The sequence below is a fragment of the Salvelinus namaycush genome, chromosome 30 (assembly GCF_016432855.1).
Source record: "Salvelinus namaycush isolate Seneca chromosome 30, SaNama_1.0, whole genome shotgun sequence".
NCBI classification, from domain to species: domain Eukaryota; kingdom Metazoa; phylum Chordata; class Actinopteri; order Salmoniformes; family Salmonidae; genus Salvelinus; species Salvelinus namaycush.
In genome coordinates, this window is record NC_052336.1 from 11,331,274 (window position 1) to 11,897,247 (window position 565,974).

General features: G+C 44.2%; 18 protein-coding genes, 2 long non-coding RNA genes, 2 other non-coding genes and 2 pseudogenes across 26 annotated transcripts in view; 10 read left to right on the forward strand and 14 right to left on the reverse strand.

The window, feature by feature from the left end:
* Positions 1–6,930: 6,930 nt before the first annotated feature.
* On the reverse strand, positions 6,931–9,471 carry LOC120025118 (growth arrest-specific protein 1-like). The gene has a single exon (XM_038969555.1). It carries the CDS (start codon positions 8,852–8,854, stop codon positions 8,105–8,107), a length of 750 nt encoding a protein of 249 aa, XP_038825483.1. The 5' UTR covers positions 8,855–9,471; the 3' UTR covers positions 6,931–8,104.
* A 3,290-nt stretch (positions 9,472–12,761) lies between these two features.
* LOC120024890 (complexin-3-like) lies at positions 12,762–21,500 on the reverse strand. Its single transcript, XM_038969236.1, has 3 exons — positions 21,343–21,500; positions 13,263–13,350; positions 12,762–12,986 (listed from the first exon to the last, which is right to left on the reverse strand). The coding sequence occupies exons 1-3, from the start codon at positions 21,498–21,500 to the stop codon at positions 12,762–12,764; spliced, it is 471 nt and encodes a 156-aa protein (XP_038825164.1).
* A 17,612-nt stretch (positions 21,501–39,112) lies between these two features.
* On the reverse strand, positions 39,113–79,621 carry LOC120025174 (tyrosine-protein kinase CSK). Its single transcript, XM_038969627.1, has 13 exons — positions 79,428–79,621; positions 53,288–53,382; positions 49,218–49,331; positions 47,379–47,491; positions 44,761–44,980; positions 42,941–43,034; positions 42,645–42,710; positions 42,438–42,537; positions 42,236–42,326; positions 42,028–42,101; positions 41,644–41,839; positions 41,434–41,520; positions 39,113–41,196 (listed from the first exon to the last, which is right to left on the reverse strand). Exons 2-13 carry the CDS (start codon positions 53,300–53,302, stop codon positions 41,014–41,016), a joined length of 1,353 nt encoding a protein of 450 aa, XP_038825555.1. The 5' UTR covers positions 53,303–53,382; positions 79,428–79,621; the 3' UTR covers positions 39,113–41,013.
* A 551-nt stretch (positions 79,622–80,172) lies between these two features.
* LOC120024848 (enhancer of mRNA-decapping protein 3-like) lies at positions 80,173–116,631 on the reverse strand. Its single transcript, XM_038969169.1, has 7 exons — positions 116,533–116,631; positions 115,785–115,959; positions 115,339–115,532; positions 105,869–106,237; positions 92,674–92,827; positions 84,803–85,020; positions 80,173–83,563 (listed from the first exon to the last, which is right to left on the reverse strand). Exons 2-7 carry the CDS (start codon positions 115,946–115,948, stop codon positions 83,229–83,231), a joined length of 1,434 nt encoding a protein of 477 aa, XP_038825097.1. The 5' UTR covers positions 115,949–115,959; positions 116,533–116,631; the 3' UTR covers positions 80,173–83,228.
* Positions 116,632–117,062: 431 nt separating this feature from the next.
* LOC120024846 (cytochrome P450 1A1) lies at positions 117,063–121,005 on the reverse strand. Its single transcript, XM_038969168.1, has 7 exons — positions 120,797–121,005; positions 119,511–120,381; positions 119,293–119,419; positions 119,090–119,179; positions 118,772–118,895; positions 118,556–118,642; positions 117,063–118,414 (listed from the first exon to the last, which is right to left on the reverse strand). Exons 2-7 carry the CDS (start codon positions 120,348–120,350, stop codon positions 118,114–118,116), a joined length of 1,569 nt encoding a protein of 522 aa, XP_038825096.1. The 5' UTR covers positions 120,351–120,381; positions 120,797–121,005; the 3' UTR covers positions 117,063–118,113.
* Positions 121,006–121,560: 555 nt separating this feature from the next.
* Positions 121,561–128,135, reverse strand: LOC120024850. The gene is made up of 2 exons (XR_005472952.1): positions 127,870–128,135; positions 121,561–124,623 (listed from the first exon to the last, which is right to left on the reverse strand). It is a non-coding gene; the product is annotated as an uncharacterized LOC120024850 (long non-coding RNA).
* Positions 123,314–133,471, forward strand: LOC120024849. Of its 2 annotated transcripts, XR_005472950.1 has the most exons (6): positions 123,314–123,490; positions 125,693–125,815; positions 129,851–129,916; positions 130,978–131,096; positions 131,614–131,641; positions 133,423–133,471. It is a non-coding gene; the product is annotated as an uncharacterized LOC120024849 (long non-coding RNA). The 2 variants fall into 2 exon arrangements; XR_005472951.1 differs by lacking the exons at positions 130,978–131,096; positions 131,614–131,641; positions 133,423–133,471 and adding an exon at positions 130,780–130,841 and having other exon boundaries at positions 123,318–123,490.
* A 20,658-nt stretch (positions 133,472–154,129) lies between these two features.
* Positions 154,130–171,248, reverse strand: LOC120025229 (collagen and calcium-binding EGF domain-containing protein 1-like). The gene is made up of 11 exons (XM_038969707.1): positions 170,909–171,248; positions 169,668–169,748; positions 158,024–158,076; positions 157,543–157,674; positions 157,199–157,336; positions 156,806–156,939; positions 156,489–156,609; positions 156,190–156,329; positions 155,980–156,015; positions 155,711–155,746; positions 154,130–155,098 (listed from the first exon to the last, which is right to left on the reverse strand). The coding sequence occupies exons 1-11, from the start codon at positions 171,028–171,030 to the stop codon at positions 154,910–154,912; spliced, it is 1,182 nt and encodes a 393-aa protein (XP_038825635.1). The 5' UTR covers positions 171,031–171,248; the 3' UTR covers positions 154,130–154,909.
* A 10,820-nt stretch (positions 171,249–182,068) lies between these two features.
* Positions 182,069–210,724, reverse strand: LOC120025142 (switch-associated protein 70-like). The gene is made up of 12 exons (XM_038969585.1): positions 210,609–210,724; positions 208,943–209,083; positions 206,961–207,134; positions 206,584–206,811; positions 206,171–206,317; positions 204,702–204,810; positions 204,311–204,492; positions 186,492–186,599; positions 185,980–186,146; positions 183,328–183,526; positions 182,791–182,887; positions 182,069–182,603 (listed from the first exon to the last, which is right to left on the reverse strand). The coding sequence occupies exons 1-12, from the start codon at positions 210,705–210,707 to the stop codon at positions 182,485–182,487; spliced, it is 1,770 nt and encodes a 589-aa protein (XP_038825513.1). The 5' UTR covers positions 210,708–210,724; the 3' UTR covers positions 182,069–182,484.
* A 431-nt stretch (positions 210,725–211,155) lies between these two features.
* Positions 211,156–218,690, reverse strand: LOC120025240 (wee1-like protein kinase 1-A). Its single transcript, XM_038969722.1, has 10 exons — positions 217,822–218,690; positions 217,280–217,497; positions 216,729–216,795; positions 215,813–215,985; positions 215,430–215,698; positions 215,248–215,337; positions 215,040–215,125; positions 214,779–214,949; positions 214,418–214,563; positions 211,156–212,535 (listed from the first exon to the last, which is right to left on the reverse strand). Exons 1-10 carry the CDS (start codon positions 218,287–218,289, stop codon positions 212,382–212,384), a joined length of 1,842 nt encoding a protein of 613 aa, XP_038825650.1. The 5' UTR covers positions 218,290–218,690; the 3' UTR covers positions 211,156–212,381.
* A 553-nt stretch (positions 218,691–219,243) lies between these two features.
* Positions 219,244–228,600, reverse strand: LOC120024966 (zinc finger protein 143-like). 3 transcript variants are annotated; one of them, XM_038969360.1, is made up of 16 exons: positions 228,580–228,600; positions 227,587–227,699; positions 227,362–227,451; positions 227,032–227,127; positions 226,733–226,858; positions 226,024–226,217; positions 225,835–225,900; positions 225,646–225,759; positions 225,448–225,523; positions 225,087–225,212; positions 224,716–224,895; positions 224,377–224,604; positions 223,429–223,571; positions 220,713–220,868; positions 220,358–220,459; positions 219,244–219,676 (listed from the first exon to the last, which is right to left on the reverse strand). In XM_038969360.1, the coding sequence occupies exons 2-16, from the start codon at positions 227,690–227,692 to the stop codon at positions 219,596–219,598; spliced, it is 1,884 nt and encodes a 627-aa protein (XP_038825288.1). In that variant the 5' UTR covers positions 227,693–227,699; positions 228,580–228,600; the 3' UTR covers positions 219,244–219,595. The 3 variants fall into 3 exon arrangements, with proteins under 3 accessions (XP_038825288.1, XP_038825287.1, XP_038825285.1); XM_038969359.1 differs by lacking the exon at positions 228,580–228,600 and having other exon boundaries at positions 227,032–227,115; positions 227,587–228,552; XM_038969357.1 differs by lacking the exon at positions 228,580–228,600 and having other exon boundaries at positions 227,587–228,552.
* Positions 228,601–229,478: 878 nt separating this feature from the next.
* LOC120024886 (importin-7-like) lies at positions 229,479–251,831 on the reverse strand. Its single transcript, XM_038969232.1, has 24 exons — positions 251,636–251,831; positions 245,654–245,735; positions 238,865–239,018; positions 238,588–238,746; positions 238,290–238,446; positions 237,843–237,932; positions 237,554–237,648; positions 237,096–237,180; positions 236,701–236,935; positions 236,445–236,521; positions 235,442–235,558; positions 235,134–235,223; positions 234,256–234,421; positions 233,945–234,105; positions 233,608–233,736; positions 232,936–233,002; positions 232,637–232,762; positions 232,437–232,534; positions 232,245–232,340; positions 231,908–232,128; positions 231,570–231,778; positions 231,186–231,392; positions 230,646–230,762; positions 229,479–230,518 (listed from the first exon to the last, which is right to left on the reverse strand). The coding sequence occupies exons 1-24, from the start codon at positions 251,717–251,719 to the stop codon at positions 230,418–230,420; spliced, it is 3,123 nt and encodes a 1,040-aa protein (XP_038825160.1). The 5' UTR covers positions 251,720–251,831; the 3' UTR covers positions 229,479–230,417.
* On the reverse strand, positions 230,886–231,029 carry LOC120025398. The gene has a single exon (XR_005473001.1). It is a non-coding gene; the product is annotated as a small nucleolar RNA SNORD15 (small nucleolar RNA).
* Positions 235,760–235,937, reverse strand: LOC120025401. The gene has a single exon (XR_005473004.1). It is a non-coding gene; the product is annotated as a small nucleolar RNA SNORA23 (small nucleolar RNA).
* Positions 251,832–252,338: 507 nt separating the features above from the next.
* Positions 252,339–270,561, forward strand: LOC120025040 (transmembrane protein 41B-like). The gene is made up of 7 exons (XM_038969476.1): positions 252,339–252,573; positions 253,448–253,565; positions 262,236–262,364; positions 268,083–268,176; positions 268,293–268,397; positions 268,605–268,743; positions 270,078–270,561. The coding sequence occupies exons 1-7, from the start codon at positions 252,471–252,473 to the stop codon at positions 270,245–270,247; spliced, it is 858 nt and encodes a 285-aa protein (XP_038825404.1). The 5' UTR covers positions 252,339–252,470; the 3' UTR covers positions 270,248–270,561.
* A 5,710-nt stretch (positions 270,562–276,271) lies between these two features.
* LOC120025248 (DENN domain-containing protein 5A-like) lies at positions 276,272–347,671 on the forward strand. The gene is made up of 23 exons (XM_038969733.1): positions 276,272–276,469; positions 309,866–309,934; positions 310,859–310,968; positions 311,125–311,824; positions 316,532–316,719; positions 318,046–318,360; positions 319,910–320,125; positions 324,823–325,057; positions 326,043–326,193; positions 326,333–326,426; positions 327,485–327,616; positions 327,878–328,030; positions 328,153–328,240; positions 328,321–328,405; positions 339,116–339,244; positions 340,306–340,427; positions 340,790–340,935; positions 341,036–341,154; positions 341,269–341,450; positions 341,820–341,902; positions 342,135–342,258; positions 342,385–342,553; positions 346,720–347,671. The coding sequence occupies exons 1-23, from the start codon at positions 276,370–276,372 to the stop codon at positions 346,901–346,903; spliced, it is 3,894 nt and encodes a 1,297-aa protein (XP_038825661.1). The 5' UTR covers positions 276,272–276,369; the 3' UTR covers positions 346,904–347,671.
* Positions 289,564–289,614, reverse strand: LOC120025396 (annotated as a pseudogene).
* A 1,618-nt stretch (positions 347,672–349,289) lies between the features above and the next one.
* On the forward strand, positions 349,290–354,463 carry LOC120025031 (SIN3-HDAC complex-associated factor-like). The gene is made up of 6 exons (XM_038969463.1): positions 349,290–349,368; positions 350,633–350,777; positions 351,154–351,253; positions 351,360–351,474; positions 351,675–351,819; positions 351,963–354,463. The coding sequence occupies exons 2-6, from the start codon at positions 350,650–350,652 to the stop codon at positions 352,147–352,149; spliced, it is 675 nt and encodes a 224-aa protein (XP_038825391.1). The 5' UTR covers positions 349,290–349,368; positions 350,633–350,649; the 3' UTR covers positions 352,150–354,463.
* A 1,841-nt stretch (positions 354,464–356,304) lies between these two features.
* On the forward strand, positions 356,305–376,085 carry LOC120025276 (signal peptide, CUB and EGF-like domain-containing protein 2). The gene is made up of 23 exons (XM_038969768.1): positions 356,305–356,387; positions 356,954–357,073; positions 357,330–357,457; positions 357,568–357,702; positions 361,530–361,655; positions 361,768–361,884; positions 362,940–363,029; positions 363,657–363,773; positions 364,993–365,115; positions 365,621–365,737; positions 366,029–366,151; positions 366,706–366,822; positions 367,119–367,212; positions 367,431–367,537; positions 368,488–368,658; positions 369,000–369,206; positions 372,519–372,689; positions 373,784–373,951; positions 374,250–374,411; positions 374,668–374,865; positions 375,196–375,348; positions 375,537–375,616; positions 375,806–376,085. The coding sequence occupies exons 1-23, from the start codon at positions 356,305–356,307 to the stop codon at positions 375,950–375,952; spliced, it is 3,054 nt and encodes a 1,017-aa protein (XP_038825696.1). The 3' UTR covers positions 375,953–376,085.
* A 1,852-nt stretch (positions 376,086–377,937) lies between these two features.
* On the forward strand, positions 377,938–384,034 carry tmem9b (TMEM9 domain family, member B). Its single transcript, XM_038969803.1, has 5 exons — positions 377,938–378,192; positions 378,538–378,629; positions 379,002–379,110; positions 382,236–382,367; positions 382,635–384,034. Exons 1-5 carry the CDS (start codon positions 378,112–378,114, stop codon positions 382,788–382,790), a joined length of 570 nt encoding a protein of 189 aa, XP_038825731.1. The 5' UTR covers positions 377,938–378,111; the 3' UTR covers positions 382,791–384,034.
* Positions 384,035–384,642: 608 nt separating this feature from the next.
* Positions 384,643–471,575, forward strand: LOC120025307 (DENN domain-containing protein 2B-like). Of its 2 annotated transcripts, none has more exons than XM_038969802.1 (20): positions 384,643–384,744; positions 409,581–409,679; positions 421,377–422,666; positions 425,859–426,010; positions 431,700–431,818; positions 432,319–432,537; positions 432,963–433,059; positions 433,233–433,277; positions 434,251–434,435; positions 437,262–437,371; positions 437,917–437,986; positions 439,347–439,424; positions 442,602–442,742; positions 442,905–443,053; positions 457,661–457,838; positions 466,891–466,932; positions 467,059–467,170; positions 467,606–467,845; positions 470,330–470,416; positions 471,013–471,575. In XM_038969802.1, exons 2-20 carry the CDS (start codon positions 409,606–409,608, stop codon positions 471,045–471,047), a joined length of 3,423 nt encoding a protein of 1,140 aa, XP_038825730.1. In that variant the 5' UTR covers positions 384,643–384,744; positions 409,581–409,605; the 3' UTR covers positions 471,048–471,575. The 2 variants fall into 2 exon arrangements, with proteins under 2 accessions (XP_038825730.1, XP_038825729.1); XM_038969801.1 differs by lacking the exon at positions 384,643–384,744 and adding an exon at positions 391,261–391,393 and having other exon boundaries at positions 471,013–471,569.
* A 12,568-nt stretch (positions 471,576–484,143) lies between these two features.
* LOC120024798 (tripartite motif-containing protein 66-like) lies at positions 484,144–498,289 on the forward strand. Its single transcript, XM_038969126.1, has 18 exons — positions 484,144–484,192; positions 484,318–484,391; positions 485,181–485,394; positions 487,749–487,878; positions 488,173–488,289; positions 488,606–488,720; positions 489,059–489,205; positions 489,386–489,503; positions 489,658–490,487; positions 492,397–492,618; positions 493,593–493,719; positions 494,078–494,156; positions 494,262–494,451; positions 494,693–495,648; positions 495,870–496,002; positions 496,182–496,256; positions 496,357–496,509; positions 496,724–498,289. Exons 1-18 carry the CDS (start codon positions 484,144–484,146, stop codon positions 496,958–496,960), a joined length of 3,966 nt encoding a protein of 1,321 aa, XP_038825054.1. The 3' UTR covers positions 496,961–498,289.
* Positions 498,290–503,128: 4,839 nt separating this feature from the next.
* LOC120024876 lies at positions 503,129–509,561 on the forward strand (annotated as a pseudogene).
* Positions 509,562–530,615: 21,054 nt separating this feature from the next.
* Positions 530,616–565,974, forward strand: part of LOC120024799 (serine/threonine-protein kinase 33-like) — a 48,291-nt gene continuing 12,932 nt past the window's right edge. Inside the window, 14 exon segments of the mRNA XM_038969127.1 lie at positions 530,616–530,640; positions 533,215–533,324; positions 533,855–533,968; positions 534,101–534,205; positions 534,353–534,388; positions 534,390–534,495; positions 537,001–537,086; positions 537,718–537,805; positions 537,894–537,969; positions 538,146–538,153; positions 538,805–538,909; positions 539,096–539,181; positions 539,372–539,764; positions 540,126–540,224. Coding sequence (XP_038825055.1) covers positions 530,616–530,640; positions 533,215–533,324; positions 533,855–533,968; positions 534,101–534,205; positions 534,353–534,388; positions 534,390–534,495; positions 537,001–537,086; positions 537,718–537,805; positions 537,894–537,969; positions 538,146–538,153; positions 538,805–538,909; positions 539,096–539,181; positions 539,372–539,764; positions 540,126–540,224 — 1,437 coding nt within the window.

Below are 565,974 nucleotides of genomic sequence, written 5' to 3' on the forward strand. Positions count from 1 at the left end.
ATTTAATCAAAGCCTACTAGATGATAAATTGTTTAGAACTAGGACAGAAGAATTTATAACTGACTTTTTCAGACATAACATAGGTACAGCAGATCCCCGTATTGTATGGGACACTTTTAAGTGTGCCTTTAGAGGCCATACAATTCAGTACTCATCTATAAAACAAAAGCAATTTAGATAAAAAGAGCCCATATTAACAAAGGAAATTGAAGGACTAACAGTACAGTTAGATAGCAATAAAAACGGTACCATAGAGGCACAGAATGAGTTAGAGGAAAAACAAAAAGAAATGGAGGAACTTATTCAAGAAAGATCCAGTGTAATATATTATAAAAATAAAGCGAACTGGATGGAATATGGAGGAAAATGCACCAAATTCTTTTTCAATCTTCAATATAGAAATGCTACCAAAAAATGTTTATTAAAACTTGTTACAAATGATGGAGTCACGCATGATTCACCAAATTATATTTTGAAAGAGGAAGTAAAGTACTTTAAGAATATGTTTTCATTTCAGGCTCCTCCATCTCCACTAACTGAAACTAATTGTATGGATTTTTTCCCTAATAATATTGTCAAATTAACATCTGTACAGAAAGACTCATGTGAAGGCCAAATTACAGAGGAGGAACTGCTTGATGCAATTGGGGCCTTTAATGATGGGAAAACTCCAGGGCTGGATGGCATACCAGTGGAAGTATACAAAACTTTTTTTTATATACTCAAAGGACCATTATTAGCGTGTTTTAACCACTCCTATATAAATGGTAGATTATCAGACACGCAACAAGAAGGTCTGATATCATTATTACTGAAACAGGACCCAAGTGGTATATATAAAGATCCAGTCCATTTAAAAAAATTGTAACGCTCGTTGTGATTGGAAGAAGAGGAGGACCAATGCGCAGCGTGGTAAGTGTCCATATTGTTTTAATACGAATAAATGAACACGGAACAAAAACAATAAACCGACAAACGAACACTCCTGTACGGTGAAACAAAAACCAGCACAGAAAATATAATCACCCACAACACACAATGACAAACAGGCTACCTAAATATGGCTCCCAATCAGAGACAAAGACTGACACCTGCCTCTGATTGAGAACCATACTAGGCCGAACACATAGAAAAGGAAAATAGAACAAAACATAGAAAAACAACATAGAATGCCCACCCCAACTCACGCCCTGACCAAACTAAAATAAAGACATAACAAAGGAACTAAGGTCAGAACGTGACAAAATTGGAGACCTCTTACACTTCAGTGTTGTGATGCAAAAATCCTAGCAAAATGCTTGGCGCATAGAATTTAAAAAAGTATTGTCAGATATTATTCATCCTAATCAGACAGGTTTTTTACATGGACGATACATTGGAGATAATATAAGACAAGTACTGGAAACAATACAATACTATGAAGTATTGGGGACACCAGGCCCGGTTTTCATAGCTGATTTTGAAGAGGCTTTTGATAAAGTACGACTGGAGTTTATATATAAATGCCTAGAATATTTCAATTTTGGGGAATCTCTTATAAAATGGGTTAAAGTTATGTATAGTAACCCTAGGTGTAAAATAGTAAATAATGGCTACATCTCAGAAAGTTTTAAACTATCTAGAGGAGTAAAACAAGGTTGTCCACTATCGGCATATCTATTTATTATTGCCATCTAAATGTTAGCTGTTAAGATTAGATCAAACAATAATATTAAGGGATTAGAAATCCGTGGCTTAAGAACTAAGGTGTCATTGTACGCTGATGATTCATGTTTTCTTTTAAAACCACAATTAGAGTCTCTCCACGGCCTCATAGAGGATCTAGATACTTTTGCTATCCTCTCTGGATTAAAACCAAATTAAGTGTACTATATTACGTATTGGATCACTAAAAAATGCAAATTTTACATTACCATGTAGTTTACCAATTAAATGGTCTGATGGAGATGTGGACATACTCGGTATACAAATCCCAAAAAAAAGAAATGATCTCACTCCAACAAATCTTTATAGAAAGTTAGCAAAAATAGATAAGATCTTGCTACCATGGAAAGGAAAATACCTGTCTATTTGTGGAAAAATCACCCTGATTAACTCTTTAGTCATATCACAGTTTACCTATTTGCTTATGGTTTTGCCTACACCTAGTGACTTGCTTTTGAAATCATATGAACAAAAAATATTCCATTTTATTTGGAACGGTAAGCCAGATAAAATTAAAAGGGCCTATTTATATAACGAATATGAATTTGGAGGGCAGAAATTATTAAATATTAAAGCATTAGACCTCTCACTAAAGGCATCAGTCATACAAAAATTATACTTAAATTCAAACTGGTTCTCTAGTAAATTGGTACGAATGTCTCATCCTATGTTCAAGGAGGGTCTTTTTCCCTTTATTCAGATTACACCTGCCCACTTTCGGTTGTTTGAAAAGGAAATAATCTCCAAAATATCTTTATTTTTTAAACAAGCCTTAGAAAGTTGGTTGTAATTTCAGTTTAATCCACCTGAAAAGACAGAACAAATAATACAACAAATATTGTGGTTAAATTCAAATATACTAATATATGTATTTTTCGAAGAAATGTTTAAAATAGGTATAATTTTAGTGAATGATATCATAAATAGGACTGGTGGAGTTATGTCACACATGCAGCTAACACAGACATATGGAAATGTCTGCTCTACCCAAATTTACAACCAATTAATTGCAGCATTACCACAAAAATGGAAGAGGCAAGTAGAAGGGGAAAAAAGTAAGGAACTTGTATGTCGGCCCTGTATTAAAGAACATAAATGGTTAAAGAAAAGTGTGATAAATAAAAACATATACCAATTTCATTTAAGGACCAAAAAACTGACAGCTGTGCCATATAAATTGCAAAATAGTTGGAAGAGATTTTCGATGTACCCATTCCATGGCACATGGTTTATGAATTGATACGCAAAACAACGCCGGATTCAAAACTTCAAATTGTTCTATTTAAATTACTATACAAAATTCTTGCAACTAATAGAATGTTATATATATGGGGGATACAATCTTCCCAGCTCTGCAGATTCTGCTGTGAGGAGGCAGAGTCATTAGATCATTTATTTTGGTATTGTCCATATGTAGCTCGTTTTTGGTCACAGGTCCAGGAATGGCTGAAGAATTGCAACATTTGCCTAGAACGAACGCTACAGATAGCAATACTGGGTGATTTGAAAAGCCATAGTCAATCAATCAATAATATAATAATTATTTTAGCAAAAATGTTTATTTTTAATTTACAATCTGTAGAAGCTATGAGAATAGAAAGGTTCAATTATTTTGTGAAGCATGACAGCACAGTTGAAAAATATATGGCAAATAGAAATCTGAAATGGATGATGTTGAGAGATAGATGGGAGTGGTTGAATGGAGCTGAAGGGTGGGACTAATAGCAAGATAAACAATGTAAAACATACGGGATCTGTAAAATGTATATAGGTTCGGAACTTTTGTAAAATAGCACAGTTACAAATAGAAATCAAACTGGATGGACATCAGAAATAGAGGAAGGACTAAGAACAAACAAGAGAGAACTATTGTAAAGTAGACTGTGTCTGTAAAATGTGTTTAAGATGTATAAATTGAAGGTAAAAGCCGAAGTGTTTATTAGTTTACTCCAATTGGGGGATCGGTGGTAGGGTTTGCGAGGAATAATAATGAAGGTATATTCTTTAAAAAAGTATGTATGTCTATATAGGTATGTGTATGTATATATGTGTATATGTATGCATGCGTGTATGGATATATATATTTACCCAAAAAATATATGGGGGATTGGAAATGATGCAGACAATTACATTGATGGAAGCAACATTCTTTCCGCAATATTAAGCTGATCCACCCCTTAAAAAAAATGTTTTTTTAAGTCTCTGAATGTCCTTGTGTGGTCCAGCCAGAGCCCGGACTTGAACCTGATCGAACATTTCTGGAGAGACCTGAAAATAGCTGTGCAGCAACACTCTCCATACAACCTGACAGAGCTTGAGAGGATCTGCAGAGAAGAATGGGAGAAACTCCCCGACACAGATGTGCCAAGCTTGTAGCTTCATACCCAAGACTCAAGGCTGTAATCACTGCCATAAGTGCTTCAACAAAGTACTGAGTAAATTATCTGAATACTTATGTAAATGTGATATTTCCGTTTTTTATTTGTAATAAGTTAGCAACAATTTCAAAAAAACTTTTTTTGCTTTGTCAATATGGGATATTGTGTGTAGATTGATGAGGAAAAAACGATTTAATCAATTTTAGAATAAGGCTGTAATGTAACAAAATGTGGAAAAAGTAATGTAGTCTGAATACTTTTTTCCGAAGGCACTGTACTTGTAGTTCGGGTTGAAATGTAAAGCTTGGTAAAATAATATTGTGGTCTGAGTGTAAGGTTTCATGGATGTCTTGGTGAGTCTGTCACTGCCTGTTGGAGGCCTACTGCTGTCTCGTGGCCATGTAGTCACCATTTGGTTCCCTCTCCTGAGGACACAGCTGGCCCATTTCCATAACGTAAGGCGAGGAAGCCCTAATGTAGTCCAGAGTAGCTGGGCGTGTAGAGGACTGGCAGGAGCACCAGAAGAGATGGAGGTATACGCTATAAGAGAATGCCAAAAAGTTGAATAGTCAACCACTATGCCTTTTACTCCTCTGACCCCCTTACCAACCAACCACAGCCCTGTGGCATTGTGAGTTTAATTGGCCTCCATTTCAGTTCAGCTCCATCATGAGCACTTGTACCCTTTCCCCCTCTCCTGGCACTCTATCAGCCTCTGTTGGTACTCCTAATGGGACGACGGTGGAGCTGTATTGACATCAGCTAAAGTTATAAGGGGGGGGGGGGGGGGGGGGGGGGGGGGGTTAATCCGTAAGGAACTTAAGACCCCTCAACTTCCCAACCCCCAAACACACACACATCAACCATTCACCGTGGGTAGACTGCTATCATGAATAGAACATTGTACAGATGAGAAACAAAACTCTCCCCTAAATCCCTGTGTCACCCCCTCTCGTAGGCCTGGGGGCAGGCAGGGGTTTGTTTCAGAGAAACGTTGAATAAAGATAATTTAGAAAATGGGCTCCAGCACACTGCAGCCTCTGTAAATCCTCCCTCTGCCGTCCCCCACTCACCCCAAGGCTCCCCTGCTTCTGTTTGTTTTGATTTTGTTCCCAGAAGCTGAGTGGGGGATTTGAAGGAGGGGTGAGGGTGAGTTAGAGTCGGACAACTTTGAGATGCATGGCGATGGTTAGACAGATTGGCTGAGTTAGGAGGGTCTTACCTCAACTATACAGAATCCCTTTCCCTCCCTTCCGCTTATAAATGCACCAGTGAAACGCACTTTTGAACAATCTAAAGTCTGTTGAGAATTACATTATTTTCTAAACAAAATACTTGCTCGTAAGTAAGCATTTCACTGTAAAGTCTACACCTGTTGTATTCTGTGCATGTGACCAATCAAATTTGATTTAGGTGAAGATGGGAAGGGGACAACTTGGTCAGTCTATTGTCAAAGGAACTATGAATTGAACACAGATTTCCTGTCATGACTTCAAATTCCACATCTTGACTCGTTCAAACTTAGATTACATAACACTTCCATACAGTTTGTTAAGGACCTGTAAATAAATAATTATTACTATGAGCTATTTGTGCCAAGGATTTATATTTACCTACTAACCTACCCAAAAGGTTATTAGCAGGATTTAGGAGATTAGTAGACACAAAAACACCCATTGCATTCTCACTGTGTTATAAAAATGATACATTTATTAATGTGCTATATTTCCATTGTTATTTCTCTGAAAATGTCATTGAAGACCAAGAGAACTGAGAAGCACTGTAAGGCAAAACGATCAAATGCACAATCCTGCATTCTCAAGAGTCGTGACTGACCTTTCAACACTGACACAGAAAGTGCCATTTACACACAAGTAATTAGGTACAATTTATCTGGTTGTTTCCTAGACACAGTGTCAAAGGAAGCTGTAACTTCAACCTGAAATGTCTCAAAGAGCACAGAGAGTCCTGGCCTTCTCTTCCAAATAAGATGTATTGTGCAGTCAGACACTTAACATTCCTGCTTGGGTTTCAGTTACACTGGGCCTGATCCCTAAAGTATCACACAATGCTGGTATAATGAAAGGTACACAGCAATCACACAGTTACTTTTCAGAAGCCACAGGAGGCATTCATTTAGATGCAATCACCGTGTTCTAAATTACGTGTCTCTAAAATGTTTTTAAAAATTCCAGGGAAGGTGGATGATATGAGAAGACAGTAGTAGTGAGAGGTCCTGTTTTGTCTTTTCATGTAAAAGTTGCTATTGCCAGGACTACCAGAAATGCAAGTGTATCATTTCAAAGATCAACGCAGTAGACATTCAAACCGATTCAATGTCTGCTGGTCCTTTAGCTTTGCTTGGCAATGGCACAAGTTCACATTCAAAGGCGACACGTGACTTTGGAGCCTGATCCAAAATGACATTTTTCCCTTATTGAACATTCCAGTCTTCTCTAGTTCCAGCGCAGTTACATTTGCCTATACTTTAGATCTGATAGTTTTGGTGTGATGATTCATTTAGTTGGGGGTTGGGAAACATTCCTACTTTGAATAACATACAGGATGTCAAATAAACAGTTGGACTTTTTGACTCACACTTAATCATTTTATTACATAAATTATTTTCCATATATAACAAGTATCCATTATTTCTTTCCACACTGGTTGAGATGACAAATCTACCTGCAGAATTGTTTCAAAAAACATTGTTTTTGTACATGTAAACTACTGCCATATTATTCATGAGGTTGTGTATTGACTGTAAAGTCATAATGGACAAATTGGACACTAATTTACAGCATTAATATATGACATATAAATGTAAAAGATAGATTCCTTTTATATATATATATATAATTTAACATCAACATGACAGTTACATTTCCCTATGGACCAGCATCTACCCAACAAGGTGAAATAAAAAAGAAATGACATTGACGATCATGACAAAAACAAAGATTAGTTTAGAAAAACTTCAAGTGACATCTTGTAAAGATAATGACAAGACACGGGAAGGATTAGCTTCATTAAAAAATAATGGAATAACTTCTTAGCTTTTTCTCTTCTTGCTAAATATCTAGGCTAACTGTCAAGCATGTTTCTGTCCTGGAAAGGAACCCATTACACTTTATATGAAATGAATAATAAATTAAACTAGGCCTATTAACAAGTAGCTTGTGTACTGCTGTTCATAGTAATAAAATGGTATTTCTTATTTTTTTCTGAGAAAAAACACTAGTGCCTCTTCTTTTGTCCATATAAGTCTATCATAAGTCCACATTCATCTTGTAAAGGCCAGTGTATAAGGAGAAGGGTGACTTATTGCTTTCAATAAAGAAAGGGGGTCCCTAAAGGGGGAGAGTGGGGGGACATTTTAAATAAAACTATCAAGAGTGGGGGATGTGTCATGGGGGGTAGGGGGGCTGGAGAGGCACTTCAGTTAATTTAACTAGGCCTACTTGATTCTAAACCCTTGTCTGTTCACTAGCAGTTCCCCACAAATATTTGAAGTGTGATGGCTGCAACAATGCAGAGGCCCCTAAAACAGAGAGGAAAGAAAACAGAAACTGGACTGGTCCAATGTTTATCTTAAGTCTTAATAAAGCCACACTCCAAGGACCATTGAGACGAAACTAAACAAATAGGCATAAGAGTTTAAAAGGTAGCCCAGAAGTAATGGATGCAATGCCCAATGAGGAGTATTGTTACAATGAAGTCAAATTTGGTTCACTTCTCCTTAAACAATCACTTTATTGATCTTTACACTCCAGAAGAGTTTCGACCTAGGATATTCCATGAGTATCCTAGGCCTAATTTGCAAATTGAATTGGTGGTCTGAATGTCCTGTCCATTATTGTGTCCCAGATTAAGGCATCACATCAAAATATGAAAAATCCATTAGGCCCATAGGAGATTACTAGGAGCAAATAGTATTCCATTACACCAAACCCACGTGCTCATTAGATTGGACCCGTCCCTGTCACAACAACAGGCCACATTAAACAGACCACATTCATTTCTCAATAGAATATCCGTGCAAGAGTGATGCATAATAAGGCCATATAGCTCGACAACTGCGGGGAACTAGAATTTGAGCCAGGAGGACATATCTCCTCTGTTTTCGATTCATAGTCTTCATCCTCATACATATCGTCCATATCTGCCTGGTCTGAAATAACACTGTGGTCTCCAATCTGGCACAGTTTGCTCATGTTCTCCTTGACTACCTCACAGAACGGCCTTTCCACCCCGTCGCACACACACTGGTTTAGTAGCATGCCATTTGGGATGAATAGCATCTGTTGTATTGTGGCCTTGCACCTGGACGAGCATTTCCTGCCATTGAAGAGTTGCCCACAGTAAGACAAGTAGGCTGTCAGGGAGGAGTGGCAGCCGGTGTCCTCCTCGCATCGTTGACGGGCCTCTGTGCATCCTATCCCCCCCGCGTCTCCAGGATACCTCCGGGGGAGGCATGGCTCAATCGCCCGCTTTGCATCCCTACACTCCATGTCCTGACCACAGTCACACCTCTCGAGGTAAGGGCCATTGCGGGTGTGATTCAGTCTTATCAACGCGTTGATACAGTGGCTGGGGCATTGCCTCCTGGTGCCTCTGATGTTTCCTTCACAGGCGGCTAGATACTGGCTGTATGCAAGCTCACAGTCTGCCTCCTCATGGCATCGGAGCAGGGCTTGCCAACATATTAACTGGGCATCCAGCGCCAACAGCACCGATGAGAAGAGCGCCAGAGCGCTGCACCAACTTTTCATGCTGGAGAGAGCTCTAGTTCGGCGATGCGCACATTTTCCTCCAGTTAGTGCGGGACAGCCAAGTCTATGATGAATTTAAAACGTAATGTAAATAATAAACCCATTTAGTATGAGGCGTTTATGGTCCAAACATAAATATGTTTAGTAGGCCTAGCTACAAACCTAAAGATGTCCCCGTCTTTCCAATACACGCTTGACAGTTGTGGAATAACAGTCCGTTTTATGAGGGTGAATGAATCCAGTCTGGGACGGATGAGTAAAATTGTTGAAATCCTTTGCATAGATTCAGCTACCCTACAAACAATACACCCATATCCTCCGCAAAACTGTCACAGTCGTGTCAGTAAAAAAGGAACAAAAAGTGACCACATGCGCTGTCCAAAGTTCGGACACCTACTATCCACATTTCATGCCCTCGTTTGAAAGTATAACTCTTTTGACTCCTGTTTTCAAAATACGTCCAACTTCCTTGGCTTTATAAAACGTTCATATTTTCCGTGTTCTGTATTCCATACTATGTTGGTTGAATTCATTCGAACTGTCTCTTCTCACTGTCGCATTTTCTCCCGCTATGTGTCTTTGTCCCCCTCTTGCAGTTACGCTTCACGCTTCGTTAATCTTTCCCCCACAACACCCCTCCTTTTCCAGAAAAAGAAAGGAAAGTTTTCCTTGCCCCCTCTCCCATTTACAATCCTGGTCAACGATTGGTCGTCGTTGAGGAGTCCGTGGGACTCATTTCTATAGCAACGTAGTTTTTGGCAATCTGCTCGTCATACAGGATAAATAAAATGTTTATAAATTTAATGAAACTCACGACCTGTGTGGTCCCCCTTACAAAACACGTCAACGTTTGGGGAGGTAGTGAGTGTGGGGCGCACACAAGCTCCCTAGCAGTCGACAGAAGGCATTCCATTGCTAGAAGCTCATATCTGCACCCACTGCTCCAATTTTAAGTGCAGAAAAAAACAAATCTGTTCCTTTTTAGCGATAACCCGAGGAGGGAAACCTCTATGAAAACCGTCGCACAGTGAGGGTTTCACTTCAAGTTCTACAAATTGTCACCCTGTTCACTCTCCCTCTCGCTCTTCTTTCTAGTGAGTTTTTAAGCCCTGATTGATAGAACAGAATGGAAGAGAATAGTATTTTCTGGCCCGTTTCACGCCAATTGTGTCAGATTGGCCATGCAGTGGCACAGTGTCTTTCTAGGCTGAACATTGTTCACGCCCTGCGCCTATCAATAGAGGAAGGTTTCAGCATCAATATATTTTACAGCTCTCCCCTTTCACACCGCACTTGAAAACTACCAATAGCCCATGCTTCTCTGCTATTAAAATGCTAACTAATGTGTTTTGAAAAAAGAGATAGGAAAAACCCGTAGCGACACCCGGGCTGTCTAGAAATGTCACAAGCAGTTGCTGGCTGGCTTCTCCCTGAAAAACACTGTACACTTTTGCAAAGAGCCATTGATTCTGCCAGATGGCTGAGCTTATTATCAGACTTCACTGGAATGTAAAGTTGCCACTAATAATGGTAATAATATATATTTTTTATAATAACATCATTATTTTGGTTAACTTAAGAACGTGGTTATAACAATGGTTATAACAACTATAACATAATCATTTGGCCTATCAGTATTGTAATGATAATAATTTCATGATAATAAACCTTGATCTAATTAGGGGCTAATATGGATTTTGGATTATATTCAGTTTGTCATTAATTCAACAATCATTAATCAACAAACATTCGGATGAGGTTGTATTTTTGTCTCCACCTAGTGTTCAGGACATTAGGTTTTGGTTTTATAGCATCAAACGATGGCTACTTTAAATTATATGTTATAAATCTTCTGTCCTAGAGTTTCTGAAAAGATGGTCAGGCTGGCTGGATAACAAATGGAGAAACATGAAGCATACATCATAAAAATCTGTTTATTATGGTTTCAATAGTCAGTCAAAAATCAATAAGGTTCATACAGCACTGAACAACAAAGACGATGTAAAAGAAGCAAAGAATGGACAGGAAACAGAAACATCATGAACAACATGTCTCTTCCTGAAATATCATCTTGAGATCAACCTGAATCACCCCATAGGGTGACTGGAAATGAAAGAAGCTCTTGTTGTTGGCTTTAAAGTATCATTGCAGGTCACACACTTTAATACAGAGATATATGTATAGGTGATCAGGCTATGTAAGACTTGAGTAAGAATGAATTATATTCACACTTGTTTGTTTTGCTTCATGGAACTGACAAGAAAGCACAAAGTAGCTATCACATAAAACAAGCTACTAAGGCATGTTCACCATCCTTTCTTCAAATGCAATTACTGTAATGTCACAAAAGGACTGTTCAACTATTACAAGACATGAACCACTGTATTAAATAAATATATATTGTATATTACTAAATAAGGTTGACAAACCCCTCTCCCGCTCTCACCTGCGTCTTTACTTAGTGATACAACAACAATTCAGACAAATACCAAGTACTCTATGTTCATATATGTTCATAGTATTGTGTACTTATTAAACACTATGACCAGCACTCAGCCATAGGATGACATTTTCAAAGACAGCACTTGACATATCATAGCAGCTAAACGACACCAAACCACCGGCACAAAACAGCACTGAGATGGAGAGGTCAGGGGTCAATATGAGGACAGGTTAAAGGCCAGAGTTGAAAGGTTAGATGGGTTGGCATCACAGAGGACGAGCTGTCTCTTAGCAAGGCCCCAACGAGTTAATGAGCATAGACTAGATGGACAACAGAACAGGCTAACTGCAAATACATTTACACCTGCAATAGATATAACAGACACTTGGTTTGTAATGTACTGAATGTGGTCCCAAGACAAGAAAGTTTGATTTAGTCTCACACTTAATATGACTAGTTGATATACTTTGTGCCATTGTCTGAATGGTTTTCTGCGAAGGGTCTTTGGCATAAGACTATTACTCTAATTCCCCCACAGTTTAGACATTGTTTACTCTGATTCCCCCACAGCTTAGACAGTGTTTACTCTGATTCCCCCACAGCTTAGACAGTGTTTACTCTGATTCCCCCACAGCTTAGACAGTGTTTACTCTGATTCCCCCACAGCTTAGACAGTGTTTACTCTGATTCCCCCACAGCTTAGACAGTGTTTACTCTGGTTCCCCCACAGCTTAGACAGTGTTTACTCTGATTCCCCCACAGCTTAGACAGTGTTTACTCTGATTCCCCCACAGCTTAGACAGTGTTTACTCTGATTCCCCCACAGCTTAGACATTGTTTACTCTGATTCCCCCACAGCTTAGACAGTGTTTACTCTGATTCCCCCACAGCTTAGACAGTGTTTACTCTGATTCCCCCACAGCTTAGACAGTGTTTACTCTGATTCCCCCACAGCTTAGACAGTGTTTACTCTGATTCCCCCACAGCTTAGACAGTGTTTACTCTGATTCCCCCACAGCTTAGACAGTGTTTACTCTGATTCCCCCACAGTTTAGACAGTGTTTACTCTGGTTCCCCCACAGCTTAGACAGTGTTTACTCTGATTCCCCCACAGCTTAGACAGTGTTTACTCTGATTCCCCCACAGCTTAGACAGTGTTTACTCTGGTTCCCCCACAGCTTAGACAGTGTTTACTCTGATTCCCCCACAGTTTAGACAGTGTTTACTCTGGTTCCCCCACAGCTTAGACAGTGTTTACTCTGATTCCTTGGCCAGAAGCTGCTGCAGTATGTTTGTGTGTGTGAGGCAGTGTTGACTGTATGTGTGTGTATTCAAAGCAACATGACTATCAACGTTTGTACATGATCATAGATCATATGATATTTTACATAGATCCTTTGTTGTACAGATAAAGAAAGTAGGGGAGGGAGAGAGAGAGAGCAGGAATTCAGTCAGCCAGCCAGATCACATGAGATTGCACTTCTCAGCGGACTGTTTGAGGTCTTCCAGTGTGGCCTGGGCCTTGTCCTTCAGCTGGTCCATGTCCACATTCTGGATGTTGGTCAGCTGGCCCAGAACAGACGTTTTGGACTCCTCCTCCTTGTTGTCGTCAGCGATCATCTTGGCTAGCTCTGTGGGCAGCTCCACGTCATCCCCCGCCTGCTGGATCTGAGTGTCATCCAGCTCATTCTGGGTCGCACACACAGTGGAGACAGACACACAAACACACAAACACACACACACAGGCCAGTGGGAGAGGGTGTAGGGAGCGAGGGCAAAGGAAAGGGAGAGGAATGAGATGATTGAGACATAGGGAGAAAGGAAAGAGAGTACAAACAGAACACATTTGGATGGTGTTTTTGCTTCAAGGACACAACCTAGATCTGAGCCTGTAATAACTGTAATAACATGTAGAAATGTAAGAAAATGCTTGAATCAAATATGCAGAATCAGTAATGGATGTACCTTTGGCAGTCTGTATTTGTCCCGGAAGTGACTTCTAACTGTTGCCCGCTCAGCTTTCTTCTGGGCAAAACTAGCATCTCGTTCCTGCCTGGGGAAAACCAGAGAGAAATGGTTAACAGCGGCTGAAATAGTGTCGCTGCATGTAATCACACACACACACACACACACACACACACACACACACACACACACACACACACACACACACACACACACACACACACACACACACACACACACACACACACACACACACATAACGGCTGCAAAGGTGGTATAATCTCGAGTCCTTACTCAAGTTGATGCTTCATAACAAATGTTTCCTTCAGTCCACCTCCATAATTCGACTGAAGGATTAAGGATTTAACGGCATTAGTGGCAATGTGAGGACAGATGCTGTAATGATAATTTTATTCATCCATCAGGCTTTTTGTAATATAAACATGTCATGGTCTTTAGTATGGAACGTTGTTAGATTTGTTTGTAATGCGATGTATCACAAATGCACAAATTCATTGGTTACTATTAACCACATAGCTCAGCCATCGCGGTTAGAGTGTTGGGCCAGTAATGAAAAGGTCGCTGCTTCGAATACCTGAGCAGACAAGGTGAAAAATCTGCCGATGTGCCCTTGAGCAAAGCACTTAACTCTAATTTGCTCCAGGACACCATACTACTATGGCAGACCCTGTAAAACAACACATTTCACTGCTTCTATCTGGTGTATGTGACAATATTAGATTTTTATACCACTGTGGATCTCATAGTGAGGGCTGAAAGAAAAGAACACAGGGAGCCCTCTGCTGAGCTGCACTCTGACTCAAGAGTGCAGGCCAACAGAAGGTGGACAAGCAGCAGTAACGCCTGGGGGTAGAGGAAGAGGGAGGGAGAAAGAGGGAGAACGACAGAGAGAGGCTGTGCTCTTGCAGTGAGACCCAGATGCAGTCTACTGCCGGTCCACTACTCTACTGGGGAATTATATTCAGACTTCTGGGATGTAGAGCAGCATTGACTGACTGACTGACTGACTCACTGACTGACTAGCACTCATCTACTTCTACAGCTGCCAACTTAGTGAACCCACAGAAACCTAGGATCACACCCCTCTACAGAATTCTACACCCTTCCAACCCAGAGCCTAGGACAACACCCCTCTACAAAATTCTACACCCTTCCAACCCAGAGCCTAGGACAACACCCCTCTACAGAACTCTACACCCTTCCAACCCAGAGCCTAGGACAACACCCCTCTACAGAACTCTACACCCTTCCAACCCAGAGCCTAGGACAACACCCCTCTACAGAACTCTACATCCTTCCAACCCAGAGCCTAGGACAACACCACTCTACAGAACTCTACACCCTTCCAACCCAGAGCCTAGGACAACACCCCTCTACAGAACTCTACATCCTTCCAACCCAGAGCCTAGGACAACACCCCTCTACAGAACTCTACACCCTTCCAACCCAGAACCTAGGACAACACCCCTCTACAGAACTCTACACCCTTCCAACCCAGAACCTAGGACAACACCCCTCTACAGAACTCTACACCCTTCCAACCCAGAACCTAGGACAACACCCCTCTACAGAACTCTACATCCTTCCAACCCAGAGCCTAGGACAACACCCCTCTACAGAACTCTACACTCTTCCAACCCAGAACCTAGGACAACACCACTCTACAGAACTCTACACCCTTCAAACCCAGAGCCTAGAACAATACCCCTCTACAAAACTCTACACCCTTCCAACCCAGAACCTAGGACAACACCCCTCTACAGAACTCTACACCCTTCCAACCCAAAGCCTAGAACAACACCCCTCTACAGAACTCTACACCCTTCCAACCCAGAGCCTAGGACAACACCCCTCTACAGAACTCTACACCCTTCCAACCCAGAACCTAGGACAACACCCCTCTACAGAACTCTACACCCTTCCAACCCAAAGCCTAGAACAACACCCCTCTACAGAACTCTACACCCTTCCAACCCAGAGCCTAGGACAACACCCCTCTACAGAACTCTACACCCTTCCAACCCAGAACCTAGGACAACACCCCTCTACAGAACTCTACACCCTTCCAACCCAGAGCCTAGGACAACACCCCTCTACAGAACTCTACATCCTTCCAACCCAGAGCCTAGGACAACACCCCTCTACAGAACTCTACACCCTTTCAACCCAGAACCTAGGACAACACCACTCTACAGAACTCTACACCCTTCCAACCCAGAACCTAGGACAACACCACTCTACAGAACTCTACACCCTTCCAACCCAGAGCCTAGGACAACACCCCTCTACAGAACTCTACACCCTTCCAACCCAGAACCTAGGACAACACCCCTCTACAGAACTCTACACCCTTCCAACCCAGAGCCTAGGACAACACCCCTCTACAGAACTCTACACCCTTCCAACCCAGAGCCTAGGACAACACCCCTCTACAGAACTCTAGACCCTTCCAACCCAGAACCTAGGACAACACCCCTCTACAGAACTCTACACCCTTCCAACCCAGAGCCTAGGACAACACCCCTCTACAGAACTCTACACCCTTCCAACCCAGAACCTAGGACAACACCCCTCTACAGAACTCTACACCCTTCCAACCCAGAGCCTAGGACAACACCCCTCTACAGAACTCTACACCCTTCCAACCCAGAACCTAGGACAACACCCCTCTACAGAACTCTACACCCTTCCAACCCAGAGCCTAGGACAACACCCCTCTACAGAATTATATACCCTTCCAACCCAGAGCCTAGGACAACACCCCTCTACAGAACTCTACACCCTTCCAACCCAGAACCTAGGACAACACCCCTCTACAGAACTCTACACCCTTCCAACCCAGAACCTAGGACAACACCCCTCTACAGAACTCTACACCCTTCCAACCCAGAACCTAGGACAACACCCCTCTACAGAACTCTACACCCTTCCAACCCAGAGCCTAGGACAACACCCCTCTACAGAACTCTAGACCCTTCCAACCCAGAACCCAGGACAACACCCCTCTACAGAACTCTACACCCTTCCAACCCAGAGCCTAGGACAACACCCCTCTACAGAACTCTACAACCTTCCAACCCAGAACCTAGGACAACACCCCTCTACAGAACTCTACACCCTTCCAACCCAGAGCCTAGGACAACACCCCTCTACAGAACTCTACATCCTTCCAACCCAGAGCCTAGGACAACACCCCTCTACAGAACTCTACACCCTTTCAACCCAGAACCTAGGACAACACCACTCTACAGAACTCTACACCCTTCCAACCCAGAACCTAGGACAACACCACTCTACAGAACTCTACACCCTTCCAACCCAGAGCCTAGGACAACACCCCTCTACAGAACTCTACACCCTTCCAACCCAGAACCTAGGACAACACCCCTCTACAGAACTCTACACCCTTCCAACCCAGAGCCTAGGACAACACCCCTCTACAGAACTCTACACCCTTCCAACCCAGAGCCTAGGACAACACCCCTCTACAGAACTCTAGACCCTTCCAACCCAGAACCTAGGACAACACCCCTCTACAGAACTCTACACCCTTCCAACCCAGAGCCTAGGACAACACCCCTCTACAGAACTCTACACCCTTCCAACCCAGAACCTAGGACAACACCCCTCTACAGAACTCTACACCCTTCCAACCCAGAGCCTAGGACAACACCCCTCTACAGAACTCTACACCCTTCCAACCCAGAACCTAGGACAACACCCCTCTACAGAACTCTACACCCTTCCAACCCAGAGCCTAGGACAACACCCCTCTACAGAATTATATACCCTTCCAACCCAGAGCCTAGGACAACACCCCTCTACAGAACTCTACACCCTTCCAACCCAGAACCTAGGACAACACCCCTCTACAGAACTCTACACCCTTCCAACCCAGAACCTAGGACAACACCCCTCTACAGAACTCTACACCCTTCCAACCCAGAACCTAGGACAACACCCCTCTACAGAACTCTACACCCTTCCAACCCAGAGCCTAGGACAACACCCCTCTACAGAACTCTAGACCCTTCCAACCCAGAACCCAGGACAACACCCCTCTACAGAACTCTACACCCTTCCAACCCAGAGCCTAGGACAACACCCCTCTACAGAACTCTACACCCTTCCAACCCAGAGCCTAGGACAACACCCCTCTACAGAACTCTACACCCTTCCAACCCAGAGCCTAGGACAACACCCCTCTACAGAATTATATACCCTTCCAACCCAGAGCCTAGGACAACACCCCTCTACAGAACTCTAGACCCTTCCAACCCAGAGCCTAGGACAACACCCCTCTACAGAACTCTAGACCCTTCCAACCCAGAGCCTAGGACAACACCACTCTACAGAACTCTACACCCTTCCAACCCAGAGCCTAGGACAACACCCCTCTACAGAACTCTACACCCTTCCAACCCAGAACCTAGGACAACACCCCTCTACAGAACTCTACACCCTTCCAACCCAGAGCCTAGGACAACACCCCTCTACAGAACTCTAGACCCTTCCAACCCAGAGCCTAGGACAACACCCCTCTACAGAACTTTACACCCTTCCAACCCAGAGCCTAGGACAACACCCCTCTACAGAACTCTACACCCTTTCAACCCAGGACCTAGAACATCACCCCTCTACAGAACTCTACACCCTTCCAACCCAGGACCTAGGACAACATCACTCTACAGAACTCTACACCCTTCCAACCCAGAACCTAGGACAACACCACTCTACAGAACTCTACACCCTTCCAACCCAGAACCTAGAACAACACCCCTCTACAGAACTCTACACCCTTCCAACCCAGAACCTAGGACAACACCACTCTACAGAACTCTACACCCTTCCAACCCAGAACCTAGAACAACACCCCTCTACAGAACTCTACACCCTTCCAACCCAGAACCTAGGACAACACCCCTCTACAGAACTCTACACCCTTCCAACCCAGAACCTAGAACAACACCCCTCTACAGAACTCTACACCCTTCCAACCCAGGACCTAGGACAACACCACTCTACAGAACTCTACACCCTTCCAACCCAGAACCTAGGACAACACCACTCTACAGAACTCTACACCCTTCCAACCCAGAGCCTAGGACAACACCCCTCTACAGAACTCTACACCCTTCCAACCCAGAGCCTAGGACTACACCACTCTACAGAACTCTAAACCCTCTGAACTCAGAACCTAGGATTACTCCACCCCAAAACACTGACTGACTAGCACACCTCATTTTACAGCTGCCAAACCAGTGAATCTACACAACCTTGGATCACCTCACTCTACAGCACACCCAGACACCACAACACAACACCCCATCACCATGTCCTCTGCCCTACACCACCATACAAATATCATTATACTGCAAGCCTTGTGTTGAGGTAAATCAGATATTTATACTTCACCACCACGTACAGCAATACTGCAATACTACCCATTTGGTAACTCCAGCAGAGGGCAGACAAGAGACAGTTTGTGTTTTCCGTGGCAGCCCTCTTAGTATTACTCAAATAATCTTTGTCCCTAATTTTCCAATAATCAGATTAAAACAATCACTGAAAATGTGAAAATGTGATATAAACACCTGAATAGGATTAAACTCTTTCAAAAGACAAGACTAGACCTACACCTTGCACCAAACATTCCGAAGTAGACTCCATGAACCGAGGTGACGTCATGTGACCTATGTGATCATGCCAACAGTGTGGTCTGAATGACAGCATGACATCATAATGCATACATACAGTACTGTAAACAATGGCATGATACATGTGCATGGCCAATGACAAGGCCATATCCCTATCATTCAGGGGATACAGGGCCAGCCCTGGGCATAAGCAACATAGGTGGTCGCCTCTTGTTATGTCAGTCACTAACAGTCACTCAATTAGCCCATGTCAGCTAATATTTTTTAGATTGGTAAATTAGTCTACCTAGCTATCTAAACTTGTAGTAATCATGGCCGAATTACCAACCAGGCACGAAGGGCCTGACCTCCAGGAGGCCCCAATTGATTTTGTTAGACACTCTCATTCAGATATCATATAAACAATTCATGGAAAAATGGGGGGAAATTCATGGCAAAAATCATGGCCTCCCCAACCAAATCTCGCCTTGGTCCCTCAAAAGGCTAGGGCTGGCCCTGAGGGGATATATACTGAGTGTACAAAACATCAAGAACATCTTCCTAATATTGAGTTGCACCCCCTTTTGCCCTCAGAACAGCCTCAATGTGTCGGGGCATGGACTCTACAAGGTATCGAAAGCGTTCCACAAGGATGCTTCCCACAGTTGGCTGGATGTCCTTTGGGTGGTGCACCATTGTTGATACACATGGAAAACTGTTGAGCGTGAAAAACCCAGCAGCGTTGCAGTTCTTGACACAAACTGGTGCGCCTGGCACCTACTACCATACCCCGTTCAAAGGCACTTAAATATTTTGTTATTCCCTTTCACCCTCTGAATGGCACACATACACAATCCATGTCTCAATTGTCTCAAGACTTAAACATCCTTCTTTAACCTGTCTCCTCCCCTTCATCTACACTGATTGAAGTGGATTTAACAAGTCACATCAATAAGGGATCATAGCTTTCAGTCTATGTCATGGAAAGAACAGGTGTTCTTAATGTTTTGTTCACTCAGTGTATATTCACAGTGGCATTACTGTTATCTTGCCCACCGTGAATGAACATGAGCATGTAAACCACCACACAGCAGCACATAAGCCAGCGCTCTGTGAGAGCCAATGGTAGAGCTCCTGATGGCACTGAGATGACGAGTCTTGTGTCTTCTCCTCTCAAGGGCATCATATAACCAGGGGATGTCATTGTGACTACTGTGCCTGATAACATGATTATATATGACATGCCACTGCAAACAACCCCAATCCAACAACCCTATTCTCCTTGGATTATACAGAGCACTGACACCAGACTTTGTGCTATGATATATTGTATGGCGGTAGCCACATTATAAGAGCTCACCTCCCCTGAAGCCCAGTGTAATGTATGATGGTATGGGATTGAGGTCAACGTGGGCTGTGGACAGTTGAGGCTAGTCTCTGAGGGGAGTCAGTGGATGCTCCACCATGTCTGACATGTCAACAGCAAACAGGCTGTTTGTCCTGGAGCCTGGAGCCATGTGACCTTAAGCCAGGGTAGTGCCCTGTAGTACTACCTATTTCTTTTTAATGAAGTATACTTTTCATATAGATACAGGTGTGTGTGGAGGCACTGCACATGATCAGACACATTTCGAGGGTATTTTTTTCACAGGACAAATATATGTTCAGACCTATGAGCTTTTGTAGAGTCATCGCTTTCAAACCTTGAGGACATCTTCTCCTCTCACATAGGGGAATTTGGAGTAAAGTCAATTAAATTATCAGATTTTTATGATATGGCAATGGGTTTCTTAGTTATACCCAGATAAAAATACATTTCAAGATCAGAGATACTCACATCAGACGAATTTATTCTGTTGAGGTGTCTTCTCTTTGTGAACAAAATTAATATGGAGGCCTACATCACAGGGACATCCAAGAAAGGGGGGAAACTATTTGGAGAGCTCATTGAGGATGATATTCAATACATTTTTAATAAATTGGACATAAAAGTAACTGAATTCATGTTCTAGAATGAATCTGAAGACACGTATCAACCTGAAGCATTAGTATATGCCTATTGGGAAACGAGCCCGTTTTACAGTATAATTGGGCATTAAAAACTCACTGTGATTACTGACACATTTTTGTTTTTGGATTAGGCTATTGCAAGAATTCCAATGGAAAACCGTCCTATACAATTCTTGAAACCTGAAAGAAAACTCATGTATCGAGTGTAGCAGCTGTGTGGTGAGCTCGAGAGAACGCCGTGGATCCCACTGATGCGTAAAATAGTGCATGGCGCACTGGGGCTTGTAAAGGCACGCGCTCAGCAGCGTCTTTACATTGGACATTACACAGAATAAACTCCGCTTTATAGTACGCAACCCTTTCAAAATATATAGGCTATTCAAATGGATCGATAAACTTGGGTTTGTTCTTACTTTTCCTCCTCTAACTGTTGTTGATATTGTTCAAATTCCTCCTGGGTCATTCCTGCCGCTGCGGCTTCCGATTTCTCTCCTTCGGGCTTTTCCTCAGTCAAACCCCCGGTCAGGTTCTTCACATGCCCTCCCACCATTTGTTTCACCATAAAAGCCATCTTTCTGCCTCTTAAGAGTCCGTTAACTGACCGGGTCAGAACGTGGACCTTTGATGCGCTCTTGATGAAAGCTGAGTAAATCAATGTATATCCATCGAAGTGTCTCAAAAATATATGGAAAAAGTCAATACAATCATCCAAATGTTTTACTCTCGACACTCCGTCGTGCACCGCTGTGAGGGATTGAGAATAGACGCGTTTCAGCACCAGTGCCAATGGACAGCTCCGCGTTGAGTGGGGAAGTTAGCAAGAGAGGACGTGGCTGCACAAATATCTGAGCCAACAAGTTTTATTCTCAACTCTACCAATCGTGTTTTTTTCCTAACCCAACCTCCACTCCCTCTGCCCAATCCCACGGATCGCTGAATTACGAATGCGCTTTCATGATGCGCCCTAGCACCTCACGTGGGTTCCGGTGATTCGCCGTTTTATTATAACTCACTATTGAGTCAGACAGGCACTCCTCACGTTCACAACGGACTCCGGCAGAGACAGACACACGTGACGAGTCAACTACCGTGTATACTAGTTGTTTTGTATGGTTTTGATGCCCGTGCGTCTTTGGGGTCATTTTGTGCGCTTTTTTGTTGTTGTGAAAATCAAAGGGTTTCCGAACGCACTTATGTCATAAACTCAGCAAAACTGCGTTTATTTTCAGCAAACTTAACATGTGTAAATATTTGTATGAACATAACAAGATTCAACAACTGAGACATAAACTGAACAAGTTCCACAGACATGTGACTAACAGAAATGGAATAATGTGTCCCTGAACAAAGGAGGTGTCAAAATCAAAAGTAACAGTCAGTATCTGGTGTGGCCACCAGCTGCATTAATTACTGCAGTGCATCTCCTCCTCATGGACTGCACCATATTTGCCAGTTCTTGCTGTGAGATGTTACCCCACTCTTCCACCAAGGCACCTGCAAGTTCCCGGACATTTTTGGGGGGAATGGCCCTAGCCCTGACCCTCCGATCCAACAGGTCCCAGACTTGCTCAACGGGATTGAGATCCGGGCTCTTCGCTGGCCATGGCAGAACACTGACATTCCTGTCTTGGAGGAAATCACACACAGAACAAGCAGTATGGCTGGTGGCATTGTCATGCTGGAGGGTCATGTCAGGATGAGCCTGCAGGAAGGGTACCACATGAGGGAGGAGGATGTCTTCGCTGTAATGCACAGCATTGAGATTGCCTGCAATGACAACAAGCTCAGTCTGATGATGCTGTGACACACCGCCCCAGACCATGACGGACCCTCCACCTCCAAATCTATCCCCATCCAGAGTACAGGCCTCGGTGTAACGCTCATTCCTTCGACGATAAACACAAATCGGACCATCACCCCTGGTGAGACAAAACCGCGACTCGTCAGTGAAGAGCACTTTTTGCCAGTCCTGTCTGGTCCAGCGACGGTGGGTTTGTGCCCATAGGTGATGTCTGGTGAGGACCTGCCTTACAACAGGCCTACAAGCCCTCAGTCCAGCCTCTCTCAGCCTATTGCGGACAGTCTGAGCACTGATGGAGGGATTGTGCGTTCCTGGTGTAACTCGGCAGTTGTTGTTGCCATCCTGTACCTGTCCCGCAGGTGTGATGTTCGGATGTACCAATCCTGTGCAGGTGTTGTTACACGTGGTCTGCCACTGCGAGGACGATCAGCTGTCCGTCCTGTCTCCCTGTAGCGCTGTCTTAGGCGTCTCACAGTACAGACATTGCAATTTATTGCCCTGGCCACATCTGCAGTCCTCATGCCTCCTTGCAGCATGCCTAAGGCACGTTCACGCAGATGAGCAGGGACCCTGGGCATCTTTCTTTTGGTGTTTTTCAAAGTCAGTAGAAAGGCCTCTTTAGTGTCCTAAGTTTTCATAACCGTGACCTTAATTGCCTACCATCTGTAAGCTGTTAGTGTCTTTACAACCGTTCCATGGGTGCATGTTCATTAATTGTTTATGGTTCATTGAACAAGCATGGGAAACAGTGTTTAAATCCTTTACAATGAAGATCTGTGAAGTTATTTGCATTTTTACGAATTATCTTTGAAAGACAGGGTCCTGAAAAAGGGACGTTTCTTTTTTTGCTGAGTTTATGAAATAAGCCGATCCTATTTGGAGTTATACATCACTTATGATTTATTTTGCGTAATTTGTCCTGTGTAGTATAGTCTAATACTATTTTTATTAAAATATGACTGTGGATGAAGGAATATTATCTGTTTTCCACTGAGCGCACATAAACATGTGTCTCATATGAAGAGGGCACGACAAAACCTATTCCCGCTCAGGAGACTGAAAAAATGTGGCATGGGTCCTCAGATCCTCAAAAGGTTCTACAGCTGCACCATACAGAGCATCCTGACTGGTTGCATCACTGCCTGGTATGGAAACTACAGGCACTACAGAGGGTGGTGCGAACGGCCCAGTACATCACTGGGGCCAAGCTTCCTGCTATCCAGGACCTCTATATCAGGCGGTGTCAGAAAAAGGCCCTAAAAATTGTCAAAGACTCCAGCCACCCTAGTCATAGACTGTTCTCTCTGCTACCGCACGGCAAGCGGTACTGGAGCGCAAAGTCTAGGTCCAAGAGGCTTCTAAACAGCTTCTACCCCCAAGCCATAAGACTACTGAACATCTAATCAAATGGCTACACAGACTATTTGCCGTTACCCCCTGTATATGGCCTCGCTATTGTTATTTTACTGCTGCTGTTTAATTACTTGTTACTTTTATCTCTTATTCTTATCTGCATTTTTAAAAAACTGCATTGTTGGTTAGGGGCTTTTAAGTAAGCATTTCACTGTAAGGTCTACACCACTGTAAGGTCTACACCTAAAATGTGATTTGATTTGATATGCAGTGGGGGAGGGCAGTTGTCTGCTGCTCAGGGAAAGAGAGAGCGAAAGAGAGAGAAAGAGAGCAAGAGAGAGAGAGAGCAGCTCCTGCATGCAAACTGGTGTGTAATTGCATTTGAAAGGAATGTTGCACAAACCTCAATAAACAGTTGTCCATGCCCCTGATAAAGGTTATTTGCTTTATGGTTTACACACAGACCACACACTCACATCATTCAGATCTGTTTGATCCTTCACCGCCAGGTCATTAACCTATCTCCATACACCACAGTACAGGAGAAGAGAATGGTGTTACAAATTCATGAGACCAATTAGAGATCAGAATGGGTCCTTTTTCTAGGCCTAAGTGTGTCTGTAGGCCTCTACTGTAGGGGTCGTCATTAAGACAATATTATTAAAATATTTGGATACAGATCCTGTCTTTCTCTTTCTCTCTCTTCTCTCCCTCTCTCTGTCTCTCTGCCCCCCCTCTCTCCACCCTCTCATTGTCTTAAATCCCAAAAATGTGAAATGTATACTCTCCACAGATACAGTATGAGGTGCATCTTCAATCAACAACTTTTGCGTCATGATGTGCGCAGCACGCCTGACACCAAGAAGCATGCCCTACTTTCCAGTGGATTAGGAGAGACAGATCATGTCTCAATGCACTCTGTCACTGGCTTAACAGACCCACCTGGGTAGTTTCAAATCCCCTGGCTGCCAAACTTCAAAGCCTCCTCTACATAAAGTAAATTGAATTATAACTTTCCAAATAAGTATGATCGAATTGTAATCTGTGTAAAATGTAAGAAGAATTGACACCGTGAGGAGATGTTTCTTATTTAAGCACAAGTGTTCTCCTGGGACCTGCTCTCTGTTCACAGCTCAGGTCTCGTCTTGTCTCACACACTGCTCGTCATGAGTCACCATTCAGCCCTGGATAAGGAGGTTGCATACAGACCCATATTAATATACATTATGTCAATTATACAGACGCACAGTATATAGACTGCAGATACCAGTGGGACCCGGGTGTTTGAGGGCATCCATTCTACTGCAGGCCATGTCACATGAGCGTGGTGGTGGTAGACACTGATATTGATACAGCATGGTGCTTCAGCTTTTCTACATTTTATATACTCACATAGATTCTACCTGTGTCTGGAACTCTATTGGAGGGATGTGACACCATACTTCCACAATAAATTCCATCATTGGGTGTTTTGTTGATGGGTGTGGAAAACGCTGTCTCAGGCACCGCTCCAGAATCTCCCATAAGTGTTCAATTGGGTTGAGATCTGGTGACTGAGACGGCCATGGCGTATGGTTTACATTGTTTTCATGCCCATCAAACCATTCAGTGACCTCTCGTGTGTGGATGGAGGGATTGTCATCCTATGGGGGCATAGCCATGGTAGCCAAAATAATGGCCTGCCCAGCATTTGTATACATGACTCTAAGCATGATGGGATGTTAATTGCTTAATTAACCCAGGAACCACATCTGCTTTCAATATACTTTGTATCCCTCATTTACTCAAGTGTTTCCATTAGATTGAATATTCTGTGAAAATGACCAATGGAGCTATATGCAAAGCATAGACGTGACGCATGAGTGCGTTAATGAAAATGTCTCACACAAACCCTTATATAATGAGCATGCATGGACAAGCACTTTATACACAAACCCAAACAGAACTGTGTGGGCACAGCTGGCCCTGCCTCAGCCTCAGCCTGCCTGGATCAGCCTATTTCTGTGTTTGTGTGTCACAGTGTAGCGTATGGAACTGTAGCTGAGGGGCTTGGTTGCTGTGACTTCTGAGACATAACCACAGTTCAGTGTGAAGGGGGTAGATGTAGTACCCAAGGAACCATCTCCCCTCTGACTTCCCATATTCTGATTAACTGGTACGGTTTAGTCCAGTGAAAATACACACACAGAGTATCCTTATCCTCCAGGTAGGAAATCACCTGCAAACGTGCTGCTCACTAAATGTGACTTGAGCATTTCCAGTGATTAGTGTGAGTGAACATGACAGAGAGCACCATGCTATCCATCTCTCCGGGTTAGTCAGGTGGTGGTGTTTAGGATTACCAAACGGTGGGATAGAGACTCCTGTATGTCAGGCATCCCTTCTGATCCTCAACAGATGTCACACCTCTGTTTCCTCAGACGAGGGCTTAAAATCCTCATGTAACTACTGACTGCAGCAGCACACAATAGAATGGTTCAGGGAGCTTTGCTTGCTTGGAGCTCTACATAAATGAGTATATGCAGTCATCAGCTAGTGCAGGGCTGTCACTTACTTTGCCTAAGAGACCATTTCTATGAAGGCAATTGTCCAGAGGGTCACTCACTTTTCACCTGCGGTGCTTGAACAAAACCATCTGATGCTAGGAATGACCTAATTCCATTGTGTGGAGTGTTGTTTCTCCAACATTAAATCTTAAATAATCCAAGAGGCAAGTGTTGCTTGGTGTTAGTGTTACATCATGGCAGGCTGCACACAGCCCATGGACAGGATGTTTGACACCCCTTAGGTTAGTTTTTTAGGTGCTAAACTACATTCGGGGTCATGATGCTGACACTGGGCCTTCCACTTACATCACTGTCTACCATATAAGCAACACATTATGTTGGGGCTTAGCATGAGTATGAAGACATTTTAAGTGGTAGTGGAGGTCAGGAGGCTTTAACATGAACAGAAAACCATGGGCATCATAATGTAGATTGGATATGAATCTTTATTTGATTTATTTAACCTATCAAGGAGTCATACTGAGACCAAGGTCTCATTTACAGATGAGCCCTGAATGACGTAAAGTACAGAAAATACACACATCAATATAAATACATAATGCAAGCAGAAAGAAAAACTAGGTCATACATTTTTTTCTTAGAATACGCCGTATATCCAAATATGAGCATAAGGTAAGTTACATCATGCAACAAAGACTGGTCCATACCAGCTTCCCATTCACTTAAACCTATTACCTTTCACCCTCAACCTCTCTCTGTCCCCTTCTCTCCTATTACCTCACATTCCCACCCTTCCCATCTCTTCAATTCTCTCCCCCTCCATATCTCTCCCTCCCTCCATCCTGTATTTTCCTGATGTAGTCCAGTTGCCTGAGAGGGATAGCAGAGTACAATAAGGTAGTGCTGGCTGTGGTGAAATGGGATGCAATAGCCGGAAGATTCTCTTTCATCTGAATTGCTGCAAACAATCGGCAATGAGAGAGTAAAAAGAGGAATGGTGAGAGGGAGAAGGGAGGAGTGGTGAAATGAGGATGGGGAGGAGAAGAAGTGTAAGAAATAGGGTTAGAGGATAAGGGAAAGGTCAGAGGTGACTGGGGGGCAGGAGCAGGAGTGATGAATGGTGATGGTAATGTATGTATGGGGTAAAGTGGTGGTTATGCATTTAGGCTATGCATGGTGGTGGAATACACATTATCCTCAAGAGAGGTCATTCACTATGCTGCAATTCTAACTAGACACATAGTGACATCCTTTGGGCACTTAGGATATGTAAAAATTAAATAAAGAAGGCCCCATTTAGTGGGTTACAGTTGTTCAATATGCTGAACCAAAAAAAGAAAAAAACAGCAGTCAATCTCCTCCAATTCTATCCTGTCATCTGGATGTGGCTCAAAGGCCATCCCCAGGCTAGACACTCCTCCTGTTTCCTTTGTGGAGTTGCAGAGTTACTCCTCACCCTCCCCTTCCCTCCCCTCCTCCTTACCTCCCCTTCTGTCTTACGTAAGCGGTAGCCAACATATAGCCCTATCCTCATTCTACCCCCCCCCCCCCCCCCCTCATACACACGCAGGCAGGCCAGACTAAGACTGTCACGAAGACCTTGACAAAGATTCCTGTATGAAGTGACGTATGCTTGAGTCATGGCAGAGCCGTGTGCACTTCTCTCCACATTCAAATAAACAGTGTCCCTGCCTGTTTATATGATGTGAACTGACTTCCTCCCAGCTAAAGTGTCCTCGCATGCCCGTGTTATGGCCCCTCCACTACACTACACTGACTAGCCCACTGAGTGCAATAGGAATTTCTAGGATTAAAAGAAAACAAAGCGAGGAATCCGAAGGAGGGTGAGAGAGAGTCTTTGCCTTGGAAAGCGTTCAGTTCCCAGGCTTGGGAGAACTAGGATGATGTAAGAGGTCGGGCATGGTCGGTCTAGGGGCGTGGTCCAACTCCGTCTCCATTCTGTTCTCATCATGAGGCTCCACTCTGCTCTGCCACACTGACCCAAGCAGCTTGCCCCAAGCCCTGGCTCCAGCCTAATATTAAATGGGATGTGTGGTTGTGTTTTTATTCATGTGTGTGTGTTTGTTTGACTGCACAATGGTCCGCTGAAGGATTCTCTCCCCATTCACTGTTTTAGTCACTCATTTTGAGAGAGAGAGAGAGAGATAGAGAGATAAACCTCACAGAATAAAGTAGTCCTCAGATACCTTATCACTATACAGTGCATTCGGAAAGTATTCAGACTCCTTCCCCTTTTCTACATTTTGTTACGTTACAACCTTATTCTAAAATTAATCAAATAAAATACAAATCTTCATCAATTTACACACAATACCCCATAATGACAAAGCGAAAAACGTTTTTTAGATATTTTTGCAAATTTCAAAAAATTAAAAGTAAATAAAAGTATTCAGACCCTTTGCTATGAGACTTGAAATTAAGCTCAGGTGCATCCTGTTTCCATTGATCATCCTTCCATTGATGTTTCTACAACTTGATTTCTACAGCTCCGAGACAAGATTGTGTTGAGAAGGGTGCCAAAAACTTTCTGCAGCATTGAAGGTCCACAAGAACACAGTGGCCTCCATCATTCTTAAATGGAAGACGTTTGGAACCACCAAGACTCTTCCTAGAGCTGGCTGCCCGGTCAAACTGAGCAATCGGGGGAGAAGGGCCTTGGTCAGGGAGGTGACCAAGAACCTGATGGTCACTCTGATAGAGCTCCACAGTTTCTCTGTGGAGATGGGAGAACCTTCCAGAATCTCTGCAGCATTCCACCAATCAGGCCTTTATGGTAGAGTGGCCAGACGGAAGCCACTCCTCAGTAACAGGCACATGGACCACTTGGAGTTTGCCAAAAGGCACCTAAAGGACTCTCAAACCATGAGAAACAAGATTCTCTGGTCTGATGAAACCAATACTGAACTCTTTGGCCTGAATGACAATCATCACGTCTGGAGGAAACCTGGCACCATCCGTAAGGTGAAGCATGGTGGGAGACTAGTCAGGATCAAGGGAAAGATGAACGGATCAAAGTACAGAGAGATCCTTGATGAAAACTGAGAGGTTCCTGTCCTGAGCTCTGTGTTGTATTGACTTCCTGTGACAGGAGGAAGGATGAGCAACTATGTTGATCTTAGCCTCGAAGCCTCTCGTCCCCATCCTGTCACATCCAGCTTTTCTCTGCCTCCTCAGGCTCCTGGCTCATTGCCCAAAGCCCAGTGTCTAGACACACTTCTAGATGTATGTAAGCTATCCTACAACAATCAGACTTCACAACAACACACCAGAGGAGGCTGGTGGGCAGAGCTATAGGAGGATGGGCTCATTGTAATTCCTGGAATGGAATCAATGGAACGGTATTAAACATTAACACATTTGATTCCATTCCATTTTTTCCTTTCCAGACATTACAATGAGCCTGTCCTCCTTTAGCTCCTCCCACCAGCCTCCACTGCAACACACACACTAACACACACATTTGCAAAGCTGACTAACTAACTGCCCAGTAATGAGCCTTCAAACACTTCTAAATGTTCATGTAGGCCTACAACATTCAGACCACACAAAAACAGAACAACACACACAGACTTCTGTCTGGCTGCTGTCCTGACTACACAAACCCTCCCTCCCTGCCTGCCTCAGTCAGTCTGTCGAAGCCAGTGAACATGAGATGAGTTCAGTAGAGGACGACTGAAGGCAACTCAGATGCTTGTTGCCAACTAGACTTGAAAAATCAGGCCTATCCCCTGGGCACACTCGTCATTCTCTCCACTACTGGAGGGATTGTCTACCCTCTCCGCTCCTCTCCCTCCCTTCTCCCCTCTCCCCTCCCTCTCCCCTCCCCCCTCTCCCTCTCTCCTCCTATCCTCTCCCTTCCTATCCTCTCCTCTTCTTTCCCATTCTTCTCCCCTCTCTACCCTCCTCTCCCCCATATTCTCCTCAATCACCAAACGTATTACTACTGACCCAATGAAAGAGGCTGTGTTGTGTGTCATGGCCAGGCTGAGGTGAAGGATAGGTGAGGTGAAGGATAGGTGAGGTGAAGGATAGGTGAGGCCCAAACTAGGCTGCTGATGGCTGAGGAGGTCAACTGCAGCCAGGAGCCATCAAACTCCCAGGACTGCTGGACAGGGACCTCAGATTTATGTGACAGGCTGCCTGGAGACGTTAGCGTCGCTGGGCCTCCGGTCCCAAATGGAGTAATGGGCCTTCTTACACGGGACACGGGACCACACACACAAACACACACACACACACACGTATGCAGGCACGCAAGCACACACACATACACACAGTCACATACACACACACAACGTCACACTACCCAGTCCACCATCACACGGCTAAGGACGAGAGAGACCCCGTCACCAGGCGTCCGGTGTAGCACGTCCCCCCCAGACTATACAACCTGTCACACACCCAACGGCTCGCTGGGCGGACAAGTCATACACATTGGAGAAAATAGAGCGTTTACACAAGCCATCGCATAGAACATCAGCCTTGGCTTATCCTGACCTGAAACACCACCACTGTATGGGTTGTTATCAGTCAAGTCCAACTTAAAATGGATTTAGGACATGGGACTCAGCTGACCACAGACCTCCAGAAACCTCCAAGTCAAATAAGAGAATATACACTCCTCGAGCCAGTAGGATTTGTGTGAGGAAGTCAACAGAAGAGGGTCTATTCAAAGGGCCATGGCCTCCTTTTTTACTTATTGTGAAACTCTCTCCTCTAAGAGATCCAAGAATTCCCCCGGAATTCTCAGCATCCCCGCATTTCCTGCAGTTCCCGCTCCAACATATAAACAGAGACACACACACACACACACACACACACACACACACACACACACACACACACACACACACACACACACACACACACACACACACACACACACACACACACACACACACACAGCCGTGGAGCTATCAGGGCGGAATTGATTGATGGCCTTCAGAACCAATCTCATCACAGGTCGGTGAAGATGACACCACCTCTCTCTGCTGTAGTTTCTTACGAATGCCACAGGTCACAGCTTTCAGTCTCCCCAGGGTAGGAAACCACTGCTCCATTCAGTCACAACGCCCAGCCCACCCACACACACAACGTGCATCAAGGGATGGATCCATCAGTGGCTTTCTTCCATCAACAACCCTGAGGCAAGGCTTACTTTATCAACCAATGTCCTTCACCAGGACATTTCTTTGTAAATAAACATCAGCACTTGGCTACTTGCTTGTATGCTCTCCTGTCTGGGTATAGGCTTGAGAATTAAGGGTTAAAGCAAACATTATCTGGGGAGCGAGAGAGAGAGTGAGCCACGTGAGTCAAGCACGTCAGCGGCCGCCCGTGTCTGCCTTGGGTCCAGTAAGGTGGTAAGTAATCTGGCCCAGGGTCCCTGCCTCGTCTTGCAGTGAGATCATTACTGCCAGCTGACCTAGAGAGGTCAGACAAACAGGCAGAGCAAGCCCTGGTAAAAACACATCACTTCCACATCCCTCATCATACACAGCATCTCCAATCACAAACACAAACACACCTTTTATTGTCAGCGTTACATGTGGAGAAACACAGTGATGATCATTCACATGATCTCACTTCCATTTGCTGTAATAATCTAATTATGGTTAAAAGGGAAACCATTTCTCCATAGACTCAGACCCAACATGACAGAAAAAGACAGATAATGGCACCAAACCATTTCACAAAGACCCTGACCATTACAAGCCATTGAGTTGCTTAACTCAAATAGGAGAAGAGGGTGAGGGGGATCCCTGGGAAACCCTCCATAGGGTCTGCTACAGATGCTAGATCTTAATTTGACCAGATCCTCACAGCAAGAAAATAATCCTGCAGCAACAGGAAATGTTCATTATTATGTGGATAATAATTAATGGACATGTCATACGGACACATAACGCACTGCGACTGGAACTCCTCTCCTGTTTTTAATCAGAGTTCTCATGGTGTTCATGCAGAACATGTCTGCTCTGTTCCCCAACAGCTTGATGTTCTAAGGCTATGTGATTACATGTCTCTTCGCATGTGAGTTGCCACAACACATTATCTTTATCAATGTGAATGTACTGGAGGAGCCACGAGTCATTACTGCCCATGGACGGTAAAGAGGTTGTTACGCATATACGGCCCAGCCTGAGATACACACAGGAGCTGTGTTTATGCATCGTGTGTGTGTGTTTGTGTGTATGTGTAGACCCCTCTCTAGACTGGAGGAATGCAGACTGGACCATGCAGTGCACAGCCACTCACTCCTGGGTGCATCCCATCAGCCACAATGTGTCGGAGAGGGTCTGATCCCAGTCTGCCTGGCTTTCACTCCTCATCTCTGTCAGCAGGGTCCAGGGTCTGGACTGCTCTCTCCTCCTGCCTGCCATGCCACCCAGACAGCTCAGACTTGTGTGGTCCTCCAGGACAGTACAGGGACAGTAGGGGATGGAGGATGGAAGAACCAGGTTGAGGGAGGGGACCATCAGGCAGAGTCAGTGTGTGTGAAACCAGAGGGACATTCAGGTCCTTTGGGTGGTGGATCATTCATGATACACACGGGAAACTGTTGAGCGTGAAAAACCCAGCAGCGTTGCAGTTCCTGACACACTCAAACCGTTGTGCCTGGCACCTACTACCATACCCCATTCACAGGCACTTACATATTTTGTCTTGCCCATTCACCCTCTGAAATGGCACACATACCCAATCCATGTTTCAATTGTCTCATGGCTTAAAAATCCTTATTTAACCTGTCTCCTCCCCTTTTGTACACTCATGTTTATACAGTACACAGTGTTTGGATGGTTGTCTACCACCTGTTGTTACTTTAAATTACTTACAAGCATAATATGAGCCACTGACATTATTCATGAAGCCGGTACTGTTTATATTTATGTGCAGGAGCTCCACTATACTTTTGAGCTAATATTCTTTAAGAGGAACATGAGCTCAAGCAGCAGAACATTTTGAGCTCCTGCCCAAGTCAAGCGCTGTGTGTGTGTACCCTGTGTGTGTGTACGCTGTGTGTGTGTACCCTGTGTGTGTGTGTACGCTGTGTGTGTGTGTGTGTGTGTGTGTACGCTGTGTGTGTGTACACCCTGTGTGTGTGTACCCTGTGTGTGTCCGCTATGGAGTTGAAGTGGTCTGTAGATGTGTGGCAGCACAACATGGAACTTGAGAAAAGCTTGCCTTACAGAAGCTGCTTGTTCAGGGAGACTGTCAGCAGGCTGATAACATGAACCCACTAGTCGATGACAGCGGGCTGCATGGGCAACATAATCTAGTCCTCAGTGTTGAGTCAACCACTGACCCATCTACATTCATTAAAGCATCAGTTAATCTGCACAGCCTCAGCCACAGCTACGCCTTGTATTCATGTATTAAATCTATCTCTTCTCTTCTTTATGCCTGTCATGCCATGGAATCTAATGTACTGGTGTTTCAGGTGGCTAACTAGGGGAGGATGGAGGATAAAGTGATCCAGGAGAGGGGGTTGGGTAGAGGAGGAGGGGGTCTATGATGGTTCCAGGGGCCCCTCACCCTGCTCTGAGAGAGATGTGTGTTGGCACCGCACGCCCCTCCGGCAGGCAGTGGGCGCGGGGCTTGGGGCAGAAGGGTGAAATGTCACAGACGGAATGCAAATCCAGCCTGACAACTGGTGCAGAAAACATGTTCTCTCTGACTCTGAGAACCTTGCAATTTCACAAAGCCGAACGAACATATCAGCCATGCAGTGCCCCGGGCTCCAATTGGGTTATTTTTTAAAAGAGTCCCAAAAAAACAGCCCAGCTAGCATTACATCATCACAGCCCTTTGTTGCTGCTGTTATCCATCTTCTCCAGCTCAGAGCTCCACCTCCCTCCCTCTCTACACACCTGTCTCCCAGGAGGAGCTCTACACACATGGGTTAGGGTTAGATGTAAGTTGGCCATCTGGAGTCTCATTGTGGTAGAGATGATAAAACAACTACACACTGACTCCTGTTAGTCATCTCCGATACTGTATGCTCAGATCAGATGCAGCATATTGAGCATCCAGGTCCCTGCCATCCTGCCATCCAGGACCTCTATACCAGGCAGTGTCAGAGGAAGGCCCTAAAAATTGTCAAAGACTCCACCCACCCTAGTCATAGACTGTTCTCTCTGCTACCGCACGGCAAGTGGTACCAGAACGCCAAGTCTAGGTCCAAGAGGCTTCTAAACAGCTTCTACCCCTAAGCCATAAGACTACTGAACATCTAATCAAATGGCTACCCAGACTATTTGCATTGCCCCCTGCATTGCCCCCCCCCGACTCTGTACCAGTACCCCCTGTATATAGCCTCTCTATTGTTATTTTACTGCTGCTCTTTCATTATTTGTTTATTTTATTTGTATTTTATGTATGTATTTTTCTTGAAACTCTATTGTTGGTTAAGGGCTTGTAAGTAAGCATTTCACTGTATGGTCTACACCTGTTGTATTCGCGTATGTGACAAATAAAATTTGATTTGAACTAAGAATCCACATTTTTCTATTTAACTAGGCAAGTCAGTTAAGAACAAATTCCCATACTGAAGAGCACAATTACAACAATAACAAACAACTGAATAGCATTACAGAATATTACTCAGCCCATTAGTCCATCCAACCACCTCAGAATGTGATTACAGAAAAATTATTCTGCACTCACTAATGTGGTGTAACGGATGTGAAATGGCTAGCTAGTTAGCGGGTACGCGCTAGTAGCGTTTCAATCAGTTACGTCACTTGCTCTGAAACCTAGAAGTAGTGTTGCACCTTGCTCTGCAAGGGCCGCGGCTTTTGTGGAGCGATGGGTAACTACGCTTCGTGGGTGTCAGTTGTTGATGTGTGCAGAGGGTCCCTGGTTCGCGCCCGTGTCGGGGCGAGGGGACGGTTTAAAGTTATACTGTTATATTGATGCTGTTGACCCGGATCACTGGTTGCTGCGGAAAAGGAGGAGGTTGAAAGGGGGGTGAGTGTAACGGATGTGAAATGGCTAGCTAGTTAGCGGGTACGCGCTAGTAGCGTTTCAATCAGTTACGTCACTTGCTCTGAAACCTAGAAGTAGTGTTGCACCTTGCTCTGCAAGGGCCGCGGCTTTTGTGGAGCGATGGGTAACGACGCTTCGTGGGTGTCAGTTGTTGATGTGTGCAGAGGGTCCCTGGTTCGCGCCCGTGTCGGGGCGAGGGGACGGTTTAAAGTTATACTGTTACAGTGGCACAAGGCTGTCATACTACTACGACCAACTAATAATAACCAAGGCTGCCAAAAGACACCAAGAACTGCGTTATTAAGCCTTTCTATAACAAAGGCAAAAGCTGCCGAGCCAATAGACCACTGGGCATAAACCTCCCAGTCCGCAGACACAAAACAATGCCCCGGCCAGACAGTCAGGACCACAGTGACACCCGTAGCTATCTGAGATGTCTGCACGCATGGCCACAAATAGAAGCTAATTGCTGCTGAGACATCAACTGAAGCAACATATTATTTTTAGGGGCTGTTCAGTGGAGCGAGAGATCTGATCCCAGACCAGAGCAGACGAAGGGGAAGGAAGGGAATTGATGGAGCTTTGTGGAAGGGGATTTGTCAGGGAGCAACAGAGTGGGGAGCACAGTTGGCCCATGTGGACAGCTGAGACAGCCACACATCGCAGCCACATCAGCCTGACATCGGCCTGACTACTCCCTTCAGCACCAATCACCTCACTAAGTTCCTGTCGTCACCGAATTGGGCTGGAATCGGAAAACTCCCCCACATGTCCTGCTGCTGTTCCAGTACAAATTAACCCATTTTGGCATCAGTGTCTTTGTTCTCTGCATATTTCTCCCAGTAAAATAACCTCCTCTGTGCTGTATAAAGTATAGCATTATTATATATCTTATCTAGGGCTTCTATTTCTATGTTCTAGAACATGTTCAGTGTCTCCAGTCTTGAGAGTTATGGCAACCATATCAGGTGAAATAATTAAGCAATAAGGCCAGAGGAGGTGTGGTATACGGCCAATATACCACGGCTAAGAGCTGTTCTTATGCACGATGCAACACAGATTAACTGGACACAACTCGCCGCGGAGTGCCTGGATACAGCCCTAGCCATGGTATATTGGCGATATACCACAAATCCCTGAGTTGCCTTATTGCATTTATAAACTGGTTACCAATGTAATTACTTTTTTTTTTGTCATACCGTGGTATACTTAAGTGGTAATGCCCGAGAAGCCGGTGTTTGGAGGATATAGTGGCATGAGTGTTGTCAGGCCCATGACAAAGTCGAGTGCCGGCAAACCGTACCAATATATCCTCCAAATACCGGCTTCTCGGGCATTATCACTTTTATACAACGGGTTACCAACATATTCAAATAATGATTTACATATTTATTAAAAATGTTATTTTTATGAATTTATTCATTCTGTATCTATGGGCGCTACCCAGTCATTCGTTCTAAATGTTATATTGCCATACTGGCAGGCAACGTTCTTATCCCTTGCTTGCTAGCTAGCCAACTACGGCTAACTTACAACCACGTCAAACGGTGCAGCCAGAATAACAACAAAGTAGCCGCATTTGCAATAACTGTTCTCTAGTGACATTTATTTGGATACATCCATAACAATGAGCTAAAGAGGCACGACTTCACCTAGCATAGAAAATGTGCTCTCTATGTCAGGACACTGTTGTTCAGGAGCTAGTCAACAACAGAGCTATATCAAATCACTGAAGCTGGAAAGACCGCAAACTAGCTGCACTTTGTTTCATTTGACTTGTTTTCTATTGATATTTATTTTTATATATCTATAAAAATGATACTGATTCATGATTTCGAATGGCTGAGAAAAGCTGCCTGCCTGTCTGTCTCATCCCGACACGTTCATTACTATGCGACAGCTGGAAATAGAATATTGGAACAATGCTGCAAATGTCAGAGAGACAGACAGCAAGGTTTATACAACTCTCCGCTGTTGAAAACTAAATGTTAGTCTAAAAGAAATGTGAGAAAATGTCTAGATGTTTTTGACAGTGGAGATCAAGTTTATAAATTACCTGGCTGGGCTGATAAAACAGTGGATTGCACAGTCACATGGAACAGAGTGAATAGGCATTTTAAAGTCATAGATTTAGTCGGTGGTAACTTGTGGTATAGACACCGGATTGAACGCGGTTTTAACAAATCAGCATTCAGGATTAGACCCACCCGTTGTATAAGATCTGATATACCATGGCTTTCAGTCAATCAGCATTCAGGGGTCAAACCACCCAGTTAATAATTGGATTGTGATCACAGCAGCATGTCGAATTGGATGAGGTATCCATGATGATATGGTTTCCTGTCATAGCAGACCGCTGCAGTACATGGAGTAGAAGAAAGATGACCTCGGCCACATTCTGTCACATGTACATCTGTCAACTCAACTACTTCAAATGGCCCAGAGGCTCAGGCACTACAATCCACACTAGCCTCTAGCCTGCAAACATCAGAATCCTCCTGGATTTAACAAAAATTGTTGGTGTAATCAGATTAATTCATGGTGAGTTTTAATTTGTTGCTGTCAAGAAATATCAGGCTTTGGAGATAAGTTATGGATCTCTGCTGACAACGTATCAAAAGCTGAATAAAACAGGATGCATCCTCCTCCACTCATCTGGGATAGTGAAGAACACACACTGAACTGTGTGTGTGTGTAGTTGACAGGATTGTGGCATTTAATTGTGAATGTGTGTGTCAGTGTGAGATGAGAATCATACGCAAAAGTCCTGGAATGAACTATGACCCTTCCAAGGTAGGATGACATCTCTATAACTCACAAGTAGCCTAATGCGGCTACATTTGAACACGCAAGAGGGGTGACTAACTGTGGTGTTACCACTATAACACTAGCAGTATATCACACAGGCTTTTTATTGATGTATTGTATTTTACCAGGCAGATTGATTAAAAACAAATTCTTATTTACAATGAAGGCCTGACGTAACATATTTATCTCCATCCATCCATGAGTTCTACTGGAGTAGACTACACGGTGCCAGCTGGTGTTGATCCATGGTAGTGGTACAACCATCACATGACTGGGTGAGTAAGATTAATTGTTGCAATCTTGTAGTAGCCTAAGCCATAGACAGGACACATCAAAAACATGCATCTAAATCTGAGAGGTCCCTCTCCAGCATTGATCCTCCTGTGTTTTCAGAAGCACTGTAAATGTGAGATGGAGTGACGGCCCAGTGTAACGATGGGTTCTGACAGCTAAGCAGAGGCGCAGTCTTGGCTGAGAGCGCCATGTGTTGTGTAACCAGCCCATTGTTACCACTCTGGACTGTCAACGCCATTAACATTCACAGGAATCAAAATGAGCCAGTCAGCCAGGGCCATGGACAACTGTTGGCTCCTTATGTGCAGGAAGCAACAGGGCTGGCGAGATAGGATGAGGGATGGAAACAGAAAGACACATGGGCAAAGGAAGGCTTTGAGCCAGAAAGAAAGAGACAAAAGCTGAAGATAATTGAATCGTGTTTTTTTCTTTATTTACAAAACAAAAAAAATACACTGTCACACAGACAAGGCCCTTAAAGCTGTTCTATTTGAGCTCTGCTCAGTCATTCTGTGTGTGCCCTGTTTGCAGCAGAACATCACTGGAGGCGAGTGGAGGAACAGCCACTCCAGGGGAAAGAATGGAGAAGAGAATGAAATGATGAGAGGAGCTTTAGTCTATTTGACTAACCCCTGGAAATGGAACAGATCAGCTGACACAGAACACTGCAGCTTGAAGACTCTTTTGGCACGTCAGCTATATCTGTTATCACACCCTCATAAACACTTCTACATTCTAAAACAGAGCTGTGTGAGAAATTATTATTTTAGGCTCAATCTGTGAAGTCACAGGTTCTGACATGCATTTCGCTACACTCGCAATAACATCTGCTAACCATGTGTATGTGACCAATAAAAATGTGATTTGAAGACCACAGGACCAATCCAGTTAGAATACCTTATTCACAGTTCAGTCAAATAAGATTCATTGGCCCAAATGTATGTATGAACCCAGTGGGTATGTAAAGTGTGTGGAATGGCTGTATTACCTCTGTGTAAATTAATATTTACCATGTGGGAATGTGTGTGTGTGTGTGTGTGTGTAATAGCATAATGACTAGAGGTTCACTTCATATGGAACAAACACCCAGGGCATCCCTAGTGACCCACTGCCCTGCTGTTACCTCTATCATCCAGGACATTCACATGACTGAATAGTACCCAGGTGCTTTCAGAGGGGAGCCCCCTCTCCCTGTGATGTCAGTGTGGACTGTTGACGTTCTTTCCACACTGTTCAGACGGAATGATTTATTCATAATCATGGTAGCATAATAAACATTGAACGCACTGACAGTTAAACCCAAGGCCTCTCGCACAGCATGCACACACCCAACCCCAGCATTCGCTACACTAAAACATTCTTATATCCTTCAGTCTGTCTTTCCTTGGCTTCATTTGGTTCTTTTTTTATCCTTTAATTATATTTTAATATAAAACAAGCCCACATATGATGAATCGACTATGTTGAGAAGTGCGCCTCCCTCCCCTGTCCTGTGTGGAGTTGGAGATAGGCGCTTCCCAGCGGAGGCTCTTTATGTACTGGCCTCTTTTCCTCTGAAATGTTCACGTTCTCTTTAACGGACATAGAAGAACCTGTTCTGGAGCCGGAGGGAGACAACTGCACAACTAACCTCCCACCAGAAAAATTATTTAAAAAAAGATTTCTTTAAAAAAAGGAATAAAAACTGAATAGTCCGAGTGGAGGAGTAGGTTCTGGAAGCTGAGGGGGTCTGGAGCTCTGTATACTGGAAGCACTTTGGCACAGAGCCAATGCCCGAAGTAAGGCCCCACACAGGAGGGTGAGAGACAGACAGCATGCAGCGCCACACTACCAATCAACACAGATACAGGAATGATCAGGGCACAGAGAGACAGACCGAGAGAGATTGAGAGCACCTGACAAACATGTGGAGGAAAAGGCCAGCCTCCCCCATTATCATCACGTTTTGGAGAAGAAAATAAGAAGAGTTTGAGGAGGTGACAACGCCACAGTGGAGAGACTGGGAGAACAGGAGGAGGAAGGGGGTAGAGGGAGGCTGATGGACTGGACAGAGGAGGAAGACAACCAGCTGACAGAAAGCTATACAACACATACACAGGACTTCTGTTCCTTTCCTTCAGAAGAGTAGAGAGGGAAGGTAACACAGGGGAGGGTTTACTACAGTCCCAGAGGAAAACCGGTGCAGGTCAAGTATCAGGTAGGGTGTGGCCCGCAGGCAGATGAGTTCCGGTCCTGCTCCAGTTAGTTTCCCCCAGCCTGGACGCTCCCTCCCTCCCTCCGCTCTAGTCTGCTGTGTCTTCCCTCCCTGCCCCTCACAGGTAGAGCTCCTTGGCTCTGATATGCGACAGCTTGTCTCTCAGCATGCGGAAGGAGGGCCGCAGCCCCACGTCCAGGGTCCAGCACTGCTTCATGACGTCGTAAACCACCACCGGGCAGCCGTCGGGGGCGTCCATCTTGTAACCCTTCTCCACCCGCGGCACCACCTCCTTCAGGGGCTGAGGAGCGGAGGGGAGGGCATTATCAACCCAACGACATACTCTCCTATTACGTTCTAACATCCTCCACTGTCTGAACAGTGGCCTCAACCCATCTGCCTGTGCACAAGCTTCACAGCTATTAAATGATACGAAATACATCACTCATCAAGATAGCCATTTTTGCCTTGTATTGGAGAAAGCAAACAGATAAGGCTGCTGCCCCTTGCTGGAGTCACCTCACAATGTCATACTTACAATTCTGGGGTAAGGCACACGCCCAAAGGAGTAGATCTCCCATAGCAGGATACCATAACTCCACACGTCTGACTTAGTGGAGAACCTCTGTGGAGGGAGCAGAGAGAGAGGCTGAGGTCAACTACACAAGACACCACAGACAAAGACAGAGCATAGGCTACACCATTTAAACATGCTCCCTCCGTCCAATCCCCTCTTTTCCACCTTTACCTTCTCTCGCAGGGCTTCGGGGGAGGTCCATTTGACGGGCAGTTTGGCAGTGTCCTGTGTGGACGAGGCCTCCTTGGTCAGACCAAAGTCGCTGACCTTGGCGATGTTGTCGTCAGACACCAGCACGTTCCGGGCCGCCAGGTCTCTGTGCACAAAGTTATTGGCCTCCAGGTATTCCATGGCTTCACATACGTCACTGCACAGCAGATGTGAGAGACAGATAGAGAGAAACAATGTATCACTCAGCTAAGACAAATAACTCATTTCATTGTAGATACCAATAGCCATTTAAAATACTTTGGTTTCTGGCATCCTCTCCAGGGAAATCACATTATAATTGAATAAAGAAATCCAATACTGCAGAAGTTCCTGAGGATGACTTACAGTGAGAATTTGAGCAAACAGTCTCCTCCCAGCACGGTCCGTCCTCGAGAACGGAGGTAGTCCACTAGACTGCCCTGTGGTGGGGGGAGAGAGGGATGGCTGTCAAACTGGGAAGTAGGAACAGACCCCAGCATAAAGGGACAGTGGACTCCAGCCCACGGCCTAGATAGAGTGGTCCCTGGTCCAGCAATAGACTAGACTGAAGTACCTTGGCCATGTACTCTGTGACGATGTAGAGACTGCCCCTCTCCTCTACGATCACCCCCAGCAGCTGAACCAGGTTGTTGTGCCTCAGTTGCCTGCAGGGAAGAGAGTTTAAGTGACATAGCTACGCACTAAGGTGTACAGACACAGTCATAAGGTTTTAGAGAAAGTGGGTAAGACCATAAAACAGAATGGTTGAGACTTACGTCATGACGGAGGCCTCAGCGATGAACGCCTGGGCCGTGGCGTCGTGTTTGATGCACTTCACTGCCACCTTGGTCCCTCTGTAGTCCCCCACCATCACATCTGAACAGATACATAGAGATGTAACACTGGACAACGACACACAGACCTCACACGGGGATGGAAAGAGACGCTTCTTTATCAGCACTGGTCTCAGTTAGGGTCTTTACCTCCAAACTCCCCTTTGCCAATGGTCTGGATGAGCTTGAGTTCCTTTCTGTTCAAGGCCCAGCCGCCTGTGGAGCAGCAACAGAGAGAAAGTCAGACTCTGGTTCCAGCAGAACTAATGAAACATCATCCTTCCCCAGACAGAGCAAAGCACAAGTTTAAAGACTTACTGCTAATTCAAGTGATTAAGCCCAGGTTTCCTGTACTACAGAAGATGAAGACAGACTGAGTCACTGTGTATTCTTACAGACCAAGAGTGACTCAGAATGGAAACACAAGGTTAGTAAAGTGTTCTTACTCCTGGAGAATTCATCCTGGGCGGCCACCGTTCCCTCCATTAGCTTTGGCTTGATGAGTCTGGTACAGAGGCCGTCGGCGTCTTTAGTGTAGTGCTGAATGGAGATAGGCGAGAGAGAACATGGTGAGTTGGATAGTGTGTATATTAACAGGTTCTGCATAGTCACACTGAGGAGGTAGAACTGCATGTCAACCATATGTCAAAGACCAGACAACAAAGAGCGGGACTCAAGAAGGGTCTCAGCAGTCTGGGGTGAAAAGGATGCTGGGATTGGAGGGCTAGAGGGGACTCCGCTAATTAACAGGAGAAGCATGGGAATTGTGTGTTTGGTGGTGAGAGGTCACTAACCACACCTTCACTTTTGATACATAATCCTGTCGACACCAACTGATCTACATGTGATCAGGTTAACCAGTCAAACACACCGGCCATCCTTTTGACCTATGATTAGTTTGTTAATCAATGGAGAAGCACCCAGTCATTGAGTGTAATCTGACTGCCACTGTCTGTTTTACATGTGAGTAGCATTCACAACCACCAGAGGGCAGCATGGTATAGGAACTATTGCCTCTGTACAAGCTACTAAACAAATATATTCATGTCAACACTGTATTTGAGCTTTAAAGACCCATTATCAAATTAACACATTTCTGCATATTTGCAGTCATGAAACCAAGGTTATATAACTGATATTTGGACAATACAAAAATACTCAATGTGCCTGAATACACACTTGAATCGCCACACAAGTACCCACCATCCATAACAACCCAAGTACTTAACATGTGATTGACTAATCCCTTAAACGCAACAGTGTTTGATTTCCATTATGTGGTTAACAACACAAATGTGGGTCTTTTGACAGGGAAGGACAACTTGTGTGTACCAATGTGGATGGAGCCTGTTGTGACAGGCCAGTGAGAGTAAGGTGAAAAAGAACGAGCTAAAAATCACAAGAATGTGAGAGATCCAGTCACAGGCGCTATTAGAGAGAGCGGGGGGTGGTGGTGGTGGGGGGGGGTGTAAGGCGAGAGCGAGAAAGCGCAGAAGGAATAAGCGGAGGATTGTGGTAGAGTGATAATAAGATAGAGTGTGCCAGTTAGATGGTCCTCGATGCCAGTGTGCAGATTCATGCCTAGATCCCAGCAGCGCCTCTGGGAAAGAGATGAGCGTTAATTAAAGTGTGATTGCAAACAATCTAGCTAGAAGCCTGATGGAGCATCTTATCTCTGGGGAAGAGACCTTTCCCACCATGGCCTCCTCCTTCCCTTAACACACTGACTCAGCCCTACTGCTGTAGTAGAAGCTGTCTAATAGACCACGCAGTAGACGGAGGTCTACCTCCACTAGGACTGGGAAATTACAGGGACCGAACGATATCATGGTACTTAGGTGCCGATTATATATGTATTGCCATTTGATGTTCCAAACATATTGCTCACTATAGGTCTGCTGCAGAAACGAGAGAGCACAGGAAAACGAGTTTTGATCAGTCATGGAAATAAGTGCTGAAATCATGTTGGCTCCCTATTTAAAAAGACAGAACAAGCTATAGGATGAAAAAAATACCAGGTATAGCCGACTAGCGCTTGCTAACGTTAACTTAAATCAATACTTGAGTCAAAGTATCAATATAATACATTTCCCAAAATAATATTGGTCGCTCTCCCATCAATAACCTCCACCGCCTTCTCTAACTATGTGACTAAGCGTCCTTGACGAGTACCTTACCACCATACAGGACAGGCAGAGTGGGAGGGAGTAGCCTAAACAGTAAGAAATAGGGAGCGTTTGGGACTGACAGGCTGACACCGCCTTACCTCCACCAGCTGCATGAGGTTCTGGAAGAACTCCTCCTCGTCGATGCTGAGCTTGCCGTTGTGGTAGATGATGCGGTAGTGCTCCACCTTGCCGTCACAGCTGACACACAGGGTGTAGTCCCCGGGGTAGTTGGTGCTCTCCCTCGCCAGGAACAGACCAGTCTCTGGGGGATAGAGGAGGCGCTCTGCCTGCTCCCGCGTTATCTTACCATGGAACCATCTGGGGATGGACACGAGGAGGAGAGGAGAGAGGGGGAGGGACAGGACATAGAGATAGGGACTTAATGGACTACAGACAATTACCATACCAAGGTCATCAAAAGGGCAAAAAGACAAATTTATAAGTAGAGGGGAGATCTACTCATTATTATTATTATTGCAAGCATACAATGTTGGCCATGTAACACACATACAAAGCCCTATTAAAAGAGTTGATAAACAAAATCAGCCATAGACAAGGTAAAGGGGACAACAGCAGTAGATCAGCATAATGTAAGGCAGTGGCATTTTTAGACAGTTGTGCTTAGAGCAGTGAGCCTGTCTGTGTCTCAAGGAGCCAGTGAGAAAGTGCCTTGGCGTAAACAGGAAACGCCGACAAATAAACACAGGCAGGCAGTCTGAAACTGACACACAGGCTCTGCAATAACAGGAAAATGCAAAGCGGCACAGGGAAGGCAAGACACAGAGCAGGGCCTGCCAGACCTCTATCACAGAGAGGTGAGACCTCACTGAGGAGAGGAGGCTTTTAGAGAGAGCAGCATAGAGTCTCTCATCCCCTCAGAACACAGTCTATGAAACCTGCCCCCGGCTGACCGCAAGGCAAGCTGCAGGACACTGGACTTAGAAAGCTCTCTTAGGGAAAACACACGTGGTTCCCTTCTTTGTTTTTGCTCAAGCTATTAAACACGGCCTCCATCTCACCTCATGTACAAGATCTACAGGCTTCTACTGGATAAACTCCACCCCTTTCTTGGCTTTTTCCTTAAGATCATTCATCTCTTATCTGTAGTAGACCCGAACACAGAATCCCCCAGCAGTATGGAAACAGGAGCAGCAGGAGGTCCACAGGGGTCTCTCTGGGGGCTGGTGAGTTAAGGGTAATCAAAGTGTGTAATTGATTTACACACTTCCCTCCCTCCCTCTGTTGCCCAGCACCAAGACAGAGACAGAGCAGGGCCTGTGCAAAGCGGCTTAATGCGGAGAGAGGATCGAGTTGATTAGATCAGCGGAGCTGCTTCTCCATGGACAGCAGCCTCCTTAACTCCCATTAATCTGAGAGCAGGCGCCAGTAAGCCAGCCAAACACTGAGTAACCAACAGCCAAAACACAGGAGGAGCACACAGGAGCTACCAGCCAAACATATGACCAACCAGTCAAACACAGGAGGAGCACACATGAGCAATCAGTCAGACCGTTTAATGAGGAAGCAGGACATGTAATTTGTTGCAGTTTGTGCTATTCATTAGTCATACGATGGGAGAAACGGAAAACAGGCTGCTAGAAGTAAGGGGAAAATAGAGTAAGGAAGGACAGTGTGGAAGGAGGTAGGAGAGACTGCAGTGAGGAGGGGACTGAGGCCTTTTGACAGTCTTCTTTAGGGTGGTGCTATAATTCCCTCTCCTTACCAACAGAGTAGAAGATTACCAGCAGGTGGAAGCAGTGAGCTGCGAGGTCAAAGAGCAGCATCTCTCAGGGTGTGGAGACCAACATACCCAAGAACACAGCTGACTGTTAGTTATATAAGCCAACAGGGAGCGTTTTCCCCAAGACATCTGTTACCAATTCATAATAACATAACAACCCCCCTCGGACTCACACCACTAACCACTCCTCTCTGAGGGGATCCACAGGGCTGATGTATCATTGGCTGTATTTACAGAGTTGGCTCTCTTACAGCTGAAGGAGAGTATGAGGGCAGTGGACTCTGCCCAGTCCCTCCACTGTTGACCTCTACTTCATAAGGACAGCAAACCTACTCACTCCCTCTAGCCAGTTCCCTGTCCAGTGGAGTAGCCTTGCCTTTGTCCTTCCTTGTAACACTTGACTGGTCACCCTTCCCCACACTGCTTGAGCTTTCCTCTGCTCAGCTGGGCGGTTAAGCTCAGAAGATGGGGGATGGTGGGGGAGAGAGTCTGCAGTGTGTGTGTGTGTGTGTGTGTGTGTGTGTGTGTGTGTGTGTGTGAGAGAGAGACACACACCCCCATCAGTGTGTTTTGGTCCAACAAGTTTGAGTGCAGCAACCTCAGCCTTGTCCTGTGTGTGTGTATGAGAACTCTGATTTCCTCCTGGCCTCCAGTTTTATACCATTTGCATAAGTTTCTCTTTTTTTCTCCCTCTTTTGAAATAGCTGTCCCTTCAAAGAGCCCGATTCAAATCGCAGCGCCAGTTAGCCCCACCCACCCACAGTGGCATGCAGCCACCCAGAGAGCAGAGGAGACAGAGAAGCGGCAAAAAATAACAAATTAATTACCAACGTCTCCTATCAGGCCTTTGTAACACTCCAACTCTAATGAACTAAGCCCCATATTCATACCTTTATTATACAGTGAAACATGGGAACTTCACAGGTAAGGGCACATCCTATGTGACAGATCAGCAAGGTACTGTCGTGTACTTACGGCATAAGACTGAGTTTTCCCCCTGACTTGACCCCTTCCCTTTTCTGGACGTAGTTAGCTGGGATGGTTCCCTCTCTGCCCACTGTGTTCTTCGCTTTGTACCAGTTGGGATCCTGAAATAGCAGCAGAAACACCCTTTAAAACCTCTACGGGATCAGTGTCCCCCCCACGGGACAGTTGAGCTAACGTAGGCTAATGTGATTAGCATGAGGCTGTAAGTAAAAACATTTTCCCAGGACATAGACATATCTGATATGGGCAGAAAGCTTAAATTCTTGTTCATCTAACTAACTACACTGTCCAATTTACAGTAAAAGAACACCATGCTGTTGTTTGAGGAGAGTGCACAATTATGAACATGAAAATGTATTAATAATCCAATTATGCACATTTGGGCAGTCTTGATACATTTTGAACAGATATACAATGGTTCATTGGATCAGTCTAAAACTTTGCACATACAATGCTTCCATCTAGTGGCCAAAATCTAAATTGGGCCTGGGCTGGAATAATACATTATGGCCTCTCCTGCATTTCAAAGATGGAACAAAAAAACATGCATTTTTTTTCGTGTTATCTTTTACCAGATCTAAAGTGTTATATTCACCTACATTTATTTCACATTTCCACAAACTTCAAAGTGTTTCCTTTCACAAATGGTATCAAGAATATGCATATCTTTGCTTCAGGTCCTGAGCTACAGGCAGTTACCCCCTGACCTGACAGTTACCCCCTGACTCCCCTCTCTCCACTGGGATTCTCTGCCTCTAACCCTATTACAGGGGCTGAGTCACTGGCTTACTGGTGGTCTTTCATGCCGTCCCTAGGAGGGGTGCGTCACTTGAGTGGGTTGAGTCACTGACGTGATCTTCCTGTCTGGGTTTGTGCCGTGGCGGAGATCTTTGTGGGCTATACTCGGCCTTGTCTCAGGATGGTAAGTTGGTGGTTGAAGATTTCCCTCTAGTGGTGTGGGGGCTGTGCTTTGGCAAAGTGGGTGGGGTTATATCCTTCCTGTTTGACCCTGTCCGGGGGTATCATCGGATGGGGCCACAGTGTCTCCTGACCCCTCCTGTCTCAGCCTCCAGTATTTATGCTGCAGTAGTTAATGTGTCGGGGGGCTAGGGTCAGTTTGTTATATCTGGAGGACTTCTCCTGTCTTATCCGGTGTCCTGTGTGAATTTAAGTATGCTCTCTCTAATTCTTTCTCTCTCTCGGAGGACCTGAGCCCTAGGACCATGCGTCAGGACCACCTGGCATGATGACTCCTTGCTGTCCCCAGTCCACCTGGCCTTGCTGCTGCTCCAGTTTCAACTGTTCTGCATGCGGCTATGGAACCCTGACCTGTTCACCGGACCTGCTAAAAAAGCCAACTGACATTTACTCCTGAGGTGCTGACTCGCTGCACCCTCGATAACTACTGTGATTATTATTATTTGACCATGCTGGTCATTTATGAACATTTGAACATCTTGGCCATGTTCTGTTATAATCTCCACCCGGCACAGCCAGAAGAGGACTGGCCACCCCTCATAGCCTGGTTCCTCTCTAGGTTTCTTCCTAGGTTTTGGCCTTTCTAGGGAGTTTTTCCTAGCCACCGTGCTTCTACACCTGCATTGCTTGCTGTTTGGGGTTTTAGGCTGGGTTTCTGTACAGCACTGAGATATCAGCTGATGTACGAAGGGCTATTTAAACAAATTTGAGTTACCCAAATCTATGTCATTTTAGGTGAAAATTGGAAGAAAAGAGACCAATCCTTAAGCTTTTAACACAGCTGTATAACTACACAAGTCCAGCACCATTAACGGTTTTACACAGTATAGAAAGGTGAGCCTTGCTTACCCTGGTGACTCCGATTATGGTCAACACATCTCCTTTACAGAAAGGCAGGTCCTGTTCATTCGTCGACTGGAAGTTGTACTTGGCTACACACTCTGTGCCAGGCAACCATGGCACCTAGGTCACGAGTGAAGAGGAGATGAGCTGTTATAAACACTGAGATTGACTACAGTAAAAGGTTACAGATAGTCATAGTTTGGACGAGTGAATTGCATTAGTCATTGACACTCCAGGGAGAAATTCAATTGCCATCGGGTTACAATAACATTATTACAAGCATATAAAAGGTCTACTATTCAAAAGGTAGCTATGCTGGTTTGTCCTATACACTGTTCAGACCATATAGCATGTGGGCCTATTCTTTAGGCATTAACTGAGGCTCCCACGTCTAACCGGTGGTGTTCGTCTAACCGGTGGTGTTGTGGCATCAGTGTTGTAAATAACATACAACCATGACCCCTGTGAAGATGTTATCAGTTAGAGGCAATGACAGTACAAAGCAGCAGGTGTGTGTGTGTGTGTGTGTGTGTGTGTGTGTGTTTGTGTGTGTGTGAGACCGACAAGGTGCATCCAAAATGTCACCCTATTCCCTAGAGGCTCTGATCATAAGTAGTGCACAGGGAATAGGGTGGGACGCAGCCACTATCCTCATATAACCTGGTGTATTCCTGAAGCAACGCTCTACACACAGCTGTGTGTGTCTGATATCGTTATCAGGACACACATCCCTCAATCATTTCCCGATAGGAGTCAAAGAGAGACGAGCGTCACAGAGGGAGCGATGTGAGAGTTATGTACTGTTGTGTGCCAAAGATTAAAATAATTTGGGTTGATAAGCAAATGTGAAGACGGGGGATGTCAGTCATGCTATGCAGCTGCTGGCAGATGAAAATCAGAAGCACTAATGTCAGTCAGGAAATATGACACGTCTGAAAGGGGCAGGGCACATTAGAATGTGTGTGAAGTAGGATGCGTGCGTTCGTTAGTGATGCATGGGTTGACTCAAACTGCAGTCCCCGTGGTTGTATCTGCAGGGCGTTTAGGGTCATGACATTGTGTGGCTGAAGGGTGGCGGGTTGAAGAAAGAGAAAACAATACCTTTAGAATTTTTTTTTTTTTAAGGTAGAATTCTTGTGCAATTTATATCAATAGGCTACATTGAGGTTCCCTTTCATTATTTTAGGCTATATGGCATTAGCATGTCAGCCTGAGCTTTAGGGCCCAGCTGTACGCGTGTCAAATAGCCTACACGCCAATCACAAAATACTTTCGGGAACGGGCAGAGAAACTTAGAGTTTAATTCAATAAGAAAAAAGCTGTGAAATGGAGAGTAGAAAATAAAGAGAAGTAAGGGCCAGAAAGGTAATGTTTGGGAAAGATTTTGTGAAGTGGTAAGAGGATGATAGCAGTGTTGTGTGATGGATCTGTACAAATTCGACAGTCAGAAGATGGGGACATCAAATAGTCCTATGGCACGTCAAGGGAACTGTAGCCTACTGTTCAGATGGGTTAAATGGAAACTGAAATCTGGACACGACAACCTCTCATAGCCTTAATATTAACTCCCGCAGAATTAAGCATTTCTTGCAATAAAATGATGCAAATGTTGGCCACATTTTTACTCAGGAACAGGAGAGCAGATATGATTTTCTTTCAGCATCTTAAGCGAATGCGCAGTTTGATCACACGTCTACAGGGGGTATATTTATTGGAATCATAAAAGCAGATAGTATTTCAACCACATAAAATATGCACCCAAGCAGAACTAAATCTGATCATAAACACAATGGGTCGTATTCATAGCTTTCTATTTCCTTACAACCAGTCAAACTGATGTCATCTGGAAACATTGCACAGAAAATCTTCCCCGTTCTTTTTAGATATACAGTGGGGAGAACAAGTATTTGATACACTGCCGATTTTGCAGGTTTTCCTACTTACAAAGCATGTAGAGGTCTGTCATTTTTTATCATAGGTACACTTCAACTGTGAGAGACGGAATCTAAAACAAAAATCCAGAAAATCACGTTGTATGATTTTTAAGTAATTCATTTGCATTTTATTGCATGACATAAGTATTTGATACATCAGAAAAGCAGAACTTAATATTTGGTACAGAAACCTTTGTTTGCAATTACAGAGATCATACGTTTCCTGTAGTTCTTGACCAGGTTTGCACACACTGCAGCAGGGATTTTGGCCCACTCCTCCATACAGACCTTCTCCAGATCCTTCAGGTTTCGGGGCTGTCGCTGGGCAATACGGACTTTCAGCTCCCTCCAAAGATTTTCTATTGGGTTCAGGTCTGGAGACTGGCTAGGCCACTCCAGGACCTTGAGATGCTTCTTACGGAGCCACTCCTTAGTTGCCCTGGCTGTGTGTTTCTGGTCGTTGTCATGCTGGAAGACCCAGCCACGACCCATCTTCAATGCTCTTACTGAGGAAAGGAGGTTGTTGGCCAAGATCTCGCGATACATGGCCTCATCCATTCCCCCCTCAATACGGTGCAGTCGTCCTGTCCCCTTTGCAGAAAAGCATCCCCAAAGAATGATGTTTCCACCTCCATGCTTCACGGTTGGGATGGTGTTCTTGGGGTTGTACTCATCCTTCTTCTTCCTCCAAACACGGCGAGTGGAGTTTAGACCAAAAAGCTCTATTTTTGTCTCATCAGACCACATGACCTTCTCCCATTCCTCCTCTGGATCATCCAGATGGTCATTGGCAAACTTCAGACGGGCCTGGAGCAGGGGGACCTTGCGTGCGCTGCAGGATTTTAATCCATGACGGCGTAGTTTGTTACTAATGGTTTTCTTTGAGACTGTGGTCCCAGCTCTCTTCAGGTCATTGACCAGGTCCTGCCGTGTAGTTCTGGGCTGATCCCTCACCTTCCTCATGATCATTGATGCCCCACGAGGTGAGATCTTGCATGGAGCCCCAGACTGAGGGTGATTGACCGTCATCTTGAACTTCCATTTTCTAATAATTGCGCCAACAGTTGTTGCCTTCTCACCAAGCTGCTTGCCTATTGTCCTGTAGCCCATCCCAGCCTTGTGCAGGTCTACAATTTTATCCCTGATGTCCTTACATAGCTCTCTGGTCTTGGCCATTGTGGAGAGGTTGGAATCTGTTTGATTGTGTGGACAGGTGTCTTTTATACAGGTAACGAGTTCAAACAGGTGCAGTTAATACAGGTAATGAGTGGAGAACAGGAGGGCTTCTTAAAGAAAAACTAACAGGTCTGTGAGAGTCGGAATTCTTACTGGTTGGTAGGTGATCAAATACTTATGTCATGCAATAAAATGCAAATTAATGACTTAAAAATCATACAATGTGATTTTCTGGATTTTTGTTTTAGATTCCATCTCACAGTTGAAGTGTATCTATGATAGAAATTACAGACCTCTACATGCTTTGTAAGTAGGAAAACCTGCAAAAATCGGCAGTGTATCAAATACTTGTTCTCCCCACTGTAGATAGCGAGATCTCTCAATTTATTTAACTTTATCCCCCTCACCTGGTCCCTAAATGTCTTTTCTCCGCAAAAGAAGCAGGGATGACAGAACTTGACCGATGTCAACTAGATTGAAGCATTCATTCTATCGATTTAAGACATTATGGTGAGCAAGGATTTATTTAGTCTTCTAGGGCAGCGATTCTCAACTGTTGGGTGGTTGTGAGTGGGTCGTAGGTGTCCACCCCCCCCCCCAAAAAAAGAAATCTAATAGATAAATGTTATAATTTATGAAGAAATGCTCCAGTCTAAATGTAAATGGCCAGGTAAGAAAGTGTGTAGAAATGAAGATGACATTATACATTTAAATCGCAGATTTTTTTTCTTCAACCACATCATTTGCAATATAGAGCTATTAGCAGCACTATTTTGGTTGCTTGTGTGGTCACAAACCAGTGAGATTATTAACGTTCATCAAGAATATGTGCAAAATGTTATTGGGCCTCAGATTTTCACATATAGTCAGATGGTTGCGGATGGGTTATTAGCAATTGCAAGCAGGGGTGAACAAACAGCTGACTTGTGCACTACTAGCACGCGTGTGTAGGTGTGTTCCTCTCACCTGGATCCCAGACATGGTAAAGGGGGTGGGGGAGAGGGGGGCAGCGGGTGAGGTGTCCTCAGGCAGGTGTCACTGGTCAGCTGGTACCATCAGAGCTGCAGGACAACAGAAGAGAAGATCGTCAATCACCACGTATTGTGGTTCCCTCTGACAGACTAACACCACACTGGAACAGGATGCATGCTCAGCCTGGTAGACAACCACATGTGGTTGTGACAGGTTAAAGGAAATACTAATAGCCTGTTATACATTAAAAAGTATTAGTAAATTCAAAGTATGTGAGGATCTTAAAACATCTAAGGTTAAGAAGATCATGCATTCAGTATTAGTTGATAGATTGATAACATTTATATAATTGTGTTAAAATCAGTCAAGCATACAAAGGGTACGAATTGTGAGAGGAATGTGTAAACGTTATGTTGATTACTTTATGTTGTCGTGGGTAAAAGTGTTAATCTGTGATCTACTAAATGCTCTTAAATCTATGAGCCTGAGATCGATTGCTCTGGTCTCCACTCACGTTCACGGAGAATTCGCGGTCTTTTTCTCATTGCACTAAAAGTTCTCAATGAGTAAACATTAACCTATCACTCTCGTGATTCTTTCCCCCCTTGTTCAGGTACGTTATTGATGATTAAAAAGAGTAATTTAAATGTAATAACTTGCTAACATGTCAAGAGTGTTTAAGGTGTGTCTTAGTAACATATTGAGGAAGTTAGTTAAGTTTGCAGAGAGTAATATGAGCCGTGCTCGGTTGCAGCTAGCTTCGTACTGCTAGGTACTGCTACGTAGCTGCCATTTTATGTCGATTGTGAATGAAGAGGTGCGTTGTTAATAAGATATTTTGCGGCGTTATTTGTGTAATGGTTTTTCAAACACTTTATTGCCTGTTGATAAATTGAGTTATGGTTTACTGAGTTAAAGCTTTGTGCTTGACAGTTATATTGAAAATAGTATTTGTTTCAGTGATGTACAGTGTATACTGTTGTGACTTGAATAAGCCTTGTACCCTACAAAACTATCTATTTCCTGTAGATCTGTTATTCTGTAAAATGTGTTACTTATGTAAAATGATTGGCACTAAAAGTTCTCAATGAGTAAACATTAACCTATCACTCTCGTGATTCTTTCCCCCCTTGTTCAGGGGTGTAACATGGTCTGGTCAGTAAACAAAAGAGAACCAGATTTAAAATGTTACTCTGCTTAGTTCTGTTAAACAGCTTCAATCTGCAGTTTACTGTATGTCAACTCAGTCGCTGTGAATAAGATTCACATGCAGAGGAAAAAAATAGCCTACTGTCACTACCTTGTTTTTCAACCAAGGTGCATGAACACTGGCACAACCTCATCTACTGCAAAAAAAACACTTAAATGTGCTGTTATAGACTGCAATAGCCTACGTACTAGAATGAGTGAAATATAGGACAAAAAAATAAGACTGCTCTATGCAGATAAGCATTTCTAAGTGCCAATAATTGTGCCTCTCCACTAGAGGTCGACCGATTAATTAGGGCCGATTTCAAGTTTTCATAACAATCAGAAAATCTGTATATTTGGGCGCCGATTTGCAAAAAATTTTACACCTTTATTTAATCTTTATTTAACTAGGCAAGTCAGTTAAGAACACATTCTTATTTTCAATGACGGCCTAGGAACGTTCTGCCTCGTTCAGGGGCAGAACAGATTTTTAACCTTGTCAGCTCGGGGGATCCAATCTTGCAACCTTACAGTTAACTAGTCCAATGCTCTAACACTGATTACATTGCACTCCACGAGGAGCCTGCCTGTTACGCGAATGCAGTAAGCTAAGGTAAGTTGCTAGCTTGCATTAAACTTATCTTATAAAAAACAATCAATCAATGACTGTCATTGCTCCAATGTGTACTTAACCATAAACATCAATGTCTTTCTTAAAATCAATACACAAGTATATATTTTTAAACCTGCATATTTAGCTAAAAGAAATCCAGGTTAGCAGGCAATATTAACCAGGTGAAATTGTGTCACTTCTCTTGCGTTCATTGCACGCAGAGTCAGGGTATATGCAACAGTTTGGGCCGCCTGGCTCATTGCGAACTAATTTGCCAGAATTTTACGTAATTATGACATAACATTGAAGGTTGTGCAATGTAACAGGAATATTTAGACTCATGGATGCCACCCGTTAGATAAAATACGTAACGGAATAAACGTTTTGTTTGAGGTGATAGTTTCCGGATTAGTCAAAGGTATATGGTTTAGAGAGAAATAGTCGACGCGTTATAATTCCTGTAATAACTTGCGGCTGAACTTGAAAGGGGTTCCTTCGTTATTTTACCGTTCATGTCTTCCATAGAGAATGTCTTGATCTACTTCAAATAAGGTCTGTGTTTCGCGGAGGACCAGACTGACAGGGGACCATGCAGACAAGCTCTGCTTTCTGCACTACAACCTAAAACTTCTTAACTGGGAATATTGAAGACCCATGAAAGATGGTGGTTCGTTTTAACATATGTTCTCATGTTATTTGAGACTAAACTTAATATAATACATAAATAAAATAAATTAAGTGTTCATTGTTCATTCAGTATTGTTGCAATTGTCATTATTACAAAAATGTGTGTGTGAATGATACATATATATAAATACATCATTTTTAAAAATTATATATATTTTTTAAATCGCCCGATTAAATCGGTATCGGCTTTTTTTGTCCTCCAATAAATCGGTATCGGCGTTGAAAAAAATCACAATCGGTCGACCTCTACTCTCCACCGTGACCTTCAGAGTGAGGCGAATGCAGGAGAGTTGATCCTCCCAAAGGAAATGAAGCCTCCCTCTGCCTGTTGCCCACTGCTCTGATCTCTAAAGCTAAACCCACCACTATCTCAGCTCATCTGTGTCAGGTAGGCCTCTGTGCTGTGAGAGCTGAATGATCTGTATCTGATCTACAGTAGTGAGCAGTATGATCTGTATTGGCTGGATCTAGGCTACAGTAGTGAGCAGTATGATCTGTATTGGCTGGATCTAGGCTACAGTATGCAGGCAGAACACAGCAGATGCCTGGCCTGAAGGGTGTCTTGGTGGTCTGTCCCTGAGGATGAGAAAGGGGAGGACAGAGAAAATACTGGAGGCACACAACAAGGCCATACGGTTCATGCTGCATCAGACAAAGGCACACACAGCATGGTCAATTCACCACAGGAGGGCCAGTACAGTAGCTCACCAGTCAACACACTGCCTCATCTAACGCGCCCCTCACAACCTCATCTAACGCGCCCCTCACTTCAGACCGCCCGAGAACAGGAAGTGAAAGTGGCTGACTAGTATTTTCCCCGATGGCTTGGTGTGGTGGTGTGGGGGGCAATCAGTGCCCCCCACCTCGCTACAGACAGAAAAAAGGGAGGCACTGGCACTGTGACCAGGGACTCTATTCACTGTCAACCTGTTTTAATAGTGCTGCTGTTTGGCTGTGGTAGTGTCCAGTCTGTCAATGTTATGGACAGCAGCCCCATCCAGCCAGATACTGATTGTAACCCAGTGCTTTCGGAACTCCATAAATGTACTGTAGAATTCTAGTGCTATTAAATTATGCATGACCAGAAGGCCTGGGTGGGCTGGCTGGCCTCATCCATACAACCACTAGTATATCAATGACCTCACAGCACAGCAGAGCACTGCTAGTCCTACATCCTGTTTTAAAACAGGAAGTTGGCTAATTGCAGATCTGTATGCAAACTGACAGAGCCAAATATAGCAGCTCTGGTATACCCAGAGGCCACCCACTTTTCTATTTGCCATTCATAGTGTCAGTCAGTGGAAAGGGAAAGCATCACGCCAAAACCCATTGTTTTTAATAAATACAAATTTCTTTAATCTAGCCTACTTCCATCGTCCTCTAAGAGGGACTGAATATCCTCCTCACTTCAGTGTCAGTCAGCGTATGTGAGTGAAACAGCCATATCATCCATGGCTGCTATAGTGCTGGTGAAAGGAGATGATTCAACACAGAGCCGGTGAGGAAACACAGGCAAGGTTTCTGAACCAAGGTAGGAAGGCGGATTACGTCTGAGAAATGAGCTCAACTCCAGCAGCAGTGCTGACGTACTGAGGTCAAAGACAGAGCTGCTTAGAGCCCACTCAGCGAGTCAAGTTCACTGAAGGTGCCTACACACACAGCCATGTGAGTGATGCTCTATACCTCCGAGCGTAATCTTCTCCTTTCCCACTCATCCCCTCTATTCTTTTCAGCTCTCGCAGGCTCCCTGCTGATATCCCTACCATGGAAATCCACTGAGTGATGTAACACACTATAAAACCATGATAACTACCTCTTCGTATAGTAGAACACTCCTTTCTCTGCTGAGTTCAATGACAGTCATTAGGTGCTTCACACTAGGTCTACATCAACCCATTCACACTAGGTCTACATTTTTATTTATTTTTATTTAACCAGGTAGGCAAGTAGAGAACAAGTTCTCATTTACAATTGCGACCTGGCCAAGATAAAGCAAAGCAGTTCGACAAATACAACAGAGTTATACATGGAGTAAAACAAACATACAGTCAATATTACAGTAGAAAAATAAGTCTATATACAATGTGAGCAAATGAGGTGAGATAAGGGAGGTGAAGGCAAAAAAAGGCCATGGTGGCGAAGTAAATACAATATAGCAAGTAAAACACTGGAATGGTAGATGTGCAGTGGAAGAATGTGCAAAGTAGAAATAGAAATAATGGGGTGCAAAGGAGCAAAATAAATAAATACAGTAGGGGAAGAGGTAGTTGTTTGGGCTAAATTATAGATGGGCTATGTACAGGTGCAGTAATCTGTGAGCTGCTCTGACAACTGGTGCTTAAAGCTAGTGAGGGAGATAAGTGTTTCCAGCTTCAGACATTTTTGTAGTTCATTCCAGTCATTGGCAGCAGAGAATTGGAAGAGAGGCAGCCAAAGGAGGAATTGGCTTTAGGGGTGACCAGAGATATACACCTGCTGGAGCGCGTGCTACAGGTGGGTGCTGCTATGGTGACCAGCGAGCTGAGATAAGGGGGGACTTTACCTAGCAGGGTCTTGTAGATGACCTGGAGCCAGTGGGTTTGGCAACGAGTATTTAAGAGCAGTTGGAGCCCACGGAAGGAGAGTTGTATGGCATTGAAGCTCGTCTGGAGGGTTGTTAACACAGTGTCCAAAGAAGGGCCAGAAGTATACAGAATGGTGTCGTCTGCGTAGAGGTGGATCAGAGACTCACCAGCAGCAAGAGCGACATCATTGATGTATACAGAGAAGAGTCGGCCCAAGAGTTGAACCCTGTGGCACCCCCATAGAGACTGCCAGAGGCCCGGACAACAGGCCCTCCGATTTGACACACTGAACTCTATCAGAGAAGTAGTTGGTGAACCAGGCGAGGCAATCGTTTGAGAAACCAAGGCTATCGAGTCTGCCGATGAGGATGTGGTGATTGACAGAGTCGAAAGCCTTGGCCAGGTCAATGAATACGGCTGCACAGTATTGTTTCTTAACGATGGCGGTTAAGAAGGTTTAGGACCTTCGAAATGGTCGGTAATCTGTTTGTTGACTTGGCTTTCGAAGACCTTGGAAAGGCAGGGTAGGATAGATATAGGTCTGTAGCAGTTTGGGTCAAGAGTGTCCCCCCCCCCCTTTGAAAAGGGGGATGACCGCAGCTGCTTTCCAATCTTTGGTATTCACAGACGACACGAAAGAGAGGTTGAACAGGCTAGTAATAGGGGTTGCAACAATTTCGGTGGATAATTTTTGAAAGAAAGGGTCCAGATTGTCTAGCCCGGTTGACATCAATCCATTCACACTAGGTCTACATCAATCCATTCACACTAGGTCTACATCAACTCATTCAGAGCCAAGAAATACTGCTGAGAAAGCGACACCGTACTACAGACAACCAGAAATAAACTCCATTTTACAAGCACAGCGCTCTGCTGAGCCAACTAGTCGGAAAAACTTTACGCCACTCTCCAGTAAGTGTACAAAAAAATAATCTCTGAAAGTAAAGCCATCAATCCAAAACCTCTCAGTACTCTTCTCTAGCCATCTAGTGTTGAATGAACACTGACATAGTATCCACAGCAAATCTATTATTTCTACCATGTCATGCTTATGTGTGGTCAACAAGCACTAAGCAAGTAGGTACTGTATACATGTTTGCCAGAAGAGCCTCCCCAGATGGATAGCATTGCTTCAGCTACATGTGAAGTCTTCTTCAGGTGGAGAGAGATCATTCTGCTTGTGCAGTCAGCGTGCTAATCAAATCAAATCTTATTGCTACGGATTGTTTTCCTGTGCTGGCTGAAGTCTCCATGGCTGCAGCTGGTCGGAAGTGAACAGTAATTCACACTTTCAAAAATAACCACAAAAATCATTATTAGGCCTACTGTAACAACTATGTCAGTGAGAGACAGTGTTGCGTATGTACCACATTGTGAAAACTCTATTCTGAGTAGTAAGCTAATGTTTCTCAACAGCATATGCAGGTTGCTCCAGGTAGAAATGGATGGTGCACAGAGGTGAGTTCACATTTCAGAACTCAACTACCTTACATGACCCGAGTGTCTGGCAGTGGCGGTCGGTGCCGTTCAAGATTAGGGAGGAACTTTTGTTTTTACTGAGCATGGCCTTATTTCTATTAAAGCATATTGGCTGCCTGTCCTTCATATTCCATATCAACGTAACGTCGATAGGTTTAGGCTACTAAATGATACTCTAACTTTAACCTTTACCCATCATGAGGTTGCTACAACGTAGCCTACAAATGAAAGTTCATAACATAGGTGCACAGGTCAAGAGACAAAATTGGAGTAATCAAGGTGAGACAGTGACACATTCAATACCGTCTTGAACACTCTTGCCTGCATCTAGCTGATATGGGGTGTAATCATTAGTCGAAACAGTTGAAATGAAAACAAAAATGAGTTTCCATTGGACAAATTCAAGTAGGTCCCTCCCAGTTTTATTCCGTTTGCTTCTATTTAAGACATTTTTGCAACAGAATTGGCAGAATGAATACACCCCTGACCTTTTGGGCCTTTAAAAACCTGCTGTATGTTAAATTGTGTGCGATAGCTTGGAAAATGACTCTGGATGACAATGTTTTCCTAAAGAATTTAAATCCACTTAGTTTCCTTAACACAATACTAATGATATCTAAATACTTGTATCATCCCAGCCCTAGTTGTAACCATATTAACGTTATAGTCAACCAAAAAGAACTTACCTGTTAGCAATCCCACAGTCAAATCCAAGTGGACAATCACACAGTACAACAAGCAGTTACACCGGCAGGCCCTGGTGGCAATAAATAAAACTGAAAGCTTACCTTGGCTTCACTTGGAAGAGTTGCAGTGTTGGATAGCCTTGGCCATCTAGCAAACATAAATAGCATTCCTCTCAGAGTCAGGTTGTCGAGTAGCTTTATTAAACTGCATTAGTTGGTAAATGAAAGGTAAACTAAGAAATACAGAGCTAGCGCTCACTCTCCCTGCACCTTCTCCTTAATTTGTTCACAACTGTTCAACTATCATCTTTGAGTCAACTACTCTCCAGAATTTATGCACTACAGTGCTAGAGCTATAGCTGTACTAGATTCATAACCTGATCCTTTGATTGGATGGACAAGATGTTAATTCTTACTGCAAGGGGTCTGATCGCTTGGACGACTTCCTTCAGAAGTCAAAATTACTGTGAAAGGCCATGGAAGGGGATGAGAACCATGAGCCTACTAGTTGTTTAAGTCAATGTAGCCAGAGGAGAACGGAAAACAGCTGTCCTCCAGCTACACCATGGTGCTACCATAGAGGGTGCTGTTGAGGCTACTGTAGAAATTCATTGCAAAACAGTGTGTTTTAATCAATTATTTGGTGACATGTTGATGTTATGTTGGGAGGAGTTTCATGGTAGGCTCAGAGGTTGCAGGTGTGTTGGTGTGTGCTGGGCCTGTAGCACAGAGTTGGTATTGTAGAGTTTACTGGCAGCAAAGAAAGGTACAGGGAGAAATATGGAAATGTGACCTCCTGACTATGCAAATACAGAGCAACAGCTCACACTACAGTACACACATTCACAGCTCAGTGGAGGGGTCCGATGTTGAAGAGACAACAAGTGCATAACTGTTCACAACAGATGACTCAATAGATAAGTTTTGAATGTGAAAAATTCTTTACACTATTGATTAGCCTAACCACAGCAAAATCACAAGATAAATTAACTATAAAACATTATGTCATTGCACAGAGTATGGAAATCACAAGTGCTATGCACACAAGTGAGATATCATTAGTCTCTTTGCACAGACGCAGTGTAAACAATCCTATGGTGAGAAGCACAGTGAGTCCAGTGTCATGACTGGTGTCCTCACAGCATCTACGTTCTACTAGCCTTACTGAGTGAGGAGAACTGAACATGGACCCTCCCTTGCAGAGCAGAGTGCACAGTGGAAGTTTGAGGCATTGTGCTCTGTTACGAGTGTTGGTGGTTCTAAAGCAGGGCACTGACAGACAGTATCAGGGTGCTAAACTGCTCCAGTCAGACAAGGCACATGCCTGGCTGTCACGGTGTTGTCTGCTGCCTCCCTCCTACTGTCCCTAGTAGCAGGAACCAGGAAGTGGGCTACAATTAGTGTTAGCGCAGTGAGACACGATGTGCCCTGAGATAAAGCAGCCTGGCTCCCAGAGTCTAATATGCCCTTCTGTTCTTTTCATCTGTCTGCCCTAATCCTGTGTCCCACTGCCCCAGCATCACAGAGAGAACAAACACAACGTGAGCTCATGAGTAACATGGCACTTCCACGACAGGACCAGGTCAGCACCCCTAGCACAGAGAAGACAGACACAGGTGACTCCGAATATCTCACATGGCAATTTCTCTGGCAAAATACTGTTTTAAAAGCTGGCAAGCTTCCTCAGGCTAGGTGTTTGTCAACGTCTACATAAAGGCACCACAAGGGACACACTATACTTGCAACTGGGTTAGTTTCGGTATACAAATAGAATACACAAGCCTTTGATTGTGGGGAATACACAAGGCTAAAAGTGGAACAAGCGCAACAGCGAGAAGAGAATGATTATATTTGAGTGAAGTGATCAGCCTAGATCTGAATTCCTCTGTTCAAGAGTCATGTGGAGCAGCTATGGGAGGAGAAAGCCATCTGAGGGAGAGAAAGGAAAATACAGAGGAAAAGATGGTAGAGAGAGCGAGCGAGAGGCCTACAGGAAAATAGAAAGACAGAGGGAGGTATGTGGGCATCCCTTCGTAGTGCTCCACTCCACCTCATTAAACAGAGCACGCCTGGCTCTGCCATCTGCTGCACGCCACCTTTCCGTCGCTCAATTCTCTTCGTTTTTAGACATGGTCCGTTCTTCACAGTCCCACTGAAACGGCTGGACCCATCTGTTGTTTATCTTGTTCTCCTACTCTTCGTTTCAGGGGGATAGACAGATGAACAACAACAGGCTGACTACATGTGAGAGGAGAGGTAGAGAGCTCGTGTTCAAACTGCCGAGGTCCTGACCTGACCGCTTCAGTCTTCAGCTCAACTGTCAGCCTGGCCTGACTGGATCTCATCTAGGCCCATCAGTACTCTAGGCTAGGTATTCCAAGCCCATACAAATACTCACTACTAGACCTTCACCATATTACTATTACCCACAGATTGAAGGTTGAGACAGTACAAGAGAGCTGATGCTTTTCTTGTGGCCATCTGAGCATGAGACCTACACTCAGCAAATAGCCTAGGCCTAAGGTACTGTAGTTGTATTAAAGGCCCATAGCAGCCATTTTTATATCCATATCAAAATCATTTCTGGGTAACAATTATGTACCTTACTGTGATTATTTTTGACCATTGTGTTAAACAAACTAAAATAGCTTCTTAGCAAAGACCAATTTCTCAAGCAAGATTTTGCTAGGACTGTCTGGGAGTATTCCGAGTGGGGAGGGAAAAACAAAACTAGCTGTTACTGGCAGAGAGGTTTGGAATGCTTTCTTATTGGTCTATTAACTACTTTACTGCCTGGTGATGTAACCAGGCAGGCCAAAACTCCATCCCATCAAAACGGACAGACATGTAGGCGGTATTTTCAAACAGCTCTTACACTAAAAAGGACATTCACCCTTTTAGTATTACTCCAAACTCAGTGTGGCAATATACAGTAGATAGTTAAAGTTGGAAGTTTACATACACTTAGGTTGGGAGTCATTAAAACCCGTTTTTCAACCCCTTCACACATTTCTTGTTAACAAACTATAGTTTCGCCAAGTCGGTTAGGACATCTACTTCGTGCATGACAAGTCATTTTTCCAACAATTGTTTAGACAGATTATTTCACTGTATCACAATTCCAGTGGGTCAGAAGTTCACATACACTAAGTTGACTGTGCCTTTAAAGAACTTGGAAAATTCCAGAAAATGTCATACTTTAGACTAATTGACATAATTTGAGTCAATTGGAGGTGTACCCGTGGATGTATTTCAAAGCCTACCTTCAAACTCAGTGCCTCTTTGCTTGACACCATGGGAAATAAAAAGAAATCAGCCAAGAAAATTGTAGACCTCCACAAGTCTGGTTCATCCTTGGGAGCAATTTCCAAATGCCTGAAGGTACCACGTTCATCTGTACAAACAATAGTACGCAAGTACAAACACCATGGGACCACGCAGCCGTCATACCGCTCAGGAAGGAGACGCGTTCTGTCTCCTAGAGATTAACGTACTTTGGTGCGAAAAGTAAAAATCAATCCCAGAACAGCAGCAAAGGACCATGTGAAGATGCTGGAGGAAATAGGTACAAAAGTATCTATATCCACATAACCTGAAAGGCCACTCAGCAAGGAAGAAGCCACTGCTCAAAAACCGCCATAAAAAAGCCAGACTATCCTTACGTGCAGTTGCAGACCGTAAAGATCGTACTTTTGAGAGATGTCCTCTGGTCTGATGAAACAAATATTGAACTGATTGGCCATAATGACCATCGTTATGTTTGGAGGAAAAAGAGGGAGGCTTGCAAGCCGAAGAACACCATCCCAACCTTGAGGCACGGGGGTGGCAGCATCATGTTGTGGGGGTGTTTTGCTGCAGGAGGGACTGGTGCACTTCACAAAATAGATGGCATCATGAGGGAAAATTGTGGATATATTGAAGCAACATCAAGACATCGGTCAGGAAGTTGAAGCTTGGTCGCAAGTTGGTCTTCCAAATGGACAATGACCCCAAGCATACTTCCAAAGTTGTGGCAAAATGGCTTAAGGACAACAAAGTCAAGGTATTGGAGTGGCCATCACAAAGCCCTGACCTCAATCCCATAGAAGATTTGTGGGCAGAACTGAAAAAGTGTGTGCGAGCAAGGAGGTCTACAAACCTGACTCAATTACACCAGCTCTGTCGGAAGGAATGGGCCAAAATTCACCCAACTTATTGTGGGAAGCTTGTGGAAGGTTACCCGAAACGTTTGGCCCAAGTTAAACAATTTAAAGGCAATGCTACCAAATACTAATTGAGTGCATGTAAACTTCTGACCCACTGGGAATGTGATGAAAGAAATAAAAGCTGAAATAAATCCTTCTCTCTACTATTATTCTGACATTTCACATTCTTAAAATAAAGTGGTGATCGTAACTGACATAAGACAGGGAACTAGGATTAAATGTCAGGAATTGTGAAAAACGGAGTTTAAATGTATTTGGCTAAAGTGTATGTAAAGTTCCCGACTTCAACTATATAAAACAGCAAAATCATGTTTATGTCTGCACTGGGCATTTAATACCTCCAATATAACACCATAAATTCCAAGCGGAATTGCCAGGGAACTCACAATATTATCACCATACTTAGGTGCCGATGAGATATGTATTGCGATTCTATATGTATGGCAATTCAATAGTGCGATTTGATGTTCCAAACATATTGCTCACTGCTGCAGAGAAACAAGAGACCGCATGAGACAGTTTTGATCTGTCATGGAAATACAAGTGCTGAAAACATGTTGATTCCCCATTTTAAAATATTATGGAGAACAAGCCATAGGATTCAACATACCAGAATTTTGGCAGCGGTACAGCCGACTAGCTCTACCTTGCAAAAAAAACATTTTATTTGTATTATTTATTTAGCCTAGGCTACACACACGGAGTCAAAGTATCAATATATCGTTAAGCAGCTGTATATCAACCCGCCCCCCCATCACTAATAAAATTCCCCATCCTCTATTCCATTTGTAGAAAAACATGGTGTAGAGTGAGCGTGTCAGAAAGTCTCACAGGAACGACATGTAGGCAGCAGTATGCACTTGAGTTCAGTACAGTATGTCATGCAGAAGAAATGGAGGGGGTTGATCTGAGTAAATGTGTAGCCTATTTTGACAGCACAGTCATAGAAGGTGAAAGGCAGCAAGAAACCCGTTCCCTTCAGAAGCTGCAGACGAGAGAACGAGAGACCGTCTATTGTGTTAGCAGCAGCAGCAGAGCCACAGCAGCTCTCTTAGCTGTGGTCTCAAACTCAGCACATGCAGGCAATTTGCTAATCTCATTCTATTTATAGCCTCTGCATATACAGGAAAAATGAGACTGCATTCATTTTCATAATTACATACATTAGGTGTGTGTGTACGTATGAGGGGATTCTCTCCACCCACAGACTGTCAGAGATGCTACAAAGGAAATTATTCTGGGGAAGGTGGGCAGACAGCTGGAGGGGGTGGGGGCTGGAACCCCTAGTTGTCAAGCAGCATGGAGGCAGAGGGAAGGGGAGGAATGCACGATAAGGAGAGGGTGACGAAGGAGTTAATTGAACAGAGACAAATCGAGGCAGAAGGAGCTTGAGCCATGAAAGGGGATTTGGGAGGCTGAGACAGTGTGAGAGCGAGTGAGAGAGAGAAATGACTGCGCTCGGTTCTGACAGAAGGGTACCGGCACTAGCAGCCAAATAGACTGCTGCAGTGTCTTAAACACGCAGAGAAGCAGTCTGCCTGCCTCAGTCAATGTGCCTCACTGCACAGCTCCCCACTCCATCTACAGGAGAAGCCAGAGTAATAGGTGACAAAGAGCCTCATCACACACAGCAATGAGAGGGTTCAGCAGAGCAGGGTCCTGGTACAACAACGCAAATCACTCATCTCCAACTGACAGACTGTGGCAGGGGAGAGTGAGGGAAGAAGAGTGACAGGAGATACAGAGGAAGTGAGGAAGATGTACAGAGAAGAGAGGTTGTGGGGTGAAGGCCTATCCCGTGCTGCTGTGGTAAAGGCTTCAGGGCTGCAGTGACAGTGAGTCCTTTACATTTTAGTAATTTAGCAAAGGCTCTAATCCAGAGCGATTTACAGTAGTGAGTGCGTACATATTCATACTTTTCTGTACTGGTCCCGTGAGAGAGTTGTTTCACTCTGACACTAAACATGAATAATGGAGCCACACCCCGCGGTCCCTACACACACAGCTAGCCTGTGAATAATGAATCCCTAAACAGACTTCCATTAGCACCCTCCACAGAGACTCACATGCACGCTCACAGAGTGGAATTGAATTCTCTTCCTCATATATCCTCTTTAAAAAGACAGACTAGGCTCCTGATGAGATAAAAGTTAATTGTGGTAGGCTACAATACATCTAATATAAATCTTTGTGAGACAAAGATAATGTCAATAAAGATATTCAACAAATGAATATCAGAATGAACAAACATGCTTCATTGTAATGAAGGCAACGCATTATTGATAGGGAAATGAAAATGGTCAAATGGTGCAGACATTAGGGTTTAGTGAGTGCAAGACTGCAAGTCCTTGAGCTCCAGGTCAGGACAGTGTGCTGAAGTGTGTTACATCTCTAGTCTCTACATATGGCCTAGATTCACACAGCCCACATCAAGTCACATCACACTCAACATACTGTCACACAGCCAGAAAGATGCACACAAAGATATACCAGAACAGACACGCGAGCATCGTATGCTTTGGTATTCAGTTATTTTCTTAATACCGACTTTGTATGAGCGGAGCTGTGAAGAGCTCATCTCAGAGGCAAACCATTCATCATTACTGATATAAAGAATCCTTCTCTCAATGACATTATTATACCCCACGGGGCTGCATGCAGTCTCCTCACACAGAGGTGCCAAGACGCCAAGCAATGTGTGGACAAGTCTTCATTTGAATCTCAAGCAACCAACATTAAGAAACACATAACAATATTAGGGGGAAAAAAGCAAGCAGATGTCTCAATGCTCAAGGTTGTGAAGACAGGTAGGGTTGGAGAGAACTTAAAACATGGCCAAAGGTAGTAAAATGAAAGCAATCTTATCTTACACCCAATGACTCTATTAAAGTGACTTGTGTGGCAGGCAGAATTGATCCCATTAAGAGAAGAGGGATAGGCTACATGAGATTCCCCAGGCTGAGAAATGGAGTGCGTGCTGCACTGAGGCCTGGTTTTGTCTGACCTGCATAAAAAGAGGCCATCAGAGAAGGTGTATGTGAAAATCTGAGATCATAAGCCTAGTGAGAGATGCTTAGAGGATTTCTGCAAAGTAACCTACAAGGCCAACAGGTTGTTTATGACTAGAGGTCGACCGATTAAATCGGAATGGCCGATTAATTAGGGCCGATTTCAAGTTTTCATAACAATCGGAAATCGGTAATTTTGGACGCCGTTTTTTAAAAATATATTTTTTTACACCTTTATTTAATCTTTATTTAACTAGGCAAGTCAGTTAAGAACACATTCTTATTTTCAATGACAACCCACCGTTCCTAGGCTAACTGCCTTGTTCAGGGGCAGAACGACAGATTTTTACCTTGTCAGCTCAGAGATTCAATCTTGCAACCTTACGGTTAACTAGTCCAACGCTCTAACCACCTGCCTTACATTGCACTCCACGAGGAGCCTGCCTGTTACACGAATGTAGTAAGAAGCCAAGGTAAGTTGCTAGCTAGCATTAAACGTATCTTATAAAAAACAATCAATCATAATCACTAGTTATAACTACACATGGTTGATGATATTACTAGTTTATCTAGCGTGTCCTGCGTTGCATATAATTGATGCAGTACCGCATTCGCAAAAAAGGACTGTCGTTGCTCCAACGTGTACTTAACCATAAACATCAATGTCTTTCTTAAAATCAATACACAAGTATATATTTTTAAACCTGCATATTTAGCTAAAAGAAATCCAGGTTAGCAGGCAATATTAACCAGGTGAAATTGTGTCACTTCTATTGCGTTCATTGCACGCAGAGTCAGGGTATATGCAACAGTTTGGGCCGCCTGGCTCATTGCGAACTAATTTGCCAGAATTTTACGTAATTATGACATAACATTGAAGGTTGTGCAATGTAACAGGAATATTTAGACTCATGGATGCCACCCGTTAGATAAAATACGTAACGGTTCCATATTTCACTGAAAGAATAAACGTTTTGTTTTTGAGGTGATAGTTTCCGGATTCGACCATATTAATGACCTAAGGCTCGTATTTCTGTGTGTTATTATGTTATAATTAAGTCTATGATTTGATAGAGAAGTCTGACTGAGCGGTGGTAGGCACCAGCAGGCTCATAAGCATTCATTCAAATAGCACTTTCGTGCGTTTTGCCAGCAGCTCTTCGTTGTGCTTCAAGCATTGCGCTGTTTATGACTTCAAGCATATCAACTCCCGAGATTAGGCTGGTGTAACCGATGTGAAATGCCTAGCTAGTTAGCAGGGTGGGCGCTAATAGCGTTTCAAACATCACTCTCAGAGCGTCACTCTCAGACTTGGAGTAGTTGTTCCCCTTGCTCTGCATGGGAAACGCTGCTTCGAGGCTGGCTGTTGTCGATGTGGTCCTGGTTCGAGCCCAGGTAGCGACGAGGAGAGGGATGGAAGCTATACTGTTACACTGGCAATACTAAAGTGCCTATAAGAACATCCAATAGTCAAAGGTATATGAAATACAAATCGTATAGAGAGAAATAGTCCTATAATAACTACAACCTAAAACTTCCTACCTGGGAATATTGAAGACTCATGTTAAAAGGAACCACCAGCTTTCATATGTTCTCATGTTCTGAGCAAGGAACTTAAACATTAGCTTTCTTACATAGCACATTGCACTTTTAATTTCTTCTCCAACACTTTTTGCATTATTTAAACCAAATTGAACATGTTTCATTATTTATTTGAGGCTAAATTGATTGTATTGATGTATTATATTAAGTGTTCATTCAGTATTGTTGTAATTGTCATTATTACAAATAAATAAATAAAATAAAAATCGGCATCGGCTTTTTTGGTCCTCCAATAATCGTATCGGTGTTGAAAAATCATAATCGGTCATCCTCTATTTATGACTGTACAATAGTCTCACATACTGTGGGTGAAGATAACCTTATGCACAAACACTGGTCCAGACTTAACATAAATACAGGCCATTGGCATTTCCATGTCTACAATGGAAGCATAGGTAGACTGTTAGCTATATGCTTTGCAATGCATGACAGTTAAGACAAAGCACTGCGGTTAAATGAAATAAAATCACATTCACATGGTTGGCAGATTTTTTTATTTAACCTTTATCTATGCAATTGAGTTAAGAACAAATTCTTAGATGTTACTGTGAGTGTAGCGAAATGCTTATGCTTCTAGATCTGACAGTGCAGCAGTATCTAACATGTAATATCAACAATTCCACAACAAAACCTAACACACAATCTAGTAAAGGAATGGGATAAGAATATATAAATATAAAATATGTGGATGAGCAGTGAGAGCGGCTAAGATGCAATAGATCGTGTCGGATGCAGTATACACATATGAGATGAGTAATGTGAGATATGTAAACATTCTTAAAAGTGTCGTTATTAAAAAGTGACTAGTGTTCCATTTATTAAAAAGTGGCCAATGATATCAAGTCTGAAAGTAGGCAGCCTCCTCTCTGTGCTAGAGATGGCTGTTGAACAATCTGATGGCCTTGAGATAGATAGAAAAACAGCTTCTCTGTCCCAGCTTTGATACACCTGTACGGACCTCACCTTCTGGATGGAAGAGGGGTGAACAGGCAGTGGCTCGGGTAGTTGTTGTCCTTGATGATATTTTTTGCCTTCCTGTGACGTTGGGTGTTGTAGCTATCCTGGAGAGCAGGTAGTTTGTCCCCGGTGATGCACTGTGCAGACCGCACCACCCTCTGGAGAGCCCTGCGTTTGTGGGCGATGCAGTTGCCGTACCAGGCGGTGATACAGCCCGACAGGATGCTCTCGATTGTGCACCTGTAAAAGTTATTGAGGGTTTGAGATGACAAGCCAAATTTGCTCAGCCTCCTGAGGTTTAAGAGGCGCTGTTGTGCCTTCTTCACCACACTGTCTGTTTGGGTGGACCATTTCAGTTTGTCAGTGATGTGTACGCCGAGGAACTTAAAACTTTCCAACTTCTCCACTACTGTCCCGTCGATGTGGATAGGGGGGTGCTCCCTCTGCTGTTTCCTGAAGTCCACGATCTATTTTGTCTTGTTGACACCACACAGAGCCCTCACCTCCTCCCTGTAGGCTGTCTTGTCATTGTTGGTAATTAAGACTACCACTGTAGTGTCGTCTGCAAATTTGATTGAGTGATTGAGTTGGAGGCGTGCATGGCCATGCAGTCGTGGGTGAACAGGGAGTACAGGAGGGGGCTGAGAACGCACCCTTGTTGGGCCCCAGTGTTGAGGATCAGCGGAGATGTTGTTTCCTACCTTCACCACCTTGGGACGGCCCATCAGGAAGTCCAGGACCCAGTTGCACAGGGCGGGGTCAAGACCCAGGGTCTCAAGCTTAATGACGAGTATGGAGGGTACTATGGTGTTGAATGCTGAGCTGTAGCCAATGAACACCATTTTTACATAGGTATTCCTCATCCAGATGGGATAGGGCAGTGTGATGGCGATTGCATTGTCTGTGGACCCATCGGGGCAGTAAGCAAATTGAAGTGGGTCTAGGGTAAAAATCCAACAAAAAGAGAATTTTTTCCCCATACGTCTACAGATGAGACAGTCACACTTCATATACAATGTAGGCCATAGGATGGTAGCTAGCTAAATCCACAGACAATGAACAAAACACTACCAACTTCAAGCTAGCTAACCGCTGTAGCTAAACTCAGCAAAAAAAGAAACGTCCTCTCACTGTCAACTGCGTTTATTTTCAGCAAACTTCACGTGTAAATATTAGTATGAACATACCAAATTCAACAACTGAGATAAATTGAACAAGTTCTACAGACATGGAATAATGTGTCTCTGAACAAAAGTGGGAGGGTCCAAATCAAAAGTAACAGTCAGTATCTGGTGTGGCCACCAGCTGCATTAAGAACTGCAGTGCATCTCCTCCGCATGGACTGCACCATATTTGCCAGTTGATGCTGTGAGATGTTACCCCCCTCTTCCACCAAGGTACCTGCAAGTTCCCGGACATTTCTGGGGGTGGAATGGCCCTAGCCCTCACATCCAACAGGTCCCAGACGTGCTCAATGGGATTGAGATCTGGGCTCTTCGCTGGCCATGGCAGAACACTGACAGTACTGTCTTGCAGGAAATCAGCCATACTGCTCATTCTGTGCATGGTGGCATTGTCATGCTGGAGGGTCATGTCAGGATGAGCCTGCAGGAAGGGTACCACATGAGGGAGGAGGATGTCTTCCCTGTAATGCACAGCGTTGAGATTGCCTGCCTGCAATGACAACAAGCTCAGTCCAATGATGCTGTGACACACCGCCCCGGACCACGACGGACCCTCCACCTCCAAATCGATCCCGCTCCAGAGTACAGGCCTCGGTGTAACGCTCATTCCTTCGACGATAAACGCGAATCCGACCATCACCCCTGGTGAGACAAAACCGCAACTCGTCAGTGAAGAGCACTTTTTGCCAGTCCTCTCTGGTCCAGCGACAGTGGGTTTGTGCCCATAGGCGACGTTGTTGCCGGTGATGTCTGGTGAGAACCTGCCTTACAACAAGCCCTCAATCCAGCCTCTCTCAGCCTATTGCGGACAGTCTGAGCACTGATGGAGAGATTGTGCATTCCTGGTGTAACTCGGGCAGTTGTTGTTGCCATCCTGTACCTGTCCCGCAGGTGTGATGTACCGATCCTGTGCAGGTGTTGTTACACGTGGTCTGCCACTGTGAGGACGATCAGCTGTCCGTCCTGTCTCCCTGTAGCGCTGTCTTAGGCGTCTCACAGTACAGACATTGCAATTTATTGCCCTGGCCACATCTGCAGCCCTCATGCCTCCTTGCAGCATGCCTAAGGCACATTCACGCAGATGAGCAGGGACCCTGGGCATCTTTCTTTTGGTGCTTTTCAGAGTCAGTAGAAAGCCCTCTTTAGTGTCCTAAGTTTTCATAACCGTGACCTTAATTGCCTTCCGTCTGTAAGCTGTTAGTGTTTTAACGACCGTTCCACAGGTGCATGTTCATTAATTGTTTATGGTTCATTGAACAAGCATGGGAAACAGTGTTTAAACCCTTTACAATGAAGAATTGTTATTTGGATTTGTACGAATTCTCTTTGAAAGACAGGGTCGTTTCTTTTTTTGTTGAGTTTAGCACTGACGTAATTAATTCACAATGGATTAGCCTGTTCCCATTAAACAGCTGCCCGTGTTAGCTAGTTAATAAGGACACTGCACTGATGTGCTAGCTAGCGAATATGCTAACATTAGCTAGCAAAACATTTGGCTATGGGCTGGCACTGGCAGTTTGGGATTATGGAGCGTGAATTAAATTGTTTCGTCATTATCTTGCTAGGTAGTTATCTAGCTGTGGCCATGTGGCTAGTATCAACAAGGGATTTTTACCAAAAAAGCAACATTAGCGCAGAGCTTGGAATCTAGACCATAAGCACAGATAGGAATTGCCAAACAATGCTACTGCAACCTTCTGGTTTAGAGTATTTTAACAAGGCTGAGTGGCTGATGCATTCCAAGGTCTTTGCTGTGTGAACACAAAAAAAAGGGATTGACCGCCGACACACTGTTCAGAGATGCTAAGTGCTGTCGGCAGGCAAACGTTTGACAATCCTACCAGTGTGTGAGCTTTAACATTTACCCAAACTCTACCTGAGTCCTTGCCTCACCCCAATGAGGTTAATGCTGTAAAACAAACCAACCAACATCTACCAGGGTCAGAACACGCAGAATGACTGTCTGGCACATTATAACATTTCCCAGAGGCTCAGAGGAGTTGTTTGGGGAGAAACTGGCGATGGCAGGGGTTTATTTTCCCCAAAGCTGACCCTGATATAGTAATGCAAAGGCCTGGAAAGATGCAGCAGCTAGGCAGCCTGTCAGCAGAATGCTGTGTGTGTGTGTGTGTGTGTGTGTAAATAGCAGAGCAGCACTGTTCAAACTGGACATCAGCTCTCCACCCCAGCTAGGTGGACTGTCCAATACCAGACATAAACCACGACAAGAGCCGTGTCTGACAGTCAACTCATTTCCTGAAGCAAATTTTTTTTAGACACAGGAAACAAAATTAGCATACTCAAAATTGAAGACGTTCCAGGAGTTGCGTTTGAAGTAGTAGCAATTACTGCAAATAGTAATTATAGCCATTTGAGGTGTCAATGACACTGCTAGTTGACACACTCAGTACCCCAGTCAAGGACTGAAGAGAGCTTTGAGAGAATTAAACTAGTGCTGCTTTTCTTAGTAATATGGGTGATAACACAACGTGGCTGTACAGTAGTAGGTTTTCACAGAGAACATGACCAGCCCCCCACCATAGCAGAGTAGTCTGAAAGATAGACTGCAGACAAGCACATCACTAATCATGCTCGGACTACCAGAGCAACGGTCCTCCTTTTGTATTAATCAATAGCTGCTGCAAGTTCTCCTTGTTTTCCCAGAAACCATTCTCATGTTTGAGCTCTTGTCTTGGTTCATCCTGATTGGCCAGCTAGCCCTTGGATGAGGGCTGCCTTCGGCCTGATTGGACTGCTGTTGAGTCAAACGTGCTACATCAAGTTCAGAGGTGACTTGTAAGCTGATAAAATCCTTTGTTGAAATCATATCAGGACAAATAGGCCTATCTGCTTTCAGGAAGTAAACCTAGCCTGTAACCTGCATCATTATCAAAGAGCTCAAAGATGGTGTCAAGTAAAACTATTAAAATAATTCAAATCTAGACTTTTATAAGCGTCTACTGATCCATTGTTGAGAATTCCACTGTCTTTGATGCTGGTTGTTATTTGAAGTTAGCTTGTACAAGTTGGCCTGAAATCCATCAAACAGCAGATGAAAGTAGATGGCTTCCCCACTGAGACAGATGTATCATCTAGGACTTATCCCATGTTCCAAACAAACAGGTCAGTCTCCACAACAACAGTATAGTTAGGCTATATGAGTCTACCCCCCACGGCCCCATCAGTTACATAACCACCAACATCATATTCTCTCCCTTTCATTGAGGGCTCCTCAAATCCAAAGTTACGCATCTACCATAGAGCTGCTCGTAGGGAAGTGCGGGGAAAGCAGGGGAAACCCCAGGCTAAAATACAGGACAGGCAAGCAGCATACATCTCTTCCCTGCAGTGACTTCACAACACTTCCTGCTAGCTTGGTGACCACAGGGCCAGAACAACCTCAGCCCTGTGTGGACAAGACAATGAGGGTCACTTATTAATACCACATTCCCAACAGAAATAGAATGACTAAAACAGGCAAAGCCCCCCCAGACCAGAGCAATTTGACAAAACACTCAATATGGCTGACGTGCAGGCTAGGCCTAGCTACTGATAACATTTCAATGATATGCCCGCTCCCAGATCAAATGCCACGATCAGAGTCCATGATGCCAAACAAGGGTCAGCCATCATCCTCATCAGTTTAACAGCCAGTCAGTCAGGTTAGTCAGCCCAGTACGTAACAACATAGTGTCTTAATGTGAGCCCTTCTGCATGGCTCCGTCTGGAGGAGGAAGTGACCTTATGTTCCCATCGGCTCAACATTTATCTTTTGCTCATTAATTCAAATCAGCTCCCACAAACACAAAACCCTGACTAATGCCTTCCAAAGCCAAACATTTGAATAATTAACTGTGGCCACCTGACAGTTCACACAATAGGGGGTTGCAATGGTTTTCTAAAACAAGTTTGTCTTAAAACAGGTTGGAAACATAGGAGAGAAAGGCAACAAGGGATAGATGGCATTCAGTGACTGAACTTCAATCACCTCTCCTATAAATCTGTCAACTATACTGAGCTTTGGAATGTCTCTCAGTGCTGTCTTTAAAGCATCACTTCCTGTTGAGAGTGATTACTGAGATAAAAAAAAAAGTTTGGGTTGCAGCAGGTCTCAGATATGGCAGGCAGTGCTGCTGTCGGCTTGTCAAGTTAACTACCCTCACCTCTGGGGGCATTCTCACCATGTCACCCTTTCTCGGTGACATACACACACAACGGTTGACCTGGGAAGGCAACAGTTACTGAAAATAGTGGTGTAAATGTGATTCTTAGTCAGTGCACCTGTGTCTTAAAACAATAACCACACTCTACCAAAATCTGCGTAGGAACTTTTATAGAAGTAAAGAAGATGTGTGCTTTTACACAACAACGCAAAAACTCAATTAGACAAATAGCACCTTAAGCAGTTATTCTAATCTGGGTTTAGGGTCAGATTGGCGTAAAATGATTCTCAGCAGGGAGTGAGTCTCACTGGGTCTCAGTGTGTGTGTGTCAGGCCAGCGGCTGTGCTCTCCTTAGAAGAAGTGTGAAGGTCCCTGTGGCTGTCCAGCAGGTCCAGTAGCAGGAGATCCATGCCCATCTCAAGGAGCAGCCTGCCTTGCCAGCCGCTGCCCAGATGGAGATGCTCGCCCACTGTGTTTGTGCCTCAGACCGCCACCACAATGCCCCCATTCTGCTGGGCGGTAGGCAGGGCCGGAGGGGTCTCGCCCTCCCTGTGGGCCCCAACACAACACTGCTCCTTCCTTCCACAGCTGCTGGACAGAGAAGGAGACATAGGAGCAACAGAGGAAAAGAGAGAGCAGGGCTAATATGGCTCTCTGCCACCTCTACTCCCATGTTACATAGAGACCACAGTGACAGGGTTGTTTTAATGACATAGAATAATATGAACCTGAATAATATGAAGCTGAATGGCTACAAGGCCAGGCTCTTTGAAAGCTGCACACTGACTGCAGTGTGTGAAAATAATTATAGTGCATTGTAGTACACTTATGGTGGTGCTACTAAAACGTGTTGTTAATATGACATGGTTCTGATTGGATAACTTAAATTGATCCTAGCATGATCCACCACATACAGAAGCCAGGGGTCAGAGTGCATGTCAAACACCATCTAGGCCTAGGCTACTTCTCTCACCATCTTACTGCTAGATATTCAAGAAACAGAATGTAGCTCAAATGCATGCCCCTGAAGTGCCTTTTTGAACGAAACAGCAGGGGGCGTGGGGCAATTTATTTTCCTTCCCGGCCACTAACAACCCGCACAGGCACTACTCAGACAAGCAACAACTAACCAACTCATTAATCTCAAAATGTCATTGCTCCTCTAAAAACAACTTTGCCAAGCCAGCTTAAACTGACTGAGGATAATAGAGGTAAAAGGGAATAAAAACACAAACATCTAGGTACGCTAGTCTAGTGCCCACCAGATCATGTTAATGCCACTTTCAATTGAGGACTACACAAATCTACAAAACAAAAACGAACATGCATTTGGGAGGAAGATACATTTGGGAGGAGAAAAAAAATAAATAGAATGTGGTAATTGTTTAAAGGTCAGGGTCCTTGGCCTGTTGGCCAGGCTTAAGATGTCTAATGAGAGCGTGTGCAGCAGACAGAGGAGCAGCAGCCATTACCTCCCTTCCTGCTGAGTGTGTAAGCTGAGCTCTGAGATACTAAATACTTCATAAAGACAAGGGAGAGCAGAAATGAGCTTCAGCTGACACCTCTAGTCTTCTTCAGCCTGCCCTGCTCAGTGGCTAATGCAATCTACCATCAGTCAATCAATACTGCAGAGTGAGCTATTGACAAAGAGCAGAGGAAGGTGTATTGGTGGTTAGTGTGGTCGATGTATTCCGTACCTGCATGGGTCTGCCTCAGGGACAGACCCCATCTACTGAGGCAGACCCATGCAGGTACGGAATACATCGACCACACTAACCACCAATACACCTTCCTCTGCTCTTTGTCAATAGCTCACTATCAAACCAAGGTGCATGAACACTGGAGCAAAGTGAAAGACAGACTGGTTGGTTGTTTAGGAACAAAACCAGAGGAGTGCTCAACTATGGAGCCAAACAGACAGGGTTGGCTTAGATTGTAGACAATGTGTATATTTTGTGTCCAATGTTAATAAAATAATTACACAATGAGCACTTGTCTCAAATACATTGCTACAGTTGTTGGTTAACTAGCTAAAGAATTTCAGCCATATTAGCACAAACATAAAATCAGTTAAAACACCTCAAAACAAAGACATGGGATCAGTAAGATGAAATGAGCCACTTACAATTCCCACATGGTAATTTCTTGTCATTCTTGCAAGCAATCTGGCCATCCATAATCACAACACGCTGACTTCTGCCTCATGGAAGCGTGCGCGTCATTTTCATGACGTTGTCAGCTAACCTATCTATTCTGCAACTCTGGGTAGCACAATAGAAGTTTACAAGCAAACTTTTTAAAAACAGTGCCTTTCGACAACTGCCTTCATCAGGGTATCAGTAGATGGTCTGCTTGCCTTTACAGCTAGAGAGGAGGACAGCCTTGTCTTCACTCACTGCATACCAATTCTACAGCCTATCCTTATGCCCTAAGTGCACACTTGTTCACTTACCTTGAGGAGCAGAGTGCACAAGAGCACACTTTGGGATAAATGGGACGCAAACACTCACTCAGCCTCCATGCACCAGGTGGACACCCCAAAAAGGCTGCAGAAGGCCCAGCTCAGACAACATACAGATCCCAAACATGTTCCAGTCTGGTTTCCAAATACATTGGAGGATAATGAATGCCAGGATCATCTCCTCCCACCATCTTGATAACAGATTTTTCTCTAATGGAAAACCCAAAGCTACAGTAGCATGCTACATTACACTTTGCACTTAATAACCAGATAGTGAAGATGGGGCATTTGTTAGGCAGAGAAGTGATTTTGTTAATTACTCCTCTGTGATGCCCAAATTGTTCATGTGACCGCCCATGACCCCTAAAAAGTAAACCAAATATTTCACACTGCATTCATTATAGGCTTTTGACGCCTGTTTCTTTAAAATGTAACTGACAGCACATCATGCCAAGTACAACGAGATTCTGGTGCTTTGTCACATTCACAATATTATACTTTCAATGGCATGTAAGCCTACAGCCTAACTAATGCCACAAGAGACAATCAAAACAACTGGAAATAACCAAATGCTATAGCTTCTGATTATCACTACGGCTCATAATAACTTAGACAAGGTTGTAGCGAAGTGTGGCACAACAAGTTGAGGCTACATGGTTTCAGACAGGCATGCCACAGCACGCGATAACATGTGGTTACATTGCAACATTTAGGGACAACAATGTTACAAAACATGTGTAGATAGAGGATTGATTACCACAACATCCTAAATCACAACAATGAACAAATCCCGAATTGACAGATATTAGTTTGGAACACAGAACCAGTCACCCACAACAGTGTAACTAGATTGAGCTGTGCACGAGGCCAGGCGATTAACAATATAATTCAGGCATGCAGTAACATTTTGCCTTGCGGACAGTAACATACCCACTTCCTGTCTTGCTTGTCGTTAATGCTGAGCTGTCAGCGGCCACAACACAGAAAACTCAGACAAACTACCCGTCAAATAACCCGTTGGTTCCATCAATTGGCTGACCCTTCTCGTCCGGGCACCAGTCAGTCAATGCGACTGATCGAAGGAACGCGGAGGTCGCTAATGTAGCTAGCTAATAGCACCGGTTAAATGGGTTGAGCCGTTTGTTGAGCCATTAAAAACCACTTGGAATTATATTAAGCTAATAGATGTAGTTATAACGGCGGTAAGAAACTAATTACAAAAATACAAAACCGCCTAATTTGACATTTTCTTTCAAATTATTGGGAAGCTTTCCGGGCTGAGATGGTATTGCAGCACAGCGATAGAGACACTGCTTGAGTGTACAACAACTCACCGTAAGCTATCGCTTTATGTTGACCAGATGTCTTTACAACTTAACGCGGCAGGCCATGAAGATGATGTATGTTATTGCGAGCATCCAGTTTGTCTGAAGTAAAAAGAAGAATATCCCAATTTGACGTTTGGACGCTCTCTCTATGCCGAGTTCGCACAGGCCTCGTAAATGAAATGGATGGCCTCCCCCTCCTTCCAACCAGCAGCAGTACGCATGCGCTAATTTATTGGCAGCAACACACAAGGGAATTTCAGCTGACTGAAGAAGTGTGATCTGTGAGCACGACCTTGTGGTCAAACCAGTGATGTGGAAGCAAAAATAATATCTCCAACAGAATGCGGCCAAGTTGCAGTTTGTAGGAAAAATATATCGAGAGAGAAGAATACCTAATGCTATGGTCCTCCACTACTGATATGTCATTAACTCTGTTTTTTTTACCATTTGAATGAAATGCTTGATCTTCCACAAGGCAGTATCAATTCTGATGACTTTTGCCACCTATTGCATTCATGCATTCATCTCAAAGCTGCCAGCACTAAGCATTATTAAAAATGTCTGGGTTTCCCATTATAAATGTAAAAAGAGAAACAGAGGCAAACTTTTGACATCGCCCAATCACCCCAGCACAGCACATAGGCTACCTTGTAGCTTCCTCAGGTTGTGGCTATATAGAACCATCTGGTGGACAACCTGTGAAAATGCATCCTCAGTACTCCACCATACAAATAATATGTGAACACAAACATGCAGAGTAACCACATGACCATTTAATAAACAAAAAGACTGTAAATTTGCTGCAGCTAAATAAAAAGTGTGACTTGGAGAACTTTAACAATTACTATACATACTCCCACGCATGATCTTGTAACAAACGTTTTTCCACCCAAAACAAAATTGTAGCTGTGGTCTGTGGGTTAGCTATAGCTCAAATAAAATAAATCAAATGTGCTCTCAAGATTCAATTCCTACAAAAGTACTGCATGTGGCACATTTTGCCCCTCTGTATTTTCTATATAAAAATGGATGAAGTGGTCTTTATTACAACAGACAGATTAACAGCAATTGAAAAATATAGTCCCTTTAAAAAATTGAATATTTTCTATGCAGTGTCACATTTAATGTTTATCAGTCAAGAATTCTCAAGCTTGATCTCAGTATACAGAACAGTGTCAACTTGGATCAGACCTGCATACACAGTTACAAATACTTGTGTAACATGCTAAATCTGCCTTGCTGAAATTCCTTTATGATAAAGGAGAACGTTTATTATTACAGTTTACACACCAATTCCTCCCAAAATAAACTTAAGGAAACAAAAGAAGAAAAAAAACTGATGAAATCTGTAATGATATGATCAAACAAAAATGGTTTAGTTCCTCCATCATGACATCATATGAGATTAACCACTATCCCATTGCTAGCTACCAAGAGGACACTTCCCAAAAACAATTCTTAAGAGTCCTTAAGAATGACTAACTGGCTGTGTGAAAACATGGCCTGTTTTCTGGCAAATCTTTTGTAACAATATGACCATAAATCACTTAAAAATAAATCTGTCTGGGCTGGAGTGTCACAATACAAGACCATCATTTCCCTGGGAAATATTTCTGAAAGTAGAACTTTTAGGTGACAAAAAATCTCCTGTAAGACTTCTCACCTCATCATCCATAACTCTCTGGCATCGCATGCAGGAACAGGCCATATGATGGCATTCCTCTCAAAGCTGACAACAGCAGCAGCCTCAAGGAGCCCAACAACTAGGCTAAAATAAGTGATTTGGATGCTTTATAAAGATACATTGTGTTGTTATATTCTCACATCATAACATGTTATGTCAATACTGCGGTGCCAACTACAGATACTGCAAGTGAGATGGCATACATTTACAAAAATAGGCTACATACACTTGTAATAAGTGAGAAAGCTCATTGCACGACATTGTTGAGCAACATTACCAGAGATAAACAAAAATAAAAGAAAACTCAAAGAGTCTTACCAGCTGGAACACAATTGGCAACAGATGCCATTGATTCACTGTATTACATGAACTGTATGCACTATTAACAATAGTCTGATTTAGTCGTTTGGAAATGTAGAGCAGATACACAGACAAGACAGTACTTCCAAGTCATATGAATGTTTGCAAAGTTGTAACCCGATCAATTTAGATCAATCCTCATCGACTACCCATGAAAATAAACATGTGCAAACACACCAATAATTGGATTTAGAATAAAAAAGTGTATAATACAGTTTAAGAAAGCAGTCAGCCTCAATGACTGCCCAGTGATTGAAAACTGCCCTTGGAGAAACATAGCCAAACCTAAATCTAACCCATTCACAAAAGCTCCCTAAAACACAATGTCTGCACTCCATACTAAGACCATACTAAGATGCACCGAGAGTTTGCAAAAATTGCTGATTGTTTGCAAACATAATTCAGACATCCTGGCCAGTATGTGACCAAACAGGTCTGCAATCACAGATCTGTTTACACAACCACCGAATGTCTCACACAAATCCAAGTCTGGCTCAAGCGAATTTAAAGATCCGCTTTCAAAATGATTGCAAAAAAAAATCCTAGTCTTATCTACTGTGGCCCCTCAGTTTAGCTTCACATCTAACACTTGTGTTCAGAATTGAAATGGCATATTGCCAACACAAATTAAATACAAACCCAAGCCTATCTGAAAGTGAATTAAAAATGGTACAATGGCTACTACTAGGAAAACTAACTTACATTTTTTGTTTCTTGACAAATGCTGTAATACTCAGTGTAAACTAAATGGTACTGCTTGGCAAATGACATGTTTACAAAACCTGAAGCAAGAAGACAGTCACGGCAGCAGAGGTAGAGCATGTGTACCTTTCTACTGTGTATAGCTACTTAACAGATACATATGCATACCCTTGTAAACTATTATAAGACTGTATGTGGCATCTCATATTTCATATGAGAAGGGCAAAAGACCGAGAAACTATTTGTTTGTACGATAACACAAATACACTGAAACAAAAGTGTTGAGCACCACTTTACATCTTTCATTGCAGTGTTGTTAAAAATATAGCCCAGATGCAGCTTAGAAAATATATGCACTCAAACAAATCCAAAATATTTTCCCTATTTATCAAAAACACACAAATTCTTAAACATTTTCTTCTTAGATAAAAGAGTACAAACAAATTAGTTTGTTTCGAGTTGATATTAGTGCTAGCTAAATTACACATTTCAATTGAAAATCGCTACAATCGAAAAAGTGGCATTTAAGAAAAACACACCAATTGAATTTAGTGAGAATATGGCATTTCAACCAAAATCTCCAATTCAGATCATAGGGCTTTTCCCAGAGAGGCGAGAGAGATTGAGCTCTGCTGTGGGGCACTGGGTCAGCCAGGTCCTGTGGTCTCCAGTCCACACAATCTACAGTAGCAAACAGGAAGTATGTCTCAGGCCCAGGGCTGGTCACACGGTCAGGGTTCATAGATAGAGACTGACTCCTAGTGGTTAGTCAGCTCTCTGTAAACATAACATACTCAGACGGGCTATTAGAGGAGGGCAATACACACACTTAGCCCTTATCAGGAAGCCCTCCTCTTGGAGCTTTACCCTTCTCCCTTTACCGGGAGCAAAGGAAAAACATATACCAACCAGCAATACAATTAAGTGCACATTCTGAAATCCCCCCATAACCTTTTTTCAGTAACTGTACACATCACCCTCTAAGAAGGCCTTCTGTATTTCACTAGAATGACAACACAATCCTGTTCACAGCCAGGGCTGATAGGTTGTAGCAGGTCCTGCTATGCAGAGTGTAAAGGAATAACGAATTTGCAGCCGAAGGGCGAATGGTAGTTGATGCCCACTTCCTGGAACACCTGCTTGGGCACCCCGATGTCACACAGGTAGACCCTAGCCTCCCCACCATCTATAGGCAGGGGCAAGCCCAAAGACAGGGTCCACTTGGCCTCCACGGCCTGCTTCTGGCCACTCACTGGAGGGTCAATGCTGAGCACCGGAGCCCTGTTTTGGTTGGCCCAGTCCGCAGCCGCCAGGTACCAGGCCTGGTCCCTTAGGAAACCGTTCTCATGGCAGTCCAGACAGTTAATGACCAGGTCCACTGGGCTGACCGGCAGGTCTGGGAGGAGAGAGAGGGATAGAGATCAGGGTTTGAACTGAAAAATTCTGAGTAGCTAGACCTCCAGCAGAGGGCAACATCGTTTCAGTGTGTACCGCTGTTAAAAGCAGACAAGCAGCACAGATTTGACAGTGTCTAGCTAATTTTGCCTTGTGTCTAACTATACTGAACGGAAATATAAATGCAACATGTAAAGTGTTGGTCCCATGTTTCATGAGCTGAAATAAAACATCCCAGAAATATTCCGTACGCAAAAGAAAAGCGTATTTATCTCAAATTTTGGGCACACATTTGTTTACATCCCTGTTAGTGAGCATTTCTCCTTTGCCAAGAAAATCCATCCACCTGACAGGTGTGGCATATCAAGAAGCTTATTAAACAGCATGATCATTACTCAGCTAGACCTTGTGCTGGGGACAAAAGGCCACTCTAAAATGTGCAGTGTTGTCACATAACACAATGCCACAGATGTCAAGTTGAGGGAACGTGCAAATGGCATGCTGACTGCAGGAATGTCCACCAGAGCTGTTGCCAGAGAATGTAATGTTAATCTCTCTACCATAAACTGTCTCAAACGTTTTTTTGAGAATTTGGTGTGTGGACGAGTGGTTTGCTGACGTCAACGTCGTGAACAGAGTGCCTCATGGTGGCGGTGGGGTTATGATATGGGCAGGCATAAGGTGCGGACAACGAACACAGCATTTTATCGATGGCAATTGGAATGTCCAGAGTTACCATGACGAGTCCCATTGTCGTGCCATTCATCCGCCGCCATCACCTCATGTTTCAGCATGATGATGATGTTCCATGTCCCAAGGATCTGTACACACTTCCTGGAATCTGAAAATGTCCCAGTTCTTCCATGGCCTGCACACTCAGACAGGTCACCCATGTTTGGGATGCTCTGGACCAGTCATGTGAAATCCATAGATTAGGGCCTAATGAATTTATTTCAATGAACTTATTTACTTATATAAACAGTAAAATCTTTTAAATTATTGCATGTTGTGTTTATATTTTTTGTTCAGTATATAACAGTCTACTCTAGATTAGAAAACAATGGTCTTTTTATACAGCTCATGCAAACAAGAAAACACACAACAAGGAAGTGGATTCACCATCTTCACTATCTACAGTCCATTTACCTTTCCATCTACAGTCTCATCACATCTAATGATTTCAAAAGCTGATAATATCTGTGAACAGAGAACAAATCTGTTAGTCAGGATAAGTCGGTACCTTTGATGCTGGCCACCTGCTTGCCGCTGGTCTTGCTGTAGAGGGCGAGCTCGTTAGTGATGGACTCCTGCATCTTGACGAAGTTGGGAAGGAAGAGGATGACCTCCACCTCGTGGTTGGCCAGGTGCCGTCCACAGCTGATGCCCTGGGCCCCCTGGACATGGGGGCCACACAGCAGGGCCACCGTGGGACGCTGGTGATTATTCTTAGGTGTCAGCCTGGGGACATCCAAGAGACAAATGTGATTTTGTTGTCTTATTTTGATTTCTTATCAATACAAATAGTACTAGCCAATGCCGGGGATATGTGATTACTGATGGATTAGACAAACTTTGTCCTCATTGAGATAATTAATTGTGCAGAATACAATCATGACTGATCTGAACATCATGCAGTTTCCACACACAGCAAACAAAGGAGCATTATCATCACCTCAGGACTGCATGGGTAATAAACTGGTTGTTGTGCAAGGGTTTCTCTTTCTTATAAAAACACACCTCGTCAACTACAGCATAAACACCAGAGGAAGCCTTTATCTGCAGTCATTGTAATCAAGATCAGTGGAGCATTGTGTCCTATGTCGATCATAAACACCTCACGCTTTCAATAGGCTGCTACACCTTTCCATGCAAAGTATTGGCTTTCTGTCATGATTAATTGCTAAAGCTACTGTCTATTCATCATAAATATGGCATTTGCATTGACTCCTTCACACGCACAAAGAAAAAAGCCTAAAGCAGAGGGGAAATGGAAGATTCACAGCCTGTCAGACATTCTTGAATTAACAGTGAGAATGAATTTTTAGATACACTAGATGACGAACAGGGGGGGGGGGGCGCTGTTTTGAAGCCACGCTTCCATTTTGGTGCTCCCCCAACATTGTAAAAAATGTAAATAATTTCTTAATGTCTACATTTGTTTTTACAATGTTTATTCTATAATTTTTTTATTATATTTTGTGAGCTAAACAAAAACACACAAAAAATAATATATATATAAACATTTCTGTAAAGTATCATTTTTAGAAAGTAATAATGTTATTGTCCCCACCACAAAAATAAAAAAAATACTTAAATCTTTACTGCGTAACTGTGTGTACAGATGTTTTTGGAGACCCTTCTGGCAAGAATGCTGTATTCTTTCAAGATGTTAACCCCAGTACTCATCGGTAGTCACAGATGGGATGACTTAGCATCAACATCCGCTGTGGCGGTGTTATCAAGCAGGGGAGGCTGCTGAGGGGAGAACGGCTCATAATAATGGCCGGAACGGAAAAAATGGACTGGCATCCAAGACCTGGAAACCATGTGATTGATGTATTGGATACCATTCCAATGATTCTGCTCCAGTCGTTACCACGAGCCCGTTCTCCCCAATTAAGGTGCCACCAACCTCCTGTGTTATCTAGTGCAGGGTTTCCCAAACTCTGTCCTGGGCCCCCTAGGGGGCTTTTTATATGCCGACTATAATCCTCGGTTTTATATTCGAATAAAAAATATTATTGTTGTTTCAGTCAGAAAGGCAGCTAATGTTAGCAATGTCAAGGTAGCTAGCAGGTTGAGAATAGTTACCGTGAATTTCCCTGCCTGGTACAATATTAAATAGCAATCTGATGATAGCTAGCAAGCTAACTTACAAAAAGCAGTGTCAAATGTTTTTGTTTTCATAGACCTGCATTCATGTAAAATAATCTTGGATTTGTATGCATTTAGTCCATTGCCCTTCGGACTCCTATACTAGCGAGCTAATAACATTATTGGGATGGCCCCTTGATTCTCGAGAGCTATTGCTACATATGAAGATGTTGTGCAGTGATTGCAGAAGTGTGATACTCGACCCTTCTGCGTGAAAATCAATATTGGTTATTCATAAAAAATACAATGTAGTAAACATTACAATACAATCCTAATAGTGTTGTGTACATGTTTTTTTCTGTAGGATTCCAGTTTTGAAGAGCCGCAGCCTGTCCAGGGGCACAGGCAGGGCTGCAGAAAGAATTGGACAAAAAGAACTTGAAAAGATCTGCCCGACTGCAAGAAGAGAGGCTGCCCGAGATGAAGGTTAGTAAAAACCTTTCACCTGTGGTACTGTTCACCTGTTTCACAACATATCACACAACATTTGGCTGCACGCTGTAATTAAGTTCATGCTTCCAGTCTAACTGGAATTGTTTTTGATATCATGGAGTACCGGAGAGCTATCCTAGGATCTCCAGACATCCCACATCGCGGACAATCTCGCTGGTGCAACTGCCTGAATTGCAGGGAGACTCCTGCACCGTACAAAACAACTGCTGCCATCTCACAACTGCACTATTTCAGTTATTTATTACCAAGTATGTTTACATAACAGTTGAACACTTTCCATGACAACACTGTACTTTATTCTTCATTTGGATCCCAATTAAGAAAAAAACTAAATTTGGTGACATTTTTAGAAATCTTTTTAAAATTTTGTCCTTGGTCTGGGTGACATCAGTTCAGTACTTTATCAGAATGTTTTCATGACACAGTGCTTTTGTTTTTTCAAGAAGTTTAAAGATACTACCTTGTATTTTTGTTCATCTCCCTAATAAAACTTTATTTGACCTGATCTGTGTAATCAGACCGACTTGTTTTGTACTGTATTTACACCACTGTGGTCCAGCCATCTTTCTGGATATCTACCCACCTGTGGGTCTGCTAATTTGAAGTGAAAACCGACAAGTGCATAGATATCCAGGAAAACAGAACAGTTAAGTAAATAATTCTAAAACCATTCCAAAAATAGAATAATGACACCAATTTGCAAAATAAAGAATGCACAAATGTTGTTTCTCAAACAAGTTTATTGTTGCCCACATTAACATCCCTTATTTATATGATTTATATATGTTTGGTTGTAGGCCCAACTCTTTCAACAACATTTCTGAGTACTCCATAGGTTTTCACACTTCCCGGGAACGACCAAGTCTGACAAAACCGAAAGCTCAGGTCCTTCCCCGCGCAAAGCTTTGCTAACTGCATCCTGTGTTGCATGTCGACGTCTCCTCGAAGTTGTAGCAGGTCATCCGTTGTTGGTGGCACTTCAGGGGGTCTTGGATCATTGGATCTCAGTATCATTCCCCTTGATAGCCACAATTGAGAGCCCAGTGTTCTCAACACTGCTCCCTGAAGTTCAGGGATGTAGGTGCAGTCCTGTGCAGTTTTCAATGCGTAGACACTCCACCTTCAAGGCTTATTGTAGAGTCTCCTTTAGCTGAAAGACAGAATAATATTTGGTGAGTATTTTGTCTATAGATTTTCATTACCATCAGTGCAGAACTGTAGCGTGCAACAAAACTCTAGATCACCTTTACTCCACATACAATGTCCTCCCTTGGGCAAATCAGACCATAACTCCATTCTCCTGCTTAAAAGATATGCATTCATGTTTGTAAGAACGCAGATCTGTTTTGCAAGCCCTGCCACATCCAAGGAGCGTCAGAGCCAGTGTAGCAGGATTCGATCTTAGTCCTGTATTGACAATTTGCCTGTTTGATGATTCGCCAGAGGGCGTAGCGGGATTTCTTATAAACTTCCAGGTTAGTGTTCCGCTCCTGGAAAGTGGCAGCTCTAGCCTTTAGCTCAGTGCGGATGCGGATGTTGCCTGTAATCCATGGCTTCTAGATGGGATATGTACGTACAGTCACTGTGGGGACGACATCATCAATGCACTGATGTGGTAAACTCCTCAATGCCATCGGATGAGTCCCGTAACCTATTCCAGTCTGTGCTAACGAAACAGTCCTGTAGCTTAGCATCCGCTTCATCGGTGCACTTTTGTATTGAGCATGTCACTGGTACTTCGTGTTTGAGTTTTTTCTTCTAACCAGGAATCTGGAGGATAGAGTAATGGTCAGATTTGCCAAATGGAAGGCGAGGAAGAGCTTTATATGTGTCTCGGTGTCTGGAGTAAAGGTGGTCTAGAGTTTTTCGCCTCTAGTTGCACGTGACTGGTAGAAATGAGTTAAGACGGCAACTCCCATCCTCAGGGGCCTGATTGGTTTCACACCTTCCCCCAGTTCTATAATAATCACACCTGATTCAACAAAATGCATTCTAAACTAAGGACCATGATTATTGGAGTCCGGTGTGTCAGCTGGGATTGGGGCAAAAGTGTGTCACCAATCAAGCCCCAGAGGACTGGAGTTGCCCATCCCTGACCTAGACAGACATCAAATAAAACATTCCCCATCAATCCCAATTTGGAATACGATTTTACCATTTGACAACTATGAAAGAATTGCCTTTGATAACCATCAGTCTTAGATATTCAGAGTAAATACATTAATGGGAGAAGTAGGCTATTAGACAGAATGAGGACTTAATGTTTCCAGTCATTTCATGTAATGTCATGTTACAGTCTTACACTCAATGCATGTATATATTTTGGGCTGTCTGTTTACATCTCAGCCAGACAGCTCAAACGGGGAATAACATAGTAACATCTCTATGCACTAGGATAATGTTGGGCTAGAATGTCATCAATAATCAAAGTCAATCCTGTGCAGTTCATTTTCCTAAACAGCTTAGCTAGATAGATGCATAGCATTAAAATATGCTACTTATTGTTCTTAGCTAGCTAGGGGAAACAACATGATGGAACAGACAACATGGTGAAAAATATTTTGCTAAAGTCTGTGCCTACCGATCTGATTCTGATTCAATACTCAACGATGGTGGGGCTGGAAACAGGCCCGCTAGGTGTTGATGGCAATTTATTCCTTTCATGACTGAAAAATAATATTTCAGGTTTAAAGATATTTTCAAGAGCTTTGACGTCAAGCAATGAAGTCCAGTTCAGATACAACAGCCAACAGCAGACAAAACTAGCTAATTTTAAATTGTTGTATTGTACAACAGCTGACTAAAGACAGGGTATTCAGATCAAGAAGAAGAGACGTGAAGTTGACACCGTTTCGTCAATGAATCTTGGAAAATCCAGCCAACGAAATGACAGGTTCTAAAACTAGATCCTTCTGATCAAACAAACCGTTGCATTGTGTCTCAACTTGTGTATCTGAAATGAACTTTATGATCATGGCTACTCCGTGCCAGTAGAGTAGTGTGTGAAATAGCTAGCTAGCTAATATCACAGCGTGACTTTCAGACCACAGAAATATAACACAAGGTCAAGCAACATTACACACATAAATTAGGTAGCTAGTTAGGACTAACTAGTGAAGCTAAATGTTATATTCAAATGAAAAAAAATAACAATGTCAAAGTCAGCTAATAAGCTGCACAAGCTAATAAACTCAGCAAAAAAAGAAACGTCCTCTCACAGTCAACTGCGTTTATCTTAAGCAAACTTAACATGTGTAAATATTTGTATGAACATAACAAGATTCAACAACTGAAACATAAACTTAATAAGTTCCACAGACATGTGACTAACAGAAATTGAATAATGTGTCCCTGAACAAAGGAGGGGGGGACAAAATCAAAAGTAACAGTCAGTATCTTGTGTGGTCATCAAGTACTGCAGTGCATCTCCTCTTCATGGACTACACCAGATTTGCCAGTTCTTGCTGTGAGATGTTACCCCACTCTTCCACCAAGGCACCTGCAAGTTCCCGGACATTTCTGGGGGGAATGGCCCTAGCCCTGACCCTCCGATCCAACAGGTCCCAGACTTGCTCAATGGGATTGAGATCCGGACAGAACACTGACATTCCTGTCTTGCAGGATATCATGCACAGAACGAGCAGTATGGCTGGTGGTATTGTCATGCTGGAGGGTCATGTCAGGATGAGCCTAAAAGGAAGGGTACCACATGAGGGGGGAGGATGTCTTCCCTATAACGCACAGCGTTGACATTGCCTGCAATGACAACAAGCGCAGTCCGATGATGCTGTGACACACCACCCCAGACCACGACGGACCCTCCACCTCCAAATCGATCCCGCTCCAGAGTACAGGCCTCGGTGTAACACTCATTCCTTTGACGATAAACGTGAATCCGACCATCACCCCTGGTGAGACAAAACCGTGACTCGTCAGTGAAGAGCACTTTTTGCCAGTCCTGTCTGGTCCAGCGACGGTGGGATTGTGCCCATAGGTAACGTTGTTGCCGGTGATATCTGGTGAGGACCTGCCTTACAACAGGCCTACAAACCCTCAGTCCAGCCTCTCTCAGCCTATTGCGGACAGTCTGAGCACTGATGGAGAGATTGTGCATTCCTGGTGTAACTCGGGCAGGTTTTGTTGCCATCCTGTACCTGTCCCGCAGGTGTGATTTTCGGATATACCGATCCTGTGCAGGTGTTGTTACACGTGGTCTCCAACTGCGAGGATGATCAGCTGTCCGTCCTGTCTCCCTGTAGCGCTGTCTTAGGCGTCTCACAGTATGGACATTGCAATTTATTACCCTGGCCACATCTGCAGTCCTCATGCCTCCTTGCAGCATGCCTAAAGCACGTTCACGCAGATGAGCAGGGACCCTGGGCATCTTTCTTTTGGTGTTTTTCAGTAGAAAGGCTCTTTTGTGTCCTAAGTTTTCATAACTTAGGACCTTAATTGCCTACCGTCTGTAAGCTGTTAGTGTCTTAACGACCGTTCCGCAGGCGCATGTTCATTAATTGTTTATGGTTCATTGAACAAGCATGGGAAACAGTGTTTAAACCCTTTACAATGAAGATCTGTGAAGTTATTTGTATTTTTACAAATTATCTTTGAAAGACAGGGTCCTGAAAAGGGGATGTTTCTTTTTTTGCTGAGTTTACAAACTATTGGATGCGTGGCTTGAAAACAACAATCAAAATAAGTAATCCAAAATAAACACTTGCATACATATTTATAACTAAATAGCAAAACCATCATTTCACTTTATATCTAGAAAGATGTATTATCTACCTAACAATGTCTTACCTTTTCAGTAGAAAAAATGCAAACGGTCGGTTTTGAATCCCTTCAACTCTCATTGTTCTCTCCACTGTGTGAACGCAAATCCGAGGTTTACTCTAGTCTTGGCCCGGGCTCTATCGTTTTCCCTTTTCGCCTGTCAGCTCTCCAAAGTTCTCAGTTTCTTTGGCTTAGATGGAGGAGTAGCTCCTGCTGGGTCAGGTTGTTTGTCCCTCAGGTCTGTAAGCTAGCTATCTCTGCTAGCCAAGTGTGGACATGGGCTCAGCTAGCTAGCTATCATACCACTACCCGTTAGAATATCCCTGAGCACTGCCTCCTCACAGACGGAAACAAGTCCCTCATTACGAGCAGCACAAAATCCGACCCAACAGTAAAATTAAAACCAATGAATAGAGGGGTTCTCAGCGAAAGCTAAAGGTGCAATATTGTTACGGCTGCATCACATTGGATGACCAGTAGCTACTTATTCAAGCTTTTGAACATGAAAAAAATCTAAGCATTATTTGGCTTTCTGCCCGTTCCCAAAATACATATAATTCCATTCATTCCTATGGAGGACTGCTTCTTCTGAGGACTACCAATATGTCCGACCGGTGGCTTCAAAACCTCTAATTGGCCAATACATTCAGAGTTTCATTGATCAGTGTTTTACAGGGAGCACCCCAAGGTTATTTGCCTGTTTAAAACACCTCACTACAGTTTATCACCATGGCAACAATACAAGAAACAATGGAGAAAAAAATAGGAGAACAAAGGCATGTTTGTATAAACCTGGGTCGTGTTCATTAGGGCACACCGCAGCAAAATGCCTTGGAACTGAAAAAAAACTAACATCTCTTATTGGGCAAGTTCAGATATTGTTGTACCTCCCCATTTCAAACCATTTTCTTTAGTTTCGTGCCTATTGAACACAACTCTGATATCAATGAAGCCTGTTGCATGTGATGTGATGTCACCACCGTAGAGGGAGCCCACACAGCCACTCACCGGTTGGGGCCCCCCAGTAAAGTGAGGGCCATCTGGCTGGCACACACACCAGTCATCTCCAGCCTCCGCTCCAGAGACAGGCCATGCCGCTCCGCTGAGGCCAGAAGACACTTGTGAAGCTCGTAGGACACACTGGGGACAACCAGGCCAGAGTCTACAGTCAGAGGAGCGAGAGAAACAAGATGGAAAAATAAACATGTATTAGTTGTTATTGTGCCAGATTATAATATATGTAGCTATGAGAAGAGAGAGACTGGAAGTTTTTAAAAAGTTCCAGATTTTCCCCAAAAATATATGGAAATGGTGCTAAAAATAGAACTGTATAGAATCCTCATAATCACACACAGGAACTCTTCAAGGAGTAGGAGTTTATGTAAAAGCAGCACATCACCTCACGCGAGGAGCCAGTTCCCTTGGGAAAGCCTCTTCCCTTGACCTGATCTCTTTCCCATCACAGAGGGAGGATTCCTTTCTTCCCCTCTCATTTTTCACTGTTGTCCGACGCAACAACGAACAGATTGGCAGCCCTTTACAAAATATGACAAACATAAGGATGCAAACTGTGAACTGCCTCTCCTAGCTATCCCCCACGGCCTTCTGGAGGGGCTGGGCTCACACGCTCCAGCTCATCCCTGCTGAGCTCCCTCAGCATCCCCATAACCAGAGCTTTTGGCTGAGAAAGACACCGGCAGCAGCCCCCCGGGCCCACAGACATTACCGCCACACCTCACAGAGAACTCCACCAAAACATAAGGGTACCATGACAAAGGGGAAACTTGAAAACAGGTGGTTAAAGGTGTACTCGTTGGTACACCTGTGTGCAATGATGATGGCTAGCGTGTGTGGGAGAGTTGCAGCTTGACTTGAGTGAAAACTCAGTTCCAAGACCATACAGACACACACACACACATACACACATATACACACACAGTTGAAGTCAGAAGTTTACATACACCTTAGCCAAAAACATTTAAACTCAGTTTTTCACAATTCCTGACATTTAATCAGAGTTAAAATTCCCTGTCTTAGGTCAGTTCGGATCACCACTTTATTTTAAGAATGTGAAATGTCAGAATAATAGTAGAGAGAATGATTTATTTCAGCTTATATTTCTTTCATCACATTCCCAGTGGGTTAGAAGTTTACATACACTCAATTAGTATTTGGTAGCATTGCCTTTAAATTGTTAAACTTGGGTCAAACGTTTCAGGTAGCCTTCCACAAGCTTCCCACAATAAGTTGGGTGAAATTTGGCCCATTCCTCCAGACAGAGCTGGTGTAACTGAGTCAGGTTTGTAGACCTCCTTGCTCGCACACGCTTTTTCAGTTCTGCCCACAAATTTTCTATAGGATTGAGGTCAGGGCTTTGTTGTCCTTAAGCCATTTTGCCACAACTTTGGAAGTATGCTTGGGGTCATTGTCCATTTGGAAAACCCATTTAAGACCAAGCTTCAACCTCCTGACTGATGTCTTGAGATATTTCTTCAATATATCCGCATAATGCCATCTATTTTCTTCGGCTTGCAAGCCTCCCCCTTTTTCCTCCAAACATAACGATGGTCATTATGGCCAAACAGTTCTATTTTTGTTTCATCAGACTAGAGGACATTTCTCCAAAAAGTATGATCTTTGTCCCCATGTGCAGTTGCAAACCGTAGTCTGGCTTTTTTATGGTGGTTTTGGAGCAGTGTCTTCTTCCTTGCTGAGAGGCCTTTCAGGTTATGTCGATATAGGACTTGTTTTACTGTGGATATAGATACTTTTGTACCCGTTTCCTCCAGCATCTTCACAAGGTCCTTTACTGTTGTTCTGGGATTGATTTTCACTTTTCGCACCAAAGTACGTTCATCTCTAGGAGACAGAACGCGTCTCCTTCTTGAGCGGTATGATGGCTGCGTGGTCCCATGGTGTTTATACTTGCATACTATTGTTTGTACAGACCTTCAGGTGTTTGGAAATTGCTCCCAAGGATGAACCAGACTTGTGGAGGTCCACAATTTTTTTCTGAGGTCTTGGCTGATTTCTTTCGATTTTCCCATGATGTCAAGCAAAGAGGAACTGAGTTTGAAGGCCTTGAAATACATCCACAGGTACACCTCCAATTGACTCAAATGATGTCAATGAGCCTATCAGAAGCTTCTAAAGCCATGACATAATTTTCTGGAATCGTCCAAGCTGTTTAAAGGCACAGTCAACTTTGTGTATGTAAACTTCTGACCCACTGGAATTGTGATACAGTGAATTATAAGTGAAATAATCTGTCTGTAAACAATTGTTGTAAAAATGACTTGTGTCATGCAAAGTAAATGTCCTAACCGACTTGCCAAAACTATAGTTTGTTAACAAGAAATTTGTGGAGTGGTTGAAAAACGAGTTTTAATGACTCCAACCTAAGTGTATGTAAACTTCAGACTATATATACACACACACACATTAATACACACACAGTACCTGTCAAAAGTTTGGACATTCCTACTATTTACTACATTGTAGAATAATAGTGAAGGTATAAAAACTATGAAATAACACAAGTGGAAACATGTAGTAAATAAAAAAAGTGTTAAACAAATCAAAATATATTTTAGATGTCAGATTCTTCAAAGTAGCTACCCTTTGCCTTGATGACACCTTTGCACACAATTGGCATTTTCTCAACCAGCTTCATGAGGTAGTCAACTGGAATGCTTTTCCAACAGTCTTGGAGTTCCCACATAGGCTGAGTACTTGTTGGCTGCTTTTCCTTGAATTCTCTTCTTCCCGGTGGGAACCACACATGCGGAGATCATCCATTCACCTACTCTGCATCTCACAAAGACATGGCGTTTGGAACCAAAAATCTCAAAAGGACAGATTTCTACCAGTCTAATGTCCATTGCTCTTGTTTCTTTGCCTAAGCTTCTTCTTATTGGTGTCCTTTAGTAGTGGTTTCTTTGCAGCAATTTGACCATGAAGGCTTGATTCACTCAGTCTCCTCTGAACTGTTGATGTTAAAATGTGTCTGTTACTTGAACTCTGTGAAGCATTTATTTGGGCTGCAATTTCTGAGGCTGTTCTCTAATGAACTTATCCTCTGCAGCAGATGTAACTCTGGGTCTTCCTTTCTTGTGGCATTCCTCATGAGGGCCAGTTTCATCATAGTGCTTGATGGTTTTTGTGACTGCCATTGAAGAAACTATCAAAGTTCTTGAAATGTTCCAGATTGACTGACCTTCATGTCTTAAAGTAATGACGGACTGTCGTTTCTCTTTGCTTATTTGAGCTGTTCTTGCCATAATATGGAATTGGTCTTTTACCAAATAGGGCTATCTTCTGTATACACCCCTACCTTGTCACAACACAACTGATTGGCTCAAACGCATTAAGGAGGAAAGAAATTCCACAAATTACCTTTTAACAAGGCACACTTGTTAATTGGGCTCCTGAGTGGCACAGCGGTCTAAGGCACTGCATCTCAGTGCTTGAGGCGTCACTACAAACACCCTAGTTCAAATCCAGGCTGTATCACATCCGGCCGTGATGTGATTGGGAGTCCCATAGAGCGGCGCAAAATTGATCCAGTGTCATCCGGGTTTGGCCGGGGTAAGCCGTCATTGTAAATAAGAATTTATTCTTAACTGACTTGCCTAGTTAAAGGTTCAATTGAAAAATGAAAAATGCATTCCAGGTGACTACCTCATGAAACTGGTTGAGAGAATGCCAAGAGTGTGCAAAGCTGTCATTAAGGTAAAAGGTGGCTACTTTGAAGAATCTTAAAATATAAAATATATTTTGATTTGTTTAACACTTTTTTGGTTACTACATGATTCCATGTGTGTTATTTCATAGTTTTGATGTCTTCACTATTATTCTACAATGTAGAAAAAAGTAAAAATAAAGAAAAACCCTGGAATCAGTAGGTGTGTCCAAACTTTTGATTGGTACAGGTGCATCCTGTTTCCATTGATCATCCTTGAGATGTTTCTACAACTTGATTGGAGTCCACCTATGGAAAATGAAATTGATTGGACATGATTCGGAAAGGCACACACCTGTCTATATAAGGTCCCACAGTTGACAGTGCATGTTAGAGAAAAAACCAAGCCATGAGGTCAAAGGAATTGTCCGTAGAGCTCAAAGACAGGATTGTGTCGAGGCACAGATCTGGGGAAGGGTACCAAAAAATGTCTGCAGCATTGAAGGTCCCCAAGAACACAGTGGCCTCCATCATTCTTAAATGGAAGAAGTTTGGAACCACCAAGACTCTTCCTAGAGCTACCCGCCCGGCCAAACTGACCAATTGGGGGAGAAGGCCCTTGGTCAGGGAGGTGACCAACAACCCGATGACCAACAACTCTTTGGCATGAATGCCAAGCGTCACGTCTGGAGGAAACCTGGCACCATCCCTACAGTGAAGCATGGTGGTGGCAGCATCATGCTGTGGAGATGTTTTTCAGCAGCAGGGACTGGGAGACTAGTCAGGATCGAGGCAAAGATGAACGGAGCAAAGTACAGAGAGATTCTTGATGAAAACCTGCTCCAGAGCACTCAGGACCTCAGACTGGGGTTGAAGGTTCACCTTCCATCAGGGCAACGACCCTAAGCACACAGCCAAGAGAATGCAGGAGTGGTTCGGGACAAGTCTCTGAATGTCTTTGAGTGGCCCAGCCAAAGCCCAGAGAAAAATGCGAGAAACTCACCAAATACAGGTGTGTCAAGCTTGTAGCGTCATACCCAAGAAGACTCAACGCTGTAATCGCTGCCAAAGGTGCTTCAACAAAGTACTGAGTAAAGGGTCTGAATACTTATGTAAATGTAATATTTCAATTTTTTTAAATTAGCAAACATTTCTAAAAACCTGTTTTTGCTTTGTCATTGTGGGGTATTGCGTGTAGATTGAGGAAAAACAATATTTAATCAATTTTAGAATAAGGCTGTAATGTAACAAAATGTGGAAAAAGTCAAGGGGTTTGAATACTTTCCGAATACACTCTGTGTGTGTGTGTGTGTGTGTGTGTGTGTTTATATAGATATATCTATCTATATCTCTACTGCTCTGGTCAGGTCTGTGTGTCAACACAGTAGAGGTTATCTAGGAAAGACCAGCCCAGGGAACATGGTTCCTAGGTACTGCCACAACCATGTCATTATTCTGGTAGCTGCTCACGGAGCCCTTTAAAGAGCCCTGTGCTAATCTCTACCTATAGCACATGGCACATTAGTCTAGAGAGGAACAAAGACAAGTTGGAGGGGCTGCACGGCTCAATATCCCTTTGATAGTGAAGCAGGTAAGACCTTAATGGCCTGTTCCAAAGCGTTGGCCTGGCTATTGAGTGCTCAGCGTGGCCTCCCTCCTCATGTATTGTGTGCATGCAGGCACGCATGCAGCTATCAGAAACACACAGGCATATCACTCAAGGCAGAACACACGCAGTGTGACATGCAAGCAAACACACACCTGCAAACAGCAGATAGACGGATGTCGTGCCTGGGTGAAATTAACCTCATCTCTTCCCTGTTCGTATCTCCACATCCCTCCCACTGTTCCAGTACAAAGACAGGTAATATGTTACAGTGGGGTGGGAGAAACCCAGTCTACTCTGCTGCGCCGTTCCTCGGACAATCACGTGAGCGATAAGCACACAGCAAAGTTAACTGCTCCTTGTCATGCAACCTGCCACTGAGGAGAGGGAAAGGGAGAGGTGGGAGTTGCACTATGATCTAATTGCCTTTTGACCATCCCCCCAGCTAGATGTGTTTGTAAGGAATTCCCCTGCTAGAGCACCCCACCCCGATCCTGTGTTCTCTCTCTCCCTCTCTCTCACACACAAACACACACACACACACACTCCACTACACGCAATGCTCAACCGGGTAGCCAGGAGCACACAGCGGCAGTAAAAAAAACTCAGCTGGAAGCAATCCTTCAAGCATGACAACGAGAACATTGAAGCTGAAATCAATACACACACGCAGGGTGGAAGCGGGCCATGGGTGATTAGGGCTGGCGCTGAGAGAGGGAGGGGGGAGAGAGAGAGAGAACAAGGAGTGAGGTTTCACAAGGCTCCTCCAGACTACAGGCCTGTTACTGCTGCAGTACCAAGGGGCTGCGAGCCCCTAACACTCCAGACACTCCATAACCTCAGCCCTCATAACTAAGATTAATGCAGGTCAATTGATTAGAAAGTTCCATTTGAGGGCCTCCTGAGTGGCGCAGCGGTCTAAGGCACTGCATCCCAAGTTGTGTCACAACCGGGAGTCCCACAGGGCGGCACACAATTGGCCCAGCGTCGTCCGGGTTAGGGGAGGGTTTGGGGCTTTACTTGGCTCATCACGCTCTGTAGCAATGAGACAAAATCGAAATTGGGGAGAAAAAGGTACAAAAATGTAAATTTAAGTTCCATTTGCTCTCATGCCACCGGACCAGGGGAATCAATAGTTGGGAATAACATACTCGTCCTCAGCTCTCTCTCCTGTCACTCTCTAAATCAAAGGTAGTTTGCAGGGCAGTGATTTGTTCTGTGGCTTTAGTGTGTTTGCAGTGACGAGATTTGAGTACATGTGTAGCAGTGGATGCTGCTGAGGAGAGGAAGGCTCATAATAATGGCTGGAAACTGAATGTGTCTGATGTTGTTGATACCTTTCCACTTTTTCCATTCCAGCCATTACCACGTGCCCGTCCTCCCCAACTAAGGTGCCAACGTGTAGATGAGGAGTGGTTTAACACACATAGGAATTAGCAAAGGAGAGTAGACCTGTGCCTTTTCCACCGAAACGGAATAATAAGGCCAATGATGCACCACATAATAGCCCTTACAGACTTGTCTACGTGCAGACAGACAATATGTTATCCCAACGCCAAACATTTGTTTTCATTTACATTTACATTTAAGTCATTTAGCAGACGCTCTTATCCAGAGCGACTTACAAATTGGTGCATTCACCTTATGATATCCAGTGGAACAACCACTTTACAATAGTGCATCTAAATCTTTTAAGGGGGGGGGGGGGGGGGGTTAGAAGGATTACTTTATCCTATCCTAGGTATTCCTTAAAGAGGTGGGGTTTCAGGTGTCTCCGGAAGGTGGTGATTGACTCCGCTGACCTGGCGTCGTGAGGGAGTTTGTTCCACCATTGGGGTGCCAGAGCAGCGAACAGTTTTGACTGGGCTGAGCGGGAACTGTACTTCCTCAGAGGTAGGGAGGCGAGCAGGCCAGAGGTGGATGAACGCAGTGCCCTTGTTTGGGTGTAGGGCCTGATCTGAGCCTGAAGGTACGGAGGTGCCGTTCCCCTCACAGCTCCGTAGGCAAGCACCATGGTCTTGTAGCGGATGCGAGCTTCAACTGGAAGCCAGTGGAGAGAGCGGAGGAGCGGGGTGACGTGAGAGAACTTGGGAAGGTTGAACACCAGACGGGCTGCGGCGTTCTGGATGAGTTGTAGGGGTTTAATGGCACAGGCAGGGAGCCCAGCCAACAGCGAGTTGCAGTAATCCAGACGGGAGATGACAAGTGCCTGGATTAGGACCTGCGCCGCTTCCTGTGTGAGGCAGGGTCGTACTCTGCGAATGTTGTAGAGCATGAACCTACAGGAACGGGTCACCGCCTTGATGTTAGTTGAGAACGACAGGGTGTTGTCCAGGATCACGCCAAGGTTCTTAGCACTCTGGGAGGAGGACACAATGGAGTTGTCAACCGTGATGGCGAGATCATGGAACGGGCAGTCCTTCCCCGGGAGGAAGAGCAGCTCCGTCTTGCCGAGGTTCAGCTTGAGGTGGTGATCCGTCATCCACACTGATATGTCTGCCAGACATGCAGAGATGCGATTCGCCACCTGGTTATCAGAAGGGGGAAAGGAGAAGATTAATTGTGTGTCGTCTGCATAGCAATGATAGGAGAGACCATGTGAGGATATGACAGAGCCAAGTGACTTGGTGTATAGCGAGAATAGGAGAGGGCCTAGAACAGAGCCCTGGGGGACACCAGTGGTGAGAGCACGTGGTGCGGAGACAGATTCTCGCCACGCCACCTGGTAGGAGCGACCTGTCAGGTAGGACGCAATCCAAGCGTGGGCCGCGCCGGAGATGCCCAACTCGGAGAGGGTGGAGAGGAGGATCTGATGGTTCACAGTATCAAAGGCAGCCGATAGGTCTAGAAGGATGAGAGCAGAGGAGAGAGAGTTAGCTTTAGCAGTGCAGAGCGCCTCCGTGACATAGAGAAGAGCAGTCTCAGTTGAATGACTAGTCTTGAAACCTGACTGATTTGGATCAAGAAGGTCATTCTGAGAGAGATAGCAGGAGAGCTGGCCAAGGACGGCACGTTCAAGAGTTTTGGAGAGAAAAGAAAGAAGGGATACTGGTCTGTAGTTGTTGACATCGGAGGGATCGAGTGTAGGTTTTTTCAGAAGGGGTGCAACTCTCGCTCTCTTGAAGACGAAGGGACGTAGCCAGCGGTCAAGGATGAGTTGATGAGCGAGGTGAGGTAAGGGAGAAGGTCTCCGGAAATGGTCTGGAGAAGAGAGGAGGGGATAGGGTCAAGCGGGCAGGTTGTTGGGCGGCCGGCCGTCACAAGACGCGAGATTTCATCTGGAGAGAGAGGGGAGAAAGAGGTCAAAGCACAGGGTAGGGCAGTGTGAGCAGAACCAGCGGTGTCGTTTGACTTAGTAAACGAGGATCGGACGTCGTCGACCTTCTTTTCAAAATGGTTGACGAAGTCATCCGCAGAGAGGGAGGAGGGGGGGGGGGGGGGAGGAGGATTCAGGAGGGAGGAGAAGGTGGCAAAGAGCTTCCTAGGGTTAGAGGCAGATGCTTGGAATTTAGAGTGGTAGAAAGTGGCTTTAGCAGCAGAGACAGAAGAGGAAAATGTAGAGAGGAGGGAGTGAAAGGATGCCAGGTCCGCAGGGAGGCGAGTTTTCCTCCATTTCCGCTCGGCTGCCCGGAGCCCTGTTCTGTGAGCTCGCAATGAGTCGTCGAGCCACGGAGCAGGAGGGGAGGACCGAGCCGGCCTGGAGGATAGGGGACATAGAGAGTCAAAGGATGCAGAAAGGGAGGAGAGGAGGGTTGAGGAGGCAGAATCAGGAGATAGGTTGGAGAAGGTTTGAGCAGAGGGAAGAGATGATAGGATGGAAGAGGAGAGAGTAGCGGGGGAGAGAGCGAAGGTTGGGACGGCGCGATACCATCCGAGTAGGGGCAGAGGGGGAAGTGTTGGATGAGAGCGAGAGGGAAAAGGATACAAGGTAGTGGTCGGAGACTTGGAGGGGAGTTGCAATGAGATTAGTGGAAGACCAGCATCTAGTAAAGATGAGGTCAAGCGTATTGCCTGCCTTGTGAGTAGGGGGGGAAGGTGAGAGGGTGAGGTCAAAAGAGGAGAGGAGTGGAAAGAAGGAGGCAGAGAGGAATGAGTCAAAGGTAGACGTGGGGAGGTTAAAGTCACCCAGAACTGTGAGAGGTGAGCCATCCTCAGGAAAGGAACTTATCAAGGCGTCAAGCTCATTGATGAACTCTCCAAGGGAACCTGGAGGGCGATAAATGATAAGGATGTTAAGCTTGAAAGGGCTGGTAACTGTGACAGCATGGAATTCAAAGGAGGCGATAGACAGATGGGTCAGGGGAGAAAGAGAGAATGTCCAGTTGGGAGAGATGAGGATCCCAGTGCCACCACCCCGCTGACCAGAAGCTCTCGGGGTGTGCGAGAACACGTGGGCCGACGAGGAGAGAGCAGTAGGAGTAGCAGTGTTATCTGTGGTAATCCATGTTTCCGTCAGTGCCAAGAAGTCGAGGGACTGGAGGGAAGCATAGGCTGAGATGAACTCTGCCTTGTTGGCCGCAGATCGGCAGTTCCAGAGGCTGCCGGAGACCTGGAACTCCACGTGGGTCGTGCGCGCTGGGACCACCAGGTTAGAGTGGCAGCGGCCACGCGGTGTGAAGCGTTTGTATGGTCTGTGCAGAGAGGAGAGAACAGGGATAGACAGACACATAGTTGACAGGCTACAGAAGAGGCTACGCTAATGCAAAGGAGATTGGAATGACAAGTGGACTACACGTCTCGAATGTTCAGAAAGTTAAGCTTACGTTGCAAAAATCTTATTGACTAAAATGATTAAAATGATACAGTACTGCTGGCTGGTGAAGTAGGCTAGCTAGCAGTGGCTGCGTTGTTGACTTTGTTTGAAAGTGTAGCTGGCTAGGTAACCTCGATAACCTCGATAATTACTCTAAACTACACAATTATCTTAGATACAAAGACAGCAAAGACAACTATGTATCTAGCTAACACTACACTAATCAAATCGTTCCGTTGTAATGTATTATTAGTTTCTACAGTGCTGCTAGTCGGTAGAAGTTGACTAGCTAGCTAGCAGTTGTTGACTAGGTAGTAGAACGGTGGCGCGGCGACGAAAATAGCTGGCTAGCTAACCTCGATAATTACTCTAAACTACACAATTATCTTAGATACAAAGACAGCAAAGACAACTATGTAGCTAGCTAACACTACACTAATCAAATCGTTCCGTTGTAATGTATTAGTTTCTACAGTGCTGCTAGTCGGTAGAAGTTGACTAGCTAGCTAGCAGTTGTTGACTTAGTAGGAGAACGGTGGCGCGGCGGACGAAAATAGCTGGCTAGCTAACCTCGATAATTACTCTAAACTACACAATTATCTTAGATACAAAGACAGCAAAGACAACTATGTAGCTAGCTAACACTACACTAATCAAGTCGTTCCGTTGTAATGTAATAGTTTCTACAGTGCTGCTATTCGGTAGAAGTTGGCTAGCTGGCTAGCTAGCAGTGTTGACTACGTTAGAAGGACGAAAATAGCTGGCTAGCTAACCTCGATAATTACTCTAAACTACACAATTATCTTTGATACAAAGACGGCTATGTAGCTAGCTAAGAAAAATTGCTCAGATCAAACAAATCAAACCGTTGTACTGTAATGAAATGTAATATTACCTGTGGAGCGAAGCGAAGTGCGACTACTCGCTCCATCCGGAAGTTTTCCTAGCCCCTTTTCTGTTGTCTCATGTTGTTGATTTAAATGTTTACAGTGGATAGGAATGGATTCAGGTGAGAGCAGCCTGGAGTAGGGTAAGGGTTTGTTCAACTTGTAGTGTGGTTGCATCCCAAGTGGCACCCTATTCCCTATGGGCCCTTAGCAAAAGTAGAGCACTATATAGGGTGCCATTTGAGTGGTAACCTGTGTGTGACTATGAGAGGTGCTGTTTATGTAAAGCTCAGAGCGGTCTGATAATTACAAGGTACAGAGGATGGGGCTTAGCATGACAGCATTCAGGCAGAAAGAGGCAGAGGTAGCAGACCTGCCCAGCCCGTTCGGTAAAAAAAGACAAAAGCGTCCACATTCAGCTCCCAGTTCTCAGCACCAGGGGCAAGGCTTTTAATGGCCGCCTGGCCCGCATTGTCATCATAGTCACCGCACTGCTGCCGCCATGATAACGCTGGCTGGCGGCCATGTTAGGCTACGTTGGCTAAAAGTGCCAACGTCATAACCCTTTCTAAGAACTGCTGCACTTTGCACATACCTGTATGTCGGTGCAGTATGTACTGTAGTGTAGCGGGCTATTTGAGGCTAGGGCTCACATTCATGTAGTGAGTCATTTCATGTAGTGGATTAAGTTATCCAGCGAGGTGTATCAGTGTAGTATCTTCGTCTGGGAGTATTTAGTCAGCTGGCAACAGAAGCATAACACTCCTATCTCCATGGGGGCACAGAATGCATTCTATGACTAATAGCGATGGTATTGGCATCGCTATCCTCTTTTCCCTAATGAGAGAGCGAGCATGTGTGTGAGTGTGTGTGTGAGCGTGTGTGTGCTTGTGTTCCACTTAGACCTATATCACTTTATGCCAACACCAGAAACCAGATTTGACTGGTACTGATCCCCTATCCCTACAGCGTAGTGATTGGTCCAGCGGAGCCAGAGTGATAGGTGTTGCTCTTCTTGTCACACCTTGGAATCCAGACCAGGGGCCTAGCATAGTGTGCCATTCACTTATCTCCTGTATGAAACCAATTATGTAACACACTTATAAAGAGTGTTGTTGAGGTGTGGAAGAGCAGCTCCTCTTCCCAGAGATGGACTGGGACTGCATGGTGTGGTAGGGCAGTGAGCTCAAAAGTCACCTGCTGCCTCAATCAAAAGAGCAACCAGAGTAGGATCCCAGCCAGCCCAGCACGTTGCAAAGTGGGAAGTGGCCCTTTCTGGCCTATAGGAGACAGTCAAACCCACATCCAGCAAAGCGTTTCAGTGTTGCGTCACAGAAGCACAAGAGGTAGGCCTACATTAGACCCACACTGTCACTCTGAGAACTTACACTATTCATGTCTAAAGTCAACACTGACATGGAGGGGGAATTCAACTCGTTTCCAAAGTAAACACTACACTCATTATCACCGGTCCGCAAGACACGCATGCAACAGAAAACATCCTGAGGGTAGAACTTGTTGTGTCGGTCATCAATTCTATTAATTTTAGAGGGACAAAAAATATATATTTTTCATGGTAAATCCCGATTCTTTGGTTGAATGGGTCACCAATCTACAGTCGTTTTCCCATCTCTGAGCTACACGAAAAACATTCTAGTATCTGTATGGACAGAGAAGACTAGCTCTTTAGGTGTGGGTGTGTGCACGGTGGGTGTGTGTGCACGGTGGGTGTGTCACTCCTTAGGGAGAAGCCAGCAGTGATTACTGAGAGGGAGAGGCTCAACCTCTTCACCGCACGCTGCACATGGGCTGGGCTGTGACCGGAACCAATATCTCTCCCCCATCACATCTCCAGCCCGATGGTCTTCACTGAGAATACCGACACTGTTGTAATTCCTCACGGTTGCGTCCAATTACTGGGGCAATTTTCTTCTTGCCTGTTAGTTTAAGGCCTATTTTAGACCTGTACACAATGTCCTGTCTCTCCACTAGTCTGGCTCGCTTAGCCAAACCCATGGGTCTACTGTAGCCTCAATAGATCCAGTGGCTGGGGTGAGAGACACTCAGGGCCTAAGGGCACTGGCAGACAGGCCTCTGGAAGTGAATGTGTGATGACAGATGTGAATGGAGAGTGCTCTATCAGTCTAACCCTCAGGGCAGCAGGTCTCTAGATGTGGATGTGTGATATATGTGAATGGAGGAGGGTGCTCGCTCTCTCTCCCATGGTGAATGTGAATGGAGCCAATGGAGGGTGTTGTGTTGTCTCTCTCTCTTACCAGTGCAGTACTCCTTGCCCCCGTGTTGTGGGACCGTGATCTGCCGGTAGACGACTGGTTTGACCTCCAGGATGTTCTCGTCGTGACGGTAACGTGTGGGTGTACCGCGTTCGCCACCGGGCGTACCACGGGAACGTGCCCCATTGCAATCTGTGCCGTCAATCTGCGAGAACACGGCTGCCTTGTCGAACAGTGCCAGGTTCGCCTCAAAGTCAAAGTCTGTGTCCAGACCCTCGTCCATGTCAGCACCAAAACACTCGTCGTCCCTGAGCCTCATCTGCCCTCCACCTCCTCCTACTCCGTTCTTCATTCCGTTCTTCTTCGGCGTGGCCTGGTTTGGCCCTCGGTTACTAGATGATGCTGGAGGACCTGAAGAATATGAATCAAGACATTAGGAGGATGATTAACTCCAAATTATTTTTACAATACATATGCCTATAGCCTGACTAGCAATTATGGTGCATATTAATCCCAGTTAAGAGGGTAATATTTCAGACTGGAGTCCATAAATCTCTGTCAGGACTCCAGTCTGCTCTCTAATGTGTCGCCAATACTGATCTTATCCTATGGCTGTATCAGGAGCTACAGTTACATAACAAGCAACATCAATAGCACATTAATAATACAGGCTAGTAGTTTTCTATCAACACACAATCCTCAACACACAACGTTTAGATACATGCATGGCGCACTAACAAATCAAAAAGAACCAACTGGAGAAAAAAAATAACTGGAAAAACCGGGTGTTCAACCCTAACCGTGATGAGGTCTCACGCTAACCTAGAGAGAGAGAGAGGCACAGCCGCACGCAAGTGTCACTCTGACAGCTAGGTACTTTAGGCTCTCACGCAAGATACACACCAAGACTCTCAGTCAAGTCACGTACACACTACTGTTGTCACAATGGTGTTGTCACCCGATCACACCGACTGATCTGAGACCTGCTACTATATCAATGTATTTTCGACAATGGAGGGGAGTGAGGGACTGCATAAAAAAAATCTGTTCATATGTGTGCATTGGCTTTTCAACATAGGTAAACATTTTACAATGAGACCACACAGAGTATAATTACCTACAGGTCTATTGTAAATCTCAGTGAATCAGATGCCTGAATGCACTGGGCAACGCTCCAAGTCAAGCAGAGAATAATGAACACCAAGCTAGTACTAGTGTCTGATAGAAGCAATGTGAAAATGTGAGCTGTAAGAATCTTAGGTTCAATGACAGCTGAGATATTTGAACAAAACATGAACTTGAGCCATGTGAAAAATAATTGACTGAAACTACACGGTGAACTACATTTCAAAGAATGACTAAACATGACCCATATTACACATGTTACAAGCAAATGTTGGCCAATACTCTAACAGAAAAATGAATCACACGCAGGCGCAAAACTGCAGTGAGTGACAGCGTGCTGTGACAGCGTGTGAGGCTTGTCAACATGTTGCTGTGTTATCTGGAGAGAAATGTCTTCACATGCAAGGTAAGACTGACAGAAGGAAAACAATGTCAGTCAGCCGCAACAACTCCCTCTGTGTGTGTGTGTGTGTGTGTGTGTGTGTGTGTGTGTGTGTGTGTGTGTGTGTGTGTGTGTGTGTGTGTGTGTGTGTGTGTGTGTGTGTGTGTGTGTGTGTGTGTGTGTGTGTATGTGTGAGACAGTCCAATCAAGAACAGGAAGGAAGAGCTTTACTGGACACTTAATGGTATGTACCAGGGGCACAGGAAAAACAAAGGACTGATAGCATGTATAGGAACATGTTTATATGGATTTATTTTTTAATCTATTTTCCCCCCCAATTACCCTCTTAATTTATCACGGTCTGTTTGGATCCAAGATAATCCACTTGATTTGCAGAGGACTATGCATAATTCATTTCATTACTACATTCCCATCCTAAATCTCCCAGAATATTGTCAGATAATTACAAATCATTTGTATAGCCCATGTTCTTGCATAAGTAGTCTGTAACCCCACCTCCCTTTCTTTCTATGGCCCCCTGCTAAGGGGCTGGTTAGGGGCATGGCATTGATGTGAAAGGGTCAGCCCAACCCCGGCCACTCAGCACTTCAGGCTCCTGCAATTTGTGCATTAGCTCCCTTGGCTGTTGGCCCAAGAATCTTGAGATTAAAATAAAAAATCCAAAAGTAAACAGTGCTTCCACAATTGATATGGCCTGGCCCCTACCAAGCGCACTGCCACAACATGGCTTCCTGTGGGGGGGTCCTGTTCTGAGCAGGAGAGAGGGAGGGTGAGGAGACTGAGAACAGAAGGGCACGTAAGCCAGGCCTTGCATAACCTCCTCTTTAGGATCAGGCAAAGCGAGGGGGGAATGTTTATTGATCTTAGTCACACACGTATTGTAAAGAGGAACTTTGGTACAAGCCTTTTGCACGCTATGGGAATCTGGGGAAGTCACAGCATTGCAAACAGTGCCTGGCTGCTTCCACGCACAGGCTTGTTAACAGTAACCTAGTGAAACCATAGACTAGAGGAAAGGACACCGGTTCACCAGACAGACAGAAATAAACTAGACTGATTAAGCAGATAACTATTAAGTAGCTATTTTAAAAGGGTCGCTGCTTTATGTAACAATGGAGCCGGAGAAGAAGGCAAACATTTTACATGTCCCCAACCGATGACTGAAAATAACTTCCGGACATCAGGACTGCGATTACTCACCAGAATCCTTTTTTTCCTTTAACGAGTCTGAGGAGCCCGACGTGAATGATTTTCTGCTTTCTCGGGAACAAGCCCAGATACCCGTGATTTGTGTGAAGAAGTGGCTGAGACATAGTGGCCAGAGGGCGGGCTGCCTCCTGAGAATTCGTAGGCGATCGAATAAACCCCCACTTCCTTCCATTCTGCTAGCAAACGTGCAATCTTTGTAGAATAAAATCGATGACCAACGCGGAAGATTAAACTACCAACGGGACATTTAAAACTGTAATATCTTATGCTCAACGGAGTCGTGGCTGAACGACGACAATCAACATACAGCTGGCTGGTTATAAACTGTACCGGCAGGACAGGCCTGCGGCATCTGGTAAGACAAGGGGCGGCGGACTATGTATTTTTGTAAATAACAGCTGGTGCACGATATCTAAGGAAGTCTCGAGCTATTGCTCACTTGAGATAGTGTAGTCTACAGCTTGTCGTGAGATACTCTATCTACCTAGAGAGTTTATCTGTATTTTTCGTAGCTCTTTACATACCACCACAGACTGAGGCTGGCACTAAGACAGCATTGAAGGAGCTGTATTCCGCCATACGCAAACAAGAAAACGCTCACCCAGAGGCAGCACTCCTAGTGTCTGGGGACTTTAATGCAGGGAAACTTAAATCCGTTTTACCAAATTTCTATCAGCATGTTAAATGTGCAACCAGAGGGAAAAAAACTCTGGACCACCTTTACTCCACACACAGAGACGCATAACAAAGCTCTCCCTCGCCCTCCATTTGGCAAATCTGACCATAATTCTATCCTCCTGATTCCTGCTTACAAGCAAAAATGAAAGCAGGAAGCACCTGTGACTAGATCAATAAAAAAAGTGGTCAGATGAAGCAGATGCTAAGCTACAGGACTGTTTTGCTAGCACAGACTGGAATATGTTCCGGGATTCCTCCAATGGCATTGAGGAGTACACCACATCAGTCATTGGCTTCATCAATAAGTGCATCAATGACATCGTCCCCACAGTGACCGTAGTACATACCCCAACCAGAAGCCATGGATTACAGGCAACATTCCCACTGAGCTAAAGGCTATAACTGCCGCTTTCAAGGAGCAGACTCCAACCCGGAAGCTTATAAGAAATCCCGCTATGCCCTCCGACGAACCATCAAACAGGAAAAGCGTCAATACAGTACTAAGACTGAATCGTACTACACCGGCTCTGACGCTCGCCGGATGTGGCAGGGCTTGTAAACCATTACAGACTACAAAGGGAAGCACAGCCGAGAGCTGCCCAGTGACACAAGCCTACCAGACGAGCTAAACCACTTCTATGCTCGCTTCGAAGCGAATAACACTGAAACATGCATGCGAGCACCAGCTGTTCCGAAAGACTGTGCGATCATGCTTTCCGCAGCCGATGTGAGTAAGACCTTTAAACAGGTCAACATTCACAAGGCCGCAGGGCCAGACGGATTACCAGGACGTGTACTGTGAGCATGTGCTGACCAACTGACTTCAATGACATTTTCAACCTCTCCCTGTCCAAGTCTGTAAAACCAACATGTTTTAAGCAGACCACCATAGTGCCTGTGCCCAAGAACACTAAGGTAACCTGCCTAAATGACTACCGACCCGTAGCACTCACGTCTGTAGCCATGAAGTGCTTTGAAAAGCTGGTCATGGCTCACATCAACACCATTATCCCAGAAACCCTAGATCCACTCCAATTTCCATAGTGCCCCAACATATCCACAGATGATGGAATCTCAATTGCACTTCACACTGCCCTTTCCCACCTGGACAAAATGAACATCTATGTGAGAATGCTATTCATTGACTACAGCTCAGCGTTCAACACCATAGTGCCCTAAAGCTCATCAATAAGCTAAGGACCCTGGGACTAAACACCTCCCTCCGCAATTGGATCCTAGACTTCCTGATGGGCCGCCCCCAGGTAGTAAGGGTAGGTAACAATACATCCGCCATGCTGATCCTCAACACAGGGGCCCCTCAGGGGTGCGTGCTCAGTCAACTCCTGCACTCCCTGTTCACTCATGACTGCACGGCCAAGCACGACTCCAACACCATCATTAAGTTTTCCGATGACACAACACCGACGAGACAGCCTATGGGGAGGAGGTCAGAGACCTGGCCGTGTGGTGCCAGGACAACACCCTCTCCCTCAACGTGATCAAGACAAAGGAGATGATTGCGGACTAAAGGAAAAACAGGACCGAGCATGCCCCCATTCTCATCGACGGGGCTGCAGTGGAGCAGGTTGAGAGCTTCAAGTTCCTTGGCGTCCACATCACCAACAAACTTACATGCTCCAAGCACACCAAGACAGTCGTGAAGAGGGCACGACAAAACCTATTCCCCCTCAGGAGACTGAAAAGATTTGGCATGGGTCCTCAGATCCTCAAAAGATTCTACAGCTGCACCATCGAGAGCATCCTGACTGGTCGCATCACTGCCTGGTATGGCAACTGCTTGGCATCCGACCGCAAGGCACTACAGAGGGTAGTGTGAACGGCCCAGTACATCACTGGGGCCAAGCTTCCTGCCACCCAGGACCGCTATACAAGGCGGTGTCAAAGGAAGGCACTAAAAATTGTCCAAGACTCCAGCCACCCTAGTCATAAACTGTTCTCTCTGCTACCGCACGGCAAGCGGTACCGGAGCGCCAAGTCTAGGTCTAAGAGGCTTCTCAACGGCTTCTCAACAGCTTCTACCCCCAAGCCATAAGACTCCTGAACATCTAACCAAATGGCACCCAGACTATTTGCATTGCCCCCCCTTTTACACCGCTGCTACTCTCTGTTGTTATCATGTATGCATAGTCACTTTAATAACTCTACCTACATGTACATATTACCTCAACTAACCGGTGCCCCCGCGCATTGACTCTGTACCGGTACCCCCCTATATATGGACTCGCTATTGTTATTTTACTGCTGATCTTTAATTACTTGTTACTTTATTTCTTATCCATATTTTTTTAAACTGCATTGTTGGTTAAGGGCTCGTAAGTAAGCATTTCACTGTAAGGTTGTATTCGGCGCATGTGACAAATAAAATTTGATTTGATTATGGGTTGTGGTTATTTTACCAGGCAGAAATTACAGAAAAGTATTCTCATAGTACATCTGAGGTTAATAATTTACTAAAACATTTGTGCCAAAACAGAGATTTCTGTGTCTGATGAACAGAAATAACAGAGCAGGGACCAAACAAAAGAAACAGAAGCCCTTAATGTATGAATGTGCCGGTCAGGAAAACAGTGTAACCTTTCCCTTCCTACCCACAGAGCCTAGGTGTCTCTCAGAAAAGACAAGTGCATAAATGTTACTATGATCAAAAACAGAAAAAAATGCCAGGTGAAGCAATGTGTTGGCTTGGCTTCAATGACTGCTGACAAACTGTGCAGAGCCTAGAGATTAGGGAGTGGATTTACATGTGACACTGATTCTTGTAGTTTCACATTTCCTCCTGTCACTGAATAAGGAAAAAGATCAACAATGAGAACTTTCTGCTCTATAATCACAGTCAGATTGTGAGAAATATGTTCATGACTGTGCTTAAACTATCTTATGTAAACATGTCATAATTGAGAAATAGCCTCGTTCCCAATGTGATAATGTGTTGAGTGTACTTTCTAAATGAGATTAACTGTTACAGTGGCACCAAATTCAATGAGTAAACACATGAAGTGGCTAAATATAGTGCAGGTCAAATGTATTAGCCTACATCTAGCACACATAAGCAACAGAGGCAGAGATAAAAAGTTATGTAGTCATTGAGTGTGATGGTTAAATAAAAAGGTTAAATAAATGGTGTAAGAGTCTGGTGCAATATATAGTGCATTCAGAAAGTATTCAGACCCCTTGACTTTTTCCACATTTTGTTACATTACTAGGACTGTGGCGGTCATGAAATTTAATCAGCCGGTGATTGTCAAGCAAATAACTGGTCGGTCTCACGGTAATTGTCCGTTAACTAACGAACACATTTAGCATCTCCTGGCTTCCACACATAGCCTACAAGCCACCGATGCAGACCTTTGGAATATCTATATTAGAAAAAGTCTAATAAATCCATGTAATATAGCCTACACCTTCACAATAAATATATTATTTATTTTAGACAAGTCTAAAGAAGCATGATATGAATAAAAAACGTCGTTTATTTCAGAAGAACAGAATAGCATACTCTGAGTTGTCCTTATGTTAGGCCCTGATCTGGCTATGCCAAATAGCTGTAGTCTACACTAGTTCATTTAGCAACAAGATTTGCTTAGAATTCTGTGCCATTATTTTATAGTATGAAGAATACAATTGAACATAGCTGAATAAAATATAAATATTTTCTCCAAATGATTTGAGGATAGTGCGCAAGTGCAGCTATTCTGTGTTGAGCGGTTAACATAGCTACTCCTATATGCTTAATTTAGAGTTATTAACTTCTTATGGCTGCAGGGGCAGTATTGAGTAGCTTGGATGAAAGGTGCACAGAGGTTCCCAGAGTAAACGGCCTGCACCTCAGTCATAGTTGCTAATATATGCATATTATTAGTAGTATTGGATAGAAAACACTCTGAAGTTTCTAAAACTGTTTGAATTATGTCTGGGAGTATAACAGAACTCATATGGCAGGCAAAAACCTGAGAAAAAATCCAAACAGGAAGTGGAAATTCTGAGGCTGGTCGATTTTCAACCAAGAGCCCATTGAAATCACAGCGAGATATGGATGGGTTTGCACTTCCTACGGCTTCCACTAGATGTCAACAGTCTGTAGAACCTTGTCTGATGCCTCTACTGTGAAGAGGGGCCGAATGAGAGGGGAATAAGTCAGGTCTGCCATGACCTGACCATTCTTTGACCATGCGCGTTCACATGAGAGGGAGCTCTGTTCCATCGCTCATCTGAAGTCAATGTAATTCTCCGGTTGGAACATTATTCAAGATTTATGTTAAAAACATTATAAAGATTGATTCAATACATCGTTTGACATGTTTCTACGGACTGTTACGGGACTTTTGGACATTTCGTCAGGTTTTAGTGAACGCGTTTCCCTGACGTTGGATTTGTTTACCAAACACGGTTCAAAAATAGCTATTTGAACATAAATGATGGACATTACCGAAAAAAACGAACATTTCTTGTGGAAGTGGGAGTCCTGGGAGTGCATTCCGACGAAGATCAGCAAAGGTAAGTGAAGATTTATAATGCTTTTTATGAGTTTTGTTGACTGCACAATTTGGCGGGTAACTGTATGGCTTGCCTTTGTGGCTGAACGCTGTTTTCAGATTATTGAATATTGTGTTTTGCCGTAAAGCTCTTTGAAATCTGACACAGCGGTTGCATTAAGAACAAGTGTATCTTTAATTCTATGTAAAACATGTATCTTTCATCAAAGTATATGATGAGTATTTCTGTTATTTGACGTGGTTCTCTGCAATTTCTCCGGATATTTTGGAGGCATTTCTGAACATGGCGCCAATGTAAACAGAGGTTTTTGGATATAAATATGAACTTAATCGAACAAGACATATGTATTGTGTAACATGAAGTCCTATGAGTGTCATCTGATGAAGATCATCAAAGGTTAGTGATTAATTTTATCTCTATTTGTGCTTTTTGTAACTCCTTTTTCTGTGAGTTGGTGGTGACCTAACATAATCGTTTGTGGTGCTTTCGCTGAAAAGCCTATTTGAAATCGGACACTTTGGTGGGATTAACAACAAGATTACCTTTAAAATGGTATGAGATACATGTATGTTTGAGGAATTTTAATTATGAGATTTCTGTTGTTTGAATTTGGCGCCCTGCACTTTCACTGGCTGTTGTCATATCGATCACGTTAACGGGACTGCAGCCATAAGAATGTTCTACAAACGTTGGGCTATATGTTTTGATTTTTAATACATTGCACGATGCGACTCTAATGATGATTTGAAAAAAAGTTGCTTGAAAGGCATGAGCTCTCCTTTGTTTTTTCGCAATCCATGCCTTTTGCGGCCAGTGGCCGTTGTGCCCTTCTCCCATCACCTGAACGTTTATTTCATACAGAAATATACCATTTACAGAAGTATTCAGACCCTTTACTCAGTACTTTTTTGAAGCACCTTTGGCAGCGATTACAGCCTCAAGTCTTCTTAGGTGTGATGCTACAAGCTTGGCACACCTGTAAAGGCCTGATTGGTGGAGTGTCCTTCTCCACAGAAGAACTCTGGAGCTCTATCAGAGTGACCATTGGGTTCTTGGTCACCTCCCTGACCAAGGCCCTTCTCCCCCGAAAGCTCAGTTTAGACTGGGGGGGGGGGGGTCTATGGAAACAGGATGCACCGAATCTCAATTTTGAGTCATAGCAAAGGGTCTGAATACTTAAATAAGTTATTTCTGATATTTAATACATTTGCAAAAATGTCTAAAAACCTGTTTTTGCTTTGACATTGTGTGTAGATTTTTTTTAATATCCATTTTATAATGCTGTAACGTAACAAAATGTGGAAAAAGTCAAGGGGTCTGAATACTTTCCGATTGCACTGTACATAAGAAGAAAGGCTGTGGCCATTGTAGAATACACTGAAGAAGCCCGTGGCCTATTCAAATGCACTCAGTCAGACAGCACTTTTTGTGGCTTCTGGAGAACTGCTGATAGAAGGTGGTGTTCCACTATCAGTGTATAAAAAGTCCCCCAGCCCAATTGTTGTTACCTGAGGGGATGTTGCGTCAGGGCCTTGCAACCAGTTTGAAAAATAAAACTCCCAAACTAGTCCTCTCATCTCACCTTTGCGTAAAATGGTAATAGGAGCGGTGGTGGAATGGGTGTTGTTGGCAGGGTAACCACCTCTGCTATTCTGACCACTCTGCCCTGAAGAAATGACGCCTGGATCAGACAAGATCCCCTGTCCAGCACTGGCTCTGCTGACACCACTTTGTGTTTGGATATCCAGGAACTTGAGCTCTCTGATGTCCATAGCACTGCACAGAATGTAAACATTGACATGTTAACAGCAGATTGCTTAAAACAAATAAGTACGCCCCTATGTCTTTGTGAAATAACTAGATCAATGCACAGAATGTAACTAGTATGTCTGTAGCCCGAGTCTCAGATCTGTTTGTGCCATCTTGCCAAATGCCAACTCCTCTCCTATGTCATTGTCACTGCAAATTATTTCCTGAAATCTGTGATGCAGGCTAATCTTTCTGTACTTCACCATGTGAAAGCCTTACCTGAAGGTGACCTCAGGGACAGGGCACCTGACCCCATTGTGGAAAGGTTGTCTGAGAGAGATGGTCTGACTAGTCTGGTCCACAGATGACACTTCTCCCTGGTACATGCCCAGGGTTGGTCCACAGTTTATTGACACCAGACTGCCCAGCCAGTCTGCAGCCATTCTCTCTGGATCTAGGCATATATGGAAGACAGTCAACTTCACAAATACATTATAACTTTCTGACCAATGGGACATTAATGGTGGAACACAGTCTAAGGACTTAGTTACAGGTCTAAAATATGAGTTCCATCACAGTTACATTGGCTATACAATGGGCTAACAGCAGGGGGTAACCACCGCACTTTGTAGATTACTACTAATGTTAGCTATCTAACGTAAACTGGCTACTCACTCATCACTTACCTACTCTGGCAATTACGTCGTTAGCTAGCTAGCTAGGAAACAAACTGGCAATGTAGCTGTCAAATACCCTAGTTCGTTATCACTGTGTTAAATCGGTATCTAGCTAACTAACCAAATAACGTAATTGGCTAGCTGTTCCATTCGAAAAGATGGCTAGCTAACGCTACCTAGCTAACTAAATAGCTAGCTACTGCCAAATTGCTGTGAACGCTAACGTTAACTAAATAACGTTAGCGTAGCTAAATCAGAGATCACGGCTAACGTCTGTTATTAATATAGCCATCCTCTCCACCATTTTGTTATTCATTAAACGCTGTCTGGTAAAATTGAAAAGAATATACCTTGTTTTTGTGTATGATAGAGTTTTTTGTGATGAATTTTCTAGTTTGCTAACAACACTTTCTGAACTCGAAGATTCCGTGTTGTTTCCTGTTCACAGCGTCACTTCCTTAGCTTTCCCAACCAGCGTTCATTGACTGTTTATGCGGGGGGCACCAATGAGGGCACATGTTGCTGCAAAAGTGTATTAAGGTAAATGCACTTATTATAAACAATTAAGGCATTATTTATAATGCCAACAAATGTTGTTTTAAATCATTGCACCAATGGCAAGTTTATAGCTTATTTACTCATAAAACGTGCTCAGTTTGTGTGCTGATTGTTTTTATAGTAGAAGTCCAAGTCTTGTACACAGGTCAGTGACGATATCCAACCCTATCTTATCTAGCTAGTAGTGTCACAGATTTACTCTTTGGTCAGCCAAATACCGACGTCCTCCTAATGGTTGGCCAGTGTATATTAGCTTGTGAATGGTTGCATGGGTTGCCAATGAGATAGGCCAACACACTCAAGAAAAGAGAGCACAAGTTAATTGATTTTCTATCATTTTCAGCTTTTATTTCAGTAGCTACCTAGATAGCTACCAACAACACAATGCATAGTGTATACAGTTTGGGCTTTAGTTTACAAGAGTCCTTCGTTACATTATAAAATGTTGACATTTATAACAGTCAGTAATACATACGTATTTTAGTATTCTGATAAAGTCATACAAAGCCACCATAATAAGTCACCACAATATATACACATTTTAGGCACATTTCACAAAAGGACTTTCCAAAATACATCTAGGCTTAAATATGTACACAAACAATCAATCACATGTTGGTGGCATACAAACATAGCTTCAGTGTGTTGTGTCCACGTTTGACTGATTTATTCAGTGGAATAAAAATATCTAGCTTAGAAATGGGAGGATACATCCATTCAACTCTGTCTGTGATCTATGACCACCTGAACAATAACTCAAAAGTACAAGAACTTTATCATGTAGGTAGTAACATTTTTGCCACAAAAAAATATGTAGCAAAATGTTTTACCCAAACATGGAACTAAAAACAATGCTCTTTAACACCCCACCGTGGGGTTATGTGTATGTTTTATAGATTCATCCTCTTTAAAGCAATCTGATACAGTATATGAGCTGTGATCAAGGCAAGAGGAGAAGTAAAACACAATGATGTAGACAAAAAGGCAGCTAAACAGCTATAATCTCTCCTGATATCTCCTGAAAAAACACCTGACAAACTCTAGAAGGGCCTGTAGTATGCTGGTCATAGAAACCAATCAACTCTATGAGTTTGTGAAGGTCCTTTATCCAATTCAACACTTGTTTGGAATCCCTCTACAAACCGTGTTTCAGATTATAATTTTATCGATTTCAAATTGTCTACAATTTGACTCAGTTTTCCCTCACTGTTAATTTTCCTATGAATCAAGAGAGGTGTCAAGCCCAGTCTTTCCTAGAGAGAAAATGTACCCTCTGGCTTTTATATCTGAACTCAGCTCATGCCATCAAGTATGTAGCGCTAACTATAAATCAGTTATAGTGATGTTGAGAATCATAAATGTGACCATAGCCCTCACTCCTCCTGCCCCCATGGCCGCAGGCTAGCCTTCAGCTGACAGCGCTTGTGCTTCATGGTGAGGCCGTACTCTGGGGTCATGTCCAGCGGGTGCCCAGGTTTCTCCTTGAAGCACAGCCTTTGCAGCAGGATGGCCAAAAAGAGGTAGACCTCATTGCGTCCAATGGCCTCACCGATGCAGCGGCGCTTGCCCATGCCAAATACGAGCACCTTCTCCCCCTCCAGTTTGTTGAGTTCTGTGCCATCAGCACTCAGGAAACGGTCAGGGTTGAATGAAGAAGGCTCCTTCCACAGCTCCCTGAAGAGCACAAACGTAACATTTTACATTAGGTTCGTGTTATACCTGTGTAGTAACACTAATTACTACAGTAACACTGTTGTTGCACAGTAGTTGCATAGTAATGGAGTTGAGAAGTTTTAGTTTAAAAATACTACTCACGGGTCATGGTTGACCTGCCACTGGTTGATAAAGACACAGGTGTCCTTGGGAATGAAGTAGCCATTGAGCGATGTATCCTTGACTGTGCTGAAAAAATATTGACAATACCAGAGTCAGACCATGCCATATGTGTCTATAATGTGTAACTGATATTGTAAATGTCTGTTTGGCTAACATTGCAAATGTGTGTTTCTAACAGGTGCAAGTGCAACTCACCAGTGTGGGATGGTGAACGGCAGGAAGGAAGAGTGCCGGAAGATCTCCAGGATGAAAGCTTCCAGCAGAGGTAAGTTGGTTTTGTCTGAGAGACGGGGAGTGCGAATCATTCCCACCTTTTCCTCTGTTGGGAGGACAATAGAGAACATTGGTTATCAAAAAAAAAAAATGGGACGCGTAGTGACAGGTTAGTAAGCCACAATATTTTGAATCATGACTCCATAGAATTACATATAGAACTGATTTATAGGATCTGTGAATGACTCATTTAAATTAGGCAACAGAACTATCTGTTAAAACTAACAAGTTTCAACTTACTCAGTTCCTGATGCAGTCTTTCCTGGATCTCTGGGTAAGCCACAAGGTACACAACAGCCCATGACAAAGCTGTGCTGATGGTGTCAAAACCTTGAGGGAGACAGAAGCCGCATTGCATAATTAAAACATCCTACAAATGTAAAAATGTTTCAATGATATGGAGTGACTCAGCATAACTGTTGCGTTATTTTAACTCAACTCACCTGCCCCAAACAGATCATTGACAATGCCCACAATCTTCTCATCAGACACCTGGATGTTGGCGTTCTCATCTAGTTTCCTGTCCTCACAGTGGTCAATGAGGGAGTCAGTGATGTCACGGATGTTGTCCTGAAAACAGAACAATGGACAATCAGTATCACAGACAACAAACAGCAATAGATCAAATATTTTTTGAAACATGATGCAATGTATTATTTACCTTGTCATAGCTTTCATAGTGCTCACTGACAATCTTCTGCACAAAGGTATTGAAACGGTCATTGATATCCATAAACCTCTTCATGGTGCGGTTTGGTAGGTAACGAAGGATGGGAATGAAGTCTGCAGGGTTGCCGCTGCCCACCACCTGCCCAAATTCATCACTCAGGTTCACCAAGCCCAACAGCTCCTGGTCATCATGGCTGTAGCGCCGGCCGAAGCACATTCCACAGATGACGTTGGCCACCGATACAACAATATGGCGGAAGGGGTCAAAGCTGCCACTGACATCCATGACGGAAGTCAGCTGTTTTACCAGGTACTCTCCCTCCTTGCAGACGTGCTCCTCCAGGGCACAGGAGTACTCTGGGGTCGATCCCTCCAGGGTGGCGAAAGAGCGAAGGGCGCTCATAGCTAGCTTGCGGCGGGCGCGCCACACCCCAGCCTTGTCGGTACTAAAGGCCAAGCTCTTGCCGTCGTTGATGAACTTGAAGCTGTATAGATCGGGCCTCCCGGCGAAGTCTTCCCCTTGCTTGATAAGAGCCTGGCGGACTGTCTCGCTGCCACTCAGAACAACCACAGGCCGCATCCCTATCTGGATCTGGAAGACTGAGCCGTAGCGCTCGCTCATGGCAGTCAGGCTGAGGTGAGGGTTGTTGTGCACCTCCAGCACATTCCCGATGATGGGCAGGGGCTTTGGTCCTGGGAGCCGTTTCAGTCCCTCTGGGATCTCTGTGTGCATGTACTTCATGATCATGTACACCAGGCATAGTGTTACCATGGCCACCAGCCCCTCAGACACAGAGACTGAGCCGATAATGGGTAGTATCATGAGAACCATTTGTATGTTTTTTTTGTGGCTTCTGCACAATCTGTAAGGAGAGGTAGATGTTTTAGTGATTAATATTGAGCGAGAAAGATACTCCAGCTGAGTAATAAACATTGCTCGAAAACATTGTTCGAAAATTACATGAATTTTACGCATGGTGCACTCACACCTTTCACGCTTTTGCAAACCACCCTACTCTACCAGTCTCGTACCATTAAACATAGGCTACATAAAAGGCTGTATAGTGTTAAAAAAAAATTGAAGACTTAACTGTTATATTGCCTACACGTACGTACAAAAAAAAAAAAAAAGTACTAATATTATGTGCAAACTAGTTAATAAATGTTATTTCGACACTTCATTCACAACAAAAAGACACCTGCTATTCCAACATGTTTCCTTGTTCCTTGTTAATTAAATGTAAATATATTACATGCAGAATTAGTCATTTTTATTACCTTCCGTTATGAGCCAAATGAGCCGTCTTGCAGGGAGATCGAAGAAGTTTGCAGGTGATGTTATATTTATACAAAGCTTTTTCTCTTGCTATAAGAGAACTCCGTTTCTCTGTACTTAAAAGTAAGAATGGGAACTTCTTTTATAGAGCGCTTCTCAGCTCCATTGGCTGATGTCTGAGTGACGTAACCTCTCGCTCTCTCTTGGCTTGCCAGCAGCAACGGCTGTGTCACGGCTTTCCTCTTCCTCTTCATCCGAAGAGGAGGAGCAGGGATTAAACCAAAATGCAGCGTCTTGAGTTGACATAATTTATTTAAAGAAAAGACGAAAACACGAACTTCACTATAAACTAACAAAACAACAAACGGAGTAGACAGACCTGTACGACGAACTTACATTAAACACGAAGAACGCATGAACAGGAAAACTGACTACATCAAAGAACGAACGTACAAACAAACCTAGACAGTCCCGTATGGTGCAACACACACTGACACAGGAAACAACCACCCACAAACAAACAGTGTGAAAACACCTACCTTAATATGACTCTCAATCAGAGGAAATGAAAAACACCTGCCTCTAATTGAGAGCCATATCAGGTACCCATTAACCAACATAGAAACAGAAAACATAGACTGCCCACCCAAACTCACGTCCTGACCAACTAACACATACAAAAACTAACAGAAAACAGGTCAGGAACGTGACAGGCTGTCTCAGAAAGGAGAGGTGTAATAAAATATCAAGCGGAAACATCAATGAGTAGTGTATATACAATGTAAGCTTGCCTTTATTATAAAAAGAAACGTCTAAGGAGTAAGATATTTTTTTCTAAGAGTGCATGCTTTCACTGATATATCAGTGATGGGCCCTATTGAAAAAATATATACATACAATTTCATATAGTTTGTTATAAAAATATTTTAGAATGTCTAACCGAAGAGAAATTTAATAGACTGCTTGTTTAATTTTCGAACAAGTCGTTCTCAGTAGGCTATTCGACGTTCAGATGACTTTTTTTTACATTTTTAATTTTTAAACATTTTTAGATATGATTTTAGGTTCATATCAGAATGATTGGATGAGTCGCTTTTCAGATGTTCATTAGCCTGTTGGAGGGAGTTATAAAACAGACTATATAGAAGAAGCCAGTCAGGTAAGAGGAATACATTGATTTGTGGAATGATCACCAATGATATTTGCAATTGACGTAGAGCATGTTAAATGTGTTATTGTGTAATAACAATACAATAATACAATCAGCCTAACTTTTAATCATATTATATCATCATAATCATAAGCACAACCATGTAGATGTAGACCTATAATCACTATCATACCTATTCATCATACTACACATCTTACTTATAATGTTATAGATGTGGTAATTATATTGGTATATTTTGTTTAATTTATTTGTTTAGGCCTAAATATTTATATGTATTTTATTATTAATTTATTACCATGAATGTTATGGTATTGGGCCTAATATTGCAGGCTATGGTAGGCAGTAGGCTAATAAGCCATATTGAAAAAAAGGCAATTCGTCCACTCCTTATCATGTTATGAACTATTTATCTTAAAAGTATATGGAACATATTCATGAAAACAGTTATATAAAGCACATTGTATAAGGATGACAGTACTTTAGGGCTGATCCAAATATTTATTCTCAATGATCTATTGAACATGAACTCTTCCACAACTAATTTAAGGACACAAGCTTAATCACTTTGGGCCCACAATAATTTCAAAAGTAAATGTACCATCAGTGTCTAATCTGTTTCCAGTGGTATTCATTTTTATATTTTATTATTAGCAAACATCAACATTTCTTCTTTAAATACTTGTTCCATAAATTAATTAACAGGAAACTGTTAAGCATTGGTTATTAAGTCATAAACCCTTTGGCAATCTTTCCTTTAGGCCTACTCATTGCAACAGATTTCGATAGCGTGCAAAGGTGTAGCCTATCCCAAGCGGGAGAACTTACAGCCCCGAAGTACTTTTAATCAAGAGACTCGTCTTTGACAGTTTGATACATCTCACTCAACCAACCTGTCAACAGTATTGCATATAAGGACAATGGGAAGACGTGTGCGTCTTATTAACTTATAGGAAACAAATGTAGCCTACTTATCAAGTGTGTCATGGAGGATAAAACATTCGATTGAGATAAGAGACTATATTGTCTTGTCTGCTTGTGTAAGCTATCCAAAGTGTTTGACTTCGGATCCCTGTTGTGTTAATCAATATCCCAATTGGAACTTACTCAAATGTAAGTTATATGTATTAAAACCTAGAATAGAGTCTTCTAGACCTCACCATCTACAACACACCATTCTGAGCGGGGTCTGTTTTGAAACAAGTCGTGATAAAAACTGGCAAATGCCATCGCGTGCGTGTACCTGTTAGCAGTCAAGTTAAAGATTGGCCAAGTTGCGTGAGAGCGTTTTGGCCAAGCCCTCGCCTCCCCCAGCCCTTGGTTAAGGATGCTGGGGTGTGGGGGTGGGGGAGTATTCTGTCAGCACTGCAGGGGTGAAAGGGTGAATGAGTTCATTACCCTTACAGTCTCTCTTCTTTTAGGAAATGTACATCCTATTCCAGATAGCCCACTGACAGTGAATATATATCGACTCTGCACAGCAATACGAGGGATTTCCAACATAGTTGGACCATGGACTGAAACAGCGGTAATGAGCCTATCGACTCAGAATGAAATTATATTATTTCAACAACGTATTTTGGATGCATATAAGCTTTTCCTGTTAACCAGCATCATATTAGCCTGGCTGTTAGCCTATATGCTTTGATTGATAAACATAACTTGTTGCTGAGAAATCTCACTCGACAAATTCCTAACTTAATATCCACATGCATAATTAGACATTTAACCAAATCTCCTATCAATGCAGGATTTACGCGCAGACATGCGTTTTTATGCACGCATATCTCTATCATTCGGGCCACAATGGCCTGTCCATATACAAATAAACACGCTGAAATGGTTTACTATTGGTTTGTAGGCATAGTCCATAGAAAAGGCATGGATGTTTAATTAAGTTTTTATTGAAGACAGTTATGGTTAATTAGGCTATATTTTAAGCATTCGCTTATCTCTTTGTTGTTTTATTTAAGTTGTTCTCTATATCATAATTTTCATCATGTACATGGATTTATATTAATTGGCTTTTGTCTACTTGACAATATGCCTCTATTTTTTTTGTCTTGTATTTCAACTTCCAAGACCTAATGTGTTATACATTCGGTTCGGGGTTAACTGTAGGACTGTATCATTCACAATGGGTTAACTTTATTGTTCAATTTAAATAATTAGCATAATTCAACTTGAAGATGTCTCAAGACATTTAAGTGCAGATTTCAGTGTATGGCTATTAGAGAGCCTCACCATTAGTTGCCTAATTAGTTAAACATTTGGATGATCATTCCTGGAATCCTGGATTACAACTAGTAGGCAACCCAAAATGTGCAGGCTTTTGAGGAAAGTGAAGTGTAACTCCAAAGCCAAGTTAAAAGACGCCAACGTGTAATTTAAATTCTGGAAAACAATAGGCTAATTTTCCACTGTTTGAGGCATATGAACATTATTGAGAGACGCTCTAAATCGCTTATTTCTTTCTCCTCCGAGATAGGCCGTATTATTGCCATGCTCAATATGATGGATAATGCCAGTCGCTGGGCTTTCGCCCACTCGTCCCTGCTCCTGCAGTTCGCGTGAGAAAGCGGAGCTCCGGCATGGAGGGGTGGGCTTGGTCTTCGGGACAATCCTAAATCTGCTTGGTCAGTCAAGCGAAGGCAGCAGCACCTGGAAAGACACAAGGGTCACGGAGGTGCACATATTCGCGCGCTATAGCTTCTGTAAATGCGAGGATCTTGGCCTTTGGAGTCATGCGATCTACCACTCAGGCTTCACGCAGGCATGCAACTGGCTGGCTGAAGTCAACTGCTTAAATCCACCAAATACCAATTGACCTGCATAACCTTCACGTACGAACTTGGAAAACATTTTATGCCATTTCAAAGAGCTGTTTAAAAACAAAGTCACGTTCTCCAAATGAGACTGTTCACTGGTACAGCATGACACAGTCAAAGTCTGATTTATTAAGCATACACATGAAGTATATAATCACACTAAGCATTACGCACAGCTTTGTGAGAGGAGAGGGAGACGATAGCGCGAGAGGCCATGGGACGGACATTCCATACAAGTCCAGCATTCAACGTAAACATCACCAGGATCACACCCGTTTGAAATAGGCTTCTGTTCATATGGCTATGGCTAACACGCCACTCCCTGCTCAGCATTAGTGACTTGATCAATGACCTCCAACAATTGGTATGACCTCTTATTGCCACGCAGGTTCGGTTATCTAACAATCCCCTTTGCAATTACATGGGAGTAAATTCAAATCAAATCAAATTTTATTGGTCACATACACATATTTATGTTATTGCGGTTGTAGCGAAATGCTTGTGTTCCTAGCTTCAACAGTGCAGTAGTATCTAACAGTTAACAACAATACACACAAATCTAAAAGTAAAATAATGGAATTAAGAAATATATAAATATTAGATCAAGCAATGTCGGAGTGGCATTGACTAAAATACAGTAGAATATAATACAGTATATCCTGTACATATGAGATGAGTAAAGCAGTATGTAAACATTATTTAAACATTATTAAAGTGACTAGTGTTCTATTATTAAAGTGGCCAGTGATTCCAAGTCTATAGGGCAGCCATTGAGGACAATAACGTGACAAATATCAATAGGAAATGTTCAAGTAGTCTGTTATTTAGTCACGTTAGGGTCACACACATACATCCATGATGTCCATTTACAGAGCCCACATCATAACCAAAACACTGTTTAGCCCACAGCAAATTGAAATTCCCTTGAAGAATCTCCCTTTCTGAGTAATGACTGTAAAGGCAGCTGAAGTCTTCAGTCCTTTGGCACGCAACAACCAAACACCTGTCACACACCTTCAAACCAGGTATGTGTGTGTGAGTGTGAGGGAATTTTTCGTGAGTGGGTTTGCATGTGTGTGAGGGCGTGTGGTTGTGTGTGAATGTTATGGAGGAGGTCAACTAACCCCTGTACACAGACTGGTAGTTAGAGCAATTAACCACTCAGGTGACAGGTCAGATTGGTGCACTCATCTCTCAGTCTTTTATTCTAGTCTGTAAACACCAGACAGAACAGTCTGTGCTACCAGAGGTTTGGAAGTGTCTTCTTTGAACTCTCAGCAAAATAAAACATGCATGAACAGAGACAGGAGGGGAGAGAGAGACAATATCACCATTGTTCATACACATAATGCCAAAGCACACAACACTTATTTATTAACATGTTATTACTTTTTATACTATGTTATTACTGTGTTTTATTATCATGTTATTACTGTGTTATTACCACTTTTATTATTACCAATTCTATGGAGTAACGTAAACCCCTAGGGCAGTACTTGTTACCCTGAAAAAGCTAATGACACCTCCTACTATGCAGATGTTTTAGGTTTTAGGGATGATCACCTGAGAGGGTTTGCCTCCGTCTTTTCTTTTGACTTGAAGATAGCCCAAACTCTAAGAAGAAAGAATGTGTAGTTATTTTTAAGTGCAGGGAGCGATGCATCCATCAGTGGGAAATCAGCCGTGTGGCTGAGTTGGTAGAGCACGGTACTTGCAACACAAGGGTTGTGGGTTCGATTCCCATGGGGACCAACACCAAAAATAAAAAAACAGGTACAAAAAAATATATGCACTCACTACTGTAAGTCACTCTGGATAAACTAGGACAACCATCTCAGTAACAGGTGCAGTAAGTACAAATACTAACAGATTGGATTAGTTTATAAAATGTATGTTATTTATCTTTGTGTAGCATAAGTTTAATCAACCAATCAATGTGCATGCCAAAATACAGACATTGAAACAAACAATTCTGAAAATCAACTTGCAATAGAGCATGCTGGGAAATATGATAATGATGGGTGTGTTTTTGAGTGTTTTACTCCACACAGATAAAAATGACAATCACACTCAACTCTGTTTATTAATACCAACACAGGGTTCTTTTACACTACTGAGTGTTGAATGTAACTCCTGAATCAACACTAGACATTTTACACTGAAAAATCAACACTAGGTAAAACTGGCCAATTTGCTGTGTACCATACTATACATTGCTGGTTCACTCATACTCCCTTCTATTCTCCTACTTTCTGCTCAATAAATTCACAGAAAATACTAATTTGAAAAACAGAAATCATGGCAAAGATATCAACTATGTCAGTACTGTATATGTAAAATGATTAAGGGAATACCAGATACAGTACATGCATAAATATTCCCATATACAGTTACAACTATTCTCACAGCTATCTTTTAAAACTTAGCTGATTACTCAAACTCCTGATGTTGAAGATTAAAAACTGGTTTACGTTACTCCAAACATTATTGCTCAGGCACAATTTAAAATAATGAAAAAATACAATAAAATAGCTTCTACAGATTCAGAAGGGTTCTATGTAGAACACTTCTTGCCTTCCAAAGAATCATCAAAGAACCCTTTCTTCCAAAATCGGCTCTTAGGATGAAAAGGGTTCTAGGTTTAACTCTTTGCCTAACAAAGAACCCTTGTCTTTCAAAAAGGGTTCATTCTTCAGATGTAAAAGGTTCTTGGTAGAACGCTATCCATCTACAAAGAACCCATTTGGAACCTTTTTTTCTACGAATGTAGGCCATGACACTACTCATGAATGTGTGACTGTGACCTCATACAAACCCCCTCTGGCTTGAGTAAGTCAACACGCAATCACTTACTTTATACACAAACTGTAATTGAGCAACATTCTGCCTCGCTCGCTCCCGCGGCCGGCTCGAAGTGCACAAACAGGCATGCAGGGTTTAGGAACAGGGAGAGGAGGGGGCAGGTCCCCATATTGTATCGCCTTCCCCTCACGGATTGGAGTGAATACCACATTAGTAACTGAGCTAACAGTCCTGGTCTCTCTCTGTCCTTATGCAAGCCAAAGTTCAAAATACTCACCGGGAAAAACAATAGTTGCGTGCGGAAATATCTCGGTCATCCATCTTTCTGTCACGCACGAAGGTGCCATGCGCTTTTTTACGCTGACTCAAACTGTGGGAGCGAAAAAAATAAAGAGGACATATCATAAAGGAAAATATGAAACGCGTGTACAAAGACAGACATACAACCACATAGTGAAAGAAGATATGGATATGCTTGACACGCAACACGAGCCATGAAACAAATGAACCTCGTCTGCCCCCCTCCAATTCTCTCAGCGGGCTTTGCAGGCTACGGAGCGGATTGACAGCGCATTTACGGGTTAATCATTGTGCCACAGACCCGGCATTGCGTGCAGACTGTGTTTGCTCTGGCTGTGCCAAAGGTCGCGAGGTTGTGTACAGAGAGAGCAGGGGAGGCATCAGCCAACCTCGCGGGTCACCCCTTTTATCAAAACAGTCACCGACCGTTTTTTGGCAAGCACGCTACTGTTGTGTAAATAGAACAGTTTGCAGAGATTGGCCAGACTCAAATATGGATTTCCTCTATAGAAACCAGTGCATTATAATGCATATTCCCATCAGTGTTTGGCCATAAAAGAAACTGACATTAAATATTTACAAAAAAATCGTAAGATATTGAAGTAGGCCTACAGAAAGATCTCCCTACATTCTTCAATTGTGTTTAATTGTGTTTTTTGTATAAATAGCAAATAAAAAGGGATATTTCTAAACAAATATATTAACTAATATTAGAAGCACAAATGCTCAATATGCCTAATATTTGTAGTATTAGGCCTACACTTTAAGTGTTAATATTTGTCAAGGTCTGTGCCATGTGCAGATTTACTCTCACAAAAAATGTACTAAATTACCTAGAATAATTTCAACATTCTTGCTTTGCCAAAAGAGTGATACTACAGAGACAGGATGGTCAAAACAATCTCTTGTCTGAGTTGTTTCATCTTGTGTGCATTCTGTTAGTCTGTGGGACAGTGTGTGGAAGAGAGAGTGTTGTGTTGTGGCCAGGCATCTATCTGCACCATGCAGTGTTTTTCTTGGACAGCACAGAAGACTTATCCCCAGGGCCATGTTGAGTAATGGACTGAACCCGGTTCAAGCATAACAATACCTTTCACCCTACTGAGACAGGATGTCTGACACCACTGGCTACTGAGTGGGTGGATGTGTGCGAGCAGTGAGCAGCCTACACACTCACACATGTGTGTTATCACTACTATGACTGTTTGGGGGGTTGACTCGCAATGTTGTTGTAGATTCATCTCTGCACCCACAACCAAATAAGTCACAAGAGACTAGGTCTAGCTCTACTTGTCAAAGGGATCAATCAGTAATAATGTGTGCTATGGAACATTTCCTATAGCAAGAGTCAGCGGTATCAAAGTGACTAAGTCCATCATCAAGGCCAGTCTTCTGAGTCATTGCATGTGGTTTAATAGTATTGTGTATTGTGTCAGAACCCCTGACATCCGTTATACTGTGGCTGGGGCTGCAGCTTTCCTCTATGGGTCCCCCAACACCAGCTCTGAGGATGTGGCCCCAGGGTGAGCAGCTATAGATTGCAGTAACGTTAGATAAAGGAGGAGTCCTGACAATAGTCCTGACTGTTATCATCAGCAATATGAGTTTATTGTTTTGCTGATTATTTTCTCACCTCACACAAGCATTTTGTGATAGTTTTTCACTGCTTTCCAGTTACCGCTTGTGAAATTCAACACTCATTTTGCCCCTCACTCACACCTCTCGGTTTCATATGTTTCTGATCCAAAGTTTTCTCATAACCGCTGTGGTTTGTGGTCCTTCGCCCGGCTTACTCTGTTTAACTTGTTGTGAACAAACAAGGTATAACTGCACGCAATATGTTTATAGGTTCAGCTTTAGCATTCATTGAACTTAAATTACATTTACATTTACCATTGTAACCCATGTAATTGTGACACACACACATCATGACATCACATTTTCTTTTCCACATTTAGCCTTTGTAGGAGGTGCAATGTGGGAGATCTGTGTGTGAGGATGTAAGAGGGAAATTAACTGAAAAGGTAAATATCTTCTTTGCGTGAGGAGGCCTGGTCTCTCAGGTACTACACACCATATGTAGTGGTGAAAGTCATTGTGTGCCAAGGCTTTATCTTTTAATCAGTTGTGTTCACCACCAGTTAATCATTTGTGCATGCCAAGACTTAGAAACATTGGATTCATTACACGCAGAGGGAAAATAGAAGCTTGATGACCTGATAGGTGCTAATGCTGTGTGTGATTACACAGCTACACAGGTCTGGACAATCATGTGGTTTACTTGGGAAGGGTTTCTGTGACAATATTCCTGATCTCAACTGATCACGTGCATGTTGGGTCGGCACTTTCTTTATATCTTTCTGTGTATGCTCAGATTTATTTTTTTGCATAATTGTGTGGGAGAAAAAAAGATTGGGAGAGAGACAGAGAGAGAGATAAAGACAGAGAGAGTGTGTGTGTGAGAGAGAGTGATATTGACTGCAGTGCAGTCGCTGTCCTGCCTGTGCTGTGTGAAGGAGAAGCTATAATCCGGTGGCCTGTGAGCCTCTACCGCCCCACACAGCAGGAGATTAAAGATGCTGACTGTGATAAGGAACCACCAAGGAGACACAGCACCGCAGGTCACGACCTCTGAGGGCACCATGCCACAAGGCCAATGGTACACATGGCGATGGAGCAATACCCAGCCTTTACTGAGTGTTTGTGTGTGTGTGTTCCTGTGTGTGTGTTTATGTTTATGTATGGTAGCTGATGTAGGTATGTGTATGCGTGTGAGAGGAAGGGAGTGACAGTCAGAAAGTGGTAAACATATAGACTCTCCCTGCTTTGGTGTGCTTGTGTATGCCCATGGGTGTTACCTGTCCTGAATAAACACCTGTCCCCGCAGGGCCCTGGTGTTCCCCATCCACCCACCCCACCTCAGCTCTCTGACTCAGGGGCTACAAGGCAAGCATCCCAAACAGAAAAACAACCTCCACCTCCTCCTCCTCCAGTAGCTTATACAGTAACATATACAGGGAGGCAACGTTATGTTTGTCTGTCTAACTAACTGCTTGGCACCATCCCCTCACTTTACCCCCTGCAGGCCTCCTGCTCCTGAGAGGAGATGAATACACTCAGTCAAACCAGTGTTCTCTGTCCTGGCCCTGTATCAACCCGCTGAAGAATGGCAGCAAATCAGTAGTTTGATTATATAAAGTAAAAGTAAGTATTGTTGTTATGTTTAGTTAGTTAACGACTGACTGAGGGATGGGCCGTATGGAGGAACATGATAGGTGCAGGGCAGAGCGTACCCCTTTATAATGGTTACAGGGCAGAGTAAACCCCCTTTAACTACACTGTAGTATAGATATGTGATTAGGTATCTATTGTGATGGAGTAGAAAGCCCCTGGACTCTCAGTTCTCAGATGTTGCCTTCCAGTGTCCCATCAAACTGGGCTACAAATCAATCTGCCAACAGCCCTATTACTTTGCCTGTCAGGTGTGAACAGTTTATTCCCATTTGATTCTCAGCCAGCTCCCAACCACCACCTACCAAATAAAAGCAGCTGTAATTATAACACTTGCAAAAAAATAAATGCCCATGTGCTACTGTTCAGCCTCAGCTTGCCTGGGGATACTGTGACATTTGTTTTTGCTTTCTTCTCTCTCTCTCTTCCCCCCCTCTCTCCCTTTACCCCCCCCCCCCCCCCCCCCCCCCCCCTCTCTCTCTCTCTCCAGCCACAGGAGGGGCATGCATGGTACGTAGGTACGTAGTAGTGTTAAATCCTGCATGCAGGACAAGATGGTACAGGAGATATGGGCAGGAAATATCAGAGTGGCATGCACAGACATACCCCTCTCTGTTCTCAGTGTTCTCTGCTTGTTTTCGCTTTTGTCAGATTTTATGAGGGTTGCAAGATTGGAGTAAAAAGCTAATTTGGCTGTTTTTTTTGTGGTATTGATGAAGGTATTTCTTTGGGGAATGGGGATACATTTTCATGATGGGAAATTAATTAATTAATATATGTGGGGAAACAGAAGACCTGCAAAAATTCCCTGGTGCAACTGTATGCTATTTGCAACTATAACGAGTCTGGACTATGATCAATTAAGCCATATCAATGCAGTTAAACAGGTTAATGTAAAATAATGAATTATGTTGCCTTACACTTATGGCACTTCCAATGCCGTTTCATGATGATTATTACGGTCGTGTCAATCATGTTATATACTTAGGCTATTGTAACACAACATATGCCAGCATTGTAGGCCCTACTGTCTCTGCCCAGAGGCCTACTTTCATGGCAACAGCTGTTAGAGCTCACTTTGCCACGTATGAGCGCTGGTTAGAGCCTGTTGCAGATTTCACTCTCTTCCGCTGTGTTGGTGGCAGCGTTGGAATCACATCCAGCTAACATCTAGTTATGTGATCTAGCGGTGGGAAGCATTCTGTTTTTCAACATTGTGTTGGGTGTAATTACATTGATATATCTAGTGAACAATGAATAAGCAGCAATGGGCGTGACGGATAGAAGTAGTCACTACAGGTGTGATCAAGCCTTACATCAAAGTTGCCTGAAGCTGAATGGAAAGTGCTATGCCCTGACCAGTTATTCAGAAGAAAATCCTCTGTGACTGTCTAATTTACCAGTGTGGACCCAAAACAAACACATTCTACACATTTACAAAGGACCTGTTTAAATTGTTATTACAACCATGGTGTTCTGTTGTTACTGAAGCATATACGTCTAATAACCTGACAATGATCCACATCATATGGGTAGACAAATAATGTAAGTGTGTTATCCTTTTTTTAGGATGCAAACCAATAATATGAATCACTGTTGATCCATCCTGTTCTGATCTAATGAGATGGATATAAGATTTTCTAGGCCTAGAATCGAGACCTTTTCCAGTCATGAAGGACAAAGCTAGGCCCCTCTTGGTTCTCATTGGCGAAGACTGAAGTCAAGTTAGGGCAGTGGTGGAAAAAGTACCCATTTTTCATACTTGAGTAAAAGTAAAGATACCTTCATAGAAAATGACTCAAGTAAAAGTGAAAGTCACCCAGTAAAATACTACTTGAGTAAAAGTCTAAAAGTATTTGGTTTTAAATATACCTAAGTATAAAAAGTAAATGCAATTGCTAAAATATACTTGAGTAAAAGTATAAATTATTTAAAATTTCTTATATTAATGTAACGTCTGCTTCCAACTCACACTCTCAAACACGTAGATCCCCTGAACGCAGCGCACTTTCCAGCCCACTTTCCAGCTCACACTCTCAAACACGTAGATCCCCTGAACGCAGCTCACTCTCCAGATCCCAATCACCTGAATTCTGATCACCTGTTCACACACCTGTATGTCATTATCACACACTATTTAGTTCAGTTCTTTGCACCCCGTCATTGTGAGGTATTGTTTGTTTTGTGACACACTTATATTCGGATATCTGTTTTTCCCATAATTTAATCCTCCCGTGTATGATAGTTTTTGCCTGCCTCACTAACGATGCCTTTTGCCTATTCCCTGCCTGTACCTTAGCCTATCGGATTTCCTGTTATCTATTGCCTGATCTCCCGGACGACGTTACTAGCCCTTTCCCTGCCTGTACTGTTGCCTTTTTGGACCCCCTGTGTATGGCTTTCTGCCTGCCCCTGGACCCAGCTACCTGCCTCCTCCTGTGGTCCTTTACAAATAAACACCTACTGCGCCCTGCGCTTGAAACCAGCTCTCTGTCTCCCATCGTGTTCATTACAATTAAGCTAACCAGACGGCACAATTGTTTATTTTACATTTACGGATAGCCAGGGGCATACTCCAACACTCAGACATAATTTACAAACTAAGCATTTGTGTTTCGTGAGTCCACCAAATAAGAGGCTATAGGGATGACCAGGGATGTTATCTTGATTAGTGCGTGAATTGGACAATTTTCCTGTCTTGCTAAGCATTCACAATGTAAGGAGTACTTTTGGGTGTCAGAGAAAATGTTTGGAGTAAAAAGTACATAATTTTCTTTAGGAATGTAGTAATGTGAAAGTGAAAGTCAAAAATATAAATAGTAAAGTACAGATACCCCAAAAAACTACTTAAGTAGTACTTTAAAGTATTTTTACTTAACTGAGTTAGGCGTTATATGTCAGACTCTCTTATTCCACTTTGCCCAACATGTTATACACCAGAGGTTGTAAATATACCCTTTTTAAAGTGATATAACTAGTATCATTATTACAGTGCCTTAAATAAGCAAACACGTTTGGTGTTCGCCAAAGGCATGTGGGAGACTGCCCAAACATATGGAAGAAGGTACTCTGGTCAGATGAGACTAAAATTGAGCCTTTTGGCCATCAAGGAAAATTATAGTTCTGGCCCAAACCCAACACCTCTCATCACCCCGAGAACACCATCATGCCATTTTTCATCGGCAGGGAATGGGAAACTAGTCAGAATTGAGGGAATGATGGATGGCACTAAATACAGGGACATTCTTGAGGGGAAACCTGTTTCAGTCTTCCAAAGATTGGAGATTGGGATAGAGGTTCACCTTCCAGCAGGACAATGACCCTAAGCATACTGCTAAAGCAACACTCTAATGATTTAAGGGGAAACATTTAAATGTCTTGGAATGGCCTAGTCTAAGCCCAGACCTCAATCCAATTGAGAATCTGTAGTATGATTTAAAGATTGCTGTACACCAGCGGAACCCATCCAACTTGAAGGAGCTGGAGCAGTTTTGCCTTGAAGAATGGGCAAAAATCCCAGTGGCTAGATGTGCCAAGCTTTTAGAGACATACCCCGAGAGACTTGCAGCTGTAATTGCTGCAAAAGGTGGCTCTACAAAGTATTGACTTTGGGGGGGGGTGAATAGTTATGCACGCTCAAGTTTTCTGTTTTTGTCGTATTTCTTGTTTGTTTCACAATAAAACATATCTTCAAAGTGGTAGGTATGTTGTGTAAATCAAATGATACAACCCCCCCAAAAAATAAATTTTAATTCCAGGTTGTTATGCAACAAAATAGGAAAAATGCCACGGAGGGTGAATACTTTCGCAAGCCACTGTATAGGGCTGTGAAACCCATACCCGAATGGCCTCAGACTGACCATTTCTCACTGGAAATTGCTGCTGACATTGGACAGCCCTGTCCATTTATTTATAGTAGTGTGTTGATTAATTATTGCTTTCTTCAGTGGAAATACAGAATATGTATAAAATAAAATTCAAAATATACCAAAGCTAAATCAAGCAGAGATTTATGACTATTTAATCATGTTAATCATTACTGAAACATGCAAACTGCAAACATTTAACCAGTTAAAGATAATGAATACAGGCTGAATCCCATCCGGCTGTGATTGGGAGTCCCATAGGGTGCCGCACAATTGGCCCAGCATCGTCCAGATTTGGCCGGGGTAGGCCGTCATTGTAATTAAGAATTTTTCTTAACTGACTTGCCTAGTTAAATAAAAAATAAAAAAACATGACAACTATGTACAAATATGTTATTAAAAATAATTAATACAAAAGTCAAGAGTTTGCTACAACATCAGTACAAACAAAGTGAGTGTGTGTATATGTGTGTAGGTGTTTGTGTGTGTATATTATGGTGTGTATTATAATTTCCCATCATAAAAATGTATCCCCGTTCCCTAATAAAATACCTTCATTGTACCACAAAAAAACAAACTGGCAACCCTCATAAAATTAGAAATAGCCTTGTATGAAATGCATTATGAAAGAAAATTGGGTAATGTAGGCTCCACGAAATTTGAAATGCATTATGAAGAAAATCGTGTAGGCCTACTGTTGCCAACACGAAAAAAGGGCCTCTCTGACTACTAGTTCACCAGCATCCCAAAGTATTAAGCGAAAACAAGAATATAAAATAGCATTGGCATTAATAAAACAAAAAAACAACTTGTAGCTACTATTATATTTTGATTATTACGTTGACAACCTGGTTGATTAACAATATTGGGTTGTTAACATGTTTTTTTTAATATATATATAAATAAATGTGGGACACCATTGCCCATCATGCATTGCTCTAACAGCTTTCAAAAGATTGTTCCGAAATTTGCCCCCCCCCAAATGATTTCCCTATGAATGAAGTCACACAAAAATGTGTGTATTTTCCTACGAATTAAGACTTACACATTTTTTTGTCTTTTCACACGAATTAAGCCACACAAAAACACACAAAATCTGCTGAAATACTTTGTCATGATGTGGCCCATTTTTATGGGTGTAGATCGTGGCTTCCCCCTCTCTCACTCTCTCCTACAACCAGGTTCTATTATATCAGGTCATAAATTCCTGGCGGAGACTCTCTCCCCCTTTTCATGCAGAGAGAGAGACCACAGAGTGAACAAAGGATTTCACGTGGCCAAACTCCTAAATCCCCAGAATGGGAAAATTAAACTATATGTCCACTTGTGAGAATGTGGGAAGGGTCCGTGGACACTTAAGGGACAGTTATGTTGAATGTGTTTCATTTGGTGACCTCACGAAGGACAGGAAACACACAAAACTATATCTATGAATGTGTACATTTCTCAATTATGATGTTTGCATCTAATTCTTGTATAAAATGAATGAGTAAAGATTAAACAATTTGAAAAATGATGTAATGTGACGTTAAACCTTTAATATGAGAGAATTGTATTCCCTTTAAAGTTTAACTAAGTCATTGGCCCATCCCAGTGAGCACAGACATGATCAGGCATCATTGAACAGTCCTCTTCTACTGTTACGAATAAAAGCCCCTCCTAAGAAAATCCTCTTCAGACTAAGCAAACCCACAACGTGAGCTGTGATTGCGAATAGTTAAGACCACAAAAACCTCAGTGTAAGCTAAGGTTGCAATGGTTGTTGAATTCCTAACCATACCACGTGGAGCATTGGCTACACGGGTGGAAATGGTTTAACTCTGAGACTATTGATCCCTACAGATTAAGAGCAAATCTTGGATACTAATTACTAGTCTGCAGCTGGAAATTATGTAAACCTGTGATGCGAATACCGACAACCGCCTAAACATCTATACTATGCAAACTTTTCTGAATGGTACTCTGAAGTATCCTTTCTAACCATGAAAGACTTTGATCTTCAAGGAAACAGAAAGAGAGAGCGACTCGGATGAACTCTCCAGCAGACGGACCGGATTCCAACAGAGAAGACAACAATGACATACACCATAAATATGTACTTCAATTATTCTCGAATGAGCGGCCATTCATGTGCGAAGGATTAGCATTTCAATGTATCTAATTATAGACTGTGTAATGAATCCATTTTGTCTTTCCCGCTCTTTCTCAGTCCACACCCCCTTCCCTTTACCCACCAAGCCGCCATATTGGTTTAGCCCACTAGGGAATATTCCCTATCATTGTTGGTAACCAATATCTACTGTTTGTTTGTTTATGCATTTCTGTGATTATTTAGTTAGTTAGTAAATAAATGATTAGGCCAATTGGTGTATGGATGATTTATAGTAAAGGCTGGTGTAACGGTTCTCGTCTGGTGAAGGAGAAGAGGACCAAAATGCAGCGTGGTAAGTGTTCGTCATAATTTAATTGAAAACAGAACACTACACAAAATAACAACGAGGAGAAAACGAAACAGTTCTGCAAGGTGAACAGACACTACACAGAAAATATAACAACATAGAAAAAAGAACATAGACTACCCACCCCAACTCACGCCCTGACCAACCTAACACAAAGACATAAAAAAGAAACTAAGGTCAGAACGTGACAGCTGGGTTCGTGCAGATAACCAATAATTTATGACGTTCAGATGAGACTGACGTGAGGTAAAGAATAATTCCTTAATAGAAGACTAATTGATCAGATATTAAAATATCTGAAGAGTTATATTCTGAAGATTCTAACTTTGTAATCTGAAGAATGTCCGTGTTGCCCCGACTTCCGAGTTAATTACATTTACATGATTAGTTTAATCACATAATAATAATGACAGAGAATTGATTTGAGAAAATAACAGTCTTCACCTTTAATGATGCCAAAGGCACGACAACGTTTTGTATATATTTGCACAAATCAAGTGTGTGATTGTGTTGAACTGGGAAGAGGTAGAGTGGTGGGGGGAGAGGAGAGTGGTGGAAGGAGAGAGGAGAGTGGTGGAAGGAGAGAGGAGAGTGGTAGAAGGAGAGAGGAAAGTGATGGAGGGAGAGGAGAGGAGAGTGGTGGAGGGAGAGGAGAGGAGAGTGGGGAAGGGAGAGGAGAGTGGTGGAGGGTGAGAGGAGTGGTGGGGGAGAGGAGAGTAGTAGGGAGAGAGGAGAGTGGTGGAAGGAGAAAGAAGAGAGAAGAGTAATGGAAGGAGAGGAGAGTAGTAGAGGAGAGTGGTGGAAGGAGAGGAGAGGGGTGGAGGGTGAGGAGAGGGGTGGAGGGAGAGGAGAGTAGTAGGGGGAGAAGAGAGTGGTGGAAAAAGAGGAGAGGAGAGTGATGGAGGAGAGGAGAGTGGTGGAGGGAGATGAGAGTGGTGGAGGGTGAGAAGATTGGTGTGGGGAGAGGAGAGTAGTAGGGGGAGAGGAGAGTGGTGGAAAAAGAGGAGAGGAGAGTGGTGGAAGGAGAGGAGAGGGGTGGAGGGTGAGAAGAGTGGTGGAGGGAGAGGAGAGTAGTAGGGGGAGAGGAGAGTTGTGGAAGGAGAGAGGAGAGTGATGGAGGAGAGGAGAGTGATGGAGGAGAGGAGAGGGGTGGGGGAGAGGAGAGGAGAATAGTAGGAGGAGATGAGTGGTGGAAGGAGAGAGGAGAGTGATGAGGAGAGGAGAGGAGGGTGGTGGAGGGAGAGGAGAGTGGTGGGGGAGAGGAGAGGGATGGAAGGGGAGGAGAGTGGTCAAGGGAGAGGAGAGTGGCGGAGGGAGAGGAGAGTGGTGGAGGGAGAGGAAAGTGGTGGGGTGAGAGGAAAGTAGTGGAGGGAGAGGAGAGCGGTGGAGGGAGAGGAGAGTGGTGGAGGGTGTGAAGAGTGGTGGAGGGAGAGAAGAGTGGTGGGGGGAAAGGAGAGTAGTGGAGGGAGAGGAGAGGAGAGCGGTGGAGGGAGAGGAGTGTGGTGGAGGGAGAGGAGAGTGGTGGAGGGAGTGGAGAGTGGTCAAGGGAGAGGAGAGTGGTGGAGGGAGAGGAGAGTGGTCAAGGGAGAGGAGAGTGGTGGTGGGAGAGGAGAGTGGTGGTGGGAGAGGAGAGTGGTGGAGGGAGAGGAGAGTGGTGGAGGGAGAGGAGAGTGGTGGAAGGAGAGGAGAGAGTGATGGAGGAGAGGAGAGTGGTGGAGGGTGAGAAGAGTGGTGGGGGGAGAGGAGAGTAGTAGGGGGAGAGGAGAGTGGTGGAAGGAGAGGAGAGGGGTGGAGGGTGAGAAGAGTGGTGGAGGGAGAGGAGAGTAGTAGGGGGAGAGGAGAGTGGTGGAAGGAGAGAGGAGAGTGATGGAGGAGAGGAGAGTAGTAGGAGGAGAGGAGAGTGGTGGGGGAGAGGAGAATAGTAGGGGAAGAGGAGTGGTGGAAGGAAAGAGTAGAGTGATGGAGGAGAGGAGAGGGGTGGAGGGAGAGAAGAGTGGTGGGGGAGAGGAGAGTAGTGGAGGGAGAGGAGAGTGATGGCGGGAGAGGAGAGTGGTGGAGGGAGAGGAGAGTGGTCAAGGGAGAGGAGAGTGGTGGAGGGGGAGGAGAGTAGTGGAGGGAGAGGAGAGTGGTGGAAGGAGAGGAGAGTGGTCAAGGGAGAGGAGAGTGGTGGAGGGGGAGGAGAGTGGTGGAGGGGGAGGAGAGTGGTGGAGGGGGAGGAGAGTAGTGGAGGGAGAGGAGAGTGGTGGAGGGAAAGGAGAGTGGTCAAGGGAGAGGAAAGTGGTGGAGGGAGAGGAGAGTGGTCAAGGGAGAGGAGAGTGGTGGAGGGGGAGGAGAGTAGTGGAGGGAGAGGAGAGTGGTGGAGGGAAAGGAGAGTGGTCAAGGGAGAGGAGAGTGGTGGAGGGAGAGGAGAGTGGTCAAGGGAGAGGAGAGTGGTGGAGGGGGAGGAGAGTAGTGGAGGGAGAGGAGAGTGGTGGAGGGAGAGGAGAGTGGTCAAGGGAGAGGGGAGTGGTGGAGGGAGAGGAGAGTGGTCAAGGGAGAGTTGAGTGGTCAAGGAAGAGGAGAGGAGAGTGGTGAAAGGAGAGGCGACAGGAGGAAAAAAGATAAGAAGATGAAACACATGCATGGGTGGGGAACTGACCATCCCCACCTCTCCCCTTGCTAACTTCATGTGGACCAGCTTGTTTGGTGTATACATGGAGGGAGAAAGAGAGAGAGAAAGAGAGAGAGAGAGAGAGAGAGAGAGAGAGAAAGAGAGAGAGCGCAGTGAGTAAATGGACAGGTATGCTACATTACATGATGATTCCTCTAGCATGAGTAATAGCCAGGACCATGACTAACACTGCCATTGAACAGTCCACAAAATAATGCTTAGCTGTGACTAATGCTAAGCTGTGGTATAAGGTAGCCCATAAAAGAGATGGAAGTGAGTTGAATTACAGTGATTATGATGATAATAATAATCAAGCGATTCTGATGTGATACAGGACTTGTGGATTTCCAGGTTAGGAGGAGGGGTACAAGAGGCGATCAGTATTTCAGCTTATACCGCCTTCTTGTTATTTGTCTCTACTTTGAATATTACAACATCAGGTGTAAGAGTAATGGGCGATTCCCAAAATATCTTTGGTATCTCAGCTTGTTTTGGCATAGTAAATTTATTGGGAGGACGGATGTTAAACATGTTTTCTACATTTGTATCACAAACACATTTTTTGAAAATCATAATGAAATTGGCAATTTTAGGCCCTCTAAGCTCAAGACCAATATGTTGTCTGTATCATGTACAGTTCACAGATCATAGGGTCTTACAGGAGGCATGTATAGGTCTAAAAAGGGCCTGAAATGGCCACTTTCATCATGATTTTCTAAAAATGGTTTGTGATACAAATGTAAAAAGCATTTCAAACATCCTTCCTCCCAAATAAGTTTTTATGTGAGAATTGCCAGAACAATCTGAGAAGAACCAAAAATATTTTCTGCTCCCGCTGGCATGGAATCACCCTAAAATGGTTTTACAGGATGTACTGCAACACAACGTATGGTTACTTGACTTATGTCAGTGTTTCTTACTGTCTCACTGTTATCTGCAGAAACTCAATGATGTTTCATGCCTTCAGGCTTGTAAATCATACCTGACACGTAGTACAGAAATGCTCCTGATATGCACCATTTTGTCTGTGTACTTTATGCTCTTTTGTCAATGTAGTTACTCAGACTTAGAATGTGTGTGGTCTGTGTTCCAATTTACAAGTGCTTCAAAGTCAGTACTGACTAAACAACCTCAGGGAGACTCCCATTCACTGAAGAGGCTAACTTTTGTGAATGACAATGGCATCTCTTTTTCGCTCTCTCTTTCCTCCCTCTAACCACCTCAGCCCAGCTGCAAGTCAGGTTGAGAAGTACTACAGTGGTTGGGTTCATCTCAGGAACAGGGAATTGTGTGAAGCTACAAGTTCATGTTCATGTCCAGCAGATAGGTGAGAAGAGAGATGGAAGAGGAACTCTCTCTCTCTCGCTCGCACGCACGCACACACACACACACAAGTACGAAAACGCCATTGCCTGCTTAAAGCTTACCTGCAACCCAGGAACGTGCTGTCTTGAGCGAGCATCTTGGAGCTGCTTCTTACGCCACTGTATCACCTATCCATCATTACACGTACCTCAGAGGGCAGGAGAGTGCATGTGAGGGAGAGAGAGACAGAAAGAGAGAGAGAGAGAAGAAGGGTGCATGTTCAGGGGGAGAGAATGTGTTTAAGTGTGTGTGTATCCAAGAAATATCAGATAAAGATCTCCTATATTGTGTGACGCTTCATTGATCTCAATGCAACCTGAGATAGCCTCCACATCAGGATGAAGTGGAAGTGCTCGGTGAATTCTGGAAATGTATCTCAGATGAAAGTCAACATGAAAGGATTACAGTCACTCACATAGAAGCTTCTGACATTTTTCTAAGACCACAGCCCACTGGTTGAATCAATGTTGTTTCCACGTCATTTCAAACCAAAAAAATCTATCTCATGATGTTGAATTATCGTGGAAAACTGATTGAATTTGAAAAACGTCAGCAACGTAAGGGAATTTTATCTTTTTTCCACACAACTTTTAACTTAAATCCAATGACCTGGTGAATTTGATAACTCAAAGTGAAGTTGACAACTCACCCAAATGTAAATCAAAACTAAATGTTGAACTGACGTCTGTTCCCATTGGGAGGCTTGTTCTTTGGTTGGTCTGTTGCCATCGGTCTATTGCCATCGGTCTATTGCCATCGGTCTGTTGCCATCGGTCTATTGCCATCGGTCTGTTGCCATCGGTCTATTGCCATCGGTCTATTGCCATCGGTCTATTGCCATCGGTCTGTTGCCATCGGTCTGTTGCCATCGGTCTGTTGCCATCGGTCTATTGCCATCGGTCTGTTGCCATCGGTCTATTGCCATCGGTCTATTGCCATCGGTCTATTGCTATCGGTCTGTTGCCATCGGTCTGTTGCCATCGGTCTATTGCCATCGGTCTATTGCCATCGGTCTGTTGCCATCGGTTTATTGTCATCGGTCTATTGCCATCGGTCTATTGCCATCGGTCTATTGCTATCGGTCTGTTGCCATCGGTCTGTTGCCATCGGTCTATTGCCATCGGTCTATTGCCATCAGTCTATTGCCATAGTCTCTAACATTTCAGCATCTCTGCTTAACGAGCAGCTCTGAATAATATACTATTTTAGAAAGTTGATATTTATTGCCCATGCTCGCCCATTTATAATTGGCATAGTGGATGTGCATAGTGGACCTTGATGTTTGATTTGATTGTTTCATGGCATCTTAACAGATTTTCTGGCTGTGTTTGCAGGTGCTTGTGAAACCCCCATTCACCTGAGTCCCAGGTGTGCGTGTGATCCACTGCACAAAGTTATGTAACCTAGCTATGTGTACTGAGAGAGGAAGACTCAGTGAAAATACTTGTGAACGTCGCAGCAGCACTCACAGACTTTAATTACATCCTCTAGTGTCTTTGTCACTGGGTCTTTTATGAGCACAGCAGGTTTGTGTTGTCACTACTACTATTATTATTCAGTATGGAGTGGTATAGCTTCTTCTTTATGAGTGTACTGTATCTTCTTAGACTCCCTACTCCTCCTTCCCTCCTTCCCCCCTCTTTCACAGGAGGTTGGTAGCACCTTAATTGGGGAGGATGGGCACGTGGTAATGGCTGGAGCGGAATGGGTGGAAAGGTATCAACAACATCAAACGTGGTTTCCATGTGTTTGCTGCCATTCCATTCACTCCGTTCCAGCTATTATTATGAGCCGTTCTCCCCTCAGCAGCCTCCACTGACCTCTGTCAATCGTTATGTCAACCCCTCTATGAAAAAGCCAAATGCCACAGATCCCACCAACATCTTGAAACAAAACGTTTCTCTGTTGCAAAACCATTAAACATTTGACAGCTCTTCAGTTTGATGAGTGTGTGTTTATTGACTTTTTTTGTCAGTAGGGAAGTGAAGTTCGCAGATCAAAATGGTGAGGAAATGTCCCAATGTCCCCAGGGGGTTTAGTTATATCAAAGAGAGACTAGATGAAACGCCACCAGAGGCTGTTCTCCTGCCAACATTTCCATGATGGATAATAAATCAAAATGCCTTTCAACTGTCTCTCAATAATTTTTATGTGAGCTTTGCTGTTCTCCCTGAGCCTGATCCCCACCTCACCTCCAGTCTCCATGCACCTGCTGATAGACGTCACACTCCAAACACACAGAGAGGAAAACAGATTTACCAACGAGCTTCAATAGAGGACCGAATACACACACTGTTGTTGGAGGCCCTGTTTTCCCCAGATCAAAATGTCACCTTGTTGGAGGCCCTGTTTTCCCCAGATCAAAATGTCACCTTGTTGGAGGCCCTGTTTTCCCAGATCAAAATGTCACCTTGTTGGGGGCCCTGTTTTCCCAGATCAAAATGTCACCTTGTTGGAGGCCCTGTTTTCTCAGATCAAAATGTCACCTTGTTGGAGGCCCTGTTTTCCCAGATCAAAATGTCACCTTGTTGGAGGCCCTGTTTTCCCCAGATCAAAATGTCACCTTGTGTCACGACTCCGACCGTGGCAGGCTCCCCTTCCCGTTCGGGTGGCGCTCGGCGGTCGTTGTCACCGGCCTATTAGCTGCCACTGATTCTTTTCTCCCCCTCCTTATGTGTTTATTGGTTACACCTGTTTTGTGTCTGTAATTAGTTGGGCTTTATTAGTCAGCCAGCCCGCCCGTTTCTTTGTGCGGGATTGTTTATTGTAAGCCTGGTGGTTTGTTACAGACAGACGTGTTTGTGTATGTTCGTATATTTAGTGCTGGACTGTTTTCGTTCCCCGTGTCTGGGGCAGTTTATTTTGAGCACCCAGTGTTGAGTGGGGTGGCCGAGGTTCATCGTGTTGCATTAAAAGAACATTCTATCGAACTCTCTGTTTTCCTGCGCCTGACTTCACACTCCGACACCCAGTACCTTACACCTTGTTGGAGGCCCTGTTTTCCCAGATCAAAATGTCACCTTGTTGTTTTCCCCAGATCAAAATGTCACCTTGTTGGAGGCCCTGTTTTCCCCAGATCAAAATGTCACCTTGTTGGAGGCCCTGTTTTTCCCAGACCAAAATGTCAGCCTGGGCTGCTGTACTGTTTGAACAGGGCGACTGAACGGAGAGACACTCAAAATGCCTGCCACTCAGCCCTCGGCCATAATTCAATTACACTGAGCGGGGCCCGGCAGTGGGAGCCAAGGGGATAATACACACATCCAGCTCCACTTAAACACCCCTGGCCTGCACGACTCATTATGACCCATTCTGTTGGAGCATGAACACACACAAACACACAGACCCACGCGCACGCGCACAAACACACACAGAGAACAGGGGCAACTGGGAATGGCACCAGTTGCATTATAAAACGTATTCAGTATAATGAGGGGCCCTGTGACGGTATGACTGCATCAAGAGCCTGGAAACACCATGAACTTGGCTAACCTCATTTAGTGGCATAGATAGTGGTTCTCAGGCATGTCACCACTGCATGTCATTCACCTGACTGTGGCTTGGCCCCAAAATAACTTCCATTTTATATGACAGGTGCTGAAATTGTGTGATCTCTTTTGACAATATGGGAGAGTGGGGTAAGTTGAGTCATTTTTTACATTCAGCATCACGCTGTCAATGGAAATATAGTATTATTTGGCTGCTTATACACAGACAGCCCAATTCTGATATTTTTTCCACTAATTGGTCTTTTGACCAATCACATTAAATCTTTTTCAGAGCTTATCTGATTGGTCAAAAGTGAAAAAATATCAGAATTGGGTAAGAACAGGGTAAGTTAAGACACATTTCTGTACTAAATTAAATATTACTGCTACCTTTTTAAAATCATGGTTAAACACTTTTAACATAGGCCAGGCCCTGTTGTTGTTGCATATCCCAGTGATAATGCCTTGCATTATGACTGGGAAGAAAACACTTACATTTACTCAACCTGCCATTGGCTCAACCATTAGCTCAACTTACCCCATGACCATCAGCTCAACTTACCCCATGGCCATCAGCTCAACTTACCCCATGACCATCAGCTCAACTTACCCCAAGACCATCAGCTCAACTTACCCCATGACCATCAGCTCAACTTACCCCATGACCATCAGCTCAACTTACCCCAAGACCATCAGCTCAACTTACCCCAAGACCATCAGCTCAACTTACCCCAAGACCATCAGCTCAACTTACCCCATGACCATCAGCTCAACTTACCCCATGACCATCAGCTCAACTTACCCCATGACCATCAGCTCAACTTACCCCATGACCATCAGCTCAACTTACCCCAAGACCATCAGCTCAACTTACCCCATGACCATCAGCTCAACTTATCCCATGACCATCAGCTCAACGTACCCCATGACCATCAGCTCAACTTACCCCATGACCATCAGCTCAACTTACCCCAAGACCATCAGCTCAACTTACCCCATGACCATCAGCTCAACTTACCCCATGACCATCAGCTCAACTTACCCCATGACCATCAGCTCAACTTACCCCATGACCATCAGCTCAACTTACCCCAAGACCATCAGCTCAACTTACCCCATGACCATCAGCTCAACTTATCCCATGACCATCAGCTCAACGTACCCCATGACCATCAGCTCAACTTACCCCATGACCATCAGCTCAACTTACCCCATGACCATCAGCTCAACTTACCCCAAGACCATCAGCTCAACTTACCCCATGACCATCAGCTCAACTTACCCCAAGACCATCAGCTCAACTTACCCCAAGACCATCAGCTCAACTTACCCCAAGACCATCAGCTCAACTTACCCCATGACCATCAGCTCAACTTACCCCATGACCATCAGCTCAACTTACCCCAAGACCATCAGCTCAACTTACCCCATGACCATCAGCTCAACTTACCCCAAGACCATCAGCTCAACTTACCCCATGACCATCAGCTCAACTTACCCCATGACCATCAGCTCAACTTACCCCATGACCATCAGCTCAACTTACCCCATGACCATCAGCTCAACTTACCCCATGACCATCAGCTCAACTTACCCCATGACCATCAGCTCAACTTACCCCATGGCCATCAGCTCAACTTACCCCATGACCATCAGCTCAACGTACCCCATGACCATCAGCTCAACTTACCCCATGACCATCAGCTCAACGTACCCCATGACCATCAGCTCAACTTACCCCATGACCATCAGCTCAACTTACCCCATGACCATCAGCTCAACTTACCCCAAGACCATCAGCTCAACTTACCCCATGACCATCAGCTCAACTTACCCCAAGACCATCAGCTCAACTTACCCCAAGACCATCAGCTCAACTTACCCCAAGACCATCAGCTCAACTTACCCCATGACCATCAGCTCAACTTACCCCATGACCATCAGCTCAACTTACCCCAAGACCATCAGCTCAACTTACCCCATGACCATCAGCTCAACTTACCCCATGACCATCAGCTCAACTTACCCCAAGACCATCAGCTCAACTTACCCCATGACCATCAGCTCAACTTACCCCATGACCATCAGCTCAACTTACCCCAAGACCATCAGCTCAACTTACCCCAAGACCATCAGCTCAACTTACCCTATGACCATCAGCTCAACTTACCCCATGACCATCAGCTCAACTTACCCCATGACCATCAGCTCAACTTACCCCAAGACCATCAGCTCAACTTACCCCAAGACCATCAGCTCAACTTACCCCATGACCATCAGCTCAACTTACCCCAAGTCAAAGTTTTTTACTTTATTTGCCCATTCCTCTACAAGGATGCACTTTCATGCTAGTTTTAGGTCCTCATATAGAAGCTGATAGAGAGCCTTACGGATGCATAGAACAATTTTAAATGATCTACTTTGGTTGAAATACAAGCATTGTGAAACCTCTAACACAATAAATTAATTTGACTGGGTGACAATCTGTTTTTTGGACCTAACTTTCTTACCACTTTTTGCATGTGGTTTCTTCCTTCACAGACTCCATGAAATGATGACCTCTTCCTAAATATTTGGTCAAACGTCTCCTAGAAACCAGGGTGGGTCGACTTCCCTCTTTGGCTCAACTTATCCCTCTCTCCCCTACATGTTACAACTTGTGTTTGCTATATTGAATGTCAGGACAGTAAGGGGATACTCATCAAAGTGCTTATTTATATTAGACTACAGTACCACTATTTAACCCATGGAAGTTGTCCTCTTATTTAGCCGACACAGGAAAACACTTGACTCATTAGACAGAGCCATTGTGCAGATGCATGATTTTAAAGCTTAGTGTGAGAACACAATCAATTTCTAAACTTGGCAAAAGTCAAATTAGTGCATTTATGTAAAGGACGAAGTGTAGAGGCCTAGGCTACTGCAGATCAGCAACAGCTGTGTAATATAATATGAAATGGACAACTTGTGTGATGTTGACCTTTTGTTCGTGGAGACTACTTGTTTGATATGTCAAGGCTAATTCTTTCACTAATACGGTGTGTTTGTTTTTCACAATTAGACATAACCTGTCTACTTCATGACAGTGTTTAGTGTTACATAACCTGGGCTAGGCTATTCATGAAAAATTCATTTATTCAAAAATATATCACAAGTAGGCCTATGCCTGTGCTTCAGAATCTAGTCCAGAGGCATATGGACCACAGCAGCATATGTTCAACATGGTGACTGCACAAAGAGCAACAACAGCGCAGTGAAGGACAGCCTATTATTACCTGTCACGATCAGTAGGTTGTTTGCGGGCCCATGAGAAGGTGGGAAGAAAAAAGAAAGTCGTAAAAATGCCGCCGCCAAAGGCCAGGTTGAGAGGTCGTAGGGAATGAAATGATAAAGCAGTTGTCCTCACGCAAGCCAAGCAATTTCGGAACCAGAGGCAACACACTTTTCCTAAAAACTGAGATGCCCCAGACCTGTCCGGCCGGTTCCTGGTTCTTGGCTGCAAATGTGCATGCGAACAGCTTGTAAATGACAGAGGAAGCCGAGGTGTAGAGAAGAAGGGCCCGGGGCTAGGGGAGTTTACACAACACCTTAACATTTATCCGCCCTCTCTGATTTTTCTATCCGACCTAACATAACGATGGCAATAAAGCGCAACCTTCCTGAGAAAATATTCAAAGGTTCTTGGCCCTGATCCCTTTTTCACATAGCCTACACCCTTGATAGATTAGATATATTCTGTTGCTGCTATTGTGCTTTTGACAAGAGTAACTGGCGTGCAGAATTAAAGATTGAATTGCAAATGCATAATTTAGCATACATTGTATATAATGCATGTAGGCCTACAATCATGTTTTTGTCACCCTATAATAATTATTCTTATCCCTATAATTTTTTCAGATGAATTCTGATTACCTCTGCTGTCAATTTGTAAGGCCTGCTGCATGGGTATAGTCATAGGCCCACAATGTCCTCAGTTTGGGGTCATACAGCAGTTTATTTCATGAAGTAATAAGTAGCCTACTGTGTTATAAAAAGACAGACATATAGGCAGACAAGGCCGATCCATTAACCAACTTCAACATCTGTCTCCATCCAACACAACCTAATTATCATGAAACATTGTCCTTATTCAAACTTAAAATTTTACTTCCTGTGTCATTGTCAAGTCAACTGTTGCGTAGCCATTCACAGACAGCGAATGATGACAGATGACCAAGGTGACATAGACTTACATGTAGTGTGTACAGGTATAACAGACCCTTGACTCATTCACTAAACCTGTACAGGTAGGTCTCAGGCTTACAGTCCCTTCAATAGAGCTACAGTAGTACTATTGGAAGGGGTGTGGCAAGAGGAGGAGGGATTCAGCTTCAGAGAGCGAGCTGTGCTGTTTTCAGCCGGAGGCATGTATCTCAGATTTAAGAATGAGTTAGCGTGTCAAGATAGCGTGTCTCGCTACAGACCACGCCTGCACCTGTCAGGTGTTCAGTGGCATGCCTATGTTTCGTGCGGGAACTCTTGTGTGTACTGTGTGTGCGTGAGAGAGAGCATGTCTGTCTGTGTGTGCTTGTGTGTACTCTCTCTCTCATTTGCTGCACGCAGCTGCATACCCAAGCAGTTATGGACACCTGTGATTTACTTTCAGATGTAGGATCTTAATTTGATCACCTTGTTGCAGGAGAACTTTCCTGTAATGGTGGAAATATCAAACTTGCAGTGAATTTGAGATTCAAAAAGGCATCTGAAGTTTGTAATTTCTACGAAAAATGTACCAACCTCTAAAAAAATGTCCATTAATTATAATCCACATAATAATTCACATTTCCTGCTGTAGCAAACTAGCTCAAATTAAGATCCAACATCTGTAATGCCTCCAATGGCTGTGCAGCCCTGGAAACACCTAAATATTGACAGAGTCATGTAGCACCTCAGTGGCTGAGCCGCGCTGAGGAGCTCTCTTCTTCCTCTATACCTCTACACACAGGTTGGGGCTGGTTATGTAAACAACACAGAGAGGAAGAGCAGGTTTAGTGTTTAGTATCATCTCAGAGCATCTCTCTCCCCTACCTGAGACACACAGGGGAAGTGTTGATACACGGGGCAGACAGACCAAGACTAAGGTCATTATAACAGACTTTGACTTTGGACATTTCTCTTCCTCATCTCTAACCACTCATTAGCAAGGGTTAGATCTGTGGACAGATGAAAGATGGCCGGTAGTTATATTTGCTCTCTGCCGCTACGGCTTTCATTCACATTGGCAACAACACAATACTCAGGGCCAGGGTTTTGTACTGACCACATGAACCAACCTGGTCTCGGAGCATTTCATATTATTCTGTACGTAAATCCGAGACACTCCATTTAGTATGATATGTTACATTTTGCATGGTATGTATTAATTTGTGAATGTCCATCATCCATTTGTAGGATATGTTATGAATTACTTTGTTGTGGCTAATGTTAGCTAGGTGGCTAGGTGGCTAATGTTAATGTCAGCTAGCTGGCATTGTTAGGGTTAGGGGAAGGGTTAGCTAATGTGCTAAGTAGTTGAAAAGTTGCTAAAAAGTAGTAAGTAGTTGAAAAGTTGCTAATTAGCTAAAATGCTAAAATTGTCAGTGATGAGATTCAAACACGCAACCTTTGGGTTCCTAGATGTTCACGTAATAAGCCTACCTATCTACCCTGACCAACCACCCTCCTTTTGTTTTTACCTCCTTTCGTTTTTACCTTAAGTAACCATACCAAATGTATCTTATCATACTAATTTGAGTGTTCCGGATTTATGTTAACTAGGGCGGCATGAACTGAACAGGGAAACTCTGGACTCTGAGTTGAACTGGGCTGCTTAGTGTTATGACCACTGACAACTTGCTGACATAAAAGCCGCTGGCATGCATTCAGTTAGCCCTTCTCCCTGGCTGAATACAGTTACTTTACCCATGGAGCACATCAAACAATGTCAGAAATCCAGACCTTTCGGGTAGCCAGCCCCACCTGCCAAGATATAAAAGTCCCTTGGATGATGTCAATGCAGAAATGACAGATGACAACAAGATAACCAGCATATTTGAGTTTCTCTTTTGAGGAATGAACAGAGAGGATGTTAGCTATGCTGTTGGAATGCCAGGTGCCGTGTCTATTCCTGACTACAAGGCCACTGTGGGAATATAATTAAATATAACACTTTCATAGACTTCTATCTATCTGGGTATGTCCAAACCTGCATCAGTGACCTCACTGCCTGGCCTGATGTCAGAGCCCTCTGCCTAGGCATGTGTTACGTGCCTTTGGTCAAACGCGCACACACGCACGGACGCGCACACACACACACACACACACACACACACACACACACACACACACACACACACACACACACACACACAGACAAGACGTGTGTCTGGGTGGGCATGGCGTGTCAGGGAGAGAATAACTCTCCTATCTGAGGCTACCTGGAGAGCATTTCTGGAACAGCTTTATCTGCCACATCTTGGTGCTGAACTGCAGCTGCCAGTGAATAGCTGAGTTAGGGTGGCAACAACCTCGCCCAGTAGTGCAACAATGGTGGAGGTGCCGCATTGAAATAAAACTTTCAACATATAATAAATAGAAATGTTATCATTCTAAATATTTGAAATATACAATTTCTCTAAAAGTCATTGACTTATGAGTGGTAGATGAAATGTATAGGAAGGAAAAGATCATTGTATAGTTAGTATACTGCAGACCTACGGAGAGAGAGAGAGGTAAGTACAGATTGTGGTACATCTTTCCTTTCTCGTCAGTATAATGACATTGTGCACAGTAGAGGGAACTTCTAAAGCCTAGACATAATGTTCATTAAACATCTCCTGTATATGGCAGCGGTAGGGTAGATAAGGGTTAGTACGGTATGCACTGCACATCTGAAGTGCACTTTGTTGACCCATTATAAACTCAGTTGAACTCCTCACTGCTGTCATCTACAGGCCAAAAGGGGGAAATACATTACAATTGCATGACAAGCAGTGAAGGAAATGAGATAATCTCTCACTCCCTCTCTCTTTTCTCTCTGACATAGTTCTTAAATTGTTTCATGTTGTTTTTCCTGATCTTTGTTGCCTAGCGACGTCTTTACTGTGAGCCATGGCTGCACGGCAGGGGGCGGAGCTGGTAGATGAGAGGCTTGGAGGCTTGTCACGCACGCGCGCATGCTCATGCGCACACACTCACACACATAGCCTTCCACCTGTGCTATCACCACCAGAGAGCTGACAAGTGTACAACGTGTCTGAATCAAAGAAACCAGAAAGGAGTCGGTGTTCTTTACCACAGAACAAACATGATGTGCAGGGGATTTTCCCAGGCTGAACAGAACATACTTTTAACTCATCCATGTGGACTCTCATCACAGGCTAAATTAGGGAACGAGTTGAGACTTGACAACACAGGGGGTCTGTAATTACCCATCCAGCTGTCTTTGCCAAAGCATTTGAACCCTGACCTCTGGTACTTACACCACTCATAATTACACTGAACCTCACTATGGTTCACCATCTTTACCTGCCAAGCCAGACACATCATGTGTTTTGTATTATGTACAAATGATTTACTCTGTGTCGTATAGTGGTGTTAGTAACACACAGCTCGTTAGGTGATGCTGAACCCCATCTGTGACTTAGCTCCTTCTGCTGGAGATGACACAGTACCTCTGGAGAAAGAATACCTGCAGAGACAACAAGTGCTAATAGACTTACTGAAAGGCAGGAAAGCAGACAGACAAACAAATTGTCTGGAGTTGTTCCCATGAGTGATTGTAACTGGCTGTAGTGTGTAGACCCTGAGGAATAGAAACCTGCATCCTCAACCAGGGCCAAGCAGCTGGCCTTTTATTCATTACATTTTTTATGTAATTTTTTGCTATTTTTGATTGTCTACAGTCCACACTCTCGGTATTTGTGATTTAATGGTGCATACCATTTGTGATTAGCAGATATTTCCAAGCCCTGCAGTGCTCTAAAATCTTGACTTCATTAGGGAAAGTGCTGGTGTGTACTATATACATACTTACACACAAGCAGAGACACACATAATGCTTTAGAAGGTGATCTAAGGTGTAGACCAATAGCTAGCATTAAGAGAGTCCACTCCACACCATATATGTACCTATCTTGAGTAGGGAAGTTCAACATTAACGACAACAAAAAAGAGTACGTTTACCAACATATCCAAAGAACTTTCTGAAACTTTCAAATGGTTCCTTTTTTATTTACACTAAATATACAAACGTATGTAGACACCCCTTCAAATTAGTGGATTCTGCTATTTCAGCCATACCCGTTGCTGACAGGTGCAATCGCCATCGACAAACATTGGCAGTAAAATGGCCTTACTGAAGAGCTCAGTGACTTTCAACGTGGCACCGTCATAGGATGCCACCTTTCCAAACAAGTCAGTTTGTCAAATTTCTGCCTTGCTAGAGCTGCCCCGGTCAACTGTAAGTGCTGTTATTGTGAAGTGGAAACGTCTAGGAGCAACAACGGCTCAGCCGCGAAGTGGTAGGCCACACAAGCTCACAGAATGAGACTGCAGAGTGCTGAAGCACCTAGCGCGTAAAAATCATCTGTCTTCGGTTGTAACACTCACTACTAAGTTCCAAACTTCCAGTGGAAACAAGTTCTCTGGAGTGATGAATCACACTTCACCATCAGGAACGATTCTGGACGAATCTGGGTTTGGTGGATGCCAGGAGAACGCCACCTGCCCAAATGCATAGTGCCAACTGTAAAGTTTGGTGAAGGAGGAATAATGGTCTGGGGCTGTTTTTCATGGTTTGGGCTACGCCCCTTAGTTCCAGTGAAGGGAAATCTCTAGAGCATACGATGACATTCTAGATGATTCTGTGCTTGCAACTTTGTGGCAACAGTTTAGGAAATGCCCTTTCCAGTTTTAGCATGACAATGCCCATGTGCACAAAGTGAGGTCCATACAGAAATGGTTTGTCGAGATCGGTGTGGAAGAACTTGACTGGCCTGCACAGAGCCCTGACCTCAACCCCATTGAACATATTTGGGATGAATTGGAACGCCGACTGCGAGCCAGGCCTAATCGCCCGACATCACTAAGGCTCTTGTGGCTGAATGGAAGCAAGTTCCCGCAGAAATGTTCCACCGTGTAGTGGAAAGCCTTGCCAGAAGAATGGAGGCTGTTATAGCAGCAAAGGGGGGACTAACCCCATATTAATGCCCATGATTTTGGAATGAGATGTTGGATGAGCAGGTATCCACATAGTTTTGCTAATGTAGTATATGTACTGAATCTCTAAAGATGCTTCAGAGAGTCTGTAGTGTAGTGGCAGCAGTATAAAAGCTGTTGATTTGGGTTGTTGCATGGACAGGTGCAGTCTGGGGCCTGAGTCTGGTTCTAGGCCCTGCAGGGCAGGTAAGCAGTGTCAGGCAGCGACCGACCGGAGTCTCCTCTCCACGGACTGTACAGATTTGACAGGAACAGGAAGAGATGCAGACGATAAAGCCCTTGCTGTGTTTGAAGCTGTTCAGCTCAGAGCGCACAAAGACACAGTCACACAGGGCTACAACCATCACCCCCCTGTGCCTCGCACGCAAAGGCATACCCCCTCTCCTCAGTCAGACCAGACCAGGCCAGGCTAGAAGGAAACATTAAGGCGGCAAGGCAAAGCTTGCAGTGGTTTGGTTTGGAGGGTCAGTGGTTCCATCTTTGCCATTCTCTCTCTCTCTCTCTGTTTGTTTATAGTCTATGTCTCTGACAGGAGAGAGAGCTGATCAGAGGTCTCCTCACCTCCTACAGTCCTATTTGGGTTTTAGAGACAAGGTTTCACTGGAGGAAAGGAGTCAGTTCAGTCAGTTCAATGTCTCTGCTTTACAAGAGCCAGTTGATTAATTAGTTCCCTTTGGCTTATCGTTTTGAGTGACAGTTGCCGTGGGCAGGGTTATGGAGTTCAGGTATTGAGCATGAGCTCTCCTTGTCCGGAGCCCCACTCTCCGAACCCTGTCTCTCCGCTGGAGTGGGGCGGATTGTCTAAGGAGAGGCCCCGCCTCTTCCCAAACACTTGCTCCTGCAGCTCGATGATGTCAATGCGAATGTCGGCCATCATGACCAGGAGGAAGTCAAAGGAGCCGGGAGGTCCCTGGCGAAAGATACGGAGGCTTTAATATCTCTGTCCACACATCAGTCAATTAGATTTCAACCTGTAAGGTATGTTGCATGCTTTAGGGTGGATTTATTGTTTGCTTGGAATCTGATACTACATAGAATATGTGACGACCCTCCCACTGTCTGCCGTATTCTCTCTTTGTTCTTGTTTCCTTATTAGGATGCCGGTGGGCGGAGTTGGGAGGGTCGTCAGCTACATGGGAAACACCTGGGCCCAGTGTGTCCCAGGATAAATACACCACTTCCCCATTCATGGAAGAGACTCTCTCCATGCAGACACCTTTACAGATTTTGTTGTGTATCTTGGTGGTTTTTGGTTGTTTGCTTTAGCACCTTTCAACACCCTGCATTATCACATTCATGCATGCAAAACACTCACTTACACTACTGATTACTGATTACACACACCATTGTATATTGTACTTAGTTAATAAATATATTTTGTTATTCCTTATCTCCATGTTGTCTCCCTTTTGTTACGGGCTTTGAGCTGGTTCGTGACAAATAGATGAACAAGATGACAATGATGATAATGCATTTAAAAATACTTCAAAGCCTAGCTGGCAAATATAGAAAGCAGACTCACTGGTAGACCTCTGGGACCAGGAGTTCCCCTGTCACCCTAAAGAGAAAAAAACATCCAGAAACGTCCAGTTACATACTTCCAACGTTCACACAGACTTCTATAAGAGTCCACATCGGCAGCTCAGAGCTCTCAGAGTGGGGTGAAAAGTGTTGCTGTTAGTGTTCCAGTTAACAGCTTTGAAAAGTTTACAGGATAGTTTAAACACATACAGTACACACACACGCATGTACTAAACACCCACAGACACATGGATAGACTGTTATACTGACCTTCAGTCCATCTCTGCCTGGTGCGCCAGGAGGTCCCTGTTGGAAAAAGGAGAGACAGAAATATGGTTTTAAATGTTTTTAGCGGGAGCTACAGCTCCTCTCATGCAACATTTATTGTAATGATGTATCTCTGCAGCTATGGATGTGTTGAGGTCTGCTTGGACTAATAGACCCAACAGCATGTTATCGGGGAAGCAATAATAAGATTACCACAGCTCCTCTGCGACCCCTCTTGATGTACTCCAGGTCAGGCTCGGGGCCCATAGGGCCCATGTCTCCCCGTGGCCCCTGGGGGCCGGTCAGGCCTCTCTCTCCAGGCTCTCCCTTCTCCCCCGGCACTCCTGAGTGGCCTGAGATCCAAGAATAAAGGGATGTAAGAGGAACCAAGGAGATAACCTTCGGAATGTCAGCCAACAAACAGCTGACATAGGCAGTAAACAGAGAGATACAGAGAGAGAGAGAGAAAGATTGAGTTAGAAAGATTCAGAGAAAGAGCAAACAACTCTTACCTGGGACCCCACGGGATCCTGGAGAGCCAGGAGGACTAGGGAGGGCGGTGGTGTCAGGACCTTTCCCCAACCTCCCAGCAGATGGCTTATCACTGCCGTTAGCCAGGCCAGGAGACAACATCTATACACACACAGGTAGTATAGTACAACAACATGTCTCACTGTAGTCGGAATTTGGTCAGACTTCCATTGTGAGACATCAAGTCTGGCGAGGCTAGTTTACAGTTAGTGTATCTCTGGTTAGTGTATCTCTGTGTTTGTATGGAACACCAGTGTAAGTAAGATGTGCAGTAGTTAGTGTTGTGATGTAGATGTACCTGGTTAGGTGACTGAGTGCTGCCCAGCCTCAGTTTGAGCTGCAGCAGGCTGTTCCTCATGTTTACAAAGTCCTGACAGGTGAGGGAGCAGGAGCCAGCACTCATCAGGGTGTCAGACTTCCCTGACGAGCTCACTGATAGAAAGACACAGAGACAAAGAGACTCTCAGAGAGACAGGCTTGTCACAGAGTAAGTAACACAACAGAATAAGTAACACAAAAACAAAGTCTAGTAGTCTATGTTCACCCTCTCAAACACATATACAGTACTGTACCCTCAGGCTGAAGACACACAGGAAGGTACTAGTGAGCTAAGCCCAGAGGTAGTGTAGCTGCGGTAGCCAGCCTCATGTAGACAGTAGGAGTAAAGTATAGTAGTATACTCAACACCCACGGTTGTGACTGGGTATACAGGAGTGCTTGTCCGGTGCCAGGATGTAACCCCTGCGACAGCGACACAGGAAGCTGCCCACGGTGTTCTCGCAGTCGTGATCACAGACACTGCCGTCGGACTCCACACACTCATCGATGTCTGTGGTGTGGGAGACACAACACCAGCTGTTACTTTACACCTGATTAAGGCTGCATTTAGGCTGCTCTAATCAGAGAGATGGAGAAAGAGCGGTTGCTCTGGTGCAGGATGTTAAATTAAGATTTATACAAAAGAAAACAGTGCTGATTAGCTGATAAACAGGCTGATAAAAAGCTGATTGGCAGATAAACAGGTAGTGGACTTACCTAAACAGTAGGTCTGGTGGTTTCGATGCCTCTCTCGATCAAAGCGGTATCCGGGGTAACAGGTGCAGACAACCCGTCCAAAGTTGTCGGTGCACTGCTGTTCACAGGGGGAGCCAGAACACACATCCACATCTGGAGCAGAGAGAGGGGAGGGATTGGTTCCTCAATAGGGACATGCACAGATAGGATCTTACATGCAAAGCTAACAGCTCAATAATAACCCTGGATGTCCAATAATATTCCTCAAGGGTATTCCTGTGTAATGTTGCCCTCTATTGGTCATGGTGTGTCATTGTAGAGTATTGACAATTTATGGAATGAGATTCTATTTTACTTTTGAAACAATTTGCAGTTCAGTAATGGGTTAATTTGGCGTTGTAATGTGCATTCTGTCTGTGTACAGGTGCCCAGGTGTAATTACAGGCACTGAGTAAAGTATCTGACTTAGGGTGAGTAGAACTGCTGTATTTTTTAAACCTACTTTCAGGTATGCACTGGCCCATCACCAACCTGAAGCCCTCACAGCATTTCCTCCTGTGGATAAACACACAGACAGACAGTAGCATGAGCCAATAATTCATTTCCCAGCTGCTGTATCCTTCCCTTCACATACTGAACGGATCTACACAGCCACTAAATGGGAGTCGTTGTCCCAAAGGCGGGAAGGCAGGCAGTCTGCTTTTCTCTCTGCTTATCAGTCTGCTAATTGTGGACAGATTTTGACAAGAGTAAACCCTCTCGCTTCGCCTCTTCCTCTCTGGTAACACCCAGCCTGTCAATTGTCTTTAGGACCAAAGCTCCTCATTAGCACCAGATCCCTTACCTCCCTCCCCACATCCCAGCAGCACTAGCCTAGATGGTCAAGAGACAGCTGAACAAAGAGCATCATCCTCACACACAGCAAACCAAAACACCACATGTTACAGGCATTAGGGATGGACCTGCGGAATAAGAAACGATGGAAAGGGATATTGGAACACTCATAGAATCACAGAACCCAAATAACACAGACCCTAGACGAGGAGGGGGGAACACACAACTCCTGCCCCGAAAACTGCACGCTCTTGATGGAGGGAATTTAGCATGGTACCTCACTGAAGGTCCCTCAAGACGACAACTTGCTTTTATTCTTCTCCAACCTCCATGCAACATAACCCTAAATCACTCCTCTAAGACCCTCCCCCACTCCCTCTTCTGAATGATAAATAACTTACAAAACTATGGGCCTGGCCAGGGCCTGATTAAAGCCACACGACGGACTGGAGCTTTAATCTGTGGCTCATAGCTGTGTTGTGTTGTGATGGAGAGAGCTGGGGATGGGATGGGACAGTACTGGGGGGCTGCTAGGGGGCTCTGGCCAGGGGCCCGAAGGACATATCTCTCCAGGCCTGCCACCTCCTGTCCCTCCAGTCAGTGTGCCCAGAGAGGAGAGGGCCAGGCTGGGCTAATGAACAGCAGATGTGGGCCCTGTCTGTCTGTCTGGGCTGAAGATGTACAGCCAGCAAGGGGAGGCTATGGCTGGCAGCCTCTGGTCTCTCTGAGTGTCGACTCATAACATCAACACACAACCTCTGCTCTCAATGTTCACTGCTAAACTGCTCAACAAACATCAACAGACAGCCTGTCAGTCACACAGAGACCTGACCCCACACTGCCCCTGATCTGATCTGGGACCTGCAAAAAAAAAAAAGCCTTTTGTGAGCTAACTTTACTTTCCCCCCCTTTCTAGCTCTCTTTGCTGATAGCTACTTTATTGAGGAAATATGTAGTTACTATGACTGAGATTTGGTTGTCCCACCTAGCTATCTTAAGATGAATGCACAAACTGGATTAAAGCATCTGCTAAATGACTAAAATGTCAAATGAAATGCTAGAGGTGTCTCTGATTGATGATACATGCTCTTCAGTGGTCTGTATAAACTGCTCAGGTTATTAGTTACACAGTGTGATGACCTGTCTGTTGATGTTTGGGAATGTAGGGGTCTCTGTTGATTAACACTGTTCTCAGATCTTAAAGGGAAAAGACCAAACCACTAAAGCTACATCACTGTCCTCCACAGTGAGATAACCGCTTCTCATGCTCCCCCGCGTGCATGTGTGCGTGCGTGTGTGTGCGTGTGTGTGTCTGGGGCCCAGAGCAGTCAGTAATTGGGTGCATCTTGTTAATGTCAGGAAACAAGGGCAGGGGTTATTAGTGAGAGTGATGTGTGACACTGACAGGACTGTTAAACACAGCCTTGAGGAGGAGAGCTCCCAGGCTAGGCTCTTCCTTCAGTTCTCTGCTCTCTTCACAATACAGACAAACATCAAGGTCAGGTGACTAACAAGGTTAGGAGAGTACACTCTTAAAAAAAGGTGATATCTAGAACCTTACAGAGTTTTCGGGTGTCCCCATAGGAGAACCTTTTGAAGAACCCTTTTTGGTTCCAGGTAGAACTCTTTTAGGTTCCATGTTGAACCCTTTCTACAGAAGGTTCTACCTGTAACCAAAAAGGGTTATCATATGGGTACTTCTGAAGAACCGAGTGAGTGTATCTTTCTCTACACCCAGGTTATCAACACTGATGGTCGGATTCTATGGTATTTTTGCCCACTCGATTCTTCTGTGTTTCTACATTCTGCATCAACATGTCTTGTGCAAGCATATTGTCTGATTAAGTTTCTTCAGAAGATGAGTGGAGTCCCTGTGTCACCCTGATGGTATTCCTGCTGTTAGACACTGCTTCTCTTGATGCTCCACACTCTAACATAGTGCCTACAGACCCACCAGGTCTGTCTGACCATGCAAGTCACCCAGCTACGAGTCCATCTTAGGAGAACCATGCCTGGATATCCCTGTCCCTGTGCTCCCCCTGGTCCTCCTTTGTGCTGGTGGTGACCCAGTGACTACCTGCAGAGAGAGGGACGTACCGAGGGCCTACACAGGCTCTACACTACAATGCTGCTGCCAAAAACAGCACAGAGACGCTGGAGAAATAGCAAGACAGGATCCAGAGTACAGGCTAGAGCAGGATCACTTTACACTCCAGATTATGTACTTTAGCAAGGGTCTCCCTCCAGGGAGGAGAGCTCAATGTTATTGTTTTCCATCCAGGCTGGCGTGATTTATTTGTGCGTTCGTGGCAGGAATGCGCTACAAAGACTGGATATTCATTATAGACCCCCCCAACCGTCTGCAGCCTGGACAGGCAGCACTGAGGTTACACAGAGACAGCAGAGCAGAGACCAATCTGGAAGGATGCTTTCCATAAACCAGACTGAAGTCACTATGTATTAACAGTTCCACTCACTCAGTACAGGATTGCTCCCTGGACATCAGATAGCGTTTCTGTTTCTAGATATGGGGGAGATAGCGAAGAGAGACAACAGTATCATTAGGCGTCTTGTGACGCAACATTATGTGTCATATTTACTCTGTCAACTCCCAGACTCGTCAGAGAGAGAGGGGAGATGACCTAAGGGGGTTGTTATGGCGATGGAGGAGGAAACGTAGCGAGGAGGAAATGAGACAGGGAGATGTTGACACGTCGAGGAGAGGAGGAGGATGGAGGGAGAGAGAGAGAGAAGGATAGAAAGAAAGAGAGATGTAGCTTTTGTGTAATTTGTGCTTGATGGTCCTTCATGTGGTGCTCTGTGAGTCAGAAACACAAGATGTGGACCTCGGTGGAGGTCACGGACCCCTCGACACTTCAGGACAGGAGACACAGTGTCTGTGTGTGTTTCTGCTCTTACATATCTGTCATGTTGATGTCTTTGTGTGGGTGTGTGTGTGCTGTGTGCTTTGCAGTTTTTGAATTAATGTTATCCTGTTTATAAGTCTGCCTCTCTATGTATGGATGATTGTCTCAAATCAAATCAAATTGTATTAGTCACATGCGCCGAATACAACAGGTGTAGACCTTACAGTGAAATGCTTACTTACGAGCCCCTAACCAACAATGCAGTTAAAAAAATGAATACAAAAATACGAATAAGAATAAGAAATAAAAAGTAACAAGTAATTAAAGAGCAGCAGTAAAGTAACAATAGCGAGACTATATACAGGGGGCCCGGTACCGTTACAGAGTCAATGTGCGGGAGCACCGGTTAGTCGAGGTAATTGAGGTAATATTTACATGTAGGTAGAGTTATTAAAGTGACTATGCATAGATGATAACAACAAAGAGTATCAGCGTTGTAAAACGGGGGGGCGGCAATGCAAATAGTCTGGGTAGCCATTTGATTAGATGTTCAGGAGTCTTATGGCTTGGGGGTAGAAGCTGTTTAGAAGCCTCTTGGACCTAGACTTGGCGCTCCGGTACCGCTTGCCGTGCGGTAGCAGAGAGAACAGTCTATGACTAGGGTGGCTGGAGTCGTTGACAATTTTTAGGGCCTTCCTCTGACACCGCCTGGTATAGAGGTCCTGGATGGCAGGATGCTTGGCCCCAGTGATGTACTGGGCCGTTCGCACTACCCTCTGTAGTGCCTTGCGGTCGGAGGCCGAGCAGTTGCCATACCAGGCAGTGATGCAACCAGTCAGGACGCTCTCGATGGTGCAGCTGTAGAACCTTTAGAAGATCTGAGGACCCATGCCAAATCTTTTCAGTCTCCTGAGGTGGAATAGGTTTTGTTGTGCCCTCTTCATCTGTCTCTGTCTTTCTGTTTAAGTAAAAGCGTCAGTCCTGTGTGTATAATCGATTAGGGTGTTAGTTTTAAGAGGGTCTGTTGTTTTCTCTGTGTTTCCTCATACAGCAGGGTGTTAGGCTGTTATGTAAAAGTGTGTGTGGGTATGTAAGGGTGTTAGTGTATAAGTGTCTTGTTCTTGTGCCGTGTGAGTATACACGTGAAGGTGTTAGTGTGCTGAGATGTGAGCACGTCCTCTCTGTTTATTTATCCTGTCAGCACACTTCCAGCCTGCGGTCTCTCTGGGGACACATCAGAGTGGGGAAGGCTGTTAGTCAGACAGTGGATGCTTTCACTGAGAGCACAGGAGGTCTGCACCACTTCCACAAGCACAGCCATGCTACAGTTCCCAAACAGCACCAACACTCCTCTGTCACCTCAAACCCACCTACTACCGCGTCTGTCTTCACAGGGCCTCACTCCATCACCAATGCCTGTTCTAAAATACCAACAACCTATCTCTATTCCCACGGCTGACCTGGTGAAACATCAACCATAATGGCTGGAAACATGCTAGGAAGGACAAGGTGAAAATAATATATCAGAGCCAGCCCAGCACAGTATGGTTAGGGTCTGCACGGTAGTGTGAAAAGGGTATAACACCACTCATAAAGCCATAGCCAGTTAATGTTGGGCCAGAGAGTGACACAAATCCTCCCCTCTCTCGCCCCCTATTCCTCTCTGTTACTCTCCATCTCTTTTATGACCCCTCTCATTACAGGCCCTAAAGCTCCCAGGTCTATTCCCAGTGCCAGTGCCTACCCTCGGTTCCCCCCAGGCAATATGAAGGGCCGCTGGCCTATGTGACCCTGGGGTCAACCCAGGGCCATGTGTCACCCCAGGAATGTGCCATCTCTGACCCTTCTGAGCTTCACAACCTCTCAACGACAGACAGACAGACAGACATGTGACCTGGCCTGGAGCCTTACCTGATGACAGAGAGGGAGGGAGTAAGGGAGGGAGGGAGGGAGGGAGGGAGGGAGGGAGGGAGGGAGGGAGGGAGGGAGGGAGGGAGGGGGTGTGGAGAGAGAGAGAGAGGGAAAGGGAGGGAAAGGAAGAGACAGGGGTAAAGGGAGATAGAGGGAGAGTGACAGCAAGAGAAAGAATGGACCCTATGAGGACAACAAAGGGCCTAAGAGAGAGATGAGGTCCAGATTACAGGTAATGTAGTGAGAGCAGCCAGTAACTGAGAAGGGAGTCTAAAGCCAAACTAATGATGGATCTGTCTTAATGACGTGTCTGTGAGTGCTCTACTGCCAGGAAAGGAAACCAAATCACACCAAGTCCTTAACCAGGGCTGAAGGGAATGGACTGATAAGACATGAAAGTCTTCCAGAACCTTCTAGGACTCAGAGGGAGATGACCTGGAGGTGGGAGAGTTGAAATGGCCCCACTGCATGGAGAGATTATGTTTGTTGTGTCTGACTGTAACTCCTCATCTTTACCACTGCAAACTTCCTTTATTTCATCTCTCCCTTTTCATTCCTGCATCCCCCCTTTATAATTCTGTGATATAAAAACATTTACTGTCTATACAGTACACAGCTGCTTCTCTGTGCTGTACTTCAAACAACATGCTGACGATGCCATTACAGACTTTAATCACCTACTGGGTGATTTGTATTGCTGACATATTAGTGTTGACATCATAGCCGTGCAGAAATGTGCTTACCCCTGCTCTGTGGAACAGTAATGAATAACAGGCATTGTGTTTGTACAGAGCGCTGTTCAGGTGAATGTTAATTAGAAAAACATGTACAATGATTACTTGATATTTACTGGGGTCCAACAATAATACCGATATACGCAAATGATTAGACTTATTAGACCTTACCATTAAAGACAGGAAGTGAACCTCAGGCCTTGTAAAAAAAGTGTTTTGTGAGAAACAGAGAAATGGATAATATTTCCCCAGTAATGAAACAGTATTACGGCAGTACTCAGAACAGTGTTGCATTGCTAAGAGAGACACTTATGTCAACTTCAAGTGTGAGACAAATTAAACAGTTTCATTTCCCCACAGCTTGATTGCCATTCAAAACACACTGAGGAAGAAATGCCAAATATAAAAAGTATACTAGTTAGAATAGGACATCCCATGGAATTCTTAGATGTAATGTAAACAATGTGTGATAGATCCCAGTTTCACTATGTGTTTAGGGTGAATGAGCTGTCCTGATGTACTCTTGTCAAGAGAAGACATGTCTCTGTGAACCTTTTATAACCTATGCTTGTACCATTGGGTGGAAGTGGTGAGATATTTCTCTCCTCATTTCGAGGCTAACGCGCTGGCTGCTGTGGTGTAGTGAGTCTGATGAGGCCTTGGCTGAAGATAGTAACCCTGTCAGAACCTTAGTGGAGCACAGTGTGGGGTTCAGACCTGACTGGACACACACACACACACACACACACACACACACACACACACACACACACACACACACACACACACACACACACACACACACAGAGGCATCTGGTCCTCGTTACTGCTTCGGAGCCTGTTGCTCCGGACCTAAATCACATCGTCTCTGCCCATTCTTCACTATGTGTTTCCTGACCCTGACATGACTCGTTTTAGCACCTAATCTCTGTTTATTGTTGATCAATTTAGTGTCAGTGATTGACTGTGATTGACTGACAGACAGGACTTACCAGGGTAGGTATGATGTATGTGTTATATAGTCACTTGTTTTATGGCTTGTAGGGGGGAGACCTCTCAGTGCCCTGGACAGCGAATCACAAGGGGGCTTAGTAGAGTTCAGCTCTGCACCCCAGCCACACACACACACACACACACACACACACACACACACACACACACACACACACACACACACACACACACACACACACACACACACACACACACACACACACACACTTTGAGGACATTGCAGGCCTGCTTCCTCCCACCTGCTTTCATGATAAAACCAGAGCACAAAAGAGAGACGGGACTGTGAGAGCTTGGTTCAGTATGTTCTGATCCCCCCCTCTACTTTTTCCCCCCTCGCTCCTGTGCTGCCTCCCTCTTTATTCTTCCACGGTGAGCTCAGGGGCCGTGGGATAGGATGGTTTCCAGACCTTACAGCAGGAAGCCACGTGTACTACAACGATGTTGAGAGAGAGAGAGGGAGAGAGAGAGATGGTACTGTTCTGGTGTTGAATCCCTCATTACACTTCAACAGCTTTAGCTCCAACACTACTGGCTTTGACTCTACCGGGGTTCCACCACATCAACTGGACTACGGGGCACCAATTGCAGCAGAATACAGAGGTTCATAAAAGCCAGAGCTCTGACCTATAGAGCTTCCCTCCCTCCTGTGATTTCCCCTTCCTGGTCCTTTTTATAGACCTTGACGTGGTTTTCCAGGCAAGCCCCCTGCCGAGGTGAACACACGGCATTGCCAGAATCCAGGTTTATTTCATTTGGATAAAAACTAATCTTAACGTTTTCCCCACCTTCTCCCCTCCCTCACTCTCTTCCTTCTCTCCTCCTGTTCCCCCTGCCATGCGTGTCACAGACTTGTTTACAGCCGGCCCCACCGCGGCCTGACGACATGTAGGGGGAGCAGAGCGGTGAGGGAGGGAGTACGGAGCCCACAGAGAGAACACTACAGAGGTGAGAGCCAAGTCTAATGCAGTAAATCCACAAGGAAACAAATAAAGAGAGCGAGATGAGAGGGAGCGTAACACTCAGGAGGTAGTAGCTACGTAGTACATACGCTCTGGGCCTGCATGCGCTCCAGGCATCGCCTGCACTATCAGCTGCCAGAAACTAGGACACATGCATACACGCAAACTCAACTGACACACACATTATCACTCACTACGTACTCTTTAACACCAGGGAGGACACACACATTATCACTCACTATGTACTCTTTAACACCAGGGAGGACACACACATTATCACTCACTATGTACTCTTTAACACCAGGGAGGACACACACATTATCACTCACTATGTACTCTTTAACACCAGGGAGGACACACACATTATCACTCAGAGAAAGAGGAAAGGAGAGGAGACAAGGGGAATGCAGCCAGTGTGAGTAGCCTGAGTGTTGTTCACCCTGGCCTGGAGGTCCCAGCCAGACTCTGCATCTCCCTGCTCAGTTATCTCAGGGTTTAATGGCTGAAACTCTACACATCTCTCTGAGGGACAATGACACCCGAAAGCCTCTCCCTGGCATCATTATCAGCCCCCATCGCCCCCCATCCCTGAGGAGGGAGTCCTGTGTGAGGAGGCCTGGGCCCGTAACACATACACTAGCCCTGGGTTTCTCAACCTTCATTCCCTGAGATGCTTGTGACCAGTCCCTTAGATGGCTGTGACCAGTCCCTTAGATGGTTGTGACCAGTCCCTTAGATGGTTGTGACCAGTCCCTTAGATGGTTGTGACCAGTCCCTTAGATGCTTGTGACCAGTCCCTTAGATGCTTGTGACCAGTCCCTTAGATGCTTGTGACCAGTCCCTTAGATGCTTGTGACCAGTCCCTTAGATGCTTGTGACCAGTCCCTTAGATGGTTGGCTGACATCCGAATTAAAGTCAAGTTCTAAGGGGTTATCCAAGGTACTACTACTCCTTGGTACAGCCCCTGGTACAAAAACAGTTTGGGAAACTCTGGGCTACACTGGGGCCTGAGGCCTGTCAAGGTTTCAGCCTTCCAAACGAAGGCAGAGTCACAGTTAAAAGAGAAAAGCTGTGTCGTGTGGACGGGCAGATTGTGACCAGGCATGGAGCGGAATCTGTCTTCCTAATGAACACAGACCACTTGAAAGCCAAGTGGTTGACACACAGGGGAAAGGGGATGCTCAGACATAGCATTTCTGATGGAACCCCGGTCACAGAGGCATATGAATGGGTACAGAGTCAACCCTGTATAATGAGTTAAGACAGCCGGGTTTAACTGGGGTTTGCAGAGGAAATCTAGTGGTCGGGCAGGAATGAACTGAATATTATGTAAATTCTTGTGATTTCTTTGAGAAGTTTGATGAGTGTGTGGCAGGCAGGCCCAGTGAGACACTGAGTTCACAACAGTTTACTTCAGAGTTTCCCCACTCAGGCCCAGACATGACAAGATGGATGGTACATTTAGAAAAAAATGTCATGTTCATAAGTGAGTCAAGAGAGAAATTATCATATCATGGACCCCAGCAAGAACATTTCACTGATGCCAATGCAGCCCAAAGCCGTTTTGACTAAGCCGGTAGATATGTCTGGAAGCATACTAGACAAACATGAACAGTAACCACGTTATCATCCACAGTTTTTATGTGAGTAAAGTCATACCGTATAGAAAAAAATCTCAGGAAGTGGAAACCGGAATTTCGGTACAATTTATAAATGCAGACAGATAATTTGTTCGTTCGACATGTTGGGATCTGTTTGTGTCTGTAAAATGTATTATGCGACAAATGGCGGTGGAAACGCCTTGTGCAAATACTGATATAATAACCATCATGTCGAAGTAAACTTGGAGTCACGTGATGATATGGTGTGTGGTCCTCCCACTACGACTTGGAAAACCATGCAGTTTATTAGGCTACAGATAAAATAAGTTATGATGAACTTCACAGGTTGATGAAAGTGCACTGTGATGAGCTTGATGCTCCTTTCCAATAAATATTGAGTGTCTTATTCTGGTGACATGATGATCTATGCTTGACTGTCGTTTGACAACAACAACAAAAATTCCATCTGGCCACTCTACCATAAAGGCCTGATTGGTGGAGTGCTGCAGAGATGTTTGTCCTTCTGGAAGGTTCTCCCATCTCCACAGAGAAACTCTGGAGCTCTGTCCGAGTCCCCATCAGGTTTTTGGTAACCTCCCTGTCCAAGGCCCTTTTCCCCCAATTGCTCAGTTTGGCCGGGCGGCCAGCCTTAGGAAGGAGTCTTGGTGGTTCCAAAATTCCATTTAAGAATGATGGAGGCCACTGTGTTCTTGGGGACCTCCAAACCTGCAGAAATGTTTTGGTACCCTTCCCCAGATCTGTGCCTCCTTCGACAATCCTTCGACCTCATGGCTTGGTTTTTTGCTCTGACATGCACTGTCAACTGTGTGTGTGTGTGTGTTGGGGGGGGGGGGGGGAACCACCATGGAGGGGAAGAAAAATGTGTCTCAGTGGCTGTGTGGGTTTGCTGCCCGACACCATAACAACCCAGTGTAATTGTGCTAACTCAACCACAGAGACATGGGAAAGCCTGCAGACTGCCAGGACACACTGAGCTATATGGTTAACTCACTCTGCTTGAGAGAGGCCCTCGCTCCCTTTAGGCAGACCAGACAGAATCATTTTCATGCATGGCCATCATCTAAAGGATATTTTGCAGCCTGTGGCAGTCCTTACCACGCTTGCCTGGGAGACATGGCAGGAAAAACTAGAAAACTAGCTAAAACTCCATCACCACCACACACATCTCGTCTGGAGCCAAAAATCAAATGAGACAACTTCTATTGCTGTGGTATAACCTTGACAGTACACAGATCATATGCTTCGGACTTAAACCAGATCTGCAGACTGGGGGTTTCTCGTGTGTGTGTGCGTGTGCGTATGTGTGTGTGTGTGTGTGTGTGTGTGTGTGTGTGTGTGTGTGTGTGTGTGTGTGTGTGTGTGTGTGTGTGTGTGTGTGTGTGTGTGTGTGTGTGTGTGTGTGTGTGTGTGTGTGTGGAGGATATTGACACAGAGGATATTGGTAGAGTGCTGCGACTCTAAGGACATTCGGTATGGTGGATGGTTGTGAAGATGATGGATGGGACATTTTTCGGAACGAACCACCCTATTTCGTCCCTTCACTATATCGGCATCGAACACATCGCCCTCCCTAGGAGAGGGGGTGACCTTGACAATTTATTCTGGATCTTTGATTTAAAGGCCCTCGCTCCCTTCAGTCTCAACATAAAGTTTGATCTGAAGCCATTCCTGTGATTGTGTTTTTGTTATCCATTGTAAATAAAGTGTTTGTAGGCCTATATGATGTAGCCTAATTGTATCTATGATCGTATGTAATCTATTCATGCTTTTTTATATGTTCTATTGATATTTGAAAATCGACCAATGAAATCATGCCACACCAAGCATTGATTACAGACACCTGTGTGTGTCCTTTGAAACTATATAAATTAGTGACCCGCAGTGTTCGTCATTAAACCCTGATGGAGACAGCTTGGCTGTCGAAACGTTGCTATTAAATTATTGCATCTGAGCTCCTAGAGCAGCGTTCCCCAAACGTGGTCCTCGGGACCCCAAGGGGTACACGTTTTGGTTTTTGCCGTAACACTCCACAGCTGATTCAAATGATCAAAGCTTGATGATTAGTTGATTATTTGAATCAGCTGTGTAGTGCTGAGGCTAAAACCAAAATGTGCACCCCTTGGGGTCCAGAGGACCACGTTTTGGAAAGCCTGTCCTGGAGTGTGCGGCTCTCATTTTCTATTTAAAGGATGGGACACTCTTACCTGAGACAGGTGCCATCCGTGCCCCTTGCTGTAATACAGGGGTACTCCACTGTCACTACCTTGTTTTCCGGACACTCCTCCCTTTACAAAGCCACGAGAAAGGAGACAAGAGAGATAAGTGTATTGGTAACAATGTTGTTACTATAGTAATAGGAGTGGTATTAAAGAGAAAGTCACTCAATTAAATGGCAGTTATTTCATAATTCCCTTTCAAAGCAGCCAGAGTTCCCAAGCATTATGGCTACTGTAGTACATCATGCTACAATACATAATCACAATTCTATGGCAGCAACTATTGTATGTGAAGCGGTAAGGAATATTTCAAAATGAAAGTTATAAAGAAAATTGATTGTGCCATGCAGTGGCCAGCACATGATTGCATTCTTTGTAAGAAAAACGTTTGTTTAATAACCCTGCAAAGAGGTGCATTTATCATAATGCTTTGGATGATTTGCAAAAACAAAAATGTGCACCCCCTCTGGGTCCCCAGGACCAGGATTAAGAAACACAATAACTCGTTTGAAAATACAGATGTCTATCATTTTCTTGGAAAAATAAACTGAAATAATAATATCATGAAATGGTTTACAACTGGAATGCTGAACTAAGAGGTAATAGCACGGAATTCAATGATCATTTCTGACAAAAATAAGATGCTTCAAAGTTCTTCTGGTCTGTACTTTGCCCACTTCATTCAAACTATTGTATGTAGGCTATGAACTCCCTCTCCCTGGTCCAGACCTCTCTATGTGCACCTTAATAACCTATGTCACGTTATGGGCCGAATTTACAGATGGCATGCAACTGAGTGATTCCGACAACTACTCCTCTGTATTTGCGTGATCTCATTCAATATTCCAATCACATCACAACCGCCTTTTACTTGCGGACGCACGGATCATTGGGTAGGTAGGCATGATGATTGGAGCAACGTGGTGGTCTTTCTTTGACTGATTGTCGACGTTTTTCACAAGCAAAGTATTGTTTTTATTGTTTCTCACACATCACACATACATATTAAATTCAGCTACTTTTCGGTCTAAATAGCACATTCATCACCATGTCCAACCGGATAGCAAGTTACCGGACAGTTTTATTAATTCCCTACCAATCCTTCATTTGAATTTACATGCACTTTTCTTAAACTTTGATCAAGTGTATATTTTATTTCTTCTTCTGATAGGAAATAACAGACTGATATCTACAACGTTCCCTCACAAATGCGCGGACTACCAACTTACCCTGAAGTGAGCACTGCAAATCTTGTTTTTATTAAAGAACTGGCACCACAATCCCAAATAAAAACAACGCAGATGGCACCAAATGGTAAGAGTGTTGCAGCGCAAAGCTGACCCATGTCCATGGCGAGCTCCGTGACAGCCTTGTTTATATTTTCTTGATGCCTCGAGAACGAAGACGCTGCACTTCTGCAAAACAGCTATATGTTTTAATTTATCAATGTCGCACATGTACTGATTTAAAGCTAACAGAAATCATAATTATACTCAGAGGTCAAACACGTGAGACGATGTACATTAATTACTGCACTCAAAACTTCCTCGCAGTACTGTAGTGCGCCAGAGTCCTGTCCCAACTGTTGCGCACTGAATCAGACCCCCTCTAGCGATTCTGGACGGGTTTATAGACATGCGCCGTGATGAGCGCGATTCCTCTCACTAATCCCCAGCGGAATTACATTCCTGTATTCCTGGTTTTAAGAAACTGACTTTGACGAAAAGGAAACATTTAAGACACAGCTGAAAATACCTCTGTCGTCCTCTTGACGAGCGAACTCTCAACCAGAATAATTTCTCTAATTCCACATGCGTCTTTCTCTCATCTTCTCCTCCCTACACATTAGTGTATTGATTTAATTTGATTTAGGAAATACATATGTGGGGGAAGAGGTCAATTTTCAATGTAAAGAGCAGAACCAATTTAGAGGAAATCGTTTGACTGATTGTTTCTTATTCTCCTCTCACCCTCTCTTTCATCAAGGACAAGCCGTAGCATAACACATTTACTGATTGCTGAAATTAACTTTTCCGTTTAAATTCACCCTATAAATTGTTGATATAGGCCCACTCTTTAATCAATGTCCAGAAGATTATTGTTTTGACTTTCTACTAATGTTCATCTACATGTCATATGCACTATTGGCATACTGAAGTAATATGAAGTCCAATAAAGTCTTAAAAACATATTTTTAAAATCATAATCGAGAAAAATACAAGCCTGTATTTCTAAAATATTTTTGTAATTCTAAATCAAAGCTGAAATAACAAGATATCTCTTCAGTTGATCAGTCCCTAAAGCTGCCACTGTTTTCCTAATTAGATTTTATTGCTTTAAATTCAATCTTCCTAAAACAGAGAAGCTGTTGTCACTGAAGGAACTTTGCAGGGGATATCTTTAATATGTTTACACAACACAAGCTACTTTATTATTTTCAGATTCAGTGAGAAAAATATGATATAATCACACATTTAAATGACTAGTAGACACATTTGATTGCTCATTAAGTAAATCATCAACTGTTGATATTCCCTTGACAAATCATTTAGGAGATGCAATGCAATATTACCATATTTGTCTGCATGAGGGAAAATGAAACATTTTGTGCTTCATCATTTTTTTGTGCTGCAGTGCTAGGATTGTTCTGGAATCTGGACAGTTTGCAAGGAGAGTGACTTGCATAGTTGAGCTCTGTCTCTGAAGAGGGTTATGGTTACCACACTGACAGGGCAAAGCAGACCACCAGTCACCCCAGTGGTCAGGCTAAAGTGCCAATGGTCAGTCAGTGTAGTGGTGATGTTATGTAATGCTGTGTTCAGTTGACTTCTGTCCAGCCTCTCTGTATCTTTTCCTCTAGTGGATTTGTTGGCCACCAGTCAATTGCAACAGATGTTTTTATTCAACACAAACAAATCTGTCCTTCAGACTCCACTCCCACTTGCCCAACGCACCGAATGTAACTGCTTCCCTAGTCTCCTTTTGTTACGTTCCCACTAGAATCAAATAAATGTATAAAGTATATAAAAAGCATTATTAAAGAACCGCAGAGAAAAGTGATGGTAGAAACTCCAGTTTCTAGTTCATTATGATGACCACAGAGCCCATGCTTACTCATGTTCCCACGGAATGGAGCTGTTGATTTTTTGATTTACTTTGGTTTTGGGTTTTATTTGGTGTTTGCCTATCTGCATATATTGAAACCAGTATAAATGTGTTTTTCATTGCAGGCTGGGGCCACATACTGCACACAGCAGTGGTTTTAGTTACTGTCATATTTTCTGGGTGAAACAGTCCAATTCTGAAATGTACTGTATGCAGTAAGAGATAATACTTTGACAATATCCCAGCTAGACTCTCTGTTTCTTTAGTAATGGTTCTCTGACTGTTGTAAGGAATGTATGTCTTCCCTGGTCCTCTAGTCCATGGTTCCACATCACCAGAAAAAGAACACTGACAAACACTCTCTCTGGATCAAGTGGGGAAATACATCATATTATTGAGATGGGCATGGAAAAAGGAAACCTCTTTCCACATTCACTTTAGACAGCTATTTCACTCATCTATTTGATGTATACTTGTTTCTGCCATTTATACACTGCTATAGCAACAGCTCCATCCAGAATTGTCATGGGATGAAATACAGCAGTTGAGATGTGTGACGCAAGTAGGGCCTGGGCTGGAGGCTGGTCCCCCCTTTGTCTTGTATTGGTTGCAGTAACACATAGCAGTCTGTTTATCTATTTGTGTTGTGTCTGTGTCACCTTAGAAACCCTGGATGAAAGTTTTCTCATGACTCCATTAAAGCAGTAAACGCCTGACAGATCCGACACAATATCACAGAGGTGATTTATCACATCTGGATGTTAAAAATAAATAAATAAATAATGGAAATATGCTTTTCTCACATATTAAGAGTTCCTTATGTAAACTAATGGGCGATTAGTTGTAGGCGTTGGCAAAAAAAAATTTACCTGGTCAAACTTTGGACAAACGTTTGGCTTTTGTTTTCAGAGAAATCTGTGTTTTATAAGACTGTCTGTCTGTACTGTACAGAAGCAATAAGAATGTCCCAACCTCTCAAACTGAGCTGACTCTGACAGCAGATAGATTTTTACATTGTTCTTTATTGGGCCTCATTGTTACATTTATGCATGACCTGAGGTTGCGGTACCATACGTACTTCATTTCTCATGCGTCCTTTACAGCAGGGTTTTCCAAACTCAGTCGTAAGGGACCCCTTCTGTGCACATTTTGTTTTTTTGTCTTAGCACTACACAGCTGATTCAAATAACCAACTCATCATCAGGCTTTGATTATTTGAATCAGCTGTGTAATACTAGGGCAAAAACCAAAATGTGCACAATGGGGTGGCCCCAGGACTGAGTTTGGGAAATCCTTGTCACGTTCGCTGTCTTCAAACTCCCTATCATAAATGAGCCAAGGCGCAGCGTGCATGTAATTCCACATCTTTAATCGAAGTGAAACCTTTCACAAAAAAAACAGGTAAACAGAATCAGAACGTGACGCAACCGCACACAAACACTCACAGAAAATAAATAATTACCCACAAACACAGGTGGGAAAAGGCTGCCTAAGTATGATTCCCAATCAGAGACAACGATAGACAGCTGCCTCTGATTGGGAACCATACCCGGCCAACAAAGAAATAGAAAAGTAGAATGCCTCCCCAAATCACACCCTGACCTAACCAAAGAGAGAAATAAAAAGGCTCTCTAAGGTCAGGGCGTGACAATCCTGCTTTATAGCACTGGGAAAAGGCAAGGACTTGTAAAGGAACAGGGGCATCAACTCCAGTTGTTAAATGAAATTCAAACTGCAAAAACTCTGATTCCTAATTGTGTTGATTTTCTGTTTCTAATAATGTCCAGAGGGTTGATCCTGCTGCCAGTGGAACTGATTTCTTTATTACGATTTACCGATTTACAGACTTTTCCTACCTCGTCCTGCTGTTTTTCAGCCCCATGACTCTCAGCTGTGTCTCCAGGCCTTTGCTCCTAACAGTGATTTATTGACACGTCTCCTCTGCACGTGTATGGAGTTTGATAGGGGTCCTAAGCTCATTTCCATGCAGCCAAAAACCTGTTCATGTGATGAAATGCATGTTGTTCTTGGTGTACTAGAAGAGGAATAACACTAAGTCACTCTGCTGTTGGTCCCTGTTACGGTTTTGGGTACACTGTGATCTGGATGTGGTTATCTTCTAGAAATGTCCATGCTATCATAAAATAGAGAGGGTCTAATGGTTCACTTAGATTACCCACACCATACCACCCTTTTGGTACGACTGGGGCTCCACCAGCTCTCTCTCTCTCTGTGTTTGTGTGTGTGCTTGTGTGTGTGTTTGTGTGTGCGTGTGTGCCATGTACCTCCATGTTCCTCTGATTTATTAGATGTTGGAGGCTTTCAACTTTTGAGGAGGCTGGAGAGGACGGTTCCCTGCTCCCACAGGTGCTCCCAGCAGCCAGCAGCCAGCCCAGAGACAGAATAGAACAGAGCCGAGCCTCCCAGCAGGCGGTGGAAGAGCTTTGACACGATTAAGACCTCATCTGGAACCCAAGCACCTTGCCTGGCCATCTGCTGGTGTGGATCATGGTCGATCCTACACTCAGGCCCAGGCAGCAGGATGTAGAGAATATACATACTGTAACAGACTGGAAGTGGTTAAGAGCAGGGAGTGGACTACACATCAAATTGAATGAGGTGATTAAAACAAGCGACTCAGAGAAGAGTAGTGAGACTTGAGAGGGAGACTGGGAGAGGGACCGGTGCTGAACCTACAGTACAGTAGCACCGTGGCCTGGGTGACTGCCTGGCCGGTTGGCTGGTTGGTGCTGAGGTCTCACTTTGTGTGTGTGCAGTGATCAGTGGGGTTTAATAGAGCAGTGAGACGGCTATGTCTGGAATGCCTCTCGACACGGCCGTGACCCCCCAGGGACGACCAGGAGATTACTGTTCTCTACTTCTCCTCTGGTTCCTACCTCAGACTGGGAGAGAGAGAGAGCCTCAGAATTGGAGATGGACCAGCCACTGACTTCACACACTTACAGTAACTCACTGGTTACTAAAGAGAGCGGCTGTGGAGCACTAAACCAGGAGTATGGGGATGGAGTAAACTACGTTCTTATGTCCACAGTAGCAAACCACTTAGAATGTATTGGGCATTCCTTCTAAGTACTGTGGTCGTGTGGATATTGGGATGTGCAGTATGATGGGACACATTGCTCAGACACTGTAGATAAGACAGAAAACAATAGCAAGTAATTGAAACCAGATCTGAAAAACTATTTCCCAGAGTTTAAAGAGCAAAGCGAGAGCAGACAAAAGGCAGGGAGGCAATACTGGAACCCCCCCCCCCCCTTCACTTCAAACTACTTCTGGCCTATGTCCCTGGTGGAGCTGTGAATTAAGTACCTCTGAAAAGATCATGTGAACCTCTTGTCAATTAATCAGACCTCAGTGTGATGTGCTGTACCTACTGGGACAAACATTCCCATAGCCACAGGGGTGGTGGTGGTGGCGGAGCAGGACTTTAAGTAGTGGGACACACACTATGACAGAGAAGGAGAGAATTCATCATGTCATTTGCATTAAAGGAAATAGTTCAGCATCCTTACTCAGTTTTGAGGTGACAGTCCCAGAGGGAATGGAAGTGTGTGTTAGTGTGTGTGTGGTGCCATTTCTCTCCCTGAAACAGAGGCAGTTTAGCGGCTGGCCTGAAGCCAAGTCCTGCTCGTTCCTCTTTAATTCAATGAAGGAGAGGAGCAGGGAGCATCCTTCTCCACATGACCATAGCCTAATCAGATATACCATACAATCTCTGCCCCCCCCCCCTCTCTTGTTGCAACAGGAAGGACATATACAGACAATCAACCACTCTAGCTCTGTGATCAATGTTGACATTATCAAATGACCTTAATGAAACAAGCCCTGCAGCTACCTTTCCCTCTGCGATACCAGCTCAGCCTATCAGATATACCCTCTGTGCTCCTAACATTGTTGAACCAGAGAAATCTGTGGTCAATAAAGTAAATTTATTTATGTAGCTACTAAGGGCCCCAGTGGCCTACAGGTCATGTGTTGAAGGTCTGAAAGGGGCATAGAGGCCTTGACTTAGTTATGTGCCCAGTGATACCAAACAAATTGGACCGCAGGCTACAAATAAACCCTACAGTCTTTAACAGCAGACGTATTATATAGGACGAGGAGGTAATCTTGAAATGGGTGAGAAGCGGTTGTTTTAAACTGTAAATGTACTGGTAAGCAGAAGCAGATGGTGACAGTGAGCGAAACCCCCTCAGAAAGGAGGCCTAAAATCCCTCTGTGTAAATGTTTGGTTTTACTATTTCATTCTTGTAAAGTACCCATTTGGAATTTGAGTAGGTCTTGATTGTGGAAGCAGTGGTAGTGTATAAGAAGCTATATCACAATAGGAGTTGTCGTTAGTTTTGAACTATCTGGCTAATAGTCCTGCACTTTAAGCATTAAACCACGTTAGCATGGGACCAAATTACTTGGGATTCCACAATATGGTTTTCTCAATGACTGTGGGTTCTGTGTGTGTGGTTTAGTTGTAGGGCATGCTGAAGCATTCAAGTCTCAGCAGTGAGAACTGTTGATGTTCGTCTTTCTCCACTCCAGTGAATGACTGATCACAGTCCCGCTTTGAAAGATCCAGATTAAGAACAAATACCCTCTGGTCTGAAATGACATGTTTGCGAAAATCAGGAACGAAGATCAGGGAGAAGACAAACAAAAGATCTGGCATGGCTCTGTCAGAGATGTCATTCCCACATGTGGAGTTGCAGTTAGGATGTACTGCAGCTTGGGCTCACATAAACAACCATGTTTAGTTTTCCTTATGACAGCCGGCTGTGTGGTATTCTGCTCTCCTCCAGGCAGTGCATGTGGAAATATCTAGTCTGTGTGGTCTGGTCCCAGAGCAGGTCCCAGACACAGTGAACACCACCCTGAGTGTGGAGGAGATAGGGGACAAGGGTTTGATATGAGCTGTGGGGGTGCTCTTCTGTCCCTTAGGACACCAGAACAAGCTCTGATGGCAGCTCCCCAGTGTCAAGGCTCACAATCTCTCTTCCCCTCTCCTCCTATGGTCATTGCTCTCTTCCTGTTAAACCAGCCTCTGCTGGCTGGCTGTGCATCACATTCTGGGCTGGATCTCTGCCCCTTAACGACATCACTGTCACATAATATGACTCTCATATGTTAACTCTCTGTGTTTGGTCTCATTTATTTATTTTGTCTGGCATGGGAACAAAGCTGAAGTGACGCACTGGGAGAGTTGAAGAGAGGCTTTGGAGTGCTTGCAAAAGGAGTCAGTGCCAGAGACACACAGAACTGAGAGTCTATAATGGTTGTTATGGGATACAATCATTCCTGAGTGTGGTAACTATGGTCTTGGTTTAGCAAGGGCAACAGTACTTGTACGCTTGGCTAACCAGCTAGTGATACTACATCTGGTACATGTGTAGGACACAGCAACATGCTGGGAGGGGAGAACCACAGCAGAAGCACAGAACCGGGTCTGGCTCTTATCACCCAGAAGGCAGGGTGATGACACTGATAAAGAGTGATGAGAACCAGCAGAGGCATCATGCCCATAGTGAGCACATGTGCCCTCATATTTGTCCTGTTAAAAATTTGTTGTTTCTCTGTAATACTAGCTAGCTAGCTAGCAATTTTATTACGTTTGCTTTGGCTATCCCAGATAGGCTCCCAACCTCGACTACAGCTACCTGGACCAAGAAGCGATTTCAGGATTTCAATCAAGCTAGACTAGCTAGCTTGTTTAATGTCTAACTATCTTAGCTGACAAGCCTGCTTGCAAGGTTGGTAGACTTTAGAAAAGCAAGCAATTACATTTACTGAACAAGTCTCATATCCTTTTCAATCTTTTACCCAGATTTTAGCAGCGATGCAGAGAAGCATATTTTGTTTTTATAAATAAACCACCAGTCAGGAGTACACAAAAAGCTCAAGATGTATGTTTAGATTTGCAGAAAATATACATATTTACATATAATTAAGCGTAATGATTATGGCTCTAGATTGCAGGAAAAAGCTGTTTCTATCAGAACTCAGGATAAGAACCAGATGCAGACAGTTCAAATCACAGATGTTTATTAACAAAACAGGGGGCAGGCAGACAACAGGTGAAGAGCAGGCAGGCAGAGATCGGTAATCCAGGGCAGAGTCAGAAAGGTACAGAACAGCAGGCTTCCAGGGAGACCCAATTGATTGTATTACTGACTTTCACTCAGATATTATATGAACATGGCATAAGTCATGGCAAAATGTGTAGAAAATGTGCTTTAAAACAGCAACATTTTCTCAACACCCCATTGAAAAATGTGAGGAGTTGCAGGAAATATACTTTTAAACTGCAAATTTCTCTCCGCCACCAAAATGTGTTGCCTGCAAGGTATGTGGGTTGGGGGGGAGGGGGAGCAAACCAAATCTTGCTTAAGGCCCCCAAAAGGCTAGGGCTGGCCCTGACTAGCCCATATGGGTGGCCACATGTATGTAAGTCACAGTCTTTACAAACAGTTTCCTTTCAAGTTGATGCAGCATAAATGTAATTAACAGTTTAATTCAACCGTTCCCACACCTCGTGTACCTGCTCATCACCAGTCTTCACTCCCCTTCCTGTTATGTCACAAGAATGATCTGAGTCAATTAGTGACTTTTCACACAGGTGTAATTGGCTCAGGGCAAGATGCAGATTGAAGAGCAGATTGAAAACCCTCAACCACCTTATTTGTGGTTCTTTCATTGAGGAAAATGGAGAGGGAGGAGAGCAAACCGGAGATAGAGAGACTAATGAACTTCTTGTGGTGGAGGAGGAGAGAGAGAAGGTAGAGGGAAGAGGGGATGAGGAGGAGGAGTGAGAGGGGAGGAGAAGGACAATGGGTGGCAGAGGAGAGAGACTAAGTTCTTGGGGAGGAGGAGAGGAAAGATGAAGAGGAGAGAAAGGGAAGTAGAAGAGAGGGAGGAAGACTGGCACAGAGCCATTTGTCAGAGCTGGTAAACAGGAAGTGGTGGATAGAATGCTCAGTGTTGAGGGTTGTGGCTTAAGAGTTGGCAGACACCCTTATTGACAGTGTTACTCAGGACAATCCAGGACACCAAGAAACAACCTTCCAGGATTTGAAACATTCCTGTTCAAATTCCTCCTTTTACAGTTCTCAAAAGGCAAAACATGTATTTCATTTGACAGAGAGTAACGCCTAACTGAACGTGGCTTTGGATAAGAGCGTCTGCTAAATGTCTAAAATGTAAATGCAGTATGAGTCAAACTGGTTATTTTCAAACCTCAACCAACCTTCTACTGGTAGACTGTAGGTGAGGTGTGGAGCCTGGTGGTCTCAGAGTCAGGTCTGTCAGTAAGGATGAAAGTCACTTCACATCCCTCCAAAACAGCAGATTTCTCCACGATTAAATAAAACAGTTGAACGGAAAAATATATATTCAGCACAGAAAAAAGCCTGGAATGCCCAATTACTGGAGCAACAAGAGAGATAACTACAATAGAATCACGTTTGTCTCATGTGTTTTTGTTTAAGCCTGCCCAGCTCTTTGTTTACATGGAGAGAGGCACTCTGAACTGGGTTGGTCTGGAACAATTCTGTCCATTCTTTGATGGATTGTGTTGCTTCAGCTATGCTTACTTGTATTTCTGTTATTCAAAGGGCTTAGTTATACTATACTAAGATGTTTAATCCTTGAGTCTTTCCTGAAGAGAAGAATACTCCTAAAGGGAGAAATCATGTTTTATGAAAATGATTTACTGTGTGTATTATGCTGCAGCATGGCTGTCGTGACAGTGTGATGGGGTTGTTGTGATGTTTACATGTTTGCTTGGCGTGTCTCTCCATCCTGACAGACAGGCCTGTGGTTCCACACTCCAAGCAGCCAGGTCTCCTGTCTCCTACTATCGACATGGCTTTGATCTGCAGCCTCCCAGGCCGAGCCCTCTGACCGGACTGCTCTGTGAAGTCAGCGCACTGTGCAACCCGAGCAGGGTGGACGAGAGTGCGGGTCCGGGCATGAGGGGGTGCGCCCGTGCTGTAGCATTTATTAATCATCATAATTGTTTGTCCGAGCTCTCATAAAGGAAAAGGGCTGGTAGCAGTCTGCACAGACTTAGTCACGACTGACTGTTCTTCTACAAGGTCTAGAAGACCTAGACCTACCGTAGTGAGCTCCAGATGTGAAGAGAACATGCTCACACACACACACACACACACAGGATTTGGCCTCCCAAAAAAAGAAAATAACATTGTATTCGTTTCAACATGACACAAAGTAGGACGTTACTGTAATGAAAACCACAGGTTTATGAATGAGGGGGGATGTCACTATCAGTCTCACATGGTTGGGGTGGTTTGGTCAGGCTGGCTCAGAGAGAGAGAGCTGGACCTCAGCCTGCCAGGACAGATTCAGACAGACAGACAGATGGCCAGGCCAGCTCTTTGAAGCCCTGCAGAACATCCATTACAGCAATCTGCAGCGCTTGGCTGAGATGTGGTGCAGAGCGAGAGTGGAGTTAAGCAGGACCTAGGGCCCCAAGAGAGAAAATGGATCCCAGCCCAGGGTCCTGGTTCCCCCAGAGAGAATAGAACCCAGCTCACCGAGTCCGCAGAGTAACACTAAAGCCCAGCAGTTCCATCTCTGCAGTCAGCTCTCATGAGTTCTCACTGCACCAATATTCATTATTACACACAAGCACAGAGCTCAGCTCACACTCGCCTATGTTTGGTTAAATTTAACTTCACCTGACTACAACAACACAAGGGGAACTATAGCTATGGACTCAAGCAGTTCAAGGTATCTACAGTAACTCCCAGCCCACCACAGTATAATATTACTGTGAGTTACGGCAGAGCCGTAAACAGACACTTTTACTCATGAAACCACAAGAGGACATCGGCCAAGTATTTCATAGGAATATTACTCAAGGTTCCACAGTTCCCACAGGCAAACCAGGAAATTACATTTTAAATGGTTAGATTAAAAAAAAAAAAAATCAAATGAAATGTATCAAATATATAAATCAAGGCTGAGCATATCTAACCCAGAGCCATATATACATGCCATTTTTTGGGGGGGATATAGTATATCTAACCTACCCCCGTTCACTACTCGCCTATTCTAACACATAATTCTCACATCCCTCATCCATTAAAACAGACAGAAACAGTATAAAGAAATGTCTTTAAATATATTTTATAAGATGCGCTACTTATGCGTTGGCATTTTAAATAGAAAATATCTTATTACTTTAATCTTATTACTTTAATCGTATTACTTTAATCTTATTACTTTAATCTTATTACTTTAATCTTATTACTTTAATCGTATTACTTTAATCTTATTACTTTAATCTTATTACTTTCTCATGACATTATTTAAAAAAAAGTTTAACATATTATTCACTGAATATCTACAACTCTTTTTCCTGGTTAAAGACTTATCAGACCACAGAATGGCGAAACACTTGGAATGTCAAAGCATTGGCACATTAGTAGGGTTTCAAAATTCCAGATATCCCAGTTAGAAGATTCCCAGAATTAGGAGAAAATAAGCAGGAAATCGAGAATCCAGCAATAAGGATTTCTGGAAATCCTGGACATTTTGGGAAAGTTTCAGGAATTTTGCAACCGTACACTATTAGTTAATTCTCAACAACAATAAGACAACAGTATCCTGATGCTACACGATCACAGTAAGATGTCTGGACCATCAGGTAAGTAGCACCATCTCTAGTCTACTGGGCTGACTGGTTGTGGTTCTTCCTCTCCTGCCAGGACTTCTTCCTCAGGTCCAGCTCAGTGTCTGTGAAGGCTGCTGGGCCCCAGTTAGTCATCCTCTGTGGTCCTTTATCACCTTCACAGACAGACACAGACAGAAGGAGAAAGAAAACATCACAGACTGTATTGAAACAATAGATCAATAGAACAAAGACATCAATAGCATTGTAATATGAGTATGGAGAGGAGAACAGAACAGAACATGAACATGCAGTGGAGGACATTCTACTATGGTGATGTTGGCCTCTCTCATTCTTACTTACCTGGCTGGATGAGACGGACCAGTCCCTCGTGCTTGGCCACCTTGTCTTTCCAGCTCTTGGTCTTATTAGCTGCCTGCTCCAGTTTCATTCTCACCTCCTGTAACACAAACACACACACAGGGTTTATCCATATATCTATCTCAATGATGGCAAGTACAAGTCCGTTTAAATAATAAATAAGTTATGCTGTTGTTCTTGAAGTGGAGACAGTTCTCAGTGAAATCACCACTAGATGGCAACAGAGTGCAAGGAGAGACCTCTATGACGGTTTTGTGTTGTTTTGTGTTGCGTCAACAGTTGACAGAGGAGTAATTCGAGAAGAAGCCACGTCCACTGACTCAACACTATATTCAGCTGAATAAAGACCAGTAGTTGCTCACAGACATATAGGTCTAAAGGAAGTACTTCCTGACAAATTTGTTTTTATCTTGTTTATGAAATGGCCCAGCAACACCTTACTTTAAGTGAAGTGTTAATAGGGGACATGGTCCCTACTAACAGCCATATTGAAACACAGACAGGGTGTTGTTCTCTGACCTCGTACTGCTCCAGCGCTCCGTGCCTCTCTCTCTCAAGACTCTCCAGCTGCAGCATGGCTGCCTGCAGGGCCATCTCCTTGGCCAGCCGGTCGCTCTCCAGCTCCTGCTTCTCAGCCTGGGTCTGGGAGATGGCCCTCTGCTGCTGCAGGTGGATCTGCTCCAGCTCCCCCCGCTTGGCTGACTCCTCCTCCAGAAGCCTGGGTACATGCAGAAACAGACACACCACATGAACCAATCACAGACAGACACTCAAACAAATGTTAGGTGCAGATGCCTGAGAATGTGAATGTTAACATCTATACACAGCCTTCTGATACACAACTGTTTTTGTGCGATAATGTACACTCCATCTGTGTGTGTCGTGTGAAGTTGTGTACCACATGGCACCCGTTTCCCTATATAGTGTACTACCTTTAACCAGTGCATGTACACTGAGTGTACAAAACATTAGGAACACCTGCTCTTTCCATGACATAGACTGACCAGGTGAATCAAGGTGAAAGCTAGGATCTCTTTGTCATGACTGACCACGAGAATCCAAATAGGTCAGATCAGGTTTGCAATGAATAACTTCAATCAGACCCCATTTCACCCGTAGAGGGGGGAGGAAAGAACAAGTGGTGATTTACACTCACGTCATGTTGTAAATCAAGGGAGAAGATCCAGGCTTGCGCTCTCCAAATTCACCAAAGGAATGTGCTTTGTCTCAACAGACCTTTTCCCGCTGAAACTCTAACACATTAAAAAGCTAATAATGTAACAATATTTCTAATGTAGAACGTGGGGAATTGTCAGAGGCGGTCTATAGAACACTAATGTCATGTTGTTTGTTATTTTGTGATGTCATTAAAAATGTTATGAAGGAAATACTGTAACTTGGAAAGTATACACACTACATGGATACATTTTCCATACTATTGCTTGTGCATGTAATATGGAAAATTATTACTGTTTTTGAAAAGAGAGGAATGTGATTTGAGAAGTTATAAGAGATAATTGTTTTCCAAAACTTTGCACAGTGAGTAATCACCGCCCCAGAGTGAGGTCAGGGAGCGTGCCAGCCAGCCGGAACCGGCCCTTTCGGGCAAAAGGTATAAATGATGGGTTAAGAAAAAAACACATTGAACCAGAAAAAGCGTGAAGCGGCAACTACATGTTTAAAATGGTTTGAACTTTGAATCTCAACAGGAGGTGGAGACGATAAACTCACCTCCAGGACAATCACTGGAACGGCTGATTAGCTGTCCTAAGTAAAGTATCTTCGAAAGCCAATTTAAGTAGGACCATCCTGTTACTCTGCTCAAACCATGTCACTCCCTGACCGTAGAGATCCTTTTTATGTCTCTATTGTGGTTGGTCAGGACGTGAGTTTGGGTGGGCATTCTATGTCTGGTGTTCTATGTTGTCCTTGTTTTGTATTTCTGTGTGTTTGGCCTGGTATGGTTCTCAATCAGAGGCAGCTGTCTATCGTTGTCTCTGATTGAGAATCATACTTAGGTAGCCTGTTCCCACCTGTGTTTGTGGGTGGTTGTTTTCTGTTTAGTGTATGTCACCTTGCAGAACTGTTTCGTTTTCGTTTTTTTCTCGTTGTTATTTTGTGTAGTGTTCAGTTGTGATTAAATTATTTTATCATGAACACTTACCACGCTGCATTTTGGTCCTCTTCTCCTTCTCCAGACGAAAATCGTTACAGACCATCGTATTACGCTACTTTCATCACCCCACTGGGAAACCATTGATACAGCTGGCTAGCCTATCTTCAAGAGTGAATGGAAGGAAAATCAACTCTGTAGTTCTGTTTAGGACTACACGACAAGTCACCAGATAGGTGACTTGTCGTGTAGTCACCAGAAAGGACAACAGAAAGGACAACAGTAGAAGAGTTGTTGAAACCATTTTGGACAATCAGAGCCTTACAAGCGTGCCGCGAAAAGGCCCAACACCCTTTCCAAGGCTGCCCCGTTCACTGAGAGATCCCCGGCGGACCCAGGCATTTCACGTAAATACATTCATGATGTCTTGCTCAAAGCGGGCAGCGGTTCTTATGCAAAGTATATGGTTATTGTAGGTGACAGTAGTTTCTGAATGTGGCAATGTTAAGTGTCTCTGTCCCTCTCTCTCCCTCTCCATCTCTTCTTTAACAAGCATCCATGTTGTTGTCATTCCGCTATGGACCTGTTTTCAGAGTATTACGTCTCCAGTCAATAACTGGTGCAGAGTGTGTGTGTGTTTAGCCTGTGTTCCCATTTAATTAGCTAGTAATTAAATAATTAAACCAATTTGGGTAGTACTGAATCATAATTAAGGCTCAGGTTTTTGCAGATGCAAGGAGGTTACGACTGTTCAGAATGATGATATGATACGAAGTTATGATTAATACGTTGACTGTTTATAGATGTGATAGGTAAAGACCTTTTAGAGTTTAATTCCGGAGATGGTAACTCTTTAAAGAACCTCTCTCGTGGTGCCCCAGATCCTAATGAGTTAATTGTTACATTATTCATTTAATTGTATAACAATTATACATCGTTAGTTAATTAGATAAATATGAGGGCAAAAGGGGAAGCAACTCAATATTAGAAAGGTGTTCCTAATGTTTTGTACACTCAGTGTAAGGCTATGAGTGTGTCAAGTGTGTGTTGCGTCTAACCTGGTCTGTAGTTTGCGCATGGTCTCCTCATCCTGCCTGGTCTGTCTCTCGTCCTCTAGTGCTTCCTCCAGGCGGTGGTACATGTCCTCCAGCTCCCTGACACGCTGCAGGTACTGCTCCAACTCACTGGACTTCTGGGCCACCTGCTTCTCCATCTGCTGACGAACCTGACAGGGGACAATGGACACACAGTTTGATATGATAATCTGGACACACAGACATGAATGCACGCACGCACACACACGTGCACACACACCACCACAGTACAAAGTAGCATGTGGTGTGCATATGACAATCAATTGTGTTTAATGTAGATTTTCCTAGATAACTCCATAAATACTGTTACTCATACTGTGAGTAATAGTAATAGTAATAGTAATAATACTTTGTTATTCATCAAACGCAATGATTCAAAGTCATGAGATAAGTCTTGCTGAGCAATATGTTGTTGCAGTGATTCTGAGTATGCACTTCCTGGAACAGAGCTAGAGTGTAGCTTTGTGGTTGGTTACCATTTTCTCTCTCTCCAGGTCCGTTCTGTAGCGGTCCTGCAGGTCAGTCTGGGTCTGTTTTCTCCTCTGCTCCTCCAGAGTCGCTGTGGCCACTGCCTCCTCCAGTTTCTGTCAGGAGCCAAGGGAGAGGAAGCCTTAACACTAGAAAAGCCTGGCCTCGAGGGAACGAGTCACCAACACTCTGGATAACATAAAAACAGCCTAACCAGTTCTGCTAGGGCAAGTAGTGATGTCAGAGTGAGATGTTCTCTCATGTCTGGAAGTAGCTAGCCAACGTTAGCTTGGGTGCTTGACTGCCATTGGAGTTGAACGCTCGGATCAACCCTACTCCTTGGCCAGAATGTCCAGTGTGCGCTCTGAATTTACAAACGCCCAGAGCGCACTCTGGCACTCCAGATTGAAATTACGAACACACCCAAAATCGTCTAGCTAGTCATTTGTTATGCTAACAAGCTAGCAAGAGGTTGCATAGCAACAGCATCAACTTCCGGTAGACAGGAGAAGCACTAGTACTCAACTGAAACAATATCGTTTGTTTAGAGTATACTAAAATGAAATAAGAGTATGTAGTATATACTCATTAAGTATGTATACAGTATGTTAGTATGGGTATTTGAACACAGATAGTGATTTATTAGACATGATTTAAAAAAGAACATTAAAAAGACTGCATGGGGGCTTTAAGGAACATTATGAATTTAAGAAAATGCTTTTCAAAAGAACAGAATGGCATATTTTGAGTTTAAATATATTACTGTGGTTTGAGTGTTGCCATGGAATCGCAGTAAATCTGCCAAAATGTTATATTTTGAAATCGAGCTCAAGGGGTAATTTTTAAGAGTTGTTTAACAAGGATATGTGATTTAGAATCTGCTCTTTCTAATACTATAATACATATATAGACATCAAAACGTCATACCTGCTTGTGACTCTGTAGGAAAATTTGAATAAGTCACTTTTTGGCATTCCTTCCCCTGCCTCTGTGTCAAGATGTATTACTACCAATACGCTGCTGTTCATTGGTTATTGGTTTCCATTACCATAAGTATTTATCCATTTATGCTGCTACTGGTCATTACTACTCCTGTTTACATGAATATATTACCATTAGTATATGTCACGAATCCCTCTGGAACTGTGTCATTACGCACACCTGGTCCCCATTTCCTTGATTAGTAATTGTATAAGTGTTCACCATGGTCTTGTCGATTGTGTATTTATTCGAGGCACTCCTCGCTCTTTCGTTTGGGTCTCAACCCTGTGTTTTGTATACGTGTTTGTTTGGGCTTTGTCCCCGTGCCTTGACATGGCACGTTGTAATTTGGGTAAATAAAAACCCTTGTTACCTATTTCTGCGCCTGTCTCCCAATCCCTTTATACCAACGTGACAGTATATTACCATAGGTATTTATATATTCCTGCTACCAGTCACTTTTCAGCACATTTCAGCCGTGCCATACTGCTCCCGAGTGGCGCAACAGTCTAAGGCACTGCATCTCAGTGCAAGAGGTGTCACTACAGTCTCTGGTTTGAATCCAGGCTGTATCACATCTGACCGTGATTGGGAGTCCCATAGCGCGGCGCACAATTGGCCCAGCGTTGTCCGGGTTTGGCCGTCATTGTAGATAAGAATTTGTTCTTAAACTGACTTGCCTAGTTAAAGAAAGGTTAAAAAAAACAACAACGTGTATATCCATCTGCCTTTTACGCCTACATTGACACTCTTGCACACACTCAAACCAACACACACACACACACACACACACACACACACACACACACACACACACACACACACACACACACATACATACATACATACATACATACATACATACATACATACATACATACATACATACATACATACATACATACATACATACATACATACATACATACATACATACATACATACATACATACATACATTTGGGGCAGAAGGGTAGCCTAGTGGTTAGAGCGTTGGACTAGTAACCGAAAGATTGCAAGTTCGAATCCCCGAGCTGACAAGGTACAATTTGTCGTTCTGCCCTTGAACCCACTGTTCCTAGGTCGTCATTGAAAATAAGAATTTGTTCTTAACTGACTTGCCTAGGTCAAAAAACAACAACACCCACACACCATTTATGCTGCTGCCTACATGTTCATATCAACCTCAAATACTCCAGTATCCCTGTACTGACTCTGTATATAGCTTCCTCTCTTGTTTTTTTTTATTATACTATTTTTATATGCAATACTGCACTGTTGGTCAGGGATTGCAAGTTATGCATTTCACTGTACTTGTGCATGTGACAAAACTCCAAACTTTGAATTCCATCTCACCCAGTGTGGCAGCCCCCTGCTCCAACCTTTCCAGCCTGTATATGTATGTGTCTTTCGGAGGGGTTGGGATAAAGCAGAAGTCACATTGCAGTTGGACCTTGTGTACATTTGATGAATAAAGTGATCTTAATCTTAATATATTGTCAATCTTGTCTTTAGGCTAACTCGATTATTATTATTATATGTGTGAAATGAATTTGTATATAGTTTAGGTGTAGTTTCGAGGGGCCATCATCTGCCTCGCAGGCTGACTGCCAGTGAATGACTGGCGGTGAATGAGGGGCAGGGGGGAATGTCCTCATAAAATTATGTTTGTGATATTAAGATTCTAACAACAACAGTGTGTTATATATACTTATTTAGTAAAAATCAAGGACGGGGGGACATGGCTTTAAAAATGGCAATTAAAAAAGTAAATTCGCTTGATGTCAACTTGGTGTTAATTCAGCCATTACACTCTCAACTAAAGGTTACTTTAGGGAAACTGATAGGGAAAATCCCTCTCAATTCAACAGGCTTTAAAAAGGAACTCGTCTTTGAGTTTGGTCTAAAGGAGAAAAAAATGATATTGGACAGGCTGCTGCTTTTCAGTGGGACAAGCTACACTCATTAGACTTATCAGACCCCTGTATCATATGTTTATCCTTTAGAATTGTGACAATACAGCAACAAAATAATATAAAAAGATAAGGACTTCTTTCAATTGGACAGTGGTATTTGATCAGATTTTTAAAACATTTTAGTCATTTAGCATACGCTCTTATCCAGAGTGACTTACAGTAGTGAGTGCATACCTTTTCATACTCCCCCACCCCCTTGGGAATCAAACCCTCAACCCTGGTGTTGTAAGCGCCATGCTCTACCAACTGAGCTAAACAGGATTTGAGTTGAGAACTTGAATAGCAAAGAAAGATGCATAAGAAGAAAAGCTGGGCCTCCAGATGCTGGTGCAAAGGGGGAAGTGGGTAGTCTGAGACAGATCTAAATAACCAGCAGACCAGCACCGGAATACAGGCATCAGCTCTTTCACAGGTGTCCCAGAGCCAGCTACGTTTGCATAAGTGCTTTCCCCCCCCCTTCTCAGATCTAATGAAAAACAAGGCAACAGTAAAGATGTCGTCCCCCACGAATGATGCAGCACCCCCATTGGGCCAATCAGTGTAATTTTGTAAATTACGGATCTCTATGGCAAGACGAATCATTCACCCAAGTTTAGTCAAAATCGGGCCAGTGGTGTCCGAGATATCGCTTGGGTTAGCTAGACTCATATCCCTAAGCATGTGGGCCAAAATTCATCACTCTGAGTCAAACAGATTAAGCCTCTAAGGTTGATGTCCGCGCCCCATGGAAATCTAATTAGCATAATACATTGCATTGGATGCGTCTCAATCCACTGCATCCGCCTATGTCGCACTTCCGCGTCTGAGGTGAAAGGTGACAAAGCTAGAGCGGTCAGACCATGAGACATCCCAAAAATCGGTCTTCTCACAAAATCATCTGTAGCATACGAAGGTTTTGCCTACAAACTATTGTTCTGCTCTAGGACGCCCACAGGCCTCACAAGGTCCCCCAGTACCAGTTGAAAAAAATGAATGGATGTACTGTATATATGGAGACTGCTTAGTGCATTAAATACATGTAAAAAAAAATATATATACTAATGTTTCCTGATCTTTCTTATATCTCTCAGATATAGGACAGACACTTCAGAACAAACTTCCTTTAGATTTTTTTCGGGGGACTATCTGTTGTTCCGTGTAGTGAATTTGTTATTCAATGAGTTTGTATGGGCTAATAGCAGTAAGGCCAAATAACAACATTCATCAAAACAAATGGTAAATATTTGTATATATAGGGTTGAAAAGCGGTTCCCGGTTACGGTTACCGTAACCCCCAACAGACACAATCCTGTTTCGGAGCTCTACGGACAATTCCTTCAACCTCACGGCTTGGTTTTTGCTCTGACATGCACTGTCAACTGTGGGACCTTATATAGACAGGTGTGTGCCATTCCAAATAATGTTCAATCAATTGAATTTATCACAGTTTACCACAGAGTCCAATCAAGTTGTAGAAACATCTCAAGGATGATCAATGCACCTGAGCTCAATTTCGAGTCTCATAGCAAAGGGTCTTTTATTTTGAATAAACTTGCCAAAAATTCAGAAAAACAGTGTTCGCTTTGCCATTATGGGGTATTGTGTGTAGATTGCTGAGGATTTTTTTGTATTTAATCCATTTTAGAATAAGGCTGTAACGTAACATAATGTGGGGGGAAAAAATCAGGGGTCTGAATACTTTCCAAAGGCATTGTATAGCTAGCTACATCTATGGGCTATGTTTTTATGAAATGTGTAATGTGCAGCAGCCTATATCATATGTGTATTGGATAATGACACAATAATTTGGTCTTGGGCTAATAAAATGTATTTAATGTATGGCTCATCAGTCTCAGGTAGCATCAGATTTAAATTTTGATCAAAGCTCTAATCAAATCCAGACAGGCCTATTTATATGCTTTACAATGACACTTCCGGTTTTGGCGGGCAATACCGTTCCATCCTGAGAATAAAAGTGATTTATTCTCGGGACGGAACATTTGTAAAATACCGGGAAAATATTCAACCCTATTCAAGGGGTCTTAAAATTCAAAATCATATAAGAAAAGGATCCTTGGTATGACCTTCTTAAAACAATTCCATATAGTTTAGTAGAATCCCCCACTGTTTAGTGCCAAAAATAAGGGGTTAAATGCATGTAAAAAAAAAAATCCGGATTTTTCTTATATCTCTTTGTAAGCCTTGAGACATGGATTGTGTATGTGTGCCATTCAGAGGGTGAATGGGCAAGACAAAATATAAAAGTGCCTTTGACTGGGGCACGGTAGTAGGTGCCAGGCATACTGGTTTGAGTGTGTCAAGAATTGCAATGCTGCTGGGGTTTTTCCCCCCACAGTTTCCCATGTGTATCAAGAATGGCTCCACCTGAAGAACATCCAGCCAACTTGACACAACTGTGGGAAGCATTAGAGTCAACATGGGCCAGCATCCCTGTAGAATGCTTTCGACACCTTGTAGAATACATGCCCTGACAAATTGAGGCTGTTCTTTCATCACGAAAGTCAGAAATAACGATAAAATTAATCGCTTACCTTTGAAGATCTTCATCTTTTTGCAATCCCAAAGGTCTCAGTTACACAATGAATGGTCGTTTTGTTCGATAAAGTCCTTCATATATCCCAAAAATATCCGTTTATTTGTCTCGTTTGATTCAGAAATACACCGGTTCCAACTCGCCCAACATGCCTACAAAGGATCTAATAAGTTACCTATAAACTTGGTCCAAACATTTCAAACGACATTTCTAATCCAACCTCAGGTACCCTAAAATGTAAATAATCGATCAAATTTAAGACGGAATAAACTGTTTCCAATACCGGAGAAAAACAACGAGGAGCGCTCTCTCACGCGCACCAAAAGACTAGAGTCCACCTGAGTGACACTTAGAAAGAATACGACTACTTCTTAATTTTTCAACAAAAAAAACATCGAACAATTTCTAAAGACTGTTGACATCTAGTGGAAGCCATAGGAACTGCAATCTGGGTCCTAATAATTCAGGTTTCCCATAGAAAAGCATTGGAAAATCCAATGACCTCAACAACAAAAAATTCCTGGATGGATTGTCCTCGGGGTTTCGCCTGCCAAATCAGTTCTGTTATACTCACAGACATTATTTTAACAGTTTTAGAAACTTTAGAGTGTTTTCTAGTTTACTTTGGGCACCTCAGTCATCCAAACTTCCGAATACTGCCCCCTAGCCTTAAGAAGTTTTTAAGGTAAGTTTTCTACAAGTTTTACACTAGTTAAACATGGGTCAAAGTTAAGCATGAGACTTCACGGTATGGTGTTCATTAATGAGACACTGAAACTCCTCTGGGAGTAACAGAAACCACAGCCCCCCCCCCCCCCCCCCCCCCCCCACAGGTAATACCATGCGAGCATCTGAGCCGTGTGACAAATAACAAATAAACATTCACTAAATCAATTGTTAATCTAAATAGCAATACTTAACTGTAAACTTTATATTTATATACATGTAAAAAATATATATAATAAAGGGTATCAGAGAAAGCAAGGAGAGAGAGAGGGGTTTTCCTTTACTTGGGAAAGAGAGGGTTGGTAAGCTCTGACCTTTCATTCTGTCCATTATAATTGAATGCAGTAAAGGGTAGCGAGAACTCGACCATATAATCAGCCTATTGTCTTTAACTATCACACCTCCTTTACACAGCCACTGGACTTTTCCATCAAGGGCTTTCACCACAGACTTGAGAAGTAGTGAAACATTTTACAAATACTGTAACAGGCTCATTATAATATATTTTGTACCTTCAGGAGTAGGCTACCTGTAAAATGACATCATGGATCAGGTTTACTGAGGTCAGTCGACAACTGGTAGTATAATTCCCAAACTATTATAATAACCCTACAATATAACTACTACAATCACCCCTGATGGACCATGAATGTGTCCGATTTAGTCTGGGTTGTCTCAGCTGAGAGAGTGGAAGAATGTGTGACAGGTCTGTGTAAAATGCTTGGAAACAGGCCTGGATGAGGACAGACATTGTTAATTGTTAATGAATTCTTAAGGGGCTAATTTACAGCAGACAAACAGAGGACAATAAAAGTGTGATTAGTAACAGGGAGAGGTGTGAGGATTCCCTGTCCTGAGAGAGCAGGTCAGTTTCTGTGGGGGTCTATAGTTCTGAATGAAAGGGTGAATAACAAGGGTGAATAACTGAATACCATTTTAATGACAAGTAGTGTGAAGCTACATAGCAATTATATGTGAGAAAGAGGGAGAGAGAGAGAGTGAGAGAGACATAAAGCGAGAGAGAGACAGAGGGTCTGCTATATAAATGGATGGAAAGTGGTGTTTGGGGAAAAACATACAACATTGTAAAATCCATGTACACAACAAGTGTGCGGTTAAAATGGGCAAAACACGCACTGACTTCTTTCCACAGGGCCGTGGAATGAGACAGGGATGCAGCTTGAGCCCCACCCTCTTCAACATTTACTGTATATCAACGATTAGTATTCCGGTGCCAACAGAGATGGCCACCTCGCTTCGCAATCTTAGGAAACTATGCAGTATTTAGTTTTTTTATGTATTATTTCTTACACTGTTACCCCAGTAAATCTTAAGTCTTATTACATACAGCCGGGAGGAACTATTGGATATAAGAGCAACGTCAACTTACCAACATTATGACCAGGAATACGACTTTCCCGAAGAGGATCCTCTGTTTGGTCCACCACCCAGGACAATGGATCCGATCCTAGCAGGCGACCCAAAACAACGGTGCTGCAGAAGGGGCAGACGGAGCGGTCTTCTGGTCAGGCTCCGTAGATGGGCACATCGCCCACCGCGCCCGAGTATACTACTCGCCAATGTCCAGTCTCTTGACAACAAGGTAGATGAAATCCGAGCAAAGGTTGCCTTCCAGAGAGACATCAGAGATTGTAACATTCTCTGTTTCACGGAAACATGGCTCACTCGGGAAACGTTATAAAAATGGGTACAGCCACCTGGTTTCTTCATGTATCGTGCCGACAGAAACAAACATCTCTCTGGTAAGAAGAAGGGCTGGGGTGTATGCCTTATGATTAACGAGTTGGGGTGTGATCATAACAACATACAGGAACTCAAGTCCTTTCGTTCACCTGACCTAGAATTCCTTACAATCAAATGTCGACCGCATTATCTACCAAGAGAATTCTCTTCGATTATAATCACATTCGTGTATATCCCGCCACCTCGACGGCCCTGAAAGTACTTAATTTGACTCTATGTAGACTGGAAACCACATATCCTGAGGCTGCATTTATTGTAGCTGGGGATTTTAACAAGGCTAATCTGAAAACAAGGCTCCCTAAATTTTATCAGCATATCAAATGCTCGAACGGGGCTGGCAAAATTCTGGATCATTGCTACTCTAACATCTGCGACGCATACAAAGCCCTCCCTCGCCCTCCTTTCGGCAAATCTGACCACGACTCCATTTTGTTGCTCCCAGCCTATAGACAGAAACTAAAACAGGAAACACACGTGCTCAAGTCTGTTCAACGCTGGTCCGACCAATCTGATTCCACTCTTCAAGATTGCTTCGATCACGTGGACTGGGATATGTTCCGGATAGCGTCGAACAACAACATTGATGTATACGCTGATTTGTTGAGCGAGTTTATTAACAAGTGCATCGGTGATGTTGTACCCACAGCGACTATTATAACCTTCCCCAACCAGAAACCGTGGATTGATGGCAGCATTCCCGCAAAACTGAAAGCGCGAACCATTGCTTTTAATCAGGGCAAGGCGACCGGAAACATGACCGAATACAAACAGTGTAGCTATTCCCTCCGCAAGGCAATCAAACAAGCTAAGCGTCAGTATAGAGACAGAGTCCGCAATTCAACGGCTCAGACACAAGAGGTATGTGGCAGGGTCTACAGTCAATCACGGACTACAAAAAGAAAACCAGCCCGTCGCGGACCCCGATGTCTTGCTCCCAGACAAACTAAACAACTTCTTTGCTCGTTTTGAGGACAATACAGTGCCACCGACACAGCCCGCTACCAAAACCTGCGGGCTCTCCTTCACTGCAGCCAACGTGAGTAAAACATTTAAATGTCTTAACCCTCGCAAGGCTGCCGGCCCAGACGGCATCCCTAGCCGCGTCCTCAGAGCATGCGCAGACCAGCTTGCTGGTGTGTTTACGGACATATTCAATCAATCCCTATCCCAGTCTGCTATTCCCACATGCTTCAAGAGTGCCACCATTGTTCCTGTTTCCAAGAAAGTTAAGATAACTGAGCTAAACGACTATCGCCCCGTAGCACTCACTTCCGTCATCATGAAGTGCTTTGAGAGACTAGTCAAGGATTATAACACCTCCACCCTACCTGACACCCTAGACCCACTCCAATTTGCTTACCGCCTCAATAGGTTCACAGATGATGCAATCGCAATCACAATGCATGCTGCCCTAACGCATCTGGACAAGAGGAATAGCTATGTAAGAATGCTGTTCATCGACTACAGCTCAGCATTCAACACCATAGTACCCTCCAAACTCGTCATTAAGCTCGAGACCCTGGGTCTAGACCCCGCCCTGTGCAACTGGGTCCTGGACTTTCTGACGGGATACCCCCAGGTGGTGAGGGTAGGAAACAACATCTCCACCCCGCTGATCCTCAACACTGGGGCCCCACAAGGGTGCGTTCTCAGCCCTCTCCTGTACTCCCTGTTCACCCATGACTGCGTGGCCATGCACGCCTCCAACTCAATCATCAAGTTTGCAGACGACACTACAGTGGTAGGCTTGATTGCCAACAACGACGAGACGGCCTACAGGGAGGAGGTGAGGGCCCTCGGAGTGTGGTGTCAGGAAAATAACCTCACACTCAACGTCAACAAAACAAAGGAGATGATCGTGGACTTCAGGAAACAGCAGAGGGAGCACCCCCCTATCCACATCGACGGGACAGTAGTGGAGAAGTTGGAAAGTTTTAAGTTCCTCGGCGTACACATCACGGACAAACTGAAATGGTCCACCCACACAGACAGAGTGGTGTAGAAGGCGCAACAGGAGACTGAAGAAATTTGGCTGGTCACCAAAAACACTCACAAACTTTTACAGATGCACAATCGAGAGCATCCTGTCGGGCTGTATCACCGCCTGGTATGGCAACTGCTCCGCCCACAACCGTAAGGCTCTCCAGAGGGTAGTGAGGTCTGCACAACGCATCACCGGGGGGAAACTACCTGCCCTCCAGGACACCTACACCACCCGATGTCACAGTAAGGCCAAAAAGATCATCAAGGACAACAACCACCCGAGCCACTGCCTGTTCACCCCGCTATCATCCAGAAGGCGAGGTCAGTACAGGTGCATCAAAGCTGGGACCGAGAGACTGAAAAACAGCTTCATCTCAAGGCCATCAGACTGTTAAACAGCCATCACTAACACTGAGTGGCTGCTGCCAGCATACTGACACATCTCTAGCCACTTTAATAATAAAAAATTGGATGTAATAAATGTATCACTAGTCACTTTAAACAATGCCACTTTATATGATGTTTACATACCCTACATTACTCATCTCATATCTATATACAGTACTCTTGTCACGTTCCTGACCTGTTTTCCCTTGTTTTGTATTTGTTTAGTATGGTCAGGGCGTGAGTTGGGGTGGGCATTCTATGTTATGTGTTTCTATGTTGGGTTCGTTGGATTAGCCTGATATCGTTCTTAATCAGGGGCAGGTGTTTTACGTTTCCTCTGATTGAAAACCATATTTAGGTAGGTTGTCCACACTGTTTGTTTGTGGGTGATTGTTGCTGTGTCTGTGTTTGTTCGCCACACGGTACTGTTACGTTTCGTTCGTTCGTTTGTTCCTGTTCGTGCGTTCATTTTTATATGTTCTCAAGTTCAGGTCTGTTCACGTCGTTTATTGTTTTGTAGTTTGTTTAAGTGTTTTTCCGTCTTCGTTTAATAAACAATAAGTATGTATTCAAACAACGCTGCATTTTGGTCCGATCCTTGCTCCTCCTCAGACGAGGAGGAAGATGAGCGTTACAGAATCACCCACCAACCAAGGACCAAGCAGCGTGGGAAAAAGCAGCAGCAGCGATCGCAGGATTTCTGGACATGGGAGGAAATTCTGGACGGTAAGGGACCCTGGGCACAACCTGGAGAATATCGCCGCCCTCGTGAAGAGCTGGAGGCAGCTAAAGCCGAGAGGCGGTGGTATGAGGAGGCAGCACGGAAGCGAGGCTGGAAGCCTGTGAGTCAAGCCCAAACATTTCTTGAGGGGGGGCTACAAGGGAGTGTGGCGAAGTCAGGTAGGAGACCTGCGCCAACTCCCCGAGCTTACCGTGGAGAGCGAAAGTACGGGCGGACACCGTGTTATGCGGTAAAGCGCACGGTGTCTCCTGTACGTGTGCTTAGCCCGGCGCGGGTTATTCCACCTCCCCGCACTGGCCGGGCTAGATTGAGCATTGAGCCAGGTGCCATGAAGCCGGCTCAACGCGTCTGGTCTCCAGTGCGTCTCCTCGGGCCGGCATACATGGCACCAGCCTTACGCATGGTGTCCCCGGTTCGCCAACACAGCCCAGTGCGGGTTATTCCACCTCCCCGCACTGATCGGGCTACGGGGAGCATTCAACCAGGTAAGGTTGGGCAGGCTCGGTGCTCAAGGGAGCCAGTACGCCTTCACGGTCCGGTATATCCGGCGCCACTTCCCCAGCCCAGTACCACCAGTGCCAACACCACGCACCAGGCTTCCTGAGCGTCTCCAGAGCCCTGTTCCTCCTCCACGCACTCGCCCTATGGTGCGTGTCTCCAGCCTGGTACCACCAGTTCCGGCACCACACACCAAGCCTCCTGTGCGTCTCCAGAGCCCTGTGCGTCCTGTTGCTGCTCCCCGCACTAGCCTTGAAGTGCGTGTCCTTAGCCCGGTACCACCAGTTCCGGCACCACGCACCAGGCCTACTGTGCGCCTCAGCCGGCCAGAGTCTGCCGTCTGCCCAGTGCTGCCTGCACTGCCCGTCTGCCTGGAGCCGCCTGCACTGCCCGTCTGCCTGGAGCCGCCTGCACTGCCCGTCTGCCCAGTGCCGTCTGCGCTATCCGTCTGCCCAGCGCCGTCTGAACTGCCCGTCTGTCCTGAGCCTTCAAAGCCGCCCGTCTGTCCTAAGCCTTCAAAGCCGCCCGTCTGTCCTGAGCCTTCAAAGCCGCCCGTCTGTCCTGAGCCTTCAGAGTCGTCCGTCAGTCAGGAGTCGCTAGAGCCGTCCGCCAGACAGGAGCCGCTAGAGCCGCCCGCCAGACAGGAGCAGCCAGAGCCGCCCGCCAGACAGGAGCAGCCAGAGCCGCCCGCCAGACAGGAGCAGCCAGAGCCGCCCGCCAGACAGGAGCAGCCAGAGCCGCCCGCCAGACAGGAGCGGCCAGAGCCGCCCGCCAGCCATGACCTGCCAGTGCCGTCAGCCAGCCATGACCTGCCAGAGCCGTCAGCCAGCCATGACCTGCCAGAGCCGTCAGCCAGCCATGACCTGCCAGAGCCGTCAGCCAGCCATGACCTGCCAGAGCCGTCAGCCAGCCATGACCTGCCAGAGCCGTCAGCCAGCCATGACCTGCCAGAGCCGTCAGCCAGCCATGACCTGCCAGAGCCGTCACTCAGTCCGGAGCCGTCCCTCAGTCCGGAGCCGCCCCTCAGTCCGGAGCCGCCCCTCAGTCCGGTGCCGCCCCTCAGTCCGGTGCCGCCCCTCAGTCCGGTGCCGCCCCTCAGTCCGGTGCCGCCCCTCAGTCCGGTGTTGCCCCTTAGTCCGGTGCTGCCTCTTAATGACGTGGGGACCACGTCCAGAGCCAGAGCCGCCACCGTGGACAGATGCCCACCCAGACCCTCCCCTAGAGTTTTAGGTGGTGCGCCCGGAGTTCGCACCTTAAGGGGGGGTTCTGTCACGTTCCTGACTTGTTTTCCCTTGTTTTGTATTTGTTTAGTATGGTCAGGGCGTGAGTTGGGGTGGGCATTCTATGTTATGTGTTTCTATGTTGGGTTCGTTGTATTAGCCTGATATGGTTCTTAATCAGGGGCAGGTGTTTTACGTTTCCTCTGATTGAGAACCATATTTAGGTAGGCTGTCCACACTGTTTGTTTGTGGGTGATTGTTGCTGTGTCTGTGTTTGTTCGCCACACGGTACTGTTACGTTTCGTTCGTTCGTTTGTTCCTGTTCGTGCATTCATTTTTATATGTTCTCAAGTTCAGGTCTGTTCACGTCGTTTATTGTTTTGTAGTTTGTTTAAGTGTTTTTCCGTCTTCGTTTAATAAACAATAAGTATGTATTCAAACCACGCTGCATTTTGGTCCGATCCTTGCTCCTCCTCAGACGAGGAGGAAGACGAGCGTTACAACTCTGTATATACCATGGCCATCGCTCATCCATATATTTATATGTACATATTCTTATTCATTCCTTTACACTTGTGTGTAAAAGATAGTTGTTGTGAAATTGTTAGATTACTTGTTAGATATTACTGCATGGTCAGAATTAGAAGCACAAGCATTACGCTACACTCGCATTAACATCTGCTAACCATGTGTATGTGACCAATACAATTTGATTTGAACAATTTGAATTGTCGAGGGCACAAGAACATTCTGCAGCACCCAACCTCACCTACTAGAATTTGAGTCAAGTGTCTACTGTTTGCTGATGATCTGATGCTTCTGTCCCCAACCAAAGAGGGCCTACAGCAGCACATAGATCTTCTGCACAGATTCTGTCAGACCTGGGCCCTGACAGTGAATCTCATTAAGACAAAAATAATGGTGTTCCAAAAATGGTCCAGTTGCGTGGATCACAAACACAAATTCCACTTAGACACCATTGCCCTAGAGCACACAATAAACTATACCTACCTCGGGCTAAACATCAGCACCACAGGTAACGTCCACAAAGCTGTGAACATAAAATTAATTATCCCAATTAGGATCTAGCAAAATATATTTGAATCAGTTATAGAACCCATTGTCCTTTATGGTTGTGAGGTCTGGGGTCCGCTCACCAACCAATAAGTCACAAAATGGGACAAACACCAAATGTACAAATTCAAACACTAAATAACACATGCAGAGCAGAATTAGGACAATACCCGCTAATTATCAAGATCCAGAAAAGAGCCGTTAAATTCTAGGACCACCTAAACGGAAGCAATTCCCAAACCTTTCATAACAAAGCCATCATCTACAGAGAGATGAACCTAGAGAAGAGTCCCCTCTAGGGACTGGCATGAGAAATAAAGTACTTGAGTACTTGAACTGACCTCAATAATTTGTCTTTAACCAGAGATCAAATTTTTTCCAATACTGTAAAACTATTTGGTCAAAAAAGACAATGTTAATTTGCCTTGACTCTAGTATTCCATTTGTACATGTGCATTTGCAGGACACAATAAAAAATAAACCAAACCAAGCATTGCAGTTCTGCTCCCGAAATTCCCTTTGCCCTCCTTGTCCCTCAAATTCTAAATGGACTGGTTGACTGAAGTAGGAAAATATGTGTTCCAACAATGAGCTGCAGTTTTGGAATAATTGAGTCATTGACACACTGCTCGCTTAACCTGGAAGCCAGCCGCACCAATATGTCAGAGGAAACAAGTGCATGCGCCCGGCATGCCACAGGAGTCGCTAGAGCGCAACGGGACAAGGACATCCCGGCCAGCCAAACCCTCCCCTAACCAGGACAACGCTGGGACAATTGTGCGCTGCCTGTGGTGGAAATTACAACATTATGTTATTCACATTGCTCAATATTAGAATGTATTCTTATATTAGTCATTTCACACTCTGTCTGTTTTTCTGAGAGGAGCCTCTGAGGCTTAACGCTGACAGTTGATTTACGATGCCTGATAAAACCTAAAGACTGCATTCCATGATTAGTGTCTGTGTGAAATGTTGGCCTGTCTGCCAGGAACAGGCAAACCCTCCCTCCAGTTTATTTCTCCCACATCGCAGATGAACTGGACTTCATAATTTGAGGGAAGGACCTAGTGTCCTATGTTGCATTAGTATTTCTGTATAAACAAGTAGTAAATGACTTAGAGACAGAAACCTGGCGCAATGTAAATCTTGCTGTCTGTTGCTTGATATCACAATGTACCTTTGTATAATTCTACACATCTGTTGTTTGTCATGAACATTCAGGAGGATGTACTTTGCTATAAAGAGCTATAACCCAAATCTGTTCGTTGGGCTCTCAGCAATCACTTAACACCATGCCAAAACCGGACCAGCACGTGCGTCCGCGTGCGCAAATTGATTTTGTCCCCCCACACCAAACGTGATCACAACACACAGGTTGAAATATCAAAACAAACTGTAAACCAATTATGCTAATTTGGGGACAGGTCAAAAAGCATTAAACATTTATGGCAATTTAGCTAGATAGCTTGCAGTTGCTAGCTAATTTGTCCTATTTAGTTGGCTTGCTGTTGCTAGCTAATTTGTCCTTGGATATAAATGTTGAGTTGTTATTTTACCTGAAATGCACCGGGTCCTCTACTCCGACAATTAATCCACACATAAAACAGTCAACCGACTTTATATGGCGATTGGCATCTAACTTTCATAATAAGGTGTATTACCACAACTGACCGACCGACCGACCTCATTTCATCTTTCAATCAAACCACGTGGGTATAACCAATGAGAAGATGGGTATATGCTTCTAAAAGCCAATGAGGAGATGGGAGAGGCAGGACTTGCATCGCGTTCAGCGTCACAAATAGAAGCAACTTCCATTTTATAGCTTGGCAACGCAGATGCTCGTTGGTGCGCGCGAGCAGTGTGGGTTTAATGATTGAATAACATGTATGCGTACATTTATTTTGCAACGCTCACGCACGCGACGCATCCGGTTTGGGTAGCGTGTAACTTAAGGGTGGCTATTGACCAGCTCCATTGTTGCAATAATTAATAATCACGTTTTTTTGTTTTTAATATATCTAAAAGTCTCTCTCCTTTGAATCAGAAATATTCCACGACACGCCTCATGGATCTCCCGGTCACGGCCGGCTGCGACACAGCCCGGGCTCGGACCCGGATCTGTAGTGACGCCTCTAGCACTGCGATCCAGTGCCTCAGACCGCTGCGCCACTCAGGAGGCCCATTTGGTCTTCATTTAAGGTTAGGGTTATGCACTGCTAGCGTTTAGAATTTGTTAGAATAAATTTTGCTAAACATAGACAGGTTCCACACTGAAAATATGCTGAAACTTTTGCTTGATAAAGACAAAGAGCGTATTTCCATCAGAATCATTGAGCCTAGGCCTACTCACTAAACACATGTCCTGGCCATAATTCCTTACCATGTAGAATTGTTCATCCATTTAGAAAATTCTAAGGAACTCGCATAATAAACTAAATCGAATGTCTGTATATTGAAAAGAAGACAGATTTTGGTTTGTATCCTTGAAAAATGTGTCTTTCAACTCGCCAAATTGAGCCCTGTTTCAAATGATCACTCTTTGAGAACAACTGTTCCAGACATGAGATGCGAATCACTTCGCACTATTCCGTTATCTTTTATTCTGTTATATTACATCATTTTTTTTACTATAAAATAGGTGTCGAGTGTAATAAGGGCTTAGGAAAAATTAGCATCTTGTCTGCTAAATTAACAAAATAAGGATATGCCATTGCACAGCCATAGACTACCTTTTTGAAGAATGTCTTCGACGATACAATATAACCAGTTGTTATTACAGTGTCAATAAATTAATCTTAAATGGCACTTGTTTTTTTATTGACTGAATATATTAAACCAATTTAGCAATTAGGATTCGTTATCTGTAACATTCTGATAAATTAGGCATTGTTGCTCACTGTTGGCATATACTGTAGACAAATACGCACATCTTTTTTCCAGTGTTCTAAAAATGTTCTAAAAATAGCTTATTTTATTTTGAGTACTCCAGAAAAAAATCATGAGGGTACTCGAACAGAAGGTCAAATTCCCATCCCTAGTTCCCTCAGCAAGCTGGTCCTGGGGCTCTGTTCACAAACACAAACAGACCCCAGGACAGAAACACAATTAGAGAAAACTAAAATATACTTGACACATTGAAAAGAACTAACCAAAAAACAAAGCAAAATACCTGACCACGGTGACATCGGCAAACTTAATGATGGTGTTGGAGTCTGGCCGTGCAGTCATGAGCGAACAAGGAGTACAGGAGGGGACTGAGCACACACCCCTGAGGGGCCCCTGTGTTTAAAAGTGCCTCAAAGTACAAATAATTAATAGATTTTTTTTGTGTGTTCTCTGTTAAATGTTTGCTCAGCCCACATGCTCTAAGGAAAGCTTTGACTTCCGACTCAGTGGGCATAGCCTTGCTATTGAGAGGCCGCCGTAGTCAGACCTGGCTCTCGAGAGAAGACAGGCTATGTGCACACTGCCCACAAAAAGAGATGGAAAGTGAGCTGCACTTTCTAACCTCCAGCCAAATGTATGACCATATAAGAGACACATATTTCCCTCAGATTACACAGACCCACAAAGAATTTGAAAACAAAATGTTTTTTGATCAACTCCCATATCTATTAGGTGAAATACCACTGTGTGCCATCACAGCAGCAATATTTGTGACCTGTTGCCACAAGAAAAGGACAAGTGAAGCACAAAAAACTATGTAAATACAACCCATATTTATGTTTATTTATTTTCCCTTTTGTACTTCAACTATTTGCACATTGCACAAATGTCTCTACTATTTTACTGTTAATTTCTGATTTTTTATTTCACTTTTGTTAATTATCTATTTCACTTGCTTTGGCAATGTAAACATATGGTTCCCATGCCAATAAAGCCCTTTGAATTGAATTGACAGAGAGAGGAGAAAGGGACAGAGGGAGTGAAACACAGAGTACCTTCGTCATGGACTCCAGCTGTCTATGCTTGTTTTCATTGGCTATCTGCAGCAGCATCATCCTCTCCTCCAGCTCCCCCTGCTCGGCCTGCTGTTTCTGCCTGACCTCCCTGCGCCGTAGCCTGGCCTCACGGTGCGGAGAGGGCAGGCCCAACCTCAGCAGCTGGATGCATGTTTGGATGGCTGGGAGGGGAGGGTAGGAGAGTCAGATAAAGAAAGGCTGGCTGCTTTATCTAATGCAGCACCCTCACACCCTGATACACTCACATCACTCTGGCCCAGCTGTGTGTTTAAGTTCCTCTGAGATTTAAAATAAACCCTAATGTGGTGAGAAAAAAGCTTTGCTGTTTACAGAATATGTTAAGATGGTGGTGAGGGATTGGTCACTTTACCTTGAATCCATTCTTGTTTCCTCTTCTTATCCGATGCGCTGATCTCAAAGCTTTTGTCACTGCACTTGACTATAAAGAGACATTTCTTCCCCTCCTTGTCTGGTAGAGACTGCAGAGAGAACAAGACGTCACACACTCACTGCACACTTCCTTGTGTTGACCCCATTAACCCTCTAGAGTTTGATGAAACATTGAATTTGTGACTCATTTCAGGAAACTAGGTGTATGTCGCGTGTCACTACTTCACAGGAGAGCCATTTGAACGTATTTTCTTTATTTTTTTTAATCAAAATGCATTTTTTGGCAGAAATGCCTTCTGGAACATGTGAACTTTCATGTGCCTTAATAACAAACGTGTGGGCGTCCCGAGTGTGCCACTAGAGATTCTGGGTATGAGTCCAGTCTCTGTCGCAGCCGGCCGTGACCAGGAGACCCATGGGGTGGTGCACAATTGGCCCAGCGTCGTCTGGGTTAGGGGAGTGTTTGGCCGGCAGGGGTATCTTTGTCCAATCGCGCACTAGCGACTCCTGTGGCGGGCCAGGCACAGTGCATGCTGACACGGTTGCCAGGTGTGCGGTGTTTCCTCTGACACATTGATGTGGCTGGCTTCCGGGTTAAGTGGGCATTGTGTCAAGAAGCGGTGCGGCTTTGTTGGGTTGTGTTTCGGAGGACGCACGGCTCTCGACCTTCGCCTCTCCCGAGTCTGTACAGGAGTCGCAGCGATGAGACAAGACTGTAACTACCACAAAATACCACAAAATTGGGTAGAAAAAAGGGATAAAAATGAATACTAATAAAAAACTTTAAAAACATTTACAAGCTTGTATGCCATCTGTAAATACAAATAAAATGGTTAAATTACGAGCCTAGTTGGTTTAGCCACAGAAAAAGACAGGAACGTTCCCGCTAGCCATGATTGGCTGAGATAATGGATGGGCTGGACATACCGAGAGATGAGTTCGGATTGGTCTGCCATGTAGCACAATTCTGTCTATAACATGAGCTGGTCAGAATGTGTAGGTAATCCTTTCTAACACAGCTTTTTTGAAAGATATCACGTAGTAGAACTGCAAAGGTGTTAGTCTCCACTTTCTGGAGGACCGAGTTTTGAAATCAGTGGAATGCGGACGCTACACACGTTTTCATGAAAATACAGTTTTTTCGTGATGTTTCATGGTCTGACAAACACCGCTCTAGCCCTGCCACCTTTCAACGCAGATGCGGAAGGGCAATATCGGTGGATTGAGATGTATATCTCTAACTTAAACAGATAGATTTTGATGGGGATTGTTTTATTATGTTAATTACATTTACGTGGGGTCGCGGAAATCGTAGGCTATGGGTTAACAATGCCAAAGGAAGCTGGTTAACAAAGGTGGGCTAGCATGCATTCCAACGCTCCACACAATTTATTTAGGAGTTAAATGATACCATTAAGAGTGACCAATGGAATAATACATTGTTATTACCTCCACACAACAGTTGCGGTCCAGCAAAATTTCCCCCTTCTTGTCAGTGAGGTCCTCACTCACATAGTATGACATAGAGTTTGGTCCAAGCACAAACCAGCGCTCTGTCCAATTTTTCCTTTTGTGGCCTTTTTTCATCATGTAGCCCTTCAGGAAAAAATACATGAATCTATCACACTCAAGATTGTAATATCTTATCTATATCTATTTTATTGTTACCCCCAGCAGAGGTCTGAAAGAGGTCAGTGTAGAGTAGATGGTCACTGTGTCCCAAATAGCACCCTATTCCCTATGTAGTGCAGTACTTTTGAACAGAGCCCTATGGGTTCTGCTTAAAAGTATTGCACTACATAGGGAATATGGTCCCATTTGGGATGCATAAAGTGTAGTCAGAGAGGGTACCGCAGGCGAACCTGTCTGAGAACATCCAGTATGAGCTCCTGGAAGACCTCAGAGATGCCCATGGACAGGGTCTGGCGGTTCATGCCCTTACTGAAGTGGCCCATGCCAACCAGCTCTATCAGCTCCCAGGCACTCAGGCATTGCTGCTTCCTGTTCAACCTGAGCTTGTAATCATCAAACCTCTCCTGATTCCAAATGCCTCCCATGGCCTCCATCAGCTTCCGCAGGAAGTACTCAATCTGGAGGAGGGAGGAGAGGAGGGGAGGAGGAAAGGACACAGCGAGTCAGTCCTGTGGTATGAATGGGAATCATTTTAACTGAAAGAGCATAATTACAGCTAAACAAATAAGATATGTATGTGTATTAAAGGTGTTGTCTTGTCTCTCACTTCCTCTGTGATGATAACCAGTGGGTACCTGTCTTCAGACAGGAAGTTGAAGATGCACCAGACCTTGAAGGCGTCATCGTTGGAGATGAGAAGATGGCTCATGTTGATGTTTTTCTTGAAACACAGGGTCCAGCACACATTGTTGAACTCCAGTATGTCAAAGTTATCCCTAACCTGTATTTAACATAAACAAAGCCAACATTTACACAAAACAGAACAAAACAACTTCTCCTATTTTTCTTCAACATACTGTAAGTAAGGGCAATAAGATTAGAAAGGGTCAGTAGTAGCCTAATATTTCTCTGCCCTACGTTTTAGCCCACAGGATGTGAAGTACAAACATAATGTTCTTCGTCTCTTCATTTCAATTCAAGTCAGATTCCGGAGGAGAAAGGCAAGGAAATAGCCCCCAAGTACAAATAGCGCTAGGACTAAAGCAGTTTACTAATTGACATCAGTGTTAGTGTTATTGCTATGGAAACAGTTGGCAAGCCTTGCAAGTCTACAGATGTGGGCTATATCTGATGGTCTGCCAACTAGAGAACTGAGGACAAAAACTTTGAAGATCACTTCTTGCTTTATCACTGGTGTTTACAAAGTCAGTGCATTCATTACCAATGGCTGACTGCTTGAATATTAAGAAGGACATGAGTAATTGTTATCTCTCTGATGCCAATAGATGGGCCTTTAAAATCTTCCTTCCCATGCACTGCCGAAGTCATAATAAAACTCCTTGTATGCAATTTTTTTTATCTCACTCGAGTCGTGTTCTGATTATTAGTCGGTCTCTATAAATTTGCTATCACAAAAAGGCTCCCAGGCTGCCAAAAAGTTTGAGAACCCCGCAATACGCGTAACAACAAGGTGTTTACCAATCAGATTGTGAAGCTTTTCTAGAAAACAAACTAATCGAAAACCAAAGACTCTGCATCATGCAATCATCATGTTCTGGAATCTATCTATAGTAGTGTGCGTGTTAACCCTTCACTTCTAAATGCAATGTATGACACAGGAGGAAATGTGAGTAGCTGATGTAAGTTGAATGGACGTTTGTTTTGAAACGAAGGCTATATTTTCTTGCACTCATTGCAGTAATTTTCAGCACACATGTTTTTTCTTTCGATAACTCACAATGGTGGGTCTCACACCTCCTTGATGGCTGTGAAACAGAACGATTCTGCTACTCACACAGTAGACCTACCATAACAATGGCAGCCTTGTTCAAGGTCAAACAGATCCTGCTTGCTCCATTTATTTCTCAAAAACCAATACATTTTAATACGGGTGACATGCATATCTTAAAAACTAAGATAAATACTGAAAATAGCAACAACGCTCATCATATTATGAGCAAGGAAAATTATATACAGAAAAACATTGATTTAAACTATTTTTCTAAAGGCACCCATAAAACACTTCCCATTAAGTCTTATCATCCCCTTTGGGGATACGACACTCCAGAGTTACACCTCATACTCCTAGAGACCTAGAGGCTATGTCCATTCTAGTGGTTCTATTTCTATGGACCTAACACCCCGATGAAATCACCAAACAGAGCCCTCCACTAACAGACCCACTGAGGTGAGGAGACAGGATGACTCAGGTGCTCAGCAGCCTGAGTGCAATGTCGGTTTGACATTTTACTGCATTGTTAGGAGCTAGTAGCTGCACTTGCTACAACATCTGCTAAACTGTGATCAGATAAACTTTGATTTGAAGTCTGCCAACTCCTTGTCACTTTTATTTAATTTATTTGATTTAAGTTAGTTAAGAACAAATTCTTATTTTACAATGATGGCCTACCTCAGCCAAACCCTCCCCGGTTGTGATATAGCCTGGGATCAAACCAGGGTCTGTAGTGACGCCTCTAGCACTGAGATGCAGTGACTTAGACTGCTACACCACTTGGCATGACAATGAGCAATGGAGTTGGAAAGAGCACAAACAAATCTTGGACCAGGCTAGTTGCTCTTACTGCTCACCTTGTCCAGTATGAATCTATTGAGGTAGGGCATGTAGCCCTGGTTGGACACAGGGCCCTCATCGTCATCCTTAAAGTGCTGCTCCAGGGCCACTGGGTCATGGGGTATCTTCATCACAGTGCACAGGTTATGAGAGAGCACCTGTAGAGCCACAGTCAGATCAGTCATGCAGTCAGGGAAACCGTTGCTGTCATAGTAATATCATTCACCAGGTACTTCCCCCCAATGCTCAGAAGCATTTTATACAGGCTATGCACAATGAGTCTGGGGGCGAGGTTACTGTCATACTGTTGGTATTCACTGGGCATAGTAGAGATGATGTTACAGTAATATTGGGGTGTCCAAGGGATATCAAAAAGATTCCTCATACAAGTGGGCATCATACTCCCATTAACACAATTACATGGTGATTTTTCAAAAGGACCTCTGTTAAGTCTAAGATCACATTGACATGCATGACTCAGCATGTGTTGCTGTCAGTTCAAGTATCACTGCCCAAGCATTACTTCTGTTCCTTCCTGGAAACATTTACAAAAAGTGTGTTGAAAAGGTCCTTGTTGAGATGTAGAGTGAAATAAATATATCAAAATAAATCTTATGATATTTATAAACAAGCCACTCATGAACATCTATAATCTAGACAAACGGAACAGACTGGACTGTCTGAAAAATAATATTAACAATGGATGGTTGACAACATTTCCGAGCCAGTCAGGATGTTGACTATGCAGTGTTGTGATAGCTCAGGTGGAATTTAGGTGCTGAATGAATGAAAAGACAACATTTCCAGACATCGAAAATACTTATTTTCTGGATGTCGAAAGTATGTATATACGTCTATGATTGGTTCAGATTTTGTCCAGTCCGGACCAAAAATCAACGTCCTTGGATGTTGAAATCAAAGCCGGTCTGGACTGCACCAAATAAAAAAAATACAGTCAGTCCAGACAGCACCAAAAAAACGGACCAAACAATACGTCCAAAAGACGTTCAGGTCGGTAAATGTTTAGTGGAGTGTCTTCATCAGAGTCTAGCTGGTACACAGACCACCAGGCAGACAGACAGACTCAGACAGGAAAACAAGACCTAGCCTTCCAAAGCAGTGCCCCTTGCCTTTTACAATCTCAACACTCTTACTGTAGATTCTGTACAAATTACAGAATATCGCGTGTAAAGCAAGATTATCATCAAGGCATGCATGTCCCACATTCATGGGTATCTGTCAATCAACAAAGGCTATTTCCATAGAACCATTGTTATTCCTGTTTTTGTGAGAAAAGGCTAGACATATGAGTAAGATAAAATACTACTCATATAAGTAGAAACTGAGTAGCCTGTGAGTTGAGGGGCAGCAGAAGTTTGTCTTTACTTTGCTGTCGATGTTGCCGACTGAATTATCACTTGGCAGTTGACACAAAATTCCCTGATGTGAGGGAAGCGAAGCAACACATAAAAGTATAGTGTATTATACATGGTCACATATTTTTTTCTCCAACTGATCAGAACCTTTTGTTTGGGTCTGATATTCGGATCAGCAACATGAGAAAATATTCCACGGTTAGAATTAATTTAGATTTCGGTTAATTTATCAAAAGGCAAACTATCGTTAATTTTACTTAATTATGAAATAATACTGTAGGCTTACTAACTACGCTTTAAAGCCTACCTTAAGCTGTGATTTGGACACTTTCCCACTTTGATCCACGTCCAAGGCTGTGAATGCGTGCCATATTGACTTCAGAAATTCATCCCGTAGTAGTCCCATGTTCGTAGCCCCTGGTGCGCTCGATGTCAAAGTAAAGCTGCAACTTTTTCGGACACTGACACATAAAACAGGCACGTGATCGAGTGTCGCAGCAGGAAACTGAGACCGTATCACCCAATGACTGTATGGTAGCACTACATAGCGGATAGTTGTGAAGCTTTCATCAGTATTCAATTGTGATGGGTAAACGGTCAATTGGCAACAAATAATAGCTTAATAAAAACATGTCCCAACAATGAACAAGTCTGTTGCATAGTGGTACAGACGATCAATATACAATAAACTGTATGAAACAAAGTTTGTCTGTATAATCTGAAAGACCACCATCTCTAATTTATCTTAATTACGTACGGTAGATAACGCGGTCTTTCCCACAGACTACCATGTGTAGTGCCAGTTGTTTTTGTTTACAGAAACATCCATCCACAAACATGACAGTTCCAAGGCATCCATATTATCAGGAGTGAATTTATTAAAATTGGAACAAATAACATGAAACCAATAGCGGTCAAAATAACCTACATCGTTGTAAAACATGTACAAATGTAAATGAGTCAATAATGCTACAGTTGCGATAGGTTTTGAACAGAAGTTAAGTGCAAGCTTAAAATACTGACTTTACTAAAACAATTGTCCAGTGGCTCCATGCATCATATATAAAATAAATGACACCAGGGCTTGACACAATGATCCACTTTGACCAACCCATTACACAGATTGGATGACTCATCATGAATAATTAACATGAGTAAAACATCTTAAACAATCAGTGTACACAACTCAGTACATAATGAACTTCAGATAGGAAATGTATTACAGATGCAACACATTGAAACACCATGTTTTACAGAAGAGATTGATTACTGAAACTATTCTAAACATCTGAATGGAATTTATAAATTCACTGAACTCCACTACAGTTCAAGACAAACCAACATGTATAGCAGCAGTATGCACTTTTACATTTAGCAGACACTCTTACTCGAGCAACTTACAGTAGTGAGTGCATACATTTTCATACTTTTCCCCCGTACTGGTCCCCCGTGAGAATCGAACCCACAACCCTGGCATTACAAGCGCCATGCTCTACCAAATGAGCAAAACAGTTTGCATAAGGCAAGTTCAAAGTGCTCATTGTATCATTCCTAGTCAATGGTCCAGTTCCACTACCTGACATCAGGTATAACAGACTAAGGTGCAAATTTGTATCACACCATCCCAAACCCTCACACTGCCTACAGAATGTTCTAGCATGCGCCCACATTTCATTAAAAACAAATATCGGCTTTGTTATTTAATAGAAATTGCCAGAACATGCCAAGTGCTTGGGAAGGTAACAACCCTTTCACTCTTTAGTCAAATCATTTTTGTCCATTGTCTTACTAACCCTTTCCAAGTGCCAAACAGTAAGAACTATCATAGTTGGTTATGACACTCTGAAGCCCATCTCTCCATGTCTGCCTAGGGAGGCTTGCCCAGTTCACTGTTGAGTGCAACCAGGGTCGTATTCATTAGAGCACACAGTAGGAAAAAGTTTTGCAACAAAAAACAAGCATTTCTAATTGGACAATTTCAGGTAGTCCCACTCCGTTTTGGCCTGGTTTTCCCCCCCCCATGTCGTGTCTAGTGAATACGACCCTGTCTGATACCCATTTGTGTTGGCAGTTGGCCCGCTCAGTAGATGGTCAGGCTGACTGAGCGGTTCATCTTCTTGCCGATGAGCCTGGAGCTCCTGCTGGACTGGAGGGTGGAGCGCGTCAGGACCCTATCAGAGATCAGAACCTTCTCCTCTGCGGCTACTTTGGCCTGCTGGGCCTTCTTCAGCTCCCTGCACGAGGACAAACGCATTGTTAGAGAAGCCATTCATAACTACCAAGAAAATAGTAATTACATCTGAAATGGATTCCTGAACCATTAAAGAGTACCGTAATTTCCGGACTATTAAGCGCACCTGAATATAAGCCGCACCCACTGAATTTTTAAATAATATGTATTTTGTACATAAATAAGCGGCACATGTCTATAAGCCGCAGGTGCCTACCGGTACATTGAAACAAATGAACTTTGCGTTTTTTCATGCCCAGTTTTCAGCGTGACGGATGATTCGCATTTCCTGTTGACAGTCCGAGTGAGAGGCAGGTCAAACGTCAGAGGAACCTCATCCATATTTATGATGTCGTGCGGGCCGATGGAATGCTCCGCTATCTTTGCATCAGTGAATTTGCGGAAGTTTGAAACTTTTTCCTCGTAGTCGGGAGGGAGCTGCTGACACAGACTCGTCCGTACCCTGATGGACAGGACTTTACGTCTCATAAATCTTAGACACCACGATGGTCCACCTCTAAAATCCTCAAACTTCATTGCGGTGGCGATTGTTTTGGCTTTCAGTCGGATCTGCACAGTTGAAACACCTCGGCCGTCTGCTCTCTGTGTGTTGACCCAGTCTTCAAGCTCATTTTCTAGTTCGGGCCATCTGCTTTTCTTCCTTCTGAAAGCTTTTGTTGTCTTTTTGCACTGAGTCAGTTCCTCACGCTGCTGTTTCCAACGTCTTATCATCGACTAATATGACTACTGATGCAACAACTAGCACGGGTTGCTAATATGACTACTGACGCAACAACTAGCACGGGTTGCTAATATGACTATTGGCGCACAAACTAGCATGGGTTGCTAATATTACTACTGATGCAACAACTAGCATGGGTTGCTAACATGACTATTGATGCAACAACTAGCACGGGTTGCTAATATGACTATTGATGCAACAACTAGCACGGGTTGCTAATATGACTATTGGCGCACAAACTAGCATGGGTTGCTAATATTACTACTGATGCAACAACTAGCATGGGTTGCTAATATGACTACTGATGTAACAACTAGCATGGGTTGCTAATATGAGTATTGTGCTTTTGGCTAACGGACAACGAAAGAAAGTTGTTAGAACATGAGATAAACGCTGGTTTCAATGGCATATGAGGAAGTGTTTACAAAATAATTCCGTCAACATTTCTATGGTCAGATTTTTTGGCTAGGCTACTTTGAAACAAGGTAAGACATGATTCATAAAATGACAAAACATCCAGGTTTTAAACAATTACGTTTATGGCTAAACATACTAAACAAAAATATAAAAACGCCTCTGCCCAGTCATGTGAAATTCATTAAGGCCTAAAGAATTTATTTCTAGTTCGGGCCATCTGCTTTTCTTCCCTCTGAAAGCTTTTGTTGTCTTTTTGCACTGAGTCAGTTCCTCACGCTGCTGTTTCCAACGTCTTATCATCGACTCATTAAGGCCAAGCTCCCGTGCAGCAGCTCTATTTCCTTTTCCAACAGCCAGATCGATCGCCTTCAAATTGAAAGCTGCATCATATGCATTTCTCCGTGTCTTTGCCACGATGAGGGTGACAAAATGACTACCGTAATCAGAATGATGGGAAGTTTGAGCGCGCTCGATTTACGTCACATTATGTGACGGTGCTCAGTTTTTTGGCGGCATGAATATTGTGAAAAAAATCCATAAATTAGCCGCGTTCAAAGCGTGGGAAAAAGTAGCGGCTTATAGTCCGTAAATTACGGTCGGTAGCATCACTTAATTTCTTCACAAAACAAACACTATCGTAGTATTATCCCTAACTGTCCTACTTATGATATGATAAATGAAAAAGGAAGGAAAGCCTTGAGACATGACATATGAAGAGGGTACGTACTTCTGCAGTAGTGCATTTTTGAACTTCTCTGCGTTGAGTTCCACACGGAGCTGGTCAGCGCTCATGCGGGAGGCAGTGAGGAGGACGGGGTGCTTGGTGAGGGAAGAGGCAGACGGCCTACTGGCAGGGTCAGGGTGGATCATCAACTGCAGCACACAATACATTAATACCACTAATTAAACATTATTACTACTGCCTGTCCTGCACACAAACCACCATTACAGAATGAAGCACTGCATCCAACATGGCACCCTAAACCCTTTATAGTGCACTACTTTCGACCAAGGCTCAGGTCAAATATGCGTACTATGTAGGGAAAGTGTACCATTTGGTAAGCACCCCTGGTCGTTTCTAGTCATACCTTCAGTAAACTTGGGAATTCCTGTGAGAGGACTTGAGGTATCGCAGGTAGTTTTCCTTGTCTGATGTCATGCCACTTGTCACCATTAGTTGGGAGTGGTTCAGCTCCTGAGGCACTGATCACAGTCAGTGCTAGGGAAAAAATATCTGCCCTGGTGAGGTTTCTGTACTCCTGAAAAACGCATTGGTTCAGTTTTGTTACGTCACATGATTTTGGATAATTTAACAAATGAGGTTGTATGGGGAGGAGTTTTTCAATTACCTCTTGTAAGACTTCATTGGCCAGGTACCTGCTGTCCCCTTCTTCAACTTGAGGATTGTCCATTCTGGTCACATGGCCAAGATCACCTGTGGTAAAAATACAACACAAAAAAACATCAGAATCCAGCTGCCTAGTTGACAACTACACTCAATTATTAGCTTGTTTCATTTGCATGATGTTTTCTATTAGATTTTTTTTGTTGAAGTACCTATTTTGTAAACAACATTTGTATTTGGTCCTTCATCATCGTCAAATTGATCGACACACACCACAGTCCTCCGGGATAAGAAGATGTTGCCTGAGAAAAGTAAAGCACGGCAAGTGTTTAATCATAAATATTTTAAATGATTTCAATAGCTGAGCTGTATGCAAAACTCTGCAGCTACTTACTTGGCTTGATGTCCATGTGAACCAGAGAGGTGGAGTGAATGTACTTCAGTCCACGGGCCACCTGAAGGAGAAGGTCCTTGAGGTCCAGCTCAGAGAAGAAGCGCATGGTTCTGTAGTTCTCTGTAACCACGTCTGCCAGTGTGCCGCCGTTACAGTACTCATTCTGTATGAGCATGTGGTCGTCCTCTGACCAGGCAGAGTAGTACCTCACCACATGGGGGTGCTGTCCCAAGACCGCGTGGGCGTACACCTCCCGGAGTGCATTCTGTCTGAGGAAAACAGAACACAATATTAGAACAAAAATGGCATAGCATTAAGGTCAACAAGTCGTTTAAATTTACACTTGGATTGTCAGCTTTTCAAAATCCAAGGGATTCTCTTACTCGTCTACAGATCCAGCGAGGGGCTTCTTTGAACGTTTGATGGCATAGATGCAGCCATCGAGTCTTTTCACACATTTGAAGACAGAGCCAAACTCCCCAGATCCTATCTTCTCCAGCTCATGAAACTCTGTGGCATATCTTGACATCATGTTGCTATCCAGAAGAGTCATTCTCTGCAAGAAAAGGACAGAGTTGCTTAGACACTTATCTAAAGTACAGTGTGTGTGTATCAGTGTGTGTGTGTGTGTGTAATAAACCACATTTTATTTGTCACATGCGCCAAATACAACAGGTGTAGTAGACCTTACAGTGAAACACTTACTTACAAGCCCTTAACCAACAAAGCAGTTAACAAAATACCCCCCCCCCCCCCCCCCCCAAAAGTGAGATATGAACAAATAATTAAAGAGTAGCAGAAAATAACAATAGCGGGGCTATATACAGGGGTACCTGTACAGAATCAATGTGCAGGGGGCACCGGTGTAGAGGTAATATGAACATGTAGGTAGAGTTATTAAAGTGACTAGGCATAGATAATAACAGAGTATCAGCAGCGTAGAAGGGGGGGGGGGGGGGGCAATGCAAATAGTCTGGGTAGCCATTTGATTAGATGTTTAGGAGTCTTATGGCTTGGGGGTAGAAGCTGTTTAAAAGCCTCTTGGAACTAGACTTGGCACTCCGGTACCGCTTGCTATGCGGTAGCAGAAAGAACAGTCTATGACTAGGGTGGCTGGAGTCTTTGACAATTTTTAGGGCCTTCCTCTGACACCACCTGGTATAGAGGTCCTGGATGGCAGGAAGCTTGGCCTTGGTGATGTACTGTGCCGTATGCACTACCCTCTGTGGTGCATTGCGGTCAGAAGCCGAAGCAGTTGCCGTAAAAGTAAAACCTATATTTGTGATTACAAAAATGTACCTTTGATGGTGGAATGATGTCCTCTTCACACTCCGCATCACTGGCTTCCATGTCCTCTCCACATGAGCTTTAGAGACAAAGGATAGTAAACAAAGTGTGTTATATAACATTCCAACCACTGGAGGGCAGGCAATCCCTACAAGTGTACATTGTGAGTGTAACCATGTGGCTTTGGGTTGCTGCCAACAAGCATGCAATAGTCAACAGATTTAATGCACACTAGATCTAGAAGCATGTCTGAATCTATTGTCAACTAAGAATAGACCATGCTCCATTTACACCGACAGAAATACGAATCTCCCAATTCTTACATGCTTCTTTTTTTTGTATAATAGTCATAAAAGGAACTTGAGTTGTGGCATGGTAGTAAAATATGATCTACTTTACAACACTAACTGCAACTACTTTTGAGTTCCACAACTACCTTAGGATATTGGAGAGTATAAAGAGGAAATGGAGTTTGAGGTCAGTAGAAACTGAAGTCCCAGTCCCACAAAATCCCAATGTTACACCTGGTAAATAATGACATCAGTACAATGTGCTTCTCTTACTCATTCCTCTGTGATCTCTTTCGGTTGTTCCTTTGTAACGTTGCTCTCTGGATCAGTAATGAGTCAGGGGTGAATGGATTGATGTTGATCATGGGTGCCGGTCTACTCCTGCTGTCTGTGTGTGGTCTTCCTGTTGACTCCCCATTCATGTTGACACCTACTCCTACCCGGCAGACTGTGGATCCTATGGCCACTGCCCTGGCTCTGGACAACAGACTCTGAAAGGGAAAACAAAACATTGCATTAGATAAGAATAACATGTGTATGGTTGGTGAGGGTCATATGAATACAAATATGGAAAACAAGTCACAAGGAGATCAATGATTCAGGGTAAACTCAACTATCCCATTGCCTGTAACAAATGGTAATATAATCAAACTATTCAGTCTTCTCATGTTCAAACATGTTGAAGACAGAAATAAATCAGTCATATTGCACTGTGGCTGGTTATCGCTGGCTGAAAACTTTATAAAGTTAATTTGATCTTACATTGTGGATCTGATAGAATCATTTGAAAACAATAACATGTTACTGTAGTTAACCTTAGGTGTGTGGGGGACATCAAATAGCCGGAGTTTTCTGAAGGTTTTATGGGGCGGTGTGTCGGGACAACCGCGAATGGGAGAGCTCCCGTCCTCCTGATTGTAGTGAAATTCCGGGGACGAATTGTTATAGTAGGGCCGGGCCCCTTTTCTCGGAGAATGTGACCCCTTCATCAAGTCAGTCCCTGGGGATTTTAGGGGGAAAAGACATCCAAATCCCTCCTCATCCCAATGTTCAACTTGATCCTCCGCGGTAGCGGTCTTCATGGTGCTGTTACAGACGTCTTGATTTAAGTAGGAGTTCTGTCTCGGCGATGGCACTGGAGAGTCCATTTCGGCGAGACTCGACTCGGCTCCAATGCTGTTGTTGCAATCGTCCTCTCCGTCACTCTGGTTAAAGTCTAGTCTCTGTCGAATAGGTCCCATCTTCGGGGACGTACCGATGAACATTCGGCAACTGAAACTCATCACTTCCCAGGCGCAGTAAAGTTGGCTATAACGTAAAAGTGGCTAGCTAGCCAAATCGTTTTCAAATTATCCCGAGTAGCTTGACATCCGTGTGCCCATGGCGCTACAATCTTGAGTCAATTTGTAATCCAAAATGACGTGGCTAAATAAATTAACGTTCGCTCACTAACTTTGCAAATACGTTAAAACGGTTAGCTAGCTACAGTAGCACGGTAAGGCGTTAGCTTCGTCCCATGAGGAGCACACCGTACTGGCAAACACACGATATATTATGCTGAGCGCTTATTTACTACAAAAAAACGAATTTAGTACTTGTGTCTAGCTGTGAAAATACTCCAGTCGACTGTTTGTTTACCCGAAATATTGTCACAATTTTTTCTGCCAATACTGCTTTGCTTCCCGCGACCGTTGGCAGAATTATTCAAAAAAAAAAAAAGACTCCAATCTTCAGCCAATGAGAACACATTCCTGAAGTTTGAAACGCGGGCGTTACATCATTCGAAGCAAAGTTTTACGTCACTAATTGGACTTTTGACATGCACGTCACTTTGGCACGATTTGAATCCTTGGATTTTTTAAAATCCTTTGACGCTTTTAATTAATTTGTCCGCAACATTAGTCCCCATTGTTCTGTATTGTAATTCATTGCCCTTGATCTTATCAGCTAATCTTCTAGCATTCACAAGAGACACTGATCCTTTCTGAAATTGCTTCTTGGTATATCATTAAGTATTTAACAAAAAGCCAATATTCCCAGAAATCTTAAATTGATAAGAATTGTCCAACGTAAATATGTGGTAGAGACATTTTAAGCACTTGCTATAAACAAATATACTGGGTCTTACATACAAAAAAATCTAATAAAATACTAAACAATATCCTGTTTCAAAAGTAATCAAGTAGATTTCAGATGATAAATCCACAACATTATCACAAAAACAATGTGAAAATATATAGAATTTTACTGTTTTATTTAACAACCAATGTGTATCCATTATTTGTACATATTCAAAGTTAAAATATATGCTGGATTCAAAACATTGGCTATTTACTGTATATACACAGAATACAATATTCACACATGGAAAAATGGTACGAAAAGTCCAAAAACACATTACATTTCTTTATCTCATTCATGCAGCAACACACTTCTCACTCATGGATGTTTCAGCATTACAGACTCTTTGTGCAGCCATATCAAAATGTCTATTTACAAATCTTAATAAAGAATTTCATGTTTGATTTAAGAACAATATCTTGTTCTCATGAAATATTTCAATAGAAGTCATAGTACTGAAAGGCTTATCTAATCGTCCAATCCCATCTCTCCCTGTTGTATTCTTGATGCTATCCTGATGGCTTCTTCGAGTGAAGGTTGTTCACTGAGCTAAGAAACACAAAGGTTGAAATCACACAGTGAGAAAACAATATTATTTATGCGAAATTGATGGTGTGATCAGGTGTAAGTAACATAATACAACATCTCTTGTCATTAGATACTTCCGTTTAAAAACTAAGGCTCCTCCCATTGCAGTAAACAGTAGCTCATGTAGGCGTCAAAGGGAAGCAAACCTACATAGCAGACTGACTGGGTGGAGTCTACAGGGATGAGTCAAGACTAACCTTATTTACCTAAAACACCTTGTATTAACGTCACAATGGAACGACTGATGTGATCGTTGAATACCAACACACTGAATGTCATGGTTTCTATTTACCAATGGATTTGTCAGGAATAGTTAGTAGTCTTTGGAATAGACAGGAGAGATGCAGAGTTCCTAAAACACATGTACCTCAAGACTGAATAAGACCCTTAGTGATGGTCAATACAAAAAGAGGCCTGATCTCAGATTGACACTGCTATAGGCCAGCTCAGTGACTACAATAGAATGCACTGTACTTCTTTATAAGGCTGTGAGTTAGGTTAACAAACAGCTGTTTGTTAAAGCTACTGCAGTGTCATTTGAACTCGTTATGCTTCTCAGCATCCAATGGGAATATATTGTGTGCCCTGCTTGTCTCTTAATGTTGCAATATTTGGTGTTTTGTGTCAGAGGGAGTCCCCTACCTGGACAGCGATCTGTGTGCCGTTTGAGGTGGCTAACAGAGTGACAGGGTGAACCCCCTCCTCTGCCTGCATGCCCTGAAAGGAGGCCAAATCAATGGCCACCTGGGGAGGGGGGAAAGAGGTCCAAAATGTATTAAGACCTGAAGTCCAAAACGCATCACAAGTCTGAAGAGGGGGTTTTGCCCTTTAAGTGGAAAGTACCCAGTTCTATTGGTGTTTGCTGTGGGTGTGTTGATAGAAATATAATCACTAGTCATCATTCTAGTTCTGTCACTGTTAAGGTATCGAACAGAACTAAACACAGGGACACATTGGGGATTTCAGATCATGGTGGTAAAGTTTTAGTAAAACTCACCTGCTCTTCTGTACCATCTGCTGCTACCATGGTGACTGAATGTGTTCCATCTGCATTAAGCATTTCATGGGAAGGAACCGTGAAGGTGGTGCCATCACTGGTTACCATGGTAATTGTTTCCCCCAACGCCTGCATGTCAGCCTGCGAGATACTGACCTGGGAATGAAAGGCATGTTTAAGGTGCATACTTTCAGTTTTTCCAAACTCACTTCACTCACGCATAAGAGAGGCTTGCAGTACTGGCAATTGCGCAGATCAAATACATTGCTGGAATGCCGATTGAGCTGTTTACATGTCCTAATCATTCAAAACAAAGGTGTTTTAATTTGCATATGCTTATTTCGATTATGACCATACACAGATTAAGATCAGCATAGTTAGGTGTTTACACAACTAATGCCATACTTGGCCCTCTGTCATAATCAGTTATTAGTGTGCATGTAAACATGTATGGTGTGTATGGTGCCATGGGTATAGAGGTGTGCAGATGTAGGGGGATAAATGAGGTTTTTGAGACATTAATTAAGAGAGGTAACATAGAAATAGAATGAATATGCTCATTATAGTTTAGTATTTGCTAACCTGTTGGGTAGTGAAGTGTGATCAAATGCACATCCTTCAGTGTGGTGCAGGGCCCCAAAAAACTAGGTATAAAATAAAGAGCCTGCACACGCATAAGCTCCACCACGCACCTTTATTCACAAAGAACGTTTCCATCCTTTAAGCCATTTCCTGTGAACGCCATCTGATTCATTTTTTATTATGACAACTACTGTTGGGTATTAACATACGTTTTGTCTACCTGATATAAATGTCTACACAGTTATAATATTCAATCAATAAATATATATAGTGCCTTCGGAAAGTATACAGACCTCTTGACTTTTCCACATTTTGTTACGTTACAGCCTTATTCTAAAATGGATTTAAAAAATCTATCCTAAGCAACCTACACACAATTCCCCATAATGGCAAAGCGAAAACAGCTTTATTAAAAATAACAGAAATACCTTATTCATATAAGTATTCAGACCCTTTGCTATGCGACTCGAAATTGAGCTCGGGTGCATCCTGTTTCCATTGATCATCCTTGAGACGTTTCCACAAATTGACTGGAGTCCACCTGTGGTAAATTCAATTGATTGGACATGATTTGGAAAGGCACACACCTGTCTATATATATATAAGGTCCCACAGTTGACAGTGCATGTCAGAGCAAAAACCAAGCCATGAGGTAGAAGGAATTGTCCGTAGAGGTCCGAGACAGGATTGTGTCGAGGCACAGATCTGGGGAAGGGTACCTAAACATTTCTGCAGCATTGAAGGTCCCAAAGAACACAGTGGCCTCCATCATTCTTAAATGGGCGAAGTTTGGAACCACCAAGACTCTTCCTGAGCAATCGGGGGAGAAGGGCCTTGGTCGGGGAGATGACCAAGAACCCGATGGCCACTCTGACAGAGCTCTAGAGTTCCTCTGTAGAGATGGGAGAACCTTTCAGAAGGACAACCATCTCTGCAGCACTCCACCAATCAGGCCTTTATGGTAGTGGCCAGACGTGCCTTTTACTAAGGAGTGGCTTCCATGACAGCCCGCTTGGAGTTTGCCAAAAGGCACCGAAAGACTCTCAGACCATGAAAAACAAGATTCTCTGGTCTAATGAAATCAAGATTGAACTCTTTGACCTGAATGCCAAGCGTCACGTCCGGAAAAAACCTGGCACCATCCCTACAGTGAAGCATGGTGGTGGCAGCATCATGCTGTGGGCATGTTTTTTAGCGGTATGGACTGGGAGACAAGTCAGGATCGAGGCGAAGGTGAACCGAGCAAAGTACAGAGAGATCCTTGATGAAAACCTGCCCGAGGGCTGCCGAGTGGTGCAGCGGTCTAAGGCACTGCATCTCAGTGCTAGAGGCGTCACTACAGACCCTGTTTCGTTTCCAGCCTGTATCACAACCAGCCGTGATTGGGAGTCCCATAGGGTGGTGCACAAGTGGCCCAGCATCGTCCGGGTTAGGGTTTGGCCGTCATTGGAAATAAGAACTTCTTATTTAAATAACATTTTTTTTTTAAATGCAATCTTCCAACAACCCTTAGCACACAGCCAAGACGAATCAGGAGTCTCTGAATGTCCTTGAGTGGCCCAGCCAGAGCCCGGACTTGAACCCGATCGAACATCTCTGGAGTGACCTGAAAATAGCTGTACAGCAACGCACCCCATCCAACCTGACAGAGCTTGAGAGGATATGCAGAGTGGAATTGAAAGAACACCCCAAATATAGGTGTGCCAAGCTTGTAGCGTCATACTTAAGACTCAAGGCTGTAATCGCTGCCAAAGGTGCTTCAACAAAGTACTGAGTAAAGGGTCTGAATATTTATATAAATTGAAAATATCAGTTGTTTTTTAGATTTCTAAAAACAAGTTTTTGCTTTGTCATTATGGGGTATTGTGTGTAAATTGATGAGACAAAAAAATTATTTAATCTATTTTAGAATAAGGCTGTAACGTAACAAAATGTGGAAAAAGTAATGGGGTCTGAATACTTTCCAAATGCACTGTATGTGTGTGTACACACACACACACAAAAAAGATCCCCTTTCAACTTAAATATGTATAGACTGCTCTAATTGATGCTTGTCCTATGTCTATAAATATGGGTGTGGTACACTTCCGGTGAAATTAAATAAGTGTGAAGACCCCATTTATTTTATACTAACCTGTTGAGTTCCATCCGGGTGTGTTATGAGCTGCACATGCTGCTGACCAATGGCCTCAGTCTCAGTCATCTGTTCCGAACAGGACTCTTCCGCCTCTTCCTCCTCAACCGGGGCAAAATTCACTGAGGGATCATCGATGGCCTCTGAATCACATGGAATAACAACAATGACATTTCTCAATTATCGTCTCGTGACTCAGTCATTACTCTGGTTGCAGTCCTAATAAGGGCATAACAGCAGTCAGTGATTCATCGAGAGTCAACCTTTAAACAGATACGTCAGACTTTAGAGGTAATCTACAGGTAACTGCCAAAATAAAAGCAAACGCTTGAGTAAATTAGGGATACACAGTATATTGAAAGCAGGTTCTTCCACAAAGGTGTGGTTCTTGAGTTATATAAGCAATTAAAAAACATCCCATCATACTTAGGGGTCATGTATAAAAATGCCCAGACGCTCATTACTTTGGCTACCATGGCTAGAAGAATACTCAGTTACTTTGAAAGAGGGGTCTCAAAGGAGCATAGGGGGTTTAAAATGTGTGTCTCAGTCACCAGATCTCAATCAAATTGTAAACTTATGGTAGATTCTGGAGCGGCACCTGAGACAGCATTTTCCACCACCATCAACAAAACACCAAATTCTGGAATTTTTCATGGAAGAAAGGTGTCACATCCCTCAAATAGACACTTGTATGCCAAGGCGCATTCAAGCGGTTCTGGCGACCCAACGTTCTATTACGACACTATGTTGGCATTTCCTTTGTTTTGGCAGTTACCTGTATGTTTATGGTTATTAGGTCACCACTAGTTACACCTTCGTACACATAGGTTGGGTTCTTTTTTTTCTCCTCCCCAAAAAACAGAGGAGAGGAAAGACAAATAAGATGAAGTCATCCATTGATGACTAATACATATGTGTAAGGTGGTGTTGACTTCCAAGCCTGACCTGTAGGGGGTTCATAGTAGGCCTCCTGCTCTTCCTCAATGGGCTCTGTGACGTTATGCGCTGTGCGTTTGTGCATGGCCAGGGTGGAGATCTGCTTGTAGGTCTTCCCACAGTGGTTGCAGTTGTAGGGCTTGCATGGTGTGTGGACAACGTGGTGTTTGTAAAGGCTGGAGTACTCTGTGAACCGCTTGTCACAGCCTGGGACAGTGCATACGTAAGGCTTCTCTCCTGTAAATACATCCATTTCATTAATAACACTGTAAAAGGCCACACTACAAAAGGACTGAATAATGTTGTTGTGTGACTTTTAACATAAAGAGAAACATAAGGACAATATACCTGTGTGGATCCTCACATGGTTCTTATAGTTGGTGGCACTGGCAAAGGCTCGCCCACAGCCAGGCTCTGCACAGTAGTAAGGCCTCTCCCCTGTGTGTGTGCGAATGTGCACCTTCCTGATGTTAGAGGTAGTAAACGATCTCCCGCACCCCTCAAACGGGCACATGAATGGCTTCTCGCCTACAGTACAGAGGGAATGATGAGCTTGTTCAAGACCTCTTCAAATTCATGGTTGAGATCATTTATAAACAGCATTATCACATGATTTCTAATCCAAATCCGAGGGCAAAAAAAACAACTACTTGTACACTGTAGATTGCATTTGTAGGGATAAGACTATGTATAAGTCTGACTCTGGACAAGTTTTGTACCTGTGTGGGTTCTGATGTGCTTTTGGAGGTCACCTGACGTCTTGAACGACTTTGCACAGTGCACTTCCTGGCAGCGATAAGGCTTCTCACCAGTGTGTGTCCTGATGTGGCTTTTCAGGCCATACCCTTTTGGGGGAAAAAAACACATTTTGCTGAGTTGGAAACATGTGCTGTACGTTTAATGGATCACAGTCACACTGACCGACATTGTTCAGACAATGAGGAATTGTTCAAACTGAGGAAACTGATATCTCCTTAGCCATTTCAACAACAATGTTACTGTGACTTATGCCTAGAGCTCCTCCGCTTCATATCTCAAAGGATTATGGACCTTTGCATTAGTCTGAAGGTCGTTTATTACCTGTAGCAAACTTCTTTCCACAACCCAGATGATCACACAGATATGGCCGGTCACCTGTGTGGTACCTCTCATGTACCTGCAGAGGTCAGAAAAGAGCAAATCAAACAAGATTAACAGATTAGTCATTTGGACCAGTTGAGTCTGACTCATTCTACATTCAAGAACCCAAGTCACCTTCAGGGAGTGAGTGTGCTTTACCTTCAGATGGTGTGCTGTTGTGTAGAGTTTCCCACAGCCCTCATAGTCACAGCGGAAAGATTTCTCTGTAGGCTGCTCCCTAGAACTACGACCACTCTGCCTTTGAAGCACAATCTGAAAGAAATATGTATCCAATGTACACTGGTTGTAAATATGATATGACATAGATAAACATGAGAAGTATAGTACCTGCATCTGGACACCACAATCTTGCTCAGCTCTCATCAGTACGGAGTTGACATCATCAGCTTCCACCTGAGAAAACAAAGGGGGTAATAACCAGTGACCATTTTACCTCAAACACAGATAAGGTATTTGAAAATTGCATATACTGCTGAGTTGATGAGCTGTTAAGATACAATGTCAATAGCAAACTACCTTAGCGGTGTATTGTTCCAGCACGTTGATGGTCTCTTGGTCGAGGGTTCCATCAGCGTTCAGGTCTGACACTGTTCCATCTGCCTGGATGGCCAGGATGGTGTTGGTCTGAGGCATCTGTACTGTGTGCTGGATGTAAGCTGTGGTGCCATCCTCCAGCTGAACAGCCTGCAGGGTATTCTGGTCATATGTATCTGTGAGGGAGTTTCATTGAAATTTAGTACCCTCTGGCAAAAAGTTGTTTTCATTTTTAATTTACCCATCCAAATTTCTCCTCATAAAAATTGAAACACTGGGTGAAAACACATTTAATGACAAAGGGATTACAACAATCTTAAAAAGATGCAATATGCAGAAATCACTCCACCATTTCCTAGTTGCTAAAATTATTAAATTTGCTTAATTTCAGTTTATGTGACAAAACAAGCAATGTAGAGAATCACTGTACCATCTTAATCTCTGAAATATATTTTCAATAACAAAAAATATTGTATTTTCAGCTGTTTGAAGCATGTGTACAAAACCGAAAGTAAAAGATGCAAAAGCTAAACTTAAGACCGGGAAGCATAGAAAAAGTGCACATAGAACAGATTTACCACTTATTAGACTTGCTTTCAATGAGAAATGACAGATCTATGACTCATCTCTATGTGAATTTGGTCAGGTCACCTAAAAGGCTACATGTTGCAGCTTTAAGATTGAGACAAACCTTTTGGTGTGTGGATGTAAGCCGTTGTGCCATCTTCCAACTGCACAGCCTGACCATCCTCAAGTCTCAGACCATCTCCTCCAATTACATCACACAAAGGGGATCCTGTCCACCTGTTGGTCTCCTCTGATAAGTAAAAATGGGGAAATATTGATATTATATTACTATTCCCATCACAATACAGTTTAATCTTAAAGCGAATAGTGACATGAATAAACAAAATGCCTAAATTAAAAACAAAATAAGCAATGATTAATTAAAACACAGCAATAATTAACATCGCTAAGAGGAAAACAGACCTGCTCTTGGCATTGATACATGTTGGACATATGCTGTAGATCCATCCTCCAGCTGAATGACCTGTCCATCCATGAACTTTCCATCTGAAATGGAGACTGCACTCTTCAATCAGACTGCTCTCATCAAATAATGGACTAAATCATGCTAATAATCAATAGAAAGAAGAAATCTGTCATGACTTGGCCAAGCAAGGTTAGCAACTCTTTCTACATGGTCAGACCGTTTGGGGGGTTACTTTATGGGGTAGTGTTCACTGTTAGTCAAGCCAATACCTTCGTGGCCACTTTCCATTACTGTATGTTTATGGAGATGATTGACATTTGAGTTACCTTTAGGGTTGTGCTGTATGTAAGCTGTAGAGCCATCTGCAAGGGTCACAGCCTGTAAACTCACAGTGTCCATGTCCATTTGATCGCCATCTTTTGAACACAAATGACACAAGGGGGGAAAAAAACAGGCTCTAGATGTATAACAGGATGTGTAAGTAAATTTTTGCTTTGCTGGAAACTTGGCAGAATCCCCACCGATAAATGGAAAGGCATGGGTGAACTCACCTGAAACAGTCTCTGCCAAACAGAGGGTGACCTGCTGAGTGTCTCCACCTGCATTTTGGAACTCTGCAATGCCCTGGGAGTCCCGGTTAATCTGAGCCAACAGCATTGTCGCTCTGCCAGACGAACACACACACATACGTTAAATTCACTGTGTGTGGCTGCATTGGGTGCAGTCAGTCACTTTCCATACAACTCTTGTAGTCAGATGCACAAAGATAATTTATGGATGCGACAAGACCCACTTTATTCAATTGGATAGCAGTGTCTGTTGATTTACTAGATCATATGTACACTAATAATACAAATCAAACGTCCAGCTGCTTCCAGCTGACATGTTGTACAACAGTTGATAGGAGTAGCGCAGATTCAACAGTTCATGTTGTTGCCAAGTTGGATGGAACTTGATAGGGCAGTCAACAGTGCAGCTTCAACTAGCTGTGTCAAACATCACGTTACCGTATCAACTATGAATGTGATTAGTATTTTTTTTACCTATACCTAGCTAACTATAGGTAACGAACTAAATTAGACAAACGTTAGCTAGCTAGCGTTAGCTGAGAACAGTTTTTGTTCGATTAGCGTTAGCTAACCGACACTCGGTGATCATTTCACTAACGTTAGCTAAGTTAGCTAGCTAGTTCGTCATTCATGTATCTACTAGCAAACTAGTTAATGTTGAGAAAGGGCAAGTTAGTTAGCTAAATAAACAGTCAATGGGGAAATCGAGTTTATAAATTAGCCTCTTAAACGAACGGCTAACGTTAACTAGTTAGCAGGCAGCAGTGTAACGAACGCGGACAAATCATTTGCTAGTGCTAATTAGCATGTGGGCTAGCGAATAATATTTTTTTTTTTAGACAATACATGATTTAAACTATGGTTTAATGGAGTATATTTCTCATATCAAACGGCGAGCACAGATATCCCCTTCCGTCTCCCAAACTGGATATGGCTGTAGAAAGGCACACTGGGTAAAACCACATTTATACGAACCTCTAAAATTTCCAACAATCCCTTCGGTTCGACCACCATGCATCAGGGCAGGAAATGTTCTCCTGTGCGCGCACCCTGGAACATGTACAAAGATAGCACCTGCCCCGATGATTGGCAAATATTTCAGTCACGCAAGCTTCTAGTAATCTCATTGGTTCAAAGTCATTTCAATCATTGACTAGTGACCTCCCATAGCCATAAATTCTTCACATTCTGCTTTTGGGGTACGTTCCATACGCCATTCTGGATCACAACTGCGACCGCTTAACTTTGCAAGTAAATTCAAGCGATTTCCAATAAAATATTTAACCTAACCTATGTTATTATACGTGATATTAGTGCTGTTCGTTCAGCACAAGAAACAAATATAATCCTAAAAAACGTTTTCGAAGTTGGACACAGCCACTTTACACAGCCATTTTGGAACCGCAAAGCCTCATGGTAGCATAGAGTCGAGCGAGGTAATGTGGGCAATGCAGTTGAATAAAACTCCAGGGTATTTGTAATGCATTTTATATACATTGACATTAGCCAGCAGTGTCTGTTAAATGAAACGAACCAGATCCAGGAAAACGATATGCAGTTTGAAGCAAGTTTATGGCTACGTTCTAGTTCGTCTATATCGTGCTGCGCAGTATGCAGTCATATCGGTCACTGATAATGTAGACACTAAAGCTCTACTAGTGGGAGTGATCAACGCTAGCCAAGGAGGACATGACACCCTTCTATCCCATAGTAGCACATGAACTAGAATTATAATTAGCTGGCTGCATAGTTCTAAATAGATTACACGTCACCTGATCTGACAGAGTATACAGACAATCACCCAAAATAGGCTCCAAATCAAATTACTGAGTGCACAACTGTGTAGCTGTTAGTAAACAGTCAAATGCACGCAATCCAACGTAACTTTTTTTTAATATGTTGTGTATATAGATGGTTCATTCATACACCAATCAAACGCTTGAGACCTTCACGATCAAGTCCAATTGTACATGCTTCAATGAAGCATCCAATTGACTTTGTGCTCACAACACGTCTTGTATCCAAACTGAACACCATGAGCATTCTCTTTTTTCAGGAATCTAGAATGTTTCCACTTTAGCAGCAAAGTGATGCCACTCATTATTCTACACCGTAACCAAAGTTACAGCGGATTGTGTTTTAAATGGTCTTAATTGATTTAAAAATTGCAGTCTGATACAGAAGGCTAGGAGACCTGAACAATATGAAAGTGCTAGTCATTAATTTACAGAGATCAGGCATCACCATAGTGCCATGAAGTATCCAATATGCTACATATGAATACACTTGACACCTTACAAATGCCTCTGGTTGTTTTAGCAAGGCTACTTAAAAATCAAGAACCTTGGCTTGTATATACATAACAAACATGAGAATTTGTTAATGCAGAAAATAACAGACAACACTACTGCCAGAGGTATAATCTTATCACACACAGCCTTTTGGCCAAAACAGTGAAAATGATGAAACATTTAGTCCCATTATCAATTTCAAATTGTTAAGCCCTCCCATTTTGTTTAAGAGGGAAGAAAAAATGTTTCCGTCCTAGTATCCTCCACATTGGATCCCAGAAGACAATGTTGTTTAGAGCTTATTTTTTCTCTTGCTTCAAGCTCAAGTTCTTGGTTTGTTTTCCCAGCCATTTGTTGCATTTGGTTGTCTTCCCACTTCTTCTGGTGCTATTTCCAATTTGATAGTCAGATTGAAGAGTCAGTAAGAAGAACCAGTTCTGGAACCACTACTTAAGGGAACAACACAAGCTTTTTTTCACGTCACTACAATCAGTCAGCGTAATAAAAGGGAGAAGGGATGACTCAATTCATTCCTGGAGCATTGCCACCAAAATTGAAATTAGTTGGCACCACTTCTGGCACTGTGAACTTGTATCCGCCATGCTTCTCGATCATTTTGGATTCTGGAATGAAGAAAATAGGGCAATTATACAACAGGCCAAACATGGTAAGTGTTTATTTCCTATGATATTAAAACAATTAAATAAATTAACAGCTGTCTTATTGTATTACGGGGATAGATTTACTTACCATGTGCTGCCCGTCTCTGGTCTGCAAGTGTGCCAATGTCATGAAGGTGTTTTCCTTGTTCCTCATCAAGGGTTTGTGTGAGTGCCTGGTACCATGCTGGGTCACGGGTCTGGATATCTGAGTTGGAGAAAAACATAGTTAAGTTAAAGTTTTCCCTCCACTTATGTACGATTTACACTTAAGCAACATATTGCATTCATGTCTTCAATCCCGAGATCTCATTTGTATTGCGTTTTTAAACCTTCTCAGACAAATGCCTCTGTCTTCAACTGAAGAACACGCTGCTGTGGGGAATTGAATCCAGAGACACAGAACGTGACCCTGATCCAGTGACCACACACAGACAGTGTCCTGTTCCGAATCATTATCATTTCATCACTTAAGATCTTGTACTAATAATGCACGTTAAATAACAGGCCTCACAAATTTGTTTCGTAATATTATTGAGTGTAAACACTTATTCACTGTTTATTTCCAATTTGTGTCCTTAACTTGACGACCCATCACTAGCTTTGTGTGCCTGAAAGGTGGTCTCCTTACTCTGTAGTATGGCCTTGAAGATCTGGTATTCATCCACTAGGTTGTCTTCATCGTCTACAGCTGTAGTGTAGCCCTCCAGTGCAGTCTCCTCTGCGTCATCCTCATCCCAGTCCTCATCATCCCCATCCTCTCCTGCATGCTTGGCCAGCATCTCCAAGTACTCCTGGCCCTCCTCATCAATGTCATCCTCATCACTGCCCAGCTCGACTGAGGAAAGGCACAATGGATTAATTTATTACTGATCAATCCACTAACACAACTCAAACCATCTACCAATGAAGTGCTCCTTGCAGCTGTATCTTATTCTATTCAATATAGTAGGAAGATTAACTAAGGGAGTGACAATGGGACTTATGAGTTAAGAGGATAGCACAAATGCCGTACCATTCTCCTCATCCTCCTCTCCATCTCCATCTTCATCCTCATCCTCATTCTCATTCTCTGCTTGACAGGCGTAGGCCCTCTTGAGGCCGTTGAAGAGCAGGATGGCTGCGGGGAGCAGTTGGCCGGCCACCTGGTTGACAGCCTGGGGCCTCTGCTCCAAGTCAATGAGGGCACACAGACCAAGCACACAGATCTTCCTATCGTGGAGCCTGGGGAATAACAATTTTTTTTATCTTACAGTACATTTTTCTCTCTACTTGATATCAAACTATATGGGGGACCAGAGAAACCAGACGAGCTGTAAATATATTAAATGTGAGCATCTTTCCTGGTCTTACCCCAGGAAGCAGTCAACGTCTTTGAGCCACTGGGAGATGAAGTGGTTGGTGATGGGCTCAGTGTTGTTTGGGAAGCGCAGGTTCTCCAGGGTGTTGAGCAGCAGAGGGGGGCTGTAGTACAGGGCTGCGATGGCCACTTGCAGACACATGGTCCTCAGCTCACTGGTCTTCACCTCCCTCGTCAGCCTCTCCAGCGCAGCCGCCACAAACAAGGGAACAACCTGCAGGAGCGGCAAAGAAAGTCTAAGGTGAATGTATAGTACAGTGCTTCTCAAAAGCAGTTACTTTGAATACAGTCGTAGCCATACAAGATTTAGTGTAGAAGCCAGACGCTTACCTGATCAATTCCACGCCCTTTGCACTGCAGAATAACCACCTCCAACAGCTTGGCTGCATGACACTCTGGATCCTCACCTGGATCACCAGTCAGAACCTGCATGGACAGATTATCAACTTGTTCACACCCAGCAAAAATACACACCACCAATATGTGTGAAAAAAATTGTATAGCGGCTGTAAGTTACTGTACCTTCTTGCACATGCTGTAGATTATCTCCAGGTATTTAGTGTCAGACAGGAGAGTGTCTGTGTCAACCGTGACATAGTTGTGAAGGAGAGGCATCATGTCTGAAATAGAGTCACATCCCCCATTTAATATAGTGTGTGTCTATATAATAGTCAAATCACCATAACAGGCAGTTGAGACTAGCAGGTTAGTGAGCAGTATACCTGTGAAGTAGTCAAAGCCATCCTGCTGGAAGACCTCGAACACCAAGGGGAGGAGCTGCCACATCTGTGGGGACACCTGCTGGCAGGTCAGGCTGTGTGCCAGAGACAGGATCTCCTCGTAGAACTCTGAAAATCAACACACACACAGGCTGGGTGTCAGACAGAGGTAAATATAGGACAACCCCCACAGAGTGAGTCAGTCACGTAAATGACTCTAGGCACCTCGCCCACCTGTACGTGTCAGAGACGGGAGGACCTGGTTGGAATGTGGTGGGACAGGAAGAGCAAGGGAGACTTACCCAGGACGTGCTGCTGCAGGACGGTGCCAATCACCTGCAGACATATACCCTCCAGCTGCTGGGTGATCTAAAACAGAAACCCCATTCATTTAGTTAGAGCACTGGAACACACACACAGACAGAGATTGACCATTAACATACAAGTGGTGTTGCAAGAGTAGATTTGATGATTTCATTGTGCAAGTCATTTCCAGAAAACCAAATACCTGTGGGTAGGCACATTGATAAAAACAACGTCATAAGTCAACAGCTTTACTTTACACAGTCAACGACAATGAGTAGCATACCAAGAAGACATATCTAACTGTTGACCAACATTTGCTGGTTTGGCTGGTTCCAAGCTCCACGGGTCCTGTGCGTCGGCGGACGTACGGGCAGAGAGCCACAGTGCTATTTCTAGAGGCATCAGCCTGCAAGGCACTTTGAAGAGAGAACAGTGTGTGTTTCCAGGAGCGGGTGGGCAGCTGGGAGTGTGTTGGCAGGCAGCACTATGAGCTGGGAGGGAAGCTGCTCTACTGAGTGGGTGTTTGGTTGAATGGCTGTAAGTAAATATGCCTTGTCCAAACCAGAATGGCCAACAGGGCAGGAGCCCATATCCTGTTTCTGTAGCATGAGACAGCTTGATGTACATACAAGTAGACCCCCTGGACAGGACGCCATGGCTGTACTCACCTCTTTGTGGTCCTCCACCACACTGAGCAGTGTGTCGATAGTGTTGAGGATGCCCATGGCTGTCACCGCCTTGTCGTCCCCTCCCTCCTCGTCAGGCCCCGTCTGGATGACCTGGTTGAAGGTCATCGCCTGAGGAGAGATGGGAATAACAGCCATAAGTGGGTTTCCCTGAGAGCAGGGTCTTTAAAACCAGACCAACATGGAACTAGGAGAGATGGTAATTGGGCCTTATTTCCTATCTCCATGGCTGACAAACAGAACTGTAAACTGATCAAAGGAAGGAGACTTCCTGTGCAGGGCCGTTTTATGAGTCAGGCACTGAGCACACACTCCTCACCAAGTGCTGTGTCATCTCCACGGCGATGGGCGTGACCTCTTCGCTGTACTCGCAGATCATCTTCTGGATGACATTAGTGAGGTCATCGTTCTCCGTTTCACGCACAATGTGCAGGAGGGCCTGCATCACAGGCCGGATGAAGGGAGTGATATACTCTTTGGCTAGGAAAGAGGAAAAACATGACAGGAGCACTTAGTGATAATCAGCTATATCATTTGGATTCAAGAAGAACATTAACTATTAATGTTATTCAGCAAAGAAAAAGACTCCATATACACCTATGGTGTGTTTGACAGTGTAGAGATAGCTACCTTTCTCCTGGTTGCTGATGAGGACCTGCAGGGCGATGGCTGCCTCCACTTTAACAGGCATCTCGTTGTCGTTGATCAGGCAGAGGCGGGTCAGCTCCAGGGCTGTCTGCAGGTTCTGGTCACTCTTAAACTTGACCTCACAGAAGTAATGCAGGACCCAACAGGCCTATGGGGAAACACCAGAGATGGTGGTTAACAGTTAACCAGTGCAGGACAGTAAACAAACTGGCTATACTTTTGCAAAATTCTCATAAATCTAGAATTTGTATCTAGAACCATCAAGATGTGAAGAGTGGAAAATCCACTGCAATGACAGAGGCAGAACTTTCAGAAAACACTGGTGTTTTACCAAATCATTGTCATTAATATTCTTGATACACTCAAATGTATTTATAAAGCCCTTCTTACATCAGCTGATGTCAAAGTGCTGTACAGAAACACAGCCTAAAACCCCAAACGGCAAGCAATGCAGGTGTAGAAGCACAGTGGCTAGGAAAAACTCCCTAGAAAGGCCAGAACCTAGGAAGAAACCTAGAGAGGAACCAGCCTATGAGGGGTGGCCAGTCCTCTTCTGGCTGTGCCGGGTGGAGATTATAACAGAACATGGCCAAGATGTTCAAATGTTCATAGATGACCAGCAGGGTAAAATAATAATAATCACAGTGGTTGTCGAAGGTGCAACAGGTCAGCACCTCAGGAGTAAATGTCAGCTGGCTTTTCATAGCCGATCATTCAGAGTATCTCTACCGCTCCTGCTGTCTCTAGAGAGTTGAAAACAGCAGGTATGGGACAGGTAGCACGTCCGGTGATCAGCTCACATGCCCTCCTTCTCCCCACTGGAACCCTGGGACAGAATGATCTGGCAACGTGACACTTACTCTGGCTCTCATATAGCCCAGCTCACTGCGGAACAGAGTGAAGACGTGGTTCTGCAGCATGAACTCCATCTGGTCTTTATAGACCTTTTTCTGTTTCCGGGGGAGAGAAGAAAATGAAATTCATGGTTAACAAAAATGCATTTAATGTATTTGACTGCCACGTGGGAGCCATAAAGTGAACTTAAGTGATAAAACAATTTGGCAAAATAGTTACACGCCGTGTCAGCTACCTCATCTGATGAGTACATGGTCAGACCAAAGGTCAACTAGAAAAGAGGAGATAGCAGGTGGTGTTGGGGGTTAATAACCTTGAGCAGGATTTCAGCCAGAGAGCCAATCATGTGCAGCGCTCCGTCCTTCTTCCTGGGGTCAGAGGTGGGCTCAGTGAGGATCTGATAACAGAAGCCCATGGTCTTCTGAAGAACCTAGAGAATAAAGAAATGCATTCAGTCAAATGTGCTGCTTCTCTGTGTATCCTGGATAACTGTTACACATTAACATCCAACACCTCTGATATGTCCCAAATGGCACCCTAATCCATGTATAGTGCACTACTATTGACCAGGGCTCATGGGGTAGTGCACTATGTAGGGAATAGGGTGCCATTTGAGATGCAGGCCAGGAGAGTTTGTGGGAGAGTATGGAGGCTGGCCCGTGGTGAGGAGTCAGAGACGTCACAGGTCAGTACTATGATCTCCAGTGGCTCTATGGCTGCAGGTGTGGAGTGAGCACCGCCGCACAGACTGTAAGACACAGCCAGACGGCAGCACGTAACATGGACAGGCACCACACACCCTGTTCACCCACAGCCAAAACGGAATAGAACTACCTCCATGCTAAAACAACACCTTACATTTAGAACAGAAAGAAAGCCGTAATACGTAACACATCTGACTAAGGAGCTACAGCAACTAAAGTAGTGCTTTCTTCCAGCTATGCTTCTTTGTTCCAGTGTTCTCCTGGCTGGACTCATCCACAGACCGGTTCCAACAGCTCTGTACTGTTGTTGGAGCAACAGGGCGCTAATGAGAGCCACAGCAAGACAGGACGGAGGAATGGGCAAGGCCATAAATAAGGGCAGGAGTGAGGCCAGTAGAAAAAAATAACAGGCACCAGGCCATGTGTCCCAAATAGCACCCTATTACCAATATAGTGCACTACTTTTGACCAGGGCTCTAGGGAGAAGAAATAAGTAGTGCACTATATAGGGAATAGGGTGCCATTTGGGATGAAAGAGGATCACATCATGGCAGGCTGTTGACCCTGCCAGGACCAGGAGGACACAGCATTCACATCAGAACCACAACTCACTTCTTTCCTCTTGTTGCAGGAGGTGAAGAGCAGGGTCTGGGCAGCCGTGGTGGGAGAGATGAAATCCTCGAACACATCTGAGACGGGACAGAGAGTCAGCAGATCAGATGGCACATTGCATTGGTTTGTTAGAATAGCTTTACACAGTTAAATCTTTGAACTGATCACTTCCAGGCAGTCTGATTCCAGGACATTCCTTCTGGATGACAAACACTACGGAATATTTCTGATTTCCAAAAACAAGAATGGCGCTTACCAAACTTCATGCGAATGTACTCGTATGGGTCCTCCTCCCACAACTCCTGGTCACTGTCCGTGTAGCACATGAGAGGGAAAACCACGTCCTGAATGATGCCCTGGATATGTGGCTTCAGGTTCTTCCAGGTGACAGCGTGTGCGATTCCCTGGTTAATATAGTTGAGTGTCTGCTGGAGGACTCTTGGAGCCACGTATTGCTTCTCCTTATACTGATATAAGACCTTCAGCAGCACCTACAGACAGACAGGCAAATCAGTTCCCTCTGGTTGAGATCAGACTCCCATGCAGACAGACACAGCTGAAAGGCAACCTTCTGTCCCTCAGTCAATCACAGAGTCATGCATCACACATCTTTCAGCTCAGACAAAGCCAAGAGCGGCCTTGGCCTCTCACCTGTTGTGCTGCCACTGAGTATCCCTTGAGGAAGAGATCGGCAAACTCTGTGTACTCTTTGGTAGTGTTGCCTGGGCTGCCATACCTGGGAGGGGTTTAAAGATGCTTTCACATGTTAATATACAGTGAACCAAAATATAAACACAACACGTAAAGTGTTGGTCCCATGTTTCATGAGCTGAAATTTAAGATCCCAGACATTTTCCATACGCACAAAAAGTTTCTCTCCAATTTTGTGCACACATTTGTTTACATCCCTGTTAGTGAGCATTTCTCCTTTGCCAAGATAATCCATCCACCAGACAGGTAATGAATGATAAGTGACATAATTAAGGGATTATCACTTTCACCTGGTCAGTCTCATGGAAAGAGCAGGTGTACCAAATGTTTTGGTGTTCCAAATGTACACTCAGTGTAGAATCAGTGACAGTGTGCTGGGGTGGGTTGAGTAGGCTTACCTCTCGAAGAGCCTGGCCAGGATGTGGAGGGCCCACTTTTTACACTTCCACCAGGGCAGCTCAGGTCTCTCGTCCTCATCCACCTGCAAGGTCTCCTGTGGGCCACAGACGGACGGGGAAGGAGGGGAGAAAGAGAGAAGGGAAATAAAATAAAATAAGCTTTCTTTCAACTAGCAGCAATTAAAATAAAACAAACAAACTACAGCTAATCTGTTTGGGAGCTACTTGATTTGCATAGTCAACCTATTTGTGCTCCCTCCTTGCCCTACCACAGTAAATCTGCCCTCACCGGAGGCACGTCTCTGTCCACCACTGTCTTCAGGATCTCCATCCACTCCGTCAGGTTCTGTCGGTTGATCAGCTCCAGGGGGAGGTTATACTGTGGACAGGGAAAAGGAGAAATCCCGTCTATTCAATTCAAAAAGCGTTGTCGTCGTTCCAATGGACAGACAGACAACCCTAGACAGCAGTGCAGTCTGGCATGCTGAGGGGGGACAGGTCTAGCCCAGTGGCCCTGACATGGACCAGATGGTCCTCAGCCCTCCCCCTTCTACAGGACAACCATAATCGACCCATCTCCAAACCCAGTATTATGGAAGGAGTAGCTAAATACCTGGACACTACAACTATACATCCACATTTAGACAAGTACCATACACTCCCTATTACAATCAACACAGACTAATAAATACACAACTTGTAAGAAGGTGAGCGTGAAGGATGTGATCAGTAGTACCTGGAAGAGGGCGTAGAGGATCTTGAAGATCTGTTTTTGCACCAGGACAGACTCACTGGAGGGGTCAGGGAGCAGCTGGATGAAGCGGTCCTTCAGCATGGGCATGAAGATCTGCATGGCCGCCACCAGAGGACTGCGCTCGTCCGGCTTCTTGTACCTGTCAAACACACAATCAGAAACATCAACCACCTGAAAACATAGCAAACAGCTCTATAATACAGTCTCTGTCCCAAATGGCACCCCATTCCCTAAATGGTTGGGACACAAACATGGTCACTCTAAAACAAGGAGTCCTTACTCGTAGTTTTTAACCAGCTGGTAGAGGCAGAGCAGGATGCCCAGCCAGCCGGCGCTGTTATCTGACTGCAGGTAGAAGCCAATCTTGTCCACGATGGCAGTCCACTTGCCGGGGTAGTCGTGTTTAATCATGTGATGGATGCATGTCGTCAGCTGCACTCTGAAGGGTTAGAGAGGAGAAAGGTTGGAAGACGATCTGGTTGATCCGAGCTACCTCTTCCCCCCCCCCTCTGCTGGCACTGTGCAGTGAGCTGAGCAGCCACAGGGTGGTAGGTTACCTGATGCGCTCGGGGGAGTGAATGATGGCCTCCACGATGTTGTCACGGATAAACTGCCTGTCCTCCTCTGGTATGTTATTGACAGGCGTCTCCGTGCTGGTGCCGTCCCCCTCACTCCAGTGCTGGGTCACCATGTTCTTGAGGTAGATCACCCCTGGGGAGGAGAGAGGGGGACAATAAACTGACTAAACACAAGACAGGCTTCATAGAGATCCTATTAATAATGGATTACATACAGTGCATTCGCAAAGTATTCAGACGCGTTAACTTTTTCCACATTCTGTTACGTAACAGCCTTATTACAAAATTGATTGAAATGCCCCCCCCCCCCCTCAAAATACTCCATAATGACAAAATTAAATAAATAAAAAGTATAGATTTTTTTCTTCAAATGTATTAAAAATAAACTGAAATATCACATTTACATTAGTATTCAGACTCTTTACTCAGTACTTTGTTGATGCACCTTCATCTTTCCCTCGATGCTGACTAGTCTCCCAGTACCTGTCGCGGAAAAACACCCCCACATCATGATGCTGCCACTACCATGCTTCAACGAAGGGATGGTATTGGCCAGGTGCTGAGCAGTGCCTGGTTTTCTCCAGACGTGAGTTCAATCTTGGTTTCATCAGACCAGAGAATCTTGTTTCTCATGGTTTGAGAATCCTTTAGCTGCCTTTTGACAAACTCTTTTACTGAGGAGTGACTTCCGTCTGGCCACTCTACCATAAAGGCCTGATTGTTGGAGTGCTGCAGAGATGGTTGTCCTTCTCGAAGATTCTTCCATCTCCACAGAGGAACTCCAGCGCTCTGGCAGAGTGACCATCGGGTTCTTGGTCACCTCCCCGACCAAGGCCCTTCTCCCCGATTGCTCAGTTTGGCTGGGCTGCCAGCTCTAGGAAGAGTCTTGGTGGTTCCAAACATCTTCCATTAAAGAATGATGGAGGCCACTGTGTTCTTGGGGACCTTCAACGCTGCAGAATTGTTTTGGTACTCTTCCCCAGATCTGTGCCTCGACACAATCCTGCCTCGGAGCTCTATGGACAATTTTTTAGACTTCACGGCTTAGTTTTTGCTCGGACATGCACTGTCAACTGTGGGACCTTATATAGACAGGTGTGTGCCTTTCCAAATCATGTCTAATCAATTGACTTTACCACAGGTTGACTCCAATCAAGTTGAAGAAACATCTCAAGGATGATCAATGGAAACAGGATGCACCTGAGCTCAATTTCAAGTCTCTGAATACTTATTTAAATAAGATTTTTTCCCCCTTCATATAATTGCATACATTTTTGAAAAACCTGTTTTTGCTTTGTCATTGTGTGTAGATTGATGAGGAAATGTTTTTATGTAATGCATTTTAGAATAAGGCTGTAATGTCACAAAATGTGGAAACAGGGGAGGGGTCTGACTACTTCCGAATGCACTATATGTAATTCTATGGCAGGATTAATGTACAGCTGGTATTCCACCCACTTAGATTTAATTAATGCAAATCATATGATATTGAAGTAAAATCTGCTTTGATCATGGGGTTTAAATTGAACCCTTCCAATTCTTATGGATTTCCATGAAATTGCAGCTGGTTAAAGTGGCACAATATTCTCCACATCTCTTTAAATCACTTAATATCAGGGAGATCTCTAAATTGTTAGAGTGAGTCTGTGTGACATTGGGAGGTGTGAAAGAGTCCATCAGCCTAGATAGCAGCAGCGGATCTCATGACCAGCACATTCACTGTGACTCTTCTCATGTGCTCAGGCTGAAAGGGAGTAGCAGTCGGCCGGGGGAGTAAGAGGAGTGCTTTCACACCTCTCCTCTCAGTCCCAACACACTAGCATGGCCCTGTTCATTAGCACTCCCCAGCCAAGCAAGGAGTCACTCAAATATTCATCCTTCCTCTGCCCGCTGAAATTACAGCTCACATCTCTGCCTCCATCTTCAACTGATAAAATCAGAGCAGAGCAGCAGAAAGAGGCCTAATTCCTTGAGTGAGTCATAGAACAGAAGTGTAAAAGTGTAATTTAGTTAGGGGTTTGCAATAGTTCCCCCCTCTCGTGTTGTAGCTCAGACAGTGAGTCTGAATTTGGAGTACGGGTGTGAATTATTCTACAGAGCCACAATGGAGCGTCTGAGGTCAGTGGCTCGCAGGCAGGCGGAGGCAGTTGACAGGGGCTGAGGGACGGGCCAGGCGGTGGATAGGGGGGGGGAGACGGGCCAGGCGGTGGATAGGGGGGGGAGGAGACGGGCCAGGCGGTGGATAGGGGGGGGAGGAGACGGGCCAGGCGGTGGATAGGGGGGGGGGGGGGGGAGACGGGCCAGGCGGTGGATAGGGGGGGAGACGGGCCAGGCGGTGGATCGGGGGGGAGACGGGCCAGGCGGTGGATAGGAGGGGGGGGGGGAGGGGGGGAGACGGGCCAGGCAGTGGATAGGAGGGGGGGGGGGGGGGGGGGAGACGGGCCAGGCGGTGGATAGGAGGGGGGAGACGGGCCAGGCGGTGGATAGGGGGGGGGGGAGACGGGCCAGGCGGTGGATAGGGGGGGGGAGACGGGCCAGGCGGTGGATAGGAGGGGGAGACGGGCCAGGCGGTGGATAGGAGGGGGGAGACGGGCCAGGCGGTGGATAGGGGGGGGAGACGGGCCAGGCGGTGGATAGGGGGGGGAGACAGGCCAGGCGGTGGATAGGAGGGGGGGGGGAGACGGGCCAGGCGGTGGATAGGAGGGGGGGGGGGGAGACGGGCCAGGCGGTGGATAGGAGGGGGGGGGGGGGGGGAGACGGGCCAGGCGGTGGATAGGGGGGGGGGGGGGGGAGACGGGCCAGGCGGTGGATAGGGGGGGGGGGAGACGGGCCAGGCGGTGGATAGGGGGGGGGGGGGGGAGACGGGCCAGGCGGTGGATAGGGGGGGGGGGGGGAGACGGGCCAGGCGGTGGATAGGGGGGGGGGGGGGGAGACGGGCCAGGCGGTGGATAGGGGGGGGGGGGGGGGAGACGGGCCAGGCGGTGGATAGGGGGGGGGGGGGGGAGACGGGCCAGGCGGTGGATAGGGGGGGGGGGAGACGGGCCAGGCGGTGGATAGGGGGGGGGGGGGAGACGGGCCAGGCGGTGGATAGGGGGGGGGGGGAGACGGGCCAGGCGGTGGATAGGGGGGGGGGGGGAGACGGGCCAGGCGGTGGATAGGGGGGGGGGGGGAGACGGGCCAGGCGGTGGATAGGGGGGGGGGGGAGACGGGCCAGGCGGTGGATAGGGGGGGGGGGGGGAGACGGGCCAGGCGGTGGATAGGGGGGGGGGGGGGGGGGGGAGACGGGCCAGGCGGTGGATAGGAGGGGGGGGGGGGGGGGGAGACGGGCCAGGCGGTGGATAGGGGGGGGGGAGACGGGCCAGGCGGTGGATAGGGGGGGGGGAGACGGGCCAGGCGGTGGATAGGGGGGGGGGAGACGGGCCAGGCGGTGGATAGGGGGGGGGGGGGGAGACGGGCCAGGCGGTGGATAGGGGGGGGGGGGGGAGACGGGCCAGGCGGTGGATAGGGGGGGGGGGGGGAGACGGGCCAGGCGGTGGATAGGGGGGGGGGGAGACGGGCCAGGCGGTGGATAGGGGGGGGGGGGGGGAGACGGGCCAGGCGGTGGATAGGGGGGGGGGGGGGGAGACGGGCCAGGCGGTGGATAGGGGGGGGGGGGAGACGGGCCAGGCGGTGGATAGGGGGGGGGGGAGACGGGCCAGGCGGTGGATAGGGGGGGGGGGGGGGAGACGGGCCAGGCGGTGGATAGGGGGGGGGGGGGGGAGACGGGCCAGGCGGTGGATAGGGGGGGGGGGGGAGACGGGCCAGGCGGTGGATAGGGGGGGGGGGGAGACGGGCCAGGCGGTGGATAGGGGGGGGGGGGGAGACGGGCCAGGCGGTGGATAGGGGGGGGGGGGGGAGACGGGCCAGGCGGTGGATAGGGGGGGGGGAGACGGGCCAGGCGGTGGATAGGGGGGGGAGACGGGCCAGGCGGTGGATAGGGGGGGGAGACGGGCCAGGCGGTGGATAGGGGGGGGAGACGGGCCAGGCGGTGGATAGGGGGGGGAGACGGGCCAGGCGGTGGATAGGGGGGGGAGACGGGCCAGGCGGTGGATAGGGGGGGGAGACGGGCCAGGCGGTGGATAGGGGGGGGAGACGGGCCAGGCGGTGGATAGGGGGGGGAGACGGGCCAGGCGGTGGATAGGGGGGGGAGACGGGCCAGGCGGTGGATAGGGGGGGGAGACGGGCCAGGCGGTGGATAGGGGGGGGAGACGGGCCAGGCGGTGGATAGGGGGGGGAGACGGGCCAGGCGGTGGATAGGGGGGGGAGACGGGCCAGGCGGTGGATAGGGGGGTGGGGACGGGCCAGGCGGTGGGTGGGGGGGGGACACGGGCCAGGCGGTGGATAGGGGGGGGAGACGGGCCAGGCGGTGGATGGGGGGGGGAGACGGGCCAGGCGGTGGATAGGGGGGGGGGGGAGACGGGCCAGGCGGTGGATAGGGGGCAGGCGGTGGATGGAGGGGACAGGCCAGGCAGTGGATAGGGGAGGGGACAGGCCAGGCAGTGGATAGGGGAGGGGACAGGCCAGGCAGTGGATAGGGGAGGGGACAGGCCAGGCAGTGGATAGGGGAGGGGACAGGCCAGGCAGTGGATAGGGGAGGGGACAGGCCAGGCAGTGGATAGGGGAGGGGACAGGCCAGGCAGTGGATAGGTGGGGGACAGGCCAGGCAAGGCAGTGGATAGGGGGGGGGGGGACAGGCCAGGCGGTGGATAGGGGGGGGGGGGGGGAGACGGGCGAGGCGGTGGATAGGGGGGGGGGGGGGGGGGGGGAGACGGGCGAGGCGGTGGATAGGGGGGGGGGGGGGGAGACGGGCCAGGCAGTGGATAGGGGGGGGGGGGGAGACGGGCCAGGCGGTGGATAGGGGGGGGAGACGGGCCAGGCGGTGGATAGGGGGGGGGAGACGGGCCAGGCGGTGGATAGGGGGGGGGGGGGGGAGAGACGGGCCAGGCGGTGGATAGGGGGCAGGCGGTGGATGGGGGGGACAGGCCAGGCAGTGGATAGGGGAGGGGACAGGCCAGGCAGTGGATAGGGGAGGGGACAGGCCAGGCAGTGGATAGGGGAGGGGACAGGCCAGGCAGTGGATAGGGGAGGGGACAGGCCAGGCAGTGGATAGGGGAGGGGACAGGCCAGGCAGTGGATAGGTGGGGGACAGGCCAGGCAAGGCAGTGGATAGGGGGGGGGGACAGGCCAGGCGGTGGATAGGGGGTCAGACAGACTGCTGACACATGTGACCGCTGTGCTGCTGGCTGGGAAGTCATAATCCTGCCAGTCAGTGCTGACACAGCGAGACCCTCACAACCACCCTACTGTATTCCCCTCCCCAACCCATTAATGTCCCCCTCTGCCCAGTCCAACACTCAACATCCCCCTAGCCCACACAATGAGGCAGGGAATAGATGAATCCTGAAATTGCAAATAATGCCTATAATATCAGTGTGACAGGTTTGAAAAAACAAAACATGACAACAAAAAAAAAATGCTATTATCTGTCATAAGCAGGAGGGCATTTGTCCTCAATAGGAGAGGAACCTGGGTCTGATCTCACTACCTTTATGGGAATCCCAGACATTTGCCTGCTAGCTACGGAATCGCTTAGCTCCTCCCTTTGTGTCAGATAACAGCAAATGAGCCTCATTACCGCGGAACTTGTGGCCAAAGCACCGAGTGTGAAGTTCCGGTGCAGGTACCAAGCCAACGTTTAAGCATCTGTTAACCAATGGCATGCCAGATATGATCTACCCGTGCCACCATTGCAGCTGCATTAACTTAATGCAAATGGTCTGAATCGGAGTCAGGTGCAGCAGGGCTCTATGGCAGGCCAAATAGCAGTCACCAGAAGGATAGCATTTCTGCTCAACACACCAGTTCCTGGAGAGGTTTGCTTAGAAATGTCCAGGTCATCTGTTTGACAAGAGGCACACAAATTAGCACCCAACGCATAAGGCAGGATGGGCTGCTGCCACGTTACTTTTCTCCAGGCTGTCATATTACTATTGTGTTGTTGAAGCATACTACAATGTAGAAGAACTGACAAAGTTGCAAGATAGAAGTTAGGACATGATGCTATGGGTGAGCACAATTGAATACGCTAGTGTGGAGTCTAGCAGCAGGTTGAAAATGACAGGCTCTGTCTGGCAGCCACCTGAGGACTGCACACATTTTAAATGTAATAAAAGTCAATGAGCCACTGATCAAGAGCAGATCATCCTACCATATAATTGCACATCATTACCAGAGAGGCATATGTGATACATGGACAGGCTACCAACGGCCCCTCACACGGAGCATCTCAAACATGTGGAATGTTATTTTATAACAAAGGAAGCTGTATCAATGACTAGACACTGTCCAGGCCGAGCAACTATAGATTTCACTAGAGCTCCCTAGCAGACTAAAAGTGTGAAATCTCAATGCCGTAGGACAGGATAAAATAAGCTGCAACGGTAGCATAATAAAAGATGGCATCATATACAACAAAAACACCTTTCTTCTCTTTCTATCATGTGTGTATCTTGGTGAACAAATGTACAAGTACATGGGAAATTGGTCAGTCTTCACAATATGACTGGTGTCATCAGTGTGGGAGCTGTCATTTTTGAGAAAGCGTGCTCAGTTCATTTGAGCTACAGTTGTAGATACTCTTCTCGCCTTTCAGTTCCGGTGAATTTCCATCGGCAAGAGTGCACAGAATCCCGCCCCACATCATCATAATACCCATCCTCTGAAACTCACCTGCTTGTCTGACGGGCAAATCTAACTGATCAGACATGGTGACTTGCAGCAGAGCTGACACAAAATTCACCTGGGTGTGACCCTGTAAATGAAAGCAGGAAAGGATGCATGAATATCAAACACTGATGTGTATTGGACCTATATATCAGCAAAACAGTGTATAACAAACATCTTCAGCCATTTGACTCCTTGCTGTCCCCAGTCCACCTGGTCATGCTGCTGCTCCAGTTTCAACTGTTCTGCCTGTGGCTATGGGACCCTGACCTGTTCACCGGACATACTACCTTGTCCTGGACCTGCTGCTTCCAACTCTCTCTACCAAACCTGCTCTCTCTAACTCTGAATGACCAGCTATGAAAAGCCAACTGACATTTACTCCTGAGGTGCTGACCTGTTGCACCCTGTACAACCACTGATTATTATTATTTGACCACGCTGGTTATCTATGAACGTTTGAATATCTTGGCAATGTACTGTTTAGAAGTCGACCGATTAATTAGGGCCCGATTTCAAGTTTTCATAACAATCGGTAATCGGTATTTTTGGACACCAAATTGCCGATAAAAAAAAAAAAAACTTTATTTAACTAGGCAAGTCAGTTAAGAACACATTCTTATTTTCAATGACGGCCTAGGAACAGTGGGTTAACTGCCTTGTTCATGGGCAGAACGACAGATTTTTACCTTGTCAGCTCGGGGATTCATTTTTGCAATCTTCCAGTTACTAGTACAACGCTCTAACCACCTGCCTTACATTGCACTCCACGAGGAGCCTGCGTGGCAGGCAGACTACCTGTTACGCTAATGCAGTAAGAAGCCAAGGTTAGTTGCTAGCTAGCATTAAACTTATCTTATAAAAAACAATCAATCTTAACATAATCACTAGTTAACTACACATGGTTGATGATATTACTAGTTTATCTAGCGTGTCCTGCGTTGCATATAATCGATGCGGTGCCTGTTAATTTCTCATCTAATCACAGCCTACTTCGACAAATGGGTGATGATTTAACAAGCGCATTTGCGAAAAAAGCACTGTCGTTGCACCAATGTACCTAACCATAAACATCAATGCCTTTCTTTAAAATCAATACACAAGTATATATTTTTTAAACCTGCATATTTAGTTAATAATGCCTGCTAACATGAATTTCTTATAATTAGGGAAATTGTGTCACTTCTCTTGCGTTCCGTGCAAGCAGTCAGGGTATATGCAGCAGTTTGGGCCGCCTGGCTCATTGCGAACTGTGTGAAGTCCATTTATTCCTAACAAAGGCCGTAATTAATTTGCCAGAATTGTACATAATTATGACATAACATTGAAAGTTGTAAAATGTAACAGCAATATTTAGACTTACGGATGCCATCCGTTAGATAAAATACGGAAAGGTTCCGTATTTCACTGAAAGAATACACTTTTTGTTTTCGAAATTATAGTTTCCGGATTTGACCATATTAATGACCAAAGGCTCGTATTTCTGTGTGTTATTATGTTAAAATTAAGTCTATGATTTGATAGAGCAGTCTGACAGCGATGGTAGGCAGCAGCAGACTCGTAAGCATTCATTAAAACAGCACTTTTGTGCGTTTGCCAGCAGCTTGTCGCAATGCTTCAAGCATTGCGCTGTTTATGACTTCAAGCCTATCAACTCCCGAGATTAGGCTGGTGTAACCGATGTAAAATGGCTAGCTAGTTAGCGGGATGCGCGCTAATAGCGTTTCAAACGTCACTCGGTCTGAGACTTGGAGTAGTTGTTCCCCTTGCTCTGCATAGGTAACGCTGCTTTGAGGGTGGCTGTTGTCGATGTGTTCCTGGTTCGAGCGAGGAGAGGGATGGAAGCTATACTGTTACACTGGCAATACTAAAGTGCCTATAAGAACATCAAATAGTCAAAGGTATACGAAATACAAATCGTATAGAGAGAAATAGTCCTAAAATTCCTATAATAACTACAACCAAAAACTTCTTACCTGGGAATATTGAAGACTCATGTTAAAAAAGAACCACCAGCTTTCATATGTTCTCATGTTCTGAGCAAGGAACTTAAACGTTAGCTTTCTTACATGGCACATATTGCAATTTTACTTTCTTCTTCAAAACTTTGTTTTTGCATTATTTAAACCAAATTGAACATGTTTCATTATTTATTTGAGGCTAAATTGATTTTATTGATGTATTATATTAAGTTAAAATAAGTGTTCATTCAGTATTGTTGTAATTGTCATTATTACATACATATATAAACATCGGCCGATTAATCGGTATCGGCTTTTTTTGGTCCTCCAATAATCGTTATCAGTATCAGCGTTGAAAAATCATAATCAGTCGACCTCTAATCTGCATTGCTTGCCGTTTGGGGTTTTAGGCTGGGTTTCTGTACAGCACTTTGTGACATCGGCTGATGTGAAAAGGGCTTTATGAAATAATTTGAATGATGACAGTAGTAATGCCATAAAACCACTATGTTGAGGCATGGAGCACCATTAGCTGAAGCTTATACACATACAGCTCCTTAAGAATGCAAAGTATGAGAGTTTAAGAAACCTTGATGCAACATGTACATTATATAATGTAACCTCCCCATACGCACAGCAAAGGAATCCAGACCTCCACATGGCCTGTCTGGGTCCTGGCCAACTTCTAGGCTGTCATTTGAGACTGCAGCGTCTGCATCAAACAGTGAGTGTCACCTGTCCCTATTCTCTAGACACGAACTAATAATGATTAAAATTAAGATATCCAGTATATACACAAGAGTGCAGCATACTTTTTACATTATCATTGATCACATACGTTATTTTTATTTAACTAGGCAAGTCAGTTAAGAACAAATTCTTATTTTCAATGACGGCCTAGGAACAGTGGGTTAACTGCCTTGTTCATGGGCAGAACGACAGATTTTTACCTTGTCAGCTCAGGGATTCGGGAATGAAAATGGGTCTCAATGCTTTGCCCACCACATATCCTTATATCACTTGCTATATTAAATGAATACTGTTCAGGCTTAACTGGTCCAGATGAGTCAAACGTAAGATAGGTAAAATAGCCTCCTACCCTCCTTTCCCGGTAGATAACAATGCACACAGACCTCTCCCTGGATACCACACAACATGACTCAGATCTAACAATCCAACTGCACATTCTTGTTCTGTGGATTGAAATTCTGGGCATTGTATATTCTGTTGTCACGAAAAACAAAACAACGACCTCAGATTGTTGAGTGGAGAAGTTCATGTACAGTTGTGGCCAAAAGTTCTGAGAAAATCAGACTGGAAGCTTCAAAAGGAGGGTGGTGCTTGGAATCATTGTTCTTCCTCTGTAAACCATGGTTACCTGCAAGGAAACACGTGCCGTTATCATTGCTTTGCACAAAAAGGTCTTCACAGGCAAGGATAATGCTGCCAGTAACATTGCACCTAAAATCAACCATTTATCGGAACATCAAGAACTTCAAGGAGAAGGGTTCAATTGTTGTGAAGAAGGCTTCAGGGCACCCAAGAAAGTCCAGCAAGCGCCAGGATCGTCTCCTAAAGTTGATTCAGCTGCAGGATCGGGGCACCACCAGTACAGAGCTTGCTCAGGAATGGCAGCAGGCAGGTGTGAGTGCATCTGCACGCACAGTGAGGCGAAGACTTTTGGAGGATGGCCTGGTGTCAAGAAGGGCAGCAAAGAAGCCACTTCTCTCCAGGAAAAACATCAGGGACAGACTGATATTCTGCAAAAGGTACAGGGATTGGACTGCTGAGGACTGGGGTAAAGTCATTTTTTCTGATGAATCGCCTTTCCGATTGTTTGGGGCATCCGGAAGAAAGCTTGTCCGGAGAAGACAAGGTGAGCACTACCATCAGTCCTGTGTCATGCCAACAGTAAAGCATCCTGAGACCATTCATGTGTGGGGTTGCTTCTCAGCCAAGGGAGTGGGCTCACTCACAATTTTGCCTAAGAACACAGCCATGAATAAAGAATGGTACCAACACATCCTCCGAGAGCAACTTCTCCCAACCATCCAGGAACAGTTTGGTGACAAACAATGCCTTTTCCAGCATGATGGAGAACCTTGCCATAAGGCAAAAGTGATAAATAAGTGGCTCGGGGAACAAAACATCAATATTTTGGGTCCATGGCCAGGAAACTCCCCAGACCTTAATCCCATTGAGAACTTGTGGTCAATCCTCAAGAGGCAGGTGGACAAACAAAAACCCACAAATTCTGACATACGCCAAGCATTGATTATGCAAGAATGGGCTGCCATCAGTCAGGATGTGGCCCAGAAGTTAATTGACAGCATGCCAGGGCGGATTGCAGAGGTCTTGTAAAAGAAGGGTCAACAGTGCAAACATTGACTCTTTGCATCAACTTCATGTAATTGTCAATAAAAGCCATTGACACTTATGAAATGCTTGTAATTATACTTCAGTATTCCATAGTAACATCTGACAAAAATATCTAAAGACACTGAAGCAGCAAACTTTTTGGAAATCAATATTTGTGTCATTCTCAAAACTTTTGGCCACGACTGTACATTTAATTTTTGAGCCTTGCTAGGCCTACTCTTATCAAACTAAAGTTAGCTAATAATACGTTCGAGCTGATGACACACAATATGGACATATCACATAAACAACAACTTGACTTAAAGTTCACCTAAACCCCAGTTACATGACAACACCGTACATATATTGTTCTAAGGATAGCATAGCCGATAACAGACCAGAGCATATTTGACACTTGCCCAAGAGACTTCCTCCTACTAGCGAGCGAAACATGGCTAACTATGTGACCATGAAATAATTCACGTCGTCCGTATAACGTTATGTTAGTTATCTATGGCACGTCTACATTTGACATATAAAGTCGACATCTAGACAATGATAATAGGCCATGTTGCACATAGCTGGCTATTTAATTTGTAAGGTTAACATTAGCGAAAGAATCTGCGCACGCGGACAGCTCATCGAATGACTCAATGTAATTTATGTTACGCTATCCGCAAAAGGTTGCTAACATAGCGCTAGCCAGCGAACATTCACTTATCATTTGGCTTTCACAAATGAGGTACAAACAAAACATTTGCCCCGTTACTAAATGCGTAGTTATTATTAATAATGATTGCTATTGTTTACGTTGTGTCTTGCAAGTTAACTAGCGTTCGTTAGCTCGAACCTACCTAGCTGGTTAGCGATATTAGTTAGCTACGTTCATGGAAATCAAAGCCAGCAAGCTAAATAATAATTTATTATTAGCTACTCTCATATTAGACGTACATTTATAAATGATAGGAAAGTAGTTTGATGATAACTTGACTAACTAACGTTACACCTGTCAATTCGTCCGATTGGTGACATTTTGGCTGACCAACTAGTTTAGTTAACTATATAAATTCAACGGGCTAGCTAGTTAGCACTATTGCTGTGCAGGGCAATGTCAGCAGTAAAAGAAATTTTAAAAAATACACCTCACACGTGATTCACTTAGCCAACTTGCTAACACAGATTTCCGAACTTCTAGCAAACGCTAGCTACATTCGTATACTATATCGCATGATTTAGTTAGTTTAGACCAAACTTGTATAAATAATGGCAAAAATGTGTCTTTCCAACGATTCAAACATGATACATCAGTTAGGCCAAAAGCAAGCATTGTCCAACAAGGCTTTTTACTGCGTAGCTAGCAGCTAATTATCAAGGAAGCTATTGCTAACTTCCCGCACGTTTTTAAAGAACCAGCTGCAGGTATACGGGGTGGATTCGCTTGGAGTTGCAGATCTTGACGTTAAAATATAATTCGAAACTTTGATATAACACCCATAACGTCAAGTCTGATATGTAATCACCGAAACATATGTCGAATGGAGAATATTCAATCTGTCAAAGTTCTGGACTGACTCTGGTCTCCCATAGTCACAAGCTAGGAGGACTCCATTCCATCTTTGATGTGTGACACAACAGAAGAGGCCCGATTAGCACCATCACAAGTTTTTACCTCGTTCAGCTGCCTCTCCGCGGCCTCACGCAAGTTCGGGTCCATGGTACCCCGAAGGGCCTCGATCAATACGTTAGGATCCATAGCTAAATCTGGTACGGCTCGGATTCAGTATTTCTTTGGTCTATGAATTCCCAGTCAATGCGCACATGGACGCACGGCTCTTCAGTTACCGGCGCGAAAGGAAGAAGCGAATGAAGTACCCGGATAGATCAGCCCCAAATTTCCCCAACACGAACATCCGCTTCAAACTATTGCACTATAGGAGTTGTAGTTTTACATGTGTGATATCTCTCTCACACTGTCTTACGGTCAATAAATAAAGACACTGATATCTCTCTCACACTGTCTTACGGTCAATAAATAAAGACACTGCTGGTAATGAGAACAAAATATTATGAAAATGGAAAGCATGTCATTGCAGTTGGCTAGTAGATTTGAAGTTTTCAGCACCATCTTTCATGATGATTTGGATGACATCATAACATCTGAGAACAACCAATATCTAGCTGCTGTACTCAAAACGTAATCACATAAATGAAAGCTACTAATATTACTGCTACTGTAAAAACGACAATAATATACTATATAAACAATAAACACTGCTGCTGTAGCATTGTTTTGGAAATACAAGGAAGTGCCCCATAGGGGCACTGTGGGGAAAAAGTAGAAAAACAAACTCAGAAAAGGTGAAAGGTTGTGGGAATGTGTCAATTTGCGAGTCGCCGGTTGGCAAAGCGGTCTCTCGTCTCTTACTTTCAACTTTGACAGAAGCCCGGTGTATTATACCCGAGGTTGGTGTAGCTAGATCGATATCTTAATTTAATAAGCGAACATGGCCAAGAAACGAAGAGAAAGACGAGAGGCCGATAGTGTTTCGTTAGTAACGTTACACGAAGAACCGAAGACACAATTTAACGAGGCACAAACCTTCAAAGGTATGTATAGGTAACGTTAACAATCTAACGACGTTGCTATCCCGGCTAACTGGCTAGTATAGCTAGTTAATTTACTTGTGTTCTTCTAATTGATTAGCTAACGTTAAGATACATTACTGTTTCTATGATATGGTAAACGTATTGTTAAATAATGTTGCTAGCCGGCTTAATAACCAGCCAGATGATTGTGAAATGCGGATATGCTGTTGTCAGTCAGCGTTAGCTAACTCACAGCTGATTATCAAGATTCAGAAGTTGCTTGCTTTCAAGGCTGGTGGTATGACGGAGTTGAAGCACAGACAAAATGGGTTAGTTACCAGTATCTTTGGTTGAAATTAACATGATCAGGTTAGTAACTTAGTAGGTTGCTATCCAGCCACGGTCAGCCACTGTCAGGGACCATACCCAGCTTGACGTTAAGTTACTAATGTTAATCAATGTCAATGACAGAACCACTTGGGTGAAGTCAGGAAAATATTAGGCTAACCATGTAATGTTATTATATAGATGGAGCAACACTTATCATAACAGGATGTTACACAATACACACTTTATTTATACATTTTGTTTAACCTTTTAAAATAAACAGATAAGCTTGGAGTCATGTGAAAACATAGGCAGATATGTTCCTCTTCAAAGTTAGAGTACATGTAGTCAGTTTCAAGGATTATATATCTTGAATGGTTTGACTACATGGCATGCTTCATGTACTCTGGGGAAATCAACCAGGAACTAGAACAACAAGTGATGCAAAGTGAAGCAAGACATTACATGAGGCTTACTGCTGTTGTTACAGAAGAATAGAGGCTTATCAAGATATTTTCAATTTGCTGACTGTGTATGCTATATAACTTAGCTACTCATCTCTCCACAGAGACTCGATACACTGGAGGGGGCTCAGCTCGCATGTCTCTCCTCATCCTGCTGTCTGTCTTCACCTGCGCTGCTTCTGTCATGTACCTAGTGTACAGGAATTTCCCAGAGCTCAACAAGTAATTGTTCTTTGCATTTATCTTGCCAGCATTCCGACCCATGTACAAAGAGTTACTTTTGTACAACATTTGTAACTTTTGTGAAACAGCATACCAAATGGCATTCACCAGCCAAGTTAAAGAATTTCATTCAAACGGTTCTCATCATTAGCTGTGATAATGTTAATAACAGGCTCCAGTATAGGCATATTTTCAACCAACCTTTACATTATTGATTTTATATTTACATTTTTTATATGTACACACACAGTTGAAGTCAGAAGTTTACATACACTTGGGTTGGAGTCATTAAAACTAGTTTTTCAACCACTCCACAAATTTCTTGTTAGCAAACTATAGTTTTGGCAAGTTGGTTAGGACATCTACTTTGTGCATGACACAAGTCATTTTTCCAACAATTTTTTACAGATTATGTCACCGTATCACAATTCCAGTGGGTCAGAAGTTTACATACACAAAGTTAACTGTGCCTTTTTAAAGAGCTTGGAAAATTCCAGAAAATGATGACATGGCTTTAGAAGCTTCTGATAGGCTAATTGACATCATTTGAGTCAATTGGAGGTGTACCTGTGGATGTATTTCAAGGCCTACCTTCAAACTCAGCGCTTCTTTGATGGACATCATGGGAAAATTAAAAGAAATCAGCCAAGACCTCAGAAAAACAATTGTAGACCTCCACAAGTCTGGTTCATCCTTGGGAGCAATTTCCAAATGCCTGAAGGTACCACGTTCATCTGTACAAACAATAGTACGCAAGTATAAACACCATGCAGCCGTCAAACCGCTCAGGAAGGAGAGACATTCTGTCTCCTAGAGATGAACGTACTTTGATGTGAAAAGTGCAAATCAATCCCAGAACAACAGTAAAGGACCTTGTGAAGATGCTGGAGGAAACGGGTACAAAAGTATCTATATCCACAGTAAAACGAGTCCTATAATCGACATAACCTGAAAGGCTGCTCAGCAAGGAAAAAGCCACTGCTCCAAAACCGCCATAAAAAAGCCAGACTACGGTTTGCAACTGCACATGGGGACAAAGATCGTACTTTTTGGAGAAATGTCCCCTGGTCTGATGAAACAAAAATAGAACTGTTTGGCCATAATGACCATCGTTATGTTTGGAGGAAAAAGGGGGGTGCTTGCAAGCCGAAGAACACCATCCCAACCATGAAGCACGGGGGTGACAGCATCATGTTGTGGTGGTGCTTTGCTGCAGGAGGGACTGGTGCGCTTCACAAAATAGATGGCATCACGAGGAGGAAAATTGTGGATTCATTGAAGCAACATCAAGATATCAGTCAGGAAGTTAAAGCTTGGTTGCAAATGGGTCTTCCAAATGGACAATGACCCCAAGCATACTTCGTTGTGGCAAAATGGCTTAAGGTCAACAAAGTCAAGGTATTGGAGTGGCCATCACAAAGCCCTGACCTCAATCCCATAGAAAGTTTGTGGGCAGAACTGAAAAAGCGTGTGCGAGCAAGGAGGCCTACAAACCTGACTCAGTTACACCAGCTCTGTCAGGAGGAATGGGCCAAAATTCTCCCAACTTATTGTGGGAAGCTTGTGGAAGGCTACCCAAAACGTTTGGCCCAAGTTAAACAATTTAAAGGCAATGCTACCAAATACTAATTGAGTGCATGTAAACTTCTGACCCACTGGGAATGTGATGAAAGAAATAAAAGCTGAAATAAATAATTCTCTATTATTCTGACATTTCACATTCTTAAAATAGTGGTGACCCTAACTGACCTAAGACAGTGTATGTAAACTTCTGACTTCAACTGTGTGTGTGGATATATAAAATCATACTAAATGTTTTTAAAGTGTTTAATATATTGTGGCAAATCTCTTCAAGATTAGGAGCGTTTGTCACAAATTGAGTGGGAAACTGTCACCAAAATCACCCCAGATTGAGAGTTCTTTCGAACAGGACAGTACAGGTGTGTTTGTTTCTCCGTTCTGGTCAAGGATAGCAGGGTTCGGTACAGGAATTGGGTTCTCGGTAGGTCCAGGTCCAAACGCCAACAGGTAAGTCCAAACAGTCCAGCTCATACACGGTAAATCCAGACAATATATCATCTCTTTCTCTATGGTTCACAGATCCTTTCTCTCTCTTCCTGGTTTGTCTTGACCCGTTATCTGTGGGTCAGCCCAACCTTCTGAGGGGGTTCCCCTTGCTTCTGGGAATTGTAGTTTTGGCTGTTGGCCATTTTGTGATCTGTAGTTCTGACCGGGGTGGCCATTTTAGTGATAGGGCAGAGCCTGTTTATTAGTTCTGCTCTGACATATCTGCCATTTATCACTCGACCCCCCCCCCCCCCCCCCCCCCCCCCCTTCTTTGCCCCCCTAGATCCGTCCCCCTAGGTCGGGCTACCGCAGCAAAATATGCGTGCATGCGGGATAACCCATCCACATTTCCCATTTCCTTCCCTGCGTTTTAAGTCAAAGTGACGGTTGGGGACTCAAACCACCGCATCACCCGAGCGTTCTTCTCTTTAGCTCTATGCTTCCAGGTGAGTGGGGCATGGTCACTGATGAGGGTGAAGTGGTGCCCCAGCAGGTAGTATTTCAGGCTATCTAGAGCCAACTTTACTGCCAGCGCCTCTTTCTCAACGACTGAGTAGTTGGTCTCCCGTGGTTTCAGCTTCCTGCTTAAAAACAGGATGGGGTGTTCCACCCCTTCTACCTCTTGGGATAGTACTGCTCCCAAGCCGACCTCTGAGGCATCCGTCTGAACCACGAACTCTCTCTCAAAGTCTGGTACCACCAGCACTGGATTACAGCAGAGAGCCTCCTGTAATGTCCTAAATGCTTTGGTGGCACTTTCATCCTATTTGACCATGTTTGGCCCTCTGGCTCTAGTCATGTCGGTGAGTGGGGCGGCCACTGTGCCATAACTTGGGATGAACTTCCGGTAGTAACCGGTCAGCCCTAGGAAGGCTCGAACCTGGTTCTTATTTACTGGTTTCGGCCATTCTCTAATTGCCTCCCACCTTCTTACCTTGGGGTTTGATTAACCCTCTTCCCACGGTCTATCCCAGATACTCTGTTTCCTCTAACCCCATGTAACAGTTGGCAGGGTTCGCCGTGAGCCCTGCCTTTCTAAGGGCGTCTAACACTGCCTGTATCCAGGGTACGTGGGATTCCCAATCTGGGCGGTAGATCCCCACATCTAAATAAGCTGCGGCGTACGCTTGGTGCGGTTTTAGGACCTTGTCCATTAGCCGCTGAAAGGTGGCTGGGGTCCTGTGTTAGCCGAATGGCATGACGGTGTATTGAAACAAACCGTCAGGGGTTGCAAAGGGTGTCTTTTCTTTGGCTCTGGGGGTCAGATGAATTTGCCAGTACCCTTTGGTTAGGTCCAGGGTCGTAATGTGCCAAGCGTCACCAATTTTCTCCAGTAGTTCGCATGGGGTAGGCATCAAACTTGGAGATTATTTACCTTCCGTAAGTTGTTACAGAACCGCAAAGACCCATCGGGCTTGTAGACCATAACAATTGGGCTAGACCACTCACTATGTGACTCTTCGATCACTCCAGCTGCCAACATTTTCTCCGTCTCTGCTCTAATCGCGGCCTGTCGAGCCTCAGGTACCCTATGGCCTCATGCTCACTTTTCTCCCTGGTAGGGAAACGATATCATGAGCCGTAACCTCAGTTCGGCCGGGTACCTCAAACACATTTCTATTTTTCTGGATCAGGGTCTTTACTTCCTGTACTTGTGCTGGGGACAGAGTAGGTGAAATATTTACTCCGGCTGTCTCCTGAGTGTGTGTGTGGGATACGTGACCATTAGTGTTTCTCTCTCTCCATGCTTTTAACAGGTTTGATAGATCTCTTCCTGGGGCCGTCGACCTGGCTGTCGGATCCGATAATTAACTTCTATTCTCTCCAGTACTTCATATGGTCCTTTCCATGTGGCTAGTAGTTTGCACTCTACCGTGGGGATCAGCACTAACACCTTATCTCCCGGTTGAAATTCCCTCATGGTAGCCTGCCGGTTATAAGTGTGCTCTTGTGCTTGTCTCATGTGCTCTCTGACGATGGGCATGACTGTGGCTATCCTGTCTTGCATTTCCGTGACGTGCTCTATGACACTAGTATACGGGATGGATTGGTGCTCCCAGGTTCCCCGGGCGATGTCTAAGATTCCCTGGGGGTGCCTCCCATATACCAGCTCAAAGGAGGAAAACCCCAGCGAGGCTTGAGGTACCTCTCTAATGGCAAACATCAGATACGGCAAAATGCAATCCCAGTTTTTCCCATCCTTATCGATTACCTTCCTGAGCATTGACTTCAGGGTACGGTTGAATCTCTCAACCAGCTCGTCTGTCTGAGGATGGTAAACCGATGTCCTCAACTGTTTCACCTGCCACAATTTACAAAGGTCCGCCGTAAGGCGAGACAGAAAGGGGGTCCCCTGGTCAGTAAGGATCTCCTTTGGAACCCCTACCCTGGTGAACAGGAGCACTAATTCCATGGCAATATTTTTGGAAGCATCGTCTGAAGGGGAATGGCTTCTGGGTAGCGAGTGGCATAATCTAGAATGACCAGAATGTATTGGTGCCCTCTGGCGGATTTGGGTAGTGGGCCCACTATATCCATTGTTATCCTCTCAAATGGTGTTTCAATTATGGGGAGTGGCACTAACGGGCTTCTAACAGCTGGTTGGGGAGCTGTTAACTTCTTATGGCTGCAGGGGCAGTATTGAGTAGCTTGGATGAAAGGTGCCCAGAGTAAACGGCCTGCTCCTCAGTCATAGTTGCTAATATATGCATATTATATTAAACACTCTGAAGTTTCTAAAACTGTTTGAATTATGTCTGTGAGTATAACAGAACTCATATGGCAGGCAAAAACCTGAGAAAAAATCCAAACAGGAAGTGGAAATTCTGAGGCTGGTCGATTTTCAACCAAGATCCTATTGAAATCACAGCGAGATATGGATGAGTTTTCACTTCCTACGGCTTCCACTAGATGTCAACAGTCTGTAGAATCTTGTCTGATGCCTCTACTGTGAAGGGGGGCCGAATGAGAGGGGAATAAGTCAGGTCTGCCATGACCTGACCATTCTTTGACCATGCGCGTTCACATGAGAGGGAGCTCTGTTCCATCGCTCATCTGAAGTCAATGTAATTCTCCGGTTGGAACGTTATGCAAGATTTATGTTAAACATTCTAAAGATTGATTCAATACATCGTTTGACATGTTTCTACGGACTATTACGGGACTTTTGGACATTTCGTCAGCTTTTAGTGAATGCGCTTCCTGACGTAGGAATTGTTTACCAAACACGCTACAAAAATAGCTATTTGGACAAATGATGGACATTACCGAACAAAACAAACATTTCTTGTGGGAGTCCTGGGAGTGCATTCTGACGAAGATCAGCAAAGGTAAGTGAAGATTTATAATGCTTTTTATGAGTTTTGTTGACTGCACAATTTGGCGGGTAACTGTATGGCTTGCCTTTGTGGCTGAACGCTGTTTTCAGATTATTGTGTTTTGCCGTAAAGCTTTTTGAAATCTGACAGCGGTTGCATTAAGAACAAGTGTGTCTTTAATTCTATGTAAAACATGTATTTACATTTACATTTACATTTTTAAGTCATTTAGCAGTATCTTTCATCAAAGTTTATGATGACTATTTCTGTTATTTGACGTGGCTCTCTGCAATTTCTCCGGATATTGGAGGCATTTCTGAACACGGCACCAATGTAAACGGAGGTTTTTGGATATAAATATGAACTTAATCGAACAAGACATATGTATTGTGTAACATGAAGTCCTATGAGTGTCATCTGATGAAGATCATCAAAGGTTAGTGATTAATTTGATCTCTTTGTGCTTTTTGTGACTCCTCTCTTTGGCTGGAAAAATGGCAGAATTTTTCTGTGAGTTGGTGGTGACCTAACATAATCGTTTGTGGTGCTTTCGCTGAAAAGCCTATTTGAAATCGGACACTTTGGTGGGATTAACAACAAGATTACCTTTAAAATGGTATGAGATACATGTATGTTTGAGGAATTTTAATGATGAGATTTCTGTTTGAATTTGGCGCCCTGCACTTTCACTGGCTGTTGTCATATCATCCCGTTAACTTCTTATGGCTGCAATCCCGTTAACTGGCACTCCGGGCGCTCTCCACAATGCCGAGCCACTTCAGCCTGAATTCCTGGCCAGTAAAACCTCCTGACAATCCGGTCTCGGGTTTTATCGATACCAAGGTGTCCACCCAGAATGTGGCCATGAGCTATATCCAGTACTGTCCTCCGGTACCGGGTGGGGACCAACAACTGTTCCACCACATCAACCCCTATTTTTGAGACTGTACACTAAACCCTTTTTCATGATGAAGTGGGGAAAACTATTAGGCATCATCCCATCATTTATGGGAGTACCATCTACGACTTGCACATCTGTTCTGTCTTGCTGCAGGTTTGGATCCTGGTTTTGGGCCGTCCCGAAATTAGTCAGGGACCCTGCCAGGTCTGCTGGTTCTAGATAGTCGTCCTCTGGATTCAGATCGACCCCAGCCCCACTAGTACTGGGCTACTCGTTTATCAACGAGGTCTGCCACTCTTCCTCATCCTCCCCTACTAGCACCTGTGAGGTTGGCCCCTGGGAGACCCCTTTTCTTGGCTTTGGTTGAATGCTACTTCCTGCTAGGTCAGGGTTGTTGACTTTTCAAATATGCTGTTCTTTTGGCCTAACTTCGCAAAGTTAGGAAAGTTTCTACCCAGTATTACATCATATGGCATCTTTGGGACCACGCCTACCTCATAATCCAGCAGACCGTCCTCGGTTTGTATGCTCACTAAGGCTGTGGGGTACAGACGGGTATCCCCGTGAATGCACGTAACACTGATATCCTGACTTTATGAGTTTGAGTCGGCACTAGGTTTGCAACGACCAGGGTTAGCATACTGCCGGAATCCAGCAGTGCTTCAACCTCTTTCACTTCAACCTTCACCCTGCACATATGTTTGTCTCTGGATCTTTAAAGTACAGTGGTTACCACAGGACATGCATACCATATCATCTTTTCACCGAGGTTACATTGCATTGGCTCTTCTTTAATAGCGCAGTAGGCTGCAATATATGTCCCGGTCGATTACAATTGTAACAGATAATAGGGTTTCGGGGGGAGACCCCTCAACCCCCAGTCCTGGTTTACGGCTTTTTCCGTAGTGTCTCTGCCCCATTGTGATTATTTCCTCACGGCCCTATGCTGCTCTCTCCCCCCTCCAAATGTTGGGACAGTCTTACTCTGTCCGCTGGTTCGCCCAGGCCTGGGGAATGGGGCTCTTTCCTCCTGTGCCTGCTCAGCTGTTCCTGCCATACAATACCGTTCAACCAGGCCCACGAGATGGTCGGCAGAAAGTACCTCATTCTGGCCAACCCAGCGTCGAACTCCTTGGGGTAGACCTAGCTAAAACTGGTTGAGTACAATGGTCTCGACGATCTCGGCGGATGAACGGGTCTCCGGTCACAACCATTTCCGTGCCAAGTGAGTCAAGTCAAACAACTGTGTTCGGGGGGGGTTGTCCAGGTCGGTAGGACCACTGGTGGAAGCGGTGTGCCCTCACGGTATCAGTCACTCCCAGTCTAGTCAGAATCTCTCCCTTTAGTGCATCGTAATCCTGTGCATCTTTCAACTCCAGGTCGAAATAAGCTTTTTGAGCATCCCCTGCCAGGTATGGTGCCAGAAGCCCTGCCCGCATTCTCCACCACGTGTGGCAAATCTCTTCAAGATTAGGAGCGTTTGTCACAAATTAAGTGGGAAACTGTTACCAAAATCACCCAAGAATGAGAGTTCTCTTGAACAGGACAGTACCTGTGTTTGTTGCTCCGTCCTGGTCCAGCCAGGCCGCAGTGAAGGTCAAGGATAGCAGGGTTCGGTACACGAATCGGGTTCTCGGTAGGTCCAGGTCCAAATGCCAACAGGTAAGTCCATTCAGTCCAGCTCATACACGGTAAATCCAGCCGATATATATTGTCTCTTTTTCTATGGTTCACAGATCCTTCCAGCTCTTTCTCTCTCTCTTCCTGGTTCGTCTTGACCCTTTATCTGTGGGTCGGCCCCACCTTCTGAGGGTTCCCATTGCTTCTGGGAATTGCAGTCGGCCATTTTGTGATCTGTAGTTCTGATCGGGGTGGCCATTTTAGTGATAGGGCAGAGCCTGTTTATTAGTTCTGCTCTCATATATCTGACATTTGTCACTCGACCCTTTTCTTTGCCCACAATATATATATATATTTGGTGGGGTATACATTGTTGGATTATTTCATGGAGCAAAAATGGATTTGATTTTATAATGGAGCATTTTCTAAATTCAAACATTCCCCTGCAACTAGCCATCAGAGTTTAGAAGACACCTGGGACGTCGAAAAATGAACAAAGAAAGTACCACCATGTAAAGGCTGTTCGGAAATCTGCCTATTACATCTATATAGGAGACTGTTATCAATGATTATCACAGCTAATGATGAGAATCATTTGATTTAAGTTGTCTACAGCCTAGTATGACACACTCCAATATAGACGGTCACGTTTTAATTTCTCTGTTTCTGTAAGTGTCAAAGCCCTTTCACACAGATTCACACACACTTTTATTTATCAACAACATTGTATGATGGTGAATTGATATCCACGTTTCTTCATTTCAGTGATGAGATGGCTACTATTAAAATCCCCAAAGATATGGATGATGCTAAAGCCTTGGGAACTGTACTTTCCAAATATAAAGACACCTACTACACCCAAGTGTTAGTAGCCTACTTTACCACCTATATCTTGTATCCTTTTTGGTAGTAAGTGTATTGCAAAGTTGTCAACTTTTGGAAGATTTAGATGCATACTTATTAGCTGTTTCAACTAGAGGTCGACCGATTAATCGGAATGGCCGATTTTTAATTTAGGTCCGATTTCAAGTTTTCATAACAATCGGAAAACGGTATTTTTGGGCACCGATTTTGCAGATTTATTTATTAGAATTTTTTTTTTTTTTTTTTTTTTTTTTTTTTTACACCTTTATTTAACTAGGCAAGTCAGTTAAGAACACATTCTTATTTTCAATGACAACCCACCGTTTCTAGGCTAACTGCCTTGTTCAGGGGCAGAACGACAGATTTTTACCTTGTCAGCTCAGGGATTCATTCTTGCAACCTTACGGTTAACTAGTCCAACGCTCTAACCACCTGCCTCACGAGGAGCCTGCCTGTTACGCGACTGCAGAAAGAAGCCAAGGTAAGTTGCTAGCTAGCATTAAACTTATCTTATAAAAAACAATCAATCAATCATAATCACTAGTTATAACTACACATGGTTGATGATATTACTAGTTTATCTAGCGTGTCCTGCGTTGCATATAATCGATGCGGTACGCATTTCCGAAAAAGGACTGTCGTTGCTCCAACGTGTACCTAACCATAAACATCAATGCCTTTCTTAAAATCAATACACAGAAGTAAATATTTTTAAACCTGCATATTTAGCTAAAAGAAATCCAGGTTAGCAGGCAATATTAACCAGGTGAAATTGTGTCACTTCTCTTGCGTTCATTGCACGCAGAGTCAGGGTATATGCAACAGTTTGGGCCGCCTGGCTCATTGCGAACTAATTTGCCAGAATTCTACGTAATTATGACATAACATTGAAGGTTGTGCAATGTAACAGGAATATTTAGACTTAGGGATGCCATCCGTTAGATACGTTACGGAACGGTTCCGTATTTCACTGAAAGAATAAACGTTTTGTTTTCGAAATGATAGTTTCTGGATTTGACCATATTAATGACCTACGGCTTGTATTTCTGTGTGTTATGTTATAATTAAGTCTATGATTTGATAGAGCAGTCTGACTGAGCGATGGTAGGCACCAGCAGGCTCGTAAGCATTCATTCAAACAGCACTTTCGTGCGTTTTGCCAGCAGCTCTTCGCAATGCTTCAAGCATTGCACTGTTTATGACTTCAAGCCTATCAACTCCTGAGATTAGGCTGGTGTAACCGATGTGAAATGGCTAGCTAGTTAGCGGGGTGAGCGCTAATAGCGTTTCAAACGTCACTCTCAGAGCGTCACTCTCAGACTTGGAGTAGTTGTTCCCCTTGCTCTGCATGGGTAACGCTGCTTCGAGGGTGGCGGTTGTCGATGTGTTCCTGGTTCGAGCCCAGGTAGCGGCGAGGAGAGGGATGGAAGCTATACTGTTACACTGGCAATACTAAAGTGCCTATAAGAACATCCAATAGTCAAAGGTATACGAAATACAAATCGTATAGAGAGAAATAGTCCTATAATTCCTATAATAAATACAACCAAAAACTTCTTACCTGGGAATATTGAAGACTCATGTTAAAAAAGAACCACCAGCTTTCATATGTTCTGAGCAAGGAACTTAAGTTAGCTTTCTTACATGGCACATATTGCACTTTTACTTTCTTCTCCAACACTTTGTTTTTGCATTATTTAAGCCAAATTGAACATGTTTCATTATTTATTTGAGGCTAAATTGATTTTATTATATTAAGTTAAAATAAGTGTTCATTCAGTATTGTTGTAATTGTCATTATTACAAATAAATATAAAAAATCGGCCGATTTAATCGTTATTGTTTTTTTTGGTCCTCCAATAATCGGTATTGGCGTTGAAAAATCGTAATCGGTCGACCTCTAGTTTCAACATGCATCAAGTCTGCGAGGCCCACTGTATTCCAGTGGGTCAGCAGAATGAATGGAGAAGTAGGGGATGGGGGTACAGTGGGCTTTGATCCTTGAGTATTAATTCAGGCAATTATTGTGTGTTCACAACAGCCATGGAGTGCAGTACATTTTTCCTCGTTTTATGACAGGAGAAGACAGATTAAATCAGACATAGACATGCAGTTAAACTTAGTTCAACTTTATCAGTACAGTAGGTTCTAAGGACTTTGTTTCCACCCACAGCTATTTGCAATAGAAACTCTGTTCCAGCTTTGTCAATTGCACTACAGACAGACAATACGGGCAGATAGAATTATCCGCTGTAAAAGAGGAGAAAAACATGTTCCGGTGCATGTTATGGTACCACCTCATATGTAAACATCATCCATATTCAGAGCACATTTTATTATGAAGAATATGAATTAACACTGCTATGAACTATGAATACAAATGCAGTATCATGCCTGATGTCTTATACTCTGCTTGTTTGCCTAATCTCTTTCCCCTCCCACTGTTTTGGCACATATTAATGCATAGTGTCTGTGCTCTGGCCAGTATGTGCTAACAGCACAAGGACTGGACCAGCTGACCAGGCCCCATCCACTGTCTGATGTGTTGCCTTGTAGTTTTACTGGTCATGCTGCTGACCTTTACCATGTTGTGGGGAAAGCATTCCTGAGATATTTATTTACCAGTAAAACTATCTCAGGAATGCTTTCCCCACAACATGGTAAAGGTCAGCAGCATGACCAGTAAAACTACAAGGCAATACATCCCAGACAGTGGCTGGGGCCTGGTCAGCTGGTCCAGTCCTTGTGCTAACAGCACATACTGGCCAGAGCACAGACACTATGCATTAACATGTTCCAAGAGAGTGGAGGGGAAAGAGGTTAGGCAAACAAGCAGAGTATAAGACATCAGGCATGATACTGCATTTGTATTCATAGTTCATACTGTGTAGTGTTTATTCATATTCATCAAAATAAATGTGCTCTGAATATGGATGATGTTTTGATATGAGGTGGTACCACTGGACCCCCCCCCCCCCACCTCTTTTATAGCTGATACTTCTATCTGCCTGTGATGTTGCTGAAAGCAGGCAGATGACTACAAATTAGTTCTGCAGCCAGGTCTATAATAAACTGGCACTGTATACTACTATAGTGGAGTATATCTTAACTATACTGAACATAAGAAGAAACGCAACATTTAAAGTGTTGGTCCCATGTTTCATGAGCTGAAATAAAAGATCCCAGAAATGTTCCATATGCACAAAAAGCTTATTTCTCTCATTGTGTGCACAAATTTGTTAACATCTCTGTTAGTGAGCATTTCTTATTTGCCAAGATAATCCATCCACCTGACAGGTATGGCATATCAAGAAGCTGATTAAACAGCATGATCATGACACAGTTGCACCTTGTGCTGGGGACAATAAAAGGTCACTCTAAAATGTGTAGTTTTGTCACACAACACAATGCCACAGATGTCTCAAGTTGAAGGAGCATGCAATTGGCATGCTGACTGCAGCAATGTCCACCAGAGCTGTTGCCAGAGAATTTAATGTTAATTTCTCTACCATAAGCTGCCTCCAATGTCGTTTTAGAGAATTTGGCAGTACGTCCAACTGGCCTCACAACCGCAGACTGCATGTAACCACACCAGCCCAGGACCTCCAACTCTGGCTTCTTCACCTGCGGGATCATCTGAGACCAGCCACCCAGATAGCTGATGAAACTGTGGGTTTGCACAACAGAAGGATTTCTGCCCAAACTGTCAGAAACCATTTCGGGGAAGCTCATCTGCGTGCTTGTCGTTCTCACCAGGGTCTTGACTGACTGCAGTTCGGTGTTGTAACCAACTTCAGTGGGCAAATGCTCACATTTGATTGCCACTGGCACGCTGGAAAAGTGTGCTCTTCACGGATGAATCCCAGTTTCAACTGTACTGGGCAGATGGCAGACAGCATGTATGGCGTCGTGTGGGTGAGCGGTTTGCTGATGTCAACGTTGTGAACAGAGTGCCCCATGGTGGCGGAGGGGTTATGCTATGGGCAGACATAAACTACGGACAACGAACACAATTGCATTTCATCGATGGCAATTTGAATTCAGAGATAGATACCGTGACGAGATCCTGAGACCCATTGTCGTGCCATTCGTCTGCCACCATCAAAATCAAATCAAACTTTATTTGTCACATGCGCCGAATACAAGTGTAGACCTTACCGTGAAAAGCTTACTTTACAAGCCCTTAACCAACAGTGCAGTTCAAGAAGAGTTAAAAAAATATTTACCTAAAAAGTAACACAATAACGAGGCTATATACAGGGGATACCGGTACTGAGTCAGTGTGCGGGGGTACAGGTTAGTTGAGGTAATTTGTACATGTAGGTGGGGGTGAAGTGACTATGCATAGATAATAAACAATGAGTAGTGGCAGTGTACAAAGGGGGTGGGGGGGAAAATGTAAATAGTCCGGTGGCGATTTTATTAATTGTTCAGCAGTCTTATGGCTTGGGGATAGAAGCTGTTGAGGAGCCTTTTGGTCCTAGACTTGGCGCTCTGGTACCGCTTGCGGTGCAGTAGCAGAGAGATCAGTATATAACTTGGGTGGCTGGAGTTTTTGACAATTTTATGGGCTTTCCTCCCACCTATTATATAGGTCCTGGATGGCAGGAAGTTTGGCTCCAGTGATGTACTGGGCCATACGCACTATCCTCTAGTGCCTTATGGTCAGATGCCGAGCAGTTGCCATACCAGGCAGTGACGCAACCGGTCAGGATGCTCTCGATGGTACACCTGTAGAACTTTTTGAGGATCTGGGGACCCATGCCAAAAAAAAATCTGTCTCCTGAGGGGAAAAAGGTTTTGTCGTGCCCTCTTCACAACTGTCTTGGTGTGCTTGGACCATAATAGTTTGTTGGTGATGTGAACACGAAGGAACTTAACTCTCGACCCGCTCCACTACAGCCCCGTCGATGTTAATGGGGGCCTTTTTCTGTAGTCCACGATCAGCTCCTTTTGTCTTGCTCACATTGAGGGAGAGGTTGTTGTCCTGGCATCACACTTCCAGTTCTCTGACGTCTCATCGTTGTCGGTGATCAGGCCTACCACGGTTGTGTTGTCAGCAAAGTTAATGATGATGTTGGAGTCGTGTTTGGCCACGTAGTCGTGGGTGAACAGGGAGTACAGGAGGGGACTAAGTACACACCCCTGAGGGGCCCCAGCGTTAAGGATCAGCGTGGCAGATGTGTTGTTGCCTACTCTTACTACCTGGGGACGGCCCGTCAAAGTCCAGGATCCAGTTGCAGAGGGAGGTGTTTAGTCCCAGAGTCCTTAGCTTAGTAATGAGCTTTGTGGGCACTATGGTGTTGAACGCTGAGCTGAAGTCAATGAACAGCGTTCTCACATAGGTGTTCCTTTTGTCCAGGTGGGAAGGAACACCTATGTGTTCATGTTTCAGCATGATAATGCACGGCCCCATATCGCAAGGATCTGTACAGAATTCCTGGAATTGGAAAATGTGACAGTTCTTCCATGCCATGCATACTCACCAAATATGTCACCCCCGTTGAGCAGGTTTGGGATGCTGTGGATTTAAGTGTACGACAGTGTGTTCCAGTTCCTGCCAATATCCAGCAACTTCACAGTCATTGAAGAGGAGTGGGACAACATTCCTCAGGCCACAAAATCTTAGAAATTGTTGCATCTTGCGTTTTTTATATTTTTGTGACTGCATCCACAAGTGTGTGTGTGTGTGCACATGCTGCTGTGTGTTCAGCCCTTGAGCTGTATTCCTTGATGCTGCTGACTCAGCCTCCAGACATTTGCAATCCCTGGATCCATCTTCCTCAGCATCCTGTCTGGTTATCTCTACCCCTTCCCCCTGGCTCTTTTCCTCGTCTGCCTGGTGAGTATACTATGGACACAAGGACTAATAATAGTGGTGACATTTACAAAATGTACTTTGACTCTGTAAACCAGACTCGGTTTACAAAATGTACTGCCTCTGTCACTGTTTTCCAGTGCTCTGGCCTGGGAGCTTCCTTCTGCTACATGCTATCTTATCTAGTGGGGCGACCAGTGGTCTACAGATACCTGACAGAGAGAGCCCAGAAATGGTCCCAGCAGGTAAGACCTTTTGGAAGGAAAAACAGGTAGATTCTGTACTTGAATAGTGTAGGAAGTTGTTGATATGAGAGTACAAGCAAACTTGAACAGTTTAGTAACAGCCACATGTCTATCTGCACCCACAGAACAGTGGGGTCTTAGTAGGGGGCTAGTAGCCTCCAGGCCTTACTGTGAATGACAGGTTCTGCTATCTGTTTTCAATTACAGGTAGACAAGCACAGAGATCATCTCATCAATTACATCATATTTCTGAGGATCACTCCCTTTCTCCCCAACTGGTTCATCAACATCACCTCACCCGTCATCAACGTGCCTTTGGGGGTCTTCTTCCTTGGTACTTTCTTTGGTAAGGCTAATATATCAAACTCCAGTATTAACTTCTCAGTAGAAAGCAGTGTTGCATTGTTTTTATTGCTGAGCTATTTGTGAATGTTTCATACTATTTAATACAGTGGTCACCAACATTTTCTGAGTCAAGATCACTTTCGCAGTCTAAAAGTAAGCTGAGATATACAGCTCAGATTTTTTTTTTTTTTTTTTTTTTACATATTAACCTCACACAAACAGTTTTGTAGGAATGAGGTTTGGGCAGTAGGCCTAATACATTATCACAGCATATTGGCTATATGCTTGGCCTGCCAATATTGTTAATGTCAGACCATATTATATTTCAAAACTTTGATAACAAAACAGATTAGTTGGTTTAGCATTTGTGAGGCACTGTGGAGCATGAATTGAAATAATTTGCTTTTTTATTTTACTGGATTGATGGTACCTGCATCTGATGGTCAACGAGGTCAAATCACGATGTCAGTGATCTTCAGGTCGTAAACTGGGGCATCCTTCTAGAGCTCCGAATTGGAGTTCCGAGTTGGTCGACCATTAAAAACGATTTTTCCCAACCGCCTCTCACGGTCCCTGCTCTCTCCTTCCTTTCCTCCAGTGAGACTGACCAGAGAGAGGGAACACCATTTTCCACCTGATGGTGAAACTCGAGTCGCACCGCATCTGCCTTATGCACAAATTCATGTTGTTCCTATGACCAGAGAAAGTTAAATATTCATTGAATATAAAATCGACACGACAAGCTGCTAATAATAATAAAACACAGTGCTATCGATACTTTGCTACTCATTCATTGCAGCTGCAGCCCTAGCAGACATACAGAGAGGCAGCTTTTAGTAATAGTGTTGAATAAAAACAGTGACAGTTCTGAATATAAACTTAAACATGAACTCACTCATAAAAACAGCAGCTCTTTGCTGTATTCGTTGACAGTCTCTGTGGTCATGGTTTTAAAAGTTAGTAAATCTTACATAGGCTAGTAGCCTATTAAACTTGGCTGTGGCCAGGGTCATGGAACTCTATAGCCACGGTGACTTGAGCTATCTGATTGGGCAGCGCAGTAGGTGCACTCAACTTAGTCACAGATTTACCGGTCCGCCGGGTAGGCGGAGTTTCTCTCTTAAGACAAATAAAATTGTTAAAAATGGGAACGCTGCTTACCCGGTGCGCAGGGCTTTTGAATCAAGTGCACCTACTGTCAACAGCTCAACACAGTATTTAAAAAAGGAGCTCAAGCCTTTATTGTTGACTTTTCTACAGAAATATTTGGTGATCGCCAAGGAATGCCTTGGCTGTCTTACAATCCTGACTTCCTCCCTTATCTCTGACTGTCAGGAGTGGCCCCACCGTCCTTCGTGGCGATCAACGCTGGTACAACACTGTATAAACTGACGACAGCTGGGGAGGCAGTGTCCTGGAACTCTCTGATTGTGCTAGGTGTCCTGGCCGTACTCTCTATCCTGCCTGTCTGCTTCCAGAAGAAACTGCAGCAGAAGATGGAGTAGGCATTAGACAACTCAGCAACTCATCTGCCTGCCTGATCCCCCAGCCCATCCCTTGGCTCAGGAATGGTACACCCCGCTGTCACTCACATAGTCCTGCCTGTTGCTGTCCCACACACCTGCTGAGGTTGCTGTGGAAACATTGCCCGTTGACACAACCCTGACTCATGTTCCCAAAACATGTTGTTGTGGCCACCTCAACTTTGTGCTCTACAAATGACTAACTGGCCTCTGCTCATCCTTGGGTTTGTTTTCCCATATTTGTTAAATGTTGCTTGCCTGTAAATTGAAGATTTTAAGAAAGGATACAGAAAACATCAGGCATCTGTCTTTGTTTTTACTCACAATGGTTCTCACAAGTTCAAGCTACACTTCCCTCCTTTGTATTTCTTGAACCGTGTTTTGAATTGATTTAATCTCTTAACCTGTGTGATATGGGTGACGTCAAAGCAGTCCTGATCAGAGTCGCAGTTCAGTGTTTTTGATTTTCACAACATTTCTGGACTATTGTTATGACTGTTTTATACACTGGTTAGATTGAACATATTAAATCATTTAGAATGTTCTATCATTTGAAGATATTGTTAACACACCACCCTAAAATGATCTGTGTGCCATCAATGTTGACATGAAAACTGCATGTGTTCACATGCATATTTAACTCGTTTTTCAACCACTCCACAAATTTCTTGTTAACAAACTATAGTTTTGGCAAGTCGGTTAGGACATCTACTTTGTACAAGTAATTTTTCAAACAATTGTTTAGACAGATTATTTCACTTATAATTCACTGTATCACAATTCCAGTGGGTCAGAAGTTTACATACACAAAGTTGACTGTGCCTTTCAACAGCTTGGAAAATTCCAGAAAATTATGTAATGGCTTTAGAAGCTTCTGATAGGCTAATTGACATCATTTGAGTCAATTGGAGGTGTACCTGTGGATGTATTTCAAGGTCTACCTTCAAACTCAGTGCCTCTTTGCTTGACATCATGGGGAAATCAAAAGAAATCAGCCAAGACTTTAGAAAAAAAATTGTAGACCTCCACAAGTCTGGTTCATCCTTGGCGCAATTTCCAAATGCCTGAAGGTACCACATTCATCTGTACAAACAATAGTACGCAAGTATAAACACCATGGGACCACGCAACTGTCATACCGCTCTGGAAGGAGACGCGTTCTGTCTCCTAGAGATGAACGTACTTTGGTGCGAAAAGTGCAAATCAATCCCAGAACAACAGCAAAGGACCTTGTGAAGATGCTTGGGAAAACAAGTACAAAAGTATCTATATCCACAGTAAAACGAGTCCTATATCGACATAACCTGAAAGGCCGCTCAGCAAGGAAGAAGCCACTGCTCCAAAACCGCCATAAAAAAAGCCAGACTACGGTTTGCAACTGCACATGGGGACAACTTTTTGGAGAAATGTCCTCTGGTCTGATGAAACACAAATAGAACTGTTTGGCGATAATGACCATCATTATGTTTGGAGGAAAAAGGGGGAGGCTTGCAAGCCGAAGAACACCATCCCAACCGTGAAGCACGGGGGTGGCAGCATCATGTTGTGGGGTTGCTTTGCTGCAGGAGGGACTAGTGCACTTCACAAAATAGATGGCATCATGAGGCAGGAAAAGTATGTGGATATATTGAAGCAACATCTCAAGACATCAGTCAGGAAGTTGAAGCTTGGTTGCAAATGGGTCTTCCAAATGGACAATGACCCCAAGCATACTTCCAAAGTTGTGGCAAAATGGCTTAAGGACAACAAAGTCAAGGTATTGGAGTGGCCATCAAAGCCCTGACCTCAATCCTATAGAAAACTTGTGGGCAGAACTGAAAAAGCGTGTTCAAGCAAGGAGGTCTACAAACCTGACTCAGTTACACCAGCTCTGTCGGGAGGAATGGGCCAAAATTCACCCAACTTTTTGTGGGGAGCTTGTGGAAGACTACCCAAAAAGTTTGACCCAAGTTAAACAATTTAAAGGCAATGCTACCAAATACTAATTGAGTGTATGTAAACTTCTGACGCACTGGGAATGTGATGAAATAAATAAAAGCTGAAATAAATTATTTTCTACTATTATTCTGACATTTCACATTCTTAAAATAAAGTGGTGATCCTAACTGACCTAAGACAGGGAATTTTTACTCTGATTAAATGTCAGGAATTGTGGAAAACTGAGTTTTTAAATGTATTTGGCTATGGTGTATGTAAACTTCCGACTTCAACTGTAGTAAGATAAATATGAAACCCTTGATGCTTTTGCTGGGCCTATCACTAAAACATCGCTAATAATTGGATTTCCCCTTTAATTGTATGAAACGGCATATCAAGTATTGAAAACTGGTGTTTTTGTATACAATTATTTTATATTTGTTCTACTAATGGTGCTGACTGGCTCTCTGCCTGTGTGCTCTCCCTCTTGTGCGTCACCAGTCCCAATGCTCTGCCAGTTGAGAAATGCAGTAATAGATGACCCAGCAGTGCCCTTTGCAAAGCTACCAATTAGATTTTTGGTTGTTCATGCTTTTCCCAGGTGTTAGTGATTTCACACTGCTACTTCATGTACAGTGCCTTCAGAAAGTTGTCACACCCCTTGACTTTTCCAAATGTTGTTGTGGGATTGAAATGGATGTAATTGTAATATTTTTGTCAATCATCTGCACAATACTCTGTCGAAGTGGAAGAAAAATTCTAACATTTGTAAAAAAATACAACTAATATATGCTACATGACCAAAAGTATGTGGACACCTGCTTGTTGAAGATCTCATTCCAAAATCATGGGCATTAATATGGAGTTGGTCCCCCTTTTTGCTGCAGTCGGCATTCCAATTCTTCCCAAAGGTGTTTGATGGGGTTGAGGTCAGGGCTCTGTGCCGGCCAGTCAAGTTCTTCCACACCGATCTCGACAAATCATTTCTGTATGGACCTCGCTTTGTGCACAGGGGCATTGTCTGAAACAGGAAAGGACCTTCCCCACACTGTTGCCACAAATTTGGAAGCATAGAATCGTCTAGAATGTCATTGTATGCTGTAGTGTTAAGATTACCCTTCATTCGGACTAAGGGGCCTAGCCCGAACCATTATTCCTCCTCCACCAAACTTAGTTGCATTGGGACAGGTAACGTTCTCCTGGCATCTGCCAAACCATCTGTTGGACTGTCAGATGCTGAGCGTGATTGAGCACTCCAGAGAACGCGTTTTCACTGCTCTAGAGTCCAATGGCGGTGAGCTTTAAGTGAAAACTGTAACTATCCCACTCAGGAACATTAAATGTCGTCTTGGTAAGCAACTCCAGTGTATATTTGGCATTGTGTTTTAGGTTATTGTCCTGCTGAAAGGTGAATTTGTCTCAAGTGTAATTAGTAACCTCACCATGCTCGAAGGGATATTCAACATCTGTTTAGTATTTTCTTTTACACATCTAACTACAAATAGATGCCCTACGTGAGGCATTGGAAAATCTCCCTGGGCTTTGAATCTGCGTTTCGATTCACTCCTCGATTCAGGGACCTTACAATTATCTGTATGTGTTGGGACAGAGATGAGGTAGTCATAAAAAAAATCATGTTAGACACTATTATTGCACGTAGAGTGAGTCCATGCGACTTGTTGAGCACATTTTTATTCCTGAACTTATGGCAAGCCTTAATAACAAAGGTGTTGAATACGTATTGACTCAAGACTATTCAGCGTTTCAATTTTTATTAGTTTGTAAAAATGTCTAAACTGAATTCCACTTTGACATGAAGGGGTATTATATGAAGGGCAGTGACAAAAAAATCTAAATGGAATCCATTTTAAATTCAGGCAGTAACACAAGAAAGAGTCAAGGGGTGTGAATACTTTCTTAAGGCAGTTTATATATTTCTTAGAGTCCAACCTCTATCTATCTGTTGGTGTGATGCCTAATTTGTACTATAGTTTGAGTGCTTTGATGTGATTTTTATTTTGCCTTACCTGATGTCCATTATATGAATTCTCTGCTGCTGTGAAACCTTCTGGTTGTATCTCGAGGTTGATGCAGTGAATGTGCACTTGGGCAGTCTTACTGTTGATGTTTCTTCAAAATCCATGTCTCAAGCACTGTCCACTCTTCTGCATCTGAAATCACTCATTATTTATGAAAATTGATTTGATTTTAAAAAGTGAGAAAGCATTTTCTTATTTTGATTATCAATGGTTTTACTGAGATTAGCGTTTTAATCCACTATAGAAACCCTTTCTGAGCATGAGAAAATGTAATTTGTTATTGTTTAATTACCTGAATTAATGTGTGTCCACTTGGCATGTCTAAGGCTGTGTTTACACAGGCAGTCTAATTCATATATTTTTCCCGCTAATTGGTCTTTTGACCAGTCACATCAGATCTTTTCTCAGAGCTGATCTGATTGGTCAAAAGACCAATTGGTGAAAAAATAGATCAAAATTAGGCTGCCTGTATAAAAGCAGGTTTAGCGCTTCATATTTTTATGTAATGGCCACTTTGGCTATGTTGACACGGGCAGCCCAATTTTTAGATTAAAAAAAATACATAAAAATACCACTAATTTGGTGTTTTGACTGATCAGCTCTTTTGCCAATAATTGGTAAAAATATCAGAACTGTTCTGCCTGTGTAAACACAGCCCTACTGTATCCAAATCCCGCTGTAACCCATCAAATTCATGACCTGTTTGATTTAGTTGTGTTAATGTCCTTGTTGTTTGAAATTTGGGCTTCACCTTTTTGTAGTTCATAGAGGTTGCATCATTACCTCATCTTGATTGCACTACAGTAGTTTTCAGAGGGATCATGCCCGATGGGAGATCCTGTAGCTGTTCAGTCAAATACAAAGTGTGCTTTGGGGTTTAATAAATAAGAATATGTTGTTACTTAGCCCTTATATTACTATCACATTATTATTTGTTCACCCAATTTGATATCAGAAGTAATTTTAGAACTGTATTGACACATATTTGCAATAACTGTTTAAAAGTCCCCAGTAGTTTTATCCCTTTTTTTTTTTTTTTTTTTAAATCACTACAATATTAGGATGTTACACATGTTTCTTATTACAACTTTCCAACATTTGTTGATTTTCATGCGGAGAATATTGAGAATATCTTCGCTGGCTTGGATGATTATTGGTGTTTGCATTCATTACGCTTGCGATCTTTACAGTATTAAGTTGTGCAAAATGATCATGTATGGCAATATGACCTGTGTTTGTAAATTATATTCATTCTTGTACATATTTTTGTCCAAGCTAATGAATGTTGGTTCATTATTAACATTTATTTTGAAATAAAAAAATATTATATAATTTCTTTCTCACTGTCCGGTAAATGATTGGAATATGAGAATGCGAATCTAATGGCAAAGTTCTGCATGTTTTTACCGTCACCTTTTACCACATGGTGGAGCTCTTTGTACATGTCTACAGATTTCAGCCCCACAGTTGCTTTGACTTATTTGACTTTAACTTTTTTTCAAGTAGGACAACATTTGTCTTGTACAATTTAGAATATATTTAATTAAATCACATCAGAACGTTTATTTACACATTTGTCCTATTTTTGACACCTACTTCTCCTTATCTGTGCCTTGAATACTCAAGTAGAATACCTATTACTGTGTGTATTACAGCTATGGTATTACATGTGTAATTACATGAATACAATTGTTCAGACTAAACTGGTGAAATTAAAGTTTGCATTCAGTTGTACACTGGTCTTAGCTACAGTGGAGTAAGAATACTGTCTCAGGTTCATTATAGGTGTAATAAGGCTTAATTTAATGCTTCATTACTAGCATTATTATTATTATAAAGGAGAGCATTTTACAGGAGAAATACTTAACTCAGGAACTGTAGGGTTAAGTGCATAACGTAATCTGTAAAGAGTTCGCACATGCTCAGTGTGTTCCCTCTACGCAGAGGTAATGCAAGGGGTTGCGAAGATCTGAGACAGATGAAAACAGCTGTACTTGAAGACCCATAATGCATTTCGGCTAGCATACTGTTCTGATTTTCAGGCTTTGCAGTACATCCACAATGGCTGCGCGAAATCACTACGCGATCCTTTAATATGCACCCAGCTGAAAAAGCCGAGGAAAAGGGTACCACTGGACCAGTCTCAAAATGACCACCGGCTTCAGCTCGAATTCATGTCGATTCGCAGATTATTTTGTTATCTGCGGACTTGACACTGAAAGCGGGCTTGAACCAGACGAACTGTCAGGTAAGTGTTGGGCACGGGCTGGGTAACCAATAAGAATCATTCTGCATGGTTTATGTCTTTCCTAGTTTGTTTCTTTTATATAGATTTTAGAGTACAGTATTATATCCATGTTTAAACAATAAAAACATGAGTTTATTTATAGTGGGTTGAAAACTAGTAATACTGTGTACATCAATAAGTAGGACGGCACATCAGTGTTGTTCATACAAGTTCCTATTTTCTACCTTTCCATTTTATGTTATAACGTTACGTCTAGTCGTTTAGAGGGGATTAATCCCAAAAATGTTGTTAGCTTGAAATGCTCGAGAATTGTAGGCCGTCGATGTTCCAGCTGTAATTAAAGACAACGAAAAACTGTTAATGGATTAATCTCCTCCTGAGTATAGCCAGCACTCATTAAGTGGTCAAAAGCAGTAAAGACAGACATTTACATATGTAGATCACTGACCTTGATTGGCTGTTTCAGATCTCACCAGAATAAGACATGTTTATATTTCAACAATTTGTAAATAATAGGGATGTTTCCCCTATTTCCCCTAGTAGTACGTGGAAATTACCATCCTTTCAATGGTAATTACACATGTATAAACAAGCGTATATATATATATATATATATATATATATATATATATATATATATATATATATATATATATATATATATACAAGCAGGTTAGGCCAAAAATAGCTACATCCAAGAAGCACATCTGATTTCTTAGTTGTTTATGACATCTGAACGATTTGATTGATTCCCCTCTGCCTTCTTACACACTTACCCTCAGTGATAGATTGAAATCAATTGATCAATGCATGGCAGAGTGCAGAAAACAGAGTGAAACTGGTGGTATCAAGGACCACAAGGTTCTCCCTGGGGGGGCAGAACACTGAATATGACAGGATGATGTCATTATTAGACAGGGCCTGTTGTTTCTTGGGAGTGCCATGAGTCTCTAGGGGAGATGAGGATGGTATGATACATAAAGCGGGGTGGGGGGGTGAACTCTTCCTGAGCTCAGGGTGGTGGGTTAGTTGTGTATGAGTTTGAAAATAAGTGAAACTGGTGTGGGAGTGTACCCGAAGATGCTGTTCTTGGTTTTCTTGTCAACAACCGTTATGTTTAGGGAAGGAAATTGTAGAATCTAGGACATTGTTTTCAAAGGACAAGTCAGGCTACATTATGTTTTTGGTAGCCTAGGGTCTACGGATATGTAAGTATGTGCATTTCCCTAAACTCAACTGTTACTCCCAATCAAGCTTAAACGTTTTCTGCTGTAAACATAACCTCCTGTTTATGAATATGTACAAATCAGAACAATAATTTATTATACTGCAGAGACATTTTTGTTAGTCTCGCAGGTGGTCTCAATCATGAATCAGCACAATTCTATTTTGTGTGTGTTTGTGTCTCATGAGATGTCATTAGTTGCTCTCCACCTCTAGGGCTCTCTGGAAAGAACAAACCCTTGTATAGTTCAACAAACACAATGAGCATACATCCTGTGCCTTGACTGTACAGTTTCCCCTCATAAAGTATCCTAATTTTACAGTATACAATAATGAGGTATAATGTAGGAAAAAAGAAGACTGTGAACTGCCGTAATAAAAAACATACACAACTCACTGGTTTGTGAGTGGCACCACCCTAGCATGTCTCTCATTTCACAAAACATAGGCCTAAGGTTCTACTTATCAAGGGACAGTTTTTTTTGCAGGAAGGATGGAAACATCTTTAGATAACACACATACGAGATCTCTCTTATGCAAATGTACTTAACACATCTGATGAGATAAATTATCAACAGTATTTGCATTAGTTAACTTTTTAATCTTTGTCGCAAAGACACTTTTCCTTCCTCTGTGTAAAAGTGGAAGTAGAATCTTTTACAGAAATCAGTCAGGGATGTGTTCACTTCCCTGTTGTTTATCTAGAGAGAATTATGCTATTCAGATTCTTATCATGATTGTCTCCTCTCCTCGAGTACCTGCCTTTCTAATGAGATAGAGACCAGCTGGTGAAAGTAAAAGTCACTGGGGTGTTCAGCAGGAGATTGCATGTCATTCAGTAATTCGTCAATCTAGGAAGAGTGAATTAGACAAATAATGGTGGTCCTCTGACCAGAGATTAGACTGCAGAAGACTAGAGGTTAACCTGTAGGTTCCATACTTGGGCTTCATGTTTTCTCCTGCGGTGACACACTCAGACAATGGAAAGCCTTTTTGGGGGCTAAGGGTGCTATTGGCTGAGTTGATATGGGATGAGGAATTTGTCCTCTTTGCCATTCCGTGCATAGTTCCAGGGCCATGAGTGCACTGCTGAGACTTGTAGCACTGTTTGGTCTAATGGTACAATAGGCTCTTATTAGACATGCTTGTTACAGACTGTTTCCTGAGTCTGCCAGCCACATCTAAAGGAATTAAAGCTGTTGGCCTGTCAGATATCTCAAGCTGTGTGTTTTATGTAGAATGTGTTTTGAATGATATGCTTCCAGGATTCCTCCTCTTGTAAGATTGGATCAGCGAATAGGAAGTGACTGTATGGCGGGGATTCTGAATAGTGAAAACTGCCTAGGGCCAGACCCTGATGTAATCTTCCTCATTGTGGTCAAGGATCAACAGGGTAGGTTATAATGGTTAGGGAGCATCTTGTCTAATCATAGAGGATTACAATACATCACATTTGCCCTCCTGCCTTTTTAGCTAGATCCTACTAGCTAAAAAAATTCTGGTTGGTTTTTCTTTGGATTTTCTCCTACCATATCTATTGTGTTATATTCTCCTACGTTATTTTAACATTTCTACAAACTTCAAAGTGTTATCTTTCCAATGGTACCAATTCTATGTATATCCTGGCTTCATGGCCTGAGCAACAGGCAATTTACTTTGGGCACGTCATTCAGGCGGAAATTGAGAAAAAAGGGGCTAAGCTAAGGTGTCTATTTAAAATATATATATATATTTCACCTTTATTTAACCAGGTAGGCTAGTTGAGAACAAGTTTTCATTTACAACTGCGACCTGGCCAAGATCAAGCAAAGCAGTTCGACACATACATCAACACACATGGAATAAACAAACATACAGTCAATAATACAGTAGAAAAAGTCTATATACAGTGTGTGCAAATGAGGTAGGATAAGGGAGGTAAGGCAATAAATAGGTCATGGTGGCGAAGTAATTACAATATGGCAATTAAACACTGGAATGGTAGATGTGCAGAAGATGAATGTGCAAGTAGAACTACTGGGGTGCAAAGGAGCAAGATAAATAAATAAATACAGTATGGGGATGCGGTAGTTGGATGGACTATTTACAGATGGGTTATGTGCAGTGATCTGTGAGCTGCTCTGACAGATGGTGCTTAAAGTTAGTGAGGGAGATATGAGTCTCCAGCTTCAGTCTAAGCTTCCTACAGCGTGGCCTCTGTTCTGCTGCTCACCGACTGACTGCAGAGACTGGCTAGTGATGGAGAGTGTGGACACGTACACTGCTGTCACCCTGAAAGCTTTACAGTTTATTTCTGGATCGATTGCTCACCACAAATGGTGATTTTTCAACCATCTCTCTGGGCCTTAAGTCACTCTCCCCTGACCTCTACTTCCCGTCTCCTCTCCCTACTAGTCCACTGTCATGGTCTGCAAACAAATATACCATTGGCACATTTCCACTGAAGATTTACCTCACTGTTTTACCAAACAGGCTCAGACTTTTCTGTTTCCATCTATGCTTGCCGGCACCCGGGTCTCACTGGAAATGGCTCTTGCAGACCTGCTCTGACTTGGGGCCAAGCCCAGGATACTTTTCAGTTTAATTTATATAACAATGGCTACTGTGGACTTTAACACCTTCTCACAAAGCAACTGTCGTGATGATGCAGAGGTTGTTGGTACTGCTTGCTACAAGTCTTTTGTGTCACATTCCTGATGGAAACACATACGTTTCATTGGAAAAGCACCTCTCCCTCTCTCTACAGTAGAGATCCATGGAGTATGTATCCTCTTCGAGAAACAAGGCCTTTGGATGGTTACATGAATGCATTCTCATGCAGCTATTTTGGTATCTCTTGATAACGCCCTCCACCACAACTATACTCTGTGGAGATACTGCAAGCAGTACGGTTCCTGCCGTGTGCAGGCTATGTGTTCTCGGTATGAACTTCCTGCTGCCCCTCTCGTTCTCAGGCTGCTGAGACCCAGTTAGCGCTAGCAGAGCTGCTTCATATACAGTAGCAGCGGTGAGTGGGGGAGCTCTTCTTCTCCCTGGCAGACTGGAGGAGTCACGTGCACACAGCAAACAGACAGCCCAGCACAAGCTGCTCTCACTGACCAATCAGACGAGATTATGGGTGTCATGTGATTAGTGGACTGAGCAAGCTTCGAGCTGCTGTCTCTAGAGTCTATGCAATCAGTCTGTGCTGTGGTGAGTGTGTCGACTAAAGGCGTCCGCACGCTTTCCAGCCGAAACAGCTCAGAAGAGTTTGTGCATATGTCATGACAACATTTTGTGACGTTTTTGTTCGTTTTTGACACCGGTAAGGGTTTTTTCAGCTGTTCGGGCACACAAATTTTTTTCTTGAGGGAAGCCGAAGTCGGTAGCCAAAGTCTACGCCCCTTCGTCGGTGATTGGTCAACAGTAGGGATTCTTCAATAAAGTCTTTGTTGTCATTCAATGAGAGACGACTTGTTTTCATGCAAAATTTTAATTGAGAAGTACTGCACCAAACATCTTAGTTGAATGTAAAATTGTGCGGCTAACATCTCCTCGGCAAAAACGTCAAAATTAATTACAGATTTCTTGGGTTATTTTAGATTAATTCAGACTATTTTGACGAAGTGTATACTTGCTACAGCTTTTCAAAATGGACAAACTATTGCCGCTTTTTTCTTGTTTTTCAAATGAAGGTTTTTATGGGAGTATGCGAGTACACTCGTTCAGTTCGGCTAGCCGAGTTCGGCTAGGCACGTAGCCTAACTGAAGCATGCTGACACCTTAAGAAACACAATTAAGGTAGTGTGGTCCATGACGCATGCTCTTATCACCCCTCACAATCTGCTGGGATGTTTGTTGGAGAAAGAGGGGCTTGCCCATACGCTGATCTGGCAGTTTCACTTCAGGTGAGCAGAAGCCTTGTGAAATCATAAGAAACCCCACAATTCAGATCGCTTGTGAACACAAGCTGATTTGTCAGTTTTACAGTGTGGTTTGAGTCACACTGATCTTTCCATGGCTTGTGTTCTGACTCAAACGGTAAAGTCAGGCAGTCAGGATGGAGGGGGCTTTCCAGATAGCCCTTTCTCTGATCACCACCAATGATAGGAGGAGGTTTTAGTGGTGAATTGAACAGCTGTGCCTAACTGACAGCTGTCACTCACCCTGTCTTTCTCAGGTAATTTTCTGTAACGTGTATAGAGGCTACACTGTACAGTATGTTTGTATTGGTTCACAGAGCCCATATATCCTCACAGGAAGCCTCCGTCATCTTTCTCCACCAGGACTTAAAACAGATGTGTCCTTTAGAGGGTTATTTGTCTTAAGAACCGGAACAGGAGTCCGCCTGGAGATATAGGCCTAGCAATGTTCTGTAACAGTTGGACCCAACACTGTATCACTGTACTGACTAGGTTCTCTTATAAGAGTTCAAGCCCCCATAATGAGCAGACATTGTGACTTGCCTGAGGACATCCATGTTAGAGGAGAATGTTTTGAGTGTTTCTGGGGGAGGTATAAAAAATGTCTTCCAATGTAGAAATTGAAAAAGCTGTCAGGAAAAAAAGCAGATTTCACTTTCATAAGGGGGCTCTGACTGTCAACGTGTTGACGTTAGGAATATGGGGACTGAGGGTAGAAATGATAAGGCTGAGGTGAATGAGGATGAGCTGTCTGTCTCAGAATGCCTCTGTGCTGTGACCAGTACATGATTAGCCCCTCCAGATCATGAGCTCTGACGGGGGAACAGAAACCCACTCTCTCTCTATCCACTGCCTAAACATGGCCTGAAGCTTTCCTCTGTAGAGCACTGCATTTCCTTGTGTCCCCCCCACAAAGAGACAAGATAGACTTCGGCCCCCTCTCCGATTTTCTCTTTGATTTTTAATAGATTTTTGTGCACAAAGCTTCTTAAGATGAGACTCTTCTTTTTTCTTTTTTCATCGAACTCCCTTTGTCCTCTTCTTTTCGTTTCAATATGCTGAAGTTATTAAGGTCCAAAGCTGTGTGATCTCCAGAAAGTACTCTTCATATCCAATATGACAGACTAGTAATTATTAAATGTGATCCATTCCAAAGTAACATGGACAGAGGTCACATAATTGTTTGCCATGTCACGATCACGATCACAATGTATTTTAGAAAAATCGATATAACTAACCAGCTAATATCACTCTCCCTCAGTATGCCATGCACATTCTGTCATTTTTTCTGACACTGACTTTGCCATCAGGGGGCAGTTATATCACTGGCTGCAGCAGCCAAAACGTGGCAAACTTGATGACAAAACTCTCCTTTATGCGACAGTGTTGGGGTGCAGGGTGAAACCAGATTAGCATATGTATTAGCGGCCCTCCTGCCAGGCCGACGTGATTGGCTGGGTCACAACTTGGTCCTGCTGAGCTCATGGGGACAGGCAGCTGACACAACCCGCGCACACACACACACGTGCGCGCACACACACATGCACACACTCACTCTGAGCACCCCCCGCACTATTCAAATACTAACATCCCTTGAGTTTCCCAGACAACCCCTCTCTTTAATCCCTCAATGAATGACATCACTATAAAGCCCCCCGCACATGTTCAGTGTGGGTCTGCACTCATATTCACTGCCTGTTAATAATTCATAGGTGTGTTAAAGGAGCTCAAGTCCTAAGGAAGTTTCCTCGGGCATCTTACAGTGTCTAACTAAATAGTGTTTAAGCAAATCTGTAACCTTGTGGAATTGAATAATGACTGTTGAAGTGTTATACACATGGAAGTATAATTAAATAGGGGAAACAAGTGTGTGTGCCCTTGAAATATCTAGCCCTCCGGTACTTGTTGGTTTTAGACATTTCGGATGGCCCAGCTGGATCTCTCCTTTCTGTACTTTTATGTATTCAAAATCACTTTTCGACTCGAAGTTGATACTGAGAAGAAGCCAAGCCATCCTTTATTGAGCAATACACATAATACTCTATATTCTGAGATTATAAAAGGCAGATTTTTACACTGAACAAAAATATTAACGCAACATGTAAAGTGTTGGTCCCATATTTCATGAGCTGAAATAAAAGATCCCAGAAATGTTCCATACACTCAAAAAGATTATTTCTCTCAAATTTGTTTACCTCCCTGATAGTAAGCATTTCTCATTTGCCAAGATAATCCATCCACCTGACAGGTATGGCATATCAAGAAGTTGATATCAACAGCATGATCATTACACAGGTGCACCTTGTGCTGGGGACAATAAATGGCCACTCTAAAATGTGCAGTTTTGTCACACAACACAATGCCACACATGTCTCAATTTTTGAAGGAGCGTGCAATTGGCATGCTGACAGCAGGAATGTCCACCAGAGCTGTTGCCAGAGAATTGAATGTTCATTTCTCTACCATAAGCCGCCTCCAACGTCGTTTTAGAAAATTTGGCAGTACATCCAACCGGCTTCACAATCGCAGACCATGTGTATGGAGTTGTGTGGGCGAGCGGTTTGTTGATGTCAATGTTGTGAACAGACTGTCACATGGTGGTGGTGGGTTTATGGTATGGGCAGGCATAAGCTACGGACAACAAGCATTTTTTATCGATGGCAATTTGAATGCACAAAAATACTGTGACCAGATCGTTAGGCCCATTGTGAGGCCTGTTTTTTTAAGGTATCTGTGACCAACAGATGCATATCTGTGTTCCCAGTCATGTGAAATCCATAGATTGGGGCCTAATTAATTAATTTCAATTGACTGATTTCCTCATATGAACTGTAACTCAGTAAAATCTTAGAAATTGTTGAATGTTGGGTTTATAATTTTGTTCAGTATACAGTATATATACATTCACTATGGGGTGTGCATGGTCCACACATGTCTTGAGACCTCTCTGCAGTTCCTGACTCTGGGTGTCAAAGCTCAAGTCATACAGAACTGAAATAAATGCTTAACATAAGGAAACCTGCCTTTAAATCCCAGGCAGAGTTCATGACTGGAGAAAAGCTTGTATAATAAGCTAACTCTGCCCTCTCAGCACCCTGAGGCTCTCTCTATCTCCTCTGCTCCACTCTGTGGAAACAGGAAGCCTTTCTTATGAAGGGGGTTAAGACGGCTGCACGGCAGAGGAGCAGATAGCGTTTTTATGAAAGCGATGATGCAGACTGACTCCCTCATTACCTCTCAGCCTGTCTGTCCATTTGATCTCAGCTCTGCTGCTGAGGCAGGCAGGCTGCCATGAAGAAAGGCTCACGCTGCTTCTGTTGAAAGGAAATGGAGACAATTCATTTTCAACATTGGTCACAGCCAGAGGTAAACTGTGGCCAGGCCATGTTGAGTCACATGATCTGGAGACTCCGGTTTGACAAGGAAAAGCAATGATTGGCTTCCACTGGGGCTCTGCTTTATCAATATACTATCCTGGAAAGAGTTCAGTCTTTTCATAAAGTTAGAGAAAACATGCTTTCAGTCCTACTCATCCTTTGGCATTTGGAATTTCCTCCCTTTGCCATTAAGCAAGGTTTTTACAGACTGTGTGAGTTGGTTCAGTGAAAAAGAGCACATTACCCATATCTCCTTTACGACTAGTCCTAGAAGGTCATTCTGTACATGTCACCCCTGGTTACATTGTACATACAGTACATCTCTCTGTGGAAGCTACAAACCCTGAAAGCACTACCAGCAGCCAGACTGGAAAAGCCAGACGAGATTGACAGTCTTTTCTGTTCACCCCTAGATAATGTTACGAAAAGCCTAGCAAGACACAAGATAGTGTTTAGGGGCAGAGGATTCTTTCACGTTGCCACTAACTTTATCTGAATGCTACATGAATCTGTTCTTACACTAAACAAATATATAAACACAACATGTAAAGTGTTGGTCCCATGTTTCATGAGCTGAAATAAAAGATCCCAGAAATTTCTCTCAAATTTTGTGCACAACTTTGTTTACATTCCTGTTAGTGAGCGTTTCTCCTTTGCCTAGATAATCCATCCACCTGACAGGTGTGGAATATCAAGAAGCTGATTAAACAGCATGATCATTACAAAGGTGCACCTTGTGCTGGGGACAATAAAAGGCCATTCTAAAATGTGCAGTTTTGTCACACAACACAATGCCACAGACATCTCAAGTTTTGAGGGAGTGTGCAATTGGCATGCTGACTGCAGGAACGTCCACCAGAGCTGTTGACAGATAATTTAATGTTAATTTCTCTACCATAACCTCCTTCCAACATTGTTTTAGAGAATTTGGCAGTACGTCCAACCGGCCTCACAATTGCAGACCATGGCGTTGTGTGAGCGAGCGCTTTGCTGACGTCAACGTTGTGAACAGAGGGCCCCATTGTGGCAGTGGGGCTATGGCATGGGCAGGTGAAAACTATGGACAACGAACGCAATTGCATTTTATCGATGGCAATTTGAATGCACAGAGATACCAGGACAAGATCCTGAGGCCCATTGTCATGCCATTCATCTGCCGCCATCACATCATGTTTCAGCACGATAATGCATGGTCTCATGTCGCAAGGCTCAGTAAACAATTCCTGGAAGCTGAAAATGTCCCAGTTCTTCCATGGCCTGCACCAGACATGTCGCCTATTGTGCATGTTTGGGATGCTCTGGCTTGACGTGTATGACAGCGTGTTCCAGTTCCCGCAAATATCCAGCAACTTCGCACAGCCATTAAAGAGAAGTGGGACAACATTCCACAGGCCACAATCAACAGCCTGATCAACTGTATGCGAAGGAGATGTGCTGCATGAGGAAAATGGTGGTCACACCAGATACTGACTGGTTTTCAGATCCAAGACCCTACTTTTTTTTAAGGTATCTGTGACCAACATATGCATATCTGTATTCCCAGTCATGTAAAAATCCATAGATTAGGGCCTAATTTATTTATTTCAATTGACTGATTTCCTTATATCAACTGTAACTCAATAAAATCATAGAAATTGTTGCATGTTGCATTTATATTTTTGTTCAGTATAATTAGTTGCTTCATCATTTCACTTCATATTGTTGGCGTACTCTCCCTCCCCTAGTTGTGTGCATCGGTCGGGTTATTTTAACCTAATTTGCATATGACACGCCCCCACCATGTAACATGGACAACCATGACCCATGTGCCTATGTGTTATGTAGGCATGCCACCCTGATGCCACATTGAGGTTTGGAGAATTAGCTATTTTAGTATTTGTCCAGTAAGTTTCCTGATGTAGGAATCACCATTTCACATTGTGAAAGAATACTTGTTAATTTATCCTGTGTCCAGCATTCATACTACATACTCCTGGAACTCTGTGGTCCACTGTATTGAACAAGTCCCCCCTTACACACATTTTTGAGAGCTGTCCCCTTTTCCAGATGTGTTGCGTTCTGGGTGTGAAATGGCTGCATTTATTATTACATTTCTGAATAGTGTACAGCAAATTCCATGAAATACATTCAAAGGAAAAATGGGTATGATATCCTTGAATGTGAACGATAGTACATTTTGATAACTTTTATATCGACAGCCAACATAGGAACATGGGTCATGGTAGTCTATTTACTATGTGCACCATAGGCATGCCACCCGTAGTGCTATAATAAAGTAGTGTCAGTAAGGTACATACTTACCTGGTACTTTTGAAGTGAAGTAGCAGACCGTAATGAATGGTTTGATGAGAAATGATTGTTCTCACCTGGTCCTCAAAGAAATGCAAGGATCCTGTTCTGATTAACTCACAATGGAAGAATAATGGGTAGAGGGCATGAAGCTTTTTGCTTTCTCTTAAGGTCACAGTCAAAATGATGACCTCTTAGTGTTTGTCCAGTAGGTGTCCTGATATAGGAAGCCCCCTAGGAATTTTAAAAGATATCAGAACAACAATTTGCATTATTCTGTATGAGATTACCCCACTGATACAGTACATTGAGACAGCAGTCAGGTGTGCTGTATGAAAAGAGGACTACTAGTTTTCCCCACGATTGTCTCAGATATTTGTGAACAAATGGTTCTCTGCTCTCACAAAGGGGTCTCCTGCCCACAGCTGTGTGTCTCCAGGTGTTTGGCTGCGCATCCCATTCTCACAGGAAAGCGTCTCTGCCGCTTGCTCCCTGTCTGTCTTACTAATCACCTGACGTTATGCTGCTGGAGTCAACATGGAGTGAACCCATCCATCTCAGTCCACTCAGTTATTCATGGCCAGTGACTGGAATAATATAGAGGATTTTAAAATCCCCATCCATACAAGTGTCTTGGATAGATGGAGTAGTGTAGTTATTCATTACCCGTCTTGTCCCCTTGGCGTAAAGAGTTACTGGTGGCTGTTAATCAACAGGGCTAATTTACTAAGCTCTCCTCCATATGTTAGAAGTATGCCCTTTCTTATTTCTCATTCAAGAAGTGATTAAACCCCTAGATCCTCTACCCCTATCCCATTAATCTCTGCTCTGTTATGTTTTCTTATACAGCCGCCTTGTGGACAGATTGCGCTGTAAGACGAGGCTGCTGGCCTCCCTCATATTTATGTCAGGGTGACGTCTGATGTGGTGTAGTACAACCCCAAAGGATAATCCATTGTCCTGAGAGGTGGATTTGCTCTGAAGGCGCCTCATGCTCAAGAACATGGTGTCGTGTCGTGCACTTGATTGAGTTCAACGGCACGCCAGGTGGGTGGAGTTTGCGCTAAGGACCAATGGAATCGCTGCTAAAATTCAAACCCCATCCATCTGGCGGTCGCAGCAAGTTAAATCAAGCACCTTCTCTCCGGATGAAAGATGGGAACGCTCATGCCCATGGTTCTGGGGGATATGGATATAGTACTTAGAAGGCAGTAGTGTCTGTCTTCTTCCTCTGTTTCTTGTTTATGCACTCTCTCAGCAGTGTGCAGGTTTTTTGTTCTCACGACCGTGTGTAAATAATGACTTCTGCTGTGGCGCGGTGTTGGGCATTTGTGTGTGGAATCCCAACAGGCCCAGTTAATGGAGTAGAAAAACACTCATGGGTATTTCAGAGGAAGGCCTTGCTCTGAAGGCTGTGAATAACACAAAAATAAGCTGTCTCTCCTCTGTGTGAATGAGCCAAATGGCCCATAGCTTTGCTGCATTTTTGGCTGGGCTCACTTAGTGAGAAGGTCATGGTGTCTTTGCTGCGATCGGTTTTTGATATGTTAGCGATGTCCGCATGAACATTCTGCTGTGATGATGACGAGCTGAGCATTCTGATAACTGAGAGGCATGAGGCATCTCTGCTCTCCTGAGTCATTCCATCCTCAGCTCAGTTGGCCGTGATGGCACTAGGAATGGTATGTAGGTTGAGCACAGGAGGGGGTCTGTTCTGGAGGCAGTCCCTGGCACGCAGGACTAGAGAGAGAGAGCGGAGAGTCCAATGGCGGCAAGCTTTACACCACTCCAGCCGACAGTTTGTATTGCTTATGGTGATCTTAGGCTTGTGTGTGGCTGCTCTGCCATGGAAACCCATTTCATGAAGCTCCTGACGAACAATTATTGTACTGATGTTGCTTGCCGAGTCAGTTTGCAACTCGGTAGTGAGTGTTGCAAGCGAGGACAGTGGCCTAGTACTTGTAACTTTGGGTAGTCCATGGATGAGACCAGTACTGTGTGTGCGTAGGCATGTGTACTAGGCCTACTGGCGGAGAAATAATGAATTCAGTGGCCCATGACAGTGTCTTTTTAACACCCACAAATGCTTGTTAAACAAGAGTGTCAATTTATCACTTTTTTCTTGGCTATTAGGTGCCCTGCCTTGTACAGTATCCAGAGGTAACTACATAACAAGGAAAACCAGCCTTAACACTAACTTATACAGTGATGTATAGGCGTAGTGTTTTGTGGTGCATTATATAACATGCATTATACTAACTTCCACATTATATTTTCAGTATTTTTTCTTTAATGTAGTTTTGGGGGCTTCCTCACTGAGGAAACCTACTGGACAAATACTAAAATAACACATGTTCCATGATTTGTTAGGAAATAATGATATGGACTCTAATTGGCATGTACATTTCTCGGTCATGGGTGGCACACACTGGGATATGGGGTAGGGGAGTGGGTGGGGTATATGCAAATTAAACATTAACATATGAATGGACTTATAGTTGTACAGTAGCCAGGTTTTCATGACTGGATAGATAGCATGATGAATGCCGTGTTCTCTGTGCTCTCTGTTTGTCTCCTGTCTGATTGTGCCTAGTATTGTTGACATACCACTCCATTGTTTGGCTAGTCTAATTGTTCACATTCCTGGCCTAGTTTCCAGCCCAGCATTCTAGGCTATGGACGTGAAAGTAAACAGCAGATTAAGCAGTTAATTCTACAGCCACGATTTTCTTGCCCAGGTACCCCATTCCAGGCAAACCAGCGACCCAAGGACCCCCATCATATGTTAGCAAAAGAAATGTTAAATCACATCTTGCCTTATCAGGTGAATGACAATTGTCCCCCACGATGAAATTGGGGAGGGGACAATGGATCTATGTCCATCCATTTGTACGTTAGTCACACAATATCTCAGACAGCACTGGGACGATTTTGACTAAACTTGGGTGAATGATGCGTCTTGCCATAGAGATCCGGCATTTACAAAATTACATTGATTGGTCAAAGGTGGGAGCTATAGTAATTAACTGACGTGTTAGTGAGACGCGATATCTCTATTGGCCCAAGGGGGGGCACTGCATCATTCATCTGGGACAACTTGTTAACTGTTGCAAAAGGTAATCAACATTTTAAAATGAATAGATTTAGTAGATATTTTACAATTAGAAGAGGAAGTGTAATCTCTAACATAGCCTATTAGCTAGAAAGGTAACGGCAAACACATGTTTGCTAAGAACAGCTGTTTAGCTGGTTAAACAAAGTCAATTAATTTTTATTTTCTTCAAAATAATTTACAAGTTAACATTTATAATCAAATTTAGTTAAAATTCTAAATAATCAACAATTCAAACAATAAGCAATCAATCAACTTAAGTTAATGAAATGAGAAACTAACAAAAGACTAAAAAGAAATGCAGTCAATAAAAAAAACAGGTAACAATCATCAGTACATAGGGCCCCGTGTGGCTCAGTTGGTAGGCCATGGCGCTTGCAACGCCAGGGTTGTGGGTTCGATTCCCATGGGGGGCCAGTACAAAAAAAGTATGAATGTATGTACTTGTAAGTCGCTCTGGATAAGAGCGTCTGCTAAATGACTTAAATGTAAATGTAAATGTACATCAATTAGTCAGTCAGTCAGTCATGGTTGGTCTGGTGCAGTGGTTCCCAAACTTTTTGTAATCCCGTACCCCTTAAAACATTAATTCTCCTGCTGCGTACCCCCTCCAGAACCAGGGTCAGCACACACACTATACGATACATGTAACGGCTTTCTTCTGTGGATGAAGGATCGGACCAAAGCGCAGCGTGGTTAGTGTTCATCATTTTTAATTAAAGCCAAATAAACGTGAACACTACAAAATACAAAACAACAAAATATGAAAAACCGAAACAGTTCTGTCTGGTGCAAACACACGAAGACATGAAGACAACCACCCACAAAATCCAACACAAAACAGGCTACCTAAATATGGTTCCCAATCAGAGACAATGACTAACACCTGCCTCTGATTGAGAACCATATCAGGCCAAACATAGAAACGGAAAACTAGGCACACCACATAGAATGCCCACTCAGCTCACGTCCTGACCAACACTAAAACAAAGAAAACACAAAAGAACTATAGTCAGAACGTGACAATACATTTATTAAACATAAGAATGAGTGTGAGTTTTTGTCACAACCCGGCTCGTGGGAAGTGACAAACAACTCTTATAGGACCAGGGCACAAATAATAATATAATAATTATCAATAATTTTGCTCTTTATTTAGCCATCTTCCATTTAAAACCTTACTTGTTCATCAAAAATTGTGAATAACTCACCACAGGTTAATGAGAAGGGTGTGCTTGGAGAGAGTCTCAGTCTTAAATAATTTTCCACACACAGTCTGTGCCTGTATTTAGTGTTCATGCTAGTGAAGGCCGAGAATCCCCTCTCACATAGGTACGTGTTTGCAAAGGGCATCAGTGTCTTAACAGCGTGATTTGCCAAGGCAAGAAACTCTGAGCGCAGCCCTATCCAGAAATCTGGCAGTGGCTTCTGATTAAATTACATTTTCACAGAACCGCTTGTTGCAATTTCGATGAGGCTCTCTTGTTCAGATATCGGTAAGTGGACTGAGGCAGGGCATGAAAAGGATAAAGATTCCAGTTGTTTGTGTCATCCGTTTTGGGGAAGTACTTGCGTAATTGCACACCCAACTCACTCAGGTGCTTCGCTATATCACATTTGACAGCTTGATTTAATTTGCACACAAAAAATCATACAATGATGGAAAGACCTGTGTGTTGTCCTTGTTAATGCAGACAGAGAAGAGCTCCAACTTCTTAATCCTAGCCTCAATTTTGTCCTGCAAATTGAATATAGTTGTGGAGAGTCCCTGTAATCCTAGATTCAGATCATTCAGGCGAGAAAAAACATCACCCAGATAGGCCAGTCGTGTGAGAAACTCGTCATCATGCAAGCTGTCAGACAAGTGAAAATTATGGTCAGTAAAGAAAACTTTAAGCTCGTCTCTCAATTTAAAAAAAACTCAATAACCAGCGCACTTCTGTATCTTGTAAAATCATTACACGGTCGCTGCCCATATCATTGCATAGTGCAGAAAATACACAAGAGTTCAGGGGTCTTGCTTAAACAAAGTGAACCATTTTCACTGTAATGTCCAAAACGTCTTTCAAGCTGTCAGGCATTCCTTTGGTAGCAAGAGCCTCTCGGTGGATGCTGCAGTGTACCCAAGTGGCGTTGGGAACTACACGTGCGCTTGCACGTGCGTTACCACTCCACTATGTCTCCCTGTCATGGCTTTTGCGCCATCAGTACAGATACCAACACATCTTGACCATCAAAGTCCATTTGATGTCACAAGGCTGTCCAGTACTTTAAAAATATCCTCTCCAGTTGTCCTGGTTTCCAGTGGTTTGCAGAAGAGGATGTCTCTATACCAGGAGCTGTGCCAGGCCTGCCACATCTGTTGACTCATCCAGCTGTAACACATATAATTCACTGGCTTGTATGTGAAGCAGTATTTGTTTCAAAGCATCTCCTGCCATGTCACTGATGCGTTGTGAAACAGTGTTGTTTGATGAAGGCATTGTCTGTACAATTTTCTTGGCCTTTTCCCCCAGCATTGTCCCAGCCATATCCACGGCAGCAGGAAGAATGAATTCCTCCACAATAGTATGGGGCTTGCCTGTCCTAGCCACTCGGTAGCTCACCATATAAGACACTTCTAGCCCCTTCTTATTAATGGTATATGTTGCTTTTATACATGTCTTACTACTCAAAAGTCGTCTTAATTCTCGCTCATAAAACTCCCGTGGCTTGTTTTTCAAATTGACATGTTTTGTTTCTAAATGTCTGCGCAAGAGTGAAGGTTTCATCAAGTTGTGAGATAGTGCTTTTGCACATATAACACACTGTGGCTGAGGAAAGGCACTACTCCCAATAGAAGTGAACCCCAAATCATTGTAGTTCTCATCATATTTGCGCCTCTTCGATGGACAAACGTCCCTGTCTGTTGTTCAGTGCTTTCCCGGGTAAGGGGGCAGTAGCTCTTCGGCTGCATCAGATTCACAACTGTCAGTATCCATGCTTGCTGGGCTAACAACATATGTAGAAATACTGATGCTAGCATTGGATGTGCTCGTGGAAGCAGAACAACTTGTGCCGTCGACAGGTGCAGGTGTAGTACTGCTGGTGGTAGCAGTACTACCAGTAGAGTTGGTATGTGTTTCTATGGATCCGGGCCTTACTTTTTTTAACCATTTATCCATTTTCGAGCAAACGGAATGAGCAGTAGCTACGTTTAGCTACATACGGACCGTTAGTGGAATTCCTGCGAAAGAGTAACAGTTACACTGTGATTGGATGTTAATTATTTTACGAGGCTACCTGTATTTGACATTGTGTTGTTATTTCGCTGAACACTAGACGATTTAATTTTATTTTTGGCAATGAAAGAAGGATACTCAGGCAAGAAAAAAACCTCACCCCCATTGGAACACCCCCATATAGCCCCATTGGAAAATATAAATAGACTGTTTGAAAATGTGAAGAATTTTTTATTTAAAAAAAAAGTGGGTCATATTTGTATTTAGCGTACCCCCGACGGCAGTATGGGAATAGCTGGTCTGGTGGAATGGTTGACGGTGTGTTTGTGTCTTTATGTTGGGGAAGGGGTGGGGTCTGTCAGTTTCTGGTTGGAGGTGGCAATTGTGGTTGGTCAGTTCTGTATCCAGGGTTGGTGCTGCTATTGGGGCTGGGACCAGGAAGAACTGGGTTGGTGTTGGGGCTGGGTTGGATATTGTGCTGGTATCAGGGCTGGAAAACGAAGGTTACGTATGTAACCACGGTTATGTGAGCTATATGGATCACTCCAATATATTGGTATCACTTTGCGACGGAGAGATACATCCGAGGTGAGGATTTACAGATTTACTCCTGTGTACACCTGTGTCATGGCTGGGGTCCGCCCCTATATATAGACCCCATGGCCGCGAATCACGTTTTCTACATCATTTCTGAGGCGCCTCTAGCACCGTAGAGAATTGGAGTGATCCATATAGCTCATGTAACTTTCGTTATGTTTCACTATATTGGATCACTCCAATATATTGGTATACCCATACCAGACTAGTTGGTGCTAGAGGGACCTGGCCAGCCAGCGGTAAAGTCCCAGCAAGGGACCGAGACGCAAGGGCCGTCAATGTGGAAGGGGGGTCCCGGCACAGTCCACGGAAGGGGAGGCGATGCCCAGGACTACTGAACCAACTGCAGAGGGAGGTGCCACATTTACCCGATAGTACCTAGCAAAGGTGCAAGAGGAAGCCCAGCTGGCTGCAGCAACGATATCAGCGAGAGGCCCTCCTCTAAGTAGAGCCCAGGATGCAGCCACACCTCTTGTTGAATGTGCCACCACAGATCCCAGCACTGGCCTGCCAGCCAGGCGGTATGCTGTCGTAATCGTGTCCACGATCAAGTGAGACAAAGACCTGGTCTGTTGTTCTCACTGACCGTGTCCGCTCCACGTAGGCAGCCAGTGCCCTCACAGGGCATAGCATGCCGGAGGGAGGCCCAGACTCCCCCGCCACTGCCGGGGGGGTCGTAAGCAGACAGGACAAAAGGGATGTTCACATGTCTGTCTGACAGAACCTTAAGGAGGAATGAAGGGTTGGGGTGGAGATATACTCCTCCCCCAGGGTCCATCCGGTAGCACTCAAAACTTACCGAATAAGGATGGAGCTCACCCACCCTCTTCATGGAAGTAATCGCTACCTAGAAAAACACCTTCATAGAGATGTGTTTCAGGGAGGCAGACTCCAAATGTTCGAATTGCGGCTTTGCCAAAGCTGCCAAGACCACATCCAGATCCCAGCTCGCCATTGAACTGGTCCTAGCTGGACGCAGGCGAGGAACCCCCCTCATAAACCTGGAGACCAAGGGATGGCGCCACACTGGCATGTCCATCCACCCCGCATGGCAGGAAGATATAGCGGCCAAATACCCTCTCAGTGTAGAGGCTGCCAAGCCCTCATCCAAGCGAGACTGCAGGTATTGGAGGACATAGTGCACCCCTCAGGACTCAGGCACAACCTCAATACCAGTGCACCAAGAGCAGAACAACCGCCAGCGCAACTGGTATGCCGTGGTTGTAACCAGCGCCCTTGCGCTCTGCATGGTGTTCATTACACCCTCCTGTTGTCCTAACATGGACCATTGGTGCCGTGTCTGAAGGAAGCACTGTGGTCCTCCCACAACCTGCTGGTAGCGAAACAAGTAGAGACCACCTCCCAGGCAGTGGCCATGGTAGCCCCGGAGGCCCTGGGGTGGTACAGAAGAAAGGGGGCCTTTAGCCCAGACAAAGGGTCCCCCACAACACCCAAGGTCCTGACGGCCACGGCCTGACAGCGCTGCTGCGTCTAGGGGAGGGATCTCCTCTGGGCCCTGAAGGACAGGACAGTTATTGATTCGGAAGAGCAGGAGGAGGCGAGTTTGGTAAGGACTCACCCCGCTCCTGTACAAAGGACCGAAGACAGCTTTTTAACAAAGTGACTTTTTAACATGTTTTTCATGTCTTAAAAATGTTTTACTTTTGTTAAATCATTTGTACAGTCGTGGCCAAAAGTTTTGAGAATGACACAAATATTAATTTTCACAAAGTTTGCTTCAGTGTCTTTAGATATTTTTGTCAGATGTTACTATGGAATACTGAAGTATAATTGCAAGCATTTCATAAGTGTCAACGGCTTTTATTGACAATTACATGAAGTTGATGCAAAGAGTCAATATTTGCAGTGTTGACCCTTCTTTTTCAAGACCTCTGCAATCCGCCCTGGCATGCTGTCAATTAACTTCTGGGCCACATCCTGACTGATGGCAGCCCATTCTTGCATAATCAATGCTTGGAATTTGTCAGAATTCATGGGTTTTTGTTTGTCCACCCGCCTCTTGAGGATTGACCACAAGTTCTCAATGGGATTAAGGTCTGGGGAGTTTCCTGGCCATGGACCCAAAATATTGATGTTTTGTTCCCCGAGCCACTTAGTTATCACTTGCCTTATGGCAAGGTGCACCATCAAGATGGAAAAGGCATTGTTTGTCACCAAACTGTTCCTGGGTGGTTGGGAGAAGTTGCTCTCGGAGGATGTGTTGGTACCATTCTTTATTCATGGCTGTGTTCTTAGGCAAAATTGTGAGTGAGCCCACTCCCTTGGCTGAGAAGCAACACCACACATGAATGGTCTCAGGATGCTTTACTGTTGGCATGACACAGGACTGATGGTAGCACTCACCTTGTCTTCTCCGTACAAGCTTTCTTCCGGATGCCCCAAACAATCGGAAAGGGGATTCATCAGAGAAAATGACTTTACCCCAGTCCTCAGCAGTCAAATCCCTGTACATTTTGCAGAATATCAGTCTGTCCTTGATGTTTTTCCTGGAGAGAAGTGGCTTCTTTGCTGCCCTTCTTGACACAAGGCAATCCTCCAAAAGTCTTTGCCTCACTGTGCATGCAGATGCACTCACACCGGCCTGCTGCCATTCCTGAGCAAGCTCTGTACTGGTGGTGCCCCGATCCTGCAGCTGAATCAACTTTAGGAGACTGTTCTGGTGCTTGCTGGTCTTTCTTGGGCGACCTGAAGCCTTCTTCACAACAATTGAACCGCTCTCCTTGAAGTTCTTGATGGTCCGATAAATGGTTGTTTTAGGTGCAATCTTACTGGCAGCAATATCCTTGCCTGTGAAGCCCTTTTTGTGCAAAGCAATGATGACGGCACGTGTTTCCTTACAGGTAACCATGGTTGACAGAGGAAGAACAATGATTCCAAGCACCACCCTCCTTTTGAAGCTTCCAGTCTGTTATTCGAACTCAATCAGCATGACAGAGTGATCTCCAGCCTTGTCCTTGTCAACACTCACACCTGTGTTAACAAGAGAATCACTGACTTGATGTCAGCTGGTCCTTTTGTGGCAGGGCTGAAATGCAGTGGAAATGTTTTTTGGGGGATTCAGTTCATTTGCATGGCAAAAAGGGACTTTGCAATTAATTGCAATTCATCTGATCACTCTTCATAACATTCTGGAGTATATGCAAATTGCTATCATACAAACTGAGGCAGCAGGCTGAAAATTCATATTTGTGTCATTCTCAAAACTTTAGGCCACAACTGTTCACATTTTAAATGGCTTTTACAGATTGAATGTTTTACAAGAAAAATTACTTGTATTCATGGTTGTTTCTATTGTTTTTAACAACATGTACTTTTTAACAAATTTAAATGTAATATTCAAATGCTGTGTTTTATGCTTTTATACAATTTTTATGTGTATAAAATTACGTGCAATAATAAATATGAGATGTTTTAAAGGAAATGCAACAATAAAACCTTTCCAAAATAAAAAAAAATCGGTGCCCTTCAGTGGCCAATCCCACAGACTGAGACGGTGCGACCTCGGATGCCACAGAGTTCCCCCGACATGAGACAGCAGGTCCGGTCCCAGGGGAAGTTGCCAAGGTGTCCCAGACAACAGGGACAGGAGAAGGCTGAACCAGGGTCATCTGGGCCAGTATGGGGCCACCAGAAGCAGACGATGCTCTGCCATCCTGGTCCTGTCCAGCACAGCCTGGATCAGGGGAAAAGAGGGGAATGCGTAAGCTCCAGCCCTGGCCAATCGTAAGCCAGAGCATCCAAGCCCAGAGGCATGAAGTACCACATGGGGCAAAGTGCATTGTCCAGGGAGGCAAACAGGTCCACCTGCACCCTCCCGAACTTGTCCCACAGGTGCTGACCACCTGGGGATGTAGGCTCCAGTCCCAAGGTGGCGAGCCCACCTTTGAGAACATATCCACTGCCACATTTAGGATGCCAGGTACGTGCGCTGCGCGCAAAGACGCTAGACGTCCCTGAGCCCAGAGAAGGAGCTCCCGTGCCATAATATGGAGGCGGTGGGACCTCAGTCCACCCTGATGGTTGATGTAAGCTACCACTGTGGTGTGTTGTCTGTTCTCACCAGGACATGTCTTCCCTTCAGATATGGAAGGAAAGACTGCAGGGCCAGCAGTACAGCTCGGAGCTGTAGTTTATTGATGTGCCTGCCGCTCCAAGGGGGTAGCCAACAGCCGCTGCCCCCCCCAGCTGTTCTGGGAGGTGTCTGTGCTGACCAGCTCCCGGCGGCACATCCTCGGCATCTCCACCCCATCTGAGAGAAAGGAGTGACAGCGCCATCTCAACAATGCCCTGAGGCACTGTGTGGTCACCCGCAGCTGGCGGTGACGGTGGAGCTTTGGGTGCAGCCGGTGGGAGTTAACCACTGTTGAAGAGGCTGGAGATGGGGCAGGCCCAGGGGAATCAACAATGTGGCCGCCATCAGCAAGCCCAACAGGCGTTGGCAGGTTAGGGCGGATACCACCCGCCCCTGCCGAAAGTAGTTGAGGCAAGATACGATCCCCTGAACCCTTCTGATGGGCAGGCATGCTCTCATGAGTACTGAGTCCAGTTCCATGCCAATGAAGGCCACCCTCTGGGTGGGCGTCAGACGACTCTTGTCTCTTACAGTAATGCCCAGCCCACCGATGTGGGTCAGGCGCACGTCTGTCTGACAGGACCTGGGTCCTGGTCAAGGCACAATTTTTATTTTTTATTTTATGTCACCTTTATTTAACCAGGTAGGCTAGTTGAGAACAAGTTCTCCTTTGCAGCTGCGACCTGGCCAAGATAAAGCATAGCAATTCGACACATTCAACAACACAGAGTTACACATGGAATACACAAAACATACAGTCAATAATACAGTAGAAAAAGTCTATATACGGTGTGTGCAAATGAGGTAAGATAAGGGAGTTAAGGCAATAAATAGGTCATGGTGGCGAAGTAATTACAATATGGCAATTAAACACTGGAATGGTAGATGTGCAGAAGATGAATGTGCAAGTAGAGATACTGGGGTGCAAAGGAGCAAGATAAATAAATAAATACAGTATGGGGATGAGGTAGATAGATGGGCTGTTTACAGATGGGCTATGTACAGTGATCTGTGAGCTGCTCTGACAGCTGGTACTTAAAGCTAGTGAGGGAGAGTCTCCAGCTTCAGTGATTTTTGCAGTTCGTTCCAGTCATTGGCAGCAGAGAACTGGAAAGAAAGGCGACCAAAGGGGGTATTGGCTTTGGGGGTGACCAGTGAGATATACCTGCTGGAGCGCGTGCTACGAGTGGGTGCTGCTATGGCTTTACCTAGCAGATACTTGTAGATGACCTGTAGCCAGTGGGTTTGGCGACAAGTATGAAGTGAGGGCCAACCAACGAGAGCGTACAGGTCGCAGTGGTGGGTAGTATATGGGGCTTTGGTGACAAAACGTATGGCACTGTGATGGACTGCATCCAATTTGTTGAGTAGAGTGTTGGAGGCTATTTTATAGATGACATCGCCGAAGTCGAGGATCGGTAGGATGGTCAGTTTTACGAGGGTATGTTTGGCAGCATGAGTGAAGGATGCTTTGTTGCGATATAGGAAGCCGAGTCTAGATTTAATTTTGGATTGGAGATGCTTAAAAACTTCTTATGGCTGCAGTCCCGTTAACGGGATCGATATGACAACAGCCAGTCGAAGTGCAGATGGTTATTGTGGTTTTGTGGTGACCTAACATAATCGTTTGTAGTGCTTTCGCTGAAAATCCTATTTGAAATCAGACACTTTGGTGGGATTAACAACAAGATTATCTTTAAAATGGTATAAGACACATGTATGTTTGAGGAATTTTAATTATGAGATTTCTGTTGTTTGAATTTGGCGCCCTGCACTTTCACTGGCTGTTGTCATATCGATCCCATTACCGGGATTGTAGCCATAAGAAGTTTTAACACAGTGTCCAAAGAGGGGCCAGAAGTATACAGAATGGTGTCGTCTGCGTAGAGGTGGATCAGAGAATCACCAGCAGCAAGAGCGAAATCATTGATGTATACAGAGAAGAGAGTCAGCCCGAGAATTGAACCCTGTGGCACCCCCATAGAGACTGCCAGAGGTCCAGACAACAGGCCCTCCGATTTGACACACTGAACTCTATCAGAGAAGTAGTTGGTAATAGAGGTCGACCGATTATGATTTTTCAACGCCGATACTGTTGTAGGAATTAGTTTCCTATATGTTCGTTAATCAATTTAATTATAACAAAGCAAACACTCTGTCCGTTTCTAAGAATTTGTAAGATTCTTATTTGCATAAAATAGACAAAGACCAGTGTCCAAATTAATCAATAGCTTTATTCTCGAGAGAGCTCTACTCAAAATACCATGTACATTAGTTTATATATCACACATAGCGTCATAGCGTCCTAAAATGTCCCTCCTCCTCTCCGATAAGACAAAGCTGATTCCAAAGTCCATTCCAACACACTAACGCACATACATTACACACTATATCTGGATTATCTCCTGAAGTCTCACCACACTTTATTACCACTTAGCTGACAGTTCCAGTTCCCCCCAGATATGGAAAACCTGGAGGGCTCTCCCTGTCTTATCTTATCTCCACAGAGTTATAGCTGGGTCGGTTCAAACATAGGTTAACGAGTCTCTTTGCTTTCTTTCGGCACATACATACATTCCTTTCTTCCACAATGGTTATAATTTTTAATTACCCCTTGTCCATGCTACATAACCTCTAATCATAATGGTTAAGTTGCTGGGTAGAAATATTTAATAATTTATCTTAAACCTTGATAAAATATTTTAACCGATTCCGATTATTGAAGGACCAAAAAAAGCAGATGCCGATTAATCGGCCGATTTTTTTGGTTTATTTGTAATAATGACAATTACAACAATACTGAATGAACACTTATTTTAACTTAATATAATACATCAATAAAATCAATTTAGCCTCAAATAAATAATGAAACATGTTCAATTTGGTTTAAATAATGCAAAAAGTGTTGGAGAAGAAATTAAAAGTGCAATATGTGCCATGTAAGAAAGCTAACGTTTAAGTTCCTTGCTCAGAACATGAGAACATATGAAAGCTGGTGGTTCCTTTTAACATGAGTCTTCAATATTCCCAGGTAAGAAGTTGTAGGTTGTAGTTATTATAGGAATTATAGGACTATTTCTCTCTATACGATTTGTATTTCATATACCTTTGACTATTGGATGTTCTTATAGGCACTTTAGTATTGCCAGTGTAACAGTATAGCTTCCATCCCTCTCCTTGCCGCTACCTGGGCTCGAACCAGGACCACATCGACAACAGCCACCCTCGAAGCAGCGTTATCCATGCAGAGCAAGGGGAACAACTACTCCAAGTCTCAGAGCGAGTGGCGTTTGAAACGCTATTAGCGCTCACCCCGCTAACTAGCTAGCCATTTCACATCGGTTACACCAGCCTAATCTCGAGAGTTGATAGACTTGAAGTCATAAACAGCACAATGCTTGAAGCATTGCAAAGAGCTGCTGGCAAAACGCACGAAAGTGCTGTTTAAATGAATGCTTACGAGCCTGCTGGTGTCTACCATCGCTCAGTCAGACTGCTCTATCAAATCATAGACTTAATTATAACATAATAACACACAGAAATACAAGCCTTAGGTCATTAATATGGTCGAATCCGGAAACTATCATCTCGAAACAAAACGTTTATTCTGTCAGTGAAATACGGAACCGTTCCGTATTTTATCTAACGGGTGGCATCCATAAGTCTAAATATTCCTGTTACATTGCACAACCTAATTACGTATAATTCTGGCAAATTAGTTCGCAATGAGCCAGGCGGCCCAAACTGTTGCATATACCCTGACTCTGCGTGCAATGAACACAAGAGAAGTGACACAATTTCACCTGGTTAATATTGCCTGCTAACCTGGATTTCTTTTAGCTAAATATGCAGGTTTAAAAATATATACTTCTGTGTATTGATTTTAAGAAAGGCATTGATTTTTATGGTTAGGTACACGTTGGAGCAACAACAGTCCTTTTTCACGAATGCGCACCGCATCAATTATATGCAACGCAGGACACGCTAGATAAACTAGTAATATCATCAACCATGTGTAGTTATAACTAGTGATTATGATTGATTGATTGTTTTTTATAAGATAAGTTTAATGCTAGCTAGCAACTTACCTTGGCTTCTTACTGCATTCACGTAACAGGCAGGCTCCTCGTGAGGCAGGTGGTTAGAGCGTTGGACTAGTTAACCGTAAGGTTGCAAGATTGAATCCCTGAGCTGACAAGGTAAAAATCTGTCGTTCTGCCCCTGAACAAGGCAGTTAACCCACCGTTCCTAGGCCGTCATTGAAAATAAGAATGTGTTCTTAACTGACTTGCCTAAATAAATAAAGGTGTAAAAAAAAAATAATAATAATATTCTGCAAAATCGGCGTCCAAAAATACCGATTTCCGATTGTTATGAAAACTTGAAATCGGCCCTAATTAATCTGCCATTCCGATTAATCGGTCGACCTTTAGTTGGTAAACCAGGTGAGGCAATCATTTGTGAAACCAAGGCTGTCGAGTCTGCCAATAAGAATGTGGTGATTGACAGAGTCGAAAGCCCTGGCCAGGTCGATGAATACGGCTGCACAGTAATGTCCCTTATCGATGGCGGTTATGATATTGTTTAGGACCTTGAGCGTGGCTGAGGTGCACCAATGACCAGCTCTGAAACCAGATTGCATAGCGGAGAAGGTACTGGAAATGGTCGGTATCTGTTTGTTGACTTGGCTTTCGAAGACCTTAGAAAGACAGGGTAGGATAGATATAGGTCTGTAGCAGTTTGGGTCTAGAGTGTCACCCCCTTTGAAGAGGGGGATGACCGCGGCAGCTTTCCAATCTTTGGGAATCTCAAACGATACGAGAGAGGTTGAACAGGCTAGTAATAGGGGTTGCAACAATCAGCCAATCGTCCAGGTAATTGAGGATCAACAATCCTAGGGACGTGAGAAGTGCCAGGACAGCGTCCCGCCTTCAGTCGCGGTTTCTGCCCTGGCAGAGGCCCAGTTCTCCTGCAAGGCCTCGCGGATCTCAGCAGAGATGGGGACAGATGGAGAGTCCTCACTGTCCACCAGTTGATGTCCAGTGCAGTGGCTACCCTAGTGAGTAGGCCTCTCATAGCCTCTCGATCTGCTGGGGGCGATGAAGCCCCGCTGGCGGCTTTTGATGGCCTGTCAGCCTGGTAGCCCCGCTCACGTGGTGAACAGTGCCAGCATCGTCCCCCAGGAACAGCCTAACACTGGCCAACAGGGAACAGCTGTCGTTGCCACCTTGAATGGAGGCAACACAGCTGTCGTTGCCTCCGTTCAAGGTGGTCCCAGTGGTCCGACTCGTGCCCCCGTCCAGGACTGGCAGCAGATGGGCTCTGCCTGCGGTGGCTCTGGCCATGCTTCCTTGGAGGGGTACTGGGCCCAGTAGAGGGACTAACAGCTCGCTGCCGCACCACTCCTGAGGGAGGGAGCTCGCCCCCAGCCTGAGCCCCAGCTCGGCCAACCCACTTGCGCATGGCCTCCGCCAGATGCAGCCGTTTTAAGAACACCACACAAAACAGGCATCCAGTATGGCTCAATCCCAGGCAGTGCACACACGAGTTATGTAGATCCCCAGGGGGATGCCACCATCACACCTGTCACAAAGGGAGGGATAAATTACCCAGTACCTCTGCAAACACAGGGGAAGACACAGGGGAAGACCCCTGTGGGAAAAACAGGCAGCCAAAAAAACAGTAACCAGGTAATGGATTTGATTTATGTGTGTTTTTGTTTTACGCCAACTGCGATTTAACCTAGCAGGTTTAATATCCAAGCAGAAAACAAAAAACAGCACAATATGATGGAGTAACTCCAGGAACTCCAAAGTTAATGTCTCAACCTAGTGGCAGCCCACCACCATACTCTTACATTCTGCAGGAGAAAGAACAAGAAAACCCTGTAGGGTAATTAGCAGAGAACCCGTGTAGGGTAATTAGCAGAGAACCTGCGCCTATAGCGCGGGGACAGCATGTTAAAACAATTCACAACACACACAAAACAAGCCAGTCGGCAAGTTATGTAAGGTAAATACAGTTTGTGGCAGCAAGACCCACCAATATATTAATTGATGCACACACAGTCATAGTGTAACGCTAACGAAACACAAGCACGACAAACCACGGGCGGGAAGATACAGATCAACCATGCGCAGCGAGTGGAGCACTCAAGAGGAGGGTCTGGCCATGTGGCCAGCTGCTCCAGGCTGCAAACAGCCAGTGAGTATACTTTCATGCAAGATATTACACTTACCAGTGACTTATCAAGCGAACTTCAGAAAGTTTGTACCTCAAGCCATACGGACGTCCGCCGAGAAAATGAAAGAGAATGTGTTTTTTATGTGTGTTTTTTTCACCTTTATTTAACCAGGTAGGCCAGTTCAGAACAAGTTCTCATTTACAAATGCGACCTGGCCAAGATAAAGCAAAGCAGTGCGACAAAAACAACAACACAGAGTTACACATGGGATAAACAAACGTACAGTCAATAACACAATAAAAAACTGTAGACAGTGTGTGCAAATGAAGTAAGGAGGTAAGGCAATAAATAGGCCATAAAGTAATTACAATTTAGCAATTAACACTGGAGTGATAGATGTGCAGATGAGGATGTGCAAGTACAAATACTGGTGTGCAAAAGAGCCGAAAAAAACAAATATGGGGATGGGGCTGGTTGGATGGGCTATTTACAGATGGGCTGTGTACAGCTGCAGCGATCAGTAAGCTGCTCTGACAGCCGATGCTTGAAGTTAGTGAGGGCGATATGAGTCGCCAACCAGTGATTTTTGCAATTCGTTCCAGTCATTGGCAGCAGAGAACTGGAAGGAAAGGCGGCCAAAGGTCGGTGTTGGCTTTGCGGATGACCAGTGAAATATACCTGCTGAAGCGCGTGCTACGGGTAGGTGTTGCTATGGTGAACAGTGAGCTGAGATAAGGCGGAGCTTTATCGTGTCGCGGCCATGAGGTCTATATATTGGGGCTGACCCCAAGCCGTGACACAGGTGTACACTGGAGTAAATTTGTAAATCCTTACCTCGGATGTATCTCTCTGCTTCGGAGTGATACACATATATTGGAGTAATCCAATAGAGTGAAACATAACCAGGTGGTATGTGCTGGATTTGGTGCTGTGACTGTGGGCCTGGGAGAAAGAAAAACTGGAAACCAGGAACTGAGGGAAGCAAGAACAACCTGAGGAGCAAGCAGACACACAAGGGAGCCTTAGACCCAAAGGTCAATTGTAGTACTTCCTGTCTCCTGCTCTCTCCGGGTGAAGCTGCTGGTTAAACAAAGGTTAGCCATGTGTTGGCAAAAATGTATTTCCAAGTCAAGAAAGCTTACCAGCAGCCAGCGGCACTTGCCACACTGGTAGGCTATTCACTGGTGCTTTTCAAAGCCTATGTCAGATACTCCAGTGAGTGTAATTGGCTCCAATGAGTGTAATTTGCTCAAAGTTAGAAGTTGAGAAAGAAGATACTCTCCTTTTCTACTGTAGGTATGTCATTCGTTTATTCTGTTGTTGCTAGCGACATAAAAACAATGGGCAAATTTTTTTTAGTTTTTTTAACCGGACCCCCGGTTGAATAACAGAGAGACATCAACATTTACCTTTAAATCTGAATCACAGCAAAGACGCACAGTGCAATATAATAGGGTCAACATTAGCAATTTTGTATTTTCCCTCATCATTACAAACCATGTTTCCATCCACAGTTTTTATGCGTATAGTCATACTGTATAAAAATAATCATGACACCAGTGATGGATGCAGGAAGTTTTGGAACTATTTTATAAATGGTGACAGATAATGTGTTTGTTCAACATGGTGGTATCATTTTGTGTCTGTAAAATTAATTATGCGCAAAATGGCAGTGGAAATGCCTTTATCCACAAATATTGATATAATAACCATCATATCGAAGTAAACTTGGAGTCACGCAGTGACATGGTGTGTGATCCTCCCGCTACAACTCGGGAAACCATGCAGTTTATTAGGCTACAGATGAAATAAATGATGAACTTCACAGGGTGGTGAAAGTGCATGGTGTGAGCTTGATACTCCTTTCCAATAAATGTCGTGGGTTTTATTCTGGTTACATGATGAATGATACTTGACTGCCTTTTGACAAATACAAACATTCCCGCTCTTTTATTTATAATGTTTATTTTTTTTACCCCCCTTTTCGCCAATTTCGTGGTATCCAATTGCTCTCCTATCTTGTCTCATCGCTACAACTCCCGTACGGGCTCGGGAGAAACGAAGGTCGCACGCCATGCGTCCCCCGAAACACAACCCAACCAGCCGCACTGCTTCTTAACACAGCGCGCATCCAACCCGGAAGCCAGCCGCACCAATGTGTCGGAGGAAACACTGTGCACCTGGCGACCTTGGTTAGCGCGCACTGCGCCCGGCCCTCCACTGGAGTTGCTGGTGCGCGATGAGACAAGGATATCCCTACTGGCCAAACCCTCCCTAACCCGGACGACGCTAGGCCAATTGTGCGTCGCCCCACAGACCTCCCGGTCGCGGCCGGCTGCGACAGAGCCTGGGCGCGAACCCAGAGTCCCTGGTGGCACAGCTAGCGCTGCGATGCAGTGCCCTAGACCACTGCGTCACCCGGGAGGCCACATTCCTGCTCTTATCCATAAACTCATCATATAGACTAGCCTCCCTGCACAGTCTACCCACACTGTATCTGTGAGCTGTTGGATAGAGCGCACATGTCAAAACCAGAGTGGACACATTTGCTATTTAATGCAAAGAGTTGAAAATGCGATGGAAACACATTGAACATCAGATTTTTATTCAGTACATGAAAACTTAAGCGAAAAAGTACATTTTGTTTGCACTACGTCATCAAGCATAGATTTCTATCAGTTTGGTGGAAACACTAATGGTGGGAAAATGTGCATATTTTATTTATACAGATTTTTGAATATTCACATGAAAATCTGTTGCCAATTGGATGGAAACCTAGCCAGTGATTCTTCAGCTTTGTTCAGCTGTCACTAAATGCCAGCTAAAATAAGCAGAATAACATGTTCAAGCAGACACACAATGAATCAGTCACATTACTCAGTACTCGGGAAAGAGGATTTCTTTTCCACAGCATCATCAATAATCTGATGTACTGTGTGTCATCACTGGATCACCCCACTGTAGGTGAGTGGGTGAGGAAAATGATGGGTTAGGCCAGACAAAAATGATGGGTTAGGCCAGACAGGTTTACCTGTCAGACCAATCAGTAATGGTCCTATTTGTGGGTTATCACAGAAAGGAGGTTAGAAATCTGATGGGTTAGAGAGGATGGTCTGGGGGAGGCTCTGGATTAGACCGGATCTCCTGACTCAGGGAAGACAAGAGAGGGCATGTCATATGTCCCACGCAGCCACAGGCTCCCTCAGCTCTAAAATGTGGTGTATGATGTGTGTGACAGCCGGACTGGAGGAGGACTGGACCCTAGCCATAGCACAGGGAGAGAGATGCAGACCTAGGTTTTTCCTCTCTCCTTCTGTGTGTCTAAATCAGGATAACACTGAATGAATCAGCAGACTGACACCTATGCGATAGCAGGTGTACTGTAAACTCCCCAGGGATGGAGAGAATGTAACAGGCTGGCATTTACTTTCTCTTTGGCTGTCTATTGGCCCTTGCTAACAGCAGTCAGTATAATAATAATATAATCAAAACATATGTACAGTAGGTGAGTCAGGTATTTCTTTGACAGAGATGTGGAAATCTGTTTTGATAAAACCTACTAGACAAATACTGTCACGATCGTCGTCAGGGTGGAAATGACCGGACCAAGGTGCAGCGTCGTGAGCGTACATTTCTCTTTATTATGAATGTCGCCAACAAAACAAGAAACAACAGAAACTAACGTGAAGCTGACTAGGGCTTTACAGGCCACTAACACAGACAACTACCCACAACTAAGGTGGAAAAACAGGCTGCCTAAGTATGATTCCCAATCAGAGACAACGATAGACAGCTGTCCCTGATTGAGAACCATACCCGGCCAAAACATAGAAACAGAAAACATAGAAATAAAGAAACTAGAATGCCTACCCTAGTCACACCCTGGCCTAACCAAAATAGAGAATAAAAGCCTCTCTATGGCCAGGGCGTGACAAATACTAAAAGAAGCAAGTATTCCATATTTACTATGAAGTCAAGATAAGCTCTATACTTGGCATGTAGGTTTCCTCAGTCATGGGTGGCACACATCGGGGTGTATGGGGGACGGGATGTCACGCCCTGACCTTAGAGATCCTTTTTATGTCTCTATTTTGGTTTGGTCAGGGTGTGAGTTGGGGTAGGTATTCTATGTTCTATTATTTGTATTTCTATGTTTTGGCCGGTTAGGGTTCTCAATCAGGGACAGCTGTCTATCGTTGTCTCTGATTGAGAACCATTCTTAGGTAGCCCTTTCCCCTCCTTTCTTTGTGGGAAGTTGACTTTCTTTATGGCACATAGCCTTTAGCTTCACGGTTTGTTTTGTAGTGTTTATTGTTTTGTCGGCGTCATTTTTCAAATAAAAGAAAATGTACGCTCACCACGCTGCACCTTGGTCCAGTTCTTTCAACGGCAGTGACAGGGGAGGGGCATGCTATATGCAAATTGTACTGTACAATAACATCCATCCCCCAGGTTTATCTATCTTTGTGGACAGTGTAGGAAGGAACACAGGGACCAGTCTAGAGAGTCTTATTATGATCTCCCACTGACTGTCTTAGGATACACATGATCTACCGACTTCTACCCCTGTCAATCAAGAACATGTTTGTTCATAGCTTTGACTAGAGAAAGACAAAGGCAACAGTATAGAATGGAGACTGTTTATTATTGATGTTTGAGCTGCCAGGCCTTTTTCAAGACAAGACTCAATGGGACAATCCACTGTTATGACCATACAGGGAAGAATGTGTGTCATTCATAACTTTGACTTACAGCCGAGCACATATTTTTTAATACTTTCAGAATAACTTATTGTTTAACAAATACTTTCTTTGTTCAGTACCCTTGTCTCTTTTTTATAGCCCTGTGTCTACCACATTCCACTTGTTCTGAAACACTACAGTTAATGTGTGTTTTTTTGGATCGTCCACAATCCTCTCAGGTGTTTTTAAATGATCTCATTCTCCGTAAGTTACACTGGGTTGCTTCCTTCAGAACCAGCACAGGCCTGATCATATTCCCTCATGTATTATAACACACAGATACAGCTCTTCAAGTGTGTTCACTGTAATACCATAATCCACAGCATAGCACTGACAACAGGGATTAATCATGGGTTTTGGAGAGGAGAGCACTGCATTGCTACAGCAACACACATCATTCTCTGACAACACACCCAGCTGGTTTAGACAGAATCTTAACAGAAACCTAAACCTGACAGAAACACTGTGCCTCCATACGACACATGAAGAGGATGTGTTGTTCCCTCAGTGAAAGGGAGTGTTCTCACCTATAGGAGAACACTGTCAGAACCCTTCTGTCCTGAGTAACTTGTGCTGTGTGTGCACATATTGAGAAGTGATGCGGTACTCAGTAGTAGCCATGTGATTAATTACTGTTGTTTTGTCTGTTGTGTAGCTTTATGCCAGTATATAGAGGCTACTAAATTCAGAGATGGGGCCAGAGGATTGGCGAGTGCAGATGAAGGTAACCTCCACCAGCCCCCCTCCTCAGAATGACATCACCTCCGCTTGCTCCTTTAACCTGACACGCCCTTGTTTCACAGCACTCTCCTTTTGTTGATTTGTAATGTTTCTGAGAACTCAGTTCTGTACAGGTGAGGGGAACTCTGCAAGCACTTTTCCGTCTGTCCTTCCTCCCTCTTTCCACCCTTCCCGGTCCTTCCTCTGTCCTCCTCCTCCTCTCTCCTCATCTCCCTCCTCCTCCTCTACCTTCACCTCCTCTTTTGGAAGCTAGCTACTGAACAACAAGCCAATCTGTTTGACAATCACTGCGTCTCTACCTCTCACACACCCAGTTCTACCTACATGTACCAGCGCTGGTGTTGCTTGGCCAATGTGTTCTCTCCCCCTCCACTCTGAATGACTTATCAATCATGTCTTGGTGTGTGCATCACTTCTGCTTTCACTGTGGATCTGAATCAATTTAATTTGTGTTGGTTTGTTTGATTGATTGATTGTTTTGCGGGTTGCTTTGCCTGTATTGCCATAAAAGCTGTCATTTTACTGGTAATCCTATATGTCAAAGTTTGTTTTCTTACAAGCAACAAGCATTTGTCTTTTTCTGAATAGATTTATACAAACAAAACCCAATACATAGTATTATTATCTGACTATTTGACCTCTTTGGCAGCGGTTATTTTCCTTCACTGGCCCAGTACAGGATGCTGTTGACAGCTTTTCATGATGCAATACAGCCTTTCTCTCCAGACCACTGTGCTCACTTCCTATTTCCTGTGTGGAGGGTTGTCTTGTGCCTCAAGCCTGCTTCTGATTGGGCCTCTGCATCCTTTTGCGCTTCTGTTGCTCTTTTGGCCCGGAGTCCTGAATTTTTTGCTCTCTTTTTCCTTCTGTCTTTTTCTCTGTCCCTCTATTTCTCCCTCTCTTTCAGGTGAGAATTTTGAGCAGAGTCCACTGCGGAGAACCTTTAAATCCAAAGTTTTAGCGCACTACCCAGAGAATGTGGAGTGGAGTCCCTTTGACCAGGATGCCGTTGGCATGGTAAGGGAACTGCGGAATGTGTAACTAACACAACATTTATTTTATTTGAAGCTACACCCATTTCTGTTTCCAGGGTTTACATCTATATGTCATTATGGATTAGGACCTGTATTGTTTAGCTGACCGACTAACCTGATCTATTACCTCCCCTCTCAGCTGTGTATGCCAAAGGGTCTGGCCTTCCGCACGCAGGCGGACACACGCGAGCCTCAGTTCCATTCCTTCATCATCACGCGGGAGGACGGCTCGCGGACGTACGGCTTTGCCCTCACTTTCTACGAGGAGGTGACCAGCAAGCAGATCTGCAGCGCCATGCAGACCCTGTACCACATGCACAATGCTGAACAATACGACATCCTGCACACCCCCACCACCCCGCGGTGCCCCGAGGTCCAGCGCCACCTCCATCCCCACCCTCTCAACCCCCACCCCCAACACACGCTTCTCCCCACGCCCTCCATCTCCCGGCTGCAGCGCTTCAACTCCTACGACATCAGCCGCGACACGCTCTACGTGTCCAAGTGCATCTGCCTCATCGCGCCCATGGCCTTCCCCCAGGCCTGCAGGAAGGTGCTCCAGCAGCTCCACCAGGCCGTCTCCTCCCCCCAGCCCCCACCCCTCCCCTTGGAGAGCTACGTCTACAACATCCTGTACGAGGTGCCCCTGCCTCCCGCTGGGCGCTCCCTGAAGTTCTCGGGGGTGTATGGGCCAGTGGTGTGCCAGAGGCCCAGCACGGCAGAGCTGCCTCTCTTTGACTTCCCTATCAGCCAGGTGTTTGAGCTGCTGGGGGTGGAGAACGTCCTCCAGCTGTTTACCTGCGCCCTATTGGAGATCCAGATCCTGCTCTACTCACAGCGTAAGTCCTTACTTAGGATCTTTCTCTCTGATCTGCTGAACTTTCTGTGGTTTTCTGTCTATTGTCCCCATCGCTTTTAGAAAGGATTGGGATTTGTTATTACAACAGAAATACTGACATTTTAGAAGAAATCAGAAATAACAGTTGTGGTTAGGATCTTCGGTATGCTCATTGGAACTATTATCCAGGCAGATTAAATAAACTATCCTGCGATTCCATTAAAGGCCCAGTGCAGTCAAAAACTCAATTCTCCAGTGTTTTATATATATTTCCACATTATGAGGTTGTAATAATACTGTGAAATGGTGAAAATGATAATGGCCTTTTAGTGTAAGAGCTGTTTGAAAAGACTGCATGAAATGTATGCATGTTTTGGTGGGATGGAGTTTTGGCCTTCCATGGTGACATCACCATGCGGCATGCGCTAAATTTGTTAAAAGACCAATACAATTAGAGTTCCAAACCTCTCTGCCAATAACAGATAACAGCTAGTTTCCCCCTCCCCACTCAGACCACTCGCAGACAGTCCTAGAAAAATTATTGCTTGAGACATTGCCCTTTGCTAAGAAGCTATTGGCGTATATACACTGCTCAAAAAAATAAAGGGAACACTTAAACAACACAATGTAACTCCAAGTCAATCACACTTCTGTGAAATCAAACTGTCCACTTAGGAAGCAACATTGATTGACAATAAATTTCACATGCTGTTGTGCAATTGGAATAGACAAAAGGTGGAAATTATAGGCAATTAGCAAGACACCCCCAATAAAGGAGTGATTCTGCAGGTGGTGACCACAGACCACTTCTCAGTTCCTATGCTTCCTGGCTGATGTTTTGGTCACTTTTGAATGCTGGCGGTGCTCTCACTCTAGTGGTAGCATGAGACGGAGTCTACAACCCACACAAGTGGCTCAGGTAGTGCAGCTCATCCAGGATGGCACATCAATGCGAGCTGTGGCAAGAAGGTTTGCTGTGTCTGTCAGCGTAGTGTCCAGAGCATGGAGGCGCTACCAGGAGACAGGCCAGTACATCAGGAGACGTGGAGGAGGCCGTAGGAGGGCAACAACCCAGCAGCAGGACCGCTACCTCTGCCTTTGAGCAGGAGGAGCACTGCCAGAGCCCTGCAAAATGACCTCCAGCAGGCCACAAATGTGCATGTGTCTGCTCAAACGGTCAGAAACAGACTCCATGAGGGTGGTATGAGGGGCCGACGTCCACAGGTGGGGGTTGTGCTTACAGCCCAACACCGTGCAGGACGTTTGGCATTTGCCAGAGAACACCAAGATTGGCAAATTCGCCACTGGCGCCCTGTGCTCTTCACAGATGAAAGCAGGTTCACACTGAGCACATGAGCACATGTGACAGACGTGACAGAGTCTGGAGACGCCGTGGAGAACGTTCTGCTGCCTGCAACATCCTCCAGCATGACCGGTTTGGCGGTGGGTCAGTCATGGTGTGGGGTGGCATTTCTTTGTGGGGCCGCACAGCCCTCCATGTGCTCGCCAGAGGTAGCCTGACTGCCATTAGGTACCAAGATGAGATCCTCAGAGCCCTTGTGAGACCATATGCTGACACATGCACATTTGTGGCCTGCTGGAGGTCATTTTGCAGGGCTCTGGCAGTGCTCCTCCTGCTCAAAGGCAGAGGTAGCGGTCCTGCTGCTGGGTTGTTGCCCTCCTACGGCCTCCTCCACGTCTCCTGATGTACTGGCCTGTCTCCTGGTAGCGCCTCCATGCTCTGGACACTACGCTGACAGACACAGCAAACCTTCTTGCCACAGCTCGCATTGATGTGCCATCCTGGATGAGCTGCACTACCTGAGCCACTTGTGTGGGTTGTAGACTCCGTCTCATGCTACCACTAGAGTGAGAGCACCGCCAGCATTCAAAAGTGACCAAAACATCAGCCAGGAAGCATAGGAACTGAGAAGTGGTCTGTGGTCACCACCTGCAGAATCACTCCTTTATTGGGGGTGTCTTGCTAATTGCCTATAATTTCCACCTTTTGTCTATTCCATTTGCACAACAGCATGTGAAATTTATTGTCAATCAGTGTTGCTTCCTAAGTGGACAGTTTGATTTCACAGAAGTGTGATTGACTTGGAGTTACATTGTGTTGTTTAAGTGTTCCCTTTATTTTTTTGAGCAGTGTATATTGTTGACCATTTTAATTGAAAACAATCACAGTAAGGTATTTCATTGTTACCCAGAAGTTATTTGATATTGAGATAATAACAGCTGTATTGGACCTTTAAGGAAAGCTGTGTTCTTCGCAGCTTGTGTAAATGTTAGTTTCTCCTCATGGGCTCTCAGCTCAGGCCTAGCTTGTGTGTGTGCTGGTGTTAGTAGTGCCTAGGGTAAACAGGCTGTTTTGCAGCAGCAGTGTGTGTGTGTGTGTGCTGGTGTGAGTTGCTGGGGTAAACAGGCAGTGTGTGTGCTGGTGTGAGTTGCTGGGGTAAACAGGCAGTGTGTGTGCTGGTGTGAGTTGCTGGGGTAAACAGGCAGTGTGTGTGCTGGTGTGAGTTGCTGGGGTAAACAGGCTGTTTTGCAGCAGCAGTGTGTGTGCTGGTGTGAGTTGCTGGGGTAAACAGGCTGTTTTGCAGCAGCAGTGTGTGTGCTGGTGTGAGTTGCTGGGGTAAACAGGCTGTTTTGCAGCAGCAGTGTGTGTACTGTGAAGGGCTGTCTCTGGTGGCTGTGATCCTCTTTGTTTCCCCCTGCTCATGTTCAACCCCAGGCCCACACTGAGAGAGATTGACAGTGAATAGGGACACATTCAAGAGGACCTTTTTGGGAGGAATGAGAGATATTTAGATATGACACAGGTCATTTGGCACATAGAACATGTTGATCTACAGAATTGATAGAAACAGGTCTTCCACAGCATTATACATAATAAATCAGCTCCAATCAGGAATTGTTTTGTTCAGGGACCAATGTTGGAGGTTTTGAAAAGCAAATTTGCTTTTCAGCATTATACAGAATGGCGTATTCCTCCTCCATGGAAGCACACTGGGATTGACTTTGATCAGAGTCAGTGGTGTGCAGCAGGAAGATTGTTTCAGGATTGGGGAACTGGCGTGTTGATAGGATCCATTACGGAGACAGGGAAAAGGCAAATTCTTTATAAAACGCCAGGGGCTAGAGGAGCAATGCTGTGGTGTTGCTAGGCAACCCTTGCAGGAGGATAAGGAGGAAGACGCAGTCAGTGATGCAGGATAAAGATGATTGGTTGGAGATGACATCATCCCTTTTTTTCTCCAGAAGGCTCATTGCAGGATGTGTGCTAAAGAGTGTTTTCTGGAGTGTGAACCTGTGAGCTTTCCACTGAGCAGGGACAGGGTGTCGTTAGTTAAAACTGCATAGGCTGAGGCAAGTGATCCCCCATACTAAAAATTAGCTGACTGGAGAGAGTCTGTTCTAAAAAATAGAGGCATAATTCATAACTCAGATACATAGGCCCTGCCCTGGTCTGTGTCTTTCCCACATACAGTACATTAATCCTCCTTGAAACGAGCATCTGCTGCTGTTTTTCCCATCTCTTCAAGTAGATCAATGGAAGCTTGCCGTTTCCCCTGCCGGGCCTGCATGTTAGTAGTCCGTATATAGAGCTCTCATTCTGTTAGCAAAGTACTCAAATAGGCTCCGATGACCTTATTCGTCTTGGAAAGGCCTTGTGGGAAGCAGCGTAACAGAAGGGAGTACAAGTGGAGGACTACGCCAACACTGAAGCTCATTAGATTTCCCCCAGTTGAATATCTGATGAATGACCCTATTAAAGAGTGTGTTTTCTCTTAGACCAGATTAGCTGTTGGCAAGGCCTGTGTGTGTATGATACTGTGGTGTCGTTTGTGTGTGTGTGCACGCATTTGTGTGTTTGTGTTTGTGTGTGTGTGTACTTTCATGTGTTTGTTTGTGCACACGTCCTTGCATTTGCATGCGTGCGTGTGTGTGTGTGTGTGTGTGTGTGTGTGTGTGTGTGTGTGTGTGTGTGTGTGTGTGTGTGTGTGTGTGTGTGTGTGTGTGTGTGTCTGTTTGTTTGTGGTTTTTCTCAGGAAGGTGGTATCATGCTCTGAAAAGGCCTGTTGTTCGCCAGGCAAGGTCAGAGCACTAGCAGACAGGCTAGATTAGTATTCCTGTCTCTGAGTCCATGGCCCAGGTCCTGGGAGAGGTTGCCCAACCAGGGGGAGACCCGGCCTGGGAGAGTGCCTGTTCTGGGGGGAGAGGGTCTGTTCTGGGCAGATGGGAGAGGGCCTGTTCTGGGGGGAGAGAGGAGAGGGGAGAGGGCCTGTTCTGGGGGAAGAGAGAAGAGGGCCTGTTCTGGAGGGAGAGGGGAGAGGGCCTGTTCTGGGGGGAGAGAGGAGAAGGGAGAGGGCCTGTCCTGGCGAGAGAGGAGAGGGGCGAGGGCCTGTTCTGGGGGGAGAATGGGGGAGAACAGAAGTCCAAAGGAAGAACTCGTAGTTATTTTGGAAGTAGAACAGCAAAGACAGAGCTGCTACTGAATATAGACTTGTTGTGACTGATAGAGAAGGTAGATAAACATGACTGGATGGAAGTTTACATGGATGCCAAACACTTGACTTGGAGTGGACTGTTTAACCCTGTACATTACAATACATTGCATACTGTAGGTGTCTAAACAATTAGCCTTTGTGACCATATAAAACCAGTCAGTTTGTGACTCTCTCCTCTGTTGTTTGTGTGACAGACTACCAGAGGCTGATGACTGTTGCAGAGAGCATCACAGCCTTAATGTTCCCTTTCCAGTGGCAGCATGTCTATGTGCCCATCCTGCCCGCCTCACTGCTGCACTTCCTGGATGCCCCAGTGCCCTACCTGATGGGCCTGCACTCCAACGGAGAGGGTGACCGCACCAAACTAGAGCTGCCTCAGGAGGTAACCTATACACTCATGGACCTATGCACGCATGTTTGCACACACACACATACGCACAGCTACTCATATACACACACACGCCACACACAAATCAAAATAGATTTTTGAGATTTATGCATGGAATTGTTTCTCTCGGGTTGTTTATCTTTTTCATTTATCTCCTTTCTGTCCTCTCCCATCCTCCCTATTCCTTCTCTCCAAAAGGCATTTTTGATTGGAAACATTCAGCTCTAGCTGAAACCATTTAGTTGGATTCCCTCAGCCCAGCCCTCTTTAAATGCAGCCTGTCAGAGCAATAACAAGTCATTTCTAATCAGATTGCAATGCGTGAATGGTGTTTGTGCTGAGAATACAAACAACGACTTCCCTCTGGACACTCCTGCCAACCCCATCTCCGTCTGCTGTCTGATACACCCAACAAAGTGACGGCATGAAATTGGCTAATCTGTAGAGAGAATCACAGGGCCTTACAACACAGATTACAAACCATCCCTCGTTCCCTAGCTCTCCAGGCTTGTTTTTGTCCTTCGTTTTGATTAACATTCGTTTTCCCACCAAATTTACACAAAGGAGGTGAATTTTTTATCAATTTACTTAAATTATTGATTAATTACGTAAATAACCCATTGATAAATGCTAAATGGTTGTCGTTAAACATTATTCATGCTTAATGATTTTTCTTAAATAAAATGGGTTTGTGTTTACTTCTTAATAATGTTCTCAACGGGTAGAGTGTGTCCTTTGTGAGGACAAACAGCCCTCATTAACCATGTTGTAGCTTACCCATGCTTTTACAGTTGATCAAAACACGTTGCTTTGCTACTGTACACAGCAATTCTGCTAAGGGCCCTTCAACATAGAGCCTGGAGGAAGGGTGCTGTGTGTGCAACAAGCTTTTACACATCTGGAGCCGGTCCAATGGAAAGAGCTATGACGAATAAAAAGCCTGAGAATTTGTGAATTGAGGACCTAAGTCAATCTCAATATTGCCGTATTCATCCATTCCTACATTTAAATCCTAATACTCTTAAGATGAAAGGCAGCAGATCAACAATGGAGGGCTGATCTTTTTCAAAAGAGTAGTCCCATTCAGAGTATCTGTTGATATTATATTACTGTCTTCAGTTATTGTCTTGAAGTCATCCACATCTTTTCTCACTATGCCTCAATTGGTACTGCTCTGCGTTAAGCCACCTAGTGGAGCGAAGTGGGAATGGTTCTGCTATAACAAGAACATAACTATCACTCAGTTTGCTTCTCTCTGGTGTTCTCTGTTTCACCGACATGTTTACAATGAAAGCTAAATAAGACCGCCTGTCATTCCAGGCCAACTTGTGTTTCGTGGACATCGACAACCACTTCATCGAGCTGCCAGAGGACCTCCCTCTGTTCCCCAACAAGCTAGAGTTCATCCAGGAGATCTCCGAGGTGCTGTTGGCCTTCGGCGTGTCTCCTGAGGGGAACCCGTTCCACAGCCAGGGCCAGGCCAAACACCGGGGCTTCCGCTCCACCGACATGGTTACGGACAGACGCAACGGCAACCTGGCCAGCTCGCCCCTCAACTCCTACCTGCTGAGGGAGAACGAGACCATCGCTAGACTGCAGGCCCTGGTCAAGAGGACTGGGGTCAGCCTGGGGAAGGTGAGAGCAGGGCCACAGTCATCCGTTTGACTGGAACATATTATTCTAGATAGTCTGCATATACACTGAGTGTACAAAATATTAAGAGCACCTGCTCTTTCCATGACATAGACTGACCATGTGAATCCAGGTAAAAGCCATGATCCCTTATTGATGTCACTTGTTAAATCCACTTCAATCAGTGTAGATGAAGGAGAGGAGACAGTTAAAGTATCAACAATGGGCCACCACCCAAAGGACATCCAGCCAAATCAACACAACTGTGGGAAGCATTGGAGTCAATATGGGCCAGCATCCCTGTGGAACACTTTTGACACCTTGTAGAGTCAACTCAATAATATGAAGGTGTTCCTAATGTTTGGTATATTCAGTGTAGATTCATGCAGATTAATACTGCATGTCTGTCACACTCTTTTGAAAATGACTAAGGGGTTTGTAGAGCAAAGATACTGTGGTGGGAAAGGCAGTCTATGAGCTGCCCATGTAAGCTGCTGCCGGCTAGCTCCGAGTGTGCTGTGCTCAGCCCTGGTGACGGAGGAAGTCTGTTACATTGCCATCAACAGAAAATTGGCGTCCATACAGAACCTAATTGCCATCTGGTTTGAACAAGACACAGAGGGCCGTTGGTAATAGATGGTAATGTTTCAGCAAAATCACATTAAAGGCCAGTGAATGAATGGATTAGCTTTTAACTACCGAGAGGAGGTCTCTCCAACTCTCCATATCTGTAGGAGCCCATAGTAAGCAGCTTATGGACTAGTAGGGGCTAGCATTAGCTTTCTCTGAGGAGATTGCCTGCCCTGGTAGTCTGCTTTTAGCTCCTCAATTCGTGGGTAAGGCTTCAGGTAGGGTCAATGTGGCCATGTCCCACATTAAGGTAACCACCTGATTTAGGGTCAGTGGTGTAGAGCGATGAATTAGAGGAGGGCTCAGTGGGTCACATCCCTGCCATCTGATCTGGGCTTCGTAGCCATTACTCATCTTCAAGTCTATGCGGACATGTATAGGCGACTCACTCACTGTGTCCTTTTGTCCTGCTCTTGCATGTTGAGATCTGCAACTGTGTCACACTTTGATTGTAACAGAGGAATGTGTGTTTTCAGTTTTTTTTTCAATAAATCAAAACGTCTCAGACTTCCTCCCCTATGCCCCTATCAGTGCTCCAGCAGCCTGAGCTAACATGGAGATAAGATCATGTGTTAGAAACCCATACCCTCTATGGCAGGAGTAGGCAACTAGATTCAGCCGCAGGCCGAATCTTATCACAGCGGATGGTCGGGAGGCCAGAACATAATTCTAATCATTTGAACACTGCAAATTGACCACAACTAAGCCCAAACATTGATTGGATTTGATAATAACAATAATTTCATACCTTGATTACACGATCACATATGTCTATATTTTTTGGTGACCCCTGTTGTCGACCCCTGCTCTATGGTTTTCTTAACTTCTGTCATCAAACCCTCTTTTTCTTCTTCTTTTTCACTTTATTTTTCTGTGCTGTTTTCCTGAGCCGCTGTGTTTCCTCCCCCTCTCCCTCTTCCAGCTGGATGTGAGGGAGGATGCCAGCAGCAACAAGGACCTGAAGGTGCAGTGTGATGAGGAGGAGCTGAAGATGCACCAGCTCAACATCCAGGTGCGAGAGGTCTTCGCCAACCGCTTCACCCAGATGTTCGCCGACTACGAGGTGTTTGTCATCCAGCCCAACCAGGACAAGGAGTCCTGGTTCAGCAACAGGGACCAGATGCAGAACTTTGACAAGGTGAGATCAGGGACTAGATTCCCTATATAGTCCACTACTTTTGATAAGGGGCCCTAGGGCTATGGTCAAAGTAGTGCACTATATAGTCTGCTATCAAGCAGACCACCATAGTCCCTGTGCCCAAGAACACAAAGACAACCTGCCTAAATGACTACAGACCCGTAACACTCACGTTCGTAGCCATGAAGTGTTTTGAAAGGCTGGTAATGGCTCACATCAACACCATTATCCCAGAAACCCTAGATCCACTCCAATTTGCATACCGCCCAAACAGATCCACAGATGATGCAATCTCTATTGCACTCCACACTGCCCTTTCCCACCTGGACAAAAGGAACACCTATGTGAGAATGCTATTCATTGACTACAGCTCAGCGTTCAACACCATAGTACCCTCAAAGCTCATCACTAAGCTAAGGAACCTGGGACTAAACACCTCCCTCTGCAACTGGATCCTGGACTTCCTGACGGGCCGCCCCCAGGTGGTGAGGGTAGGTAGCAACACATCTGCCACACTGATCCTCAACACTGGTGCTCCCCAGGGGTGCATGCTCAGTCCCCTCCTGTACTCCCTGTTCACCCACGACTGCATGGCCAGGCACGACTCCAACACCATCATTAAGTTTGCAGACGACACAACAGTGTCTGATCACCGACAATGACGAGACAGCTGATAGGGAGGAGGTGTCACGGTTTTCTTCCTGGGATGAAGGAGAGGACCAAAATGCAGCGCGGCTAGTGTTCAACATGTTTAATAGACGAATAAACGGTAACACTACTACAGTACCCCCCTCCTGAGGTGCGGACTCCGAACGCACCCCTAAAACTCAAGAGGAGGGTCTGGGTGGGCATCTGTCCACGGTGGCGGCTCCGGCGCAGGACGAGGACACCACTCCACCATTGTCTTTGTCCCCCTCCTTAGCGTCCTTTGAGTGGCGACGCTCGCCCCCGACCCTGGTCTAGGAACCTTCACAAAGGCCCCCCCTAGATAGAGGAGACAGCTCAGGACAGCGAGGTAGCTCAGGACAGAGAGGTAGCTCAGGACAGAGAGGTAGCTCAGGACAGAGAGGCAGCTCAGGACAGAGGGGCAGCTCAGGACAGAGGGGCAGCTCAGGACAGAGGGGCAGCTCAGGACAGAGGGGCTGCTCAGGACAGAGAGGCAGCTCAGGACAGAGGGGCAGCTCAGGACAGAGGGGCAGCTCAGGACAGAGGGGCAGCTCAGGACAGAGGGGCTGCTCAGGACAGAGAGGTAGCTCAGGACAGAGAGGCAGCTCAGGACAGAGGGGCAGCTCAGGACAGAGGGGCAGCTCAGGACAGAGGGGCTGCTCAGGACAGAGGGGCAGCTCAGGACAGAGGGGCAGCTCCGGACTGAAGGGCAGCTCCGGACTGAGGGGCAGCTCCGGACTGAGGGGCAGCTCCGGACTGGAGGGCAGCTCCGGACTGGAGGGCAGCTCCGGACTGGAGGGCAGCTCATGACTGGAGGGCAGCTCATGACTGGAGGGCAGCTCATGACTGGCGGGCAGCTCATGACTGGCGGGCAGCTCATGACTGGCGGGCAGCTCATGACTGGAGGGCAGCTCATGACTGGCTGGCGGCTCTGGCAGCTCCTGACTGGCTGGCGGCTCTGGCAGCTCCTGACTGGCTGGCGGCTCTGGCAGCTCCTGACTGGCTGGCAGCTCCTGACTGGCTGGCGGCTCTGGCAGCTCCTGACTGGCTGGCGGCTCTGGCAGCTCCTGACTGGCTGGCGGCTCTGGCAGCTCCTGACTGGCTGACGGCTCTGGCAGCTCCTGACTGACTGACGGCTCTAGCGGCTCATGACTGACGGACGGCTCTAATGGCTCGGGACAGACGGGCGGCTCTGACGGCTCGGGACAGACGGGCGGCTCAGATGGCGCTGGGCAGACGGATGGCTCAGATGGAGCTGGGCAGACGGATGGCTCAGATGGCGCTGGGCAGACGGATGGCTCAGACGGCGCTGGGCAAGCAGGCAGCTCAGACGGCGCTGGGCAGGCAGCTCAGACGGCGTTGAGCAGACGAGCAGTGCAGGCGGCGTTGGGCAGACGGCCGACTCTGACCTGCTGAGGCGCACAGTAGGCCAGTAGGCCGGCACCACGCACCTCAAGGCTAGTGCGGGGAGCAGGAACAGGGCACACTGGACTCTCAAAGCGCACTATAGGCCTGGTGCGTGGTACCGGCACTGGTGGTACCGGGCTGAGGGCACGCACCTCAGGGCGAGTGCGGGGAGAAGGAACAGTGCGTACAGGGCTCTGGATACGCACAGGAGGCTTGGTGCGTGGTGCCGGAACTGGAGGTACTGGGCTGGAGACACGCACCACAGGGAGAGTGCGTGGAGGAGGAACAGGGCTCTGGAGACACACTGGAAGCCTGGTGCGTGGTGTAGACACTGGTGGTACTGGGCTGGGGCGGGAAGGTGGCGCCGGATATACCGGACCGTGCAGGTGTACTGGCTCCCTTAAGCACTGAGCCTGCCCAACCTTACCTGGTTGAATGCTCCCCGTAGCCCGACCAATGCGGGGAGGTGGAATAACCCGCACTGGGCTGTGTAGGCGAACCGGGGATACCATTCGTAAGGCTGGTGCCATGTACACCGGCCCGAGGAGACGTACTGGAGGCCAGATATGTTGAGCCGGCTTCATGGCACTTGGCTCAATGCTCAATCTAGCCCGCCCAGTGCGGGGAGGTGGAATAACCCGCACCGGGCTATGCACACGTACAGGAGACACCGTGCGCTCTTCCGCATAACACGGTGTCTGCCCGTACTCCCGCTCTCCACGGTAAGCATGGGAAGTGGGCGCAGGTTTCTTACCTGCCTTCGCCACACTACCCTTTAGCCCCCCCCCCCAAGAAATTTTTGGGTGAGCCTCTCGGGCTTCCAGCCGCTCTGCCTTGCTAGCGCCTCATAATGCCGCCGCTCCGCTTTCGCTTTGGGGCGGCGACACTCCTCTGGCTCTGCCCAGGGTCCTTTACCGTCTAGGATTTCCTCCCATGTCCATTCCTCCTGGTACCGCTGCTGCTGTCGCTGCTGCCTGTTTCCACGCTGCTTGGTCCGGGTTTGGTGGGTGATTCTGTCACGGTTTTCTTCCTGGGATGAAGGAAAGGACCAAAATGCAGCGCGGCTAGTGTTCAACATGTTTAATAGACGAATAAACGGTAACACTACTACAAGTAACAAAATAACAAATGTGAAAACCGAGACAGCCCTATCTGGTGCAGACAAAACACAGAGACAGGAAACAATCACCCACAAAATCCCAACACAAAACAAGCCTCCTATATATGATTCTCAATCACGGACAACGATTGACAGCTGCCTCTGATTGAGAACCATATTAGGCTGGACACAGAAATAGACAAACTAGACACACAACATAGAATTCCCACCCAGCTCACGTCCTGACCAACACTAAACAAGCAAAACACATAAGAACTCTGGTCAGGACGTTACAGGAGGTCAGAGACCTGGCCGGGTGGTGCCAGAATAACAACCTATCCCTCAACGTAACCAAGACTAAGGAGATGATTGTGGACTGCAGGAAAAGGAGGGCCGAGCATGCCCCCATTCTCATCGACGGGGCTGTAGTGGAGCAGGTTGAGAGCTTCAAGTTCCTTGGTGTCCACATCAACAACAAACTAGAATGGTCCAAACACACCAAGACAGTCGTGAAGAGGGCCTATTCCCCCTCAGGAGACTAAAAAGATTTGGCATGGGTCCTGAGATCCTCAAAAGGTTCTACAGCTGCAACATCGAGAGCATCCTGACCGGTTGCATCACTGCCTGGTACGGCAATTGCTCGGCCTCCGACCGCAAGGCACTTCAGAGGGTAGTGCGTACGGCCCAGTACATCACTGGGGCAAAGCTGCCTGCCATCCAGGACCTCTACACCGGGCTTTGTCAGAGGAAGGCCCTAAAAATTGTCAAAGACCCCAGCCACCCCAGTCATAGACTGTTCTCTCTACTACCGCATGGCAAGCGGTACCGGAGTGCCAAGTCTAGGACAAAAAGGCTTCTCAACAGTTTTTACCCCCAAGCCATAAGACTCCTGAACAAATGTTTACCCGGATTATTTGCATTGTGTGCCCCCCCCCCCAACCCCTCTTTTACGCTGCTGCTACTCTCTGTTTATCATATATGCATAGTCCCTTTAACTATACATTCATGTACATTCTACCTCAATTGGCCCGACCAACCAGTGCTCCCGCACATTGGCAACCCGGACTATCTGCATTGTGTCCCACCACCCGCCAACCCCTCTTTTTACGCTACTGCTACTCTTTGTTCATCATATATGCAGAGTCACTTTAACCATACCTACATGTACATACTACCTCAATAAGCTTGACTAACCGGTGTCATGTATATAGCCTTGCTACTGTTATTTTCAAATGTATTTTTACTGTTGTTTTATTTCTTTACTTACACACACACACACACACACACATACCGTTTTTTCACACTATTGGTTAGAGCCTGTAAGTAAGCATATTCGGCACACGTGACAAATAAACTTTGATTTGATTTGATATAGGGAATAGGGTGCCATTTGGGATGCAGTCCCACTCCAGACTCTGAAACATTCATTTGAGTGGAAGTCTTCAATGCGCTTTAAAGCTTTTCATATTAATTGGCCCCCGGGAGTCCTCACTTCATTTTGTGATGTGATTCTTGTTGATTCCAGGCATCCTTCCTCTCTGACCAGCCTGAGCCCTACCTGCCGTTCCTGTCCCGTTTCCTGGAGACTCAGATGTTCGCCTCCTTCATCGATAGTAAGATCCTTTGCCATGATGACGAGGACAAGGAACACACGTTGAGGGTGTTTGACTCCCGCGTGGACAAAATCCGCATGCTGAACGTGCGCACGCCCACCCTGCGCACCTCCATGTACCAGACGTGCACCAATATCGACGAGGCGGGTAAGAAAAGAGGAAACCCATTTTCACACCTATACTATTAAGGGATCATTGTCTCAGATGGTGCAAGATACTTGTATGTTTTCAAGACACACATGTCTCAAATCCTTCCACACTGATTTATTTGAACCTTTCTTTGCTAACAGACGTAACTGTTCTCGTTTTCAGACAAACTCCTTCAAAAGCGATATGAGAAAATTGATTTTGTCTCCCCTGAACCTCACTCCATTGGGTTAGAGATCTACAAGGCTCACCTTAGTAATAATCAATCCTTATTTCACCTTGGTGGCGGGTTATTGTTTGTGCTTGCAATGCATTATGGGAACAATATGATTACAGGGTCTTTCTTCTACTCTGTCTTTGGGAACAGTCAGTAGCACCTGGAATAATTAATGTCAAAATTAATTTAGCTGTTGAATTCTTTCCTCTCACTATAAATTCTTTCAAATTCCTCTCTGTAATTGTATGTATGATTCATTGCATGCATACCAGTTATGTACTAACCAAAGAAATTACACCGTTATCTACACAGTAGTAATAGTCTTAACTATGTAGCCTGCTGTCATTGGTGCTGATGATGTTGAGTGTTGGGTCAGGTTAGGGATGCAAAATTCCGATAACTTTACAAAAATTCCCAGTTTTTCCAGAAATCCAGGTTGGAAGATTCCCAGAAACAGAAGGGAATAAGCAGGAAATCATGAATCCTCCAACCAGGATTTCTGGAAAACCTGACAATTTTGATAAGGTTAAAGGAATTTTGCAACCCTAGGTCAGGTGATGATAACTCACAGCATGGAGGTGTGGCGGTGAGGAGTCAGAGATGAGATGTGGAGTGGTGAATCTATGTGACTACTCAGTGCTATGACTCATAGGCACTCACAGATTGGCTTAACAATGACATGAGACTGTTAAATCCTCCATGACGGTTGGTGCTAATGGATCTGCTGTGACAGTACCTCATCCTCCTCCCCTCTCTGTGTCACCCCAGAGAAGGCCATAGAGATGCGGGTGGTTAAGATCGACCACACGGCCCTGCATCCCCACCTGCTGGATATGAAGATTGGCCAGGGTCGCTACGAACACGGCTTCTTCCCCCGGCTGCAGTCTGACGTGCTCTCCACTGGACCCGTCAGCAACAAGTGAGGATCACACCTCCGCAAGAGAGACTGATTTACATACTTTGATTGATAATACTGAAAAAATATGTTTGTTTTGTCTCTATCTTTGCTATTTGGCTTTTGTGTCTTTCTAAGTGAAGTTGTTTTGTTTGTATGTTAGATGGGCGAAGAGGAGTGCTCCAGCACAGTGGAGGAGGAAGGACAGACAGAAACAACACGCTGAACACCTTTACCTGGACAACCACCAGAGAGAGGTGAGGGGACATCAAGCAGCCCTAGAAAAACGGGATTAACATTCCCAAACCATATTCACATGGATTTTGTCTATCTGTTTTTGTGTTATCGTTAGTTTCTTGTCGATTTCTTCCTCACTCTTCTTCATGGCTTGCGGTGTTCACTTCTAAATATCTAATGTCTGGAACGATTGAATTAAAGTCTTGTTTGTCCATTTTCTTTTTTACTCTCTATACCTCAATTATTTCCTCTTGACCTAACCTCTCTTTCTGTTTCTTTTTCTATCCCTCTGACACCTACTATCTACCTACTGTATTTCTCTCACACACTCTCTCTTTGGTCTCTCTCTCTCTCTCTCTCTCTCTCTCTCTCTCTCTCTCTCCATCTCACACACACGCTCCCAGCATGTGGAGTGTTTGTTCCCGGAGCTGCAGCTCCTGCTGTTTCTAGACTACTACTGGCTCTCGCAGTCCTTCAGGCCCTGTCTAAAGTCTGTGACTGTGGATGTGGTATGTGTTGGCAGTGGGTGGGGCCTGAGCCTCACACCACGTCCACACGGCCCCTCCCCCCATGTGGTCCTCACTCCCTCCTCCTAGCATCACAGCTTTACCTGATACTCCAGATCACTTTCCAGGGTTTCTTCTCAGGTTTAGGGTTTCACTTTAGGGTGCACATTAAGAAAGCAATATTTAGATTGATTTGACAGCATCCCAGAAAACCCATGGCGCTGACACGCCTCCCAGGATGGATGTTGAGGTCAGAAAGTTAAAAGACAGAAACACATCGTCCATCATGAAATGACCTCAGTACAGGCAGCTCAGCTCATTATACAACTGACTCAGAGCTCCTCCCTCTCCCTCCTCTGGAATGATCAATCCCTCACTGTAGTAGTTACCAGAAATCTATCCACTGTATGCACTGTATACGTTCTGTGGTTGGTTGCCGAGTGGTGTGACCCTCTGTGTTTATGTGATGATGAACATTGAGCCAGATTGATTACTCTCCCTTGGTGTATAGCTTACTCTTAGGCCACTCCATGTGTGTCCTCTCTTACCCTGTCCTCTCTGTCTCATTACAGAAATACATCCAGGAGGCCAGGAACCTGGGCACTACCATCCGGCAGCCCAAGCTGTCCAACCTCTCCCCTTCCGTCATCGCTCAGACCAACTGGAAGTTTGTGGAGGGTCTGCTGAAAGAGTGCAGGAATAAGGTACAGTAACTACCAGTCTTCCTATATCACGATTGCAATAACCATTGCAGTAGACTATTGCAGTAGACTATTGCATGGATATTGAAATACGACATCTTCAGTGAGTCTCCATTAGTTTCAATGTCACTCAGAAGTATTCTGATGTCAATGACCGTTGCAGTAGACTATTACTTGGATATTGAGATCCAGCACCTGTAGTGTCAACCATCTGGCCTCCAGAGATGGTAATCTCCCTGTATGGTTATGTGTGTGTCCCTCCAGACCAAACGCATGCTGGTTGAGAAGATGGGCAGGGAGGCGGTGGAGCTGGGTCATGGGGAGGTCAGCATTACAGGCGTGGAGGAGAACACACTTATCGCCTCCCTCTGTGACCTGCTGGAGAGGATCTGGAGCCACGGGCTGCAGGTCAAACAGGTCAGCACACACACACAAGTATTATTTAAAAACAGTTTATATACACACTAACACACATGTATGCATTTAGGTGCATTCAATGCGTATTCATTCATTCCCGCATCTCCATCTTCATCTGCCAGGGTAAATCTGCCTTGTGGTCCCACCTGCTCCACTATCAGGAGAGCAAAGAGAAGACGGATGCAGCACCGGCCGGTTTGGGTCCCCCAGGTAAGCCACTCGTTGAAATGTGTTAAATGGACGGTGATTTAAAGCCATAGCCACATCCCTCTCTCTCCTCCCCACATCAGGTCTCATCCACGACATAGAGAGACGCAAGTCTGACGCTGGCGCTGCCTTGCCCCCTCTCAAGGTATCCCTGATCAGGGACATGAGGTGAGTCTCCTCATCCATTCACCAGGTCTACCACAGTATCAGTATCAGTGTCTTCAGATGCTCTGCCTACACTATTTGCCAAGTATCCTCGTGAATATACATTTCAAGTCATATGGTCTTGAAATGATGGAATGTTGTAAGGGGAATGTTGCAAATGATATTATACTATTCTGCCTGTGTTGATTGTCCCTTCTGTAGCGGCAGAAGTGGTTCAAATGTATGCCTTCGTACCTCTACGTAGTTCTTTGAAAATAACAATTTCGAATCAAGGTGAGATAATGATTGATTGATCATACCTCAGAATGCAATGATTTCAAAGTGTTTTCACTGCCATCTTGTGGCCCACTGACAAAAAGCACTTTCAGTCTATACAGAATATTATCAATGATTCAGGACCATATGTAGTGGAAAAATACTGACATCAGCCTCATAGCCATGCATCTCAAGCTTTGCAGCAGGCATAAACACTTGATTACCAGCTATGATTATTTTAAATATAATATATATATATGCTGTATATGTACAGCATATACAGTCATGGCCAAAAGTTTTGAGAATGACACAAATATTAATTTTCACAAAGTCTGCTGCCTCAGTTTGTATGATGGCAATTTGCATATACTCCAGAATGTTATGAAGAGTGATCAGATAAATTGCAATTAATTGCAAAGTCCATCTTTGCCATGCAAATGAACTGAATCCCCAAAAACATTTCCACTGCATTTCAGCCCTGCCACAAAAGGACCAGCTGACATCATGTCAGTGATTCTCTCGTTAACACAGGTGTGAGTGTTGACGAGGACAAGGCTGGAGATCACTCTGTCATGCTGATTGAGTTCGAATAACAGACTGGAAGCTTCAAAAGGAGGGTGGTGCTTGGAATCATTGTTCTTCCTCTGTCAACCATGGTTACCTGTAAGGAAACACGTGCCGTCATCATTGCTTTGCACAAAAAGGGCTTCACAGGCAAGGATATTGCTGCCAGTAAGATTGCACCTAAAACAACCATTTATCGGATCATCAAGAACTTCAAGGAGAGCGGTTCAATTGTTGTGAAGAAGGCTTCAGGGCGCACAAGAAAGAACAGCAAGTGCCAGGACAGTCTCCTAAAGTTGATTCAGCTGCAGGATTGGGGCACCACCAGTACAGAGCACGCTCAGGAATGGCAGCAGGCAGGTGTGAGTGCATCTGCACGCACAGTGAGGCGAAGACTTTTGGAGGATGGCCTGGTGTCAAGAAGGGCAGCAAAGAAGCCACTTCTCTCCAGGAAAAACATCAAGGACAGACTGATATTCTGCAAAATGTACAGGGATTGGACTGCTGATGACTGGGGTAAAGTAATTTTCTCTGATGAATCCCCTTTCCGATTGTTTGGGGGATCCGGAAGAAAGCTTGTACGGAGTAGACAAGGTGAGCGCTACCATCAGTCCTGTGTCATGCCAACAGTAAAGCATACTGAGACCATTCATGTGTGGGGTTGCTTCTCAGCCAAGGGAGTGGACTCACTCACAATTTTGCCTAAGAACACAGCCATGAATAAAGAATGGTACCAACACATCCTCCGAGAGCAACTTCTCCCAACCATCCAGGAACAGTTTGGTGACAAACAATGCCATTTCCAGCATGATGGAACACTTTGCCATAAGGAAAAAGTGATAAATAAGTGGCTCGGGGAACAAAACATTGATATTTTGGGTCCATGGCCAGGAAACTCCCCAGACCTTAATCCCATTGAGAACTTGTGGTCAATCCTCAAGAGGCGGGTGGACAAACAAAAACCCACAAATTCTGACAAACTCCAAGCATTGATTATGCAAGAATGGGCTGCCATCAGTCAGGATGTGGCCCAGAAGTTAATTGACAGCATGCCAGGGCGGATTGCAGAGGTCTTGAAAAAAAAGGGTCAACACTACAAATATTGACTCTTTGCATCAACTTCATGTAGTTGTCAATAAAAGCCTTTGACACTTATGAAATGCTTGTAATTATACTTCAGTATTCCATAGTAACATCTGACAAAAATATCTAAAGACACTAAAGCAGCAAACTTTCTGGAAATTAATATTTGTGTCATTCTCAAAACTTTTGGCCATGACTGTACTCAATGCTTAGCCTTCCATCTTTGTGTTCTATTTGATTGGACTTGAGCTACATTCCTCATGATCTTCATGTCTGGCCCCTCATGTCTGGTCCAAATGCTATACCAGCAGTGTCGATTTTTACATGTAAATCTTGGTGGCAAATTCCCCAAAATGTATTTAGATGCATGCCAGCAAAGCCACTACACAACACTAAACAATACATGAATTGCACTATAACGGTGAAAAACGGTGCCCACAAACTGTTAGGGCCTACATAAAGCTGTCCCAACAGCAGAGCTTTCTTTTCAGCACCATGGAGTGAATCCTTACCACTGCTACACCTGGCAATCAGCGGAGCCTTGTCTGGCAGCAGACAAGGGGACGACGAGCAGATAAGAGGCAATATGTAATTTTCGATTAAGACATTAATGAGCGAGCTAGGACGGACTTAGTCAATATAACTATTTGTTCAGCACTTATGAAATGTACAGAGACAGAATTTAGAACATGGGCTGTTCTTACAGTATTCTCCCTGTATACCAAGTCAGAGCCGTAGGATAAATAAAGGGGGCATATAAGGATAAGCTGACAATGAAAGCTTTTACAATATTCAATGATTATATATCTCTTAAACAGGCTATAGGCTACATGTGCACCATCAAGTCAGAACAGTAGGCTAAAGTATGAGGGGGAAAGGAACCAAATTTTTAGGGTAAGGCACATGGGCTACTAACAGCTTACTAAACAACATCCATTTAGTGTTACTTTCTCAGCTACAGTATACATATCTTCCTGACATATTACATAATTTATGCAGCAGCATACAATACATTTTTGGACTGACCTTGATGTGCTGTGCTCACTTGAACAGGAAGGTGGTGCGGCGGTCCTTGTGGGCAAATTTTGTCATCAAACTTTGTCATTAAAGTATGTCATTCTCTGGATTCATGGTACTTTCAAGACAACTGGGAACTCGGGGGGAAAAAACAAGGTTGAATCAAAAACAAGGTTGACATCAGTGATCTTCAGGTCGGAGCTCTAAAAAGAGAGTTCCCGACTTGGAATTCCAAGTTGGACAACCAATCAAAACGTATTTTCACAGTCGGAGATCGTTTATTTCAGATTTCCCAGTTGTCTTGAATTTACTGAAGTCTGAGATGTCCTTGTTCCTAGTTTCCAGTTGTCTTGAACGCGGCGGAAATCATGCTGGATTGACAGCATGAATGTTTATCTGTTTAAGCTTGGAAAAGAGACCCTGAAACCCAAACATATCACACACCCACTCCACTGAATAGCAGGCTAGTGATTGCTTTGCAGCGCTTGCAGTTAGCCACTGATTCCTTCCAAACAATTCATTGGTGAATTTGCGATTTCCAACTTGTCGTGTAATGTTTATGTCCAATGGCCGATGAGCACCGCTACATTTTATCTAGAATTTCTCTTCATATGACAAGGATTGAAAAGGATCTGCCAGTAGATTGTCGACATGATTCATGATGATGACTGCTTGTCTAGCTTCCTTGCTAAGATTTTGAAAGTATGATGTTGACATGATCAGTCCAATCAAAGCTACGGTAGATATAATGTGATTTAAAGTCATTTTATCTGTGGCCAATGACCTTGAGCCTTCTTGGATGGGCACTTCTAATGTAGCTTGAATTTTCGAGCTCTCCCCGTAGATTTTGCAGTGACGTAGTGTCCCCATGAGTGACAGAACACTGAGCCAATCACGGCACAACTAGAGAACATTACCAACCCTATGCTCCGTATTTTTCACTGGCTGCCCCACCACCACCACAGAAAGCACTGAGCTAGACTGAAACACCTGCATTTTGGAGCTGCCTTACTCAAGAAGGCAAAAAAGAGACTGTTTGTATGCAGCTTTATTAACTCAATGATTTCGTTTTTTACATTTTTTGCAAACTGATATGTGACACGTATTAATGCCAAAATAACATGCAAAACAGGCAACAACAAAACAATTAAATATATATATATACAGGACCAGTCAAAAGTCCAAGGGTTTTTCTTTATTTTTACTATTTTCTACATTGTAGAATAATAGTGAAGACATCAAAACGATGAAATATCACATATGGAATCATGTAGTAACCAAAACAGTTACTTCACTCTTGGCATTCTCTCAACCAGGTTCATGAGGTAGTCACTTGGAATGCATTTCAATTAACAGGTGTGCCTTGTTAAAAGTTAATTTGTGGAATTTCTACCCTTCTTAATGCGTTTGAGCCAATCAGTTGTGTTGTAACAAGGTAGGGGGTATACAGAAGATAGCCCTATTTGGTAAAAGACCTGTAACAAACGTCGTCGGGAGAAGGAGAAGAGAACCAAGGTGCAGCGTGGTAAGAATTCATAATACTTTTAATAAATACGAACACTTGAACAAAACAACAAAACGACAAACGAACAGTTCTGCAAGGTGCAATACACAAAACAGAAAACAACTACCCACCAAGCACAGGTGGGAATGAGGCTACCTAAGTATGGTTCTCAATCAGAGACAACGATAGACAGCTGCCTCTGATTGAGAACCACACCAGGCCAAACACCTAGAAATACAAAACATAGAACAAAACATAGAATGCCCACCCCAACTCACGCCCTGATCAAACCAAAATAGAGACATAAACAATGAACTAAGGTCAGGGCGTGACAAGACCAATTCCATATTATGGCAAGAACAGCTAAAATAAGCAAAGATAAATGACAGTCCATCATTACTTTAAGACATGAAGGTCAGTCAATCTGGAACATTTCAAGAACTTTGAAAGATTCTTCAAATGCAGTCGCAAAAACCATCAAGCGCTATGATGAAACTGGCTCTCATGAGGACCGCCACAAGAAAGGAAGACCTAGAGTTACCTCTGCTGCAGAGGATAAGTTCATTTAGAGATAACAGCCTCAGAAATTGCAGCACAAAATAAAAGCTTCACAGAGTTCAAGTAACAGACACATCTCAACATCAACTGTTCAGAGGAGACTGAGTGAATCAAGCCTTCATGGTCAAATTGCTGCAAAGAAACCACTACTAAAGGACACCAATAGTAAGAAGAGAAAGAAACAAGAGCAATGGCCAAGAAACAAGAGCAATGGACATTAGACTGGTGGAAATCTGTCCTTTGTGATTTTTGGTTCCAATCGCCCTGTGTTTGTGAGATGCATGGAGGAGGAGGTGTGATGGTGTGGGGGTGCTTTGCTGATGACACTGTCTGTGATTTATTTAGAATTCAAGGCACACTTAACCAGCATGGCTACCACAGAATTCTGCAGCGTTACGCCATTCCATCTGGTTTGCGCTTAGGGGGACTATCATTTGTTTTTCAACAGCACAATGACCCAAAACACACCTCTGGGATGTTTTGTCTACCTTGTTGTCAAGAGACTGGACATTGGCGAGTAGTATACTCGGGAGCGGTGAGCGATGTGCCCGTCTACGGAGCCTGACCAGAAGACCGCTCCGTCTGCCCCTTCTGCGGCACCGTTGTTTGGGTCACCTACTTGGATCCGATCCATTGTCCTGGGTGGTGGTCCAAACAGAGGATCCGCTTGGGGAAAGTCGTATTCCTGGTCGTAATGTTGGTAAGTTGTAATAAGACTTAAGATTTCCTGGGGTAACAATGTAAGAAATAATACATAAAAAAACTAAATACTGCAAAGTTTCCTAAGAATGCGAAGCGAGGTGACCATCTCTGTCGGCGCCATACATCATGAGGTTGCATTTATTGTAGCTGGGGATTTTAACAAAGCTAATCTGAAAACAAGGCACCCTAAATTTTATCAGCATATCGAATGCGCAACCCGGGCTGCCAGCATTCTGGATCATTGCTACTCTAACTTCCGCAACGCATACAAAGCCCTCCCTCGCCCTCCTTTCGGCAAATCTGACCATGAACCCATTTTGTTGCTCCCAGCCTATAGACAAAAACTAAAACAGGAAATGCCCGTGCTCAGGTCTGTTCAACGCTGATCCGACCAATCAGATTCCACTCTTCAAGATTGCTTCGATCACGTGGACTCGGATATGTTCCGGATAGCCTCAGACAACAACATTGATGTATACGCTGATTTGGTGAGCGAGTTTATTAGCAAGTGCATCGATGATGTTGTACCCACAGTGACTATTCAAACCTTCCCCAACCAGAAACCGTGGATTGATAGCAGCATTCGCGCAAAACTTAAAGCGTGAACCACTGCTTTTAATCATGGCAAGGCGACCAGAAACATGACCGAATACAAACAGTGTAGCTATTCTCTCCGCAAGGCAAGCAAGCAAGCTAAGCGTCAGTATAGAGACAAAGTAGAGTCGCAATTTAACGGCTCAGACACGAGACGTATGTGGCAGGGTTTACAGTCAATCACGGATTACAAAAAGAAAACCAGCCCCGTCGCGGACACCGATGTCTTGCTCCCAGACAAATTAAACAACTTCTTTGCTCGCTTTGAGGACAATACAGTGCCACTGACATGGCCCGCTACCAAAACCTGCGGATTCTCCTTCACTGCGGCCAACGTGAGTAAAACATTTAAACGTGTTAACCCTCGCAAGGCTGCCAGCCCAGACGGCATCCCTAGCCGCGTCCTCAGAGCATGCGCAGACCAGCTGGCTGGTGTGTTTACGGACATATTCAATCAATCCATATCCCAGTCTGCTGATCCCACATGCTTCAAGAGGGCCACCATTGTTCCTGTTCCCAAGAAAGCTAAGGTAACTGAGCTAAACGACTATCGCCCCGTAGCACTCACTTCCGTCATCATGAAGTGCTTTGAGAGACTAGTCAAGGATTATATCACCTCCACCCTACCTGACACCCTAGACCCACTCCAATTTGCTTACCGCCCCAATAGGTCCACAAACGACACAATCACAATCACACTGCACACTGCCCTAGCCCATCTGGACAAGAGGAATAACTATGTAAGAATGTTGTTTATCGATTACAGCTCAGCATTTAACACCATAGTACCCTCCAAACTTGTCATTAAGCTCGAAACCCTGGGTCTCGACCCCGCCCTATGCAACTGGGTCCTGGACTTTCTGACGGGCCTCCCCCAGGTGGTGAGGGTAGGAAACAACATCTCCACCCCGCTGATCCTCAACACTGGGGCCCCACAAGGGTGCATTCTCAGCCGTCTCCTGTACAACCTGTTCACCCATGACTGCGTGGCCATGCACACCTCCAACTCAATCGTCAAGTTTGCAGACGACACTACAGTGGTAGGCTTGATTACCAACAACGACAAGACCGCCTAAAGGGAGGAGGTGAGGGCCCTCGGAGTGTGGTGTCAGGAAAAGAACCTCACAGTCAACGTCATCAAAACAAAGGAGATGATCGGGGACTTCAGGAAACAGCAGAGGGAGCACCCCCCTATCCACATCGACGGGACAGTAGTGGAGAAGGTGGAAAGTTTTAAGTTCCTCGGCGTACACATCACGGACAAACTGAAATGGTCCACCCACACAGACAGAATGGTGAAGAAGGCACAACAGCGCCTCTTCAACCTCAGTAGGCTGAAGAAATTTGGCTTGTGACAAAAAACACTCACAAACTTTTACAGATGCACAATCGAGAGCATCCTGTCGGGCTGTATCACCGCCTGGTATGGCAACTACTCCGCCCACAACCGTAAGGCTCTCCAGAGGGTAGTGAGGTCTGCACAACGCATCACCGGGGGCAAACTACCTGCCCTCCAGGACACCTACACCACCCGATGTCACAGGAAGGCCAAAAAGATCATCAAGGACAACAACCACCCGAGCCACTGCCTGTTCACCCCGCTATCATCCAGAAGGCGAGGTCAGTACAGGTGCATCAAAGCTGGGACCGAGAGACTGAAAAACAGCTTCTATCTCAAGGCCATCAGACTGTTAAACAGCCATCACTAACATTGAGTGGCTGCTGCCAACATACTGACTCAAATCTCTAGCCACTTTAATAATTAAAAATTGCATGTAATAAATGTATCACTAGTCACTTTAAACAATGCCACTTTATATCATGTTTACATACCCTACATTACTCATCTCATATATATATACTGTATTCTATACCATCTACTGCATCTTGCCTATGCCGCATGGCCATCGCTCATCCATGTATTTATATGTACATATTCTTATTCATTCCTTTACACTTGTGTGTAAAAGGTAGTTGTTGTGAAATTGTTAGATTACTTGTTAGATATTACTGCATGGTCGGAATTAGAAGCACAAGCATTTCTCTACACTCGCATTAACATCTGCTAACCATGTGTATGTAACCAATAAGATTTGATTTGATTTGTAAGGGCTATTTGACCAAGAAGGAGTGCTGCATCAGATGGCCTCCACAATCACCCGACCTCAACCCAGTTGAGATTGTTTGGGATGAGTTGGACCGCAGAGTGAAGGAAAAGCAGCCAACAAGTGCTCAGCATATGTGTGAACTCCTTCAAGACTGTTTAAAAAGCATTCCAGGTGAAACTGGTTGAGAGAATGCCAAGAGTGTGCAAAGCTTTCATCAAGGCAAAGGGTGGCTACTTTGAAGATTTTAAAATCTAAAATACATTTTGATTTGTTTAACACTTCTTTGGTTACTACATGATTCCATATGTGTTATTTGGGGAGGCAGGTAGCCTAGTGGTTAGAGCGTTGTGGGGCTCAGGTGGGGCTCAAAACAGGTGGGTCTCTGTTCTGAAACAGTACCACACTAGTTCATTTAGCAGACACTTTTATCCACAGTAGTTCATTTAGCAGACACTTTTATCCACAGTAGTTCATTTAGCAGACACTTTTATCCACAGTAGTTCATTTAGCAGACACTTTTATCCACACTAGTTCATTTAGCAGACACTTTTATCCACACTAGTTCATTTAGCAGACACTTTTAACCACACTAGTTCATTAAGCAGACACTTTTATCCACAGTAGTTCATTTAGCAGACACTTTTATCCACAGTAGTTCATTTAGCAGACACTTTTATCAACAGTAGTGCTCAGCCACGCTGAGAGGAATCCTGAAGTTGGCGATAGTTTATGGGAGGCAGTCAGACCACTGTCTTGTCTAAGGTGCACACAGCCAGTGGTGTTGAGTCATACAGGATGTCATTCCTTGTGTGGTATGAAGGAGGTGGTAAAGAGAGCTGGGTTGATCTTTGTGACAGCATGTTACTTCCAGCCTAATTCCCCTGCAGACCCCCTGCAGACCAAGCCAGGGAGAGGGTGCTCTGGCTCAGGTAGTTGTTTATTTTATTGTATTTTTTTTATTTCGCTCGGCAAGTCAGTTAAGAACAAATTCTTATTTACAATGACGGCCTACCCATGGCTGTGCTTGTCACGTTCTGACCTTTATTTCCTTTGTTGTGTCTTTATTTAGTATGGTCAGGGCGTGAGTTGGTGTGGGCAGTCTAGTTTTGTATTTCTGTGTTTGGCCTGATATGGTTCTCAATCAGAGGCAGGTGTTTTGTGTTGTCTCTGATTGGGAACCATATTTAGGTAGCCTGTTTTGTGTTGGGTTTTGGGGGTGGTTGTCTTCAGTCTTTGTGTGTCTGCACCAGATAGAACTGTTTCGGTTTTCACATTTGTTGTTTTGTATTTGGAAGTGTTCAGTTTATTGTCTTTAATTCAACATTATGGACACTTACCACGCTGCGCTTTGGTCCTCTCATTCTTCCACCGACGAAAGCCGTTACAGTGCTGTAGTCTGTTGTAGAAGTTTACTCTGATCACACGTCTGCACAGACAAACATGTCATGTCTTCTTTCCAAGGATCCATAATTTTCCATTGGTGCTTTTTCATTTGTGCGTTGTCACATTGATATACGAGCACATTTTAATTGATAAATATTTATATTTGGGTATCTTTACTTTAAATGGACAATAAAGGTTGACCAGGTTGCTTCATTCTACATATCAACATTTCATATTTACCTTGCTGTGCTCTTTATTATTTGACATTTATCTAATTCCTCTTCTACAGGAGGTGGATTCCTGTAGTTAGTCTGCAGATTGCATATAACCATTGTTTGTTTTACTATACCATTCATGCAATAACAATCTGCATTGTGAATGTTGATATTTTGCTCTGTTGCCATGGGGAACAGAGTGGAGTGGAGGAAATTGGGTTAATTCGTGAGAGTAAGGGAAGAAGGGGAGGGAAAGGAGGGATGAGAGAGGAGGGGGGATGCATGGGGAGCACTTATAGCGCAGACAGTGCAGTGCTTACTGGCAGAGGTGGAGTGGAAGGGAATGTGTCTGGACACAGAGGGCATGATAGTGGCTGGGAGCGATGACGGTAGGCTGGCTTAAACACCAGGGAGTCTGGGGCTGGCCAAGGCTTCTTCCTGGCTGGGCTGGCTATCCCCTCTCAGCCCTGCATGCTCTGGAATCTAGAACCGTGGTGAAAATAACATACAGCAGAGGTCTATCACCTTGTTCAGAGGGACTGTCCCTGCTCTTGCATCTTATCATATATTAGGTTTGTGGTTTCGTGCTCACCTTGGCCAAAGGATGCAAAAAATGCTACAACATTATAGACCATCTCTGAAAGGATGACTGTTTGTATATGTGTGTATATGTGCATTTGTGTGTGTTTTTCTCCTCTGACCTCTGTGCTGTGTACTATATCTTCTGTAGACACATCCAGAACATTGGGGAGATCAAGACAGACGTGGGCAAGGCCAGGGCCTGGGTGAGGCTCTCCATGGAGAAGAAACTGCTGTCCAGGCACCTCAAAAAGCTGCTGTCTGACCATGAACTTACAAAGTGAGCAAAACAACAAGGACCTAGTGTAACAGTTTAACTTTATGGCGTCCCCTCGCCCCGACCCGGGTGCGAACCAGGGACCCTCTGCACACATCAACAACAGTCACCCACAAAGCATCGTTACCCATCGCTCCACAAAAGCCGCGGCCCTTGCAGAGCAAGGGGAACCACTACTTCAAGGTCTCAAAGCGAGTGACGTAACCGATTGAATCGCTATTAGCGCGCACCACCGCTAACTAGCTAGCCATTTCACATCCGTTACACTCACCCCCCTTTCGACCTCCTCCTTTTCCGCAGCAACCAGTGATCCGGGTCAACAGCATCAATGCAACAGTATAACTTTAGACCGTCCCCTCGCCCCGACACGGGCGCGAACCAGGGACCCTCTGCACACATCAACAACAGTCACCCACGAAGCATCGTTACCCATCGCTCCACAAAAGCCGCGGCCCTTGCAGAGCAAGGGGAACCACTACTTCAAGGTCTCAAAGCGAGTGACGTAACCGATTGAATCGCTATTAGCGCACACCACCGCTAACTAGCTAGCCATTTCACATCCGTTACACTAGTATACAACTGGCAAATCAAGCTAAACACAAAATGTGTAATTTTTGTAAGAGCCTCTGCTTCAGTAATTGGGATAATACCCCATTCCCTTTAAGTCAGTCTCCTTATAAATCCTCACTAATTTATATTGGAATGTCCCACTCAGTCTCATACACATGAATCAACCTGATGTCTGAAAACTATGCGTGTATAATATATGAGCTCTTTTGACAGATCCAAACGTCATAGTACAATCACCTATTAAACATTTACAATGTTTTTTATAATTGATGAGATGGTGGTGAAGTGGGTCACGTTCAGGCTGATTCATTATGGAGGTATTGCATTGTGACCGTTCCATTACCATTCTCCAGTTGTTTATCAAGGAAATCACATTCATCAGCTACTGATTCAGCCTTTTAGGCTTCACACTGTTATTGTTCAATCTATAATCATTACATCATGTGAAATGCTAAACTGATTTGTTTTAGTGAATTTTTTTGTTGCTTTTGTAGGAAACTATACAAGCGTTATGCTTTTCTGCGCTGTGACGATGAGAAAGAGCAGTTCCTGTACCACCTCCTCTCCTTCAACGCTGTGGACTACTTCTGTTTCACCAATGTCTTCACCACCATCAGTGAGTGCCAGGAAATTAGATTAGAGTAATAGATGAATTGGACTTATTTCCTGACTAAACTGTTTTCCTGGATTTGAGATGCTTACTGAGAAATATATTGAAGACAGAGGTAGCTCTTTTTGTGACCATTTTATTTAACTAGGCAAGTCAGTTAAGAACAAATTCTTATTTATAATGACGGCCTAGGAACAGTGGGTTAACTGCCTTATTCAGGGGCAGAACAACATATTTTTACCTTGTCAGCTCAGGGATTTGATCTAGCAACCTTTCGGTTACCGGCCCACTCGAACCACTAGGCTACCTGCTAACATATTGTACTTGACTGAGTGATTTCAGGTTTCCCTCTCTTCTCTGTCCCACAGTGATCCCATACCATGTGCTGGTGATTCCCAGTAAGAAACTAGGAGGCTCCATGTTCACAGCCAACCCCTGGGTGTGTGTGTCTGGGGAGCTGGCTGAGACCGGGGTGCTCCAGGTCCCCAAGCACACTCAGGAGATCACCTTTGAGGTTGGTGCTCCCCTCAAGATTGAATATTCCTGGTATTTTGATAATAATATCAATATATATTCACCTTAACATGACTTTTGCCTTTTGCCTTCTGTCGCAGTGCCAGAACCTAGGCAAGCTGACCACAGTGCAGATGGGCCATGATAACTCAGGTCTTTACGCCAAGTGGCTTGTGGAGTATGTTATGGTCCGGAATGAGATCACAGGTCATGCTTACAAGTGAGTGAAATATTTGGTAGCAGCTGCCTTATGCTAGAGATTTCAGTAGCATCTACTCAAGAAAGACCCCGTTGAAGCTTTGGCTAACTGTTATATTTTCGTGTGTGTGCGTAGGTTCCCGTGTGGCCGGTGGCTGGGGAAGGGGGTGGACGATGGCAGTCTGGAGAGGGTCCTGGTGGGAGAGCTAGTGACACCAAACTCAGAGAACGAGGACAGAATGTGTCGTACGCCCCCCATGCAGCAGTCCCCTGGGATGATGAGGAGGTTTGTCACCATCTCACCAAACAGCAAACCAAGTGAGTGACCATTCAAATACACTGCAAAAATCGTCATCAATAATAGCCAATAATCTTCATCAAGGGACTACACACACAGCACCAAATGTTGATCTCCTGTTTGTCTGCAGTTTTTTCACCGTGGTGTGTTTTAGGGACCACCCTCACTCTGGTCTCTGGTGGATGTTTGACTGAAAAACATTCAGCGCGATTCTACATGTAGAATCGGTTTGCACTCGGTTTGCAAATTATGGCCGGCACACTGTTAAGAGGTGCTAAGTACTCTCGGCTGGCAAATGCTACCGGTGTGTCCATGCCTTTAGATAACTTTTGAGGGTCTTGTGTCTGCTGGCATGGACTGATTTTTTCTTACTCTTTGCAATCATCCAGAGTTGAACACTGGTCAGATCCAAGAGGGAGTGGGAGAGGCCATCAATGGGATAGTGAAGCACTTCCACAAGCCAGAGAAGGAGGTGAGAGACACAACCCCCCACCACATTGTCTATTATTCATCACAGTGAAGGAGACAGTGGGTCCTCAACCTGTACACTGTCTGTACACTGCAGGCAACACTGATCATAGTTTCACTCACATGTGTTCCAAATGAACACTTTCATATGGCCACAATTGATGTGTTGGACCAGGGTACTTTGAAAAGAGACAACATTAGTCACTCTTTTTCTTTCCCTGTCTGTTTTTCTATAGAGGGGCAGTCTGACCCTTCTGCTGTGTGGGGAGTATGGTCTAGTCTGGGCTTTAGAGCAGGTGTTCCAGCATGGCTTCAAATCCCCACGCCTCTTTAAGAATGTCTTCATCTGGGACTTCTTAGGTAAAGCCTCCAAAACACGACCATTACACCTGAATATACAGTGTACACTATACAGTATCTTCCATGCCATGCTAATGGATGAGGTTTCTCTTATCAATGTCTTTTGTCTGTGATTTCTCCTTATAGAAAAGTCACAAGTGTACTTTGAGAGTGCTGAGCAGAGGGAGGTGACTCCAGATGAGAACTGGCAAACCAGAGTACGCCACTTCTGCCGCTTTATGCGGGCCATCAACAGCACATCTAGGAACATAGGCAAGGATGGGAAGTTCCAGATGCTGGTGTGTCTGGGTGCCAGGTAATATCTCCTCTGTAGCCTCACAAACACACTCAGAACAACAGCTATCATCAGGAACATTTGAATGGGAATTCTTTGTACAGCACTAAATGTCCTGGTCAAAAGGGCAAATTAGATTGTTTGAGATGTTTTACAAGACATCTTCAATTCAACTGAAAGAGAGGTGTTTTCATTATCTCTCTAATAGCAGCTAGGGTTGTAAAGGGTCGGAAACTTTCCGGGAAATTTTCCATGGGAAGTTAAGCCCTGGAATTTGGGGAATTTTGCTTAAATTCATTTAAAAAAGTTAGCTTATAACAGTGAACCTTTGTTGTGGGATACACAAGGCAATTCTAGGTCTTGTAGCATATTTTGGTTAAGCTATCTCCAATTCAATGGAATTGCAACCCTCTGCATGCACAGTGCATTCTTCCATCACATGTGCAGTGCACTCTTCCAACACATGTACAGCTGATTCTCATGATCTTGCACACTAATGAGATGCTATTGAGCCCACACTACTACACTGTCTGAGCCAAGGACTACATGCTATCTGGTAAGTTTTGATTACAATACTGGATGGGATGAATATATTTTATATGACATACATGAATTTTGGTTAACTAGTAAATAGTAGCCTATATCAAAGTGTGTTTAAATCATTTCTAACCTGTTAAGAATTTCTGCTAGTTCGTTTTTGCTACCATGTGGGTTTTAGCTTCCTTGAGCCTGCTAACTGAGGAGTGTTATTTCACCTGTTTCCATACATGCTTCATTTTTTTCAATGTATCTTACAAAGGAGTTGTTTAATCTAACTGCTTCACTATTTATCTGTACATGGAATTGTATTTGTTTTTTACTCATTTTTTTCTCATCTTTACAGGAAAATGCCACTGATGTGTGGAGACATTTCACTGCAGCTAATGTGGAAGCAAAAGCTGTGTACATTTGCAAATATTGTTCCAAATCAAATGGGAAGAATGCAACAAAGATGCAGAATCATCTGGCCAAGTGCATAAAGTTCCCTCAGCGCTCACAACAAAGAACCTCTGACAAAAGTCCCTCTACTTCTATTCGAGGTGAAAATGATGAATCAGACACCTTATTGATAGCAACAGCTCATGGTTCTCCTGGAATCAGAAGTTTTTTTGACTCAATGGAGGAACGTAGTCAGAGAAATGCTGATGAATGTCTTGCTCGAGCTGTGTATGCAACTGGTTCACTTCTGATGCTCACAGGTAATGTGTATTGGAAGAGATTTCTGAATGTTCTTCGCCCAGCATACACACCTCCAACCAGACATGCTTTATCTACTAATTTGCTGGACGCAGAGTTCAACAGAGTTCAAGTGAAGGTCAAGCAAATCATAGAGAAAGCAGACTGTATTGCAATCATCTCTGATGGGTGGTTGAATGTTCGTGGGCAGGGAATAATTAACTACATCATCTCTACCCCTCAACCAGTATTCTACAAGAGCACAGACACAAGGGACAACAGACACACCGGTCTCTACATTGCAGATGAGCTGAAGGCAGTCATCAATGACCTTGGACCACAGAAGGTATTTGCACTGGTGACAGACAATGCTGCGAATATGAAGGCTGCTTGGTCTAAGGTGGAGGAGTCCTACCCTCACTTCACACCCATTGGCTGTGCTGCTCATGCATTGAATCTGCTCCTCATGGACATCATGGCACTAAAAACAATAGATACTCTATAAGAGAGTCAAGGAAATGGTTAGGTATGTGAAGGGTCATCAAGTTATAGCAGCAATCTACCTCACCAAGCAAAGTGAGAAGAATAAGAGCACCACATTGAAGCTACCCAGCAACACCCATTTGGGTGGTGTTGTCATCATGTTTGACAGTCTCCTGGAAATGGCCATATCACAGTCTGCCTATATGGATAACCCCATCATGTTCAGACTCTGCTTGCAGATGTAAGAGTAGAAATCAGTACTGCCCTGCCCATTTCACTGTTGCTCCAAGCAGAGGAAACTGCAGTTCTGAAATACATCAAAAAGTGTGAAGACTTCTGCCTGAAGCCCATACTGTCTTGTGCAGAGATCAACAAGGCCTATGGTGTCATCACTACCGTGTCTCGCCACCTTGGCCTGGATGAGGGCAAGGTTCTTGGCAGTCTGGCGAAGTACACTTCCAAGCAAGAGCTTTGGGATGGAGATGCAATATGGCAGTCGTGCCAACATATCTCATCAGCCACCTGGTGGAAGGGACTTTGTGGATCTGAGACTCTTTCCCCTGTTGCCTCCATCATCCTCCAAATCCCACCAACATCAGCTGCCTTAGAGCGCAACTGGTCCTTCTTTGGCAACACACACACTAAAGCATGCAACAGGCTGACCAATACAACGGTTGAAAAATTTCTGGCCATCTGGGCAAATGTGTGGCTTTTTGAGCCTGACAACGAGCCATCCTCAACAAGGTTGGAAAGTGGCAGTGAAGATGAGGCCTCAGTGTCTGATGTTCAAGAAGTAGACATTGAGGAGGTCCAGGGAGAAGACATGGAAGCCTGAGAGGAAGACAACCAAGCTTTGGTTTCTAGACTATCATTTTACAGATGTATGTTGAAAACGTTTTTGGGAGATGCGATGGATCAGTGGGGATCATTCAATATTCCCTTTCTTTTGTTGTTCAGTGAAATCATCCCATGTGAAGAGTCAACTCATTTAATTAAATTTCAATTCGTAACTAAATTGTTTTTTTATTTCTATTGGAAGGATTTAATCATTTTAAATTATGTCTACTTATGATAAGGTCAAGGTATATGTTTCTGTCTCCATATGATATGGTAAATATATCCAATGCAAAAAACATTACATTTAAATGGTATTAATATTAATTTGCATATATTTCAGTTAATACCTATATATTCCCATTAATTCCCATATATTCCCGTTAATTCCCACGGAAAGTTTCCACCTCTGAATATTCCCCAAAATGTTCAACCCTAATAGCAGCACAGCATTTATCACTGTGATAACGGCAGGTAGCTTAGTGGTTAGAGTGTTGGGCCAGTATATGAAAGGTTGCTAGATCGAATCCACGAGCTGACAAGGTAAAAATCGGTTGTTCTGCCCCTGAACAAGGCTGTTAACCCACTGTCCCTAGGCTGTCATTGTAAATACGAATTTGTTCTTAACTGACTTGGCTAGTTAAATAAAGGTAAAATAACAGAGTGGGAGGCTTTGGCCTCTTTTGTAGTGCTAGGGGGATCCCTCCCCACCTCCTGCTGCTTCAGTCATTATCCCTCACACTGTGTGTCTGCCTATCCTGTTGGGCATTGTATGAGTATGTGTGGAGGTTGTATACATAGAAATACAATTATTTTTATGGTTGTATAGTTAAGCAATAAGGCATATGGCCAATATACCACAGCTAAGGGCTGTTTTTATGCACATCGCAAAGCGCCCAGATATTTTATTTAACATTTATTTAACTATGCAAGTCAGTTAAGAACAAACTCTTATTTACAATGATGGCCTACACAAGACGACGCTGGGCCAATTGCGCGCTGCCATATAGGACTCCCAATCACAGCCAGATGTGATACAGCCTGGATTAGAACCAGGGACTATAGTGACACCTCTTGCACTGAGATGCAGTGCCTTAGACGGCTTTGCCACTCAGGATACAGCTCTTAGCCATGGTATATTGGCCATATACCACAAACTCCCGAGGTGCCTTATTGCTATTATGAACTGGTTAGCGACGTAATTAGAGCAGTAAAAATAAATGTTCTGTCATAACCGTTGTATACGGTCTGATATACCACTGCTGTCAGCCAATCAGCATTCAGGGCTTGAACCACCCAGTTTATAATCCCACTTTAAGCTTCCACACACTAGTTCAAAACATACAGTATATATCCTACTAATTATGACACCACAGACTTCCTCTTTCTCTCTCAACCCTTTGTGGCATAACAGGGCTTGGTAGCTCAAATGCACCTGACACTTTAATGAAATACCTTCTCTTTGTTCTTTGTCAAAAATATTTTTAAGTGGCACATAGCGAGACCAGACATGCCTAAATGCAACGTAAATAATGCCTCAGTCATAACCAAGCTTGAGCCCTTCCTATCCTGTCTTTTAGCAGGTATGAGGATTTACTAAAAAAGTTCCCTGAAGTCAGTCTGGTAAACTTCCTGTTTCTCTCTGCTCTTCCTAGGGACCATTTGTTACACCACTGGATCGCTCTCCTCGCAGACTGTCCAATCACAGTGCAAATGTACGAAGACACAGCACTGATAAAGGACCGCTCATTGGTAAATTCTCTGATCAGAGTGCTACAGACTTTGCAGGAGTTCAACATTACCCTAGAAGCTTCACTTGTCAAAGGGATCGGTATCTAGGCCCTCCTTCGTTCACACCAATTGGACCTGACTAAGGAAGACTGTTAGGGACCACTAAAGAACAATTAAACCTTTTTATGCAGAAAGAGACTTGAACAATTAAGGGACGATTTCTGGCTTATATTAAAGCTACTGTTACATTTGCCATATATTAAGTGCAATGAGCCTTTCAAAATGTGTTGTTATTTTTATCCTCAACAATGTTGCTGTTAGACGTTAAGAATATGTTTTCTATTACGATCCGTGACTTTCACTTTGTTGAAGAAGATAACCCACCTGTTGTATACTACTTTATTGAAAGCTAAATATTTTCATTGTTATTGTGAACTGCTGACAACGGCTATATTCTAAAAAGGAAAACAAGGAACAAAAACTGTTAATATATTTTCGGAGAAGAACAGTATTATTTTGATATGTCTGTCAAGTTGCTTGCTCTGTTCTAATTCTAACTGTCATAATGCAGAGCTTGAAGCAAATGATGCAGAAGTATGCTTTATAAGTATGAATATGACATGGTATAGATGTTTGTGTAGGGTGGGAAACTGATTCACCTACATCAATATGACAGTGGGTAAGTTTGGATCAATCCCCCTGGAAGTACCGTAGGATGCAACTATTTTATATGGATAACTTGGCCTAAGAAGAGGCTCCTGAATAAGATAATGTAGCGTATGTGTAACGGATGTGAAATGGCTAGCTAGTTAGCGGGTACGCGCTAATAGCATTTCAATCAGTTACGTCACTTGCTCTGAAACCTAGAAGTAGTGTTGCCCCTTGCTCTGCAAGGGCCGCGGCTTTTGTGGAGCGATGGGTAACGATGCTTCGTGGGTGACTGTTGTTGATGTGTGCAGAGGGTCCCTGGTTCGCGCCCGTGTTGGGGCGAGGGGACGCCGTAAAGTTAAACTGTTACATTGATGCTGTTGACCCGGATCACTGGTTGCTGCGGAAAAGGAGGAGGTTGAAAGGGGGGTGAGTGTAACGGATGTGAAATGGCTAGCTAGTTAGCGGGTACGCGCTAATAGCGTTTCAATCAGTTACGTCACTTGCTCTGAAACCTAGAAGTAGTGTTGCATCCTTGCTCTGCAAGGGCCGCGGCTTTTGTGGAGCGATGGGTAACGACGCTTCGTGGGTGACTGTTGTTGATGTGTGCAGAAGGTCCCTGGTTCGCGCCCGTGTCGGGGCGAGGGGACGGTTTAAAGTTATACTGTTACATATGCTAGTGATGCACAATATGTATTCAGTTGGAGAAGTATCACCATACGGCCATGTCAGTGCTTCACACTTGACACACAACTCTTCAACAGTACAGTACTCATCATAACCATGGCTTGGTAGAAAGTGAGTCATTTATAAAATGACAGCCTTCGTGTAAATACCTCTAACCAGTGCATCCTTCTTTCCAACAACTTCTCATTATTCCACACCTGTTCTGCCCATTCCTGGCAGGTTTACAACATGTCTGTTCAGTAGTGAGAATTGAATGAGCTGATTGCAAGTTAAATTAATAATGAGTGGTACATATGGTTGCTATAAAAGGCCAGATTCAAAATAGAGCAAACGATTCTCCTCTGAACTGTTGGCGTTTCTGCTATGCAATATAATCCACATCACACAAAAAAAATCTACCCAAGATCTAGATGAGAATCATTGGACCTCCTCCATTTTTCTTACTGATGATGAATAACAATAGCAGTTTGATAGAAGTAGGTGTGAAGGATGTCTTTCCTGTGCCAATGTCTGGATTGTGTTGGTTGTACTATTCCATGTACAATCAAAATGCAATCGCATCTTGGGAGATATATTTTTGTTTTTCAATACTGTTGTACATTTGACATAGCCGTATAATGTAGTGTTTACTAAGTGAGGAAATGTGTACAGTGTAAAAAAACAAATAAAGAATAAAATTACAGAAATGCAGTAATATGGATGGTGTCACTATAAATTGCTATATGGTTATTGATGGTATTGTATATGCCCCCATATATTTTCCATATGAACTGTAGAGCAAAAAGAATATAACTTTACCAAGCAGAGAAATCAAACACTGATAACAACACTTGTAACAACAACAAATGCTGGTTTTAAAATGTAAACAAACTCATTCGCGCCATTTCAAATACTTGTTTTTTCTTGTCCATTCATACGTTGCTGATACGATGCTTGCTGGGACATGGAGTCTAGTGAGGTGTTGAATACATAGGATTAGACGGAAATAATTTCCATACTCACTACTACTCCCAGAATCCTATATTGTTAAATACCATGCATAGTGTGCTCCAATTGGCTGAACTTCTGTTCAAGCGGACATGTTACACTCCTAATATGGTGTTTCTACGATGGAACGCTTTATTATCATGTTTTTTTTAATGCTAATGTCATTTTAATACCCAGCTGTATGCAGCAGTAGTAGTAAGGCATGCGCAGTGTGTAAAAAGACGACGGCGAAGATTCAAAGTTTTTGTTCGGTAAGTCCACTGTTATTTTTTTTACATCATTTGCATTTAGAAATTAACGTAAATGCTAATGTTTTACAGATCTTACATTTCATTTTAGTCTGTCGCGTGCGAGCTATATCTGCACGGGGGTCCTTGTAACAATGGGAGAGCATGGATATGGAGCGTGGCGTGGTAGCTAGCTAACGTTAGCAGGCTAACTAACAACAATAGTCAGATTGCTATTTGGCGCTCTCAGCGGGCGAACGTTTGAATTTAAAGGGAAGGAAACGATATCAATTATTGTGCGTGTTAAATCTTACAACAACAATTTCATTTGAAATTATAAAACAAGCCAGTGTTGCTCAATTCACTTTTTTGTGCCGCATTTTTTTTAATGACTTCGTCCGCTTTTTGTTTCTTCACTGGAAGGAGTTTTCCTTCCCCGCTTTTTGTTTCGGATTCCCCAAGTAACTGAGAATCACTTTCCTGACAAAAACATATCAGTTCTAAACACAGATAAACGATCAAAATTGCAGTAAGAAAAGCATAGTTAATTTATTACCAACGACCCACTGTTCTAATTTGTAGAGTATTTGTAGTAGCCAAGTTAGCTAGCGATGGCGTCATTACTAGCGGTTGCCAGATGCTGCCATTCTATTTTGGTGGATTGCTTGCAAGTGGCAATGTACCCTTGGTGTATTGTAATCTACTAAATTGAATAGCTAGCTTGCAAAACTGGGTAGATTTAGTTGTGTGAGTCTGTGCTCAAAAAACATTCAACCAATTTCATCCTTTGGTTCCTGTCCCGCGAGCTTTGTTTAAAAATACTATCCTCCAGTCAGAAAACAAAAAAGCGAGATGGGAGTCGTTGCCTACAACATTAATTGTGTGTGCATACTAACGGGGACGTCTAGCTAGATATAAGTTAACACGGTGGCTAAGTGGTTGTCATTAATCGGTATAGTAGCTTGCAAGATTGATAAAAGGTGTATCTAAATGCAGAAAGGAAAGTTTTTTTTTTTTTGTGTGCGTGCTTCGTATAGCAAATTTTGTGTAGTTAAAATAGGTTAATCGTCAATAAATATGAGAGAGCCTGTCTCCGCGCGAAGTTATTGATAGCTGAAATTGTAGAATAAGGCTTCTAAATGGAACTAACTCAATGTTTTGACCACATGTGGTGACCCGCCCCTTTCCACCAGGGGAACGCTTTACAGCAGTAACGTTACAGTGCTATTACTATTCTGCATTCAATGGATGGCATTCCTTTGGTAATCTATTTGTTATTTCTCTGTAGGTTTCCCATTGATCATCATGTTTGGTTTTCACAAGTCTAAAATATATCGCAGCCATGAAGGATGTTGCATTTGCAAGACCAAGTCCTCCAGTTCACGCTTTACTGACAGCAGCAGATATGAAGAAACCTTCAGGCTATGTTTTGGGTAAGCTTTAAGTGTTAATGATAACATTGCATTCATCAAATACTTCCTTTTTATGGAGTATTAAACACTACACACTTTTATTTCTGTATTGTATATTCTAATTCATGTTATTGCAGAGTTTGCACCAATTTTTGTCCCAGTGATTGTATGCCATAAAAGGTTAAACAAGTGATGGTCAACAGATTGAATTGGGAAGATATTAGTAACTAGTCTAGGACTGATTTAGTTTTTTTGCTGTCTGAAGGACAACGATGTTAACTTTGCAGTGCTTCAGAATATGATTTCATATATAAGTTAAGTTTCTGTCTGTTATGTAAAGACGTTTACTGATTTGCTTGAGGTGTTTTTGTTTTCATTTCCTTGATTATTTATCAAGGTTGTCAGAGGATCGTGTGGGAGACATCTGCAATGCCTGTGTGCTGTTAGTAAAAAGATGGAAAAAACTCCCAAAAGGCTCTAAGAAGAACTGGAACCATGTATGCACCATCTTGTTATTTTTGTTCAATGAGGATTCACTGTGATTTTTCATGTAATTGATGCTGTGTGGAAGTTGAGTGATTGACATGTATTATATGACATTAGGTTGTGGATGCAAGAGCTGGGCCTGGCTTCAAGCTAACCAAACCCAAGAAGATGAAGAACAGTGATGGGAAGAAGAAAAGCAAACTGAAGAGGCTTCACAAATTCAAAAGACAACGTAGGTCACTTGTTAAATCAACAAAATTATAGAATATCTACACCTTCAACATTTTTAAACCACTGAGTTTTACTGCGTGAGTCTTTGTTTCACTTTAGTCACTAGGCCCTACTTGGAGGATCCAGGTAGACATGCAGATGTTGCCTCAAACATTTACCGTGAGAGAATGCCGCCACAAATGGTCCTGTTTGTCCTTTCAGACTCTGATGCCCACAGCACGACCTCAAGCATGTCTCCATCCCAGTCCCCCAGCTACGAGTCAGATGACGGCTCAGACATTGAGTCCAAACAGAGGCGCCCCACTCCTTCTGTCTTTTCCTTCCTGGACCGTTCTTACTGGAAAAGGTATCTCAATGAAGTATATGAAATTGAAGTCTGTCTGGAAAATCAAAATTTCATTTAGTACTGTAATTTATCTGACAATTCTGCAAAAATGATTTGCTTTTTGGACAAACTATTGAATGGATACTTCATCCTCTTCCCTGTAGGCAAAAGGTGTGCTGTGGGATTGTATACAAAGGGCGTTTTGGTGAGGTGATGATTGACCCACGTCTCTTCAAGCCCTGCTGCAGCTCCAAGAAGCAGGAGACGTTGGTTCCCATGCAGGACACGCACCTTCCCGCAATTCACCCCCCGCCTCTCCCGCTACCAGAGGCCCTGAAAGAGGACTGGTGATGGCTCTTGAGCACCCTCTTGGGGTGACCATGACACCCTACAAGTTGTCTCCAGTGGCAGACTACCCCCCAAAACCATTCCCTATTAGTTCACTGTGCATTTAGATGGCTAAATGATTTTCCTATTTTTGCTTTGATATGTGTATTTGTTATTTTTAACATATAATTCATTTTCTTGTCTTTTTTTTAAAGAAAACTAAAAATAACCAAAAATTGTTTTTATAAATGCATTAGTTGTACTATTTATAGGATGAGGCAGAATTCTATTTGGCCTTGAAGGGCACACTATTCAGGTCTGATTAATTTGGTTTGCAACATTTAAAGCTTCTTTTCTGTGTTACGGTTCCCAGCATTTGTATATATTATGTTATTTTTGCCAGCATCTAGACCTGTTTTTTTTAATGTTTTTTTTATTTTTATACAGCTGTCTAATTGTCAATGAAGTATTCTTGTGCTGATATGCAAGACTCCACCAGCTAGATTTCTAAAACCAGCTTATTTGCGTTTATGGCATGGACATTAAAAAAAAAAAAAAAAAAAAAAAAAATCTTATACTTGTGTTCCCCTGACACTCAAGCAGATTTAATTTGATTTATAGCATCTTAATATATAAAGGGTTATGGGCTAAGAGTATTTAGGGGTCTTCAGTGAATTTATACAGTATGAATGGCCTTTTAAATGTATACATGCATGGTTTGGCAAGCACTGAGTAGTATTGTACGTTGTCAGATGAGTAAACACTCTGTAACATGAGCTTATCCATTGCTTTTCCAGCAATTACATGCAAGTGAATCACGATAGATTGAGTTAGACCAAGCATGCAGAACTCATCTCTGTCTTGGAATGAAAACCAGCAATTATTTATTTGTAGTCTTCCATGAGCTGAAAATGCACATTTTTATAACCATATGTTGAAGTGTTCTTGTATATACACTTGGGAGTGTTTTGGCTATGAGAACTATTTTAAATTACAGGATTGAAAACTCATATTTTTAAATCACTAAATGTGTACAGATGTGGTAATATTTAGATTGAGGCATTCTTTTATGGCATCACTTGTAACTTATTAATTGGCCAATAAGTGGCTAGCTTAATCCCCAAGTTTGTCACAACGCTTCAGGGGGGTTGTGTTCGGTAAGGCACAATGCAGCAAAGCTTTTGCAACCAATTATGAAAATTAGCTATGTGGTGTTGGACAACTTCTAGCAGTAACACAGTTTTGTGCCTGCTGAATACCACCCATATCTTTGTCCTATGAGATGAGTTGAAGGCAAAAGCAGTACTTACACACTTAATGTTCTGTGTTTGTTGGCATGTTGTTATTCTGTTATTGAACGTGTATTTTATATTTTACAGAATCAAATCAAAGCTGAGACTATGCAGACATTTTGAATGTGAGAAATTACCAAAATGTTAAAGGGGCAACGTTTGTAAGTCCATCTCCGCCTCTTAGCAAAATTGTTTTTTCAGCTTTTCATTGTTTTAAATCGATATTTCATAATTATGATGTGGCTTTGCCTCAAGCTACAACATGCGTTTCTGGTTTGTTTTCTATACATTTCTGGTCAGTGGTCGAGTCAAACCAATCAGATGTGTACCTCTGTTAAATAATGCACAGTTTTGCAGTAAGTGACATGAATTATTATCAGTTTGTTGTCAGACATGCAGACAGGTAGCCTGAGTGCCAGTCTGTCTGTTCTGTCATGCCAACTTGTTACTCATTGTCATGCCAAACATTGTATGGCTTGACAATGATATCAGTGGAGTTTGCAAGAGCACAAACAGATCTGGCACCTGGCTAGTAGACAGGGTGTCCTGTTGTGCAAAGTTATTTATTTGCTATAACTGAACTAAATCAGTAGAATGGTTTGTGTCAATATACTGTATAACCTTGGTTTTCAAAACAGTTACTTTTGTGTAGCAGGTTAGTTGAGTGTTGAAAATCTTTCTGTGATTCTTAAATAATGTCATTAAAAGGAGAGCTGCTGCTTTCTTTTATCAAGATGGAAATTCTAAACTGTTTTTGTATATAGTGAAATGCCTATTTTATTGGCGTTTGCATGGCACATTTGATCATGTGTGCTTGATAAGAATGAACATTCCTTTTACATCATGAAATTCAATCTGTAATGTCATTTAATATTTATTTATTTCAAATCCATTTGTAAAACTGATGCTGTTAATTGAACCGTTAGGACCTTCAAGTCATTTTCATTCTGTGCACTTCTTTCGATTTTATTTTGTTTTTGGCTATATTGTTATTCTGTATCTCCACAACTACATTAGTTCTGTCTTGTAATAAAACATAAAATATCCTTTTTGGGCCTGCGTGATCTCATTTCAACCGCTAGATGGTACTCAAACCGTAACACGTTGTTTAATCATCGTAGAGATTGGAGAGAGTGTTGGTTTATATTAAAGCAATGAATAATGCATTTTATGAGTTGCACTTGGCCGCCTTTTTTCACTAGTTCAGTATAATAGCTCAACTACAGTATTTTAATTTCGTCGCCCGTACTTTTAGGTAGTGACATATCTGACAAATGCCAACCCTTCTTGTGAATGTACGCCTAGCGCCTCACACAGGGGAGCAGTGCGCAGAATCAATGATCACAGGTAGGCCAACGAGGCATAGAATGTCTGTTGCCCAAACCTCTAATTTTCAAAGGCGCATGAAGTAGCTCGCATGAAGGCTTCTTCAATATAAAGCCGTATTCACGTCATGCTAACCTAGGCAGAAGGTACCAGAATGAATTAATACGAAGCTCCACGCAAATAATTTACTTTCATTTTAACTCAGAGGTCCCGATATTCCGACATGACATGAGTGCGGCATAAATCCATCTTCCAATGTCGATTGCCAAGTCAATGTCCCGTTCATCTCAGGTCGGAATCTCGGAAAATATCCGACTTGCTTAAGCCACGTTTACTTGCTAGAAAGAACTCGGAAATGTAAGACTTGCTTACTCGTTGAATAAGGATGATCCCGAGTTTCCCACTTGGGGACTATCACAATCAACCAATAGTAAGCTCTAAGCATGTCATTTACGTTCATTTGAAATAATTTACGTTAATTTTAACTCGGGAGGTTCCTTGTTCCGACTAGCAAGTGAACGCGTCATACTCGTTGTAGAAAGATGATACCATAGTTTCCCACATGAGAAGTATCGCATTATCAACCAACAGTAAGCTCTGCGCAAATAACTTACATTCATTTTAACTTGCAGTTCCCGAGTTTCCAACACGACTTGAACGCTGCAAAAGGCTAGGCCTAGATCTTAAATTAAATTATATTCACTTGGATACAGAGGAGCGCGCTTCAACGCAGCTGTGCGTGCGCTCCTATTTCCACAAAACATACGGATTTCAAAGGATGGCACTTTAATCGCCGACAAAGACTCTACACAAGTATGGAGCAGTCAAGTGTGAAATACAATGGGATAATTTATGGCCACCATTATTTCGAGGATTTGGCATTCAGAGTTGCCCGATTTATACAACAGGAGGATTAAAAAGAACATAGAACAGGACACGGTGCAGATTTGCGGAGTTAAACTTATTTTACAAAGTCAGGCTTTTATGGAATATTTTGGGAACCGCTCTTTTCGTCCAGCCAGACGAGAGACACATTTCCTAGGCCTACATAAAATACTGTAGGCTATAGGTTTATGGTTATAAAATCAGCTATACAGCCTTATCTAATATTCTCAATTGCTTCTGTTTTCAGTAGTCTCTCTCTCCCTGCTCCCTCTCTCTCTAAATTCAATTAAAGGGCTTTATTGGCATAGGAAACATTTTTACATTGCCAAACCAAGTGTAATAGATAATAAACAAAAGTGAAATAAACAATCAGAAATCAACAGTAAACATTACACTCACAAAAGTTTAAAAATAAAACAGACACTATCTCTCTCCATCTCACTCACTCAGACACACACTCTCTCTCACACACACACACACACACACACACACACACACACACACACACACACACACACACACACACACACACACACACACACACACTCCTTTCTCTTTCCAGAGCCACTCGTGAAGCCGACTGACAGGCTAGAATGAAAATGAGGCGGACACTTGGTCAAGACTTCAGAGCAAACGCGTCCTTTTAAGGACACCTCTAAACTTGGATCATATCACCATGGGAGCTATTTGTATTGCAAGAGACTTTTGTTTGTTTTTGCTCTTGTTAAATACTCGCCAAAGCGGAGCTCTTCTAGAGAACCCAGGTACGTTTTATGAGTTTCAAAGACCGTTTTTACGCACGCTGTATAAGAGTGTTTGCGCCCATGTTGTTGTTTTCTGAGGATGTATAGTTTCCAACTACTTGGCAGACTTTATTTTGTTTACATTATTATAGTTTACCCACTTAGTATTGGCTTCAATTGTAGGGATTGGAACTTGATGAATCTCTTTTGTTTGTTTGCTTTTTTAATGAAGTCCTACATTTTAACCTACCTACTAACTTGTTTTCAGGTAAAAGGAATAACAAATGTACAGATGATAAGGAATGGGTCCTGACTTGTATTTTTTCTTAACTTTAATACTTTTGGGAATAATTGATCAGGTTCAATCGGATCAATGTTTTGTTAACTTTAGTACTCAGAACCTGGTGAATTAGACTTTTACCAATATAACGGAAATTATTCAGTGTTGAATTGAATATTGGGGATTTAATGAGGAGCACGTTAATCCCACAATCATAATGTACATGACTAAAATACAGATTTTTGAGATTCATAACGAAATGTTGTTCTGGTAACATTTTATGCCATAATGTGGATTTCAACCCCGGATCCATGCGCAGAAGGAAGTGATGGCTGTCACATTGATGCTATTTGTCAAAATACTCAAGCCTCTTACAAGTGCACGTGTAAAGTAGGCTTTAAAGGCGACGGTAAACATTGTGAAGGATATTATCTCTTCTGTAATTCCTTGTTTCTTTCATCACTCATGTTTGTATTGGGATCATATGAGACATATTTGAATTCTTTGGACCAAGAGTTCCATGGATTACCAAGACAAGTTTCAATGAAATTTTGATTATATATCATAAATCTTGGCATAATGCATTACTTTTTATTTAAATGATGTGGCCCATTGTTTGAAAGGACCCTTTTCCGCTCAAATGGCAAACATTCATCAATCTCGATTTGACTCCCTTTTAGACATTGATGAATGCGATATCGAGTACAATGGTGGCTGTGTACACGAATGTAACAACATACCAGGCAATTATCGTTGCACTTGCCATGATGGATTCAATTTAGCGCACGATGGACATAATTGTCTAGGTAAGATACATTTCAGACTACAAGGTAAACAACATTTGATGTATTGAGTGTCTGACAATCATCCAGTTATTTCATTGTTCTGAGAAGTCATGTCCTGGCTCTGCCTGCAGATGTGGACGAGTGTGTCTTCAACAATGGAGGGTGCCAGTATACATGTGTCAACACCATGGGGAGTTATGAGTGCCGCTGCAAAGAGGGCTTCTTCCTCAGTGACAACCAGCACACATGTATCCACCGCTCTGTGGGTAAGTACCCCTGGAATACCTGCCCTGTGATGGCTTCCAACTCTCCTTCCCACCTTCAAATGTGTGTATGTATGTGTCTCTCTGTGTCTGTCTGTCTGTCTGTCTGTCTGTGTGTGTGTGTGTGTGTGTGTGTGTGTGTGTGTGTGTGTGTGTGTGTGTGTGTGTGTGTGTGTGTGTGTGTGTGTGTGTGTGTGTGTGTGTGTGTGTGTGTGTGTGTGTGTGTGTGTACGCATGTCTGTTGTGTCTCAGTCCATGCTTGTTTCTTTATGTTTGTGTCTCAGTCTATGTGTGTGCGTCCCTATGTGTGTGTGTGTGTGTGTACATTTTTCGTGTTAAGGTAGGCTACTAAGCCGTGTCAGGGGCACGACAGAGAATTATGGAGCTAATTCTCGAATGTTCACATACAAGAGTGTGATTGACAGCACAATGAGGGATGACAGCTGTTAAGTCGGTCCCCTCTCTGTGGCATTATCTAGAGCATTTGGGCTCCAAAGAACCCATGCTGTGGGAAAAGGAGCCCCGTGTCCCAGAGAACAAAACAAGTTAATAACTGCAACACTTGGGCTTTTGTGGCCTGTGTCTTACATTAGAATAAAGCTCTCACATCTATTGTTGTTTTATTCTCACTAAATTCAATGAAGAGAACCAAAGGTTTTTCACTACATTGAGTTTCCCTTGGAAAAGTTACTAATCCTACCAGCACATCCACTCAGCCGTTGCAGCATAATAATAATGGAGCTGCTCTCTACAGTGACCTGGGAAAAGGCCAATGATGGTATTAGGATAGAAGATAATAGTGTGATTCTGAATCCCATACACACTGAGTGTACAAAACATTATGGATATCTGCTCTATCCATGACATACCATGACATAGATTGACCAGGTGAATCCAGGTGAAAGCTATAATCCCTTTTTGATGTCACTTGTTAAATCCACTTCAATCAGTGTAGATGAAGAGAAGAAGACAAGTTAAAGAAGGATTTTTAAGCCTTTAGATAATTGAGACATGGATTGTGTATGCGTGCCATTCAGAGGGTGAATTGAAGTTGTTTTCAAGGCAAATGGGGCCCCCCGTTGCAACCAATGGGGGGGGTTGCAACTCAACATTAGGAAGGTGTCCTTAATGTTTTGTAAACTCAGTGTATAAAGTATATGAATATGTAGAATGACCACGGTAAAATCTGATTATGTTAAGTACTTACAGTTGGAGTCGGAAGTTTACATACACCTTAGCCAAATACATTTAAACTCAGTTTTTCACAATTCCTGACATTTAATCCTAGTAAAAATTCCCGGTCTTAGGTCAGTTAGGATCACCAATTTATTTTAAGAATGTGAAATGTCAGAATAATAATAGAGAGAATTATTTATTTCAGCTTTTATTTCTTTCATCACATTCCCAGTGGGTCAGAAGTTTACATAGACTCAATTAGTATTTGGTAGCATAGCCTTTAAATTGTTTAACTTGGGTCAAACGTTTTGGGTAGTCTTTCACAAGCTCCCCACAATAAGTTGGGTGAATTTTGACCCATTCCTCCTGACAGAGCTGGTGTAACTGAGTCAGGTTTGTAGGCCTCCTTTCTCGCACACACTTTTTCAGTTCTGCCCACAAATTTTCTATTGGATTGAGGTCAGGGCTTTGTGATGGCCACTCCAATACCTTGACTTTGTTGTCCTTTAGCCATTTTGCCACAACTTTGGAAGTATGCTTGGGGTCACTGTCCATTTGGAAGACCCATTTGCGACCAAGTTTTAACTTCCTGACTGATGTCTTGAGATGTTGCTTCAATATATCCACATACTTTTCCTTCCTCAAGATGCCATCTATTTTGTGAAGTGTACCAGTCCCTCCTGCAGCAAAGCACCCCCACAACATGATGCTGCCACCCCCATGCTTCATGGTTGGGATGGTGTTCTTCGGCTTGCAAGCATCCCCCTTTTTCCTGCAAACATAAGGATGGTCATTATGGCTGAACAGTTCTATTTTTGTTTCATCAGACCAGAGGACATTTCTCCAAAAAGTATGATCTTTGTCCCCATGTGCAGTTGCAAACTGTAGTCTGGCTTTTTATTGCGGTTTTGGAGCAGTGGCTTCTTCCTTGCTGAGCGGCCTTTCAGGTTATGTCGATATAGGACTCGTTTTACTGTGGATATAGATACTTTTGTACCTGTTTCCTCCAGCATCTTCACAAGGTCCTTTGCTGTTGTTCTGGGATTGATTTTTACTTTTCGCACCAAAGTACGTTCATCTCTAGGAGACAGAACGCTTCTCCTTCCTGAACAGTATGACGGCTGCGTGGTCCCATTGTGTTTATACTTGCGTACTATTGTTTGTATCGATGAACGTGGTACCTTCAGGCATTTAGAAATTGCTCCCAAGGATGAACCTGACTTGTGGAGGTCTACAATTTTTTTCTGAGGTCTTGGCTGATTTCTTTTGATTTTCCCATGATGTCAAGCAAAGAGGCACTGAGTTCGAAGGTAGGCCTTGAAATACATCCACAGGTACACCTCCAATTGACTCAAATAATGTCAATTAGCCTATCAGAAGCTTCTAAAGCCATTACATAATTTTCTGGAATTTTCCAAGCTATTTATAGGCACAGTCAACTTAGTGTATGTAAACTTCTGACCCACTGGAATTGTGATACAGTGAATTATAAATTAAATAATCTGTCTGTAAACAATTGTTTGAAAAATTACTTGTGTCATGCACAAAGTAGATGTCCTAACCGACTTGCCAAAACTATAGTTTGTTCACAAGAAATTTCTGGAGTGGTTGAAAAACGAGTTTTAGCCTCCCGGGTGGCGCAGTGGTCTAGGGCACTGCATCGCAGCGTCTCTGAGTCTCTGGGTTCGCGCCCAGGCTCTGTCGCAGCCGGCCGCGACCGGGAGGTCCGTGGGGCGACGCACAATTGGCCTAGCGTCGTCCGGGTTAGGGAGGGTTTGGCCGGTAGGGATATCCTTGTCTCATCGCGCTCCAGCGACTCCTGTGGCGGGCCGGGCGCAGTGCGCGCTAACCGAGAGGGCCAGGTGCATGGTGTTTCCTCCGACACATTGGTGCGGCTGGCTTCAGGGTTGGAGGCGCGCTGTGTTAAGAAGCAGTGCGGCTTGGTTGGGTTGTGCTTCGGAGGACGCATGGCTTTCGACCTTCGTCTCTCCCGAGCCCGTACGGGAGTTGTAGCGATGAGACAAGATAGTAATTACTAGCGATTGGATACCACGAAAATTGGGGAGAAAAGGGGGTAAAATTTTAAAAAAGAAGAAAAAAAAGATATATATATATTTTTTTGAAAAACGAGTTTTAATGACTCTAACCTAAGTGTATGTAAACTTCCGACTTCGACTGTATCTGAGATTCCACTCAAAGTGTAGGTTCTTAGCTTTGTTTCTGCTTGGCTTCAAGGAAAAGCTCTCTCCCTCTGCCTGTGGGCTTTACTCTTTGTCATTTCCCCCCCACTTGCTTTTCTTTCCCCTCTATTTTTGATATGGCTTGAAAAAGCTAGGCCAGCCCAGTCCATTTGGAGTTGCACATTTGATGGGTCCACTGCACTTGCATGTCAGCGTATGCATCAGCCCTCTCTAGGAAGTGTTATTGTTGGGCCATGCTCCAAAGGGTTGTGGCAGATTTCTAGTCAGGGGGCTTCAATAATCTATCATCAGACATCATTGGTGTTGTGCAGTGTCAGTTGTTTTGCCTCTGTATTTCATTACCATGTATTATATGTAACAACATGTGAATATACTGTTGTTAGTAGTGTAGTTACAGTGTTATTACACAGGTATAGGAGCAACCTAATGTAAAGTGTTACCTCTCTTTCCCAGAGGGCCTTAGCTGTATGAATAAGGAGCATGGCTGTGCTCACATCTGCAAGGAGACACCCAAGGGAGGAGTGGCCTGCGAGTGCCGCCCAGGCTTTGAGCTGGCCAAGAACCAAAGAGGCTGCATCTGTATGTGTGAAGTTTTGTGATTGATCGTATAGCCAGCTCAACCAAGAGTATTGTTTAGATAATACATGAGTTGAACTTTGGAAGTGACCCAAGTTTTGTGTCATTGGCCTAGTGACTTGTAACCATGGTAACGGGGGCTGCCAGCACACTTGCGAGGACATGGAGCAGGGGCCCATCTGCAGGTGTCATGTGAGGTACACCCTGCACCCTGACGGCAGGTCCTGTGTAGGTAAGTGCTGACCAACCACATCCAGGCCTACTTACATACCCCGTGCTTCTACACCTGCATTGCTTGCTGTTTGGGGCTTTAGGCTGGGTTTCTGTACAGCACTTTGTGACATCAGCTGATGTAAGAAGAGCTTTATAAATACATTTGATTTAATTTGGTACTTACCTTTAAGCATCTCCATGTATGGTAAACCAGATTACCTAGTCAACAATGGTGAAATGGACTGGATCCTTCTAGATATTTCCATCTGTACACTTCTTCATTCTCCTTTTTGTTACTCTCCCCCACTGAAACTCACCTGTTTAAATGATCACATCTTGAGCCTGTGGATGAAAAGGCAATCCTTTTGAGGAGCCTGCCATCCTTCCTGATAGCGAGTGTGTATTTTTTCCATTTGCACATGGTGGATATGATAAGCATCAGCCGTCAGATAGGAAGGAGACGTACGGTAGGCCTGTGGGTAGTATCTGTTTCTCCCGCGGCGCTACTGTGTGTGTGGGGTCCAGGATTATCACTGAGTTGTCTCAAGATCCATCTCACAGTTCCATCTCCTGCTGTATCTGCCACACGCATAGACAGCCAAACTGCATGCCTTATCTGCTACACGCATAGACAGCCAAACTGCATGCCTTATCTGCTACACGCATAGACAGCCAAACTGCATGCCTTATCTGCTACACGCATAGACAGCCAAACTGCATGCCTTATCTGCTACACGCATAGACAGCCAAACTGCATGCCTTATCTGCTACACGCATAGACAGCCAAACTGCATGCCTCAGGTGTAAACATGCTGCTGGTTACAGAGAGGAACACAGAAAAACATCCAGGGGAGGTAGACTACACTTACAGACCGCCAAGGTGTGCACTGGGCAATTCAGCTACTGTGCATCAGCAGACAGAACAGAACAGGAGGCAACTTTGGTGCAAACCATTTTCTTAAATGTTGACTTATGTTTATTTTAGTTAGACTAAAACACTGTGTATGTATCTACGTGTATTCTGTTGGTTAGGTTACTGACTGTTACTCACGTCACCCACTGTCTGTATTACAGATCGGGACGAGACAACTACTGAGAGCTCTGATCACAACGCCACGTCCTTCACTGAGGTGGACAAACGTGTCAAGCGCAGACTGTTCATGGGTAATAATTGTATAATTGCACAAATTCCACTGTTATTACCCATTGTTACTTACACAGCACTAAAATAACAAAACCAAACAGACTCAGCTACTGAGAGGATTCTGTCAGTTGGACTATTTGAATGACTTTAGTTACCATGGGTTATCCTGCCAGGAATCAGCCAGAGGTGTTTTTCAGAGGGGAGAAGAGCAAGGCCCAGTAAACCAAGGCATTCCACAGGCTTTAGAACAAACTGTGAAATGACTATGGACCCTCACGTTCTCACCGCCCGATTCCTCCCCTGAAAAATATGCTTTTGTGACAGTGTGGTACATTTCACATGTTTTCCTTCCGTTTAGGATGGGGATGGCGTTGGGTTGCCCAATGTATAGCACTGTCAGTCATGGTGTGCTGTGTCAATGTTCACACCTAGTAAAACACTGTATTGACTGGGTGACTGGTTGCTAGCTCAGTGTCTAGGACTACTGCTGTTGTCTACTCAATGTCTGTTGGTAGGGTTAAAAATCAGACTTTGGCAATAGCTCTATAATGATAGTACATGATGTATAGGCATTTTATAACCCTTCATTCAGTATAGTACATAACAACGGCATGTTGACATTGAATCTATTCACGCTGGCCTTTCAGAGAACTGTGCGGTGAATAACGGGGGGTGTGACTCCACGTGTAAGGACACATCCACGGGCGTACGCTGCAGCTGCCCTGTGGGCTTCACTCTGCAGCCTGACGGGAAGACGTGCAAAGGTCAGACCGGCCGTCCACCAAGAACCTCAACTCCATCTCTATTGCTGAGTCCCAAATGGCACTCTATTCCCTGTTTAGTGCTCTACTTTTGACCTGGGCCCATAGGGCTCTGGTCAAAAGTAATGCACTTTTAAGGGAATAGGTGCCATTTTGGAGGCAGGCCATCTTCATCTCCATCTCTTATTATTCAGTTCAGTGTACTTTTATTTAACAAGCTTCACATCTCCCCTCCATAGGTATTTGGACAGTGAAGCTAACATTTTTCATTTGGCTCTATACTCCAGCATTTTAGATTTGAGATCAAATGTTTCATATGAGGCTACAGTACAGAATGTAACAAATTTCCTCCATGTGAAGAATTCATAAGTATTTGGACGAATACACTTACAGTGTATAAAAATAGTCAAAAGTTTAGTATTTGGTCCCATATTCCTTGCACGCAATGACTACATCAAGCTTGTGACTTTACGAACTCGTTGGATGCATTTATAGTTTGTTTTGGTTGTGTTTTGGGTTATGTTTTGCCCAACAGGAACTGAATGGTTGAATGATGACTGGAGTAATTTTCTTTCTAAGTGAGTAAATATGATGTTTCTGAATACTAAATTAATCCTGTTAATGCCATGATTAAGAAAAATCATGAAAGAATCATGAATAATGATAAGTGAGATCGTTCTTTCTGCCTCTGGAACCTTCTCACTCATCATTATTCACTAATCATCCATAATCGTGGTAGTATCCACATGAACGTTCAGAAACGTCTTCTATTCTTACTTACAATAAAAGTGACTCCAAAATGGCAGAAGACATTATTCACCATTCAGTTCCTTTTGGGCAAAACATAACCCAAAACACAACCAAAACAAACTGCAAAACTTGATGTAGTCATTGCGTGCAAGGAATATGGGACCAAATGCTAACCTTTTGACAACTTTAATACACTAAAAGTGATATACTATTTAAATGCTAACCTTTTGACAACTTTAATACACTAAAAGTGATAGACTTATTTAAATGGTGGGACTAGATACATAAGAGCTTTAATTTCTAAACGGTAAAACAGATATGTATCGAAATACCCTCAAATAAAAGCTGACATTATGTACCGTCTCCTAAGTATAGAGACACATTTTTAAAAATTGCTTCTCTGTCCAAATATATATGGAGGGGAGTGTATGTCTGTCTGAATAATAACAGTTTTATAATTTGCCTCTCACAGACATTAATGAGTGTGAGCTGCACAACGGTGGTTGCGACCACTTCTGCAGGAACACCATCGGCAGCTTTGAGTGTAACTGCTGGAAGGGCTTCAAGCTGCTTACTGACGAGCGCTCCTGCCAGGGTAGGCCTCTTCTCTTCACTCTCCTGTCAGGGTAGGCCTCTTCTCTTCACTCTCCTGTCAGGGTAGGCCTCTTCTCTTCACTCTCCTGTCAGGGTAGGCCTCTTCTCTTCACTCTCCTGCCAGGGTAGGCCTCTTCTCTTCACTCTCCTGCCTGACTGCCCTACACCTGGGGAAGGGGCTGTGACAGCACAGTATACTGAGCTGTTGTTCTGTGTAAGTGCTGGAAGATAAGACAATGAGAGTGGGAGGCTGAACGGTTTGCCAGTATTGACTTGAAGGATTCCTCTGAAGATCCTTAACATGTGCTAGTTTAAAGCTTAACGTTTAGTACAAACTGATTTCATCCCTCTGATACAACCCGTCATTAAGATGCTGCTGTCTCTACCATTAACTATCAAAAGACAATGCAACAATTCATCGCCTAGTGATACCATGCTGTACCATTTAAAACGCCAATTTCTACTACCTTAAATTGAAAAGAATATCCCTCTGCTTTTAATGACAGATATAGACGAGTGTTATTTCGAAAGGACATGTGGTCACACGTGTGTGAACTCCCCTGGTGGTTTTGAGTGTGTTTGCAACAAAGGGTACAGCCTGTATGGACTGGCCCACTGTGGAGGTAAGACTATAATATTAATGTTTATGGGGTATTATACTTATGGTATGGGGAAAGGGCTTTGACACCATTCTGAATAGTTCATGTTTGTGTTTTCTATAAAACTAATGTGTATAGGGTATTATGCTTATGGTGAAAGAGCTTTGGTACCATCTACACCATTTCACACCATTCTGAATAGTTCATTGTGGTGTTTTTAGTAGTTTTTGCAGAAAAAATAATGGATGCTTTGTGAATGAAGTGAGGTGAGAGATTCTGCGAATAACATGGATGTTTTCCCTGCTTTCTTCTCAGACATAAATGAGTGCAGTGTGAACAACGGAGGTTGTGAGCAGGGTTGTGAGAACACCATGGGTGGGTTTGAGTGCCACTGCCACCCTGGTTATAAGCTACACTGGAACAAAAAAGATTGTATCGGTAAGACAGTGCCCCTTCAGGCCTGGGGGGCTCTAGAAGGTTTGGGGTGGGTACTCCCTGAGTTGTCCTTTAGGGAGTGTTTGACATAAAATCAGTGGTTGTGTACCACATGTATGTTTTGAAACTTTTGGGGACTAAAAACAGGAGATACTTTGAGTTATTTTCTTCTCTTTGTCTTTACTGCTCTGCCTTTCTCTCTGGTCTTTGGTTTTAAACCGAGGACAAAAACAGAATTAAGGCAATTGCTGCTGTTCCCATTGTCTTCTTGGATAGGTTTCACTCTGTTCTCACAACTTCTACCCTCTGTCTGTCTGTCTGTCTGTCTGTCTGTCTGTCTGTCTGTCTGTCTGTCTGTCTGTCTGTCTGTCTGTCTGTCTGTCTGTCTGTCTGTCTGTCTGTCTGTCTGTCTGTCTGTCTGTCTGTCTGTCTGTCTGTCTGTCTGTCTGTCTGTCTGTCTGTCTGTCTGTCTGTCTGTCTGTCTGTCTGTCTGTCTGTCTGTCTACCACGGTCCAAGTTTGCTCTTCACCTTTGAGTTTGTTATGGTTTCCATCTAGAGGCAGAGGGTTTCCCAGCAACAAAGCCCCCCTCTAAACCAACCTTGAACTGCAGCAGGCAGGAGGGAGGTGACCGCTGCTACCTGACCTGCCAGTCCCAGGTCCACATCACCAGTGGTGAGTTATCAGTTACTACTACTACTACTATTGGACTGCATCCAAAATGGCACCCTATTCCCTTTATATTACACAACTTTTGTCCAGGGCCCACATGACTCTGGTCAAGGGTAGTGCCCTATACAGGAAATAGGGTACCATTTGGGACACAAATGGAGTTACTACTACTATCAGTCTGCAGAGCAGCGCTGCCTCATGTTCCGGAACGCCGTCTTTTTGCTTTTGGTGGCCAGGCCTTTTGTGGCTCTGCCTTTTGTCTTTGGTGGCCTGTCTCATGCCCCTGTGTGCGTTTACAGGGATGGAGGATTCTTATACAGTGACCTGTGGAATGCCTCTGCCCTGCTTGGTTGGAGCACAAAGGAATGGAAGTAGCTCGTATTGCTTGGGCAAGTACACACCATCACAGATCTGCATTAGCCTCTGTCACTCTAGCCTGACCTAAACAACCAAACACAACATATAAAGGCAAAACAACTTCATACCAAATCAAGTCTTCAGTATTCACATTTTGATTTATAGGCATATGGAAGTCAAGGGATTTTTCATTTTTATCAAAGGTTAACAATGTGCTATTATTTCCTTTGTACCGTAGGACCAGAAATGTCAAGTGTCCTGCGAATTAAGACCACAGCCACTTTTAAGTCTGGCACAGGAAAGTGCAACTTGAAACGTAGTCAAGAGAGACTGAAGGAGAGCCTGAACGCAGCTCACTCAGGTACAGAGATTTCTAACACACGTCCAACAGCTCCTCGTTCATTAAAACAATGCAGATTAACCTGGCACTGCCTACATTTCATGCAACAAACTTGATAACAGGAACCAGACCTCGAGGCTGCTTAGATTAAAGTAAACGGAGAGTGAGCTAAATATGAAAGAAATACGTTGGGGGTGCGGTAGTGTGGTTTGAAATGTTTTTAATGTCTCAGCACTGCACATTGTCTGGCATTGACAGGGGAAAATGTAATTAGCCATAGCATGCCTTTCAGTTGGGCCCTACCCGGCCATCAATCAAACGGAGTTCCGATTGTTGGATACATTTCTTTCACCAATGGGTTCCGGCATGGTGTTCAAATAAAAAGGGAGCTTTTCCCAGTCTCCTCTCGTCATCCCCCTGTCCAAAGGCAACAAAAAGAGCAGGAGGAAAAGAGTGCATGTTTAACCGGATTCACAGAGAAGTCACTGCTTTTTAAAGAATGATTAGAAACATCAGTACTTGAACGTCAGTACTTGGCTCCCGAGTGGCACAGCGGTCTAAGGCTCTGGATCTCAGTGCTAGAGGCGTCACTACAGACCCTTGTTCGATCCCTGGCTGTATCACAACCAGCCGTGATCGGGAGTCCGATAGGGCGGTGCACAATTGGCCCAGCGTTGTCCGGGTTAGGGGAGGATTCGGCCGGGGTAGGCCGTCATTGTAAAATAAGAATTTGTTCTTAACTGACTTCCCTAGTTAAATAAAGGTTAAAATAAATACACAAAGGATATAATCTCCTTAGATTGAAGTGTTATGACATTGCAGTTAAGTTTTATCCTGCTACAGTTGTAGACCATATAGTTATTCAGTAACATGTGTAATTATCTCTGTGCATGCATGTGTATGTGTGTTTGTCTCCGTGCATGCATGTGTTTGTGCGTGTCCATGTCCTGTGTGGCTGGTCGTGTCCACAGACAGCAGGTCCCCCTTCACGGAGAACGTCCAGTTCAGTTATGTGCGCTTGCGCTGCAGCTCGTCTGGCCACCGGATGCGGAGCCGCCACGGCAGGAAGGCGGGTTACGAGGAGGAGGGCTCTTCCATGACGGCTGAGTTTGAGTTGGATGTGAACCTAGAGGAGGTAACAGGTTGGTCTCTCTGCCCTACCCTGCTGTGACCCCAGTCCTCTGGCTGACACTCTGCTTCCTGTTTCTCTCTCTGCTCTTGATTTTTCATCACTTAACAAGCCAAACATGTTAAAGTATCTCCTGTTTTGATGTGGCGTTTTGAGGTGGTGGGAACTTTGGGAAAGGTGTAGGTTTGGAGGTTTCCCTTGTATTCTGAGGGAGCTGTGTGTTGGAATGGATATGTACACAAGTGTGTGTGTCTGTCTATTTTAGTACCGGTATGTGTGTGTGGTTTTGTTTGAGTGTGTATTGTGGTCTCATTGCGTTGCGAGGACAGTTTTGGTATCTGTTGTTTCTCTCAGCAGAGAGCTGTGACCTGGGCTGTGTGCGCCGGCGCTCAGAGAAGAGGCTGAGGAAGACTATCCGTACTCTGAGGAAGTCCATCCACCGGGAACAGTTCCACCTCCACTTCGCTGGCTCTAACTACGAGCTGGCCAAGAGGCTGGCCCGGCCGGTGGACCTGCCGGAACACTGTGGGAAAGGACAAGTGCTGGTGGACAGGAAGTGTGGTGAGTGAGCATCTTGAGTGTTCTGAGTATGTTAAGATATAGGTATATATTTATGTATAAAATTAGTAGCATCTTGAGCATCTACCTGTATCTGTTTCTGCCTGTATCTGAGCCACCCCTGGAGTCTAGTCCTGGCTCCCACACAGAGCAGCTCATAGTCATAGCCATGCCAGCAAGATATATTTAGACAGGTTTGTTTAATGATTGGATTTGGAGCAGGCGTCGGCCAGATGACTGCCATATTTGGGTGCAGACATGCTGTAATGAGCTGGTATGGGGAGAAAAGAGAGCCTGTTGTTGGCTGGCTTGCAGAGCGAGGAGATCTTCCAGCATTTCCGTGGGATAAAGTGCAACAGAAGGTGTGATGGCAGCCGCTAGCTTTTGCTGTTGTTGCCGCTGGTCCTATTTCGTTTTACAGCCATAATGGAGGAAAAGTCCATTAGCTTTAATGGCACCTTGTCAACATCAGCAGTGGAAAGGAGGCTGGCATGTGTTTTCTCTGGCGGAGGGGAGCAGAGAGCTGCGTGCCCCCAGTGCAGGGCCTCACAGTAAGAATAGTAAGCCCACTGCCTGCTGCTGCACTCTGCCTGTCTGTCTCAGTGTGGTCAGTAGAAGACGGTCAGTTTTCTGTCCATGATTGGTCTTCTACCTATAGAGCCCCTGTCTGAATCTGATCCAAGCCACCATATTTAAGGGGTCTGAAGACTATTGTAGACCGACCTCTCAAAGCTGTTCTAGCCTGCCTCTGTCTTGATCCAGAGCTCTCCTCTCTTACCCCCCATCCTTATTGAGGTTGAGTGGGTGAGGATGGAGGGAGTTGAGTGGGTGAGGATGGAGGGGGTTGAGTGGGTGAGGATGGAGGGAGTTGAGTGGGTGAGGATGGAGGGGGTTGAGTGGGTGAGGATGGAGTTGAGTGGGTGAGGATGGAGGGGGTTGAGTGGGTGAGGATGGAGGGGGTTGAGTGGGTGAGGATGGAGGGAGTTGAGTGGGTGAGGATGGAGGGAGTTGAGTGGGTGAGGATGGAGGGGTTTGAGTGGGTGAGGATGGAGGGGGTTGAGTGGGGGAAGGATGGTGTTTGATCCATTCTGGTTCATCGAGCTTTTTAAGAATAAAGACTGCCCAGAGCTGGTGAAATGTATTGATTTTCACACAAGAGGGAAAAATCATGAAACTTAATCATCTTTGGCAGAAAAGTCTAATTGTTTTACAAACCAAGCATCTCTTAATCCAGGCTATCCCCAGCAAAGAGGACTCTCGCTGGTGTCTGTTTTTTTCTGCCTCCAAATAACAGGAGACTAACCTGGATTTGAATCCTGAATCCTGGCCTGGATTCAAATTACCCTTAGATGTTGTTTTTGCTTTGTAGCTTTGTTGCTTGTTGTTTTTGTGTTTCAAATTAGCTACTTAAATCTTAAGACTTATTTTTTTTTAACCCAGGAGAGTAAAGTTACCAGAGTGTAGGATTCCCACACTGCAGTTAGTTTCAGATGATCATTAAGCAGACCAGTGGACAGGCAGGGGTGTAGACATGTCATTTGGAAGTGGGGCTGAAAGGGAGCCGTAACCCCCAGCTCTATAATGGAGCTATATTTTTCCCTCCACGCCTGGCTTAGCTCACTAAGTGCAGTTTAACCCTTTCAGTTTGCCCACTCCATTGTAAATCCAGTTGGGGCTCGTTCTCACTGCTTCAGTGGGGAGAGAAATCCTCCACAACAACACGGCCTCAGCCTCACTAGTACTGAGAGAAAAGCAATGCCTTCTTATTCCTGACTTTTAAAATATCTAGCGCTCTTTCTCTCAAACATTGTGAACGTTATGAATCGCATTATATAGTACACGGCAGTATTCCAATAAACCAACCGGTGAAATATTCCATATGTGTGATCAGATTTTTCTTTTCATTCTAAATCATTCATGATTGATCAACAACAACATTTCCATTTCCGTATGCCTCAACCCGGTATAAGAATCAGCTGTATGTTGGACTTTAGTTTCTGCCAGTGTGTAGTGTACAAGTATTCTCCCGATCTCTGTTACGTAAAATAGTGCATGTTCGTTTTAACATTGGAGAGGATTAGGAAGTGCTGTTGATTCAAGCTGGGAGTTTGAGTGCTTATATCCCCCCTCAGTCAGGGCCACTCTGCATGACCCCAGCCACTAAACTGCTGCGGAGAATTGACTTCAGCCACTCCATGGGAATTCATTAGCATCAGCTGTTTGGGCCTCTGCTTGATAGGCGCAAGAAGGGATTGGGGCAGGCAGAATGGGTGGATTCAGAACTCTGACCCCTTTTATTGGGTTCAGCTCCTTACCATTGTGATACCATAGTGTTTGCCTATGTCATCAAATACTTGAATAGAGGTGAAAGGTCTTTTAAACCTCTTTGGGGCCATCATTTCGAGGACTCTATAGAATTGCCTCTGCATTTGAAAGGCTTCAAGGTTTTTTTTCTCTCTCGCTCTTCTCTTCTCTCGCTCTTCTCTTCTCTCGCTCTTCTCTTCTCTCGCTCTTCTCTTCTCTCGCTCTCTGCATCCAATAAAAGCTGGTGGAGACAATGCGACGGTGGCTCCTCATGGTCATTCAGGATAAACAAAAGGCAGAAAAAATTAACTGCTCTTGTGAGAATGACATTTTCTTTCTCTTAAGGAAAATCAAGTTATAATGGATGTGTGTTAAAGGCTTTGTGTGTTCCTCATTAACTCATTATGGCTGGTTCTCTCCTGAAAAGCTCTTCTTACTTAGATTGTCCTGAGGGATATTTTTTTATGAAAACGCAAAATGATTTCACTTCACTGCTCTCTGTTCGGTGAGATGATTAGATGTAATTTCCCCATTTAAGAAGTTCTTGACATCACCAGACACACACAATAATTCAAACATAAATTAGAGACGTTGTTCTACAAAGTAAAACATGAAAAAGGGGGAAATGAAAGCTGATGGTGTGCATCCCTGTAATCAGGCTTTGCACGCTCTTGTGAGATAACAGACAAACACTCATTTTGACTGGCTCTGTGTGTGCTTTGGTAGAGGTGAGGGTGCTTAGGATGGTATGTAGAGTTCTTTCCCCAATGCACACCAGTGTTATGTGAAGTGTAAGAACTTGTTTGATGTGGGACACAAAGGCATCTGGAGAGCAGCTCAGTGCTCTTGTGTCTTTATTTTTGCATAGCTGCATCAGGTTGATTTGCAATGCCTTTTTAACAGCTTAACACTGGGCCTCTTGTGGTGGGCTTGAATGCCAGTGTGTGTGTGTGTGTGTGTGTGTGTCCCTATTATCTAGCCAATCTGCCTCATTCTTCTACCTTTTGCTAGTGAGCTGCACTGTTGGAACGTACTATGACAGGGATCAGGGAAGGTGTGTTCTGTGTCCAGCTGGAATGTACCAAGATGAAGAGGGGAAGAATTCTTGTGAGGCCTGCCCAGGGCCAGAGGTGAGAGGAAGCCCCAGGTCGGTTGGGGCGTGGAATATCTCTGAGTGTGGAGGTAAGGCTCAAGAGTTGAGGATATGAGTAATCATATGTATCCTAACTGTGCACCAGACAGGAGACGTGAGTCACCGTAGAAACTTACTTACTCAACCATCATAAAGATAACTGCAGAAAAATACACTGAGCTCCTTCAAAGACCTTGGCATAGTTTCCCCTCATGGTTTGATATTTTAAAAAAGTGATCTTTAAACTAGTCTCCCAGTCAGAATCACATCCTGTTATGAGTATACAGTGGGGAGAAGTATTTGATACACTGCCGATTTTGCAGGTTTTCCTACTTACAAAGCATGGAGAACAGGAGGGCTTCTTAAAGAAAAACGAACAGGTCTGTGAGAGCCGGAATTCTTACTGGTTGGTAGGTTATCAAATACTTATGTCATGCAATAAAATGCAAATTAATTACTTAAAAATCATACAATGTGATTTTCTGGATTTTTGTTTTTGATTCTGTCTCTCACAGTTGAAGTGTACCTATGATAAAAATTACAGACCTCTACATGCTTTGTAAGTAGGAAAATCTGCAAAATCGGCAGTGTATCAAATACTTGTTCTCCCCACTGTATATGAAATACACAGGAAGGGGTGATACTCTGATCAAAATCTCCCCACAGGCAGATGTGCTGCTTTGTATAAAGTTGTGTAAGCCTCGGAACATTCAAGCCCTGTTTGAATTAAACAGCCACACCCGGCCCCTGCCCACTCCTGAATAAAGAGAAGAAGGGGCCACCATGTTTTCACCCCCCCAAACACTGTTATCACAGCCAATTTGTGGCTAAGCCACAGATCCCATCTCCTGCTTTCCTCACCAATAGACTAAACAAAAAAGAGCTATGGGGAGAGACAGTTTGTTAAAGTCAGTCAGGAGATATGAGAGAGGTTGTTCCATGGTAGATAATGTTCTTGCGTTACATCACTCCACTGACATCTGCTCTCCTGGCCTTAGTCTTATTGTGGTAGAGTGCTCGTCTTTAAGTCGCTCTGGATAAGAGTGTCTGTCTGCTAAATGACCACATGTACGATGGGAATGTTGCTTTGAGCAGACTGAGTGAAACAAGTGTCCCTCTGACCAGTCCTCTGTTGTTTTCCCAGGTCAATGTCCCCCTGGTCAGTTCTCCCATGATGGCTTCATCCCTTGCCTGCCCTGTCCCCTGGGTACCTACCAGCCAGAGGTGGGGCGCACTTCCTGTTTCCACTGTGGAGGACACCTGGTCACCAAACACAATGGTGCCGTGTCCTTCCAGGATTGTGAGACCAAAGGTGAGGGGTCAGCTTATCCATCCCATTTAGTTATGTCTGTAAAGTCTGGGGTTGCGCCCCAAATGGCACCCTATTCCCTACATAATTCATTACTTTTGACCAGAGCCCTATGGATCCTGGTCAAAAGTAGTGCACTATATAGGGAATAGGGTGTCATTTGGAAGACTCTCTGGATCTTTAATTAAGGGAACTCCCCTGCAGTTTCTGTTTTATGGAAATATACTACATTGGTTTATGTTATTGTATGTTGGTGTTTGAGAGGTGCTAAACCGTGGTACACTCCATTCTGCTCCTGTAGTCCAGTGTTCACCGGGACATTACTACAACACCAGCACACACCGCTGTATCCGTTGTCCCATGGGGACGTATCAGATGGAGTTTGGTCAGAATTACTGCATCTCCTGCCCAGGAAATACCACCACCGACTTTGACGGCTCCACCAACATCATGCAGTGCAAAAGTATGTATGTTCACACAAGAGTTGTATGTGTGTGCGTACATTTGTGCGTGAATGTGTATGTATTTGTGTGTTAATGGCTTCACACTTTAAATGTATTTAATGGCTACACATAGAGTAAACTAAAACTACATGCAGGTTTCTCTACTGTGCTCAAATAAATATTGCTCCTGTCCTGCTTTGGGATGCTACTGTAGATAATGAGCGTCGCAGCACCAAGGCAGCGTAAACTATTTGACACTATCCTGTCACCTCACAGACAGACACTGTGGGGGAGAGATGGGAGATTTCACTGGCTACATCGAGTCTCCCAACTACCCAGGGAACTACCCAGCCAACATTGAGTGCACCTGGACCATCAACCCACCGCCCAAGCGCAGAATCCTCATCGTGGTCCCAGAGATCTTCCTCCCCATCGAGGATGAGTGTGGAGACTACCTGGTCATGAGAAAGAGCTGTGAGTGTTTGTTTTTCTGTGTGTGCGTGCATGCATGCGTCTGTCTTTTCTGTGTGTCGTGTTGGAGGTTAGGGCTTGTTAGGTGACTGGGTGTTATCAAGGTGCTAATGTGATTTCACTGCAGGTGACCAGATGTTGGTGATGAATGTCTTAAAGAATTATAAGATGGTGGCAGTGTTGGTAGGAGGTTCTGCATAATAGGATAGCACCTCTCAGAGATATGGGGGTTACTATGGGCTTCTAATAGACCATTAGATCTTGCCACTTTCAGAGTAATGAATAGTGCTAGTGTTTGATTTGTCATAATGTGACCATATCCTTAATTCACAGCTCTCTCCAACTCTGTGACGACCTATGAGACCTGCCAGACCTATGAACGGCCTATTGCCTTCACCTCCCGCTCCAAGAGGCTGTGGATACAGTTTAAATCGAATGAAGGGAACAGTGGGAAGGGCTTCCAAGTCCCTTATGTGACCTATGATGGTAAGAGACATCCTTATTGGTGGAAATATTGACATTTAATTTACACATGCTTAAATACAATGTATCAAGTGTCTGTGAAATGTAATTTTTGGGGAATTTTAAGTCTGGATATATATCACCTACCTCCAATTGCACAAATAATATAGAAATATACTCTTGGGTATGTTTATATATGATATATGTTTCAGAGGACTACCAGGAACTCATCGAAGATATAGTCAGAGATGGAAGATTATATGCCTCTGAAAATCACCAAGAAATTCTCAAGGTAAATATTTCATGTGTTTCCTGTGGAAAAAGCTTTTGTCTGCTATATACTACCCTCTTGTGGACACAATAAGAAATTCAGGATGCAAACTTCACTTGAGCACCAACGTAAAAATGTTAGATGATTGCTGGCTCTGTCTCAGATTGAATTCTAGTCTGTACTAATTTTTTGTTTACATTCTTTTCTCAGGACAAGAAGCTTATGAAGGCACTGTTTGATGTATTGGCCCACCCACAGAACTTCTTCAACTACACAGCACAGGAGTCAAGAGAAATGTTCCCCAAATCCTTCATCCGATTTCTACGTTCTAAAGTCTTGAGATTCCTTCGCCCTTAAGAAGGCACTATCATCAAGTTGCTTCGTGGATATCTCAGAAAAGGCTTTTACCAGTTACTCCCTAGAAAAGAGTCCTTTACTTATCCTGTCTGTACAGAGACTGACTGAGGCTAGAGTTGACAAAGAGAGATGGACTCGGACACTTTCCTCAAATGGACTTCAATTGGACCTTCTGGGAATAGGTGGGTAGTGGACTGTCATGGTGGAGACAAGTGGCAGCTCCCGCTATCACATCTGGTCTACATTCTAGAGCTAAGTTTTTGTGCTTCGATACCACATCTATCTCTGATACTTCCATACACTCCTGTGTGTGAGCATTGCAACGTTTAGACAGACTTTGTCTTCTCCTTTTGATTTTAAACTTTCATTCTCAGGAATAAAGCTTGAAGTGGTAAGCTGATTTGATTGTTAGCATTTAAATTCATGAAAGCTTCGATTTGCATACTGGTGTAACAACATCTTGAAAATAATTATGGTAAACGGAACTTTCACCAATAGCATAGAAAGCGGATGAGAAAAGACTCTTGATTATGTATAAAAAGTTAACTGAGGTTTATGCTAAATGTCAACCACATAGATAGTGTATACTTATAACATACATTATTAAAATCATGTTTCACATTTAGATCAGAATTGTTGACAGAAATATGCCTGAATATGAGAAAAGAATATAGCACAAATGTGACTTTATGGTGGGAACTTTAAAGCACTACAAAGAATGTAGTGATACCACAAAATAAATTATCCTTATGAATGTATTGTATATTGTGTAAAAAGTATTAGATGAAAATGTTAACGTATTGTAGTTAACTGCATTCCTGACACGTGTGCAGTATCAACACATCCCCTCACAACCTGTATTTTTGCTGCCTCAAATTAATGTTAGCGTTTTCCACTGTCCTGAAAACATGGTTTTACTTAATAAATGACCAGACAGTGAATATTCCATGCCACTGGGCTTTGAGTGAACAACAAATGCCCATGGACCAAGACTAGCTCTTCACTATGATCATTCAAACAGATACCAAAGACTACTTTTCACTACTCATAGAAGTGAGATTATTGAGTGGTGGGACTAGAAATGTAGAGCAATATGAGGGGGATCAAGTGAGATTATACATTCCAGATATGGAATGAGAGGTTTGTAAAATAGAATTGCTCTATTCACTTATGACTTAGCAAATAAATGTATGTCTATATTTTTATGTTTGTACATATAACATGTTGTAAATAAAGCAAATAAACATAATATTGTGCTTTTGCTTTACTTCTTTTGCTTTCTGATATGCTATTTTCAATATAAGCAACAACATTGTCCAAATCAAAATAATACATTAATTATGTCGTTTTTTATATAGGCTCTATAACATGAGTTATTGTGTTCAGTTAGTTCTAATTGTTTTTGCTCTTGAATTAAACAAAAATATTGCCTGCCACGCTGTCACCTAGGGAGATCCTGTTGGCCTCTGCATATTTTCGTTAGGGAACACAAGTGCGCGTGTGCAATAACTCAATTCGCCTTTGCACTCTTACACGATACGTTTTCTTACAACTTTGGCAATGGGTAAAGTCTGCATAACATATTTGTAGTTTGGGAACATAAAACTGTATTGAGATAACATGTATAATCGATGAGAAAATGTGCAGATTGTCGGCCAAAATCCATCTCATCACATGTATACATCCGGTGAAATATCTGTCTCATTGTTCTATCTGTGCCTTAACCTTTTAAATTTCAACTTTATAAAGATAAATAGTAATGGCGTCTTTTTGTAGGCACTAACTCCGCCATGGTTCGTCGTATGGTTTTATGATAAACGCTAAAAAATAAGGCCTGGCTGTAAACACAGGTTTAGGAGATTTTATAAACTATGAAAAAATCTAAGGGGGTATGCACGCCCCACGGATGCCGGATAGCAAGGACCCTCACAGAAAGGCCATCATTGCTATATGTTTTGTTCCGACAGCTGTTTACCCGGGGAATGCTATTTACGCGCACAGGAAGAGATGTCAGGCATTTGTCAGCTGATCAGTCGAAAGAAATGTTTGATGCTAGCAGAATGATTGTTGTCAGTTAAAAAAAAAACGTGTATCTGATTTCAGGATATCGCTTCTCTAGTTTCTTAGTAGCTTGTACTCTGGGACTTCAACATATAAATATGATGTCGAGCGTTGCCTTCAAGCTGCTCGCTCTTCTTGTTGGTTTGCTATTGATGTCAACACAGACGACGGATGCTAAAGTAGGCTCTGTTGTTCACATGACTGTTCTTTGCTTTAAATAAATAAAAGCTATTTATATTGACATTGTTTAATGCTAGTTGTTGAGTCAGCTGGCTAGTTGCTGTAGTTAGCTAGCTAGCCAAATATGGATCAGGCTAGTAAGCCATTGATTGTCGTCACAAGGAAGGACAAAGTTAGTTAACTAGCAAGCTGGTAACCTGCTCAGTAAAGTTACAGTAAATGTGATTGTTCTACTGGCTGTGTAAGATTATTTTAGAAGACAGGTAGCTAGTTATATCACCATTTTATGGCATAAAATGTTCTCTGATATCACAGCCTGACCGTTTCCCCAACTTTTCCCATAGAATTCAGAGGATATCCGGTGTAAATGTACCTGCCCACCGTACAGAGACATCGATGGACAGATCTACAAACAAAATGTATCTCTAAAGGATTGGTATGTTGTGTTGTCATGATGTCATTTACAGATGATTACATACTGGTCGTGTTCCACTGCTTAGACGTTGCCAGATCGTACAACATCTGGATAGGTGTTTTACCTATCAGCTAACCATACCATATGTTATAACAATCTGTCAATCGATGACAGTCCATGATGTGGCATGCAACCATTTGGTTGATGCATGCAGTGGAACATGACCACTGTCTGAGGTGTGGTGAGTGTATGGGTTGTCTGATGGATTAGGCTAACTGTAATTTTACACTGTCATATGAATGATCTCAAATCATATTTGGAGAACTGTTACAGACTTCAACCTCACTGTGCTTTCAAAGACATATTTTGATGTAATTGTATATTTGTTTTCAGTAACTGCCTTCATGTTGTGGAGCCAATGCCAGTTGATGGAAAGGATGTGGAGGCGTACTGTCTGCGTTGTGAATGCAAATATGAGGAGAGGAGTTCTGGAACTATCAAGGTAAGTCTGGGAAATCTACCGACCAGCTAGCCGCACATGTGCCGTTGCTATCCTGCCATGTGGTAAAGCAGAGAGGAGATGATTCTTCATACTTTCATGTGAACATTTTTGCTTAAATTCCCAACGGCAGAAGGACAACAGGCAAAGTAGTTTCAAATATAATTTTATTCAATGTTCCTGAAACACAGGGGACTTTACGATTTCGGCGATGGGATATCACGCAACGGTGTGCCCAAGTGGGATAGCATCGGCGCATATGCTCTGCTACTAACCAGTCAACTCTGTCTATTATTATGGAGCTGAAATGGAGTCAATTTGTTTTTATTTCACCTTTATTTAACCTGGTAGGCTAGTTGAGAACAAGTTCTCATTTACAACTGCGACCTGGCCAAGATAAAGCAAAGCAGTGCGACAGAAACAACAACACAGAGTTACATGGAATAAACAAGCGTACAGTCAACACAATAGAAAAAACAGAAAGTCTATATACAGTGTGTGCAAATGGCATGAGGAGGTATGGCAATAAATAGGCCATAGTAGCAAAGTAATTACAATTTAGCAGATTAACACTGGAGTGATATATGAGCAGATGATGGTGTGTAAGTAGTGATACTGGTGTGCAAAAGAGCACCAAAGTAAATAGAAACAGTATGGGGATGAGGTAGGTAGATTGGGTGGGCTATTTACAGTTGGCCTATGTACAGCTGCAGCGATCGGTTAGCTGCTCAGATAGCTGATGTTTAAAGTTAGTGAGGGAAAAGTAAGTCTCCAGCTTCAGCGATTTTTGCAATTCGTTCCAGTCACTGGCAGCAGAGAACTGGAAGGGAAGGCGAAGGAGGTGTTGGCTTTGGGGATGATAAGTGAGACATACCTGCTGGAGTGTGTGCTAAGGGTGGGTGTTATCGTGACCAGTGAGCTGAGATAAGGCAGAGCTTTACCTAGCATAGACTTGTAGATGACCTGGAGCCGGTGGGTCTGGCAACGAATATGTAGCGAGGGCCAGCCGACTGGAGCATACAGGTCGCAGTGGTGGGTGGTATAAGGCGCTTTGGTAACAAAACGGATGGCACTGATAGACTGCATCCAATTTGCTGAGTAGAGTATTGGAAGCTATTTTGTAGATGACATCGCCGAAGTCGAGGATCGGTAGGATAGTCAGTTTTACTAGGGTAAGTTTGGCGGCGTGAGTGAAATAGGCTTTGTTGCGAAATAGAAAGACGATTCTAGATTTGATTTTGGGATTGGAGATGTTTGATATGAGTCTGGAAGGAGAGTTTACAGTCTAGCCAGACACCTAGGTATTTGTAGTTGTCCACGTATTCTAAGTTAGAACCGTCCAGAGTAGTGATGCTAGTCGGGCGGGCGGGTGCGGGCAGCGACTGGTTGAAAAGCTTGCATTTGGTTTTGCTAGCTTTTAAGAGCAGTTGGAAGCCACGGAAGGAGTGTTGTATGGCATTGAAGCTGTTTGGAGGTTAGTTAACACAGTGTCCAAAGGGCCAGATGTATACAGAATGGTGTTGTCTGCGTAGAGGATGATCAGGGAATCACCCGCAGCAAGAGCGACATCGTTGATATATAGAGAGAAAAGAGTCGGCCCGAGAATTGAACCCTGTGGTACCCCCATAGAGACTATCTGCGAAGTAGTTGGTGAACTAGGCGAGGCAGTCATTTGAGAAACCAAGGCTATTGAGTCTGCCGATAAGAATATGGTGATTGACAGAGTCGAAAGCCTTGGCTGCACAGTACTGTATTTTATCGATGGCGGTTATGATATCGTTTAGTACCCGTGACCAGCTCGGAAACCGGATTGCACAGCGGAGAAGGTACGGTGGGATTCGAAATGGTCAGTGATCTGTATTAACTTGGCTTTCAAAGACTTTAGAAAGGCAGGGCAGGATGGATATAGGTCTGTAACAGTTTGGGTCTAGTGTGTCACCCCCTTTGCAGAGGGGGATGACCACGGCAGCTTTCCAATCTTTAGGGATCTCGGACGAAATGAAGGAGAGGTGGATAGACTGGTAATAGGGGTTGCAACAATGGCGGCGGATAATTTTAGAAAGAGAGGGTCAGATTGTCTAGCCCAGCTGATTTGTACGGGTCCAGGTTTAGCTCTTTCAGAACATCTGCGATCTGGATTTGGGTGAAGGAGAAGCTGAGGAGGCTCGGGCAAGTAGCTGCGAGGGGTGCGGAGCTGTTGGCCGGGGTTGGGGTTGGGGTAGCCAGGAGGAAAGCATGGCCAGCCGTAGAGAAATGCTTATTGAAATTTTCGATTATCATGGATTTATCGGTGTTGACCGTATCGCCTAGCCTCAGTGCAGTGGGCAGCTGGGAGGAGGTGCTCTTGTTCTCCATGGACTTTACAGTGTCCCAAAACTTTTTGGAGTTAGAGCTACAGGATGCAAATTTCTGTTTGAAAAAGCTAGTCTTTGCTTTCCTGACTGACTGTGTGTATTGGTTCCTGACTTCCCTGAAGAGTTGCATATCGCGGGGACTATTCCGCCACAGGATGTTTTTGTGCTGGTCAAGGGCAGTCAGGTCTGGAGTGAACCAAGGGCTATATCTGTTCTTAGTTCTACATTTTTTTGAAAGGGGCATGCTTATTTAAGATGGTGAGGAAATTACTTTTAAAGAACGACCAGGCATCCTCGACTGACAGGATGAGGTCAATATCCTTCCAGGATACCTGGGCCAGGTCGATTAGAAAGGCCTGCTCGCAGAAGTGTTTTAGGGAGCGTTTGCAGGCAGCCAAGGCCTAATGAGTTTGACTGCTGATCAACTAATCAAATGGCCACCCGGACTATTTACATTGACCCAACCCTTTGTTTTTACACTGCTGCTACTCACTGTTTATTATCTATGCATAGCCACTTTACAAATGACCTCGACTAACCTGTCCCCCCTGCACATTGACTCGGTACCGGTACCCCCTGTATATAGCTTTGTTATTGTTATGTACATGTTACTTTTTGATTGATTTTATTTTGTAAATATTTTATTAACTCTTTCTTGAACTGCATTGTTGGATAAGGGCTTGTAAGTAAGCATTTCATGGTAAGCTCTACCTGTTGTATTTGGCACATGTGACAAATAACATTTTGATTTGATTTGTGTCCACTGTGTTCCAGGTGACTATCATAATCTACCTGTCCATCCTGGGCCTGCTTTTCCTCTACATGGTGTACCTGACCCTGCTGGAGCCCATGCTGAAGAGGAGGCTCTTTGGACACTCACAGCTCCAGAATGATGATGATGTCGGGGTATGTGTTCATGTTGCCCATCCCAACTATAGTGGTGGCCTTTAAGTCAAAGCAGTTGTTGTAGCCATGACATGTTTGTTGTTTGATTGTGGCTCTCGTATTGTGTGACTTGTTGGGGAAATGTATGTGGTGATGTTTTCAGATTTGTCTCATGCTGTAAATTGATTTGATGAATATCTCATAGAGAATTGTGTTTGGAAATGTTTCTGAAAAAGGTCAACTCTAGCTTGTCACAATTTCACTGTAACATCTGTCTCTTGGGTTCAGGACCAGCAGCCTTTCGCCAACGCCCACAACGTATTGTCTCGTTCGACCTCTCGTCCCAACATGCTGAACAAAGTGGAGCACGCTCAGCAGCGCTGGCGGAGGCAGGTCCAGGAACAGAGGAAGTCTGTGTTTGACCGCCATGTGGTGCTCAGCTAAACCCATCCCCAGGAAACAAAAACCCTGGGTGAAGCAAAAAATATTACTGTGACTGTGTGGCCATTTTTTTTTTTTTTTTTGTCTGATTCTTTCCCGGACTTCTGAGCTTCATCCTTATTGGTGTTTTGTTCCTCAACTGGACCTGTATTTCAGGAAATGTGATCATATAGCTCTATGTATTCAGGAGGTGATCATAAAGGGTCTCTACATCAGTAGGTTGAATTGGGGTGTTGCATTTGAGACCTTTGACTTAAGATAATGCCAGTGTCTGTATGACTTTGTATACTTTCTGATTTAATTATACTAATAGAAAGTTAGATGTTACAGTTTGTAGCCCCCCCAAAAATGGATAATGCGTGCCATTTTGCACAAGCTGATGATAATCTTTGGCTTCTGATAAAGTATAAACGATGTGTGACCGTATGCACTCTTTTACAGTAATGTTGGCAGCTTCTGATAACAGTAAATGCTCGCCATGTCACCAATGAAATTAGGTGAGACATTTGAGGGTAGAGTAAATAAAACAAAAAAATACCATGCCAAAATGAATCACTCAAGCTAATGAAAACGTCTACAATAAATGTAACAACTGCTACCTAAACTACAGAAGATGGGAATGAGTTGGAAACAGTAAAAATTTGTAACATCAGTCTCTTGTCAAAAAGCATGTTTTTTAAGAAGTGATGTATAAACTTATTTACAACCTTTTACCCTAAACAACAGTTGATGTACAGATGTATGTATTTCATTGTGTGCTGACTGTGGTGTCAACATTCCTGTATCATGTTCTCCTGTAAGTCTAAGTATAATGTAGCATTTGGGAGACATTTTGACTGTTAACCTATCATCTGATGGTACATTTAATGTAAACATTAGTCCTCTCCTTTGAATATATGTGTGTTACTGGAGTCAGAGCCCTCAGCTGTCACTGTCTAGAGTAGATGTACACCATCTCTGCACCTTGCCTGTTTTGTTTTCGGCTTCTACTCCTCTACATTTAGATTAATTTGACATGACTCACATTAATGAGATCCTCCTTTATTCAAACTTTAAATAACTTTAATATCTGTTAGACAGTATTGATACCACCATCTGTCTTTTACACTGATGTAAAAACAATGATCATTTGGGATAGCAGGGTGGTTGTCAAGTGGGTAGAAAATGCTACTGTTGGGTGACCTAACGAAAGTGTTAAATCTGGTCTGTGATAACTTCAAATTTGAAATACATTTCTGTAATATTCATAATGATTTTGTTTACTGCAGACAATGTCAAATTCCTGGACCATCCTCCAGGAGTCGTACTTCAACATAAAGGGTAAAATACATAAGCCTAAATTGATGATCGCATTGATAAGCACACAAAAACATATTGCACTAATGCCAACATTGATAGGCGCTCAAAACATGCGCACAAAATGGTAGGTATACTATACCTTCGGAGTTCTATCAATATTATCATTTTAGTACAAGGCGTTGCTATGCATAGGGCGATAAACAGCAATGCAACAACGGATGAGACATTTTAATAACCAATGGATTTAAATTATATGAATGCATTAAAAATCCATCATTCATAATATAACCCAGAGGAAACTAAATCTGAACGAAAGTAATCGGTCTATTTCGCAAGTTCACCATTGAACAATAGAACACGAAGTAAAATTACAGGATAAGTTTGCAAATAAAATTGATCTCTAATGACAATATGTTGATATACAAGACAATAGTGATAATTTATTCATTTTTCAATTACTTTTGCAGAGCTGCCGTCATCGTTTCCTGTTCTCTCCCTTTTTATTTTTTTTGTATGCATTGCAGTCCGTTATCCAGAAAAAAAGTATGCTACGCTCCGCGCAGAAAATTCAGATTTAAGGATACTGCTAGAGAGCTACATTTGCGTTGTCAAAGAATGGATTGTTGAAAAATACTCCAATAAGTTCATAAAGGATAAGGTAAGGAGAATTTTCCTTTTAATTTGTTCATAAAGTAAACCCATATGTTGTAGTTTTAACTTAATATAATGCATTAACTGTTTTATGAAACTGATTCTTGCATTTTCTGTTTTATGAAACTTGCGTGGACAATAATGCAGAAAATCATAAATAATTGCCACAAAAAGATTGAGATTTTTTATGAGAGTGAATTGCTGGGTTGATAGAATAACCTACGAACAACAATAGTTTCCCCAAAATTGTTTTATTCAATACAGTAACCTCAAAAGCAAGTGTTGTACTGTGAACAGAAACTAGGGGGCGCCTTAGGCCTTTTATAGGAACTACCCTAAATACCCAATCTGGCATCTTAACTGAAATAATAATATATGAATCTTTTGTATCATTCTTACCATTTGAATATCAGTCAATATGGGAGGATTTGGGTGAATTTAGTTTTTTTCTTTACCGTATGCTTTTATTGAAGTATTACTTAAAAATTTAGCTTCATGCGTGGGGGAATGCAGGCTTCTAGACGAAAGTAAAAGTATTAGAACTACTCTTTCAATCTGAATTATTGCATGTCCATGCAAAACATTACTCCAAGGTACTTCCCTTTAATAGGACCCATCCTGTGTTTTAAGGTCCAGGCTCTTATCTGTCCCTCTTTGGTTAATGACAGACGGAGAGGGTCTGTCTCCTCAATCCCCTCTTCAGTGTCAGACTGTAAGAATCGTTTCAAGGCTCATAGAGGCTGCATCCCTGCAGGAGAAGCTTCAGTCAGAACCTTCCCAAGGTCTGCCTGACCATGGTCAGACTAACATTATGTCTGCTGTCTGGAAATACCTTTCAATGCCACTGAAATGCAAGATAATAGAGTGTATAGGTAGGTCCTTGCTGAGCAGTTACTCTCTGCTTGAAATTGATGATGGGCTGTTTGGTATGATTTATTCCTGTCTATAACAGTACAATGATTTCCGATTGTTAGAATATGAATTATTAGACATCTCTTGAGTAAATACTGTGGTTAGGGAGGGGCACAAGGGAGAATAACTACTTCCATGCATGTGTTTATCCTGTAATTCTTAAAGGCCCAATGGAACCGTTTTATATCAATATCAAATAATTTCTGAGTAACAATTAAGTCCCTTACTGTAATAGATTTCCATTAAAATGGGCAAAAATATTTTTTTGCAAAAAAATTATCAAGCTAGAATTTTGCTTGGACTGTCTGGGAGTGGTCTGAGTTGGGAGGGGAAAACTGAAAACTAGCAGAGAGGTTTGGAACTCTCTTTGTTATTTGTCTATTTAGCAATTTACCGCCTGGTGATGACACCAGGCAAGCCGAAACTTTCGCCCATGCAAATGCAAACAGGCTGATTAGAAGGTCCTGTGTAGATTGTGTTTTCAACCAAATAACACTGACACTGATCAAATGTTTTCACACTTTTGCAGTATTAGTTTGATCAGCTGTTATACAATATGATACAAAACACAGATTCAACAACATTTTGACTGCACTGGGCCTTTAAGAAAGCATCTGGAGCAAGAATTAAGACAATGTGCAGGACATTCCTCTGCTTTCAGTATGTGAGGCTGACAGCTATAATACCATTAACACATTGAACTAATCAGGATGAAGGCTAATGTGACTGGAGGCTGCCAATTTCCTCCCTGATAACAAATACGTCACATGATCATGTCCTGAAGTGTTTCCCTAATCCCAACAGTGCTGCAAAACATAGGTGGGTGTTTATTAGAAATAAAAAATAAATCCCATGTGTGGTAGTGACTTTAGATCTGTGGAGATGTGTATTATTTGTACATGGGGACAGCAGTGGCAGATCTATTAAAAGTCTCATGGCAGCCTTTGGTAACAGCGTTCTCCATGGGTCACAGATTCCAAATGGACTCCATATGAAGAGAACAGTCAAAAGGGGTCATAGTGGTGCCTGAGGCTGTAGCACCTATTACAAGTATGCATAATCAAACAATCACACACACCGAATAGCTTACATGCCTCTAGTAGCATTCCTTGTGTTAACAAAAAGTTCAGATTTTTGTCCATTTTGAGAAATTTCTCAGCAACAGAATGAGATTGAATCATATTTTTGCCCAATGATGCTAAGGGATAAAAGAAGATGGATACGATTACATTATGATACTAGATGAACCACTGAAAAGTCTACAGGCCCTGAAGCTTATTTTGATGCAAATTGATACTGTAGGGGGAGAGGAAGTATTTATAGGGTGAGTCTTGTTGCCTCTGTAGCCTTAGGGCAGTAGTATTGGATAGACATCAACATGAGAGGACTCGACTGCTGGAGTTTAAAGGGTGCCTCATGACCTGTCTTGAAATTGAATATGTTGTTCCTAAAAAAACATCTTTATGTTAAAACAGAAGCAGTTTAGACTTGCGATTCAATCAGACCTTATGCTGTTTGGCTGCTTGGAGGCTTTCATATGCGACTGGCCCATCCTCATTTCCATAACTCCCTTGACCCACTGGCCCGTGGCTATTTAAAATCTCCAGATGCCGGAGGAGAGGCTCTCACAGGAATATTTTGTTGTAAGGGTGTGGTGAAAGCTCAACAGTGTACTGGAGAGGGTTACTGTCAAATTTCTGAGGCTTTTGTGGATTCACTGAACATGACCGATGGATCCTACGCAAGGTACATTGGACCTGTAACGGGTCCAAAAAACACTGGCCTGGTCGTATGTTTTTTCCCTTTGCCTGAATGGCTTTAGCAGGTGGTAAAAGGTGGAGAGTTGTAGACCTCAGGGAGATGATTTTAAAACAGATTTATGCCATCAAAACTGTGGACAAATTCCTGAGACCGAGCATTGAAAAAGGTTGTATTCTCTTGTGCAAGTAGCCCTATACAAACAATAACAGTCTCTCTGTCATGGTTGTGGAGGTGATTTCTCTATGAATGTTTAAGTAGTGCTTATTTAGGTTTGTACTGTATTTAATTTTCTAATGTTACACTCACAGAGAAGCAGCGTAATGTATTGCTTACATTGCACAGAAGAAACCCTGAAGACAAGACTTCTCGACACCACAGTGGATTCCAGGAAGTTGTTCTTCGTTGTGCATCCATGCTACTGGAGCCAGCCTTTCCCAGTATGAAACAGCACTAGTACCTCTGCAAATCTGAAGCACAAAGCTGTCAGAGTCCACTCAGTACTCTTTATACTTTATGAGCTTTGACATGTCCGAGAGACAACTACACTGAACAAAAATATAAACACAACATGTAACTTGTTGGTCCCATGTTTCATGAGCTGAAATAAAAGATCCCAGAAATGTTCCATACACACAAAAAGCTTATTTCTCTCCAATTTTGTGCACAAATTTGTTAAATCCCTGTTAGTGAGCCTTTCTCCTTTTGCCAAGATAATCCATCCACCTGACAGGTGTGGCATATCAAGAAGCTGATTAAACAGCATGATCATTACACAAGTGCACCTTGTGCTGGGGCCAATAAAAGGCCACTGAAAAATGTGCAGTTTTGTCACACAACACAATGCTACAGATGTCTCAAGTTTTGAGGGAGAGTGAAATTGGCATGCTGACTGCAGGAATGTCCACAAGAGCTGTTGCCAAATAATTGAATGTTCATTTCTTTATCATAAGCCACCTTCAACGTTGTTTAAGAGAATTTGGCATTACATCTAACTGGCCTCACAACCGCAGACCACGTGTATGGCGTCGTGTGGGTGAGCGGTTTGCTGATGTCAACGTTGTGAACAGAGTGCCCCATGGTGGCGGTGGGGTTATGGTATGGGCAGGCATAAGCTACGAACAACGAACACAATTGCATTTTATCGATGGCAATTTGAATGCACAGAGATACCGTGACGAGATCCCGAGGCCCATTTTTTTTTTAAAGGTATCTGTGACCAACAGATGCATATTTGTAGATATACATTTGTAGATGCATATTTGTAGACAACAGATGCATATTTGTTTCACAGTCATGTGAAATCCATAGATTAGGGCCTAATGAAGGTATTTCAATTGACTGATTTCCTTATATGAACTGTAACTCAGTAAAATCGTTGAAATTGTTGCATGTTGCGTTTATATTTTTGTTCAGTATAGTTAGATCTTAGAGTACAACGACATACTGACAAAGCTGTGGACTTTCTGGAGACATGTTATGGGACATGAGTCGGATGTCTGCATCTTACGACTTCCTCCATTCCTCAGTCAGTAGAATGAAAGGATGAAAGGGGGGGGGGGGGGGGGGGGGGTCGGTATGAAATAGTGCACAGTTTGAGTAAAATATATGATACATACTGTAGGTGGAGACTTGGTAGAACTGTGGTGTGGATTCTATTCATGGTAGATCGACAGGTAGATCGACTCCACATTTTGAATCAACGTTGTTTCCACATCATTTCAACAAAATTTGGATTTGAAAAAAGTTATCCGTGTAAGGGAATTTCATCTATTTTTCACCCAACTTTGAACCTAAATCCAATGACATGGTGACATTTTTTGTTGATTTCACACTGAATTCACATTAGTTGACAACTCAAACAAATGGAAATCAAAACTAGATATTGAACTGATGTCTGTGCCCAGTGGAATGGCTTTAGATTTGATCTCTCCCCCATCTATGTTTCTACTGCTGATGCTCTTAGGGATTGATGAGAGAATTGATTTATGGGTAAGCTGTAAACTGACATTTGTTTGTGATGATTAGGCATTACATTATAGAGTAGATATGAAAGACAGGCTTTATAATTACCCTTTTCAATCTTCTGCATCCTTTCCTGTGAAAGGGGACATTGATTCTTGATTGTCGACTTTGTGCCAGTTGTTTTGGATAGAAATGCTCAGTTCTTTTTCAAATTCTGCTGTGGCCCAATAGCTGTTCCCTTAACCAGAGTAAGGTTGAGTGGACTCGTGTGTTAACTCATGCATGTTTCCAATACTTTGAATTCATGTGGCTTGTTTGTGTTTTTTCATGTTTTTCTTAAAGTACATCGAAAATGTTCCAGAAATCAGTAGCGTAAAGGTAGGGCGCATATTGTTTACGGACCATATTTTTCTTTGATGACAAAGAACGAAAATCTCTGAACAATTATAACAATGATTGTTAAAAAAGGCTGTTTTGCTTGGAGGGAACCTACACTTAAGAAAGTGAAAAACAGACACAACTTTGAGTATGGTGATCTTCCTAGCAGGCATCCTCCCCCTTGGGTATTGTTTAGTCTGGACTCAGACTGCAGTGTTGTTTAATGTTGGGAGAGCAGAGCATGAGGTTTAAGCCTATCTAGAGCCCTCTTATATAAAACTAACCAGAGAGCGACAGGATCCACACTGCAGTCCAACAACAAGGAATCACATCTGCTAATATGCACATGGATTCTGGTAACTGTTTTGAATATCTGAATTATTACTTTGGGATATGTCTCCAACAAGTATAATGTCCTAGTATAATTACATATAATGTCAAAAAAACATTTAATGGATCTTGTTAATAGTTTTGTAAAATAAGTATTTTGTTAACTTGTTTTTCATTAAGTATTATGTTAATTGATAACAGTCTTTACTCCTAATTTTAAAGATATGTATGACTGTTGGAACTAATCATGGCATCTGTCTTCCAAATCATTAGCTTCGTCATTCAGTTTGACCTGAAATTATGTCTTTGACAAACCCTTCCCTCTTTAGCCTCATCATCAAGCCCTTGAGGCTGTTCATAATTACACGATTTCACTAATTGACACAGGCCTTTAAAGGTTCAACCTTGACTTTATCTTCTGAGATATGTTTTGACATCTTATCTCCTGGACGAATAGCGGATTCATTCTCCATCTCTGAGTATCATTCTGCAGTTGAAACGTGTGTAGGCCTATTGATTATGTTCTTGTTACATTGTGATTTTGCTAGTTTGTGTTATAAATAGTTGGATACACCAAAACCATACAATTACACAGAAATCTTCTCTAAATATTTCCTTTCCTTTCCCTGAGAGAATATCCACGCTGAGTTGAGTAGTTATTCATTCCAGAACTAAACATAGGGTTCTCTCGTAGCTGTTGTTGATGAATAAATCTCTCTCTCCAAACGTGGGAATATACTGTACTGGCTCATCATGCTGTCCACTTGATATGTTGTAATAGTCACTTGTTGACTTTAGTTTCCAACTCCAAGACTTTCTTACCCCTCTGGCATGTGTGTATTTGAGAGCACTCTCGTGTTGTCTTGTGCACTCTCTTTATATGCTGTTAGAAGGCTAGGAAGAGTGTCAAAAAGATCCAAATGGAATGTGGACAACATGATAATGATGTCCTGAGGATAATTCCAGAGCCTATCTGTCTCTCTTGGTCATTCCTATGAAATATACTGTTTAATAGACAAAGAACTGCTGCAAGCTTGTGTGTGGGATAGAGAGAATGGAAAGGGGCCAGATCCATTGAAGTGGGGGGCAAACACCCCATCTCCATGGAAACTAGTCCAGCCCTCGCCTCTCCAGAGGTCTCAAGGAGGGAGGGATTTGGTTGGAAAGACATGACTCTCAGTTCAGTGGGAAAGCTGCAGCTATCCGGCAAAACGAAACGTTTTATTTTTTTGCTACAATTTATCTAACGGGATTGATATTTGCTGGCATTTTTGGGGGGGGAAATGGCTGTGGAAATGAGGCGCTACTCTGAGGTAAAGCCGGTCGCCATTTGAAGTTTTTACATTATTGGGGATAGTTTATAATGGGTTAACGAGGATATAGCTAGTTGCAACAAAAGTATCCGAATGCCGTTCAGACAGAGTTCGGGAAGCGCAAATCTATCTCGTGGTTATATGCGATTGTATCAATTGGCAAACCTAAAGTATAGCCTACAATAAATATTTTGCCGAATGGATTAAAACTTTTTTTTTTTTTTTTTTACCGTATTTGGTAACATAACAGATGTAACGCTATCCTTGTTCTGAGCTCTTTCAAGTAGATAATGTGAATGTCAAAACATTTCAATTAAATTGGACTGAGTGAGTTGAGGCTAAATACATTTTGCCAAACTAAAATTTACATTGTGGAGCACGAGATAATTTATTCAATTCAAAAGAGGGTCAACTGTAAACTCCCTTGGGCCTCCTTGGGTTCTTGAGAGCTACGGATAATTTAGCTACAAACGTTCTGAGATTGTATCTGACTCAGATTTACAAATGCTGTTGAGTGAGAATAGCCATAATCATAGCCTAGTTTGTCCTCTAATGTGGATTATATTTTTTCTCTCTGAGGGGCATCTCTCTGTTAGATGAAGTTTTTCCCCAGGGGTACCTCCTGCTATCACTATCACTGCGACTAGGCAGACGCTGCAGCTGCAAGCTATTTTCTTGAACTTTTCCCGAACAGACTGTCTATTGTGCTTATCTAACAATGACCTTTCCTTCTCACTGGACTGGATTGTCAGCAGCAAGATTGGGAGGCCCCTCTGTTCTCTGGCCAGGGCTTGCATAACAGGGGCGAGGGTGGGATGTCACCAGATGCTTTTTAGGCTGGCATTATCAGACAATGTGTATGATATTATACACACACCCAGTTATTGGGTAAGACTGGTAGGCTATATGTATGCTGCTATGCCCAGTGTCCACACATCACACATAATAGAAACCCAATGTCTAGTGGAGCCACACAGCTTTAGGGTGCCTTTTCACAATTGTATTTACTGGCATCTAAATGGCATACTGGGCATACTATTAGCCTATAAGCCATATAATGATCACTATCCTGTTGAAGCTGTTGGAATTCAATGTCAGCTTGCCAACCTTGATGATGTGTTGTAGATCTGTGTTGTTCCCTCAGTGGTTTAAGATTCATGGGGAAAACATGTGATAGACTGTGAACAGGATCTGAGTGGAATATAGCCCACAGAGAATGACTGTATTGGATGTCACAGTTAAACCATAATTTGACTGGGTCTAGGCTATACATTTAGCAGTGGATAATCCAGCCACAAGTCTGCCCCACAAGTGTCAGAAGGTATGTCAGTTATTTTTATTTAGCCTTGTTAAAGGTTAATGGTGCATCACTTTTATGCAGTGCCTTCAATGTGCCGCATTTTCCTCCCGGTCCTCCCTTTTCTACTCCATTTCATCTTAGCCATTTGCATTTTAGGCCCATAGCAGGAATAAAGATGGCAAAACATAGGGCCATCTATGGTTTTGGAATGGAAGCGTGGTAGTTCAACCAGTGTATGGATCCTAGGTAGTCATGTAAGCTAAGCTTAGCTCGTAACTTACAGTGAAAGAGCCTTTTCTTGCAAGCTCTTTTCCAACAATGCAGTAATTAATATCAGTAGTACTATAAAAAATGCCTAGTATTGACACTGATTCACAGGTATTCTGTGTTATCCTTTCTGCTCACCACCCAGCCTTTGTAACTAAGATCCTGTACGGTAGGCCGTCACTTCCTGTTACTTCTTGTTTTTGTTTTGAATGACAGAGACCTTTGATTTACTTTTGGGTGTAGTGCAATCTACTCCCTCTGTTCAAGCAGATGGGGAATGCTATCCTTTTCAAATATCACCGATCCCATTCTCTTTTTGGAGTTTGGCATTACAAATACTGAGTGTTTGCACAACCTTTCATAAACATTCTTAAACCTGTCCAAGGCATATTCAAAATGGTTTGGGCATGGCATTATTTCAGGCTCACTTGCCATGTAAAGGCTATTGGTAAGTTAAACTGCCTGTGACCAGAAGTAAGTGCTGGGAGGCTTGACATGTAGTCACTATTTCACCCTGGATTACATTACATACCATTTGCTTTACTATACATTATATCTTCATGTTTTGATCATGCAAAGGTGCCTTAAAATGAATGATATTCAGATGTATTTCCTCTGATTCTCCTTTGATAGCTCGTCTTAAACATTTCTGCAATCCATCTATCCTATCTTTTACATAGGATATACACTCAGTGGCAAGTTTATTAGGTATCTAGTACTGGGTCGGACCCCCTTTGCCTCCAGAACAGCCTGAATTCTTCAGGGCATGGAAATGTTGCTCAATTGGTATCAAGGGACCTAACGTGTGCCAGGAAAACATTCCCCATACCATTACACCACCACCACCTGCCTGTACTGTTGAGACCAGGCAGGATGGGGCCATGGACTCATGCTGCTTACGCCAAATCCTGACTCTGCCATCAGCATGACACAACAGGAATCGGGGTTCGTCGGACATGGCAATGTTTTTCCACTCATTAATTGTCCAGCGTTGGTGATCGCGCGCCCACTGGAGCAGCTTCTTCTTGTTTTTAGTTGATAGGAGTGGAACCTGGTGTGGTCGTCTGCTGCAATAGCCCATCCATGACAAGGACTGACGAGTTGTTCATTCCGAGATGCCGTTCTGCACACCACTGTTGTACTGCGCCGTTATTTACCTGTTTGTAGTGTGCCTGTTAGCATACACGATTCTTGCCATTCCCATTCGACCTCTCATCAGCAAGTTGTTATCGCCCACAGGATTGCCGCTGACTGGATGTTTTTGGTTGGTCTCACAATTCTCGGTAAACCCTAGACACTGTAGTGTGTGAAAAGCCCAGGAGGCTGGCCATTTCTGAGATACTGGAGCCGACGCACCTGGCACCAACGATCATACCACGCACAAAGTTGCTTAGGTCATTCATTTTGCCCATTCTAACGCTCAATCGATCAGTAACTGAATGCCTCAATGCCTGTCTGCCTGCTTTATATAGCAAGCCATGGCCAAATGACTCACTGTCAGTAGGAGTGAACTATTTTTGTGAATGGGGTGGTGTACTTATTAATAAGCTGGCCTCAGAGTGTAGGCAGTCATAAGGGTTCAGTCAGATCACCTCTCATCCCTCAGATTCATGATCCATAAATTAACCCTCTTCCATATCAGAGTAAGTGAGAAGAGTGAGTCATAAGGCAGTGGAGGGACACAAAATGTCTTGTCCTCCTTTCCTTCTTTCATTGGAAGTTAAACTTCTTATGGGAACCCCTCGACAACATTCCGCTGAAAAGGCAGCGTGCGAAATTCAAAAATATTTTTTAGAAATATGTAACTTTTATACATTCACAAGTGCAATACACCAAATTAAAGTTTAACATCTTGTTAATCTACCCATCATGTCTGATTTCAAAAACACTTTACAGCGAAAGCACACCATATGATTATGTTAGGCCAGAGCCTAGTCACAAAAACACACACAACCATTTTCCAGCCAAAGAGAGGAGTCACAAAAAGCAGAAATAGAGATAAAATTAATCACTAACCTTTGATGATCTTCATCAGATGACGCTCATAGGACTTCATGTTACACAATACATGTATGTTTTGTTCGATAAAATTCATATTTATATCCAAAAATCTCAGTTTACATTGGCGCTTTATGGTCAGTAATGTTGTGCCTCGAATTTTCAGAGAGCCACATCAATTTACAGAAATACTCATAATAAACTTTGATACAAGTATTATGCACAGAATTATAGATATACTTCTCCTTAATGCAACCGCTGTGTCAGATTTCAAAAAAGCTTTACGGAAAAAGAAAACCATGCAATAATCTGAGTACGGCGCTCAGACAAAAACAAGCAATGCAGATATTGTGGAGTCAACAGAAGTCAGAAATAGCGTTATAAATATTCACTTACCTTTGATGATCTTCATCAGAATGCACTCCCAGGAATCCCAGTTCCACAATAAATGTTTTATTTCTTCGATAAAGTCCATCATTTATGTCCAAATACCTCCTTTTGTTAGCACGTTCAGTTCACAATCCAAACTCACGAGGCGCGGGCATGTCCAGGCGAAAGTTCAGATGAAAAGTTCAAAAAGTTATATTACAGTTCGTAGAAAGATGTCAAACGATGTATATAATCAATCTTTAGGATCTTTTTAACATAAATCTTCAATAATGTTCCAACCGGAGAATTCCTTTCTCTGTGGAATTGCAATGGAACGCAGGTCGCTCTCACGTGTGTGCGCGTGATCAGCTCATGGTACTCTGGCAGCCCTCTGGTTGATTCAGCTCTCATTCGCCCCCACTTCACAGTAGAAGCCTCAAACAAGGTTCTAAAGACTGTTGACATCTAGTGGAAACGTTAGGAAGTGCAATATGACCCCATAGACACTGTATATTCGATAGGCAATGAGTTGAAAAACTACAAACCTCAGACTTCCCACTTCCTGGTTGGATTTTTCTCAGGTTTTCGCCTGCCATATGAGTTCTGTTATACTAACAGACGTCATTCAAACAGGTTTAGAAACTTCAGAGTGTTTTTTTTATCCAATACTACTAATAATATGCATATATTAGCTTCTGGGCCAGAGTAGCAGGAAGTTTACTCTGGGCACGCTTTTCATCCGAACGTGAAAATGCTGCCCCCTATCCCAAACCGTTTTTAAAGCCTGTGTGTCAGAAGTCAGCCCAGTGACATATATCCTACATCCCAGGTCCCTGCAGCAGCTCAAATGGACATAAGCCTGTTTTCCACATGCCAGCTCCGACAGCTGTGCATGCTCATATCCAGGTTGTCCAGAACACTTTCCCCCAGCTTTCCAAAAAGGGCATATCTGTCATTAGTATTGCCTTGAAGATAAAAGGGAACTGTAAACAGCTAAAAGATGGAGAGAAAAGAGGAATGAAAAAGACTGAAAGAATTGGTTCCATCTGGCGCATTGAGTCAGAGAGCTACGGTGGCAGGGACTTGTGGTTATTGTGTAGGGAGTGTGCAGCTGCCATGAACAGTGTCAACCTGGGGTGCCCCTGCCCTTAAAGAGGTGAATGGAGCTCTGTGTGATTGATATTTAAGGGGCCCGACAGTGCTCAGCAAACAGCCGCCCACTCGACGAAAAGATGTCCACTGGACCATTCTTTCGAAAATCTGGCACTGAAAGTCAAAAGGAGACAAAAGCCAGCCTCTTGCGGCCTATGTGTTAGAACGAGGCAGAGAGGAGATTTGTATGGACTGTTAATTAGGAACGGAGTTCTCATCCAGGTGGAAGGCCTTTTATAATGCTTTCATGTTAACGGAGTTGTTAGTCATAGTCGTTCTCCTCAACCTAAACACATGCTTGGTCCATGACGACAGGCTGTATGTACATACACCACATGAACAGTTCCAATGCGTCTCCTCCATGTAAAAGGTTTATGAGGACCATATGATGTTATGCTAGGGGCTGAGTGTCTGGAGTGGCTCCTCCTTCCCCTCTACCATGGTATTTACCCAGTAATTCAACCTCCAGACTCACATCTGATGTCGGATTTCCAACAGCAGTCCCAAAACCTCTTTCCTCGCTGAGAACGCACGGGAGAAAAATGAAATGGTCTTTTGAAGACGAAAAAGAATGCCTGTGGATACATGGGCCCATACACTCCTCATGTCCTCTGGTGAGTTGTGACGTCTGGAAAGAGTTTTCAGAGGTTTTACTCTCCTGGCTGGCTGGCTCTTGGCTGTAAGTGAGCTCAGCTCAACAGTAGTTTGAAAACCTTGGAGTATGCTGATCTGTCGGGAGGACATGTCTGCCAGAGAGGCCGAGACAGAGGTGCCGTAGCAGACTGGAGAACAAAATTAGAACAATGCTTCTATTTCTGGAAGCCATTGTGTCTGTTGTTATTACTTGATTTCCACCAGAGACGTGGTGGTGCTGGATGGAAATTACACCAAGCCAAGGCTACTCCTCCGGAGGTTCATTTAAGTTCATCCATTGTGATGACAAACACTAAATAACAACTTACTGTTATCATCACAGCCCAAACCATGAAAAGTGCTGTGTTCACCAAATCACATTGACATCTCATATTCGGTATGTAACTGCCAGGTGTTGATGAGCAAAGATGCATAGTTGAGTGTCTGAGAATCTTTATTGGATGATAAAGAAGCTCTTATCATTGAAGCCAGGTGCTCCGAGCTCCCGCCCCTTTCCTGTTCATCCACCCTTTAAAACATAGTCTAATGTGTTAAATACCAGGCCTGATGGACAGGACAAATATTAGCACATTCCTCTATGTGATGGGCTGGCCTGTGGGCCTGTTGACCTGTCAAGGCTGACAAGGCCATGGACCTAATGGCTTCACTATGAGATGAAACATTCCACAGCCCATGCACGTCACACGCACACACACCCTCATGCGCGCACATACACACAAACTAGCGGGAGTAGCTTTGTATAGTATTTGTGTGTTTCGGTCACCCGATAAAGGGCTTACTTTTTAACCATGAGTTTGCCCACTCAAGGACATGTTGAAAACAAAGAGCTTTTCCGTTCCACCCCGAACTGTCTCAGGAACACACACAGACTTGCCTCCTCAACAAGCAAGCATAGTTTGTGATCTAATGGTATAGTAAGGACATAGAAACTGGACATGTAGTAACCGATATTATCTAGCCTCATGATTTCCCCCCATAATGGATATGCCTTTTGCTGTAGAATATGGTATGGCTACGACACAACAGGACAGGTATGAGTTAGTGGTTTGGATGGCAGATACTGTAAGTCATGTAGACAGTTAGGGAAAGAGTAAATGTCTTAGATCCCCAGACAGAAGGCAAAAAAAATTCTAACTGTAACTGGCTCTGAGGAACCTGGCGAGAATAAACATATACCTTGAACATGGTTGTTGATAGGCCATTTACATTTTTTTTTACTCATGATTCAGAGAGATCATATCACAGGATAGTTCTTTGTATTCCTTGTAACTACTGTGGAACAACATTACTTGCTCAACCAGTTGCTCAGTCAGTGCTTATCCAGTGCGCATCCCAAATGTAGGTAAGACGAGGAACTAATCTCCTTTGATGTGGAGTGTTTTCCATCCATCCATCTGTTTTTCCACCTTGTGTCCTGTAGTTCAACAGAATACTGTATGTATTATGTATGAGCCTCAATCATGCAGGGTCAGGGTTAACCTGCAGTTCACTTCTGGTTGTCTGTGGACCCCTGGGTGGGGCAGAGTGGGTGTAAATCTGCCTGCTGTCATTCCCCATATGGCACCCTATTTCCTATAGTGAACTACGTTAGACCAGGACCCATAAGGCTCTGGTCAAAAGTAGTGCACTATGTAGGGAATAGGGTGCTATTTGGGATTTAGACCATGTAAATGCAGCATGACTCGACTAGAATGCAGAGGTGGGAGGACAGACAGCCTGTTGAAAGGACAGTTGTTAGCACCCTTTTGTCATAATTCCAGGCTGTGTCTTGTTCATAACGTTCGCTGAATGTTAAATCAATACTCAAATTACATGTAAATATCTGACAGGTAGGTGCATTCCTGCATATGTAGTTAACCCTTGTGGGTCAAACAAAGCTGACATCACACCAAGTGATGCAGTGGTGTGAAAATAGGTGGATAAACTCTGATCGCCGGTCTATGAAAAAAGTAACGCCTACTTTCAATGCATTTTTCTGCAAAAGGTGGGTAAACTGTCAAGCTAAAATAAAGTGTGTTTACTTGTGTTTACCCTCCACTAAACCACGGGTCTGATCTGAGCATCTCTTTCTTGACATTTATAAATTACTGAAAATATAAGTTTAGTATGCAGTGTTCTTAAATCTCATATACCAAGTGCCAGCAGTCAGTATTTTGATAATATGTGTGCAATGCTTGATAATGTGTGTGATGTTAACAGAGAGGTCTATTTTTTTGGGTGACCTGAACATTGACTGGTTAGCATCTAGCAATCCTCTCAAGAGGAAGCTTCTAACTGTGACTAATGCCTGTAATATGACCCAGGTTATCACTCAACCAGCTAGAGTGCATACCAAAAGTGTTGGATCTGTGACATCCACTTGTATTGATCATATCTTTACTAATGCTGCAGAGCTTTGCTCCAAAGCAATATCAGATTCCATTTTCTGTAGTGACCATAACATTGTGATAATAACAAGGAAAGACAAAGTGCCAAAGGTTGGGCCTAAAGTAATTAATAAGAGATCATAGAAAATGTTTTCACAGGACTCTTGCCCTCTTTTCAAAAGTAGTGCACTATATATGGAATAGGGTGCCATTTAAGACATTGCCGTACTCTAGCCCTAGACACGAACCATGACCATCTTTTACTGAACATGGTTTGACAGTTTGCTGCTGCTTTGACATCCCAGGAGAGAAACTGTACGTATTTTACCCTGTTTTTATCCCCAATTTCGTGATATCCAATTACAATCTTGTCTCATCACTGCAACTCCCCAACGTGCTCGGGAGAGGCGAAGGTCGAGTCATGCGTCCAAAGAAACATGACCCGCCAAACCGCACTCCTTAACACCCGCCCACTTAATCCAGAAGCACCGTTCAACTGACGAATGAAGTCAGCCTGCAGGTGCCTGGCCCACCACAAGGAATCGCTAGAGCGCGATGAGCCAAGTAAAGCCCCCCCGGCCAAACCCTCTCCTAACCCGGACGACGCTGGGCCAACTGTGCACCACCCTATGGGGCTCCCGGAAACGGCCAGTTGTGACACAGCCTGGGATCGAAACGGGAGGCCTATAGTTTGTTTTTTAATGTGAAGAGATGGTATCAGTCTCAGGAAGTCAGCTGGTTAACGCCTTGCTGTTTTCTCCCCAAAGCTCCATCTTGGACTTCTCTGACCCAAATCTCTCCATTGTTGTGAAGTAGGTTGTGCATATAACCTATATCACTACACTTTTAGAAAAGAGTTCCAAAAGTGTTCTTTGGCTGTCCCCATAGGATAACTCTTTTTGGTTCCAGGTAGAACTCTTTTGGATTCCATGTAGAAACCTCTGGGAAAAGGGTTCTTCATAAAGTGTAATTAAAAGGGTTCTCTTATGGGGACAGCCGAAAAAAAAAATTGGGTTCTAGATAGCACCTTTTTTTCTGAGTGTAGCCACGGGTGCCACATGGTAAAAATTGGCCGTGTAGCCACGGGTGCCACATGGTAAATATTGGCCGTGTAGCCACGGGTGCCACATGGTAAATATTGGCCGTGTAGCCACGGGTGCCACATGGTAAATATTGGCCGTGTAGTCACGGGTGCCACATGGTAAATATTGGCCGTGTAGTCACGGGTGCCACATGGTAAATATTGGCCGTGTAGTCACGGGTGCCACATGGTAAATATTGGCTGATTGCACATAGAGTATGAGAAAGATGCAGAGACATTGCTACAGTGAAAGTTGAGACACAACACTCAAAACTGAAGTAACAAAATATTAAGTAGGCATTTGGGCGACAGGTAGCCTCGTGGTTAGTGTTGGGCCAGTAACCGAAAGGTTGCTAGATCGAATCCTCGAGCTGACAAGGTAAAAATCTGTCGTTCTGCCCCTGAACAAGGCATTTAGCCCACTGTTCCTAGGCCATTATTGTTAATAAGAATTTGTGCTTAACTGACTTGCCTAGCTCAATAAAGGTAATTTAAAAAAAATGCTAATTTGTGCATTTAATTTCCTATGAATCACCAATTCACTTGTTGCCCTCAACTTGGCTTCTTTGTAATTACACGCTGAAACCTGCCTACTTTTCTTGCATTGCACAAGTAGCCTGTTAAAGGGCATTTATTTAACAATCACTGCCATTTCCTTGTCATTACAAAGTGTTCCATATACACTGAGTGTACAAAACATTAGGAAAACCTTCCTAATATTGACTTGCACTCCTTTATGCCCTAAGAACCACCTCAATTCACCGGGGCATGGACTCTACAAGGTGTTGAAAGTGTTCCACAGGAATGCTGGCCCGTTTTGAATCAAAATCTTCCCACTGTTGTGTCAAGTTGGCTGGATGTCCTTTGGGTGGTGGACCATTCTTGATACTGTGTTCCACAGGAATGCTGGCCCGTTTTGAATCAAAATCTTCCCACTGTTGTGTCAAGTTGGCTGGATGTCCTTTGGGTGGTGGACCATTCTTGATACACACCTGAAACGATTGAACGTTAAAAACCCAGCTGCGTTGCAGTTCTTGACACACTCAAACCACCTACTACCATACCCCGTTCAAGGTCACTTCAATCTTTTGTCCTGCCCATTCACCCTCTGAATGGCACACATATAAACTCAGCAAAAAAAAAGAAACGTCCTCACTGCGTTTATTTTCAGCAAATTTAACATGTGTAAATATTTGTATGAACATAACAAGATTCAACAACTGAGACATAAACTTAATAAGTTCCACAGACATGTGACTAACAGAAATGGAATAATGTGTCCCTGAACAAAGGGGGGGGGGGTCAAAATCAAAAGTAACAGTCAGTATCTGGTGTGGCCACCAGCTGCATTAAGTACTGCAGTGCATCTCCTCCTCATGGACTGCACCAGATTTGCCAGTTCTTGCTGTGAGATGTTACCCCACTCTTCCACCAAGGCACATGCAAGTTCCCGGACATTTCTGGGGGGAATGGTCCTAGCCCTCACCCTCCGATCCAACAGGTCCCAGACGCGCTCAATGGGATTGAGATCCGGGCTCTTCACTGGCCAAGGCAGAACACTGACATTCCTGTCTTGCAGGAAATCACGCACAGAATGAGCAGTATGGCTGGTGGCATTGTCATGTTGGAGGGTCATGTCAGGATGAGCCTGCAGGAAGGGTATCACATGAGGGAGGAGGATGTCCTCCCTGTAATGCACAGCGTTGAGATTGAGATTGCCTGCAATGACAACAAGCTCAGTCCGATGATGCTTTGACACCCCGCCCCAAACCATGAAGGAGCCTCCACCTCCAAATCGATCCCTCTCAAGAGTACAGGCCTCGGTGTAACGCTCATTCCTTCGACAATAAACGCGAATATGACCATCACCCCTGGTGAGACAAAACCGTGACTCGTCAGTGAAGAGTACTTTTTGCCAATCCCGTCTGGTCCAGCAACGGTGGGTGTGCCCATAGGTGACGTTGTTGTCGGTGATGTCTGGTGAAGACCTGCCCAACAGGCCTACAAGCCCTCAGTCCAGCCTCTCTCAGCCTATTGCGGACATTCTGAGCACTGATGGAGGGATTGTGCGTTCCTGGTGTAACTCGGGCAGTTGTTGTTGCCATCCTGTACCTGTCCCGCAGGTGTGATGTTCAGATGTACCAATCCTGTGCAGGTGTTGTTACACATGGTCTGCCACTGCAAGGACAATCAGCTGTCTGTCCTGTCTCCCTGTAGCACTGTCTTAGGCGTCTCACAGTACGGACATTGCCCTGGCCACATCTGCAGTCCTCATGCCTCCTTGCAGCATGCCTAAGGCACGTTCACGCAGATGAACAGGGACACTGGACATTTTTATTTTTGTGTTTTTCAGAGTCAGTAGAAAGGCCTCTTTAGTGTCCTAAGTTATCATAACTGTGACCTTAATTGCCTACCATCTGTAAGCTGTTAGTGTCTTAACGACCGTTCCACAGGTGCATGTTCATTAATTGTTTATGTTTCATTGAACAAGCATGGGAAACAGTGTTTAAACCCTTTACAATGAAGATCTGTGAAGTTATTTGGATTTTTACGAATTATCTTTGAAAGACAGGGTCCTTTTTTTGCTGAGTTTACATTGTCTTAAGGCTTTAAATTCCTTCTTTAACCTGTCTCCCCCCCTTCATCTACACTGATTGAAGTGGATGAACAGGTGACATCAATAAGTGATCATAACTTTCACTTGGATTCACCTGGTCAGTCTATGTCATGGAAAGAGCAGGTTTTACTAATGTGTTGTACACTCAATGTAGGTAAAGGCAGTAAGCCTCATATTTGGAAACTGTACTGATCTGAAGTACTTCCAAAATTGATACCCAGGCCTGTAAAGAATCCTGGGGTACTCTACATTTGTTTTGATAGAACCATTAAGATTAGCTGAGAGACTTTTCAAATGTGTTTTTAATTGCTGTGGTTTATCAGTATGCCTGTTTTGATAAGTTCTCCTTTTTTCTAAGCATACTGTATTTGCTTTCCAGATGTTACTATTGAAAGTGTCTTTACGCACAGGCAACAGTATTTTTACAGCTGTGCATCATGAAAAAAGTCAATGAAAAAATGTATTTCATCAAGCTGTAGCAGGTATTTAAAAGAAATAGCAATATTTTCAGACATCTGATATTCTGTCCAAATTTCATCTAATATTTAATGTGCTTCAGTGGTGGTCGGTGAAGTTTAAAATGAGGGAGGAGGATTATTATTTTTTATGAACATGGCCTTATTTCTATTACAGCATATTGGATAACTGTCATTCATATTCCATTCACCCAGCTCAATGTACCATCGATAGGTTTAGGCTATTCCATGATACTCAAATTTTCTCTATACCCATCATGAGGTTGCTGCAACCTAGTCTATGAATTAAAGTTTACAACGTAGGTGCACAGGTCGAGAAAAAAATGTGAGTAATCAAGGTGACAGTGACACATTCAATACTGCCTTGCACACTCTTGCTTGCATCTTGCTGATCTAGGGTGTAATCATTAGTCCAACAGTTGCAAACGAGAGTTTCTATTGGACAAATTCAGATATGTTTTTCCCCGTTTCGTTCCGTTTGCTTCAGTTTTAAGAAAAGTTTTTCTACAGAATCAGCTGTCTGTGACCATGCCTTCATATCATAATCGCTAACTGCTACACACAGCCTATATCATTGTCACCATATTAGTTAACGTCTCATAGTCAACATAGCTACTAGAACTAAAGTGTTAGTAAACCCACTACAAACATGCAGTACAGTGTACCGTTAGCAAGCAGTGCAGTTACACCTGTGGGCCGAGGTGGCAATAAATTAATAAAACCAAAAGCTTATCTTGACTTGGAAGAGTTCCAGTGTTGGACAGCCATAGCCAGCTAGCTCACATAGCATCCCTCTCTGTTTGAGCCGGGTGCTTGAGTAGACTAAACTAGCTAGCTGCATTCACTAGCTAAGTGAAAGTGAAAAAAATACAACTAAATCTCTCTCTCTCTTGCTTCTCATTTATTTTTAAAGATAAGATTTGTTCAAAACTGTTAAACTATTGTCTTTCTCTCTCTTTGAGTCAACTACTCACCAGATTGTATGCACTGCAGTGCTAGCTAGCTGTAGCTTTTGCTTTCAGTACTAGATTTATTCTCTGATCCTTTGATTGGGTGAACAACATGTCAGTTCATGCTGCAAGAGCTCTGGTAGGTTGGAGGACGTCCTCTGGAAGTTGTCATAATTACTGTGTAAGTCTATGGAAGGGGGTGAGAACCATAAGCCTCCTAGGTTTTGTATTGCAGTCAATGTACCCAGAGGAGGACGGAAAATAGTTGTCCTCCAGCTACATAATGGTGCTACCCCACAGAGTGCTGTTGAGGCAACTGTGGACCTTCATTGCAAATCAGTGTGTTTTAATCAATTATTTGGTGATGTGAATATGTTTAGTATAGTTTTATCTAAAAAGGATAACTATTTTTATGAAATTCACTGAAGATGATGGTCCTCCCCTTTCTCCTCCACGGATGTGCTTTCATGTTCTGTTTTTCTCACATGCCTTTTAATGTTGGTGACATTGATGACTGTAGTAAGTGAAAGCATGTACAGATGAAACTCCAAGTATACCTTTGGGTACTTATGGTTGTGTGCACAGAAATAAATACAGACCAGAGCCTATGGCTATGTGTTTGAGTGTAGACTAATCACCATCAATGCACTCCAAGGCTCACATTCTGAATACCTTGGCTTTCCCTGCCTGCAGAAGATCCGAATGAACCAAAACAACTGCAGTTGTTAAGATCTGTCAGGATATTCTGGCAATTCCCTGTGCTGCTGGATCAAAATGAAGACGTATGCTCTGTCCTCTCAGTCCACTAAAACAGGAAATAGATGACAGCAGGAATGCCTTCTCTCTCCTCATCTGTCTCTATAGGGCTCAGTGCCATCTCTCTCCTCATCTGTCTCTATTGGGCTCAGTGCCGTCTCTCTCCTCATCTGTCTCTATAGGGCTCAGTGCAGTCTTTCTCCTCATCTGTCTCTATAGGACTCAGCTCAGCTCCACTAGGGCTACTGCTGCTTCATATAACTACTTCCTGAAAACAAACAGCTTCTGACCAGAGCCCAGCACCCTCCCTCCCATCCACCTCTGATCTCTCTGGATTTTCTATTGACCTCCATAGAAACCAAAACACTTTGGAAGAGGGGTTGTTTCAGTGCTGAGACTGTATTTTAGATGAGATTGGCATTTGAAGGGAGGAAACTGTGCAAGGGACATGTGGGCATCCAGGGACTGTTTATGGTGAAATGACAGGGTGTTCATTTATGTAATTTAGCAGACGCTCTTATCCAGAGAAACTTACAGTAGGGAGTGCACACATTTTCTTACTTTTTTGGTACTGGTCTCCTGTGGGAATCAAACTCCCAACCCTAGCGTTACAAGCACCATGCTCTACTAACTGAGCCACACGTGATCACGGGTTACTAACACGGGTTCCTCTGGGTGCTGATGTCTGCCATGTCATGGACACCACAGAATGTGTGGCGTTATAGAGAAGCGTTGAAGAAACAACACATTTGATCTGAACATCCATTTCAACACAATAATACATGAATATATAATAAAGATGTTTTGGTAAAATTATGATAATGGCAATGATATGAACTACATTATCAAGCAGAGAAATATGCAAGACTAGAAGTCATTACCCTTTGATTGAATATAATGTTGATCAGAGTAGTGTAAATGTGATGGCCGGTTTGGCTCACATGCCGACTAGACCAAGCATGCGCGTGCGTCCGCCATCGAAATATCAGGTTGAAATATCAACATGAACTCTGAACCAGCTATATTAATTTGGGGACAGGTCGAAACACATGAAACATTCATGGGCATTTAGCTCGCTAGCTTGATGTTGCTAGCTAATTTGTCCTGGGATACAAACATTGGGTTTTATTTTACCTGAAATGCACTAGGTTAGTTTCTAGTAATCGCTCCTCCTTCAGTCTTCTTTTTCTGTGGACTTTATATGGTGATTGGCAACCAACTTTAAGGTGCATTAACACCACCAACTGGAATGGAGTGTGGACCTCAGTTCATCTTTTAATCACCCACGCGGGTATATGCTCCTGAAAACCAATGAGGAGATGGGAGTTCTATTTTAGCGCCTGGCTATGCAGACGCTCGTTGAAGCACACGAGCAGTTTGAATGAAATGATTGAATAACATGTACAGTTGAAGTCAGAAGTTGACATACACTTAGGTTGGAGTCATTAAAACTCGTTTTTCAACCACTCCACAAATTTCTTGTTAACAAACTATTGTTTTGGCAAGTCGGTTAGGACATCTATTTTGTGCATGACACAAGTAATTTTTCCAACAATTGTTTACAGATAATTTATTTAACTTATAATTCACTGTATCACAATTCCAATGGGTCAGAAGTTTACATACAGTAAGTTGACTGTACCTTTAAACAGCTTGGAAAATTCCAGAAAATGTTGTCATTTAGAAGCTTTAGAAGCTTCTGATAGGTTAATTGACATAATTTGGGTCAATTGGAGGTGTACCTGTGGATGTATTTCAAGGCCTACCTTCAAACTCAGTGCCTCTTTTCTTGACATCATGGGAAAATCAAAATAAATCAGCCAAGACCTCAGAAAAAAGTTTGTAGACCTCCACAAGTCTGCTTCATCCCTGGGAGCAATTTTCAAATGCCTGAAGGTACCACATTCCTCTGTACAAACAATAGTATGCAAGTATAAACACCATGGGACCACGCAGGCGTCATACCGCTCAGGAAGGAGACGCGTTCTGTCTCCTAGAGATGAATGTACTTTGGTGCGAAAAGTGCAAATCAATCCCAGAACAACAGCAAAGGACCTTGTGAAGATGCTGGGGAAAACAAGTACAAAAGTATCTATATCCACAGTAAAACGAGTCCTATATCGACATAACCTGAAAGGCCGCTCAGCAAGGAAGAAGCCACTGCTCCAAAACCGCCATAAAAAAGCCAGACTAAGGTTTGCAACTGCACATGGGGACAAAGATCATACTTTTTGGAGAAATGTCATCTGGTCTGTTGAAACAAAAATAGAACTGTTTGGCCATAATGACCATCATTATGTTTGGAGGAAAAAGGGAGATGCTTGCAAGCCGAAGAACACCATCCCAAACGTGAAGCACGGGGGTGGCAGCATCATGTTGTGGGGTTGCTTTGCTGCAGAAGGGACTGGTGCACTTCACAAAATAGATGGCATCATGAGGAAGTAAAAGTATGTGGATATATTGAAGCAACATCTCAAGACATCAGTTAGGAAGTTAAAGCTTGGTCGCAAATGGGTCTTCCAAATGGACAATGACCTCAAGCATACTTCCAAAGTTGTGGTAAAATGGCTTAAGGACAACAAAGTCAAGGTATTGGAGTGGCCATCACAAAGCCCTGACCTCAATCCTATAGAAGATTTGTGGGCAGAACTGAAAAAGCGTGTGCGAGCAAAGAGGCTTTCAAACCTGACTCAGTTACACCAGCTCTGTCAGGAGGAATGGGCCAAAATTCACCCAACTTATTGTGGGGAGCTTGTGGAAGGGTACCCAAAACGTTTGACCCAAGTTAAACAATTTGAAGGCAATGCTACCAAATACTAATTGAGTGTATGTAAATTTCTGACCCACTGGGAATGTAATGAAATAAATAAAAATTGAAATAAATTATTCTCGCTACTATTATTCAGACATTTCACATTCTTAAAAAGAAGTGGTGATCCTAACTGACCTAAAACAGGACATTTTTACTAGGATTAAATGTCAGGAATTGTGAAAAACTGTGTTTAAATGTATTTGGCTAAGGTGTATGTAAACTTCCGACTTCAACTGTATGTGTAAATGTATTTTGCAACGCTCGCGCACGTAACGCAGGCGATGTGGTCATCATGTCAGTCAGATCAGAGAAACATGTCTCTCTCTCTGTTTAGCCTGAGTCCTGAGAGCCTTCAGCAGCACACAAACTACAAGCCTCTAAAACTAAAGTCTGCAATAAAAACACAGCTAGGCTTTTTTTTCTAGCCCTCTAGGTGAACACGTTCATGGGAAGAGAGCAAGTTTGTTAGTCTTGGCTGGTCTAGTCAAGCAGAGATGGATAAAAACACCCATTCCAATCAGAAGGGGATGGAGTGTCTCCCCTCTTTAGTTGGCTCTGTGCTTTGTTTGCAATTACTGGCTATTCTTGCCCACTTCAATCTCAAACAGCGATTTTAAGGGTGCACCGTAATTACAATCTAGACTGTGCTCTGTAATTTCTTTAATTCTACCTTTTAATGTTTTGTGCTCTCTAAATTGATGGGAAAACAATGGAGTGGGATTGAAGATTTCTTTTAAACAAGCCCAGATCTCCTGTCCAACTGGCTTGAATGATTCAGAAATATTTCTGCCATTTCTGTGGCAACCAAAGTCATTTGTCTTCTGTTGTAAGACTTCAGGGACCATTCTCGTTTGGAGCGGTGACCTCATGATTACTGTATTTCCATTCATTTGTATGAGAAGAGAGAGAGAGAGAGGTGCTGGATTAACAGAGCAGAGCCTAGAGCACAGATGAGTCCCTCACACAGCACAGCCCTTTCTCTCCTTGGTTGTTGTACTTTATGCTCTGGTGTTTACTCACACTGTTAGGAATCCAGTGAAGTCATCCATCTGATATCTGATATGGCACTCCCATGGCTGAGATTAAGCTCCATATTTGTCATGGTTTTGGCCAAATATGCACAGAGCACATTGACCCACTTATACTCTCAAGGTCTCAAATTCAAGTGTGAGTGTTTTGGGTAACGCTTTATTTCACATAACTAATTTTGTTATTACTGCAGTTTATTAACAGTAAGTAATGAATTGTTGTGATTTATAAACAACATGTACACTGCTACAAGTATACCCTCACCCAAACAATCACAAAGACTTCAATCTGTTGGATGCTAATGTATTGTCCATGTTACGGCTGGGGAGTTTCATGTGTTGTATCCTGTCTGTCTATCAGGCGAGTGGGCGGTCCGAGGGTGACGATGACTGCCAACAAAAGTTCCAAGGCTGCACCCCGAGCAAGAGGGGCTAATGTGCCCCGGGACATCCCCGACAGGTCAGTGATATCACCACCAGCCTCTAGGGGAGGGGGAGGGACAGTGTGGATAGAAAGGAGATGGCTCTCAACATGCATTATGATGTCAGTAATAACCAGTGCAGGTGCTCATATCCTTTATTGACTCAGAGGACATTTTCTTCAGGTAGTAAAGCTATTTTTGTAAATCTGTACCGTGGGATCCCACTATGTGTCTGTGTTGAGTGATACACTGCATACAGTAGGTGACATGGCTCATCAACCCACAGCTGTTAGCGTTACGCAATTATTAATAAGGAAGTACTGATTGTATTCTGTCTGCCTTTTCGCTAGAGCTACAGGGATAGAACTAGTAAACTCAGCAAAAAAAGAAACGTCCTCTCACTGTCAACTGCGTTTATTTTCAGCAAATTTAACATGTGTGAATATTTGTATGAACATATCAAGATTCAACAACTGAGACATAAACTGAACAAGTTCCACAGACATGTGACTAACAGAAATGGAATAATGTGTCCCTGAACAAAGGGGAGTCAAAATCAAAAGTAACAGTCAGTATCGGGTGTGGCCACCAGCTACATTAAGTACTGCAGTGCATCTCCTCCTCATAAACTGCACCAGATTTGCCAGTTCTTGCTGTGAGATGTTACCCCACTCTTCCACCAAGGCACCTGCAAGTTCCCGGACATTTCTGGGGGGAATGGCCATAGCCCTCACCCTCCGATCCAACAGGTCCCAGATGTGCTCAATGGGACTTAGATCCGGGCTCTTCACTGGCCAAGGCAGAACACTGACATTCCTGTCTTGCAGGAAATCACGCACAGAATGAGCAGTATGGCTGGTGGCATTGTCATGCAGAAGGGTCATGTCAGGATGAGCCTGCAGGAAGGGTACCACATGAGGGAAGAAATTGTCCTCCCTGTAACGCACATCGTTGAGATTGCCTGCAATGACAACAAGTTCAGTCCGATCATGCTGTGACACACCGCCCCAAACCATGACGGACCCTCCACCTCCAAATCGATCCCGCTCCAGAGTACAGGCCTCGGTGTAACGCTCATTCCTTCGACGATAAACGCGAATCCGACCATCACCCTTGGTGAGACAAAACCGTGACTCGTCAGTGAAGAGCACCTTTTGCCAGTCCTGTCTGGTCCAGCGACGGTGGGTTTGTGCCCATAGGCAACGTTGTTGCCGGTGATGTCTGGTGAGGACCTGCCTTACAACAGGCCTACAAGCCCTCAGTCCAGCCTCTCTCAGCCTATTGCGGACATTCTGAGCACTGATGGAGGGATTGTGCGTTCCTGGTGTAACTCGGGCAGTTGTTGCCATCCTGTACCAGTCCCGCAGGTGTGATGTTCAGATGTACCGATCCTGTGCAGGTGTTGTTACACGTGGTCTGCCACTGCGAGGACGATCAGCTGTCTGTCCTGTCTCCCTGTAGCGCTGTCTTAGGCGTCTCACAGTATGGACATTACAATTTATTGCCCTGGCCACATCTGCAGTCCTCATGCCTCCTTGCAGCATGCCTAAGGCATGTTCATGCAGATGAGTAGGGACCCTGGGCATCTTTTATATTGTGTTTTTCAGAGTCAGTAGAGATGCCTCTTTAGTGTCCTAAGTTTTCATAACTGTGACCTTAATTGCCTACTGTAAGCTGTTATCTGTAAGCTGTTAGTGTCTGAACGACTGTTCCACAGGTTCATGTTCATTAATTGTTTATGGTTCATTGAACAAGCATGGGAAACAGGGTTTAAACCCTTTACAATGAAGATCTGTGAAGTTATTTGGATTTTTACAAATTATCTTTGAAAGACATGGTCCTGAAAAAGGGACGTTTCTTTTTTTGCTGAGTTTAGTATCTGCTTTTGTAAGCCATCCTCTACATTCTGGAATAGGGCCCCATTCAACTATAAATTCTTTGTGGTCTGAGAAGAGGCTTGTTTGAGTAACCATGTTGAGAGATGACATCTTCCTCCTGGAACAGAGAAACAAACAGGGCTCGTAATGAATGTGCTGGCGATAGACTGTTCTGTTTTGTGATCAGTCTTTCCCTTCAACACTATATATACACACACTGTGTCCACTGAAACTAGGCTTAGAGTGAATATTTAAGATCTACAGGAACTGGCATCAACTGGCATGGAGTGCTTACATCGGACTCACAGGGGTGCAACTGCAAGCCTTCACCATCTGCTACTTGGTGTGTAGTCTGTCAGGATGTTAGTTTACCAAGTGCTACATGTCCTTGTATAACACAGCAGTCAGTGGCTATGGCTCTGACATGTTTTAGTTGGATCTTTTATGTGAATAACCTTGAGAAGGGCTGCCAATTGGAAGCTAGCTACAGCCCTAGCTGGCACATTGACCCAGTGTGAAAACACCATAGCCTGTGAGGAGTTTAACATGACTACCACTGACAGAAGAGAAGAGAAATAGAAGAGACAGAAGAGAAATAGATTTTGTGCTGAGTAGTTGTTTTTCTGTTACCTCACAATGTCTCCTGAGTTAGATACACTCTTAGAAAAAAAGGTGCTATCTATAACCTAAAAAGATTGTTATTCTTCTGTCCCTATAGGAGAACCCTTTTTGTTTCCAGGTAGAATCCTTTTGGGTTCTATGTAGGACCCTTTCCACAGAGTGTTCTACTTGGAACCAAAAAGTGTTCTCCCTGGAACCAGAAAGGGTTCTCCTATGGGGACACCCGAAGAACCCTTTTGTAACCCTTTTTTTAAGAGTGTAGTTAGCCCTGGTCTCCTTCCGATAATCTACTTAGGTTACATCAAGTGTTGGAATCTAATAATTGTACCCCATCGCTCATCTAACGACCCCAGTCGAGATAAAGACAGTTCTCTAGAAACAATAACAGTCCCTATCTCTGTTACCATCAACACTCTACACAGTTCATGATGTTTCTATCGTTTTTTACTTATTAAAAATTGCACAACATTAAGATGATTTAAGAGAAGAAACTGTAATTTATGCACAGAGAGAGCACCGTTATATACTTGCCCCCACCTTCCCACAAGTCTCTCTATCCCCCCCAAAAAATAATTATTCTGTTGGTAAATCACTTGGCAAGAAAGAATTCTGCGAAGACAACTTCTCATAAGATCAGGGAGGGGTGCAGCAGGGCTTTGATGGGCACTTCTTTTAATAGAAAATATTATTGCTGAGAAAATAAATGAAGTCACTGGAAAGCTGGATATAAATCTATAAAAAGGTAAAAGGAAATGAAATAAAACACATTTATGAGAGGAAGAGGGAGTGTGTCTTGAGGGTGAAGCTCAAAGTGAAATGGAACAGATGTTAATGGCTTCTCTCTTTTTTCTTTTTGAAAATCTATCTATTATCTGGGTTACTGGAAGCTCTCCTGTTGTGGCCCGGTCTATCAACAGAACAGGAAGTGACCTGTGGTTGATATGATGTGCCCTGGCTGGAGGACAGTGGGTCCAGGACCCAGGCCCTAACTGGCACCCAGCTCAGTACATGTGTGGCCGCCACAGTTGAAGCTGCCCAGCACCAGAGAAGGCTTGTTTTAACAGGCCCAGTCCTGACCACCAGAACACCCCCACAGACCCCAACCACAACGCAGCTATCTGTACTGGAGAATTCTGCACTTGATGTTTTCCTTTTGTGTGAAAAGGAACTTACAGGGGCTTAATACTGCAGTCAAACCAGCTTTTTATGACTCGTGGAGTAATCTTGGCCAAGGCGTGCCTAAGGGGGTATTTTTGAACGCGCGCTGTTATTCTACCAGCTGATTCAACGTATAATGGTCTGATGGCTGGATATGGGGTGTTTGAATCGATATATTACACAGGTTCTGTTGCTATTTGAAATACATCTACAGTGATTTTACACTGGGGCAGTTTTGACTATCACAGAATGTTATGGCTGCTGATAGGTCAAACAAGAACCAGACTGAATTTAGACTAAACTAAAATATAAACACAACATGCAACAATTTCAACTATTTTACTGAGTTACAGTTCATATCAGGAAATCAGTCAATTTAAATATATTTTTTTAGGTCCTAATCTATGGATTTCATCTATGGGCTGGGGTGCAGCCATGGTTGGGCCTGGGAGGGCATAGGCCCGCCCACTTGGGAACCAGGTGTAACGCAGGTCAACTAATGTTGAATAGTTATTGTTATCACGTTTCAGGTAAGACCCAAATGTAGACTGTGTTGAAGTAACAATGTTTATTACAGCAACAGGGGCAGGCAAATTACAGGTCAAGGCAGACAGGGGTCGATAATCCAGAGTAGTGGCAAAGGCACAGGATGGCAGCCATGGCCAGGTCAGGCAGCGTAGTCGGGCAGGCGGGCTCAGAGACAGGACAAGCAAGGGTCAAAACCAGGGGGGCGAGAAAAAGAGAGACTGGGGAAAAGCAGGAGCTGAGAAAAACGCTGGTTGATTTGACAAACAAGACGGACAAACAGAGAACACAGGTATATATACACAGGGGATAATGGGGAAGATGGGCGACACCTGGAGGGGGGTGGAGACAAGCACAAGGACATGTGAAACAGATCAGGGTGTGACAATTGTTACTACTGAGATTCCAGTAACCAATCATATTATATTATATTGTGATATGTTTAAAAGTTTACAGCTATTACAAATCATCTTTCAGAAGCTGCACGACGAGCAGTTTATTTTGAGCCAATCAAAACTCAATACTCTCTCTTAGTCCCTCTCCTAACCTCACGTTCTACACCAGTGGGCTCCAACATGTTGAAAAGGAGCTAGAACGAAACGTGAAGAGATACCGCCATTCTATGGAAGAAAAGCAAAGTTTCAAATCGTTGTGAGAAGTTGTATAAAACTGAACTAAAAAGACAAAACCGGATATTAACACTTACTTATCTATCCGAACGTACTGTGAAGGGGTTGTGGGAAAGATTGACCCCGGGATTTGGTTAGGTTTAATAAGGAGAACGAGCCGCTAGCGATTAGGCTAGCTAAACTATTGCTAGCATTTTGTGCATGTTCATACTGAACCAAGCACACGCACAAGCCGTTAACATTTAGGCTAGCTCAGCTATCGATCAAATGAAATAGCAAACATTAGTGATCATGCTAATCCTGCATGGCGAACTATTTTAGTTTTCATACTTTTATAAAATGTGATTAGCTATTATCATAATCCATGTTGGTACACAGTTATGTTTTAGATGACTTTATAAGAAATGGTGTATAGGTGTAAGCACTAGTACTTTCCATTTGCCCAGACTAGTCTATTGTTTAGTCCACATGAGCCTGGTGCTGTAGTTGTGTAAAGTCCTTTGCATTGCCCAGACTAGTCTATTGTTTAGTCCACATGAGCCTGGTGCTGTAGTTGTGTAAAGTCCTTTGCATTGCCCAGACTAGTCTATTGTTTAGTCCACATGAGCCTGGTGCTGTAGTTGTGTAAAGTCCTTTGCATTGCCCAGACTAGTCTATTGTTTAGTCCACATGAGCCTGGTGCTGTAGTTGTGTAAAGTCCTTTGCATTGCCCAGACTAGTCTATTGTTTAGTCCACATGAGCCTGGTGCTGGAGTTGTGTAAAGTCCTTTGCATTGCCCAGACTAGTTTATTGTTCAGTCCATGTGAGCCTGGTGCTGGAGTTAAAGTGTAAAGCATTTTGACTAAGTTTTATTTTCTTATTCCTGAAAGAGATTAAAGCTAAGAGCTATATCAATGTTTATATGAAAGGTACTCATGGTATATATATTGTGTGATCCTGTTTGTAAAACAAGTCCGTTTTTTTTAGTATGGATTCAGTTCTACCAAGGATGGCGAGCCGCCCGAACCCAGGACATCCGTAAGAAGATTTGCATGTGAAGAGTTATTTTTCCTTTTCCTTGGAGAACACTGAATTTGCACTGCCATACAACCGTCTGGTAGGACTCTTTGTTGCAAGACATCATTGCACCATACATTGCAGTGGGACTGTCGTAAGCATATGCCACATTTATACTCCTTACAGTGTTTATTGATATGCACAGTCATTCACATTTGATTCCATCTCATAGTGGTTTATAAGTCAGTATTTGTGAATTGGGTTGTGTTTTTCTGTGGATTCGGATGTGGAGGTCCTGGGCTGGCATGGTTGCACGTGGTCTGCAGTTGTGAGGTTGGTTGGACTTACTACCAAATTCTCTAAAATGAGTTTGGAGGTGGCTTATGGTAGAGAAATGAACATTACATTATCTGGCAACAGCTCTTGTGGATATTCCTGCAGTTAGCATGCCAAATGCACGCTCCTTCAAAACATCTGTGGCATTGTGTTGTGTGACAAAACTGCACATTTTAGAGTGGCCTTTTATTGTCCCCAGCACAAGGTGCACCTGTGTAATGATCATGCTGTTTAATCAGCTTCTTGATATGCTACACCTGTCAGGTGGATGGATTAAATTGGCAAAGTAGAAATGCTCACTAACAGGGATGTAAACAAATTTGTACACAAAATGTGAGCAAAATAAGCTTTTTGTGCGTATGGAAAATTTCTGGGATTTTTTATTTATGCTCATGAAACATGGGACCAACACTTTACATGATGCATTTAGATTTTTGTTCAGTATATAATGTGCATTTGGAGCAATACTGTGGATATATACTGTACAGTTTGATTTAAAGGCCATTAGCAAAATGTTTCCCCAGCAGAAGCTTATTGTTGAACATTGATCCATCAAAATGCTTTCTAGACATATTCTGACAAATGAATGTGGCAAATCAAAACTAAAGGTAGATTAATTACAGAACTGATCAATGGGGTTTAACCTTGAGAATGTTGGTTACTTAAAGTCATCCGTCCTCTTGCTATTTTCACCCTTGTTTGGTCTTTATCCATTTGCTTTCCCTTGAAACCATATCGCATATGTTTCCGTTTTAGACACACTGGATAATTGGACATAACTTTGGACTTTTACCACAGTCAACTGGAACGTGATCTAGCTAGCACTATTCTGTAAAACGATGATGTATGAATAGCTTCATCCAGGATACTGCTCATTATGGTCCTGGACTAGACTTAAACCGTGTCCAGGAAACTGAACCTATGAGTCCAGCCTCTGGACTGGGTTTAATGAGAGTGAACCCTGAGTCCAACCCCCAGGTCCAAACCAGGCATGTGGGGCCAGTTTCACTCCCCTCTACCTCATTATGAGAAACCAAGCAGTTTCAACTAGAGAAGTTAGATACAGTAGTCCCTCAGAGCTAATCTGTAGTGATCTGGTTTTCATAATACTGTACATCCCTATGGCATTGTTCCTACATGCTGATTGATGGTATGGGTTAATCTGTCAAGTTCCACAGGTTAACTCACTTACCAGGAGCCATTTTAGTGGAGTATCATACACTGCCTTCAGAAAGTATTCACACCCCTTGACTTTTTCCAAATTTTGTTGTGTTACAGCCTGAATTTCAAATGGATCAAATTGAGATTGTTTTTGTCACTGGCCTACACACAATACCCCATAATGTCAAAGTGGAATTATCTTTTCAGAAATGTTTACAAATGATTTAAAAATGAAAAGCTGAAATGTCTTGAGTCAATAAGTATTCAACCCCTTTGTTATGGCAAGCTTAAACAAGTTCAGGAGTAAAAATGCACTTAATAATTTGCATGGACTCACTCTGTGTGCAATAATAGTGTTTAACATGATTTTTGAATGACTACCTCATCTCTGTACCCCACACATACAATTATCTGTAAGGTCCCTCAGTCGAGCAGTGAATTTGAAACAGATTCAACCACAAAGACCAGGGAGGTTTTCCAATGCTTCGCAAAATAAGGGCACCTATTGGTACATGGGTACAAATAAAAACAGCAGACACTGAATATCCCTTTGCGCATGGTAAAGTTATTAATTGGACTTTGGATGTTGTATCAATACACCCAGTCACTACAAAGATACAGGCGTCCTTCCTTCCTAACTCAGTTACCGGAGAGGAAGGAAACCGCTCAGGGATTTCACAAACTTTAAAACATTTACAGAGTTTAATGGCTGTGATAGGAGAAAACTGAGGATGGATCAACAACATTGTAGTTACTCCACAAAACAAACCTAATTGACAGAGTGAAAAGAAGGAAGCATGTACAGAATATAAATATTCCAAAACATGCATCCTGTTTGCAACAAGGCACTAAAGTAATACTGCAAAAAATGTGGCAAAGCAATTACCTTTTTGCCCTGAATACGGATTATGTTTGGGTCAAATCCAATACAGCACATTGCTGAGTACCACTCTCCATATTTTCAAGCATAGTGGTGGCTGCATCATGTTATGGGTATGCTTGTAATCGTTCCGGACTGGGAAGTTCTTCAGGATAAAAAAGAAATGGAATGGAGCTTAAGTACAAGCAAAATCCTGGAGGAAAACATGGTTTAGTCTGCTTTCCATCAGACACTGGGAGATTAATTCACCTTTCAGCAGGACAACAACCTAAAACACAAGGCCAAATCTACACTGGAGTTGCTTACCAAGAAGACAGTGAATGTTCCTGAGTGACCGAGTTACAGTTTTGGTCACATACCAAAATAATAATGTGCAAATGTTGCACAATCCAAGTGTGAAAAGCTCTTAGAGACTCACCCAGAAAGACTCTAAGCTGTAATCACAGCTGTAATCGCTGCTAAAGGTGCTTCTAAAAAGTATTGACTCAGGGGTGTGAATACTTATGTAAATGAGACATTTCTGCATTTCATTTCAATAAATTTGCATAAATGTCTAAAAACATGTTTTCACTTTGTCATTATGGGGTATTATGGGTGAGAAAAAACATCTATGAATACTTTCTGAAGACACTGTAATTGAAAGACTTATTGTCCCTCATATTGTTATTTGTTCTATAATAGGCCTACCCTACACTCTTAGAACCCTTTCCACAGAGAGTACTACATGGAACCCAAAAAGGTTTTTACCTGGAACCAAAAAGGTTCTACCTTGCACCGAAAAGGGTTCTCCCATGGGACAGCTGAAGAACCCTGTTTTTCTAAGAGTGTATGTTGAGTATGGGAAATGTAAATCTTTTTACCTTAATATGTGTACAGTTCAGTAATGCTATTGAACTGGTCCATTTACCTTCATATGTGTACAGTTCAGTAATGCCATTGAATTGGTCCATTTACCTTCATATGTGTACAGTTCAGTAATGGTATTGAACTGGTCCATTTAATTTATTATATTTACATTATGGCTTAATCAAGCTTTAAATGACATTCTTTAGTTAATACCTAACTTTACCTATCTTGCTGCTTTCTTCACTTCTTTGGGCTGTTACTATAATGACAAAACCTTTCCTGCTTTCCAAACAGACTGTAGGGGCCTAAGTATAGGTGTGTTCTGTCAACTCTACTGGATTTGAACCCGTAATGCTTGTTTAGAATTTAGAATGTACAATTTGAATTGTTTGAGAAGGCAGGCCACTTGGACATAGCAGTTTGTCAGGAATCATCAATTTGTCAGCAATCATCAAGTTTGCAGACGACACCACAGTGGTAGGCTTGATTACCAACAACGACAAAACGGCCTACAGGGAGGAGGTGAGGGCCCTCGGAGTGTGGTGTCAGGAAAATAACCTCACACTCAACGTCAAGGAGATGATCGTGGACTTCAGGAAACAGCAGAGGGAGCACCCCCCTATCCACATCGACGGGACATTAGTGGAGAAGGTGGAAAGTTTTAAGTTCCTCGGCATACACATCACGGACAAACTGAAATGGTCCACCCACACAGACAGCGTGGTGAAGAAGGCGCAACAGCACCTCTTCAACCTCAGGAGACTGAAGAAATTTGGCTTGTCACCAAAAACACTCACAAACTTTTACAGATGCACAATCGAGAGCATCCTGTCGGGCTGTATCACCGCCTGGTACGGCAACTGCTCCGCCCACAACCGTAAGGCTCTCCAGAGGGTAGTGAGGTCTGCACAACACATCACCGGGGGCAAACAACCTGCCTTCCAGGACACCTACACCACCCGATGTCACAGGAGGCCAAAAATATCATCAAGGACAACAACCACCCGAGCCACTGCCTGTTCACCCTGCTATCATCCAGAAGGCGAGGTCAGTACAGGTGCATCAAAGCAGGGACCGAGAGACTGAAAAACAGCTTCTATCTCAAGGCCATCAGACTGTTAAACAGCCATCACTAACATTGAGTGGCTGCTGCCAACATACTGACTCAAATCTCTAGCCACTTTAATACTTAAAAATTCGATGTAATAAATGTAGTGATGGCTAGTCACTAGTCACTTTAAACAATGCCACTTTCTATAATGTTTACATACCCTACATTACTCATCTCATATGTATATACTGTACTCTATACCATCTACTGCATCTTGCCTATGCCGTTCGGCCATCGCTCATCCATATATTTATATGTACATATTCTTATTCATTCCTTTACATTTGTGTGTGTATAAGGTAGTTTTTGTGAAATTGTTAGATTACTTGTTAGATATTACTGCACGGTCGGAATTAGAAGCACAAGCATTTCTCTACACTCACGTTAACATCTGCTAACCATGTGTATGTGACCAATAAGATTTGATTTGAGGAGGAGTTAGGTCGCTGACACAGTGAGTCAGACAGTCTGACTCTGGCCTGCAGGTGATCAGGTGCTGTACAGCTCTCTCCCCAGTAGTCCCCACCCCCGTGTGAAAGACAGAGCCCAGAGGTGTGAAGAGATCTGTCCCAACCTGCACCTTGGATCACAGCCATCACTTCCTCCTCCCAGCCCAGCCCAGCTCAGCTCACACTTGTTATTCTAACCGTTGCTAGCTGTGACATCAGATCCCCACCACCGCCTTGGGTTTCGCAAGCCTCAGTCAGGAGCCAAGTCCAGAAAGTTCCCAAAGTCTTCTGAGTGGGGTAGAAACGGAAGAGTCAGAGATGGGTGAGAAAGAGTGTGTTTCTCTCTGTGAAAAGCCCAAATGAGGTCAGCAGCAGGGTGTTTAATCCACATTGCTCAGCATTGAGCAGCAGCAGCGTTAGCGGCGGTGTGAGGTGAACAATGGACCAGTCTGTAATGAGCCAGGGGCCGGGCCGGTGTCCACTCTGTGAGGCTGTTAGCTGTTAGCATCAGGAAACACAGACAACTCTCCCAGGACTAGTGTGGTAAGCTGCTGATGAAGGTAAGACCTAAGAGCGTCTCATCTGTCTCTCAGCGTGGTGTATTCCCATGGCTTTGTGTGTTGGAGTCTACATACATACATTCTACCCAAATCATTTTAATTATGTGGAAAAATCCACACATGCATTTTTACTGTAGATATGTATTTGCTTTGGCATCAAACAGGGATCCCATACTGCCAAAGTTATGTCACATTACTGGGTATTTTCCATCGGTTATTTTACATGAGTGGTCAAAGTTTTCATGTTGCCTATTATCTTAGAAATACATTCTGGCATTGAAGGGTTTTCCTTTCTTTTCTTTCTTCTCTAAAGAGAGAGTTTTCTCTTTCTGTTGCCCTGTAAACTTTAGCTGCTATGATTAATCTTCCACTGGTAAGCTGAACACACCTGAGGTAACCATTGGTATTCCACTCCTAGTTTCTCTCAATGTGCAGTCAGCAGTGTTGAGAGGAATTCAGCGCCAGACTCTTCCGAGCTGTTTAGTGAGCTGAATTATTATTTTTGTATTTGGGAGCAAATAAAGTAACGTTGTAAGGAATGGTATCATGATGTTTCTGACCCCCCCCCCCCTACTCTCGTTCCAGGTGCCAGTCTGCGTCCCCACCCCCCATTCTTTCTGCCACACATGGGCAGTGCCACGCCCCGCTCAGCAACAGCGAGGACAACAGGCAGCACGTCAGATACGTCAAAACAGACGGCAGACTCTTGGGCCGGGCCGGCTGGAGCAGCAAGACCGCTAGCCTCTGCAGTGGAGCCTCCCTCTCCTGTGACTTACTGTCCCAGAGCCGACTTACCAAGTCCAAGAGCATTAGCTGCCTGGACAACAAGCTCTCCATCTATAAGCCCTCTGGTGGGGCTCCGGTGGGTCAGGAGGCCCAGGGGGGCCAGGAGGAGCAGAAAGAGTACCAGAAACAGGAGGACCTTCCTGGGGGAGGTGGACTGAGTGGTGGTCCCCTGAGCTGGAGCACCCTCTCCCTGGGACCTTCATCCAACCACAGCCACAAGCGCACCCTCTCTCTCAGCCGCCCCGTGTCAGGGACATCCTCTGTGGCCATCCGTAAGAAGATCTCAGAATGGGAGTGCAGGAGGGTGGCTCTGCCTAGGATGAGCCTGTGTCTGGAGAAGAGGCCTGTAGGTGAGCGTGTGGGCGGCAGCGAGGGCTGCCCCAGCCTCCTCCCCTCACCTTGCAGTGAGAAGACCTTTGACTTCCGGAGGATGAGTAAAGCTTTCTCCGAGTGCTCCTATCCAGAGACAGAGGAAGAGGAGGCAGCCTCAGACAGGGAGTGTCAGGGCCGCTTCCAGAAGAGGCCAGGAAAGACAGACTCCTCTGCGTTATTCCTGAGCTCCCTGTCTGCTCGGAAGGAAACGTCTGCTGTACTCAATCGGATACAAAAGATCGAGAAGGTGCTGAAGGAGAGCCCCATCCAGCCACCGCGGTATCTTAGTAACTGCTATGCACCAGACAAAACGAGACAGAAGTTTTTTACGATAGGTGGGGTCGAGGACTTGGACAGTAGGGGCACCAGTAAACGCAGCAGTATATGTTCCGTGGTCACAGAACCAGACGCCCTGCCAGCCTCTGATAAACTCTCCAGACAGAGGTTCAGTATGAGCTCAACCCGGTCAGAGACCGAGAGCCCAGAGCTCCCCTGTCAACAGACCCCGGAGGGCATGCCAGTCAACCCCCTGCCCAAACCTAAACGCACCTTTGAGTACGACGCCAACCGCAACCACAAGGGCACGTTGCCAAGCAATGGACTACCTCCTTGCAGTGCTTCTGAGGAGTCACCACCCCTGCTGCCCACCACCCCAGCACCCAACATGACGCGAAATCTGACAAAGGACAGGAGCTCCCCCAAGAGACTCCAGGACAGGTGAGAATAGTCACGTCACCTCTAGACGTGTACGCTCTTAGATAAAGGGGTTTGTGATATGTTATCCGGCTGTCCCCAAAGGAGAACCTGTTTTGGTTCAAGTTAGAACCCTTTTTGGTTCCAGTTAGAACCCTTTTAGGTTCCGTGTAGAACCCTCTGTAGAAAGGGTTCTTTCTACCTGGAACCAAAAGTGTTCTACCTGCAACCAAAAAGGGTTCTTCAAAGTGTTCTCCTATGAGGATAGCCAAAGAACTCTTTAAGGTTCTAAATAGCACATTCTGTTCTAAGTGTAGTCTTTTGTTGTTATGGCATGTGTCAGTAAGTCCACGGTTCAGTGAACTGATGTTTTGTGTTGTGCTTAGTGCATTCTCAGACAGTAAAAACATGTGTATCTTATCCCCCGGGCCCTTCCTCCCCCTCAGAATCAGCCATGCTGATCAAACAACATGGCGAACAGGAGATGCTGATTTATGTAGCTGCAAAACAAAACATGGGTCCTGCAGGCTGCAGTAAAAACAGAGAGGCAGTCAATTTGTTTAGTTCCTTTCTGAGAGTTGCACATGGACGGCTAGAACATTTATTTGTCTTGGATTTGTAAATGTCTCTAGCATGTCCTGAGAATGTTTTTAGGGAGGTAAGGATCATAGACCAAGCGTTTACTTTGTTGGTGTTCAAGTGTATCTATCTGACTACAGTTCTGGCTGTAGACAGTAGTCAGATAGGCAGTAGAGCGGCCTCGCTCACTTCGTAGTGATGCTGCTAACTGAATTGGTTCCACCAAGTCTGCCTCTGTTCAGCGTTTGATAATAAGCAGATAAACATTGAATCTGCTGTTAATTTTCTTAAGGCCTCAATGTTTTCCTGCATTAGAAAGACAGTATTTTTGGCTTCATATGAAGAGGATAGCATTGTTCTATTGATATTGTTCATAGCTTTTGTTTTTCTGTTTTTTCTAATTTGATTTGTCTAGAATGTTGCCATTGAAATGGAATATGTTAAATTGAGTTTCTGCTGTTTTTCCAGTGTTATTTTGTAATAATGTCAGTCTTTCATTGAACAAACATTAAGTAGCCTAATTGCAATATAAAACAAATTTCAAATGTCAACTACATTAGACAGGGCATTGTGTATCTTAGTATAAGGCCAGGTAACAAACGTCTGCTGTCCGTGAGAAACAAAGTATTACTGAAAATGTCTATAACACAGTGCACTGTAATAATGGTTGATATAGAACATCCTTAAATATCACTACTCAGCTCCAGCCAAACTGTTCATGTCCAAGACCATCAATTGTTCTATCCTTGAAATCCAACATCTTTTCAACAACGTTCCAAGTCACTCTTACATCAAAACAGGACTGTGTTCTTCTTCTATCATGCCTGTTATTTAGCAAAGGCCTACAGTGTATTGTCTTGCCAGTGGACACCGCAAGGTTCCCAGTGTGCCTCCTCATCCTTCTTCATTATGTTGCTATAGAGCTGTGCAGTACAGGCAGCTATTAGCCTGTTATGTCTTTCTGGAACACTTAATATTGTTTATTACCCTCGTTCTTTATCCCCCTTTAAATTGCCTTCAGAGCACAACTTGTTTAGGCCAATGACTGAGGGCAGGGCCTTGCCAGATCTGCTTGATGAGCGGGGAAGAGATCCTTTAATGTCCCTGACTTGGAGTCAGTGTTTAACATTCCTGCGGCAGACGCAATTTCAGAGCATGTTTAAAAGCTATGAGCCGTCAATGGTGTAGGACAGCAGGATAGCAGGCGTGATCTCACTGATCTAATGGAGAGACACTCCCCCTGTCCTGTCCTGAGCATTCAGAGTCCAGACACACACAAGCTGTCATGCTGTGTACATACGTACAGTACACAGAACTCCAGATTTTTTGGGGGTTGGTGGTAAATATACAGGAAATGACTTTGTGATTGGAGCATATGTTGCTGTCAGTGTAATTAGTTTAGTGGTTCTCTGAACCAGTTCTCTCGCTCTCGCTCTCGCTCTCTCGCTCTCGCTCTCGCTCGCTCAGCTTCATAGAGGGCTGTTGAGGGATGAGGCATATTTGGGTCTCCTTGGAACAGTGGCTTTCATCCTCTTAGGAGGTCCTCGTTGATTGTAATCGGCCAGTAGAGGATGTCAGTGTAACAGTATAACTTTAGTACGTCCCCTCGCCCCGACAAAGGGGCGAACCAGGGACCCTCTGCACACATCAACAACAGTCACCCACGAAGCGTCGTTACCCATCGCTCCACAAAAGCCACGGCCCTTGCAGAGCAAGGTGCAACACTACTTCTAGGTTTCAGAGCAAGTGACGTAACTGATTGAAACGCTAGTAGCGCGTACCCGCTAACTAGCTAGCCATTTCACATCCGTTACACTCACCCCCCTTTCAACCTCCTCCTTTTCCGCAGCAACCAGTGATCCGGGTCAACAGCATCAATGTAACAGTATAACTTTAAACCGTCCCCTCGCCCCGACACGGGCGCGAACCAGGGAACCTCTGCACACATCAACAACTGACACCCACGAAGCGTCGTTACCCATCGCTCCACAAAGGCCACGGCCCTTGCAGAGCAAGGTGCAACACTACTTCTAGGTTTCAGAGCAAGTGACGTAACTGATTGAAACGCTAGTAGCGCGTACCCGCTAACTAGCTAGCCATTTCACATCCGTTACATCAGGATGGAATGAACCAGACCCTCTGGACTGCAGCTCTCCTCTCCACTGTCTCAGCACACAGCCATGCATGATTAAATGCAATATTCTTTTCTGCTTTTTTCCATCCTCCCTGTTTCTTGTTTCTTCCCATCTTTCCCTCCCTCCCATTCGCTGTCCTCCCTCCTCTCTCTCTCTCTCTCTCTCTCTCTCTCTCTCTCTCTCTCTCTCTCTCTCTCTCTCTCTCTCTCTCTCTCTCTCTCTCTCTCTCTCTCTCTCTCTCTCTCTCTCTCTCTCTCTCTCTCTCTCTCTCTCTCTCTCTCTCTCTCTCTCTCTCTCTCTCTCTCTCTCTCTCTCTCTCTCTCTCTCTCTCTCTCTCTCTCTCTCTCTCTCTCTCTCTCTCTCTCTCTCTCTCTCTCTCTCTCTCTCTCTCTCTCTCTCTCTCTCTCTCTCTCTCTCTCTCTCTCTCTCTCTCTCTCTCTCTCTCTCTCTCTCTCTCTCTCTCTCTCTCTCTCTCTCTCTCTCTCTCTCTCTCTCTCTCTAGGGAGTCATGTGAGTTGGAGGATGCTGCCAGCCTGGCCTCCTCGTACCCGTCCTCTCACACAGAGAATGGCACTGTTTCCACAGAGACTCGCAGCAGCAGCCGGCCCAGCTCCAAAAGCACTTTAGAGGAGAACGCCTATGAGGACATAGTGGGTAAGCATGGTGCTGTGTCTGGATACCTGAGGATAACACAGCCTGACCTGCAACACTTACTGATGCATTGTAATTCAGTGAATAACCAGGATTGTTGAAAGCCAAACTCTGTTAGTGACTGCTGATGCAAGCAGTAATTCCAAAATCCTTTCACACACTTGGTAAATTTCTAGAGAGGTCTGATTGTTGGCCACTCTCTCATATCCTCACACTCTCAGCTGCCAAGTAGACTGGATTGTCTTTATTCTGAAGGATGGCCTGAAGATGTGCTGCTTTCTGGTTTCACCATCAACTCCTAATTGTTATGGACTGATAACAAGTATTTCTTTATATGCTATAAACTCTGTGTGTCTGTCTCCAGACAATGGTTATGTGGGAGCCAGAAACAACAGATGGGTTAAATAATGCTAGCTGGCCTTCCCCTGGTTAAAAGGAATTTGACAGGTGTACATTTATACCCCATCTGCTTTCTATTGGACAATCCCAATTAGCTGACTGAAAAACTCTCAGGGCTTTTCAAAAATCAATGCTAGATTTATACTTCATATTCCTGCTTTATGTTTATTCAGCCCTGTATGGTTATGTAAAGAAAATTGATCATCACTCACTCTTCATTATCACTCACTCTTCATTATCTTGAGACAAAGAATGGCATTCCGCTGTTTACTGGATTATATTGTAAGATAACTTTGTGGCTTGGGAAAATGTCAACTTGATATGCCTCAGCTAAAAGCCCAGACCTAGCACTAAAGCTAATTTCACATAAACCAAGTGTTCGACAGTCTCACAATGAATTGTTTTCACAAAATTGGGGGAATATCTATCCTCCAACAAGGACTTTTGACCTCTTGATAGTTTTAGTAACATGGAAAACTACAATATAAGCAAGACCAACTATACATTCTCTGTATTGAGGGTGACAAAGTACAATTGTATGCCAAATTCCTTTCCAGTAGTAAACGTCCTGAGGACTGTGGACAGTGAAAAGGCTGGTTCTCCTGAGGTGCTTCATGTGGCAGCGATGTCTGTCACATCTCGCCCGGCCATTCTCGGCCCCTCCACTATAAATCTACTTCCTGCTCATCAGGCTTGAATGTGAGACCCAGTAAAAGAATGGGGGCTGACATGTTTTTAGTTGGAAATTAGAGATTGAGTGTTGGTTGATATATGTTTGTAGCCTTTGAGCATTTTTTTTTTGCAAGCACATGGGTCAAATTAAGACTGTGATGGCCATATTTCTCCCTCATACATGGTTGACTCTCTTCCTCTATTCGTCCTCTATGGCGTTTTATTCAGTCTCTGAAGATGACCATTGGTTCCAGGCAGAGCATGAATCGGTGGCCGCGAGGGGACCCGGGGGACTTTCATGTGTACCCCAACAAAGAGTCCATTGTTCGCCGGCCGAACACCTCGAGTATGGGATCGGCGATGCGGTCGAAGGCATTTTGGCTGAATGATGATTAGTTACAGAGAAATACATTGCCTCTGTGAGCTGTCCCTCCCCAGTAATCCTGGCTGCTCCAGTCTGAAATAGGCCTAGCTGGCTCTGATCACAGCATGGAATGGCGGTCTCCACCACCGCTAAGCAGCGGTTTACAGGTCAGATGTTCCGTTGGAGGCAGCAGCCACAGCAGTGGGAGATAAGCCATGTTCTAGTCCCTCTCCGCTCGTATTTCAACGTGTAGCAGCCCAGACACTTTGGACTCAGACACACACAGCCCTTCTCGAAGCATTTAATCAACTATGTGAGGAGATCATAACTGTCTGAGGCAGTAGCCCACTGACAATGAGTACATCAAATAAAGATTCTTCTCAAAATAAAATAACATTTGCTACATGCGCTGGATACTACTGGTGTAGACATTACTGTGAAATCCTTGCTTACGGGCCCTTCCCATCGTTTCAGAATAATAAAAAATAGTAACACGAGGAATAAAATAAACTACACAAGAATGGAGTTATATACAGGGAGTACGAGTACCAGATCAATGTGCAGAGGTATGTGGTATTTGAGGTAGATATGTACATGAAGGCAGGGTAAAGTGACTAGTCATCATGATAGATGATAATAATAAGACTAAAATATAGAACAGAGTAGCAGCAGCATATGATGAGTGTAAAAGTGTCCAACCACTTCCGTATTCAGGGCATCACTGGTACTTCCTGTTTGAGATTTTGTTTGTAAACAGGAAGCAGGAAAATGGAGTCATGGTCAGATTTGCCAAAGGGAGGATGAGGGAGGGCCTTGTTTGCATTTCTGTTGGTAGAACAAAAGTGGTCTATAGTTTTAGTGCCATTAGTGGCACAGGAGACGTGTTGGTAGAAGTGAGGTAGGACGGTTTTAATTCTCCACCCGACCACTTGTTTGTTTATGGCTCCATACAGTTGAGTGCCAGAGTGGTGTTGGTTTGTGGAGGGATGTAGACAACTGTGATAATTACAGATGAGAACTCTTGGTAGATAAAAGGGTCTGTAGCTTACCATGAGGTATTCTATATCAGGTGAGCAAAAGCTAGAGATTTCCTTCACACTGGAAACAGCACACCAGTTGTTATTTATGAAAAAAACACACTCCTCCTTTCGACTTCCCCGAAGCTGCCGTCCGATCCTGCCACTACATGGAGAATCCACTGAGTACTACGTGCATATCGTCATCATCCAGCCATGTTTCATGAAGTCATATTGCAGCTTTTCAAGTCTCTCTGATTAGATACTCTCGAATTAATTCTTGAGTGACTGGACATTTGCCAATATTCACTGGCTTCTCATTCTGAAGCAAGTGAAGTCAGTCTGAAGTCAGTGTTTCTTATGTCTAATTGGCAACTGTCAAAATGTACTTTGAGAAGATCAGTCATCTGCCACCTGTGTTATGATGAAATTCATGATTCATTATGGTGTTATGGTATAAATGGTTATATTATGACAAGCTATAGTTTGATTGGCGTAGTGCCACTGGGAATAGGTTTCCTGTCTGGTGAATCAGGATCTGTACACAAGTGACTCAGTAGTAATGGATTATGCCTGCGTCATCAACCCCAAGCTGAACTGAGTCTCTCTAACATCATTATGTCAACAGTGGTGGTGGTGAGGTAAAATGGCCTCCCTGGCCTGTCTGTCTGAGCCAGATTATCTCTGCTCTAACAATGCATGGGAATCTGCTGACTGGAATAATGATGCTTTGTTTTGTCTCTGTAATCATACATTTCACATAGATTTATGAATTGCTGATGAATACAGTATGGCATTTCTCTTTAATTTACAGTTGAAGTTCTCTGAAGGATGTACACTGTACAGTTACAGCATGGTTTGTAGTGCCACCAAACGTTTAGACAGATCTCAAGCCCGTTTTGGTCCCCTGAACATCTCTGTTTATTACATGAATGACTGGTGCCACTGTAGCAGCCACTCGTTGGCGAGGGACATTCTGTCCATAGCCCTTTTATGGGGTAATCCCATCCTGACATTGTGTAGATAGTCTGTCCTCTGTCTCGCTCTAGAGAGAGCCTATTGTGTCAACAGATGCCGAGTCACAGTGTGGGTGCAGCCAGGTCAGGAGTGGTGTGCCCACTATGTGTGTGTGTGTGTGTGTGTGTGTGTGTGTGTGTGTGTGTGTGTGTGTGTGTGTGTGTGTGTGTGTGTGTGTGTGTGTGTGCATATGTGTGTGTGTGCGTGTGTTTGGATGTGAGTAACCACAGCAGTTGATTAGTACCTTCCAGTGCGTCAGAAGCCATGGAGACATATCATCATCCCAGCAGGCTGTCATTACTCTGCTTCAGTTGATTGGGGTCCAGAGCACTGAGACATCAGTCAGTCCATCCCTAGAGCTGGGCCATACAGATAAATATCCATGTCGCGATAAATTGCCTGAATTGATGTGATAACGATAAATATATCAATATTTTATAACATTAATGTGCACCACAGTATATTTTTTCATATTACCCTTAAAACTACTATTACTGGCCTCCCGGGTGGCACAGTGGTCTAAGGCACTGCATCGCAGTGCTAGCTGTGCCACCAGAGATTCTGGGTTCGAGCCCAGGCTCTGTCGCAGCCGGCCGCGACCGGGAGGTCCATGGGGCGACGCACAATTGGCCCAGCGTCGTTCGGGTTAGGGAGGGTTTGGAAGGCAGGGATATCCTTGTCTCATAGCGCACTAGCCACTCCTGTGGCAGGCCGGGCGCAGTGCACGCTGACCAGGTTGCCTGGTGTACGGTGTTTCCTCCGACACATTGGTGCGGCTGGCTTCCGGGTTGGATGTGCATTGTGTCAAGGTTGGGTTTCGGAGGACGCATGGCTCTCGACCTTCGCCTCTCCCGAGTCCGTACGGGAGTTGCAGCGATGAGACAAGACTGTAACTACTACCAATTGGATACCACGAAATTGGGGAGAAAAAAGGGGTAAACCCCCCCCCCCCCCAAAAAAAAAACTGCTACTACTAGTCTGTAGCCATCAATTGCCCAATTTAACAATCACACACACAATTTCGTGGTAAACTTATTTCATTTCAAACTTCATATTTCTCTAGTAGGCTACTTATCGTAACAAACAATATTAGCAAAATGCCTGCGATAAGTGATCGGTGTATCATCAGCTCTGATAATACATAGGGAGGGAAGAGGGAAAAGCCCAGTCTGACTGGAATTTCATTTTCAGTATGACATGGCAGAATGCTCTGATGTTCTCACTAAGATGGTTCATAAATAGGCAATAAATTATGAACCCCTTTTAACAAAACAGATACCTTTAACAGATACATTTAGCACAGTTTAATGTTGGCCTTCAAGGTGTTCCTCCGTTTATAGGATTCTCTTCCATCATTGAGATGCTGAAGTGTAGATTTAGTGTAGTCTCTTTTAACAAACACTAGCTCTGTTGGACTCATTCTCGTCTTTCACTGCAAGTCTTTTCCATCATGCCTTTCGACACCATCTGGCTCTGTTTTTCTTTTTAGTGCAGTTCCTTCGTTTTCTCACAACCTTTTCAGACCCAGCTCAAATGCTATTCTCAGAGCACGTCTGGATGGACATGGGCAGGGGTGTTATACAAGTTTTTATACACGCTGGCTGGCCTTTTTCCAAGTGACATCAGTGAAAGCAGTGCTGTGTGAGATTGCCGTCAGTGTGCAGTGGGAAAACCCAAAACTCTTTGTGCAACACCTCTGAAATGTTGAGTGAACATTTCTACATCAACAGTCACATTGCAAGGATGTGAGAATGAAGTTCAGTGATACCTGAGAGGAAGAGGAGGAGGATGTCCCGCTCCTCTCCTCCCCTTCGCCTCCCGCAGCAGACAGCCTGCATACTCCGGCCGTGACTCACCACTAGCAGCCCAGTGTCCGGGAGTCTCGGCACAGTGCAGTCGGTCAGGGGCCAGCGGGGCCCTGGGCCAACAGTAACTGTTTAAAGAGACAGTACATTTGGGCATTGTAGCAGCCAGCTGAGAGTGACCTTTAACCTGGCCCCTGCATGACTTATTTGATCTGAGCTACACCACGGGGAGCCTCTCTCCTGCCCCCCAACTCCCTCTCCTGCCCCCCGTCATCTCACACAGACTCTGGCCTGAAGCCCCTGTGGCTTTGTCTTGTCTAGTCAAATACCTTCCTTCTCCCTGAACCTTAACAGATCCTTCTGAACAGCTGCTGCTGTTATCTTAGACCTTAATCTGTTTTCTTAATGTTGTCACACAGAGAAGGAGAACCCGTACGAGGACGTGGACCTGAAGAGGAGGAGTTTGGGTCGGAAGAACCGCTTGGTACCAGAAAGCAACCGGACCTGGACCTCCCAGAAACTCAACTCACCTCCTCAGGTAACCCAGCTAGCTAGCAGAACTGAGGTATTTTCCAACGGTAAAATTCTCCCTCAGACTTGAGTTAGATCTCTGAAACCTGGACAGGATCCTCCAGTAATCATGTTTCACAGCTAGATTTCTCATTATTTGCGCTACAGAAGCCTTTTGATGTGTTGAAACCTGGTGGAGTTCCAGTAAAATACTGTCAGTCTGCCTGGAAATGTAGGTTTGGCTCTGCTGCTTTAATATGGATGGGCACTGTCTCGTCGTAGGAAAGACGATTTCGAATTTCCTGGGAATTTTCAGCTGGGAATGAGGTCACTGTGCAGTGAGGAAAATATATTGTATTATTGGGTACGGTTACTTATTGTCATGACAAAAACCTCAGTCAATCCCAGACCAAACCAGGATCCATTGCTTCATCCTATGGGGCCTGGTCAGAAATAGTGCACTATAAAGGGAATAGGTTGCCATCTGGGACACTGCCTCAGTATTGTCCTCTCTCTCCCCCTCCACAGCTGCCCTCTCAGCCCAGTAGTCAGTCCCTGCGCCTCTCTGGTCCCACAGACAAGAAGAGTCACCGTGCGTCCCACCTGTCCAAGCGACACAGCCATGATGACATGCTGCTGCTGCCGCCCCAGCTGGGGGTCTCTCCCTCCCCCTGCTGCCTGCTGGATGACAGCCTGAGCAGCGCCAGCGACACCCTGGCCTCCCGTAGGCACCGGAGGATCCCCAAGGTACAATATAAAACACTCCAGGCTGTAGGAATGAACCTGTTCTCTCCATGAGGATCTCCTCAAGGACTATTCTATTCTTGCAAGCCATGTATCTACGGGGCCATGCATCTACCTGAAAGGCAAAATGAAGATGGATTTGCTATAGACTATACAAATGTCATTATTTTGAATAATTCCTAAATGCACTGTGACGGAAACTCTTTGCTGTTTTTGTTCATACTCTGTTTTAAACACAAGCCATATCCCAGGGATAGTTCTGGACATGCAGAGAGAGAGAGCACTGAGAAGGATTTTCGGAGGATCTCGGCCTCCTCCCACGCACTAAATGGAGCCAACTTTGAAGAGCTTCACCACAAGAGACCAGATAGTCCTCTACTGTAGGTTGTACACACACTGAGCTTCCCCTTTCCTCTCACTGTTTACAGATGGTCCAGAGAATCAACTCCATTTACTCTACCAAGAGAGGGAAGAAAAGGCTGAAGAAGCTGTCCTTGTCTAATATTGAGACGGCATCTCTGAGAGGTACATAGGGGCTCCTCCCTTCTCTCCATCCACTGTCTGGATCAGGGAGTAAATATTTGTGTCTCCCCCACCCACATAGTGTCCCAGTCATCTCATCTCTATGGCATAAACATACAGTTGTAGAGTTGACCCCTGACCCTAAACAAACCTTTCTCTCTCCGATCTGTTTACAGATGACAACAGCGAGAGTGAGAGCGACTCTGATGACAGGTTCAAAGGTGAGAGGTCACAGTATGCAGTTGAAGCTCAGTCCCTGGAGAACAATGGTGCACTTGGTCTATAGCTGTCTGTTTCTGCACAGACAGAGGATTTGTCCCACTCACAGCAGATACAACAAGCGCACGTCTCTGTTTTGACAAGTCAGTGTTTGGTGCGAGACATCGATCAAGTGACTTGTGACCAAAGGGACCACAGAAATGTAACTGAAAGACAAAATGAAGATGTCATGGATGTGCTATAGACTATACAACTGTCATTCTTTCATATAAATACTAAATGCACTATGTTCGAACTCGTTGCTGATTCTGTTCATACTCTGTTTTAAACACAAGCCATCTGTGATGACAGTTATGGTGAACTATAAGGTTTGTATTTCTCTCTAATCTGTGTTTAGGTTGTTATGTGTTGGACTGTGTGAGGATAAACATGTGTGAGTATAGAGGTTTAATCAGTGTGTTGAAACCCAGCTAACGTTTTAAATCCGGTTAAGTTTTGGTTCCCAGAATGTTTTTGGCAGGTTAGAGATAACAATCATTTAACCTCCATTTGTTTGGTTTTCAAAGCATTTTGTGATTAAAAAAAAAAAAATCATCCCAGGAACATCCTGGCAACTTTTCAGGGGGAAGTTCCTTGAATGTTTGATTTCCTTTTACATCGTAACATGGTTTTGGAAACATCATGCTTGACTAAATATGTTCCAATAATGTTTGGAGAACATTCTCTCATTATGTTCTCTCTCAACCTAAGGGGAATCCAATGGTAACATTTCATTAGTTATGGGAATGTGTCTTGTTAGCTGGGAAGTGGATGTTGGACTGTAAGTTCTTTGTCAGACTGCATGGTTTGTAGTGCATTATTAGCTGTGAGTGCTGTCAGTTGTGTGTAGTACACAGTGTTTGGGATATGCATTTTGTCGATACAACCCTGTGCTGAAGATTGAACTGTCCATATCCCTCTCTCTTCTCTCCCCAGCCCACACCCAGAGGCTGCTGAAGCTGCAGTCAATGCTGCGGAGGGCCCCTAGCTACCGCACACTGGAGCTGCAGCTGATTGAGTGGCAGGAGAGGGAGCTGTTTGAGTACTTTGTGGTGGTGTCCCTCAAGAAAAAGCCCACCAAGAACTCCTTCTCTCCCGAAGTCACCTACCAGTTCCCCAAGGTAAGGGAACAACCAAACTGTATTCTGGCCCCTCGAGTCCCTTGGTCATGGGTCAGACAGCAGTGTCAAGTCCCTTAAGTGAGAGAGAGGATTTAAACAGGAAGGGGTCCTGGTAGATAACTGTTTCTTCTGAGACATTACTCACTGGACCTACAGAAGTATGTATGCTGAGAGCTGTGATATATGGAGGTCGGAGACCCTTACCAATGTTGTTTGCATGTTGAAATAGAATTGAAAATGGCTTATTTTCATACAGAACAATATTGATTTCGGCAGTCAAAAACGTCAGTGTTATTTCATCTACTTTTAGTAGCCATTATGGCCACTTTAGTCCAGCACATACAGTTCCTTCAGAAAGTATTCGTACCTCTTGACTTATTCCACATTTTGTTCTGTTACAGCCTGAATTCATATATATTTTTTTATGTCTCCCCCATCTACACACAATACCCCATAATGACAAAGTGAAAACATGTTTTTAGAAATATTAGCACATTTAAAAAAAAAAAGGAAATACAGAAATATCTAATTTACATAAGTATTCATACCCCTGAGTCAATACTTTGTAGAATCACCTTTGGCAGCGATTACAGAGTCTTTCTGGGTAAGTCTACTAAGAGCTTTACACACCTGGATTGTACAATATTTGCATATTATTCTTTTTTAAATTCTTCAAGCTCTGTCAAGTTGGTTGTTGATCATTTCTAGCCATTTTCAAGTCTTGCCATAGATTTACAAGACAATTTAAGTCAAAACTGTAACTAAGCCACTCAGGAACATTCAATGTTGTCTTGGTTAGCAACTCCAGTATATATTTGGTCTTGTGTTTTAGGTTATTGTCCTGCTGAAAGGTGAATTTGTCTCCCAGTATCTGTTGGAAAGCAGACTGAACCAGGTTTTCCTCTAGGATTTTACCTGTGCTTAGTTCTATTTCATTTATTTTTATAAAAAAAAACCTGTGTAGTCCTTGCTGATGATAACTATACCCATAACATGATGCAACCACCATGCTTGAAAATATGAAGAGTGGTACTCAGTGATGTGTTGTGTTGGATTTGCACCAAACATAACATTTTGTATTCAGGACATGAAGTTAATTTCTTTGTCACATTTTTTGCAGTTTTTCTTCAGTGCCTTATTCTAAAACATACATCCTGTTTGTAATATTTTTATTCTGTAAAGTCTTCCTTATTTTCATTCTGTCATTTAAGTTAGTATTTAGGAGTAACTACAATGTTGATTCTCCTATCACAGCCATTAAACTCTGTAACTGTTTTAAAGTCACCATTGGCCTCATGGCGTAATCCCTGAGTCGTTTCCTTCCTCTCCGGCAACTGAGTTAGGAAGGACTGTAGTGACTGGGTGTATTGATACACCATCCAAAGCGTAATTAATAACTTCACCATGCACAAAGGGATGTTTAATGTCTGTTTAATTTTTTACCCATCTACCAATTGGTGCCCTTCTTTTCGAGGCATTTGTCACGGTTTTCCTCCTCCTCTTCGTCCGAAGAGGAGGAGTAGGGATTCGACCAAAACGCAGCGTTGTGATACGACATGAATGTTTATTGAAACAAGACGAAAACTAAACAAACTTGAGAATTTACAAAATAACCAAAACCGAGGTAGACAGACCTGAACATGGAACTTACATAAATGCACGAAGAACTCACGAACAGGAACGGACTACATCAAACAAACGAACAAACGAAACAGTCCCGTGTGGTGCACAGACACAGACACGGAAGACAATCACCCACAAACAAACAGTGTGAACAGCCAACCTATATATGGTTCTCAATCAGAGGAAAACGTAAAACACCTGTCCCTGATTGAGAACCATATAAGGCTAATTACAAACGACCTAAACATAGAAACACAAAACATAGAATGCCCACCCCAACTCACGCCCTGACCAACTAAACACATACAAAAATAACATAAAACAGGTCAGGAACGTGACAGCATTGGAAAACATCCCTGGTTTTGTGGTTGAATCTGTGTTTGAAATTCACTGTTCGACTGAAGGACCTTACAATTATCTGTATGTGTTTAGGTACAGAGATGAGGAAGTCATTCAAAAATTATGTTAAACACTATTTTTGTCCATGCAACTTTATGTGAGTTGTTAAGCACATTTTTACTCATGAACTTGTTTAGGCTTGCCATAACGAAGGGGTTGAATATTTATTGACTCAAGACATTTCAGCTTCTAATTTAACATTTATTTGTAAACATTTCAAAAAATATAATTCCACTTTGACATTATGAGGTATTGTGTGTAGGCCAGTGACACAAAATCTGAATGTAATCCATTTTAAATTCAGGCTGTAACATAACAAAATGTGGAAAAAGTCAAGGGGTGTGAATACTTTCTGAAGGCAGTGTAGATGCAGATATTGCTGAAGAGTAGGGCCATGGCCGTAACATACGGGTTGAGGGAGTTTTGGGAGTTTATTGACAGTAAGTGGTGTAACCAGGAAACGGTTTCTATGGTAGTTAAGTGTTTACTTACTCAAAGATCTCTTTTTAAGTTATTTAAGATTTGCTTCAGTGATAGAATCCCCTGGGAGATATCGGTATGTTGGTTCTCTGCCAGAGAAAAGCCTGACCCAATGACGTCGGGGGGGAGAGGGGGTAGAGAGGGAGGTTGGGGGTGATAAGGGGAGGAGACACTGACCCTGTGTGGGAGAATGCTTAGGCTGGTCATTTATTCTTACTGTAGGGGACGTTTTTGGGGACCCTGTAAAGAGGACAGACTCAGTAGACTGTAAGCGTCTGTTTCTGACTGAGACGTTTCCTGTTCCTTTCTCGTCTCGTCTCACAGCTAGAGAGGCCCACCAAGCTGATGAGGGAGGCAGAGCAGAGACTCAAAGCCATCCCCCAGTTCTGCTTTCCAGATGCCAAGGACTGGACCCCAGTGTCTGAATACAGCAGGTACAGTACAGATTACTATACAACCCCACTGCATCACGGAGGAAAGCTCACCACCACACTGTTGGCCTATTAGTCCCATTCCTTGCCTGAACCAGATGGGTACTAATCAGTTGTGATGCACAAGTGTTACATATATAGATTAAGGTTAAAAAACGAACAAATCGATAGTATGATTAGACGTGTAAATATCAACGAGTAAAATTAGGAAGAAAACACAAAGATGTAATGCCATTATCTTCATGAAATCCTGGTAGACTCTTACTCTCACTCCTGCTCCTGACAACGTGGGTCCCTAAAACAGTCTTCTCTCTCCGCCACAGAGACTGTGCTACTTCACCAACCCTAACGTGTGAATGAGATCCAACACTATGTTTCCTTTGATCACTGTTCAATCTGTATGCTGGTTTGACTATAACAGAGACTGTGTGTGTGTGTGTGTGTGTGTGTGTGTGTGTGTGTGTGTGTGTGTGTGTGTGTGTGTGTGTGTGTGTGTGTGTGTGTGTGTGTGTGTGTGTGTGTGTGTGTGTGTGTGTGTTTCGGTACAGTGAGACCTTCTCGTTCATGTTGACTGGAGAGGATGGCAGCAGGAGGTTTGGGTACTGCAGGCGTCTGCTGGTAAGCAAGCCACCATTAGTTCACTGGTCCCTGTTCTGTTCACACCCTGCTGAGCCAGCCCTGTTTGTTTTGACAAGGTTTTTTTCTTTCCTGTGGGACCATTGAGGTGTTATTGCATCACCAAACTGGGTGTGAATAGGAGAGAAAGTAAATCAAGTGAATTTTAATGTCCGTATGTAACAAAGCTTGGTCGTTTTTGCCTTTCAAAACGGTCGGGATGAATCCTAGTAAAACTGGACTCCTTCTGTTTCATGAGAGTTTCTCAGGAGAAGAATGCCGAAAAACATCATGAAATGTCTAAGTTTGTCATTGTAGAGCACAACCCGCCTGTAGGGTTTCTAGTCATTTGATGTTTTATGACGAGCCCACATTTGGCTTGAGTTCAGAAAGTATGGATGTGTGGGATGTTGTGCTTGCTGTGATTTTTTTTTATGTCACTGTTATGCCCAAGAATGTGTACATTCACAAAGCGTGTATGTTTTGTAGGGTTTGTCAGTGTGTTTTAATAGCCTACTGTATTTGTGTGTCGCGTAGACCGAGATGGGGGCCATTCTTAAACTCAGTTGTGACTGTTACTTGACTGTATTGAGCTCAGTAGTTGCTGACATTAAGTAGCAGTAGATCAGACGACTCCTGATGCTGTGAGAGAGGTGAGTTTCCTCCTCTCCGGTAACCCAGCTCCTTCCTTCCCTGGTGGAAGTCTAAGGAGTTGGCATGAACAACACATTCCTAAGGACTTTAACCAAGTTCCACATGCTTGATTTAATCATCCATTTGAAGAAAGCAGAGGAGAAAATTGCATACCTAATATGGACAAGTGGATTTCGGGATTTCTTTATATGTATGCACGTGTTAATTCGTGTGTGTGTGCACGTGCGTATATGTGTGTGTGTGTGTGTGTTAGATGGATAGATCCAGGAGGCCTGGTTGGTTCCAGAGTAGACTGGTCTGTGATTGTTTAGTGTGGAGGGTAGGGGGGATTATTAACTGTGTAGAGACTGCAGCACCTGTGTTTAGTTTACAATGGGAAGCCTCAGTCTCTCCAGATTAAATAAGTCCACCTCCAGCAACTGAAAGACCAGATTTATAAATATTTCTTCAACCACAGCCGATTGTGAACTAACCTGGTACTTTCTCTGAATAAAAGCAAGTACATCACATAGCTTTGGTCAAATTAAGCTGTTGGCTTTATCATGTTTGTGTGTATGGTAGTGTTTCAATATATTCTCATTGATGTTGCATTATAAACCTAACCAAGTATCTTATCTTAGTATCTATTGCCACATTACTGTCTGCGTTACCTTACAAGCCTCTCTTCCCCAGTGACTGACGAGACTCTTAATTTGTGCCCCTGTTCTAGCCGAGTGGGAAAGGGCCTCGCCTTCCTGAGGTGTACTGCGTCATCAGCCGACTGGGCTGTTTCCACCTGTTCTCCAAGGTGAGTTCATGCTTACACACACACACACACACACACACACACACCCTAGTGTAGCCGTCGTCGCGGTTACCTGTCTCTGAGCCGAGCCGAGGCCACTGTTCCCAGGAGTGAACTAGTTGAGGCTGTGCCAGCATTTCCACTCAAAGGCATCCTGTCCAGCATAAACCTTATTTTCTGCTTTTTCCTCTCTCTGATTTCCCAGTTCAATTGTTTCCTTCACTTGTTCCTGAGTTGAGCTAACATGAAACAGAGTGCTCATTGTGTTTAAGTACTCATGCCTTATCTGCCTCCTCATGAATCCTCTATGAACAGTGTTTTTGAAGTAAATAAGGCCTGTGTTAAGGGAAACAATTAAGAGGTAGTAGACATATCTAATGAATGAAAATAACTTTTTATTACTGTGTCGTGAGTACTAAAATGTGCCAAAAAACTCAGTTAGTTTAATTTCATATTCATTTAAGGGCAAAAGGATGCATAAATACAATAGATTGTTTCTGTCTTGTGACAGCACAGGCACCTCAACAGTGAGGGTGGAACAGCCCTCATACAGGTGGGGGTGTAGGTTTCAGAAGGCACCATTTTGAGGGCTTGAGACCTGCGTAGGTGAGAGAGGAAATGTTTTCCACGGAGTTTGAAGTGCTTTTCTAGTTAAGGCGAGAAAGATGGGAGTGTTTGATTTCACCGGGAACAGAGGGTGTGTGGGGAGTGGAGGGGATATCATATGACTCTGAATGTGAGTGTGTCTCTCTCCAACAAACTTTCCAGACAGTAGTAGGCAGGTCTGACACAGACAGACACATGGGCATATTGGGTGGGATTTTTCTTTGCTATTTTCCATATATATCAGACAGCCACAGATTGAAATTCATACTGTATTTGTCAAAAGGGGCAAAGGTAGCCTGGTTCCAGACAATAGCAGGAGCTTTCCTTCAGACAGCAACACGCTACCATTTCCATTCCATCAACACTGGCCATATTGACAGAATGTACTTGGTCTAGGTCTATTACTAGACTCTCAATCTACATCACAAGTGAAACATTATTTCCTCTTTAGTGCACTACTTTTGACCACGGTCCTATATAGGGAATTTGGGACTTTCTGTTTGAAATATTGAGTGTTGTGTCTGCAGTGTGGTCTAACTCTCAACCCGCTGTCCTGTTCTGTGTGGTCTAACTCTCAACCCCCTGTCCTGTGCTGTGTGGTCTAACTCTCAACTCCCTGTCTTGTGCAGTGTGGTCTAACTCTCAACCTCCTGTCCTGTGCAGTGTGGTCTAACTCTCAACCTCCTGTCCTGTTCTGTGTGGTCTAACTCTCAACCCCCTGTCCTGTTCTGTGTGGTCTAACTCTCAACCCCCTGTCCTGTGCTGTGTGGTCTAACTCTCAACCCCCTGTCCTGTGCTGTATGGTCTAACTCTCAACCCCCTGTCCTGTGCTGTGTGGTCTAACTCTCAACCCGCTGTCCTGTGCTGTGTGGTCTAACTCTCAACCTCCTGTCCTGTTCTGTGTGGTCTAACTCTCAACCCCCTGTCCTGTGCTGTGTGGTCTAACTCTCAACCCGCTGTCCTGTGCTGTGTGGTCTAACTCTCAACCCGCTGTCCTGTGCTGTATGGTCTAACTCTCAACCCCCTGTTCTGTGCTGTATGGTCTAACTCTCAACCTCCTGTCCTGTTCTGTGTGGTCTAACTCTCAACCTCCTGTCCTGTGCTGTGTGGTCTAACTCTCAACCCCCTGTCCTGTGCAGTGTGGTCTAACTCTCAACCCCCTGTTCTGTGCTGTGTGGTCTAACTCTCAACCCCCTGTCCTGTTCTGTGTGGTCTAACTCTCAACCCCCTGTTCTGTGCTGTGTGGTCTAACTCTCAACCCCCTGTTCTGTGCTGTATGGTCTAACTCTCAACCTCCTGTCCTGTGCTGTGTGGTCTAACTCTCAACCCCCTGTCCTGTGCTGTGTGGTCTAACTCTCAACCCCCTGTCCTGTTCTGTGTGGTCTAACTCTCAACCCCCTGTTCTGTGCTGTGTGGTCTAACTCTCAACCTCCTGTCCTGTGCTGTGTGGTCTAACTCTCAACCCCCTGTCCTGTTCTGTGTGGTCTAACTCTCAACCCCCTGTCCTGTTCTGTGTGGTCTAACTCTCAACCCCCTGTCCTGTGCTGTGTGGTCTAACTCTCAACCCCCTGTCCTGTGCTGTATGGTCTAACTCTCAACCCCCTGTCCTGTGCTGTGTGGTCTAACTCTCAACCCGCTGTCCTGTGCTGTGTGGTCTAACTCTCAACCTCCTGTCCTGTTCTGTGTGGTCTAACTCTCAACCCCCTGTCCTGTGCTGTGTGGTCTAACTCTCAACCCGCTGTCCTGTGCTGTGTGGTCTAACTCTCAACCCGCTGTCCTGTGCTGTATGGTCTAACTCTCAACCCCCTGTTCTGTGCTGTATGGTCTAACTCTCAACCTCCTGTCCTGTTCTGTGTGGTCTAACTCTCAACCTCCTGTCCTGTGCTGTGTGGTCTAACTCTCAACCCCCTGTCCTGTGCAGTGTGGTCTAACTCTCAACCCCCTGTTCTGTGCTGTGTGGTCTAACTCTCAACCCCCTGTCCTGTTCTGTGTGGTCTAACTCTCAACCCCCTGTTCTGTGCTGTGTGGTCTAACTCTCAACCCCCTGTTCTGTGCTGTATGGTCTAACTCTCAACCTCCTGTCCTGTGCTGTGTGGTCTAACTCTCAACCCCCTGTCCTGTGCTGTGTGGTCTAACTCTCAACCCCCTGTCCTGTTCTGTGTGGTCTAACTCTCAACCCCCTGTTCTGTGCTGTGTGGTCTAACTCTCAACCTCCTGTCCTGTGCTGTGTGGTCTAACTCTCAACCCCCTGTCCTGTGCAGTGTGGTCTAACTCTCAACCCCCTGTTCTGTGCTGTATGGTCTAACTCTCAACCTCCTGTCCTGTGCTGTGTGGTCTAACTCTCAACCCCCTGTCCTGTGCTGTGTGGTCTAACTCTCAACCCCCTGTCCTGTTCTGTGTGGTCTAACTCTCAACCCCCTGTTCTGTGCTGTGTGGTCTAACTCTCAACCCCCTGTCCTGTTCTGTGTGGTCTAACTCTCAACCCCCTGTCCTGTTCTGTGTGGTCTAACTCTCAACCCCCTGTCCTGTTCTGTGTGGTCTAACTCTCAACCTCCTGTCCTGTGCTGTGTGTAGATCCTGGATGAGGTGGAGAGGCGGAGGGGGATCTCTGCAGCCCTGGTCTACCCCTTCATGAGGAGTCTGATGGAGTCACCCTTCCCAGCGCCGGGGAAGACCATCAAAGTCAAGACCTTCCTTCCTGGAGCAGGGAATGAGGTTGGAGACACATCAGCCCTTGGTTGCTAAGGTTCCATCAAAGAAGGATGATGCATGAAGATAATGCGATGTATGCTTAATTGAGCATGACCTGTGACCTCTGTGAATGTATGACTGGTTGTGACCCAAGGTTTTGACCCCAGGTCGTGTTCTTCTCCCCAGGTCATTGAGCTGAGGCGGCCCATGGACTCCAGACTGGAGCATGTAGACTTTGACAGTCTCTTCAGCTGCCTGAGCGTGCGTCAGGTGGTGCAGGTCTTCGCCTCCCTGCTGCTGGAGCGCAGAGTCATCTTTGTGGCTGATAAACTCAGGTGAGCGTCAAGACTCTTATAGTTGGTAACCCTTCTAGTAATAAGTAAAGATGGAGAGAGAACTGAATCACCTTCTCATGGGAAGCTGTCCCTGACTAATGGTCATGCCCTGTTAGAGGCAGGCGGGGGTTGTTGAAACTTGTAGTTGTTAGATGATGGTTACTTGTGCCAAGTGAAATGCTCAATAATACCTTTAGAGGCAGTGTTTTGTTAAGGTACTTCTGAAACGCTAAGGGCTGTTGTTATTGTTAGATAATGATTGAAACTACAGTATTTACAGTGAAATCTGATACGTAGAGCTCTCAACGCCTGCTCATATTGTAGTGTAAGGTTATCGCCTGACAAAGATCTTAACTCTCCAACATTAGGCTATAAATAGTGAAAATAGTTCCTAGAATACTTCATCCTTGTCACACATGGTGGCTAGGAGTGAGATCAATTGCTGTCTAGGATTACGGTGTATGTTAGCAATTAATATCCTTTCTCAGTTATCACAGAAGTTCACTGTCTTTTCTGCAGTGAATCCACCTACCCCATTACAATAACATCTGCCTTACATGAGAGGGATTTTATCTCATGCTCTTGTACATTTTCCCTTTTCTGTTTATGTTCACACAGAGGCCTGACTGTTTTTCTCAGACCCACATTGCTGAGCTTAGGGATCCTCTATCTGTATCTTTCTGGACATGTGGCTATACAGTACAGACTGACTATGATACCGTCATCATAACACTGTTTCACATGTCTTGGTGCATTTCCTCTCACAGAGATGACATATCCTGAACTTTAAAGAAGGACTAACTTCGAAGAGAGAATTTACATGTATAACAGTTCCAATAGTGGGGATTGCCCTGCCACTCTGCCAGTGCACTCTGGCTCACCCTAACTGTTGATGGCAGATTGAATTCCTCAGTCGAGCTGCTTGCCATTCACCCAATCTGCACAGCAAATAGCAGCCTTCTACTGTGGGTTTGTCAGTTGGTGCTTAACGGGTTTAGCACGCGGGAACAGGGTTAGAGCTGTTAAATTAATCGGTGTAGCCATCTCAGACCGCACCTACCACTATGGCGTAATGAAACTCTCCCTGCATGGACTCACAACTGATGTGGTTCCAGAAGTGGGTCATCTCTCTGCCGGAGGCCACTGTCCAACCACGGCAGGCAGGGTGGGGTAGGGGCGATAACATGGAGCTAGGGGTCTCCAAGGAGCCAGAGTCCCACCAGGCAGGCACAGCAATCTGCCCCTGGCTATAGGACAGCACTCTGGGCTGAGGGGCTCTGTTAGAGGGGGGCAGGTTTGTGTTGAACGGTAATCTCTACACATCAGAGGACAGTTTAAACAAACATCAGTGGGGGCAGTGACTGTGAGGGGAAGGAATGTACTTCCTGTGTGCAGCGACTCTCCCCTCTGATCTATGGCTTCACTGTCACTGTGTGACTGATGGCGCCATGTTCACTCCCTGGTCCCTGCCTGGCCTGTTTACGACAGCCCTCTCTCCACCCAGGGGGACTCAGAGAAAGCTGTTTTTGTCGCCACTCTGCTGTTTGAGACAATGACTCCCGGGTTCATGTCAGTTTGCACATCACCCAAAGATTGTTAATCAGTCACCCATTTCTAAGGGCTCTTGTGAACAGCAGCAAGGACTTGAAAGCAGTATCGAATAGTCTGTGTCTGAGGTACTGTTAGTGAACAACACTGAAAATCAGCACCATGAGTCTTGACAGACTACAGTACCACAGACTACAGACTACAGCCCTGCTCAATGTTAGAACTTAATTGAAAACCATTTACTATTACTTCATAAAACCTGCTTTGTATCAACACAATGACATACTTCACCATTCAGGTCTTATTCAGGTTCTGAATAAAGGCAAAACAATACGTTTTCATTGTGGAATAGCGTCACAAAACCAACCAGTCCTTTCTGTGTGTCTAACTGGACTTAGTCTCCAGGACTCACACCCAGAACCACAATAGATGGAGCTCTAGCTTCCAGAGTGCCCCAGAACACGGACCAGACCCCCTGTGTCTCAGTTCCCATTGAAAACAGGATTCAAGGAGCCACTCTGGGCGTCATTGGGCCGTGTTGGGGTGAAGGGAGAGACCCTCCACTGACTTCACTGGTAAAAGGGTCTGGTTCCGCAGGAGACCGAGAACACAATCCAATCCCAGAAATCTCTTCCATCACAACATGATGTATGTCTGAGTGTAATGTGTATCTAATCGGAGAAGGAACTGAGGGAGGGAAAACACCAAACAGGCGATGTTAGGGAATGTGTCTCCACTGGGTTGTACTGTGGTAATATTTGATATATAAGTATTATTTTTAAACCAGGTGGTTCGAGCACTGAATGCTGATTGGCTGAACGCCGGGGTATATCAGACTGTATACTATGGGTATGACAAAAAAAAAACTATTTACTGGTCTAATTCCGTAGGTAAACAGTTTATAATAGCAATAAGGCACCTCGGAGGTTTGTGATATATGGCCAATATACCACGGCTAAGGGCTGTATCCAGGCACTCTGCATTGAGTCGTGCATAAGAACAGCTCTTAGCCTTGGTATATTGGCCATATACCACACCTCCTCTGGCCTAATTGCTCAAATATACATAAGACTATGTAATTAGCCTATTAACCGATAAGAGTCTAAGCACTGTCCCAACCTGGGGAGGGGGGGCAAGTCTCACCTTTTCACAGAGGGGTCGTATTAGTGTGCAGCCCTAACTGTTCGGACGCTACAAACAGAAGTTGGCAGATCGGCTGTACCGACTTAAGACGAGTCCCAAGATGTTTGTGGGGGTCATAGAGCAAAACGGAGAACACCATCATGTTCGTGAGAGTCTCATCTTTCCACAGAGGGGTTTGTAGCCCAAACCGTTCGGACGCTACAGACGATTTTGTGAGAAGACCGATTTTCAGGATGTCTCATGGTCTGAAAAGCCCCCACTCTAGCTCTGTCACCTTTCATTGCAGATGCTGAAGTGCGACATAGACGGATGCGGTGGATTGAGACGCATCCAGTGCAAAAAAAACAGTGATCTCTAGCTTAAACTGACAATTTTGTATGTTTTTTTATTGCTAGTATTATGCTCATTTCATTATGCTAATTAGACATAGACCTTAGGGTTTTTAAATGTTTATCTGACTCCATTTGATATTATGGTACAATCATGTGCAATCAAGTATTATGTGTTTTTATTTTATTTAATCTTTATTTAATCTTTATTTAACTAGGCAAGTAAGTTAAGAACAAATTCTTATTTACAATGACGGCCTAGGAACAGTGGGTTAACTGCCTTGTTCAGGGGCAGAACGACAGATGTTTACCTTGTCAGCTCAGGGATTCCATCTTAGCCGACTAAGATCAATAAATGGTAATGAGAAGTGAATATCTAAACATGTACGCTAATTATTTATAAACTTTTTAAAATGAATGAAATGACATACAAGGCATAAAGCTTAAGGTACAAGGCAATACTGAGCCTTAGGCATTGTCTTGGGCCATTTGCCATGCGGCGAGTAAATTAGGGCCGGGCCTACGGGGTTACATGGACTGTTGCATTAACCCTTTATTTGTACTGTAGGCTGTGTATGACTTGTTTAAGAGGTCACAACGGGTCGTTTGCCTAAAGCAAGCGTCTTTGTATGTATCAAAATACTTTATATCAGACATATTGCTGCTTTTCTGTGACATCAAGCAGCCAGACAGACAGTTACTCATGAAGATGATGATTAACCAGCAAATGGGAGATGTAATAACAACTTTGATGCCTAATTATGTAAATTCATCATCGGTTACATCAGACTGTAATTGCTTAACCAGATTTACCTGAAGGCTCTGTGCTGGGATTGCTGCAGTGCTCATAATGTAAACATCATCTTCCAGTTATTATGGGTCTAGGACAGAGAAGGGTTACCACCACAGAGAGAGTGTTGGCTTGTTTGATCTGCCTCTCTGTGGCTCTAAATGGGCGGGTCTCAACTTTTTCCCTGCCATTCCTCCATTGTTAGGGCTTGTCTGTGGGCTAGGTAAAAAAAATACAGGTTAAGACAAGAGGATTCTAATATCCCATAACTCTTTGCAATTCATGGGACCAGCGTTGCTAGTTAGCAACGGCGCGACTAGATATCAATGGAGCTGTTTCCATGAATTTGTTTATTTTTGAACACTTCCGCATAGAATTACTTTGTTGTCTTAACCTTCCCATCTTCAACCTAGCCCGTGGGTGTAGAGGTGATTGAATCGCTTCTTTTTTTGGCCAATCTGAGAACATGGAGGTCGTTTCCGATTACTGAAGTGCTTTAATAAGTCAATGTTTCTATTGTATTTGCTGAGCGGCCCACAGTAGAAGAGACAGGGGATTGGGGGGGAAGGTAGTGTGTGTATGAGTGTGAGAAAGATGGAGGGTAAGAGAGGGAGAAACAGGGAGAAAGAAAGAGCGGGGGTGCAGAGGGAGAGCAAAATACCGCCTTCTCATGGTCATGGTGAATTAATCAGGCTCTTGTTTTCTGAGGGGGAGAAGGAAGGCTGCTTTCTGTACCTCGGTTCCCCTTACACCGCTCACTGTAACATCAGAAAACTTTAAACTAACACATGGTAGTCACCAGATGTATTACATTTTTATTAGTTTAAAATCCTCCTTTCAAACGCCATTCATAATTTTCTTCTACCACCTGTTGAAATGACTGGGGTTTGCATTAAAATCAGGAAGAGCCCATTGCTCCAGACTCCAGGAGCAACAGCCGTATAATATGGTGTATGTCTGTAAATCCAGTCTGTTAAAGTGAGCCACTGTAGGTAGCTACAGTGTACCACTCTAATCTGGGAACAAGCTGTACAGTTTATTTAGTCCCTTATTACTCCTGAACACTTGCATCACACTGAGCAATGCTTGCACTGCACCAAACAACCTACAACAACTTAACACTTTCCCCGTGTGTATTTCTAATGCCCAAAGGTGGAGTGGATGAACACAGTGGAAACATACTGTATGTAAAATATTTCTGTGAGACTGAAGAGGGAAACTCAGAAGCTGGAAACCAGAGGCCAAGCATCTGACTTTCCCATTATTATTATTATTATTATTATTATTATTATTATTATATATACACACATACTGCAATGCTGCCCACAAGAAGCATTGGAATCAATAGGCTTGAATAGAACCATGTGTAGGGTTGCTCAAGGGAAGCCTGGTCTTACTGTTCAACAGCTTCCACTACAACTGTTCATACCAGGGAGTCCAAGCCTAGGCCGTGATGGGGACTTGAGATCCTTATGGAGAGGAAGTGGGGAAAAGACATTGGAGCTCTATGTGAATACTAAACATTCTACTAGATGCACCAATGAGCAGTATGCACACACTCATTCATCATTCTCACCATTGCTTAATTTGAGCTGGATCCTAATAAAAGCGAACAAAGTTATAATTTTTTACCCCCTTTTTCTCCCCAATTTCGTGGTATCCAATTGGTAGTTACAGTCTTGTCTCATCTCTGCAACTCCCATATGGACTCGGGAGAGGCGAAGGTCGAGAGCCATGCGTCCTCCGAAACACAACCCAACCAAGCCTCATTACTTCTTGACACAATGCCCACTTACCCCGGGAAGCCAACCACACCAATGTGTCGGAGGAAACACTGCACACCTGGCAACCTGGTCAGCATGCACTGGGCCCGGCCCGCCACAGGAGTCGCTAGAGCGCGATGGGACAAGAACATCCCTGCCTGCCAGACCCTCCCCTAACCCGGACGACGCTGGGCCAATTGTGCTTTCCCCATGGGTTTCCCGGGCCCGGCCGGCTGCGACAGAGCCTGGACTCGAACCCAGAAATTCTAGTGGCACAGCTAGCACTGCGATGCAGTGCCTTAGACCACTGCGCCACTCAGGAGGCCCTAAAGCGATCAAAGTTCATTTGAGGCCCCCCGTCATGTGAAAAGGTAGATTTTTTGGTTGGTTTAGGTTTGCGCAACATTGCAACCTATGTTTGAGACCAATGTGTGGCTGTGGCTGTGTGAGAAGCGCGCCTGTGTCTCTCACAGAACTGGAACGAGATTCACTTTCTATGATCTCTCTGCCTCTCTGCTCTGATAGACATGAATGCGCCTGCAACCCTGATCTCTCCAGTGTTGCACTTCATCATTTATTTCCTTATAGAATCATAGCTGCGCAAAGGGTTCTGGAGGAGCTGCAGCACCCCTGATCAATTGAAATACATTTGCCAAAGTTATAGAGTTACTGCTGTCTGTTCAGAAAGAAATGACATAATTCAGAATAGCCTAGTACACCATGAGAAAGCCTGTAATTTAGCCACAGAAGATCAGTAGCTTATTTTAACAAATTATCTAGCTATGGATTGTGTGTAGCCAATAACAAGGCATAGCCTAAATCTGTCAGTGAACAGCATGCAGATAACAGGCAATATTTCAAATAGAATCGTGGGAAAACATAGGGTGGAAAGCAAATGGCTCCTGCTGAAAAGAGAAGACACTAATGTGTTTGCTGTAGGCTAACAACATTTTTGATCAACATCCAAATATTGTTTTACAAAGTAAAACAAGAGCGAGAGAGGCTTTTGGCACGAATCACCGGTGATTGAGCTGCACATGATTGGGTGAGTCAGTGAAACTGGAAAGCATTTTTAGGACTATCATTAACTCCTCATATTGTAGCCTTCAATATGTGTGTCTCCACACACCTATGCCTAGACTATTGATGGATTCAAGACAAGGTCGTTTTTATTGATCTCAGTGTGTCAGTGTCAAAGTATACTGTCATTTTGACCATTTGTACGGTGTCACGTTCCTGACCTGTTTTCTGTTGTTTTGTATGTGTTTAGTTGGTCAGGGCGTGAGTTGGGGTGGGTATTCTATGTTGTGTGTCTAGTTCGTCTGTTTCTATGTTCAGCCTGATATGGTTCTCAATCAGAGACAGCTGTCAATCGTTGTCCCTGATTGAGAATCATATATAGGTGGCTTGTTTTGTGTTGGGATTGTGGGTGGTTGTTTCCTGTCTCTGTGTTTGTGTTCTGCACCAGCTAGGACTGTGACGGTATGTGTTTTTGTTATTTTGTATAGTGTATTGTTTTGTGGTGATTAAATTCTTTATGGAAAATTACCACGCTGCGTATTGGTCCTCTGATCCTTCTCGCCTCTCCTCGTCTGAGGAGGAGGACGACTTAGACTGCCGTTACAGAACCACCCACCAAACAAGGATCAAGCAGCGTGGCAACGGGCAGCAGCGACAGCAGCAGCGGTACCAGGAGGAATGGTCATGGGAGCAAATATTTAACGGAGAAGGACCCTGGGCTAAGGTTGGAGAATATCGCCGCTCTCAGGAAGAGATGGAGGCAGCTAAAGCCCAGGAGCGGTGGTCTGAGGAGGCAGCACGGAAGCGGGGCTGGAAGCCCGTGAAGAAACCCCAAAAATGTCTTGGGGGGGGGGGGCTAAAGGGTAGTGTGGCGAGGGCAGGTAGGAAACCTGCGCCCACTTCCCATGCTTACCGTGGAGAGCAGGAGTACGGGCAGACACCGTGTTATGCGGAAGAGCGCACAGTGTCTCCTGTACGGGTGCATAGCCCGGTGCGGGTTATTCCACCTCCCCGCACTGGGCGGGCTAGAGTGAGCATTGAGCCAAGTGCCATGAAGCCGGCTCTACATATCTGGCCTCCAGTACGTCTCCTCGGGCCGGTGTACATGGCACCAGCCTTACGCATGGTGTCCCCGGTTCGCCAACACAGCCCAGTGCGGGTTATTCCACCTCCCCGCACTGGACGGGCTACGGGGAGCATGCAACCAGGTAAGGTTGGGCAGGCTCAGTGCTCAAGGGAGCCAGTACGCCTGCACGGTCCGGTATATCCGGCGCTACCTTCCCGCCCCAGCCCAGTACCACCAGTGCCTACACCACGCACCAGGCTTCCAGTGCGTCTCCAGAGCCCTGTTCCTCCTCCACGCACTCTCCCTGTGGTGCGTGTCTCCAGCCCAGTACCACCAGTTCCGGCACCACGCACCAAGCCTCCTGTGCGTCTCCAGAGCCCTGTACGCACTGTTCCTTCTCCCCGCACTCGCCCTGAGGTGCGTGCCTTCAGCCCGGTACCTCCAGTTCCGGTACCACGCACCAGGCCTATAGTGCGCATCGAGAGTCCAGTGTGCCCTGTTCCTGCTCCCTGCACTAGCCTTGAGGTGCGTGTCTCCAGTCCGGTACCACCAGTTCCGGCACCACGCACCAGGCCTACTGTGCGCCTCAGCAGGTCAGAGTCGGCCGTCTGCCCAACGCCGCCTGTACTGCTCGTCTGCTCAGCGCCGTCTGAGCTGCCTGCACTGCTCATCTGTCCAGCGCCGTCTGAGCTGCCTGCACTGCTCGTCTGCCCAGCACCGTCTGAGCTGCCTGTCTGCCCAGCGCCGTCTGAGCCATCCGTCTGCCCAGCGCCGTCTGAGCCATCCGTCTGCCCAGCGCCGTCTGAGCCATCCGTCTGCCCAGCGCCGTCTGAGCCATCCGTCTGCCCAGCGCCGTCTGAGCCATCCGTCTGCCCAGCGCCGTCTGAGCCATCCGTCTGCCCAGCGCCGTCTGAGCCATCCGTCTGCCCAGCGCCGTCTGAGCCATCCGTCTGCCCAGCGCCTTCAGAGCCGCCCGTCTGTCCCGAGCCATTAGAGCTGTCCGTCAGTCAGGAGCCGCTAGAGCCGTCCGTCAGTCAGGAGCCGCCAGAGCCGCCAGCCAGTCAGGAGCTGCCAGAGACGCCAGCCAGTCAGGAGCTGCCAGAGCCGCCAGCCAGTCAGGAGCTGCCAGAGCCGCCAGCCAGTCAGGAGCTGCCAGAGCCGCCAGCCAGTCAGGAGCTGCCAGAGCCGCCAGCCAGTCAGGAGCTGCCAGAGCCGCCAGCCAGTCAGGAGCTGCCAGAGCCGCCAGCCAGTCAGGAGCTGCCCTCCAGTCATGAGCTGCCCTCCAGTCATGAGCTGCCACCCAGTCATGAGCTGCCACCCAGTCATGAGCTGCCACCCAGTCATGAGCTGCCCTACAGTCATGAGCTGCCCTACAGTCATGAGCTGCCCTACAGTCATGAGCTGCCCTACAGTCATGAGCTGCCCTACAGTCATGAGCTGCCCTACAGTCATGAGCTGCCACCCAGTCATGAGCTGCCACCCAGTCATGAGCTGCCACCCAGTCATGAGCTGCCACCCAGTCATGAGCTGCCACCCAGTCCGGAGCTGCCATTAGTCCAGAGTTGTCCCTCTGTCCTAAGCTACCTCTCTGTCCGGAGCGATTTCTCTGTCCTGAGCTACCTCTCTGTCCTGAGCTACCTCTCTGTCCTGAGCTACCTCTCTGTCCTGAGCTACCTCTCGGTCCTGAGCTACCTCTCGGTCCTGAGTTGTCTCCTCTATTTAGGAGGGGCCTTGGTGAAGGTTCCTGGACCATGGTCGGGGGCGAGGGTCGCCACTCAAAGGACGCTAAGGAGGGGGACAAAGACAGTGGTGGAGTGGTGTCCTCGTCCACCGCCGGAGCCGCCACCGCGGACAGATGCCCACCCAGACCCTCCCCTTGAGTTTTAGGGTTGCGCCCGGAGTTCGCACCTTGAGGGGGGGTTCTGTCACGTTCCTGACCTGTTTTCTGTTGTTTTGTATGTGTTTAGTTGGTCAGGGCGTGAGTTGGGGTGGGTATTCTATGTTGTGTGTCTAGTTCGTCTGTTTCTATGTTCAGCCTGATATGGTTCTCAATCAGAGACAGCTGTCAATCGTTGTCCCTGATTGAGAATCATATATAGGTGGCTTGTTTTGTGTTGGGGATTGTGGGTGGTTGTTTCCTGTCTCTGTGTTTGTGTTCTGCACCAGCTAGGACTGTGACGGTATGTGTTTTTGTTATTTTGTATAGTGTATTGTTTTGTGGTGATTAAATTCTTTATGGAAAATTACCACGCTGCGTATTGGTCCTCTGATCCTTCTCGCCTCTCCTCGTCTGAGGAGGAGGACGACTTAGACTGCCGTTACATACGGTATTAAAAAAAAATCTGCTAAAGTCTCCAGTCATGTAAAATGATGCAGAATTGCATGAAATGCGTTTATAAAAGGCAACAATTTTTCCCGGACCCTAGGCTACTAAAAATGTTCTCCATGTGTGCAACTTCTGTAAGTGCCTCTGCTCTACTTCTCTATGCCACTACGCAAATGCAATGATATGTATGCAGTGCTTTATTAAAGGGGATTTTTCTCTCATGCGTTCCAGTACATCAGAGCTCCCCAGCTTACCCCCCTCTCGCACTAACTTTTTTGTTCCGCCACCTCCCGATTTACAAATTAAACACTGATTCTCACCCAGAAAAATATGTATGTGCTTCAGTATGAGGAGCTGTTAGTCAACAGCTGTACTGATGCTCCTGCCAGGGCCTGTGTTTGTCCTGGGCTGAAATGGGCCCGTCTGGGCTTGTGGACAGTGCTGCTGACACTGGGACTCTCCATCCTGCACCTGTGGGTCTGACAGAGTAAGCCTCTCTATCCTGAGAGTTTCCTGGGAATCTGCATGGTCAGCCACAGACAGACCCAGGACAACCATTCCGGATCTGACATGCTTATATAATCCCAAATGCAAAATATCACAAAGCAAAGTTAGGATCCTCTAAACTTAAGTGGACAGTTGTGCGGGTGCTGATATGGTTTTGTTATGACCTGGTCTGTAAAGGTCTGCCATTCCTTTCTGCTTTAGATTGCGTCCCAAATATAACCCCTTTCCATATGTAGTACACTACTGCCCATATGGGCTCTGGTCAAAAGTTGTGCAATATATAAGGAATAGAGTGCCATTTGGCACGCACCCTTAGAGAGTTGACTGGCAGATGTGGGCAGAGATGGTGTTTTTATTGCAAGTTCATCATTTCCCATGAGTGTTTCCCTCAGGACTGAGTGTGTAAGTGATACTCATGGTATCAGTCCTCTGCAGCGCTAGCTCTGTCTTGCCTGTGGCTGAGGTTCTGAGAGCTGTGCCCCATCCCTCCCTGTTGGAACAGGTCAAACCCCGGAGACTGGATCTCTTCAAAAGGATCAGCTCCTTCTGCAAATAAAACTCAGACAGTGAAACTGAGACTGCTTTCTGCTCTATGTTATGATGGGTGAATAAGAAACCTGAACAGACCATGGGGCTGCAGTTGTTGAGCCATGTAGATACTGGTCTCGCTTTACAGTGTTCATTAACTATAATAACTTGCCATTATAGTCATAGCTCTATTTACAGTAAACTGTACCAAAGCAAGATAAAGGTTCCATCAAGAAGAGGCTGTATGCAGATCAATATTGACGTTGTGATAGAGCGTGGACACTTATACGTAGTAAGAGTACTGTGTGTTTGGTAGGATGTGCCCTCTGCTGTTGAAGAGAACAACTATGGACAACATTCCTTATGAACAGTGCACTGATTTAGAGTTGTGGTGTCTGTGTGTTTCTGATGGGCCTCATGGTTTATTTCCCCTCTCTATCTGTGTGTACATGGACTGTATGGAGTGCAGGGGGACAGAGGGGAGGAGGGTCGGCCATTGTCAACAAGCTTGGGACCGTGAGAAAGACGACATACTGTTTGTGATTTTGTGTTAAGCCACAGCTGTCAAAATTCACCAGCGGTAAGGGTGCTGTTTTGGGTAATATCAGACGGATTCAAGATCTTGTTAAACTATTGTAACACACCCATCCCATCTCTGGGTGAGGGAGTGGACCTACTGTGTGTGTTGCCACAGTGGCAGTGCCTAGTGTAATCAGCCTATCACAGATGTTTATAGAGCAGGTCTTAGCTGTGGGCTGTGTAGTTAAGGGTGTTACACTGTCAGTGGAAGAGGTGGAAACGTAACAGATTAAAGCTTTTGAATGGTTGCCATCGGTGAACCTGTCTGCCCGTCTGCTGCTCCCAGTGGTGTAAAGTACTTAAGTAAAAATACTTGAAAGTACTACTTAAGTCGTTTTTGGAGTTTTTGTACTTTACTTTACTATTTATATTTTGGACAACTTTTACTTTTACTTCACTACATTCCTAAAGAAAATTATGTAATTTTTACTCCATACATTTTCCCTCACACCCAAAAGTACTCGTTACATTTTGAATGCTTGGTCCAATTCACGCACTTATCAAGAGAACAACCCTGGTCATCCCTACTGTCTCTGATCTGGTGGACTCACTGAACACATGCTTCGTTTATAAATGATGTGTTGGAGCATGCCCCTGGCTATCTGTAAATGAAAAAAAAACAAGAAAATGGTGCCTTCTGGTTTGCTTAACTTCTTATGGCTGCAGCCCGACACCGGTACACTTATGACAACATCCAGCTCAAGTGCAGGGCGCGAAATTCAAAAGATATTTTTTTTAAATATTTAACTTTCACACATTAACAAGTCCAAGACACCAGATGAAAGGTACACATCTTGTGAATCAAGCCAACATGTCCGATTTTTAAAATGTTTTACAGGGAAGACACAATATGTAAATCTATTAGCTAACCACGTTAGCAAAAGACACCACTATTCTTACTCCATCAGTTTTTACTCCATCAGAAGCTATCACAAATTCGACCAAATAAAGATATAAATAGCCACTAACCAAGAAACAACTTCATCAGATGACAGTCTGATAACATATTTATTGTATAGCATATGTTTTGTTCGAAAAATTTGCATATTTCAGGTATAAATCATAGTTTACATTTCAGCTACAATCAGAAATTGCACCGAAAGCAGCCATAATATTTACAGACACCAACGTCAAATACCTAATTACTCATCATAAAACATTTCTGAAAAATACATAGTGTACAGCAATTGAAAGACAGGCATCTTGTGATTCCAGACAATATTTCCGATTTATTAAATGTTTTACAGCGAAAACAAAATGTAGCGCTATATTAGCGTAGCCACAATAGCCAGAAACACTTGGGCGCCCACGACCAGTTCACATGCACGACAGATATTAGAAATAGCATCATAAAATGTTTCTTACTTTTGGTGATCTTCCGTCAGAATGTTGGACAAGGTGTCCTTTGTCCAGAACAGTCGTTGTTTTGATCTGGAACGGCAAATATCCCTCTTCATTTAGCATGGGCACTTGCCAAGTGGCACGGATCACTCCAACGTCAACAAAGTCAGAGAACGGAACACGGCAAAACTCCCGAAAAAAATTCAATAATCTGATTAAACTATATTGAAAAAACATACGTTACGATGATATGGTCACATGTATCAAATAAAATCCGAGCCGGAGATAGTTGTCGTCCATAACGGCAGCAAAACAGAAGGCAATCCCACTGTCCAAGTCGCGCGCTTCAGAGTACCGGAAATGACGGTCACGTCATACAAAGAGCTTGTATTCCAATTCAGATGAAGATAAACACAAAATTTCTTCTCTCACAGCCTCTTGACACCCAGAGGAAGGCGTATGAAGTGTACGTAGACTCTTACGTATCATGACCATGTATAGGCAGGAAGTTGAACAGAGCATATATTTCTGACATTCCACTTCCTGGTCAGGAAAAGTGCTGCAGAATGAGTTCTGTTTCACTCAGAGAAATAATTCAAACGGTTTTAGAAACTAGAGAGTGTTTTCTATCCAATATCCAATAATCTAATAATATGCATATTGTACGAGCAAGAATTGAGTACGAGGCCGTTTGAAATGGGCATCTTTTATCTGGCTACTCAATACTTTCCCTTGCAGCCATAACAGGTTTTAATATAAGTCATTTGAAATTATTATTCACTTTTGATACTTAATTACTTAAGTATATTTTAGAAATTACATTTACTTTTGATACTTAAGTATATTTCAAATCAAATACTTTTAGACTTTTACTCAAGTAGTACTTTACTGGGTGATGTTCATTTTTACTTGAGTCATTTTCTATTAAGTTATCTTTCAAGTATGACAATTGGGTATTTTTCCCACTACTGGCTGCTCCAATGTGAAGTCTTGTACAGACATCTCTCTCCTGGCAGCTGAGTGTCAGGAGGAGTGATTTCTTTCTGTCTTTTTCTTCTTTTCATCTTTTGTTGGAGAGAAAGAACAGCCTGTTGAGAATGGATTTCAGATTGTCCCTTAGACCAACTGGAGGAAGGAACGCGGTGTTAAGCCAGGGTACATAGCCGCACTGGTTCGCCTCACATATACATAGTCATTGTTTCAAGGAAAAGAGGATCAGGTTGTTGTTTGGTTTGGACGTTGGAAAGACTGGTTCACTTATGACGTTAATACGCTCTCATTCGGCTCTCTTCTTGATATTAGAGGCAGATAATGATGAACTTTAAATCTCAATAAGCTTTTATTTTGTATTTTATAGAGGAACATGAGAGTCCACATTTTTGTTGCATCTGTTTGTCGTTCTTTGTCCGCTGCTGGCTGTTGTTTTAGGAGTATTCAGGGTTCACTTCAAAACACAATCCACCACTCCCTTTCAAAGGTCAGGATAAAGTGGGCAATCTGATGGAAAATCTGGCATCCCCATGTTTTCCCCTAACAATGTTCATATCTGGTTTTACTGATGGGCCCCCTGCAGTTCTGTGTTGTGAGTGATGTTGTCTGTCTCCTAAAATGATTAGATATAGTGATTCTATATGTAATTCTATGGATGTCTGTCTCCCTCTCTGCAGTACCCTGTCCAGCTGTATGCACGCGGTGGTGGCTCTGCTCTATCCCTTCTCCTGGCAGCACACCTTCATCCCCGTCCTGCCTGCCTCCATGGTGGACATCGTCTGCTGCCCCACACCCTTCCTGGTGGGGCTCCTGTCCAGCTCACTGCCCAAACTCAAAGACCTGCCTGTGGAAGAGGTTGGTACTTCATGTCTCTCTCTCTGGCTTTTCATCTTTGTCTCCCACTGTCTTGCTTTTCTTAGACCAGGTTTAATGTATTGGCTCTATTAATTTCCTCCTCATTCTGCACCTCTGATTTTGTTAGCATGAGGCTACAGATTAGAGGCTATACCACTGTCACATTCCATCTCTCTGTTAGACGTTGGGCTGGGGAGTGGCCTTCCTGTTACTGGTCAGCAGTAAAACGCCCACAACAACCTACAGTATATTACACAGTCAATTACCCTGCTTGTTTTCATTAAACATTTACCCAATGAGGGACTTATATTTCTGGAGAGAATTGCGTATGTATGTTGATCCTCTTGGCTGATTGGTGCAGCCATGGGACAGATTCAGAAGCATCTGGATATACAGTAACTGGGACATCTCACGAGACAGCTATCATGGTGCTCCTCCCAACCTCCCTCAGAGACCCAGGACCACCCCTGGGTTCAGGATGAAACCACACTCTCATGATGACTGTCAATCAATCAATCAAGTTTATTTTATATAGCCCTTCGTACATCAGCTAATATCTCGAAGTGCTGTACAGAAACCCAGCCTAAAACTCCAAACAGCTAGTAATGCAGGTGTAGAAGCACGGTGGCTAGGAAAAACTCCCTAGAAAGGCCAAAACCTAGGAAGAAACCTAGAGAGGAACCAGGCTATGAGGGGTGGCCAGTCCTCTTCTGGCTGTGCCGGGTGGAGATTATAACAGAACTATGCCAAGATGTTCAAAAATGTTCATAAGTGACAAGCATGGTCAAATAATAATCATGAATAATTTTCAGTTGGCTTTTCATAGCCGATCATTAAGAGTTGAAAAACAACAGGTCTGGGACAGGTGGCGGTTCCATAACCGCAGGCAGAACAGTTGAAACTGGAATAGCAGCAAGGCCAGGCGGACTGGGGACAGCAAGGAGTCACCACGCCCGGTAGTCCCGACGTATGGTCCTAGGGCTCAGGTCCTCCGAGAGAAAGAAAGAGAGAAGAAGAAAATTAGAGAGAGCCAAGATTTTCAAAATGTTCATAAATGACAAGCATGGTCAAATAATAATCAGGAATAAATCTCAGTTGGCTTTTCATAGCCGATCATTAAGAGTTGAAAACAGCAGGTCTGGGACAGGTAGGGGTTCCGTAACCGCAGGCAGAACAGTTGAGACTGGAATAGCAGCAAGGCCAGGCGGACTGGGGACAGCAAGGAGTCATCATGCCCGGTAGTCCTGACGTATGGTCCTAGGGCTCAGGTTCTCAGAGAGAGAGAAAGAAAGAGAGAACGAGAGAATTAGAGAGAGCATACTTAAATTCACACAGGACACTGGATAAGACAGGAGAAGTACTCCAGGTATAACCAACTGACTCTAGCCCCCCGACACAAACTACTGCAGCATAAATACTGGAGGCTGAGACAGGAGCGGTCAGGAGACACTGTGGCCCCATCCGAAGATACCCCCGGACAGGGCCAAATAGGAAGGATATAACCCCACCCACTTTGCCAAAGCACAGCCCCCGCACCACTAGAGGGATATCTTCAACCACCAACTTACAATCCTGAGACAAGGCCGAGTATAGCCAACAAAGATCTCCACCACAGCACAAACCAAGGGGGGGCGCCAACCCAGACAGGAAGATCACGTCAGTAACTCAACCCACTCAAGTGACGCACCCCTCCTAGGGACGGCATGAAAGAGCACCAGTAAGCCAGTGACTCAGCCCCTGTAATAGGGTTAGAGGCAGAGAATCCCAGTGGAGAGAGGGGAACCGGCCAGGCAGAGACAGCAAGGGCGGTTCGTTGCTCCAGAGCCTTTCCGTTCACCTTCACACTCCTGGGCCAGACTACACTCAATCATATGACCTACTGAAAAGATAAGTCTTCAGTAAAGACTTAAAGGTTGAGACCGAGTCTGCGTCTCTCACATGGGTAGGCAGACTGTTCCATAAAAATGGAGATCTATAGGAGAAAGCCCTGCCTCCCGCTGTTTGCTTAGAAATTCTAGGGACAATTAGGAGGCCTGCGTCTTGTGACCGTAGCGTACGTATTGGTATGTACGGCAGGACCAACTCGGAAAGATAGGTAGGAGCAAGCCCATGTAACGCTTTATAGGTTAACAGTAAAACCTTGAAATCAGCCCTTGCCTTAACAGGAAGCCAGTGTAGGGAAGCTAGCACTGGAGTAATATGATCAAATTTCTTGGTTCTAGTCAGGATTCTAGCAGCCGTATTTAGCACTAACTGAAGTTTATTTAGTGCTTTATCCGGGTAGCCGGAAAGTAGAGCATTGCAGTAGTCTAACCTAGAAGTAACAAATGCATGGATTAATTTTTCTGCATCATTTTTGGACAGAAAATTTCTGATTTTTGCAATGTTACGTAGATGGAAAAAAGCTGGAAAAAAGCTGTCCTTGAAACAGTCTTGATATGTTCGTCAAAAGAGAGATCAGGGTCAAGAGTAACGCCGAGGTCCTTCACAGTTTTATTTGAGACGACTTTACAACCATCAAGATGAATTGTCAGATTTAACAGAAGATCTCTTTGTTTCTTGGGACCTAGAACAAGCATCTCTGTTTTGTCCGAGTTTAAAAGTAGAACGTTTTCAGCCATCCACTTCCTTATGTCTGAAACACAGGCTTCTAGCGAGGGCAATTTTGGGGCTTCACCATGTTTCATTGAAATGTACAGCTGTGTGTCATCCGCATAGCAGTGAAAGTTAACATTATGTTTTCGAATAACATCCCCAAGAGGTAAAATATATAGTGAAAACAATAGTGGTCCTAAAACGGAACCTTGAGGAACACCGAAATGCACAGTTGATTTGTCAGAGGACAAACCATTCACAGAGACAAACTGATATCTTTCCGACAGGTAAGATCTAAACCAGGCCAGAACTGGTCCGTGTAGACCAATTTGGGTTTCCAGTCTCTCCAAAAGAATGTGGTGATCGATGGTGTCAAAGGCAGCACTAAGGTCTAGTAGCACGAGGACAGATGCAGAGCCTCGGTCTGACGCCATTAAAAGGTCATTTACCACCTTCACAAGTGCAGTCTCAGTGCTATGATGGGGTCTAAAACCAGACTGAAGCATTTCGTATACATTGTTTGTCTTCAGAAAGGCAGTGAGTTGCTGCGCAACAGCTTTTTCTAAAATTTTTGAGAGGAATGGAAGATTCGATATAGGCCGATAGTTTTTTATATTTTCCGGGTCAAGGTTTGGCTTTTTCAAGAGAGGCTTTATCACTGCCACTTTTAGTGAGTTTGGTACACATCCGGTGGATAGAGAGCTGTTTATTATGTTCAACATAGGAGGGCCAAGCACAGGAAGCAGCTCTTTCAGCAGTTTAGTAGGAATAGGATCCAGTATGCAGCTTGAAGGTTTAGAGGCCATGATCATTTTCATCATTGTGTCAAGAGATATAGTACTAAAACACTTAAGTGTCTCTCCCGATCCCAGGCCCTGGCAGAGCTGTGCAGATCCAGGACAGCTAAGCCCTGGAGGAATACGCAGATTCAAAGAGGAGTCCGTAATTTGCTTTCTAATGGTCATGATCTTTTCCTCAAAGAAGTTCATGAATTTATTACTGCTGAAGTGAAAGCCATCCTCTCTTGGGGAATGCTGCTTTTTAGTTAGCTTTGCAACAGTATCAAAAAGAAATTTTGGATTGTTCTTATTTTCCTCGATTAAGTTGGAAAAGTAGGATGATCGAGCAGCAGTGAGGGCTCTTCGGTACTGCACGGTACTGTCTTTCCAAGCTAGTCGGAAGACTTCCAGTTTGGTGTGGCGCCATTTCCGTTCCAATTTCCTGGAAGCTTGCTTCAAAGCTCGGGTATTTTCTGTATACCAGGGAGCTAGTTTCTTATGACAAATGTTTTTCGTTTTTAGGGGTGCAACTGCATCTAGGGTATTGCGCAAGGTTAAATTGAGTTCCTCAGTTAAGTGGTTAACTGATTTTTGTCCTCTGACGTCCTTGGGTAGGCAGAAGGAGTCTGGAAGGGCATCAAGGAATTTTTGTGTTGTCTGAGAATTTATAGCACGACTTTTGATGCTCCTTGGTTGGGGTCTGAGCAGATTATTTGTTGCGATTGCAAACGTAATAAAATGGTGGTCCGATAGTCCAGGATTATGTGGAAAAACATTAAGATCTACAACATTTATTCCATGGGACAAAACTAGGTCCAGAGTATGACTGTGGCAGTGAGTAGGTCCAGAGACATGTTGGACAAAACCCACTGAGTCGATGATGGCTCCGAAAGACTTTTGGAGTGGGTCTGTGGACTTCTCCATATGAATATTAAAATCACCAAAAATTAGAATATGATCTGCTATGACTACAAGGTCTGATAGGAATTCAGGGAACTCAGAGAGGAACGCTGTATATGGCCCAGGAGGCCTGTAAACAGTAGCTATAAAAAGTGATTGAGTAGGCTGCATAGATTTCATGACTAGAAGCTCAAAAGACGAAAACGTCATTTTTTTTTTTGTAAATTGAAATTTGCTATCGTAAATGTTAGCAACACCTCCGCCTTTGCGGGATGCACGGGGGATATGGTCACTAGTGTAACCAGGAGGTGAGGCCTCATTTAACACAGTAAATTCATCAGGCTTAAGCCATGTTTCAGTCAGGCCAATCACATCAAGATTATGATCAGTGATTAGTTCATTGACTATGACTGCCTTTGAAGTGAGGGATCTAACATTAAGTAACCCTATTTTGAGATGTGAGGTATCATGATCTCTTTCAATAATGGCAGGAATGGAGGAGGTCTTTATCCTAATAAGATTGCTAAGGCGAACACCGCCATGTTTAGTTTTGCCCAACCTAGGTCGAGGCACAGACACAGTCTCAATGGGTATGGCTGAGCTGACTACACTGACTGTGCTATTGGCAGACTCCACTAAGCTGGCAGGTTGGCTAACAGCCTGCTGCCTGGCCTGCACCCTATTTCATTGTGGGGCTAGAGGAGTTAGAGCCCTATCTATGTTGGTAGAAAAGATGAGAGCACCCCTCCAGCTAGGATGGAGTCCGTCACTCCTCAGCAGGTCAGGCTTGGTCCTGTTTGTGGGTGAGTCCCAGAAAGAGGGCCAATTATCTACAAATTCTATCTTTTGGGAGGGGCAGAAAACAGTTTTCAATCAGCGATTGAGTGCTGAGACTCTGCTGTAGAGCTCGTCACTCCCCCTAACTGGGAGGGGGCCAGAGACAATTACTCGATGCCGACACATCTTTCTAGCTGATTTACACGCTGAAGCTATGTTGCACTTGGTGACCTCTGACTGTTTCATCCTAACATCGTTGGTGCCGACGTGGATAACAATATCTCTATACTCTCTACACTCGCCAGATTTAGCTTTAGCCAGCACCATCTTTAGATTAGCCTTAACGTCGGTAGCCCTGCCCCCTGGTAAACAGTGTATGATCGCTGGGTGATTCGTTTTAAGTCTAATACTGCGGGTAATGGAGTCGCCAATGACTAGGGTTTTCAATTTGTCAGAGCTAATGGTTGGAGCCTTCGGCGTCTCAGACCCCGTAGCGGGAGGAGTAGAGACAAGAGAAGACTCAGCCTCAGACTCCGACTCGCTACATAATGGGGAAAACCGGTTGAAAGTTTCTGTCGGCTGAATGAGCGACACCAGTTGAGCATTCCTACAGCATTTCCCTCCAGAAGCCATGAGAAAGTTGTCCGGCTGCGGGGACTGTGCGGGGGGGTTTATACTAACGTTACTATCTGTACTTACTGGTGGCACAGACGCTGTTTCTTCCTTTCCTACACTGAAATTACCCTTGCCTAACGATTGCGTCTGAAGCTGGGCTTGCAGCACAGCTATCCTCGCCATAAGGCGATCGTTCTCCTGTATATTATGAGTACAGCGACTGCAATTAGAAGACATCATGTTAATGTTACTACTTAGCTTCGGCTGTTGAAGGTGCTGACGAACCATGTCCAGATAAAGCGTCCGGAGTGAAAAAGTTGAATGAGGGAAAAAAAAGTTGCGATGGAAAAACTAAAAATATAAACGGTAATTAAAAAGAAAAAAAACAAAACGTAAAGTTGTCAGCTAGCAAAGTAAAGTTGGCAGCAAAACGCACAGCAACAAAACGCACAGCAACACGTCTGCAAATTCAACAGGAAGTGACGTCGATGTATGTCCTTCCTTCCTTTCACCAATCAGTAGAGGCTTCTTTAAAAGAATGCTGGACCTTCCAGTGATTCAGAGCATTTTTACCCTCAAACTTTTTTTTTAACGTCTATTCATTCAAGCACTACATACCAGAGAGAGTTCTAAATCAGTCTCATGTTAAAGTCACAGTCACACATTCAGCAATAGCATTGTGTTTTCGAAAGGTCTGCTCAAACTTGAATTCTCTCAGAGCGCTGAGTGTAATATGACCCGTTTCCTCTGTTTTGCTGCCATGGACCCTGTAGGCTCTCAGTATTGAGTATTAGAATTCAAGCCATGAGCTTCCTAGTATTGAGCTGTCAGAGTCCACACACAGTGTGAGGCCTGCTATAGCTATAATTGCCTGTTCAGAGCTGTCCAGCAGTCTCGCTGTGGTCAAAGCCTAACAGGACGTTGACCTTCAGCAGTTTTGTCACCAATTACAGAGGGAGGAGGGAAAGAAGACGTGTCTGCTTCTCTGCTCTCCCAGCTGGACCGTTCTGCTCTGTTCTGCAGCATTCTTGGAACAGAGCGCTGATTTGCCAAGGCAGAGTGGAAAGAGGGGGAAATCACCAGAATCCATTCTCGTTAAAGTAGCAACAACTCCTCCAGCCTCAATGTGCTGTAGTGTGGCTGACCCTGGCCTAAACCCCCCAGCGAATGTGGCCTTGGCAGTTGGCAGCTGCTGCAGCCTGCAGGGCCCATGCCAGGGCAGCCTCAGCCCTCAGCTCTGGGGTCCTGGCCGCACTAGGGAGGGAGAGTGGGAGTTTCTGGCTCTCAATAAAAGCCTGGCAGGAGAAGCCATCAGGTATCTTAAAGTCCAGCTCTCTGCTATTAACACAGTTAGTCCGAGTCAGCAGCATCTGCCCTCAGCCCATGGTATGAGTGAAAAGACCATCTTACCCTGTCTGTCATACTTATTAACACAGGGCTTTTAATGGCCTGTCAACAGTATCTGTTGTCTGTTTACATCTGTCTTGATGTTGCTGATCGACTCAATTAAAATTCCCCAAGTATCCTTTCGGTGCTTTTAAAGATCTCGTTTTAACACTGGCATAACACTTCCAACTTCTGGAAGAGTTTGTCTTTCTCTTGTTGGAGAGTTTGACTTTTTTGTAGAGGGCATTGGTATACACTTTAAGCCACTATATGCACATGGAAGAAGCCTGGATTTGACTGAAGATTCCTAAATGTGATCGACCACCTCGATTTGGTCTTATGTAGTAAAATTTAAATGGTATTGGATAAAAGTAGAGCCTCAGAGGTAGAAAATGGTATATCATACACTGCAGTTGAGGAACAATGGGAAGGTAATTCTGCTTTGAAAGTTGATGAACTTGTAACCCCATTTTTGAGAAATGTTTTGGTACACCTACTGGAGAGCTCTCCTTTGTCTATACCCATTCAGCATTGTTCACACCCTCTCAAGCCTTAGCCACACCCTTCTATTTAAGGATTCACATGTAAGGCCATGTGCTAAACAGAGTAACTAGTTTAGTAAACAACCAAAGATTTCATGACTAAAAGTGGTGAAAGTAGTAGCCTACACTAAAAAAAAACTCCAGGTAAAAATACACTATCTAGACCTTGGCCTATTTCCTAATCTGACTTTGGTGCAGGTCATGTTGTTCTTCACATTACCGTCTCTGGTAAACACACACATGCGCAGGATACAGAAGGTGTAAATGGTACAGTGAAATGGTTACTTGCATAGTAGCAATATCCAAAACAGGAAGTGTCCAGATAAAAATATAACACTTACCCGACACACTTGTCTAAATTGATGGGTCATGTGAAGGAAATGCTGTAACCACCCCCCATCCTCGTCTAGCTAAGTGGATGGGCCACTATTGTCTAGAAATACAATAGATGGCCGCAATCACCCCCAGACACACCTGGCTAACTTGATGGGTCATGTAATCATCTGGTGAAGTGGAGTCTTTTCTTTAGACATGTAGCTAGCTAGCTAAACAATGAACCGGAATAATCCCAACTCATTCTACTACCAATACAAACATTGTCATAGCTGTAGTATGAATCTGCAGGTAGCTAAAGTTAACCAACTAGGTTCAATGTTAGCTAGCTAACATTAGGCAATAACTAGTAATGCAAATGGTTTTGTGATTCAAATAATATTACGACACATATCATACATGTAACGTTAGATAGCGAACCAGCAAGCTAACGCTCGCTAGCTAGCTAGCGAACAGTATGCTTTAACTTGCAATGAAACGACATTCTGACAAAATTTGAAATTTATAATATCTGAAAATGTAGCTAGACTCTTACCTGTATACATGGATGAATGCTTCACGGCAGACTGGAACCATTTAACTCTGTTTTGTTTGTAGGTACATCTTGTTTGGCCAGTATTGTGTCAAATCACTACGGTTCACACTGACCGTGGCCCGTGCAGAAAGTAGCCCATCACTTTTTCCAACTGATCTGTTGATAACGCCTGCTAAATGTAGGGCATCAATGTAGTTGAGAAAAGTTGCAAAACTTTTGCAGTTCTCAATGGCTAACCTTATATTTTTCAAAAACGGTGCGGTAGAAAGGACTATCAACACATACTGAACAGCTAAAGTTATAGACAGAAGCCAATCATGGCTAGCAGGATGGTTCCTGTCTTTTTCCGTGGCTAAACCAACTAGGCTCATAATTTAACAATTGTATTCATATTTACAGATGGAATACAAGTTTGTTATTAAGGCACATGAAAGTTCACATGTTCCAAAGGCATTTCTGCCAAAAATTGCGTTTTGATAAACAATGAATGTTTATGTTCAAATGCCTCTCCTGTCAAGTAGTGACGCGCGACATACGCCTAGTTTCCTGAAATGAGTCACAAATATGTGACTTGTTTGTTTCCTTTGCAGGCTTTGATGGTGGACTTGGGAACTGACCGCTTCCTCAGACAGGTTGGTTTCAATTCTCCAGTACCTCACCGTAAACAAAGACCAGAATGTTTATTGTAATATAATATGGACTGATCTTTTGATATTCTTGTTTATTGTCACTAATTAAATTGTTATGCGTGTGAATAGATGGATGATGAGGCCTCGCTGTTGCCACGGAAACTCCAGTCTGCTCTTGAGCTAGCTCTGGAGCAGAGGAATGACATCATCAATCAGGACTCTGACAGCGAGTCAGACGAAGGTGAACGAGGGACACATCGTAACTCTCTACTAAACCAGATGTTACGAGTGTAAATTAGGACAACAGAGCACTGGCCATGTTTCAACCCTGTGAACAAGAACATGTACAGCACATGTCTGGGAGCAATACACTGTCTGTGGAGTGATGAGAACTCCTGGAATGGGTGATTCACCTCACTGAATTGAAGGTTACTGGTGTTCAGAATGTAGTGTTTGTTTAATGTTACGTATGAATACACAATATCAGTCAAACATCAACTCTAAATAACTCTTGTGTCATTCCCACAAATGTTATAGGCTCTACTTGATTCTCAAGCATAAAAAGAGATCCACTGTAGTTTGTGTTGCTTCTTTCTAGATGTATTGAACATGTATTAAGTGTGTTTCAGTTTCAGCATCATAATACTAACCTATCCTGTTTCGTCTGTTTCTGTAGAGTGTAACTCCTTGAACAGCCTGGTGTCAGAGGCCTTCATCCGTTTCTTTCTGGAAACCATCGGCCACTACTCCCTGTTCCTCACCCAGAGCGAGCGAGGAGAACGCATTTTCCAGCGCGAGGCCTTCCGCAAGTCTGTGGCCTCCAAGAGCATCCGTCGCTTCCTGGGGGTCTTCATGGAGTCCCAAATGTTCGCGGGGTTCATCCAAGACCGGGAGCTGCGGAAATGCCGGGCCAAAGGTAGAGTAAACCCACAATGACCCTGTCAGTCCACCCTACACAACAGTCTGTAATGGTATGGTCCTGTCTACTTGTTAAGAGATAATAACATTAAGTGTGTCCTGTCCTCCTAAAATGGATTCATTGTAGTTCATCATAACACAAATAATATGTCAACTGTAATGATTGGTGGAAATGCTCTTTAGAGGTAGGCTCTGTCACCCCTCACTTTTCCGCCAAAGTTGTCCAAAATCCCTAAAGGGATCTTCTCAAACCTGTGCTGGTACGGCCCTCTCGTTGACAGTGGTTCTAGCTGGGTATTCAGTGCCATCTCCTGGCCACATAGTGAAGGGTATTTCACCCCATACCAAAACATGCTTTCTCTGTTATACTGCACTGTAACATTACCTCACAATAGAGTGCCTCGCAAAAGTATTCTTCCCCCTTGGTGTTTTTCCTATTTTGTTGCATTACAACCTGTAATTTAATTCGATTTTTATTTGGATTTCATGTAACGGACATACACAAAATAGTCCACATTGGTGAAGTGAAATGAATAGAATAACTTTAAAAAGAAAACGGAAAAGTGATGCGTGCATATGTATTCTCCCCCTTTGCTACGAAACCCCTAAATAAGATCTGGTGTAACCAATTACCTTCAGAAGTCACATAATTAGTTACATAAAGTCCACCTGTGTGCAATCTAAGTGTCACATGATCTGTCACATGATCTGAGTATATATACACCTGTTCTGAAAAGCCCCAGAGTCAGCAGCACCATGAAGACCAAGGAGCTCTCCAAACAGGTCAGGGATAAAGTTGTGGAGAAGTACAGATCAGGGTTGGGTTATAAAAAAAATACCAGAAACTTTGAACATCCCACGGAGCACCATTAAATCCATTATAAAAAAATGGAAAGAATATGGCACCACAACAAACCTGCCAAGAGAGGGCCGCCACCAAAATTCATGGACCAGGCAAAGAGGGCATTAATCAGAGAGGCAACAAAGAGAACAAAAGAAGAAAAAAGCCTTTGCTTAAAGAAAAAAATAAGCAAACACATTTGGTGTTTGCCAAAAGGCATCTGGGACACTCCCCAAACATATGGAAGAAGGTACTCTGGTCAGATGAGACTAAAATTGAGCTTTTTTGCCATCAAGGAAAACGCTATGTCTGGGGCAAACCCAACACCTCTCATCACCCCGAGAACACCACCCCCACAGTGAAGCGTGGTGGCAGCATCATGCTGTGGGGATGTTTTTCATCAGCAGGGACTGGGAAACTGATAAGAATTGAATAAATGATGGATGGTGCTAAATACAGGGAAATTCTTGAGGAAAACCTGTTTGTCTTCCAGAGATTTGAGACTGGGACGGAGGTTCACCTTCCAGCAGGACAATGAGCATACCTAAGCATACTGCTAAAGCAACACTCAAGTGGTTTAAGGAGAAACATTTAAATGTCTTTGAATGGCCTAGTCAAAGCCCAGACCTCAATCTAATTGAGAATCTGTGGTATGACTTAAAGATTGCTGTACGCCAGCGGAACCCATCCAACTTGAAGGAGATGGAGCAGTTTTGCCTTGAAGAATGGGCAAAAATCCCAGTGGCTAGATGTGCCAAGCTTATAGAGACATACCCCGAGAGACCTGCAGCTGTAATTGTTGCAAAAGGTGGCTCTACAAAGTATTGACTTTGGGGGGGTGAATAGTTATGCACGCTCAAGTTTTCTGTTTTTGTCTTATTTCTTGTATCACAAGAAAAAATATTTTGTGTCTTCAAAGTGGTAGGCATGTTGTGTAAATCAAATGATACAAACCCCCCAAAAATCTATTTTAATTCCAGGTTGTAAGGCAACAAAATAGGAAAAATGCCAAAGGGGGTGAATACTTTCGCAAGCCACTGTATAACATTAATGTAAAAATGTTAATAATTAACAGTGGTGGAATAAGTACCCAATTGTCATACTTGAGTAAAATTATAGATACCTTAATAGAAAGTTACTCAAGTAAAAGTCACCCAGTAAAATACTACTTGAGTAAAAGTATTTGGTTCTAAATATACTTAAGTATCAAGTAAATGTAGTTGCTAAAATATACTGTATCAAAAGTATAAATCATTTGAAATTCCTTCTATTAAGCATTTTCTTATTTTTAAAATGTGTGGATAGCCCTGGGCACACTCCAACACTCAGACATCATTTACAAAAGATTAATTTGTGTTTAGTGAGTCCAGATCAGAGGCAGTAGAGATGACCATGATTTGACCATGTTCCTGTCCTGCTGCTATGCATTCAAAATGTAACAAGTACTTTTGGATGTCAGGTCAAATGTATGGAGTAAACAGTACATTATTTTCTTCAGGAATGTACTAAAGTAAAAGTAGTCAAAAATGGAAATAGTAAAGTACAGATACCACAAAAAAATACTTTACAGTACTACTTAAGTACTTTACACCACTCATAATTACCTCATGTTATTCTGCCATTTTGTTGTGTTTCTGTCAGGACTCTTTGAGCAGAGGGTGGAGCAGTACCTGGAAGAGCTACCAGACACAGAGCAGAGTGGAGTGAACAAGTTCCTCAAAGGGCTAGGTGAGTTCTCAAATAAATTAGAATCTGCACTTAAAACAAATATATTCCCTCAACAGACCTTACCTGTCCACTTTACCGCTGGGACAAATTGTAACCTGACTTAAAATGTAGGATGACACAAAGTTTTGTTCTAAAAGAAGCCTATTCACATTTGGCCATGATGTAGTAATGAGCACCATGTTGTCCAGGGTTCCCCAACTGGTGGAATTTTAATTTTGGTAATCTGTTCCAAAGTATTCCCATGCATTATAAAGAGATGTGATCGTATACAAATGTAAGCAATGTTCAAAATTATTATGTTTTAGTCAAATATTATATATATATTTGGGCTTTTTGCAGTCTACAAATGATTTGTAAATATGTTCCGGCCACCTAACCAGCTGCTCAAGAAAAAATCAGCCGCAGCTGAATGTAGTTGATGATCCCTGATGTAGTCTAAAACCGGGATTCCATCCGAGGCACTACATCATTTCCCTGACAATCCAGAGATCACATTCACAGTAAACACTGCAGATGTCAGCTCAATTGGAAAATGTAATTGAAGTGTGTTAAAGTTTACATGACCAGTTCTTACTTGCATTTTGTTTGTCTTTTAGGAAGTAAAATGAAGTTTCTTCACAAAAAGAACTGAGGAAACCTGCTACTTAATAACCAAATACCGGAGCATGAAAGCTTGTTCTACTGCAAACAGAAGATCTGATACACCCAAAACCCTGTATTTTATTGACTTGTTTGTCTTTCAAAAACATCAATGAAATGTCAATATGTTGTACATATTTCACTGTAAACTGGCTGTGATACCCTCCAATGTAGCTTGATTGTTAGGTGTCTGGTACCTTAATTGTGAGGTTAGTTACAGTAGGACGGTACAGAGTGAATGTGCCTTTGTTTCTGATTAACCACTGACATTAAAGCATACTTGAGAAGAACATGATCAGACTGAGTGAGTGAATGCATGATGATGTATGGTGGATGTACAGTTACTATGTTTTGTAGTGTAGATCATCATTGTCCTGTCTATTTGCTGAATGAGAGCTGTAAATTCCACACCTGGTTGGGAGGATTTGTACATGCATTAACACATGAAGAAAATGATTGTAAATGTTTAAAACATGCATTGCTTTGTAAAATTCAGTAATTAAACACAAAAGACTTCAAACGATTGGATTCTTTTAACTTTTTTTATGTGTTACTGTTCAGAAGAAGCAGAACTTCATCAGCACTTACAGGAAGTGCAGTCGGTGAACAAGGTCATTGTTCCTCTTTAGGTGGAACCCAGGTGGCTCTGTACAGACAGGGAGGTTGGATCACACATTTTAAAGAAGTCAAACACTCAAAACAGATTTGAGTGCTGCAAGATGACAGTAAGCTTCCAAGTCAGCAGAGCTGATAAAAGCATGGCAGTGACAGCCACTGGAGTGATGTGTGAGGACATAATTAGGTTACTGGCAGCATGTGGTAGCTATGTGTGCCTTTTGGGATTCCACCCCACCAACTACATAGTTGGGTGCTGTGGGGGACTTGTCATTGAGTTGTCAGACATGACGTCTAGTGATTTTATACGTTTTGGCAATGAATGGAACAACAATCTGGAACTGAATAATGTGTTTAACTTGTCGATTTCGGGTGCCTATAAATGCATTGCTGGGTCATACTTATGAGAGTAATATTATATTAGTCAATACTAGCCCAGAACATGTGTACAGCGATAACGCTGTCACTGAGTGTGTATTTGGGGAGCTGACCGGTGTACAGGAAGGCCAGTCAGTGAATAAGATCATGTTTATGTTCTAGCTCTATCTGTCGAAGACAACCGAGGAACGGAGGGTGTAAGGATGAGATTATAGTCTCAGGACTAACAGGTTAGGTATACAGTGCATACAGAAAGTATTCAGACCCCTCGACTTTTTCCACATTTTGTTATTTGTTATTTAAAATTTCCACATTTTGCCTTTTAAAATGTGTCAAATTATTATTTCCTCATCAATCTACACACAATACCCCATATGACAAAGCAAAAAAAAGTTTTAGAAAAAAACAAACAAATTTTGTCTTATTTACATAAGTATTCAGACCCTTGGCTATGAGACTTGAAATTGAGCCTCAGGTGCGTCTTGTTTCCATTGATCATCCTTGAGATGTTTCTACAACTTTATTGGAGTCCACTTGTGGTACATTCAATTGATTGGACATGATTTAGAAAGGCACAACACACCTGTCTATGTAAGGTCCCAAAGTTGACAGTGCATGTCAGAGCAAAATTAAGCCATGAGGCTGAAGGAATTGTCCGTAGAGCTCCGATACAGGATTGTCTTGAGGCACAGATCTGGGGAAGGGTACCAAAACATTTCTGCAGGTTTGAAGGTTCCCAAGAACACAGTGGCCTCCATCCCTCTTAAATAGAAGTAGTTTGGAACCACCAAGACTCTTCCTAGAGTTGGCTGCCTGCCAAACTGAGCAATCGGGGAAAAGGGCCTTGATCAGAGCGGTGACCAAGAACCCGATGGTCACGCTGAAAGATCTCCAGAGTTCCTCTGTGTAGATGGGAGAACCTTCCAGAAGGACAACCATCTCTGCAGCACTCCACCATGCAGGCCTTTATGGTAGAGTGGCCAGATGGAAGCCACTCCTCAGTAAAAGGCACATGACAGCCCGCTTGGAGTTTGCCAAAAGGCACCTAAAGGACTCACCCCATGAGAAACAAGATTCTTTGGTCTAATGAAACCAAGATTGAACTCTTTGGTCTGAATGCCAAGCGTCAAGTCTGGAGGAAACCTGGCACCATCCATACGGTGAAGCATGGTGGTGGCAGCATCATGCTGTGGGGATGTTTTTCAGTGGCAGGGACATGGAGACTAGTCAGGATCGAGGCAAAGATGAACGGAGCAAAGTACAAAGATATCCGATCCAAGATGGCGTAGCAGTCAGACGTCTTTGTCCTCGTCTTGACCCATGTATATATATTTTTATATACAGTATTTTTTCTTCGCATATCTTTTTATATATATTTTTTAAACCTCAACTTCAGAATACTCTCCTGCAACCCGCCTCACCCAATGTGGTGTGGATCTGCTTTTGTCTAAAGTATTTTTCTTTACTTTTGAACCGGAACCCCAACAGGAGCTAGCCAGCTAACTAGCTACTAGCTAGTAGTCAGCTATCCACTGCTAGCGGTCATCAGCTAACCTTTTAGCTCGGAAAACTCTCGCCAGTTTGCACAATGCGATTCAAACCAGAGCATACCGGACTTATTTTCTCTCCATATCTCCGGATTCCTACCGCAAGCTCTGAACCTTTTCAACTGGATCATCGCAGCTAGCTAGCTGCAATCCGAATGGCTACTCCTGGCTAATGTCACTGTCCCGAAGCAAGCACCATGCTAGGCCATAATGGAGCTAGCCCATGCTAGGCCCATCTCCCATACCTATTTTGCCAATTGGCCTGGACCCCTCTTACTACACGGAGCCCTGCTTATCCATCACGACTGGACTACCGACGTAATCTGCACAAGTTTTTTTTTTTTCAACAGGCCTCTCCGTCGCGACGTCCCCTGAATGCCCATCTGCTAGCCTGCTAGCCGCGGCCAGCTAGCTGTCTAGAGCATATTGGACTGTTAGCTGAAGAGATCCATCGGCCAATTTATTGGGCCACTATACCTATTTTGCCAATTGGACTGGACCCCTTTACTACACGGAACCCTACTAATCCATCACGACTGGTCTGCCGACGTAACCGCACGAGGAATCTCAACACGAGGAGGCTATAACAGACTTCTTCCGTCGCGATGTCCCTCTAAGGCCCTTCTGCTAGCTTGCTATCCCCGGCCTGCTAACTGTCTGAATCGCCGTATCTCTAGCCAGCCTAACTACTCACTGGACCCCTATGATCACTCGGCTACGCATGCCTCTCCCTAATGTCAATATGCCTTGTCCATTGCTGTTCTGGTTAGTGAGTATTGTCTTATTTCACTGTAGAGCCTCTAGCCCTGCTCAATATGCCTTAGCTAACCCTTTAGGTCCACCTCCCACACATGCGGTGACATCACCTGGTTTAAATGATGTTTCTAGAGAAAATATCTCTCTCATCACTCAATGCCTAGGTTTACCTCCACTGTATTCACATCCTACCATACATTTGTCTGTACATTATGCCTTGAATCTATTCTATCGCGCTCAGAAACCTGGTCCTTTTACTCTCTTTTCCGAACGTACTAGACAACCAGTTCTCATAGCCCTTAGCCATACCCTTATCCTACTCCTCCTCTGTTCCTCTGGTGATGTAGAGGTTAATCCAGACCCTGCAGTGCCTAGCTTCACTCCTATTCCCCAGGTGCTCTCATTTGTTGACTTCTGTAACCGTAAAAGCCTTGGTTTCATGCATGTTAACATTAGAAGCCTCCTCCCTATGTTTGTTTTATTCAATGCTTTAGCACACTCTGCCAACCCGGATGTCCTAGCCGTGTCTGAATCCTGACTTAGCAAGACCACCAAAAACCCTGAAATTCCCATCCCTAACTATAACATTTCCCGACAAGATAGAACTGCCAAAGGGGGCGGAGTTGCAATCTACTGCAGAGATAGCCTGCAGAGTTCTGTCTTACTATCCAGGTCTGTACCCAAACAATTCAAGGTTGTACTTTTTAAAATCCACCTTTCCAGAAACAAGTCTCTCACCGTTGCCGCGTGCTATAGACCACTCTCTGCCCCCAGCTGTGCCCTGGACACCATATGTGAATTGATTGCCCCCCATCTATCTTCAGAGCTCGTGCTGCTAGGTGACCTAAACGGACATGCTTAACACCCCGGCCATCCTACAATCTAAGCTTGATGCCCTCAATCTTTCACAAATTATCAATGAACCTACCAGGTACAATCCCCAAATCCGTAAACACGGGCACCCTCATATATATCTTCCGAACCAACTTGCCCTCCAAATACATCTCTGCTGTCTTCAACCAAGATCTCAGCGATCACTGCCTCATTGCCTGCATCCGTAATGGGTCTGCGGTCAAATGACCACCCCCATCACTGTCAAACGCTCCCTAAAACACTTCAGCGAGCAGGCCTTTCTAATCGACCTGACCCGGGTATCCTGGAAGGATATTGACCTCATCCCGTCAATAGAGGATGCCGGGTTATTCTTTAAAAGTGCCTTCCTCACCATCTTAAATAAGCATGCCACATTCAAAAAATATAGAACCAGAAACATATATAGCCCTTGGTTCACTCCAGACCTGACTGCCCTTGACCAGCACAAAAACATCCTGTGGCGTACTGCATTAGCATCGAATAGCCCCCGTGATATGCAACTTTTCAGGGAAGTTAGGAACCAATATACAGAGGCAGTTAGGAAAGCTAAGGCTAGCTTTTTCTAACAGAAATTTGCATCCTGTAGCACAAACTCAAAAAAGTTCTAGGACACTGTAAAGTCCATGGAGAATAAGTGCACCTCCTCCCAGCTGCCCCCTGCACTGAGGCTAGGAAACACTGTCACAACCGATAAATCCACTATAATTAAGAATTTCAATAAGCATTTTTCTACAGCTGGCCATGCTTTCCACCTGGCTACCCTACCCCGGTCAACAGCCCTGCACCCCCACAGCTACTCACCCAGCCTCCCCATTTCTCCTTCACCCATATCCAGATAGCTGATGTTCTGAAAGAGCTGCAAAATCTGGACCCCTACAAATCAGCCGGGCTAGACAATCTGGACCCTCTCTTTCTAAATGTTTTTGTTTCAACCCCTATTACTAGCCTGTTCACCCTCTCTTTCGTATCGTCTGAGATTCCCAAAGATTGGAAAGCTGCCGCGGGAATTCCCCTCTTCAAAGGGGGTGACACCCTAGACCCAAACTGCTACAGACCTATATCTATCCTACCCTGTCTTTCTAAGTTCTTTGAAAGCCAAGTTAACAAACAGATTACCGACCATTTCGAATCCCACCGTACCTTCTCCGCTATGCAATCTGGTTTCAGAGCTGGTCATGGGTGCATCTCAGCCACGCTCAAGGTCCTAAACGATATCATAACCGCCATCGATAAGAGACAATACTGTGCAGCCGTATTCGACCTGGCCAAGGCTTTCGACTCTGTCAATCACCACATTCTTATTGGTAGACTCAACAGCCTTGGTTTCTCAAATGATTGCCTCGCCTGGTTCACCAACTACTTCTCAGACAGAGTTCAGTGTGTCTAATCGGAGGGCCTGTTGTCCGAACCTCTGGCAGTCTCTATGGGGGTGCCACAGGGTTCAATTCTCGGGCCGACTGTTCTCTGTATAAATCAATGATGTTGATCTTGCTGCTGGTGATTCTCTGATCCACCTCTACGCAGACGACACCATTCTGTATACTTCTGGCCCTTCTTTGGACTCTGTGTTAACTAACCTCCAGAAGAGCTTCAATGCCATAAAACTCTCCTTCCGTGGCCTCCAACTGCTCTTAAATGCAAGTAAAACTAAATGCACGCTCTTCAACCGATCGCTGCCCGCACCTGCCCGCCCGTCCAGCATCACTACTCTGGACGGCTCTGACTTAGAATATGTGGACAACTACAAATACCTAGGTGTCTGGTTAGACTGTAAACTCTCCTTCCATGCTCACATTAAGCATCTCCAATCCAAAATTAAATCTATAATCAGCTTCCTATTTCGCAACAAAGCATCCTTCACTCATGCTGCCAAACATACCCTCGTAAAACTGACCATCCTACGATCCTCGATTTCAGCGATGTCATTTACAAAATAGCCTCCAACACTCTACTCAACAAACTAGATGCAGTCTATCACAGTGCCATCCGTTTTGTCACCAAAGCCACATATACTACCCACCAATGCGACCTGTATGCTCTCGTTGGTTGGCCTTCGCTTCATACTCGTCGCCAAACCCACTGGCTCCAGGTCATCTACAAGTCTTTGCTAGGTAAAGCCCCGCCTTATCTCAGCTCACTGGTCACCATAGCAGCACCCACCCGTAGCACACGCTCCAGAAGGTATATTTCACTGGTCACCCCCAAAGCCAATTCCTCCATTGGCTGCCTTTCCTTCCAGTTCTCTGCTGCCAATGACTGGAACGAACTGCAAAAATCTCTGAAGCTGGAGACTCCTATCTCCCTCACTAACTTTAAGCGCCAGCTGTCAGAGCAGCTCACAGATCACTGCACCAGTACATAGCCCATCTGTAAATAGCCCATCCAACTACCTCATCCCCATACTGTATTTATTTATTTATCTTGCTCCTTTGCACCCCAGTATCTCTACTTGCACATTCATCTTTTGCACATCTATCACTCCAGTGTTTAATTGTATTATTGTAATTACTTCGCCACCATGGCCTATTTATTGCCTTACCTCCCTTATCTTACCTCATTTGCACACACCGTATATAGACTTTTTCTACTGTATTATTGACTGTATGTTTGTTTATTCCATGTGTAACTCTGTGTTGTTGTATGTGTTGAACTGCTTCGCTTTATCTTGGCCAGGTCGCAGCTGTAAATGAGAACTTGTTCTCAACTAGCCTACCTGGTTAAATAAAGGTGAAATAAAATGTAAAAAAATAAAAATCCTTGATAAAAACCTGCTCCAGAGCACTCAGGACCTCAGAACGGGGCGAAGGTTCACCTTCCAACATGACAATGACCCTATGCACACAGCCAAGACAATGCAGGAGGGCTTCAGGACAAGTTTCTGAATGTCCTTGAGTGGCCCAGCCAGAGCCCGAACTTGAACCCGATTGAACATCTATGGAGAGACCTGAAAATAGCTGTGCAGCGACGCTCCCCATCCAACCTAACAGAGCTTGAGAGGATCTGCAGAGAAGAATGGAACAAACTTGCCAAGCTTGTAGCGTCAAACCCAAGAAGACTCAAGGCTGTAATTGCTGCCAAAGGTGCTTCAACAACGTACTGAGTAAAGGGTCTGAATACTTTTTATATTTAATACATTTGCAAAAAGTTCTAAAAAACTGTTTTTGCTTTTTCATTATGTGGTATTGTGTGAATATTGATCAGTTCCACTTTTGTGGAACAGTGTAAGAGGATGCAGTTTGATGTGAGATTTCAGATGGGAAGTACCGTTTTTCCCGAAGAAATAAACGCATGTAAGTCTCACGATCAAACACGAGACTTTGTAACTCCAAAATATTTGAGCTGGACAAAACAGCGACATCCAATGGATGGAGAGGGAACAACCTGCCCTATATGGTGATGATCAGGTTAAGGTAAAAACCTCAAGCTTTGGTCATACTTGACTTGTGACAGCCCTTCGCTATCGTAGGGTAGGCCTAGGTGAGTATATTCTGTATCGCAGTGAATATACCAGTAGCCTACAGTCCAAATCAAATTCGTAAACATGGTCATAATAATAATGTAGCACGTCCTAGTACACTACCTGCGCACTGACACTGAAAGGAATTGTCATCACATAACGGTAGTTGATATTGTCTTACTGAACCTTGCGGACGTACTGCCAAAGCGAAAGTTATTGCGTTTGAGGTATGTTATGAACAACTATTGTGTTTTGTATCTTAAAAACGATATTCTAATGCATGATCTATTGGACAGCAATACATGCGTAAATAATCGAATGGATTTAGGTGCGGCTCTGTTGACTATTGAGTAGCTCAAATTATGCGCATCCTCTGATACTGTATGCGAGCCAAGAATTCAGCAATGTCATATAAACAACACATCGATACCAGTTAGGTTACCATTATATTTTGATTACAGCAGGGAATGCGTCAATATAATTAGACTAGATTCTGTTACGCAATCAATCTGTCTAATTTGAAAGTCAATGATTCACCTGCTCCTTGTCTATCATGATGAAAATCAGTTATTAAGTTATTAATTACACTTTGAATAGTGTATCAATACTCCTAGTCACTACAAAAATACAGGTGTCCTTCCTAACTCAGTTGCTGGAGAGGAAGGAAATTGCTCAGGGATTTCACCATGAAGTCAATGGTGACTTTAAAAAACAGTTACAGAGTTTATGGCTATAATAAGAGAAAACTGAGGATGGATCAACAACATTGATTCAGGACATGAAGTTAACTGCATTCCCAAATGTTTTACAGTATTACTTTAGTGCCTTGTTGCAAACAGGATGCATGTTCTTGAATATTATTATTCTGTAAAGGCTTCCTTCTTTTCACTCTAATTTAGGTTAGTATTGTGGAGTAACTACAAATTGTTATGTTTGGGGCAAGTCCAATGCAACACATTACTGAGGACCACTGTCCATATTTCTAGCATAGTGTTGGCTGCATCATGTTATGGGTATGCTTGTAATGTTAAGGACTGGGGTTACAAAAGAAATAGAACAGAGCTAAGCACAGACAATTCTAGAGGAAAACCTGGTTCAGTCTGCTTTCCACCAGACACTGGGAGATTAATTCACCTTTCAGCAGGACAATAACCTAAAACATAAGGCCAAATCTACACTGGAGTTGCTTACCAAGAAGACAGTGAATGTTCTTAAGTGGCCAAGTTACAGTTTTGACTGAAATCTACTTGAAAGTCTCTGGCAAGACCTGAAAATGGTTGTCTAGCAATGATCAACAACCCATTTGACAGAGCTTGAAGAATTTTTAAAAGAATAAAGGGAAAATATTGCCCAATCCAGTTGTGGAAAGCTCTTAAAGACTTACCCAGAAAGCCTCACTGCTGTAATCACTGCTAAAGGTGCTTCTACAAAGTATTGACTTAGGGGTGTGAATACTTATGTTAATTAGATATTTCTGTATTTCATTTTCAATACATTTGCAAAAAATTCTAAAAACATGTTTTCACTTTGTCATTGTGGGGTATTGTGTGTAGATGGGTGAGAGAAAACAATCAATTTAATCAATTTTGAATTCAGACAGTAACACAACAAAATGTGGAATAAATCAAGGGGTAGGAATTCTTTCTGAAGGCACTGTTTCACTGTGTACATGGATTCACTATGCCTGATTTTGAACAGAGGACCACAAGAGTACCTTCAGTGAGGAGAGTGCTCGAATGATTTAAATTATGCATATCTTCTCTGATTTTTTTATATGCTATTATCATTAATTCAATACGGATACATCTGTACCCCAAGGCAGATTCCAAGGAAGAGTATTGAACACATTTTTCTCCTGTAGGCCATATAATGAGTTATGGACTTAAAATGGGTTGTTGTGAACTTGACAGTAGCTTACAGGCAGCTCGGGGGCAAGTAAAGTTCTGTATTTCATATTACAGTATTATTTATACTGTAATATAAATACGGTATCAAAGCAAGTACTGTAATGGCACACAGTACAGTACCGTAAAATGTACTGTAAAAAAGTAAATGCTACCGTAATCGGAAAATAATGAAGGAATGAATGAATGGATGAATGAAATTAATATAGAGAGCGGTTTGTATTTCACAGTATTATACAGTAATTACAAGGATTGGTGCAAACAGGTTGACTGCTAGGTGAAGTGTTTACACATTACAGTATATTCATAAATATTTTGTATTTTATATCACTTGCACTTCTAGAGGCCTTAACAAAGGCTTCCAAACTGGCAGCGACTACAGGGCCAAACAGACCAAAAGGACATGGCAAAATGCTCAACCATTTAAGGTTTTAGACTTGCTGCCACTCCAATCTGCCCCATATGCAAATTGATGGGGCAAATTAGTACAGCCTTCTCATTCACGGGTGCAACCAATATAGCCTATGACAAGGCATGCCTAAAAATACACTACATGACCAAAAGTATGTGGACAAAGGGGGAACAATAATAATTTGATGAATCCATTTAACTGATGCGAATTCAGAATTTGGATATTAGTGATGATGAAACTGTATTCATCTCTCAGTGTTCATATGAGAGCCTATTGTTACTACATAATGAGAAGGTATTCATCTACAGTTATATGCACCGCAGCAGGTTGGTGGCACCTTAATTGGGGAGGAGGGGCTCATGGAATGGTATCAAACACATGGTTTCCATGTGTCTGATGCCATTACATTCACTCCGTTCCAGCCATTATAATGAGCCGTCCTCCCCTCATCAGCCTCCACTGATATATACACTACATGACCAAGAGTATGTGGACACCTGCTCGTCGAACATCTCATCCCAAAATCATGGGCATTAATATGGAGTTGGTCCCCCTTTTCTGCTAGAACAGCCTCCACTCTTCTGGGAAGGCTGGAAGATTGCTGTGGGGACTTGCTTCCATTCAGCCACAAGAGCATTAGTGAGGTCGGGCATTGATGTTGGGTGATTAGGCCTGGCTCGGAGTCAGCGTTCCAATTCATCCCAAAGGTGTCCGATGGGTTGAGGTCAGGGCTCTGTGCAGGCCAGCCAGTCAAGTTCTTCCACACCGATCTCGACAAACAATTTCTGTATGGACGTCGCTTTGTGCATGGGGGCATTGTCATGCTTAAACAAGAAAGGGCCTTCCCAAACTTCCACAAAGTTGGAAGCACAGAATCGTCTAGAATGTCATTGTATGCTGTAGGGGCCTAGCCCGAATCATGAAAAACAGCCCCAGACCATTATTCCTCCTCCACCAAACTTTACAGTTGGCACTATGCATTCAGCCAGGTAGCATTCACCTGGCATCCACCAGACCCGCACTGCCAGGTGGTGAAGCGTGGTGGTGATTCATCACTTAAGAGAATGCGTTTCCGCTGCTCCAAAGTCCAAGCTTTACCCCACTCCAGTTGGCATTGCACATGGTGAACTTAGGTGTGCGGCTGCTCGGCCATTGAAACCCATTTCATGAAGCTCCCTACGGACAGTTATTGTGCTGACATTGCTTCCAGAGACAGTGTGTAACTCGGTAGTGAGTGTTGCAACCGAGGACAGATGACTTTCATGCGCTGCGCGCTTCAGCATCAGCTGTCCCGTTCTGTGAGCTTGTGTGGCCTATCACTTCGTGGCTGTGCCATTGTTGCTCCAGACATTTCCAACTCACAAAAACAGCACTTACAGTTGAGCTCTAGCAGAGCAGAAATTTGACGAACTGACTTGTTGGAAAGGTGGCATCCTATGACGGTGCCACGTTGAAAATAACTGAGCTCTTCAGTATGGCCATTCTACTGTCAATGTTTGTCTATGGAGATTGCATGGCTGCATGCTCGATTTTATACACCTCACAGCAACTGGTGTGGCTGAAAAAGCCAAATCCACTAATTTGAAGGGGTGTTCACATACTTTTGTATATATAGTGTATGTTAACAAGCCAGAAACAACAATACCATGCACCCACTAGTGGTCAAAATGTTTTTGGTGCTCCAAGGATATGGTACTGTATTCTGTGGGGTGGAATTACAGTACCATTAGAAATACAGCAGTTCTTTCCCCGCCCACAACATTTTCCCACAATGCACCATAATTTACAGTATGCTGCAGTAAAACGTTTCAGAGTATTGATAATACCCAAAATTACCTTATAATTTACAGTTTTCCATTACAGTGTACAGTACAGGAAGTGGTCGAGGAGTTTGGCCAGAGAAGTCATGAATATTTACAGTCGCTATGTAGATAATTGTCTGATCAGGGAAGTGACATTGGAGTGGTTTTTCACTTGGATCCCATCACCTCAGTGTTAATGGATGTTACATAGGTGTGCTTTCAGGGGAGACATCACCAGTGAAGTTTCTATTATTGTGACATCTCTAGAGATGTCATGCTTTCAGGTTGCCTTTTATACAGCACCAACCTCACTTAGCAGGGCAGGAGAGCTGTCCCTCACAGAGAGGTATAGTGCTAACACCTTTAAAAGCAAAATGGGGAGTTTGAAAGGGGAGGAGGGGGGTTTAAAAAGCAGGAGAGCTGAGTGAACAAGAGGCGGGGTCCGCTAGGTTTGACTAATTGTGTTTTAAAGTGGGTCTTTGAGCACACAATGGGGAATGGGATGGTTTTTAGCTCCCCTGTGAAGCACCAGAGGATGAGAAAGTTGTCAGATTTGTAGGTCAGGCTGCAGAGGTTGGTGTTAGGGACTCAGAGCAGCAGAAATGATGGTGTTTTGATCGTGATTTCACATAGTGATGGTGTCTTACTACTCTTTGCCACAACTCTGTCTACATTACAGCAACGGGAGGAGTCATATCTCCCTTCTAATAGTGTCAGTTTTTGCGGATGCATTTTAAGACAGTTACAACATGATCCTCCTCTCTAGTACTGTATATGGATTGTCTTTCCAGCCATGAAGTTAGTTTTGTTTCCTTGCAGTGTGCCATTCCTTCTCTTCTGCAATACTGTGACAAAGATCTTAATTGATTTCATCATTTTAGAGAGAATAGCAGGAGTGTTTCCTACTCTCATCTGGTGCTCATCAGAGCCTGACCCGGTTATGGTGTGCTATGTGAGCATGTGTGGCTCCAGAGGGACCTGTCCCTTCCTTGTGCTGATACAGGGATGTAGAAGGAGGTCACCAGCAGCCCACCACAACCCAGCCCACCACAGCCCAGCTCACTACAGCCCATCCCATCCCATCCCATCCCAGCCTGCTCCACTCCTGTTTGCAGTGCTTACAATTCCCTCCAACATTGTAGGTCATTCGGCCTCTCCTTCCATTTTGGGAAGGGCTTCCGGGGATATTTCGCCCTAGAAAAAAAATAATTATCGTATCTCCCTAATTCCCAATTATTATGCACAGGCTTATTTAAGAAAAAGGATTATATGTTTTGTGTGTTAGAGGATGGATTTGAATTTGACACTCCTCTACTTCTGTTCTGTGAGGAGTCCTACACACAGATGAACCAGGCGAGGAGAGGAGAGGAGAGCTCAGCACGCAGGCTGTCATGTAAGCCGTATTCTCTGGGGCCACCTCTTGGTGCACGTTGCTTCCTGCCGCAGGTAAAAGCGTCAGTGTGAGTGCTGCTTTGCTGTGTGTGAGCGTCAGGCTGTGCTGTCCTCTCCCTCCCACAGCGAGAGCAGCTCTGCTGGGTACCAGCTCCACCATTCACCAGAGGACACATTACCCCAGTGCTGACATGGAGAAGGTAAGGCGTTCTCTCAACGTTCTATTAACATTCCTATGACACGGCTGACACAGATTACCTCAACTCTCTTTTTTCCCCATAAGCAGATTTTCTATTCTACTTTTGTTTGTGCCTCTGTGTGTAGAGGCAATTGCAGAAATAGAATGAATGTATATGCATGGACTTATTTTCTGTCTTAGCCCGAGGGTATTCAGACTCTCTCAAGTCTTTGATGTACTTCAGTGTATTTCTAACAAAGTGAATATGAATATTTTTCCAAATAACTCTGAGGGGATAATGTTAACTGTTATCTGTAATGTGAGGATGATGAAAAGATACACAACACGTTCTGAAAGAAGAAAGGATAATCCTGTGCAATTGGCATGACTTCAGTATGACCTGTTTTCTTATATTGTTGCAGCTGTATTTTGATATGTGATTTCAGTACATTTGATTTGAATGTGCACTTCATTCTGTGCTACTAGCTGTCTTTAAGCTGCATTAAAAGGGAAATGAATCAGCTGGTTGAGCAGCTTGTGTCTGTGACTCTCAACATGGCTTCATTTTGAGGAACTTGATCGAATGCATCTGACATTCTCTGGGAATAGCTCAGAATGTGTGAGAATCGACACAAGTAACCGCTCTGAGGAGTGTGATTTAGCCCAAAGTACAGAGGGAGGTAACACAAATACTTCTGACATATGTCACCCCATCTTTATATCAGACGACCTTGTTGTTTTGTGTGTGTGCTTGTGTGCGTGCGTGCTTGGTGTGTGTCAATACATGACAGGTCTTCTTTGTGTGTGGCAGCGTTGCTCAGAGTGCCCAGAGCCCAGGCTAGCCCAGAGCCTGTGTACATTCTGCAACAAGTGGCTGTGCTACCAGTGTACAGACATGCACCAGCACCAGAGAGCCACCCCTCAGTGCTCAGACCTGCACCAACACCAGAGGCCCACCACCCAATGTGTCGACCTGCACCAGAGGGACCAGATGGCCCCCAGCTCTCTGCCTCCACCCGAACCAGGCAAGCATCTCTCTCTCCCAGACAGGTTCTCCCATCCCTCACTGCCTCTCCAGTCTCCACATCCGGGTGTCTCTGGCCGGTTGGTTGGAGATGGGCTTCGTTTCCCCGGGGTCGTCATCAGACCTGTTTGGGTTTCTTTGTTTCAACTTTTTCCCATGTTTGTTTGTTAATCATGTCTCAGTAGGAATGATTGTGATGAATTATGCATGTAGCCTGTAATGGTTGGTGGTACAGTAATGGTTCCTACAGACCCTTATGTATTACAATTCCTGTTGTCATGTTGCCCACATTCAGAGAGTGAACACTGAGAATGATACTATTTTTGTAGCAACAGTGTGATATTATTCGTGGATACTGAAAAGTACGTTTCTAGGTCTCTACTCTTGGATGCTAAAAGGCGAAGTCATACTGTAACTCTGTGATCACATCTCACCTCTATTGCCACCTCTAAGTGTTGCTGTCTTAGTGTGTTGGTGTTTTGTTTTTGTGTTTTGGTGAGAACACCAGTTTGAAGTGTTGCGGGTGAGAAAGCGTAGCTCTGCAGGCAGGATGTGGTCACTCAGCTCTTAGCACTGGGGCTGTGCTACGCAGTGCACAATAGGCCTTGTGGAGAGCATTGTGCAAAAGGCACTGCTCATTGGAGTGGTGTGTCCAGCAGAGTGCAGTAGGGTTGTGTTCAGCAGATAGCTATGTTCAGCTGAGACTTTAGTCAGGCTCTGTGGGCCTGTGTGCAGCAGTTTGCATATGAACTGGGATGTGATCTTTATGTTATAGGGTTGTGTTGAGCGCTGTACTGTTCTGTTGAGTCAGTGTTTAGTTGACTGTACTAACTAGGGCCATGCTTAGCTGTGTGTGTGTGTGTGTGTGTGTGTGTGTGTGTGTGTGTGTGTGTGCAGCAGCAGTACTGTGTATTGTTGGGGGCTGTGTTTACTCATTGTGACCCTGTGGTCTCTCTATCACATTGTGATCTGTTTCCTGCCCCTTGTGGTATGTGTGCGTTTGTGTGTGTGTGCGTTTGTGTGTGCGTTTGTGCCTGCGTGTGTGTCTGTGACTGTGGGAAAACCTTCTGCATCACCCCAGAGTATAGACATAGGACCAACTTTAATGTGTACAGTGGATAGCCATCTGAACATCACCCAGTCTTCTCAGTCCTCATAACAATGCTTAGGCCTGCTCCGAGTGCAGTGCACACAGTTTCATGACACAATCATTACCCAAGAGGGGAAATAAACACCAGCATCAGGATACAACAATTGGTTGTTACTGGTCTCAAAAGTCAATTAAAGGCTTCAGTCAATTTGGGTCCAGTTTTGAAGTAAATAAACTAATGCCACATGGTGATTGCTTGGACTCCGTCCCAAATTATACCCTATTCTTACATGGTGCACTACTTTCGGCCAGAGCCCTATAGGGAACAGGTGCTATTTGGGATACAACCTTAGTGTCAGGAAGTGATAACTTTGGGCAGGAAGTCTCATATGTGCTGCATAAGAATCACATTTCCAGCTATTTATACAGATCATTTGCATAGAGTAGGAACTCTCATTACATTGCAAATCAAATGACTAATGCTGCATTTATTTTTAAAACATGGCCGTTTATGCAAGCACACATGAAAGTAATTTGTTCTCTAGCAGCATTTGTTACTGTCTACATCCTGCGGTGTGAAGGTTTTGTTTGATTCTTCAAAAGCCAACCGAACAAAGTTATTAATCTAGATTGGCACTGGTCTTTCATTTCTCCGATCAAAGACCTTCTCTCTCTGCCCTATTTCCCATCTGTCTACCCATTCTTTAAGTCCAGAAATATTTACTAGATTTAAAAGATGCCATATTTCCCTAACCTAAAATAGTTTGGGAATGATGATGATACTGAATGACTCATGTAATGCATGTTAACTTGAGGCCAATATCAGATTCAACGTATTTTCCAACTCTAAAAAAGAGTAGAATGAGATTGCAGATAACATTTACATTTACATTTAAGTCATTTAGCAGACGCTCTTATCCAGAGCGACTTACAAGTTGGTGCATTCACCTTATGATATCCAGTGGAACAACCACTTTACAATAGTGCATCTAACTCTTTTAAGGGGGGGGGGGGTTAGAAGGATTACTTTATCCTATCCTAACATTTTAAGCAAAATGAAACAAAACTAAACAGGAAACATTCAGCGAAATAGTAGTTTGTCTTGTAGCTTGATATAACAATAGAATAAAACGTTGATGTACATAAACTGTGTGCTGCCAGCACCAATTCCTCCCAACGGCTTTAGCTGTAGTGTGAATTGCTTGTTTAGTCCTTCTCTGTGGTAATGCTATGCTTCTCTCCCCCCTCCCCCCTCTGCCCGGCAGGCCCTGGCTCGTGTGGCCGCCCCCTTCTCATGTGCCACTCTCACAGACAGGAGCCCTTGGAGCTCTTCTGTGAGTCCTGTGACCTCATGTGCTGCAGCAGCTGTCACCTGTCCGCCCACAAGAACCACAGGTCAGTCCTTAGACACGGCACAAGGGCATTACAGTGAGGAGCTAACAGCAGGTTAAAAACCTCCTGCATTGTGTCTGGTGCATATCTTCAACCTATCTAATTCCAATTCAGTCCATATGATACATTCCCCTGTTGCCTGTGATTTTGCAGCGCATTAGTGGTCCCAATAGTCCCTAACGTCAAACAGTAACTAGCCCTCAAGGAGATGCTTTAAATGAAAGGGTGTAAAGTGGTGAGGTTAAGTGGTGTTTCTATTGTATTATTTGACCCACTGTGATATCTGTTTGTCCTCAGGTTGGTGCACATTGGAAAGGCCCTGCAGGACCAACAGTGGCAGTTTGAGAGCTTGATGGCTCAGGTGGAGGAGAGGAGGTCTGCAGTGGAGAGCACAGCCAAACAGATAGAGGACAGGTAAGCTCCGCTTGTACAATACATTACAGACAGATGTGTAGAATGATCAAGAGTATACACTGATCTCATAAAGCAAGTGTAAAGCCAACAGCTGGTGGTCTCAGAAACCTGGCTCAAATTTTCCAGAGCAATGTTGATGAAATGTATATGTCCTCTCAAAGATCATATACAATACACTCTCCAACTCTGAATGAAATACCCATCTAACATATGTAAAGCATCCAAGTGCAATAAAGCACTTATACACCACAATCCATCAACTGTTTTGGTTTCTCTGTCAGTAATCAGAATGTCATTTTCTCTGTGTTCCTCTCAGGCTGCACGGTGTAAAGATCACGCAGAGGAAGGCTGAGAACCAGATTAAAATGGCAAAGATGATTATGATGAATGAGCTGAACAAACGGGCCAACCTATTAATAGAGCAACTGGAGGTAATGACTTTCCCTCCCTCCCTCCCTCCCTCCCTCCCTCCCTCCCTCCCTCCCTCCCTCCCTCCCTCCCTCCCCTCAGTCTCAGTGTTTCCAGGGGCATTCATCTCCAGTGTCTAGCTGACCATGAATGTACATGTTCCCAATCAGGAGCGCTCCCAACATCTAATCAGTTCTGAGAGGCAATAATGATCTGTCAAAAAAGCAGGGATCTTAGGAATGAAATCCGGTGAAAAACAAGCCATTGATTAGCCCCTCTCTTTCCATCTGTAATTCACTCTCTCTGTGCCAGCAATTACACATGAGCATGTTTCAGTCTGCCTCTGTGTGTGTGTGTTTAGAAGATCTCGGAGGACTTCCAGCGGCGTCTGGAGGACCAGCTGCAGGGGGAGATAGAGATGTGCAGCCAGCTGGACCACGTGCAGAACTTCATCAGCTGGGCAACGGCCCACCACCTCAAGAACCCACTGCTCTTCAGCAGGGAGCTGGTAGGTCTGAAGGGACAGAAGGGTGGGCTTGCGGGTCAAACACAAGGCCATTTTTTTGTACCTTGTAAAACTCAAGGCCATTTTCTAGTCTCATTTAAAAACAGAGAAATAAAACATTTTTGGAGTTGATTATGGAAAAAAGGTAATTTGGGCATTTACATTACGCCTGTCCTCCTTTAGATTTCTCTCCAGATGCAGCGCCTGCTTGAACCCCCACTTCACTCAGACGCCTGGCTCCCTGTGAAGATCAAGTTCAACTGGGATGCCAGCTACTGGACTAAGCAGATCTCAACTTTGGGTAAACTAAGGCTTAAAGGACCTGGCTGCAGTAGCTTGGCTGCAGTGACTGGTTGTAAACTGGTTGTATGTAATTATTGAAAGTGTTGCATTTAATGCCGTCCTACTGGAGACCTGGCCTTATTCCTAAACTACAAGTATCTCTGTTGTTGTAGGTCAGCTCACTGTCGAGGGGGGAAATCGCTCCTACTCTGAGGGCGTGGCCTTCCCCAGCATCCTGAGGCCCCAGCCTATCACCTGCTTGTCCCTGCCATCTGTGTGCCATGGAGGGCGGGAGCAGGGCTGTGCCTTCCAGGCCTGCTGTCAGCCCCAGATGTGCTGCCTCCACTGCATACCCCCACAGCCAGCTGTGCAGCTGGACAAGACCCAGCGGGAACCCAACCCCTACTCCGCCAGGTGTGCCCAGTCCACCCTCAGCTCTCCCTCCCTGGCCCTGCACCAGAGTCAGCTGCTGAGGTGCTGGGGCCCTGACAGTCCTCCAGGTCCACCAGCTGTGGCGCCCTCCTCCATGCAGCGTCCCCAACAGCCAGCGCATCTCCCGGCTGCTGACCCAGGCCTGCTCAGCTCCAGCTCCAACAGTAGAGGTCTTGGACTTCAGCCCCCAGCCACAGCCCTCTACCAGCCTCAGATTCAGCCGCTTCCCGAAACTCATGCACAGCCAGCCACAGATGGGGCCAGGGAAGGCCAGGGCCAGCAGGCCAGCAGAGAGAGAGAGCAGACTCCTGGGCAGCCAGCTGTGAACAGAGAGGTGTTGACAGAGCAGATCCAGGAGGGGAGCAGGGAGAAGACACATGTACAGACAGGGGTGGACATAGAGGTGCTGACAGACGGGATCCAGCAGGAGCAGCAACAGCAGCAACAGCAGCAGCTCCTGTCTCCCCTAGTGGCCAAACTGACAGTGGAGCAGCAGGAGGAAGAGCAGCAGGAGGAAGAGCAGCAGGAGGCCAGGACTACACAGCCAACCAGAGACTGCAGAGATGGCAGGGTGAGTTGACCAAAGCACACTATAATGAACATTGTTTCTTCACATCAGAGATGCTTAAACCATATCAACTTAGTAAAGCTGTCCATGTTTGCTCAGCGATAGTGCACTTTTGGCCTACGTTGGAGTTCCCCCATTGTTGTCTGTTGACCAGAGAGTTGTATAGGTCCCACAACCTCATTTTGCTTTCACTCTGTTGACTCCCCAGTGGTCACACTTGTCCCTCCTCATTCTCTATGGTCTTATAGACCTCACCACACACTCTGAGCTCAGAGGTGTCAAAACACACAGTCTTGCTCACAAACACCTCTCAGACTCACAGTAACACACATGCCTCAGCCCTGCCTCGCTTCTGGCCATGCACACATACACGCACACACAAACCACAGGTCACACACCTGTCCTAAGGAGAATAGTGCAAGGTACAGCCATTGTTTCACTTTGGTTGTGCATTATGGCAGAATAAAAAGCCAATGGGTTGAGGGAAGGCTGGATACAGTAAATTGGTTTCATGGTGTTATAATTGAAGCTCAAAGCACATTGTACCGCAGGGAGCTTTGCATGATAGCAAGTCTTAAACCCAGGATGACAGCAGTATTTCCTGTCTCAATATCTACATACAGCGGATATTGAAAAAATTCTGGCAATAACTTTGTTTACGCCAAATGATCAGTCACAGTGGTTGACAGCTGCCCTGAAAACAGATGGTGCTACAGAAACCTAACTGGCTTCCATTTGAAGAAGGAACTATGCTTAAGAAAGAGGCACACTAACACAATCAAAGCACCAGCTATGCTGAAATATATTTAAAAAAACTGAAGTGCAGCATTGCAGTAAAGCTAAAAAAAGATTCTACTGTTTATTATTAGTACCCTTGGTACCAGGGATTGAGCAACCGAATGATCACTGATCAAAAATGTTCCTCCTGCATGATTAAAACAACAGAGGCACATGATTTCCGCCTTGCCAAGACACAGTGAGTGAAAGTGAGAAGAAAAAGCGCTTGGGCGCAGCCACATACATACTTAACCTGGTAATAATGAGACACTTGGGGAATTGGTGGAGCTGGCAGGTTGATTTCAGCTCTGGGTACACTTCTCTCAGATACATCCCTGTCTTCTGTCTCGCTCCCTCTTCCTCTAGAAGAGGATTATAGCTTTTTTCTCCACATTTAGACTCCTTCACACCTCTCCTCGGGGCGCGGATCAGGTAAGTGTTTTAACCGAGTGGTAATTATGAGCACATGCTCTGTGTCAGCTGGTCTAAATCTCCATGGTGTGTGGCACGCTGTGAGAAATAAGACAGAGAAAAAAAGGGAGGGAAGGAGAGGTGAGAGGAAGAGAAGGGGTGAGAGGAAGAGGAGGGGTGCTGAGACACAGGCTAGTGCTCGAGCTTTGTCAGGCGTATGGCTGCATTAGCACAGAGATACAGTTTCTTGGGGCTTTTTGGAAAACTCGCATTAGTGAAATGATGACGAGAGGGGAAGGCCAATGGAGGAGAGACAGAAAGAGAGTCTAATCTGTGATGTGCTAATGCCGCTTATTCAAAGGAGCCTAGCTAACGCACTTCTGATGGTGGATTTACATACGATAATTGGTGTTGTAACTAAGCCCTTCATTATCAGTAGAATGACGGTGTTGTGAGCAGTTGTGTGGGCCATCTCTCGCTGAAATGAATGGGCTTTGTAGCGATTGCGTTGTTTTTAATCAGACAGGCAGGGCTCACAGAAGGGATTCTGAGTGGCGTCCTTAGTGCGTGTGGTACTGAAGGTTGTTCTGCCACACACTTCCCACCACCGCACTGTCTCCCCGTTGCTATGACATGAATAGATGCACCTGTGTTGTATGATGCTCAGTCAGCAACAGTAGAGTGTGCTGATGCAGTCTGCTTTTGTGTTTCTGTGTCCTGACAGAGATCCACTTCACTGGAGATGTCTGTGACGACCCATGGGTTCAGTGTTGATGCTCAGAGCAGCAGGCCCAGCTCACTGTGTGGGAGGAAGAGTCGATCCCAGAGCATCCCACCAGAACTGGCAGGCCCCTCCAGCAGCCCCTCCACAGACAGGCCCCTGGGGGCCACCCACAGCTTAGCAACAGCAACAGCAGCCATGGAACGGGGACGCATGGCAGACCAGGTAACCCATTAACCCATTAATGAACCTGCTGCCATAGAGATCCTATAATTCATGTAATTCTATGCCTACTGCTACCAAGGAGAGTGCAGGTGAAAGGTCATGGCTGACTGGAGACAAGCAATTCTCAATAAATGACTGGCATTCTATTATAAGATTTTCAATGGACAATTAATGGACATTTTAATTGTGATCGAAAGTCATGCCTATTCTCTTCAACTTCCATTATTACATGTCAGCTTCTTAAGGCTGTCTAGCTGTTAAGGCTGTCTAGCTGTTAAGGCTGTCTAGCTGTTAAGGCTGTCTAGCTGTTAAGGCTGTTCTGATCAGAGCTTGTATAAGAGACATGCCATTATACAGTTCCATTAGGGACATTACAGTATAGCTACAAAGAAAAGAACATTGTAAAAGAAAACAAAATTCCAAATACTGTATCTATTACAATATGTCAGATGAAAAAGTTATTTTAAACAGTCTCAGCAGTTTGGATTTGATTTTAAAGGGATACATATAAATGTGGCAGAAAGGTTTGGCTGTCAGACTTAAAACCTTGTTCTTGTTACACACTTGGCAATGTAAATTCTTTGCAGAGGGTATAACACATTACCAAAAAATAGAACTGATACAGCAATGAGTCCATTTGCTTTTATTGCAAACAAATTGGACAAAGTTGCTAGTGTTTCTGTTTAAAGGTACATTTAACAAAATTACCTTTTTGGGTCAATCAGATTCCAGGTTTTTGGTGGCAAAGCCTTTTCTTGTTTTTTGTCTCTGCAGTTGACTTTGTAGCATGATGTAGTATAATACCCATAATGTTTTGTAACGATATCTGGTTTATCTTACTAAACACATTCCTAAAGCTAACACTAAGGTGTCGCTCCTCCTTATTCTTACAGACTTTGGATGTAAAATATGGTTGGTGTCTGTGCTTGATACAGTAGTTGATGTTGATTATGACTGATTCCCTCCCTCAGCAGGGTTTCATGGATCTCAGGCGGAGGGGGTTGTCTTCTGATGGAGTGATACGATCCTTAGCCACTCCTCCCTCCAGAGGCCAGCCCAGCCTACGCCTGTCACCTTTGACCATCTACAAGACAGAGCCTGGTACTGAGCCACTTACTTCCAAATATGATACATTTATCATTTATTTATTTATTATTATACAATAAACATTTCTCAGATTATTTATTTATGTATACACTGTACACTGCAATTCAGATCTAGCTGCCAATATTGTACACCATGGCTATAATAAATTACATCTCTCTCTCTCTTTCTCTCTTTCTCTCTCTCTCTCTCTCTCTCGATAAATATGTTCTGATTATGTAGTAACAATATGCTCTTTTATAAACATATGAACACTGAGAGATGAATACAATATCATCATTACTAATATCCAAATTCTGCTTTCACATCAGTTAAATGGATTCATCAAATGATTATTCTTTCTCCTGTTTACCAGATTATGTCTATGCATATGATGAGACTGGGCATGACGTCAAAGGAAAATGCAGAATACCAAGAAAGACTCCAGACAACAGGTATGTTCTATTTAAACATCACACTAATCTTCAAAAAATAAGTTGAAGTCAAAAGGGGAAAAGCTAAAGTTATGTTGCTTCACCACTTCCCTCTTCATACATCAGTGACAGAGAGGTACAGAAGGAATCTGGGAGTTCCAGTTCCAAGGTTCCAGTGGTGTGTTTGGAAAGGCTGAAGATCCTGGTGTCTCGGATCCCACCACAGGGGCGGCGACAGAGTGACCCTCTGCCAGACACCGCAACAGAAAGGACTGGACCTGTTCCACAGAGGGGATGGAAGGACAAGATGACTGAGGTAGGCTCCACTAAAACACCGTGAACTCTCTTCTCTTCCAGAAAGTCTATGATGTCAGATTATACTAGTTTCATAACCACAATAAACATTATGTCTGAACTAGTTTTGTCCAGCAGCTGGTTCTTATAAGCGGCAGCAATTAGCCCGGAGAAGAGGTCTGAACTAAATTGCAATGTGTTTCAGATCAGGGTAAAATACTACTGGCATGTTCTAAATGTCCAACTCTGTACTTTGTCTACAGGGAATATCAAAAGAAGCCAAGGTCGCAACGGTCAGCCCGTCTCTGGATAAACAATACTCAGAGAGACACACTATCAATCAATCTCTCCCACCTCCAGTAATCAATGATTGGCCTGAGCATGGAAGAGACAGTCCTCACAAAGAGCTCACACTGCAAGTACCCGCCACTGATCTTGTATCACCCCCACCTTTCTCTGCACCTGACCTTGACTCTGACTCAGATCCCAGGTCAATCTCAGAAACTGTTTCTGACCCTGAACTGGACTCGGACCCACAACCAGAATCGGATCCCAAGCAAGAGTCTGCATCAGAGGCTGATCTGGAATCAGTTGCTGATGAGGAATCTCCTGATGAGCCTGCTACAGAATCTGAACCTAGTGTGGAATCAGAACCTAGTGTGGAATCAGAACCTAGTGTGGAATCAGAACCTAGTGTGGAATCAGAACCTAGAGTGGAATCAGAAGGTAGTGAAGAATCAGAGAATGGTTTAGAATCAGAGAATGGTGAAGACCTGGATGCTGATGCGGAATCGGAGGCTGATATGGAATCAGACCTCCAACCTGACCCTGGCTCAGACCCCCGTTTTCCATCTGAAACACATCCGGGATTAGATTCAGACCTGGAATCAGACTGTGCACAACCCCCTGAATCACAAGGGTCTGCAGAATCTGGACCAGATCTTGAATCGGAGCCAGACTCAGCCCCTGACCCAGCCTCTCTAAGTCCTGAACCAGGAGTGGAGTCCCCTCCAGCCCAGAGGGCCCTGCATGCAGACCCTGGTCCACAGAGGCATTGTGAAGGAGCCGAGCAGGCCCTGACTGGGGCAGAGACCATGGAGGTGGAGAGTGAAGACTTCTGTGCCGTGTGTCTGATCGGAGGAGACCTTCTGTGCTGTGACCGCTGTCCCAAAGTCTTCCACCTGTCCTGCCATGTGCCCGCTCTCCTCAGCTTCCCCACGTAAGTCATCTCACCGCCATAAGTCATAGACTGTGTCCCAAATGGCATCCGATTCCCTATATAATGCATTACTTTTGAACAGGGCTCATAGGGCTCTGGTCAAAAGTAGAATAAGGGGCCATTTGTGACGCCTCACTTCTCTCATCCATCAGTCTTGTCTACACTACTGCTCTGTGGTTGAGGATAACCAATGTCTGCCTCTGTGTCCTCTCCCACTTCAGGGGTGACTGGGTGTGTACCTTCTGCAGAGATATCCAGCAGCCAGAGGTGGAGTATGACTGTGAGAACCAGAGGCTGGCTGCAGAATGTTCAGGAAAGCCACTACCTCATGGTCTCTCTGCTTGTGACCAGAGAGTAAGTACTGTATTATTCTTCATTATGAAAATGTAAATCAACTGACACTAGACTCAAAATATTACTACAGTCAGTAGTGTCAAGGAGGGCTCAATGTCTTCTGTAAGTGGGGTTTCACACCTACTAGTTACAGTAAATGTTATTTATCGTAATAAATCAATGTTGTCCCCCCTCTGTAGAAGTGTGAGAGGTTGACTCTGTTGATCTGCAGCAACATGCTAAGTGCTCCCTTCCATGAGCCGGTCAGTCCACTGGTAAGTGATCCCAATCTTATTCTTAATCAGCATGTTAGTATTCACAATACTCCGCAAAAACACAGTGATCTGGTTTAATAAAATGTGTTTTGAAACCTAGGCTCGCCACTACTACCAGATAATCAAAAGGCCCATGGATCTGTCTGTGATCAGGGCCAAACTCAGCAAGAGGAGCACTCACCACTACTATTCACTTGAGGAGTTTGTGGCTGATGTCTCCCTCATGTTCAGGAACTGTGCAAAATTCAATTATGTAAGTGATATAGATTAATAATAATATTTTAGTGATAGAGGTTAAACTGTATATATTGACCACTCTTTCAGTGCTATTTTGCAAATGCATATTTTATTGTATCATTTACATTATTAAATGTCCCACAATGCAATTGTAAGTACTGATCCGGGTCACAGTAGTAAAACCTGAGATGAGCTGTGTTTAATGTCTGGTTTCTCTGTCTGTCCTCCAGCCGGACTCAGAGGTGGCCCAAGCAGGTCGCAGCCTGGAGACGTTTTTCAGCTCCAGACTCATGGAGGTGTTCCCAGACAGGGCCTTCCCTGCAGTCGAGGAGGACTCCGACAGCGATGAGTACGACGAGGTGTACAGAGCAGCTGAGGGAGGCTTCCCCTGGCTAGAGAAGAGAGAGCAGTGCCACAGGAAGAGGAAGAGGAGGCACTCTCTCAACTGGAGGAAGCATAACTTCTAGTTGTAGGCAGTGGGGCAGAGCCTATCACTGGCTATTTTGAAGGACAGTATGACATGATATTGCACTGGACGTTTCCATCCAAGAGAGGAAGCTGAGTTTTTATGAAGGGATTGTATGTACATATTTACATTTTGAGAATTGTACTTCTTCATTATAAAGGTTATCTGCTCTTAATTTGGCCTGATATTTGTGTCAAATATTATTGTATAAGTATAACCTGACTTACATCTTTATACTTAATATGCCTTTATAAACTGCGTTTCTGGTATTTGTTTTTTGTTTCAGATATATTTGTAGATTCTACCTATATTTGTAGATTCTCCATCATATATACAGCAAAACCTACAAGGTCAGTATTGATAAATGATAAACATATTTATAAATGTTAAACTCTACAATATCTTGTTTTATATATTAATATTGAATGTTTTTAGTGGCTAAATGATTGCAGGCAATTAGTAAATACAGACTATTAATGTTAATATTTCTGTCTTGCATTTTATATATATATATATAATATGTCTCTCTGTCCTATATGCACTTAAAGTACAGTATAGAATGTTATGTATGGCCTCCCTTTTTTTACGGTAATGATTTGAGTGACTGACAGAGGGCGCCCTAGCAGCAATGACTGAGAACAAAGGAAAAAGTTAAGTTCATATTGAACCAAGGGGGTATTCAAAGAAGATTAAGATAAATATAAAAATGAACATACCTTTAGTTGAAATTGCCACAATAGTATTGCAAGGCACATATGCTTTAGATTTGCATTTATTCAATCCTAATGAAATCCTACTTCATTAGGATAAGGCCAGTATTAATAATGATTATTTCTCAGGCTTAATGGGAGTGGAAGGTATTTGATCCAGTGTGAATAAGTAGAAAGAGCTGGAGAAGTTAAGAGAGACTTAAGAGTAATGTTATGTTATATCAACTTTCTGTAGTTTCTATGTAGAATGTACATGTTAGTTTTTCATTTATGTAAAATGGCTGCTGCAATACGGTAGAGCTGGCTGTATTTTTTTAAAGGTTGCTGCAAATTAATAGCTGAAATTAACTGTAGGATCAAGCTAAGTTTGCTATTTGAATAAACAAACGATTGTAGGTATTTTTTCTCTGTAGTATTTCATTTGGACTTTTCAATATGGAATATCTCTGCTTCCATCTCTAATATTGAATCCTAAAACCTACAAAGACCCTCTCAGAGTTAGCTGGTATCAAGAAATGTCCATTTAATAAAGAACAGTTGAAGAGAAAAGTGCTGTATTTGAAACGGTCCTTGCTATTCTTCTACGATTCCTTTTGATTCCTCATTTCTATTCTGTCTGAAGTTATTTTATGGGGTTATGGAAATAATAAATGTATATCTTTAACCAACAAAGGCATGTTTTGTATCAACATAGTCTTCTTGCTAGTTACTACCTAAAATATATGTAATAAGCTTAAAGGTATGCTGAGTCATTTCCTGAGTTTTTGGGGGATTTGACAGAATGGGGTTGTGATTAGTTGCCAACAGTCAAGTGTCAGTCAGTGTCCCACCTCTTCTCCATATGGGCGGTGTTGCTGTGGACTTGACAAGATGCAGGATGCGTTGCCTACTGGAGACATGGAGCCAGAGCATCAGTGGGTATTAATGCAGACGACTTCTCAGGATTGTGAGTTTGTTGTTCAAACCATGAAGGAAAATAATCTCCTAAAATAACCACATTTATGTTGATGTAAGCTATTTCACAACTTCTTTCATCTTCCTTTATTTACAGCAGCTAGTCATATCCAAGAAAGATAACATGCCTTACTAAATATTTCATGGAGATAAAAAGTGTTTAAAAGTTGCTGTGTCAGCCTACCATGCAAACTTTCCTCAAAGCCCCGATTCTCTGTTTGTCCAAAACTTTTCCTACCTAAAAGTAATTTTCTCTTAATGAGTTAGAACATTATGCGTTGCCTGGAACCCTTTAACTTTCACTTTGAGTGTAGTCTTCCATTAAATGTGATTCACAGGGTCCTTATGGTTGCTTATGGTTGAGGGCAGTGAATGATGTATGATTAATCCTGGCTCCCTTTGAAAACCATCGGCTAGCCCCGACCAATTTTCTAATTCAATTATCCTCGATAGTCTTGATTGAACCATCATGCAGACATTAAAGCATTCAACACTGAAATGTTTCACGAAAGGCACAAGAATAACCTGCCGTTGGGGCAGCAGGTAGCCTAGTGGTTAGAGCGTTGGGCCAGTAACCAAAAGGTTTCTAGAGCGAATCCCCGAGCTGACAAGGTAAAAATATTTTGTTCTGCTCCTGAACAAGGCAGTTAACCAACTGTTCCTAGGTCGTTATAAATAATAATTTGTTCTTAACTGACTTGCCTAGTTAAATAACAGAGCAGCCTGGTGGATGCAGGGCCGGCTCTAGCCTTTTGGGGGCCCTAAGCATAATTTGGTTGGTTTTACAACTACTTTCCTGCAATTCTACACATTTTGCCATGACTTATACCATGTTAATATGATATCTGAGTGAAAATGACTAGCAAAATCAATTGAGGCCCGCTGGGCATGTGCCCTGTGTGCCCGGTCGGTAATTCGACCATGATTATGATAAGATATACTTTATTAGTCCATGCAAGATGGAAATTAGTCTTCTGCTTTTATCCAACCTGAAATTACAAGAGAAAAACTGCTGATGCACAACCAAATTCTGAAATTGCACCTTGTGTTTTCTACTATTCTAACTCTCAACTGTAAGTTGAAACCCCTACTGAGTTCCTAAAATTATTTATATTTTATTTAAAAAATGTGGTTCGGGGGCCCCCTAGGGGTCGCGGGGCCTTAAGTGGTTGCTTATGTTGCTTATACCTAGGGCTGGCCCTGGCTGGACTGTAATGAGGACACAGCCTGATTCTGTGAGTGGTGAGCAGTGAGAAGCGGTGCTGTCTTGACTGTGGGCTAGCTAGCAGCAGACTGGTGGGTCTTCGCATCACAGAGAGGTGAGTGGTCTTTTGGACAGCTCAGACATGTCCATCATTGACCGTAAGTAATTTTCTCTCGAGACGCAATCATGGCAGCCTATTAATAATGATAGGATCATCTTAATGTGGGGGAGTCTGGAAAAGACTTTAGCAGTTGTGAGCAACAAGATGATAAAACACACTGTAGTCTTGGCAAAACAATCTCATATTACACTAACCACCATCATTAAGTATTAACTAAAGAATATGATCTATGCTCCTTTCATCCTCGCTCTAACCATCCTTTTGAATGTTTTAATAAAGGAAAAGCATGATGGATTTAATGGATTTGCATGTCCAATTAAATCCATGTAGTTAGGCCAAAGAGGTGTCTTACAAAAGTTAAGAAATCCTAAGCCCCAAATTCTAATGAAAAATGCAAACTAGAAATAGAATTTCAGCAAGGCATGAACTGAGGAACACTTAAAACATGCCAACTTTAGCACCTAGAGGCTGACCAGCAGTGATTCATTTGTATCAAAAGACCTCTCACATATATTCCTGTCTAAAAATGTACTCGATCAAGAGTGAATTCCTTGCCCCTCCAAGTGGTTGCAGTTCTCCCTTGATGAAAGGAATCAAGCTGGGTTACTTGTTCCATCCCAAGAGATGATATCATCTTTCCTTCCTGAGAGAAACACACATTTGCTCTCAGTAAATCGTATTATTCCAGTGAATCCTGCCCCACCACCCCACGGATGCGTTCCAAATGGCATCCTATTTCCTACATAGTGTACTACTTTTGACCAGAGCCATACGAGTCATGGTCAAAAGAAGTGCACTACACAGGGAATTGGGTGCCATTTGGGATGCACACTCTCACTCCAATAGACTCATTCTAGTTCATCTCTACAGACAGTATCCTGATGATTCTTAAATCAGATCAGAGTGCTGTCCGGGAGAATTCCCTCAATACCTGCAGGATTAAGACGCCGATTGTCTGCCTGCTGTCCTGACAATGCTGGAGGGAGATGCTGCTCCCAGGAGGTTCTCCTGAAGACAGACATGATGTAATCACTCTGCCTGCAGCGTTTAAACCTCTTTACCCTGGAAATGCTGCTCTGCTGCTGGCCCCTGTCTCATGTCAAGAGCACACATCACTTCTTTCTTAACATTACCAATAAAGGATAACATTTTTGCGGGACTAGTGGTGTTTTCCCCCGTTTTTCTGCTAGTAAATATATAGTGATTACTACTCAACTTTAGGGGAATGGTGTAGCTCATAAAAGTTCCAGACCTTATGAACTACCTCCTTACTTTATTTGGTATTGTGATGCCTGTTTTTGATTAGCCATACATATGGGAGCAGGGATTTATTTTAATAGGTAAATCGGCAGCATTGCTTTTAAGGGGAGCCCCAGTCAATCAGTGGTAAGTGTTTTGTATGTGGTGAAGTCATATGTTATTGTTGAATAACAATAGTTCGACCCCCTCGATGCGTTCGGGGTAATAGTCCCAAGTGACAGTTTGAGATCAGTTCATGGCTGTTTCTTGAGAGAAGTTGGTATGAACAGCGCTTGTTTGTCTGACAACATGAGGGATTTCCGGCTGTAGATTAAAAGTCTCCTATGACTGTGGATTGATACACTTCCACAAGTCCAAAGCCATTAGGATATGGTAGGGCCCAAACTGCAGTCTAGGGACTGTGGATCTGAAAGACAGAAATAATATACTAAACACTGTTTCTGAGGGACAATCGTCTTCATTTCCGTGTTTTCAAGAATACCACTCTCTTGTTGTTATCTCATGAGAGCTCTTAGATAATAGCTGGTACAGTATATAAAACATGGTCTACTAAGTGACAAGGGCATTGTTGTTACCTGTTTTTACTCCATCCACCATTATAGGCATTCCCCCAGCCGTTTTGTTCTGTGTCTTGTATTCTACCTGATTCTACCTGATCCTCCTCTAATAAAGGTAGTTGCGTAACACAGCATCACATCTTCCAGTCTAGCTGTTTATTGTCACTCTCACACCATAAAGTGCTGGCTTTATTGATTGTCATAATGTGATGTTGTCTGCATTGAATTTGTCCAATGTGTCCTTTTTCTGTACAGTGTTCAGTCTTGTCTCCCTGCTGTGCTTCCCTCAGTGAAGCTTATTGATTTGATTCTACTCATGGAACAATCAGGCAACAATATGCTGCATCATTTTTGGTCCTGGGCACATTTTAAGCCTTTTATTCCTGGGGTCTGCGACCTTTCAGTCAACAGACATAAAATGAAACATAACAGGATAATTATGCGACACCCCTGTGAACTTTAGTCAACAATGACAGCGGTAGACACGGGGGAAAAACAGCCAGTGTAAAAAAATACAAATAAACAAAAGGACTTTTTGACTAGTGAAGCAGTCCATGAAATTGAAGTTTGGAGAATTTAATAACTTTCTTTGTTCTTTTTGAACTGTGGGGGGAAAAAGGGAAAGTGGATTGTTGTACCTCCCTTTCAAAGGTACTGAACTCGGCAATCAAACCATGCCTCATACATTGGACATATGTTGGCATTTAATGCTGTGCAGTTGGAGCTTATGTGTTAGCCATGGTAATTGGGAGGTATCAGCGGTATTAACTGTTTCTGGTCTCCCTAAAGCCCTGTCCATCCCCACAGCACTGCAGATGTTCAGCAGCTTACATAGTGTGTACCCAGAGGCCAAATACAAACCCTAGATAGGTGGGACTGTAGGCTGGTACAGTGAATGTGAAAGAGCCATATAGAAAGCATCAAAGTTTTGTCTTGTTAGATGTCTGCATTGTAAATTGCGGTCAAATATATTACCATTTTCTGCCATGTCCTGAGGGGGGAAAACAATAAATGAAAGAAAATAATCAAATTATCTGGAAAACATATTAATTTTTTAAAGTTACATCGAGTGCCATTTCTCCCCGTAGCTACTATTAATGTTTTAACTGGAAAGGAGCAAGAGAGATTCTTAAGGTATTCAGTGTTGTGGTGACCTCTGTGCAATCTAACTTGGCACTCTCCTCATTGGGTGGGAGGGGACATGAAACACTGTGTATGTTTTCCTTTTTTCCACAGGCATCTGTTGTGGCTGAGCAGTTCTTACAAGCACAGTTCTAATCCTGATACCGCCTAACGTACATGACAGCAGCAAGAAAGAGAGCTCAGGTAGTCCTTCTCAGCAGCTCACCTCCAGTCTGCAGACATGAATGACATCAAGTTGGCTCTGCTGGGCAGCGAGGGAGCAGGGAAATCAGGTAAGTGTCTGAATGAATAATGTATGTGTTTGCATCATTAAGTATTTCTTTAACTGCCTAGTTTCTTGTATTTGACTGTAGAGGCTTGCAAGGTCTCCTAAATGAACAGAATAATTGAACTGCTTATTTCTATGCTTTGCATATGAACGTGCAATTTCCCTCACTGTAAACAGTGTAACATTCTACAGTGTAGCCATGACCAGGGGGAAATGATCACCTAGGCAGATAGAGATCGCTGCATGAGCTCCAAGCACAATGTTTTTAGATCATAACTCTAGAAGAGGAATGAAGTTGCTGGATTTACGTAAGGTTTTGGAGAGAGGAAATGAAGATTGATGGTTGGAACATGCGTCTAATTGATGAGGAATTATTTTTCTTGTAAGGCAGGGGAAAGTGCGATCCCTCAGGCTAACTGGAACATGTTCAACCAAGGTCTCTTGAGAGAGAGAAATGATACTGTGGTAGAAACTAATAAAAGTAGATGCAGGAGAAAGCCCACTGCAGTGTTCAATCCACATGGAGGGGAGAGTGGAGAAGTGCAGAATAGGAAAACACCATGACTGAACAACCCTGTTTTAGCTTACCAACCAACTGTTCAGGGTTCCACTACTAAGACCAAAGTATCCAAGCCTACATTCAACTATTTGTTGTTTATGTTTCCTGTATATTAATAAGCCTGTCTTACACGTCACATTTCTCCCTCTCCAGCTGTTCTGGTAAGGTTCCTGACAAAACGTTTCATTGGAGAGTATGCTTCCAACGCCAGTGAGTACACAGATTTCTCACCCATATTTAATGTAGGGTAGTAATGTTTTTACAATGTCATATAGATATGCTCTCAGGACATAAAAATGCAATCTGTTGTATTCACAGTTACAGTCTGTTGCTACTGGCTGTTCACCAATGTCATCAACTTAGGGAGTAAAACATTTTATTACTTTATTACCCCTGGGAGTCTGACATGAAACACACATACTGCACAGTACAAGATCCACCAGGAAGTTAAGTATAGTTCACACAGGCATTTTAATTGTGAGTGAATTTTAAGTAATCCTATACTGATTGGACTATTCAAATGATTCTTCAAGTTCACATACAGTACATACACTATGTGTTAAGACATGTTTTGGTTTAATGTGATATGCTTTGCCGAGGGTAACTTATAATTTCTGAATGAAGTCATTGGCATGATGACTTGTTCCCGTTAGTCATCGCTTGTTTAACATGCTGGAAGATGGCTGCATTTGATGTTACAGTTTACACAGGGGTATATGACTTCAGACCTTTCCTTTAAATGAATTAACTCAGTCTACTTCATCAGAACAATCATGGCCTGGATGTTTGAGGCTTACAGTAATCATTATTTCATGGGTGAGGTCTGTACATTACTATTTACATCAGATTTGAACTATTGCACGTTTCCTATTACAATAAGTATGCTTTGAACTTGTGTTACAGACTCCTTATACCGTAAAAGGCTCTCCATCGAAGGAAGACTGTTACACTTGGAAGTATTTGATCCGTGTTCACAGGTATCTGATCTGTTCCCTGCATATATTCATATATTTTTAGCTCATGTCTAACATAGTAGTGTCTAATGGCATGGGAAATAGATTGTATGTTGTGTTCTGATGTGATTTATGATATTCACGGTAGATCAGAACACACTGTATACAATGATCAGCCCTTGGAAAGCTGAGACAGGCAGCACTAGAACATGTTGACTGCTTATGCAGCCGCATATGGTACCCTTTATTCCCAAATGTTGGGTTTTATTATGATTCCCCCAGGCTCAGGTAACAGGATGTGCCATGTCTTCATCTATTCACTTTTTAGGGTCTGTGTGAGTGGTACTCTGCATTAGGGGTTCCCAAACTTTTTCACTCGTGCCCCCCCTTCCAGCATTAGAAAACATACCGCACCACCCGTGTGTGTGCACATGTGCCACGTCTATTTCTATGGGCACAAGCACTGTTCATGACACAAACTGTTCACACCCCTCTTGTTGGTGGAGAGAATTTTGCAGGTTTATAGCTTATTTCCTGCAATTCTACACATTTTGTTATGGGGTGCAAAGAAAATGTAACAGTTTTAAAGCAAATTTTCTTGCAATTCTAATGTGTCTAATGTCTATTGTGTATTCGTGATATTTGAGTGACAAAAATTACAACAATATCTATGGGTTAAAAAACATTAGCTGACATGGGCTAGTTGATCTGGACAATTCTGACAAGTTATAAATATCTCTCTAAGGTATGCAATGACTGACATGACAAGAGGAACTGATGATGCACTACCCTATTTCGAAATTGCCCCTTGTGCATTCTACTATTCCAACTTTCAGGAATAAGTTTAAAGCCAGACTGAGTTCCCCCCCTGCCGACCCCGGGACGCGCCCCACAGTTTGGGAACTACTGCTGTACAGTACATGTCTTTCTCTGGTCTATTTCCTGTTTTATGGAACAAAAGAAGTCATGCACTGTTGACATGTCTTTGATGGCTTTGACTTGCCCCCAATCCCTCTTTCCCCAAAATATGTGTACTGTAAATATTGGACTATAAATCGTGCCTTCCTGTATTACACTTATGCTCAAATATTTATTATATTCTACTGAACCATTTATTTTATGTTCGTATTCTTAACTTTTATTATTTCTTATTGTTGAGAAGGAACCTGTAAGTAAGCATTTCGTTGGATGGTGTATACCATTTGTATCCCGTACATAGGACTAATAAAACTTGAAACTATCATTTCTAAGGGTCAGTGCTATCCAGGATCCTTTGGACATCCATACCCTAAACCCTAACCTTAACCCCTACCCTTACCCATAACCATAGCCATAACCCTTACCTAACCCTAACCATTTGAAAATGTCAACTTCAATGTCGTAGGGGACATCCCAAGGATTCCAGATAGCATGGACCAATTTGTAAGCTCCTGTGGCAAGTCTTTTTCAAGTTGACAAGATGGCGCTGACAAGATTGCCCTGTTTCTAGCTCCTAGACAACTTTGTATAAGCACTTTGCTGCACCTTGTAACGACTCTCGTGGGTTGAAGAAGGAGACCAAGGTGCAGCGTGGTAGGCGTTCATGATTTTTAATAAAACTGAACACCGCAACAAAATAACAAAGTAGAAAACGAAAGCGAACAGTTCTGTCAGGCAACAAAACAGCTAAACAGAAAATAACTCCCCACAAACCCCAAACGGAAAATCACAACTTATATATGATCCCCAATCAGAGACAACGATAGACAGCTGCCTCTGATTGGGAACCACACATGGCAAAAACAACAAAGAAATAGAAAACATAGAATCTCCCTCGAGTCACACCCTGACCTAACCAAACATAGAGAATAAATAAGGATCTCTAAGGTCAGGGCGTGTCAGTACCCCCCCCACCCCCCAAAGGTGCGGACTCCGGCCGCAAACCTGAACCTATAGGGGAGGGTCCAGGTGGGCATCTACTCTCGGTGGGGGCTCCGGTGCAGGATGCAGACCCCGCCCCGCTTTAGGCTCCCCCCACTTCGGTGGCGCCTCTGGTGCAGGGATCGTCGCCGGGACCTCCGGACCGCGGATCATCGCCGGAGGCTCCGGACTGCGGACCGTCGCCGGAGGCTCCGGACTGCGGACCGTCGCTGCAGGCTCCTTGCCATGGATCGTCACTGGAGGCTCCGTGCCATGGATTACCACTGCAGGCTCCGGGCCATGGATCATCACTGGAGGCTTCGTGCCATGGATCATCACTGGAGGCTTCGTGCCATGGATCATCACTGGAGGCTTCGTGCCATGGATTACCACTGCAGGCTCCGGGCCATGGATCATCACTACAGGCTTCGGACCATGGATCATCACTGGAGGCTTCGTACGTGGAGCCGGAACAGGTCTCACCGGACTGAGGAGACGTACTGGAAGCCTGGTGCGGGGAGCTGCCACAACACGTCCTGGCTAGATACCCACTCCAGCTCGGTGAGTGTGAATGTGGAGAGCTGGCACGGGACGCACTGGGCTATGAAGACGCACTGGAGGCATAGTGCATAGAGCCGGTGCAGGATATGCTGGGCCGTGGAGGCGCACTGGAGGTCTGGAGCGCAGAGCTGGTGTAACAGTTTAACTTTAGTTAAACTACTTAGTTAAACTACTACTTCAAGGTCTCAGAGCAAGTGACGTCACCGATTGAAAGGCTATTAGCGCGCACCACCGCTAACTACCTAGCCATTTCACATCCGTTACACTCACCCCCCTTTCGACCTCATCTTTTTCCGCAGCAACCAGTGATCCGGGTCAACAGCATCAATGTAACAGTTTAACTTTAGTCCGTCCCCTCGCCCCGACCCGGGCGCAAACCAGGGACCCTCTGCACACATCAACAACAGTCACCCACGAAGCATCGTTACCCATCGCTCCACAAAAGCCGTGGCAAGGGGAACCTGCAAGGGGAACCACTACTTCAAGGTCTCAGAGCAAGTGACATCACCGATTGAAAGGCTATTAGCGCGCACCACCGCTAACTAGCTAGCCATTTCACATCCGTTACACTGGCACAACGCGTCCTGGCTGAATCCCCCCTGTAGCACGACAAGTGCGGGGAGCTGGAACAGGCCGCACTGGGCTGTGCTGGTGAACTGGGGATACCGTGCGCAGAGCTGGCGCAGGATATCCTGGACCGAACAGCATCAGCACACCGGTAAACAATGACAAACAAAAATTAATGCTGAAGCGGGGAACAGAGCGGGGAACCAGACAGATATAGGGGAGTCCAGGTGAGTCCAATAATCGCTGATGCTTGTGACGGGGGAAGGCAGGTGTGTGTAATGATGGTGGCAGGAGTGCGTAATGCTGGGGAGCCTGGCGCCTTTGAGCGTCGGGGAGCGGGAGCAGGGGTGACAATTTCCCATGTAAAATAACCTTTGAGTGACCAAAACATAATTCATAATTTTTTCGCCATTAGTTTCCATAAGTCAGGTAGGATGTGTGAGGATGTGTTTGTGATCTGTTGTCCACCCCCCTGTCCCCTGCCCTGTCAGAGTGGAGAGAGCAGATGTATCCTGGAAGAGCCGGTGGAGTGGGCCGATGGATTTATCGTGGTGTACAACATCAGTGACCGAACGTCCTTCCTCAACGCCCAAAACATCCTATGTCAGATCAAAGATGCCCGCGGAGAGAGCTGCAAGGGGTGAGTGACTCTGACCTGCGACCCAGGGCCTGATGCCTACCGGAGGAAAGGGATTGGGCTTTGATGAATTAATGATTCCCATTCCTGGACTGATGTTTAGGCTATCAGGGGAGCAAACACCAGTTAAAGTAGCAGATTCCAACATGATTTTAACATTGTTGTTACCATAGAGAAAATAGAAGTCAAAGTGAACACATAAGGCAGCTGTCTGTGATAGAAGTGTAGGCTTTTCCTTCTCGATAAACATGTTTTGTAGGATTTACAACCTCATGGCTCGCCTTAGTTAATTATGAGTAAATTATTTCTCATGCTCAATTGAATTTTCCCCAGAATGGCTGTACCAAATTTTCTCAGAGGTGTTAATTAAAACATGATTAAATACTAGAGGAACTATTGGGATTCCACTGGACATTTGTTACAGGACTTTAAGTGAAAGTAGTTTGCAGCCAGTCGACTGCCGCTGTGTGGAAGCGTGAGCTGGGACAGCTTGAGATGATAAAGACTCACATATGGCTCACAAAATGACATGGGTAGTCAGGCCTAAATTGTGTAGCGGGATTTTACTTCAGCCGGGTCCTGATGGTTTGACACTCCATGAAATAGATGTGAAGCAGAAGTCACCCTCACTGTATATCAAAAGAGCACTTTGGGCGAGGGCCTGTCTGCATTATATAAACTCTCCGTAACTTCACTGAAGCCACCACTTGGCCTACTTGGTTCGTTTTCCTTTGATACTTTGGGCTGCTTCAGTAAACATTGCACTAGTTTACAAAGCCTTACTAATTCAGATGAACGTGATGAACGTCAGATGAAATTTATGATGAATCAGCAGAAACACATATTTTGATGAAGTTTATGGCCATTTTAAGGAACGTTTAAGGGAGATTTTTGACCGTGCCTGTTTTGGACAGAGAGATGGACAAGATGGACATCCCAATCTGCCTGGTTGGGAACAAGCAGGACCTGTGCCACGCCCGTCAGGTGTTTGAGGAGGAGGGCCGTGCCTTGGCTCAGGAGCACAGATGCCACTTCCAGGAGGTGTCTGCAGCAGAGGACTACCTGGAGATATCCAACCTCTTCACCAAGCTCATCCGCCACGTCATGGATCACCTGAAGTACCAAGCCGACCGCCGCCGCTACAGTGGTTCTAAGTCCATGGCCAAGCTTATCAACAATGTCTTCGGCAAGAGGAGGAAATCTGTCTGAAGGTGGGGGTGCTCATGTGGACGTTGATGGGATGTTTGATTGGGATGACTTGTGTTTATATAGACATGTTGTGGACGCCTGGGTTGTTGATTCTGATGAACACTTCTTGTGATAGGGACAGGGACAGCTCTGTAAGTGTGAATGACACACGTCATAGTCCAGACTTTACAGTGGTGGAAAAAGTACTCAAATGTCATACTTGAGTAGAAGTAAAGATACCTTAATAGAAAAGTAAAAGTCACCCAGTAAAATACTACTTGAGTAAAAGTCTAAAAGTATTTGGTTTGAAATATACTTTAGCATCAGAAGTAAAAGTTAAAGTATTAATCATTTCAAATTCCTTATATTATGCAAACCAGATGGCACAATTTTTAAATATTGTTTTATTTACGGATAGCCAGAGGCACACTCCAACACTCATTAATTTACAAATGTGGCATTTCTGTTTAGGTGGTCTGCCAGATCAGAGGCAGTAGCAATGACAAACAATGTTCTCTTGATAAGTGTGTGAATTGGATAATTTCCTGTCTAAATGTAATGATTACTTTCAGGTATCAGAGAAAATGTATGGAGTAAAAAGTACATTATTTTCTTTAGGAATGTAGTAAAGTAAAAGTTGTCAAAAATATAAATAGTAAAGTAAATTACAGACACCCCAAAAACGACCTAAGTAGCACTTAAGTCACTTTGCCATTCAGATCTTCTTACGTTTTTATTTTTCCTTCTTGATATTCTAAATCCCATGTTGCCAGTAGAGTATCCTTCAACACTTAAGTTCCTTTACTAATTACAAACTATTTCAAGGAAAATTACTTTCCAAAAGTTGTTTTATGGATCTAAGAGCACAACATATTTGAGTTTGCATCAAGGAATGTGCACCAATGTCTTAACGTACATTCCACCTCTCAGAGGGGGCAGTAATAAGGTGAGAATTACGGGTAAATTGGCTCACTAACAATATCTTATGGTATATGACTTCACATAAATCTCTATTGAATTTCTGTTGTGGCAGTATTAAATGGGCTGTTTCTAATTTTAAGCTGTAAGAATGGGTAAAATTGCTTTTCCGTGGACAGGAACGTAAGCAGCTAGTATATTCATTCCCTACATAGTAGTAAAGGAATGTGCAGCTATTTTCTTTGCATGTACATATTCTGTTGATTTCCTGTATTCAATGTGTTTGCTGCTGTATTACTTTGGATAGTTTGAGCAAATGTCTGTGATTGTGTTATGCATAAAAACAAACGTTCCCTCTCATTCTTGTTTCTAGTTGAAAATTACCCACTGGGCACAGACGTAAATTCAATGTCTATTCCACGTTGGTTCAACGTGATTCAACCAGTGTGTACCATGTGGGTGATTATGCCTGGTGTGGACCAACTTGCAATTAAAGAGCTAGTTGGGGGTATGAGTATTGTGTGAATTATTAAATGAACTAAATAATGTCCCATTTGTATTATGTGGTTTAAAGTCAATGATTCAGCTACGCTCCAATAGTTTGTTCTGGTGAAACACCTTGCTTTTTTTCATCCAATAATTATGTTGAATAGTGCTTTGAATATGAATCAAATGCAAAACAACCCACAATTAGCATACCAGTCATTGCTTTGGAGTCTCATTAAAACCGACTGTTGGTAGGGTAATGTGTATACAACCCAGCTCAGACCTGCAAGGCTTAACTGCTGTGCTTGGATTTCAGGGTACTGTTTGCATGTGATCAGCCATCTCATCTAGTGATCGTTATCTTTGAAAAGAGCAGAAACATTGATTTAACTCAGCTTGTAATGTCTTTAAATGTCTGTCAAATGTCTGTCTTTAGCATGTCTGTCCAAAATGTTATCCCCAAGTTTGAAATGCTGTTTTAGTTTGGCTCAGTTCTTAATAAGGAATTTAATATCACAATAATGTTTTGTCTTTTCCATTCTGTTGTATTTAGAAAATGTGGTCAAAAGAATATCATACAAGCATCACTCTTTCAAATATGCAACCATAATTAATGTTTACAATGGACAGTCCAAAAATGGACAACATGCCCAAACAGTAGAAGCTATTAAAGTGGGGGACTCAAAGGAGCTCTGGAATCTAGAAACACTTACAATCTGTTTGATGATCTTGCCTTTACTTTTAAGATTAATTAAAAGTTGTAGTCATGCTACAGTAACAGGGATTGCATTTTGTCCAAAATAATGTCGCTATAATCGTGTCATGCCCTGACCTTAGAGAGCCTTTTTATTTCTCTATTTGGTTAGGTCGGGTGTGATTTGGGTGGGCATTCTAGTTTTTCTATTTCTTTGTTGGCCGGGTATGGTTCTCAATCAGAGGCAGCTGTCTATCGTTGTCTCTGATTGGGGATTATACTTAGGCAGCCTTTTTTCCACCTTTAGTTTGTGGGATCTTGTTTGTGTACAGTTGCTTTCTGCACTGCATGTAGCTTTACGTTCGTTTTTGTATTTTGTTGTTTTTTCGGTGTCATTTAAATAAAAGAAAGATGGACGCCTACAACGCTGCACCTTGGTCCAATCAATCTCTAAACGAACGTGACAGAGGATCCCACCACCAAAGGACCAAGCAGCGTGGCCAGGAGGAGCAGACATCCTGGGCCCGGGAGAGAAAGGAGGATCAACGGCAACTCCGAAGTTCACGACCACGACGGAAGCCCGAGAGGCAGCCCCCAAATTTTTTTGGGGGTGGCACACGGGTTGGTCGGCGAAGCCGAGGGGCGAGTCTGAGAGCGAAGAGGAATATTGGGAGAGACTGAGCGAGGATTATTGTGGGATAGTTGAGGGGAGTGATGAGGTAGAGTGGATGGTTTGGTGTCTGGAGCAAGACAGTCGCCGTGAGGAGCGTGGGACCAGTCAGGCACCATGTTTTGCGGAGATACACAATGTGTCTCCAGTGCGCATCCACAGCCCGGTGCGTTCTGTGCCAGCATCTCGCACTTGCCGTGCGAAAGTGAGCATCCAGCCAGGACGTGTTGTGCCAGCTCTATGCCCCAGACCTCCAGTACGCCTCCTCGGTCCAGGATATCTTGCGCCGGCTCTACGCACTGTGTCGCCAGTGCGCCTTCACAGCCCAGTGCGTCCTGTGCCAGTGCCCCGCACTTGCCGGGATAAAGTGAGCAGCCAGCCAGGACGGGTTGTGCCAGCTCTACACTCCAGACCTCCAGTGATCATCCTTGGCCCGAAGCCTCCAGTGACGATCCGCGGCCCGGAGTCTCCGGCGACGGTCCGCGGCCCGGAGTCCCCGGCGACGGTCGGCGGTCCGGAGTCCCCGGCGACGGTCGGCGGTCCGGAGTCCCCGGCGACGGTCGGCGGTCCGGAGCCTCTGGCGACGATTCACGGTCCGGTTCCACGGAAGCGGAGGGATCAGCGAGCGGAGCGGGGTCTACGTCCCGGAGCCACCACCGAGGATAGATGCCCACCCGGACCCTCTCCCATGGAGTCAGGTTTTCCGGCCGGAGTCCGGACCTTTGGGGGGATACTGTCACGCCCTGACCTTAGAGAGCCTTTTTATTTCTCTATTTGGTTAGGTCGGGGTGTGATTTGGGTGGACATTCTAGTTTTTCTATTTCTTTGTTGGCCGGGTATGGTTCCCAATCAGAGGCAGCTGTCTATCGTTGTCTCTGATTGGGGATCATACTTAGGCAGCCTTTTTTCCACCTTTAGTTTGTGGGATCTTGTTTGTGTATAGTTGCTTTCTGCACTGCATGTAGTGCAGAAGGTGCCGCATGGTTCGTTTTTGTATTTTGTTGTTTTTTCGGTGTCATTTAAATAAAAGAAAGATGGACGCCTATGTAACAGTATAACTTTAGTACGTCCCCTCGCCCCGACCTCGGGCGCGAACCAGGGACCCTCTGCACACATCAACAACAGTCACCCACGAAGCGTTGTTACCCATCGCTCCACAAAAGCCGCGGCCCTTGCAGAGCAAGGGGCAACACTACTAATAGGTTTCAGAGCAAGTGACGTAACTGATTGAAACGCTACTAGCGCGTACCCGCTAACTAGCTAGCCATTTCACATCCGTTACACTCACCCCCCTTTCAACCTCCTCCTTTTCCGCAGCAACCAGTGATCCGGGTCAACAGCATCAATGTAACAGTATAACTTTAGTACGTCCCCTCGCCCCGACACGGGCGCGAACCAGGGACCCTCTGCACACATCAACAACAGTCACCCACGAAGCATCGTTACCCATCGCTCCACAAAAGCCGCGGCCCTTGCAGAGCAAGGGGCAACACTACTAATAGGTTTCAGAGCAAGTGACGTAACTGATTGAAACGCTACTAGCGCGTACCCGCTAACTAGCTAGCCATTTCACATCCGTTACACTTACCACGCGGCACCTTGGTCCAATCCATCTCTAAACGAACGTGACAAATCGTCAGAAACTGCCATCTTGGCAATTAGGTAGGTCTAAAAATGTGTACTGCAAGGAGGTCCAAATACCACTATTTATCACATTTAAACTATACTGTTCCCTCCTAAAGCTGATAATTGTAAATATGAATTTTAGAATTTTCCAAAAATGGAATTGCAACAAAATAATAAACATATTGACGCCAATAATTTAGATATCCCTTTTCTCCACTAGATGGAGACGAATCACCATGTAGGCAGATAGGCCACCCTGTGACGTTTGCAGACGTACACTATAGTGCTATTCAGTTTGATTCACCATAGTCATAGACTTTATTCTTATCTTCATGAAATGTGTGAAAAGAAATAGGTTTACTATTCAAAACATGTATGACAATTCCTATACCTTAACAGCGATACATTAATTACCGGTATGTATTTCTATAAGAATATACATTTCCTTTAGCAGAGCATTCAAATCAAGTGTTGCTGTTGGTAGAGAATATGATATGACGCCAGATTTTATTGCGCTTTTTTGTCCCTGTTTAGTACCGGTAGTACACCACACAAGTTTGGGAAAGTGACTCATGCGATGCCACTTGATTCCTGGTTATTAAAGAGACTAACGTTGGATGAGTACAATAAAGGATCCCGCCGTTACCATCAACAAACAAACAAAAGGTAAATGCATGTTAATAGATTAATAGGATTTAAATGCGTTAGCTATGCTTGAGTGAAGAGTAAGTAGTTAGCGTACTTCTCGCTGTTGCGATGGTAACACACGCTAAAGCAGCAGTGTGTTTTGTTTTGACAAGCCTCTGCAGTTTTTTGCTAATAACTATCGTTAGGTAATCTTCATTAATAATGTGTAATTATGTAGCTATATATTACGTTTTGTGGAGGTGGCTACATATAATTAAATTAATTCGAGATTAATGTTAATCTAGTTCAGGGATGGGCAACTCCAGTCCTTGGGGGCCGGAGTGCCGGTGTCACACTTTTTCCTAGCAAATAGAGCTGATTAAACTAATTGCATTCTAAACTGAAGATCATGATTAGTTAATTATTGGAGTCAGGTGTGTTAGCAGTTGCTGGGACTAACGTTTGACACCAATCAGGCCCCCGAGGACTGGAGTAGCCTATCCCTGATGTAGTTAATGATTATTTTGAGGAGTCCTGTAAATTAGCTTGCTTATTGCTAACGTTAGCTCTATTTCATCAGTGAACTGTGTGTGGGGAAAAAAGTTACATAATAGGCCTAAAACTATTTCCCCAACATATTATATTGTAGATAACTAGCCAGTGGTGTAAAGTATTTAAGTAAAAATACTTTAAAGTACTACTTAAGTGTTTGTTATCTGTACTTTACTATTTATATTTTTGACTACATTCCTAAAGAAAATAATGTACTTTTTAATCCATACATTTTCCCTGACACCCAAAAGTACTCGTTACATTTTGAATGCTAAGCAGGACATGAAAATGGTCCAATGCACACACTTATCAAGAGAACATCCCTACTGCCTCTGATCTGGTGGACTCACTAAACACAAATGCTTAATTTGTAAATTATGTCTGAGTGTTGGAGTGTTCCTGCCCGTTGTTATCTGTACAGTTGAAGTCAGAAGTTTACATACACTTAGGTTGGAGTCATTAAAACTCGTTTTTCAGCCACTCCACAAATTTCTTGTTAACAAAAATATAGTTTTGGCAAGTTAGGACATCTACTTTGTGCATGACACAAGTAAGTTTTCCAACAATTGTTTACAGACAGATTATTTCACTTACAATTTCAGTGGGTCAGAAGTTTACATACACTATGTTGACTGTGCCTATAAATAGTTTGGAAAATTCCAGAAAATTATGTCATGGCTTCTGATAGGCTAATTGACATCATTTGAGTTAATTGGAGGTGTACCTGTGGATGTATTTCAAGGCCTACCTTCAAACTCAGTGCCTCTGCTTGACCTCGTCGGAAAATCAAAAGAAATCAGCCAAGACCTCAGAAACAAAATTGTAGACCTCCACAAGTCTGCTTCATTCTTGGGAGCAATTTCCAAACGCCTGAACGTACTACGTTCATCTGTACAAACAATAGTATGCAAGTATAAACACCATGGGACCACGCAGCCGTCATACCGCTCAGGAAGGAGACGCGTTCTGTCTCCTAGAGATGAACATACTTTTGTGCAAAAAGTGCAAATCAATCACAGAACAACAGCAAAGGACCTTGTGAAGATGCTGGAAGAAACAGGTACAAAGTATCTATATCCACAGTAAAACGAGTCCTATATTGACATAATCTGAAAGGCCACTCAGCAAGGAAGAAGCCACTGCTCCAAAACCGCCATAAAAAAGCCAGACTACGGTTTGAAACTGCACATGGGGACAAAGATCGTACTTTTTGGAGAAATGTCATCTGGTCTGATGAAATAAAAATAGAACTGTTTGGCCATAATGACCATCCTTATGTTTGGAGGAAAAAAAGGGGGGGGGGCCCGAAGAAAACCATCCCAACCGTGAAGCATGGGGGTGGCAGCATCATGTTGTGGGGGTGCTTTGCTGCAGGAGGGACTGGTGCACTTCACAAAATAGATGGTATCATGAGGAGGGAAAATGATGTGGATATCTTGAAAAAACATCTCAAGACATCAGTCAGGAAGTTAAAGCTTGGTTGCAAATGGGTCTTCCAAATGGACAATGACCCCAAGCATACTTCCAAAGTTGTGGCAAAATGGCTTAAGGACAACAAAGTCAAGGTATTGGAGTGGCCATCACAAAGCCCTGACCTCAATCCCATAGAAAATTTGTGGGCAGAACTGAAAAAGCGTGTGCAAGCAAGGAGGTCTACAAACCTGACTCAGTTACACCAGCTCTGTCAGGAAGAATGGGCCAAAATTCACCCAACTTATTGTGGGAAGCTTGTGGAAGGCTACCTGAAACATTTGACCCAAGTTAAACCGTTTTTAAAGGCAATGCTACCAAATACTAATTGAGTGTATGTAAACTTCTGACCCACTGGGAATGTGATGAAAGAAATAAAAGCTGAAATTAATGATTCTCTCTAGTATTATTCTGACATTTCACATCCTTAAAATAAAGTGGTGACCCTAACTGACCTAAGACGGGGCATTTTTACTTGGATTAAATGTCAGGAATTGTGAAAAACAGAGTTTATATGTATTTGGCTAAGGTGTATGTAAACTTCCGACTTCAACTGTAGATAAAAAAACAAGAACATTGTGCCGTTTGGTTTGCTTAATATAAGCAATTTGAAATTATTTATACTTTTACTTTTGATACTTAAGTATATTTAAAACCAAATACATTTAGACTTTTACTCAAGTAGTATTTTACTGGTTGACTTTTACTTGAGTCATTTCCTATTAAGGTATCTTTACTTTTACTCAAGTATGACAATTGGGTACTTCTTCCACCACTGTAAGTAGAAAATGAACTATCTGACTTCATTTGCTGACAGAAAGCTCTTAAAAGGAATCCTTCAAACACCATTCAATCAGTGCACTTCAGCTCAGAGCGCTTTGAATGTTTTTAAACATCACACACATTAAAACACTACTATGCAGGTTTCATGCCAGATAATTATATTTAGCAGGAACAGGTCATAGAAAGTTAATTGCTGCTTTTATGAGGTTGAAATAATTATGTGTTTCAAGCAGCTGGGTATTGGCTTCTCCTGCAATAATGCCTTTCTTGGTTAAGAATGTAACGTTCTTGTTTCATGGCTTCCTCTAATGACACGTTTGAATAGGCTAGGCCCATAGAATTAGAATAGTAATGGTAATTTAATAAGATCTCTATGGCTAGGCTTATCAGTCTAAGATTCACTACAGTAGGCGGTGGGCCGAAAAGCGTGAAGTTGATCGATCCCCGTCGAGGGAGGAGCTGATTTTTATTTTATTTCATTGTATATGACAGTGAAACAGTCTTATGACTATAAAATGTGCTGGCACCTTAAATTCTTGCACAAATGTTTGATGAAGACTGAAATAAGATCAATATCTGTTTTGAGTGCACTTGAAATATGCAGCATGCAATGTGAATTGTCTTGATCGTTTGAAGAGGTAACTCCGTTGACCGCTTAGCCAATTAATTGAAAGCTAGACAATGTTACATTCTGACTAGCCTACCCAGCTACTGTACATGTAAATTTGCCTGCTCAGGAAGCTAGTGTTTCATTAGCTATCTGTCGGTGAATTCAAATTTTGAATCATGTTTTGGCATGGTTATGTCTCATTTCAAGTCACTATCTGCAGGCGTTGCCCTTTACACCTGTACGGGTTGAAAATGGCAGATTTGGACACTGATAAGTGGCTAAATTGGAACGCAGTAGCTGTACAATAACATGCTATACATTACTGCAGAGCTCAGGTTTTCCACGGGTTTTGACTGACAGCCGTTCTGTCTTGAGCACCACGTGCAACAAGAATTTGCCCCTATCCCTCCCACTGATTGGGCAACTTTTGCAAATGTTTTGTTGTCTGAGTGAGGGAAATGCTGTATATTACAAGGACTGTATTTACTTTGAAAGACGTCGAGGATTATAATAAATACCGCTTTGATGTCATACAAGCAAGCCAAACACCCGCGAGTCCAAATGTGCACTTCACGTTTCCATATCATAAAACTCATGTCATATACAGTGTCACTGTTTATGATCACTATGTTTGATGTACTGTTAGATGATGACATGGTGTTATACCTTGGCTTGTCTTGAACAGAATAAGACTATATGTGTTGTATTGTGAAGAAAGTTTGCAGCGGCTCACACATCTAAATGCACTTAGGACTCCATTCTATGAGCACCAGAATTACCATCTGCTTCTCTGAATTGCCTTGAGAAAGCGTAAAGCGTAAATCATAGTCTACTGATGCTGAGGCGCTATAGTCCAGTGCCCTTTGTGACATAGCTACACGGCTCTGAGACCACCACACACTGGAAACGCACAGCCTGATCGAGCACCTCCCTCCCCACAATTCCCAACCAACGCAGTTCTGGTATGCGTCCTCTTCATTTGAATGTGTTGACAGTTAGAGAAATTGCTTGAGCTGCACTGAGAATTTAAAGTATGAAAGCCAATGGTCCAATATTCTAGGACACTGCTGTGCATACGCGTATGCATTTTGGACTATGATAAACACAACACTGTAAGATCATATATTATCATTTTGCTAGTCATGTTGGCAATACAATAAGCTTTCAAATGATGCCCACCCGACCCAGGTTGCAATTTATAATGGACTCTTTTTGGATTGCGTGAACAACAGTAATTGTGTAAAGGCGAGGACGCAGGGCTGTTTTACAAATAAAACAACCACATGTGAGCTTGCTCTAGTTCCTCATCGGCACAGCTAGGAGAGCTCAAAATGGCACCTTTATAGTTGAAGACTTCTTTAACTCATTAAAATTCATTGAAATTACTTGGCAACTGTGTACACTTTGGAGAGGTGTGTGGCAACATATAGATGTTGCACCTAACCCAACTTTTCCAATAATATTATTATGTTACTGAATGTATCCAGAGTATTTAACTGTGGCAAAGTACAGTAAATCTAAAATGCACATAAAATCAAGTTTTATGTTTGGATTCAGTCTTGCCAGGTGAACTGTTGTGTCCTCACCTTTAGTTATACTTTTCCCATCATCTCTAAACTGTTCCCTTTTCATTGCTACCATGGTTATGCATATGCTTTCCATATTTCTTCCTTAAGAAACATTTCAATTTAGCCCTATCCATACAGGCCAAATCCCATGAGTCTAAGGGTTAAGGAAACATTCAGTCATATAATTTGCATAAACCCCAAAAAGTATAGATAGAAATATGTGTGTTATGTATGCTAGAATGGAGGTTTAAAAACTACAGCTGCATATTAGCCAACGTGACATATCCTACACATAGACTATACCTTGCAATACAATCTTCTCTAAAAACAGCTGGGCAAAATGTATACAATGTGCTCTGCAATAAGATGACCACAGTTTGATTCTAAATCAGACGAGTTCTCAAATGTCAGCAGCTGCCCAATGCCATGGTCGGCACGCATAATGTTGAATGCATTTTAATATGAGGTGTGGAGAATGATGAAGAGTCTGCAGGATTATAGAAAAAGCAGTTGGGAAATGAATATTTGAGTTTCAAATGCTAAATGTCCAGTGAATGTGAATAGATTGGTTTAAATGGTTACTTTCCTACTAACTTTCAAAGTTGAGGGTGCCAAATGCTTGCCAATCCATTATTGTACTACTAAATATGACTGAGTGTGATGCATGTTTTCCATAGTGTACCTTTCATGCCTATACATTAGAACAAAGAACTTCCCATTTAGTGTTTCACCATTTGAGTATGGAGACAAATAGCAAAGTTGTCTCAGGCAGTATTTGAAGTATCTGTCATCAACACATGCTTCAGTACCCCCCCCCCCCCCTTTCTCTAGGAGCACTTGTGTGCCCTGGCCCCATAGGTGTATCGAAAGGATACCACCCTGGTCACCAATGTAGACAACCGATGTAGAGAGAGAGAGAAGTGCCTTAGCGGAATGCAATCTTAAGATTGTATAGTCCAAAGACGAGAACTCTACCATCTACGGCAAAAGCCTGGGTTCATGACGGGGACAATGGAGTTCTCATCACTGCATGTTACAATAGTAAAACATTCTGTTTTTCACCTCGTCAAACTGATTCTATATTGAATTGAGTATTTGAGATTCCCTAACAAGCATGTGTATCTGTAGTTGGTGCTCTTCAACTCTAATTGACTGTAAGACAAAACCCACAAAGAAAAGACAACAGACAAATGCATATGGGGTCTCAATGTCTAATAGTGATGGCATGGCTAGTTCAAACTGCAGTAGGATGGTTCTCCTCACAGGTGAGTGAATCAGCTGAGCCCATGCTTGGTGAATAGCACTTGGTTGATCTCTGGGAGCAGGACACAGGATAGGAGAGCTGAATAGATCATGGGAGACATGAATGAATCAAAGAAATCATCACAGCAGTTTAGGACCTAGAAATTAACAACCTGACAGTAAAAAAAAAGACAATAACTAGGGTAAGGATAGAGGGAGGGTGCTCTGCATCCTATTACATTAACCCTGTCAATAGGCCTAGTTGGAGTCTCAAAATCCCAACCCTAGGCAACACAGTGACTAGAGTCTGGTTTCAATGATGGACTCTTTTGGCATAGAGGAACTACGTAACTGCCTACTCTATAAGGGAAGAACAGATATCTGGGGACTCTCCCAACAAATCACGAGGAAGACATGCCAGAACGTTGCAGTTGTTCATGTAAACTAGCCACATGTGAAATGCACTCATAAAAAATAATCTGATCTCCATCTTGCTAGCTACTAATTCGTGTTTTTGTTGAAGTGGATATAGTTGTGACTTAGTTCCTCTGTCAAAAGAGTCCATCCTTGAAACCAGACCCTAGTCACTTCTTTTGCCTAGGGTCGGGTTTACGAGACTAGGGATAATGTGGCATTTATTTTTTGGGAGTCCTGCCTTGATGACTCTATTAGTTTTACAAAAATATATGGGACAAGTATTGTAGTCTTAAATTATTACTTGGAATAATGATAGCTAAAGCACCCTGTCCCAGAATGACATGCTAGTGATAAAGCTACAATATCTACTGCTGCCAACTAGCAACAGGTCTGCTTATTTTAGCTAGCTAGCTACATTGCTAAGGTTAAGTAAAGTTGGGAGTTATTTTACATTGATGGTATCATGTTTCTATAACTAAATAGATTACAAATATTTAAAAACTTGATAGCAGTTTGTCGGACAGAGATCTCTGAGCTGTCACCAGCTGTGTTTATGTATCTTAGGTACAGAGAACATGATTGGCAGACGTGATCAGCAGAGATGGTACCTGGATAGGAATAGTTTTGATTGATTTACTGTTTAGTACTTGGTAGCGTTTGCCTGTCCAGCTAACGAATATAAAAGTACGTATTTTGAAAACAATTGCAAGAATTAACATGGCCAACAAACGGAAATGTGTTCAGATGAAATACGCAATGTTTTTTTAAATCTCCTCCCTCGCCAGAAGGCGATCATCTCCAAAACTAAAGCAGATCCGATGCTTCGGCCCACCGCCTACAGAGGATAGTGCTGTCCAGAGTCATACTGTATTTAGAGAGTTGGGACAATGAATGCGGTTTCTGTCTGAACGTTCAGCAAGCGTAACTTTCTCCTCCATAGCCGCTGCTAAGTGACAATTGACGCTTCCGCATTGTACTGTTTATTTCTAATAGTTTTCAAAACCTATGAAGATGTGCAGTGAAAGCATACTGTGTATGCAATTTGTTGACACCACAACACAGTACGGACTTCCCGAATGCTAATCAATAAAAACGTCTGTTAAATTCGCTGCTCTGTTTTGCTTGTTTACAGCGGGTCATGACGTAGGGATTTATCGGAGTCTCTCTCCTATTGGTACATCACCAATTTTCAGAATAAAGGCGCTAACATGGCGGCCGTTCTAAAACCTGGCCCAACTCTTAATATATGGCACTGGTGCTGTCCATAGTGTAAATACATTTGAATTCAGTCACTTTTGACAGCACCCCATTTGGTTTGAATGAAACCATCCATAAATATGTGCCCGTTGTAGAAGTGCTCAGAAAGGGACATTTTCGACCTGAATGCCATAACATTCAAAAGATAAAGGTGCTCAAAGTTGACCCATTTTACATACCCCACCATACCATGAGACATCCATGTTTAATCACTGGAAAAGATAAACAGTTGAGATTTTCTATAATTTAAAAGCTTACAAACAGAGTTGTCAAACTATTTTATAATTTCTGGTAAAACAAAAAATCTTAATGATTATTTTTATGATTTTTGAAAAACCTTTTTTTTAATGTAAATGATCTTAAAACACATATGTTCACATATGTTGTAGCTAAGCCCCTATTTTACATAATCTAAGGTTTTGGTGTTGTGCCCGCCATCGGTTGAGACACAACTTGCTCTTGAATACAGGGTGGGTAAATGTACTAAAATGGGAATACATTTGAATTTTCAACTCTCAAATGGTACCACAAAGATTGTTGGTGGTCCACACATCAGAGAATATTGACTTGAATGGGAATATGTTTACAATTTTACTGTCAATCGTCCATAAGAAACCTATTGAAATCATATACATTTAGAATAGAAATGACCATTTAAGTTGACAATCGACAGTGGGTGAACCGGCGGTCATGTTTGTGATAGTAATTAAAGTAAAAATGTAAATGACATTTTAATTTCAATGGTGTACCAGCCGACTTGCAATGGTCTGAAGGGATAGGTCCATTCTATTAATTATATTTCTAAGATTGAAATGACACACCCTGTATTCAAGAGCATATTGTGTTTCAACCAATGCTGGGCACAACACAATAAACTCTGATGATGTGAAGTAGGGTCTAAGCTAAAACAAATGCAAATATAATATTTTTTTTAAATCTGAGTTTTACATGCATTGGAATAAAGGCATAGGATATTTTTATCAGTGACGCATTGGGGAAAAAAATGGCAAAAATGAGGAAGTACCAGTGACAATCTATGCGTAAAGGCGCTCAGCTAAGGCCGAAATCCAGCAGTACTGAGTGGACAGTGCCAAGCACATAGAAATATATTGGTTTAAAGCATGACAGAGAGGTGGGGGTGTTCGTTTCATTTGGAAGCTTTTATTTTCATATTTACCACTGTCAAACCTATTTACCAATTATTTTTTTAACAAATAGGAGAATGGCTAAGAGTTTACAAATTTTTTGATAATTGATGTTAAATGCTTAAACATTACATGATTTTTATTTTCAATAAATAATAAAATAGTTTGAGAACTCTGTTTTGTAAGCTTTTAAATGATGTCAAATTCAACCGTTTATTTTTTCTGGTGATGAAGACATGGATGTCTCGTGGTATGGTGGGGTATACAAAATGGGTATTTTTGGGTAATTTTGAGTACCTTTATCTCCTGAATGTTTTGGCATTCAGGTCAAAAAAGTCACTGAATACTGTACACATACAGTGATAATGATAGATGGACCTGGATGGCGTTGTCAGATGATTTTCTGCAACTACAAACAGTCCAATATAACACGTTAAGTCCAGTAGAGTTAACTGCCTGTGACACAGTACAGCACATAGCCTAGTTCTTCTAACGTATGGTTTAATGAAATGCACCAACATGATATCAGACACCCTTTGATAAGATCACCATCCTTGCGGGTGAGTATATCCCTCCCGAAGTCTTCAGAAAGCCAACTAATTAATTTCCATTTTGTTATCATCCTTTGATTCCTATTGCATGGATAGTTTGAGGCCTTCTGGCATCTTTTCTTGCTGAAGAATTATGAATGACTGACGTTTAAACTTAGCTATTAGGCCTAGTTGGTGTTTTGCAAAGATTAATTTGCGGTGTTTACATTCTGAGATGTTTCTCTTTGAGACGTCATTTGAGAATCTGGAATATATCTTTTTCAAGATGCCTTCGTTCAGTTCCTATAGCTTGGGCTAGTGTTATACAGAGGTTAGCCAATATTGTGATTAAACCAATAAGAATTGCTTCTGAATTTGTTGAGCCTTATCTCCTAGCAACATGTAGAGTCCTCTGAGCATGCAAGGCAAATTGATATTCAGGTTCCCCTGTGTAAAGCATGTGCCACCGGCCTGTAGACACTTTCAGTTGTTTGTCACTGGCCTACGCACAATACCCTATAATGGCAAAGTGGAATAATGTTTTTTTTTAGGTGTTTACAAATGAATCAAATGGAAAGCTGAAATGTATTGAATCAATAACTATTCAACCCCCTTGTAATGGCAAGCCTAAATGTTTTCAAGAGTAAAAATTTGCTTAAGTCACATAATAAGTTGCATGGACTCATTCTGTGTGCGAAATTCAGTCGAGCAGTGAATTTCAAACAGATTCAACCACAAAGACCAGGGAGGTTTTCCAATGCCTTTCAAAGAAGGGCACCTATTGGTAGATCAAAAAACATTTATAAAAAAGCAGACATTGAATATCCCTTTGAGCATGGTGGTGAAGTTATTAATTACACTGGATGGTGTATCAATACACCCAGTCACTACAATGATACAGGCATCCTTCCTAACTCAGTTGCCGGAGAGGAAAGAAACCGCTCAGGGATTTCACCTTGAGTCCAATGGTTACATTTAAACAGTTACAGACAGGGTGTAAATTACGGGGGAGCCAGGGGTGGCTCAGCTCCCATTGAGACGTTAGCTCTCTTAAGTGCAACAAAATTCAAATTTGGGGGATGGTCTCTAAACAATGCAAATTTAATCATTCAACTATTTGTTTCAAATGTAGTGGTAAATAGGTTTTACAGTGGTAAATATGAAAATAAAAGCTTCCAAATGAAACGAACACCCCCACCTCTCTGTCATGGTTTAAACCAATATATTTCTATGTGCTTGGCACTGTCCACTCAGCACTGCTGGATTTCGGCCTTAGCTGAGCTCATTTACGCATAGATTTTCACTGGTGCTCCCTAATTTTTGCCATTTGTTTTCCAATGTGTCCTAGATTTAAAAAAATGACCTATGCCTTTATTCCAATGCAGTAGATCTAAACATTGATTTATCATTGTTTGCTTTTGTCAGTCAGCTGTTTAGAGCGCTCATTGTGTTGTTTTTCAGGTCCGCGCGGGTACTGGTGTTCTCCATGCCATCCTTGGCCAGAATTAGTAGACCATTTTTTTTACCTTTTATTTTCTATCAATATTTGTTTTCTTTCCCGGATCAGCTGCTGATGGTCGACAATATCACTAGCCTACAGCTAGACACCAATGCGCATCCAATCCAGCCAACAGAAAGGCTGGCTATCCGTTAATGACAGTAGGCCTGTAAGGTGACTCTTTTGGTTAGAAAAGTTCAGTTAGAAGCATTCGATTTTGCAAAGGCATAGACCTATAACTGTCTTCACGGTGAAACATAATGAAATGTTACGTAGGCATACTTGCATTGCATTTTCCGAGTTCTCCAAGATTCATGATTCGTACAGGGTTTAAGTTCAATGTTCTAATTAAATTGTTAAATGCTTAAAAATGACAAATAACACTGACATTAATGTAAGGAAAGAAAGGTGGTGTTTTATGTCACACAATCTGTGAAGACTCCAAACATTAACTCATGTGTAAAACATGTTTTGATTCAACTCATGTATTATATTGAATGTAGGCTACCTGTTCTGCGTGTATTTATGTGTGTAAAATTGCCTCAGCTGAGAGTGCAATAAGGCACTAAAGTAATACTGTTAAAATATGGAGAAGCAATTAACTTTTTGCCCTGAATACAAAGTGTTATGTTTCGGTCAAATCCAATACTACACATTACTAAGTACCACTCTCCATATTTTCAAGCATAGTGGTGGCTGCATCATGTTATGGGTATGCTTGTAATCGTTAAGGACTGAATTCGTTTTTCAGGATAACAAAATTAACGGAATGGAGCTAAGCACAATCAAAATCCTAGAGGAGAACCTGGTTGAGTCAGCTTTCCACCAGACACTGGGAAACAAACTCACCTTTCAGCAGGACAATAACCTAAAACAAAAGGACAAATCTACGCTGGAGTTGCTTACCAAGAAGACAGTGAATGTTTCGGAGTGTCCGAGTTACAGTTTTGACTTTAATCTGCTTGAAAATCTATGGCAAGACTTGAAAAGGGCTGTCTAGCAATGATCAACAACCAATTTGACAGAGCTTGAAGAGTTTTGAAAAGAATAATGGGCAAATATAGTACAATCCAGGTGTGCAACGCTCTTAGACTTACCCAGAAAGACTCACAGCTGTAATCGCTGCCAAAGGTGATTCTAACATATATTGACTCAGGGGTGTATATAATGTACTTAGGTAAATAAGATATTTCATTTTCAATATTTTAGCTAAAATTTCTAAAAACATGTTTTCACTTTGTCATTATGGGAGAGGAAAAAAATCAATTGAATCAATTTTGAATTCAGGCTGTAACACAAGAAAATGTGGAATAAGTCAAGAGGTATGAATACTTTCTGAAGGCACTGTATCAGACATGACCTGAGAAGACAAAAGGAATTCTTGGAAGGCCCACTAAGTGGCTTGTTTACAGGGTGCTACATACTTATGGCTGCAGAGGGGAGGAACTAAAGGCACCTTACATTTCTTTCAAGTGCCCATCAATTGAAGCTGTCAGGTAATTCAGTATGATGGATACGATTTTAAGCAGATATTGGATGTCTGAATGTTCAGCTTGGCAAAGACAGGTCCATGGTTCCTTCAGTTCAGACTGATTACTCCGCCAGGCACAGTTCTCAACAATAAACACACTCAGCACAGATACTGTACTGCACAAAGGCATACCTTTTTAGAGGAAGTCAATTGTAACCAAGGAGAGCTTGTGACCGACTCAAGACTATTCTTTTTTTGAATTAACTTAAAAAGTCCTTAGTTTGACAGTCTCATGGCATTGACAAAGGAAATGTGATTTGCTCATCAATCAGTTAAATCTGTCTATATAATGTTATTCATCCCATAATTCAGTGAACTAGACTGCCTCAGTATTGTCATTCTAGACATGCAAAGCCTTCCCTCATCAGGTAATGTAATTCCATGCTTCATTAGTACTGTGAAGTTTATCATTTGTCATCAAAGCCAGCTGTCAATAAATAATTAAGTTGCAGATGAGGAGAATGAAATATTTTGGCTGAAGGAAGGAAGATTGCTGTCTACATTTTAATTGCATACACACATGGTGTGTGTGTGTGTGTGTGTGTGTGTGTGCGCTTATCCAAGGTTTTAATTAGCTGTGATGTGGCTACAAAGCAACACCTGTTCATAGTCTGCCTACTTTTTGAGCTGTACTTTCACCTTCAACAAACATAATTATTTAGCATATTTACACCTATAGAAGAAAACAACATGTAGGCTGGACAGACAGTTCAGGCACTGCTCCCCTTTCATCTGAATGAAAATGATTAGGAGCCTAACTGCAAAACTGGCATTTTTTCTTGTTTATTACAGTGTAAAAATTGTGGAAGAATCAAAACTATCGATTTTATTTAGGCCTACACCTTTCTGTTGCCACACAGACCATGAAAGTGCGATGGCAGTGCATGTCGAAGACAGAAGAAAGAGATGGAGGGGTGGAGAGCGAGATAGAGGAGACCTCTATCTGGTCCGGAATTATCTTTGTGTGTCCAGGCATCATTCCAATGTCACATTTTAATTTGCATTCCAAGCTGAAACACTGCATCTCCCTTGCAGTCAAGGGAAACAATGTGCATTTCCATCCACAAACAATCAGTAAATAAACTCTAATGGGGTTCTGACAGTTATGTTTGAGAGGATTGAAAAAGCAGAGAGATAGAATGTCATCAATCGATCTGCCATAATTACTTTCTACTGAGATCTGGCGAGCATGCAGAAGCATGTGCTTCCTGTCTGGTAGGATAGCCTACGTGTTAATATATTCTACTGTATTTCTGTGTGTGAACCAAGCCTATGATGATGCTGTTTTAGAAGGTTGTGGAGACCAACCTCTATTCAGTCTGTTAGGCTAGTACACTAGTAAAAAGGTACACACAAAGCAGGATATCAATCACATCGGAAATGATGTAAGAAGTTTGTTTCCCCCATTCAAAACCCCCATTTCTAATAGGCTAACCTATACTATGTGCTCTTTGCTATTGCATCCACTAGTATATTACCATAAGTATTTATATATTCCTACTACCAGTCACTTTTTATGTATAAACCCACCTCAACTATTCCAGTACATCTGCACATTGAAAAAGGTACTGGCACTGACCTGTATATACTTGCATTCTCGTGTTTCTTTAACACATTGTAGTTTTTGTGTGATTTTTAAATTTTTACTTTTTATTTTATTATCTATAATACACTGCTCAAAAAAATAAAGGGAACACTTAAACAACACAATGTAACTCCAAGTCAATCACACTGCTGTGAAATCAAACTGTCCACTTAGGAAGCAACACTGATTCACAATAAATTTCACATGCTGTTGTGCAAATGGAATAGACAACAGGTGGAAATTATAGGCAATTAGCAAGACACCCCCAATAAAGGAGTGGTTCTGCAGGTGGTGACCACAGACCACTTCTCAGTTCCTATGCTTCCTGGCTGATGTTTTGGTCACTTTTGAATGCTGGCGGTGCTTTCACTCTAGTGGTAGCATGAGACGGAGTCTACAACCCACACAAGTGGCTCAGGTAGTGCAGCTCATCCAGAATGGTACATCAATGCGAGCTGTGGCAAGAAGGTTTGCTGTGTCTGTCAGCGTAGTGTCCAGAGCATGGAGGCGCTACCAGGAGACAGGCCAGTACATCAGGAGACGTGGAGGAGGCCGTAGGGCAACAACCCAGCAGCAGGACCGCTACCTCCGCCTTTGTGCAAGGAGGAGCACTGCCAGAGCCCTGCAAAATGACCTCCAGCAGGCCACAAATGTGCATGTGTCTGCTCAAACGGTCAGAAACAGACTCCATGAGGGTGGTATGAGGGCCCGACGTCCACAGGTGGGGGTTGTGCTTACAGCCCAACACCGTGCAGGACGTTTGGCATTTGCCAGAGAACACCAAGATTGGCAAATTCGCCACTGGTGCCCTGTGCTCTTCACAGATGAAAGCAGGTTCACACTGAGCACGTGACAGACATGACAGAGTCTGGAGATGCCGTGGAGAACGTTCTGCTGCCTGTAACATCCTCCAGCATGACCGGTTTGGCGGTGGGTCAGTCATGGTGTGGGGTGGCATTTCTTTGGGGGGCCGCACAGCCCTCCATGTGCTCGCCAGAGGTAGCCTGACTGCCATTAGGTACCGAGATGAGATCCTCAGACCCCTTGTGAGACCATATGCTGGTGCGGTTGGCCCTGGGTTCCTCCTAATGCAAGACAATGCTAGACCTCATGTGGCTGGAGTGTGTCAGCAGTTCCTGCAAGAGGAAGGCATTGATGCTATGGACTGGCCCGCCCGTTCCCCAGACCTGAATCCAATTGAGCACATCTGGGACATCATGTCTCGCTCCATCCACCAACGCCACGTTGCACCACAGACTGTCCAGGAGTTGGCGGATGCTTTAGTCCAGGTCTGGGAGGAGATCCCTCAGGAGACCATCCGCCACCTCATCAGGAGCATGCCCAGGCGTTGTAGGGAGGTCATACAGGCACGTGGAGGCCACACACACTACTGAGCCTCATTTTGACTTGTTTTAAGGACATTACATCAAAGTTGGATCAGCCTGTAGTGTGGTTTTCCACTTTAATTTTGAGTGTGAGTCCAAATCCAGACCTCCATGGGTTGATACATTTGATTTCCATTGATAATTTTTGTGTGATTTTGTTGTCAGCACATTCAACTATGTAAAGAAAAAAGTATTTAATAAGAATATTTCATTCATTCAGATCTAGGATGTGTTATTTTAGTGTTCCCTTTATTTTTTTGAGCAGTGTATTATCACTGCATTGTTGGGAAAGAGCTCTCAAGGTAAGAATTTCACTGTACTGTTTTACACCTGTTGTATCCTGTGTACGTGGCGAATAAACTTCGAAAGATGAAACTTATTTGAAGTGTAAAATAACTGAGTGATGATTAAATGTGTATTATAACAGCATAAGCCTATTTTTTTTGTGTTCAGGTCTGATGGGCTGTGAGAAGCAGTAAACATGGAACACTTTGAGGCTGCTCCAGGTTGGTAAGTACAGTCTGCGTTGTCTTGTTGTCATTCACATACATGCTAGGCCTATGCAATACATGGCACTTTTGCTGGCGCTGATTCAATGCAGGAAGGCAGCTGCTAACGCAAAGATGTAGTTTGTCTAATCCAGATTATTTTGCCTCTAAATATGTAATTTGGGGCTTCATAAGTGCCAATAGTGTTTCAGTGAGCTGTTGATTAGTTTTGAGTGCAGTCGTGCCTCTTCTGTCTATACGATTCGTCATGCTAATTCACATTTTAATTAATGTCCGTCAAGCCCTATGGTTAAAACAATATTCACAGGCTTGACTACCCCATTAGAGGCTTTAGTACTGAGTAATACATGTATATGGTTTGTTCAGATTCTCAATTCCACAGCAAGTGCAGTAATTCTGATATTTTGGAAATGCTTACAATCAAATTCAGTTATGTGGGCCTATCTTTTATGGAGCCGTTATGGCAGCTCTTACTAATAGATCTAACGCATGTTCTCAATTTAGCCAGTCTGTACAGTACATTGTGTTCAATCAGTCTGAAAGCTGACATATCACTCATGTAAGGTTTCTTTTAGAATCCATTACAGTAATATCCTTCTCATGAGACTATTAGCAGATCACTCAAACATGATTGGGAGATTGGCTAAACCAAGAATGTGATAGTACTGTAAGGCCCCTCTGGCTTAAAGCAATCCAAGACCTGTGGATCTGTAGTGACCTATTTTAAGGTCAGACATCTCCCTGACCTGACCCTGATATCTCATTTCCTCCCCACTGGGCGGGCTGTCAGGCGGGCACACCCTCTCTAAGGCACCTGCAGAGCAAGACGCCGGTCCTTCCCTGTGATACACTCATCACATGCCTCCCTCTCCCACAAATGAGCTGTGATTGAGGTGATTGGGATTTCCAGAAGCTGTCACAATGGTTTTGACTAGCAAATAGACGGGTGGTAATGGGAGAGACAGGCCTGTTATGAGAGCCCTGTCAGGGATAAGATAATGCGTCAGAGTGAAGAGGTTAAAGACACCGCTTCCCAGTTAATAATTAATTGGCGTCCGTGTGGCGGATCCACTCCAACGCTCCCAGTCATCACTTGATAATTGCTTTACATTTAATTTGGCTTTGGAGAGCGTTTTTCAAGCTAAGTAAATTGTGCTTAGTGTTAATAATATGAACCTGTCTTCCGACACCGGTTTGATCAGAAATCAATGGTGAATAGACAAAGGTAGGCAAAGTGTGCAAATTTGAACGCTGGAGATGGTGTCTCCATTTCGAAGTAGTTTATCTTAAACACTAATTGACAGGGGGAAATATATATATGGTTGTGTTCTGTGATTTAACAAAGAAGATAATTGTTACCATTATCAAAATTTAATTTGGGAATAATACATTTTTACAATTGTATCATAGTATGACTGATGATTAGGGGATTCATAATACTATTTATTTTACCTGGGATGGATTAAAAGAGTAGGCCTATTATTGTACACCACAGTAACTCACTTCTATAACGTATTAGAATGCTATCATGTGAAATGAAAAGTCTGAATAGGCATCTTATTGCGTACTATAAGGGGGAAACGGAATGAACCCTTTACTTTTCTCAATGTCAAGTGTCTCACCTAACCATTTCCCAACTTTAATCCTCTTAATAAAAAAAATCTGCCAGGTGCTCTTTAGCATTTTGGGGTTCTGTGTTGCGGCAGCTTGCTCTGGTCTAAACAGTGGGGGAGAAAGAATCTGAGTTACCTTAAGTAGCAAAGCTGTCGCCACAGTGACAGTGTCAGGCCTCCTACTGAGGCGCCCTCCAACTGACTGGCTCCTAAGGTCATGTGAGTTAAACTGCCCAGGTGTATCTGTGTGCAATTAAGTGCTAGACAAAAGAGAACCAGCAGACGTCACGTCAGACTCCGGCCCCAGAGGACAGGAGTTGCCCATCCCTGACCTATATAGTGATTAGGGCTGGCACAATTACTGCATAACCAACAGTTATGGATGAAAACCGTAATTTAAATAAAATAACCGTTTACATTTATTTTATATTTTTTTGTGTGTGGAACGAACAGCTGATTGAAGACAGGGCGGCCGGGCATTCGTGCGGTTGAGTCGGTTTCTGCGGTAACATGGATTCTTAACAATGTGATGTAACTTTGTTGCTCCTTGCTGAAACAAGAAAAGTGTTGTAGCAAACAAGTCTTTGGTTGCCTAGGCAATGCCCCCCTCCCTGCAGCACGGCAACACATGCCGTCAGGAGCGGAAGAGAACACTATTGGATCGGTGACCAAAGTCATTTGGCTGACTAATAACCATAAGCCAAAATTCCATTCCACGTCACAGTAATAATAATGATGTTAAACAACAGTTGGACATCAACTGAGCAAAATCCTATTTCTCTGCTGAAATAATCCTGTAAAAATGTACATTGTTGTATGATTGTTAGCTGTAGTGTGATTAGACTGTATGCCTGGATGCACCCAGAAGGGGTAATCTCAGTCTGCCTTCCGTTCCTTCCCTGTGTTGTGCTGCGTGTGTGTGTGCGCTTCACCCAGCTATAAAGCTCCTCATCTGTAGATGTTTGTGGAGCTGGCATGAAAATGGCTTCTCAGTGGAACACTGCCCGTGTGAGCAGTGCAGAGAGGAAGGTGCCCCACACCCGTATGGAGGATGAGGCTGACCTCCAGGTAGGTAGAGACCACATCCATGTTTATTCCCAGATACCACCCCCCCCCCTTGCCCTGGGGCACTAGTACCACCCTCTACCCCTCCCCGGCTGACCTCTATACTGCCTCCATCTGCACCAGTTTGCTCCTGATTCCACCCCCTCTCTCGGGGCTTCGGCTGCTCTCTTTGCCAAATCTGCAGCAGGCAGTGCTCAGCCTTGCATGCGCAGAGATAATGATCAAGTTAATTAGACCTGAGATTGAATGAACTGCGGCAGCAACTTAATCATTTGTAACTTGATTAGAAATACTATATTCTGCAACTCCAGAGACTGGCAAACTTTCCTTTTTTGAGTGCTCGAAAATTAAGGTCCACTTTAGGATTCAGGTCTTGAGATAATGTTGCAATAGAAGCAGGGAAATAAATCCGAGCTCGTATACTCAAACAAGCCCATAAGCTGAGGGTAAATTTCCTTGTGAATGGTTTTACTGAGTTGACAGAGCAGATGTGAGTTGCCTTTCTGTTAATGGTTCCTCTGTTATCCCCATAGCAAATATACTCATTTGGGAGGAAATTAGGTCAAGGTAGCTTTGGGGTCGTCTGTGAAGCCACCCACAATGAGACAAGGAAGAAATGGGCTATTAAGAAGGTGAACAAAGAGAAGGTGAGTGCATTAGTGTTTCCCATGGGCAGCTTGTTGACTGCAGTGGTGAAAAGAGACACTAAAGTCAGTCTAATGGCTACTAGAACAGCCCCACACCTCAGTGCACTCACTCAGCTTCTTCCCTCCATGCAGGCTGGAAGTTCAGGTGTCAAACTGTTGGAACGGGAAGTGAGCATCCTGAAACGTGTGAACCATGCACACATAATACATCTGGAAGAAGTCTTTGAAACACAAAAGGTAAGGGATGCTTTCTTAGAAGTAATGGAGTCAATATCTCAGAAGTGTGCGTGCAGACGATTGCATAAGCACCATGAATGAGAGCGAGGCCGGTCAGATCTATTTGTGGGGGCCATTATCAGTCTGTGTGCTGTGCTTTGTGTCCAGAGGATGTATCTGGTTACTGAGCTGTGTGAGGGAGGGAGCGGAGCTGAAGGAGCTCCTTCAGAAGAACACACGCTTCACAGAGGAGGAGACCAAGCACATCATCAACAGCCTGGCTGAGGCCATCGTCTACCTGCATAAGAAGGGTAATATGACTGACTAAAGTTATAGGTTTCACATCATTACAAGGATCTACATTTGAACATTTTACACGGTGAAACTTTATTTCAAGACACAATAAAGGAAGGGTAAGAGGCAGAATATCAGACTATGCCTTCTTTGACCTTTATGAAACATAACAAACTAATCTAGGTGCACTGATTAAATCATTCCAACATTAATGCAAACAGTACAGACAATGTGTTGTATGAGTAAATTGTGTGCGGGGACAATGTTCAAATTGGTGATATCACGGTCACATCGTACTCAAACGAGTCAAATTGGTGATATCACGGTCACATCGTACTCAAACGAGTCAAATTGGTGATATCACGGTCACATCGTACTCAAACGAGTCAAATTGGTGATATCACGGTCACATCGTACTCAAACGAGTCAAATTGGTGATATCACGGTCACATCGTACTCAAACGAGTCAAATTGGTGATATCACGGTCACATCGTACTCAAACGAGTCAAATTGGTGATATCACGGTCACATCGTACTCAAACGAGTCAAATTGCTTTGGCCTCATTGACATGTGATAATCAGGGAGATGATACCACGTTATGGCTCCCAGTCATTATAGAACCTGGCTTATTCTAATAATGAGATAATAATGAACAACTGTCAGGCAAAAATGGTAACCCTTTTAATTGAGTCTGAGGGGTTTATTTGAAGATGCTGCTTTTCCCCCCTCCTGATGGTGAAATCTCTAGTTAGAGGTAATTTAGGACGTTGCTTGGCAATGAGACACCATTACATGGGGCTAATGACTCATTTACAACGAGCTGGGGAGGAATACAGATTAATAGGTGTGTTTTCACACTAAGAGTCCCTCTGCGCTGTCGTGCGGCACTTCTATGGCGACTAATGATACCAGTGGGGATGTGATGTTAAAGGTTAGCAGTGACTGTCACAGGTAGTGCCTTAAAGGGCAATTCCACCACTTTTCAACCACATTTTCATTGTCTCCAGCTCAATAGCAGTGTGTACATATATGAAAACGGTGCACCACTACGTTTTGTAGAAAGAAATATAACCGTGCTGTTTTCAGATATGTACACACTTGCTTGGTGCTGGAGATGATGAATATGGGGTAAAAAGGTGGAGGAATTGTCCTTTAACCATATATAAGCAGCATGCACATTCATTACTTCTTGAAAAGGAAATATGACAAATTGTTTAGTAAAGACATTGATATGATACATTTATTTTGCATAGAACGATTCATTTGGTCCCATGGAATATTACTATGGATTTTGTGAACCATTTGTTCATTGTACTATAAGTTCTTCACCATGCTGTTGTTACTATATAGATATAGAGGTTCATCCACTGTTGCGCACCCCAGAGTCTTTTTATTCAGTCCATATCTTCCTGAGCTCAATCTACATGAACATTCGAGCAGAGGAAACAATATATTAGAGGTCAGCATGCTCCGCCCCTCTCACAAAATGACTTTAACAGAGTCGAACTTTAAGACTCCAGGGGAGAGAACTTCTCAAACTAATATGTGTGCAGACACTTTATTTTCCATCCCATCAAGTTGGTCTAGCAGCAACATCTAATCTAACCTTTATAACTCTCTCAAACGTCTCCGAATCCTCCGCTCAATTCTGCACATCTCCTGTAATGACCACTGATACTTTGTGGCTCACCATTTTTAAAAGGAGGCTGATATCTAGAGATTTGTCATAGGGATTGCTTGAATTTAGAAAGGCGCTCATGGTTTTCCTGAGGATAAAGTAGCTGTTTTTGTCACAATCTCTGGGACATCAGCTGGGGCAGAACCCCTCTCTTTCTCAGTGAATCAAACTCATTCCCAGTGGAATGCTCGATGACATCCATGATTGATTAAGGTTGTGGAGATGTCACCTGTTGAAAACAAGGCAACACTAAACATATCGTTCCCCACGAATGATGCAGGGATGTCATGTGTCCTACTTATATCCGTACATTTGCAACAACCTAAGCATAACAAAACGTATATTAGATCAAATAAGCCACACATAGCAAAAAAGCCATTCCATTTTTTGTCACAGAATTTGACACTCATTGACCTCCATACAAAAACTTCTTACTTGGTGAGCATTTTCTTTTTTTAAACACCACCTGTTGGAGAAGACAGATTTTGGGTCCACTTATCCCTCTCGCTTCGCCTCTTCCTCTCTGGTATGACTCACATTTCAGTTAATTACTATAGCTCCCGCCTTGAGCCAATCAGTGTCATTTTGTAAATGCTGGATCTCTATGGTAAGACACATCATTCACCCAAGTTTAGTCATAATCATCCAGTACAGTCTGAGATGGCGTACGGACGGACTGAGACAGATCCACAGTCCCTTCCCCGATTTCATCGTGGGGGACAATTACTCATTGTAGATTTAGCCTTTAACTGCTTTTAACCATCCTCTCTGCTAAAGACCTTTTGAAAGCCATTATGGTTGGTTCTTCTCATAGTAAAGGTGGTTTAATTTTCGTATTTCAGACATAGTTCACCGAGACCTGAAACTGGAGAACATTCTAGTGAAGAGCTATCATCATGGTGTTGATAATGACATGATCAATATCAAGGTGAGACGGCGACACAAACGGGAAAACTTTCACTGCTGTTTCTCATCCAGACAATCTTTGCAGGGACTTAAGGACAGGCTCCTGGTGTGTTTTCTTTCTCCCACTCCCCCTAAATGGTTTTAAATGCTACCTCATTATGACAGACCCCCCTTTGGTTCCCCTTTATATCATGCCGTACAAAAGGGTGAATCAAGAGCATCTTTTAAGACAAATTACCCCCTGGGCCCAGCATGTTGTGTGCATTGACGGCGCACAGGCTAAAGCAGATACCTGGAGCGCGGGCTCAAACAAGGCAGGGCGGCAGCATAAATCACACACACACTGCTGAAAGACAGCGTTGTTCTGGCACGGTATAAAAGGCTTTTATCTGTAAGGAGGAGGTCATCTCTCCTGGATATTTTCTCCTGTTGTATTTCTCCTGCCTGCCATTATTTACTACATGAGACCATACAGCATGTACAGCTCATATTTGTTATTCATCTAACATAGAGAGACCCAGTTATTGCTGCTCTTCAAGTAAACCTTGTTTTGTCTGATAAATAACAGCAACAAGAAAGGATTTGATATGAGATGGATACATGCTGTAGGCCTGCGTGTGTATCAGTGTCTGCTGTCTGCTCTCTCCTCCCAGGTGACAGACTTTGGGTTGTCAGTGAAGAAGGGGGGTGTTGGCAGTGAGAACATGCTGAAAGCCACCTGTGGGACTCCTATCTACATGGGTAAGACTGACACGCTCAGCTCCTACACACAAAGATCACATCATATTAGAGTAGTCCTGTTAAAACCAGTCCTCATTCTCTGTTTCAGCTCCTGAGATGATCAATGCTCATGAGTACAGTCAGCAGTGTGATGTGTGGAGTATTGGGGTCATCATGTACATGCTGTAAGCAATGCACCCACCCATCCCTCCTTTATCACTGCCTGTCTTTCTGGTCTGTCTGTGTCTCTCCCTCTCACTGTAGCAGCTTTTCCTATACTGTGTACAGTTCGCCCAGTGACCGATCAACTAGTAGTATAGTTTTAGAGGCCTGTGTGACTGACAGGACAGTCTCCCTGTAGGCTGTGTGACTGACAGGTCTGCCTCTCTGTAGGCTGTGTGACTGACAGGACAGTCTCCCTGTAGGCTGTGTGACTGACAGGACAGTCTCCCTGTAGGCTGTGTGACTGACAGGACAGTCTCCCTGTAGGCTGTGTGACTGACAGGACAGTCTCCCTGTAGGCTGTGTGACTGACAGGACAGTCTCCCTGTAGGCTGTGTGACTGACAGGTCTGCCTCTCTGTAGGCTGTGTGACTGACAGGACAGTCTCCCTGTAGGCTGTGTGACTGACAGGTCTGCCTCCCTGTAGGCTGTGTGACTGACAGGACAGTCTCCCTGTAGGCTGTGTGACTGACAGGACAGTCTCCCTGTAGGCTGTGTGACTGACAGGACAGTCTCCCTGTAGGCTGTGTGACTGACAGGACAGTCTCCCTGTAGGCTGTGTGACTGACAGGACAGTCTCCCTGTAGGCTGTGTGACTGACAGGACTGCCTCCCTGTAGGCTGTGTGACTGACAGGACTGCCTCCCTGTAGGCTGTGTGACTGACAGGACTGCCTCCCTGTAGGCTGTGTGACTGACAGGACTGCCTCCCTGTAGGCTGTGTGACTGACAGGTCTGCCTCCCTGTAGGCTGTGTGACTGACAGGTCTGCCTCCCTGTAGGCTGTGTGACTGACATTCTGGGAACCTCCATTCATCGCCACCTCTGAGGAAAGACTCTTTGAGATGATCAAGAAGGGAGAACTCCACTTTGACGGACCCGTCTGGGACTCTATCAGTGATGCAGGTGACATACAGTAGTACTGCTTCTCAACCTCTCTGACTTCTATTTGTAACATCTCTGGTGATATGGAACTCTAAGGACACATGGTACTTGACCACATCCAGGTTGAGCTGACAGGTCCTTCTTACAATGGTTATTATTACATGACTTTAACATAGCGTACTGACTGTCACATTTTTATCTCACCAGCCAAAAAAGTGTTGAGTTGCCTCCTGAAAGTTGATCCCGCCCATCGCATCACAGCCAATGAGCTGCTGGATAACTCCTGGATCACGGTAAGGGGCTGATCCACCCAGCTACATTTCACATTAACAATAATGAGTACAGGAAGGACTCTCTGGTATTGCTACGTGATGGGATTGGGAATTGGTATCTCACAGCCTGGTTTATGGGGTTTATTGCAGTGTGGTGATATTAACCCTTTAGAGAGGGTCTAACATTAGTTAGTGGTACTGTGTCTTACAGGGTGACACCAACACTCTGGCCACACCCACCAACGTGCTGGAGATGATGCGTCTGTTCCGGGATGACCCGGAGGAGGCGGAGAGAGAGGAGGAGAGCGAGGAGGTCAGTGACGTGCTGAACGAGCTCTCTCTCAGCTGCTCCCAGGACAGCCTGACTCTGGAGCCCAGGGCAACACTGGAGGACGGGGCAGGATCAGAGCATACAGTAACACTGGAACCTAGGGTTAGGCCTGAGAACAGGGCAGGGATGGAGGGTGGGGCCAGGCTGGAGGACCAGGTAAGGCCGGAGCCCAGGGTGGCTTCAGCGCCCAGTAACCGCAGGAACATTGCTGAGCTCAGCTATGAGGGAGACACAGACAGTAGCAGCAGCAAACCCACCACCCCCACCAAACAGGTACTGTAGTATGCAAAGTTACCACACATACTGTACACACAACTCAGTCACGCCATCATGACCTGCCACTTCATAGGTGTTAGGTTCAAAATAACCTCTTTCACTAAACCCACCATGACTCAAGCTCCGGTTTAAAATTAGCCTTGGCAAGTGAGCTGTTTCAGTTACACTCTGGTATACGATCTTCCGTTTCCCTTCCACATCAATTAGCTTATGTGGTAATGATCTTGTTTTTGACTAAAGACTAGGGCTCTGTTGCGTAGCTATACTTAAAGCATGGGAGTTATCACCCAGCGGTTCAGGCTCTCTACAATATTTAGGGTTATTCAACCCCCCCCGATATCTCTGTAATCCACTGCAGAGACAGAAGAAGAAGGTTGCTGCCTCATCGTCCAATGAACTGAAAACCAACAGCTCTGCTGTGAAGGTCTGCAACTCACTCAGTCCCCCCACTTCACAGGTCAGTCATTTAGCAGTCTGTCTGCAAAGTCCTCTTCTCACAACACTGGGAATTAGGCTACCATTAGATATTTGTTTTTTGACAGTTTTGACTTTTTTTTCTGATATTGATGCAATAAAGATGATTTACAACTCTTCATCGTTCAAATTTGTCACACGGGCCATTGATTCATGTATTTTATATTAAGCCAAGCTAAATCTCTATTTGTCTTCACAAAACAGCCTGGAATGTGTAAGTTCTGACTCAAAACGGGTTGATTTGTTAAAGAAAATGTTTTTAGTTTTAAAGGCCCCCACCAGAGGGCAATGCCACCCCTATTTCAACGTAATTCCTGTCCTATAGTGGAAATTGTCGTTTAGGTTCCACCTCCGAAGAATAACATAAGCTGCTAATACATATTCATGAATTAGGGGTGGGACCATTGTGGTGATTTCCACGTGGAGTGGGGAAAAGCAACAAGCAGGGTTCTGACGACTGTCAGTGTAGCTAGCTAGCTAGCTAGCATGCTAACTTTATTTGGCTAGCTAATGTTATCTGTTGTTCAAAAGATTAGCCAGCTAGGCTATGGCTGGTTCTGGAGCTGGATTTGTCATAAGCATGTAGGGCAAGGATGGGCAACTTTGAGGGTGGGGGCCACAAAAAATCTGAACTCATCATGGTCTGCAGTTGCTGGGTTTGTGTACTCGCATCCATAAAGCAAGTTTGCTTAAATTAAGCACATTTTGCCATGGAGCGGAGAGAAGATTTTGCAATTTTATAACTAATTTCATGCAATTCTACTCATTTTGCCATGGGCCAGAGAGAAAATGTTTTGCTGACATAGGCTAATTGACTGACTATCACTAGCTACAGTGCCTTGCAAGCCCCTTGGCATTTTCCTATTTTGTTGCATTACAACCTGTAATTTAAATGGATTTTTATTTAGATTTTATGCAATGGATATACACAAAATAGTCCAAATTGGTGAAGTGAAATGAAAAAAATAACTTGTTTTCAAAAAATTCTACAAAATGGAAAAGTGGTGCATGCATATGTATTCACCCCTTTGCTATGAAGCCCCTAAATAAGATCTGGTGCAACCAATTACCTTCAGAAGTCACATAATTAGTTAAATAAAGTACACCTGTGTGCAATCTAAGTGTCAAATGATCTCTGTATATTTATACACCTGTTCTGAAAGGCCCCAGAGTCTGCGACACCACTAAGCAAGCGGCACCATGAAGACCAAGGAGCTCTCCAAACAGGTCAGGTACAAAGTTGTGGAGAAGTACAGATCAGGGTTGGGTTATAAAAAAATATCATAAACTTTGAACATCCCACTGAGTACCATTAAATCCATTATTAAAACATGGAAAGAATATGGCACCACAACAAACCTGCCAAGAGACGGCCGCCCACCAAAACTCACGGACAAGGCAAGGAGGGCATTAATCAGAGAGGCAACAAAGAGACCAAAGATAACCCTGAAGGAGTTGCAAAGCTCCACAGAGGAGATTGGAGTATCTGTCCATAGGACCACTTCAAGCCGTACACTCCACAGAGCTGGGCTTTACGGAAGAGTGGCCAGAAAAAAGCCATTGCTTAAAACTTCTTTGGGATCAGTGTCCCTTCCACGGGTTGGTTGAGCTAACATAGGCTAATGCGATTAGCATGAGGTTATAAGTCACCAGAACATTTCCCAGGACATAGACATATCTGATATTGGTAGAAGGCTATTACAGTGAAAGAATACCATGCTATTGTTTGAGGAGAGTGCACAATTTTGAACATGAAAAGTTATTAATAAACAAATTAGGCACAATTGGGCAGCCATAATTTTGAACAGCAATGCAATGGTTCATTGGATCAGTCTAAAACTGTGCACATACACTGCTGACATCTAGTGGTCAACATCTAAATTGCACCTGGGCTGGAATAATACATTATGGCTTTTCTCTTGCATTTCAAAGATGATGGTACAAAAAAATACAAAATAACAGTTTTTTTCCCTTTTTTGTATTATCTTTTACCAGATCTATTGTGTTATATTCTCCTACATTCCTTTCACATTTCCACAAACTTCAAGGTGTTTCCTTTCAAATGGTACCAAGAATATGCATATCCTTGCTTCAGGGCCTGAGCTACAGGCAGTTAGATTTGGGTATTTAATTTAAGCCGATTGGGGGGGAAAAGGGGCGTATCCTTAAGAGCTTTTAAAGATAAAAATAAGCAAACACGTTTGGTGTTCGCCAAAAGGCATGTGGGAGACTCTCCAAACATATGGAAGAAGGTACTCTGGTCAGATGAGGCTAAAATTGAGCTTTTTGGCCATCAAGGAAAACGCTATGTCTGGCAAAAACCCAACACCTCATCACCCCGAGAACAACATCCCCACAGTGAAGCGTGGTGGCAGCATCATGCAGTGGGGATGTTTTTCATCATCAGGGACTGAGAAACTGGTCAGAATTGAAGGAATGATGTATGGCACTAAATACAGGGAAATTCTTGAGGGAAACCTGTTTGTCTTCCAGAGATTTGAACCTGTGACGGAGGTTTACCTTCCAGCAGGACAATGACCCTAGGCATACTGCTAAAGCAACACTTGAGTGGTTTAAGGGGAACATTTAAATGTCTTGGAATGGCCTAGTCAAAGCCCAGACCTCAATCTAATTGAGAATCTGTGGTATGACTTAAAGATTTCTGCACACCAGCGGAATCCATCCAACTTGAAGGAGCTGGAGCAGTTTTGCCTTGAAGAATGGGCAAAAATCCCAGTGGCTAGATGTGCCAAGCTTATAGAGACATACCCCAAGAGTAATTGGGGTGAATACCTTCGCAAGCCACTGTAGGTTTCCATCCAATTGGAGACAGATTTTCACGTGAATATTCTAGAATCTGCATATAGAAAATATGCACATTTTACCAGCGGTGTTATGTTTCCACCAAATGGACTTGTTTCAGATAAATGATGACACAGTGCTCACAAAATATACTTTTTCATTTAAATGTATATGTACCGGGCCTCCCGGGTGGCACAGTGGTCTAGGGCACTGCATCGCAGTGCTAGCTGTGCCACCAGAGACTCTGGGTTCTGTCGCAGCCGGCCGCGACCGGGAGGTCCGTGGGGCGACGCACAATTGGCCTAGCGTCGTCCGGGTTAGGGAGGGTTTGGCCGGTAGGGATATCTTTGTCTCATCGCGCACCAGCGACTCCTGTGGCGGGCCGGCGCAGTGCACGCTAACCAAGGTCGTCAGGTGCACGGTGTTTCCTCCGACACATTGGTGCGGCTGGCTTCCGGGTTGGATGCGCGCTGTGTTAAGAAGCAGTGCGGTTGGGTTGTGTTTCGGAGGACGCATGGCTTTCGACCTTCGTCTCTCCCAAGCCCGTACGGGAGTTGTAGCGATGAGACAAGATAGTAACTACTAACAATTGGATACCACGAAATTGGGGAGAAAAAGGGGGGTAAAAAATAAATAAAAATTTATATGTACCGAATAAAAATCTAACGTTTGAAGTGTCTCCATCTCATTTCCAACTCTACCAATACTTTTGTCACAAAAACTGTTGTGTAAAATAGCAAATGTGCCTACTCTGTGTTTGGCACCTGCGCTCAAGCCAACAGCTCGCAGGTACAGTGTGGGGAGGCTGTGCGGGTTGTCTAGTTTAGTTTATTAGGATCCCCATTATCTAATGCACATGCAGCAGCTACTCTTCCTGGGGTGCACATAAAAATGAAATGCATAACAAAGTACAAAACAGTAATAGACAAGAACAACATAAGATATTACATTAAATACAAATCAAATAAGAGTTAAATATAGTAAAGACACCAAGAGATAACAAAAATACTATCTAGTATACTATGAAAATAATACAGTGTCTAGTCTACATGATAAGAGCGAGAATATTTTTATTTGTCAAATGGCAATCAAGCATTAATCATCATGTAGCCTAATAAACTGCAAGGTTTCCCGAGTCGTAATGGGAGGACACCATATCATTGGGTGAAGTCAGCCTGCAGGTGCCCGGCCCACCACAAGGAGTTGCTAGAGCGCGATGAGACGAGTAGAGCCTTCCCCTAACCCGGACGATGCTGTGCCAATTGTGCACCGCCTTATGGGACTCCCGGTCACGGCCGGTAATGACACAGCCTGGGATTGAACCCCAGTAGTGACACTACAACATTGCGATGCAGTGCCTTAGACCACTAGGCTCTATGATAACATTTTTTTATTTTTTATATGATATGACTTAACTCGCATAAAAACTGGATGGAAACGTGGTTACTGACTGACATAACAAGAGAATAATCTGAGATGCACAACCAAATTGCAAAATTGGGAATTCTTCTGTTCCGAGGGCCTTCAAACCGCGGCCGCCAGTTGCCCATCCCTAATGTATGGATACCTCGCCACAGATGGATAGGGGAAACAAGTTACTTTTACTTTGTTATCTACAGTTTTGGCATCTTTCATAAATGATCTATTATATTTCTCAGCTCAGTCGCAACTCGCAAACTTTGCAAGTGTTTATGATTAATAAACAATGCCATGCTGGTGGGGGGTACCATTCAAATAAAACCCAGCTCTGAAACGAAACGTAGGCTAAGAAGAATGTGCATCTCATTTCATAGGAAAAGACACGTCATTGGCACGAATTTGCACGAAGTGGGCAATTTTGGGTTTGTCACTTCAAGCCCAAATATATTATATTTTGACCTAAAACAATGAATTATTGACTTCAATCGTTGTGCAACATCAAGAGTAAGCTCTGGCAATTGTCTTTCAGCTCAAAACAGTGGATTTCTACTAGTGTGGGCGTTTTAATGCTTTTTTGCCATCATGTTGGTGCTGTTGATATTCACTCACCACTAGATGGTGACAGATTTACCTAGAAGGTGAGCCGAGCTAGTGACAGATCCAGTAGATGTTGTTCTGTAGAGGTGAACCTGTTGTGTTGGCCTTGTGTGAGATGAATGTGAGTATCTTATCTTTGCAGTCCCATACAGGTGGCAAACTCTCCAGGCAGTCGAGTGCAAATCGTCTCAGGACAAGAGTGAGACCCGCCCAACCTCTTCCCCAGTGGGGCCAGCTCCCAAACCAGCAGCCGGTCCAGGGAAGGTAGAGGCCCACAAAGACCTAGCAACGATTTCACTGTAAAGCACCTGATTCCGGTTGTTCAAACTATCCCTGTTGCGTCTCCACTGACCTCTTAGGTTACCTGTCGTTTCTGTTATGCTTAGTTACATACTTTGTCTGCATTTTCCATATCAAACTCACTGACAGTCTGAGTCGTTTCAAAATACACTAAAATTAGATGGGGAAACTCAAAGGGAGTGTTCATCTCTATCTTATTTATTCCGTTGGGCATAATTCATGATTTATTAGTGGTACACTGGGTTGTGTAGCTGTTAGTGTTTTCTATGTACTGTAAAAGTATACTTTTCTATTTCTTTCAGTATCCTAATGGGCAAATTTGGTATGAAAGATCTTCAAAGTGCTTTGTTTTTCCCCACAAATGTCATTAACATATTAGTAGTCAGTGGCGACCAGGGGCTCAAGCTTGTCTGCTGTTTATTATTTTCATTGAGCTGTTCTTAGGATGATTTAAGGATGATTGCCAAGCATCATGAGAAGAAACTAATGTACAGAAACTCCATTATTTTGTGTTCAATAAACATAATCAGAAATGATATATTTTTTGTTCTGATTTTGTGATAACTTTTCTGTTATTCTGTTTTGACCTCTCACTTTCTAAAGTCTCAAAAAATGCAGTTGACCCTCTTGGTGTCAATACAGTCCGCCAGTGGCACACAGGCTGGTTACACGCCATCAAAACGCAGGGGATTGGAACTGAGGGCAACTATGGCTCTAATCTCGTTTGGGAGGCCATTGAAAGCAGCAGGAGCTACTTTGAGGGCTCTGCCATTCAAGCACAGGTCTTTCTGCTGTAGAGAGAATAATCCCCAGCATAGATACAACATTAAAGTAGTCAAGCAGAACCCACAGAGGCTGTATATCAAATCCACCCATTTGCATCTTGAAGTGAATGTGTGCAGACAGTGGAGCACGGATTGAGCAGAGGCTTTCTCTGTGTGTATGTGTGTGGTGGTTGGATTAGCTCTTTTGAAGTGAAGCACATGGCACATTTTTCCTTTTTGGCGATTGGTTCACGGCCTTTAAACTGTAAATAGCTCCCTTTAATCAAAGGCTGCCAGTGCTTTGTCCAGGTAGGCATGCTTGCCTTTCCGGGCCGGTTGGATGGTACCGCATGCCGCGATGAATGACTGGCTACAGGAGGGAAAGGTTGTTTTAGAGCCTAGTTTTGATACACAACTTTCAAAATAAAAAAAATATGCTTCATGGGAGCACAGAGTGAATGACAAATTAAATATATTTTGTAGTATTCACTGAGCATACCTTCCTAATATTGAGTTGGGGGGCATGGACTCCACAAGGTGTTGAAAGTGTTCCACAGGGATGCTGGCCCATGTTGACTCCAATGCTTCCCACAGTTGTGTCAAGTTGGCTGGATGTTCTTTGGGTGGAGGACCATTCTTGATACACACAGGAAACTGTTGAGCGTGAAAAACCCAGCAGTGTTGCAGTTCTTGACACAAACCGGTGCGCCTGCCACTTACTACCATACCTCGTTCAAAGGCACTTAAATGTTTTGTCTTGCCCATTCACCCTATGGCACACACACAATCCATGTCTCAAGGCTTTAAAATCCTTCTTTAACCTACACTGAAGTGGATTTACCAAGTGACATCAAGGGATCATAGCTTTCATCTGGTCAGTGTGTCTTGGAAAGAGCAGGTGTCCTTAATGTTTTGTATACTCAGTCTATATTATCAATAAAAATGAAGGGCAAAAGGAAATGGGAAAACACCAAACTGTAATAATGTGGGATTACATTTGCAATTTACTTGATACTACTTATGTAAGCACCAGATGGAGCTGTAGTGGATTCCAGAGTTAATTTCTAGAGTTGACAGGTGGGTGCTGGCTAGAATGGCCTGCTATCTGGTTTCATGTGTGAATGCAGCCGTATACGATACGTGTGTGATTGATTGAGCCATTAAATAATTATGATGGTGTATGTAAGTTGTCAGTGATGAACAACTGCATGTTTGCTGTGATGTGTCAATGACTCATTTAAGGAAAATAGCATGTTGAGAGGGACATTTTCGCCCAGCATAATCCACTGATCTGAGAAAAAAAGCATTGAAGATAACAATGATTCATTCAGTTTGTAAACCCCTCCTCCCTTTAGACCCGTGAACTGAATTTGCATAAGGTCTGTTTAGACAACCTCCTGTATGGCTAATGCGTTGTCAGAGGCAGAGATGGGATTTCAGCATATGGTCCTCATTTTCTTGTGCCAGACTTTTAATTCAATATAGATGGGAAAAAATCTCCAAATTGAATTGTGGAATGTGACCTGCAGTAAGTGTGTGCATCTACAGACCTCAGGGAAGAAGACATTTAAAGAGATTGAAAAACACGGAGGAAAACTGGTTGGTCTGATGTCTTCATATGCTGCAGTATAATCCATTTATGTATTAAAAAAGCAAACAAACGTCAGCTAGTTATTTTTCTTGATGCACCAAACTTCTATCAGATTTTGCAGAAGTACAGAGAGGGAGAAGGAGAGTGCACAGAACAAGCAGGACGGTATGGGTGCTAGGTTAGGGGTGTGAGTTTGCGACAAGGCATGGAGGCAAAGGAAATTAGAAATTCGGCGGGATGGAACCAGGGATGCGCCCTCTGCCCCCGTCTCCAGTGGTGCTCCTGACAGATGGGAGCAAGGGGGGGTGCGAGCAGCCTCCCGAGTGGGAGGATTAAAACCCTGCAGCCCATTTTGCAGCCTGGAGAGGGTGGGGTGAGGAGATGGCACCTGTGGGGGGGTGCAGGACCGCTAATGTCAAAGGAGGAGAGGATGCATCCCTCCCCTGGCCCCCCTTCCGCTAGAACCCCTTTTATTCACTGCCAGGCAGAGATGAGGGTGGAGGGGGTGGGGGCTGCATCTCAATAACCTTAATAGAGCTCCCTTTAATTAATCAGCTCATCTGCAGAGACCCGATACCTGCAGCTGAGCCCCCCATCCACTCCCCAACACAACATCCTCCCTCACACCACACCTCTCTGCTGCCGTGACTTTCTGCTAATGAGGTAACGCAGCTACAATGTCATGGAAACATTTCAGAGACGTTATCTGTAGGAGCTCATCACACATGCTGATGTCCCTGATCCCCTTCAATGTTTGCATCTGTGTGTGTGAGTCCTCCCTTGCTGTGCTACAATGCAACCATTTTACCAAAACAAACATATTCAAAATGATAAAGGAGGAGGGGAAACCATGATGTCTCAGCAGTGGGTTGGATTTCTAAAGAAGAAGAAAGGCGTAAAAACCACACCTCAAGTAAACATTTGAGACAGATGGCAATTTCAAAGCAAGCCTCATCAATCTTTGTTGACACTATTCCTTTTTTAAACTACTCTTATTTGAGATATTTGCAATTATAATACATACGCTCATTTGAATATCAAATTAATTAGTGAACACACTAGAGTAAATGCTTTTTTTATAAGTCCTTGTTAAAAGTGAAAAGTTCTCGACTACGGTTGGATGGCGTGTTAATTTACAGTGATATCTAATCCCAAGTTACAGCACATAAAAGGCATTACTATACATATTTTAATAGGGAGGTGGTTGTTTTCCAAGCAATTTTCTGCTAGAGTACATTTTTAATTTATTCATATTTAATTTATTGGTCTCTGCATATCCACTCAGTAAAACTAATCAACAGCATGTATGGGCCCCTCTTAAAGTCACAGCTCTCTCTGGCAGCCAGCCTCTGATCAGGATAAACCCTTCATTTCAAACGTTCTTTCCATTTCTGCAAAGAGCAGGCTGGGTAAAATACCCTCTCTACATTCAGTCAACCAGGATGATACCACCTCCAAGGAGACTGTTCGATTCTCACAGACAACCTCAAAAGTCAGAAAATGAAAAATGTGCCCAGCCTTGAATGATCCGAAATATTTCAATTTCTGCGGGTACTGACCATCGCCACCACTGTCGGAATGTCATCGGCTAAGGACAGAGCCTCTGCCTCTCCTCAAACTCATCTGCCCTTGAGTTGGCTTTTTTACGGTGCTTTGGCAATCATTTAACACAGTGTGACTGGAGTTCTTATCACCTCCACTGTACGCTCCAAATACCTATCGACCCATTGACACACGGCGAAGAGGGACCTGCACAACCTTACACATGGAAATGATTTCAATTAATTACCATTCCCCCTAGAGGTGGCAGAGCGGGGGTGAGACAAAGGACCCAAACAAGGAGCATTTCTCTGGCGTAATGTGCACCATGTGTAATGAGCGGCGGAAAGGTCATTTGACACATTTCTGCAAGTATGAATCAATTTATTTAGAGCACGTAATTCTGTAGTCACCTCGGCGGCATCGTGGTTTGGCAATGCATTGAGAGGGTGTATTACTAAAGTGGATCTTAAGTTTCCTCCCTGTAGCCCCGGCTGACCGCAGGAGTGCCTGGAAAGCAGGGAGATAGCGAAATGGAGTGTGCCAGATGCAATCAGTCATATCATAGGAAAATCGCCTCCATCACCTTCAGTGTAATTGGAACATTCATTACAGTCCAGTAAAAACGCAAGGCACCATTAGATGTACGCTTTAGGAGTGGATTCCTGGAGAATGAGAGACTTTCGGGGTCTCGATATGGGGTCACAGTCAAGTAAATAATAGGAATTGTTCCTACGAGGCTCAGAAAACCACTAGGCCCCTGGTTACGCACCAAAACACAACTTGGCACAGCAGAGGGGAAGAAATTCAATTATCGGACAGAAAATAAGATGCCCCTTGTGCCCCTCAGTACAACAAGAACAACAATCAGAATAGTCTCCTATCCAATATCTCACTTGGAGATTCACACGTGGTCATTCTTGTTAATGTCACGTGTCTTCTACATCAAGTACCTGACGGTATTTTCTCAAAAGTTGAAGACATGGTAGATTTCAGTCAATGTACTGTAGGATGCAGCTGATGGGACTTCTTTATTGATTGCTTCTGTCACATCATTTTCAGAGATCTATTCTGTAAAAAACACTGATATTATTTGCAAACCCGGTAACGTACAGGGTATGGATTATGTGTGCAATGTTTAACATGTATCATTATTTTAAGTAGCCACCTCTGTCCTCATGGCCTTAGTGTCAACTGTGAGGATAAACATTCTACTGCCACCAGGGGGACCAAGCCCTAGCCACAGCCTTGTCCCCAATGCTACAGTTTGGAGCCATTGTAGTATTTTGTTATTGCTTGTTTTATGTTGTACTTGTTTGTAATGTTTTCCAACAGGTCTAGAGGGAAATGTGTCACTGTAAACCATGCTGAAAATAAAACAAAAACATTTGGTCGATCAAAGGAAGAATATTTAATATGTTTAGGTTTGAAAATTGACTTATTATTTATGTTCTGAGGGCTGTTTTTAGGAAACTTTGTTGTAAACAAAACAGGCAGAAGAAGAATAGAGTGTAAATAAGAGTGTATACAGGAATTCTACTCAGAGTAAGCCTAAAGTCACTTCCAGATATCATCATTTTACATTCTCTTTGTGAGGTATAAACACCCTAACAACAAATCCACCCGTTTATAGTATCTCTAGCCAACTCTCACTAATGACTGTTTTGGGGGGTAAAATTCATCTGCATTAAATATGAATAAAAAGGCATGATGAAATAATTAGGCAATGCCTTTCATGTAACATACACACACTATGAAGGGCTTGTGACTTATTTGAACTAAAAAACCTTTGCTCTGTCCAAATTGACCCTCAATTCCAAAAGTATGTGTAATTACCATAGCAATTAAGAGCATTGAATGACTGCTAAAGGCATTTGGGTTAAACAAATATTTATATTCCCCCCCAAAAAGTGGGTGAAAATGTATGATTGTTCAACGAGCTGGTATGTATTCAGTGTAGTTATGTAGCTAGTGGTGCAGGTGCACCACACAGTAAGATCCTCCTGGTCCTTCCCTGAGCCCATTCATTTCCTCTGGGATGACTGAAGCTAGGGCTCAGTCACAGGAAATATGGCCTGCTGTGCTCTACCCCTGTCCTCTCTCTATATACCCCAGCCCTCTCTCTCTACTTCATTCCTCTCTCTCGCTATACCCCACCTCTCTCTCTCTCTACCACAGCCCTCCCTATCTCTCTACCCCAGTCCTCTCTCTATATACCCCAGTCCTCTCTCTCTCTATCCCATCCCTCTCTCTACCCCAGCCCACTCTCTCTACCCCAGCCCTCTCTCTCTACCCCAGTCCACTCTCTCTATCCCATCCCTCTCTCTATCCCAGCCCTCTCTCTCTATCCCATCCCTCTCTCTACCCCAGCCCTCTCTCTCTATCCCATCCCTCTCTCTACCCCAGCCCTCTCTCTCTATCCCATCCCTCTCTCTACCCCAGCCCTCTCTCTCTATCCCAGCCCTCTCTCTATCCCAGTCCCCTCTCTCTTTATACCCCAGCCCTCTCTCTCTACCCCAGCCCACTCTCTCTACCCCAGCCCTCTATCTCTACCCCAGCCCTCTCTCTATCCCATCCCTCTCTCTACCCGAGCCCTCTCTCTACCCCAGCCCTCTCTCTCTATCCCATCCCTCTCTCTACCCCAGCCCTCTCTCTCTACCCCAGTCCACTCTCTCTATCCAATCCCTCTCTCTCTACCCCAGCCCACTCTCTCTACCACAGCCCTCTCTCTCTATCCCATCCCTCTCTCTACCCCAGCCCTCTCTCTACCCCAGTCCACTCTCTCTACCCCAGCCCTCTCTCTCTATCCCATCCCTCTCTCTACCCCAGCCCTCTCTCTCTACCCCAGCCCTCTCTCTCTACCACAGTCCACTCTCTCTATCCCATCCCTCTCTCTCTACCCCAGTCCACTCTCTCTACCCCAGCCCTCTATCTCTACCCCAGCCCTCTCTCTATCCCATCCCTCTCTCTACCCCAGCCCTCTCTCTCTATCCCATCCCTCTCTCTACCCCAGCCCTCTCTCTCTATCCCATCCCTCTCTCTACCCCAGTCCTCTCTCTATCCCATCCCTCTCTCTCTACCCCAGTCCTCTCTCTATCCCATCCCTCTCTCGACCCCAGCCCTCTCTCTATCCCATCCCTCTCTCTCTACCCCAGCCCTCTCTCTACCCCAGTCCTCTCTCTCTATCCCATCCCTCTCTCTACGCCAGTCCTCTCTCTATCCCATCCCTCTCTCTACCCCAGTCCTCTCTCTCTATCCCATCCCTCTCTCTACCCCAGACCTCTCTCTCTCTATCCCATCCCTCTCTCTACCCCAGCCCTCTCTCTATCCCATCCCTCTCTTTATACCCCCAGCCCTCTCTCTCTACCCCAGTCCACTCTCTCTACCCCAGCCCTCTCTCTCTACCCCAGTCCACTCTCTCTATCCCAGCCCTCTCTCTATCCCAGTCCACTCTCTCTACCCCAGCCCTCTCTCTCTACCCCAGTCCACTCTCTCTACCCCAGCCCTCTCTCTCTACCCCAGTCCACTCTCTCTACCACAGCCCTCTCTCTATCCCATCCCTCTCTCTACCCCAGCCCTCTCTCTCTACCCAAGTCCACCCTCTCTACCCCAGCCCTCTCTCTCTACCCCAGTCCACTCTCTCTACCCCAGCCCTCTCTCTCTACCCCAGTCCACTCTCTCTACCACAGCCCTCTCTCTATCCCATCCCTCTCTCTACCCCAGCCCTCTCTCTCTACCCCAGTCCTCTCTCTCTATCCCATCCCTCTCTTTATACCCCAGCCCTCTCTCTCTACCCCAGCCCTCTCTCTCTACCCCAGCCCTCTCTCTATCCCATCCCTCTCTCTACCCCAGTCCTCTCTCTCTATCCCATCCCTCTCTCTACCCCAGCCCTCTCTCTCTATCCCATCCCTCTCTTTATACCCCATCCCTCTCTCTACCCCAGCCCACTCTCTCTACCCCAGCCCTCTCTCTATCCCAGTCCTCTCTCTCTATCCCATCCCTCTCTCTACCCCAGCCCACTCTCTCTACCCCAGCCCTCTCTCTCTATCCCATCCCTCTCTCTACCCCAGCCCTCTCTCTCTATCCCATCCCTCTCTCTACCCCAGCCCTCTCTCTATATCCCATCCCCCTCTCTCTACCTCTCTCTACCCTATCCCTCTCTCTCTATCCCATCCTTCTCTCTACCCCAGTCCTCTCTCTCTATCCCATCCCTCTCTCTACCCCAGTCCTCTCTCTCTATCCCATCCCTCTCTCTACCCCAGTCCTCTCTCTATCCCATCCCTCTCTCTACCCCAGCCCTCTCTCTATATCCCATCCCCCTCTCTCTACCCCAGTCCTCTCTCTACCCCATCCCTCTCTCTACTCCAGCCCACTCTCTCTACCCCAGCCCTCTCACTCTACCCCATCCCTCTCTCTACCCCAGCCCTCTCTCTCTATCCCATCCCTCTCTCTACCCCAGCCCTCTCTCTCTACCCCAGCCCTCTCTCTCTACCCCAGTCCACTCACTCTACCCCATCCCTCTCTCTACCCCATCCCTCTCTCTCTATCCCATCCCTCTCTCTACCCCAGCCCTCTCTCTCTACCCCAGCCCTCTCTCTCTACCCCAGTCCACTCACTCTATCCCAGCCCTCTCTCTCTACCCCAGCCCTCTCTCTACCCCAGCCCCCCCTCTCTACCCCAGTCCACTCTCTCTATCCCATCCCTCTCTCTACCCCAGCCCTCTCTCTATATCCCATCCCCCTCTCTATATCCCAGCCCTCTCTCCACCCCAAATCCCTCTCTCTACCCCAGCCCTCTCTCTCTACCCCAGCCCTCTCTCTACCCCAGCCCTCTCTCTCTATCCCATCCCTCTCTCTACCCCAGCCCACTCTACCCCAGCCCTCTCTCTACCCCAGCCCTCTCTCTCTATCCCATCCCTCTCTCTACCCCAGCCCACTCTCTCTACCCCAGCCCTCTCTCTACCCCAGCCCTCTCTCTCTACCCCAGCCCTCTCTCTCTATCCCAGTCCCCTCTCTCTTTATACCCCAGCCCTCTCTCCACCCCAACTCCCTCTCTCTACCCCATCACTCTCTCTACCCCAAGCCTCTCTCTCTACCCCAGCCCACTCTCTCTACCCCAGCCCTCTCTCTCTATCCCATCCCTCTCTCTACCCCAGCCCTCTCTCTCTATCCCATCCCTCTCTCTACCCCAGCCCTCTCTCTCTACCCCAGTCCACTCTCTCTATCCCATCCCTCTCTCTACCCCAGCCCTCTCTCTATATCCCATCCCCCTCTCTCTACCTCTCTCTACCCCAGCCCTCTCTCTCTATCCCATCCCTCTCTCTACCCCAGTCCTCTCTCTCTATCCCATCCCTCTCTCTACCCCAGTCCTCTCTCTCTATCCCATCCCTCTCTCTACCCCAGTCCTCTCTCTATCCCATCCCTCTCTCTACCCCAGCCCTCTCTCTATATCCCATCTCCCTCTCTCTACCCCAGTCCTCTCTCTACCCCATCCCTCTCTCTACTCCAGCCCACTCTCTCTACCCCAGCCCTCTCACTCTACCCCATCCCTCTCTCTACCCCAGTCCTCTCTCTCTATCCCATCCCTCTCTCTAACCCAGCCCTCTCTCTGTATCCCATCCCTCTCTCTACCCCAGCCCTCTCTCTACCCCAGCCCCCTCTCTCTACCCCAGTCCACTCTCTCTATCCCATCCCTCTCTCTACCCCAGCCCTCTCTCTATATCCCATCCCCCTCTCTCTATCCCAGCCCTCTCTCCACCCCAAATCCCTCTCTCTACCCCAGCCCTCTCTCTCTACCCCAGCCCTCTCTCTACCCCAGCCCTCTCTCTCTATCCCACCCCTCTCTCTACCCCAGCCCACTCTCTACCCCAGCCCTCTCTCTACCCCAGCCCTCTCTCTCTATCCCATCCCTCTCTCTACCCCAGCCCACTCTCTCTACCCCAGCCCTCTCTCTACCCCAGCCCTCTCTCTCTACCCCAGCCCTCTCTCTCTATCCCAGTCCCCTCTCTCTTTATACCCCAGCCCTCTCTCCACCACAACTCCCTCTCTCTACCCCATCACTCTCTCTACCCCAGCCCTCTCTCTCTACCCCAGCCCTCTCTCTCTACCCCAAGCCTCTCTCTCTACCCCAGCCCACTCTCTCTAACCAAGCCCTCTCTCTACCCCAGCCCACTCTCTCTACCCCAGCCCCCTCTCTATCCCAGTCCCCTCTCTCTTTATACCCCAGCCTTCTCTGTCTACCCCAGCCCTCTCTTTATGCCCCAGCCTTCTCTCTTTATGCCCCAGCCCTCTCTCTTTATACCCCAACCTTCTCTCTCTCTATCCCATCCCTCTCTCTCTCTACCCCAGCCCTCTCTCTCTACCCCAGCCCTCTCTCTACCCCAGCCCTCTCTCTCTCTAACCCAGTCCTCTCTCTCTACCTCAGTCCTCTCTCTACCCCAGCCCTCTCTCTCTCTCTCTCTCTCTCTCTCTCTCTCTCTCTCTCTCTCTACCCCAGCCCTCTCTCTACCCCAGTCCTCTCTCTACCCCAGCCCTCTCTCTACCCCAGCCCTCTCTCTACCCCAGTCCTCTCTCTACCCCGGCCCTCTCTCTACCACAGCATTCTCTCTATCTCTCTCTACCCCAGTCCTCTCTCTATCCCAGTCCACTCTCTACCCCAGTCCTCTCTCTACCCCAGCCCTCTCTCTAAAACCAGTCCTCTCTCTACCCCAGCCCTCTCTCTACCCCAGCCCTCTCTCTCTACCTCAGCCCTCTCTCTCTACCCCAGCCCTCTCTCTCTACCACAGCCCACTCTCTCTACCCCAGTCCTCTCTCTCTACCCCAGTCCACTCTCTCTACCCCAGCCCTCTCTCTCTACCCCAGTCCACTCTCTCTACCCCAGCCCTCTCTCTCTACCCCAGCCCTCTCTCTCTACCCCAGTCCACTCTCTCTACCCCAGTCCTCTCTCTCTACCCCAGTCCACTCTCTCTACCCCAGCCCTCTCTCTCTACCCCAGCCCTCTCTCTCTACCCCAGTCCACTCTCTCTACCCCAGCCCTCTCTTTATACCCCAGCCCTCTCTCTCTCTACCCCAGCCCTCTCTCTCTACCCCAGCCCACTCTCTCTACCCCAGTCCACTCTCTCTACCCCAGCCCTCTCTCTTTATACCCCAGCCCTCTCTCTACCCCAGCCCTCTCTCTTTATACCCCAGCCCTCTCTCTTTATACCCCAGCCCTCTCTCTCTCTACCCCAGCCCTCTCTCTCTACCCCAGTCCACTCTCTCTATCCCAGCCCTCTCTCTTTATACCCCAGCCCTCTCTCTCTCTACCCCAGCCCTCTCTCTCAACCCCAGCCCACTCTCTCTACCCCAGCCCTCTCTCTCTATCCCAGCACTCTCTCTCTACCCCAGTCCACTCTCTCTACCCCAGCACTCTCTCTCTACCCCAGTCCACTCTCTCTACCCCAGCCCTCTCTCTCTACCCCAGCCCTCTCTCTCTACCCCAGTCCTCTCTCTCTACCCCAGTCCACTCTCTCTACCCCATCACTCTCTCTACCCCAGCCCTCTCTCTCTACCCCAAGCCTCTCTCTCTACCCCAGCCCACTCTCTCTACCCCAGCCCTCTCTCTACCCCAGCCCACTCTCTCTACCCCAGCCCCCTCTCTATCCCAGTCCCCTCTCTCTTTATACCCCAGCCCTCTCTCTACCCCAGCCCACTCTCTCTACCCCAGCCCACTCTCTCTACCCCAGCCCTCTCTCTCTACCCCAGCCCACTCTCTCTACCCCAGCCGTCTCTGTCTACCCCAGCCCTCTCTTTATGCCCCAGCCTTCTCTCTTTATGCCCCAGCCCTCTCTCTTTATACCCCAACCTTCTCTCTCTCTATCCCAGCCCTCTCTCTCTCTACCCCAGCCCTCTCTCTCTACCCCAGCCCTCTCTCTACCCCAGCCCTCTCTCTCTCTACCCCAGTCCTCTCTCTCTACCTCAGTCCTCTCTCTACCCCAGCCCTCTCTCTCTCTCTCTCTCTCTCTCTCTCTCTCTCTCTCTCTCTCTACCCCAGCCCTCTCTCTATCCCAGTCCTCTCTCTACCCCAGTCCTCTCTCTACCCCAGCCCTCTCTCTACCCCAGTCCTCTCTCTACCCCAGCCCTCTCTCTACCCCAGCCCTCTCTCTACCCCAGTCCTCTCTCTACCCCAGCCCTCTCTCTACCACAGCATTCTCTCTATCTCTCTCTACCCCATCACTCTCTCTACCCCAGCCCTCTCTCTCTACCCCAGCCCTCTCTCTCTACCCCAAGCCTCTCTCTCTACCCCAGCCCACTCTCTCTACCCAAGCCCTCTCTCTACCCCAGCCCACTCTCTCTACCCCAGCCCCCTCTCTATCCCAGTCCCCTCTCTCTTTATACCCCAGCCCTCTCTCTACCCCAGCCCACTCTCTCTACCCCAGCCCACTCTCTCTACCCCAGCCCTCTCTCTCTACCCCAACCCACTCTCTCTACCCCAGCCTTCTCTGTCTACCCCAGCCCTCTCTTTATGCCCCAGCCTTCTCTCTTTATGCCCCAGCCCTCTCTCTCTCTACCCCAGCCCTCTCTCTACCCCAGCCCTCTCTCTACCCCAGCCCTCTCTCTACCACGGCATTCTCTCTATCTCTCTCTACCCCAGTCCTCTCTCTATCCCAGTCCTCTCTCTACCCCAGTCCTCTCTCTACCCCAGCCCTCTCTCTACCCCAGCCCTCTCTCTACCCCAGTCCTCTCTCTACCCCAGCCCTCTCTCTCTACCTCAGCCCTCTCTCTCTACCCCAGCCCTCTCTCTCTACCACAGCCCACTCTCTCTACCCCAGTCCTCTCTCTCTACCCCAGTCCACTCTCTCTACCCCAGCCCTCTCTCTCTACCCCAGTCCACTCTCTCTACCCCAGCCCTCTCTCTCTACCCCAGCCCTCTCTCTCTACCCCAGCCCTCTCTCTACCCCAGCCCTCTCTCTACCCCAGCCCTCTCTCTCTATCCCATCCCTCTCTCTACCCCAGCCCACTCTCTCTACCCCAGCCCTCTCTCTACCCCAGCCCTCTCTCTCTACCCCAGCCCTCTCTCTCTATCCCAGTCCCCTCTCTCTTTATACCCCAGCCCTCTCTCCACCCCAACTCCCTCTCTCTACCCCATCACTCTCTCTCCCCCATCACTCTCTCTACCCCAGCCCTCTCTCTCTACCCCAGCCCTCTCTCTACCCCAGCCCTCTCTCTCTACCCCAGCCCTCTCTCTCTACCCCAAGCCTCTCTCTCTACCCCAGCCCACTCTCTCTACCCCAGCCCTCTCTCTCTATCCCATCCCTCTCTCTACCCCAGCCCTCTCTCTCTATCCCATCCCTCTCTCTACCCCAGCCCTCTCTCTCTACCCCAGTCCACTCTCTCTATCCCATCCCTCTCTCTACCCCAGCCCTCTCTCTATATCCCATCCCCCTCTCTCTACCTCTCTCTACCCTATCCCTCTCTCTCTATCCCATCCTTCTCTCTACCCCAGTCCTCTCTCTCTATCCCATCCCTCTCTCTACCCCAGTCCTCTCTCTCTATCCCATCCCTCTCTCTACCCCAGCCCTCTCTCTATATCCCATCCCCCTCTCTCTACCCCAGTCCTCTCTCTACCCCATCCCTCTCTCTACTCCAGCCCACTCTCTCTACCCCAGCCCTCTCACTCTACCCCATCCCTCTCTCTACCCCAGCCCTCTCTCTCTATCCCATCCCTCTCTCTACCCCAGCCCTCTCTCTCTACCCCAGCCCTCTCTCTCTACCCCAGTCCACTCACTCTACCCCATCCCTCTCTCTACCCCAGCCCTCTCTCTCTATCCCATCCCTCTCTCTACCCCAGCCCTCTCTCTCTACCCCAGCCCTCTCTCTCTACCCCAGTCCACTCACTCTATCCCAGCCCTCTCTCTCTACCCCAGCCCTCTCTCTACCCCAGCCCCCTCTCTCTACCCCAGTCCACTCTCTCTATCCCATCCCTCTCTCTACCCCAGCCCTCTCTCTATATCCCATCCCCCTCTCTCTATCCCAGCCCTTTCTCCACCCCAAATCCCTCTCTCTACCCCAGCCCTCTCTCTCTACCCCAGCCCTCTCTCTACCCCAGCCCTCTATCTCTATCCCATCCCTCTCTCTACCCCAGCCCACTCTCTACCCCAGCCCTCTCTCTACCCCAGCCCTCTCTCTCTATCCCATCCCTCTCTCTACCCCAGCCCACTCTCTCTACCCCAGCCCTCTCTCTACCCCAGCCCTCTCTCTCTACCCCAGCCCTCTCTCTCTATCCCAGTCCCCTCTCTCTTTATACCCCAGCCCTCTCTCCACCCCAACTCCCTCTCTCTACCCCATCACTCTCTCTACCCCAGCCCTCTCTCTCTACCCCAGCCCTCTCTCTACCCCAGCCCTCTCTCTCTCCCCCAGCCCTCTCTCTCTACCCCAAGCCTCTCTCTCTACCCCAGCCCACTCTCTCTACCCCAGCCCTCTCTCTCTATCCCATCCCTCTCTCTACCCCAGCCCTCTCTCTCTATCCCATCCCTCTCTCTACCCCAGCCCTCTCTCTCTACCCCAGTCCACTCTCTCTATCCCATCCCTCTCTCTACCCCAGCCCTCTCTCTATATCCCATCCCCCTCTCTCTACCTCTCTCTACCCCAGCCCTCTCTCTCTATCCCATCCCTCTCTCTACCCCAGTCCTCTCTCTCTATCCCATCCCTCTCTCTACCCCAGTCCTCTCTCTCTATCCCATCCCTCTCTCTACCCCAGTCCTCTCTCTATCCCATCCCTCTCTCTACCCCAGCCCTCTCTCTATATCCCATCTCCCTCTCTCTACCCCAGTCCTCTCTCTACCCCATCCCTCTCTCTACTCCAGCCCACTCTCTCTATCCCAGCCCTCTCACTCTACCCCATCCCTCTCTCTACCCCAGCCCTCTCTCTCTATCCCATCCCTCTCTCTACCCCAGCCCTCTCTCTGTATCCCATCCCTCTCTCTACCCCAGCCCTCTCTCTACCCCAGCCCCCTCTCTCTACCCCAGTCCACTCTCTCTATCCCATCCCTCTCTCTACCCCAGCCCTCTCTCTATATCCCATCCCCCTCTCTCTATCCCAGCCCTCTCTCCACCCCAAATACCTCTCTCTACCCCAGCCCTCTCTCTCTACCCCAGCCCTCTCTCTACCCCAGCCCTCTCTCTCTATCCCACCCCTCTCTCTACCCCAGCCCTCTCTCTACCCCAGCCCTCTCTCTACCCCAGCCCTCTCTCTCTATCCCATCCCTCTCTCTACCCCAGCCCACTCTCTCTACCCCAGCCCTCTCTCTACCCCAGCCCTCTCTCTCTACCCCAGCCCTCTCTCTCTATCCCAGTCCCCTCTCTCTTTATACCCCAGCCCTCTCTCCACCACAACTCCCTCTCTCTACCCCATCACTCTCTCTACCCCAGCCCTCTCTCTCTACCCCAGCCCTCTCTCTCTACCCCAGCCCTCTCTCTCTACCCCAAGCCTCTCTCTCTACCCCAGCCCACTCTCTCTACCCAAGCCCTCTCTCTACCCCAGCCCACTCTCTCTACCCCAGCCCCCTCTCTATCCCAGTCCCCTCTCTCTTTATACCCCAGCCCTCTCTCTACCCCAGCCCTCTCTCTCTACCCCAGCCCACTCTCTCTACCCCAGCCCTCTCTCTCTAACCCCTAGCCACTCTACTCTACCACAGCCTTCTCTGTCTACCCCAGCCCTCTCTTTATCCCCACAGCCTTCTATCTTATGCCCAGCCCTCTCTCTTTATACCCCAACATTACTCCTCTCTCTATCCCAGCCCTCTCACTCTCTCTACCCCAGGCCCTCTCCTCTACCCAGCCCACTCTCTACCCCAGCGCCTCTCTCTCTCTAACCAGTCTCTACTCTACCTCAGTCCTCTCTTACCCAGCGCTCTATCTCTATCTCTCCTCTCTCTCCTCTCTCCGCTCTCCCTCTCTCTCTACTCTTCTCTCTCTCTCTCTCTCTCTCTCTCTCTCTCTCTACCTCCCTATCTATCAGTCCTCTCTCTACCCCAGCTCTCTCTCTACCCCAGTCCTCTCTCTACCAGCCCTTCCTCTACCCAGTCCTCCTCTACCCCGGCCCTTCTCTATCACAGCATTCTCTCTATCTCTCTCTACCCCATTCCTCTCTCTATCACAGTCTCTCTATCAAACCAGTCTCTCTCTACCCCACCCTCTCTCTACCCCAGCCCTCTCTCTTCTACCTCAGCCCTCTCTCTCTACCCCAGCACTCTCTCTCTACCACAGCCCACTCTCTCTAACCCAGTCCTTTACCAGAGTCCTCTCCTACCAGCTCTCTCTTACACCAGGTCCACTCTCTCTACCAGCCCCTTCCTACGCTCTTCCTAGTCCACCTCTACCTCTCTCCTATCCCCAGTCCACTCTCTCTACCACAGCCCTCTCTCTCTAACCCAGCCTCTCTTCTACCTCCAGTCACCTCTGCTACACCCCATCCCCGTCTCTACCCATCCCACTCCTCGCTTCTACCCCAGCCCTCTCCTCTCTACCAGGCCCCCCCACTCTCTCTAACCCCATTCCACTCTCTCTACCCAGCCCTCTTCTCTTTACCCAGCCCTCCTCCCGCCCTCCTCTTTATCCCGGACCCTCTTCTCTCTTATACCCCCCTCTCTCTCTCTACCCCAGCCCTCTTCTCTCTACCCCAGGTCCCTCTTCTCTATCCCAAGCCCCTCTCTCTTTATACCCCAGCCCGCTCTCTCTCTACCACCAGCCCTCCTTCACCCCAGCCCACTCTCTCTACCCCAGCCCGTCTCTCGTATCTAACTCCTCACCTCTACTCCTATCTACCCAGATTCCCTCTCTCTACCCCAGCACTCTCTCTCTACCCCATCCCTCTCTCTACCCCATCCCTCTCTCGAACCCCAGCCCCTCTCTAACCCAGTCCTCTTCTCTCTACCCCCTGTCCACTTCCTCTAACCCCATCACTCTCTCTATACCCCAGCCTCTCTCTCTACCCCAAGCCTATCTCTTAGCCCGCCACACTCTCTCGTACCCAAGCCTTCTCTCTACCCCACTGCCCACTCTCTCTAACCCCACCTCCCTCTCTATCCAGTCCCCCTCTTTACCCCCCTCTCTCTACCCCAGCCACTCCTCTACCCCAGCCCACTCTCCGTCTACCCCAGCCCATCTCTCTACCCCACCCCCCACTCTCGCTACCCCAGCCGTCTCTGTCTACCCCAGTCCCCTTCTCTTTTATCCCCAGCCTTCTCTCTTTATGCCCCAGCCCTCACTCTCTTTATACCCCACCTTCTCTCTCTCTATCCCACCCTCTCTCTCTCTACCCCGCCTCTCTCTCTACCCCGCCCCTCCTCTACCCCACCTCTCCTCTTCTCTCCCCAGTCCTCTCTCTCTACCTCAGTCCGTCCTCTACCCCACCCCTCTCATCTCTCTCTCCTCTCCTCTCTCTCTCTCTCTCTCTCTCTCTCTCTCTCTCTCTCTCTCTACCCCACCCTCTCTCTATCCCAGTCCTCTCTCTCCCAGTCCTCTCTCTACCCCAGCCCTCCTCTACCCAGTCTCTGCTTAACCCCCAGCCCTCTCTCTAACCCCAGCCCTCTCTCTACCCCAGTCCTCTCTCTATCCAGCCCTCTCTCTACCACAGAATTCCTCCTTCTATCTCTCTCTACCCCATCAACTCTCTCTACCCCATAGCCCTTCTCTCTCTACCCCAGCCCTCTCTCTCTAGCCAAGCCCTCTTCACGCCACTCCTCTACCAACTACCTTCTCTCTCTACCCCAGCCCATCTTCTCCCACCCAGCCCCCTCTCTACCCAGTCCCCTCTCTCTTTATACCCAGCCCTCTCTCTACCCCAGCCTAACTTCTCCTCTACCCAGCCCACTCTCTCTCCCTAGCCCCAGCCCTTCTCCTCTGACCCCAACCCACTCTCTTCTACCCCGCCTTCCTCTGTCTACCCCAGCCCTCTCTTTATCACCCCATCTTGCCCTCTCTCTCTTTATCCAGCCAATTCTCTCTCTCTATCCCGCCCCTCTCTCTTCTACCCTAGCCCTCTCATCTCTCATCCCCGCCCTCTCTCTACCCAGCTCTCTCTCTCTTACCCCAGTCTCTCTCTCTACCTCAGTCCCTCTCTCTACCCCAGCCCCTCTCTCTCTTCTCTCTCTCATCTCCTCTCTTCATTCTCTCCCTCTTCTCCTCCTCTCTCGCGCGCTCTCTCTCTCCTCCTCTCTCTCGCGCTCTCTCTCTCCTCTCTCTCTACCCCACCCTCTCTCTACCCAGTCCCTTCACGTCTCTCTCTACCCATCCTCTCTACCCCAGCCCCTCTCTCTCTACCCCAGCCCTCCTCTCTCCCAGCCCTTACCCAGCCCTCTTCTACCCCAGCCCTCTCTCTACCCACCTCTGTCCCGCCCATCTACCTCCTAGCCCTACTCTCATCCCCCAGCCATCTCTCTCTACCAGTCTCTCTCTATCGCCAGTCCCCTCTCTCTACCAGCCTATCCACTCCTCTCTACCCCACATGTCCTCTCCTACATCACTCTCTCTACCCCTAGCCCTCCTCTCTCTCTACCCCAGCCCTCTACTCTACCCAGCCCTCTCTCTACTCCCAGCCCTCTCTCTCTAACCCAAGCCTCTTCTCTCTACCCAGCCACTATTCTCTACCCAGTCCTCTACTCTCTATCCAGTCCCTCTCTCTTACCCAGCCCTCTCTCTCTACCCCGTCCCTCTCTCTACCCCAGCTCTCTCTCTACCCCAGCCATCTTCTCTTCTTTTACCGCCCTTTTCATAGTCCATCCCCTCTCTCTACCCTTCCCATCCTCCTCTCTACCATCCCTCTACTCTCCCATACTCTCCCATACCCACGCCTCTCCTCTACCCAGTCCTCTTCTCTCTATCCCATCCCAGCTCTCTTAACCCAGCCCTCTCTCTAATTTACCTCCCACCCTCTCTCTCTACCCCAGTCCCTACAATCCTACTCTAAACCCATCCACTTCTCTCTACCCCAGCCTCTCTCTATATTACCCCATCCCTCTCTCTGACCCCAGCCCTCTCTCTCTTATACCCATCGCCTCTCTCTAACCTTCTTTACCCAATACCCCAGCCTCTCTTCTCCAGTCCTCACTCTCCACCCCTCTCTCTCACCCCAGTCACTCTCTCTTATTCCCATGCCCTCTCTCATACCCAGCCCTCTCTTCTCTCACCCCAGCCTACCTCTCTTACCCTCTCACCTCACTATCCCAGCCCTCTCACTCTCTCCCAGCCCTCTCCCTCCTACCCCAGCCCCTCTCTCTAACCCCAGTCCACTCTCTCTATCCCACCCATCTCTTAACCACAGTCCCTCTCATCTATCTCCCAGCCCCCTCTCTCTATCCCCAGCCCTCTCCCAAAATCCTCTCTACCCCAGCCCTACTCTATCTCTACCCCAGCCACTCTCTCTACTTACCCCAGCCCTCTATCTCTCACCCCACCCTCGCTCTACCACCCACCTCTACCCAGCTCCTCTAATAACCCAGCCCTCTCTTTATCCCCATCCCTCTCTCTTACCCAGCCCACTCTCTCTACCCCAGCCCTCTCTTCTACCCCAGCCTTCTCTCTACCCAGCGCTTTGCCCCAGTCCCTCTCCCTCTTTTATACCAGGGCGTGCTCCCACGCCCACTCCATCTTCTACACCCAGCACTCTCTCTACCCGCCCTTCTCTTACCCCAGCCCTCTCTCGTACCCAGCCTCTCTCTCTCACCACAGCCCTCTCTCTCTACCCTAGCCCTCTTCTCTCACATGGCACTCCCTACCAGCCCTCTCTCTCTATCATCCCCGCCATCTCCTCTATGCCTCTCAGCCTCATCTCCATCCCACTTCTCTTACCCAGCCCTCTTCCTCTACCCAGTCCACTCTCTCTATCCCAGTCCCTCCTTTCTACCCCAGCCCCTCTCCTATATCCCCACCCCCTCTCTTCTACTTATACCCCAGCCCTCTCTTATCCCCACCTCTCTCTCATACACACCCACCTTCTCTATCCATCCATCCTCACAGTCTCCTCTCTTCTATACCACCCTATCTTCTACCCCACCTTCTCTCTATCCATGCCCTCTCTTTCACCCCAGCCCTCTCTCTAATCCCATCCCTCTGTCCTACCCCAGTCCTCTCATACCCCTCTCTACCCACTCCCTATCCTCTTACCCCGTCTCTCTCTATCCCAGTCACTCTCCCGACCCCAGTCCCTACTTCCACTACCCCATCCCTCTCTCTACCCCACAGCCTTCCTCTCTCTATCCCATCCCTCTTCTATCCTACGCCCAGCCCTCTCTCTGCTACCCATCCCTCTCTCTACCAGCCTCTCTCACCCCAGCGCCTACCAGCCCATTCTCCTCCACCTCTTTACCCGCTACTCCTAACCAGCCCTCTCTCTTCCGCCCTCTCACCCAATCCCTATACGCCTCTTTCTCTACCCCAGTCCCTCTCTCTACCCCAGCCCTCTCTCTCCTATCCCACCCTTAAGCCACCTCTTCCCAGCCTCTCTCACTCCCCAGGCCCTCTCTCTCTATCACCATTGCCGCTCTCTCTACCCGCTCCACTCTCTCTAACCCCATCCCTCTCTCTACCCCAGCCCACTCTCTCTACCCAGCCCTCTCCTCTCTAACCCAGTCCACTCTCTCTAACCCCAGCCCGCTCTCTTTATTTTGAATATATAGATTTTCTTCAATATATATAATAAGTTATATAAAACCCCATCCCCTCTCTATCTACCCAGCCCTCCTC

Excerpts from the sequence above, each read along its gene's own strand:
- LOC120025118 (XM_038969555.1), bottom strand. The coding sequence starts at position 8,854 with ATGAAAAGTTGGTGCAGCGCTCTGGCGCTCTTCTCATCGGTGCTGTTG.
- LOC120024890 (XM_038969236.1), bottom strand. The coding sequence starts at position 21,500 with ATGGCTTTTATGGTGAAACAAATGGTGGGAGGGCATGTGAAGAACCTG. Across the intron at positions 13,351-21,342 it reads CAACAGTTAGAGGAGGAAAA|GCAGGAACGAGATGCTAGTT; the intron begins GTAAGAACAAAC and ends GGTTTTCCCCAG. Across the intron at positions 12,987-13,262 it reads ACAAATACAGACTGCCAAAG|AATGAGCTGGATGACACTCA; the intron begins GTACATCCATTA and ends TGTGCGACCCAG.
- LOC120025174 (XM_038969627.1), bottom strand. Across the intron at positions 47,492-49,217 it reads CCATAATCGGAGTCACCAGG|GATCCCAACTGGTACAAAGC; the intron begins GTAAGCAAGGCT and ends CTGCTATTTCAG. Across the intron at positions 42,327-42,437 it reads GCTGAGGCCTCCGTCATGAC|GCAACTGAGGCACAACAACC; the intron begins GTAAGTCTCAAC and ends TCTTCCCTGCAG.
- LOC120024848 (XM_038969169.1), bottom strand. The coding sequence starts at position 115,948 with ATGGCTGCAGACTGGCTGGGCAGTCTGGTGTCAATAAACTGTGGACCA. Across the intron at positions 106,238-115,338 it reads TATTACCATTTTACGCAAAG|GTCCTCCAGCATCATCTAGT; the intron begins GTGAGATGAGAG and ends CATATTCTTCAG. Across the intron at positions 85,021-92,673 it reads TTACTGGGGGGCCCCAACCG|GCTGACACCTAAGAATAATC; the intron begins GTGAGTGGCTGT and ends GGATGTCCCCAG.
- LOC120024846 (XM_038969168.1), bottom strand. The coding sequence starts at position 120,350 with ATGGTTCTCATGATACTACCCATTATCGGCTCAGTCTCTGTGTCTGAG. Across the intron at positions 119,180-119,292 it reads CAATGATCTGTTTGGGGCAG|GTTTTGACACCATCAGCACA; the intron begins GTGAGTTGAGTT and ends GTCTCCCTCAAG. Across the intron at positions 118,896-119,089 it reads AAGACTGCATCAGGAACTGA|AGGAAAAGGTGGGAATGATT; the intron begins GTAAGTTGAAAC and ends TCCTCCCAACAG.
- LOC120025229 (XM_038969707.1), bottom strand. The coding sequence starts at position 171,030 with ATGGACATGGGTCAGCTTTGCGCTGCAACACTCTTACCATTTGGTGCC. Across the intron at positions 156,940-157,198 it reads CTGTATACCCAGTCACAACC|TGAGCTCGTCAGGGAAGTCT; the intron begins GTGGGTGTTGAG and ends TCTTTCTATCAG. Across the intron at positions 156,610-156,805 it reads GCACTCAGTCACCTAACCAG|ATGTTGTCTCCTGGCCTGGC; the intron begins GTACATCTACAT and ends GTGTGTGTATAG.
- LOC120025142 (XM_038969585.1), bottom strand. The coding sequence starts at position 210,707 with ATGGGACTACTACGGGATGAATTTCTGAAGTCAATATGGCACGCATTC. Across the intron at positions 206,812-206,960 it reads TGGTTATCATCACAGAGGAA|ATTGAGTACTTCCTGCGGAA; the intron begins GTGAGAGACAAG and ends TCCCTCCTCCAG. Across the intron at positions 182,604-182,790 it reads GGTCCGTCTCATCCAGCCAG|GTGATAAAGGACCACAGAGG; the intron begins GTAAGTAAGAAT and ends CTGTCTGTGAAG.
- LOC120025240 (XM_038969722.1), bottom strand. The coding sequence starts at position 218,289 with ATGAGTTTCAGTTGCCGAATGTTCATCGGTACGTCCCCGAAGATGGGA. Across the intron at positions 215,699-215,812 it reads CTCGCTGGATCTGTAGACGA|ACAGAATGCACTCCGGGAGG; the intron begins GTAAGAGAATCC and ends TGTTTTCCTCAG. Across the intron at positions 212,536-214,417 it reads AAAAATGCACTACTGCAGAA|GGAGCTGAAGAAGGCCCAGC; the intron begins GTACGTACCCTC and ends GTCCTCGTGCAG.
- LOC120024966 (XM_038969357.1), bottom strand. The coding sequence starts at position 227,722 with ATGTGTGTGTGTTCGTCTGGCAGAGCGACAATGCTGTTGGCTCAGATT. Across the intron at positions 227,452-227,586 it reads TTTGGCAGAGACTGTTTCAG|ATGGCGATCAAATGGACATG; the intron begins GTGAGTTCACCC and ends TGTGTTCAAAAG. Across the intron at positions 225,524-225,645 it reads CAACAGCACACCATCTGAAG|GTACATGAGAGGTACCACAC; the intron begins GTAAAGCACACT and ends TGACCTCTGCAG.
- LOC120024886 (XM_038969232.1), bottom strand. The coding sequence starts at position 251,719 with ATGGATCCTAACGTATTGATCGAGGCCCTTCGGGGTACCATGGACCCG. Across the intron at positions 245,736-251,635 it reads CGGAGAGGCAGCTGAACGAG|GGTCACACCCAGGTGAATTT; the intron begins GTAAAAACTTGT and ends TTTCATTTACAG. Across the intron at positions 238,747-238,864 it reads CACTCCCCCGAGCGCATCAG|AGTGCAGCTGACGACATGCA; the intron begins GTAACCTACCAC and ends CTAACCCTTCAG.
- LOC120025040 (XM_038969476.1), top strand. The coding sequence starts at position 252,471 with ATGGCCAAGAAACGAAGAGAAAGACGAGAGGCCGATAGTGTTTCGTTA. Across the intron at positions 253,566-262,235 it reads AATTTCCCAGAGCTCAACAA|TGATGAGATGGCTACTATTA; the intron begins GTAATTGTTCTT and ends TCTTCATTTCAG. Across the intron at positions 262,365-268,082 it reads TACTTTACCACCTATATCTT|CCTCCAGACATTTGCAATCC; the intron begins GTATCCTTTTTG and ends CTGCTGACTCAG.
- LOC120025248 (XM_038969733.1), top strand. The coding sequence starts at position 276,370 with ATGACCACCGGCTTCAGCTCGAATTCATGTCGATTCGCAGATTATTTT. Across the intron at positions 328,406-339,115 it reads TCCCTGATCAGGGACATGAG|ACACATCCAGAACATTGGGG; the intron begins GTGAGTCTCCTC and ends TATCTTCTGTAG. Across the intron at positions 341,451-341,819 it reads CTCACCAAACAGCAAACCAA|AGTTGAACACTGGTCAGATC; the intron begins GTGAGTGACCAT and ends GCAATCATCCAG.
- LOC120025031 (XM_038969463.1), top strand. The coding sequence starts at position 350,650 with ATGTTTGGTTTTCACAAGTCTAAAATATATCGCAGCCATGAAGGATGT. Across the intron at positions 350,778-351,153 it reads ACCTTCAGGCTATGTTTTGG|GTTGTCAGAGGATCGTGTGG; the intron begins GTAAGCTTTAAG and ends TTATTTATCAAG. Across the intron at positions 351,820-351,962 it reads GACCGTTCTTACTGGAAAAG|GCAAAAGGTGTGCTGTGGGA; the intron begins GTATCTCAATGA and ends TCTTCCCTGTAG.
- LOC120025276 (XM_038969768.1), top strand. The coding sequence starts at position 356,305 with ATGGGAGCTATTTGTATTGCAAGAGACTTTTGTTTGTTTTTGCTCTTG. Across the intron at positions 357,458-357,567 it reads CGATGGACATAATTGTCTAG|ATGTGGACGAGTGTGTCTTC; the intron begins GTAAGATACATT and ends CTCTGCCTGCAG. Across the intron at positions 367,213-367,430 it reads AGCTCGTATTGCTTGGGCAA|TGTCCTGCGAATTAAGACCA; the intron begins GTACACACCATC and ends AGAAATGTCAAG.
- tmem9b (XM_038969803.1), top strand. The coding sequence starts at position 378,112 with ATGATGTCGAGCGTTGCCTTCAAGCTGCTCGCTCTTCTTGTTGGTTTG. Across the intron at positions 378,193-378,537 it reads CACAGACGACGGATGCTAAA|AATTCAGAGGATATCCGGTG; the intron begins GTAGGCTCTGTT and ends CTTTTCCCATAG. Across the intron at positions 382,368-382,634 it reads AGAATGATGATGATGTCGGG|GACCAGCAGCCTTTCGCCAA; the intron begins GTATGTGTTCAT and ends TCTTGGGTTCAG.
- LOC120025307 (XM_038969802.1), top strand. The coding sequence starts at position 409,606 with ATGACTGCCAACAAAAGTTCCAAGGCTGCACCCCGAGCAAGAGGGGCT. Across the intron at positions 433,278-434,250 it reads CTCTGATGACAGGTTCAAAG|CCCACACCCAGAGGCTGCTG; the intron begins GTGAGAGGTCAC and ends TTCTCTCCCCAG. Across the intron at positions 470,417-471,012 it reads CAAGTTCCTCAAAGGGCTAG|GAAGTAAAATGAAGTTTCTT; the intron begins GTGAGTTCTCAA and ends TTTGTCTTTTAG.
- LOC120024798 (XM_038969126.1), top strand. The coding sequence starts at position 484,144 with ATGAACCAGGCGAGGAGAGGAGAGGAGAGCTCAGCACGCAGGCTGTCA. Across the intron at positions 496,257-496,356 it reads ATGAGCCGGTCAGTCCACTG|GCTCGCCACTACTACCAGAT; the intron begins GTAAGTGATCCC and ends TTTGAAACCTAG. Across the intron at positions 496,510-496,723 it reads ACTGTGCAAAATTCAATTAT|CCGGACTCAGAGGTGGCCCA; the intron begins GTAAGTGATATA and ends TCTGTCCTCCAG.